Genomic DNA, 576716 nt, shown 5'->3' on the forward strand with positions numbered 1-576716 from the left:
GCTTGTAGCAAACTTATCTTTTGAGAGTGAAGATGACAAACATCTATTAATTTCAATTGAATTAGAAGAACCTTATACTGGTGTTTGATCCCTGTACACTGAGTATTTATTGCGGGGTCTTTTCTGCCTTGCATGTTCTGGAATCCACTGGTGTGTTTGTGTTTTCTTGTAAAACAAATCTTGATCCTTTCTTTAGTGTCCAACACATGGAAAATCTGCCCTGAGTGAAAAATATATTTTTAAGATGTTGACGTTCATTGTGATTTTCTGCATTACAGCTCATAAGAAGTTACTTTGAGGTGGATTTACACAAGTTTACTGTGCAAAGTGGAGTCTGCTTCACACCAATGCTAATTGTAATGCAGAATATCACATAACATTAATATTAACATCTTAAAAATATAATTTTCTCTCAGGACAGATTTTCCATGCACTGGACATTAAATGATGCATCAAGATTTGATTGACAAGAAGTTCCATGAATGCACCAAGAACATACAAAACACAAAAAACTTCACAATGAATGCTCAGTGTGCAGGGATCTGAGACCAGTATAAAGTTCTTCTGAATTAATTCCAATGATTAACTTCGCCCTCTAAACTTCTTAGCTCTGGTACCCCTATCCTATCTTGCACCATATCTTGCTCACCTGTCGTTCTCACCCTCACTTGTCTACATTGGGTTCTGTTTCACCAACGCTTCAATTTAATGTCCTCATCTCATGTTTTAAACCTTTCATACATTCTCCCTACCACACTCCTATCTCTATAACCTCCTACAGTTGTACAACTTCCTCCCCTGAACTCTCCATTCTGTTGACTTTGGTCTCTTGTCCATTGCTCTCCTTCCTTTTTCCCTATCATTATTGATGTTACCTTACTTTCAGTCACTTAAGTTTTGGCTCTAGAATTCCTTTCCTAAACATCTTTGTTCCTTGAAGACAATTTTTACAACTCAGTTCCATGACTAACTTTTGGTCATCCCTCCTAATATTCCTTTCTTTGGGTTGGTGTCATTTTTGATTAATTCTTTTAGCATGTTTTTAATGCTTATGGCACTAGAACAAACTGACATTGGTGTTGTTTTTAGACACTTTGATCTTTAACGTTCTTGAGCCGATGTGACATTCTCAGGTAGTGAGCTAGCTCCAAATGCACAAGATGTGTCATTTTCGTTTATTTGGCAAGCAGAGAAGTATGAAACTCAAGTCTTCATATTCTTGATACAAACACTATAAAATTGTACAATCTGGCTGTGTATTAACTTGACGCCAATGTAATCTATTATTATGAAAGGTTAACTATACATCTCAGTTTTGTGTGTACATGTAACTATGAACCACAGTGGGTGTGGGGAAACAAAGGCATTCAACCTTTTTTCTCATTCGTTTAATAGAAATATTTTTCTAGTCATAATATGTTAGTGTACAAAATTTTTTTATAAATTCTGCTTATAAGTCTTGGAACTATGTAAATATTAAATGTTGTGAAAACCAGGCTAAGAAGTACAAACCCTTCAAAAGTCTATTTACAAGTACTTTTATGCTAAGGGATGAATTACACCTCAGCACCATTTCATACAATGAGAATTTATATGACGAAGTTAAGGTCGGTGGACTGGGAGGAGAAGGTGACCACTTAAGAAGTACATGGCTTTTCCTGGTATTGGAGTGGATATGTGGTCAGAAGCTCACTTCGGTCAAATAGAATGCCAAGGTTGCAAATAGGCTGGTTCAGACTCAGTCAGTGAACCGGAGAGCAGGTCGGAGTTAGTGCTAGTGAATGGAGTTTGTGGCGGGGGTCAAAAACAATTGCTTTGGTCTTCCCAATGTTTAATTGGAAGAAGTTTCTGGAAATTCAGGACTGCTTATCAGACAAGCAGCATGACAAATCACAGACTGGAATTAAAACAATAGCCAGGATTTTCCAGCCCCACTGTGGCGGGACCAGCCAAAAAGTCCACTGACTTTCAGCGGGACTGGATGATCCCGACTGTGGGCGGGGCCAGAAAATCCCACCCACCCTGTTATACAATACTTTGAATCATTAATATACTATTGCATGATGCAGTATATTCTTTGCTGTGGTTAACAAGATGGTGATTTCCTAACCACAGACAGACTGAGTTGGGTAAGGAGTCTCCCCAAAGTCTGGAAATAATCAACCCTCATTGTTCATGAGTACAGTCCCCAACGACATGGTCGAAACAGGAACTAAGGTCTCGAAACAGGCTGTCCGTCCAACTCTTTTTAGAGAGTGATCCTGAAAAAAGCTGTATCAAATCCATCAAAGGAATGGAATTGAACACAAAATTCTGCATAATGCAAATGCTTAGAGGTGCATTGGAAAACAAATAATGTGGTGACAGTCATGTTACACATGTCACAATATGTAGCCACAATTCACTCAGCGTGTCCATCTTATCCATCAAATATTTAGGCAAAGCAATTCTCTTCTGGCAGGGGTAGGGGCAGGGGAGGAATAAAATAAATAAATTTGAAATGAAAATTCAAAGCACAATACAACCCAAGTTAAAAGAGGATAACTAATATATCATAAGTATTAATATATTGCCTGGATGTATAAACAGGCACCATGTGCAGAGATTGTTAGCTGATGAAAGCATAGAAGTACATATGTTAAAAGTGTTGGAGTGGGAAAAGAAAATGCTTTGCATTATACCATGGGCTGAATCTTCCATGGAGTGGAAATCATCATCGGATTGCCACTCTACTCCTATTTTCTTATCTTGGACTGGAGCTCCACATTTTTCGCCTGCACTTCCAAACTGGCCCTCCTGAGAAATGTGCAGTGCAGTGTAGCTGGAGCTGGAGTCCTTCAGTGCAGTGCAAGATCGTTGGCAGAAATGAAGCCACGTCCCCTTTTTATGGCACTAGCTGCTAGTAAGTTCACACATCCTAGCCACTTTGCCAAGCTAGGAGAGAAAGAAAGTGGGTGAGAAAGTAGGGTGGGTGATGTGGTCAGGGTGGAGTTGGGGATAGTTGGGGCATTGAGAGGTGATTGGGGGTTGAAACTTGTTGGGAAATTCCCATGCAGTCCTTGTGTGCAGACTTCTGAGGGGTCCCCCAGTACAGCTTCCAGGGTACCTCTGGGATATAACTATCCAGAGACTGGAAGATCTGTGTCTATGTGAATACAAGTAATCTGGCACAACACTGAAACGCCATGATTTATTTCAAAAGCAGCAAGCAGTTAGAAAAATGCAGGTTCAATATTAATGAGAACGATGAAGGTAATAGCTTTCATCCCATTTGCAAGGTGGAGAACACCGTAACACTAAAGGCAGCAGTTTACCACTTGAATGGAGCTTGTGTGTGTCCATAGCGCCACCAATGCATTTTCCATTTACAAATACTCTTGGAACCTGGCAAAAGAAAATATCGGAATAATATACGTCAAACCCTGTGCCCTAGATCTGACTCTCTTATTCCTTCTGAACAGATTCCCTTATCAAATGATATCGACTACAAGATAAGAATATTATAGACCAAAGACACCTGGATACATTTAGGAAACTGTTAGATTGTGCAATAGGACTGTAGGCTACTACTGAATGGATTAACTAATTACAGTTGAATGGTCTTCCTGATCCATAATTATTTTGTGAACATAAACACGGATTTCAGTGGATTTGGTTGTCCAGGAAATACCTTCTAAAATTGTTTTACCAGATTTGGATGTAAGTCTGTGTGGAATGATCATTCAATGACTATTGCTTCACTAACCACATATATTGCTACAAGTGTCTGCTACAGAGGAGAGTTTCTACTATATATCAACTGAGTTCTGTCTCCAGAATAGACACTTCTAGAAAGTAAGCCTGTCTCTCAAACTTTCCTAATATGGAAAAATTGTCCCTTTAAATGCCCATGTGGTTTGTAGCTTGGACACAATCTTATTCCTTATGCCTGTGTAATTTCATTAACTATCCAATACTATTAAAGTGGAGACAGTACCAGTCACATTCCAAGTCTGGTGCTTGCATTAGTTGGTATCTAGTTTATATTTATGGATTGCACTGAACGTAAGAACATAAGAAATAGGAGCAGGAGTAGGCCATTCGGCCCCTCAAGCCTGCCCCGCCATTCAATAAGATCATGGCTAATCCATTCCAGGCCTCAACTGTTCTTTCGTGCCAGCCAACTCATAGCCCTCAACTCCTTGATATTTCAAAAATCTATCTACCTCTTCTTTAAATACTTTCAGTGATCTAGCCTCCACATCTCTGCAGGGGTTGCATGCTCTGCAAAAAGGAAGATGGAATCACAGAAATCAGAATGTTACAGCACAGAACTGAGACATTTGACTCATTATGTCTGTGCCAATTCATTGAAACAGTTATCTAATGAGTCCTTTGTCCCTACACCCCTTTAAGTCTAAAGTAAAGGCAGCGTCTGGTAAGGTGACAATAAGTTTTATCTAAATATCTTCCATTTTAATTGTTTGAAGGTTGATGATGGAATAACGTTAGAATCAAAAATATAAATTTTGAAATTATTTGTTTTCAAAACTATTCTTATATAACAGTTGTGGCAGTAAATAAACAGAGAGCTTTTACAATTTCAGTTTAGTTGTCCCGATTACTGTTAATATTTTACCAATAGGAAATTAGCATATTTACAAAGTATTGTAATTGACAAAACAGCAATAAACACTGATAAAAAATAGATTCATTTTTTGCCATTGTGCAAACATAAGACTTTTCCAATATATTGTGTCATTTGTTATCTGAATGCCTTTCATTAAAATACTGTCCCTCAATGATTCATCAGTTCCAATTATTATTTCTCTAACCATCAATCTCTCCTCTCTTGCTTTCCAGGATCATTGAATCTCTTCTTTGGTACAGCTCTGGCTGCCCTCTGATACCTTGAGTGGCTTAATATGTGAGGCATAGTAGTAAATACAAGTAAGCTATTAGCTTGCATGGTACATCAATCCTGAGCCAGACTTATCCATATCCAACATCAACATGCATTCATGTCCAGATAGGTTTCTCAATAGCAAATAAGAGTGGCTGGATGGGCTGCCCTAGGCAAATTCCCTGCCTTTTAACTCAGCAGTCTTAATGCCAACTGTAGAGACCACCTCTAACCTGGCTGAGTTCAGCTAACCTTTTTCCTATTTAACTCTATTATAGGTATTTTGGCACAATATCCCAAAGTTTACATGAAAATAAATAATTGAAATGTATCTTCCAGTGGGAAGCTATTTATTTTGCTCCTAGTACCTTATTTTTGATACAAAAGCAGAAATACCTGGAAAAACTCAGCAGGTCTGGCAGCATCGGCGGAGAACAAAGCTGATGCTGCCAGATCTGCTGAGTATTTCCAGGTATTTCTGTTTTTTTTTGGATTTCCAGCATCCGCAGTTTTTTTGTTTTTAACCTTATTTTTGATTCCTGGGAGAACCATATATTATTTTGCTTCATTTAACTTGAGAAGATGCAGATAGGACAAATATTGGTGACTTACTGTCCTAATGCCAGTCAATTCCTCAAGAGTATTTTGAATGTGGTCACCATCCTTACGCTGATCCAGTTCAATTGCCTTGAAATTGGCTCCTATTTCTTCAAAGATGCTCTTTGCCTTCATACAATAAGGGCAGTAGGTCTTGGAAAATATAACTACACAATTTTGTACAACTTGGTTCTGAAAAAAAACATAATTCACAATTAAGAAACTAAGTAACTGCTTAATTTTGTTCACTACCTGCTTCATGATTTGTTTCTTTTAAATCCTGGCCATCTTTTACAAGACTATTGTTATGACTACTTTTAAGAATGTGAACTCATGTAGCACCTTCTGCATTATCAGGAAGACAAAAGTGCTTAACATATGTAACACCACTATTCAAGAATGGAGTGGGACAGAAGGCAGGAAACTATAGGCCATTAGTCTAACATCTATTATTGGGGAAATGCTAGAATCCGTTATTAAGGAGGTAGTAGCAGGACATTTAGAAAATCATTATAAAATCAGGCAGAATCGACATGGTTTTGTAAAAGGAAAATCATGTTTGACAAATTTATTAGAGTTCCTTGAGGATTCAACACGCAGTACAGATAAAAGATAACCAGTAGGTGTAGTGCATTTGGATTTCCAAAAGCTATTTGTTAAAGTGCCACATAAAAGGTTACTGCATGAGATAAGAGTTCATCATGTTGGGGATATTAGCATTAGCACAGTCTCCCATTTAAGACCGAGATTAGGAGAATTTCTTCTCTGAGGGTCATTAGCCGTGATCTTACTCAATAACGAGCAGGCTCGTTGGACCAAATGGCCTACTTCTTCTCCTATTTCTTGTGATCCTTTGATCTTATTTACTGTTATATGCTACATATACTGGTCTTAAAATTTTCCAAATCAGCATCTGTAAGTTTTGCTTTTCTCCTTTTTAGGTACCAACTCATGCTGAGATCCTGTCTTATGGGCAGCAATACCCCATTGGTACCTCAATCAAACAACTGTTCTTTATACCTTAACCTATAATATGATTGCTGTTTGGCCAGTTGACTGTGGATGCTGTCATAGCTAACACCATGCCTGTTCTTGCCTAATTTCCATGCTTGAGCACTATAAAGCAGAGATCACTGAACAATGACCAGAAGTTGAAAAGCTGAATGAATTCTGACCTTCCCTAACCCAGGGATATTGAGGCCAATTAATGCACTCATCAAAATTCAGTTGCTTCAAAGGAAATCATCCTTTGATAAGTACAAAGTAATAATCCAGCAATCATTAGTCCTAATGTGTCTGTATCTCAGTATTATGAAGTGCATAGATACTTCTATCCACAATAAATGTCAAATGAGTGTAAATTAGACCTCATATGAAATAAAGTCCTCACACAAAAATAAAACAGTATTATGGAATGGCATATACCACGGGGTCATTAACCAGTGATCTGGTTAAGAGTTTCGAGGTTCAGGTGATAGTGAAACAGGTAAAAGTTTATAATAATTACCAGGTGACGTTATTGTTCTCTATAGAATACTTCCGCTAATTTTTAGCTATGGATTATCAATGAAGTGTACTTTAGGATTTATTGTAAATTATTGCCCCTGTGATTATAATCATGGTGCTTTATCCCTCCTTAGCCTCTTTGCAGCATTTAAGGTTGTGAACAGCTTGCTAACAGAGTTAGTAGTATGGCATAAAAACAAAAAAACTGCGGATGCTGGAAATCCAAAACAAAAACAGAATTACCTGGAAAAACTCAGCAGGTCTGGCAGCATCGGCGGAGAAGAATTTTTTCACCCCTTTCTTGGACTCACTCAAGTTCTGTCGAAGGGTCATGAGGACTCGAAACGTCAACTCTTTTCTTCTCCGCCGATGCTGCCAGACCTGCTGAGTTTTTCCAGGTAATTCTGTTTTTGTAGTAGTATGGCATGGTTTGCTATTTTCTCTTATGAGTATTTCAGTATTCAGTGAAAACTGTATTCTGTTTGTTTATATATTATATGTAAAATAAAACAGCTTGGTGTTTTATCATTGGCTTTGTCTTGCTAGAGTATTTATCAGTCTGCCATCCAGAAATTGGAGAACCCATGTGGGGATATGTGCAAGATTGTGCATGCTGGAATACGGCAATGAGTGGTTTCAAGTGTTACAATCGCAGGTCACATCATTATGTGATTGGGACAGGGAAGATAAATAGGCCTGGATTTTGTGGTCAGTGGTAAAGCAACAGCGCTCACTACTAATCTCAAAGAAAGTTGTCCACAAAGATCCAGTGATTTCTGAGATGCAGACTATCCCTTTCCCATTGGGTTAAATGTGGCATCAAGCTAAAGTGATCTTAAGGGATCAGGCAGCAGTGATGGCAGCAAGCAGGCTAAGCAGTCAATTACATAAATGTATTCTCAAAGACATCAAACCAGTAGGTGAAAAGCACTGAATCCCTTCATTTATAATTTAAATTTTCAGACAGTGAAATAAATGATAATGATTATAGATTAAGATAGAAACTAAAATACAGTAAACAAACTTTAAAAAAAATATGTGGAATTGTTTTTAATATAATGGAGAATTTTGACATTCTACAAATAGAAAATTAGCTTTTCAGGGCCGGTGAGGATGTTTAGCAGTATTTATGATATTTTTGTGCCATTAAAAATTGAATTACATCTCATTGACCAGGGTATATATTTTTCAAGGGCTTTTATAGCACGAGTGCTTAACAATTTTCTGATTGCTAAGGGGATTGCTCTTTGGGGGACCTCAACAGCAGACCTTCTGTAGGAGTGTAGAATTACTGACAGCAACTTCTGGATTTGTGCATCATTATACATGTGACTGAGTCATACGGACTTGAAACGTTAACTGTACTCCTCTCCGCAGATGCTGTCAGACCTGCTGAGTTTTTCCAGCTATTTTTGTTTTTTTCCGAAAGGTGCTGTCACTTTCATTGCAGTAATGGCGGTAAACGCTGGCTATTTCATCATTATTGTCACCATAAAAGCTGGACCAGACTAATTGCAGAGGACACAGGGCCCAATTACAGGGGATCCTGGTAGTGATGAATCCAACAGAATAACTAGTGCAGAAGAAAAGATTATCACGGTCTTGTTCACATAACATCCCTGTCCTGCTTAGCCTACATCAGCTTCTTTCCTGGAACACAATTAAATTGATATCCTCATATCTCTGCAAATATCTCCATCCTATAGTCCACAGTGATTCCGCACCCCCCGCCCCCCCACCCCACACACACACACACTCCTGTATACCCACCCAGCCCAGCCCAGCCTCAAATTTCAGCCTTTTGGACATTTCCTCCTCCCTGTGATCTTCAAAACAGGAGCATTCCCTTCAGTCATCTAGAATCAGCTTTCTGATATTTCCTCCTTAATTGTCAGACTCTCCACTTCCTACTCCTTCAGAAAGATTCATGAAAATCTATTTATTCGATCAAGAGCTTGGTCATGCTTCCCCATTTGCTCCCTTGCAGGCTTGGCATCCATTTTCTTAGTTAAACTTCTCCATGAACAGTCATGAGAGATTCTTTATCTTAAAAGTACTACATCAATGCAATTTGATGATTTGCTCTGCCTCTTCATGGTAATGCATTAATTTGACTTTAAAATCCCAATCATGTCATAGTTTTACAGTTCAGATGGAAAATGGAATGGTAATCTTTGGAAGGGCTCTGACGCTTTCTCTGGCAATATTCAATTCTGTAAGGTGTTTGAAGATCCTTTTCTGAAATGTTTTAAAATTTCACCAAACTGATGGACCTCCAGCAGCAGGCGATGTTTGCCTCATTGGGAGTAGCCCGTAGAGCAGAGTACTGCTTTATGCAGCTGCTCGACATGAACGTCCACAAAAACCAAACCTTCTTTACAAAGGCATATTCCTGAAGGAGGTGGGTGACAGCCTCTTCCCCACTTCAGTCGCCTCGAGGCCAGTGTACCAAGGCAGTGAGACTCTGGGCATGCAGGAAGGATCTGACATAGAAACCCTTCTCACCACCAGTCAAGCTACATCTTGGTGCCTGTTTGAAAGTTGTGGCAGTGAGGCCTTCTGCAAAATGACTTTGGCAATCTGCTAAGGGCCTACTATTTTCTGTTCCCACAGGGCCTCATCTGCAGTCCACTACTTGATGGACTTGTGGACAAAAATATGCTTTTCCGCGAGGGACAGGTGCAATATAATCACTTCACCTGTGGTTCAATTGAAAACAACATAACTGTACCGCCTCTTCAAAGGGAAGAAACGATTTGCCAAATACATTTTAGTGAAGGGCCTCTGGAATGGTTAGTCCGAATGTGAGTAAATGATGCAGTCAAATAGGTAGAATAACAACAGTTAATGGAAGTGTACAAAACTAATGTACATTCGGATAACAGTGAAGGAAACTTACGCGAATAAAATGCAAAGCAGCATCTCGATGTGCTTCTGGTAATCTGGTAAAAAACTGCCCCATTCTCACAAAAGGAAGAAACTCTGTTGTGAGTGCTGAAACTAACGAAACAAGTTATTCAGGCATAAGAGGAATAGTTTAAGGTATAAAGCATTAAACACATTTGTGGTTTTTAAAAGATACCGTCGCCAGAAAAGGAAATGTGTGGTTTATTACGCTTTCGCGACCCTTATGGTTAAGGTCAACTTTTGGTAAATGAAATAAGATAGTTCTCCAAGCAGGATCTGGTACACACGCCCCCACCCCCCATGTCGCCGACCTTAAGTCTTTTTCCGATGCTGTCTGACGAGCTGAGTATTTCCAACATTTCCTGTTTTGTTGAATATATTTCCCATGATAAACAACGTTGAGAATGCTGGTTAGATTCAGAACGCAAAGGACATGAAGCCGAACGTGGTTGTTCGGAAGTGTTTCCCACTGACAGATGAACGTCGTGAGGAGGGGGAGGTGGTGTGTTGCAAAGTTCGCCCATTATGTGATCGGAAAGCAAACCGCTGGGCACCCAACACCAGGGGCCAGAGCGCAAGCCAAATAAGCGAGCAAATGTGGGGACGGAGTTTGAAACTTGTCCATACCGCGTGAACAACAACCCCCCCCCCCCACCACCCCACCTGCCAGGCAACCGGGAGAGATCGCAGGGTCACTGCCCATCGAGTGCACCGTGCGCCCCTGCCGCTGGATTCGGCTACCAGGCGTCACAATCAGCTGTTGGGTGTGTGTCAGGTCCACTGTGAAGCCGATACCTGAACCACGTGGGGCAGAGCCTGGCAGACAGCAAACCCTCCCCAGGGAGGCAACACCACACCAGCCGCAATGTGCAAAAATCAACGGCATCGTGATATTATAGAGGTCGAAATTTATAGCCATGTGCGCGGTGCACATCTCCAACCTGAATATTTATAATATTTATCATTTTCCAGGTTTACATCTGTAGAGTTGCCAGTGATTCAAACCGAGAACTGGCACTGATCACAATTATTAAGGGAAGTGTAATGGTAAAGTGTAAATATGTATAAATATACACATAATTGTATATTATCTATATTTAACTTTGAATAGAACGATCAAGTTGCAAGGATTTGATCAGATAAAACTATTTCTAAGTGTGTTGACTATAAACAAATAAAAACAGAACGTGCTGCAAACACCAGGTATCACAGCCTCTGCGGAGAACAAAACAGAGTTGATATTTCGACTCGAATATTAAGAGTCATATTGGACGCGAAAGTGGCGAATTTTACAGCGGGGCGTATTCATCTCTACTTCCCCCCCCCCTCCCACCCCAGTAGAAATGCCTACTTAAAAAAGTGCTGCCCTGCGATAATACGTCCGAGGCGCAGCCTTAACAAGGTAAGTGTGGAACTTCTGGCCCGAGGGGAAAGGAAGTCCCGGAAACGAGGGCTGCTGGCCAATGTGATTAATTGGCTAAAAACAAAAAAACTGCTGATGCTGGAAATCCAAAACAAAAACAGAATTACCTGGAAAAACTCAGCAGGTCTGGCAGCATCGGCGGAGAAGAAAAGAGTTGACGTTTCGAGTCCTCATGACCCTTCGACAGAACTTGAGTTCGAATCCAAGAAAGATTTGAAATATAAGCTGGTTTAAGGTGTGTGTGTGGGGGGCGGAGAGATAGAGAGACAGAGAGGTGGAGTGGGGGGGGGGGGGGGGGGTGGTGAGGTTGTAGGGACAAACAAGCAGTGATAGAAGCAGATCATCAAAAGATGTCAACGACAATAGTACAATAGAACACATAGGTGTTAGAGTTAAAGTTGGTGATATTATCTAAACGAATGTGCTAATTAAGAATGGATGGTAGGGCACTCAAGGTATAGCTCTAGTGGGGTTTTTTTATTATATAATGGAAATAGGTGGGAAAAGGAAAAGGAAAATCTTTATAATTTATTGGAAAAAAAAGGGAAGGGGGAAACAGAAAGGGGGTGGGGATGGGGGAGGGAGCTCACGACCTAAAGTTGTTGAATTCAATATTCAGTCCGGAAGGCTGTAAAGTCCCTAGTCGGAAGATGAGGTGTTGTTCCTCCAGTTTGCGTTGGGCTTCACTGGAACAATGCAGCAAGCCAAGGACAGACATGTGGGCAAAAGAGCAGGGTGGAGTGTTAAAATGGCAAGCGACAGGGAGGTTTGGGTCATTCTTGCAGACAGACCGCAGGTGTTCTGCAAAGCGGTCGCCCAGTTTACGTTTGGTCTCTCCAATGTAGAGGAGACCACATTGGGAGCAACGAATGCAGTAGACTAAGTTGGGGGAAATGCAAGTGAAATGCTGCTTCACTTGAAAGGAGTGTTTGGGTCCTTGGACGGTGAGGAGAGAGGAAGTGAAGGGGCAGGTGTTGCCTGGGCATGGGGTGGTGCCATAGGACGTGGGGTTGAGGAGTAGGGGGTGATGGAGGAGTGGACCAGGGTGTCCCGGAGGGAGCGATCCCTACGGAATGCCGATAAAGGGGGTGAAGGGAAGATGTGTTTGGTGGTGGCATCATGCTGGAGTTGGCGGAAATGGCGGAGGATGATCCTTTGAATGCGGAGGCTGGTGGGGTGATAAGTGAGGACAAGGAGGACCCTATCATGTTTCTGGGAGGGAGGAGAAGGCGTGAGGGCGGATGCGCGGGAGATGGGCCGGACATGGTTGAGGGCCCTGTCAACGACCGTGGGTGGAAAACCTCGGTTAAGGAAGAAGGAGGACATGTCAGAGGAACTGTTTTTGAATGTAGCATCCAGTGAAGCCCAACGCAAACTGGAGGAACAACACCTCATCTTCCGACTAGGGACTTTACAGCCTTCCGGACTGAATATTGAATTCAACAACTTTAGGTCGTGAGCTCCCTCCCCCATCCCCACCCCCTTTCTGTTTCCCCCTTCCCTTTTTTTTCCAATAAATTATAAAGATTTTCCTTTTCCCACCTATTTCCATTATATAATAATAAAAAAAACCCCACTAGAGCTATACCTTGAGTGCCCTACCATCCATTCTTAATTAGCACATTCGTTTAGATAATATCACCAACTTTAACTCTAACACCTATGTGTTCTATTGTACTATTGTCGTTGACATCTTTTGATGATCTGCTTCTATCACTGCTTGTTTGTCCCTACAACCACACCAACCCCCTCCACCTCTCTGTCTCTCTATCTCTCCGCCCCCCACACACACACCTTAAACCAGCTTATATTTCAAATCTTTCTTGGATTCGAACTCAAGTTCTGTCGAAGGGTCATGAGGACTCGAAACGTCAACTCTTTTCTTCTCCGCCGATGCTGCCAGACCTGCTGATTAATTGGCAGCTGAGTCGTCCAACAGCACCAGAACTTCTGGTTGGGAAGGGATGGGGATGGCTGGGGAACAGCTGATGAAACCGTGCTCCTCCATGTTGAGCACCACTTGGAGGTACGCTGAGGGTGGCAAGGGCGCAGAATGTACTCTGGGTGGGGGACTTCGATGTCCATCACCAAGAGTGGCTCGGTAGCAGCGCTAGAGACCTAACTGGCAGAGTCCTAAACAACATAGCTGCTAGACTGGGTCTGCGGCAGATGATGAGGAAACCAACATGAGGGAAAAACATACTTGACCTCATTCTCACCAACCTGCCTGCCGCAGATGCATCTGTCCATGACAGTATCGGTAGAAGTTACCACCACAAAGTCCTTTTGGAGACAAAGCCCCCTCGTCACATTGAGGATACCCTCCATTGTGTTGTGTGGCACTACCACCGTGCTAAATGATTTTGAACAGATCTAGCAACTCAAGACCGGAAGCCATGAGGTGCTGTGGGCCATCAGCAGCAGCAGAATTGTACTCAACCACAATCTGTAACCTCGTGGGCCGGCATATCCCCCACTCTAACATTGCCACCAAGCCAGGGGTTCAACTCTGGTTCAATGAAGAGTGCAGGAGGGCATGCCAAGAGCAGCACCAGTCATGCCTAAAAATGAGGTGAAGCTGCTACTCAGGACTACTTGCGTGCCAAACAACACAAGCAGCATGCAATAGATAGAGTTAAGCAATTCCACAACCAACGGGTCAGATCTAAGCTCTGCAGTCTTACCACATTCAGTCGTAAATGGTGGTGGGCAATTAAACAAACTCACTGGAGGTGGAGGCTCCACAAATGTCTCCATCCTCAATGATTGGGGAGCCCAGCACATCAGTGCAAAAGTTAAGGCTGACGCGTTTGTAACAATCTTCAGCCAGAAGTGCCGTGTGGATGATCTACCTCGGCCTCCTCCAGAGGTCCCCGGCATCACAGTTGCTAGTCTTCAGCCCTGACAATATTCCAGCGATAGTGCTGAAGGCTTGTGCTCCATAACTTGCTGTGCCCCTAGCCAAGCTATTCCAGTACAGCTACAATGCTGGCATCTACCTGGCTGTGTGGAACATTGCCCAGATATGCAGGACAAATCCAACCCAGCCAATTATCACCCCATCAGTCTACTCTCGATCATTAGTAAAGTGATGGAAGGGGTCATCAAAAGTACTATCAAGTGGCACTTGTTTAGCAATAACCTGCTCAGTGATGCTCAGTTTGGGTTCCACCAGGGCCACTTACCCGGATTAGCGCAATTCCAACAACATTCAAGAAGCTTGGCACCATCCAGGACAAAGCAGTCCGCTTGATTGGCACTTTATCCACAAACATTCACTCCCTCCACCACTGGCGAATAGTGGCAGCAGTGAGTACCATCTACAAGATGCACTGCAGAAACTCAAGGTTCCTTAGAAAGCATCTTCCAAACCCACGACCACTACTGTCTAGAAGGACAAGGGCAGCAGACATGTGGGAACACCACCATCTGTAAGTTCCCCTCCAAGCCATTCACCATTGGAACTGTATCACCATTCCTTCACTGGTGCTGGGTCAAAATCCTGGAACTTCCTCCCTAGTAGCTCTTTGGATGTACCAACACCACATGGACTGAAGTGGTTTGTGAAGGTAGCTCACCACTACCTTCTCAAGGGCAATTAGGGATGGACAATAAATGCTGACCTAGCCAGCAATGCCAACATCACATGAATGGGTAAAAAAAACACAAGGACCCTAGGGAGGTTGAGGAGGAGAGTGGCGTATTTAGGTTTTGGGGATGGGAGGGGAATGAAAGGGGGACACGACCTTGGGGTGGGGTGGGGGGGGGGGGGGTGAATGCCCCCGATGGACACAGTACTCTTCCTTCCTGTCTTTTAGCCTCAGCTGTAAAAGTAACAGGATGATTTCCTTTGTTCCACCTTCCCCAGTCACATATTTATTGCAGCGGAGCTGGAAACAGGCCTTTAACTGATCATTAGTTGGCCAGTAAAGGGCCTCAATAGGCCTAAAGGTGGGTGGACTGGCTCACGTTAACTGCCCATCATAATAGGAGAGACAGCTCGGGGATGGTCAAGAAGGCATTGGGCTAGCCACCCATTTATTCTACATACCACCTCCGCCTGCAATACATCAGCTGGGGGGGGGGGGGGGGGGGGGCTGGAAAATTCCCGTTAACTCTCTTTCTCTCTCCACAGACGCTGCCAGACCTGCTGTGCATTTCCAGCACTTTCAGTTTTTATTTCAGATTTCCAGCATCTGCAGTATTTTGCTCTTATTTTTGTGTCTGGGTAGAGGCAGGGGGATAGTATTCATTAGCTCAATAAGCTTGAAGTGTTGTCTGGCCTACTCCCACGGTTGTTCGGGCACTAAGCCAACTCTGACCTTTCCATTGTGCCATGGATCTTGAACCAATTGTGAAGGCAGCTGTTATTTCAGTTTGGTGTCTTATATGAAGAACAGCACTGCCATCAATGCAGCACCACTTCTGCTTTAGTTGTCTCGGCATCACAGACTAATAATTGGCTTCTGCAAAGATTTATATGGGTAGCACTAGCTAAATCAGGCATGACCTGCTGAAATGGTAGCCGTAATAATGAAAACTTTTAAATGGAAATAGTCTAAAGATGGATCTTGAAGATTTCAAGTGATGAGGCTGTGACTATTTCCTTTGTCAGATTATTCCATTGTGGGATTGTCCTTGGGAAGAAAGATTGCTGATACACTCTCTTGGAAACAAATGGTCTTTATAGCTTGTGTGGATGGCTACCTTGTGTTTTGTCATTGCCGGAGGACACCAGGTACTTGTTCGTCAATTCCCACCAGTCCAATCCATATGGTATACAACATGGTCAGTCTATTTTTCTCCCTCCTTTTCTGTAGCGATTCCATTCCAAATCTTTGATGGGACCTGGTGTATTTCCCATACTGATTTGTGCAGGATCGTGCAGCACATGTTTGGATTGCTTCAATCTCACCATATAAGGACTCCACACACAATGTGCATATTCCAAGACTGGATGAACAAATGTTTGGTGAGCTATAACTCTGATACTTTTGTTGCAATATCAAAGATTCCTCCTCAGAATCCAAGGACTATGCTCCCTTTGTATGTTATCTGTTGAGTGTAGGATCCCCAATGAAGATGAATTACACACTGCATGGATAATCTAGACTTGACACTATTTAGGGTATTTGCATTGGTCTTGGTATGGATGGAAGTAAATACCTTTGTCATTTAGATCCTAATTTCCATATAAATTCTACTACTTGTTGCTAAAATGTGTGTGCAAGGACAGCTTGTTGAAAGCCTGTTGCCGCTGGAAAATTGCTAGTCTCTGCTTTGTATTTCCTCAGCAGGCATGGTTGCAATAAATAACTTAGCAGGGCAGGAGTTTGAACCTTTGTCACTCCACTGTGGACTGTGGTGTATATGCAATGAGTTTCTCTTCCATAGTGCCTTTAGTCAATAGAAATAGTACAAACTGTAAGAATACAGGTTCGTTATATGTTAAGTCAGCACAAGGCATTGAGGCAAAGATTACATCCTACAGTAAGTAGGTAATCTGCAGTGTAAATCAAGGTCAATGTGACCTTTTGGACTAGTTTTGATTGCCTGAAGGAGTTGGAGAGGAGTTTCAGATTGTTTCCCGTAAATGGTCACAGCTTTTATCCTTGCTTTTTTTTTGCTACTTTGAGAACATTGCAAGGCTCTGGGTGTGTAGGAAGTGTTTGTATCACAACACCACCCAGGAGAGAGCACTTCCCCTAATTGGTGCTCCTGCTTTTTACTTTAATATTCGCCCCTTGGTGCGTCGTGGATACATTCTGTCGTACCTACATGCAGCAACTGACCAAGGGTAGTTTGACAGCAACTCCCCCTACTATGGCTTCAATCATTGAGAAGGGCAGGAGCTGCACTGTGGCAATATTTGACTTCAAAACTGCACACCACCCTGACTTCATCATATAGCACTATTCCTTCCTCACTGCTGATAACCTGGAATTCCCTTCCTAACACAATTTGTAGCACCATTACCAGAGAACAGCAGAAGTTCAATAAGAAGGCCAACCACCATCTTCTCTGGACAGCTAGGGATGGCCGATAAATATGGCCTTTCCAGTTGCACCCACATCCTGAGAACAAATTTAAAAAAAACTCACCAGACCTGCGTTTCATGACTACGTTAAAACACTGTCCAAGCAATAGCCATTATTCTGAAGTGCAAAAATTGCAGAGCCCCTAACTCTGCCTAAGCTTTTAGTACTGAGCAATGCATTCGCTAACAACAGCCGAGTGCTCACTGATGCGAGAAAAGTTCTCCGAGCTTCACACGGAAGAGGAAAATAAGCAGTGCACTTAGCAAAGGGAGAAGGGCAGTTGAAGTGAGTCGGGGGGACGAAACCAAAGATACGTTTAGATCAATGGAAGAATTTTAAGGAGGTTTAATTTGTAGGAAGTGGCAAAATACAGGGGAGGGGAGGGGGGGGGGGGGGGGGGTAGGCTAGACAGTAGAAGCAGCCCAGTGGCTAAATGAGCAGCCATAATGATGGAAAGGCAGAAAGGAGGTGGGGGGGGGGACAAACAAAAATAATGTAGTGTTAGAGAGAGACAAAGAAAGGGTTTATGGCAATAAGGCTGGAGGAGGTGACTCATGTAGAGTGAGGGGAGGGGAGGGGAGGGGAGGGGAGGGGAGGGGAGATCATGGGGGGATTCTAAGGCAATGATAAGAAATTTAAAGTCAACTCAAGAGTGACACAAGGAGCACGTGGGAGTCCAGAGAGAGAGAGAGAGAGAGAGAGTGTGGGACAGCGAGACTTGTGTGTGTGTGTGTAGATGAGAAGAGGGGCTGCGGCAAATAGGGTTGCTCGAAGTCTGTGGAAGGTTAAGACTGATGGAGATGGAGCTGGAGGAGGAGGAGGAGGAGGGGGGAGGAGGGGGGAGGAGGGGGGAGGAGGGAGGAGGGGGAGGGGGGGGGGGGGGCAAAGTTGCTGCTGCTGCTGTTGCTGCTGCTGCTCCTCCAGTCTCCGCCTCCCCGTGGAAACCCGTTGCCAGGGGAGATCCCGCGAGCCGTACAAATACACGGCAGCGACTCGATCACCCGACCTCACTCCGGAAGCAAAGTGTGAACGCCGCACCGTCGCCCGAGGCCCCGGGTGGTTTGTTGTTTTTTTTTTTTTTTAATTTTCCGGGGAATGTGCCAGTCTCCGGTCGTGATCCTTGGCCGGCAGCTGCGCTCGACCTTGGCCCGCGTGCTTCCGCCAGCTCAGGCCGTCTGCACGGGCAGCCCCAGCCCCAGCCCCAGCCCCAGACCCCGCCCCCGAGCGCTGGGGAGGGGAGGGGAGGGGAGGGGAGGGGTCCTGATTCTTGACAGGCAGCGGCGTGGGGCAGCCCCGGCTCTCAGGACCCGGTTGTTAGGAGCCGAGGCAAGATGGCGGACGTGCTGAGCGTACTGCGTCAATACAACATCCAGAAGAAGGAGATTGTGGTGAAAGGGGACGAGGTCATTTTCGGGGAGTTTTCTTGGCCGAAGAATGTGAAGACGAATTATGTGATCTGGGGGTGAGTGGTGTCCGCGGGGGAGGGGGAGGAGGAGGAGGGGGGCGTTTTTTTTTTGGAGGGGTGGAGGAAACCTTTATAATAGAGGAGAGGGGGGTGGGGGGGGGGTGGGGGGTGGAGCCCGGGCTGAGGAGTTGAGTTGAGTGGAGTTTGAGCAGCATGTGCGGGATGCCGCTGCCTCTGTCGGAACTGCTGGCGCACTGTGGACACCGTTGCCCCCCCCCCCCCCCCCCCCCCTCGCCAGTAAACATCACCCAACAAGCCACTTTAGTTGTTTAACATAAGGAGAGAAAGGGAGGAGGCTGTGTGTGTGTGTGTGTTTGTTTAATATGCTGGGGGGGAGGGGGGGGGGGCAATGTTTTGGGGAAACTGACACTTGTATGACTCCGTACACACACACAACACACAAAAAAAGTATTGGCTAAAGTGATCGCTTTCCTGCCTAAAGGCTGTTGCGCAAACTTTTCTTGACTTTTTGCAATTTTTTTTTCTCAAGCTGATTGCATGACCTTAATTGACTAAAGTCGGTTTTTTTTTAAAAAAACAAGAGGCGAATTTTTTTTGTCGGTTTTTGCATTGAGGTATTGGAGCCGAGTTTCTCATTGCCCAGTATTTTCAGTCCAATAGATTGAATGCTTTGCATATACATTTATTATAAGCCTCCCATGATCGGATGAGATGTTAAACTGAAGTCCTGCCTGCTGCTTCCGGTGGCTCTGTTTCATTTTAAGGGCTCTGTGATATTGGAAGAAGAACAGGGCGCTTGCCCTATCTTAGCCAAAATATTACTGACTGGCAAATGCAAGTGGCTGCTGTACTTACCTACATCATAGTAACTCCACTGAAAGCTAATTACATCAAGTGCTTTGAGATATTTTGAAATAGGATGATGGTCAAGCCAAATGATTCAATTTTAAAATACAAACAGCTCCCAAACCAACCTTCTGAGGAAATTTCAAGAGTAGGCTTTGTTTACTTGACATAGAATGGACTTTAACATATTAAGCAGTATTAACAAGTGTCCTGAGTGTTTGTAGGACTATGGCTGAAATGTTGGTTATCTACAAAATTAGCACATGATATTGTGAAGCTCCCTGCTGCTTTGAAAGCTAGAGCAACCTTCTTGGGGCACTTGCTTTGACATTGATTTGGAATCACATGTAAAGAATTGCAGAAACAGCAACAGTAGACAGCAGCTGATGGTGAATCCAAAAGGTTAAATGCAAGGAACCAGAGAGAAATTAGGCCTGTCATCAATCCCAGGACTGTGTGTCACTGCTGTTTCTGATCTTTGTGTTATCTTGGCTTCGCCAACCCGAGGAATATATATTCAGATAGGCCTTGGAAGAATGAAGTTTTGCTTATCTTGGGAGTGGAAATAGATGTTACTGAGTTGTAAAACTCTGATTTTACATGAAGCTGCTCAGTTCTATAGCCTGTGCAGCTCATAAAAAGAGAGCAGTCCTTCTTATTAATATTGTATTGTTAAAAACACATTAACAGTGTGTGTGCATATTTTTCATCTAAGAGATGTCCAATTTTCGTTTAGCGCATCTCTGCAGTAGAACATCTGAAATGGAGGATGTGAATCTAAGCTTTAGTACTAATTTGTTAGGGCTTCATTACGTGAGAGCTCCTGAATAGTGTCTGTGCGGTGGAACTGCAGTTCTTGATGGCAGATAGTGGATGAGGTCTATGAGGATCAGTTGGTGGAAAGCTTTTGCTTTGGTTAAGCCTGTCTGTACAATGGAGCCCTTTGTCAGAAAATCATTTATGACATATGAAACTTTGGAGGGACAATTGCACTATAGGCAAAAAAGAACTTGTGCATTTTAAATTTTAAACCTTTTCCATCCCATTGCTCAAGACTTTTTTTTCTTCCAATTTGCTTCTTTCTTTTGCCTAAAGTGCTGATTCTTGTAAGAATTTAAAAATCTTGTCCAATTGGCCATATACTGTGGGTTTTTTTTTTAAGTAGTCAGTTAATATTGGCAGGTGAATTGGACCACAGAGAACCTAAGACCAATATTAACTTTGCTACAATGCACATGTGTGGATGTTTAGCAGAGTATATCGTAATCTGGAGATGAAATCATTAAACCTCCTCTAGCCAAGTAGCAATGAGACCAGTTCTAGCTCCTCAGCTAAGAAAGTTCAGGGTCTGATATCAAATGTTTATTTATATTTATATTTATCGTATTGAAACATTTTTTTTTCAAATGTCATGACTTTTGTAGGCAATCTGAAGCATATGCAGAGGTTGTTTGTGCTTTTTGGGCATCCTTGTATATCTACAGCTAACATGCAGGCTTCATTCAAGGAACCAGAGATGTTTAGCTGAACCTTTTACAACTTTTTTCAAGACAAAACATTTGCTGGATTGTGGAAATCACTAAAAAAACACTGGAAAATTATGATTATGAATTGCTTGAAAGTTGCATGGAATGTTTCATATTTTCTGTAATGTAAAATTAAACCGGGTTGCAGTATTCTGCCTTTCTGATGTTGTAGTGTACACCAAGTAATAGACAAGATTTGGTTAGATATATGCCCTTGTAAAGGAAATTCTGTAGTGTACTAATGATACTGTACAGAGTACATCAAAGAATTAAACTAGTAAACTGTGTTATCTTGTTTTTAGGCCCTCGATGTTTGTCATCTCATCTAACTTTAATTAGAAAAGAAGTGGTGATGCAGTGGGTTAGTAAATTACCTCTGACATTTAGACTTAAAGCCAGCCAGATCTTTGTAGACCTATAAGTTTTTAAATGATGTACTTGGAGCTGTCTGTACCCAGATCTTAATGGATTCACATCTGTGGCAAAAAAATCTTCATAATTGGCATGAAATTAATGCAATGTCTGTTACGGGAAATGAGTTCTAAAATGTGCCAGTTACAATGTAAGGATAGAGTATAAAATGCTAGCTTTGAAAGAATATTATAAAAATATTAATTTTTAAAATTTATAAAAATATTCCTGCCTTTATACCAGTGATCAGTTTCAGGCGTGTTATTGTAGAAGTTGGAATTATTGGACAAGATGCTGCAAGTAAATTCTGCTGTAAATTGGAATTTAAAAAAAGCCGTTGTGGCATATTGTAGCTTTACATGCAAAAAGATATCCTATCAGACTTATTCTGAATTGTTGCAAATTACAGCAGGTGAACATAATGGCAACTTGCATTTATGTAGCACCTTTGGCATCATAAAAATGTTCAAGGCGCTTCATAGGAATGTTATCAGACCAAGTGTGATGAAAGTTTGTCCTCAAACCACCTCTTTTGGATAAAGCAAATTGTCAATATGAGTATGTATATATTAAAATAGGTACAATTGTATGCACACCTTTGTTCATATGAACATACGAATTAGGAGCAGGAGTAGGCCCCTCGAGCCTGCTCTGCTATTCAGTAAGATCACGGCTGATCTGAATGTAACCTCAAGCCCATATCCCTGCCCACCCGCCTGATGACATTTCACCCCCTTGTTAATCAATTATCTAGCTCTGCCTTAAAAATATTCAAAGACTCTGCTTCCACTGCCTTTTGAGGAAGAGAGTTCCAAAAGCTCTCAACCCCTCAGAGGGCAAATTTCTCCTTATCTCTGTCTTAAATGAGCAACCCCTCACTTTTAAACAGTGACCCCTGGTTCTAGATCCTCCCACAAGAGGAACCATCCTTTCCACATCCACCCTGTCAAGACCCCTCAGGATCTTAAAGGTTTCAACTAAGTTGCCTCTTACTCTTATAAATTCCAGTGGATACAAGCCTAACCTTGTCCAGCCTTTCCTCATAGGACAACCCGCCTATTCCTGATATTAGTCTAGTAAGCCTTCTCTGAACTGCTAATGCATTTACACCTTTCTTTAAACAAGGAGAACATTGCTGTACATAATGCTGTAGATGTGGTCTCACCAATGCCCTGTACAACTGAAGCATAACCTCCCTAATTTTGTGATCAATTCCCCTCACAATAAATGATAACATTCTATTCCTAATTACCTGCTGTACTTTCTTACTAACCTTTTGTGATTCATGCGCTAGGACACCCAGACCCCTCTGAATCTCAGAGCACTGCAATCTCTCACTATTTAGATAATAAGCTTTTTTATTCTTCCTGCCAAAATGAACAATTTCACATTTGCTCACACTATACTCCGTTTGTCAGATCGTTGCCCACTCACTTAACCTATCTGTGTCACTTTGTAGCCTCCTTATGTCCTCTTCACAATTTACTTTCCTACCTATCTGTGTCATCAGCAAATTTAGCAACCATTCCTTCGGTCCCTTCATCCAAGTCATTTATATAAATTGTATAAGGTTGATGTCCCAGCACTGATCCTTGTGGCACACTACTCGTTACATCCTGCCAACCAAAAAAAGACCCATTTATGCCAACTCCCTGCTTCCTGTTAGCTAGCCAATCTATTCATGCCAATGTGTTATCCCCTACACCATGAACTTTTATTTTCTGCAGTAACCTTTGATGTGGCACTTTGTCAAATGCCTTCTGGAAATCTAAGTACAGTACATCCACCTCCTTTATCCATAGCACATGTTACTCCTTCAAAGAGCTTCAATAAATTAGTTAAACATGATTTCCCTTTTACAAAACCATGTTGACTTTGCCTGATTTCCCTGAATTTTTCTAAGTGCTTCTAACATTTTCCCTATGACAGATGTTAAGCTAATTGGCCTAAAGTTTCCTGCTTTCTGTCTCCCCTCCTTTTTTAATATAGGAGTTATATTTGCTATTTTCCAATCTACTGGAACCTTCTCCGAATCTAGGGAGTTTTGGAAAATTAAAATCAGTGCATCAGCTATCTCACTAGCCACTTCTTTCAAGACTTTAAGGTGAAGTCCATCTAGATCTGGAGATTTGTCAGCCTCAAGCCCCAACAATTTACTCAGTACCACTTACTCAGTGATTGTAATTTTCCTCAGTTCTTCCCTCCGTTCCATTTCCTGATTTACAGCTATTTCCCGGATGTTACTTGTGTCCTCTGTAATGAAGACTGAAGCAAAAAACCTGTTTAATTCATCTGCCATCTCTCTACTTTCCATTATCAATTCCCCAGATGCACTTTCTATAGGATGATCACCCACTTTTTAAACTCTTATTTAATTATCTATTGAAGCTCTAACTATCTGTCTTTATATTACAAGCTAGCTTTCTCTCACACCCTAATTTTTTTTCTCTTTATTAATCTTTGTCATTCTTGCTGCTCCTTATATTCTTTCCAATCTTCTGACCTGCCATCCATCTTTGCGTAATTATATGCTTTTTCTTTAAGTTTGATACTGTCTTTAACTTTTTTAGTTAACCATGAACGGTGGGCCTTCCCCTTGGATATTTTTTCCTCATTGGAATGTATATATTCTGTGTATTCTGAAATATCCTTTTAAATGTCTGCCGCTGAGCTTCTTTTGTCATATCCCTTAACAGCATTTTCCAGTTCATTTAGCAAGCTCTGCTTTCATGCCCTCATAATTGCCCTTATTTAAGTTTAAAATACTAGTCTTGGATGCACCCGTTTTGCCCTCAAAATTAATGTAAAATTCAATCATATTATGATCACTGCTACCTAGGGGTGCCTTCACTAGGACGTCATCAATTAATCCTATCTCATTGCTCAATACCAGGTCTAGTATAGCCTGCTCTCTGGTTGGCTCTGGAATGTGCTGTTCTAAGAAACTATCCGAAAACATTGTATGAACCCCTCATCTACACTACCTTTGCCCACCTGATTTTTCCAGTCTGTATATAGATTAAAACCCCCCATGATTATTGCTGCCCTTTTCTGGCAAGCCTCCATTGTCTCATTTTTATACTCTGTCCTACTGTGTAGTTACAATTAGGGGGCTTCTTGCCTTTATCATGCCTCATCTCAATCCAAACCACTTCTACATCCTGTTTTCCTGAGCTTAGGTCATCCCTTTCTAATGTGCTAATACCATCATTAATTAAAAGTGCCACCCCTCTATCTTTTCCTAACTTTCTGTCCTTCCTAAGTGTCATATACCCTTCAATATTCAGGTCCCAACCTATGCCATCCTGTAGCCATGTCTCTGTAATGGCAATCAGATCGTGCTTATTTATTTCTATTTGCTCTATCAGTCCATCTGTTTTGTTTTGAATGCTATGTGCGTTTAGATATGGAGCCTTTAGTTTTGTCCTTTTATTATTTTTGTAGTATCTAGCCTTGCCTGCTGATTTACTCTTAGATTTGTACTCTCTGCCTCTCCCTGTCACAGTCTGTTTATCATTTCCTATAGTAATACCTGTCTCTCTTGCCTTGTCTCTACTCTTTGGTTTACCACATCTTCCCAAATTTGATCCGTTGCCTCCACTATTTAGTTTAAAACCCTCTCTATTTCCCTAGTTAGTTGGCGCGCGAAAACACCAGCCCCAGCACGGTTCAGATGTAGACCGCCCCGACGGAATAGATCTCACTTTCCCCAATACTGATGCCAGTTTCCCACAAACTGGAACCCACTTTTTCCACACCAGTCTTTTGAGCCACTAATTCACTTCTCTAATCTTTTTGTCCTATGCCAATTTGCACGTGGCTTAGGTAATAATCCAGAAATTATTACCTTTGAGGTTCTGCCTCTTAATTTTGTGCTTAGCTTATCATAATGACTATGCAGAGCCTCCTTCCTCATCCTATCTATGTCGATGGTACCTATGTGGAGCATGACCACAGCATCCTCTCCCCTCCCACTGTACGTTCCTCTCTAGCCCTAAGCAGAGGTCCCAAACCCTAGCACCAGACAGGCAACAAAGCTGTCTGGACTCTTGCTCTTTGCTACAGAGAACAGTGTCAGTCCCCCATACTATACTGTACCTTACTACCACTACATTCCTCTTTGCTTCCCCGACTTGGATGGCTTCCTGTGCCATGGTCAGTTTACTCATCCCCCTGCAGCCTCCACTGTCATCCAAACAAGCTGAGAGAGCCTCAGACCTGTTGGACAATTGCAGAGGCTCACACTTCTGCTCTCCTGCCCTCTGGGTCCCTTTGCCTGCCTCACTCACAGTCACATACTCCTGTCCCTGGCCACTGACCAGATCAGAAGACACTAACCTAAGTGGTATGACTGCCTCCTGGTATAAAGCATCCAGGTAACTTCCCCTCCCTGATGTGTTGCAGAGTCTGCAACTCAGCCTCCAGCTCAATGACTCTGAGTCTAAGTTCCTCAAGCTGTGCAAACTTACTATAGATGTGTTTGCCCTGGATCACAATGTTATCCAGGAGCATCTGCATGCTGCAACCTTGACACGTGACCTGTCCTGCAGGTGTTTTAAATAATTACTTAATTATATTAATCACTTATTTATGTTGCTTTCTTATATATTTTATTAACTTTACCAGAATAGAACTTATCCATTCATCAGATACTCACCAAACTGCTAGCTCCTTTTCCTGCAGCAGAGCAAGAACCAATTTCTGTGGGGTGAGAAAGGTAGAAAGGGGAAACAAACAACTTCTTCACCCCTTTCACAGAATCCCCACTCACCAAACTCTAAGTCTTCCTAAGTTTGTTGGTTGCACTCTCTTCACTTTGAAAGAGGATGGACAGACAGTATTTTTGGTTAAGACAAGCGTCTACATTACAGGACATTGTAAACAAAGTGAAAGCTAGGAAAGTGGAGCATGGATTAAGAACTAATGGGAAGACCACCAAGACAATGGTGATGAGCAGAGACCTGACCCCGGAAGTGAAAATTGAAGTAAATGAACAAGTCCTGGGACAAGTGAAAAGGTTCACATACCTTGGGCAGATTATCACAGATGATGGGGATGTGGTTATGAGAAGTGAAGGAGAATTGAGATAGCCAAGACAAGCTTTGTCAGAATGAAAGATGTGTTAACATGAAAGAAATTGAACCTGAATATATGGAAAGGAATGCTGAGGCGCTATAACTTGACATCTGTTATATGCCTCACATACATGGACAAAAAAACAAAGGGACTACTGATGGATATCTAGGAGGCTCTAACACACTTCAGGTGTTAGTGGCAGGCAGAAAGAGTAATGAGGAAGTGCTGGAAGTGGCTGGAGAAAAGATAAAATTAGCGTATAACATTGAAGAGACAAAATACAATATTTTGGTCATGAGAGCAGACGGTAGACAATTATTAGAAGGAAAGGTTGATGGAAAACGTAGGAGAGGGAAGCAGATGAGAAAATAGATGACTGATATCATGGACTCAAATGTTTTATGGGACGTTTTTGTTCGTTCGTTGGTGTAATCATCTTCCCAGAAGGTTCACTATTCATTTGTGCACAACATGTTGCAAGCTTTGGCCTGGATATATGACTTGGATGTTGATTTTGGTTTTGCTATAGCTATCATTTGAAAGAAGTGGGTTGGAGGTGTTGTATCAATTATTCTGTCTCTTGAGTATTGCTGAAAAAGGAGATGTTTTTTGTCAAAGCTTTTTGTCTTGCACTCATCTGGACAATTCGCAAGAAAACACCAATATCAGGAGAACAATATATTTATACTGTATGAGAAGAGTGCTGATTGGTTGGCAAGTGGACTCTGGCAGAGGTGTTGCCATGGAGAATGCTCCAGTTGATGGTGACTGACATTTAACTGCCAAACGTTTTGAAATTTAAACCAGGCAGCTTGATTTTGGTCAAGACGTTGTCCTGAGGAATGAACCAGCGAATAGCTGTTGCTTATTTTGTTTAGCTAAAACAGGCGTAATGTGTGTACATGTTCTTTCTGTCTGTAAAGAACCAAGGGCCCTGTGTATTAATATATGTAGCTTCCAGTACATGCAAATGTGCCACATTGCGAGCCTGACTGACAATCTTAAATTAGTTGTCAGCGTAATTCTTATCACACTGAGAATTATTTAACAAATGTTTTCCAATCACAGAATCGCATCTGCTTTGAGTTTTACAAGCACGGTCTGTACCTTGCCTGTTGCAAAAAGTGGAAGGGTCATGCTGTTTGATACGATCCACCAGTCTTTAGAACATACAGCCTAAATACCTAGCATCACACTGGCACTGAAATTCATATACCACATTATACTCATTTGTGTGATAGACAGAATGTCTTTTTGGCTTGACGGCAGCATCCTGTTAGTGGGGAATACACTCGTGTTGCTACTGCATAGAACAGCGTGAAACAGTTAGCTTCACCTGTTGCTCAAATTTTTGAGATACCTTGCCCTTCCAGCGTAATCTGAAGTAGACTGAGCACTTTTCAGGGCAGAAAGTGATGAACTTGGACCCGTTCGTGAGCTTGTGCAAAAAGATCTGATCAGGGTAGCCATTATCCCGCAGGATATCTTTGATATCCCCTATTTCAGTATCAAGCCTGCATGGTGAGCAAATAGCGTGGGCCCTATTTATGAGGTTTCCGACAAGGCCAATCTTACAGCATTGGGATTCTTATAGTTCCACGTGTATTTTGACAAGTGAAGGTGGGCTTGTGGTAGACCATGGTATAGAGCCCCTGGCAGATTTCTTAACTAGTACGTCAAGGAATGGGAGTTCATTTGACTGTTCCATTTCATAGGTGAATTTGAGCACAGGATGGAGCCCGTTAAGATAATGCAAGGAAATTCTTACATGCACCCTGGGATTTAACTATAGCAAATGTGTCATCCACATATTGAAAATATGCAAAGGCTAGGAGGCTATGTGTCATTCCACCGAAGGCACGTTTCTCATCCCGTCTCTTTCCTGGTGGATAAGAGGGACACTTTTTTGTTTATTACCCAAATGTGCCTGAATGATAATTGACACCATAGAGCTTTGTTCAAGGAAAAACAAGCCACCAGGTGATTTAATGGTTGTTCTGTTACTTGCATCACGATTCACATTGCCATGTGTCATGGCAATTTAATCAAAATAAACCTGTTCAAAAACATGATTGGCAAAGCACCTGAGCCCATAGAGAAAACTTGGTGATTTAAGCTGCCTTAAAGTGGTTTCAGATATTGCCCCATGGTAATTCATTCCCTAACAAGAGTACATAGGGAGAGGCGGGGCTTATATGTATGTGATTTTTCCTTTTGTTTGGCATGGTATGCTCCAACATCTGAAATAGATGAGTTGGAATTAGTTGATGCTTAAATGCGAGTTTTCAAAACTCACTGCCTGTGTTACTTAGTTACCCCACATAAGAGCAGCTCCCTACAACTGGATCAGTAATTTCCTTCTGGTTTATTGACCTTTTTGCATATCAGTATGTTGTTAACTTAGCTACAGTTGTCAGGTCCAATCCCTGATGCTGGCAAGTCATATGTAAATGAACAAGAGGCTCACTTAGCATGGCTTCCATTTCTTTAACCAATCTGGGCTAAATGTCACCAGAAGCAGTGAATCGAGCTGACTTGAAACCCTTTGCCTTTAAGATCAAATCTGCGTCCACTATAACATTAATTACACATTGTATTATTGGTAATTGAGCATGGTCCACACACTAATACAAACTAGCCGTTTAAAAGTTCTGTTATGACCTGTGAGTCCACCCCTGAGTCAACCTTTGAGAATGTTTATAAGCAGCACTTTATTACCCTCTGACATGTATATCATTAAAGCACTAGCATTTCTAGTTCAGGATCAACAGTGAGACTAACTATTCAGAAGGTCCTACCACTTCATGTTTGTAAATTGCTGAAATGCAAAATCTTTTCTTTTTTTGTTTTATTTTGCTAAGTTTGGACATGGCGGTTGATTGTAAATCTTGTCCCTTGTCATTCTGTTGTGGGTAACTGTGATTTACCTTACAGCTCTAGAGGAGCATAGTTAAAAACCATGATTGAATACTCACTCTCAAACTTGTCCATAAAACCAGCTGCAGTTAATGGATTAAAAGCTGTGGAGCAGAGCAATGGCTTAACACCCCAAAGAGGATCAATTCTACATAGGCAAATTGCTTAGATTTCCAGCATGCAGTGACAGCAGCACAGGACTTTTTAAAAAATTTGTTCATGGGATGTGGGTGCTGCTGGCTAGACCATTTATTGCCCATCCCTAATTGCTCTTGAACCGCTGCAGTCGATGTGTTGTAGGAAGGGAGTTCCAGGATTTTGACCCAGTGACCGTAATATAGTTCCAAGTCAGGATGGTGAGTGGCTTGGAGGGGAACTTTCAGGTGGTGGTGTTCCCATCTATCTGCTGCCCTTTCCTTCTGGATGGTAGTGGTTGCAGGTTTGGAAGACAATTTGGAAGAAGTCTTGGTGAGTTGCTGCAATGTATCTTGTAGATGGTGTACACTGCTACCACTGTGCAGCAGTAATGAATAGTGTCCAGTCTGGATGGGCTGCTTAGTCCTGGATAGTGCCCAGTTTCTTGAGTGTTGTTGGAATTGCACTCATCCAGGCAATTGGAGAGTACTCTGTCACACTCCTGACTTGTGCCATGTAAATGGTGGTCAGGCTTTGGGGAGTCAGGAGGTGAGTTAGTCGCCACAGGATACCCAGCCTCTAGCTTGCTCTTGTGGCCACAGTATGTATGTGACTAGTCCAGTTCAGCTTTTGGTCAGTGGTAACCCTGGGATGTTGAGTGTGGTTTGGCAATGGTAATGCCATTGAATGTCAAGGGGAGGGGGATAGATTCTCTCTTGTTGCTGTTGGTCATTGCCTGGCACTTGTGTGGCTTGAATGTTGCTTGCCACTTAGTAGCCTACAGCTGATAATTGTTGAGGTCTTGCTGCATATGCACTGCTTCAGTATCTGAGGAGTCAGGAATGATGCTGAACCATTCTATCATCCGTGAAAATCCCTGCTTCGGACCTTATGATGGAGGGAAGGTCATTGAAGAAGCTGAAGATGGTTTGGACCTAGGACAGGACTCTGAGGAACTCCTGCAATGATGTCCCTGGGATTGAGATGATTGACCAGCAACAAACACAATCATCTTCCTGTGTGCTAGGTATGACTCCCAACTAGTGGGGAGATTCCCCCTTGATTTTCATTGACTTCAGTTTTTCTCGGGCTGCTTGATCACAGAATCACAGTATCTTTACAGTGCTGAAGGAGGCCATTTGATCCATCACGTCTGCACTGGGTCTCTGAGGGAGTGTTCCACCTAGTCTCACTTCCCTGCCTTACCCCGTAACTTTGCATTTTATTTATTTTCAGGTAGCAATCCAATCCCCTTTTGAATACCTCGATCGAATCTGCTTCCGCCACGCTCTCAGGAAGTTCGTTCTAGACTCCAACCACCTTCTGGTTGGAAAACAATTTTCCTCACATCATATTTATTCCTTTTGCTAATTATTTTCAGTCTGTGCCCTCTAGTTCTTGATGCTGTCTTGAGTGGGAATAGTTTCTCACTATTTACCCTGTCCATACCCTTCAGGATCTTGAATACCTCATCAAGCCTCTTCTCAGCCTTCTTTTCTCCAAGGAAAAGAGTCCCAACCTCTCCAATCTATCTTCATAGCTACAGTTTTATATCCCTAGAATCATTCTTATGAGTCTCCTCTGTACTTCAATGCCTTCACATCCTTCCTCAAGTATGGCACTTAGAACTGGACACAGTATTCCATATGAGGCCTAACTGATGTCTTAGACAAGTTCAACATGACCCCCTTACTCTTGTACTCAGAGCCCCTATTAATAAAGCCTAAGATACTATATGCTTTATTAAGTGCTCTCTCAATATGCCCTGCCATCTTCAATCACCTATATGCATGCACACTGAAGTCTTTCTGTTCCTGCATCTACTTTAGAGTCTCTCCCTTTATTTTATACTGTCTCACCATATCCTTCCTGCCAAAATGGATCACCTCACACTTCTCTGCACTGAATTTCATCTGCCACTTGTCTGTCCAATCCACAAACATGTCTGTCCTTTTGAAGTTCAAGACTATCCTCATCAGAGTTGACAACGTTTCCAATCTTCATATCATCTGCAAATTTTGAAACCATGTCCTGCACACCACAGCCTGGGTTGGAGCCATGCTCAGCACAGAGGAAGATGATTGTCGTTGGTTGAGGTCAACCATTTCAGCCCCAAGACATCACTGCAGGAAATCTTCAGGGTAGTATCCTAAGCACTCACCAAGGCTCCTTAGGCAGCACCTTCCAAACCAATGACTGCTACCACCGAGAAGGACAAGGGCACCAGATGCATGGGGACACCAACACCTAGAAGTTCCCTTCCAAGCCGCTCACCATCCTGACTTGGAAATATATCGCCATTCCTTCACTGTCCCTTTATCAAAATCCTGGAACTCCCTTCCTAACAGCATTGTGGGTGTACATACACTACAGGGACTGCAGTCGTTTAAGGAGGCAGCTCGCCACCACCTTCCCAAGGGCAATTAGGCATGGGCATAAATGCTGGCCTAGCCAGTGATGCCCGCATCCAGTAAATGAATAAGAAATAAATTCCAGCTATAGCCTAACTAGCAATTTATACAGTTCCATCATTGCATCGCTGTTTATATTCTATACCTTGTCCAATAAAGGAAAGCATTCCATATATTTTACCGCCTTATCTACCTGTCTGGCCACCTTCAGGGACCTGTGGACATGCCAAGGTCTCTCACTTCCCCTACCCCTCCCAATATCCCCCACTTTATTGTGTATTCCCTACCTTTGTTTACCCTCCCAAATGCATTATCTCACACTTCTCCCAGTTTAGGTAAACGTAAAAGATTCCACTATAATGAAAGCAGAATGTTACGAATGCTAGAAATCTGAAATTAAAAACAGTGGGCCGTAACTTCGAGCGTCATAACTGCGGTTACCCCAAAGATATACTGGGGGCTCTCCTACCGCTCCCATCCTCCTTCCCCGGAAGTCCCCAGGTAAGTCCCCTGGCAATTGCTTGGGAAGTTCAAACTTACGTTGGGCAATTGTCCTGCATTCGGAACCATCCGAAAGTATGATTTAAATTGCAAGCTTCGGATGGTTCCGACTGTCTTACAGTAATAGTTTCCCAGGAAAAGCTAAAATAATTAAAATCACTTCCAGCTCCTGGGTAACTACAGTACTGACCACCCGACCCCATCCCCCCATCAACCTCCAACCAGCTGACCACCCCAATCCTACCCACTTACGTTACAGACAGAGCTGCCTTCTCTCTGGCTTCTGAAAGTGGCTCGACCTGTAAACTTACCTGATTTACGGTAGTTAGTGCCATAAAAAAGGTGACTGCCTTACCTCCAACTCTCCAGGCTTTGACATAAGGCCTTAGGAACATGCTGCATTACACTATTCTTGCCTGGCTTGAGTCGGCAGATTGGGCAGGGGGAGACACCATGATCATAGTTGCCTCTGCATGTGCGTAAGTGTTGTTTTTGTGGGTGTCATTTATTTTACTGGGGGGCTTCAGCAAAGGCTTTGGCCTTGCCCTTTCGTATTGGAAGCTCGTCTGTGGTTATTTGTTCTCCTTGAAGGGGCTTCAGTGCCTAATATCGGGAACTGAAAGAATGATGACTGCAACCAGTTGAGACCCAAACCAGGGGGTACTTAACCCTGTTAGGATGGCGGTGAAAGGCAGCAAAGGAGGTACATCCATTGACCATGCCTTCTTCATTAAGAGAATCCTTTTGGAATCCTGTAGATTCGAAGCTGTGAACATCTACTGTCTGCAGGACTTCCCCAGCGCTGGATACTTCAACGTCACCTTCAAGAACGTTGCTGCCTGCATCAAGTTCCTGAAAGTGTTCGAGGAGAAGAGAGACTAGCCACAGCTGAGGATCCTCATGGCAGAGCCACTCTGCTGTTACAACGGGACCGTGTGGTGACTGTGCACCTCTACAACCACCATGTTCCTGTTGCCGATGTGCTCCCCTTTCTCCCCAGGCACGCTGACTAGGTTGGGAACTGCACAGAGGTCAAGGACGCCTTCAAGATTTGGACCAGTAAATGGCAGGTTAAGGTGACACTCAATGTGGATGGTAAGGGAGCAATCCTCCACCCTCCTTCCAGCTTTGCTATCGGAAGAAGCCGCAGCTACCTTTCCTACGCCATTTGTTTGTCGCTCATGCTGAAAACCTGGTCATGTGGTGGCTAACTACAGCGCCGTTATCTGCAAGAATTGCAAGCAGGAACGGCACCAGGCAAAGGACTGCAAAACAGACTAAGTGCTGCAACTGGTGTGGCAGGGCAGGCCACCTCTGCAAGAACTGCCCCAAACACTGCCTCACTTTGCACAGGCGGTAAAAACCAAGGAGGGGCAAGCAGATGAAACAGTGAGTATCATTACCGCCAAGGAGACTTGCAAACATCCACCTACCAAAGCTTCCAGCAAGCTCAATGGGACAAAGGAGGGCACCGAGAGAGACCAGAGGAAGGAAAAGATTGAGCAGCTGATGGCCAAATAACTGCACTGTTTCCCAAACTTTCCACTCCTCAGCAGAGTGAATCAACTGAGGAGCGACCAACAGATGAGTAGCAGCTGGTGAAGAAGACCAAAAAGAAGAAGGGACCAAGCCACTTACCAGATGAGTGGCAAGAGGCGACTCTCATCTGACATGGATGACAAGGGCTGCTGCTCTTTAGACGAAGAAGGGCAAAGATGGCACCTACAGAAGAAGCGGCAAAGCTCTAGGGAGCTGGAAGAGGAGACACCCAAATTCCAGAACATCGGTGGCAACAAAGAGGCCAGCGCACCCCAGCCCCAGGAAGCTGGAAGCAGTGAAGTGCTCAGCGCACCCTAGCTCTGGGAAGCCGGGAACAGCAACAGGAGGGGGAATGGATTGGAGAGACTTGTCCGACAGAGAACAATCCAAACCTTTTTCCTTGCATGACCTCCTGATGTCATGTGAGCAGAACATTTCCAAAGAGGTGGTTCAGGACTGTTTCCTCAGCCCATGAAAAGTGCGACAATTTGTGAACACTATGGGTATGCAGGAGCAGATCAAAGGACTGGAACTGTCAAAGACAACAGGTCTGGTAAGTGACAAAATGCTTTCAAATGGGGATAAAGATTATGTTCATCAAAGTGTGTAACGTTAAATCTACTATACGATGGCGACCTGGGATTACCTTGCCAAGGTCAAAGCTGATCTGATTCTGCAGGAGTATGAGATACCATACCTTGGCTCCTACAGGCAGTGGTCACAATGGTGGCCCCATGGACCATCGATCTTGTCGGGAGGAAAGGATTCACATTCCTCCTTCCTTGGTATTCTGCTGTGGGGAGGTAACTTCACCATCTCCTCGTAGCAGACGTATTGTATAAGAATGCTCTGCTCTGGTTAATTAAAGCCTCCCGAGACCTCGCTGATGTCACTGTCTTCTGCTTAAATCCACCATCAGTGTGCAGACTGATAAACAGCTGCAACCAGTTCGAACTGGTCTCTGTTGTCAAGGTCAATTGTGGCAAGGGTGAGGTCATGTTCTTTGGAAACTGGGCTGACTGATCCTTTTACTCCTTCGTGGTCAGGTCAGATGGCCTGAAGGTGCTGGTTCAGAGGGACCGGGGCATGTGTTAGAAACCGGAAGGAACGAGTGGCCGTGGTGAAAAAAAACTGAGCATGTGGGAGTGACGCTCCATCTCCATTGTGGGTAAGAACTGGGTCACCAGGTGTGATGCACTCTCGGTGTTGCCGAATCTGGCCTGTTCCTCACTCCTGCGCTGTGGCGATCACGCGAGTCATCTTCCACTTTATCTGTAGGTCAAAAATGGACCATGTGTGCAGGGACATTATGTACAAACCTCTAGATAAAGGGGAGGAAAAACGTGCTTAACATTGCCCTCATCCTGAATGCCACCTTTGTGTGCGGCTGCATTAACTCTGTGTAGACCCTCGGTATGCAAACACCAAGTGTCACTACGTGCTGAGGTTCTACCTGTCCCCGGTGTTGCGAAGGATGGGTCTGGCCATGCTGCCGTGGAACGCTCCAACGAGTTGGACCGTGCCGTACTACCTGTCCCTCATGGAAAAATTTGTCCAGAGAAACACCCTTGAGCACAAGTCTGTAAGGCATTGGTCGGCACCTAATGTCCTAGAGGCCCTGCAGGAAAAGGAGATGGTGAATCCTGTCGGATGGTTCCCCAAGTAGACTGCCAGTCATTTGGCAGAATGCCTCATCGCCTAAACTTTCCAACAAACATCAAGACATAGCTTAGCTGGTGGTGAGAAAAGGCCTCCCCGCCAGACCCTTCCTACATACCAAGAGTCTCACCCCCTCTGCATGTTGCCCTGGAGGTGGCTGTGGTAAGGAAGAGACCGTTGTCCACCTCCTTGTGGAATGTGCCTTTTCAAAGAAGGTCTGGAGAGAGATGCAGTGGTTTTTGTCGAGGTTCATCCTGTGTAGTTCTGTGACACAGGGCAGTTCCCAGGGACGCGCACAGAGACAAACATCAACTGTAGCTGGAGGACCCTCAACTCGGTGAAAGATGCTCTTTGGTCTGCCTGAAACTTGTTGGTCTTCCAGTGCAGAGTTGACCCTGACCAAGTTTTGCAGATTGGCACATTCTAAGGTCCAGGGCTATGTGCTGAGGGATGCACTAAAGCTTGGAGCAGCCACCACACAGGCGCAATGGGGAACGGTCATGGTCTAAGACCTTTCAGCCATAATACACCGAGGGACTGGGAATTGTATAGACCCTTTGGGCTGTATGACTCACATTGAATGTATGCAGTGGATATTACATGTATCGCAATTGTATTGAAGCACCTCCGAGTGCAATATGATCTATGTATATAACTTGAATACCATTGCACTGTTTGATATGGCCATTTTGAAATGTCTGTGATGTTCGTTGATTGTATTGAAGCACCTAAGGGTGCGACATGATCTTTGTGGAAAACTTGAACATTATTGCACTTTTTGTAATGGCCATTTTGAAATGTTTTGTAATGTGCTTTCAGATATTTTATGAATAAAGTATATAATTGCAAAAAAACAAATAGAGCCTGAGTCACAGATTGGGTGACAAAGGAGTGGCTCGATTTCCAGCTAAGAAACTAGGAATGGAGTGGCAACCAACTCTGCCACTCCACTGAAGTTCAGGCCAAGAATGTGCTAGAAAAACTCAGCAAGTCTGGCAAGTTGTAACAAACAAAAGTCATATTGGACTCAACGTTAACTGTTTCTCTCACCACAGATGCTGTCAGACTTGCTGAGTTTTCTGAGCACATTCTGTTTTTAATTTTAAGTAAAAGATTCCATGATAAGATTCAAAAATTAAGAATGTTTCCCCAGCCAACCTTCTTGCTTTATTAAGTATCACTACTTTTTTTTTTGTGGTTCCTTCATTTTTGCCTATGAGACTTCACTGTATGCAAGTTAGCTGATGTTTACTCATTTAACAATAACTGCAGTAAACCATTGGCTATAAAGCACTTTGGGATATCTGGAGAATATGATGAGGTCTTATACAAATTGAAGTTCATTTGTTCTTTCCTTGTTCGTAATCATTGTCCTTACTAGGAATGTATGTTTGCTTTTGGGTGTCAAATGAATAGCTTGGTGACAGTCCCTAGCATCTCGCCCACAGAGGATGTCAGTCTGGATGACACGTTACGGAGTTGGTGGTCGTAGCTGTTCACTGAGTTGTACACCAATCACGTTACATTTTGATTTTCTTATGTTTAATACACGTATGGTGAATGCAAACCAACTAAACAAATGATCCTTAGTACAATTTAACCACTTTCTCCTTCATGTTGATGCAAAAGTGAAAATAATATTCTGGTTCATGTGTTCACTGTGGTACAGAATGGATGTGAAGCCAATCAATATCCAGAGAACAAACATATACTCCTTTTCCAGCTATGTACAGGTGGTGGAGCAAATGGCTGCTCCCATTGTAAATGCAAGGTCCAGCAGAAGACATTGTGTCCCTCACGGAACCCATTGCTTTTGCTGCAGTGTATTTTTTTACAACCATAATTTACAATTCCCCGAGTGTCAGTTAATGATCAGCAGACATCTAGAAAAGCAGTATTTTATGCACAAAAAAATCAGAACAAAAGGACAGTATAATTTTTGTCTGGTGCATAATCAGACATGCACCAGGTTTCAAACTGATGCAGTATAACCCTTAATGATCCAGTTAACAGTGTATGAATTTTTCACTTGGGTGGTGAATTTTGTTTGGACAGATGCGTGAGATCATTTCAAGTGGTATTGACTGTCAACAACAGCTTCAGTTCAGCTTGTATTTGAGCATGTCATCTGGTGATCTTGTTAAATTCTATTTATTTTTTCCAATTTTAGTTCCAATGTTAACAACAGCCTATTTGGCAAAAACAATTGACTCGCACCGTTCATAATATGATCAGTACAATATTCATGGTTACTGCAGTAGACTATCGATACACCATTCACAGTTATATCAGTAGACGATTGATGCACAATCAATAGCTGCATCCTGAACTGCAATTCATGAAATCTAAGGCATACAGATGATTTGGAGCCTAAATTGTTCTTTGTTAAAATCTTTTGTAACACATCAACAGTCAGAGTTTAACAGTGCAATTAGTGCCTTCTCACAAACCACCTGGGGTAAAGCTTTGAACTATATTTGTTTTATTTATATTTGGTGAATAGCTGCTTGTAGCTGCTCGTACCAAGAGATCTGCAGTCATGGTATGTTACACTAATCCTATGACAACATCCTTGAGATTATTGAGCTTCCAAATAGCATTTTCAGATCTGAAAAACTGCTTATAGTGCTGCATTTTTTATTAGCTTTTATTGAATTGCATTCTGATACAAAATTTAGTTTGTTAATCTGTTTTTGGACTCTTCATTAAAATGATTTTTGAATAACTACGTAATTGCAATTTAACTTGGTTGCATAGAGGGTTATATGAAAATGTGAACTTGTAACCAGTACATAGCAATAGGATTACTCTTAGTGAAAAATTAACTAATTTGGATTGAATATAACTAGTTGAAGGAAATTTCTTGTGAAAATATTAATTTAGTTTAAGAGTGCTTCTCAAGCAGGAATCAGTGGAGCCAAGACTCAGTAATATTACAAAATAGGCTGTATGTTTTATTGAAGAACAGAGATTAAATGCAGACCTTTGCACTGTGCACTTGATAGTCAAATAACTAATTTATTCTCTGTTCAGGTTTGCACTTGAACAATGCAGGGTCTGTCAGTTTCCATTGAATTTAACTCCAGCAAGAATTGGCACCATCAGGAGAGGGATAAAAATTGTGAAAGAGAACGTAAATCAAATTGTGCAATGGTTGAAGCAGAGTAGAATGAGGAAAAACACTAAATAATTAGTTATCTTGCAGTTCGACCTAATAATGGCTGTCAACTCAGGGAACTGCATTTTTATTATCGGAGCTATTTGATATTATCCAGAGCGTATTTATATGTATAAATTTAAAACAAAAATTCAGGCAAAACTTTCACAGCTGGTTGCTACTATAATAGTCTCGGCAGTGAAGGAATGGTGCTCATTGTGGCTTTTGAGTGCCAACTTGCTAAAATCAGGAGTCTGATCCAGCAGTGCAGCCTCTGTATAGGGATCTGTGGCATGTGTGAGCAGGACAAGCAATAGCACGGTTCTTCAACCAATCAGATTGTAAAATCCTCATTGAGATTTGCAGTGTCAAAAGCAGGATGTACAATTAGAAAAAAATAAGATACGGCAATGCAATATAAGGGGAACTTACCAAAGCAACAGAATCCAAACTAAAACGTGTATCAGCACACACAAGCTGAGAAATAAATAACATCCTTTAGGGAAGGAAATCTGTTGTCCTTACCTGACCTGGCATACACGTGACTCCAGACCCACAGCAATGTGGTTGACTCTTCAATGCCCCCATGAAATGGCCTAGCTCAGTTGTAACAAACTGCTACTAAGTCACAAAGAAGGAATTAAACTGGACGGACCACCCGGCATCAACCTAGGCACCGGAAACGACAAAGGCAATCTCAGTCCTGTGACCCTGCAAAGCCCCCTTACTAACATCTGGGGGCTAGTGCCAAAATCGGGAGAGCTGTCTCGCAGACTCATTAAGTAACAGCCTGATATAGTCATCCTCATGGAATCATACCTCACAGATAATGTCCCAGACAACTACCATCACCATCCTTGGGTATGTCTTGTCCCACTAGCAGGACAGGCCCAGCAGAGGTGGCAGCACAGTGGTATACAGTTGGGAGGGAGTTGCCCTAGGAGTCCTCAACATCGAATCCAGACCCCACGAAGTCTCATGGCATCAGGTCAAACGATGGCAAGGAAACCTCCTGCTGATGACCACATCCTGTTGATGACCCCTTCCATTACTTTACTGACGGTTGAGAGTAGACTGATGGGGTAATTGACTGGGTTAGAATTGTCCATGTTTGTGTGTACACCCTTCTTGTACACACAAACATGGACAATTCTAACCCATGTGGAGCACCACTTGGAGGAAGCACTGAGGGTGGCAAGGGCGCAGAATGTACTCTGGGTGGGGGACGTCAATGTCCATCACCAAGTGTGGCTCGGTAGCACCACTACTGACCAAGTTGGCGGAGCCCTGAAGGATAGAGCTACTATACTGGGTCTGCGGCAGGTGGTGAGGGGATCAACAAAAGGGAAAAACATACTTAACCTCATTCTCATCAACCTACCTGTCGCAGATGCATCTGCCCATACCCGTATCGGTAGGAGTGATAGACAGAGCTAAGCGATCCTGCAACCAACGAATCAGGTCTAAGCTTTGCAGTCCTGCCACACCCAGTCGTGTATGGTGGTGGACAATTAAACAACTCACTGGAGGAGGGGGCCTCCACAAATATTCCCATCCTCCATAATGGGGGAGCCCAGCACATCAGTGCAAAAGATAAGGCTGAAACATTTGCTACAATCTTCAGCCAGAAGTGCCGAGTGGATAATTCATCCTGGCCTCCTCTGGAAGTCCCCAGCATCACAGATGCCAGTCTTCAGTGAATTCGATTCAGTTCACGTGATATCAAGAAACGGCTGAAGGCACTGGATACTGCAAAGACTATGGGCCCTGACAATATTCCAGCAATAGTACTGAGAACTTGTGCTCCAGAACTTGCCGTGCCCTAGACAAGCTGTTCCAGTACAGCTACAACACTGGCATCGACCAGGCTACGCGGAAAATTGCCCAGGTATGTCTTGTACACACAAAGCAGGACAATTCCAGCCCAGTCAATTATGCCCCCCCCCCCCCCCCCCCCCCCCCCCCGCCATCAGCCTACTTGCAATCATCAGTAAAGTAATGGAAGGGGTCATCAACAGTGCTATCAAGTGGCATTTGCTTATCAATAACCTGCTCACTGCCCAGTTTGGGTTCTGCCAGGGCCACTGAGCACTTGACCTCATTACTGCTTTGGTTGACTCAAGGACAAAAGAGCTGAACTCCTGAGGTGAGGTGAGAGTGACTGCCCTTGACATCAAGGCAGCATTTGACTGAGTGTGGCATCAAGGAACCTTAGGAAAACTTGGTATTGCAGAGCACTGGAAAGTTATCCATTAACTAACAAAACAATCTGTCGTCAGATGTAGACTGTTCTGTATAAAACTTAAGTTAGTCCAGGGTTCACCGTGTACTAATTGGAAACTGCAGTGCAAAAGTAAGCCAAATAACAACACTTTACCAAAGAAGTTAAGTTTGCCACTCCACTTCCAGGTTCTTTACACGTCCAATTTGCAGGTTTGAACTTCTTTCCCCACTTGTAGTACTTTTGTATCATTTCAGTTTTTCATAAATCCATTTCTTTTGGAGGGTGGAGTTAAGTTTTATTCACAGAATAGAATTGTGTAGCATAGGAGGAGGCCATTTGGCCTTCTATTTAATTGGTCCAATTCTCCTCCCCTTTTCGTGTAGCCCTACAGATTTTTCCTTTTTAAACGTTCAATTCCTCTTTGAAAATTTTTATTGAATTTGCTTCCATAATTACCTTAAATCTGTGTCCTCTGGTCATTGACTCTCCTGTCAGTGGAAGTTGTTTCTATCTCAAAACCCAACATACTTTTGAACATCTCTATTAAATCATCTCTGAACCTTCTCTGCTTTAGGAAGAACAACCCCAGTTTCTCCAGATGACTGAAGTCATTCACTGCTGGTGCCATTCTAGTAAATCTTTGCACCCTCTCCAAAGCCTTAGTGTCCTTACTACTAAAGTGGTGCTCAGAATTGGACTCAGTGCTCCAACTTCAACACTTCAGTCTGATAAACCACAATAACCACTGCTGTGTGCTTTCTGTCTCTGAGTCAATTTTGTATGCACGCTTCCATCCAGTGTTTCTGTGAGCTGCACGCTTGTATGGCAGAGCTGTTACCTGGAAGGTACTGCACAGGCTGCTCACAATTTGTTTCCTTCAAAGACTGCAGGTGTGTGGCTGCGTTGTTTAAAAAAAATTAAAAGTACCCACTCATTGAAGTGAACAAGCCACAGGTTAAGCAAAGAATTTAGAGCGGGCATTGCTTCCATTGTTCATCCTGATTTTGCTCAAGTCTGTTATGTGGCACTATATTAAAATATTCAGATTTATTATATCAAGAAGTAATTATAAATGCAAATGTAGATTTTATAAATTCCGCTGAGCAGATAGTCATAGAAAGTTGGTGAAACATTTGGTCGTGAAGCTGTTCCATTATCTGTCCTCGGTGCAGGATTAATGGGTATCATTTGACAAATGTGTTACACTGTATCATTAGTAGACAGATGAGTGATGTACAGAGACTATCGTTCTCAAAATTCTTATGCTGATTGTAGAATATGTGACATACATAGTAAAATGCCACTGGTTATTACCTTGGGGATTAGTGTAGTTACAGACTGTGTAAAATGAATGCGCATACACTTTAAATATTCAGAAAACTGAATGAGATATTTATACATTGTTCAATGGCAAGGTGTCATCTTTACGAATATCATAGCCAGGGATTTAACTGTTTTAAGTAGTTAGCCACACAGTGAACTAACAAGCTGATTAAGCGATATAGTTGGACTTCATTTATTCTGAACTGCTCTTTGGGAACCCTCCCAAAACAAAAATCTTTCTGATCAGTTTCTTGAATATTGTTGTATGTACTATGACCTGCACCTTTGAGTTGTTTGATGTGTTCTAAAGGGGAATTTGGTAAATGTAGCCTTTCAGCCACAAATGAGAATTAACTTTGTACGAGAGAGCTTTTATTTTCATAGCTTTGCTTTCAGAGTTAGTCGGTAGCAAAGATGCTAGTCTTTCAAAATTGATAATAGTGTAATTCAAATTTTCACAATGCATATTCTGGTTAAAATATGTTTATATGGACATGGCAATATATTTTAAAACTAGTTATTGTAATTATTTTTAATGTCAGATCTTTTAATGCTCCCATTCAGGAAATTTAATTTTTTTTTAAACACCAGATTGACTAGACATTTTATTTTCTGGCACTCTTCTGATTTGTTAGCACAAGAATTTTTGGTTTCTGGTGATTCCTTTGCCATATTGGGCAGGTAACACATAAGCAAGCTTCCTGTTCCTGATTATTTACCCAGCACTAGATGTGAACTGATAACCTGGTTATTCTCAGCTCTTTTTCACTTTCCAAAATGCTTTTATTTGCCATTTTTCTGTTGCCCGAATTCTAACTCGCATCAAGGTTCCTTTACTCATCACCAGTTTGCTCACTGACTGACAATGACTCTGGTCCAGCAATGCTCTAAATTTAAAATTCTCATCCTCATGTTCACATCCCTCCATGACCACCTAGCCCCCCAATCTTTGTAACCTCCTCCAGAGTTACAACTGCCCAGAACTCTGTTCCTCCAGCTCTGGTCTCTTGTGCATCCTCCTTCGCTGGTGGTTGTGCCTTCAATTGTCTAGGCTCTTGAGCACTGGAATTCCCTCCCTAAATTTCCTTGCCTCTCCTCCTTTAAGATGTGCTTATAATGTATCTTTTTGAACAAGTGGTTGGTAATCTCTCCTAAAGTCTCCTTTCTTTCTGTGTCTGTGTGATCCTTTTGGCATGAAGGTGAAGTAGTGGAGGTTGATGCTTTAGTACTCAGTACAAGTTGCTGCCTTCAGAAGAGGCTGATGCTTAGTATGTTTTCTTTGATTATAAAGTGGCTGCTTTTCAGTAGTAATCTGGTTAGAGTCAACGTTGAATTGATTTGTCAATGATATGGTCCTTTAGCTATTTTTAAAAACTTCTAGCAACATACTTCAGTTGTTACTACCTGCATCAGCATCATTGATATTCTGAGTATTTGCCATTGTAAGTGACCAGGGGCTTTGCACGGTGGAGAATAGCAACAGGCATCTTAGTAGATGCTGATTACTTTTGCATTTACACTCTCATCCACAGTAGCTGCTGTTGTCTCTTCAAATTTCTTTAAATCACTTGTATCATATATATTTGAATATAATTCTTCTATACAAAGTTGTTAAATCAATAAGTGTAAATATATCTGGAATCTTCTTATCCTGTGATGGATGTTATAATTTTCACTTTGAAATGCACTTCTCCACTGATTTAAGTTTTATATTCTTTGTAGGACGGGGAAGGAAGGTCAGCCGAGGGAGTATTATACTTTGGATTCCATATTATTTCTGCTTAACAATGTGCACCTTTCCCATCCTGTGTATGTGCGGCGTGCTGCAGTAAGTATTCTGCATTTGTTGTAAATTTTAAATAAGGTTTTGGATCAAAATGCTAAATCCAAAGTGTTCATACAGATATGTGGAGTATACAGCAAGTTATAGTTAGGGGATCCATTGATGCCCAAGAATGAAAGAGCAAATGTCTACATGTATGGTCATTATTGATACTGCCCTGATTAGTAAACTCAATCATGTTTGGAAGGTGACATTTAAACTTGTGTAATGTAGGTCTGTGCAGTAAAGTAAACTTAAAACCATCCAAACTCTGTTACCTGTGTCCTAACTCACACCAATTCCCATTTAATCATCACCCCTGTATTCGCTGACTTACATTGGCACCCGTTAAGCAGCAGCTCAGTTTTATAATTCTCATTCTTGTTTTCAAATTACTCCATGGCCTTTCCCCTCCCCATCTTTGTAACGTCCTCCAGTTCTACCACATTCTGAAATTTCTGTGCTGTTGCACATCCCCCAATTGTAATCACACCACAGTTGCTAGCTGTGCCTTCAGCTGCCAAGGCCCTGAACTCTGGATATAAAAGCAAAATACTGCAGTGCTAGAATTCTGAAATAAAAACAGAAAATACTGGAAATATTCAGCAAGTCAGGCAGCATCTGTGGAGAGAAGCACAAAGTTATGAAATGCCGTTGGCCAGAAATATTAACTCTTTGCCTACCCAGCTGCTACCTGACCTCCTGAGTATTTCTAGCCTTGTTTTTATTCCTAAACTCTGGAATTCCCTCTCTAGGCCCCTCTGCCTCAATAGTTTTCCCTTCTCCTTTAGGATGCTCCTTAAACCTATCTCTTTGACCAAGCTTTTGGTCGTCTGTTCTAATACCTTCTCCATTGCCTTAGTATCAAACTTTATTTGATAACGTTCCCCTATGAAGTGCCTTTTGCATTTTACTACATTAATGGCACTATATAAATGCAAGTTGCTTGCAGTGACAGGTACATCCTTCATATTTCCTAGTGTTTGGAAATTCTAGACCAGCTTTTTCCAAAAAAAAGCAAGCATGTCAGCCTTGAGCTCTGAAAGTATCTGCCAGAAATCATTTCTGGTGTCTGGAATGAAAATACATGTAATTTACTGGATGCACGAAGTACTGAAAGAAAAGGAATAAAGCACTGACCTGTGATCAGAAAGGGAAGCAAAAAGGGAATGAGAGAAAGGCAAAACAAATGGAAAGGCTGTTAAACATTAAAACTGCTATCACATTGGGCTTGGTGGTAGGTTTACATTGGGATTGCTGCCTGTTTAAAATTAGTTTTACTCAATTGAAATAATTTGAATGCAATCCTCTCCTTCCTATCCTATTGCCAACAGGTTTAATGTTTACTGTGGAAATTTAGGTGGCTCATCGGAACCTTTTGATATTTTGTTCCTCTTTTGGTGGAGAAGGGTGCAGAGTGAAAAAGGACATAGGAAAAGGAACAAAAGGAATTATGATGGAGGGTAATAACTATAAATAAATATTTGAAGTTCCTTTTATTTATGGATTCTTTGGTCATTTCTATCTTTTTTATGTTTGAGGATAAATGTGTTTTAAAAGAGAGGATGTGTGTTGGAATGGGAATCTGGTAAAGTTCTTTGAAGCTGAAGAATTAAGTCTAAATTTTCTTGAACTGTGTCACTGTTTGGTTGAACTTAACTTGCCAGTTTTCTTCCTAGCATCTTGAATGTTTTGATTCCTTTCTGGGGTACGGTTTTGTGCACCCTGGTCACCTTCTGGTACTTTAACCCAATCATTATTCATGTGAGCCTTGATGATGATGAATGTTGACAGATTGTTTGATTGACGGAACATTATCAATGAGGAACGCTCTGTTCACTGATCCTCACCTCTGACAGGGATGGAAACCCTGGTCAGTTTCCCCATCCTAACCTAGTGATGGTTTGGCCATTTCTCGTGCTTATGGTGCTACTCTGCTTCTAACTCAGCACAGATCAGAGATTGACCGTTGATAGATAAAATGGAGGAATCATTTGATTCAGAACTGCTGGTATGAAAGGGAATGAATTAATGGCCCCCTTACCTTAGGATGTTATTGCCATAGAGGGAGTGCAACGAAGGTTCACCAGACTTGTCCTGCGGTTGGTGGGATGGTCTTATGAAAAGAGATTGGAGAAACTGGGCCTGTGTTCTCTAGAGTTACGAAGAATGAGAGGTGATCTCATGAAACCTACAAATTACCTAAAGGAATAGACAGAGTAAATGGGGTAAGATGTTTCCCCTGGTTGGGAAATCTAGAACAGGGGACATAATTTCAGAATAAGGGGAAAGCCACTTAGGACTGAGATGAGGAGAAATTTCTTCACTCAAAGAGGGCCAGAGAAGCTCAGCCATTGAGTATGTTTAAGTTAGAGATTGATGGATTTCTGCTTAACAATAACATAAAGGGTTATGGGGATAGTGTGAGTAAATGGCACTGAAGTGTTCGATCAGTTATGATTGTATTCAATGGTGGAGCAGGCTTGATGTGCTGAATGGCCTCCTCCTGTTCCTATGTTCCTAATACAACTCACATCAGTAATTGGTCAACAAGATAATCCTCAATGTCGAAAGAGCTCATTTGTTTTTCACTACTTTTGACAATGTAATGTAGAAATAAGAGACAAATTAATGTAATTTCCCTTCCCCCTTCTCTCCTCACCTGCAAGACATACCAAACTGAACCAAAGCAACATCCATATACATTTTTTTTCAATGCAGAGTACTGGTTGCAGGGTTCCTGGTTCTCATTTCTCTCCTTTACCCCATTCATCAAGTTTGTCAATGTTGAGGCCATTTGTAAAGCCCTAACACAACCTTGGTTGAGATCAGTTAATTGTACTAATCAAGATATTAGGGTATTCTAGGTTTGTATGCCAAGTACAAATGCCACCTTTTGCATTTACATGTAGGACTGGAATAGATGATTCAGCTTCTCAATCCTGTTTTACCATTCAGTTAAGATCATGGCTGATTTGTATCTTAAGCTCATCCGCATTCTTCTGTCCTTGTCCAGCAAGAATATATTGACCTCATATTTAAAATTATTGATTAAGAGATAATTTACGGCCTTTTGTGGAGAGAGTTCCACCCTTTTACCACCCTTTGGATAAGAAGTATTTCCTAACTTATGTCCTGAATGCCCTGGCTCTTAGGGACCATCCCCTTGTGCTAAATTCTCCCCCAGCCAAAAAAGTGTCTCTTTATCAACCCTATCAATTCCTTTCAAAATTCTGAAAACCTCATTCAAATTATGCCTTAATTATTCCTCCCTCCTGGGGAATGCAAACTTAGTTTATGTATTCTTTTCTCATAATCTAACTTTGAGTTCTTCCACATTCTGGAGGATCTTTGCTATACTCCAATGCCTATGGATCAGTTTTAAGGTATGGTGCCCAGAACTATATTCAGTACTCCATATGTGGTCTAACCAGGACTTTGTATAACTGGCAAAACTTCCCTTTTATTCTGGCCCTATAGTTATAAAGACTAACATTCCTTCAGCCTTCTTGATTATTTTTTGTACCTGCAGCTACATTTTTGAGATCTCTACATGAACCCCAAACCTCCACCATTCCTTGCTTTTCATTGTTCGAATAATACTTGGACCTATCCTTCTTTGATCCAAAAATAATTGTTGAAACTCATTTGCCACAGTTTTGCCCATTTACTTAATCTATAAATGTCTCTTTATGCTCCTGTTTGCACTATTTATTTTACTGAGAGTTTTTGTGTATTTGGCAATCAAGGATATATGGCTCTGTCTTATGTTATCTAAGTCATTAATAAATATAGCGAAAGGTTGAGGCCCAGCACCGATTTTTATGAGACCACATTTATCACTTCCTTCCAATTAGAGTACATCGTCATTATCCCACTCTGTCTTATAACACATAACCAGGTTAATAATTTGTCTTCAATTTCAATTATCTTTACTGTTATCTAACAGCCTTTTGTGTGGAACTCTATTGAGTACTTTTGGAAGCCCATATAAATTACATCCAAGGACCATTCCCTGTTTCCTACTTTAGCTACTTCCTCAAAAAATTCGGTTGGATTTGTTAGACATGACTTTCCTACTACAGTCCATGTTTGCTCTCTAACTAGCTCAAATTTCTCAAATGCTCAGTCTAACTTCCCAAGAACAGATGTTAGACAACAGGTCTATAATCTCCTAGCTTCTCTCATCTTATTAGCTAATGAAATTACATTTGCAATTTTCTAATATAAAGGGACTGTTCCTGAATTAGAGAAGTGTTGGAAGATTGTGGCCTAAGGCATCTGCAGTTACCTCATCTTTTAAAATCTTCTGGTGGAAGCTATCAGGCCCTGGGGATTTGTCAATTTTTAGTGCCATTATTTTTTTCTAATACTGCTTTCATGCTTACATTAACTTCAGTTAGTTCCAGCCCTTGGATTTATTATTAATTTCCTTAGGATGTCAAGTACATTATCCTTTGTTAGTATCATGTACCACCCTGGTAATGTAGTGTGATATGCATGCAGTATAATGAGGCAGTTAAAGGGAGTTTCAGATGCTTAGTTTTTCCTAACTGCACAGTTATTAAACTGAAGGTAAGGGATGAACCTCCAATACTGTTGTGTATCTGGCAGACCAGTGCTATCAGAGCCTTCGTTCTTGATCTGGATTTTTGTGTGGTACAGGAGAGGAAAAAAGGAACAAGTTTATTTTGAAAGGCATCTGCAAAACTGGGTCAATCAAAGCATTTGCTCTATTACTGCACACACTTGAGTCTTTATTAAAGTATGTGATTAACTCAGTGCACTTTACTGTGATATTTTTAATAAAAATTACATAATGCTGTATTTCAATATTTTTTAAATAGACAGAGAATATTCCTGTTGTTCGAAGACCAGACAGAAAAGACCTACTTAGCTACCTAAATGGTGAAACGTGTAAGTATGACATGTAGTACATGTTATAAGTATTGCTGCTTCATTGATCCTCAGATCCTCAAATATTTTGGAAAGCTAAAATGTTTTTTTTTTTCCCTGCAAAGTCTCTGTTACTGACTGAATGTTGACGAACTCCAGTGAGAGAAAGTACACCTGGTTTAAAAGCAAGTGAGACCTCACCTATTGTTAGTTTAGGTGAAGGAATCAATTTCTGAGAGCTACATTCTGAATGAATCTGCAGGATTCAGAAATACTACCTTCTTGGAACATTGAGTCTGTGGACCAGATTTATGTTAACACTAGAGTGCAGAGGTTGCTGCCCATTGGGGATGTAGGACGCCTACCATCAGACCAGGAAAATGTAGTTGCTTTCCATTTTCGGTTTACTTTTGCTTGGTTGCTTGTTCTGTTGCTCAGGCCTGCCCTCCATGCTCTATGTGAAACCTGTTGAGACAGTACAGTAGAGAAGAACCCCTGAAAACCGGTGCATCTTCTGGAGTGTGGTTCAGTGGGAACAATTGTTTCTCTGGTAGTTTGTTCAACTGACAATTATTCATGTATCATCTTCTATGGCACTATCAGCAGGTTATTCTGCTGCAGGGCAATCATAACTACTTGAGGCTCTGTCCCCATCTTGACGTTCACACATACTTGTCTGCCAACCCTTCCATGAGTAATCTGACTCAGTCAGGTAACTGCAAAAATTCAAGATTCATTCCTACTGCTTTACAATTTTTTTTTATTCATTCATAGGATGTGGGTGTCGCTGGCTAGGCCAACATTTATTGCCTATCCCTAATTGCCCTTGAGAAGGTGACGATGAGCTGCTGCTTTGAACTGCTGCAGTCCGTTTGGTATAGGTACACTTGTGCTGTCAGGGAGGGAGTTCCAATATTTTGTCCCAGCAACAGTGAAGGAACGGCGATATGGTTCCAAGTTAGGATGGTGAGTGGCTTGGAGGGGTCTTCTAGGTGCTGGTGTTCCCATGTGTCTGCTGCCCTTGTCCTCCTAGATGGTAGTGGTTGTGGGTTTGGAAGGTGCTGTCTAAGGAGCCTTGGTGAGTTCCTGCAGTACGCTTTGTAAATGGTACACATTGCTGCCACTGTTCATCAGTGGTGCAGGGAATGAATGCTTGTGAATGAGGTGCTTTGTGCTGGATAGTGTCAAGCTTCTTGTGGTGTTGGAGCTGCACTCAACCAAGGAAGTGGGGAGTATTCCATCACACTCTTGACTTGTGCCTTGTAGATGGTGGACAGGCTTTGGGGAGCCAGGAGGTGAGTTACTTGCCTCGGGATTCCTGGCCTCTGACCTGCTCTTGTAGCCACAGTATTTATATGGCTAGTCCAGTTCAGTTTCTGGTCAAATAACCCCTTGATGAACCTGGGAATCTTGAATGCATTCATCCTCAACGTTCAAAATAAGGATATCCCGAGATTATCCACAAGTCACTGGGGACTGGTTTGCAGCAATCAACCTTGGACATGATGTTCAGTTTGGGTTCCAGACCTCTTTACAGCTTTGGTCCAAACACGAACTGACAGAAGAAAGCAGCTCATTTTTCTTGGTCTGATGGTCCAAACATGGACAAAAGAGCTGAATTCCACAGATGAGGTGATTGCAGCTGCCTGTCACATCAAGCTAGCATTTAACCAAGTGTGGTAATAAGGAGCCCTAATAATATTGAAGCCAGTGGGAAATTTGATGGAAGTTGGTGGCGGGTTGAGGAGTAGGGTAGGTAGGGGTGGAAACCTCTCCATGTTTGGAGTCATACCTGACACACAGGAAAATGGCTGTGGTTTTGAAGGCCAATCATCTAACCCTAGGATATTGCTGCAGGAATTCATCAGGATAGTGTCCTAAGCCCAGCCATCTTCATTTACTTCACCATTGACTTTCCATCCGTCATAAGGTCAGAAGTGTATATGTTGATTGATGATTGCACATTGTTCACTTCCATTCACAACTCCACAGATGCAGAAGCAGTCCGTGCCTGCGTGCAGCATGACAACATTTTGGGCTTTGGCTGATAAGTGGCAAGTGATGTTTGCATCACGCATTCTGGAGGTTACCATTGACCAGGCACTTAACTGGATGAGCTGCATAAATGTCATGGCTACATGAGCATGTCAGAGGCTGGGAATTCTGGGGCATGGTTCACCTGACTCTCCAATACCTGTCCACATCTACAAGGCACAGGTGCAATGGAATATTCACTGTTCGTCTGTTTGAATGCTGTTCCAACAACACTGAAGAACCTCGACTCCATCCAGGACAAAGTAACCCGCTTGACTGGCAATCTATCCAACATCCTAAACATTCAATGCCTCTACCATAGGTGCACAGTGGCAGTAGTGTATACCGCCTATAAGGTGTATCGCAGCAACTTGCCAAGGCTCCTTTGATCGTACTTGCCAAACTCATGGCCTTTTACCCACTAGAAGAACAAGGGCGGCAAGCTAATGGGAACACCACCATCTACAAGTTTCTTTCCAAGTCACACTCATCCTAACTTGGAAATGTATTGTCATTCCTTCACTCTCGCTGGATCAAAATCCTGAAACTTTCTCCCTAACAGCACTGTAGGTGTGGCTCATTAGCTGGAGTTCTAGTTGAAGCTGAAACCTCCTAAGCTTTTCAGAATGAAGAGTTGGATTTGGTCCCATGATTTATACTTGCAGTTAATGACATGTTCCTTAAGAAACCTGGTTTAAAAGGAATGGGAATGACACAAGATAAACTCCCATTTTACTCTTTGTTCCCAGATTTGAAGGAATATGCACCCCTTTGAAATAAAAAAAAATATTGTTTTCTTCCTGAAGATATGACAATGTCATGTTACATTTCCTTCCAAACAGCTAAACTAATAATTTAATGTTGGTTTTGATATCTTTCTGCATTACCTGGAAACATGGCATTGTTCAGAATGCTTAAATGTTCTGTGAACAAACGGGCAGTATGACTAGCATACTAAACTGCTGCTGCTGATCTTCAAATCTAATGATGGTGATGTGGAAAATATGCTGAATTATTTCCTTTTTACTATTTTTGTGAAATCACTTCTTGAATGTGCCTTGCTTGTGCTTGTTTGAAGGCTAATGAAGGTATAATGAAGGGGAAGAATTGGATATAACTGCCATTCAGTGCAGTTAGACTCAAGTTATCAGAATAGTTATGATCCTGAGTGTAGAATTCAAGATTCACTGCATTGTATTAGTAGTTATTCCAATAAAAATCTAAATCTTGAGAAAAATGAACAGAACTAAAACATATTATTTCAGAGACACTGAATCAGCTTTATTTGTATTACTGAATTTTTAAAAGTGTTTTGCCACTAGGAAGGATAAATGAAGTCTTGGTTCTATATGTACTCTAGTCAAGTTGATACTAAATATAGAGTTGATCTAGTTTTGTATCTGCCATTTCATGTTGCTCACTTTGTAATGGGATTAGTTGCAATCAAGTCATTAATGAAGTAAGTCTTTCAGATTACATTAATGCAACATAAAAGTTAAATTAGGCCCCTAGTTTCTATGGGATAGCTGTGAGTATTGCTGGGAAAAGTATTTGCTAACTTTTCTGGATGAATATTTTTGATGCCTAATCTTTTATTTTCTCAGCAACATCTGCAAGTATAGACAGAAGTGCCCCTCTAGAAATTGGTTTGCAACGATCAACGCAAGGTACCTACGGTTTATTTTATTGAATTTTTGAAAAATGTTATTATAACAAGCCACAAAACAAAATTAATTATTTTGCATGTTTTTTTGTGTTTGTTGTAAACCAACAGTAAAAAGAGCAGCTGAAGAAATATCATCAGAACTCAAGAAACCCAGGATAGAGGTAATTGGTTTGGACAATCTGAGACTGATTAAAATGTATAATTTGGAACGTAAACTCTATAGATTAAGAAATTAATGATGGATAGCACATCCGTGATAGTAAGATCATGGCAAAAGAAATAGGAGAAGGAGCAGACCATTTGGCCCCTTGAGCCAGCTCCACCATTCAATAAGATAATGGGTGATCTTCTCCATCAACTCTACTTTCCTGCTCACTTCTCATATCCCTTGATTCCCTTAGCGGGTTACGGTAACTTAAAAGAAACCATATGCCCATCTTGTTAATGCTACTTCTCTTCTTTCAACTCTTTATCTATTGAATGGTGAGACTAATGGCAATGCCTTTACCCTCGAAATCCTACTCCATTCAGGTTGGCTGTCCCAATGCCTGGTCTGCCACTGTGGCATACCAAAAATTTATATCCATCAAGTCTGATCTTTGGAATGGGTTCTGTTGGTCACTTAGGTTTTTTTGCCTTTATAAATTGAGATTCATTCATAATACCAGATGGGTGACCATATGCCTCTTCGAAGGCAAGATATTTTTTAGGACTGGATAGATTTGTATTTACAAAGCTAGTAAGCATTTGAAGTATTGAAATAAGAGAAAATGATGTGGCAAGTAAAGGGGTGAACCAGCAACACGTACTGAAAATTGCTGTTCTGCCTATTGTTCTGTTAAAACACTTGGTATTTAATACAACTCTTCATCGTTTGTTTTCATTTATTCAGGATTTCTAATATAACAAACATCCTTGGGTGTTTTTATGGTGAAGAAGAAAGTAAGAAATAGGGGCAGAAGTAGGCCACTTGGCCCTGTGAGTCTGCTCCATGATTTAGTAAGGTCATGGTGACCTGATCATGGTCTCAACTCCACTTTTCTGGCCTGTTCCCCATTACCCTTGACTTCCCTAAAGGCCAAGAATCTGTCTATCTCAGCCTTGAATGTATTCAATGACGCAGCCTCCACAGCTTTCTAAAGTAGAGAATTCAATGATTCATAAAACTCTGAGAGATGAATTCCTCCTCATTTCCATCTGAAATGCAAAATTTCTAATTCTGAAACTGTACCCCCTAGTGCGAGATTCCTCCATGTGGCGAAACAGCATCTACCTTGTCAAAACCCTTCAGAGTCTTATGTTTCAATAAGATCACCTCTCATTCTTAACTCCAATAATTCTAGGCCTAGCTGCTCAACCTTTCCTCCTATGACAACCCCTTCATCCTAGAAATCAACCTAGTGAACTTGCTCTGAACTGCAAATATATCCCTCCTTAGATAAGGAGACCAAAACTGTACACAGTATACTAGATGTGGTATCTCTAATATCCTGTACAGTTGTAGCAAGACTTACCTACTTTTATACTCAATTTCCCTTGCAGTAAAGGCCAACATTCCAACATTCCATTTGCCTTCCTAACTACTTGCTACACCTGAATGATTTTGTGATTCTCGCTTCATTTAAATAATATTTTATTTTTCTATTCTTCCTACCACAGTAGATAATCTCATATTTTCCCCCCAAATTCCATCAGCCAGATTTCTGTCTGCTCACTTAACCTAGCTGTATCTCTTTGCAGACTCTTTGTGTCCTCTTCTCAACTTGCTTTCTACCTATCTTTGTATCATCAGCTAACTTTGCTACAATACACTCTGTCCCTCATTGCAAGTCATTAGTATAGATTGTAAAGAGTTGAGGTGTCAGCACTGATCCCTTTGGCATCCCACTAGTTACAGTTTGAACCCGAAAATAATCCAAATATCACAATTCTGTTTTCTGTTCGCCATTTCCCTGTCTGCACTGATATATCGACCCGCCCCCACCGCCAACAACATGAGCTCTTAATTTGCGTAGTGCACTTCTAAGTGGCACCTTAATGAGCTCCGCCAACTTGTTCCCTTTCTCCACCCTGCTTGTTATATCCTCAAAGCACTCAAATAAATTTGTCAAATATGATTTCCCTTTCATAAAATTATGTTGACTTTATTTGCCATGATTTTCTAAATGCCTTGTTCCCGCTCCTTAATAATGAATTCTTAAGAATGAATTTCCCAATGGCAAATGTTAGGCTAACTGGCCTATGATTTCTTGCTTTTTGTCTCTCTCCTGTTCTTGAATAGAGGAGTTACATTTACAGTTTTCTAACCCTCTGAGATCTTTCCAATATCTAGGGAAATTTGGGAGATTACAACCAATGCATCCACCATCTCTGCAGCCACTTTTTTTAAGATCCCAGGATGCAGGCCAAAGGCCCAGAGAACTTTCAGCCTTTAGTCCCATAAGTTTGTCTTGTATTTTTTTTCTCTTGTGATTGTTTTAAGCTCCTCCATTTTGCCCCGATTTTCTATTACAGTTGGGATGCTTTTAGCGTCTTCTACCATGAAGACTGGTGGCAAATATTTCTTCTTAGACTCTGCCATTTCTATTTGCTTTCATTATTAATTACCCAGTCTCCTCCTCTAACGGACCAGGTTTTACTTCAGCTACTGTCTTTTTTGTATGCTTGTAGAAACTCCCTTTGAAGCTTTATATTTTTCCTATTTATTCTCAATCTATTTTCTCCCTCTTTGTTGTTTTTTAGTCACCTTTTGCTGGTTTCTAAAATGTTCCCAATCTTCTGGCCTACCACTAATCTTCACAACATTGTATGCTGCTTTTTTTGATTTGAAACCATCTTTAACTTCATTGGTTATGAATGGTTCATCCTTTTCATAGGGCCTGCCGTTCTTAGTGGAATTTATCTTTGCTGAGAATTATTAAAGATCAACCTAAATATCTGCCCCTGCTTCTCCAAAGTCTTTGCTTCTAATTTGTTTTCCCAGCCCGCTTTAGCCAACTCTGTCATCTTCCGCTTATAATTGCCTTTGAAACACTGGTGTCAGACCCATGTTTCTCGCCCTCAGATTGAATGTGAAAATCATCATGTCATCACTCCTCCCTAGAGGATCCTATACTATGGGATCATTAATTAATACTGTCTCATCACACATTTATAGAACTGAAAAAAAAGGAATAAATGAGTACACAGTGAATTGTGGTGTGATAAATAGGAACGATGACCAAAAATTGTCTGGAATTAAATAGCCAGAAAGTCTCTTTGTGATAAAGAGAGAAGTGGACAGACGTAGAGGGTTGCAGACTATGGCTGAGGTAGCTGAAGGATTTGCTGATGTGTTGTGATGGGACGGAGTGAAAAATAATGAATAATAGTCTAGCGTCAGAGGACCAATGGATGGAGTGAAGCTATAGAGGGATTTGAAGACCATGATTGTAAAACTCTACGCTTTACATAGAGGGAGCCATGATTTAGATTGATGGGTAAGCAGGACTTAGCATGAGGCAGGATATGATCAACTTAATTCTGGACAAATTGAAATTTATGGAATGTGGAGGATGGAAGGCTGTTAAAGCTGACATAGAAATCAAGTTTAAAGGAGACAAAAGCGATGAGTCTTACCTGAGCCCATGGTTGCAATACAATGTGATGCAGCTATTTACACATATGAAGGTTACAATGATGTTAAGATTGGAAAGGTTGAAATGTACAAATCCATTTGAGCTAAATTTACTATTGCGCAACAAATGTAGAAAAATGTTATGTTGAGTACATTTTTGTGTTCTTATAAATAATTTGAAATGATCTGAAATGCTTCAGAACCTTTTGGTAATTTAGCAATTTATATTTTGTTGCAAACTGGTATTTTGTTTTACGAATTTCATAATTAATTGACAATGCTGATATGGAAAAAATTAACAAGGTGGCTTATTGAAATTAGGATGAAGAACGTGTGCGACTTGACAAAGAGCGTTTGGCAGCTCGATTGGAAGGCCATAAAGAGGGCATTGTACAGACAGAGCAGATTAGGTAAAGTATAAATTTTGCAAGCATTTCTGTACAATTAAGTTTCTGTAACAAAACTGTGAATGCATACTAAATTATGCCCAGTTGATTAAGGTAGTTTTCAGATTGGAGAAAACTTCTGTCTTAATTTTGAAAATTTTTGTCTTGATTTTGAAAATTTAGCCTTTCTGCTTTTCCATAATCCCATCATGATAAGAGAAAATATTTAGATTCCGTTCCCTCCTTGAGGGGGTTATTGTAACTGCTTCACTAATAAACTTCAAGAAAGAGAACATGCCACCAAATTATTCAAGCTAACCTACACATGACTCCAATACCACACCATGCGGTTGAATTTTAATGTCCTATAAAGCATCCAACAAACTACTCCATTGCACTGAAAATCAGTACAAATATTACCTTCTCTTAGCAACTAAAAATTGCAATATGCATGACCTTGCTAGAGAGCCCCCAAGTACCGAGGGACAAAGAAATAAAAATGTTCAGTTTCAGCTTGCAACCTGTACATAGTTTAGTTCCGTTCAGTTTAGGTTTCAGATTTGTGTTGAATTTAACCAAAACCATTGAGATTCTCGAATAACATCAATATTAATTTACCATCTAGGATCATTAATAGTGTGCTTTCTGTGCCACCTTGTGGCAGTTTTGTCTTAATGCTGCACAGACCCCGATCCTTCCATGTTTTGCTATTTTCAGCTTTGCCTTTTTATCTTTTGCTTTCTTCACCATAGCATTCTCCTGTCAATTTCTTCTGTACTGGACCTGCATATGTGTACATTTGTTTTTACATTTTTCTCCCATTCCTACTTAACCTCTGTTTCAAAAAAGTTATCAATCTACGCACCTTTGCAACCTTCCAGCTTATTCTATTTTGACTGATTTTCAGGACCTTGTTGGTTCACAATTTATGAGGTCTTTGGATTTGTAGAAACATGGAGAATGAGAGTGGGGATTTGCTGGATTTTGCTCCTTGATAACTAATGGAAATTTTAGTCAGATTGCACTAGATACAATGATAGAATGGATAGTAAATGCTATGGGGAAGTAAAAATATTAATAGGAGTTTGATTGTTGGACTAGGTGGAAGAAAATAAAGTTGAAGGATAGAGAAGTGTTAAAGATTTGCTGGGATAGATGGTTGGACAGGACTAGCACATTTTAGTGTATTTTTTCCCGTTAATACCATAGTTGCATCAAAAGCAAATCGCTTTGTTAATACAGTAGCGCTTTATTTCAGCAGAAGTGAGAGATTAAAATTTTAATAAGCCAGTACTGCATATGGCCATTCTTCTCTATCGACTGGTAGTCCAAGGGCTATTGCCTAAATGTATGGGAACCCTTTATTTCCATGATATTTTAGATGAGGGTCCATTCCTGGTCCTAGGGTAACCTACCTCCTGAAATTTCCTGAACTTACTTTCTCACCCCATCTGTGGCCATTACTGGCCACTGACCTGTTTTTGATCTGAGCACTAGCATAAGTGAAATTCTGATACCTGTCAAAGTTCAGAATGTCACATTCTCAAAGCTACAGGCCGTGGTAGCATGGTTCAGAGGAATTGTGATTAGATTCTGTTAGCCAAATGCTCCTGTTTTAAAATTGAGTAATTTCACTTCGCTGCAGAATGAAAAGGGAGGCCTATTAGACCAGGACAAAGTAAAAGGTTTCCTTACTATCATTTCTGATTCAGAGAACTTTGTGTCCTGAATATCATCCTCAGTTTTTTTTTTAATGTCTAGGACCAGTTCAAACTGTAGAACTGGACACATGGCATGTCCTTAAAATGTGAGTTTGGATTACTGGTGTCACATTCGCCTTTGAGTTAAAGGTTTTAGGTTTAACCTAAAAATCCCCAAAGATTCAGGTCGTATGTGCTCATTCCAAAAATTATTTGTTGCATCTGTCATATAGATGTGTTTCAAGTTGTTTATTATATTAAAGTGATTCCAGCAGTAAAAGTTTCATATCCTCTAATGCAATGTAACAACACAACTCTCAAATAGTCTGGATTATTGATTTGCAGGAAAAAATGTTTTGCGTGCAAAAAAAATTATTTTTTAGCTTTAATTTTTTGGGATTGCAGGTCATTGTCGGAGGCGATGTCTGTGGAAAAGATTGCTGCTATTAAAGCTAAGATTATGGCAAAAAAACGATCCACTATCAAGACAGACCTGGATGATGACATTGCAGCTTTGAAGCAAAGAAGTTTTGTAGACTCTGAAGTAGATGTAACCAGAGATATTGTCAGCAGAGAGAGAGTATGGCGAACGAGAACTACCATTCTCCAAAGTACTGGCAAAGTGAGTTCAGCTGAATGGAGCTCCCTGATTGCTTAGTATGTTCTCTTCCAATTCCTCTCCACTATTGTCCAGCTGTGTGAATCAGCTCTCACCCTGTTCCGTTCTTATCTATCTAACTGTAGCCAGATAATTACTTGCAACGGTTTCTCTTCCTGTAACATTATCTCTGGTGTGTCCAAGGACCTACCCTTGGCCCACTTCTATTTTTCAGCTATGTGCTGCCCCTCGGCGACATCATTTGAACGCAAGGCTTTAGTTTTCACATGTACACTGATGACACCCAGCTCTACCTCATCACCTCCTCTCCACTGTTGCTAAATTATTAGATGCCTACCTGGCATCCTCTGCTGGATGAGCAGACATTTCCCACAAATAAATGTTGGGAAGACTGAAACTGTTGTTTTGGGTCCCCATTCTAAACTCTGTTTCCTGGCTACTGAGTTTGTCTTGCTATCTGGCTTAACCTCAGACTGTTGCCAATCTGCTTCTTAGCTTAGTGTCACATTTTCCCTGAGGTGAGCTTCCTACCTCAAATTCATGGCATTCTTAAGGGGAGATGGTGGCTTAGTATAATGTCACTGGACTAGTAATCCAAAGACCCAGGCTAACGTGCTGGGGACATGGGTTCAAACCCCACCATGGTAGCTGGTGGAATTTAAATTCAATTAATAAGAATCTGAAATTGAAAACTAGTCTCGTAAATTAGTCTCACTTGTTGTAAAAACCCATGCCCTTTAGGGAAGAAAACCTGGGATTTTTTGACTCTAGATCCACAGCAATGTGGTTGGCTCTTAACTACACTCTGAAATGGCCTAGCAAGCCACTCAGTTAAGGGCAATTAATGATAGGCAACAAATGCCATCCCATTAAAGAATACATTTTTAAAAAAGACACCTATTTCCAACTCCATGACTTCACTCCTGTCTCAACTTGTATGTTGTTGTTGTTACCTCAACACTTGACTATTCTAATACATTCTTGGCTGGTGTCTCATATTCTGCCCTCCTTGAGATCATCCAAACTTTGTTGCCTAACTTGCAGCATGTCTCAATCTATCGCCCCTGTGGTCGCTGACCTACATTGGCTCCCTGTTAAGCAACATCGTTTTAAAATTCTCATCCTTGTTTTCAAATCCCTCCTTGGTCTTGCCCCTCCTTATCTCTGTAAGCTCCTACAGCTGCACAGTCCTCTGAGATAACTGCCAATTCTGGCCTCTAGTAGATCTCCAGTTTTAATTGCTGCTTCATTGGTGGCCGTGCATTCAGTTGCCCTAGGCCCATGCTCTGGAATACTCCCCCTACACCACTGTGCCCCTGTACCACAATTTCCTCCTCTAAGACACTCCTTAAAATCTACCTGTTTGACCAAACTTCTGGTTATCTGACCTAATATCTCCTTATGTGACTTGGTGTCATACTTTGTTTTATAATGCTCCTGCAAAACATCTTGGGACGTTCATTATGTTAAAGGCTCTAAATGAATGTAGGTTGTTGCTGTTTTATGAGGTTCCAAAGATCAACACCGAGGTTTGATTGCCAGTCTTTGCTGAGTTAGCTGATTTTAGCAATTGCAATGCTACAATTGACTTCATCATTCAGACTCATATATGAAAAATGCTAGTGAAGATATATTTGAAACTGTAGCCCAGACAGAGTTGGTGCTTTTAGACTTGGTTGGGATGAACGTGAACAAAAAGCAATTCAAAATGCATGGAAGGTACAATTATCTCCAGGATTAATACTGTCTTATGTGGTTAATTTAAGGTAAAATTCAGTTAAGTTTGATTTACTCTCATTTTGGATTTAAACTGATGCTCAGTTTGTGGTGTGTAGGTGCATTGTTAACTGTCATTAGGCATAGGTTTTCCTGTTCCACAATATTGATTGTAGGCACTTTTAGTCGTGAGAAGTAAAACAACAATTATGACATTATTATGACATCAAGAGGGTGGGGGTGGTGGTGTGGGAGAGTTGGTGGCATAGTGTCACTGGGTTAAAGCTGGTGGAATTTAAACTCGAGTAATAAATTGGAATTAAAAGCTAGTCTCAGTAGTGGTGACCATCAAACCATTGTCAATTGTCGTAAAAACCCACCTAGTTCACAAATGTTCTTTAGGGAAGGAGATCTGCTGTCCTTAAGATAAAAACAAAAAACTGTGGATGCTGGAAATCCAAAACAAAAACAGAATTACGTGGAAAAACTCAGCAGGTCTGGCAACATCAGCGAAGAAGAAAAGAGTTGACGTTTTGAGTCCTCATGACCCTTCAGCAGAACTGTGGAAGTTCTGTAGAAGGGTCATGAGGACTCGAAACGTCAACTCTTTTCTTCTCCGCCGATGTTGCCAGACCTGCTGAGTTTTTCCAAGTAATTCTGTTTTTGATCTGCTGTCCTTACCTGGTCTGGCCTACATGTGACCACAGCAATGTGGTTGACTCTTAAATTCCCTCTGAAATGGCCTAGCAAGCACTCAGTTATATCAAATGCCAAAAAATCAAAAAGGAACAAAACCGAATGGATCACCTGGCATTGATCAAGGAACTGGAAACAATGGCAGATCCTGCAAAGTCCACCTTACTAAAATCTGGGGGTTGTGCCAAAACTGGGAGGGCTGTCCTACAGACTAGACAAGCAACGGCTTGAAATAGTCATACTCATAGAATCATACCTTACAATGTCTCAGACGTCACCATTATTGGGTGTGCTCCGTACCACTGACAGGACAGATCCACCAGAGGTGGTGGCACAGTGGTATACAGTCAGGAGGGAGTTGCCCTGGGAGTCCTCTATGTTGACTCTGGACCCTGTGAAGTCTCATGGCAAGTAAATCCTGCTGATTACCACCTATTGCCCCACTAACCCCTTCAGCTAATGAATCCGTACCCCATGTTGAACATCAATTGGAAGAAGCACTGAGGATGTCAAGGGCACTAAATGCATGCTGGGTGTGAGGGACTTCAATGTCCATTACAGAGTGGCTTGCTAGCACTGCGACTGATTGAGCTGGCCAAGTCCTAAAGGACGTGGCTGCTAGATGGGGTCTGCGGCAGATAGTGAGAGAACCTACTTGACTTCATCCTTATCAATCTACCTATCGCAGATGCATCTGTACGTGACAGGCGGGAGTGACCACCGCACAGTCATTGTAGAGTCCTTGTCTTCACTTTAAGGAAACCCTCTATCATGTTGTGTGACAATACCACCTTGCCATATGGGTTAGATTTTGAATGGATCCAACAACTTGACACTGCATTCATGAGGTGCTGTTGGTCATCAGCAGCATCAGTATTGTATTCAATCACAACCTGTATCCTCATGACTTGACATATCCCCCACTCTACCATTACCATCAAGACGAGGGATCAACCCTGGTTTAATGAAGAATGCAGGAGGGCATGCCAGGAACGGCACCAGGCATACCTAAAGATGAGGTGTCAACCTGGTGAAGCTGCAACACAGGACTGTGAATGTGAAACAGCAAAGCCGAATGTGATAGAACTCAGTGACCCCACAACCACTGTAGTCCTACCACATCCAATCGTGAATGGTGGTGGGCAATTAAACAACTAACTGTAGCAGATGGCTCCACAAATATCCCATCCTTCGATGATGGGGGAGCCCAGCACATCAGTGCAAAAAACAAGTCTTGAAGCATTTGGCTGAAGTGCTAAGTAGATGATCCATCTTGGCCTCTTCCTGAGGCCCTGAGCATCACAGATGCTAGCCTCCAGCCAATTCGATTCGTTCCACATGATATCAAGAAATGGCTGAAGGCACTGGACACCACAAAGGCCTGATGACATTCTGGCAATAGTACTGAAGACCTGTGCTCCAGAACTTGTCTATTATCCAATTTGTGCACAGCAAGCTCCCATAGCACCAATGTTATAATGACCAGATAAATCTTTTTTGTGATTTTATTGAGGAATAACTATTGAAATATTGGCCAGGACACTGGGGTAACTCCTCTGGTCCATTTCAAAATAGTACCATGGGATCTTTAGCGTCCAGTTCTGAAAGTAGATGAGGTCTTGGTTTAACATCTCATCCATAGGATGGCATTTGCGATGGTATAGAGCTACCTCCCTACAGTGTCAAGAGTGTCAATCTAGATTTTTGTGCTCAAGTATCTGGATGCGGACTTGAACCCACAATATGCTGACTCAGATGGGAATGATAGTGACTAAACTATGTTTGACAATTACTTAAGTAGGAATATTTAAAGACAATTTATTCATTTTAAAATTTATTCTTTCACAGAACGTGGGCATCACTGGCTAGGCCAGCGTTTGTTGCCCACCCTTAATTGCCTTTGGAAAGGTGGTGGTGAGCTGCTGTCTTGAAATTTTAAAATGTTATTTATTATAAATATTGTAGAGAATTACGAGATGACTGATGTGGAAAATTGATTTTGCTACATCACAGGTAGGAATTCATAGCACAGACCTTGATTATATAGCTCGGAGTCAAAAATTAAATCCTCGTGACACTTGGCCAATGTGGTATACACCCAGAATGGGCAAGGAAATCACAGGAAGTCTATGAAAGTCTATTTTTAAGAAGGTTGTACGTGAGGCCTGAGAGGTAATAAATGCTATCTGGTTTATAAAAATGTAATTTGAATCCAGAATTATAGATCTCAACCCTCTGCAATGGTGAAAATGCTTAAGAATTTTACAGGATGATGTTCAATGTTCTTAGAGACTATAAAGAGGATTTGCCATAATTTAAGAAGCAGCAGGTCAACTATAAGAATGTTTTGAAGCAGTAACCATTTATTGAGTGATGGCTTTTCCTGTTGATGTAATTTGAGTTTTCAGAGGCGTTTGCTAAGCATTCATTTTGAAATTTGTAAATAAAATTATCATGTAATTGAAAATAACATTAATTATTCCAGGCAACGGAATTGAGAGCAGATATGGCAACAGGTGGCAAAAGTTTGAGGGAAAAGTTGAGCAAGCTGTGCTTGACCCATCGGAGTTTAGAAGAATGAGAAACGATCTTATTGAAGTATATAAGATCCTGAGGGGACTTGACAGGGTGGATGCTGAGAGGATGTTTCCCCTTGTGGGGCTGTCTAGAACTAGGGGACACAATTTTAAAAAGTAAGGGTCTCCCATAAAAGACTGAGTTGAAGAGAATATTTTTCTCAAGAGGATCATTAGCCTGACATTCTCTTCTCCGGAGAACAGTGGAGGCTGGGTCATTGAATATATTCAAGGCTGAATTAGATTTTTGATTGACAAGGGAGTCGAGGGTTATGGTGGGCAGTCAGGTAGAGTTAAGGCCACAATCAGACCTTATTGAATGGCGGTGCAGTCTCGAGGGGTTGAAGACCCGTCCTGCTCCTAACTCTTGTGTTCTTCTGTTTAGTTTAGAGGAGTGTCTTGACTAATTGAGTTTTTGACTTTAGATGCCTCAATTACATTCTCAGTGTAGTAATATGCACAATAATTTTGTATAATGTGAATGGTTCATACAGCTTCAAAAAATTCTTAATTGTTTTGGTTTCTTTATTATTGGTCGTGAAATCTCAACAGAGGCGTTCTTGTATGAGCTGGAAGTATCCTAGAGAAGTGCCCCTTTGCAACTACTTCCCACTGATTTTATCAAATCTATTTACAAAGAGTAATGGAACTTCATTGATTGTTATGGAAATGAATTGGAAAAGTAGGTAGGGTGACAGCTGTTTGCACATTTTAGTCTGAAGGTATTGATTTTCTCATCTTACTCAAGGCTTTATTTGCTGCTGATCGGTAAGAAAGAAATGGAGACAAAAGGTGCAGTCTTTACTAAATTAAATTTTTTTCCTATTTGATTGTACTTAGATCAAGACTATTAGAATTCGGTAAAGGCAATTAGTTATTTTAGTGAAAAGTGATGACATTTTTGTCCAGTTGTTGGTCTATTCTAAAGCATTCTGTTATACATTTTGAATGCAAAAGCTAATGCATCAGCCCTAAATTTCTTGGAAAGCTTTGTGTAATAAGACAATTTTACACTGAAACACAATTATCCCTGCATTTCCTTGATTGTTTATGCTGCCTCTGAAAAAATGTTCACAAAACCCTCTGCTACTTACTTACATAACTCCAGCCCATGAAATTTTCTTTGATCAACGTGAATGATGCACTAAGCTAGATCTACATCTAGAGAGTTAGGTGCAGTCGTGCCAACATACATCTAATATTGAAGTAACTGACATTTTTGGAATTTGATAGTGATTGTCTTGATTTTTAAAAAAAATTCTTTTTGAGACCTGCACAATTTGATCACATTTGCTGACAGTACCAGACTCAGAGAAGTAGTTGAGTCTGAGAAGATAGCTTGGGAAATGTAAAATGAGTTGAATGGAAAAGTAAGTGTGTGGAACAATAGTTCATAAAACATTACGCTAATCAGTGCAAGACTGAATGATCAAGTTAGGCAGGAATGGGGATTCAGGAAGCCAAGGAGTGAGAACCAAGTATACAATTAAAAAAAAACTTGGAACTTTCCACTCTTTTGCAGTATTCATGAGGTTCAGAATCTAACGTGTTTCTGACCACACGACCACAAAACAAAGGTTTGTGCAATTTGAGGAAAATGATCCCTCTTGCTCTTTCTCAGACTTAATTTCAAAAGGAACTCAAGCCATTTTGTGCAATCAAAGGATTATATCCCCATATTATAAAAGTGGAGCAATTGTGTGGCTTATTATAGTGCCATCTACAGGAATTGTAGTTATTAGCTTAAATGGAAGTGTGTGCTTCATTGAATTCATATTGAATTTACTGTATAATAGATAGCTCAGCTGTAATTTCTGCACTAACTTGTTTTAGTTCTCCTGCGTTGGGCTGCTTGGGTTCCATTCCCTCAATCCTCTCCTCACTTCAACAAATTTGGAAGTACTCTAAATAATATATGACAGATTTAGAAAGTTGAAAAACAAATTTTCCTGTCCCTGTGGTGGTACCATTGGAAAATATAAATAGCGGCTGCTGGCTGCTCAAATGTTTAAAGAGCTTGGAGAGGCAGCATAGAAGATACTGCAAGTGCATATTCTTGTCTTCATTCTGTTGGGAATTTATACTTTCTTTGTCCTGTTGCTTTCCTGATATTTTCCAGATGTTACTGCTAGCTTCACTGAGTAATTAAACAGTAAACCACCACTTGAATTATGGGCTGCTCAGTCCATAATTAAAAATAATTTTAAAAATGGGGGTAAATGCTTTCCCATTTTTGTTCCAACTATTTTTCCAAAACTTTCTTGCTCACTATGATTTTTTGGGAGCTGGAATTCAGGGCAAGGAAGAGGAGAATAAATAGCATGCTGTTGTCATCGCTGTTGTCATCTCAGTGCATTGAAAATGAACTATCTGTTTCGCATCATAATCAAAAAACCTGGAAATATCTCTGTAGTGCACTTCTGTGGTAAGCTTGAAATGAGCATAGCTGATTGCTTGCAAGTGTTGTTGAGTTTGCAGATAGTGTAATATCCTTGTCATTGCTTCCTGTGGGATGATGGTGGGGATTTAGTACTTTACTTTGCCTGGGTTAGGTTTTCCTGCTAATCTTTTCCAGCAACAAACATAACAAGTTTACACATCTCATTATTATTCAAGTTCCCTTGTTCATGCAATTTGGTTTTCATGATAACTCCTTTTTCATAGAATCATAGAGCACAGAAAGAGCCTATTCAGCCTGTGCTGTGCTGGTTCTTAGAGCTATCCAATTAGTCCCACTCCTCTGCACTTTCTCCATAACCTTCTAAATTAATTTCTTTTCAAGTATTTATCCAATTTTCTTTTGAAGCTTGCTGTTGAATGTGCTTTCACTACCCTTTCAGACAATGCATTCCAAAACATTGTAAATTGGTTTAATTGCATAATTTTGCATAATTCTTTTCTTGTTGCTCCTGGTTCTTTTGCCAATTAACTTAAATCTAAGCCCTCAGATTACTGGAACTAGATTAGACAGGATAAATAAAGAGAAACTGTTAAATAATTTAAAACTTCTATCAGACCTCTCCTTAACCTTCTCCGCTCCAATGTGAACAACTCTAGTTTCTCTATGTCTCCGTGTAACTGAGGTTTTTCCTCCCTGGTTCCATTCTAGTAAACCTGCAAGCCTTGGCATCCATCCTTCAGTGTGATGTTGGGAGCTTTACTGGCATTTTTGTTATCCACTGATTTAAGGAGGGTTGTTGTGGAATATTAAGATATTTCATTATTGTACAGATCTTCTCTTCATGTCTGCAGGACCATGGGAGATCTGTTGAAAGGGAGGAAGATTTCTTACTTCCCCAATTGAGTGCAGTTTGGTGGAGCTGGTTGGCGAGTAGCCTACTCTTTGGTTTCTTCAGGCAGATGCCAAGCAAGTTTGGGTTTGAAGTGCCCTTTGGTGTTGCATAGCACCACCCTGTGACTGAAACTGGGTACTACTACATAATTTGTTTTAATAGAGATTTATCGCAGTGGCTCTCCTTTCTCAAGATCAAAATGCTACTGCAAAATAACAACTTCCCTGTTGTGGTTCAGATGGAAAGTTAATGATGTTGTGGAACAAAAAGCAATAGGCTCAAAATCTCAGGTTAGGAAAATGATACTTAAGTTTGTTTTTGGTGAAGTATACTACAGTATAACTGAAGTAAACATTTCTTTAGAGTATTTTTGTGGGTGATTGGATGTTTTAACATGGCACATTAATATCCCTCATATGTTATTTCTCTCTGTCTAACCCACAGTATCAAGCCCTTTTTGTGAAATCCGTTCATATATATACTTGTGGGTTTTTTTGCATTTGCCCTGCCTGGCTACTCGAAGTCCCTGATGGGATCATTTTAAGCTTATATCTGAGGTTTCTACTTGGTTTGATGGTTCTCCAGTTTGGTTGACTTTTTTTAATATAATAGTCTAATACCAGCAAAAATTCATCTCACTTTAATTGTCATCACAGTTCCATGGTTTTGAAGCTGAAAGCTGTAATGTTAATTTTATACGTGTGTGTGTGTGAGAGATATATAGTTTCTTGCTTACAGAAGCAAATGCTGAATACAAAATGTTTGTATTTTAGCAGGTTAGAGGATTTGTTTATAAGAATAAATATTACACCATATATCACAATGTTGGTTACTGATTTTATATTGGCTAGCTTGGTAGTATTTGAGCGGGACCTACCTTTTGGCTTAGCAGCAATTAGGATGACTATCTGGTAGCTGTGAGGTGGGCATTGGGAGTTTTCAGCAGCATGGGAGGAAGGCTCTGAAGTTTGGTAGCATTGTGAGAGTCTTGGGTTTCAGAAGTACAGCAGAGAGGTGAATTTGGGTTTTGACAGAATTGGGATAGTAGTCCTAGGCTTTGGCAGCACTGCGGTGGGAAATGTAACATCTGTCTGTGTGTAGGGATGGACCCTGGTGGCTTTGGGAACATCAGCATTTGGAAATGCCAGAGAATTGGCGACATCAAGTTGGATTCAGGAAGTAGTTCATTATCATGAAATATTTTTCCTCAAAGCTGACCTTCTCTGACCTACTGCAGCTGGTTAAAATGTAGCTGGAAAGCAAACAAATTGCAAATGCTGGAAATTTAAATCAAAACAGATGCACAGCAAGGCTTCAGCAACGAAAACGAGAAAAGATGAGTGAACATTCCAGGTGCAACCTAAAATTAGCAATGGTAGTTAATAAGGCCTTGTCTCTAGAGGAGTAGAATTGAAAGCAGGAAAGTTTTATGTTAAACTTGTATTGAACCTTGGTCAAACTATGGTTGAAGTACAGTATGAACTTCTGATGGCTGTATTATTTTTAAAAATGTATATAGAGGCATTGGAGAGGATGAAAAACCGAACTAAAAGGATGACACTAGACTTCAGAAGTTCAATCTAACTGGAAAGGATGAACAGACCGGAGTGTTTTTCAGAAAAGACTGAGGGGAGACCTGACAGAGGTCTTTTAAGATAATGAAGGGGATTGAATGAGTACAAGGGGAGAGGTTACTGTGGTGTTATGTCGCTGTAGTTGCAATCCAGAGGCCTAGGCTAATACTCTGGGGATAAAAACAGAAAATGCTGGAAAAACTCAGCAGGCTTGGCAACATCTGTGGAGAGAGAAAAACAGAGTTAACGTTTTGAGTCCAATATGACTCTTCTTTGGAACTGGTTCTGTTTCTGTTTCCACAGATGCTGCTAGGCTGAGTTTTTCTAGCACTTTCTGTTTTTATTTCAGATCTCCAACATCTGCAGTATTTTGCTTTTGTTTTAATACCCTGGGGCTTCAAACCCCACAATGGCAGCTGCTGGAATTTAAATTCACTTAATTGCCAATTGAGGAATTGAATGCCAGTCTTGGTAATGGTGACCATAAGAACCCACCTGGGGGAAATCAAAAACTAGTGATAGAGATAAGATGGTCGATAATAAATCCAATAGAGAAGTTGGGACAAGACATAGCCAAGGCAAATAGCATAAAGGCTTTTAATGGGAAGCTGGATAAGCACACGAGGGAGAAAGGAGTGTAGGATATTTGCGGTTAGGCAAAGAGGGGTGAGTGGAGGCTCAAGTGGAGCATAAATGCCTGTCTAACTCAGTTGGACCGAATGACCTTCTTCTGTGCTGTAGAATCAATGTAACCTTTTTGCTAGGACAAAGCATGAAAAGTGATCTCTTTAATGGAGGTGAACAAAAGGGAAAGGAAAGATGAAAGGAAATAACGGATTGAAAAGCTGGTAAATGACACACAAAGATCACCTTGGCAAGAAAATTAAAAGACCAAAAATAATGAAAATGCCCAAGGCAGTGGAAAGACAAGGGAAGGAAAAGGGGAAAAGAAAAAAACCCAACTTTAATAAGGATGAAAAAGAAACGGTGCTCGAAATGTAGGGCAGGTTCACACAGCAACATAATTCAAAATTAATTTGGAAATATTACAAAGGAAAACTCATGTGTTCTTTGTCATTCCAGTGTAGCCTATCTCTGAAACTTTACCACGGAACTTTTGTTCCTTTTCAATTGAAATGGATAAACAAATCAAGAGTGAATAGCAAACCATAAAGCAGCACCTTTGCTCTGAGCAATTGTTCCTGCAAATAGTTTTGAAATCTAACTGTTTTCTGTGAATAATTAATAAACCAGATTTTACCTTTTCTCTGATTTCCTTTTACCTGGTGCGGTTTTTAGAATTCTTTGTGCAGTTAGCTTTGAAATCGTTTGGACAAACACACAAATGGATACAGAGCTTGGATGACATGCTTGCTATTGGGTGGTGAGACAATTGTACAGATGTGTGCTGGGGTAACTTGTACACCACTTGCTCAGACTGTGTAATCTGAAAATTACTGGCACAAATTAGCTGTTAACTTTTCGTGTGTAGAACCAGTCAGAGCAAGAATGTAGTGGCAGGAGGCGATAATGTCAGCGGAAGAAAAACAGTACTGTGGAGCATAGCACTGCACTGTTTTAGTTACATAGTTCAGCATTATACCACCTTTGTTGTTTGCTGCTCTGTGGTAATTAGACTGTAGTGTATCAAAGCTAGGAAACCTGAAGCTGGAAAGCTGAAATAAAAACAGAAAATCTTGGAAATACGCAGCATGCCAGGCAATATCTGTGGAGATAAGAAAACGTCAATGTTTCAGGTTGATGACCTTTTATCACTTCTCCACAGATGCTGCCTGACCTGACTGTTTCCAGCATTTTCTGTTTTTAATACTAGATCTCGATCATTTTCAGTTGCACTGTTAACTATTTTGAGGCCAATCATGGAGTGTGCTAGTCATATTCTGCCCTCTTATGTGAGACATTTGATTCTTTGCATTAAATTTAATCTGCTATTGTTTTGGCCATTTTATAAAAAAAATTAAACAATTTTTGTTTTTTCTGAGTTGACGCCTCAGCGTCTACTACTCCACTTTTCAGTTTTTGATGATGTCAGAATTTCACCCATTTGTATTCAATTTTCATTACAAATTGTTAATGCAAATTAGAAACAGGAGTGATCCCAACACCCATTCCTTAAGAATCCTTCCCATACTTGCACCTCAAACAAAAACAGAATTACCTGGAAAAACTCAGCAGGCCTGGCAGCATCGGTGGAGAAGAAAAGAGTTGACGTTTCGAGTCTTCATCAATCTGATGTTTTCTACACTTTATCCAATTTCATATTTATTGCCAAATTTTACCTTGAATCCCTTAAATTAGCTAAATTCCTTTTTGAAGTTTAGATTTGCTATTGTTTTGTTGCATTGGTTACAACTAATTGTTATGATCTGGTTTTCATTTCCTGAAAGGATGGTGGAAGCAGATTCAGTAATAAATACATAAGAAATAGGAGCTGAAATAGGACATTCAGCCCTTTGAGTCTGCTACGCCATTCAATAAAATATTGGCTATCATCTATCCACAGGTACGCCTTCCTTCCTGCACTATCTCCATATCCCTTGATTCCCTTAGTACCCAAAAATCTGTTGATTTCTGACTTGATACATTGCATGAATGGGTATCCACAACTCATGGTGGTAGAAAATTCCGCAGATTTGCAGCTCTTTAAACGACGTTTTCTTTATCTCAGTCCTAAATGTCTGCTTCCTTATTTTGAGACTGTGACCCCTTCCTAGTTCTAGATTCCCTAGCTCGGGGAAACATCTTCCTAGCATCTATCTTGTCATACCAGTTCAGAATTTTATAAGTTTCAATGAGCCTCTCGTTCTCCTGATCTCCCCCTCATTCTTCTGAATGTGAAGGTATATAATGTCCTACTACCCCCAAGTCTGACCATAACAAGTTTTTTTGTGAATTTAGAAGGATGAAGGAATTTTCTCAATGTCTGTGTTTAACCATTAATGCACTGATTGCAGAAAAGCAAGTCTGGCAGGCTTTCTTGAGGTTTAAAACAAACGAGTTAGCTTATTTTGAGTTAAACACCCACCCAGGTAAAGATAGCAGAATATATAAAAGGGAAACCTGCGTTTCTCGAACTTTAGTGACCCACATTCACAGGAACACAAGCAAGCATACAAAATTTACAAGTTATTTTGTAGGTAGTTACTTTCTGAGCTAAATTGAGGTTCAATGCTGAAAGATAAAAGAAATTGCGAGTTCACTGTTTGAGCCCTTGGCTGCGTCACTATGGCTGCAGCAGAGGTTAAGTTCTTTTAAATTCCACGATTTAAGTTGAGGCCTATGTAACTACAATTGCTGGAGGCAATTTCTTTTTAATCTTTCTAATCCATAATTTAATCCATCATTTCCAAAAATCAGTCAGTTTTGCATCGGAGGTTCCTTTTGATGGAAAATTTACTATCTCCGTGCTGAATTTTTAAAACTGTAAGATAGGGTCTTAAAGGGCCTTAACTTGGGGAGAGGAGAGAAGGAAGTTCCTTACAGCTTCATTTTCCAGCCTACTCACTTCTGTCTTCAGCTTGTGTTAGTGATTTCAAAATGGTCACTTCAGTCACATGCCCCTCCCCCCCACCCCAAAATAACTATTTCAGAAGGGGCTTTGTTTATCTGATGTCTGAACCGACAGTTGCTTTTGTTTCATAGTCGGGCGATTAGATTATTTAATGTCCCAGCTGTTAATCCCTTGAATGAGTCATTATCCAACTTGATGAGATGGAAAGACCTATCTCCATGGAAACATAGTTCTGGCAGACTTTCTGTCCCTGCTGGAGAGGTAATCTTCTAGAAATGCAAATGTTTTGTCCAGTACATTTCAGTAAATACCTTCAGAGTGGATCTTGATATCCTCATGTGTGAAATTCCAGAGAAGGATATTGTGGCATGTCTGAATTTTATTCCACATTGGAACTTTTCAGAAACTGGTCTCTGGCAGTATCCGACATCAGGTGACTTATGGCAGCCATCCTTAGTTGGTGTCCTTTCTTGCCTTTGAAAAAAATCAATTTTAAACAATTCAATATATGTTTGGTCAGCTGGTGAAATCATGGATTAATATTCTCATGCACAAGTCACATCGTGACATTAGGCCCAGTTCCCTCAATGTCTCCTCAAAGGACAATCCTCTCATCACAAAAATCAGTCTAGTGAACCTTCATTGCACTCTTTCTAAGGCAAGTATATCCTTCTTTAGGCAAGTATTACAGGTATGGCCCTAGCAAGGTCCTCTGTCATTGTAGCAAGATTTAAGAGAATAGGACAAATACTTGTCAGGATCCATTTAGAGGGCTATTGGGCAAGGACAGGCTAGTGGGCTTAATTGGATTGCTCTACTAAAGAGCCAGCACAGACCTGATTGCCTGGCTGGCCTCCTTCTGTGCTGTATGATTCAAAGGTGGAGTTCATTGAGATGTCACTTGCTCAAATTTAGAAAAGGATGAAGATGCCTGACCAACATCTTTGACTTGTCTATGTTGGCTGTGATTTATTCGGTCATCATTGTGCAGGTAACCCTGAAGTTTGCTCTTGATGATGGCCTCCATTATTTAATTCATGATTGAAGAGTTGTTGAAATTTGCTTTGTTATCTTGTTTGAAAACATACATCATGTAAGCCTCTGGCCATCTACTGGGACTTCCCTCATATTTGACTGCTTCCTAATGACCACCAGCACCTCATATATCTCCTTCCTTATTTCTCTCAATACTCTGGGATGGCTATCATTCTTCTCTGGGGATTTATTCGTTTTCAGAACTTTTAGCCTGTTTAGTATTTCCACCTCATACCAAAGTTGTTACCTCCTTGTCCAAGGAGTTCATGTCACTCATGTGAATACTTAGAAGAAATAATCATTTTATTATATTAGATCTGTTCGTTCCAAATCATACCAGATTACTTATTTTAATTTCTTTAGGGGGATTTTGTATGTTCTCTAACTGTTGGCTACTTCAACCTAATAATTAAACACAGAGATAAAAACAAAAAAACTGCGGATGCTGGAAATCCAAAACAAAAACAGAATTACCTGGAAAAACTAAGCAGGTTTGGCAGCATCGGCGGAGAAGAAAAGAGTTGATGTTTCGAGTTCTGTCGAAGGGTCATGAGGACTCGATACGTCAACTCTTCTTCTCCTCCAATGCTGCCAGACCTGCTGAGTTTTTCCAAGTAATTCTGTTCTTGTTTTCAACCTAATAATTGTTTGCTGAAAACAAACTGCATGCACATATAGCTGAGATACACATTAGTTCAACTTTAGCCAGTTTGCTTGAATACCGCCTTGGCCTGTTGCAGGCACTGGAAACATGATTTAAGCACCTTGTTGTCCTCTCCACCACCTGTCATATGTACACCTGTCCACGGCTGTACCTTTCCAATGCTAAGTTGGTGCAAAAGGGTGTCATCAACCTTGTCTTCAGTTGGTAAACCTTGTCTACTATAGTTCATTAAGAGTAAATGACTAAGAAAGTAAACCTGACACAAAATCTGGAGTGGAATCCTGTTAGGCTGTCGATATTTCCCTTAGGTTAGCACCTTCCAGCAACTCCTGCAACTGACTAGGCCCTGGTCGTATGGGCTTTTGTCTTTCATCTGGATACCAACCTATGAGGTTGAGAGGTGGGTACAAATGCTAGACAAGTTTGCCCCTAAAACCGTGCCTAGGCTACGCAGCAAACAAAGAAGAGTATGGGTTTGTTTGCTGTGTGTCCATTATCTTTATTACATGGAAGAATGCTGGCAGTGCCTTGTGCTGAAGTTTTTAAAAAGTGGATGAGCCACTTCTGTTGAGATGGGTAATTTAAGGTGAATTAATTGTCAAGTCCACATTGATAGCAATACAAACATTGATTACCTAGCTGTGAGAAAGAGCTAAGTGCTTGGGAACCCTAACCCACTAGGGAGGAAAATTGCTTGAATGCTGTGAGTTATTCTAATTTTTTAATGGAAAACCTGACCAACTGATGCCTTTGAATTGCAATGATTTATCATGACATTTAATTGTAAAACACTTTCTGAATTATCTATTGTCTTGAGTTGGTTTTGAAGTAAGGAAGGGGAGTCTTATATCAAGGTTTCATTAGTGATTTTCTGCTTTGCTGGAGCATTCAATATCTGCGTTGATGCATAAACCCTTTCTTGCAGGCCTTTATTCGAAGTAACGTCAGTTATCAAATTTTCACTGTTGCTTGTCCACCAGTCAAGAGACCAGGAGATGCAGGCACTTTGTATTATTTTCAGGAGATTAGTGATTTATTCATCAACTCCAGAATTATATGTAAGCACACATTTCAGTTCATGAATCATAGGCTCGTTCATGGAAGTAACCTTTCATACTGGGTAGGAGAAATAAATGTAAAGAATGCTAGAATTGTATCAGTGGTCATTAAGTATATTAAGTTGTATGAGGTTCCAGCTCTATTGGCAGCTTTTAGACTCTTTTTATCCTCTCACTGTTAAAATATTAAGAATTTCTGACTGATCAGTTTTACTTAATAAAACTGTGCTTTTTTTGCATTTTTGTCATTACACCTCCCACCATCCTTTTTAGTATATTTCTGTGTGTTTATCCTAGTATGTTTCACCTTTATTCCCAGCAGACTTGTAGTGATTGCTCTTCCGGTTTTGTGCTTCTGGGTTAATTTGTTGATATATTTAGGATCAGGTTTATTTTGTCTATGCTGTTGATCCTGAATGTACATCCCCATGCGCTACATTATGTCTTTTCCACTTGTCGCCAACTAAAGTGCTGTTCAGCACCCCAGTTAATTAGCTTACATTGTTCCCAGATTTTCTTTGTTAGCTGCTTAAAACTACTTGGTTCTTAGCCTTCAGTTTTCCTAAATCTTAGATCATGACGAGTTTGATTAATCCATTGCTGCTATCCCCCCAATGATACCATTTCCATTATCCTATCGAGATCACGTGCCAGATCATGGTGTGCACTACCTCTTGGCTTTGCAGATTTGCTAGGTTGAGATGCAGTTATATATTAAGTTTACCAATTGCAATTATGAACCACTTAAGTATTTTCCAATTTCTGTTAAAAGTAAATGATAAATTAACCTTAAATTTGAATTGGATAGTTAAGCAAGGATAATTGTGGGTTATGTGAGAAGGCATGGATTGTGCATTTTCCCATTCGAATTCTCTCATCACATTCAAATTGACTTGGATTCCACCACATCATTGGTATACTAAAGAAAATGGTGATTGGTTGTGAGCCGTTGAGATCCATAATCACAATATTGATATGTCATTTCACTGCTATGAAACCTTGTATTAAACATAATCCAGTGCTAAACATGCATAAAAATATGAATGAAATATCACAGTTTTAGCAGTGTGACTGCAAATGGCTAGTTATAATATATAAATTCATCAGTAAACATTTTTGTCTTGTAGTCCCTGAGATGTTCCTGTAAAAATGTCAGTCTGTGTTTTCACAATTGTCTAGTTGTTATAAGCAGCATGATTCTTGTGCTCATGGTGAGTAAAATTCAAGCTGACTGAAGCCTTGACTGCTAGACACAACTTGACTGTTGTGTTTAAATGGTGTAACCAGTTAAATTTTCTCTGTGACCTTGAAAATCCCTGAAGTACTTATGTATAGATTACTGTTCTTTTCTCTGACTTAAGCTAGATAAGCATTGATATAATGGGCTTGGACTGTTGTATCCAACCCATTCCATTGAGTCTAGTTTTATTCCGAGGCTACCACTATCCTCTCAGAAGCGGCTGGTAACAAGTTCCCTTGGTGCTATTAACCACCTTAACCTTGATCAGCATTATCTTTCCATACGGATACAACTATGATGATTAAAAAGATCCAGGATTCCTGAGTAATTTCCTGCTCCTTTACTGCATTTATTTACCCAGCAGCTGTAATGCTAGTTCTGTGCTTTTGATCAATTGTTTTAAGTTCAAAATCTGCCTTAAGGAAGCACTGTCTAAAATCTGGCATAAAAACAGTGCTGGAAAAACTCAGCAAGTCTAGCAGCATTTGTGAAGAGAGAAGCAGTTAACATTTTGAGTTGAATGCTTGTTCAGAACTGAAGGGAGGTAGAAATGTTTTATGCTTTTGGAAGTGGAGGCAGAACAAAAGAGAAGTCTGGGATAAGGTAGAGAGCGGGAGAGATTAAATAACAAAGATACCGTAGAACAAAAGGTAAAGGGAGTGGTAATGCTTGTAGTAAAAAAAAACAGCATTTGTCCAGAATAAGTGTGAATGGCAGAATAATGAATAGCTCTCTGAAAGCAAAAACAAAACTGGACACTCTTGGCAAAAAAGGAATCAAAATGGGGGACAGAGTTCATAGTCTGAAGTTGTTTAACTCAGTCTTGAGTCCAGAAGGCTGTAATGTGCCTAAATGGAAGATGAGCTGCTGTTCCTTAAGCTTGTGTTGGGCTTCACTGGAACAGTTGCAGCAGGCCGAGGACAGAAATGTGAGTGAGAGAGCAAGGTGGTGAATTTAAAAGGCAAGCAACTGGAAGGTTGGGATCGTACTCGTGGACTGAACTGTGGGGTTCCGCAAAGCGGTCACCCAATCTGCATTTGGCCTCCTGATGTAGAGTAGACTGCACTGTGAGCATGAATACATTATATTAAATTGAAAGATGTACAAAACAATCGCTACTTCATCTGGAGGGAGTGTTTTGTGGCCTTGGACAGTGAGGAGAGAGGAGGCAAAAGGGCAAGTGTTATGCCTCCTGAGATTGCGTGGGAAGGTGCTGTGGGAAGGGAATGAGGTGTTGGGGTGGATCAGGATGTTGTGGAGGGAACGGTCCCTTTGGAATGCTGACAGGGGAGGGGAAGTTGTCGGTTGTTGGCATCACATTGGCGACGGTGGAAGGCAAAGATAGTCCTTTTGAATACGGAGGCTTGTAGGGTGGAAAATGAGGACAAGGGGAACCCTATCATGGCTCTGGGAAGGAAAGGGGTGAAAGCAGAAGTGCATGAAACGGTTCGGACATGGTTGAGGGCCCCTTAGTGCAGAGCAGCAGGGCGGGAATCCTTGGTTGAGGAAAAAGGAAGATGTGTCAGAAGCACCATTATGGAAGGTAGCACCATCAGAATAGATGCAACGGAAATGGAGAACTGGGAGAATGGGATGGAGCCTTCATTGGAAGCAGGGTTTAAGGAAGTGTATTTAAGATAGCTGTGGGAATCAGTGGCTTTTAATGAATATTAGCGGACAGCCTATCCCCAGAAATGGAGGCAAAGAAGGTGGAAATTAGAAGCAAAATTGAATCTTTCTATTTCTGAGCAGGAAGTGATATCATCATTGATGTGCTGGCAAAAGAGTTGGGAGAGGGCGTTTGAATAGACTGGAGCAAGAAATGTTCTGCATACCCCAAAAAGACAAAAACTAGGCCCCACGCAGATACCCAGAACAACAGCTTTTATTTGGAGGAAGTGAGATAAATTAAAGAAGAGAACCAATGAGAGAGCCAGTTTAAGTGGAGGAGGTGGTGGTTGGGACTGTTGGGGCTCTGTTCACAGAAGAATTGAAGAGGCCTCAGACTGCCCTGTTGGGGAATGGAGATGTAGAGAGATTTGACATCCATATTAGTGGTTAGGGCTGGGAAACTGGAAATAGTTGAAATGATGTAGGAGAAGAGACATGGATATAGATGGGAAGAGACTGAGCAAGGCGAGAAAAAATAATCAAGATCATAACAAATAAGTTCAGTGGGGCAGGAACAGGCTGAAACGATGGATCTATCAAGACAGTCCTATTTGTGGATTTTGGGATGGAGTTGGAAACAGGCTGTTTAGGATTGGGGGACTGAGGTGGGAAGCTGTGGAGGGAGCATCTCTGGAGGAGATGAGGTCAGTGACAGTCCTGGAAACAATGATTTGATGCTCAGTGGCGGGGTCTTAGTACGGGAGGTAAGAAGAAGTGTCTGAGAGTTGGTGCTCAGCCAAATTCTGGCTGTAGAAAGATGGCAATATGCATCATTCTGAAAGATAGTTTAGATTAATTCTTCTGTGTTATCAGCTATCAGTTTTGAATGAAAAATGCAGGTTATGCCACTGTATTCCATGTATTCTTAAAAGTTCCAGTGCTGATTATATTTTCTCCCTCCCTCAGAACTTTTCCAAGAACATATTTGCAATTTTACAATCGGTAAAAGCTAGGGAAGAAGGACGAGCACCGGAACAGAGACCCCCACAAAACGTAATACAACCGGTAAGAAGAAAGAAATATTTATTGTCCCTCCCTCTTTTAATGGGTAATAAAATATATTGTGCTTGACTTACTGAACTGATGTTTCTCGGAACTTTTGGTAAGAGATTGCATACTCTCCACCCGTAATCCTTTCCCCTCATACCCAAACTGAGAAAATTAGTTACCTATTGAAATTGCAGTAATGTACAAACCACCTCTATTTTTAGAACATTAAAAATAAGCTTAAGTAGGAATTTTCAGCATGATTTACAGAATTAAATAAAATATTCTGACTAAATTCTAATTTGTATAAACCATTTTTCCTTAGGCAGTATATAATACATACAAATAGTGCAAATATACAAGAAATAGAATAGCAAAATAATAGAACATTTTTCATGTAATATTTTCAGCAGCATACTTTTCCCTAAACTCTAGAACAGGACTGTCATACTCAACATTAATTGTGGGCTCAATCTGACACCCTGGCACTTGATGTGTGCCATCTCAGGAGAGCAGTAGCACTCTGACCTCTTGAGTCAGAAGGGTGACAGTTCAAGTTCCCCTCCAGGACTTGAGCACAGCAATCAAGGGTGACACTCCAGCGCAGTACTGCACTGTCAGAGCTGCTGTTTATCAGATGAGACATTAAACTGGGGTCCTGTCTGCTCACTTGGGTGGATGTAAAAGATCCTATGGCACTATTTTGATTTAGAGCAGGGGAGTTATCCGTGGTATCATGGCCAATATTTATCCCTCAATCATCAAAACACACTAACTGCTTTTTATCACACTGCTGTTTGTGGGAGCTTTCTGTGTTCAAATTGGCTGCTGTGTTTCCTACATTACAATGGTGACTACATTGCAAAAAGTATTTCATTGGCTGTAAAGTGCTTTTGAGATGTCTGATGGTCATGGAAGGACAATATAAAATGCAAGTCTTGCTCATTTGGGCAAACTGTGGTAGAAATTGTCCTGTTCATGATGGTGACTAACTTACTGAGTGTTTCCAGTAATTGTAGATTAACCACTTGGCTATCTCAATCATATAATGAGAAAGGAATAATTGGCAATCTAGTTGTGCGAGGCCCCTTGGGAATGAGCGACATAATATGATAGAATTCTTCATCAAGATGGGGAGTGACATAGTTGATTCTGAGACTAGGGCCCTGAATCTTAATAAAGGAAACTACGGTGGTATGAGAAGCGAGTTGGCTATGATGGATTGGGAAACATTACTTAAAGGGATGACGGTGGATAGGCAATGGCACATTGGTGAACTGCAACAATTGTTTATTCCTGTCTGGTGCAAAAGTAAAATAAGAAAGATGGCCAAACCATGGCTTACAAGAGAAATTAGAGATAGTATTAGATCCAAGGAAGAGGCATACAAATTGACCAGAAAAAACAACAGACCTGAGGAATGGGAGCACTTTAGAATTCAGCAAAGGAGGACCAAGGGATTGATTAAGAAGGGGAAAATAGAGTACGAGAATAAGTTTGCGGGGATCATAAAAACTGACTGTAAAAGTTTCTATAGGTATGTGAAGAGAAAAAGGTTGGTGAAGGCAAGTGTAGATCCCTTACAGTCCGAAACAGTGGAATTTATAATGGGGAGCAAAGAAATGGCTGACCAACTAAATACATACTATGGTTCAGTCTTCACAAAGGAGGACACAAATAACATACCAGAAATGTTGGGAAACACAGGGTTTAGTGAGAGGGAGGAACTGAAAGAAATCACTATTAATAGGGAAATGGTGTTAGAGAAATTGATGGGATTGAAGGCTGATAAATCCCCAGGGTCTGATAATCTACATCCCAGAGTACTTAAGGAAGTGGCCCTAGAAATAGTGGATGCATTAGTGGTCATCTTCTGAGATTCTATAGATTCTGGAACAGTTTCTACAGATTTGAGGGTAGCTAATGTAACCCCATTATTTAAAAAGGGAGGTAGAGAGAAAACAGGGAATTATAGACCAGTCAGCCTGACGTCGGTAGAGGCAAAAATTTTAGAGTCCATTATAAAAGATTTAATAGCTGAGCACTTGAAAAACAGTGCCAGAATTGGACACAGTCAGCATGGTTTTACAAAAGGGAAGTTATGCCTGAGAAATCTACTGGAACTTTTCGAGAATGTAACTAGTAGAGTTGATGAGAGGGAGCCAGTGGATGTGGTTTATTTGGACTTTCAGAAAGCTTTTGACAAGGACCACATAAGAGATTAGCATGTAAAATTAAAGCGCATGGGATTGGGGGTAGTGTATTGGGATGGATAGAAAACTGGTTGGTAGACAGGAAACAAAGAGTAGGAATAAACAGGTCTTTTTCCGAATGGCAGGCAGTGACCAGTGGGGTACCGCAGGGATCGGTGCTGGGACCCCAGCTATTCACAATATATATTAATGATTTAGATGAGGGAGCTAAATGTAATATCTCCAGATTTTCAGATGACATAAAGCTGGGTGGGAGGGTGAGCTTTGAGGGGGATGCAGAGATGCTTCAGGGTGATCAGGACAAGCTGAGTGAGTGGGCAAATGCATGGCAGATGCAATATAATGTGGATAAATGAGAGGTTATCTACTTTGGTAGCAAAAACAGGAAGGCAAATTATTATCTGAATGGCTATAAATTGAGAGAGGGGAACGAGACCTGGGTGTCCTCGTACACCAGTCGTTGAAGGTTAGCATGCAGGTGCAGCAGGTGGTAAAGAAGGGGTAAATGGTATGTTGGTCTTCGTAGTGAGAGGATTTGAGTACAGGAGCAGGGATGTCTTGCTGCAGTTATACAGGGTCTTGGTGAGACCACACCTGGAATATTGTGTGCAGTTTTGGTCTCCTTATCTGAGGAAGGATGTACTTGCTATAGAGGGAATGCAGCAAAGGTTTACCTGACTGATTCCTGGGATGGCGGGACTGACATATGAGGGGAGATTGAGTCAGTTAAGATTATATTCGCTGGAGTTCTGGATAATGAGGGGGGGATCTCATAGAAACCTATAAAATTCTAACAGGACCAGGACTAGACAGGGTAGATGCAGGAAGGATGTTCCCGATGGTGGTCCAGAACCAAGGGTCACAGTCTGAGGATATGGGGTAGACCATTTAGGACTGAGATGAGAAATTTCTTCATCCAGAGGGTGGCCAGTGTGTGGAATTTGCTACCACAGAAAGTAGTTGAGGCCAAAACATTGTATGTGTTCAAGAAGGAGTTAGATATAGATCTTGGGGCGAAAGGGATCAAAGGATATGGGGAGAAAGTGGGAGCAGGCCATTGAATTGGATGGTCAGCCATGATCGTAATGAATGGCGGAGCAGGCTCAAAGGGCCAAATGGCCTACTCCTCCTCCTATTTTCTATGTTTCTATATTTTAAGGCATTGAACCCTAGGTCCGGGGTGTTTCTTCTCCATGCATTTGAGTTCTTCTTGAAGTGCGCCTGCTCAGTGTTTCAAATAGTTCAGTTCACCACACTTCAGGAAAGATGTCAAGATCTTTGAGAGGGTAGAGTGAACTATACCAGCTTGATAACTTGGATGAGTTACTTGTATTCTGGAGAGATTGGAGAAGCTGCGATTGTCCTTTTTAGAACAGAGAAAATGAAATGGAGACCTATTAGAGATATTCGAAATTATGTGGGGTTTTGATTGAGCAACTGGGGACAAACTGTTTCCTCTGGTAATTGGGTCAGCAACTAGTGGCCATAGATTTTAACGTGATTGTCAGCGGAACTAGACAGGAGATGAGAAATTTCTTCACACGGGTTAAGATCTGTAATGTACTATCCGAAAGAGTGGTGAAATCAAACTCCTATGGTAACTTTCAAAAGGCAGTTGGGCATATAGTTGAAGAGAACTGATTTACAGGGTTATGGAAAAAGTGCTAGGATGTGGGATTAACTTGGACAGCTCTTCCAAAGAGCCGCCGCAGGCACAAATAGTTGAAAGATCTCCTTTTGTGCTGTAATACTGTATGATTGCAGTTGCATTGGCACTGTATTTGTTGGTTGTGTATATGTAATCTGCATCTCAACTGTTATAGTATGAAGAGACTTTGTGGCTCATTGGCAATTTCCCATTTGAAGTATTGTAATCCAGTTTGATGGCAAGTAAAAAATAAATGTTGCGCTATAGTTTTATTGAATAAGCATGTAAAGTAAATTAATCAAATGACTCATTTGATATAGAAAAATGCTAACTTTTCTGGTAATTTTTGGATTTGTGCATCCAAAAAATTTGCTAATTCCTTTATACCCTTCAACACTGCTATAACTATCTCTTATAAACTATTGTTCACCATGTCAGAAAGCTGTTAAGTAAAAAATGCAGTTTGTATTTAATACCCAAATAATAGTCCCCATGGCTGTATATTTGCTGAGCGAGCCCTTGTTCAGCTCTTATAGCCAGTTATTAAATATCTTGCACATCTCTTTTTTCCTGTGAATTTTATATTTCATTTAAAAGAGTAATTTTATAATTCTTGCTTCACAAGTCCAATTTTGTGTGTTGCAGGACCCAGCACTGCGAAATAAACAGCCTATTCCAGCAGCATACAACAGATATGATCAGGAAAGATTTGCAAAGAAAGAAGGTAACTATGCATTGTACTTAAACGTATCTGATGCCCCCATTCCAGATCCTCCTAAAGAGAGAAAGCTTAGTGACCTTTTGGATTTTTCTTTAGCGCATAGAAATATTTGGCCCCTCAGTTGAGTAGATCAGCAGTGCACCAGGTGATAGCCACATAAATGGCATGTTTTTAAGATGTAGAATTTATTTATCAGAGAAGTCAAAACAAAAATAAAATAGCCACTTTTTAAATATAAATTTGCAAATCAATAATGCTGCAGTATTCAATAATTTATTTACAGTGCTGACAAATAATGTACATGACTCTCATCGCCTAAAAGCTGCAAGAACTTTTTAGTTGTGCTTGATATGCCAGGCAACTCTAATCCAAGATCATTTTTATTCTAGATTTTTTTAATGCACATATTGGCAAGGAAATTCAATATTAGTTTTTTCTGATTCATGTACTTAATGAAATATATAGAAAGGTTTAATGAATCTGTCAAAAGTAGGTTTGTGACTAGGTGTAGCCAAGCATGTTGGTTTTATGAAAAATTATTTTGTTTTAATGTCATGTAATAATGATAAAAATCACACATTTTGCGATGTTATATCTGCTTTTTTGTCAAAAAAGAATCCTGTGGCTTGTGAATGTTGCCATAAGATATTTTATATTCTATGCTGCAGTCCCCCACTATCAACATCCTGGGGGGTTACTATTGACCAGAAACTGAACTGGACTAGTCATATAAATACTGTGGCCGCAAGAACAGGTCAGAGGCTAGGAATTCTGCGGTGAGTAACTCACCTCCTGACTCCCCAAAGCCTGTTCACCATCTACAAGGCAAAAGTCAGGAGTGTGATGGAACACTAGATGAGTGCAGTTCCAACAACGCTTAAGAAGCTTGACACCGTCCAGGACAAAGCAACCTGCTTGATTGGCACCTCATCCACAAACATTCACTCCCACCACCACCTACGCACAGTGGCAGCAGTGTGTACCATCTACAAGATGCACTACAGGAACTCACCAAGGCCCCTTAGACAGCACCTTCCAAACCCACGATTACTACCATCTAGAAGGACAAGGGCAGCAGATGGATCGGAACACGGCCACCAGGAAGTTCCCCTCCAAATCACTCACCATCCTGACTTGGAAATATATCATCGTTCCTTCACCGTCGCTGGGTCAAAATCCTGGAACTCCCTCCTTAGCAGCACTGTGGATGTACCCACACTACATGGACTGCAGTGGTTCAGGAAGGCACCTCATCACCACCTTTTTGAGGGAAATTAGGGATGGGCAATAAATGCTGGCACAGCCAGGGACACCCACATCATGAATGATTTTTTAAAAAATGTGTATACCAAAATGTTCAACATTTGCTGCAGAAGAAATCTTGCAGTAATACTTTCACATCAGTTTTTCAGAATTTGGGCACATTAGTGATTTTCCCCTATGAAGAATAATTATGTTGAGACTCTATTCATTGTAGCAAACTAATTCTGCTTATTTAAGAAATTGAAAATAGTTTAGCCTCTCCTACTTTCAGGAATAACTATTTGATTGCAGTGGCATGCAGCATAGCCTGCCCTTTCTTTAACTGTTATTTTGATACCAATATGAGTTACAGGGGAAGAAAGGATTTGGCATTGACTCTGCAACACTGTGAAGAGACAAATGACGAGTAAATCCAAGTGCTATAGTAAAACAGTTATTGAATTATGTAGAAATTACCATCAAACACACACAAATTGTTTAGAAAGACTTTATATTCAAAATGATTTACAAAGTTTGCAAGCAGTAATAGCATTTGAACATATTTGACATGATAGGAAAAATGAGGAGGGGACACATTGTGAATAGCTCAATTTTAAAGAGTGGGTGCAAGAACAGAGGGACTTTGGGTGCTTTTGCAGCAATTTTTGAAAATGACGAGACAGATTAATAAAGCATATGGGATCTTAGGCGTTATAATTTAAGGCATGGTACAAAAGCCAGGAAGTTATGCTAAAGTTACATAAAACTTATATATTTCAAGAGCAATATAAGGCAGATGCCGGAATATATTTCAAGAGCAATATAAGGCAGATGCTGGAAATGTGAAATAAAAGCAGAAGAGGCTGGAAGCACTGAATAGGCTTGGTAGCATCTGCAGAAAGAGAAACAGGGTTAATGTTTCAGGTTGAGGATCTTTCATTAGAACAATATTTAGACCAGCCACAGCTTAATTTATTTATTATTACATCGCTCTTTAGGAAGGATAAGAAGGCTTTGGAGAGGTAGAAAAGAGGCTTACTAGAATGGTTTGGGGATGAGGGATACGTTAGGGAGAAGCTGGGATTGTTTTTCTTTGAAAAGCTGAAGGCTTTGAGAAGTTTTAATGGAGGTGTTTAAAATCATGAAGGGTTTAGATAGAGTTAAAAAAGAGGAACTGTTTTCAGTGGCTGAAGCGTGAATAACCAGAGGGCTCAGAGTTAAGCTCATTGGCAAAAGAACCAGAGACAACATGAGATTAGGCTTTGAATTTGTTTTTATACATTTCTGGTATGTGGCCATCGCTGGCAAGGCCAGCATTTATTGCCCACCCCTAATTGGCCTTGTGAAAGTGGTGGTGAGCTGCCTTCTTGAACCACTGCAGTCCATGTGGTCCACAGTGCTGTTAGGGAGGGAGTTCTAGGATTTTGACCCAGCGACAGTGAAGGAACGGCGATATATTTCCAAGTCGGGATGGTGTGTGGCTTGGAGGGGATCTTCCAGATGGTGGTGTTCCCATGCATCTGCTGCCCTTGTCCTTCTAAGTGGTGGCAGTCGTAGGTTTGGCAGGTGCTGTCTAAGGAGCCTTGTTGAGTTCCTGCAGTGCATCTTGTAGATGATGCACACTGCTGCCACTGTGCATTGCTGGTGTTGGGAGCGAATGTTTGTGGGTGGGGTGCCAATCAAGACAGCTGATTTGTTCTGGATGGCATCGAGCTCATGAGTGTTATTGGAGCTAACAATGAAGCACCCTTTGTTTGGTGGTTTCTTTAACTAGATTAATAATAAAACTTTTAGAGATCAATTAATAAAATTATCACTTTTGAAAACTTGCTTTACTGTGATGGCAACAAGGCAAATATGTAAAATGCAAATATGTAACGGTGCATAACCATTGCCACCTATTTCCTATATTATTCCAGCAAAGCTTAGATGGTTGCCATATTTTAACCTGTCGTACTGAAGTTCTTCTCCCTGCACGTGATATAGTATTTCTTGTTGATTAGTTTATTTCTCACTTTTCTGTTGTCTTCTGATAAGCAAGATTAAAGAATTCAGAATAATAAGCTTTGCAGGCATAATTCAGTTCAAATTTTAAAGTCTTGAACATAAAAGCAAAATATTGTGATTTATGAAAGCCTGAAATAAGAACAGAACCTATTGGAAAGTCTCAGCAAGTCGGCAGCTTCTATGGAGAGAAAAACAGTTCATGTTTCAGGTTTATTTCCTGCATTTTCTGTTTTTATTTATAATCATGGATACTGCTTGTATTTTTATATTTATAATTGTGTGCACATTTGTAATGAAAATAGCCTGAGTAAACTTGTTACGCTGTAATCAGATACCTTTCGCTCAATCTCTCTAATCAGATACTTTTCGCTCAATCTCTCGCTCTGCTCCTCTTTCATGAATCTCATTTTTTTTTCTGAGGTTTATAGAATATCAAAGGTGTGGTCATTTTTTCCTGACACAGACATATGGACACTCCCAATTTTAAAAAACCCTAAATTTTATTGATTAAAATTTTGAAATTTGTCCTCCTTTTTCAGGAAAACTGAAAAGCAGCTGATCAGACAGTTGAAGAAGCCGAGACAAATATTGTAGCAATATGCCTGACTGATACATATTAGGAAATTAAATGTATCATAACTGCTCAGACTGTACAATCTAAATTCAGCTCAGTCAGCGGTCTTGGTTAAAAATATCAGGCTCTTGAGAGAGGTGGAGTCCGTCATATGAAACCTTAATGAAAATATAATTCAGTGGATAAATCATGTTATGAAATATTTAGTCTTTGAATTTTTAATTTCGTTTAAATTATGCTAAACTCTTAGACACTATAACAATTAATTACGATAGAAAGTATTTACATGCAATTTTCAAAAGTGCAATCTAGCTCACAGGACCCATATCCGAAGATCCATGTTCATTAATGAAGTAAAGGCAAGGATTGGTGAGAGTTATGGAGATGAACTTTCAAAAGGTGTTTGACTAAGTACCATACAATTGTTAGCAAAATTGAAGCCCACGGGATAGTACTTCCCAAACTTTTTCCCACTGTGACCCTATTTTAATACCCCAGACTTTGCGTGACCCCAGAGTGAAAATTTGATAGTGGTGGGCGGGGTGGTACTTGGAGGCCCTCAGCTCCTGAGTTGGGGGCACTTCAGCTGCTGTGTGGAGCAGGGCTGAGGTTGAGCATGGTGAGAAGTGTTATAATAGTAGGCTTTTTTAAAAAGCAAACACACTGCCATTGGATTAAAGGGGTAATCGCTACTTGGATGCCAAATTGGCGAAGGAACTGTGGGAGTAGTGGTGAGGTGTTTTTTCAGACTGCAGCAAAGTGTGCAATACCACCTGCCAGTTTGGTGTTGGTCTTTTTGACACATATTAATGACCTGAACCTGGGTGTAAGGAGCATACCTTCAAAGTTTACAGACAACAGGAAACTGGTATGTAGTAAACAGTGAGGAGGATAATAAACTCTGGGAGGAAGTAGCAAAAAAGCAATAATGCGCTGTAGAGAGTTTGGAGCAGAATGGTGAGGATGCATCTGGGATCTGGGGTTCAAAGTAATGAAGAGAGACTTGCAGAGATGAGTTTTTATTGGAGAAATAGTTGAAGGGAGAAGGATTTCTACCTGAAATGGATGGACATCATAACTTTGTGGGGATGCTACTCCAATTAAAGAATACACTGAAAAAGCTAATGTTTGATTCTCTCCCTTCTAATAAGAGAATTGCCAGTAGGACTCTCAAAGTTGCCATTTTCAAAGGTTTGTTATAACCCTTCTAAACAGTCACAAATTTCTTCTCCTTCATTGTTAGTATTAAGGCTGAAATGATTAGACTGCTTAAAGTGATTAATAGAACCATGAGGGAAAACTATTGTAGGCTTTGCATATGTTTTTATTATTCACAGGTAGAAATGTAGGGCTGGATTTTGTGACCACTCTGCCGGTGCATTTGAAGGCAGTGGGGTTCATAAAATAAAGATGGTCGGGAAGGCATCAGGCAGCCTGCCTGTCTGTGCTTAGGCCTATTGAGGCCCTTTAGTGGCCAATTAATGGCTTCTTGAGGTCCTCGTTTCATCTCCTCCGCTACTTTACGTGTGACAGGGGAAGATGGAGTTCAGGTGGGGGTGGTCTGGCAGCACTCACTGCATGGACTACTGTCGAGTAAGCAGGGGGCTATGTCCTTCAGGTACTCCCTGGTGCCCTTCAGACGCATCAGATCTCCCCATTTCACCCCCTCCCCAAATCTGTCTAACCTGGCCCCCCATCCCCTCTAACTTCACTTGTTGGGGCACCTCGAGCCAGGCCCATCCAAAATACTGGACTTAACTCTGAGTCCGGGCTCCAGCACTACTATTTCTCGAGGACTGCCTGTAGCTTCGGCCTTGACCACCACTCTATATCCTGACCCTGCTGGGCAGTCTGGTTGGCTGGCAGCTCTTTAGGGTGGGATCCTCCCAGGTAAGGATGGAAGTTCCATTTTGAATCAATAGAACTGTTCCCAGCGTAATATCCCAGCGGGGCAGCCTTCTGAGTCAGCGGGCTCGCTATTGTCTTTTTGGTCGGGGAACAGAGAATACTTCTCCCTGTAAATTTGTGTAAGTCTGTGTTCTTTCAAGTTAATGTTTAAAAACTTCTGAAATTTTGTCCTTCTTGAAAATATAAAAGTATCTATTATTTTCAAATATTAATGTTTACTTAACCTTCATGATAGGCAGTTGTCAAATAGTTGGAGAAGTTTTTCTGTGCTCTTGAGCTCAGCAGTTTCAGGTTCAATTTCAAAAATACTTTGAGTCATATATCATTGCCAAAACAAAACCTGTTTCTATCCAATGGTGCATTCACACTCTAAGTTTGGTATTGATATGCAGCCATTTCAGCTTTGTATTGATACTAAAATTGCAAACAAAGTGTTCTGGCTTCAACTAACTTAAAGTAGAGAGACTGTCTCCTTCTTGTCTGATTTCAGGCTGCATTTTCTCAAGTGTCAAATCAACAAAAATTGTCTTGTATTACCACCATAACTAGTGTGAGTAGTTCACTATGGCATCATGATGTATTAAGTCATTGCTTGACATTGACTCATTTAATGTATCACTTTAACATCATTCATAAAGCGGTGTCAAAATATCCATTTAATGTTGCCAGTGTCATTCAACATTATTTGTCACTGTGGCGTGCTTGCTCACATGACCTTTCCCACAGTGTTTCTGCTCTTGCCCTCAGCCCCTCTTTCTCCTGCTGCCGGCCTTGCCCTCAGGCCTGGCCCCCTGGCTCTCCTTGTCTCTTGACCCCCCCGCCCCGGCTCTGCTCGCCCCTTGGCCCTCCTGGGTCTTTGCTGTTCAACACTGGGGCAGAGATTGGTCGTTGCCCGTAGTGAGGACTTCAGCTACCTGCACTGCCCAAATTCTGTATCAAGATTGAGCCCAGTTAATCTAAAAATACTGTTAAGCACTATAGGTGAGTGTACTGTAATTCTTTTAAACATTTTACATTGTGCAGTATTATATATTGTATTACTTTTATATTTAGTGATGTATTTTGTTTTGCAAGTTATTTTAGCTAGGAATGAGCTGTGCTACCTATGTATAGTACAATGTTTTTCAACTTGTGCGTTGCTTTCTCCGGGCGAGAAATGTTTGAAGTAACCTAAACATGGCTTGTATGTTGATTCCTATGGGAACCTATGATTCATTTAGGCATTTCACTTAAAGCTTGATTTTCAGGAATGCAATGGCAACTTGAAGTGGGGACTCCTAGTATATGCCAAAACAGTCTTGCTTTAATTTCTTGACACTTCCACTTTGATTTAATATTAGTCTGTTTAGTATGAGAGAATTTCTTTTCATTGCTTGCCTTCCATAATGGTTCTGAAATGCAGTAAAATGGGTGTAAAACCATAAAAAAATTACTGGCGTTTGCCATCAGGTCTCTTATGGGAGTTCTAATTTCTTACTTTAAAAACTCCCCCACAGATACTGCTTTCAAATCGTTTGAGTTGTATACTGTCTCAAGCTACTTTATGTCTCATTTTTAAACTGCAACCATGCACTTAACTGCATGTTTGACTAATTTTTCAACTTGAACCACCCTTTCCTGATCAGTGAGTTTCATGACTGTTCCATTCACTGTACACTATCTTCTTGCTGCCCTGTTAATTATTTGGCATTTGTCTATACTGATCTGCATTTCTGTCTGTTACCCAGATTTCCCGAAGGATCTAAAAATCCTGTACTGTTTGTTGTTATTTATTCTGCCTGCAATTTTAGCATCTTATGTAAATCAAAAACAAAAACAGAATTACCTGGAAAAACTCAGCAGGTCTGGCAGCATCGGTGGAGAAGAAAAGAGTTGACGTTTCGAGTCCTCATGACCCTTCGACAGAACTTGAGTTCGAGTCCAAGAAAGAGTTGAAATATAAGCTGGTTTAAGGTGTGTGTGTGGGGGGTCGGAGAGAGAGAGATGGAGTGGGGGTGTGGTTGTAGGGACAAACAAGCAGTGATAGAAGCAGATCATCAAAAGATGTCAACAACAATAATACAAAAGAACACATAGGTGTTAAAGTTAAAGTTGGTGATATTATCTAAACGAATGTGCTAATTAAGAATGGATGGTAGGGCACTCAAGGTATAGCTCTAGTGGGGGTGGGGAGAGCATAAAAGATGTAAAAAAATAAATAAATAATTTTTTTTCCCTTTTTCTCTTTTTATAATGGAAATAGGTGGGAAAAGGAAAATCTATATAATTTATTGGAAAAAAAAGAGAAAAGTAAGGGGGAAACAGAAAGGGGGTGGGGATGGGGGAGGGAGCTCACGACCTAAAGTTGTTGAATTCAATATTCAGTCCGGATGGCTGTAAAGTGCCTAGTCGGAAGATGAGGTGTTGTTCCTCCAGTTTGCGTTGGGCTTCACTGGAACAATGCAGCAAGCCGAGGACAGACATGTGGGCAAGAGAGCAGGGTGGAGTATTAAAATGACAAGTGACAGGGAGGTTTGGGTCATTCTTGCGGACAGACCACAGGTTTTCTGCAAAGCGGTCGCCCAGTTTACGTTTGGTCTTTCCAATGTAGAGGAGACCACATTGGGAACAACGAATGCAGTAGACTAAGTTGGGAGAAATGCAAGTGAAATGCTTATGTAAATGTTGTTTTTGATACCTTCTGCTAAATCAAGAGGTTGAGGCTTCCCAGTCATAGCTATTTTGTAGTTTTATGGCTGGCTTTGTTTCTTTATTAATTTGCTTTTCTATCTCACTCTTTCAAAAAGAAAATCATCATTCCGTAACAGAAATGAATGACTACATAGAAATATATGTTACATTTATCTTGCCTATCATATTTGCAAAGAACATGGCCTCCCCCTTCTTGTGCCCCTAATGATTATCAAGCTCTACTTTTCCAGGTGTATTTCCTGTGATAAGAATTTATAGCTTGACTTCTGAACAATAATGCCTAAATGTCTTGAACTGCATTGGTTTGTTTTAATTAGATAGTTTATTTGAATAAAAAGATCTAGTTTATTATAACAAAAACAAAAAATGCTGGAAAAACTCAGCAGGTCTAACAGCATCTGTGGAGAGAAAGACAGTTAGCTTTTCGAGCCTGTATGACTTCTTCAGAACTGTGAAGAAGAGAGTCATACAGACTCAAAACGTTAACTTTGTCTTTCTCTCCACAGCTGCTGTAAGACCTGTGGAGTTTTTCCAGCCTATTTTTTTGTTTCAGTTTGATTTCCAGCATCCGCAGTATTTTACCTTTATCTAGTTTATTATATTGTGGCAACTTGTGTCAATTTAGATGCTTAGGGTTCATATCACAATCTGCTGTTCTAAATTGAAGCTTTTATTTGTGAAGTCTTGTTTTTAATTAAATTTATGTCTGATTGTTTAATTTATGACAATTAATTGAACATTTGATTGAAATATTGCTTGATATGAACAGGGCAAAAATGATATTGGGATCCCCAGGAAATGAAGCTTTTGACATCACAGGAGTTAAAAATATAGATTTTGGAAGACCCTGAGAATTCATTTACATGCACCTGGTATAGCTCCATGACACAATTCATAGGTATTTTAGGGTCTGTGGAATGGAGTAACCTTTAACTTTTTTAAAGGCCAATTCTCAGTAGTCCTTGTGAGAATACAAACAGTTGGAGGTGCTTGCAAATGGGTATTTTGGACGTTCAAGTTTGAGGCTGCAGCATGAAGTATCCTAAATTGTTTGGCATTTGTAAAAAAAAATAAAATTGCTGCATCAGATACTAGCTATTTGATATAGCCCCACCTTGCCACAGATCAAACCATTCTGGTGCAAGATGTAGATTCAGGATGAAGAGGTGCTGTAATTTATTGTCCTTTTAGTATTTAAAGTTTCTTTTCTATGTGTGTGTGTGTGTGTGTGTGTGTGTAATATATACTTCAATATTTTCTTAAGGTGGTTTGTGGCTTTAGGATTTGAACATCTGACTTGTGTGTTCAATTCAGTAGGCAGAACATTGCAAATTGAGTTATTGGATTGGGTACAGAAAAGTTATGCATAATTTGGTTTATGTGAGTACATTTCCTGTATGAGGCGAAGGGGAGTTTGCTTAAACCACAAAGAAATGCAAAAAAACCTAAAAAAAAGACATATCTTCGCAACTAGATTTTTTTGGAAAAATTCCTTTACAAGTTAAAATGGCCTAGATTCTGGTATAATTTAGGACTCTTATATCTTTTCAATCTCCTAGAAGCTTTCCAAAATCTAATAAACTCCTAAAGAGCATATCTAATGTTTTCTTAATTTCTATCACAATTTCCTTTGAAAACTTTTAAATAATTAGTTTTGATCCAGTTCATTTTAAAAGTTATAAATATTCAACCACTTCTCCTTTGAAGACAAATTCAAAATAACTGGCTCCTGATTTAATTTATATTGCATTAGTGGTACTCTTCTGTATATGTTAAGTGTATTGTATCTATTTAGCCTTCTGTGTCTTGATTTCAGTTTTTGAGAAAAAGTCAATGAAGGAAATTTATCATATCTGCTGTACAGTTGTATCTACTTCCAATCAGGCTTGAGAAGAGGTCATAAATTGTGGTGTTAAAAGTAGAAATGTGTTCCTGAGTATTTAATTTTATGTGTTCCCATTACACAGTGTGCATAGTGTTAAGTAATTGGGAATCCTACCAGTGACCAGTATTCGCTATTGGAATGGAGCTGGGCATGTGTTGCTTACTGTGTTGTTACAGTAAGGAGAAGGTCATGCATTCAGCATTTGCTTTGTTCATTGGCACTTCAATTTAAAATCCCACATTTTAAACCATGAGTGGGCCGTGTACTGACTTGTGAGACCAGCTGGATACTGCGTCGGCTGCCAATTTTTACTTTAAAACAGCCTCATGATTTGAAATTAAAATTTGATTGAGCAGAGAAACTGGGGAATAAATTGGAAATGTATCGTGAGAAGGGAAAAGCTATTGGCTTGGAAGGCCTTTGTAACCTACTATAATGTGAATCTACCATGATTAATGTTCTGACAATTTTACAGGTTTTTATTTTCTCTTTCTTCCTCTTGCCCAGGAGGTTCAGAAGATTACCCTTGAATCATTGCATTTCCTTTAATTCTCATTTCTAATTGCAGATTGCCTATATCTGCCAAAGTCACCTTAATTTCTCTCAAAATTAGCTTTTTCTTCACCTGTATTGGTATTTCCTTTGCTTTGGTTCCAACCATTCCTTTTGTAAACTTACATTTTAATCATTTAATCAATGCCATTGCTGTTCCAATTGCATTGCACCTTTCTTTCAACGCTTGTGTTTCCAATTCCATTATTGCTCGTACCTGTATTTAAATGTGTTTACATTTCATTCTCTCATTTTATTTTGTTTATATTTGTTTATTTTACATTATCTTTAGCCAATCATTATCACTACTCCCTATAGCTTTTCTCTCCTGTTAGGCAGTCTGTTCGGATTGAGGCTGACTTATTTCCGCCCTGGCTCAAGATGACTGATAAGTCCAAAGTGCCACCTTCAGACTCTGCCATACGCAGAGCAGGTGGTGCTTGAAGGGTCAGGTAGATGAGGTGTTTGGAGCTTTGTGCGCTGTCGACGCCTCCACTTTGCTTTCGCGTGTTCCCGACAGAGTCTGTGTGTTCACTGCTTTCCCAAGTGATCTTGCCCATTTTGGTCAGTCACAGGCTAGAGACTCCCATGCGTTGGCAGGGATGTTGACCTCTTCAGGGATGCTTTGAGTTCTACCAGTTGTCCTGGCCAATATGTATCCCTTAACCAGCATTACTGAAACAGATTACTTGGCCAATATGATATTGCTGTTTTTGCGAGCTTGCCATCTGCATATTGTCTCTCATGTTTCCTAATTACAACAGTGGCTACACTTGAAAAGCACTTCAGTGGCTGTGAAGCGTTCCTGAAACTGAGATCTCACCTTTTGGATGAAAAGTTAAACTGATGCCAGGTCTCCCTGGGAGTGTGTTACTTTTGCAAGAGCTCCCTGTTTACTGAAGGGATCTGATTGCTTGTGGATGGTCTGGTTACTAAGGAATAATTCTGTGAGTCATGTGTTTCTGAGCCCTGAGTTCTTCAGTCCTTCCCCCTTCCCAGTTGCCCAGACTATGATCAGATAATCCTGTTTTTTTTAACGTGAACCTAGATCATGTATACGAAAAGCATAGCCAGTTGTACTATTCACATCCATGAATGCTCCCTTGTAATTTCATCCATCTGTTATTCTTCTGTGTATCAACCTTAGTAATGGATGTTAAAAATGTTGATGGCCAGGCCCTTTCTTCCTTTGCCTAATACTGTACATGCAAGCTTCCAGCAGGGGCTGCTGGGCTGAGATCAGGGCTGTAACCCTGAACAGTATATATTCCCAACCATGGGTGCTGATAACTATTTTGATACCTGAACTGTTGCCCTTGAGAGGTTAGTTAATTTGGTCAGGCATTTAATCTTTTTTTTCATTAATAAGTTAATATATTTACTGTGGTGCTCCCAAATATGTGGCAAAGTCTTGAATCAAAAATTGGCAAATTGCAAGCATTTAAAGTTTTAGTGATTCCAATTATGGCATATAGTTCCAATTTAATATTATTGGAATAAAGAGTGTTTTAAATTTTCATTTCTGTTTTTGAAGTTCTTTGCAAAACCAAGTGCAACAAAATTATACTGTATATAATTGTTAACTGTTTGAAATTGCTTTTATATGTCAGCAGTCTGGTAACTCCAAATATTTCTTAAATGCTTTCTTGAGATTATGATATATTAGCATTTAAAGTTTTGTTACACCAGGGCATTATTGAAACGAATAAGCTGCATTTCTGGGTTATTAATATGTTATGCACTCCTGGCCAGCTTTTCGCATTATAAGTTCCTCTATCCTCCACATTTGTACTGGAAACTACCTTAAATTTGTCAAACTAACATATACCCCCACTGCCAATGCTGCTGTCTGTACATGAACAAGAATGCTTAGAGACAGTTCCTTTAACTACAGTTAATTAATGATTTAGCTAGTAAAATGTAACCCATGTGTTCTGATAATGGAAGCATTTATGATGAATACATTTTTTCTTAGCTGTTCTATGGTTTGTGACCCCATGCAACCTCATCCGAAATGTGTGATTATATTTGCTTTATGACTTAAAATAGCTTTCACCTTTATTTGTAATTACTTAATTCCTTTGAATAATGTTTAGCCACCTTGTCACCTACCATCCATCTCCTGGGTCAATGTCTGAGGCTGAACCAGACTCTTTCTGCAGCCTTGGCAATGTGTTTGACTGAGCTCAGCTTCCCATCCCTTTTCCTTACGAGCTCTGCTGACTCCCCCCTCCATAACATTGACTGCTATCTAAATGCAGTTGTTGTAATGATAGAGAAAAGTGATGAAAAGTCATGAGACTTCACAAAGTTAAATATACTTTTCTTCACTACCATTTAGTATTTGGTCACTGTAGACTAAGGTTACAATAATTACTATAGACTTGTAATTAAGTTTGTCTCTTTTATTCCCTTAAGAAAGACATCTTTCTGTAAAATTATCAGTGCATTACATTAGATGTCAACTGTGGCTTAGAGATAGTTCACTCACTTATGAGCTAAACAGTTGTGGACGCAAGCACCACTCTTGAGCATGTAATCTAGAGGGGCACTTCAATGCGGCCAATACTGTATTGAGAGTGTACTTCACTGAAATACAGTCTTTTGATTGATACATAAAACAAGACGTTAAAAGATTCCATGGCATTATTTGAAGATGAGCGGGTGGGGAGCGGGTTCTCCAGATGTCTAACATTTTTCAGCTAATATTTCTATGATATTATCTGGATTTTTATCTTGCTGTTTGTGTGACCTCACTGTACGTAAGTTGGCTACTACAATTTCCTACAACCTTGACTATATTTTTTGTTTGGAAAATGGACTATTTTGGTTGTTACATGCTTTGGAAAGTCCTGAAATCACGATAAGTGCTTTTTAAATGCGAGGTCTTTCTCATTGAATAATGTTGCTAAAGGTCATACCTTATAATTAAGCATTTTTAGTAAGAAACTGTCCATATTCAAAACTTGTGATGGAGTATTTGAGATCTTATTGTGTCAACAGATTTTGAATCATTCTACTTGTTTATATCAGTTTCTGTGTAGATATTGATCTGGATTTGTGTTAATAATGAAGGTAAGATTGTAAGCAGTCACTGAATATAGAGTAAACCGGGCAACAACTTCTGAAGCATGCACAATTAAACTTGGAAGTCTGGGTGTTCTGGCCTGACTTACCCTGTTCCTTCACCGGCTGCGCTATAACAGAACCTCACCAATAGGCTTGATGCGAAGTTGTGGTACAGGGACTTCCCACTAATTACTCACTAAACAAGTCAGGAAATGCTAGGCCGAGTGTAGTCAGGTGTAAGTGAAATTAAATGGTGTGATAAGTGATCATTGCTGTCCAAGAAAATTGAATTTTATAAGGGCACAGTCTCATTCTTTCAGAACTTAATTCCTGTTGGAAATTTTAAATTTTTAACTTTTCCTTTCTGTCTCTCTGATCTTGATCCCATCTTTCCTAATCTTTTCTGTGCTAACTATACGTGGTTTAAATCTAATTTTTACTTTCAGTTTCTGGTTTAAGCTCTACCTGTCTGTGAAGATCCTCCAATCTGGTTGAAGAGCCTCACTGTTTCTTGCTCTACTCATGCATGTCTCAGATCTCCTGTACAGGGGCTGTGATTGGAGCAAATCTCTGGTCAAAAGACCACAAAAACTTCGAGCAGCTGTCAGTGTAGTGAATGATGAGTGCTGGTCCTTTGCCATTGGTTGCAAAATCTGGGCCGTTGTATTTTACATTGGAACTAGGGAAAGTTCGGTTATGGAATTAACTGTTTTGTTGACGAGTGTTGTACAATAGTTACCTTGTGTATATATTCAGTATAATGCCATAAAAAATGAACTGTAACAATCTGTGAAAGGACTTGGAAATGTTGTCAACTCCTAATAACGTAAATGGATGTTAGCCTTTCCATCCAGCAGAAAAGGAGCTCTGGACATCCGGTCTTGGGTTCTAAAGTTGTTTTTGGTAACCCCATAGTAAAAATAAGGCCAATTCTACTTTACAGATGTTTAATTTTTTAAAAATAAAATTAACAGAATATATCATCTTTTTACTGCATGTTTCTATTAAGCGGCATGTAAAATCATAAAATGCAGTATCTTTTTTCAATTTGCCAGGTTCTTTATTTTTTTCTCAGCCCTCCAGGTTTCCAGGTGGTCTGCAATGATTCTGCTGTGAGGGTAGGCACCTTTACCCCAGGTTACTGTCGGTGCTACTCTGAGCTGTTGTTGTAGATTTCATGGATCTGCAGTATATATTCTCATAGGCTTCATGTCATTTGTCTATGATCAGGCATTCACTTCTCTTGTCCAATATCTTGTTAAATGATAGTGCAACATGAAGATGATAACATAGACACCTTGGGCATAATCGGTACTGTAATTTTGTAAATGTTGCCATGTCTGTTTTTGAAAGGAGGAGTGATATGCACTTTAATGAGACGAGGCATGAATGGAAACTGATTTATGTTATATGCAGTAGGAATGAATACAATACAGTTCTCCAGTAAAGCTGTTCCTTCTAACATAAAAACATTAGGAATGAACAAATCTGTCATTCTCCTAGGTAAACTAATTTAAGTAAACAGTTCCCTAAGCTAACTGCCATTGTTTTTTAGACTATGAGCAGAATGGGTTCAGTCTACCACTTTTGAACTGCTGTGCCTGACTCGCTCACACTGTTGCCTACAAAAAGTCTTTTGTTTACTGTGCAGTGGGTATTTCATCCCTACTGGTTAGAAATAAAAAGATCAGCTACAGAGATGCTGGAAGACCTTTTGATTTAGGATTGAGATAAGGAGAAATTTGTTCACTGGAGAAGGTTGTGAAGCTTTGGAATTCTCTACCCCAGAGGGTTGTGGATGCTCAGTCATTGAGTATGTTCAGGGCTGAGATGGATAGATTTTGGCCCGTCAGGGTATTGAGCGATATAGAATGGGGATGGCAAAGTAGAGTTGAAGCAGAAGATTAGCCATGAGCGTATTAAATGGCAGAGCAGGCTGTAGGGGCTTAATGTTCTACTCTTAATCCTTATAGCAATAGCCAATTGTTAATTGCCAAATTTTTATGCACGTTATGTCAAACCATTTGTACTAGCCATTAGTGAGTAATGCTTTTGCTAGGGGAGTCCCTCTCTAATCTCTTTCTGCACCACCCTCCAATAGCTGATATGTTATATCACTACTGTTGAGCTGAACTCTGATTGCTGGCTACATTTGATGTATAAGAAATACAAATCGATAATTCTTTTCTCGAATGATGATGGTAAACCCAAGGAGTTTCAGTTAGCTGTTGTAAGAAAAAGGTAAAGAATGATGTTTTTCTGCAATCCCTATCCACTTTTACTATAACAGTAAACTTGAGATTGGAACGTTTTACTACCATTTAAGGTGCCATATAAATTCAAATTGTTGTTAATTCACCTTTGTGGAGGATTGAACCTGCGCCTCACCAGTTACTGTGGCACAGCATCTTGGTTCTGCAATATGTTGCATAGCCGCATTACCATAATATTATAGGATAGTCGTTATCCAGATTGATATTTTCATGCATGTAATGGTATTAAATATTTGAGAGTTTTAGATTGGAGTGGCACTTGTTTAAACTTGACCAGTTCCAGGTTTTCAGTATAAAACAGGAACAGGAAACTTTCTGAACCAGCTCCTTGTGGCTGAATTGCATAAACCTTGTATATATACATGTTTTAATTTCAGCAAAATAATAGAGATGCTAGACAGTATAACAGGATAGTTGCAGTGTTCTGCTTGTACAGTTAACGAGGCAGGTTTACAGCACAGGCTTTCCAAACAAATGAAGTGGTCGACATTTTTGTTTGAGATTCTTACTGTGTAATATATTTTCTTAGTGCTGCTGACCATTCAGAACTAAAATGGAATTGTCTTTATTGGATATTTTTATTTGTGCCTGGAGGATTCCTTTTGTTTGTCTTGGAATTTTCTCCTTACCTCATGCAACTTATCTGTGTTTGTATTTGTGACAATTTATTTTTTAGGAAATGCACCAACTTTAGGGAAATTTCAGGAGCCTGAGTAATTCAGCTTGGGCTAGTTTTTAATGTATTTTTATTTACTGATGTAGCATAGTGAAACACAAAACATACGAATATAAGAATTAGGAGCAGTAGTAGGCGATTTGGCCCCTCGAGCCTACTCCACCATTAAGTGAGATCATGGCTGATCTGAAATTCAAAAACATCATATATAAATATGAACGACCTGCCAAACTGGAAAATTTCCAGCTGTAACAGTGAAGTCTCATTTGGTAAAATCAGCATGGAGTTGAACTGTACAAACAAGAATGTTCTGGTTTGATTCCTGCTCTGCGAGAGTTTGCTGATCTCAAATGGGATGGTGGTATGGTGATATAATTGATCTCAGCGCCTATAGGTTAAGTAGGGCACCTCAGTAAGAATTCATACTTTTGGTTGCTGTCCAAGTTGTTCGGCCGTCTGCATTCGGGAAAATCCCACTTCTTGATAGACAGATCTGTAGCAATGTATTGCACACATTGTTTATCATTTGTGTTGTCACTGTTTTGTCTTTTCTCTTGCTAGCCTCCCCTTTTTACATTCTGCCCGGATTAGTGCTCTATATATATATGTGTGTGTGTGTGTGTGTGTATATATATATATATATAGCATATTTATCGGGATATATATATATATATATATCTATCCCGATAAATATGATATATATATATAGCGCTAATCTGGGATAAATGAACTGTAAGGAGTTTTGTGTTTATTTAACTGTTAAAGCTGTGTGTGGTGATGAGCTGTTAAATTTGCTAAATATTTTATACATTTGGAAAATGCACTGCTATATTGTGTATATATAATATAATCTAACATTTTAAATTTGTTTTTGCAGAAACGGAAGGTTTCAAGATTGATACAATGGGCACCTACCATGGTATGACACTGAAGTCTGTGACGGTAAGTGATGTTTCCCATTCTTATGAATCGAAATGAGTGGAGGTTTAGGATTTAAAATACAAATGTGCAATAAGTTTGTTTTGTTCAGATGGAACAGTGAGAGAAGAGAAATAGCAAATTGCCTTTTGTAAAATTCATTCAGCGAATGTGGTGTATTGCTGGCAAGACCAGCATTTGTTGCCCATCCTGAATTGCCCTCGGGAGGTTGAAGATGAACTGCCGTCACCTTAAGTACAACTAAGTGACTTGTGAAGCAATTTCAGAGGACAGTTAAGAGTTCACCATATTGTTTTGACCTGGAGCCATATATTCCAGTGCAGGTAAGGATATTAGCGAACCAGATAGGTTTTTTATGACAACCTGGTAGTTTAATGTTGACCATGATTAAACTAGCTTAGTATCCCAAACTTTATTTAACATTTTAAATTTAAATTCTCCAGCTGGCATAGTGGAATTTGAACTCATGGCTCTAAATCATTAGTCCAAGCCTTTGGATTACTAGCCCAGTAACATAATCACTACTGCCATACTCTGTAAATTGTTACATTTAAAAGACTGTGGTGCACATTTTTGCTCATAATTTAAGCAGTTGAAATAAGATCATTGATGACGTTGATTCTATTCTTTTCCTGAAAGGCTGAGCTACTTCTCATAAAAAACCTTTGTAAGTGGCATTTCTTTGAGGGAAATGCTACTGTAATTCCTTACAGTCCATTTTTAAAATTATTTTATTTTGCATGCTTAATTAGGTAATTGCTTCCCTCTGTGATGTCTTTTACTATTATTTCTCGCAATTTCGGGGAAACTGTGTTAAGCTGCATTTACTTGCACGACCCATGTGTAGACTTGGATTACTTATTTGAGAAATAGGGGCCCCTGGCAAGGAGCAGAGGGCTACTGTAAAGAAAATGTTGATAAATTGGACAAATAGCACAATATTATGTTTTATCACTTACAGTGACAGTTTTGGACACTCAGCTCCAGTGATGCACCATATTTTCAGTCTAAAGTGGTAACAGTGTGAAAACTAGCTTAAATGCAAGAAATGTGTGATACACCATTGATTTTAACAGGGCCAGAGCTATGATAATTACCTTCCAACTGTTGCAGGTGAGGTAAAAATTTACTAAGAAAATATTGAGTGACATAAAATGAATGGTGTAAGTCACTTGCTTCATACTGCTCCCTTCTTTTGCTGATCAAAATATTCACATTGAATAAGATTAACAGCGACTAGGTACATAGACTTTAAAGAAATGTAATATTTTGTAGCAGTCGGATGCAGTTGTGGGCGGCCAATAAAATAATTTTATTATTTTTATTGATTACTTAATATAAACACTTATGCAATAAAGACTGAACTACTATAATCCCTAATATTTTGTCCAGTAAATCTGGTAGCGTATTTCAAAGTGTTGCATCTCTCTGTACTTCAAATAATAGTAGTGCACAGTTTAATATTAGTCCCTGAAAAGCTAGGGATAAAGAAGTGCAGTTTTTAATTACCCTTCAAATGAACTTTTAAAGTAGATTTCCCTGAAAAATGAAGACTTCAGTACTTGCCAAGGTTTGTTTCTTCTGACTTATATAATTTGTGCATTGCTTGAAAAAAAGACAAACGTCAAAGCTTTTCGCCTGGCACTCATCAGTACACTTCGCAAGAATACCAATACTAGGGGAGAACAACAATTTATACTGCAAGAGACGAGAGTGCTGATTGGTTGGCAAGTGAACTCTGGTAGAGACATTGCCATGGAGAATGCACCAATTGATGACAAGTGACAGTTAACTGCAAATAATTTTTTGAAATTTAAGCCAGGCAGCTTGACCCTGTTTGGTCAAGGCATTGCCTTGAGGAATGAGCCAGTGAATGTCTGTCACTTATTTTGTTTAGCTGAAACAGATTCAATGTGTGTAGATGTTCTTTCTGCCTACAAAGATCAGGGCCCTGTGTATTAATATATGTAGCTTCCAGTACACACAAACGTGCCACACTGTGAGCCCAACTGGCAATCTTAAATTGGTTATCAGTGTAATTCTTAGCATACAAAGGATTATTTAGCAAATATTGTCCAATCGTGGACTTGCATCTAATGTTAGATACTGTGTCTTTATTCCCTATCATACCTATGACTGGTTCTGTACAACATAAATTGGCCAAATGGTTGAGTGAATTGTTATAACCAGTTTTGAGCAAGTTTTCCACATACACGGTGAAGGATTCCTTCACATTTGCAAAGGCCTTACAGGACTTGCATATCATTGGCAATGCTGTGTCCATGTGCTCATGTGACATTGCTAGCCTATTCACCAATATTCCACTTAAGGAAGCTATCAATATTTGTGCTGCAGCACTATATCATGGCGATCTAGACCTGCCACCATTGCTTGAATCAGTATTCATTGAACTTAAGAACTCGGCAACTCGCACAGTTGAGTTCAGTTTTAATGACACCATGTATGCCCAAATAGATGGTGCTGCGTGGGATCCCCTCTAGGCCCAGCTCTTGCAAGCATCTTTGTTGGGTTCCATGAGAAATGTCTTTGATAAAATGACATTTAACCGCCTACCCCTCGCATGGTTCTGAAATGTGGATGATATGTTCGCTGTATTTAAATCCGCAGCTGCATGTAACAATTTCATTTCATGGTTTAATGGGCTCCATCCTGCACTCAAATTCACCTAAGAAATGGAGCAGTCAAATGAACTCCCGCTCTTTGACGTACTAGTTGAGATATCGACCAGGAGGTTCTCTACCGCAGCCTATAGCAAGTCTATCTTTGCTGGTCAGTATATGTGTTGGGATTCTTACAGTTCCACATTCTATAAGATTGGGATAAAAACAAAAAACTGTGGATGCTGGAAATCCAAAACAAAAACAGAATTACCTGGAAAAACTCAGCAGGTCTGGCAGCATCGACGGAGAAGAAAAGAATTGAAGTTTCGAGTCCTCATGACCCTTCAGTTCTGGCAACCTTGCCAATAGACTTGATGGTGAAATAGGGCACATCAAGGGCATCTTGTGGGATAATGGCTACCCTGATCAGATCATTTGGCTCTGTATATCATGCAAACTCATGAACAGCCCTGAGGATGTCCCTTCTGGCCCTGAAAAGTACCCAGTCTACCTCAGATTACCCAGTCATTTTGGAAGAGCCAGTAAAATGATGGTATGGATAGCTTTCTTGAATTATGTAACTGACCATTTTGGTTGATGATCTCCAAATGCAGAACTGATGAGTCTCATAATTTATATAAATGGACCAAGTGACAAATCAGTCAGCAAGTGTAGTATCAGTTTTAGGGAAAATCTTCAGAACAATTTTGAGTGAGCAGTCTTAAGGGCATGAATTAAAGGAATTGTTTTACTTTCTGGAGATTGCACTTGATTTTATACACTTAGATTTTTAAAAAGCTTTTAACAAGTTTCACTTTGGGAATAAGTGACTGCAATAAAGACTTCTGAATAGTTTAAAGTTAAGCAGGGTAGTTGTTTATGGAAATTTTCCCATTTGATTAATTATGAACAGAGTCCTCACAAGTTGATCTTGGGTTATAGTTACTTTTAATACATACAAATGATTTTGAAGATACTATAAACAAACTCTTCAGATCTGCATTTAACTTTTAAAGGGAGGCAGAGTAACTAATGAGGACCCACAAATATTTTCAGAAGGACTTTTTGAGTAACTAAGCTAATGGCTGAGAATGTAGTTCTTTGAATGTAAAATTATTTGAATTGGAGCAGGGAAAGTGAAAAGGGATATGTGCTAACTGGCTTAATCCGAGAATGTGTTGATCAGGAATGAGTTTAATTTATTTCAGTTTTATCCAAGAATCAGACAGCCTAGTACTTGGCTGTGGTAAGAAAGGCAAATAGGAATGGAAGATACCTCAGAAGATCATATTGTTGCTGTACATGAGAATGGTCAGGTCCCAATCTGAAGTAGTGTGTGCAATCTGGTCACTGAATAGCTGGAAAGACGTTATTTCCCTTAAGTGAATACTAAAGTGAAAAATTAAGAAAACCAAGTACCAGAAATTTGAGCAGTGATTAAAGACAGGTTTAGTTTTCTTTGAAAATGTGAAACTTCTAGATGACCGAATTGAAAGTTTTAAGATTATGAAGGGAATTGAGAAAATTGACCCAAGCAAATTGTTTTAAACAATATCTATAAATTGTCCAATAGGATGAAATCTTCAAATATTGCTTGGTACAGGGTATAAACATTAGACATTAATAGTAAGTCGAGAAATTGGAACTTTTATAACTTTTATAACGAATGGGTAATAGAGTTGGAGAATAAATTACTAGGAAAGACCATTGAAATGAAAAGATTCAGTAATTAACAAGTTACGATACTGTTCAAATCCCACTGAAGAAAATTGTGAAACTGAATTCAATAAATGTGGTAATTAGTGAGCCAGTGCCAGATAAAATGACCATGAATGCTGCCAGGTTTTCTGGCTTACTTAAGTCCTTAGGACAGGCTTGTCCTTTCTTTTCAGTGGTTCCAGTCCCATGTTATATGGTTCATTCTTAATGTACTCAGGACAATGAATATACAGCCTTACCAGTGTTGTCCGTATCCTAAGAGTGCATAGAAAAAGTTTGAACCAATCAGATATTTTTGCAGATGGGATTATCATAAGATGATGAGCATCTGGGTGGATCTGCTTACAAAAGAGACTTGCCTTTACGTGGAAGAACCTGGTGAGCTGCAATGCAGGACTACATGCATGCTAAACAGTGGAAGCCACATGGGACAGAACAAAGCAACCTGACAATGAGCCAATCAAATCAAAGCTCTGCAGTTTTACCACATCCATTTGTGTGAATGGTGGTAGACAATTAAACAACCAAATGGAGGAAGACGCTGCACAAATACCCCCACCCTCATGATGGGGTAGCCCTGCATGTCAGTGCCAAAGGTAAGGCTGAAACATTTGCAACCATTTTCAGCCAGAATTGCTGACTGGATGTTATATCTCTGCCTCCTGAGGTCCCCAGCATCGCAGATAACAATCTTCAGCCAATTTGTTTTATTCCATGTGATATCAAGAAATGACTGAAGGCACTGGTTAAAGCAAAGACTGTGAACCTCAACAACATTCCAGCTGTTGCACCCCAAGCCGAGCTGTTTCAGTACAGCTACAATACCAGCATCTACCCAACAATGTGGAAAATTGCCCCAATATGTTCTGTCCACAAAAAGCAGGACAAATCGAATCTGGCCAGTTAACACTCCATCAGACTACTCTCTACCAGTGAACTGACAGGAGGTGTCATTGACAGTGCTATTAAGCGGCACTTTCTCAGCAACAGCATGCTTACCAGTGCTTATTTGGGTTCCACTGAGCCACTTGGCTCCAGATCTCATTACAGCCTTAGTGCAAATCTGGGCAAAAGAGCTGAATTTCAGAGGTAAGGGGACAGTGATGGCCCTTGGCTTCAAGCAGCTTTGGACTAAATGTGGCTTCAAAGGAACGTGGCAAAATTGAAGTCATTGCGGATTGGGGGAAAGATTTCCATTGGTTGGAGTCATACCTAGCATAGAGGAAGATAGTTTTTGGAGCCAATCATCTCAGACCCAGGAGGTTGCTGCAGGAATTCCTCAGGGTCCTCATAGCTGCTTCATCAATGACCTCTGTCCATCATAAGGCCAAAAGTGGATATGTTAGTTGATGATTTCAGTGTTCAGTACCATTCGCAAACCTTCAGATACTGAAGCATCTGTGTCGCCATGCAGCAAGACTTAGACAGCATTCAGGCTGGTGCTGATATGTTGCAAGTAACAACATTTGTGCCCCATGAAAGCCAGGCAATGGCCAATTCCAACAAGAACCTACCATCTCACTTGATGTTTCTCCTCCAACCACTTGTACATAAACAGAAAGGTGTTTATGATTTGCTTTCCCCTTGTGAGCGATGGTGTATTTCCCAACCCCTCGGTTTTGGTATGATCCCATTTCTATTAATAACCTCACAACAAATTTGAGATAGAATGAGCTCAAAGGGTCACTTTATTTGCACACACTCAAATCGTGGGAGGAAGGTCGCAACGTTGCCTCCTTTGCATTCATACAATAAAACAGGGATAGGGAAAAGAAAGATTTACAGTGCAGAGACCCCAGAGAAAATGTTTCACGTGGGTTCCAGAGTCTATAATCAACACCCAATGTGGTACTCCATCACAGAGGTCTGTGAGCTGAAAACCAGTGCTGGATAATTCACTTTTCTGGCGGTGTTGACTTCACACAATGAGATGGGTATGCAGATTCAGTCTTGTAGGCAATGGTACAGGCTTTTTAGGAGATTGTGTAGATGGGGCTAAGTGACCAAGTTGGGCCAGAGCTCATTTCTGTGAGGCTGCTTGTAGGATGGTAAACAACAAAATGACTTTGCAGTTCCACCAGACAATATTACTGGTTCCACAAACTAGAAGCCCATGTCACATGACTTTCACTCTTCCATGTCTTTGACAAGGGGTATATATCCGTTGTCTAGGTCCCCAAGATTGTTAACACTCTCGGCCATTCAGAATTTAAAGGGAGGTTGCCAGGGCCCTTTGTCCTAGCAGGTGAGTAGATTTCGCTTGATCAGCCTGGATTATGAAATGCAGATGGCCTTTGTATAGCTCTCTCCAAATTTGCTCTGTGCAGCCCACAATGTGGTTCTTAATGAGGTGCAAGTTTCCCTGATACTGCCAGGTAGCTTCTTTTCTTCAGAGGTCACCGACAGACATAGATTCAGCTATTTTAAGGTCTTTGTCTAGTTTTAAATTTTTAGAGATAGCCAAAAGCATATCTGCATAGATTTAAAAAAATATATACAGGGTGAGATGTTAATCCCCTCACAAACATCCATGTTTTTGTCACTACCAGATTTGACTTTCAAATCTTCTCCTGACCAGCTTTCCAAACCTGCATGTATGTAGACTCTAGTTCACCTAATACTTTGCTGCTTGAATGCTATCTCACAAATCCTTTCGTTCCTCACCTCTGTTCTCTCTGATGCATATTGCTTCCTGATCCCCCACTTCCTCAAATTTAAGCATGTTAAAAATCCCTCCATGACATCACTCATACAAAGTTATAATCTTCTTGAGCACTAGAATGTCCACTCCCTCCAAAAACATTCTATTCCTCTGACTTTGGCCTCTGCATAATTCCGTCACTTAGGTTGACTATTGGTGCCCTTGCCTTCAGTTGCTTAAGCCCTTTCTCAGGAACTCGGTGCCTAAGCCCCTCTGCTTATCTACCTTCCTCTCTTCCTTTAAAACCTATGTCTCGCCTAGCATTGGTCACTTTTTTGCTGAACGTTTTTCCCTTTTGCCTCTGAGATTTACCATAGAACCTCTCTTTCTGCATTAAAAGGGCATAAAAATGTAAATTATTTGTTAGAAAATATCATGGCTATAATTCTGCTAGCTTGTAGATCTGAAGAAAATGGCAGGATTCTGACCTATTCTGTATCCAAGGGTTAGAGGTACTTAAGGAAAAGTTGAAATTGGGTGATGCTAACTATAATTCAGCTACAGCTACTGGTCCTAGTGGTGGCTTAGTTGGTAAAGCAAGAGTGTAGCTGACCATGCAGATCAGAAGAACCAAACTTGGTTCCCAAGCTAATTGTTGTGTGCTCCAATTGATCTTAGTTCCCTTAACAAGGGAGTGGGGAAAGTAATTATGAATACTTTCAATATTCTACACTAGCACAATCAGCAGTTTTAGAATTTGTAGAGACCAGGCTTCCGAGTGAATTCAAAGAATTTCAATCTGTGATCTTAGCTTCCTGACAATAGGATAGTCTCACTAACATTACACTGCTTCAGAATCATGCAGCTTGATTGTTGGATTCTTAACATGAGATTGAACTGATACAAGCTGTGAATTCCACGTTTGATATAATGACTGTTATCATGGTCTTTGATAGGGCATTCATGAACTTCATTGCTAATGCAGACAATGTAGAATGTCAAAGTCAGGCAGGAAGGGGCTGACACTTGGAAGTGATAAACTTGCTATGAACTTTAAGCAAGCAGTTGCACTGTACCAATCCCAATAATGAAATGTAACTGTTCTTGTTTGGGGCATATGTCATGACATATAGCATTGGCCAATTTACAATACAGTTGAGTTGGCACTGTAAAGTGGACAGTGCTTCTGTTCTAAGTATAGTTAGGAACAGTTCGTAATATTCTGGACAACAATGGTATCAATATAATATGGCGCATAATGCACAAAGCAGGTATGCTGCTAACAGTAGAAATCTATGTCAGTGTTCTTGTATTGATAGTGAATGACCTGATCGGGATCTTAAGGAACAGGATGTAGCCTCATGATTGAGCTTTTATCATGAATTGCCACTGAATTTTTAAAATTGATGTTCATTAGAAAGAGATTTTGTGACTGATGTAAAACAGAGGGTAAATCAGTTTTATTTTAGGAATTGGGAATGTTGATCATTAACTAGTGGTGGCCTGTTCAGATCTTAGAACAAGTGTTTCCTTTGCACTTGTCATTTCCACAAGATGATCCACATGTTCTGCACTGAAAAAAAAAACCGCTACCACCATCTACTTAAACATTAGCAGGGTATTGGCACTTTGCCTCGTAGCTGCCATTGGAAAGCCTGGCTGTTGAGACTGCCAAATTAACTGAACATACTTTCTTCAATGGCAGAAACCTTTTGATCTTATTTTACCTTTTAAAGCCTATAATGCTAAACCTTATTTTATGGATACCAAACTCATGCCCATAATTCATTAGGTGTGACATTTTGATGCCTTGACTTTGTTAGGGAACAGTGCTAGTCTCCCCATAGTATGAAATAATTCAAATATGATTAGGAATGTCAGAATATGAATTGACTGAATAAGGTAAGATGAGTTTTTTTCCAGAGTTGAAAAATTTATTTTTTGTTCATGTACTCTCTTCCACTCCCACTCCGAAAGGAGCAGCTGTAAGCCATTGCCTTTGGTTCCTGTCACAACCTCCATTCCCTAGCCACTGACTCCATCATTCTTTTTGGTTACTGTCAAGGTTGAATCAGACTGTTCTCAACCTCAGTGCCTATTTGACCATGAAATGAGTTTTCAGCCACATATCTGTGCTAGCACTAAAACTGTTTATTTCTGCCTCCATAACATTGCCTGATTCCTCCCTATCTCGTCTCATTTGCTGTTGAAGTCGTCAACTATGCCTTTGTTACTTCTAGACTTAACACTTCTAGCATACTCCTGGCCAGCTTCCATGTTCTACCCTCTGTCAAGTTTAGGTCACCCAAAACTCTGCTGCCCATGCCTTAACTCGCACCAAATACCTTTCTTCCCATATGGGCTGTACACCCCTCCCTACTGTACTTTCTGACCTATGCTGGCTCCTGGTTAAAACATCATTTCAATTTTAAAGTTGTCATCCTTGTTTTCAAACCCCTCTATGGCCTCACTCCTCTCTATTTCTGTAATCACCTTGAGCCCCAAAACTCTCCTAGATAACCATGCTCCTCTAATTCTGACTTCTTGAGCATGCCCATTTTTAATTGCTCCATTGGTGGCTGTACCTTCAGCTGCTCTGGACTCTAAACTCTGAAACTCCCTCCAAACCCCTCTTCACATCGCCTGCCTCACTTCCCTCCTTTAAGACACTTGTTATTAAAACCTACCACTTTGACAAAACTTTTGGTCATCTTTCCTAATATCTCCTTATGTGATTTGGTTTTGTATTTTACTTTATAATAGAAACATAAGAATACGAGAACATAGGAGCAGGAGTAGGCCATTTGGTCATTCAAGCCTGCTGTGCCATTCAACAAGATCATGGCTCATCTGGTTATGGTCTCAGCTCCACTTTCCCGTCTGGCCCCTTGACTCCCTTGCCTACCAAAAATCTAACTCTGCCTTGAATAAATTCAAAGACCCAGCCTCCACTACTTGCTGGGGAAGAGAATGCCACACACCAACAACCCTTTGGAAGAATAAATTCCTCCTTATTCCTGTCTTAAAAGGGAAACCTCTTATTGTTAAACTGTGTCTCTTAGTTTTGGTCTCCCCCACAAGAGGAAACCTTTCAAGTCCCCTCAGGATCTTCCATGTTTCAATAAGATCACCTCTCATTTTTCTAAACTCTAGTGGCATAGGCCTAACCTGTTGAATATTTCTTCATAAGACAGCCCCTTCATCCCAGGAATGAGTCCAGTGAACCTTCTGTGAACTGATTCTAAAGCAATTAAATCTCTTTAAATAAGGAGACCAAAACTGCAAACAGTACCCCAGATATGGTCTCACTAAGGCCCTGTAAAGCAGTAGTAAAAGTTCCCTACTTTTATATTCCATTCCTCTTGCAATAAATGCCAGCATTCTACTGAGTTCTGCAATCTTTTTTCATTCAAATAGTATACTGCTTTCTATTCTTCCTGCAAAAGTAAATAAGTCCACATTTATCCACGTTATACTCCAAATTTTTGCCCACTCACTTAACCTGTCTATATCCCTTTGCAGACACTTTACCTCATGTGTTAACTTACTTTCTTGCCTACCTTGGTGTCATCAGCAAATTTAACTGACATACATTTGATTTCTTCATCCAAGTCATTGATATAGATTGTAAACAGTTGAGGGCAAGCACTGATGCCTATGGCACCCCACAAGTTAAAACTTGCTAATCCCAAAAAGACTCATTTATCCCTTCAATCTTTTATCCATGCTAATATGTTACCCGCTACACCATGTGCTCTTATCTTATTTAGTAATCTTTGATGTGGTACATTAGCAAAAGCCTTTTGGAAGTCCAAGTATGCTACATCTACCAGTTCCCCTTTATCCATAGAAACAGAGAAAACAGGAGCAGGAGTAGGCCATTCAGCCCTTTGAGTTTGCTCCGCCTAAAGTGCTCCCAATCCTCAGGTCTGTTGATTCTGTTTTTTCTGGCCAATTTGTATGCCTCTTCCTTGGAACTAATGCTATCTCTAATTTCCCTTGTAAGCCATGATTTGGCCACCTTTCCTGTTTTACTTTTGAGCCAGACAGAAATAAACAATTGTTGTAGTTCACCCATGCGCTCTTTGAATGTTTGCCATTGCCAATCCACCATCATCCTTTTAAGTAACGTTTCCTAATCCATCATAGCCAACTCACAGCTCATACCATTGTGGTAAAGTGCTGGGACCACAACTTTTCACTTTATACATTAATGATCTAGATGAAGGAACAGAGGGCATCCTGGCTAAGTTTGCAGAGGATACAAAGATAGGTGGAGGGACAGGTAGTATTGAGGAGGTGAGGAGGCTGCGGAAGGATTTGGACAGGTTGGGAGAATGGCCAAAGAAGTGGCAGATGGAATACAACATGGGGAAGTGTGAGGTCATGCACTTTGGTAGGAAGAACAGAGGCATAGACTATTTTCTAAATGGGAAGCGAATTCAGAAATCTGGAGTGCAAAGGGACTTGGGAGTCCTAGTCCAGGATTCTCTTAAGGTTAACTTGCAGGTTGACGCAGTAGTTAGGAAGGCAAATGCAATGTTGGCATTTATTTCGAGAGGACTAGAATATAAAAGCGGGGATGTGCTGCCGAGGCTTTATAAGGCTTTGGTCAGACCACATCTAGAATATTGTGAGCAATTTTGGGCCCCGTATCTCAGGAAGGATGTGCTGGCCCTGGAGAGGGTCCAGAGGAGGTTCATGAGAATGATCCCAGGAATGAAAGGCTTAACATATGAGGAACGTTTGAGGACTCTGGGTCTATACTCGATGGAGTTTAGAAGGATGAGGGGGGATCTGATTGAAACTTACAGAATACTGAAAGGCCTGGATAGAGTGGACGTGGGGAAGATGTTTCCATTAGTAGGAGAGACTAGGATCCGAGGGCACAGCCTCAGAGTAAAGAGAAGACCTTTTAGAACAGAGATGAGGAGAAACTTCTTTAGCCAGAGAGTGGTGAATCTATGGAATTCATTGCCACAGAAGGCTGTGGAGGCCAGGTGATTGAGTGTATTTAAGACAGAGATAGATAGGTTCTTGATTGGTAAGGTGATCAAAGGTTACGGGGAGAAGGCGTGAGAATGGGGTTGAGAAACTTATCAGCCATGATTGAATGGCAGAGCAGACTCGATGTGCCGAATGGCCTAATTTTAGCTCCTATGTCTTATGGTAGTTTCCTTTATTAAGACTTAGGACCCTAGTCTCAGAATCAACTACGTCACTCTCCATCTTGATGAAGAATTCTATCATATTATGGTTGCTCATCCTCAAGGGGCCTCACACAACTAGATTGCCAGTTATTCCTTTCTCATTACACGATACCCAGTCTAGACTGACCTGTACTCTACTTGGTTCCTCAATGTATTGGTCCAGAAAAACATCCTGTAATACACTCCAGGAATTCCTCCTCTACAGTATTGTTACTACTTTGATTTGCCCAGTCTATATGCAGATTAAAGTCACCCATAATTATAAATGTTTCTTTATTGCACGCATTTCTAATTTTCTGTTTAATGCCACTCCCAACATCACCACTACAGTTTGAGGGTCTATATATAGCCCCCACTAACTTTTTTGCCCCTTAATGTTGCTCAGCTCTACCCATACAGATTCCACATTGTCGGAGCTAATATCTTTCCTCACCATTGCGTTAATTTCCTCTTTAACCAGCAATGCAGCTCCACCACCTTTTCCTTTTTGTTTGTCCTTCCTAAATACTGAATACCCCTGGATGTTCAGTTCCATCTCTGGTCACCCTGCAGCCATGTCTCCGTAATCCTGATATTATCATACCTGTTTACATCTATTCGCACGGTTAATTCATCCACTTTTATTGCAGATGCTCCTCACATTAAGGCAGAAAGCCTTAAGGTTTGTCTTTTTAACGTTACTTGTCCCGTTCCCACTATTTTTCACTGAGGCCCTGTTTGATTCTTGCCCTTGATTTCTCTGCCTGTCACTTTTCTTATTCCCCTTTCTGTCTTTTGTTGTTGTCCTTGATTCCCCCTACTCTGACTCCTTACATGGGCTCCCATCCCCCTGCCGTTGTGGTTTAAACCCTCCCCAACCACTCTAGCAAATATTCCCCAAGACATCAGTCCCGGTCCTGCCCAGGTGTAACCTGTCCAGTTAGTACTGGTCCCACCTCCCCCAGAACCATGTCCCAATGTCCCAGGAACCTGAAACCCTCCCCCTCACACCATCTCTTCAGCCATGTAGTCATCCGATATATCCTGCTATTTCTACTCTGACTAGCACATGGCACTGGTAGTAATCCTGAGATCACTAGCTTTGGGGTCCTATTTTTCAGCTTACTTGCTAACTCCCTATATTCTGTTTTTCGGATCTCATCCCTTTTTTTAACCTATGTAATTTGTACCAGTGTGTACCACGACCACTGGCTGTTCATCCTCCTCCTTCAGAATGTGCTGTAGCCACTCGGATATCCTTGACCCTAACACCAGGGAGGCAACATACTATCCCGGAGTCTTGTTTGTGGCCACAGAAACGCCTATCTATTCCCCTTACAATTAAATTCTTTATAACTATTGCATTCCCACACTTCTTACTCCTCCCCTGTGGAGCAAAACCAACTGTGGTGCAATGAATTTGGCTGTTAATGCTTTCCCCTGAGAGGCCATTTCCCTCAACAGTATCCAAAGCAGTATATCTGTTTTGCAGAGGAATAGCCACAGGAGATTCCTGCACTGTCTGCCTAGTCCTCTTGCTTTGCCTGGTGGTCGCCCATTCCCTTCCTGCCTGTGAACTCTCAGCCTGCGGTGTGACCACTTCTCTATATGTGCTATCCATGATACTCTCCACCTCGCAGATGCTTCAGAGTGTCCCCAGCTGTCGCTTCAGCTCCGAAACTTGGGCTTCCAGGAATTGTAGCTGAAGACACTTCCCGCACTCATGCTGGCCCCAGGCACTGGAAATGTTTCTGGCTCCCTACGTAGAGCAGGAGGAGCATACCAAGGCTCTGAGCTCCCCTGCCATGACTTACATATTTAAACTAAATTAAACCTTTTGAATGATACTTAATATCAAATAATATCAAATACTCTAGGTCCTTTCGTCCCTGCTTCTTGCTATTACAGCCCTTACAATATAGCCCTTACAAATGATGAACCACAAAGTAAGAACTTAAAAACTATAAGCGATAAAAGTAGTAAGTTCTTACCTGACCGTACTTACGGTACTCAAAGGGTCACCTTGGTCCCTCCTCACCGAAGTCTCAGAGTAGTACTCCAGTGCAGACTGTGATGCTGACTGCAGGACGCTCTTCCCAGACGGCTTCACAGTGCTGCTGACTGCAGGACACTTTTCCCAGACGGCTTCACCGCGATGCTGACTGCAGGACACTCTTCCCAGACGGCTTCACAGCAATGCTGGCTGCAGGACACTCTTCCCACCTTGAATATCACTGTTGATGAGTTAAGCACGATTTCCCTTTTATAAAGCCATGTTCGCTCTGCTTGATCAAATCGTGATTATCTAAGTATCTGGCTATAATTTCCTTAATACTGGATTCTAGCACTTTCCTCATGACATGTTAGGCTAACTGGCCAGCAGTTTCCTGCTTTCTGCCTTCCTCCTTTCTTGAATAAACATGGTACATTAGCTATTTTCCAATCTGCTGGAATCGTTCCAGAATCTAATGAATTTTGGAAGATTATAACCAATGCATCTGCTATCTGTGCCACCACTTCTTTAAGACCCTCGATGCAGGCTACCTGGTCCTGGGGACTTGTCAGCCTCTAGGTCTAATAGTTTTACTAACACCCTTTCTCTGGTGATGGTGATTGTATTAAGTTCATCCCTCCCTACCACCTCTTGATTTTCAAGAATCTTGGGGAATTTTCTAAGTTCTCTACCTGTTCAATGCCTCTGCCATTTCTTTGTTTTCCATTATCAATTCCCTAGACTCAGGACCAACAATAGCTTTAGTTACTTTTCTTATCAAATACTTGTAGAAACTTTTACTATTTGTTTTTATATTACTAGGTAGCTTTCTCTAATACTCTGCTTTCTGCCTCTTTATTGTCTTTTTAGTCATTCTTTGCTGGTTCATAAAACCTGTCCAATCCTCTGATCTACCACTAATCTTTGCAGATTTGTACAGTGTTTCTTTCAATTTAGTACTATTCTTAACTTCCTTATTTAGCCACAGTGCATCATTCTCAAAGAACCTTTCTTTATCACTGGGATAAATCTTTTCTGAGCATTATTAAATATCGCTTTAAAAGTCTGGCACTGCACTCTATTGTGCTACCTTATAACCTAGTTTCCCAGCTCACCTTAGCCAGCTCTGCCTTCATACTCTCATAGTTACCTTTATTTAGGTCTAACACACCAGTCATGGACCCACACTCCATTTCGAACTGAACATGAAATTCTATCACGTTGTGATTGCTGTCACCGAGAGGCTCCTTTACCATGAGTTTATTGATTAATCCTGACTCTCTGCACATTACCAGGTCTAGGATAGTCTGCTCCCTAGTTGGCTCTAGAACCTACTACACTAAGAAAATGTCCCAAAAATACACTATGAACTTATTTTCCAGGCTGTCATTGCCAATCTGGTTTTTCCAATCTAGATGCAGATTAAAGTCACCCATGATTGTCGTGGTACCTTTCTTACACACTCCATTTCTTCCTGCATGCTCTCTCCTATAGAGCAACTACTGTTAGGGTGCCTATAAACTACTCCTATAAGTGACCTCTTACCTTTACTATTTCTTAACTGTACCCAAGCTGGTTTTACATCTTGCTTTTTGAAGCTAAGGTCTTCTCTCAGTACTGAACTAATGTCATCCTTGATTAACAGAGCTACCCCACCACCTTTTCCTAGTTTCCTGCTGTTCCAATATGTCAAAAGTCCTTCAATATTCAGGTCCCAGCCCTGGTCACCTTTCAACCATGTCTCTATAATTTACATCACGTCCTTCATATTTATCTCTGTCTATGCTAACAATTCACCCCTTTTGTTACAAATGATACATGCATTCTGATTCAGGGCCCCTTAAACTCCTTTTTTTTAGCATTTTCTGCTTCATCTGCTGGTGCACTCTTATTGTATGTTCTGTCCCTTCCTGTCTCACTACGGAACTCATTACCCAAATTGCTGCCCTACACCACTACTTTGTTGTTTCCCTTTACTATATCTCCTCTCACATGATCCCTTCCCCGCCACCCCCCCCTCCCTTTCGCTCTTTCCTAGTCCTATTTATGTCATTGGTACCTACATGAACCATGACCACTGGACCCTCCCCCTCCTACTGCAAGTTCCTCTCCAACCCAGAGCAGATTTACTTAACCTTGGCACCAGACAGGCAGCACAGCTGTGTGGACTCGCTGTTTTCTACAGTTGAGTGTATCTATCCCCCTGACTATTCTGTCTGCTATCACTACCACTACCATATTCCCCTTCGCTACTCCCACTTGAGTGTCATCCTTCATCATGGTATCATGGTGATTCCACTCATCCATCTTGCAGTTCTTCTCCTCATCTGCATAGGTAGCAAGCACCTCATACCTTTTGGACAAAGCCAGGGGCTGAGGCTCCTCCATCCCTTCATGCTGGTTCCCCTTACCTGCCTGACTTGTAGTCACCCCCTCTTGCCCTGACCACTGACTAACCCTAAGGCTCTCCCTAACTTCATGGGAATGATGGCCTCCTGGAATAAAGTGTTCAGTTAACTCCTTCCCCCTCTCTGATGCCCTGCAATGTCTGCAATGCCCTGCAATGTCTGCAATTCAGACTCCAGCTCAGAAACTCGGAGCCAAAGTTACCGACATTTTTGCAGATATGGTTGTCTGGGATTGCAGTACATTTCAGATTTCCACGTGTTGCAGTCATGGCACACCACCAGCCCTGCCACTTCCATCCAGCCTTATTTATTTGTCTATTAGTTAATAATTTACACAGATAAAGTAACAAAGTTGCACTTGCCTAGCTTGGAGATGAGGAATGAAACTCACCAACCGTGGAGGCTGAAAAAGTAGAAAGAGGAGCATCTCTCTGCTCCTTTGTCCCGAATTCCCACCTGAAACGAATTCCTAACTCTTCATTCAATCTACGCCTCACTCAGGTGTAGTCTCTTGTTTACTCCTTTCTGCATAATGCTGCTATGGAATACCTTGGGGCATTTTATCATGTTAAAGGTGCTCTATGAATAAAAGTTGTTACTGCATCAGGTGAAGACTTAACCTGAATTGATTATTGAGTTTTCAGGATGTTGTTCTTTGCGTGAGTAGTCTTGGCTACTAATATCCTTTTTGATTCCAGGCTTATTGCCCAGATCCTCTTTGGTGCTGCATTCAACCTGTGAAGATCCAAATGATTTGTAACTGGGCAGATGGCTTTATAATGGTGCTGTTTAATACAGTACCTCCTGTTCCTTCATTTATAATGGTGCTGTTTAATACAGTACCTCCTATTCCTTCATTTATAATGGTGCTGTTTAATACAGTACCTCCTATTCCTTCATTTATAATGGTGCTGTTTAATACAGTACCTCCTATTCCTTCATTTATAATGGTGCTGTTTAATACAGTACCTCCAATTCCTTCATTTATAATGGTGCTGTTTAATACAGTACCTCCTATTCCTTCATTTATAATGGTGCTGTTTAATACAGTACCTCCTATTCCTTCACTTACCAGCTTGCTTTCTCACTCCAGCTGCTTCTTTGTTATGAGGTTTGTATAATTGATACTCATTTGGCAGTTGATCTTCATCATGGATCATATTGTTTTCAGGCAAGAAAATATCAAAAATAAGAGCTAGCTTTCAAAGTTCCCCATCAAATGAGTATTATGTATAGATTGATGTAGGTTAGATGTATTATACAACACAACCTACAAAAGTTCATTGTAACATATTAGAGTACCTGATGGGTTTTGACACATGAAAGGTTTTGGATAATGTAACTTGAAGTCATTTTATTTAGCAGCTATTTGCCCTCACAAAGTAGAGGAAGTGAGGGAAAAACATTTGTATTGAAATCTGCTGTGGTCATTCTTTGTGAGTTAAAGTTGTCATCTGATGTATGCAAGGGAGGTTTCCATTCTGGATTAATGTTGCAGGTGGAATGAAATACATTTGGAACATATTACATTTTTATTTATGTGCAAATAAAGAAATTGCAGATTCTGTTTTCCAAACAGTGGAGAATTTGGTTAGTCATCCTGATGGCAAACAAATATTTATATGTACAGTATAAAGTCATAGGTGATTGATTACAAATGATTCATGTTGATAATTTTCGATGACCTGAATATTTTATATCCCTATGTCTGCATACTTCCACTTCAGATAAGCTTTAGCAGATTGATTATTTTCCTTTTGGACCTGAGCTTCCATTTTTTCTTGCTTAAAATCATAAATCACCAGAAAAGCTGTTGTTGTGTGGAGACTTACTGTTGTATTTTTTGAGAGTTTCATTGAGTAAGCCTTTTGCCATACATTGGAATCCAGATAAACTTGTCCCTGAGACAAAGAATAATAGAAGCATAGTATTAAAATAACCCGAGCTGCTCCTACAATTTCACATTTCACAAATGAAAGTACTTAATTGGCTGTAAAATATTTTGGAATTTCCTGAGATTGTGAAAAGCTATTTGGGTGTCTTTGTTTCTTTCTTCCTATTCTTTCCCATAATTGTAGAATTCTTTAGTTCAAGTGTAGCATACTTCCGAAAAATAAATACTTCTTTATGTATTGCAGTAGCAATAAAATGGACACTGCTCAGGTATTTCCCCATTTGGTCTACCCTGGGAGATTTAAACAATTCATCAGTGGCTGTCAGCAAAGACAAGAGGCCAGCTGCTCTTTCCACTACTGTGACTCATTCCAACAATGGTGGAATTTCCTGAGAGCGAAGAGCATTTAATGATTTTCAGGCATTTGGGTCAACATAATGCTAAACAAAAGGGTAGTATGTGAGGCTGGGCCCTCCTTTTCCTTTCCTATATCCAGGGTAATGTTCTGGGGACTTGGGTTTGAATCCTGCCACGGCAGGTGGTGGCATTTGAATTCAATAAAAATCTGGAATTGAAAGTCTAATGATGACCATGAAACCATTGCTGATTGTACAAACCCATCTGGTTCACTAATGCTCTTTAGGGAAGGAAATCTGCTGCCCTTAACCTGGTATGGCCCACATGTGACTGCAGACCCACAGCAATGCAGTTGACTCTTACATGTCCTTGAAATGGCCTTGCAAGCCACTCATTTGTATCAAACTGCTACAAAGTCTCAAAAAAGTAATGAAATCGGACAGACCACCCGGCGTCGAACTAGGCACCTGAAATGATGACGGCAAACTCAGCCTTGTCGACGCTGCAAAGTCCTCCTTAGTAACTTCTGGGGGCTAGTGCCAAAATTGGGAGAACTGTCTCATAGACTAGTCAAGCAACAGCCTGACATAGTCATCCTCATGGAATCATACCTTACAGATAATGTCTCAGACCACCGTCACCATCCCGGGTATGTCATGTCCCACCAGCAGGACAGATCCAGAAGGGGCGGCAGCACAGTGGTATACATTCAGGAGCGAGTTGCCTGGGAGTCCTCAACATCGACTCCGGACCCCATGAAGCCTTATGGCATCAGGTCAAACGTGGGCAAGGAAATATCCTGCTGGTTATCAAGTACTGCTCTCCCTCAGCTGATGACTCAGTGTTCATCCATATTGAGCACCACTTGGAGGAAGCACTGAGTTTGACAAGGGTGCAGAATATACTCTGGCTGGGGACTACAATGTCCATCGCCTAGAGTGGCTCAGTAGCAACACTACTGACCAAGCTGACCAAGTCCTAGACGACATAGCTGCGAGACTGGGTCTGCGGCAGATGGCGAGGGGACCAACAAGAGGGAAAAACATACTTGACCTCATCCTCACCAACCTGCCTGCCGCAGATGCATCTGTCCATGACGGTATCAGTAGGAGTGAGCACCGCACAGTCGTTGTGAAGACAAAGCCCTGCCTTCACATTGAGGATATCCTCTGTCGTGTTGCGTGGCACTACCACTGTGCTAAATCACAGAATCTCACAGTACAGAAGGGGCCCTTCGGCCCATCGAGTCTGCACCGACACGTGAGAAACACCAGACCTACCTACCTAATCCCATTTACCACCACTTGGCCCATAGCCTTGAACGTTATGACTTGCCAAGTGCTCATCCAGGTACTTTTTAAAGGATGTGAGGCAACCCGCTTCCACCACCCTCCCAGGCAGCGCATTCCAAACCATCACCACCCCTGGTTAAAAAAGTTTTTCCTCACATCCCCCCTAAACCTCCTGCCCCTCACCTTGAACTTATGTCCCCTTGTGACTGACCTTTCAACTAAAGGCAACAGCTGCCCCCTTTCCACCCTGTCCATGCCCCTCATAATCTTGTACACCTTGATCAGGTCGCCTCTCAGTCTTCTCTGCTCCAACGAAAACAACCCAACTCTATCCAACCTCTCTTCATAACTTAAATGTTTCACCCCAGGCAAATTCCTGGTGAATCTCCCCTGCACCCCCTCCAGTGCAATCACATCCTTCCTATAATGTGGTGACCAAAACTGCACACAGGACTCCAGCTGTGGCCTTACCAAGGTTCTATACAACTCCAACATGACCTCCCTACTTTTGTAATGGGATAGGTTCTGAACAGATCTAGCGACTCAAGACTGGGCATCCATGAGGCACTGTGGGAGAAGTGGCAAGTAACATTCAGCAGCTGCAGAATTGTACTCAAACACAACCTGTAATCTTATGGCTCAGCATATCCCCCATTCTACTATTACCATCAAGCCAGAGGATCAACCCTAGTTCAATGAAGAGTGCAGGAGGGCATGCTAGGAGCAGCACCAGTCATAGCTCAAAATGAGTTGTCAACCTGGTGAAGCTATAACACAGGACTACTTGCATGCCAAACAGCATAAGCAGCAAGTGGTAGATAGAGCTAAGCGATCCCACAACCAATGGATCAGATCTAAGCTCTGCAGTCCTGCCACATCCAGTCGTGAATAGTGGTGGGCAGTTAAGTAACAAACTGGAGGAGGAGGCTCCACAAATATCTCCATCCTCAATGATTGGGGAGCTCAGCACATCAGTGCAAAAGATAAGGCTGAAGTAGTTGCAACAATCTTCAGCCAGTTGTGCCAAGTGGGTGATCCATCTTGGCCTTCTCTGCAGGCCCCCAGCATCACCAAAGACAGTCTTCAGCCAGTTCAATTCACTCCACGTGACATCAAGAAATGGCTGAAGGCACTGGATACTGCAAATGCTATGGGTCCTGTCAATATTCCAGCAACAGTACTGAAGACTTGTGCTCCAGAACTTGCCGCGGTCCTAGCCAAGATGTTCCAGTACAGCTACAACACTGGCATCTACCCAGCTATGTGGAAAATTGTCCTGGTATGTCCTATACACAAAAAGCAGGACAGATCCAACCCGGCCAATTCCTGCCCCATCATTCTACTCTCGACCATAAGGAAAGTAATGGAAGGGGTCATCAACAGTGCTATTAAACAGCACTTGCTTAGTAATAACCTGCTCACTGATGCCCAGTTTGGGCTCTGCCAGGGCCATTCAGCTCCTGACCTCATTACAGCCTTGGTTCAAACATGGACAAAATAATTGAGCTCCAGAGGTGGGTGAAAGTGACTATCCTTGACATCAAGGCTGCATTTGACCAGGTGTGGCATCAAGGAACCCCAGAAAAACTGGAGTCAGTGGGAATCGGGGGAAGATTCTCCACTGGTTGGAGTCATACCAAGCACAAAGGAAATGGTTGTTGGAGGTCAGTCATCTCAGCTCCAGGACATCACTGCAGGAGTTCCTCAGAGTAGTGCCCTTGGCCCAACCATCTTCAGCTGCTCCATCAATGACCTTCCTTCAGTCATAAGATCAGAAGTGGGGATGTTCCCTAATGATTGCACAATGTTCAGCACCATTCACAACTCCTCAGATACTGAAGTCTATGTCAAATGCATCAGGACCTAGACAATATCCAGGCTTGGGCTGACAAGTGGCAAGTAACATTTGTGCCACACAAGTGTGAGGCAATGACCATCTCCATCAAGACAGAATCTAACCACCTTGACATCCAATGGCTTTACCATCACTGAATCCCCCAGTATTGACATCCTGGGGTTACCATTAACCAGAAACTGAACTGGACTAGCCTTATAAGTAGTGTGGCTACAAGAGTAAGTCAGAGACGAGGAATCCTGTGACGAGTAACTCTCCCCAAAGCCTGTCCATCATCTACAAGGCACATGTTAGGAGCGTCATGGAATATTCCCCACTTGCCTGGATGAATGCAACTCCCACAACAATCAAGAAGCTTGGACATTGTCCAGGACAGAGCAGCCTGCTTGATTGGCACCCCGTCCACAAACATTCACTCCCTCCATCGTCGACTAACAGTAGCAACAGTGTGTACCATTTACAAGATGCACTGCAGGAATTCAACAAGGCTCCTTCGACAGCACCTTCCAAACCCATGACCACTACCATCTAGAAGGTTAAGGGCAGCAGATAGATGGGAACGCCACCACTTGGAAGTTCCCTTCCAAGTCATTCACCATCCTGACTTGGAAATATAACACCGTTCCTTCACTGTCACTGTGTCAAATCCTGGAACTCCCTTCCTAACAGCACTTTGGGTGCACCTACACCATGTGGACTGCAGCAGTTCAAGAAGGCAGCTCTCCACCACCACCTCAAGGGCAATTAGGGATTGGCAATAAATGCTGGCCCAGCATTCATTCCTGTGAATGAATTTTTTAAAAATCCACCCATTAATTACATGGAGTCACTTTCTGAAGTTAATCAAATGCAGAAGCTTCTTTTTCAAGCTTGTAAAAGAGCTGTTTACTTTTTTTTGGAATAGGTAGCATTGTGTAAGTCTTCAATTTTCAAAATCTAGAGAATGGTTATATTCATTGCACATTTGGGTTGTGCAGATTGGATGTGTTTGCAACTAGATCTCATGCTGTTTGAACAGCCAAGGATAAAATTCAGGCATTGGTGTTTTAGGGATTGTAATTCTCCCTTTTCATGGCCAATCTGTCATTATTGAATTCTTGTTTCCTTGTTATTTTGGATTTGGGTGTAGCTTCATTGAGTAATCAGCCAGTTAATAATTGGATTGTTGCTTTCAGGAGTTCTCGATATGTAAATTGAGTGCCGCATTTACCTACATAATCACTTTCTGTGGTTCAAAGAACTCCATTTTAAAGTACTTTGAGCTGCTGGCCAAGATATTTCTGCTCAACTATTTCCTCATCTGCCAGACCTGAGTTTTTCCAGGTATTTTTATTTTTGTTTTGTATCCTCATTTTGCCATGTTCCCCACAAAACCTTTATGCTTTCTAGTGTTATCATCCTAGACCAAATTCACAAGTTTTTGATAAGATCCAGTTAGGGGCCAATAACGTTTTATTTAACGTAGACAAAATTTGAGAGCCAAGTCACTTGTTAAGGGAATAAAATCACAAGATTCCTCGGGTTGTGAAGAAACAAAAACAAATTTTACTATACAAAGTCAAAAAAGATAAAACTATTTACAATATCTCTAATACCACATTGTACAAAAAGTAGCAAATGCAACCAAGAAATCCCATGGATTTCTCAGCAATCCACCCAAATATCAGTGAGCACTGAGTCAGCCAATCTTGTTGAAACTTGCTCTCTCTCATGGGGGGGCTACAAACTTTTCCCTTTTGAAGATCAAGCCTCTGAATTCCTTCATAGCCACTCCCACTCGGACTGCCTCAATGACTGCACACCTCCCAAATGACTAAACCAGCTGTGTGCAGGTCTACAACCTAAGGACTTGAGAGAGCCATTCCAAGGGGAACAAGTCTTCCAAAGCGCTGTCCCCTGGATTTGCAAGTCTGCACTTCAGCCTTTACTTGTGCAATCTTATCTCCAATTCTCCAGTTAAGTAAACCCACCTCAACAAAAACAGAATTACCTGGAAAAACTCAGCAGGTCTGGCAGCATCGGCGGAGATGAAAAGAGTTGACGTTTCGAGTCCTCATGACCCTTCGACAGAACTAAGTAGAAATAGGAAAGGGGTGAAATATAAGCTGGTTTAAGGTGTGTGGGGTGGGGTGGGGGGGGTGGGGGTGGAGAGAGAGAGAGAGAAGTGGAGGGGGTTGGTGTGGTTGTAGGGACAAACAAGCAGTGATAGAAGCAGATCATCAAAAGATGTCACAGACAACAGAACAAAAGAACACATAGGTGTTGAAGTTGGTGATATATATCTAAACGAATGTGCTAATTAAGAATGGATGGTAGGGCACTCAAGGTATAGCTCTAGTGGGGGTGGGGGGAGCATAAAAGATTTTAAAATAATGGAAATAGGTGGGAAAAAGAAAAATCTATATAATTTATTGGGAAAAAAACAAAAGGAAGGGGGAAGAAACAGAAAGGGGGTGGGGATGGAGGAGGAAGTTCAGGACCTAAAGTTGTTGAATTCAATACTCAGTCCGGAAGGCTGTAAAGTACCTAGTCGGAAGATGAGGTGTTGTTCCTCCAGTTTGCATTGGGCTTCACTGGAACAATGCAGCAAGCCAAGGACAGACATGTGGGCAAGAGAGCAGGGTGGAGTGTTGAAATGGCAAGCAACAGGGAGGTTTGGGTCATTCTTGCGGACAGACCACAGGTGTTCTGCAAAGCGGTCGCCCAGTTTACGTTTGGTCTCTCCAATGTAGAGGAGACCGCATTGGGAGTAATGAATGCAGTAGACTAAGTTGGGGGAAATGCAAGTGAAATGTTGCTTCACTTGAAAGGAGTGTTTGGGTCCTTGGACGGTGAGGAGAGAGGAAGTGAAGGGGCAGGTGTTACATCTTTTGTGTGGGCATGGGGTGGTGCCATAGGTGGGGATTGAGGTGTAGGGGTGATGGAGGAGTGGACCAGGGTGTCCTGGAGGGAACGATCCCTACGGAATGCCGACGGGGGGGTGAAGGGAAGATGTGTTTGGTGGTGGCATCATGCTGGAGTTGGCGGAAATGGTGGAGGATGATCCTTTGAATGCGGAGGCTGGTGGGGTGATAAGTGAGGACAAGGGGGACCCTATCATGTTTCTGGGAGGGAGGAGAAGGCGTGAGGGCGGATGTGCGCGAGATGGGCCACCTGCTGTTTTATGATCTCTTCTTTCTAGCTGGTAACTCCTTGAGTCAACAAGTCCCAAGCCTTTTAAGTGTAATAGTCCTCAAGCTGCTTTAGTTGCTTTTATCTATTTTCTATAGTTAAACCTTGATCTTCCCGGAACTAAAAATTACCCCTAAAATTTTATAATGAACCATTGTTCTGATTGTTCCCCTTGGAATGGCTCGCTCAAGTCCTTAGGTTGTAGACCTGCACACAGCTGGTTTAGTCATTTATCACCAGCAGTTCCAGCTAGACAACTGCTGACATCCAACTTCCCTTCCATGCTAGCTGACACTGCAAATGGTTCCCTCTTCTCAGATTGTGGTGTCCTCCCTTTCAAACTTGTCATCACCATTCTATTAAAAAAAACCCCTCGATCTGTGTTTTTGTAAACTACCTCCCTTTTTTTAAAGTGCTTGAATATGTTCTCACTTCCCACGTCAAATCCATGCCAGTCTCTCCTGCAACTGCCTGTTTTAAAACTTTGCGTTCTGGTTCCCGCCTGTGCCACAACATTGAAGCAGCCTTACCAAAATCCTTATTCTCTTCAAAAACTTCTCATCAGTTTAGGATCACCCTGAAGAGAAAAGATAACACTGGCTATTTTTCTCCACATGACTTTAAACAAATTTTTCCTGTCTCCTCCACCCTCACTAACAGCACGTGTGAGGAGTCATGGACTTCTTTTCACTAAGATTGAGACCATCTGTTCAGCCTCAACTGCTTCCTATTCCATCAAGCCAAGATTTCCCCATGTGCCCTCCTAATCTTGCCCTGAATTACTGTGCCTCTGGTTTTTCTCCCATCCCTTTCCTTGTCCTATCCATGCTCACCTTGTGCATGTGACAGATTTTCTGCTGAACTAAGCTGCTAACCACCCAACTTCCCTCTCTGGCTCCCATGCTAGTTGACAGTGAAAATAATTTCCTTGTTTCAGATAGTGTCCTGCTTCCTTTCACCATTCTCCTTAAGAATACACCCTCTTTCCCTGTATTATTGCAAATCACCTGTTTTTCCCAAGTTTTTGAACATGTTAGTTTCTGTGCCAAATTCATGCTAATCTTTCCTGTGACTATCTCTTGATGTACTCTATGCAGGTTTCTGTCCCTTCCACAGTACTAAAACAGCCGTAACCAAAATCTCATCCTCTGTGACTGTGACACTGGTGCAATTTCTCTCAGAAGAACACAGGAGCAGGATTCCACTATCTAGCCACTATTCAATAAATTATATCTTATCTGTGACTTAGCTCCATGCGCTGCATCTTACCTATGCTGGGTGGCAGTAGGCGGGAGTTGGCGCGGAGTCCATCGCTGCCCGCAATTGGCTGTGTGCCGCCATTTTACGTGGGCGGGCCAATTGAGGCCTGTCCGGTATGATGCGTGGCCGGGCTCAGTGCAGGTGGGGGCAGGAGGCAGAGTCAGGGCCTGCACATGTGCGCGAAAGAGTGCAGCAATCTCCCCGAGGCATGGAGCTGCCTCAGGGAGATTAAGTTGATAATAAAGGAGGAAAAAATTATTTAAACATGTCCCATCATGTGACAGTGTCACATGAGCTGGGACATGTTTGTGAATTGTGCAAAATTTAATGATAAAACCTTCAGGAAACCTCGCCCCGCATGTGGATGAGGTTTCCTGAAAGACGCGAAGGCAGCTTGGGCTCGTCGCCCGCCTGCCAACCCGAAGGTTGGATGGGCAGCATTGCCAACGACTTTAATTGGTTTTTTTAATGGCCTTGATTGGCTGGCTGCGCACCCACCGAGCGAAATATCTAAATGACGATCGATGATGTTGGGACGCACGCCCGACGCCATTGTGCAGGTCGGCATGTCGGGCCTGTCCCCGCATGCCGACTGCAATATTCTGGCCCATATCCTTTAATATCTTTGCCTAACACAAACCATCAATCTCAGATTTAAATTGAACAATTAATCCTGCAACAGGTACCATATGCAGAAGAGAGCTTCAATTACTAAATATCCTTTGCGTGCAGAAGTGTTTGCTAACTTCAGTCTTGAAAGGCCTGCCTCTAATTTTTAGGCTGTGTCCCCTCGTCTTAGACGTGCAAACCACTTGAATTAGTTTCTCCCTATCTACCCATCTGTTTCTCTTCAATGACTTGAAAACTCCAATCAAATCACCTTTAATCTTCTGAATTTCAGGGAATCCGTGTATGTGTAATTTCTGCTTGCAATTTAACCTTTTGCCATCCAGGTATCATTCCAGAAATCAGTTCTGCACTCCCGCCAAGGCGTGATGCCTGAAACTCAAAGTACTCAAGGCGTGATTTAACTAGGGCTTTGTATGGCTGCAGCATAACTTATCCTTGCATTTTAGCCCTTTAAATATATAGGCCAGTGAATTACTAGCAGTTTTGATTTTATTTTGTATCTGTCCATGACATTTTAATCTATATACATGGATCCTCAAGTGCCTTTTGGACCTCCACTTCTTCTAGCTTTAAACTAAAGATCATTCTGATTTAACCTTTCTTTACACTGGCCTATGTTGAAATCCAAATCCCCATTCACTTAGTCTGTTGTACCCTCTTTGTAATTTTATATTTCCGTCCACAATGCTTACAATTTTGGCGTTCTTTGTGTCATTCTAAGAGTTGAATGTGAGGCTCTCTATCTCATCCTCTAAGTTATTAACAAATACAGTGAACAGTTGAGGCTGTAATACAAATCCCTGTGGGACGTCACTAGTGAGATCCTGTTGATTGGAGTACCTGCACATTATCCCTCCTCTCTGCCTCCTGCTGCTCAGCTAATTTCCTAACCTGGTCAATAATTTGCCCTCCATTCCATGAGTTTCAAATTTAGTTAACAGTCTCTTATGAAAGACTTTAATAAATGCCTTTTGAAAGTTCATATAAATAATATCCACAGGCATTACCTTTTTGACTATTTTAGTCACATCTTCAAATAATTCAATCAGATGCATCAGACGTGATCTACTCTTTGCAAGTCCATGCTGGTGCTCTGATCAACTGAAATTTTTCAAGGTGTTCAGTCACTCTATAAACTGCAGTAATGCCCTCATTGCCCTTGAGAAGGTAGTGGAGATCTGCCGTCTTGAACTGCTGCAGTCCATGTGGTGTGGGTACACCCACAGTGCTGTTAGGGAGGTTAGCCAGGATTTTGACCCAGTGACAGTGAAGGAATAGCGATATATTTCCAAGTCAGGATGGTGAGTGGCTTGGAGGAGAGCCTATAGGCGGCGGTGTTCCTAAGTATCTGCTGCCCTTTGTCCTTCTGGATGGTAGCAGTCGTGGGTCTGGAAGGGGTTGTCTGAGGAGTGTTGGTGCACCTTGTAGATTGTACACACTGCTGCCACCTTGTGTTGGTGGTGGCGAGAGTGAATGTTTGTGGGTGGGGTGCCAATCAAGCAGGCTGCTTTGTCATGGATGTTGTCAAGCTTCATGAGTGCTGCTGGAGCTGCACTTATCCAGGCAAGTGGAGAGTATTCCATCACACTCCTAACTTCTGCCTTGTGGATGGTGGACAGGCTTTGGTGAGTCAGAAGGCTACAGGATTCGAGCCTCTGACCTTCTCTTGTAGCTACAGTATTTATATGGCTAATCCAGTTCAATTTTTGGTCAATGGTAACCCCCAGATTTTTGATAGTGGGAGATGATAATGCCATTGAATGTCAAGGGATGATGGTTAGATTCTCTCTTGTTAGAGATGGTCATTGCCTGACACTTGGACGGTGTGAATATTACTTGCCACTTAGCAGCCCAAGCCTGGATATTGTCCAGGTCTTGCTGCATTTGGACGTGGGCTGCTTCAGTATCTGAGGAGACGCAAGTGGTGCTGAACATTGTGCAATCATCAGTGAACATCCCCACTTATGACCTTATGGAAGGAAGTTCATTGATAAAGCAGCTGTAAGTGGTTGGGCCTAGGACATTATCCTGTGGAACTGCTGCATTGATGTATTGGAACAACCATCTTCATTTGTGCTAGGTATGGCTCCAACCAGCAGAGAGGTTTCCACCTGATCCCTATTCACTTAAGTTTTGCTAGGGTTGCTTGATGCCACACTCAGTCAAATGCTGCCTTGATGCCAAGGGCAGCCACTCTTACCTAGCCTCTGGAGTTCTGCTCTTTTGTCCATCCATGAACCATGGCTCTAATGAGGTCAGGAGTTAAGTGACCCTGGCAGAATGCAAACTGAGCATCAGTGAGCAGGTTATTGCTGAGTCAGTGCCACCAGAGAGCACTGTTCATGACCCCTTTCGTTACTTTGCTGATGATCAAGAGTAGACTGATGGGGTGGTAATTGGCTGGGTTGGATTGTCCTGGTTTGTGTGTACAGGACATACCTGGGCAATTTTCCACATTGCTGGGTAGATGCCAATGTTGTAGCTGAACTGGAACAACTTGGCTATTTTCAGGGCCCATAGCCTTTGCAGTATCCACTGCCTTCAGCCATTTCTTAATAGAGTGAATCAAATTGACTGAAGACTGGCATCTGTGATGCTGGGGCCTCTGGAGGAGGCCAAGATGGATCATACACTCGGCACTTGTGGTTGAAGATTGTTGCAATCTATCTTTTGCACTGATGTGCTGGCCTCTTCTATCATTGAGGATGGGGATATTTGTGGAGCCACCTCCTCCTGGAAGTTGTTTAACTGTCCATCACCATTCATGACTGGATGTGGCAGGACTGCAGAGCTTAGATCTGATCCATTGATTGTGGGATTGCTTAGCCCTACCTATCACTTGTTGCTTATGCTGCTTGACATTCAAGTAGTCCTGTGTTGTAGCTCATTTTGAGCTATGCCTGGTGCTGCTCCTGGCATGCCCTCCTGCACTCTTTGTTGAACTAAGGTTGGATCCCCTGGCTTGATGGTAATGGTAGAGTGGGGGAATATGCCAGATAATGAGATTAAATGTTGTGGCTGTATACAATTATGCTGTTGCTGATGGCCCACAGTACCTCATGAATTGCCATCTATCCCATTTAGCATGTTGGTAGTGCCACACAACACAGAGGGTATACTCAATGGGAACAAGGACTGTATGATGGTCACTCCTACCAGTACTATCATGGACAGATGCATTTGCAACAGACAGATTGATGAGGATGAGGTCAATTATGTTTTTCCCTCTTGTTTTTTCCTTTAGCACTTGCCGTAGACTCATTCTGACACCCATGTCTTTAACATCTCACCCAGCTTGGTCGGTAATGGTGCTACTGTGCTACTATTGGTGAGGACGTTGACGTTCCCCACCCAGAGTGCACTCTGTATCCTTGCTAGTGCTTTCTTCCAGTGATGTTCGACATGCCCAGGAGCATTGGATCATGGGAGGCAGGGTTGGGTGTGGAGGCAGGGGCGGTATCTGGTAATCAGCAGGATATTACCTTTCCCGCGTTTGACCTGATGTTATGAGATTTCATGGGGCCTGGAGGCGACGCTGAGAACTCCCAGGACAACTCCCTCCCGACTAAATATCACTGTGTCACTACTTCTGCTGAGCCTGTCCTCCCTGTGGGACAGGATATTCCCAGGAATGGCGACAGTGGTGTCTGGGATATTGTATGTAAGATATGATTCTATGGAATATGACAATGGTTGTTGCTTGACTATTCTGTGGGACAGCCCTCCCAATTTTGGTACAAGCCTCCAGATGTTAGCAAGGACTGAGTTTGCCGTTGTTGTTTCCAGTGCCCAAGTCGATGCTGGGTGGCCTGTCATTCCATATAGACTTTCTAATGGTTTGACACAACTTCGTGGCTTGCTAGGCCATTTCAGAGGGCATTTAAGAGTCAACCACATTGTAATGGATCTGGAGTCACATGTAGGCTAGAATAGGTAAGCATGGCAGATTTCCTTCCCTAAAGGACATTTGTGAACCAGATAGGTTTTTACGATAATTGACAATGGTTTCATGGTCAGACTTTTAATTCTAGAATTTTTTGAATTTAAATTCCACCATCTACCGTGGTGGGATTCGAACCCGGTCCATAAAGCGTAAACCTGGGTTTCTGGATTACTATTCCAGTGATAGTACCACAACACCACTGCCTCCCCACTATTGTGTGCATTCTTGCATGTTTCTTCTGTTAGTTTTATGTTGTCCCTTACAAGTTCTGTGGTCCATTGCTATTTGTTTTTGGCATGTTGCATCTTATGCTGAACTGGTTCTGTGTCAATTTAAATTCCTTTCTGAACGCCTTGCACTGATTTGTTGTTTTACCATTCACAAATTTAGCCCATTTTACTCAATAACTCAAGAAATAGGAACAGAAGGAGACCATATGGCCCTTTGCGTCTGCTCCGCCATTCAATACCATCATGGCTGATCGTGGGCTTCAACTCCCCTCCACTGTACGTACCCCATATCTCTTGATTTCCTGAAAGACCAGTCTACCCCAGCCTGAAATGTATCCAAGCATGGAGCATCCACAGCCCTGTGGGACAGAGAATTCCAAAGATTCACAACCCTTTAAGTGAAATAATTTCTCCTCTCCTCAGTCCTAAATGATTGGCCCCTATCCTGAGACTGTGCCTCCATATATTAGATTCCCTGACCAGTGGAAACAATCTCAGCATCTACCCTTTCTAGCCCCTTCAGTATCTTGTATGTTTCAATGAGATGACTTCTCATTCTTCTAGACTCAATTTGCTCAACCTCTCATCCCAGGACAGACTCCCATCCCAGGGACCAATTTAGTGAACCTTCGCTGAACAGCCCCCAATGCAAGTATATATTTTCTTAAATGTGGAGATCAAAACTGTGCACAGTCTTCCAGATGTGCTTTCACAAACCCTGGAGAACTCTAGCGAGACTTCTTTATTCTTGTACTCCAATCCACTAGCAATAAAAGCCAACATGCCATTTGCCTTCCTCGTTGCTTGCTGTATCTATATGATAACTTTTTATACCTTGTTCGAGCATACCCAAGTTTCTTGGAACATCAGCACTTACAAGTTCCTCATCTTATAAAAAATATTCAGCTCTTCTATTCTTTCAACCAAAGTGGAAAAACTTTACACTGACATTATAAACCATCTGCTATCATGTAAACCACTCATTTAACCTGCTCTATCTTTTTGCAGCCCCTTTCTACCTAGTTTTGTGTAATCGGCAAATTTGCTCTTTGTCTCTTCACTTAAGTCATTCATTAAGATTGTAAAAAGCTGAGGCCCCAGCACTGACCCTTGTGGTACTCTGTCCATGTCCCTGACCAGTAACGAACTCTGAAAATCTGCCTCACCTCAAGCATGTGACCGCCTCCCGATACAGTGTTCAGGTAACTTTCCCCTGCCTGATGCATCGCTGTGTCTGCAGCTCTGCCTCCGGCTCAGTGACTCTGAGCTAAAGCTCCTCAAGCCGCTGAGACTGCAGACCTGTTTGCCCTGGATCACACTGGTGGCCATGAATTCTGGCGTTCTGTGGTTGTAACTGTCCTGCCACCTTTAAAATAGTGATAAATTAATTAACAATTAATTAACCCTACCACTCCCAAAAAGTTTTACTACTACTATGAAACATTACGACTGATAAGAACATAAGAACTAGGAGCAGGAGTAGACAATTCGAGCCTGCCCCGCCATTCAATACGATCATGGCTGACCTCATTTCAGCCTCAACTCCAATTTCCCACCCTCTCCCCATAACCTTTCAACCCGTTACTAATTAAAAATCTGTCTATCCCCTCAAATTTATTCAGCGCCAGGGCATTCACTGCACTCTGAGGTAGTGAATTCCACAGATTCAAGACCCTTTGAGAAAAGTAATTCCTCCTCATCTCTGATTTAAATCTACCACCCCTTAGCCTAAAACTATGGCCTCTTGTTCTAGAACGCCCCACAAAGGGAAACATCTGCTCACGTCTACTTTGTATATCCCCTTTAGAATCTTATTAGATCTTCTCTAATCCTTCTAAACTTTAGTGACTATAGGCCTTAACTGGTCAATCTCTTCTCATAGGACAAGCCCCGCATCTCTGGAATCAATCTAGTGAACCTCCTCTAAACTGCCTCCAATGCAACCTTACAGTAATAAAACCTTACAGTTACCAATAATTTGTATCAGTTCTTATAAGATAAACAAGCAAATCGGGCAAAATATTCACCAATAAATTACTCACCTGGTTCCCTGTGACATCACACTTGATTTTCTCTGAATGCGGACAGTCCATCATCTTATTTTCCATTATTAACTTCTCAGACTCACTTTCAATCGGACCTGCGCTCACTTTGTTCTTTTTTTTAAACATCCAAAGAAAATATTCCTATATTCTTCTTCTTAGGCAGTCCCTCCGAGTCGAGGATGACTTGCTTCCATACTAAAAATGAGTTCTCAGGTGACTGAAAATGTGCGACGTTATGTCTCTGTCATGGGTGAGGCAGATGGTGGTAGGGGGAATGGGTGGGTGAGGTGCCTGGGTTGCCATGCGCTCTTTTCGCTGTCGATGCTTAGCTTCAGCTAGTCCTTGGCGTTGAGACTCGAGGTGTTCAGCTCCTTCCCGGATGCTTTCCCTCTACTTCTGGTGGTTTTGGGCCAGGGATCCCCAGATATCGAAGGGGATGTTGTACTTTTTCAGGGAGGCTTTGAGGGTGTCCTTAAAGCTTTTCCTCTGCCCTCCTGCGGCTTGCTTGCTGTGTCGAAGCTCTGAGTAGAGCGCTTGTTTTGGGAGTCCTGTGTCAGGCAAGCGGACGATGTGGCCCGCCCAGCAGAGCTGATTGAGCATGGTCGGTGCTTCAATACTGGGGATGTTGACCTGAGTGAGGACACCGATGTTGGTGCATCTATCCTGCCAGTGGATTTGCAGGATCTTGCAAGTACCAGCTTTAATAGTTCCACGTCTCTGAGCCATATAGGAGGGCGAGTATTACTGCTGATCTGCAGACCATGCGCTTTGGGCTGAGTTTGAGATCCTGGCCCTCAAACCCTCTTCCTCAGGTGGCTGGAGGCTTCACTGGCACACTGAAGGCGCAGTTGAACCTTGTCATTTATGCCTGCCCTTGTTGACAATATGGAAAGTTGTCCAAGGCCTCGTCATGGATTTTGGTAATTGTATTACAGTAAAAAGTCTTAATGTGAATTCTTGTCCTTTGGTTATTTCTGCTGGTCTCTGAGAAATTCATTTTTTTAGGTTATCGATCTATATGGGATAATAACATAATTTATCTACAACTTATAGCCCATTGGTCATGATGAAACAACTTATGCTGCAATTCATCGTGCACTGTCACAGCAGATCTGATTGTGGTATATACCTGTAAATAAAATGCACAAAACTAGCAGGACCCTTGGCCAGGAAAAATGATGGTTCTGCTTCTGCTGCCATGGACTTCCAAGGCAGAAAGAACATTGCACTTGTTTCAGCTAAACAAAATAAGTGACAGCTATTTGCTGACTCATTCCTCAGGGCAATGCCTTGACCAGTCAGGGTCGGGTAGCCTGGTTTGAACTTCAAGTAATGTTTGGCAGTTAACTGTCAAGTCACCACTGGTGATGCATTCTCCATGGCAGCACCACATACTAACCACTCAGCACTGTCTTCACATACAGTATAAATTGTTGTTTTCCCTTATATTTGTATTCTCGTGAGTGTCCTGATGAGTGCAAGATGAAAAGCTTAGAAGTGTCTCTTTTTTCAGCAATGCACACATTTTTGGTATACTGGGCATCGAGAGCCAACATGGAAGGACTTTGTTACACATATAGAGCCCATTTAGGATTGTATTGATACACAGAAACTTTGAGTGCTGTTAATTTAACCTACGTTAGACCGGAGTGTAGCCCCTGGTGGCCTCCCTCACATGGTCATATAACGAAAAGCGCTTGAGGACCAAGTTTTCTGGATTTTACTCTGTTGGATGGTGGAGTATTGTCCATGAAAGCTGAACTGCATTTAAAGAATAGTAAAGGCTTTACTTTTGAGAGTGAATTTAATATTTGTTCACAACACATGAAAAGGGTGAGATTTTCTTTTGAATATTATGGTGTGTTTGTAGCTATAGCGTTCATCAATAAATACCTTTTAATTTGTAGGAAGTAAAGCTTTGTTAATAAATGACATAACAGTAACTTTGTTCTTGGTTTCAAATGATTTTGAAGCAAGTCAAGTGAAGCTCAGTTGTGTTCAAGCTTCCAAAGGGTCCTCAAATAAAATCACCATCTAATCAATAATGCATTGCACTAAAATTCCCTTATTGAAATTGATCAGATCAATCTTGCCACTTAATCTCTGGGAAGACTTTGTAAGTTGATAAAAAGGGAAAAATTCCTAGCTAGGGATATCAAAACAGCTTGTCGGAGCTTTTACAAGCATATAAAAAGGAGAGTAGCTAAAGTAAGTATTGGCCCCTTCGAGGCAGAGACAGGAGAAATTATCATGGGGAATGAGGAATTGATGGTGACATTGAACAAATATTTTGTCTGTTTTCACAGTAGAAAGCGCAAATTACATACCAAGAATAGAAGGTAGCTAAGGGGCTAATAAGAGTGAGCAGCTTAAAGTAATTAATATCAGCAGAGAAAAAGTATTGGGGAAACTTAAGGGACTAAAAGCTGACAATTCCCCAGGACCTGATAGCCTATATCCTGGGGATTCTAAAAACAAACTATAGAGATCGTGGATGTGGTTATCCAAAACTATTTTGATTTTCAAATAGCCCCAGCTGATTGGAAGTTAGCAAATGTAAAATCAATATTCAAGAAAGGAGGGAGCAAGGAAAAGGGGAACTACAAGCTATTTAGTCTGACATCAATCTTTGAGAAATCTATTATTAAGGAAGCATTAGCCATCCACTTGGAAAATTATAATGTGATCAGGCAAAGCCAAGATGGTTTTAGAAAAGGGAAATGTTGTGGAATATCTAAATATCCTTGACACAGAGTCAGCTGTAGGTAAAGCAAGCAGCAATTTATTCAATACAAGTATGCACACAGGAGAATGCACTCTCAGGGTGCTCTAAGAGGCAATTCAAAGATGCACAGTCTCCATCAGTCATTTATAACATTGTTGTGATACTTCACAATAACTCTCAATGTTCTTATCTTGTATATCTAGTTCAATATGTCAGCAATTACAGATGAGTTTATAAAATGGTCACAGAATGACCTTACCTTTAACATAAACGATGCCCACTGTTTAGTGAATAATGAACTTGGCCTCATCTATTGTGATGATTTACTACTTTGTCCAGTCATCCATTTATCTTGGCCTGACCCTGATCAATCATCCACTTCCTAGTCTGCCCAAAAGGTCACCTTCCTTACTACATCCACTCTAGTTTTTTTTTAAAACTGCAAACACTTCTAAAACTTGTACCAGCCTGGTCAAGCCTGGGTAATCCCAGGGTACATTACTTCAGAAACAAATTTGACAAATTTATTAACATTTTTTTGAAGATGTAACTAGTGGGTTAGAGAAAAGGGAAACAGATGCAATATACTTGGATTTCCAAAAGGCATTTGATAGGGTGCCACACAAAAGGTTAATACACAAGAAAGGGCTCATGGAATTAGGAATAATATATTAGCCTGGATGGAGGATGGAACAGAAAGAAAGGAGGAGGGTTAAACGGAGCATTTTCAAGTTGGCAGGCTGTAACTAGTGGAGTGTTGCAAGTATCCATGCTGGGGCGTCAGCTACTTACAATCTATATTAATGATTTAGGCAAAGAGACCAAAAGTAATATATACAAGTTTGCTCATAATACAAAGTAGGCGAGCAGGTGGAAAGTGGAATTAAGACAGAAGATAGCCATGAAAATATTGAATGATGGAACAGGCTCAAGGGGCCATATGGTCTGCTATTTCCTGCCACCTTAAAATCAGTGTTCCTTTGTGGTTTGATTGTAGTCATTTTCACTTAGTTTCTGAACATTGCTTTGGATCCAATCATAATTCTGTATATTTGGACTACCACAGAGTTTTGCTGTTTAATCCAATTTTGCTAGTAAAATAAGTATTGGGACACAAAACTTCCCTGAAACTCTATTTTTTAATGTGACATTCAATGGCAATCTATCTTTTGCCTGCTTTTTAAATGAAGTGTTCTGCTGTTTTATTTTGCAACTTTTGTAGAGATTACTGGCTATCTCTGCAGGTCATTACATTTCTTTAATGGTAGTAATTTAGAAGGCTTTTGAACTAGTAAATTGAGGAAAATAATTTAGATTCTACCTGACTCCACTTAGTTTTGAAATGTAGCAATACTGACCTTGCGCTGAATAGAAGATTGCATGTACTTTAAAAAAGAGGTGAATACAAATGTAAAGATCTTTTCCCCATCCTCCTTAATCATCTTATTCATTAATGAGGACTAATTACACAGCAGTTTAACTAGCTAATTTTGGAGAATAGTTTGCGTAGCTTTGGTCCTTCCTAGCAATACTTAGTAAATATAAAAATGTTTTAAAATAATATTTCATCTATAATTAGCAACTAAACATTAATGAAATGCCATATTTAATGAGATTGTATCTAGCTAGTATATTTTACATGAATGTTTTATTCAACTACCAGTTGGTGATGAAAAATACTTGAGTGTCTTGTATTCAGTGTTTTTAAATGTGTAGCTAAAGGTATATTATTATTATGCGTCTCCAGCCTTCAGTCACAGGGGAATATAACATTTTGAGAGCAAAGAAGTGGAGACCTGACAAAGCAAAGACATTAACAAAATTGGGCCATTACAGTTTGAAATGTGAAAGTGTCTTTCTGTTTGCCGCTGATGATCTTGACAGCTGCACTCCATGTTAATTTTCCTTGACTGATTCAGTTAAGTTTATTTTTCATACTTCAAAATGTTTACCTCGTGTGTGAAGAACAGACTTTCACTCAGAGAATACGAGCATTTTGTAGCCAAGGTGAAAACTGAAAAAGAAGGCACAAAGAAGTAAACATTTCAAGTTATAAGTGCAAGCTTTCTTAGTGTTCTTTATTATTCAGTGACACACTTTTTGGGGAGTGATGATAGATTAAGGTTATGTTTATGGATGGAACAGAGATTTGCAACTAAATATTCACTTTATTTAGTCTTTAAAATAAGAAAGCTCCCAAGGCAGGCAATCAATGTGCTGTAGTAAATTGAAGAGACTGCACAGAAGTTATGGTCTTGCATTGCAAAATTATGGATTATGTTTGGAACTCCAGACAGTCCTTTTTTTTGCCAATTAAAGGCAGTTGAGCTGCCTTGATGCCATTAGGTACTGTCATAATTTAAAAAAATATATAAAAATATGTATATATTTTGTGAATCAACTTGGAAGGAAGTCTGCTGTAATTCTGCTTCGTTAAACAAATGAGATAATGTTGTGTAGTCTATATGGACTTCACTAAGGCTCTTGATAAGGTCCCACATGTTAGAATAGTCAAGAAGGTAAGAACCCATGGATCCAGGGCAATTTGGCAAATTGGATCCAAAATTGGCTTAGTGGCAGGAGGCAGAGGGTGATGCTCGAAGGTTGTTTTTGTGATTGGAAGCCTGTGACGAGTGGTGTACCACAGGGATTGGTGCTGGGACCCTTGTTGTTTGTAGTGTACATTAATGATTTAGATGTGAATATAGGAGGTATGATCAGTAAGTTCGCAGATGACATGAAAATTGGTGGTGTCGCAAATAATGAGGAGGAAAGCCTTAGATTACAGGACAATATAGTTGGGCTGATAAGATGGGCAGAGCAGTGGCAAATGGAATTTAATCCTGAGAAGTGTGAGGTGATGCATTTTGGGAGGACTAACACGGCAAGGGAATACACAATGAATGGTAGGAGCCTAGGAAGTACAGAAGATCAGAGTGACCTTGGTGGTCATGTCCATAGATCCCACAGGTAGCAGCACAGGTAGATAAGGTAGTTAAGGCGGCATATGGGATACTTGCCTTTATTAGCTGAGGCACAGAATATAAAAGCAGGGAGGTAATGTTGGAATTGTATAAAACACTAGTTAGGCCACTGCTGGGGCACTGTGTGCAGTTCTGGTCACCACGCTATAGGAAGGATGTGATTGCACTGGAGAGGATGCCAAGGAGAGTTACCAGGATGTTGCCTGGGCTGGAGCGTTTCAGCTTTGAAGAGAGACTGGATAGGCTGGGGTTGTTTTCCTTAGAGCAGAGAAGACTGAGGGGGGACCTGATAGAGATATACAAAATTATGAGGGGCATAGATAGGATATATAGGAAGAAACTTTTCCCCTTAGTGGAGGTGTCAGTAACCAGAGGGCATAGAGTTAAGGTAAGGGGCAGGAAGATTAGAGGGGATTTGAGGAAAACGTTTTTCACTGAGTGGTTGGAATCTGGAACACATATTGCCTGAGGGGATGGCAGAGGCAAGAGCCCTCACAACATTTAAGTAGTATTTAGATGAGCACTTGCAACGCCATAGCATACAAGGTTATGGGCCAAATGCTGGAAAATGGAATTAGAATAGATATATGCTTGATGGCTGGCAAGGACATGATGGACCGAAGGGCCTGTTTTTGTGCTGTATAACTCTTTGACTCTTCGACATTTTACTTGAACAAAATTACTGCTTGCTGAATTCAATTCCTGTGCTTTGTCACTGCAAGATTATGGATGATGCTTAACAAAAAGGGTTCACAAATGTGCGGTGGAACTTTTTTAAAAATCAATGTTAGTGGCATTGATGGACAGGTAACTTAGACAACAACAACTTAGATTTATATAGGGCCTTTGTCCCAAGGCACGATAGGTTTATTGTATAACATTGAGCCACATAAGGACAGTTAGGACAAAAGCTTGGTCAAAGAGGAAGGTTTTAAGGAGTGTTTCAAAGGAGGAGAGTGAAGTAGAGAGATATGGAGATGGCATTCCAGAGTTTAGAGCCTAGAAAACTGAAGGCATTGTCACCAATGGTGAAGCAACTAAAATTGGAGGTGCACAAGAGGCTAGAATTAAAGGAATGCAGCAGTGACCGATTTAACCACCATAGCTCAGGCTGAGACAGTGCAGTGTACCCTCAATATCGACCCCATGACAGTGCAGGAAGTATTGGCTTGGCTCTTGGGTCTCGAGTCTTTTGAAGGAAACTTGAATCTGTAACTTTCAGACGCAGAAATGAGAGGGAGAAATGCTACCCACTGAGCAATGGTAAACAGCTAAAAGGAAGAAAGAGCCCCTGTTTCTGTACAGCCTTTACACCGCAGGACATTGAAAAGCCCTTGCCAGACTATGAATCTCCTTAAGCGTGCAGTCATTGTTGTAACGCAGCTATAAATGCATGTACAGCAAGATCCCACAATTAGCAGTGGGTTAAATGAGCATCTGGATAGCTTCAGAAAGCAGCAATGATCTGATTTAGTAAAGCCATTTCCTCTCACCTGCTGCACATTCTTCATCTCAGCTCTGAGCTCTCAACCAGCCTGGAAAGAAATCATCGGAACATTTGTGTATTAGCTGTGTCCGTTTTGCCGGGCACAGAAATTTATTGGACACAAGCAGATGTTGAGGATGCAGTGGTTTCAGAGTATTCCAGAACACAACAACCCTCTGTGAAAATAATTATCTTCATCTTGCTCTCTGGCTTATTTGCCAATCACCATTCCACGTCACCCATTCATCCTTCCCCTTCCACTCTCGCATTCCTTCCCCTTCTCCCATTCTCCCTTCCTGTTCCCCTCCCGCATTTCCCAATTTCCCTCTTTCCCCTCCCTCTTGGGGAAGCCTTGACCCTATCTTTGCACATCACCTTATAAACGGTCACTGCTTGGGAGAGGTGGCTGCATGCACAGAGCGAGTAATAAATGCGCACCCTTATTTACCGATATGGGGGAGGGGAGGAACCCCTTCTGTCTTGGGGATCTCCCTGCCTCCAGTCCCGTAGTGCCCGACCATCACATTTGGCCTGTGTCAAACCTGGGAAACATAACACCAAGCCTACCCACCCTCCACCCTAAAAAAAAAAATGATTTTAAAACAATCATTTCCCTTTCTGTCATTCTGAACAGTGAATGTTTTAATCCAGTCCTGATTGGAAGTTTATTTGTTTAGTTATTAAAAATATTTGCCCTTCACAAAGTTGATGGCTGCTGAATGCCCAGCCGTGGCCGGCCATTGTTGAGCAGGATCTGGATGAAGGCAAGGAGCAGCCAAATATATTAGTCTCCTCCAACAATGCCAGCAGGACTTCCAGCCATCCAACTGCATCAATCAGATTGCTTTGTTTATTTAAAATTGTTATCAAACAAAATATATTGCACTTCTTTTTCTTGCCATTTATTTGTTATTTTATGGGATGAGGAATTCATTGCAAAGCTGCTCTGTGCTTTGGAGTTGAATGGTCCTGGCATAGCCCAAACTGAGCACTGCTCAGCAGATCATTGCTCAGTATGCTTGATAGCACTGTTGACAACACATTTCATCACTTGGCTGATTATTGAGTGTAGGCGGATGGGGCAATAATTTGTTGGGTTGGGTTTCTCCTGCTTGCTGAAGACAAGAAATACCTGGACAACGTCTCACATTGTGGGATAGGTGTCAGCGTTTTAGCTGTTCTATATCAGTTTGGCTAAGGCCATGGCTTGTTCTGGAGCACAAATCCTCTGTACTGCAGCCCAGAAACTATCAGGGCCCAAAGCTGAGACCCAGAAATTGAGATAAATACATTGCAAGTTGCAGTTACCCAACTGGTTGTCCCATTGTGCTGAAATTGCTATAAGTGTAACTTATTAACTTCCAGCATATCCACACAATCAGTTACTTTGCAGGATCATTCATCAGAATTAATTCCACAACGCAAATAAGGGGTCTGTCTACCTTTAGAAGTACCAAATTTAGCTGCCTGCCACAAGCCAGTGGATGAAGCAATGCTTTAAGACATTTGCAGCTGAATTCATCTTCCTGTCTTGTACCACTTCTGATAGCCAATGCCTAAAAGCAAAGAGTATAATTGTACAGTTATCCTGTTCTTGGGTCTTGTTGAACAACTTGGTCTTAAGTGGTTTAGATTCATTACTCCACAATCAAACATTCCATAATGCAGACGTTCTTTTACAAGCTTTATTCAACGGATTGAAACATGTTGATCTGGGAGACACCAATCCTCTTGTAACCTAAATCTTATTGAACTTTTGTATATCTAAAAACGCACTTTCAAGAGTGCCCACAATCTCGTGGCTTAAATGCTAGAAGCATTGACCACTGATTTCCTGTTTCTGCTTTAACTCAGCATGCCTCATTGTACAAGACAAACCTAGTAAGGTTAAGTTAGGAACTGAGGTGTAGAGTAAAGGGTTAACATCAGAAGCATGCATGATTCTGATGGAATAATGATATCAGATCACATAGCTGAGAAGTAGGAGGAATCTGGAAGGAGAAGAAACTCCAGCCTCGTGTACATGCTCTAAATAAAGAGTAATGGTTTTAGGGAAACTAGAGACTTAAGCAGCATATTTTGGGCAAACAGAAAACCCCCAAAACCCCCCATCTAGGTCTTGGCTACGACAAAACATGGTTGTAGCAAAGGAAAGACCATAATCTTGCAATGACAAAGCACAGGAAGGTGCAGGGCTGGTAAGAAATGAGATCCTCGAAGGAAGATTGAAAGGAAAAATTTTAAGGCTTACCAAGACATCGACATATTGTGGGTGCAATAGGTGCAAGCTGAGACACTGATAACAGTGAGCACAGACCCGAAGCAGAAAGCAGCAGCAGGGAAAACACCAGGGGCTCAGCAGAAGCATGGTATCCACACTACCACTCCTGTAACAATTTCAGAGCGCAGAAGACTTGCAACAGGCCCAGAAATGGGACAATTGGAGAAAAAGGTTCACAAGGTACAGAACTGTTTCAGGATTACACAAGATCAAAAAGATCAGGTCAGTTCACTAATGTATGCAGTAGGATCTGTCGCTGACCAAATGACAACGAGGCAGAAGGTTGATGAGACATCAACTTCTTATGAAGAAGTCCTGTAAGCTTTTGACTCATTTCAGCGTCTGTCGGAATTTGATAATAGCAAGGGCAGAATTTTGTAAAAGAAAGCAAAGAGCAGGCGAAAGTGTGGATTCTTTCATTAACGATCTTCATAGGCTAATAGGGAAATGCGACTATGGAATCTTAAAAGGATGAGCTGATTCATGACAGGATCCTAGACGAAGCACTGTCAGAACTCTTAACGACGAGGAGATTTAACGCGAGCAAAAGCGGTGAAGATTGTGAGGAAAATGGAACTCAGGAAACAGAATTGGGCTTTTTTTCATGGGACGGAGGGGTCCACTGGAGAAGATTGAGTGAGACCATTAAGTTTGGAGGCCAAAAGAAAAGAGCGCACCAAAGTCTAAGCACTCCAATTACTTTGAAATATCTTCGGTGTGGTGGGAGTAAACTGAACAAGCGAGAAGAATATCAAGCAGGGTGGGGAGGGGGAGGGCAGATTACCACAACTGGGGAAAAATGAGCTATTTCAAAACTGTTTGTCACTCAAAAACGCTGACAACTTTTAAAAAGACGGAGTGAATTTTAAAACAGAGCCACATATAAACAATAGAAGAACCACAAGCAAAGGAACTAACCTTCCTGGGTAGGTAAATGATACTGAAAACAAGTATTGGAGTATTAAACTCAAAGTGGATGCGCACCCGACAGAGTTTAAACTACACACAGGAGCAGGCGTTTTCTGTTTTATTAAATGAAGTAAAATGGCTCAAATAGATTGCATTGCAACCCACATCTATCAAATTACAGGCCCCTGGGGGGACAACTTTCAGAGTGAAAGGCCAACTCATGGTAAAGCTGAAATACAAAGACTGAAAAACCCTCAAACCTCTGTCATTCAAAATCAAGAGTCCTGTCAGCTAAGCAGAAAGGCATACCTAAAACTGGAATTAGCCTATAAAATGGATAAAGTTGCCGATAAGAACCACTGTGGTAAATTTCGAAATGAATTGCCAAAATTGTTTATAGGCTGAGGGAAGCTCAAGACAGTACTATATCACCCTAGGAGCTGATGCTGAACTACTTTGCCTCTTTAAACTGAGGAAAGTCCCATACCTACTATTGGACAAAGTCAAGGGTGAAATTGAAAAGATGCAGCAGCAAGGTGTTACCTTACTGGTCACCATGCTAACAAAATGGTGTTCAGGAATGGTTACGGTCCCAAAACCAAATGGCTCTATAAGAAGCTGCATAGATTTAACTCAACTAAACAACTCAGTGGAACATGAGATCCACCCAATGTCCTCAGTGGATGAGAGCCTTGCCAAACTAGCCAAGAGTACTTTATTTACTAAATTGGATGTGAACAATGGATTTTGGCAGTTGCCTGTAGACACAGAATCCAGACTGCTGACCACATATTGCCTTTTGGCATAGCATCAGCTCCAGAAATTTTCCAGAGAACAATGTCACATGTAGAAGGAGTAATATGTTCTATGCACGACATAGCCATACATGGCTTCATGAGAGAAGAGCTTGATTGCAGAGTCAGAGCACTCTTGGGAGTCTTACAGAATGCAGGCCAAATATTGGATGAGAAAGGTGAGTTCACCAAACCTATGATCAAGTTTCTAAGTCACATAGTACAAGACACTGCAATCACAGTTGATCCACAAACAGTAATTGGAGAATTTCCACAACCCAGGAACACAACTGAGCTTCAAAGATTCCTTGGGATGGTCAACTATGTAGGCAAGTTCCTGCCAAGTTTAGCAGAGGTCAACAAGCCCTTGAGACAGCTGTTGAGACAGGGTTAACAGTGTTGCTGGAACATGGACCAGCAAAATGCTTTTGAAAGGATTAAGTAACTTTTTAATCTCTTCTGAAAACTTAACACATTATGACCCAGACTTACCAACCATAGAAGCAGATACATCATCTACAGGTCTGGGGGCATTTTATTTCAAGTGCAGAGAGAGACGGCACGCGTAGACCAGTATACTATGCCTCTAGGTCACTAACTGAAATAGAACAATAATACTCCACGATAGGAAAAGAAGCATTGGCAGCAACATGGGTGTGCAAAAAAATTCAGACTATGTTTCAAAATTGAGACAGACCATAGCCACTAGTCTCCTTTCCTAACATGAAAGAAATAATGAAGATGCTGGACAGAATCCAGCAGTTCGGATTAAGATTGATGAGATATGACTCCATCACAGAGTGTGTACAAGGGAAGGATCAAAAACAGCAGACACACTGTCACAAATACTATCAGAAGGAACCAAACAAGATGATTTACACTTCATTGAGAAGGTTGAAGTATATACAGCCTTAATCACTTAGCACTTACCAACTATTGCAAAAAATGCAATAGTTGCATGAAATAAAAGAAGCCTAACAAAAAGGTGAAGCACGGCTCCAAGTCACAGAATATTGTCTGGTAGGATGGCCAGACTATATCTCCACTAATCCGATACTATGGCACTAATTTGAACAGTGCAAGCACCTCAATCATTGACAAACTTACTAGTCTTCAACGAGAGAATAGTCATAGTGAGAATACTTTAGCTTGGTATCCTTCAAAATGCAAAATGTCGTGAAAGAGCACAGCAATCAGTCTGGTGGCTGGGCATTACTCGTTTTGTGGAAGAAATGATTTCTAACTGTCTTGTACCATAAACAGTCAAGGACAAAAAGAACCACTATTACCTTCTACTTTTCCATAAAGGCTATGGGAGTGCCTAAGAATGGACTTATTTGATTTTAGAGGGAAAATCTTCCTTATTGCCATTGATTACAACTCTCAATGGATTGAATTAAACAGATAGCATAGTATCACAGTAGAAGCAGTCATCCATTTCCTCAAGAATTTATACAAAAAAAACCTATCTGGTTCACTAAAGTCCTTTAGGGAAGGAAATCTGCCATCATTACATGGTCTGGCCTACATGCGACTCCAGAGCCGCAGCAGTGTGCTTGACTCTTAAATGTCTTCTGAATATGGGCATTAAGGATGGGTAATAAATGTTGACCTAGCCTGCGACGCCCACATCCCATAAACAAATAAAAAAATCCTGGACATCATAGTGTTCGACGTTGGGCCACAATTTGCTAATGCGCTATTCCACAATTTTGCAAGCTAATTTGGCTTTGTTTATGTAACCAGTTCACTCAAGCGAATGGAAAAGCTAGAGAGTGGTATGAACCGTCAAAGATTTATTGAAGAAAAATGAAGATCTTAGTCTAGCTCTTCTAAGTTATCGAACCTCACCACTACAAATGGTTTCTTGCCATCAGAGTTACTAATGGGTAAGAGATTGAGAACATAGCTTCCATCTCTCGAACAGAAACTCAAACCCAAAGTCACCACAAGTGACCATGAGAGAGTAAAACAGTGCGAGGAAGAATGGAGAAGCAACTAGGTACCTGTGCTGAAGCCTGGGAAGAGAGTATGGGTCCGAGACCAATGGAAGGAAGGGAGAATCACTGAAAAAGACTCCACGACCAAGATCGTATGGATTGAGGCAGACCACGAAATCAAGGTGAAAATGCAGTGCCTTAATATCCTTGGCGAGAAATCCAATAGAAGCTTGGGCTTACTACTCAGATCCTGATGAAGGAGATAAAAGACTTGGTACAAGCTCTACAGCCACTCGGGAGATGATTACTCACACCGACAGAAGGGAGAGTACGGAATATCCCCAACTTCAAAAGGAGATCAGACCAAGATCAGGGAGATTGGTCAAGGCACCTCAGGGACTAACCCTGTGAAGTCTGAGACTTTGTGGGAGAGATGTAGGAGAATGTAAATATGATGGGGATAAAGACTTGGGGCAGATGTAGAGTAAAGGGTTAATATCAGAAGCATACACGATGCTGATGTAATCATGATGTCAGATCACATTACTGAGAAGTAAAAGAGTAATGGTTTTGAGAAATTGCAGACTTGAGCAGCATGCTTTGGGAGAATAGACAATCCCCAAAACACCACCTGGACCCCAACCACACAACAAAACATGAGCTCTGTCTATATTTGTCCATAGAACAGCAATTAAGAGAAATAGATAGCAGACATTGCAACATCTCTTTTTCAGTTTGTCTGAGCTGGGAGACAGGACATCATAGAACCAAATGCAACAAAAAATTGTCAGGCAATGTTTGGAGACAAGGAAGCACACAAATTTCTGAAAGCATTTCAGTAATACTAAAATATACTTGTTTTAACAGCTTGCATTCATGTTCCACCATTATTGTAGAAACCTATTGAAAAATGCTTTATAGAGATAACAGAAAAACAAGTGAGCCATGGTGAGAGAATTAGAAACTTGGCCGAAAAGGTGGGTTTCGAGTAGGCTTTTGAAGATGGGACAAGTGAAATACCAGAAATGTTTAATAATTGAGCTCTAACGTTCATAAAACAGCTGCTTTTTTATGGACTTGAGAATTTGTTAACTTACCAAGTTCTGCTGTCCCTTCATCACCTCTTCTATTTACATGCTACTTCTTGGTGTCTAAGGGATGGATTTTATGGTTCCCTGTCAGGTGTGTTTTCGGTGGGGTAGGGGGGTTATGTAAAATATGACAGGTGGCTAGCCCACCACCTTCCTGTCCACCCGACCCAGTTCCTCTAATGCAGTAGGCAGGCGGGAGCCAAAATTGGAAGCCTGCCTGCCCTTTTGAAAGAAATCATAAACAGGCAATTGAGCTTGTTGAAAAGCCAATTGACTTGAATATTACGCTATCCATAATGCGATTGGCGTGGGCAGGTGGGCGAGATTGGGGAATCCGCTTTATCATGATCTGGGGTTAAAAAAGCAAAAGGAAGGAGGGTGCATCTTTTGGGGGTGCTGTCTGCATTGGGGGCAACCACTAAGATGGTAGCCCCCTTCATGCCTCTGCGACTACCCTTGAAAACCTGTCCCATCACTCCCCTGTTGTCCTCTTCTTAGAGTGCTCGAATCCTTCCAGCTTTTTAAAAGCCCGGGACTTTGCTTGTCTGGGATCCAATATTCTTCTTCTCAGGACCTTCTTGGCATCCCATTCGTGTCCGCTACTGAGTTCTGGTGATTTTGGGACTGCCAGAGCTGTCAGCCATTCAGATTGGCCAGCAGCTCTTGAGGGTGGGCCTTCCTCCCGTTGAGGGCCAGAAGTGCCACACTCTGTTTGTTTAGGCAGCATGTTATCGCTGCGGTTTGGCCTTTTTAAGTTGGTTTGGAACTGACTTTTGTAACGGGGTGGGAAACATGCGTGCAAAATGCTTCCTTGTATAATTCAGCCCTACATCTGCAAACATTGGGCCAGTTTCTATAAAATGCAACCAATTTCCTCGAACCTAATTCTAGAGTTCCCTAGCGAAACCCATCTGCTGTTCTATTTCTTGTTCCATCTTCAAAAGCCAACTTAAACCCCATATACTTGACTAACCTTCTACCATGCCTCGCTACATTTTTTTTGTTACCTGAAACGCATCTTTGTGTTTCTACATTAAAAGTGAAATATGAATGTGAACAGTTAAAACAAGTAGATTTTATCGAAATGCTTGCAGAAACTAGTGAATTTCTTGTCTAAAAATATCACTTACGTTGCAATGTTGTTAGAGGCCTCTTTTGTTTCTACCATCTGAGCTCAGATCCTGTTTTGTTTCCTGTACAGCATGTTTTGAATGCTAGTATCCTTCAGTTTTTAAAAAAATATTTTTGATAATTTTAAATGTGATTTTTAAAATGTATTCCTTCTGCCTTCTAAGTTTCCCACTGTTGTTTCCTTTCACCCAGCTCACTGCCTCTAACCGCATAGACTGCTTAAAACAAATTTTAAAAAATGTTCACCCCAACACTGTCCTGTTGCTCATTCAAAGCAAAACAAAATACTGCAGATGCTAGCAATTTGAACAGAAATGCAAAAGCTCAAGCAGCACCTGTAGAGCGAAGAACAGAGTTAATGTTTCAGGTCAATATCCTTTCGTAAAAACTGGAAAAGAAAATATAGATTTAACAGTTTTTAAGCAATCCAACGATGGGAAAAGGAAGGTGATAGAGAACAGAGGGGATGGGGGATGGGGGCGGTGGGAAGGCAGGGAAAGGACAAGTTGCCAGGCAAAAAGGGTGGTAATGGGGCAAGTTTAAAAAAAAAAAATGGGTCTAGACTGCTTTCAATGCCAACTGCATAACTAATAGGACTTGCCATTCAAAAAGGAAGAGTAGTCATTCTGATTTGAAGCTGTTGAAATTTTAAAGCCTTAAAGTGCCAAATCAAAGATGAGTTGTTGCTCAAGCTTCATTGGAACAATGTAAGAGGAACAATAGTGTTGTGATGTTACTAATTCTTTGCCTATGACTGCACTCACTTCAGCAAAATAATTTTCAAGAGCAATTAGGGTTGAGCAATAAACACTGGCCTTGCCAGCGACACTGACATCCCACAAACAAAGAATCACAGTTACAATGGTAACCTGCAATGGCTATGCATTTCTCTCCCTGGCACACATGGAATATTTGTTCCAGTCCAGCACAGGTGCCCTCCATCGCTTTCTTTTCAAATACAATGGGGCAGGTTTTATGGAGTAGTGGTGGGTTGATGGCAAATAGTCAGTGTTTGCCATTATTACGCCTCTGAAACTGACTATGACTTTAGGATGTCAAGCATGCACAGATTAGTGTGGAAACCCCAAAGCTATGGCCTGTTACTCAGGGCTTCAACGCAGATGACACTTGGCACCCACACCCCCACCCCGACCCTGAATTGACGATCATAAAATCAGTGAGAATTTCAACTCTTGTGTCCCACATCGCTGTTTGAAACCCTTTGAAAAGTTACACCTTAATCTATCATACCAGGAATGTTTGGATGTACATTTCAGGGAAGTATTGATACCAAAAATGCATGTGCATATGCATCAGGAAAGGATTAATAGGAGAAATGGTAAAAAATATGAAAGGTTTTGATGGAATGGATATAGAGAAAATGTTTCTTCTTGTCGGGAAACTAGACAAGCATATGAGGGAGAAGGGAATAGAGGGTTAAATTTAGTAGGGGAAAGATGGGAAGAGGCTCAAGTGGAGCATAACTGCCAGCATCGACTTGTTAGACTCAATGGCCTGTTTCTGTGCTGTATGTCCTATGCCAATCAGGTATTAATCATAATGTGATTACTAAACTCTGATGAAGAGCAGAACTTGTCCCGGAAAAACAATTTTCTAATCATGGAAGGCTGTTCAATGATTAGCTGATTTTTTTTTAAACTAAATGTTTTAAATTCTTGTTTTAAAAAACGTATTTTCAGAATATTTTGGCTCCTATGTCCACCTCGTGTGTGTCCCTACCTTTACTTAGCTCTCAAAAAAAAATTATAGAAGGGCTCTTTAGTGCTTTTTGTTTCTGTATCTGAAAACCCATTGATGCGATTGGCTGCCTGGACATCACTGCAGCTCCACGCTGAGAATACCCAGTAAAGAAAGCTGCAATCAGTTGCATTACTGGTACTTGGTAATAGAGATAAAACTACGTTCTAGAGAGATCACTAAATCTCACAGTGAGCCTGCCTTATGGTCAGTAATAAGCAGCCTTACTCCACTGCTGACTGCGAAATCAGAGCCCCTGATGATTGTCCGTGCCTTTTCCTTCTCTTGCTCCGAACTGGAAAATTTCACCTTTTCCACTGTTGCCTTGCTTTCACATGGTTCGTTTCTGACTCTACCCTTCCTTGACTTTTCTGGTACTATTTCTTGGGCTAGACTGTCCATCAATATCCAATGTAAGTTAAATGACTTGCACAACTATTTTGATTACACTTCCTGTAAGGACTCAGTTCCATTCTCAGTTAACCTGTCGTCATCGCTTCTGTCCTGACAGTGCACACACAGCAGATGCTTACACATCACTGCGTCGACATGTCTTCCTTTTTTTCCAACCAAGGATTCCCCTCCACAGTGATTGATAGGGCTATTTACTGTGCCCGTCCCATTCTCTGCACTTCTGTCCTCATCCCTTATGCTTTGTCCTCGGCCTCCACCCCACCAGCCACCATGTTCATCAGATTATTTCTGCCACCTCCAGTGCAGTGCCAAACAATTTCCCATTCCCTTTCGGCGTTCAGAAGGGCCTGTTGCAACATAACACCCTGGACCACTCTTCTATCATCTACAACATCTGCTACCTTCGCGTGGCACCTTCCTGTGCAATCAGAGGAGATGAAACATTTGCCCTTTCTTCTCCTCATTCCCTACCATCCAAGGCCCCAAATACAGGCGAAGTACTAGTACTTTCAATTTAGCATACTATGCACCACTACTCAAGATTCAGTCTCCTCTAACTTGGGGAGACCAAATGCAGATTAGATGGTTGCTTTGCTGAACACCTCTGTTCAGTTCGTAAGTGTGACCCCAAGCTTCTGGTCTCCTACCATTTTAATTCTCCTTCCTACTCTCACTTCAACACATCTTCTGTTGCCTCCTTTGTTGTTACAATTGTAAGTTCAACATGAGGAACCAGTGCTTCATCTTTCAGTTGGGATGTTTATAGTTTCTGGAGTCAGCATTTAGATCAACAACCCCCAGATTGCAGCACTACTCCTATTTTTCCATGATGGTAATGGCTCTGCTGCTGCCTTTAGCTCCTCTAGACTCATCTTTTGTTTTGTAAACTTGTCCTATTCCCCCCCCCCCCCCCCTTTTGCTTTATACCATCATTACTTTTGTCTTTTAATTACCCGTGTCCCCCTCCTTGTTTTTTCCTGTCCCCTCACTCGCCCCAACACACATTCTCCCACCTCTTTTTCCTGACTCTGTACTTGCAGTTAAATCTCTAACTTCTTCCCGTTCGGAGTAAGATCATTGACGTTAACTCTTTATTGTAAGAGCTTCAGAAACCAGAAAATAAATTTTAGATAGCTGTGTTTGCGCCAGTGCCACAGCCAGCTTTGGGCACGCACAGTTAATTCTGTTAGTCCCTTACATTATAGAGAGTGATGGAGCTGGCCCACAATGGCCAGGACCAAAAACGGGTGCCACTCAAATAATCACAGCTGTGTTGTGTTTTCTCCCCTTGATCTGGTAGCTTTGATTTAACGGGCACTTCCGTTACATTCACCCCTGCATCTTTGTATTTAAAGACAACATTCTCATTCATGTCAACTTAATTTTGGCCATGTAAACTTAATTTGTTATAGTCAAATAAGTAAACAGTAATATAGAAGCAAAATACTGTGGATGCTGGAAATCTGAAACAAAAACAGAAAATGCTGCAAAAACTCAGCAGGTCTAGCCGCATCTGCAGAGAGAGAAACAGAGTTATCGTTTTGAGTCCATATGACCCTTCTTCAGAGCTGAAGTGAAATGGAATTGTGATGAAATTTATACTGTTTAAGCAGGGGTGCGGCAGGTGGAGCTGGATAGATACCAGACACAGACTCGGTGACCACTTTGTGGAACACCTCTGGTCTGTCCGCAGCCATGACCCAGACCTACTGGCTGCTTGCCATTTCAACACACCATCCTGCTCTCATGCCCATATGTCTGTCCTTGGCCTGCTGCAATGTTCCAGTGAAGCCCAACTCAAACTGGAGGAACAGCACCTCATCTTCTGATTAGGCACCTTACAGCCTTATGGACTTAACATTGAGTTCAACAACTTCAGACCATGAACTCTCTCCTCCATCCTCACCCCTTTTTTTAATCCCCTTTTTTCAACATTCGTTTTTTATTTTTTTTATCCACTTATTTTTATTTTTATTCATTTACCTGTGGTTTTATCCCCTTTTTTTTATCCCATTCTCTATTCTTTTTTCCCCCACCACCACTTCCTCCCCACCCCATCCCTTACAGGGCCATCTGTTACTTGTTCCATGTTGTTCTTTCACACAACGCTTATTCTGCCATAATCACATTCTGCTTTCTTACCTTTACACCACCATGAGCACCTTTTTTAGCACTAACCACTACCATCAACACTCCTTTTGTCCTTCAGTTCATGACATCAATTTCATGTCAATTTCTCCTTAGCCCCCACCTATCGCTGGCCTTCTATCCAGCTCCACCTGCCCCACCCCCCTTAAGCAGTATAAATTTCATCACATTTCCACTTCTCTTCAGCTCTGAAGAAGGGTCATACTGACTTGAAATGTTAACTCTGTTTCTCTCTCTGCAGATGCAAGTATGCAGTAATATTTTGCTTAGGCATTGCAACCACACCAAACATGAATATATATTGCAAGTATAAGAATCTGTGATCACATGTACATTGCAACGTAAATACATTACTATGTGTTTGATGTTATAAACCACACGTACCAATGCGTTTTAAATGCGTTTAGCTGGATATCTCGGGATACTTTGGTTCAAGCTAAGTGGGGAGTTGCATTGTGGATCTGATTGTTTGATTACTGCTGAGCCCAGATGTAGGAGATTGTAACGTTCCTTCCCTTTTCTTTCCCTCATAATATGCAGCTCCCAAAGAGCTGCCTCAAACGGGTGTGTGCGTGCGTGTGTTCTCTCTGACTGATTCTGAGATACAAGGTGCAGACTCCACTTTCATATGCACTATTTCGGAGGTGGGTGGGTGATGAGAAGGGGGATGAGGGTGAGTACTGCTGTACTCCCCATGGATGTCCCGTAAATACTGATACACTCCACATGTACACGATGACACAGTCCCCAGGCAGCCTGTAAATGCTAACACGCTTTGCAGGAAACCCCTGTAGAAAACTGACATTTTCCTCACAGTTTCCTCACAGAACCACAGTGAATACTGACACCCTCTCTGGTGAGTGGACACATGCCCCTACATGCCCAGTAAATACTGAGACTCTCCCTCGGGACCTTATTTAAATGGTGACATATTCCTAAGTGATCCGCTACAAATGCTGAAATACTCTCAGGGTGAGGTCTTATTGCACAGTAGAATTTCCAACTTGTCACTCGATTGCAGCTTTTCAAACATATTTGAGAGATTTATCACTTGTTAATTGCAGACACATTTCAAATTCACAGCATGGAATGAGTCAATCCAGCCCCCAGTGTCCACTCCCACCATAAGTGTGCCATCTAGTTCCAGCTTAATCCCATTTTCCAGCTCTTGGCTCATTGCTTCATGGGTTATGGCATATCCAGTGAGCTCATGTACAATCATAGCTTTGACTGCACCCTCACAGGTTTGACCACATCCTTCTCGTAATGCTGGGCCCAGACTGCACACATTGCTTCAGCTGTGATCAATCGAGCGTTTTATACAGCTCTAATATAAGCTCTTTGCTCTTGTGTTTTGTGCATTGACTGGGAAAGGAAAGTATAACATATACTTTCGAAACCACTTTGCCTACTTGCCTCGCAGACACTCTGCTTCTCCTTTATTCTGTTAACCTCCTCAGTTTAGCACCATTTATTTGATCACTCCTTGACTTACTTGCCCTCCCTATATGCATAACCTTCCATTGGTTACGCCCTGCTTCCCCTCCCTGTCTCAGCCATCCCTCCAGCTCCCTGCGTGCTGCCCCCCCCAAAGCAAGCCGCATCTCCAGAAGACCAATAGATTGCCCTAGTATGGCCCTCCCTGTACCAAACTTCTCTTCTGCCTCAGCGTGGATCTCTAACAAGTTTCATCAGTCGGGCTTGCAGAAGGAGCGGCCTGTTACTGCTGACCCATTTGTAAATCTGGGACAAACAGCTGTGACACGTGGAGAGTGGCACAGCACCAGCGCATTGTGGCTGCTGACTGATATCACTGACTTACCTGCCACCTTTAGCTCCTGGTCAGCCACAGCAAAGTAGCAGCCCCCACGCATGTAGGGAGGCAATCTCATTGAAACGTACGAAGATCTGAAGAGGCTTGATGGAGTAGATGATGAGAGATTGTTTTCGCTGGTAGGGGAGTCTAAAACATGGAGGAAAGCCTCAGGATAAGGGGCTGATCATTGAGGACTGAGATAAGGAGACATTGCTTCACTCAAAGGGTTCTGGATCTTTGGAATTCTCTACCCTAGAGGGCTGTGGATGTTCCGCCATTGAACATATTTAAGGCTAAGATAGATAGATGGTGGTCTCTGGGAGTTGAGGGATATGGAGACCAGGCAGGGATGATGGAGCAGGCTCAGTGGACTGTGTCATGTGCTTGCCAGCTCTCTTGTGCTGTGCAGTCAACATCTTCAAAGTGCGGTGAGTGGCAAGTTGGGAGATCCCACAATTGAAGTGGACGGTTTTGTCCCATGAGAGGGTTGGTCTGTTCAGGCACAGGCTTGCTGCCATTTGCAGGTACCGCCTGGCCCTGTACACTTCTGGGAGTGCGGGGTGCCAGTGTCTTTGGCAGGGTGTATGGGAGGGTTGGGGTGGGGAGCATAGGCAAGTGGGGAGGGAGAGGGAGAAAAAGACAGAGTGGTGTCGGGGGGCCCTTCCGTACCTTGGGTATCATGATTATTGCCAACTTCAGACTGCTCACTCATCCTCTTGGAATAAATACAATGTAGTCTTACAATAGAGTGATGGAATTGAGCGCATCAAGGAGTTAAGCGGAGGAAGGGAAAGAGGCATTGGTTGCTTTTGCCTAAACTTTTTCAGCCTCCAGGAATTGATTCTTGCTCTGCTACAGGAGAAGAAGGTGGTCAGTTGGTGAGTATCTGGTAAGTGACTAAGGTTTATGCTATTTGGGAAGTGAGCGGGAGAGGATAAAGATGCCAATCGAGAGGCCTACCTGCAGTGAGAAAAACTGTGGAGTGACGTCATGAACCACAATGTAACATGAGTGCAGGGAAAGCAGTTGATTGGTGAGTAGAATTAGTAAGTATTTCTAATCTTTAAAGTAGAAGTAAGATCTTTAGTTCATGGTTAGGTCTCTAGTCTTTTTGCTTTTTTTCTCTCTTCTTAAAAATAGCTTGTTAATTATAAGATTGATATTGATGTAAAAAATTAATTACAATAAAGTGTAAAGAGCAGGGATACTAGAGTAATTAATTAATAAATAAAATATGATAGTGATGTCAGGACGGGTGATGTGTTGCTACTGCAGCATGTGGGAGTTGCTGGACACCAAGATGATCCAGAGCGAACACATCGGTAGTAAGTGTTTGCAGTTTGAGGAACTCTGATCCAAGTTGAGGAGCTGCAAACATTGCGCTGCATCAGGGAGGAGGAAAAGTTACCTGGACACTTCGCTGCAGGAGGTGGTCACATCCCTCAGATTAGGTAATTCAATTAATTCAAATGGCCAGTGATCAGGACTAGGTGTGTGTGACTGTAGGTGAGGCAGGTATGGGGACACAGGGAGTAGCGTTCGAGGAGCCTCGGCCCCTGCAGTTGTCCAATAGTTATGAGGTTCTTGCAAGCTGTGTGGACGAGAGCGGGGACTGCAGGGAGGATGAGTGAACTGACCATTGCACCGTGCTATAGGGAGCTATTCAAGTTGGGAGAGGAAATAGGAATGTAGTAGTGGTATGGGGCAGTATAATTAGGAGGATAGATACTGTTCTCTGCAGCGTGAGTCCTGAAGGCTGTATTGCCTGCCCAGTGCCAGTGTTAAGGACATCTCCTCGAGCCATGCTGGGGCCAGTGTCCTGGCGAATTGAATAACTAGGGCTGTCGAGAGGACTTTAAACTAAATAGAGAGGGGAGGGTTCTGGAAAGGGGATAGGTAGGCTTACAAAGCAAAAGGATATGGCAGCATTGCAGGGCAGCTATTTAGGCAATGTTACCTAGAGTGGGACAGGAAGGACTGTGTGTCCAAACGTTTAAAAAAGCAGCAAATAGAGTCAAAGGGGGAAAAATGGTAAAAAGGAAAATTATTGGCTCTTAAATACATATAGTATTCAGAAGAAAATAAACAAATTAATGGCACAAATAGAGGTTAATGGATATGATCTTATAGCCATTATGGAGACAGGGTTACAAGGAGATCAAAGCTGGGAAATAAATATTCAGGGGTATGTGACTTTCTGAAAGGACAGGCAGGAAGGAAAGGGTGATGTGGGGTAGTTTTATTAGTACAAGATAGAATAAGTACAATAGCAAGAAATAATCTTGGATCAGAAGATGTAGAATCCATAGGGGTGGAAGTAAGAAATAACAAGGAGAAGAAGACACTGGTGGGGTGTATAGGCCCCCTAACAGTAGCTGTGCTGTAGGACAGAGTATAAATCAGGAGATAACGATGGCATGTTAAAAAGGCATTAGATTATTCATGGTGACTTCAATCTTTATGTAGATTGGGAAAATCAAATTGGCAGAGGTAGCCACAAGGAAGAATTTGGAGAGTGTATTCAGGACAGTTTCTTAGAACAATATGTTATGTTCCAACCATGGATCAGGCTATTTTGGACCTGGTAATGTGTAATGAGGCAGGTTTAATAAATGATCTGAGTAAAAGAACCCCAAGGAAACAGTGACCATAACATGGTACAATTTAGCGTTCAGTTTGAGAGTAGGAAACTTGGGTCAGAAACAACTGTGCCAAACTTAAATAAGGGTAATTACAAAGGAATGAGGGCAGAGTTGGCTGGGGTGGACTACGAAAGGAGTTTAGCAGAAAAGTTGGTTGATGAGCAATGGCAGATGTTTAAGAAAATAGCTCATTACTCACAACAAAAATATATCTTCTGAGAAAGTGAGGAAGGAGGATTCTAGGAAAGGGGCAAACCAACCATGGTTAACCAAGGAAGTTAAGGATAGTATCAAATTGAAAGAAAAAACATACAATGATGGCAAAGATTAATTGTAAGCCAGAGGATTGGGAAAATTTTTAAAAACCAACAAAAGATGCCCCAAAAATGAGGGAGAAAATAAACTTTGAGGGTAAACTAGCAAGTAATATAAAAACCAGCAGTAAGAGCTTCTTTAAAGGAAGATAGAGGCCAAAGTGAACATAGGGCCCTTCGAGAACAAAGCTGGGGAAATAATAATGGGGAACCAGAAAATGACAGAGGTTGAAAAAATATTTTGCATCAGTCTTCACGGAAGAAGGCACTAATAGCATTCCAAAAATACTAAATAATCAAAGGGGCAAAAGTGGGGGGAGGAAGTAAAGAGAAAAAGTATCAAGGATATTAATGGGGCTAAAGGTTGATAAGTCCCCTGGACCTGATGGGTTGCATCCTAGGATATTAAATGAGGTAGCTACAGAGATAGTGGATGCACTGGTAGTAATCTTCCAAAAATCCTTAGATTCTGGAAAAGTCCCAGAGGATTGGAAAACTGCCAATGTAACACCCTTATTCAAAAAGGGAGGGATACAAAAAACAGGTAACTATAGGCCAGTTAGCTTAACACCTGCCATTGGGAAAATCTTAGAGTCTATTATAAAGGATGTAATAGCAGAGCATTTAGAAATACATAATATAATCAAGCAGAGTCAGCATGGCTTCATGAAGGGGAAATCATGCCTGACAAATTTATTAGAATTGTTTGAGGAGGTAACAAGCAGGATGGATAAAGGCAGATCAGCAGATGTAATATATTTGGATTTCCAAAAGGCATTCGATAAGGTACCGCACATAAGGCTACTTAACAAGAGAAGAGCACATGGTGTTGGGGGTAGGATATTAGCATGGATAGAGGATTGGATAGGATTGGCTAACTAATAGAAGACAAAGAGTTAGGATAAGTGGGGCATTTTCAGGATGGCAACCTGTAACTAGTGGAGTGCCACAGAGATCAGTGCTGGGGCCACAGTTATTTACAATATATATTAATGATTTGGATGAGGGAAGTGAATGTACTATCGCCAAGTTTGTGGATGACACAAAATAGGTGGGAAGGTAAGTGGTGAGGATGACACAAAAGAGTCTCCAGAGAGATATAGTCGGGTTAAGTGAATGGGCAAAACCTGGGTAGATGGAATATAATGTGGGAAAATGTGAGGTTATGCACTTTGCAGGAAGAATAGAGGAGCTGAATATTATTTAAATGGAGAAAGACTGCAGAAAGCTGCCGCACAGGGATTTGGGGGTCCCCGTGCATGAATCACAAAAAGTTAGCATACAAGTTCAGTGGTTAGTGGAGAAAGCAAATGGAATGTTGGCCTTTGTTTTAAAGGGAATGGAGTATAAAAATAGGGATTGCTAAAACCATACAAGGCACTAGTTAGACCACACCTAGAACACTGTGAACAGTTTTGGTCCCCTTATCTAAGGAAAAATATACTGGCATTGGAGGCAGTCCAGAGAAGGTTCACTTAGTTGATCTTGGGTATTGAGGAATTTTCTTATGAGGAGAGGTTAAGTAGGTTGGGCCTGTACTCATTGGAGTTTAGAAGAATGCGAGGCGACCTTATTGCAACATATAAGATACATAAAGGGCTTGGCAGGGTAGATGCTGAGAGGTTGTTTCCCCTTGTGGGAGAGTCTAGGACCAGAGGGCATAATCTCAGAATAAGGGGTCGCCCATTTAAGACAGAGATGAGGAGGAATTTCTTCTCTTGGAGGGTAGTGAATCTATTAAATTCTTTACCGCAGAGACTATAGAGTCTGGGTCGTTATGTATATTCAAGGCCGAGATAGACATATTTTCAATCAGTAAGGGAATAAAGGGTTATAGGGAAAAGGCAGGAAAGTGGAATTGAGGATTATCAGATTAGCCATGATCTCATTGAATGGTGGAGCAGACTTGATGGACCGAATGGCCCACTTCTGCTCCTAGGTCTTATGATAAATCGCATCACACAGAGTGATCAAGTTTTATTCATTTCAATGGGAGCTGAACTCTATATCTCTGAGCCAAGAGAAAACAGAGTACCAGCTGTCGTAGCCAATTGCTTTAACATGTTATGAGCTGCAGAGTACAGCATAGCCTGTACTAGAAGTTTTCTGCTCATTAGAGGATGCTCGCCAGGTGTTGCCTGATTGTTGCCTCCATCACGACGAGTGTGTTCGGGATTTTGTGGTGGTTGTGTGTGGCGTCTCAGTTGAACTGTTCTGTGGCCTCTTCTACTGTAAAATTGAGGAGAGCCTGACAGGGGCGACACAAAGAAGAGCGCAGGCATCAATGGCATTGATTGAGACAGGCAATCAACAGTCAGCGGAATGGAGTTGAATACGTGTGCCAAAGTGAACAATACGTTGAGGGATTAAGGTGCACTGGCTCTCTGAGCTTTCATCACCTGGGTCTGGAGGGGGTCTTTAGCATCATGGGGCATGAAGAGTTCCTCCACGTGATGGGGGTTTGGGCGGAACAAAGGGTCAGACAGCATCATCAACAAGCTTGTACTAACATGGCACCCTTAACTTCAGAGGGCGTGCCAGGAGGTATCTTGAGCTAACTGTTAAGCAAGATTTGATTATGAAATACAAAAAGAGTTATTGCGAGAGAGGTCAACAGCAATGTGGGAATATGCACAGTGATGTGCTTTATGGAATTAATGGAACACGAGGAAGGTATGAAGCCTTGGATGTTGCTGCAATAATGATCTTACTATCATTGACGGCTTCCATGTGCATGAACAAAGGTCTGTCCAGTGATGCCAGTGGAGCCCTCAAGAACTCCTGGGTCACTTCCAACACCAGCTTGGCCCTGCCACAGTGGGAGAAGAGACTGTTCAGATCAAGAAGTCAAACGGACTGTGTCTGTAAAGATGACAGATGTGACAACTTTTCCTCAGTCCTTCCCTCTAGGGCAAGTAAAGCACAATGCACATTGAAATGGATGCTATGCTTTCAGTCAATGCGAGGCAGAATGTATGTCAAATATAAAGGGGGCAGGAAAACAGAGCTAGCTGTGCAGGACAGCAAGGAGAATCCTCTGCATACAACACCCCACCAAAGACTGGATAGACAAGGATAGAGGTAGGGGCACGCAGTCACATGTCAATACAAAGGGGACATGACTAGGGTGGTGAGGCTGAGGATGTGGTTGAAATGGATGGGAAGGGCTACCTTACCATGGTTGCTGTCCAAGGGTCGTGAGGCCAATGTATTCATTCTACATATATCGCTTGGCACTGTATTATACACAGCACGAAAGCACCTCACCTGACAATGACAACGCCTGAGAACTGGAGACTGCGTGAGGAGACAGCTGATTGTGCAGAAGAGGGCTTCTCAGGTGAGGGCAAAGGCGGGCATACTAGTCAGTTTAGCATGCCTGTGAGTAGGATACAGTGCGACAGGACACAGGGAAGAGGGCTCCCCAGATGAAGGAAGTGGAGTGGGCACAGGTGGATGGTCCATCAGCTCAGTAGGCTCTGGGGTAGGATTTTCATGACCCAGGGGTACTGGTCAGAGGCTGATGTCGTCCTGACCCTTAGTGCCTGTACATGATAACTAGTACCTTGTGGAAGCTCAGGCCCACTCCCATTCAAAGTTGCCCCCTGCCAACTGTGTGTCTCATCACTCAGCCCAGCACCTTCATCAAGGCATTCCGTATCATCTGGCAGTCCCTGTTACTAGCAGCGATCCTGATCAAGCTAGTCTAGGCACACTGGAAATGTATTGTCCCCCTCTGCATAACGGTGTGTGAATCATTACTGTCGGTCTGCGAGTAAAAGGAGCGCACAGTCAGGGGATGAGCAACAGCAACCCTCTCAAGACAAATAATAACAAAAGTTACATTTCAACACTAACATGATTCAAATCATTGAAGACACAACAATAGAGACAATGATAGCATGGATTCCAGGGAAGCCTGACTTTCAGAATACATCAGATTAAATTAGATTGAGATCAAAGGAAAGGAGCAAAATAGCTTACAGCCATTGTTTCTCTCCCCCTCCCTCCCTCTCTCTCTCTCTCCACCTCCTTCCCCCTCAAAAGAAAGAAATAATTAAATCTTTTAGCAGCAAATAACTTTAATTTTGTTTACTCATCTGAAAATTGCACTGCAAAAAAAATGATAAATTTCACCTGGCACAGCAGACAAAAAGTCTCCATTTGCAGTCTCTTTCTCTACAGCTTCAGCTGACTGCAGGAGTTAATGATTTCAGACATGAAGACACTTGATGTAGTGGTATTAGGAGAATTTATTAAGCAACAAAAGTTATACTTAACTAACCAAAGCAATCAGTACGCTCGTTTGGATAGTTCTTGCTTGCCATTGACTGTCATGGCTACAGATAGCTCGTGAATCCTTTCTTTTCTGTCCCTATGTTGTCTTGAAATCTGTGCAACAAACTTTTTTCTAAGTCCGTTCTGTTTATCCTCTGTAGCCAGGGCTTCTTCCTCTGTTGTCATGTTCTGATCTTGTTATCTGTCTGTCAGTGCTTACATTAACTCATCAATCATGATCATGACCCATAGTGACAAGCCAAACAGCATATCTTTAACACACAAACAATCCAACCATACATATGGTTCTGATTAACTCAAGCCATGCAGACAGCCCTCCCATGGAGCACACATTTAAAATTAACTTGTCATTTACCATACCACTGTAATGAAGCTACTAATGTAGAAAATATTAGAAATTATTTTTTAAAAATAGTGTCTTAGTCTGTGGGCGTGTCTTAATTGGATTAAAGCCAGCTAGGTCTGGGTGCTTTGAAGCATACTAGTTTTGAGATGTAAGAGAGATAGAGTGCATTTGCATTTTGTTGAATAGAGCATTTAAGAAGGGGAGTGAACTCTGGCACCTAGCTAGCAGAGCCCAAGCAATGTTTATAATACTAATAAAATTGGTACTATAAAAGAGGTCTTATTGTTAGAAGAGGTGGAGTTTAAAGGGGCCGGTGAAACAATGAGAATTTACATTCAAAGAGACGTGCTGGGTATACCAGTCAGCAGTTTTGTGTGTGCAGAGCAGAGGCATGTAACATCAAAGCTTGTAAGCCTACAACTATCTGCACAGGAATCAAAGTGAAAGGAACCTCACTTTGAATTTGTAAGATGAAAATGCTTTGCCTGGTGCCTGCTTAAAGTCCAAGAGTTGCTGTTGCCTTAGTGGAGATTAGTTTGGGAATTTGTTAAAAATTATGATAGTAATTTGTAGCCATGTGTATATGTTTAACTTGTGTAAACTAATAAATGTCTCATGTAATTTGATATAAAAACCTCTCTAGAACTGGTGGCTTTCTGCCTGAATTCAGAGTGGTATCTCAAACATACCAAATGACAATATAGGTTATGACAGTTGTTTAAAGCTTCCCTCTGGGATTTTTAAATAACTCAGCTTTATCTACTGCTGTGTGATAACAACCACACAAAGTATTAAGAGTATAAAATGTTTCACATTTCCTACATTATATGTGCACAGATGGTTTATGACCTGTTTAGTTTATACAGCATTTTCTATTTTTTTATCCATCCCTCGCCCTTTTAAAAAAGTCCTGCCCTACTATTTCACTTGAGTTTTCTTTCTTCAGCTAATTAAACCTTCTTGAATCCAAGCTTGCCCAAATTACATCTCTCCTGTTCTTGAGAAAAGTTTTATATATCCAAGCGACATGGCTGATGCTTGTCTGTATCTGGCCTGTAGAGCTTGTAAGTCTTTTAAATTTCTGCGGCTTTCACCTTATTCTTGCTGAGTCTCACTGCTGTCCATTCAGAGAGGGTGAACTAATGCCACGAGATGTACTTTCTACCTGTTTTACAAAGGGATATTTACACATGCAGAGAGCCTCTACGATCTAAGCATTCTATTTTCTAATGAATAAAAAGTATCAAAGCACCTTCTTCAATTACCTTGATTCTCAAATAAAACTTCCTGAACTTTGTTTTCAACTAATTGAAGCAACACTTACTTACAATCTGTACCACTTTTGGTATCAATCATCTTCATGTTAAAGAATTGTAATGACTTCAAGTTCATATAATCAAGGAATAGTACGGCACAGGAAGAGGTAACTTGATGCATGAGCCTGTGCTGTCTGTTTCAAAGAGAAATTCCATTAGCTCCGCTATCACTTTTTGCCCATATCCCTGCAGTTTCTTTCTTCTTCAAGTAACCATTCAATTCCCTTTTTAAAAGTTTCTATTGCATCTCTATCCATTTTGCCATCAGGCAATGCACTCCCATTGTGTAAAAAAAGGTTTTTCTTCATGTTGCCTTAAAATGTGTCCTCTGATTAAATTTTCCAACCATTGAAAAATTTATCTTTATTTGCTGTATCTAAACCCTTCATGATTTTAAACACCTTGATTGAATCTTCTCTTCACCTTCTCTGCTCTAAAGAGAGCAATCCAGCTTCTCCAGTCTGTCCACTTAATTGCAATCCTTCATTCCTGGAACTGTTATAGTTAATCTCTTTGTACCCTCACCAAAATCTCCCTGCCCTTCTTAAAATGTAATGACCAGAATTGGCCATAATAGCAAATCCTGAGCTCAAACTGATGTTTTATACCTCTCTTCTTTTAGTCCTTTGAGATCAAAAATGACTTGCTTCCACTGCAGGCAAGTGGGTTCTGAGATGGCTGATAAATCGAATGCTTGATCTGCAGGCTCTGGCACATGTGGGTCAGGTGGCGCTGAAGGGTCAGGCAAATAAGGATTGTGTGCTCTCTCCAATGCTTTGACTTTGCCTCTGTATGTCTCCGCATTTAGCGCCTTTCCAAATGAACCTTCTCCATTTTGGTTGGTGTTTTGTATAGGTTTAGTATAGCACCTTGGCTTTTGTACACTTTGCTGCCATTTATAAAGCCCACAATCCTATATTCTTTGTTAACTGTTTTGTTAATCTGTCCTGCCACCTTCACATATTTGTGTACAAACATCTCCAAGTATCTCTCTTCTTGTACCTCCTTTAAAATTGTAACAGCAATAAATGCCCTCTGAAATGGCCTAGCAAGCCATTTCAGTTGCATCAAACTGCTCCAGAAAATTCAATAAGGTATGAAACCAGGCAGACCAATCGACATTGACCTAGGCACCAGAAACGCCAATGGCACATTCAACCCGGACAACCCTGCAAAGTCCTCCTTACTAACATATGGGAGCTTGTACTAAAATTGGGTGATCCCACAGGCTGGTCAAGCAACTGTCTGATATAGTCATACTCTCAGAATCATACCTTACAATGTTACAGACACCAACATTGTCATCCCTGGGTACGTCCAGTTGCACTGGCAGAAGTGACGGCATAGTGGTATACCGTCGAGGCGGACTTGCCTTGGGAGTCCTCAACATTGCCTCTGGACCCCATGAAGTCTCATGTAATCAGATCAAAGGTGGACAAGGAAACCTCCAGTTGATTACCACCTACTCCACCACCCCCCCCTCACCCCGCCCCCACAGCTGATGAATCAGTAATCTTCCATGTTGAACACCACTTAGAAGAAGCACTGAGGGTGACAAGGACACAAAATGTACTCTGTGTGGTCAGCTTCAATGTCCATCACCAGAGTGGTTTGGTAGCACCCTTACTACCTGGGCTGGCTAAGCCATAAAGGACGCAGCTGCTAGACTGGGCCTGCGACAGGCATTGAGGGAACAACCTACTTGACCCCGTCCTCACCAGTCTACCTATCAAAGATGCATCTGTCCATGTCAGTATTGGTAGGAATGACCACCGCACAGTCCTTGAAGACGAAGTCTCGTCTTCACATTGAGAATATCCTCCATCATGTTGTGTGGCACTACCACTGTACTCAACGGAATAGATTTTGAACAAATCTCATAACTCGATGGGTATCCATGAGGCGCTGTGTGTCATCAGAATTGTATTCAACCACAATCTGTAACCTAAGATAAAAGCAAAAAACTGTGGATGCTGGAACTCCAAAAAAAAAAGTAAAAATACCTGGAAAAATCAGCAGGTCTGACAGCATCTGCGGAGAGGAGCACAGTTAACGTTTCATACGGACTCGAAACGTTAACTGTGTTCCTCTCCGCAGATGCTGTCAGACAATCTGTAACCTCATGGCCCAGCATATCCCCCGCTCTACCATTACCATCAAGCCAGGGAACCCTGGTTCAATAAAGAGTGCAGGAGGGCATGCCAAGAGCAGCACCAGGCAAACCTACAAATGAGGTGTCAACCTGGCGAAGCTACAACACAGGACTACTTGCATGCCAAACAGCGTAAGCAGCATGAGATAGGACTAAGCGATTCCACAACTGGTGGGTCAGATCTAAGCTCTGCAGTCGTGCCACATCCAGTCGTGAATGATAGTAGACAATTAAATAATTTACGGGAGAAGGCAGCTGTACAATTACCTTCATCTTCAATGGTGGGGGAGCCCAGCACATGTGTAAAAGATAAAGCTGAAGCATTTGCAACCATCTTCAGTCAGAACTGTTGAGTGGATGATCCATCTTGGCCTCCCGCTGAGGTACCCAGCATCACAGATGAGTTTTTAGCCAATTCAATTCATTCCATATGCTATCAAGAAACGGCTGAAGGCACTGGGCACTGCAAAGGCTAAGGACCTTGACAGCATTCTGGCAATAATACTGAAGCCTTGTGCTCCTGAACTTGCTGCCCCCCTCTCCAAGCTGTTCCAGTACAGCTACAACATTGGCATCTACTGGCAATGTGGAAAATTGACCAGGTATGTCCTGACCAAGGGAAAGCAGGGCAGATTCAACCCGGCCAATTTGTCTACTCTCAATTAACAGCAAAGTGATGGAAGGTGTCATCAATAGTGTTATCAAGCGGCACTTATTCATTAATATCCTGCTCACTGAAGCTCAGTTTGGGTTCTACCAGAGCCACTCAGCTTCGTTACAGCCTTGGTCCAAACATGGACAAAAGAGCTGAACTCGAGGGTGAGGTGAGAGTGACTGCACGACATCAGGGCAGCACTTGACTGAATGTGGCATCAATATTCTTCACTTCTTCACTCCCAACACTCAAGAAGCTGAACGCCATCCAGGACAAAGCAGCCCGTTTGATTGGCACCCCATCCACCGCCTTAAACTCTCTCTCCCTCCACCACCAATGCACAGCGTCAGCAGTGCGTACCCATCTACAAGATATACTGCAGCAACTTGTCAAGGCTTCTTCAACAGCACTTTCCAAACCCATGACCTCTACCAGCTAGAAAGGCAAGGGCAACAGCTGCATGGGAACACCACCACCTTCAAGTTTCCCTCTAAGTAACACACCATTCTGGCTTGGAATTATATCACCGGCCCTTCACTGTCACTGGGTCCTGGAACTCCCTCCCTACAGCATTGTAGGTGTACCTTTATAACGTGGACTGCAATGGTTCAAGCAAGCTTTCCACAACCATCTTCTTAAGGGCATTTAGGGATGGGCAATAAATGCTGGCCTTGCCAGCGATGCCCACATCCTGTGAAAGAATAAAAAAAATGAATTCATATTGTCTCTCCTCATTTTTCCTACCAAAATGTTTCACCTCACATTTTGCTGCATCGATTTTCATGTACCATTCCACCAGCCTATTTGTCCTCATATGTGCTTTTAATGGACACATTACATTCAAGTTTTGTGTCACCTGTACATTTCGAAAAAGTAACCTATATGCTAACGTCCAAGTCATTGATGCATATCAAAAACAGCAGTGGATCTATAATTGAATTGCAAGCAGCACCCCTGTACCTCCAGTTGAAAGAGCAGCCCTTCACCCTAACTCTGCTTTCTATTCCTTAGCTAATTTTGTTTTCAAGATCCTGATGTTCCTTTCATCCCATGGACTCAATTTTGCTAGCAAGTCTGTTATTATGTTCCACTGACAACATTTTTACTGTTTATATGCCCATAGGGTTCCCTTTTATGTTAGCCACCAATTTTTTCTCATACCATCTCTCTGAACCTCTTATTTCCTTTTTTACTTATCCCCTATACTTTTTATATTCAATTTTATTTTCCCTTTTATTATCCTGCTGACATCAACCTTACCACTCTGTCTCATCCTACTTTCTTACTCTTTTGTCATTCAGAGAGCCCTAGATTTGGTTGCCTTCCCTTTCCCACTTGGGGGAATGTACCTGGGCTATACATGAACAGCCACCTCTTTAAAGGCCAGCCATTGCTCTGTAACTTTTCTGGTTGCCAGTTTTGGACTCCGATTTACCCTATGTCAGCCAATAAAAAAGAAACTTGACTGTCACATGATAGTTATAGTCGCTTAATTTCTCAGCCGCCTTTTAACAAAAGGAGAGATTGTGGTATTTCACTTAGTCTCCTGACATCTGTAAGTTGTGAGTCTGTCAATTCTAGTGAAAGATTTTAGCATGATTTCTCTTATGTTTACCGGATTTCAGCCCGGTGACAGAATATTCAACTTTTTGTGAACATTTTTATGCTATTTTCTTAATGTTGACATGCAAACCCTTCCTGGTGGGGAACTTTAGCTCAAGAAATGAAGTTGATTCCAGTTAGCCATTGAATCATGTGGTGGAGCAGAAGAAAACAAATTGTACATTTGACATATTAATAAAGGAATCTCTTCACTTTTGGCAAATGTGTGAAGTGGTAAATGCAGAGCCCTGCATAAAAACTTAGTCTCCATGTTTAAACTGGGATGAGCTACATGTTTTAACTGTAGTTTTTTTTCACAAAGCTGCTAATGGTATTGTAAATGCAATTTCTCTTGATTGCAGACAACATATATAGTTTAAAAGGTCAAAGGCAATGAGATTTGCAACTGACTATATGAAAATCTTAGGTTAAAATGACCAGTGATATTCAGTTGTTGGAGATGAATAAAATGTTGCAAGGAAGGATTAAAGTTAAGAGCATTTCTTTTAATTGAGAAGCTTAATGGATTCATAATGTCATCCCCAGCCCTAAAATTATTACAGTAAATTGCAATATATAATGAACTTTGTGTTATCCAGCACTTTACCAACTGGAATTCTCCATTAACCAGAATATCTGATGTTCCCTCATACGAATCTTCACTTTTCCAACCAGAAGCAATTACAAAGTTGAATATTTCCCAGGTCACCTCAGTATGGCTATGCAAGCTTCTGGTGGAGGTGCTAGTAGCCCTCCTTGTTCATAATTTAAAGCCCACCCTGCAATTATGGCATCTGATAAACCAGGAGAAAGCTGAGGTGAAGGAGCGGTGAGTGAGGTGTGTTTACACTAAAGCAGAAAATTGACATCTGTAGATGCATTGAAAAGGGCGAGAATTGAAAGGTTTTCTTGAAATCAAAAGTGTTGGTTCATCCATGATATACGCTATCAGGGGTCAATAAGAACAATTTTGAATTTTTTCGCTAGTTTTGAATCAAATAAAGCTGTTGATGGACGCTGTATTCTACCTGCGCCTAAGTTAGAGCAGCTAGATAGTGTTTTGTATAAATGGTTTTCATTTAAACGTTTGGAGGGTGCCCCTATCTCTAGCCCAATGCTTACTGAAAAGGCAAAAAAAAATTGATGAGAAAATGAAATTGGCTGAACTATGTGTATTTTCTGATGGATGGCTTTTGTGTTTTAAACTTTGTCACGCCATTAGAAGGCTAGGTTTATCTGGTGAACAAAAATCGGCTGATCAGGGAGCTGCGGAAAAATACCGTGAATTTTTTTGCAAATGAATTGCGGAACATAATATATGCCTTGATCAAATTTATAATGCAGGCGAAACTAACTTATGTTGCGGATGTTTGCCAAATTCTACCCTGACAGGTGCGAGTGAACCTGGTTCCATTGGTTTTAAGTAAAATAAAGGCACAATTGCAGTGTCTACAAGCAAAATTTTATGGCCCTGTCATGGTGGGGGCGGGGCCATAAAATGCAGCGAGCCATTCAAAAGCCTGACTTCGGGGGAATGGAAAATCCCATTGGTGCGAGGGGCCGTAAAATTCTGCCCAACGTGTGCAAATGCTGCAGGCTTGCATCAAGTAAAGCTTTTGGTGGCTGGAAAATTTAAGCATCCTAGGTCACTTAAAGGTGTTGCACAGTCACCTGTAATTTGCAACGCTCAGCGTAATGCATGGATGGACAAATACTTTTAAAATGGTTTCATGTATTTGCACCCACGGTGAAAGAACATTTTAGAACCATAGGGAAGCTATTCTATTGCTAGACAGTTGTTGAACTAGATCTCACCTGAGTTAGTGAATGGTAACATTTTAACCAATTTCCTTCCTCCCAGTGTAACCTCATTAATTCAACCTGTGGATCAGGGTGTCTTTCCAGAATTTGAAATGTTATTGCAGTAGAGATTTCATGAGAAAGTTAATAAATCAAGAAGGCCCTATACAGAATTTTAGTTCTGTTTATAGCACAAAAGCTGCAATTTTTAATGTGGCCTGTGCCTGAAAATCAGTGAAAAGTGAAACATTGAGGAGGGCTTAGTGAAAATTGTTGCCCAGTGCTATGTTTGTGGAAGGGTCATGTGATGAAGATGATTTTGAAGGGTTCAGTGTAAGGCCTAGAACAAATACATTAACCAAAATTATGGAAATAGTGAATAATACTCCTTCACACCCAATCAGTAAACTTTTGTGAAAGTGAGGTAGAAGAGTGGGTTGAAGCTGACAAGGAGACTGAAGTAACACGTACTGTTAGTGATGCAGAAATTATGGAGAATGTTGTGAATCTCAAAAGCCGAAGGGGACTGATAAGACTGAAGGTGATTTCATTTAAGAGGAGAGAAAATGTTCGGCTAATGCTGCTTCAGCTTTTGACATATTGATAAATTGATTGAAAGGCAGAATTGTTGCTCTGTGCAAGAGATTGTGCAATTGTACATTCTGCCCTCTACATTCATGCAGAAAAGGCAGCAGGCAAGCAGACATCAGGGATTTATTCAGTAAAGCATCCAGAGCTTTTCTAGGGCCCAATCTGCCACACCTCCATCTTCAGGGACAGTTGTAAGAGATGCTGAGAATTAGTTCTCTTGAGTACTTGCATACTATATTATTTTATAAGTTAAACTGTGTTTTAGTGTACTATTGAGGATTAGGTGTAAAAAGAATATTGTTTCATACTTCCTGAGTACTTGCATATTATTATACTTTATTCTTTGAAAGTTCATGCTACAGGTATTTCAATGTATTCCATTGGTAAATGGAACCCTGTTAACCGGCACCATCCATTCCCCACACATGCCTGATAATAGAGATTTAATTGTACTCTGAACTCTCAATCTCTCCATTCATTGGCACCAAAAATATCTCATGCTTATTTCACAGTCACAAAGCGCATTGCGTTATTGGAACAGATGTCATTTTATCTGTTGAATCCTTCTGAAAAGCTTGTGGGATTTGATGGTATTATTTGGAATATCCTCCTGCAGAATCTTTGTGCCTTGTGACATTTAGGAAAGTGGACCAGTTAGATCATGTTTTGGGAATATTTAAAATTGATAACTAAAGGAATTGAAAGTTAGTTATGAATTTGGTGGTATCTATTGAGTATGGCTTTTGTACATCTGAGCCTCTTATCTATTAGCATATTTAAATAATAAATAGTTTTAGCCTTAATAAACAGAAAAGCCAATAATAACAAAATTAGGAAGTGATAAACGTTATGAAATATTAATTATAAGACCTAATATTGATGTGCTTCGAAGACTTGTTCTGGAGAATTAATTTCTCTCCTCATTTCTTCTTGTCTCCAGCCTTTCATGACTTGAGATTTTAGTTGTTAGGTACTAAATATGAGGGAATAGGGAGATGAATTGCACATAAGCCTGCTTTTGTATTCCTTGTGTCCACATTTGCACTTGCTGTACTAGTTGGGAGTAGAAATCTTGACTGTGATTTGTTCCCTTTTCTTCCTCCTCCTCCTCCTATATGAACATTAAACTTGTGCCCCCGGTGTACCTAGCGTTCTGTGTACTAGTACAGTGTCTAGTGAACTCTCTATTCTATTTGTGAAGATATTTGCTAGTTACTAGCACTTTGTTTCTGTTGCTGTTTGTTAAGAGGAGATTTTCTGCAATGACACCAGACTTTTCCAAGTAGTAAGGGAGGAGGTTAACACTTGCAGGGGATCCTCCACATAAAAAATATGAAAGCTAGTGCTCTAGATCAAGAACGTATTTGGTACTGAAGGCAATTGTAGACCTATTGATACCTGCTACTCAGCACAGATGAGGAGTTCACGGTCTGTATCCCTTAGTGCTATGCCATTTATTTAGCCTTTGGAAAGTGAATTATATGTGAAGAAAAACTAACCTGTTTTGAAGGAATTATGAAGCAGGCTTTCTTTCTTTAGCTTAATTGTAGGTTAGTTTTCAAAACCAAATGATTTGTTGTTCTTGTCATCTAGCTATTCTAATTAGCATTTTGTCATTCTGACAATTGTGTAGTTAACCTGAGTAAGCAACTTGCATTTATGCAGCACTTTTAACACAAAACATTTCCAAGGCACTTCACGTATGGGAAAATCAAGATTGCTGAGTCAAATAAATATTAAGACATAACATAGGAGCAGAAGTAGCCATTTGGCCCTTCGAGCCTGCTCCACCATTCAGTTAGATCATGGCTGAACTGGTTGTGGTCTCAGCTCCACTTCCCTGCCTGTCCCCATAACCTTCAACTCCCTTATATAACAGAAATCTGCCTTAAGTAAATTCACTGGCCTCCACTACTTTCTGGGGAAGAGAGACAAGTGACCAGAAGCTTGGCCACACAGGTGGATTTTAAATACTGTATTAAAAGAGGAGAGGGAGGTGGAAAACATGAGAGGTTTCGGGAGAGAATTCTAGAACATGTAGCCTAGGTGACTGAAAGCATGGCCACCAAGAATAGACCAAAATAGAGCTACGTTGAATAAGAGACCATTGTTGGAAGAACAGACAACTGTAGGAGATTTGTGGCATTGGAGAAGTTTCCCGGGATGGGAAGGTTAATAATGCCAGTGAGGATTTTGAAGATGACGCAAATTTTCCCTTTGAGGCGGTGTGGAATAAGAGGCAAAATGGGTTACTGGTTACAGGGGTAGTGGGCAAGTCGAACTTTGGTGTGGGATAGAAAAAGGACAGTAGAGTTAAGGAGGAGCTAAAGTTCACGGTAGATACGAGACTCCGTTTCATACGAACTGGGATAATGTGGTCTTGTATTGGAGTGCTGCACCTTATTGATGAGTTGGGATGCTGAGAGTAAAGTTTTGATAACTATGTTACTTAAGCATTTTTTGAGAGTTTCTAAATCAACACTACAAACGTACCATTGCTTAGAATGATGTGTTGGATTTATTCAAAAATTCATTACATTTAGGATTTTGCTAATATCTCATTTTCAAAATATTAAACATTTAAATATTCCAAAACGCTCAAACAAATTGGTGATATTTATGTTATACCACAGAACTTCTTTAACCTAATTCTACTTAATGAATAATAGAGGCTTCTAGGAGTTGAATATATGAAATGAATAAGATAAACCACACACCATCAAATTATGTTTGAGTTATGCGAAGTGAGGTTTGAGGAATCTATAAAAATATATCCATAGATATGCATGATGCGTTTCAGTTTATGACACAAAACATTTCAGTTGCATTCCAGAATTACTTTAATACTATCATCAAACACAAGTTTTCAGTAGCGATTTAATAATGGGTTTCCAAGCTTTAAATTTATCTTTTCCTTTTCTGGAGCAGTACTCTGATATTGATAAATTTACAGCAGAAAGCAATATTGCACAATGAAACTTTCAATACAAAAAAGTAAGAGTACCATGGCTGACAGTAAGCTAGGAACATTGGAAGGAAAAATAGATTTTTTTGACTTGTACCCTCTTTCTGTTGTCTATTAAATTACAGCTGAATTATTTAACAATTGCAGCAATAAAGCTTTATTGGCATCTTCACAAAATCTCTGCCTAACTGAGGAGGGGGAGTGCACAAAAGAAACTGAGGGAAATTAAACTTTTCAATAAATAGACAAGTTTTTTTAAAAGTAATTTTCCATTTCAACCTGTAAGTAAAGTATACCACAAAAAAATGGTCAGAAATAAAATCTATGAACATAAATGTGAATGGTTGTGTGGAGGAACATTCAATTGAAATCAATAATCCAGAAAAGTAACAAAAGTTCCCCTCAAAAAAAGTTGGTGAACTAACTTTTTAGATTAGGAATAAGTCACATCATTATAGCTAAGCTATTGTTTCTCCATTCAGGCCTGAATGTGTCCCTTTATGTATGTTAGGAAAGAGTTGGTGTCCCATTCACAAGTCAGACTTTCATATGCACTACTCTGAGTGCTTTTTTTTTGATTGAGGTCTACCTTTGTATCTAAAATATTGTAATTTGTCAAATAATTTTGCATGCCTGTAATTAATGAAAGGTGCTGCATCTTTGAAGTTTTCACTGTTGGTTCTAAAGGATGTAGTTTTATAAATTCATTCTAATTTACTGTTCTCAAATGACCTTCCTTAAGTAACTCCTATCAACAAGATTGACCAAAATTGACACAGATTACCTTGTACAGCTATCAACAAAATTTGGAACCACATTCTATTTGAAGATTAACTATTGTTGCCACAGCTAAACAGTAAGGATAGTTTACTGAGGTTCATTGCTTTGCATTGCCTAAAATAAATTCAAGTTTGGTATACATAGACATTCAGTCAACTAAGAACTCCAAAAGCAGATAAACTTCACAACATTTACTGCCCACTGTATGCTCACAACTTTTTCTGAGAGGTTGACTTTTAAATGAAGAATTAAAAAAATGCAAACCCTGATAATGGTTTTGTTAGCGTTGGAATGTTGCATTGGCCTCATACATAGTCTTTATACATGCTTGGATAATTCATTTACAATACAGTTAAGATTGGGTATCTTGAATTCAGAATTGTCATCAGTGCATTTTCTTTATGCGATACTTGCCATGTCTGTAGCCTTTCTCTTTTGCCATGCTGGCACAGGCATTGTGCTTGTTTTGCTGTAAGTGGTTCCAGTATTTGATTAATTCACTGGGCTGAAACTGATGGGAGGTAATTAGATGGCTATATTTACAGCTGGAATAAGAAACTCGCCAGTGATTGAAGAGGAACTCATTGGGTGGTGGCACTGGGTCAATTCTCAGTTTGGCAAGACAGATTCCAACATAGACATCCTCTAAGTGCAAACGCCGGATGCTCAAAGAGACTTTAAAAATCTTTTCTGCTAAGTCCCCAGAGAAAACATAACCGGTGCCCGAACAGAAAACTGGATAGCGCTCACTTGGGTAGAGCTCCGGAGGCATGTACCATTTGCTATCCTTGTTACGGTTTGGGGAATAACCACGCATCAGATATCCAGTGAAATAGTTATGACGTGGAGGATGCACAGGCTTTAACAGTTTGTTTATTAAATACTCTGTGTTCACAAACATGTCACTGTCAGTCTTCATAACGTACCAGGCATGCGGGCAGTATGTTGCGACCCAGTTCATTCCCATCAGAGTTTTAATAGTCAGATTATAATATGTATCCAGAAAGTCTTGTTGAATAATATCATGATACTGTCTGCTTTCTTCCAGTAAAGTCTGTTGAAAGTTTCCACCAGCCTTTCTAAAACCTAGGAGAAAGAGATGTACCATACGTAATCCAGGGGCAATGCTTTCATTTCCCCAGGTTTGCCTAATGGCATGTCGAGCTTCAGTTTGGCTAGGTTCAGCTGCAATCAACATAATTAAGAATGGGATTTGTCCTTCACATTTGTTTGGTTCATTAATGATGTACTTATATTGGTGGTGGGGTATATATCCTGTTCTCTTTTCGCTGTACATGGTTCCATTAGCATTTAATACATCCCCTAATCCAGTTACATCAGGAGGAGAAAGTGCAGTGCTTGAATTTATTGTATGAATCTTGTATACTTGAGCAGCCTCTTTCCAAACATTCCTCATTGTGCTCTGATTGGTAGTACTTTTTGGTGACCTGAATCCTCTCATTGTATGAGAAACAGAATAACCAGTTTCTCTTGACCAAGTTTTACTAGTTACCCAGTCATGCTGATTAATGAACAGAAACATTGCAAATAAAAACAAAAGGCATATCAGTGCAATAATAGGAGTACGAAACAGAGAACGTTTAACATTCCAGGTCATCTTCATTAGGCAGCAGTACCGTCTTCTCCACTGAAGCATGTTGCAGCAGGGCTATTTGCAATGCCTAATGCCTTTTTTGTGCTCACATTGGCAATGTTTTACAACACAGCCAATCCTTTAAGGCCGTGTCCCTTGTTAAACTGCTCTAAGTGCTTGATTTTTATTATGTATATGTGTCTATTTCCTCAGAAGGTATGTGGGACAGGTTAGTATTTGGCCTGTTGCAGACTTCTTTCCTTTTATCAACTCATCCAAGTGCAATCAGCAAGTAAATAATCCATATTTACATATGAGTATTTGTTGATTTAGAAGTTCCATTGAAACAACTTTTTTAAGTAAATGTGGATGGTAGTGAATACCCAAACTTCTGGAGTCTTTGTTCTTGATATTCTGCAGAAGGAAACTGCAATATAATTCAGTCGTTATAATTTGTAGTCAGTGGTTCAAACTTATACACATTGTATTACATTCAGGTTATTGACTCAGTAGAAATTACTCATTACATTGGTGTATATTTTAACTATCAAAGGCCTTCTGTTCGATTATCCATTGTTCTGGGTTCTTGGACCTAAGACTTTTATTGCAAGTAACGACACTGTTAAGGGTTTGAGAGTTTCTATTTACTTATTGGAAGTGAAAAATGGCACTTTTTTGCCATACAGAGAAAACTTCATCTATTGTTGTGGCTTATTTTAGTGAAGTGATTTATTTTAGTGAAATACTGCGTTGTCACAGTTACACTGCCCTTTCCGTTTTGAAGTTTAATCAAAATTCAAATCTGTCTGCTTTCTATGTTGCAACCAATATTTATTGTAATATTTTTAAATGCATTTGTTTATATTTTTATAGTACTAAAATAAGCCTTTCCTCCCGCAACATTAGCTAATCAGTCATAGGCCCTTTTACATTCAAGTCTTGAATAGGACAAACTGGAGGGATAATTTGTAAAAGAATTGTCGGTCACAGTGCACTGTTTAGCTTGTTTCTGTCAAGCTGTACTTATTTTAAAAGTCAATAAGAAGCACCTGTTAATTTTCAGTCTTTAGTTACCTCAATTCAGAACCCGTGAACACTAGCACATGATAAGCAACTCTATTTGCCATTAACCTTGAAACACATAGTTAGAACTTTGAAGTTCATAAGAGTAGTTTTATTAAGTTTTAGATTAATGTTGATATGTAATGAGTTTTAAGATTTGCCACACCTTGCCTCATGCTACAAAACTGGCTTCAGTATTGCTATTGATGAAATAAAACATTGGCAGTCCTCATTTCATTCAAGAACAAAATTGAAGCATTTACTTGTACTTGCAGGAACTCACAAGAAATTGTTTAATATTTGTAAAATTTGCTTTTAATTTGATGCTTGATAGAGGTTGCCATCTTTAATGCAGAACAATGCTTTTGATAATATTGAACAGACCAAGCAATGAATTTCAATTCTTCCATTGATAGCAATATTGATGAATATTTTTATAAACATTTGACAATATTTTCCTGAATAAGCTTTTGCCTATTAAAGTACTTGCTCCAGTTGGTATAGTTTCAACAGTTCAATTTCCATACATGATTATGAATATGTTGTAATAATTTATTCTAAATGCAGACTAAATTCCTGGCCATATTAATGAACGTAGCCTTGCTTATCCTTTCAGTACACATGATTCGATGTAGCTAGAACAAGCAAGAATTATTTATGTTGCATATATTATATATAAACTTACAATTGATCTGGTAGATAAATTACTAAGAGTCAAGATACAAATATGGCTTATTCTTCATGCTGTTATGACATTTTAGTAAGAGATTTTAAACACAAAGATTTTACTTAAGGCCATCTATGTTCATTCTTAAGTTGCGTTTATACACTTGCATGTAATACAGATTGTATACAACATAAAACATTTCAAGTTAGATCAAGACTCAGTATTTGAGAGTGAATTTTTTATGTCCTGTATGAAATAGTAGGCAGTGTTGTTAAAAAATCAATGTTAGTTACATGAGCAGTAAATTTTTAGTTGTTAAAAATCATTTGGTTAATTCATTAATGTTTACCAGAAAGTTGTTGCAAGAAGAGTAGTTGAGTGCTTAAGAGTAAAAAAAACAAAATGTAGCCTATCTCCATGAATGTTTAAAAAAAAGGATCAAGGTGCTTAAAATTACATTTTTATGATAAAATGTGATTTAAAAAATATTTGGTTCCAATATTAAAGTATATGGATCTAAGCTATGAGAGAAAAATGATACATAATCGCCTTAAGAAAATATTATTTATTTAATCATTTAGCAACCCAAAACTATGAGTGAGTGAAAATTAGATATATTTGTGGGAATATAGTGAAAAGGAAACAGACTCCAAATTGCTTTTACTATGGTTACTATTATTTTTGAAATATTAAACACATAAGTTTGATGTTCCAATTCATTCTTTAAAATATTCTTAATATGAGTTTCAATGGAATATCTTCCACTGATTGAAGGCAGCCATTGCTGCTGTATACAATTGTTGATGATATTGTACCTTTAAATTGTGATTTCTGTCTCAGACTGGCAGAAATTACATGGAAATTCCTGGATCCCTGTGGTTTAAATTCAGTTTAGCTTACTTCAGCTTTTTAACAGTGCAGAATGACTGACCCCCACTCGCAAATTCCTCTTGCTTCATCAATAGTCAAAATCTATTTTTTCTTTTTAAAAAATGAGCTTGCTAGTATTTTGTGGTTTTACTGATGCATTTTAGGCAGCAGTGACAAACAATGATATTTGCCTTCTGGCGTCGAGCCTTGTAGCAATCTCTTACAAATGAATAAATGGTTGCTGTAAATATCAGCAATTAGATACTGAAACAAGCATTATGTATCTTAAAGTAGCTAGTTGAAGTCTGACTGGCTCCAGTACCATTCCAGTTCTAAACCAAAACTCAAGGGAAATTCAGAGATAATCTGAAATATCCAGCCACAATAGAAAATGTTGCATAGATTAATGACTTTAATCTCCCCCTTATTTAAAATACAGTGACACAATTAAAGAAATGCCAAGTTAAATGGATTATTCCTGTTAGGTTGCTTTCATGTAGGGCATGTTGTGACTGAGTATAGCAATAAGTAAAGGGGGTGACCTGGAATCATTTTCTTTAACTGGCGCTCTATTCAGAACTTATTTAGATAGAAAGTATGCCTTACTGCGAAATGATTGAAAGATAATCATTGATTTGACCTTTTTAAAGTAAATATCAATTCAGTTACATTCTAGACAATCATGGATGGTGCAGCATACCAGTACCATGAGTGGTTGGATGTGCATTTTTACTTAGACTTAGCTACTGTGTCTAGAGATGTATGAGGCAGACAAAGCACTCCATTTTCTCCTGTCCCACACCCAACGTTCTTGGGTCGCTGCAGCGCCTGTTGACCAGCTGGAGATCTGGTCTGATGCCACTTTTTTTTCATACAAACTGGCAAAGCTATTTAAAGTATTAGGAAATATGTGTTTTATCATTTGGGATAATACAAGGAGCCTAGGGTGTTAAACCAATCCTGTACTCCTTATTGCACCCAGTACTCTACCAATTGTTTCAATCATTTACTAAGCTTGAGAACAAATCAGCTGGCATTCCATACATGATGTCCTGTGTGGAGACACATGCATGGGAAAAATAACATGATTATGAGTTTTAGAAAGAATGATTAAAATGCTGAAGATACTTCAAAAACTTTGGTGAAAGCAAGATAAATTTAATGGCCTCTGTGTATGGTAGGTGGGGAGGAGATGGTGGCCATATTGGCATAACTTTAAAAGATCACATTTAACAGACAATGAACCTGCAGGAGCAGATGTTGATATGCTGCATCAATACTGCTTGACTTTGCAGTCAACTGAAATAACTACAAACAACTAGAAATGGTGTTAAGATTGTGTCATCAAGTGAAAGGTAAACATTGTATACCAGAGGAAATCACTTAAGGGATTAAGAACTCTTTAATTCTGTTGACATTTTCTGGCACCAGTAAGCAGCTTGATGTAGCAGCACTTTATTATTGAAAGAGTTAACTGCTGAGATAAACTATTTATTGGAAGTAGCATCAGCCTTCTTTGGCTTTAATGCAGCAGTTGTTAGTGAATTATTGAACAGTTTGCAACGTTTGTCATATGGCAGTTAATTGTTTACCTGGAAGTGTGCTATAACATATGAACATAATGAAAGAGTTGTTTTGATGTCATTGACCAAGAATATGCAAGTTTAGTGGTCTATTTCACGAAAGCTACTGATTGCATTATAGTTGTAAGTACAAATAATCTACATGTCTGTTAGTATGTTGTGACTTTAACATTGAAAATTCTAGCAGCTGAAAGAGGAAAAAAACAAATGCATAACATGAGGGACAGGTTAGGGAGAGAAAAATGCACTTACAGCATATATAATATTTTGAATGACAAGGTGGTGATGCAAGAACATTTTTTAGCATTGTTTTAATGTTATTTTTGCTATTGGACATGCACTAAAATAAATATGACTGAGGATGTGTCCCTTGGCAGCATTTGAAAAAAATTCTGTTGTCAAATTTTCCTGCAGAGATAATCTCTCAATTTTAATGCTCTCACTATTGACAGAACCAATGGTTTACAAAATGTCTGTTTTACTTCCATGATCTTGCAGCTGTTGAATTTGTAGTGAAATTATTTAATTTTAAATATTCTTAACACTATATTTCCACTTTACTGTATTATTGATGTTGTGTAATGCTAAATGGTGGATTTTTCAAACCTTTTAAGCGCAGGAATGCAACTAAATTATCGACAAAAATGACTTTTACTTGAAATGCATATAACCAAGTTGATGAAATGAGTTATAAAGCATTCTAAGACAACCTGTGGGTGAAAGGAACAAATAATCTTGGATTTCAGGAACTTTATTTTCTGATGCTGAAGTACCTCTGCCATCCTCATAAGATTAAGGTTCTGCGAACAGCAGGTACATGAGTTTGAGAACAAATCAAATACTTTTTTGAACCCTCCTTATATTTGTGAGAAAATCTCCATTCTGCAGCAGGATGTGGTGTTTTTATTTAAATTGCTTGCTTTTGGATTTTTAATTCTAATTTAAATTGGAGGTTGAACAGATGCAAATGGAATTTAGAATTTATTTTACTGTAGAAATGTGTATGTTTCAACAGTTCGCAATGAATGGTGTTTCAATAGTTTTAAAAAAATTTTTACTGTTGCATCCAGTGGTTTGATGGTCGAATTTGCGATTATTAGCACCTTCCTAACAGATTAATGTGTACGTATTAACTTTTAATTAAAAACTGTTGCAAATTCTTTTGCTAATAATTTGATATCTCTGGGCAATGTGTGTTGATTGTAATCTTTATTTAAGGGATATGCTGGCTTAACTGTAGTAGCTGAATAGCTTTTTGCTCACACCGAGTAGTTAGGGCTATAAGACATTGCAGTTGCTTTAATATATTGAAGACGATGAATGGTTAGTTTTTGATTTTGAGGGTAATTTCCTGATTCTTCCCCAATGAACTTCAAATCTTCAAATTCACTTGGGCATTGAAATAGCTTTTGTTTAAATAACTTGCACATTTTGGAATGTTAAAATCCATCGATATTTTTGAGGTAAAAATTTTGTTTATAGTGGTCCTAATAATTACAACAACATAATAAACTATTGCCTTTATTGTGTTTCACTGAAATATTCTGGTTTCAAATTCATAGTCTTGTTTTGTTGTACGTGAATTAGTTACCGCTTAATAGTACTTTTATGTACTGAAAACCTATTACATACTGAAAACCTATTGCACTGCTTGTCACTAGGTGGTAGTGCTCAGCATACATGAGTTCGATTTCACTGTTAACTATCCCAGTAATGTTTATTTAAGGTGTTTTATCTCAGTTTCAGAAAACACCTACAAAGCTGCAATTTAATTTTAAAACATCGCATCAATCCCAGCATGTTAATATAAAATGTTGCATGCACGCTTTTGTTGTAATTCAGGCTAAACGTGACCAGCCATGAATCTACATAAAGTCAGTAAAGCTCAGGAGTTAGTTATTAAATGTCATTACATTTTTACTTAGAGGCATGTTCAGTTGTATTGTGATGTTATTAAAAAGTAACGCTGCTGTCGGCACAGTCACTGCTTTTATATTTAAAATTGTTTAATGATTCATTGCAGTCTGCTGATTGATGTTTGAGACAAACAGTGACTGCAGTACAACATTTTTTGAATAAGATTTAGTGATTTGCAAGTCTGGCATATTTAAAATTGAACTGCTTGCGAAACGTTTGTTGTTTGTTCTTGATATCAAGAAAAATACCACTTGAGGAGTGAAGCCTATTTACCTAATCTGAAATAGATGCAAACTGTGCACTGTCACAGATGACGCAGGGATATATAAGGATTTAGACTAAGTTTTTCTACTCTTTAGGATGGGCTTATATAGTAAACATATAATTGTTAGATGTTTGCTAAATGTTTTTAGCTTTGATAGCTTAAAACAGTCTGCCCTTACAAGATGTGATGATTAAGTCTTGAATAAAACACCTGTATCTATACAATTTAAGCAACAAAATAGTAAACCAGCATTTTGTGCTCTACTTGTGCTTTTTAAACAAATTTAATTTGACTTATCTTTGTTTCGTCTTTTGTTTTGATGGCTCAGTGCTCCCAGCATGTGGCACAGAGTAAAACCATTTAACTGGGCTTTTGAGCTGCTTGTACATTGGAAATTGCTGTTAAACATACAACTAAGATTTTTCTTAGGCAACACTTTAAACCAAAAAATCTGTGTTGCTTTTTGAAGCTGTTGTCATCCATTTTCTTTATACTGTAGTCTATAATAAACAGTGAATTTAATCTGTTCCGTTTTGCTTCAGTGCTGAAACACAGATGATCCTGTATTAGAACAATTGGTCTCTTGTTCTCAAAGCAACTCTAAAGCATAAGAATAGTACAAGTAAGCTTTAACATACCTTCCTTTGTCAGGCCCCTTATGGGTAGAGATGCATACGCCGGCAGGAAACATGTTTTTGGCTAGCCATCATACCAACAAGAGGCTGCCGCTGAACATGCGCATATCTGGAGTAATTCAGCCTACGCTTAATTTTCACTTTTGTCTGCCCATCTGCCTGTCCATTACAGAGAATTACCTCAATAAAAGCATTGAAGATTTTCTTTCACTTTTGAAGATGGTTGCTTACCACCGTAGCCCCATTGGAGAACAGTTTGTCAGCTCTTTAGTTAAATGATGCAGCTCTGCAATCCTCAGCTGTATTTCTGGTCGATCGGTGTTTATAGACATCAGCAATAGAAGGCAACTGCTGTGTGCATGGACTGGTTCTTCAGTTGTGTACGGCATATTAGGGAAACTGCATCCAGTCCTTCAGGTTGCTAGGCAGCTAAGGCATGACTGTGAGCAGTGTTGATGCTGCGTAGGTTTGGTCTGTTAAGCTTACTCCTTTTGCATCAAATAAGAACAGGATCTGCTTTTCACTGACTCCATCCTCTGAGAGCAGAAGGAAACGTCAGTGTACAGGCAACTCCCACGTGATCATTACTGTATTAATGTCCTTCCTGTTTTGGCTAACAGTGCTGCTGCAGGACTCCTGGTGTTAGATGAAGGAATACGTGATTTTGTCAATGGGTTTTGCTTCACTGGGAATCTTAAACACAAAATGCTGGTAGCAAGCTTAAAAAGAAGAGCAAGTATTTGAGTACTGTCTCTCTTCAGCCTTTTTGTTATAAGTGAAAAATACTAGCTTATTTTTCCTTTTGCATACTTCAAGAGAGATATTTCATGCCTATCTTAGGGCTTACTGAGTAAAATGCACATTGGATTATTGGACAATACTGCCTACTTTAAAAAAAAAATACACATCTGTGTCCGCTAAGTATTTTGACAAATTTACCCCTTCTCAGTTCCTTTTCTTGGTAACTCCTGAGAACTGAATGATTTAAAAATATACTGTTTTTATTGGCAGCAGTTTATCATTTTTATTGTTTTCACATATTAGCATTGAATCAAACTAGATTGAAAGGAGGAGCGACAAGCAAGTCTTGTAAATATTTAAATTACAACCAACTTCACTAAAATTTTCATCAGAATTAAAAATAAAAATGTTCACTGCCGCCTTTGCTATTTCATGAATGAGTGAAATATAGATAACTTGGGTTAGTGCTTCTCTAGAATCAAATAGAGAACTGAAAATAAAAATGTTCACTGTTACCTTTGTTATTTCCCGAATGATTGGGTAGATAACTTGGGTCAGTCCTTCACTAGAGTCAGGCTGTACACAAGAAAACTGGCTGTTCTATTTTCTTTTGTTTGGATATGTATCACCACAACTTGCTGGCTTAATCAAATAGCCTAAATGAACTTTGAAAGTTTCTGTATTGTAAATAATTACACAAACCTTGTTTTTAAACTTTGGTTGCCATTTGTGTCCTGATAACAGAAATTGGATTTTAATAGTCATGATAGCCCAGGAGGACAATTAAAAGGGCATTTAAAACTCCTCCTTTGTTTATTATTTGTAAAAAGGGTTTGGCAATCAAGGCACTTCAATTGGAGCCTGTTTGCTTTCCCCATAATGTGGAAACGTTTGGGGAATGGACATTTTGGATGAGAAGTGGGGTGGGGCAGTTGGTGGGAGGAGGTCATGTGATGAAACTTTAAGGAATGTATTCAACCAGAGTTGGCAATATTAATTACTGTACATGATCTACAGTGTCTAAAATGCACCATTGCTCTTTTCCATCAACACTTCAAGTGAGTTCAATTACATAATTTTAGGTTTTGAGACTGTTGCAGGATTGAAAATCATAATCACCCCCCTGTGAGAATGAACAGGGGGGTGATTATGATTTTTAATCCTGCAACAGTCTCAAAACCTAAAATTCTGTAATTGAACTCACTTGAAGTGTTGATGGAAAAGAGCAATGGTGCATTTTAGACACTGTAGATCATGTAAAGTAATTAATATTGCCAACTCTGGTTGAATACATTCCTTAAAGTTTCATCACATGACCTCCTCCCACCAACTGCCCCACCCCACTTCTCATCCAAAATGTCCATTCCCCAAACATTTCCACATCATGGGGAAAGCAAACAGGTCTCTATGTGACCATTATTCATGATTGAACTTGTACAGTAACCTTGTTCTCATCAGATGCCCAGATTTTTGCAGTTTCAGTAGGAGACACTGGGGACAGGCTTCTCTTTAATAATTCAGGAGTGCTAAGAATGAATTATAGAGCTTCTACCATTGCTGCAGCTCAAATCAAATAACATGGTACAGATTGGGAGTGGAATATGCAATCTTTATGCCCTGTGTACCCCAGTTTTTGTTGAATGCACTTGCTGAACATCTCTTCAGTTGAAGTTTAACCTGACTGTTAGCAATATACTATCATATCTGACCCCAAGCTGAGCTTCCAACCACAAATCCATGCAATTTTGGCTGGCCTACCATCCTTTAGCCTCTAAATTTGAGGTCATCCAGAACTCTGCTACTTGCGCCTCATCAAAAATTCTGTTCACCCATTACCCCTGTGCTCACTGACCTACATTGGCTCACAGTTAAGCAGCACTTTGATTTTAAACAAAAGCAGAAAATGCTTAGCAGGTCGGGCAGCATATGTGGAGAGAGAGATAGAGTTACCGATTCAGGTCAGTGACCTTCAATAGATATTCCCAGCACCCCTCAACAGCGCCTTTGAAACCAGTGATCGCTATTATCTCAGAAGGACAAGGGCAGCAGCTGCATGGGAACTGCACCACCTGCAAGTTCCCCTCCAAGCCATACACCATCCTGACTTGAAACTGTATCGCTGTTCCTTCACTATCGCTGGGTCAAAATCCTGGAAGTCCTTTCCTAACAGCATTGTGGGTGTACCTGCACTACATGACCTGCAGCAGTTCAAGAAGATGATTCACCACCACCACCTTGAGGGCAATTAGGGATGGGCAATAAATACTGACCTTACCAGCAATGCCCACACCCCATGAAAGAAGAAAATACTATTTGTTTCCCAACATCTGCGGTATTTTGCTTTTGTACTTGGATTTTATAGCTCTCCTCCTTGTTTTCAAACCCTCCTTTTCCTCATCACTCCTGACCTCTGTAACCTCCCCCAGATCCTGGACTCTTAAGCATCACAACTGTAATTGCTACACCATTATTAGCACCTCTATTTTCCCTTTGAAGGTGCTCTTAGAATCTACCTCTTGGACCAATCTTTTGCTCATCTGCCTTCTTATCTCCTTAAGGACAGAAGAACGTAAAAATTAAGATCAAGAGTAGGCCACTCAACCCGTCAAGCCTGTTCTACCATTCTGAGAGTTCATAGCTGACCTTCTGCCTCACCTATACCTTTATGCACTTTGCCCGTTATCCCTTGATTCATATCTTAAAAAACCTATCAATCCCTAAAAGGGCCAAATGGCCTTCCCCCTGCTCCCAAGTGCTATGTTCCTCCCTTCCCCTCCCTCTTCAGCTTAAAACTAGCATAAGCACTGCATTTCCATACCCTCTTTCTTTGCCCACTTTTTTTTCATTAAATCAGGCTTGAAATTCGGCAATTAGAAATATTCCAAACTAAAGCAATGGTTTTATATACATTTGGTACAGTTTTGCTTTTCATTTATGCCCTTGTGTTTTTTTGCAATATGTATGGTGCTTGTGAAAAGTACTTTAATTTCTTCCATATTAAATTAACAATCTTTAATAAACATATCTGACACACAAGTGAATTGATAAATTTAATCAACCTTGATCCACCAAAGGTTTGTACAATTCAAAAATTTTGTTGTAGATGTCATTCCTAATAGCTTAAAACAAAGCTGAAAGATCAGCTACGTCATTTTACAATAGTTGATGAAAATGTAAGGCACTGTATCAAGACATGGAAATAATTGTGCTTCAAAGACAAGAATATCTTTGAAACTAAAACAGTGTGAAAATTCCATCATGCTATAGATAAGAGAAAAAACTAATTTTCAAGTTTCCCTGCTACTTTTCAATGGTTCCAATTAGCTTTACACTGTGTGTATTATTGACACTACGGGGAGCCTGAACAACTAAGTGACACACAGTGAAGGGGACCAAATCATTCTCTTCAGGTGGCTTATAGATTAAGGCCACTTGAAGCATACAGCCAACCAGTATAAACCCAATTCCTGTTGGCACGGCCACATTTTGGGACAGGGGGCGGCAGGTGGGGGAAGTATTCTGGCTTTAGGGATTGCATATGTACATCATGTTATTTAGAGTTGGATTCTGAATGTCATCAATAATTTGGTGGGGGAAAAAAGCAAACCCTTTGGGAAAGTTAATGCTAGAACAGATCAAGCCAATAAATTGCTGCCTGCCACCCTTGCCAAAAGTACTGACTGAATGAAATAGTTTAATAGCTTAATAGCTCATCCACAACTCAGCTCCCCATGGCCTAGCTTGCAGCAAGTTCCGTTTACCTGTCACCCCTGTGCTAGCTGGCCTTCATTGACTCCAGTTAAGCAGTTTCAAAATTCTCATCCTTGATTTCAAATTCTTCCATGGCTTTGTCCCTCTTTCTCTGTAACATCCTCAGCCACTACCAACATCCAGTATCTTTGCGTTCCAACGATTCTGGCCTCTCTTGAGCATCCCTGAGGCCCAATGCTCTAGAATTCCTTCCCGAAACCTCTGACCCAGTGCTAGATTTTGTTTGATAATATAGTGTAAGGGCCTGGCACATATAGGATTAATGTGCGACTGAGTACACTTCCACCCATACAGTGTAAGCGAGCACATGACTTGCACCCAAGGTCAGTCTTGAGTTGCAGAGAGCTGTGTGCAAGCATGAAGACAGAACTATTTATAAAGGGTACAAGCAAGGAACTAGGGTTAACCTACATATGATTGCGAAGACATCTTGAGACCTATTGAACTGTGACCAACACCCTACAACGCTCCTGTGAAGCTTCATGGGATGTTATTACATTAAAAAGGCTGCATAAATGAAAGTTGTTGTTGGCAGTAGTAACTTGCTGCTTCAAAACGTTAAAAAAATTTGAATATTAATTAAACTTGCTAAGTATGTTTTCTCATCAGTTAATGAATTGTTTTTGAATTATACAGATTAACAATGCTGAGTTTACTATTTAATCTTTGTCCTAAAAATAACGTACGAAAATCGCTTTGCAATTATAATATTTTTCAAAATGGGATCCATTTACAAATCTCTACATTTCTCATAGCCTCCTGAAAACTTTTTGAATAAATTTCACAATCTTCCATATTCTGTATCACATGAAATAAAAATAGAAAGTGCTGGCAATACTCAGCAGGTCTGGCAGCATCTGTAGAGAGGGAAACAGTTAAGAGTTCAATTTGACACTTTTTCAGAACTGAAGAAGGGTAAAAATGTAATGAGTTTTATGCTGTTGAGAGGAAGGAGGGGGAGGAAGAACAAAAGGGAAGGTCTGGGAGAAGGGTGGGAAAAATCCACAGTATTTTGTTTTTATTCCATATTCATGCATTTGTGGGAGAAAATACTTATATTAAATGTTAGCTTTTATTTAAGTGCTATATATAATACAAGTCCACATGATAAAAGGTGCAGAGAGATTTTTTTTTTCAAGGTGTTAATGGGTTTTGCCCCTGTTCTCACAGGTACTATCTCTTACTCTCTTGTCCTCCCTCCCCCAGAGAAAGTTCACGTGACTCATTCCTGGGATGAGGGGCTTATCAAATGAGGAAAGATTGAATAGGTTGGGCCTATACCCACTGGAGTTTAGGGGAATGAAAGGTGTCTTATTGAAACAGATGAGATCTCGAGGGGACTTGATAGGGTGGATTTGGGAAGGGTGTTTAATTTTGTGGGGGAGACCAGAACTAGGGGACACAGTTTAAGAATAAGGTGCCTCCTTTTTCAGATGGAGAAGAGGCGAATTGTTCTTTCTCAGAGGCTATTAATCTGTGAAATGCTCTTCCCATAAAGCAGTGCAGGCTGATTTAGATATTTGAAAGGCAAAGGGAGTCAGGGTTCCAGGGAACAGAAGCAAAGTGGAGTTGAGACCACAGGCAGATCAGCCATGATCTTATCAAATGGTAGAGCAGGCTAGAAGGGCCAAATGGCCTTCCCCCTGCTCCCAAGTGCTATGTTCCTCCCTTCCCCTCCCTCTTCAGCTTAAAACTATAGCCCTCACTCAAACCTACCTTAAATCCCTTTTTTTTTTATTCGTTCATGGGTGCCATTGACTAGGCCAGCGCATATATTGCCCGTACAAAAACAAAAATACCTGGAAAAACTCAGCAGGTCTGACAGCATCTGCAGAGAGGAACATGGTTAACGTTTCGAGTCCGTAAGATTCTTCAACACAACCAAGTAAAAATAAGCTGGTTTAAGGGGAGGGGTTGGGACAGGTAGAGCTGGATAGAGGGCCAGTGATAGGTGGAGATAACCAAAAGATGTCATAGACAAAAGGACAAAGAGGTGTTGAAGCTGGTGTTATTATCTAAGGAAAGTGATAATAAAGATACAGATAGCCCTGGTGGGGTGGGAGGAAGGGATCGAAATAGACTAAAAGGCAGAGATAAAGCAATGGATAGAAATACATTTAAAAATAATGGAAATAGGTGGGAAAAGAAAAATCTATATAAATTATTTGAAAAAAGGGGGATCGGAGAGGGGGTGGGGATGGAGGAGAGAGTTCATGATCTAAAATTGTTGAACTCAGTATTCAGTCTGGAAGGCTGTAAAGTGCCTGGTTGGAAGATTTTCTTTTATATTTCACCTCTTTTCTATTTTTCCTTAGATCTGTTGAAGAGTCATACGGACTTGAAACGTTAACTATGTTCCTCTCCGCAGATGCTGTCAGACCTGCTGAGTTTTTCCAGGCATTTTTGTTTTTGTTTTGGATTTCCAGCATCCACAGTTTTTTGCTTTTACCATATATTCCCCATCCTTAATTGCCCTTGAGAAGATGTTGATGAGATGCCGCCTTGAACCGCTGTAGTCCATGTGGTGTAGGTAGACCCATTGTGTTGTTAGGGAGGGAATTCCAGGATTTTGACCCAGTGACAGTGAAGGAACGCCCATATATTTCCAAGTCAGGATGGTGAGCGGCTTGGAGAGGAACTTCCATGTGGTGGTGTTCCCATGTGTCTGCTGCCCTTGTGCTTCTAGATGGTAGTGGTTGTGGGTTTGGAAGGTACTGTCTAAGGGGCCTTGGTGAGTTCCTGCAGTGCATTTCCTAGATGGTACACATTGCTGTCATAGTTGGTGTTGGAGGGAGTGAATGTTTGTGGATGAGGTGCCAATCAGTCTGGCTGCTTTGTCCTGGATGGTGTTGAGCTTCTTGAGTGTTGTTCGAGCTGAACTCATCCAGGCAAGTGGAGAATATTCCATCACACTCCTGACTTGTGCCTTGTGGATGGTGGACAGATTTTGGGGAGTCAGGAGGTGAGTTGATTGCCACAGGATTCTTAGCCTCTCTTGTAGCCATAGTATTTATATGGCTAGTCCAGCTCAGTTTCTGGTCAATTGTAACCCCCAGGATGTTGATAGTGAGGGATTCAGCGATGGTAATGCTATTATCCAACCACGTTTACAATCCCCCTTTCTTTTCCAACACCCTAGAATGTTTTATTCACACCTGGCTGTACATTATCCTACCCAATAGCCTGTTCATTCTTGTCCTACTCACAGCATGAAGAATGATCTGATTGAAGTGACCACTTGTGATTGGGCTATAGTTGTGGCACTTGACTTTTCCTTGCCCATTTTGCTTTCATGGCTCTACTTCTGCTGACTTGATATAGCCAGCGCAGTGCCTGCATGGTTTTCCATATCTACCTCCACAGCTTATTTCTGCTGTGTTTCAGGAGCCCATCTTTGGTCCTTTCCTATTCCTTGCTTGTAAGCTGCCCTGATAACGTTCTTATTAAGCAGCATGTTAGCTTTTATAAAAGTGGTGATGGATCTAAGCTTTGCTGCAGGTGCGACACTCTCAACTGCATACCTGTTGCTGTCTAACTAGTTTAATTACATCATGGCCAGAGTGTGTTTGGAGGCAGGATGGGTGGAGCATTGTAAAATGTGATGGGATAGTGCCTTCCCAATGCCTTTCTGCCTGCACTGGTATTTTAGTGGCGGCTTAGGGGGTGGGTGGGTGGTTTGCCCACTCTTTGGCCAATTGAGGCCATTTAAGAGCCATTTCCTGCTGCCACTAGTATTTTACCACATGTGGAAGCTATTCTGGCTGCCTCCCTGTGGGCTCGGTTTGGAGCCCCTTGATCAGACACCCTCTGGCCCATGCTGGCTTCCCTCACTAGAAGAAATCCTTCCATCCTCATGATTGCCTCCCTAAACCCCCTCCCCCCCTCCTTGTTGGGTACTGCCTGATTGGCCCTGGTGATCCTTGACTCTTCACTTAGCTTTACTCCAGACCTCATTGATGGTTACTAGTCTGGAGCTGCTGCAGTCCCAGCAGTGACCACTGCTCCTGCTGGGACTGAAGTGCTGGCAGCCCTCTGGCCGACAGCTCTTGGAGGTGGGACACCCTGCCTCAGAAGGATGGAAGCCATGACTGCACACAGCTAATTTTCTGCACAGTGTAAACTTGTTTCGTTGTTCCCAGGGCTGGCAGAGATGGGTTTGTACCCTGACTTTCTGGCTGGTGAGTTGTACTACCACCTCTTCTTGAAATACCCATGTCATTGATGATCCAGAACTTACTCCAGCTGAGTGTTGATCTCTTGAATCACCTGAAAAGAGCAGAAATCCCATCAGATGGAGTCCTGTGCAGGCCTCTGCACATATTCCTAGGATTGAATGAAAGCTATGATGAAATTCTGCATTTTTAAAAAAAATTGGCTTTTCCTAAGAGTATATTCTGTAGCTCCTGGTTAAAACTCCATGGATGTCAGCAGTGGATGACAGCAGTGAAATATGTCCCTAATAATTGTGCCTTGAGCTGAATAATTCTTGGATCTGTTTGCCTAAACAATTGGAGTCACCCTAAGTTTTGGTGTCTCATTGTTCAAGTGGGCAGTTATTAAGATTATTTTGAATAACATGGGTTGGTTCTCTGGAAATTTGGATTTCCAGCATCTGCAGTTTTTTGCTTTTAACAATGGGTTGGTTCTCTTTGGCTTTATCTATGACTGACATACAGCTATCAGAGAACACAGACAATTTCCAATGGTATAGCAATAAAAGAATAATTGCCAGTCCTATTGCATGCTGCCTATGTTCATGATCTATTAGAATCGTTCCTCTTATGGAAAATGCAATTTGCAATGAATGTGAAAAATTCCTAAATACAATAAATTATAACTTAAAGTTGTTTGTGATAAATTTCCTGCCATTTTCCCGCTTATATAAAGTTTAACTTTTTTCACTCTTTTATCTCTTCCCTCATCATCACAAATTCAGAAATAAGGCGCTGCTCTCTATTTTTGAAGCTAATTCTAATTACTTCAGAGGATTAAATGTGAATTAATATATTCTGTAACTCAGCCCTTTCTGATTGGTTGTTCTTAAAATGTCTAACATATTAAATTTTGATATTGAGAAAAGCTATTCACTCACTGTGCTAGTGTTATAAAATGCTTTATCATCTTAAAAATAATTAGATGCTATTCAGCCTGCCATTGGTAAGACAGTGTTAACAAGCAGCATGCCTAGAGTTCTGGGATCTGCCTTTTTTCTTGCACCTGGCTATGGAAGAAGTTGCAAGCTGCTATGCAACTACTTGGTCTTTGCAGTCAGTCTGTACTTTGCTCATCAGCATATTTGCTTAAAGCCAGTGTGAACTGGTGAGCAAAACATATGTTGACTCTAAAATCAGTTGTTAGCTTCCTTTCTCTCCACAATAAAGCCAGTGGGAAAAGGCATTTTAACCACCTTACTGTTTAAACGTTATTGCCGGTAAGCCCGAAAAATGCGCAGTGGCAAATTGGAAAAAGTTAATGTTTTGTTCGAGTGGACCTGAGAAGCTCAGAAGATGAAGCAAATCCATGATGACAGTGCAGAGTTTGTGGTGGAGCTAAACATGATGGTTTTGCTCTTTCCTGTGTTCAGCCAGAATAAATTGTGGCTCATTGAAGACTTCCTCATAATCTCTAAAAATGTTACTTTTTAAAGCTTATATCAAATCTTGAAATTGACTCCACTCTTTCAACAAATGAATTCTGGTGCAACTTGCTGTGTTTTTTAAAAAAAAATATGCTCCTCATCTCCCCTCTGGTTCTAATGCCTTAAATTTGTGTCCTCTGGTTATTGATCTTTTGCCAGTGGGAAAAATTTCCCCTTCCTTACTCTGTCAAACCCCCGTCATAATTTTGAAGACCCCTATTAAATTTCCCCTTGACCTCTGCTCTAAGAACAACAACCCCAACATGTCTAGTGTCTCCACACAACTGAATTCCCTTATCCCTGGTACCATTCAGATAAACCTCCTCTGTGCTTTCTCCTAGACCTAAAATATGACATATTTTACATAAACAATATCAAAATAAGTTTCATTACAAATAACTTGATTTTAAAACTCAGCCCAATGGCGTTAAAAATATTTGATCTTAGCTTAGCTGTCTAAATGCACCCGGGTCTCTAGGAATGCTTCAGTGAATGATATTTTCTTCAAAGCCTTTGCACTTCTATAATTAAAATAAATATATAACATCAGTGCCTAGTGTCTTTGCATATTTTTGTCTGGAATAGTGTTTTTTCAATCATTTTCTTCTCCTTGGAGTCTGCACAGAATGATCCCTGTGTAGAAAGCAAAGAAAATTATGATATACAAATATGATAGACCAGGTTGTTGCTTTTGACATAATAGACGTGCAAATTTTTTCTAGATGCACTAAAATCAGTGGAATGCAGAGGTAGATTTGTTTTACAAAGCTAATTTCTGAGCTGAATGTTTAGAAATACTTTTTAAAAAGCAAGTTATATATAAGTCACTAATTGAACTTGAACAGCTTTAATTTACGATTGTAGCAAAATCTGCCAACTCCCAGTGATTTGTTCTTACTTTTTCTCCTTGGATAACTGTCTTAGTATGGAGTGTACACCAAAGCCCAATTAAAATGAATGTGTTGAATTCCTATTTTCTATTCAGACACTTCCTCCACAAAAGCAGATAGTTAAAGGAAAGAGGATGATATTGTAATTTTGCTAATGTAGAGGATTGCATTAAACAGTGTGATATTCAGTATGTGTACCATCTTTGTGTAAGAGTCCTCCTTTGAAAAGTGTTTGACTATTTTCGAGGGCATTTAAGAGCCAATCAAGTTTCTGTGGGTTTGAAGTCATATCTAGGCCAGATCAGGTAAGGAGGAACTTTTTTTTTGTTCGTGGGATATTTATTGCCCATCCCTTGTTCAGAGAAGATTTAAGAGTCAACCACATTGCTGTAGGCCAGACGAGGTAAGGACAGCAGTTTTCCTTCATTAGTGAACCAGATGAGTTTTTACAACAATTGGCAATGGCTTTGTGGTCATCATCAGACTTTTGATTCCAGATTTTTATTAAATTGAAGTTTCACCATCTGCCTTGATAGGATTCGAACCTGGGTCCCCAGAGCATTACCCTGGGCCATTGGAATAATAGTTCAGTGACAATACCATCTCCCCTCTAGTTGTTATGGTCACCATTTCTGAGACTAGCTTTATCTTTCAGATTTATTCATTTAATTTAAATTTCATCACCTGCCATGGTGGGATTTGAACCCATGCCCCAGATCATTAGTCTGGGCCTACTAGTCCAGTTTCATTATCACCAACCACTGTCTCCACACTTAAGGTGAAAGGCTCAATAAACTGCCTTCACAATCAGATTTATTTAGCAACAATATATACCCAAGGAATGCAGACAAATGTGCTTCAAGTATAATTTACAAATTAACATAAGTATCATAATTTAAAACCTTCCTCAGAAAATGCCTCTGTTAAGAATTTTGGTTGTGTTGCAAATGTTTTTGTATTTGAAGATATATGATGACCAAAAACACCAAGTTTATTGTTTCCAACATTGTTTTCTTAATAATATGTTAGTGTTAACTTAGTCGTGTTTGAAGGTAATGATAGAGATGTTTTCTATTTCAGACTGCTTAGTTAAAGGAAGCTTTGGTTACATTTTGATGGTGAGCAAGAGGTATTCAATGTGTTTTTTTGATATTTTTTCTGGCTTACCTGCATGAAAGCACAGATCAAGTAGCACCAATAAACTACTTTGTTCACATTTATCTTACCTTCTTGGTATTGAATTCGGAACATAGGGATCTGTGTGACAGCAGTGTGATAACACATCCAAAGTACACAGAATGTGCATCAATATACAGCTATTTGCTGAAGGAAGAACATTGGACTTAAAACACTGATAAAAGCTGATTGCGGGGTGCACGGGAGAGAGAAGACTCATTTGTCGCTTTGCTTTTCTTACTCGTGCTGTAGGAACCTCACCATGTTTGCTGTCGTATCAACTGCACTGAAAAGATTTTAAAATATGCGGCTTTATTTTCTCTGAATCAAAATGACAGGATCATTTTTGTTCTAGAGTTACTAATAAAGCTGCCTTTATCTTTAATCCTTGTCACCTGTAATCAGTGGTTAAATTATTTCTGTTTTAAAAAGCAATTGAACCATAGCATCAACAAACTTTATTTTTCTTATTGTAGAGTAAATGGTTAACTAGCTACCAAGCATGTGCTTTTTTTTTTTTTGCAAAAATATACTTTATTCATAAAATATCTTCAACCACATTCCAAACCATTTCAAAATCACCATTACAAAGGTACAATCGGGTTCAGCTTTTACAACATGTATCACAAGGTGCATCAGTATAAACAATGAATATTACAATCATTTGCAGACATTCATTTTGGGCTGTACAGCCCGAGGGGCTCTACACAGTTCCCAGTCCCTCGGTGCACTGTAGCAGAAAGGTCTTAGGCAGCGGCCCTTCCCCATTGCGCCTTTGCAGCGGCTGCCCCAAGCTTTAGTCCATCCCTCAGTGCGTAGTCCTGGACTTTGGAATGTGCCAGTCTGCAACACTTGGTTGAGGACAACTCTTTGCCTGGAAGACCAAAGAGCGTCTTTCACCGAGTTGATGATCCTCCAGCTGCAGTTGATGTTTGCTTCGGTGTGTGTCCCTGGGAACAGCCCGTAGAGCACAGAGTCCTGTGTCACAGAACTGCTCGGGATGAACCTCGACAGAAACCACTGCATCTCTCTCCAGACCTTCTTTGCAAAGGCACAATTTACAAGGAGGTGAACAACGGTCTCTTCCCCACCACAGCCACCTCGAGGACAATGTGCCGAGGGGGTGAGACTCCTGGCGTGTAGGAAGGATCTGACAGGAAGGGCCTTTCTCACCACCAGCCAAGCTACGTCTTGGTGTTTGTTGGAAAGTTTTGGCGATGAGACATTCTGCCAAATGACTGACAGTCTGCTCGGGGAACCATCCCACAGGATCTACCCTTTCCTTTTCCCTCAGGGCCTCTAAGACGTTACGTGCTGACCACTGCCTGATGGACACTGCATAAATTTTCCACGAGGGACAGGTGGTACGGCACAGTCCAACTACTTGGAGAGTTCCGCAGCAGTGTGGTCAGACCCTTCCTTCGCAACACCGGAGACAGGTAGAACCTCAGCACGTAGTGACACTTGGTGTTTGCGTACTGAGGGTCTACACACCACACACAAAAGTGGCCATCAGTATGAGAGCGATGTTGGGCACATTTTTTCCCCCTTTATCTAGAGGCTTGTACATCGCGTCCCTGCGGACACGATCCATTTTCAACCTCCAGATAAAGCAGAACACGGCTCGGGTGATCACCATTGCACAGGAGCGTGGAATGGGCCAGACCTGCGCCACGTACAGCAACAGCGAGAGTGCCTCACACCTGATGACCAGGTTCTTAAGTGCAATGGAGAGGGATCGTTGCTCCCACATGCCCAGTTTTCTTTTCCCCATAGACACTCGCTCCTTCCAGTTTCTAACGCATGCCCTGGTCCCTCCGAAACATATCCCCTGCACTTTCATGCCGTCAGCCCTGACAGTGAAGGGGACAAAGGATCGGTCAGCCCAGTTCCCGAAGAACATGGCCTCGCTCTTCTCACGATTTACCTTGGCTCCCGAGGCCAGTTCGAACTGGTCGCAGATGTGGATCAGTAGCTACCAAACGTGTGCATATGGAGCTATGTCACAGTGATATCACTCACAGAGATGAGATGAGTGTAAAACATCTGAGTAGCTCCAGCCATGTCTTGGTCTTACTTACCCTTTGTAAATAGTTAGCATGCAAATAAAAGATTTTGATCAAAAGGGCATTGCCTCCAACAAGATCTCTTGAAGAGCAAGAAGCCAACGAATTCCAAGGTAAACCCACAATAACAGAGTTTTCACCTCTCTCATTCTGTGCAAGGCACTGGTCACTGAGTAGAGGGTGCAAAGGCAACCTATTCCTGGCTTCAAATCTCAAGTTATGGAAGAGATGAGTAGTTTGAATGTGGCCAATTATTTAACTCCAACCGTGACTACAAAGCTAAATATTAAGTACAAAATAAACAAACTTTGAAGCAAAGTTAGAATAAATTCTTTTTCTCGCAGGACTTCACTGCAGGAGTTCCTCAGGGTAGTGTCCTAGGCCCAACCATCTTCAACTGCTTCGTCAATGACCTTACCTCCATCATAAGGTCAGAAGTGGGGTTGCTCGTGGATGATTGCACCATGTTCACCATGTGTGACTCCATAAGACATGAGCCGAATGGCCTAATTTCTGCTCCTATTGAGTCTGCTGCACCATTCAATCATGGCTGATTCTCAATTTTCTCAACCCCATTGTCCCGCCTTCTCCCCGTAACCTTTGATCCCCCTACCCAATCAAGAACCTATCTATCTCGGTCTTAAATACACTCAATGATCTGGCCTCCACAGCCTTCTGTGGCAATGAATTCCAAAGATTCACCACTCTGGCTAAAGAAGTTTCTCCTCATTCCTGTTCTAAAAGGTCTTCCCGTGACTCTGAGGCTGTGCCCTCGGGTCCTACTCTCTCCTACTAATAGAAACATCTTCCCCACATCCACTCTATCCAGGCCTTTCAGTATTCTGTAAGTTTCAACCAGTTCCCCCCTCATCCTTCTAAACTCCATCGAGTATAGACCCAGAGTCCTCAAACGTTCCTCATATGTTAAGCCTTTCATTCCTGGGATCATTCTCGTGAACCTCCTCTGGACCCTCTCCAGGGCCAGCACATCCTTCCTGAGATACGGGGCCCAAAATTGCTCACAATATTCTAAATGTGGTCTGACCAGTGCCTTATAAAGCCTCAGCAGCACTTCCCTGCTTTTATATTCTAGTCCTCTCGAAATTAATGCCAACATTGCATTTGCCTTCCTAACTACCGTGTCAACCTGCAAGTTAACCTTAAGAGAATCCTGGACTAGGACTCCCAAGTCCCTTTGCACTCCAGATTTTTGAATTCGCTCCCCATTTAGAAAATAGTCTATGCCTCTATTCTTCTAAAGTGCATGACCTCAAACTTCCCTACATTGTATTCCATCTGCCACTTCATTTCCCATTCTCCTAACCTGTCCAAATCCTTCTGCAGCCTCCCTGCCTCCTCAATACTACCTGTCCCTCCTCCGATACTGAAGTAATCCATGTCCAAATGCAGCAAGACCTGCGCAATATCCAAGCTTAAGCTGACAGGTGGCAAGTAACATTCGTGCCACACAAGTGCCAGACAATGGCCATCTCCAACAAGAGAGAATCTAACTGCCAGCTCTTGACATTCATGGCTTTACCATCACTGAATCCACCATTATCAACACCCTAAGGGTTACCAATGACCAGAAACTGAGCTGGACTAGCCATATAAATACTGTGACCACAAGAGCAGGTCAGTGGCTCAGATCCTGTGATCGCAGAATCACAGAGTGCAGAAGAGGCCCTTCGGCCCATCGAGTTTGCACCGACATGTGAGAAACACCTGACCTACCTACCTAATCACATTTACCAGCTCTTGGCCCATAGCCTTGAATGTTATGATGCGCCAAGTGCTCATCCAGGTACTTTTTAAAGGATGTGAGGCAACCCGCCTCCACCACCCTCCCAGGCAGCGCATTCCAGACCATCACCACCCTCTGAGTAAATAAGTTTTTCCTCTCAACCCCCTAAACTTCCTGCCTCTCACCTTGAACTTGTGTCCCCTCGTGACTGATCCTTCAACTAAGGGGAACAGCTGCTCCCTATCCACCCTCTCCATGCCCCTCATAATCTTGTACACCTCGATCAGGTCGCCCCTCAATCTTTTCTGCTCCAACAAAAACAACCCAAGTCTTTCCAACCTCTCTTCATAACTTAAATGTTTCATCCCAGGCAAAATCCTGGTGAATCTCCTCTGCACCCCCTCCAGTGCAATCACATCCTTCCTATAATGTGGTGAGCAGAACTGCACACAGTACTCCAGCTGTGTCCTCACCAAGGTTCTATACAATTCCAACATGACTTCCCTACTTTTGTAACCTGTGCCTCGATTGATAAAGGCAAGTGTTCCATATGCCATTTTCACCACCTCATTAACATGCCCCTCCGCCTTCAGAGATCTATGGACACACACGCCAAGGTCCCTTTGATCCTCAGAACTTCCTAGTGTCATGCCGTTCATTGAATACTTCCTTGTCAAATTACTCCTTCCAAAGTATATCACCTCACACTTTTCAGGTTAAAATTTCATCTGTCACTTATCTGCCCATTTGACCGTCCCGTCTATATCTTCCTGTAGCCCAAGACACTCAACCTCACTGTTAACCACCCGGCCAATCTTTGTGTCATCCGCAAACTTACTAATGCTACCCCCCACATAGTCATCTATATAATTTATATAAATGATGAATAATAGGGGATCCAGCACAGATCCCTGTGGTACACCACTGGACACTGGCTTCCATTCACTAAAGCAGCCTTCTGTCATCCCCCTTGCCTCCTATAACTAAGCCAATTTTGAATCCACTTTATCAAATTACCCTGTATCCCATGTGCATTTGCCTTCTTTATAAGTCTCCCATGTCAAAGGCTTTGCTGAAATCCATGTAAACTACATCAACTGCACTACCCTCATCTACACACCTGGTCACCTCCTCAAAAAATACAGTCAAATTTGTTAGGCAAGACATCCCTCTGACAAAGCCATGCTAACTATCCCTAACCAACCCTTGCCTCTCCAAGTGGAGATAGATTCTCTCCTTCAGAACTTCCGCCAATAGTTTCCGTACCACTGATGTGAAACCCACGCGTCTGTAGTTTCCTGGCTTATCTCTACAGCCCTTCTTAAATAGCGGAACCACATAAGCTGTTCTTCAGTCCTCTGGCACCTCCCCCGTGGCCAGAGAGGAATTAAAGATTTGGGTCAGAGTCCCTGCGATCTCTTCCCTTGCCTCCCTCAGCAGTCTGGGACACAATTCATCTGGACCACTTGTCCACTTTTAAGCCTGCCAACACCTCCAATACCTTGTCACTCCTTATATCAGTTTGCTCAAGAACCTCACAGTCTCTCTCCCTGAGTTCCATACCTTCATCCTCATTCTCTTGGGTGAAGAAGGATGTGAAGTATTCGTTCAACACTCTGCCGATGTCCTCTGGCTCCACCCACAGATTATCCCTTTGGTCCCTAATGGGCCCTACTCTTTCCCTGATTATCCTCTTCCCATTGATATAGAATATCTTGGTATTTTCTTTACTTTTACTAGCCAGAGCTTTCTCATATGCCCTCTTTGCTCTCCTAATTGCTTTCTTAAGCTCCACCCTGCTCTTTCTGTATTCCAACAATATCTCTGCTGATTTGCTGCCCTTGTACCTGCTAAAAACCTCCCTTTTCCTTCTCATCGTATCCTGAATATCCCTGGTCATCCATGGGTCATCTGGGCTTGTTACTCCTGATGAGTAACTCACCTCCTGACTCCCCAAAGCCTATCCACGAGGCACAAGTCAAGAGTGTGATGGGATACTCCCCATACTTGCCTGGATGAGTGCTGTTCCAACAACACTCAAGAAACTCGTCACCATCCAGGGCAAAGCAGCCTGCTTGATTGACACTCCATCCACAAACATGCACCACCTACACAAAGTGACAGCTGTGTGTGCCACCTACACGATGCACTACAGGAATTTACCAAGGCTTCTTAGACAGCACCTTCCACGGCCCCTACCATTTGGAAGACAAGGGCAGCAGATACATGGGAACACCACCGTCTGGAAACTCCCCTCCAAGCCACACACGATTCTGACTTGGAACTATATCGCTGTTTCTTCACTGTCACTGGGTCAAAATCCTGGAATTCCCTCCCTAGCAGCACTGTGGGTCTACCTACACCACATGGACTGCAGCAGTTCAAGAAGGCAGCTCACCACCGCCTTCTCATGGGCAGTTAGGGATGGGCATTAAATGCTAGCCTCGCCAGCGACACCCACATTCTATGAATGAATAAAAAAAATCTGTTCTAGATGTGCCCACCTCACTATCTCATTAAGCAAGATGCAAGCTTTTAAAAGTCAAGGCATTAAAAAAAATTCCTGCATTGTTTTTTATCAAACATAAACCAAATAGATTAGTTTATAAACCTCATTAGTGGCTTTATTTATACTCTAACAGGTCAGAGCTCTTTACAAAACCTGTATTACTGTATCTGAAAATACTTTACAAAAATCTTTTTAAAAATCCCATCTGTTATTCTCAACTGTGTTCCCCACTATTTCCCAAACCAGCCAAGGGAGTTATGCTAATTTAATGCCAGTCTTGCAATGAGAGTCCAGCCTACAGGTACTTAGGCTTCAGTAACCTGAAGTAAAAACAAAAAAACTGCGGATGCTGGAAATCCAAAACAAAAACAGAATTACCTGGAAAAACTCAGCAGGTCCCACCTTGCCTGTCCCTCCGTCCCCACACCATCTTCCAATCCCAGCCCCAGCCGTGTATTCACTATGCCCCCTGACCTTCCCCTCTCCGATGCTGAACGTTCAGTGCTCAGCAAAGGACTTAGTTTCATACCCTTACGCCCTCACCTCAATGAATTTTGGGCTCGGCATGATGCTGAGCTCTTCTTCCGCCGTCTTCGTCTCCGGGCTCACTTCTTTGGGCAGGGGTCCTCTCCCCGTTCAGCGGATCCTTTCACCCACCTCCAATATTCTCCCTCCGCCTGGACCCCTCCTTCTGGATTCTTACCTTCTCTTGATCTTTTCATTGAGAACTGTCGGCGCAACATTAGTCATCTCAGTTTCTCTGCTCCTCTCACCCATTCTAATCTCTCTCTCTGAACTTACTGCACTCCATTCTCTCAGGTCCAACCCTGACATTGTCATCAAACCCGCTGACAAGGGTGGTGCTGTTGTCTGGCACACTGACCTCTACCTCGCGGAGGCTGAGCGTCAACTCGCAGACACTTCCTCCTACCTCTCCCTGGACCATGACCCCACCACTGAACATCAAGCCATTGTTTCCAGGACTGTCAGTGACCTCATCTCCTCTGGGGATCTTCCTCCCACAGCTTCCAACCTGATAGTCGCCCAACCTTGGACTGCCCGCTTCTACCTCCTACCCAAAATCCACAAACAGAACTGTCCTGGTAGACCGATCGTGTCAGCTTGCTCCTGCCCCACAGAACTCATTTCTCATTATCTTGACCCCCTTCTCTCTCCCCTTGTCCAGTCCCTTCCCACCTACATCCGTGATTCCTCTGACATCTTACGTCACATCAACAATTTCCAGTTCCCTGGCCTCAACCGATTCCTCTTCACCATGGACGTCCAATCCCTCTACACCTCCATCCCCCACCAGGATGGTCTGAGGGCCCTTAGCTTTTTCATCGAACAGAGGCCTGAACAATCCCCATCCACCACTACACTCCTCCGTCTGGCTGAACTTGTTCTCACACTGAACAATTTCTCCTTCAACTCCTCTCACTTCCTCCAAATAAAAGGTGTGGCTATGGGTACCCGCATGGGCCCCAGCTATGCCTGTCTCTTTATGGGGTATGTGGAACATTCCTTGTTCCAGTCCTACTCCGGCCCCCTTCCACAACTCTTTCTCCGGTACATCGATGATTACTTCGGTGCTGCTTCATGCTCTCGTCGGGACTTGGAAAAATTTATTAATTTTGCTTCCAATCTCCACCCCTCCATCATTTTCACGTGGTCCATCTCTGACACTTCCCTTCCCTTCCTTGACCTCTCTGTCTCAATCTCTGTTGATAGACTGTCCACCAATATCCATTACAAACCCACCGACTCCCACAGCTACCTCGACTACAGCTCCTCACACCCCGCTTCCTGTAAGGACTCCATCCCATTCTCTCAGTTCCTTCGCCTCCGTCGCATCTGTTCCGATGATGCTACCTTCAAAATCAGTTCCTCTGACATGTCCTCCTTCTTCCTTAACCGAGGTTTTCCACCCACGGTCGTTGACAGGGCCCTCAACCGTGTCCGGCCCATCTCCTGCACATCCGCCCTCAAGCCTTCTCCCTCCCAGAAACATGATAGGGTCCCCCTTGTCCTCACTTATCACCCCACCAGCCTCCGCATTCAAAGGATCATCCTCCGCCATTTCCGCCTACTCCAGCATGATGCCACCACCAAACGCATCTTCCCTTCACATTCCCTGTCGGCATTCCGTAGGGATCATTGCCTCCGGGACACCCTGGTCTACTCCTCCGTCACCCCCTACTCCTCAACCCCTTCCTATGGCACCACCCCATGCCCACGCAAAAGATGTAACACCTGCCCCTTCACTTCCTCTCTCCTCACCGTCCAAGGTCCTAAACACTCCTTTCAAGTGAAGCAGCATTTCACTTGCATTTCCCCCAACTTAGTCTACTGCATTCGTTGCTCCCAATGTGGTCTCCTCTACATTGGAGAGACCAAACGTAAACTGGGCGACCGCTTTGCAGAACACCTGCGGTCTGTCTGCAAGAATGACCCAAACCTCCCTGTTGCTTGCCATTTTAACACTACACCCTGCTCTCTTGCCCACATGTCTGTCCTTGGTTTGCTGCATTGTTCCAGTGAAGCCCAACGCGAACTGGAGGAACAACACCTCATCTTCCGACTAGGCACTTTACAGCCTTCCGGACTGAATATTGAATTCAACAACTTTAGGTCTTGAGCTCCCTCCTCCATCCCCACCCCCTTTCTGTTTCTTCCCCCTTCCTTTTTTTTTCCAATAAATTACATAGATTTTTCTTTTCCCACCTATTTCCATTATTTTTAAATATTTTTAAATCTTTTATGCTCCCCCCACCCCCACTAGAGCTATACCTTGAGTGCCCTACCATCCATTCTTAATTAGCACATTCGTTTAGATAATATCACCAACTTTAACACCTATGTGTTCATTTGTTCTGGTGTCTGTGACATCTTTTGATGATCTGATTCTATCACAGCTTGTTTGTCCCTACAACCACACCACCCCCCTCCACTTCTCTCCCCCCACCCACACCCCCCCCCCCCCGCACACACACACACACACACACAATTAAACCAGCTTATATTTCATCCCTTCCTTGGATTCACCTAGTTCTGTTGAAGGGCCATGAGGACTCAAAACGTCAACTCTTTTCTTCTCCGCTGATGCTGCCAGACCTGCTGAGTTTTTCCAGGTAATTCTGTTTTTGTTTCAGTAACCTGAAGACCATTGAATCTCGGCTGGATTAAAGCCCAAGTTTCAATAGTAAATGAACAATGCCTAACCTGTTGCATAGAGCAGCTTTCCACCTCCTGCATGTCTGGGCAGATCTAAGTCCCCAAAATTGCATCTAAAATATCAGTGCGTCTCTTTTATGGTAATGAGTTCCACTGGGCAGGCCGCATCATACTAGCTCATAAGGTGATTCAATAATAACTTTCAAAAGTGAATTGAATAAATACCTGAAGAAAAAAAAATGTGCGAGAAAGAGCAGGGGAGCTGGATTAATTGGTAGCTCAAAGTCAACAAGATGGAATGAATGGTGGTCTATGTCGTGTGATTCTATCTGCCAGTATTTTTTTGATGCAGTTGTCCTTTAAGATACAATATAAACCAGCAGTATGAATAGGTTACTCACTGATGTACTTCCTTTATTTGGCTGATGGTCTATGCATTAATTTGTTTTCAGCATTAGTAATTACATAGTATGCTATTTAAAAAAACAGCTACACCTTATTAACATAATATAACTTTGGGGTCTTTAAACAGTGACATTTGTGCATTAAAGGAGAAGTTTTTGTTAGTTCAGTAGTTTCTAATTAAATGCAATTTGCATGGACTTTATTCGATGGAGAAACGGAGAATCACTGACTGTGAATTAATGATGCAAGCAGCTGAAGTGAGACCCTCCCCTCAATGCCCCACTTTCCGATCATCTATAAACTGTTCCCTCAGTGATGACTTGGTCAATCTAGGCTGCTTCATGTTTCAGCCATTGCAGCCTCTGCAGAACCAAGGCACTCAGTTGAACCTGACACTGACGTCAAGAAGTGGTGGATGACATTTGCAAACAGTTTGTTCTCTTTCTAGGGTTTTTCTGGCTAATACAAGAGGCTCTCCTCTTTCATTTCCTTTTACTCTCAAAATAAAACTAACTCGTTGGGACTGGTAACTGCAGATAATTTCGAAAATTGGCATGTGTGGAGTTGTGTCAATGTAGCATGGCTGAAGATTAATTAAAGTTAAGACTTTGCTCTGTGGTTAACCTCTAGGAAGATAGTAACTATATTATATGTTATATAAAAGTGTGGAAAGCACAAAATGTATTGGAAGTAGACACTTTCCATTTCTATTAATTATTTTAGTTCATGCTTAATGTTCCTCAAGTAATAATCTGGCAGAAATAATTTTTGTGCAAAACATTTCAATATTGTGCCCCAGATTTTGCGGTCAGCGGTGAAAAGATGGCACTCGCCGCTGACCTTCGAGAAAGTTGCCTACAAAGATCTTGTGATCTCTGTGGTGTGGATTTCACCTTTCCCATGGTTAGCTTGAATTGAATCTGGCACAAAAACAAGAGGACCTTTAGGCATCAAGGAACAGTGATATCATCAAACTGGGTAAGCAGCCATCACAAGATAGCAAACCAGGAAGTAAAATTCACGGATTATCCTTCACTTTTTATTAAATTTTATAGAGGTTGAAATAAATAATTGGGTCATATACGTTAGAAGCTGAAATATATCAATGAATTTTTAAAAGTAATTTATTATGTAAAAAATTGTAATTTTTATAAGAATGGAAGAAAAATACAATTATAAAATTAGTTTTCCAGGGCCAGAGAGGTTTTTCAGCATTAGTAATGACTTAGTATGCTGTGAAAAAAAAAGGTGAACTCTGACAGGTTTGCCATCATTATTGTTGCAAAATCTAGCTCTTTAAGTTGCAGTGTTTTAAATTGAAGTCTGAGGGGGGATCTTAAGTTAGCTCTTAAAAGGGCCTGTTATAGAAGTTACTTAGGCCTGGATTGGCAGCTCAGGCTCATGTTTACTTTATGCCTTAATGAAGGGTTATGGCAATTTAAATTTTGTTATTCTATATGGCACTTCAGACATATCAACAGGGAAAATTGCAAGTAATAACAGACTATTATACTCTACCAATTATAAATTAATGACTCTTCTGTGCCTAACAAGAGGTTCCACGTGAGACAAGCCATTCATTTTCTTTTCTTGCCATCCCTTGAAATTGAGAAATGACAAGTCGCTGCCGTAATTTCTATATTTGAGCCTGTGGGCCTGAGAGTTTTATTAGAGCAAGTTTTGAATTTGACTTTGAATGAAAATATTTGACTTTTGTCAAATGTTGGTTTCAGATTCTGATTTTCAGCTTCTGACATTCTGTTTCAAGAACCAAGTGAGAATATAAATCTGGGCTAGTTGTTTCTTTGTAGAATGGTTATTGCAGGGGAGAAAGCCATTTGGCCCATCATATACTTGTGGGTTCTACGTGAGAGGAACTCATCTAGTACCGCTGTATAAACCTCTATAAGCTTAGTGCTGAATATCACCTAAAACTGCATTTCCTATGTTTGTGGCAGTGGATATATTATTTTACTTGTCTTCATAGGCTGGTACTTGCTTCAAAATTTAAGTGGGTGACTGCACAATGAACATGGACTGTAGCGGTTCAAGAAGGTGGCTCACCACCATCATCTTCTTGAGCAATTGGAGATGGACAATAAATGCTGGTTGAGCCAGCGAAGTCTGTACTCCATGAAAGAATAAATTTTTAAAAAGAAGTCTCCTTGGCAACATAATTCAGACTATAACCTAGAGTAGTAAAGGTAGCTCTTAAGTGAGACTGTATGTTGAGTTCTCAGAATATTTCTGTTTTGGGAGGTGATTTGTTTGCCACCTTGCATATTGTTCATGCTTTTTCGCCTCAGAAAAGTGTATTTTATAATATATCCAAGTGAATGGTTGATTTGCATGTGCAGCTAGTTTCAAGTAAAATTGTTTCATTGGAGGTGCCAAGTTTTGGAAGACATTTAAAACCATCTGTCTATTAAGTGAATGCAAAAGTTTCCATGGCACTGTTTGAAGAGCAGCAAAATGTTCTCCCACTTTCATCCCAATCAATGCTACCAACAATAGATTAACTGTCTATCAATCATATTTGCTGTTTGAAGGACATTGCTGTGCCTAAATGATCCGTTAGCTTTCCATATTGAAGTGTAACTAGACTGTCAAATTTATTGATGTGAAGTACTGAGAGATGTCCCAGAGGCACAACAAAGTGCTATATAAATGCAGGCCTGCTGCCAAAAATAAATATTTCCCTTTGTGATGTCCATTGTTATCAATTTCTTTAATTTTGTTGTGGTACTTAAGTGGTTAAACAGTTTTATTGAAAACATGTCCAGCTTAACTTGATACATTGTTGCTCCATTAGCCTTTTGTTTTCTCAAGGGAGGGGTAAATGAGTTTGCTCTAATACAAACATGTTATGTGGCATATTCAGATACAAGCCCAATTAAAAGCTTTTTTTGAATTTAGTAGGCAGTTAATTCCAATATATAAAGCTTCAGCTATTGTTTTTGCAGGGGGCTTATCTTTTTAAATCATCTTGAGTTTGATCTGGAGCAGCCTCCGGGAGTTGATGAGAAAAGATCCTTGCATAAAATTCTAATATTTAACACATACTTGCAGATACTTCTGTAATGCATGAAATGTTTTACGTTGCTACGATTTGCTTGTTTAATTACTGCCTAATAAATTTTATTTGGCAGTTGAAGCTGAAAACAAGTCCAATCTGAGGTTACTGTGTTGCAAAGAAAAAATAATTCTTTGGAGTTGCAGGATAAATCCAGTGGCTGGAGTAGTCTTAAAAAAATTCTGTTTGTTCACCCATACATTAACAATGGTTCACCTCGCAAGATTAATGAAAACACTTCTGAGGATGTAGGGTGCAAGGCTCAACTCTAGAAGTAGCTGGATCAATTTTAGGACAGTTTTCAACAATGCGTTGACTTGAGGTGGTGGATGGATGAATATTCTGAAATTTTGATTGCAATTGAGGATTGGAAGTAATTTTCTAAACATCAATTGTCTAAACAGGAACGGAGACTATGGGCCCAATTTTAGCTCTGAAAATAGATTGGTTTTGAGGGGATTTAAAATCCTGCCCTATAATGGCGAGGGTGGGGAGTGGGGGAGATCTAAGGTACACAGGGCAAATGATTATTCTTTGTTTCGTGCTTTCTGAAGAGAAATTAAAATCTTGGCAATGCTTACCGATGCAGCACAGAAGAGAGGAATGGTTGTCGGCCCTTATTGTTAAAGGGATGTTATTTGTGATTATGTATACATTTTGGATATTAAGTGTGATAATTGTCATACATATTTATTCCTTTTTCAATGTTCTATATTGTCACGTAAATTTAAAAAAATTTTTGGGGCAAACATATGTGCTGTACATTTCTGAAGTTGAACTATTTTCACAACCACTGCCTTTTTAAGGTGAGCTGAGCTGCCTTTTTGAATGGGACTCCAGAGATTTGGGTTATTGCATAACTTGTCTTTAATGCTGCTGTAATCTGTGCTTCCATTTTTTTCGAAGATTGCAACAGGAAAATACTTCAGTTTCCAATAATCTCCTTAATTTATAAAGCATAGCAAGCAAATTAAATTAGACTGGTCACACATAACAAGTAACAGTCACCACACAAGTATCAGACAATGACCATCTCTAACAAGAGAGCGTCTGACCATCTCCAACAAGAGAGTGTTTGACCATCTCCCTTGATATTTAACAGTATTGTCATTGCTGAATCCCCCCCAACTATCAACATGCTGGGAGTTACCATTTACCAGAAACTGAACTGAAGCAGCCATATATATACTATGGTTACAAGAGGCGGTCTAAGACTGGGAATCCTACAGCAACTAGCTCACTTCTTGGCTCCCAGACCCTGTCCACCATCTACAAAGCACATGTCAGGAGTGTGATGGAATACTCTCTACTTGCCTGAATGAGTGCAGCTCTGAAAACACTCAGGAAGCTTAACATCAGCCAGGACAAAGCAGCCCACTAGAGCAGCACCCCATCCACCAGCTGAAACATTCACTCCCTCCGCCAGCAGTGCACAGTCTACCATCTACATAATATACTGCAGCGATTTGCCATGGCTCCTGTGACAGCGCTTCCCAAACCTGCAAACTCTACCACCTAGAAGAACAAGGGCAGTAGATATGGGAACATGAGCACCTGCTAGTCCTCCTCTAAGTCACACATTATCCTGACTTGGAACCATACTCCATACCACTGTTCCTTCTTTGTTGCTGGGTCAGAATCCTGGAACTCCCTAACAATACTGTGGATGTATCTACACCACATGGACTAGAGCGATTCAAGAAGGCAGCTCACCACCACCTTCTCAACGGCAGTTAGCGATGGACAATAAATGTTGGCTTTGCCAGCGATGCTCATGTACCATTAACAAATTTAAAAATGCATATATACCTATTCCTCAATCATTTAACTTCAACAACAGCTTGCATTTATATAGTGCATTTAACTCATGAAATGTCCGAAAGCATTTCACAGGTGCACAATTAAACAAAAACTGACACCAAAGCAAAGGGGGAGGCATTAGGACAGGTGACCAAAAGCTTGGCCAAAGAGGTAAATTTTTAAGGAGTGTCTTAAAGGAGGAGTGGAAGGCAGAGAGGTTTAGGGAGAGAATTCCAGAGCCTGTGGTGTGGGGAGCTAAAGGCACAGCTACCGTTGGGGTCAAAGAAGTCCGGATGGAGGAGAGACCAGAATTTGAGTAACAGCGTTCTCTGAGGGTTGAGGAGTTGGAGGAGGTTACAGGGATGGAGGGATTTGAACTGGAGGATGAGTATTTAAAAACAATGCATGGTGCAAAGAGAGCCATGGTAGGCCGGTGAGCACAGGGGTGATTTGTGAATGTGATGGTGTGACTGAGGATGTTTCAGCCTGAAAATAGGAACTATTTTCATAGTCATTGAATGGTTACAGTACAGAAGGAGGCTATTCAGACCATTTTATCTGTGCCAGTCTCTGCAAGAGTAACAGAGTTAATCTCCCTCCCCTGCTCTTTCCCCATAGCCCTGCATGTTTTTTCTCTTCAGGATCATATCAATACCTTTTTGAAAGCGCCAATTATACCTGCCACCATCACATTCTCAGGCAAGGGTATTCCATATCCAACCACTCTGCATCAATAAAAAATTCTTCTGTTGCCATTAGTCCTTTTGCCAACTATCTTAAATCAGTGCCCTCTTGTTCTTGACCATCCTGTCAATGAGAACATTTCTCTCCCTCTCCTGCTCCCTTCCTCCACCCCATTCACTTTCCCCTCTCTCCTCCCCCCCCCCTCGAGCTGTCCCTCTTCCGCTCGAGCTGCCCCTCTTCCCTCTGGTGCTGCCCCTCTCCCCACTGGCGCCCTTCCTTCTTTCCTCCGCCCTCCCTTGCCTACACGTGCCCTCCCCCATTTCCGTTTGCGCCCTCAACCCCCCCCCCAAAAAACCACTTGCCTTGTGCTGACATCACTTTTGGTTTATTTAACCTCACTGCCTGACCCATGGTGGAGGGACCTGGGGCAATGCCTGTTTTTAAGAAAACACAATTTCAACAAGGGTGGCTTGAGCAACTTGCAATCAGCCACATACAAATCATCAATCTGGGATCCAGCCTTAATTTTCCACCATCATTACCAGCAAAACTTTTCAACCTCACGCCCTTCTCCCCCCTCTTGCCCTCCCCTGCATATGCCCTCCCTCTCGCCCCTGCTCACGCATAGGTGGTTTGGGCAACTTGCAATCAGCCATCTATAAATCATCAATCAGAGATCCAACCTTAATTTTCCTCCATCATTGCCAGCAAAACCTTTCTCCCTCTCCTAAACAAATATAAGTGATAAAGCAAAATACTGTGTATGCTGGAAACCTGAAATGAAAACAGATGTTCAGAAACTACTCAGCACATGCAGCAGCATCTGTGGAGAGAGAAAGAATTAATGGTTCAGGTTGTGGCCTTTTATTATATATATAGTATAAGTAAAAGTTGAGTTTGGCTCGATTGTTCTTTATTCCTTTGATCAGTGCAGCTTCTCATTTGTATGAATATGGAAGTTTATGTCAATTTTTTTTAGTTTTATTTTGGTTTTAATGTACAAAAGCTTTGTGCTGCTCTTGTTTTTCACATTTTGACTTTGATCTACTTTGATCAGGCAACTTGTATATTTATGTTGAATAGCATGGATTCTTTGTTGCTGAAAACTCAACATAGGAGCTTTACTTGATTGAATTGTCTTCTGCAATGTGATTCTGACTAATGGAGTGTGGAAGCTGGATTCATTTTGTCATTGATGCAATCTTTGATTCCCAGTGGGTGAATTCAGTTTGGAATTGAGCATGTGCAGTCTATGTTTACAAGACCCCTCTCTCTTACAGCTGCAGTTGTTAAGCCAAACCCTGCATCAAGGGCAGCTTCAGCCAGCCTCGGTTCCAAAACAGCTGAACCTTTTGAGTCCAGTCTCTGGCCTTCCCTTATTCCATGTCTGCTACAATCAAGTTGTTAGATTGTATTGGTTTCCAACAGGTACCACATCCCTTAAGATTACTTGAGTTAGTCACTCTAGTTCCAGAACAGATGTGAATTCAGATCAATTCTAGTGCAAATTTTTGGCTGTCGGTTGTTCCTGCCATAGAACAATTCTGCATAGACCAATTGGAGAGCCCTCGAGCAGAATTTTCTCAAGGCTTTATTTATCGTAATTTCCTCCAGATCTTGAATATCTATTACAATTATGTAATTTGTTGATTGAAACTGCTCCCGAGTCTGATTCAGAATGGTATAGTTGCAAGCACCTCTCAAGGGACTTGAGTGGCGCATCTAGGCAAACACTTCAGTGCAGTACTGACGGCAAACTACAATGTTGAGGGTGCTGTCTTTCTGATGGGATGTTAAATCGAGCTCCTGTCTACCCCCCCAGGCAGACAGATGAACTTCCCATGGCAGTATGCAAAGGCATCTTGGCCACTATTAATCCTTCAACTGATATCACTGAAGCAGAATGTCTGGTCATCATCCCATTGTAGTTTGTGGAACCTTGCCATGCCCATGGCTGTCTCATTTCCCTGCATTGCAACGATAGCTATACTTCAGATGTACTTTATTGGCTATAAAGCACTTCTGGACATCCTTGATGTGTGAAAAATACTTATAAATGCAAGCTATTTCCTTCTACCTGGACAAGGCAAAAAGGGGAAAAAATGAGCCAGGGCCCTTGTTTTTGATTGCTATTTATTGACACCCCTCTTTTTTTTTGCCTGACCTTGTTCTGGATCATTGGGCTGAATTTTTATTTGGCTGAGGAGGCATGACTGGAGATGGGTATCCCTGAGTGGCATGCCAGCATTCCAATGTGCTCCCACCTCCCAGTGATTTTGGAAGCGACATTAGGCCTGCATACTGGCAACCCATGTCCCCTTTCCCTCCTGCCTCCAAAAGGTGGCAGTTCATCAATTCATCATGAAAACAGGTCAGTTAAAACATCTTAAAGAGCAGAAAGTGATTTTAATTTGGAGTCACTGGCAGCATGAAAAGGTTGCAATCGTGCCCTTGAATAGGAGGCAGTATTGCAGTGGGGAGCTAGTCATGGAGGCGGGTCCGTTTAGTTTCAGTGCATAAGAGGGGGAACATTCAGAGAGCTACTCATGCTACTCATACACATAGGCCATTGAGTATGCAGAGGTCCCATTGAGTTAGTTTTAAAGGAACTGGATTAATTTGGGGGAAATAGCACTTCAAGGGTTAATAGGGTGTAGCAGGGGGACCTAGGCAGCTGTGTTAGTGGAGCGTGTCATGGATCGACTCTTCTATTCTCTGCCCATTACACCACACCATCTCAGGGAACTCCGACATTTGCGCACATGTCTCCCACTACTACTCCAAAAAGATACGCCTCGAATCCGTCCAGCTGAGCAGTCCTCCATCCACTTGGGGGACTGCCTACTGTTGTCTCTGCTTCCCTCACCTCTTCTGTGATGTGCTGCTGTTGCAGTGGCACCTGTTCTAAATGTGCCTGAGACTCCATTGAGTGGAGGGTGTGCTTGACTCACGTGATGGTGCTGCTCAGTTGTTTCTTTCTCTGCTGAAGACGACAGTGATATCGCTTATTCCTGTCTGCGCCTCCTCCACAACTGGTCCTAGAGGAGACGTAAACTGGTCAGGAAAACGTGCCTATTTCACCAGCTGCTTCTGCAGCATTCCATTGCATCTTATCTATAGGAATGGAGGAAACCAAGCGGGAGGGAGCTCCATCTCTGTCACCGAGGATGGTAATGTCATTTCACCCTCTCTTGGACAGATTCCCATTTCGCTATTGCCAAATTCCTGGCAACATCAATAGCCTCTTGCTTCATGGACATCAGAACTGCAAGCAAGGACACTCCACCAATAAATCGAGCTCTTTCTCTGGAGTTGTAAACTTCTTTCTGCTGCAAGGTCAAGAGTAAGAGAGCTGAGACCATGTTGTCTACCTTCACTTCCAGTGGGTCATGTGCATATGATTTCACTATCATCGGTGTTGTCTGCTCCTCAAATGTGAGATTTGCTACTGGTTCAGTGGTGCTCTGGGACACAGTCCTCCAGAATGTAAAAAAGGTTCTATGCGCCCTTGGGCTCTCAGCCCATGGATAAGCTGATCATTACAGATATGGAGTCATGTCATCTGGCTGCTGTGTTGCACTCAGCTCACCAGCCCTCATGAACCACCTCCAATCAAACCCGTTTCATCTGCCTGGCTGGCCTTCTCCTTCACTTTTTCAGGAGAACCACATGGGTGGCTTCTGAAAACCTTCCTTGGGCACCTGCTGTGCTGCTGGCCCACCACTCTCCTCCCCTTTTACTAGCTCTGTGCCCAGAACCATGGCTGCTGTTAGCCCTTCAAATTGGGCGTACCAACATCCAGCTCCCACCCCTCACCTCGCCTGCTGGCCTCATTGGACAACATGAGTGCCATTTGGCCATCTCATTGAATATTGCATTGTTGCTTGGTGCCAATATGGAGTGAGGTTAGAACCCTGACCCTAAAACAGAAATTTGGTCCACTGTGAGCTAGCTTCCACACCAAGAGTGTGTGTCGATGGAAAACCTTTTGAGGGAGTTTAGATGAATATGGTAATTTCTTCCTGCATTTTAATCTGTTACAGGAAATTGCATTTTATATTTCTCATGGAGTTTAGGTTTTCTCCTTGGGAAATGTATGAACGGAGCTCATTTATTTTATTTTAGTTTAAATTAAAGTACTGAAGGACAGCATAGCTTAAATACAGTAATTAAAAATAATTTAATCTTGTGGCTTTTTATTGGATATTTCTAAGGTATTCACTCCCAAGCAATTTATATGGAGATCTCACAGATTTTGGTAAATAATGCAGGTGTTTAAATAGCTTGTTTTGTGGCTACTTTCAATAAGAATTTTAAGTTTGTTTAAAAAAAAATACATTTTCCTGACGTTCCTTTTAATTCTCTGCTTAATATATTAGTTTTATTTGTTCTTTCCTTTTTTGTATTCTTTTTCCTTTACCTCCATTCTCTTTTGCTCTTTACCTTCCACAAAACACAGTTGTAAGTAGGGTTTAAAAACAAAGGTTGTACATGGTGTGAGACCTCTGTGCCAAGAAAACTGTTATACACTGTACGTAGAACTGAAATAGCAATCATTTCAGATCAGAAGTGCCGATAGGTTATTTCAGCAAGTGCTAACTTTTATGTTGGTTTCCAGTTTATAGGCATCAGTATGATGGTAGAACTAATCAAATTTTACGGCAGTTGGCCTTGCTGTATTATTAATTAACCAAATTAACCAGCCTAGTCAATGTGATAGAATAATTTAATATGAAAATGTTTTCATTCTAGAAGGTTGCCAATTAGCGGCCTTGGTGAGGTAATGAAGGCAAGATCCTTATTCAGTCAAGTTAAATTCGCTCCATCGCAGCATCTAAAAAAAAAATGTATTTTTTAATTTGAGATGGATGAGTTGAGATGGGCCAAACAGCCATCCTTGTTCACATTGTGACCCTGCAAAATCTTTGAAATAACCAATTGCAGAGTTTGTGTTTAAAAAAAGTGTAAATTTGTATTTTTTGTAATTAAATGTTAATTTTTTTTGACAATGGCTTGTGTAACTATGAAGCCATTTTTTTTGAAGACTTGCCCATTTTTTGGGAATTATTTGATAATGTACTTATGTACCAACAAAGTCAGATTACATCGAAAATAATTTGCATCCATAGTAAGAAATAGTTTCTAATACTGAAGATCACCGCAATAAAGAGTTATTCTCCTTTCTTCACATCTCAACATTATTAAGCTCTAACTTTAAAGTGGATGGAATTTTCCATAGTTAAGACACTGCCTATGTAAATGTTCAACCTATCTACTTTTCTTGTTCAGTTAACTAAGTGAACATACATGGCCTATAGTTGGTAAAAACATGGCACCATTAGATAGCATTGATGTCACATATATTTATCAGGTAGCAGTGAAACTGAGTGCAACTCATGAAATGATATGTCTTGCTTGTAATTCTGACATTTCAAGATTTTTTTTGTAGCTTTTCAAGGATATTTGGTGATAACCTATTCGCAAAATTCCTCATGTAGTAGTGGTGCCTGAAGGGATTTCAGTTATGTAAAATACCTCTTTTATGTTTCTGACTACTGAGGAATTACAAAGATTGCCTGCAGGCCAAAAAACATGATGCTTCAACCATGATAGATACAAAAGTTGCAGCATATTCAATGTGCAAAATAATTCTCAAGTATGTTTGAGTTATCTTCTAGTACTTGAGGATACTGCTGGGCCAGTTATCAATGACAAATCATTGCTTATTTCTAATGAGGAACAAAATATCATGCCTGCCTCAGAAATAAGGGAAAGGAAAATGATTTGTCTATTTCAACTAAATTCCTCTATCCCAGCACCAACTGAAAAGTAAACAGCAGATGACTGAGAATAAAGCAGTTGATGAATTACAAACCAGCTGATATCCCTAATGTGGTCTTCATTAGCCTGGTGGTGAAATGTTTTTTCAAGAAACAATATTTTGGAAAGTCCTTGAAGATTTATAGAGAATATTTCATGGAGCTTTAAACACCATGAAAGAAAAATATAACAAACTGCTGTATAGATAACAGATACTGATGGCACATTTTAGACATCAGTACAGTGAGGTCTTCATTAGTCTGTTTCACCCATAAAAATACTAAGAGTCCTATTTGTTTCCATGCACTAATTAAATTTTTTTTAAAAATTACCCCACACGCGCACTAATTTTCCACTGGTTCCTCCTGAAGTTGTCAACTTCTACTACAGTTTAGCATCATTGGCAGTAACAGCTTTTGAAACTTCAGCAATGTGGTTATTAGTCACTGTGATGCTGGGCAGTGAATATTTGGATATTTGACTGTAGAACAACATACTTTAGCTTAGCACTGTCTTGCCAGCTGTTTGCTGCTTTGTTTTCCATTTCAATGGTATTGGGGTTTGTAAGGAGACTAAAGAATAATCATCTGCCCTGAACATCAATGAAGTGGTAACCAAAGAGGTACCAACAGACTAAAAGTGCAAAGTAGGGGTGAGTACAAAGTTGGAAGCTAAATGCGAGAGAAGGAGCACCAGCTGAATGATGACATTTGTCTTGAATTATGACCGTGGTGGCAGTGGACAGATGGGAGTGAGAACAACAACCCAGATATCAGAGCAATATCCAATCCTTGAGCTTGGGCTTTATAGAGAGCTGAGTTATTGAGAAATATTAGACATGAAAAGAAAACTGTTGCTTTAAGTAACCTTTAAACAGTAGAAGAGATTTGGGAATCCTCTCCAATACCACAGAGGATAGTCTATCAAGATTGCTTGTCAGTAGTCTGGTTAAGGGTAGAATACTCCTTATGTTGGTTGGACTTGAGAGGTAAGAAAGCTATGGGGCTGTAATGTCCGAGTCTCTCTAACCCCCACCCCCCCCAAAACCAAAACAGCGTTCCCAGGTAAGGATTGCTCAGCAATTGCCTGGAAGTGCAAACTTCCAATGGGCAATTGCCCTGAATTGGGAACCATCTGGAAATGCAATTTAAGTATAAACTGCAAATGGTTCCAACTGTGTTACATTAGTAGTTACCCAGAAAAAGTTAGAATTAAAACCATTTGTAGCTGCTGGGTAACTCATGTCCAGAACCACACTGACTCCCCCACCAGCAACTAATAATGCCCCCCCACCCCCCAACCTTAGGGTTAGGGTTAGGGTTAGGGTTAGGGTTAGGTGACTGCCACACCTTTCCCAAGGCCCAACTTCCCTCTTCTCCCTTCCCTCACCCACCACTCCATACCCCTGCCAGGCCCAGTTAGACCATAAGACCTAGGAGCAGAAATTAGGCCATTCGGCCCATCGAGTCTGTTCCACCATTCAATCATGGCTGATAAGTTTCTCAACCCCATTCTCCCACCTTCTCCGTGTAACCTTTGATCCCCTTACCAATCAAGAACCTATCTATCTTGGTCTTAAATACACTCAATGATCTGGCCTCCACAGCCTTCTGTGGCAATGAATTCCATAGATTCCCCACTCTCTGGCTAAATAAGTTTCTCCTCATTCCTGTTCTAAAAGGTCTTCCCTTTACTCTGAGGCTGTGCCCTCGGGTCCTAGACTCTCCTACTAATGGAAGCATCTTCCCCACATCCACTCCATCCAGGCCTTTCAGTATTCTGTAAGCTTCAATCAGATCTCTTCCCCCCCACCCCACCCCCCACCCCGCCCCATCCTTCTAAACTCCATTGAGTATAGACGCAGAGTCCTCAAACTTTCCTCATATGTTAAGTCTTTCATTCCTGGGTTCATTCTCGTGAACCTCCTCTGGACCCTCTCCAGGGCCGACACATCCTTCCTGAGATACGGGGCCCAAAATTGCTCACAATATTCTAAATGTGGTCTGACCAGAGCCTTATAAAGCCTCAGCAGCACACCCCTGCTTTTATATTCTAGTCCTCTCCAAATAAATGCCAACATTGCATTTGCCTTCCTAACTACCGCGTCAACCTGCAAGTTAACCTTAAGAGAATCCTGGACTAGGACTCCCAAGTCCCTTTGCACTCCAGATTTCTGAATTCTCTCCCCATTTAGAAAACAGTCTATGCCTCTATTCTTCCTACCAAAGTGCATGACCTCACACTTCCCCACGTTGTATTCCATCTGCCACTTCTTTGGCCATTCTCCTAACCTGTCCAAATCCTTCTGCAGCCTCCCCGCCTCCTCAATACTACCTGTCCCTCCACCTGTCTTTGTATCATCTTGCAAACTTAGCCAGGATGCCCTCAGTTCCTTCATCTAGATCATTAATGTTTAAAGTGAAAAGTTGTGGTCCCAACACTGACCCCTGTGGAACTCCACTAGTCACCGGCTGCCATCCTGAGAAGGACCCCCTTATCCCCATTCTCTGCCTCCTGCCAGACAGCCAATCTTCTATCCATGCTAGTACCTTGCCTCTAACACCATGGGCTCTTATCTTACTGAGCAGCCTCCTGTGCGGCACCTTGTCAAAGGCCTTCTGGAAGTCCAAGTAGATAACATCCATTGGCTCTCCTTTGTCTAACATACTCGTTACCTCCTCAAAGAATTCTAACAGATTTGTCAGGCATGACCTCCCCTTGATGAAACCATGCTGACTTTGCCCGATTTTACCATGCAGTTCCAAGTATTCTGAAATCTCATCCTTAATAATAGATTCTAAAATCTCATCCTTAATAATAGATTCTAAAATCTTACCAACGACCGAGGTCAGGCTAATCGGCCTGTAATTTCCCGTCTTTTGCCTCACTCCCTTCTTAGACAGCAGGGTTATAATAGCGATTTTCCAGTCCTCTGGGACCCTCCCTGACTCCAGTGATTCCTGAAAGATCATCACTAATGTCTCCACTATCTCTTCAGCTATCTCCTTCAGAACTCTGGGGTGTAATCCATCTGGTCCAGGTGACTTATCCACCTTCAGACCTTTCAGTTTTCCTAGCACCTTCTCCTTGGTAATGGCCACCATACTCACCTCTGCCCCCCGACTCTCTTGAACTTTGTGTCTTCCACCGTGAAGACTGACGCAAAGTATCTATTCAGTTCCTCCGCCATTTCTTTGTTCCCCACTACTACTTCTCCAGCGTCATTTTCCAGCGGCCCAATGTCCACTTTTGCCTCTCTTACCCTTAAATTTCTAAAAAATAAACTCTTGCAATCTTCTTTTATATTACTGGCTAGTTTACTCTCATATTTAATCTTGTCCCTCCTTATTTCTTTTTTAGTTGTCCTCTGTTGGTCTTTGTAGGCTTCCCAATCTCCTGGTTTCCCACTGCTCTTCGCCACATTGTATGCTTTCTCTTTAGCTTTTATGCTGTCCCTGACTTCCCTTGTCAGCTATGGTTGCCTCGTCCTCCCTTTGGTATGCTTCTTCTTCCTAGGGATGAATTTTTGCTGTGTCTCCCAAATTACTCCCAGAAATTCCTGCCATTGCTGTTCCACTGTCTTCCCTGCTAGGCTCATCTCCCAGTCAATTCTGGTCAGCTCCCCCTTGATGCCTCTGTAGTTGCCTTTATTCAACTGTAGTACCGTTACATCTGATTCTAGATTTTTCCTCTCAAATTGCAGGGTAAATTCCATCATATTATGGTCACTTCCTCCTAAGGGTTCCTTCACCTTAAGCTCCCTTATCAAATCTGCCTCATTACACATCACTAAATCTAGCATTGCCTGTTCCCTAGTGGGCTCCACCACAAGCTGCTCCAAAAAGCCATCTCGTAGACATTCCACAAATTCCTTTTCTTGGGATCCACTACCAATCTGATTTTCCCAGTCTACCTGCATATTGAAATCAGTTGCCAACCTCCTCAGGCACACTGACTGCTGACCTCCCCACCCACACATACCTCGCTCCCCTGATATCTGGCTTGCCAAAGACCTTTAAACCTGGCTGGATCATTAAATGTGCCTGGTTTACAGCAGCTAGGGCTGTAAAAAGGGGGCGTGACTTATTTATCTGCAACTGAGCTGCCCACAACAGTTGGCCCCAGTAGCGAGCTGCAATACACAGACCTCGCCCAGCCTGAGTTGGAAGGTCAGGACAGATAGGAGTGCCTGGAGTTCCAATAAGAACTTTTGAGTATGCTGGCAATCTGGCTCAATTGCCCTTTGGGATTTACAGCCCATTGTTTTGGAAGAAACAAAGTTTATTTAATTTCATCATAGGGAAAGAAAAGCATCAAGGTGTGCTTCAGCCAAGGCTCACAGGAAAGTTGATTATTTGAATTGAATTATTTGAATATGATCAATAAGAAGCTGATAAGTTTAGCAAAATCATTAGGAAATATTGGATAAGGCTTTTCGAGATGCAGCTCATTAATATGTAGGACCAGAGTAGGACAAAGGATACCTGTAGGAAACTGAGTGATTTGAGAGAAAACTAGATATCTATAACATAACTCTCATGGAAAAATATGTAATGATAACCTGTTTAAACACAAACAATTGTAGCCCCAAAGGCTTTGGAAATATGCAAAACAATGACAGATGGTTCTCTAAATATGAGAGTTCCAGAGGTGAATAACATAGTCCAGAAGAGAATTATTGGAATAGCTGTTTTGAAAATTATATCAGTGATCAGGGACTTTGAAAGTGATGGATAGTTTGAGAAGAATAATATCTTCAGTAATTTTAGTGCCAATGTAAATACAGTGAAAGATATAATCTTTATGTGCAGAATGAAAGGTACTTTGAAAAACTGAAGAGACAGAATAGTACAAGATAAATTTGAAGGTGCATATCTGGTGAATCAGCGGTGTTATCGGGACCAGAGTATACTGGATCTAACAAACATGTGCCATAAGAAAATGAGCCAAAAAAATAAGCTTTCCATTTGTTGGAGCTAGCAATGAGCCATTGGGATAGAAGAAACATGGAAAGAAATCTCCAGCTTTTTGAGACAGCTTTGACAAGGGACCAGGTGGAATAATTATTGGAGGGGTAGGAAAATATTTCTCAAAGAAAAATATGTTTAGATGTTTTCATTGTGTAATCACAGAAATTAATTGCAGAGATAGTTGCCTTGAGATGCTTAAGTGACTGAGTGCAATGGACTGAACTAACAGAACAGCACTTTATTAAACCAAGATATTAAGTTTGGTTTTTTCTTTGTTACTGATATTGCATCCAATATCAAAAATTCACCTTCAAACAATATGGTGTTTTACTCTTACACGCTATTGATTTTGGGGCTGGCAGTGTCTGTGGAGAGAGAAACTGGGTTAACATTTCAGGTTGATGACAATGGTACTCTGCGCATCAACAATATTTGTAAATCTGGAAAAGATGACATGATCCTTGTTTCCTTGTTTTTGCTTGAAATCAACACTGCTTTTAACATTTTCTAATAAAGCCCGCTTTCATGATATGAATTTCAAAAAGTTAATTTGTAGGTACAGCAAGTGATTAGGAAGGCAAGTGGAATGTTGGTGTTTATTACAAGGGAGATGGAACATAAAAGTCTGGAAATTTTACTGCAGCAGTACAGGGCATTGGGGACCACTTTGCAGTTTTGAGCTCCTTATTTGAAAAAAGAAATAATTGCATTAGAAGCAATTCAAAGAAGGCTCACTTGACTCATTCCTGGGATGAGCGGCTTGTCTTATGAAGAAAGGTTGAACAGGTTGGGCCTATACCCATTGGTATTTAGAAGAATGCGAGGTGATCTTAAGACCCTGAGAGTATTTGATAGGGTAGATACAGACAAGATATTTCCACTTGTGGGAGAGATTAGAATAAGGGGATGCAGTTTCAGAATAAGAGGCCTACCATTTAAGATAGAGATGAAACAAATTTTTTTTTAATCAAAAGGTCATTAGTATGTCAAATGCTCTTCCCCAGAAAGCATTGGAGGCTAAATCATTGAATTTATTCAAGGCAGAATTAGATTTTTGATAGACAAGGGTTTTGGGGGGGAGCTGTGTGTGTGTGCAGATGGCAAAGCGGAGTTGAGTCCACAGCCAGATGAGCCATGATCTTACTGAATGGTGGAGCAGCTCAAAAGAGCTAAATGGCCTACTCCTGCGTCCAAGACCTATAATCATTGCAACTGTAAATGCCAATGTTTTAATGTTCTGTTGTGCATTGCTACCCCATCATACACTTTAAAATTTACCAGAAAAGATATAGTAGTGGATTTACCTTCAGTTAATTGATGTCCCTCATGACAAATGGTTTATTCTTATAAATGTTAGCTAGTGCAGGTACCGAAGGGCTCTCATTAGAGGTTGTATAATAAGGTAACAGCACTGGCTGGCACTTATACTCATGGGATGCCGATAATGGAACTCGTATGGCTGCAAATGGCCTCAAAGAATATACTCAGAGATCAAAAAAAAATTGCGGATGCTGGAAATCCAAAACAAAAACAGAATTACCTGGAAAAACTCAGCAGGTCTGGCAGCATCGGCGGAGAAGAAAAGAGTTGACGTTTCGAGTCCGCATGACCCTTTGACAGAACTTGAGTTCGAGTCCAAGAAAGAGTTGAAATATAAGCTGGTTTAAGGTGTGTGGGGGCGGGGGGACGGAGAGAGAGAGAGAGAGAGAAGTGGAGGGGTTTGGTGTGGTTGTAGGGACAAACAAGCAGTGATAGAAGCAGATCATCAAAAGATGTCACCAACAATAGAACAAAAGAACACATAGGTGTTAAAGTTGGTGATATTATCTAAACGAATGTGCTAATTAAGAATGGATGGTAGGGCACTCAAGGTATAGCTCTAGTGGGGGTGGGGGGAGCATAAAAGATTTAAAAATATTTAAAAATAATGGAACTAGGTGGGAAAAGAAAAATCTATATAATTTATTGGAAAAAAAACAAAAGGAAGGGGGAAACAGAAAGGGGTCTCCTCTACACTGGAGAGACAAAACGTAAACTGGGCGACCGCTTTGCAGAACACCTGTGGTCTGTCCGCAAGAATGACCCAAACCTCCCTGTCGCTTGCCATTTTAACACTCCACCCTGCTCTCTTGCCCACATGTTTGTCCTTGGCTTGCTGCATTGTTCCAGTGAAGCCCAACGCGAACTGGAGGAACAACACCTCATCTTCCGACTAGGCACTTTACAGCCTTCCGGACTGAATATTGAATTCAACAACTTTAGGTCTTGAGCTCCCTCCCCCATCCCCACCCCCTTTCTGCTTCCCCCTTCCTTTTGTTTTTTTCCAATAAATTATATAGATTTTTCTTTTCTCACCTATTTCCATTATTTTTAAATATTTTTAAAACTTTTATGCTCTCCCCACCCCCACTAGAGCTATACCTTGAGTGCCCTAATATCCATTCTTAATTAGCAAATTCGTTTAGATAATATCACCAACTTTAACACCTATGTGTTCTTTTGTTCTATTGTTGGTGACATCTTTTGATGATCTGCTTCTATCACAGCTTGTTTGTCCCTACAACCACACCAACCCCCTCCACTTCTCTCTCTCTCTCTCTCTCTCTCTCTCTCTCTCTCTCTCTCTCTCTCTCTCTCTCTCCCCACCCCCCCCACACACCTTAAACCAGCTTATATTTCAACTCTTTCTTGGACTCGAACTCAAGTTCTGTTGAAGGGTCATGAGGACTCGAAACGTCAACTCTTTTCTTCTCCGCCGATGCTGCCAGACCTGCTGAGTTTTTCCAGGTAATTCTGTTTTTATTTTGGATTTCCAGCATCCGCAGTTTTTTTGTTTTTATCTCTGTGTTTAATTGACTGCCACTGCTCTTCAAGAAATGCCTACCTCCTTGAAGAAGTTCTGTTCTTCTCTGCGACAAGTTTTCCATACCTCTCTTTTGCCTTGCTCACCTTCATTGCTTTCCATTTCCCTCCTGGTGTTTGACAAGGTGTTTACTAAAACCCGCTTTCACAGCCATATCTCCTTTCTCAGTGACTGTCTCCGTCTCCGACTTACCCCACGTGGATTTCAACTGAAATTCCACCCCTCATGTTTTGAACCCACCCAGGATTACAGGTATCTCCGGGACATAAAACGTTTCTCGGACTGCTGTTCCCGTCACATCCTGAAATCCACACTCAGTGCCATGCGCCGCCATATGAACACACTCGACCTCTCCCTCCAGCAGCACCACTGTACCCTTTTTCAAAGCTGCGCGTGCCCCCAGTTTCATTTTATTCTTCGGCTCATCCGACGCCTCAACAAGAAACTTTTTCTCTTTCTCTCAAGTGCTAAGGAACGCAAGCTCCAACAACTCATCGACACCAATACCCATCTAGGACCCTCCACCCCTGCCTGTCCCTCCGTCCCCACCCCATCTTCCAATCCCAGCCCCAGCCGTGTATTCACTATACCCCCTGACCTTCCCCTCTCCGATGCTGAACGTTCAGTGTTCAGCAAAGGACTTAGTTTCATGCCCTTACGCCCTCACCTAAATGAATTTCGGGCTCTGCATGAATCTGAACTCTTCTTCCACCGTCTTCGTCTCCGGGCTCACTTCTTTGGGCAGGAGTCCTCTCCCCATTTAACGGATCCTTTTACCCACCTCCAATACTCTCTCTCCACCTGGACCCCTCCCTCTGGATTCTTACCTTCTCTTGATCTTTTCATTGAGAACTGTCGGCGCGACATTAGTTGTCTCAATTTCTCTGCTCCTCTCACCCATTCTAACCTGTCTCTCTCTGAACTTACTGCACTCCATTCTCTCAGGTCCAACCCTGACATTGTCATCAAACCCGCTGACAAGGGTGGTGCTGTTGTTGTCTGGTGCACTGACCTCTACCTCGCGGAGGCTGAGCGTCAACTCGCAGACACTTCCTCCTACCTCTCCCTGGACCATGACCCCACCACTGAACATCAAGCCATTGTTTCCAGGACTGTCACTGACCTCATCTCCTTTGGGGATCTTCCTCCCACAGCTTCCAACCTGATAGTCGCCCAACCTTGGACTGCCCGCTTCTATCTCCTACCCAAAATCCACAAACAGAACTGTCCCGGTAGACCGATCGTCTCAGCTTGCTCCTGCCCCACAGAACTCATTTCTCGTTATCTTGACTCCCTTCCCTCTCCCCTTGTCCAGTCCCTTCCCACCTACAACCGTGATTCCTCTGACACCTTACATCACATCAACAATTTCCAGTTCCCTGGCCCTAACCACTTCCTCTTCACCATGGACGTCCAATCCCTCTACACCTCCATCCCCCACCAGGATGGTCTGAGGGCCCTTAGCTTCTTCCTCGAACAGAGGCCCGAACAATCCCATCCACCACCACTCTCCTCCATCCAGCTGAACTTGTTCTCACGCTGAACAATTTCTCCTTCAACTCCTCTCACTTCCTCCAAATAAAAGGTGTGGCTATGGGTACCTGCATGGGCCCCAGCTATGTCTGTCTCTTTATGGGGTATGTGGAACATTCCTTGTACCAGTCCTACTCCGGCCCCCTTCCACAACTCTTTCTCCAGTACATCGATGATTAACTCGGTGCTGCTTCATGCTCTCGTCGGGACTTGGAAAAATTTATTAATTTTGCTTCCAATCTCCACCCCTCCATCATTTTCACGTGGTCCATCTCTGACACTTCCCTTCCCTTCCTTGACCTCTCTGTCTCAATCTCTGGTGATAGACTGTCCACCAATATCCATTACAAACCCACCGACTCCCACAGCTACCTCGACTACAGCTCCTCACACCCCGCTTCCTGTAAGGACTCCATCCCATTCTCTCAGTTCTTTCGCCTCCGTCGCATCTGTTCCGATGATGCTACCTTCAAAAACAGTTCCTCTGACATGTCCTCCTTCTTCCTTAACCGAGGTTTTCCACCCACGGTCGTTGACAGGGCCCTCAACCGTGTCCGGCCCATCTCCCGCACATCCGCCCTCACGCCTTCTCCTCCCTCCCAGAAACATGATAGGGTCCCCCTTGTCCTCACTTATTACCCCACCAGCCTCCGCATTCAAAGGATCATCCTCCGCCAACTCCAGCATGATGCCACCACCAAACACATCTTCCCTTCACCCCCCCCATCGGCATTCCATAGGGATCGCTCCCTCCGGGACACCCTGGTCCACACCTCCGTCACCCCCTACTCCTCAACCCCCTCCTATGGCACCACCCCTGCCCATGCATAAGATGCAACACCTGCCTCTTCACTTCCTCTCTCCTCACTGTCCAAGGGCCCAAACACTCCTTTCAAGTGAAGCAGCATTTCACTTGCATTTCCCCCAACTTAGTCTACTGTATTCGTTGCTCCCAATGTGGTCTCCTCTACATTGAAGAGACCAAACGTAAACTGGGCGACCGCTTTGCAGAACACCTGCGGTCTGTCCGCAAGAATGACCCAGACCTCCCTGTCGCTTGCCATTTTAACACTCCACCCTGCTCTCTTGCCCACATGTCTGTCCTTGGCTTACTGCATTGTTCCAGTGAAGCCCAATGCGAACTGGAGGAACAACACCTCATCTTCCGACTAGGCACTTTACAGCCTTCCGGACTGAATATTGAATTCAACAACTTTAGGTCTTGAGCTCCCTCCCCCATCCCCAACCCCTTTCTGTTTCCCCCTTCCTTTTGTTTTTTTCCAATAAATTATATAGATTTTTCTTTTCCCACCTATTTTCATTATTTTTAAATATTTTTGAATCTTTTATGCTCTCCCCACCCCCACTAGAGCTATACCTTGAGTGGCCTACCATCCATTCTTAATTAGCATATTCGTTTAGATAATATCACCAACTTTAACACCTATGTGTTCTTTTGTTCTATTGTTGGTGACATCTTTTGATGATCTGCTTCTATCACAGCTTGTTTGTCCCTACAACCACACCAACCCCCTCCACTTCTCTCTCTCCGCAAACCCCCCCCCCCCCCCACCTTAAACCAGCTTATATTTCAACTCTTCCTTGGACTCGAACTCAAGTTCTGTTGAAGGGTCATGAGGACTTGAAACGTCAACTCTTTTCTTCTCCGCCGATGTTGCCAGACCTGCTGAGTTTTTCCAGGTAATTCTGTTTTTATAAAGAATATACTCTTTGCTCGTCACCCACTGGCTCCAAGAGTTACTTTATGCCATCCTTATGTCTGTTTTGCTTAAGTTAGACACAGAGGGGCATGAAATAATTACAGTATTTTTGCCCAGCATTTGTATTTTTCTCCTGAATCTGCTGAAAGCATGCATGTTTATGGTTGTAGCTCCAGGACTAAGTGGCAATTGTGTGAATAACTGAGTGCATGGAGATCATAGCTGTGTCAAACCTCAAACAAATGCTAGCAGTTTGAGCAGTGGTCAGTGGAGACCCTGGCAATTTCCTTGCCCTTATTGGACACATGGCCAACTGTGACCCATCTGCCATTCTGGCTGAGAGGTCAACAAAACCCAATCCAGGATTAAAGTAAGGCCTTCCTGGATTGCGGAGCTATTCCCTGTAGAATTATTTTTATAAATAAGGCTTTCAATTTATAGAGCATAAGCATGGGCTGTTTGATTGGTTTAATTGTTACCAATAGTGAGTTTGGAATAAAGGCAGTTTTAGTTATGGCCCATGCTATTAAATAGCAAAATTAACAAGAATGTGTCATGCATGGTTCATGAAATAAAGTTGGAGGAATTCTTCCATCTGATTGCTTCCTACGAGTAACACTGTGGAGCAGTTGCCTGAATGTAAATGGTTTTATTCGGGAAGGAGGAAAATAGCTAATCCAGAATTGAGTACTATCCTTGGAGGAAAAGTAAGAAGATTCACACATGGTTATGTTTTCAGAAAATTCTTTGCTTATATGCTTCCTTCGCTTCCATACCCCTTTTTGACTTTATTGTGTGCGACTGCTCATGAGCAGGGACTCCCATTTTTTCGGTCTGTAAGCCTTCAGTTGGCATCGTTGTCTTTGGTTGTTCATGGGTCAAATGATTGTCATCCCTGCACCTGAGTTTCAAAGTGTCTCAAGGCTGTTGATAACCAAGTGCACCCAAATTACTACAACAGCAAAGTACTATGAATGCTGGATATATGAAATACAGTAAAACAAAATGCTTGAAATACTCAGCCAGTCTGGCAGCATCTGTGAAAAGAGAAATGGAGTTAATGTTTCACTTTAGTGACCCTTTGTCAGAGTGTACCTAATTACTATGTGGATTTGTGGGGTCCTAGGATATTTGGTAAGCTTGTTTCAAGTTACAGCATGGTGGACATTGCTTATAGACTTCCATTAAAAGTACCTACTTTTGCCACTACTGTTTGGACTTCGTCCTGTGGCAATACTAATGACAGCTCAAGATTCCATTTTCCCCCATAATGGCCTTTCTCCTTCTTGTTCTTGGGTACTCTTTATCAGTTTCGCACAGTGTGGCGAGTGTTAAATGAAGGTAAAATGATTTTTGACCTTTAGAGTCTTGATTGCTGCTTGGAGGTGACTGAATGCAGTGCTGCCACCTCTTACCTTGCAAGGAGTGTAACAGCTTGATGTCTTTTGGTTTGTGCTAGTATTTTCTATATTGGATAGAACTGGGCTTTATCATTGGGGGTACCTTGTTTGTCTTGGGTAATAACTTTGCATTAACATCAGAGTCTAGGACATATAGGATTGATTCAGTATGCAGCAGGTATGATCAATTATCGCAAAATCTGTTAGTATGGCATTGCTGTACTGTTTTTATATTGTAACTGAGAGATGTTAACCTTTTGATTATGGTAAAAACTGCATTTTAATATTTTGAGAAAGCTAATAATGGAATTTGGAATGAAACTGGTGTTGATACAAAACAGATACCGTACAAATGCACATGTGCAAAATGCTAAAGTTGGGTACTTGAAAGCAGCCCCTAAGTTGAATTGCTCCTGAAGTCAAATGGCTATCAGAAAGGAAAATATTATGCTGGGTGGAAAGTAGTTGATTTTATCAATGCTGACTGCAAGGACACCAGCGCAAAGAGGCTGCTGAGACAGTGTAATAAAATTTCATGTGAAAGTGGAGAAACAAAAAGGAGTTAGAGTAGAGCTGCTATTAGTAGCGATAAGAAATTTGAGTATAAAGGGAGAGGCTACATCTTGGTGAGGAGCTATTGTCCACCCTCCACACAAGTAAGAATCTTAATTGGTATAATGCATAAGACAGTAATGACCACTGTAATACTGAGGTTGCTCCGCAACAGGAATGCAGTGCAGTATCACCTTACTACCATGTTGGTCTGTTAGTATACTCGATGCGTCATAAATGAAGATTAAATTGCTTTTAACAGGTATCCCCTATGAATGGTTGTGTCTAGTTCAACAGGTCTAAACCCGAATAATACATAGAAAAAAGGTACATATCATTTGGCTAACAATGTCTTAAAGTTAGATGGTTCATTATGTGACTTGAGTCCCAAACAAACATGGTTTTGCACTATTCCATTCTAGTAGTTTGTAGCGAATGCTTCTAAAAATGAAGACTTTCTATGTAAAACTGTGCTCATTTCCATCATAAATGGTAGGCGTTTTCATCTTTCCTGCCTGAGCTTGACTGCCTGTAGCAATGATGTGATGGGTATCGTCCAGTTTTTGGAAGATGATGTTGCATTAGCTCCAGGCCCTTGGTGTGTTTCTGTTCCCAGAAACTTTCAATAGGTCTTCTAAATGGCTCCAACAATTTGCTAAGTTTTTAAAAAGATTTTGACACTTTTTTTGAAAATATGCTTGAGATTGGATTGAATAAATCATTATGATAAAATGGTTTACATTTTTTAAATCTGAAGCATAGTAGTGAACTTTTAAAACCATTAATATGTAAAACTCTGCAAATATTTATAGAGGTTTACATGGAAATAGAAAAGCAGAGGGGTTAGGCATGCAGTTGTCCCACAGGGGTGGTACTTAATCTATGCAACACTTGTGTGGGGGTGGGGAAAACATTCCTTAAAATTGAGGACAAGAAGAGGATTCCAAATCATGTGAGAAAAGGTTAGGTGAGCATTTTTCAACCTTACAAACTGGCAAGGAATGTTCCTAGATTTACATTTCAGCCTGTAGTTGTTCCTTGGGGTATTTGTTGAAATGTGCACATTGTGTGGCAAATCTGAAAACTCTGACAAGTTGTCTTGTATTTGATTTTGTATCAGTATTTTCTATTTAATAGAGCATATTTTGTTAAGTTTTTGAGCATGATGTAGAATTTGCATGCATTTGCATACACGTTTCAAAATCAGCAACACCCTTGAAAAAGCATTTCTTTGAAGAATATTTTCACTATTGGAATGTGATCCATTTTTGGAACATTGAATTTATTCTCTATTTGAAACTTTACGTGGTAAGATAGTGGAACTCTGTTCTTCGCTTGGAGGACATGGGTTAAAGCCCCACTCCAGGAACTGAGCACATAATCATGGCTGACACTCCAGTGAACTGCTGACGGAGTTATTGTTTTTTGAATGAGATGTTAAACCAAAGACCTGTCAGACCCCTCAGGTGGATGATGTAAAAGATCTATTTGAAGAGCAGTGAAGTTCTTCAGGTGTATCCCTCCTGGCACCCTAAACCAGTTTAATTTTTCATTTCTTGCATGGCACTTTCTGGGACCTTGCTGTGTGCAGATTGGCTGCTGCGTTTCCCCACATTACAGTATTGACTACACTTCAGAAGAGATTTATTGACTTTGAAGTGGGTGAGGTCATGCAAGTTCTTTCTTTCCAAAACTGTCCAACACAGTTTTTGACAGGTTTTTTTTTACTATGTCAGCTAATTTACTCTAAAAATGTTTAGTCTTACAAGGAAAGCGTTAAAATAAAATGGACTACATTTGGCTTCATCCATTGTTTGACAGATCATTTTTTATTCAAGCTGTTGCCTTTCCATTAACCCATTTTTTAAATATAAAGTAGAAATTGTTTGAGTGCCTTCTTTTGCTCAGTGCAAAACATACAGAACCTAAAATTGATTTTTGTTGAAGTCAGAGGCTGTGTGCATTATTATTAGAAATTCAGAAATAATTGATAGTGGACATGTAATTATTTTATTGTGTCCACTTAAACTGTGAAAGGAGCAATAGAATTACAAGTTCTGTTCTCCCAAACTTGAATGCTGTCAGGAGAGAGAATTTTAATCTATATAACAGTAAAATGAAATGTTGGTTACAGTTCTCTCACCAGTGATAGGAACAATATGATTTGATGAGTAAAGTTATTGTGCATTAAAACATATTTATTTAGTGCACTTAAGTTCTTGTTGGTACCAGTAAGTGAAATAAGCCTAGTGATACCATGAGCTTCCTCAGCATTTTCTGTTCACCCTTCTTCTAGTTGCATACAACCAATTTAGCACTTGCTGAAAATTCTTAGAGTAGAATTCACAGATCCATATCCAAGCACGGGACTATTGTTAGAATATTTCATTTTTTTTTAAAGCTAGACTAGGCCACCTTTGTTCAGAGGGCAGTTAAGAGTCAACCGCATTGCTGTGAGTCTGGAGTTACATGGAGGTCAGAGCAGGTAAAGGCGGCAAATTTTCTTCCCTAAAAGACATTAGTGACCTTTAAGGTCGTCATCATACTTTTAATTCCAGATTTTTATTTAATTTAAATTTCGCCATCTGCTGTGGTGGGATTCGAATCCAGATCCCCAGAGCATTACGCTGGGCTTTCTGGAACACTAAAACAAAAACAGAATTACCTGGAAAAACTCAGCAGGCCTGGCAGCATCGGCGGAGAAGAAAAGAGTTGACGTTTCGAGTCTTCATGACCCTTCAACAGAACTGAGTGAATATTAGGAGAGGGGTGAAATATAAGCTGGTTTAAGGTGGGGGGGGTGGGGGTGGTGTGTGTGTGTGGAGGGGGCGGGGGGGGCGGGGAGAGAAGGCGGGGTGGTTGTAGGGACAAGCAAGCAGTGATAGGAGCAGATAGTCAAAAGATGTCACAGACAAAGGAACAAAGAGGTGTTGAAGGTGGTGATATTATCTAAAATAATGTGCTAATTAAGAATGGATGGCAGGGCACTCGAGGTACAGCTCTAGTGGGGTTGGGGTGGAAAGACTAGCAGGGCATACAAGATTTAAAAATAATAGAAATAGGTGGGAAAAGAAAAATCTATATAAATTATTGAAAAAAACAAAAGGAAGGGGGAAGAAACGGAAAGGGGGTGGGGATGGAGGAGGGAGTTCAAGATCTAAGGTTGTTGAATTTAATATTCAGTCCGGAAGGCTGTAAAGTGCTTAGTCGGAAGATGAGGTGCTGTTCCTCCAGTTTGTGTTGGGCTTCACTGGAAATGTACTTCTAATTTTCAGTAATGTGACCTAATGTTATAGACTCTTGTGATGCATTTATTTGTTTGTTGCATGTGGAGGTGGACTCCATTCCATCTTTGATCAGTCTGAATGAGGTTCCAAAAATAAACCTTGGTTAATGCTTTCATGAGCTCACCTTAGTGAAATTATATTGCCCAACAGTTATGAAGTTTACCTATACTTTCTAGCTAGGGTAAACAGCAATAATTTATGGACTCTGTCTTTTAGCCTGCAGAGGTAGATGAGAGAAATAAAGCAAGCAAGATTTTTTTTTTGGAAGGTGGGAAAGTAAAAAGTAATATGAATGTATTGCCTGACGCATAGTCTTGTAGTGTTTCATAGTCAGGTCTCTATGACTAGCTATTACTTCAGGTCCATACTACCTTTATTCTTAGTTAATTGGTGAGGCCTTTTAGTTTTTGAATCTTTTTACGTGCTGAGGGGTTTGGTGGTATGTGTCAAGCTTTCTGTGACCAATTATTGTTACAGGTTCATACCACATTTCCTATTAGCTGGCTAGGCCTTTTATGCTTTAAATCTTGTAATATGCTAAGAGATTTGGTGATTGTACCCGGGATGGTCTGCAGACTTCTCAAAATTTATAGCACGGTATCCTGAAAATCGAGCTGTGTGCAATATATAAGTGGAAACATTAGATCTGAAAACTTCCATTCAAGCTTACAAGGGAATAACACTGTCTTTGTTATCAATTATGGTTTGCAGGTATTCAGTGCTCTGAGCATTGAAAGGTGTATTATTGTAGGTGAATGAATGTTTAAAATTGAGAAGGAGTGGTGGCTATTTTGGGTACAGGGTTAAAACAGGTGCTGAATGGATACTCTGCCAATGAAGCACTCCTGTTTGAAAGTCTGGTTTGAGCATACCATTTTGGTCCAAAGTGACCATAATTTGAACTTGCCTGAGGTGCAAAACTGGACACCTGCAGGTTTAGCGCTCAGTTACTGATGTGACGCAATTTTTGTGGAGCGCATATGTGGGTTCCTCGCATCCACTGAAGGTGTGGAATGCATTGGCTGACACATCACAGCACATTACAGGGTGGCTCAGGGACCAAGGGAGATGGCGCACAGACTCTTGGACATGGTAGTGGAGGCCCTGGCGAGGAGGTCCAGGAGAAAGGGTGTTCTATACCCGCAGAAGGGGAAGCACACCACATCCCCCTTCAGCCTCTTTCTCCTGCAGCAGTTGTTCTGCCTGACCTCATGTCCTCCTCCATTCCTTGTCCTGACCAAAGGGGCTTGCTAGCAAAATACCCATGACCAAGCTCCCTCTCTCTCCTGGTTACTCCTTGGGAGTTTTCCAATAAGGAAGAGTAGCACAGAAAATTTGCAGAATAAGTGTTGCGAGAGTGGTGGTGAAATATTGACACTATCCCAGAAAATCTCCTTATATGTTTAAGGTCAAGGGACCATGAAATTGTGAGAATCTCTTTAAGTAACAATTGAAATCCACGTTAACACCTTGTTCATTCCCAGTCAACTGGTTGCTGTTAAAAAGCGGGCTTTAGGACAAATGCTAGCTGCTAAACTGCTGTGCTGCTTCATTAATGAGCATGAGCAGCATTTGGAGTAGCAGTCAACCCCTTAATGGGCATCCGTGTGGCAGCTCTTAATGTACGTTTCAGCTGCTTTGCCAGCATGACATATTGCGCAAAACATGGACTAAATTGGTGATTCTGCTCAAGACCCAATTTTGGCCAACTTGGAGGATCTGTAATGCCTGAATATTGATTGGATTGAGCTGTGGCCTGTAGGTGCAATAAGGGCCAGGGCAGTTTGAATCCATTCCCCATGTCTCCTCTTCCATGAGGTAACTGTTCCTCCGAACTCTGTCGGATGTTATCAGCTACCAGGCTTTGGGTCCAAGAATGCTCTAAGCCTCCGCACACTTGGGAAAGAGGTGTGTTCTTTTTGTAATTTAAAAAAATAAAGAAAAATTAAAAATTAGAGGCGAGTGTGTTCTGTATTTAAAATGATGACTGGAAGAGGGAAAGAAAATGGAGTAAAAAGAATAGCTGGATGGGTGCATTGGAAAATCAGGGCAAAAAGTTTTTTAAATGAGTTATAGTGGTGGTGAGAGACTATGAAATAAATGTCAGGAATTGATTTAACTATAAAAGGATCAAGGTGAATGGTACTAGGTGGAGGAAAAAGGGCAAAGTGGTGTACAGAAATAGATTTGACTATAGATAATGGTTTGAATGGGAACAGAGTAAAAAGAGTGGGGAAACAGATGCGTGATTACACAAAAACAGCAAGCAAATTGAATGAGGAAAGGCAAAAGAGAAGTTGAAGTACATCTGAAATGGCAACATTTTTTAAAAAAAAACATCTATTATAAATGCATCAGGATTGACCGGAACAGGATGGTCAGTGGCATGGCAAAAGAGTGTAGAAAAAAGTTACAGCATTAGGTCAGTAGAAAGTAAATGACAGAAAAACAATTACCATCGTTAATTATAAAAGTTGGTGGCTGGGTAGCAAAAGGGCCAAATGGAGTAGGCAAGCAGGATTGAAACAGCGAAAGAAATAGATGAAGCCATTTTTTGGCAATCCCTTGGGATAGAGGATGACTTTCTTGTATTCCGTTTCCATAGATTTTGAGATGGCTAATAAGCCCAGTGTGCCATCTGCAGACCCTGCCACATTCGGCGCAAGCAGTGCTTGGAGAGTCGGGTAGATGAGTGGTTTGGAGGATTCTCCAATGTCTTGACTTCACCTCTGCATTTCGCAACAAAGTCTGTCAACTTGTTTGATACCTTCCCAAATGAACTTGATCCATTTTGGTCGGTGACAGGTCAGGGCCTCCCATTCAGCGAGGATATTTGACCTCTTAAAGATCGCTTCCTAAAATGGAGAGGAGATTCTGGGGTCATGAGCTCTGCAGCAGCAATGGCTACTGTGGAGCTCCAACTGAAGGTTAACAGCTGCAGAGTGCTTTAAGTTCTTGCTTTTTTAATGGTTGGTTGTGACTTAAATGGCCAATGCTTGAGGCTTGAGTCCTGCTCCAAAATAGCAACTGAAAAGGTATGTTTTCAAAAATATGTGAAAAATTCCGTGGAAAACCGTCCCCCGCCCTGATCTCTCAGCTCCCTCGCCTGCCCCTGTGCTTCAGGTGGGCCGGCTGGCCCTGGTTCCGGACCCGCTCTGTGGAGTCAACAGTAACTTTAAAGCCTCAAAATGGGATTTCAGTGGGAGAGAGTTTTGGAAGCACAGCCCTAAAATGTTGAGAGTTTGTGCAATAACATTGCCTTGTTTGACAATACTGTAGGAGAGATTAAAAGCTGTCAAAAATGAGAAAATACAACAAAAATGTTTTTAAAACTTGACGTGAAGGAAAGAAGCAGCAGGCCATGTACGTCAGGGCTAGATGTTTGATGTGTAAAGGTACTATCTTATTCACGCTAGTCAACGGTAACCAGAACGACAAAAATTCCACCAAGTGAGCAGGGCCTGCAACTGTCAGCTACTGTTTACATTGGGTTTTTTTGTTTTACCTAATTGCCCAAAAGCTATTTCAATGTTAAGTGTTGACATAAAGCATGAGAAAAAATTGTGCTAACAGGTTTGGACAGCTAGTTGAGGAAGTGTTCAAGCCGTTTTAGTCCAGTAGTAATTTCAGCTTCAACTAACGTTACTCGAACACATGGACCCTTCATCTTATTTCAGTTTGATATTGTTGTTTGTGAATTGGCTGCTGTGCTTCACAATATATTAATTAATATTCATTGCACGTGTGACACATCAGGCTGTTTCTGAGATATGAAAGTGCCAAAAAAAAGTTTTGTTTTTAGTTTTTGGGTTGTGCACAGTCAGTGCATTATTCACATATGTTCTTGTCTACAATGAAATGCTGGGAAGTTGCAAGCAGAGCACATTTTTTGTAATGTGCTTGAATATTTTTAGGTTATAATAAATTGAGTGAGATCACACCTGACATTTTGTAGCGAAGCAGCACAAAACTTTTCTGTAATTACAGTTTGCAGCACAATACTCATTAGTCTTTTACTCAGACTATTCCCTGGTGATCTAGAATTTGACACTGAATGTAAACTATGTGTTAACTATATAGGAAGCTGCATTACCAATTGACAACTTTATTATTAGTCATCGTTCTTGAGATTTGAGAGCTGTGTGTCTGCCTGACTAAAATGCATGCAAATTAACTGAAACCACAAAAGAACTTTTTGAAACAATTTTTTTGTACATTCATATTTTAATTACAATACTTACTACTTACCACTCTTGACAACAATTCCCTCTACAGATCTTTCCTTTTGCCCTAGAGTGTTAACACATTATTATCTTTCAAATTCTTCATACATAACCTTGATGCTCACTTAATCATCTGTGGCTTTCTTCTCTTCCCATTTCTGGCATTCGTTTATGAATTTTAAATTAAAGCAAGTCTCTTAACTTGATCAATATAAAACAGTAATTGCAGTCCTATATTCAAAGATATGGGAAGCATAGCTGTAAAAAGCTATCTACCAGAAAGGGGGTGTGCTGTCTTATTGAAATGAGAATGGCGACTAGCTATTAGTGCGTCAAATGATAGCTGGCATTTAGAAATCCAATTTGTTGCAGTTCCTCTATTGTGTGTTTTTTTTTCAAATTGGGTTAACAAAATTGTTATCTCATAATGCTGTACTTTGAAAAAAGCCACTACAATTTTGATTAATAACCCCTTTTAATGAACCAACCATTTTTACAGAATCAGTATCAGATTTCACTATCATATGAGATGTTTTCACATGACAGTGGCCACATTGATACTTTTCAGGGAAATGATTATTGTGTGACAGGGTTAAGAATTGTGATCTACATCAGTAAAATTACTTATATTCAGGAAACATGGGGAAGGGAAGTTTTTTTTCCTCATAATGAACTTTTGATTGACATTAATCCTTTTGCCCATGTGAATCAAATTGCAGTTCAAAACTATTTCTTAGAGAATTTTGGAGTTCTACACTTCTGCCTGCTATATATGTGCCACAAGAGTGGCTGTACTTTCTCCCCATCAACCTTCCCTAGACCACTACCAGTGATCCTACTGCCTAGTGCCCCCCGCCCAAGCTCAGCACCAGGGCTATTGGTGATGACTTTACATTTTAATTCCACCAACCAGCCTTTCACCACCAGTCTCTGCTTGATGCCTTCCCACACAATGCAGTTTAGTTTGGGAACTGAGTATACTGGGAATCAAAGCCTATTCTATTGCTCTAAGCATTTTTGATTGTGACGCTTAGTGTCACAGAACCATCTGAAGAATTTTGGTTGAATGGCATTTTTGGCTCATTCTTTTGAATGTGTTTTCCCTAACTGAAACTTCTTGTGTAGGTATAGAATAAATAGGATGCTGAATATTAAGAAATATTAAGAATATTATGAAAGTTATTAAAGAAATCCCCAGAAGCTAATATTTTTTGTATACTATTGTCTGTGTGGTAATAGAGTTGCCTGCAAAAAAGCAAGCTGACCTGCTTTCCCAGAGGCTGCTCTTGACCATTCAGAGAAATGTGGTTGTTTCTACTTCTATTTGCAGTTGAAATCTAGGTGTGTGAGTGAGAGGGAGAGAGCAGTTTGGCTGAATGGCCTGCTGGTGTGCCACAACTCCTATACAATGGAATACTAAGGTTCTAATCTACCAAATCTGAAATATTAAATTTTGATTTCCTGTAGTCAGTTCACATCTACAATTTTTTATGTCAAAATTAATTTTCTTGTCTTATGGTTGAGGAATAATTTGAAGGAATTATGCAGTCTCTACTTTTTGAGCTGGTGTGTCTTTGTGACTTTATTCTTTCAGGTAAAGTGATTCTATTCTCCCCATACGTAGTCTGAGTGTATGCAGTGTGTTCATACTGGCCAATATCCAATTGTGTAATAGCATAAACTGGGAATATGGTTGCATAGCCTAGGGCTATAACATAAGACTGCTTCAAGATATTGTCTTTTCTTTTTCCAGCTCCTTCAGTTTTTCTGAAGGCAAACTGAAACACCTGGTGAGACAAAACTAGAGGCGCACCGTTAAACTTTTTGTTTTAGAGACCGGTGAATGTCGACTCAGCCAATCAAACCAAATCCCACAATGATTTAACCAATTATAAAACCCCTCTTGAGATCAAAGTTTTTATAAAAATGTACCACATTATCCCTATTCATGGATTTGTTTAAAATTTTACTGGTGAGGCTTTGGTGCTGGGCTCGAGATGAGTAAGTTCCCATTGTTAAGCCAGGCTTGCTTGGTAGTATTTTTTGGCTGCCTGATTTCGACATGTGCCCTTTGGTTCTATGTACCAAATGAGTGGGAAGTTGTCTACCTGATTATTTTCTCAATTAGAAGGTTTAGCAATAAAATCAGCTACTTTTTAAACACACCACCTCTCTTCTTGGACTGTGGACTTTTTAAAAGAAATGCTGCTATTCTCAAAATTAATAAGGGATATCCTATATTAATGGACCTCAGATGCGACAATTCTCCATCAGTAATCAGTTGAAAGCAGACTGTGAGCTGTAACGCTGTAAAAGCTAGTCTTCTGGCTTTAATACATGTCTTCCATGCCTGCAGCCTGTGATGTTATTTTAAAATCCCGATCAATTTCACTTTGTTTTAAAACTCAATTTAAAGACAGCTCTTTCCCAAATCTTACTATAATGATCGCATGGAACATGACTGTAGCGTTATTGCAATTCAACATTTTGATATCTAAATTTACCAGTACTTTTTTTTTAGTCACAGGTAGCATACCATTCCCGCACATCACTAATAGAAAGCTATCTGTCATCACTGACAAACAACAAATCTAAAAATTAGTAAATGAATCACTAACTAAATTGAGCTATACTAAAAGCAGGAAATTGGTTCAGAGCTAGAATATAATCATCAGATTCAGATTATTGTAAATTCTTTTAGTTTTTGCTTACAGTTCAATGTCACCCAGATTCCATCATTTGATATTCTGACTATATTGCAGATCTACAGGAAGTGCTAGTGTCTGTATCATTTCACAACTTATTGCTCTTAAACAATAGAAACTGGAAATCTATACAATTGTTATTAAATGCACACATTCAGCTCTTCTCGTTAGCCTCAACTGGTGAAATTTATAATGTAAGGAAAGATCTGCTTGAATTGCCAGTCCTAATAAAATTAAGGGTAAGGACCATACTATGCTGCAGGAGAATGTACTGTCTGATGTGGTGTATAGTTTTCTAGATTCTGAAGTTCTTAAAATTTTATCCATCACCTGGATTAGCGTGTACTGGATGAACTAATTTCAATTGAGAAACTGGTAGGTGCAATATAGCTTGTTTTAACTACCCTTTGGCCAGGAAGGGAGAAATCAGCCTTGGGTCACAGGTCAGCAGTCTGAAACAATGTTGCAAGTGTGTGGATGTCGTAGACTATCAGAACGTAGGGACATAGGACTTAGGAGCAAGAGTAGGCTATTTGGTCCTTCGAGCCTGCTCTGCCATTCAGTGATATCATGGCTGACCTACTTGAAACCGCAACTCCATATCCCTCTGTGCCCCCCATAAACCTTGATTCCCTTGTCGATCTCAAATCTGACTAACTCAGTTTTGAATAAATTCAATGAGCTAGCCTCCATTGCTTTCTGGGAAAGAAAATTCCACAGACTAATGGACCACTGAGAGATAACAATTCTCCTCACCTCTGTCTTAAAAAAGGAGACCTCTTATTCTTAAACTGTCCCCTAGTTCTAAGCTCCCCCACAAGAGGAAACATTCTCCTGGTCTCCAACCTATCAAGCCCCCTCAGGATCTTATATATTTCAATAAGGTCACCGCTCTTTCTTCTGAACTCTAACAGATATAGGCCCAAACTGTTCAACCGTTCCTCATAAGATAAACCTTTCATCCCAAGAATGAGTCAAGTGAATCTTCTCTGAACTGCTTCTAATGCAGTTATATCCTTTTTAAAATAAGGAAACTAAAACTGTACACAGTATTCCAGATGTGGTCTCACCATGGCCTGCACAGCAGCAGTAAAACTTCCCTACTTTTTATATTCCATCTCCTTTGCAATAAATGCCAACATTTCAAACATTTTGTTAACTGGAGATTTTAGATTTAAAGTTGTCTTTGTACCTTCATTGCAATTGAAAAATCGACTCATATCAGATTGCTTTGGCAAGTTTACATTTTTTGGTTTGGTCAGCAGTTTGTTGCATATTTGCAACCAGTGGGATGAATAAGATTTTACTTCATAGGTGTCGATTACTCTTTTGTGTTATATGTTTGTGGTGAGAGGGGAAAAAGTTAATTTTTCGATTACAGGTACGCAAGTATAGAATACTAGCTGATTTCATTTGTTTGTTGACCATACGTTTTATAATCTGGGTCTCCTGCAGCCAAATTAAGTTAAAATTGATATAACATGTTAGACCAGTGGCCAGGGAAGCCTATTTTTCTTCGGTCTTGGTACCTGCTGCTGATATAATGGTGTTAGTAAAAGCATTATACTGGAGGTAGTGCAACCTAGACCCACCTGTTTGACAATGTCACCGTGTATAAGTCCTTATTTATCACTATTTCATAATGCTATTATTCAGTTATGTCACATGCACAGTGAACTGATTTTTGCCACTTAAGCTTTGCACCCCTGCTTTCCATTTGGTGCTGGTTCATGGAGAAATTGTTATCCAATTTAAAAGTCAATCTGGTGGTGTGCTGTTATACACAGATCTGATTTTTGATGTAAAGGGTATTTTTTCATCGGCATTGAGAATTTTTAGCCCCTTGTCTATAGAATCCAAAGTGACCTGAGAGAATTTGTGTATAGAAGGTGAATTTTGGATCTGCATCCATTTACCAGTTTTACAACAACAATCACTGACTGAAATTCTTAATTCTGAACTGTTTTCCAATTTACATTTGAACGCTGGAACTGGTATACGAGTGTTAATTATATTGTTCTTTCCTCTGACTTTTTTTTCACAACTGAAAGGAAAGACTTTTGCGTTTTAAAATTCTTTTCTGGTTGCCACCATTGGGCAATATCAGAACGATTTGAAATAGTTTAAAACATTATATCTTTCAGGAAGGTGCTTCTGCCAGAAAGGCTCAAACCCCTGCTGTTCAACCTGTTCCAAGACCAGGTAAAGGATATTCAATATTTTGTTTCAATGAATGTGTGCTAAGATGTTGCTATGATCTCTGGTTGATATTACTGTTTCCAGTCTTGTTTCTGTTCATATTGCTGTAAAAAAGGATTTAAAAAATAAGGTTTCAAAGGATGTTTTGTGATTACTAGAAAGAGGACAATAGCATAATATCTGTACAAAATACAAATAAGCTGCATTAAGATAAAACCACTTTGAACGTAATGATGTAATGACGGGGCATTGCAGCATTGAAATTGAAATTTAACTCACCAGCAACAACAATGGACTGCTGTTATATTCCCCCTTAGACTGCTGTCAATGCTTCCTAAATTAACAAAGCAAAGGCAAAATATATAAATAAATAATGTAATCATCTGAGGTATTCAGGATATGTTTATGCACCTTGATAATGTAATCTTCTAAAAAATGTTATCCTGTAGTACAGTTAATATCTCATTTTGCTTTCATCTATCCCTAAGAATTAGGAGCAGGAGTAGGCCTCTCAGCATCTCGAGCCTGCTCCGCCATTCAATAAGGTCATGGCTGATCTGAATGTAACCGCAACCCCACATTCCTGCCTCCCTCGATAACCTTTCACCCCTTATTAATCAAGAATCTATCTAGCTCTGCCTTAAAAATATTCAAAGTCTCTGCTCCCATTGCCTTTTGAGGAAGAGAATTCCAAAGTCATTCAACCCTCAGAGAAAAAAATTCTCATCTCCGACCTAAATGAGCGACCCCTTTTTCTCAAACAATGATCCCTCATTCTAGATTCTCCTACAAGAGGAAACATCCTCTCCACATCCACCATGTCAAGACCCTTCAGGATCTTAAAGGTTTCAATTAAGTTGCATCTTACTCTTCTAAATTCCACCGGATTCAAGCCTAACCTGTCCAGCCTTTCCTCATAAGACAACCTGCCCATTCTTGTTATTAGGCTAGTAAACCTTCTCTTAACTGCTTGTCACACGTTTACATCTTTCTTTAAATAAGGAGACCAGTATTCTACACAATACTGCTGATGTGGTCTCACTAATGCTCCATACAACTGAAGCATAACCTCCCTTTGTAATCAATTCCCCTCACAATAAATGATAACATTCTATTAGCTTTCCTAATTACCTGCCGTACCTGCATACTAACCTTTTGTGATTCATATACTAGGACACCCGGATCCCTCTGAATCTCAGAGCTCTGCAATCTCTCACCATTTAGATAATAAGCTTCTATTTATTCTTCCTGCCAAAATGTACAATTTCACATTGTCCACATTATACTCTATTTGCCAGATCTTTGCCCACTCACTTAACCTATTTGTGTCACTTTGTAGCCTCCTTATGTCCGCTTCACAATTTACTTTCCTACCTACCTGTGTCGTCAGCAAATTTAGCAAATTCAGTCCTTTCATTCAAGCCATTTATGTAAAATGTAAAACAAATGAGGCCCCAGCATTGATCCCTGTGGCACACCACTCATCACGTACTGCCAACCAGAAAAAGACCGATTGCCTTTGCTTCCTGTTAGCTAGCCAATCTTCTATCCATGCCAAAATGTTACCTCCTACACCATCAGCTTTTATTTTCTGCAATAACCTTTAATGTGGCACTTTACTAAATGCCTTCAGGAAATCTAAGTACAGTACATCCACCAGTTCCCCTTTATCCACAACATAGGTGACTTCTTCAAAGAACTCCAGTAAATTGGTTAAACGTGATTTCCCTTTTTTTAAACCATGTTAACTTTGCCTGATGGCCTTGAATTTTTCTAAGTGCCCTGCTATAACATCTTGAATAATAGCTTCTAACCTTTTCCCTGTAACAGATGTTAAGCTAATTGGCTTATCATTTTCTGCTTTCTGTCTCCCTCTCTTTTTTAATATAGGAGTTATATTTGCTATTTTCCAATCTAATGGAACCTTCCTCGAATCTAGGGTATTTTGGAAAATTAAAACCAGTGCATCAGCTATCTCACTAGCCACTTCTTTAAAGACCTTAAGGTGAAGTCCATCCGGACCTGGGGAGTTGTCAGCCCCAAGCCCTAACAATTTGCTCAACAGCATTTCCCTAGTGATCGTAACTTTCCCGAGTTCCTCCCTCCCTTCCTTTTCTTAATTTACAGCTATTTCCTGGATGTTACTTGTGTCCTGTACAGTGAAGATTGAAGCAAAATACCTGTTTAATTCATCTGCCATCTCTCTACTTTCCATTATAAATTTCCCAGACGCACTTTCTATAGGACCAACACTCACTTTGTTAACTTTTCTTATTTAAATATCTATAGAAACTCTTACTATCTGTCTTTGTGCTACTAACTAGCTTTCTCTTGTACTCTAATTTTCCCCTCCTTATTAATCTTTTTGTCATTCTTTGCAGTTCTTTATATTATTTCTAATTTTCTGACCTGCCACTCCCCTTTGTGTAATTATATGCTTCTTCTTTAAGTTTGATACTGCCTTTAACTTTTACAGTTAACCACGGACGGTGGGCCCTTGGAATTTTTCTTTCTCATTGGAATGTATATATCCTGTGTATTCTGAAATATCCCTTTAAATGTCTGTCACTGAACGTCTATTGCCATATCCCTTAACCTCATTTGCCAGTTCACTTTAGCCAACCCTGCCTTGATGCCTTCATAATTGCCCTTATTTAAGTTTAAAATACTAGTCTTGAATACACTTGTTTTCCCTCAAAGTTAATGTTTCTAAAATTGAATGTTTCTAGAAGCTTTTAGGAAGAAGTAGGGAGCAGGTACACTTCTTAAGTTATAGCAGAGTTTGTGTTCTCTACATGACATTTCTTTTGAATATACTGCTAGTTCATGTGTTTCTCATCTTGAATTCATGTGGTTTCTTATCCTCAGCCATATCTCAGTATGAATATTTGGGATATAATTTTAAGGGGGGAGGAGATGGCACGGTGGCATTGTTGCTGGCCTAGTAATCCAGTGACCCAGAGTAATGCTCTGGGGACCCAGAGTAATGCTCTGGGGACCCGGGTTCGAATCCCGCTATGGCAGATGGTGGATTTTGAATTCGATAAAAATCTGGAAGTAAAATGATCATGAAACCATTGTTGATTGTTGTAAAAACCCATCTGGTTCACTAATGGGTTAGTTAGGAAGGAAATCGGGCACCCTATATGTGACTGACTCTTGTTGAGACTCAAAATGTGAAATGGCCTAGCAAGCCACAAAGTCTTAAGAAAGGAATGAAATTGGATGGACTACTTGGCCTCGACCGGAAATGCCAAACTCAGCCCAGTTGACCCTGCAACGTTCTCTAACAACGTCACTAACATCTGGGGGCTAGTGCCAAAATTGGGAGAGCTGTCTCACAGACAGCATAGTCATGCAACATAGTAACCCTCATAGAATTATACCTCACAGATAATGTCTCAGACACCACCATCCCTGGATATGTCCTGTCCCATCAGCAGAGGTGGTGGCACAGTGGCATGCAGTCATGAGGGAGTTGTGCTGGGAGACCTCAATATCAACGCTGGACCTCATGGCCTTAGGTCAAACATGGGGGCAAAGAAACTTGCTGCTGATTACCATGTACTGCCCTCCCTCAGCTGATGAAGGCGGCAAGGGTGCAGAATGTACTCTGGGTGGAGGACTTCAAGGTCCATCACCAAGAGTGGCTTGGTTGCACTGTGCTGGCTGAGTCCTAAGGGATAAAGCTGCCAGACTGGGCCTGCGGCAGGTGGTGAGGGAACCAACAAAAGGGAAGAACACACTTGACCACCTCACCAATCTGCCTGCCGCAGATGCATCTATCCATGACAGTATCAGTAGGAGTGACCGCTGCACAGTTGTTGTGGAGACGAAGTCCCGCCGTCACATTGAGCATACCCTCCATCGTGTCGTGTGGCACTACCACCGTGCTTAATGGAATAGATTTCGATACTGGGAGCAGCTATACACTTTAGGACTCAGCCAGCTTGGCCAGTAGTGGTGCAACCGAACCACTTTTGGTGATGGACAAGTCCCCCACCCAGAGTACATTCTACACCCTTGCCACTCAAGACTGGGCATTCACCGTGGGCACGAGCAGCAACAGAATTGTACTTGAACGCAATATGTAACCTCATGGCCCAGCATATCCCCCACTCTACCATTACCACCAAGTCAGGGGATCAACCCTGGTGCAATGAAGAGTGCAGGCGGCATGCCAGGAACAGCATTTGCTACAATCTTCAGCCAGAAGTGTCGAGTGGATGATCCATTTTGGCCTCCTCCGGAGGTCCCCAGATGCCAGTCTTCAGCCAATTCACTTCTCTCCACGTGATATCAAGAAACGGTTGAAAGCACTGGATAGCGCAAAAGCTATGGGGCCTGACAATATTCCTGCAATAGTAATGAAGACTTGTTCTCCAGAAGTTAATGTGCCCCTAGCCAAGCTGTTCCAGCACAGCTACAACACTAGCATCTACCCAGCTATGTGTAAAATTGCCCAGATGTGTCCTGTACACAAAAAGGAAAACAAACCACCCCATCAATCTACTCTCAATCGTCAGTAGTGTAATGGAAGAGGTCATCAACAGTGCTATCAAGCCACACTTGCTTAGCAATAACCTGCTCGCTGAAGCCCAATTTGGGTTCTGCCAGGGCCATTCAGACCAACTCTTTTCTTCTCCGCCGATGCTGCCAGACCTGCTGAGTTTGTCCAGGTAATTCTGTTTTTGTTTTCCATTCAGACCGTGGCCTCATTACATTCTTGGTTCAAATATGGACAAAAGTGCTGAACTCCCAAGGTGAGGTGAGAGTGATTGCTCTTGACATCCAGGCCTCATTTGACTGAGTGTGGCATCAAGGAACCCTAGCGAAACTGGGGGGGCACGACTCTCCACTGGTTGGAATCATGCCTAGCACAAATGAAGATGGTTGTGGTTGTTGGAGGCCAGATATCTTGGCTCCAGGACATCACTGCAGGAGTTCCTCAGGGTGGTGTCCTTGGCCCAACCATCTTCAGCTGCCTCATCAATGACCTTCCTTACATCATAAGGTTAGAAATGGGGATGTTCACTGATGATTGCACAATGTTCAGCATCATTTGCAACTGCTCAGATACTAAAGCAGTTCATGCCCAAATACAGCAAAGCCTGGACAATATCCAGACTTGAGCTGACAAGTGGTAAGTAACATTCGTGCCACACAAGTGCCAGGCAATGACCATCTCCAACAAGCGAGAATCCAACCATCACCCCTTGACGCTCAGTGGCATTACCATCACTGAATCCCCCACTATCAAAACCCTGGGGGGTTACCATTGACCAGAAGCTGAACTGGGCCCACCATATAAATACTGTGGCTACCAGAGCAGGTCAGCTGCTAGGAATCATGTGACGAGTAACTCACCTCCTGACTCCCCAAATCCTGTCCACCATCGACAAGGCACAAGTCTGGAGTATGGTGGAATACTCCCCACTTGCCTGGATGAGTGCAGCTCCAACAACATCCAAGAGGCTTGACACCATCCAGGACAAAACAGCCTGCTTGCTTGGCACCACATCCACAAACACTCACTCCCTCCACTACCGATGCACAGTGTGTATCATGTACAAGATGCACTGCAGGAATTCTTAGCACCTTCCAAACCTACGACTGCTGTCATCCAGAAGGACAAGGGCAGCAGATAGATGGGAACACCACCACCTGGAAGTTCCCCTCCAAGTCATTCACCATCCTGACTTGGGAATATATCGCCATTCCTTCACTATCGCTGGATCAAAATCCTGGAACTCCCTTCCTGACGGCACTATGGTTGTCCCTACACCAAATGGACTGCAGGGATTCAAGAAGGCAGCTCACCACCACCTTCCCAAGGGCAGCTAGAGATGGACAATAAGTGCTGGCCTAGCCAACGAAGCCCACAGCCTGTGAATGGATTTTAAGAAATACGTTAAAATCAACAGAGCATGTCGTACCCATATAATGTGTTTTAATTGCTGTGAGAACTTGAGGCTTGTTGTTTACTATAGAACTAATCAAGAAGGCAGAGTCAGGCCAAAGTTTGTCTTCAATACTAACTCCCTGCATTAAAGAGGTTGAATCACTTTGTGTCCAATAACTTTCTTTCCAATAATAGAAGTATTGGGTATGAGACGAATAGCCACAATAAGCAATGAGATGGAACAATATCAGAATTTTTAACAAACTAGAAAGCTTTTAGTAAAAGGAGGTCATGCTTTGTTTAATTTTCTTTTTCATTCTTTGTCTAATAATGATATTAGTAAAGCTAATATGACATGCTCATATTAATTATTATGAAGTGCTAAGCACTGATCTTAAGATAGATCCGTAACATTTTAGCAGCAGATCCACACTCTGTTTTGATCGTGTTTCGTTCATGTTCCTGTCGGTGAATGTTTTCTTGGTGAAATCATAACTTTAAACGCATAAAATCACATATATGAGTAAGGTTTTGCCTGTTATATAAGAATGCAATGGGCTGGATTTTCACTCCAGAGGTGAGAGAATTCCTGAGAATTGGGAAATTTCCCTGCTTAGCGCATCCACCTTGGGAAAAATTGCACCGATAGGTGTGATTTTCACTCTTTGAGGACAGGTGGGGGATGGAGTTGGGCCTACCACTCCTGTCCACAGATCGGAAGTGGCCACAGGCTGCTGACTGCCAAGGAGAGCTGGTTAAATGGCCCACCTCGGTTCTCTGGGACTTTGTCCCAGTTGTTAAATATTAGGCCCATGTTTCCTCACCTTCACACCCACTTTCCATGCCCCATCCATGCTAGCTGATGGCTTAGTCCCTGCCCCCTCTCCGCACAATCCCATGTGGTCCCTCATACCCTCTACGCCAACCCATGTTCCCATCCACCTCCAATGACCTCTCATTCCCTCCATGCCCCCCACCTATTCCCATTACCGCTTGTAGTGCTTATGCCAATTTAGCACCAAGATCTCTCCCTACTCATGGCCATGGCCCCATGCCAATTTATTGCCAGCTCATGCCACCACTCTTTTCCTTTAATATTCCGTACCTCACTCAATATCCACCATAGGCAGACCTCAGGAACTATGCTGAGATTAAATAAAATAAAGTTTTAACTATCTTCTGCAGACTTCCCAAATCAAAAAAAATCCCATTCATGGAAGCTCATTCAATGCATTTAAATTTCCTCAAGTTCTTAATCCCTTATAAAAGCAAATACTTGTATTCATAACCCCATAACAAAGACAGCTAATTCTTGAATAACCTCTTTGTGCTGTCACTCAATCTGTGAACTTGCAGTCCCCAACAGTCGTGATGATAAATTGTGGGAAGAAGTTGAACAGTAATCATGCTATAATTATAGTGCCTAGAGTTATGTCAAGAAAAAGCTACTAAAACTGTTAGAACAGATTTTCTTTACTTTCACAGATGTAGATAGGCAATTTTTTCTTCAATTTTTAAATGGCAGGGGATTTAAATAACTTAACAATTTCACAGTTCTACAGACCTTATCTACCCTTCAAGAACATTTACATCTCCACCATAAAGTCATGGAACACACTGTGGGTTGAAGTTATTCCTGGAGTGAAAATTGGGTTGGCTTGTCCTGTGCACTGAGATTAAATGTCCCAGCTGATATGTGATTTGTGCCTGTGCAATTCATGCCTTTCCCCCTTTCTCCCGTCAGTGGAAGTGGAGGCGGGACTTCCAGGTCCTTGTCCTGTTTCCCATTTTTAGAGGTCTGCAGAAATCAGGCCCAATATTTAGAAGACTGTTCCTAAAAGTCAGTAGTTAAACTGAAAGGTGAAATAAACACGTGAAAAATTGTAGAATAAAATTAGCTTGCATCACCATTGGCCTGATGGAAGATACTATGAGCAGGTTTAATTGGAAAACTGTTTGACTGGAAGACTAGTTTACAAAGTTTTTTTTAAAAAAAGGTAGCTTTTTTAAGTTCCACCTACATCCTTGATGTCTTTATTCCCTGGTACGACCTTGATCTCTGCTCTTTTAATTCTTAGAGAGACGCAGACTTGAATGGTTAAGGCGAACAACTGGTTTAGTTAATAATCACCAGATCTGGCTGGACCGCATAGTTAAGTCCTGCTTTTCTGGGACACAATGGCTCACTACTCGAGGATCATCCTGGAATGAAAAGATAGCCCCTGACTTCTCTTTGCTAAAAATATCTTTTGAAACGCCTCTCTACTGCCGGCTCCAACCTCACCTCCAACAATAAATGCGAGGAGATCATGTTTGCCATTCAGATTGAGGCCATTCATTCAGCTCCCACTGCTGCTTTATTTCTAAGCCTGCAAAACCAATGTTATGCTCAGGCTCCTTTCTGTGATAGGCCAGAATTGTATCTTTCAGCAGTTCTCCTTTTCCCAACATGCCCTTTTAAATTATTCTTGCCCATGAAACCCACCACCTGTATTTGCGGCCTTATTCGTACTAAACTGTTTACCAGTTAACTTCCTTCTGGTTAGCTGGTATTGTTAATGGTTCCCTCTCCTTCGGTACTGCCCCTTCCCTTTAAGTCTATAATGATCACTACCTACCCAAAATAACATGTCCTTGCAAACTACCACACTATCTCCAACCCCCTCTTTTCCCTCAAAAGTCCTTGAATGTGTTATTGCTTCCCAGATCCATGCCCATCTTGCCCACAACTCCATTGTTGAATGTCTCCAATTAGGTTTTCACTCCTGCCATAGCACTGAAACAACCCTTTATCAAAGCCACAAATGACTGTGACTGTGATAATCTATTCCTCCTTGTCCTTCTTGGCTTATCTGCAGCCTCTGACTTGGTTGACCACACCGCCCTCTACCAACTCCTCTCCTATGTTGCCTAGTTGGATGCGTCAGCCTTTACCTGGTCCCATTCTTCTCTACCCAGTCATACCTGAAAAATCACCTGCATTGACTTCCCACATTTTCATCATTATCTCTGGAGCCTCCTAAGGATAGACCCATGTGCTACCCCTCTGCTTATTTTTCTTATTCCCATGCTGTCCCTGGTGAGAACATCTGATTCCACATGTATATTGATGGTCCTCAATTCTACTTCTTCATCACCTCTCTCGACCTCCAGTGGCTGATTTGTCAGAATGCTTGCCCACATTCTGTCCTGGATGAGCAGGAATTTTGTCCACATAACTATTTGGAAGGCCAAAGCCAGTGTCTCTGTTCCCACCACAAGTTCTGTTCAAGAGCCATTGTCACCATCACTCTGACTGATCACTGTATGGACTGAACCACACCATTTGCAACTTGAACATCATCTTTGATCCCGAGAGGAGCTTCTGACCATATACGCACACCATCATCAAGACCATCTACTCTCACTTCCGTAACATTGCCTATCTCTGCCCTAACCTCAGCTTGTTTGCTGCTGAAACCTTTGCCCATGCCTTTGTTATCTCTAAACATTACTATTTCATTGCTCTCCTGAACAACCCCCCAACTTTTGTCCGTCCTAAAGTTGAAGTTATCTATTATTCCACGTGTATCTCGCCTAAGTCAGTTTGTCCATCATACTTGTGTTTGCTGACCTACGTCGGCTCCTGGTTTGGCAATATCTCAATTTTAAAAATGCCATACTTGTTTTCACATCCATTGCATTGCCCTTTCCTTTCTATGTAACCTCCTTCAGCCTAAAAACCCTCAAATCCTTTACCCTTTTAATTCTGGCCTCTTGTACATCCCAAATATTAATTGCTGCACCATTGACAGCTATAGCCCTAGTTGCCAGGGCCTAACTTCTGGAATCCTTGCCTAACTGAAAGAGTTGATGATGACGGTATTGTGATTGATGCTATATACATACATTTTCAAAAGGGAAAAAATAAAAACTACCTGGAAAAACTCAGCAGGTCCGGCAGCATCAGTGGAGAAGAGTACAGTTGACATTTCGAGTCCTCATGACCCTTCAACAGAAATAAGTAAAGATAGGAGAGGGGTGAAATATAAGTTGCTTTAAGGTTGGGGGGGGGTGTGGTTGTTGGGACAAGCAAGCAGTGATAGGAGGAGATAACCAAAAGATGTCACAGACAAAAGAACAAAGAGGTGTTGAAGGCGGTGATATTATCAAAAAGAATGTGCTAATTAAGAGGACAACAAGGTACAGATAGCTCTAGCGGGGGTGGGGTGAAATAAGACTAAAAGGGCATAAAAGGTATAGATTTAAAAATAATGCATATAGGTGGGGAAAAAATCTATATAAATTATTGGAAAAAACAAAAAAGAGGGGGAAGAAACGGAAAGGAGGTGGGAATGGAGGAGGGAGTTCAGGATCGAAAATTGTTGAACTCAATATTCAGTCCGGAAGGCTGTAAAGTGCCTAGTCAGAAGATGAGGTGCTGTTCCTCCAGTTTGCGTTGAGCTTCACTGGAACAATGCAGCAAGCCAAGGACAGACATGTGGGCAAGAGAGCAGGGTGGAGTGTTAAAATGGCAAGCGACAGGGAGGTCTGGGTGATGCTTGCAGACAGACCAGAGGTGTTCTGCAAAGCGGTCACCCAGTCTGCGTTTGGTCTCTCCAATGTAGAGGAAACCGCATTGGGAGCAACGAATGCAGTAGACTAAGTTGAAGGAAGTGCAAGTAAAATGTTGCTTCACTTGAAAGGAGTGTTTGGGCCCTTGGACGGTGAGAAGAGAGGAAGTGAAGGGGCAAGTGTTGCATATCTTGCGTTCACATGGGGAGGTGCCATAGGAGGGGGTTGAGGAGTAAGGGGTGATGGAGGAGTGGACCAGGGTGTCGCGGTGGGAACGATCCCTACGGATTGCCACCTTGGGGGGGATTGGATGTCCATGGTGAAGAGGAGGCGGTTGGGGCCAGGGAACTGGAAATTGTTGATGTGATGTAAGGTGTCAGAGGAATCACGGATGTAGGTGGGAAGGGACTGGATAAGGGGAGAGAGAAGGGAGTTAGGATAGTGAGAAATGAGTTCCGTGGGGCAGGAACAGGCTGACACGATCGGTCTGCCAGGACAGTCCTGTTTGTGGATTTTGGGTAGGAGGTAGATGCGGGTCGTCCGAGGTTGGGCGACTGTCAGGTTGGAAGCTGTGGAAGGAAGATCTCCAGAGGAGATGAGGTCAGTGACAGTCCTGGAAACAATGTCTTGATGTTCAATGGTGGGGTCATGGTCCAGGGAGAGGTAGGAGGAAGTGTCTGCGAGTTGACGCTCAGCCTCCGCGAGGTAGAGGTCAGTGCGCCAGACAACAACAGCAGCACCCTTGTCAGCGGGTTTGATGACAATATTCGTATTGGACCTGAGAGAACGGAGTGCAATAAGTTCAGAGAGAGACAGGTTAGAATGGGTGAGAGGAGCAGAGAAATTGAGATGACTAATGTCACACCGACAGTTCTCGATGAAAAGATCAAGAGAAGGTAAGAATCCAGAGGGAGGGGTCCAGGTGGAAGGAGAATATTGGAGGTAGGTAAAAGGATCCGTTGAATGGGGAGAGGACTCTTGCCCAAAGAAGTGAGCCCGGTGACGAAGGCGGCAGAAGAAGAGTTCAGCATCATGCCGAGCCCGAAATTCATTGAGGTGAGGGCGTAAGAGTATGAAACTAAGTCCTTTGCTGAGCACTGAACGTTCAGCGTCGGAGAGAAAAAAAATACCTGGAAAAACTCAGCAGGTCCGGCAGCATCAGCGGCAGTTTTTTGTTTTTATCTCTGTGTTCCAGCATCCGCAGTTTTTTGTTTTTATCATTTTCGAAAGGGGTTTGACAAAGTTCCACATGTAAACAAATTTGTAAATAAAATTGAAGCCCGTAGGATTAAAGGGGCAGTGATGGCATGGTTGCACAGGGAAGGACAGAGTAGAGAGTAGTCCCTCGTGGAAAAATCACTTGCCAACGGGTCCAGTTTTAAATGGGAATTGGAACTGGTCCCAGCTGAGCTGCTTCCCAGTCAGGCAGTTGAGCTGGTGAATGGTTTTTTTAGACTGGAGTGAAGTGTTCAGTAGAATTCTCCAGGGCTTGCTGTTAGAGCCACTGATTTTTTTTGGCAATATTAATGACCTGGACTTGGCCATACAGGACATAATTTGAGTTTTCAAAAAACGCAAAAGATAGTGACCTGGTCAGGAAGGTTGCAATAGACTTCAGAAAGACATGAGACTGATTAAAGCATGTAGACATGTGACACCTTATTTTGATAGGAGGAATGAGGAGAGGTAATATAAACTAAGTGGTACAAGTTTAAAGGAGGTGCAAGGACAGAGGGGCCTACGTATACAATTCTTTGAAGGTGGCAGACCAAGTTGAGAAGGTTTTAAAAATGCAAATGAAATCATTGGCATTGAACACTATACTAATTCTTTGTAAATTTTGGAAGGATGTCACAGTCTTAGAGCGTTGTAGAACAGATTTACTAGAGTAGTGCTGAGGATAAAGGGAGCTCAGTTATCTGGTGATTCTGGAGGAGCTGGGGTGGTCCTCTTTAGAGTAAAAAATGTTAAAGGTAGGTTAGACAGAGATGCTTAAAACCGTGAACGCTTTCAATAGAATAAATAAAGTCAAACCTCCCAGAAGGACGGAAGGTCAGGAACCAGGGGACGCTGTGTTAAGGTATAATGAAAGAGCTTAGGGGTGACATGAGCTTTTCTTTTTTGGCGTGAGTTGTTGTGATCTAGAATATATTTTCTGAAAGGGTGATGGAAGCAGATGGCTTAATAACTTATAAAGGAGAATTGGGTAAAGACTTGAATGGAAAAGATTTATAGGGCCACGTGGACAGAGCTGGTGAGTGGGTCTATATGGATGGACCTTTCAAAGAGCTGGGACAGATTTCATGTGCTGAATGGCCTCCTATGTACTATCATTCTGTGATGAACGTTTCTGGCTCTCTACCTTTTTCTTGAAGACACTGCTTAAGACCTACCTTTTTTGACCAAGTAAAACCCTGTTCTAATGTGTTTCAGTGTCAAATTGTGTTTGATAACTATCCAGCTAAATGCCTTGGGACGTTTTACTACATTAAAGGTGCTACATAAATCAAGTTATTTTTTTAAAAATTGGCCAATATGTGCACGATTTTTCTATAACATTAAAAATTGGATTTTAAATTTGGCGCAATCCTTTTAAATTCTTGAGTTGTCATATGTGCATATTGACAAATTAATGAAACCCCTTTAGATTATGTAATTCAATGTATTAGATGCAGCATAAGTGTTTTAGTAAAAGCTAATTCAATGTTTCAGAAAGATGAATTTTACTTTGTTTATTCTTTATGGAGTCTTGTCATATATTCTGAAGCTTTAGCTAGAATCACTTTAAAGAGTGCTGGACTGTCATGTTTTGCTCATAAAATCTGCAGGGAATCAGTTGACAGCCAAGAATCTTAGCTAGGTAAAAAAAGCTAAGGCTAAAATTTAACTGGATAAAACCCTCTCACGATTGGAACAACGCTATTGAGGGCTTTGTTCAGCTGGTTGAGACTCCATGCTAAAAAGCAACTGACAGGCTTGAAGCATTTTTTGTAAAGAAAGATAAGAGGGTTTGTTGTTTGAACAGACCCTGCCAATTCTTATGTACTTAATAAAAGCTTAACTGCTGCAGACATCGAGGGAAATGCTTTCTGTATGGGGTAAAAAAAAATCAGTTTTATTTTTGTTTAGTTAGTGTCAAATGATGCTGCTGATACTGAAAGAGAAACTGAAGTTATTTTTTGCAGCGTCCCATGATAGTTCCTTTACTTGGTTTCTGTTTATATCAATAAGTTAATTTAAACTGTTAGTTTTGCCATGTTAATATTTACAAGTTGAAATCCATAATGCATCTATTGCAACTATAGAATTATTGACCATCAGGTCAGACATTCATCATATGATTAGAAAGATGCAGCAAAGGCTTGTCTAAAGTGCAAACTCTCATTAAAGTAAATTGTTGTCCTGTGAAGCACGGCAACCTTTTGTCTATCGCCAACATCACTAGAGTAGCCCTGGATGATTGGAGAACCAAAACATTCAAGAAAGCTTTAACAGTGCTTTTAAGAAAGGTTGGATAAGAATGCAATGAAGAAAATGCAAAGAATGAACCAATACAGAAAAGAACTGAGGCTGCAGAGTTGTGGTGTTTGAGGCAAATAATGAAGAGATCTTGGACAAGTCACACTACCAATGAAGAGGTGCTAGTAAAATCTGAGACCAAAAGAACAGGTTCTTTTGAGACCAAAAAATGAGTTAGCAAAATTAAAGCACATAGGATAGAAATAATATATTCATATGGATTAAGGATTTGTTAACAGCCAGAAAACAGAGTAGGAATAAACGGGTCATTTGCACGTTGGCAGGCTGTGACTAGTGGGGTGCTGCAAGGATCAGTACTTGGGGGCCCCAGTTGTTCACATTCTGTATCAATGATTTGAATGTGGGGACCTAAATTCACACTTAGATCTGTGAACATCTAAATTCACAGATGACGCAAGCTAGTTGGGAATGTGTTGTGAGGAAGATGCAAAGTGGCTTCAAGGGGATTTGGACAGACTTGGTGAGTGGGCAAGAACATGTCAGATGGAATATAATGTGGAAAGATGTGAGGTTATCCACTTGGCTAGGATGAACAGATGTGCCGATATTTCTTAAACGGTAAGAGATTGAAAAATGTAGATGTACAAAGGGACCTGAGTGTCCTCGTCGTAAGTGACTGAGAGCTAATATGCAGGTGCAGCAAGCAATTGGGAAGGCTAATGATATGTTAGCCTTTATCACAAGAGGATTTAAAAGCATTAAATTCTGAGGACAGGTTGCATACACTTTATTCCCTTCAGTATAGAAGATTAAAGAGTGATTTAATTGAGGTGCTTAAGTTGAATAAATGATTTAATTGCATTGGTAAAGAGAAAAAACTATTTACTCTGGAGGGAGTCCAGAACATGGAGGTATAACTTGAAAATTTGAGCCAGGCTATTTAGGGTGATGTCAGGAAGCACTTTTTCACACAAAGGGTAGAGGAAATTCAGAGCTTCATCTCCCAAATAAAGCTGTTAAGGTCAGGTCAATTAAAAATTTCAAAACTGGGATTAGTGAATGTTTGTTTGTCAGGGTAGGAAGGGATATGGAACCAAGGCAGGTAAATGGAGTTAAGATACAGATCAACCGTGATCTAATTGCATGCCAGAACAGGTTTGAGGAACTGAACAGCCTACTGTTCTTATAAGCAATATCAGAGGAGATCAGTTGGTATTTTTTTCTAAATAGCTTGTCTATGCTATATTATTTATTCAGAAGATGTTTCTGAAGCACCATCGTGGAGAAACATGAATTACTGATACACAGTTTGAGTGCCCAATCTTCCAGGGCATAAAAACATCAGTTACAGGCTAGATATGTCATTGCAATGGCTATTGGGAATTTAATGACCTGTCACCGCCAGCCTATTTCTTGTCTTCATCACTATAGCCAGCTACAAGCAGTATTGATGCTACTCTGAGGGAAAAAAACCCATGCCATTCTATTGGCCATGAGTGGTGCATGCACTGGGAGAGAAATAGCAAGAGGAAGAAAAGGGGAAAGAGTTATGTTATTGAAAGGAAGTTATATCTATTTTTTCAAAAAAAATTGTACCTGTTTAACTTCTAATTTATGGTGTTCAAAAGATCTCATCCTAGTGCTATGCTATGGGTATCTCAACAGCATACTAACATTTGGGCTTGAAATTCAGCTTATTAGGGAAAAAATAATAATTGGTTGCATGTTGGGTCATCATTACCATGAAGCGTTTGGAACTGGTGGTGTCTGTGAACCTCAGTTGTGTTGCTTTGGGGATATTCTGAGCATAAATCAGGTAAATTTTAATAAAATAAATGTAAACTTTGAAGATGAGTTATCAGTAGCTGCTTGCATTCAACTTCTGACACTTTGCCCCAGGTAGGCGTTGATAAACATCTAGATGTAGGCTTTTTTATATTCATTTCATGGAATCAGGATGGAATTCATGGAATTCATCCAACAGAGGACAGTAGTGAGAAGTGACTGAGAAGCATTCTGGGAGAAGTCAGCGCAGTCACCGCAACTCAGAAGGGGATCGTGGAGAAGGACTCATGCACTCAACAGGAGGAAGAGCATCCAACACAGGGTGGTAGTGAGAAGTGACTGAGAAGCATTCTAGGAGAAGTCAGCGCAGTCACCACAACTCAGAAGTAGATCGAGGAGGACCCACTGTCAAAGAACAGAATAGCCCCAAACATTACATTGCTATAGTGTTTCCATCCCTCCTTCCCTCCTCAAATCAAAAACAAAAGAGAGAGGGAGAGGCAGTACCTTCAGGAGTTCACCAGACCTGCAAGGGACACTCTTCTGAAAGTGGATTTTAAAAAAAGCAGCTGATTGGCGAGGAAATCCTGATGAGTTTTTTTTTCTCAATCTATTAAAGTAATTAATTGCTTAATACTGAGGTAAGAACTAAAAAAAGTATAGAGTAGTACTGCACAAGTATAATTAGTCAAGAAACAAGGTTCCTAGCTAACATAAATAAGGCCCCAAGCTAGCGTATTTTTTAAGGGAGTAACTAGCTTAATCGAGAAGGAGGTCATGGCAGGAGCACTCAGACCCGTGATATGCTCCTCCTGCAGGATGTGGGAAATGAGGGATGCTTCCAGCGCCCCTGGTGACCATGTGTGCGGAAGGTGTGTCCAAATGCAGTTTCTAGCTAACCGGATTTCGGAGCTGGAGCTGCGGGTGGACTCATTGTGGAGCATCCGCGATGCTGAGCAAGTCGTGGATAGCATGTTTAGCAAGGTGGTCACACCACAGGTGAAGATTACACAGGCAGAAAGGGAATGGGTGACCATCAGGAACAGTAAAAGACTCAGGAAGGTAGTGCAGGAGTCCCCTGTGGTCATCCCCCTCTCTTAACAGATATACCGCTTTGGATACTGTTGGGGGGATGGCCTCTCAGGGGAAAGCAGCAACAGCCAAGTTCACGGCAGCGTGGGTGGCTCTTCTGCTCTGAGGGGCGGGAGGAAAACAAGTGGCAGGTCTATAGTTTTAGGGGATTCAGTAGTTAAGGGCACAGACAGACGCTTCAGTGGCCGCAAACATGAATCAAGGATGGTATGTTGCCTCCCTGGTGCCAGGGTCCAGGATGTTACGGAGCGGCTGTAGGACATTCTGGGGAGGGAAGGTAAGCAGTCAGTGGTCGTGGTACACATTGGTACCAATGACATAAGTAAACTAAGAGATGAAGGCCTGCAAGCTCAGTACAGGAAGTTAGGAGATAAATTAAAATGCAGGACCGCACATATAGTAATCTCAGTTCCACGTGCTAGCAAGAGCAGGAATAAGAGGATAGACCAAATGAACACATGGCTGGAGAGATGGTGTAGCCAGGAGGGATTCAGATTCTTGAGGCACTGGGACCAGTTCTGGGAAAGGTGGGACCTGTATAAACCGGACAGGCTGCACCCAGACAGAGCTGGTATCAGTGTCCTTGCAGGGGCTTTTGTTAGTTCTGTTGGGGAGTATTTAAACTAGTGTGGCAGGGGGATGGGATCCCAGGAGTTGGATCAGATAGGTCAGATTCAGATCAGAAAAATGGAGGTAGAACATTAGCTAGGGACGTTGTGAAAGACATGGAGTTACAGGAGAAGCAAAGTTTACAAAGTGTCCAGCAATGGAAATTGATGGGGTTAAACTGTTTATACTTCAATGCAAAGGAGTATTACAAACAAGGTAGATGAGTTAAGGGCACAGGTAGACACATGGCAACAGGATGTCATTGCTGTAACGGAGACCTGGCTAAAGGAGGGAGAAAACTGGCAGCTTAACAAGCCTAGTTATAGAGTCTTCAGACACAATAGAGTAGGAGATAAAAAAGGAGGTGGGAGGTAGCACTAATGGTTAAAGAATCAATTCCAGTTGTGAAAAGGGATGATATATGAAATCGGTCAACGAACAAGGCTTTATGGAATGAGCATAGAAATAAAAAATGGGCAGTCAAACTACTGGGAGTATACTGCAGATCCCCAAGTAATGAAAGGGAGATCGAAGAACAAATATTTAGGCAAATTTCTGCTTGTAAGAACAAGAGGGCAATAATAGTAGGAGACTGCAGCTATCCTAATATCAACTGGGATTCAAACAATATAAGGGGCACTGAGGGAGAAAAATTCATGCAGTGTGTCCAGGAAAATTTTTTCAACCAATTAGTGACAAACCCAATGAGAGGAAATGCAATTCTAGACTTAGTCTTGGGGAACGAAGAAGGGCAAGTGGGTGAAGTGATAGTTGATGACTATAACGGGGACAGTGTTCACAATTCAGTTAGATTTAGCATTACCAGGAGTAAAAGTCTTGAACTGGGGGAAGGCAAATTTTGCAGAAATGAGAAGAGACTTGGCTGAGGTGGACTGGACGGCACTGCTGGAGGATAATTCAGTGGGAAACACTAAAAAGTGAGATTCTAATTGTACAAAGTAGACATGTCCCCTACAAAAATAAGAGTGGTACTGCCAAATCTAAACCCCCTGGTTCTCTAGAGGAACACAGGAGAAGATCAAACAAAAAAAGAAAGCGTAAGATAGGCACAAAGAACTAAGCACTGCAGATAGCTTAGATGAATATAGGAAGTGCAGGGACGAAGTAAAAAAGAAATAAGGAAATCAAAGAGAGGGCATGAAATAAGATTAGCAAGTAAAGTTAAAGATAACTCAAAGATGTTTTACCAATACATTAATGCTAAAAGGTTAGTTAAGGAAAAAGTGGGACCTATCAGAGATGAAGATGGAAGCTTGTGTGTAGATGCAGAGGAGGTGTTTTGAATGAATATTTTGTCTCCGTGTTTACAAAGGAAAGGGAGGATATAGATATAGTAGTCCAGGAGGAACACTGCGAGATATTGGACGGGATAGACATAAAAAGAGAGGAAGTACTCGAAGGGTTGAAATCCTTGAAAGTTGATAAGTCACCAGGGCCAGACGGATTGTTTCCGAGGCTGCTGAAGGAAGTCAGGGAGGAGATAGCAGATGCTCTGAGGATGGATTTTCCAATCTTCATTAGATACAGGGGAGGTACCGGAGGACTGGAGGAATGCAAACGTAGTTCCATTGTTTAAAAAGGGATCAAAGGAAATGCCAAACAATTATAGGCCAGTTGGTCTTACATCAGTGGTGAGCAAATTAGTAGAATCAGTCCTGAGAGATAGGATTAACTGTCATGTGGAAAGGCATCGACTAGTCAGGGATGGTCAGCATGGATTTGTTAAAGGAAGGTCTTGCCTCACAAACTTGATTGAATTATTTGAGGAAGTGGCAAGGGTTGATGAAGGTAGTGCAGTGCATGTTATGTACATGGATTTTGGCAAGACATTTGACAAGGTCCCACATGGCAGATTGGTCAGGAAAGTAAAAACCCACGGGATTCAGGGTAATGTGGCAAATTGGATAAAAGGTTGGCTTTGTAACAGGAAACAAAGGGTAATGGTCGATGGATGCCCTTGCGAATGGAAAGTTGTCGCAAGTGGTGTTCCACAGGGCTGGGTGTTGGGACCCTTGCTGTTTGTGTTATATATTAACAATTTGGATGTGAACGTGGGGGGCACGATTGGGAAATTTGCAAAGACACAAAGATTGGCTAGTGGATAGTGTAGAGGATAGCCATAATCTCCAAAATGATATAGATGGGTTGGTGGAGTGGGCAATAAAGTGGCAGATGGATTTTAACATAGAGAAGTGTGAAGTCATACATTTAGGGAGGTCAAACAGTTACAGGGATTACACAATAAATGGGAATATACTAAGAGGGGTGGATGAAGTGAGAGATCTTGGCGTACAAGTACACAGGTCTCTGAAGGCAGCAGTTCAAGTAGACAAGGTTGTAAAGAAGGTATATGGAATATGGCATATGGAATGCTCTCCTTCATTGGCAGAGGTATAGAATTTAAAAGTAAGGATATAATGTTGCAGTTGTATAAAACACTGGTGAGGCCACAACTGGAGTATTGTGTGCAGTTCTGCTCACCACATTACAGGAAGGACGTAATAGTTCTGGAGAGAGTGTAGAGGAGGTTTACAAGAGTGTTGCCAGGGTTAGAAAAGTGTAGCTATGAGGAGAGATTGGATAGGTTGGGGTTATTTTCCTTGGAACAAAGAAGGCTGAGAGGTGACTTGATTGAGGGGTACAAAATTATGAGGGGAATAGATAGAGTGGACAGAATAAAATTGTTTCCCTTGGTGGAGAATTCTAGAACCAGGGGACATATATTCAAGATAAGTGGCAGAAGGTGTAGGGGGGACATGAGGAAGAACTTTTTTACGCAGAAGGTAGTGGGTGTCTGGAATTCACTGCCCAAGTTGGTGGGGCAGAAGCTAAACTCTTTTAAAAAGGACCTGGATCCGCATCGAAAGTGCTGTAAGCTGCAGGGCTATGGGCCGGGTGCAGGAAGGTGGGATTAGAAAGGGCACCTGGGTGTCCTCGGGCTGGCATGGACAAGATAGGCCGAATGCCTTCCTTCTGTGCTATAACTTTTCTATCGTTCTGTGGAATGTGGACTTCGCTGGCTAGGCCAGCATTTATTGCCCATCCCTAATTGCCCTTGAGAAGGTGGTAGTGAGCTGCCTTCTTGAACCCTTGCAGTCCATGCGGCATAGGTACACCCACAGTGCTGTTAGGAAGGGAGTCCCAGGATTTTGACACAGCAACAGTGAAGGAATGGTGATATATTTCCAAGTCAGGATGGTGAGTGACTTGGAGGGAAACTTCCAGGTGGTGGTGTTCCCATCTATCTGTTGTCCTTGTTCTTCTAGATGCTTGGCTTGTGGGTTTGGAAGGTGCTGTCGAAGGAGCTTTGGTGAATTCCTGCAGTGTATCTTGTAGATGGTACAAACTGTTGTTACTGTGTATGTGTGGGTGGTGGAGGGAGTGAACGTTTGTGGGTGTGGTGCCACTCAAGCAGGCTGCTTTGTCCTGGATAGTTTCAAGCTTCATGAGTGTTGTGGGAGCTACACTCATCCAGGTAAGTGGGGAGTACTCCATCACACTCCTCACTTGTGCCTTGTAGATGGTGGACAGGCTTTAGGGAGTCAGAAGGTGGATTACCCGTCGCATGATTCCTAGCCTCTGACCTGCTCTTGTAGCCACAGAATTTATATGGCTAGTCCAGTTCAGTTTCTGGTCAAGGGTAACCCCCCAGTATGTTGATAGTGGGGGATTCAGTGATGGTAAAGTCATTGAACATCAAGGGGTGATGGTTTGATTTCCTCTTGTTGAAGACTTGTTGCTTCGCATTTGTGCGAAGCTTGGAAATGTATTTATAATTACACTTGCGTTTGTGAAAACATTCTTTCTTCTTGGTTTCATTCTCTTTTTGCATTCAATTTCATAATTAAGAGGAGTAAATTCAGCATTTTCTGTTTTAGGAAACTGGAAGAAGGATTATTGTGTTCTCTGTTTGTTGTATGTATGTGTGTGTGACAGAGCTGTGAAGGTAGATAGAACCATAGAAAAGTTACAGCACAGAAGGAAGCCATTCGGCCCATCTTGTCCATGCCTGCCTGAGGACACCCAGGTGCCCTTTCTAATCCCACCTTCCTGCACCTGGCCCATAGCCCTGCAGCTTACAGCACTTTAGGTGCAGATCCAGGTGCTTTTTAAAAGAGTTTAAAGTTTCTGCCTCTACCACCAACTTGGGCAGCAAATTCCAGACACCCACTACCCTCTGCGTAAAAAAGTTCTTCCTCATGTCCCCCATACACCTTCTGCCACTTATCTTGAACTAAAGAGAAAGTCATCAGGAGGACTTTTGAAGGCAGCACCATTTGGATCTTTGTGAACAATACTGTAATAATTTTTGGTTCTGATGGTTTGCAAACTGGTCTTCATCCCTTCAACCCAGTCCCTCCTGCACTTGTTCTGCTCTGTTGCTTGTACATCTTTTTGTAATGTTACAGAAGTTACTATAATATTTCAGATTATGTGAGTAGTTCTGGTTAAATCCATCATCACCAGTATGATTTTTGACATGACTGTTCCACTTTTATTCTTGTTGCCTTGTTGGACACCTTGAACCTTGTTCATGGCCATTTTAGTGAGTCATTTGTCCTTGCTTTAGACATCTTAAGTGTTTGACAGGATTAGATACCATTGTGCTTCAAAAAGAGTTGCCACAATGTGGTTTCCTTTTAAAGCTCTATTCATAGAGTCATAGAGGTCTACAGCACTGAAAAAGGCCCTTCGGCCCATCGAGTCTGCGCCGGTCAAACAAGTACCTAACTATTCTAATCCCATTTTGTAGCACTGAGCCCATAGCCTTGTATGCCATGGCATTGCAAGTGCACTTCCAAATACTTCTTAAATGTTACGAGGGTTTCTCCCTTTACCACCTTTCAGGCAGTGAGTTCCAGATTCCTACCAACCTCTGGGTGAAAAAATTCTCCCTCACACCCTTTAAACCTCCTGCCCCTGACCTTAAATCTATGTCGCCTGGTTATTGATCCCTCCACCAAGGGGAAAAGTTCCTTCCTGTCTACACTATCTATGCCCCTCATAATTTTATACACCTCAATCATGTACCCCCCTCAATCTCCTCTACTCCAGGGACAATAACCCCAGTCTATCCAATCTCTCCTCATAACTAAAACTCTGCAACCCAGGCAAGATCCTGGTAAATCTCCTCTGCACTCTCTCTAATGCAATCACATCCTTTCTATAACGTGGATTCCAGAACTGCATGCAGTACTGTAGCTGTGGCCTAACCAGCGTTTTATACAGTTCCAACATAACCTCCCTGCTCTTATATTCTGTGCCTTGGCTAATAAAGTCAAGTATCCCATATGCCTTCTTAACCACCTTATCTACATGTCCTGCTACCTTAAGGGACCAGTGGACATGCATACCAAGGTCCCTGTGATCATTGGTACTTCCCAGGGTCCTACCATTCATCGTGTATTCCCGTGCCTTGTTTGTCCTGCCCAGGTGCATCACCTCACACTTATCCGGATTAAATTCCATTTGCCACTGATCAGCCATCTGACCAGCCCGTCTATATCCTCCTGTAATCTAAGGCTATCCCACCTCGCTATTTACCACCCCACCAATTTTCGTATCATCCTCGAAATTACTGATCAACCTTCCTACATTAAAGTCTAAATCGTTTATATATACCACAAACAGCAAGGGACCCAACACTGATCCCTGTAACTTTGTCTCCAGTCACTGTGTTGTACTTATTGTATCATCGCTCTATCTTTTTTGTTATTTTGGGGCTTGTGTTTTTTGAGCAGATCTCTAATTCTAGATGTTTAATGGATTAAATCAAGTAGATAGGGTACATATCTTATGTTAAAATTCTTATTTATTTACAGAATTGTATTGCAAGAGAACAGACAAATTTTGTAATGGTATATTTTTCTAAAAGTTTTAAGAGGAAGTGTCCATGAAACTTTTCTCCAAGGCAATTATTACAGATTGCTAAGGAAGTAGTGGAGGAGATAGCAGAAGGGCTTGCCATAATCTTCCAATTTTTCCTAGATAAGAGGATTGGGAAGTGGCAAATGTGGAACTCTTATTCAAGATAAGTGTAAGGATGTTCCTAGCAGCTGCAGGCCGGTCACTTAAACATCAATGGCGGGTAAGGTTTTAGAACAATAATCATAAAAAAAAGATTAACAGGCACTTGGAAAGGTTTGAGTTAATTAAGGAGAGCCAGCACGGATTTGTAAAAGGCAGAATTTTTGATGAAGTAACAGAGAATGTTGATGAAGAAAATATATTGAATGTTGTTAATATGGATTTTAAAAGAGCATTTGACAAAGTATCGCATAAGTATCGGTTAAAAAAATTGAGGCCCATGGAATAGGAAGATCAGTGTCAGCTTGGGTACAAAAATTGGCTTAAGGACCGAGATCAGTGAGTTGTGATAATGGTTGTTTTTCTGACTGGAGGATAAGACAGTGATGTTCCTCAAGGGTCAGTGCTAGGGCCACTGTTTTTCTTGATGTATATAAATGACTTGGACATTGGAATACAATGAAAAATTTCAGGATTTGCCAAGAATACCAAGCTTAGAGGTGTGACAAACAATGATAACATTCAATTGCAACAGGACATAGGCTAGCAGAATCGGCTGCCGTGGCAAATAGAATTTCTTACATAGTGTGAGGTGATGCACTTTAGCAGATGGGATAGGGTGAGGCAATATATACTTAATGGCACAGTTCAAGAGGGTGTGCAGGGACAGAAGGACCCTGGGGTTCATGTGCATAGATTTTTGAAGGTGGGAGGCCATGTTAAAAGCGTAGTTAGCAAAACATATCGTATCTTGGGCTTTGTAAATAAGAGATATTGAATGCAAAAGCAAGAAGCTATACTGAACCTTTATAAGGCTCTGGTTAGGCACAAATGGAAAATTGCATCCAGTTCAGGTCTACACACTTTCAGATGGAAGTGAAGATCCTTGAGAGCGTGCAGAGGAGATTTACCAGAATGATTCCAGGAATGAGGGAATTTAACTACAAGGTTAGATTGGAGAAGCTGGCATTGTTGTCCTTGGATCAAAGGAGATTGAGGGGAGATTTGTTAGAGGTGTACAAGATTATGGCAGGTGTAGATAAGAAAAGGTATCTCCATTAGCTGATGGTACATGGACTAGGAAACACAGATTTACTGTTTTGGCAAGAGATGCAGGGGGATATGAAGAAGTACTTTATTTTACGCAGTGCATGTTAAATAGCCTGGAACTTGTTGCTTAAAAAGTGGTGGAAGCCGAGATGATCAATGATTTCAAAAGGAAATTGGATGGACACTTGAGGGGAATAAACTTGTCGGGCAACAGGGATAAAGTGGGGCAGTAGTCCTGACTGGATTGCTCAACAGAGTTAACATGGGGTCGATGGACTGAATGACCTCCTGTGCCATTATGTCTCTATGACTGTTGTCAGTGCCTGTGCTAGAATGGAGAAACAAAGTATTTTGAAAGGGCTTTTGTTAAATTTCCCCTTTTAAGTAGAAGTACCAGTCACTGACACAAGTGAAAATTCTTGTGAATGGATCACTAAGTTCTGCAGATAACCTCCAAGTGATGGATTTAACACTTAAATTATTATTTTGATGCACATATCTTTCATGTTCTGCATTAGTGATAATTAGACATGAATATTCCAGGGTTCTACTGCTGAGGTAATGACTAATGAGTTACAGATGTGATATCATTCACAATTGAAGTACCATAGCAATGTCAATTGAATGGCTGCCTCTGTTCAGGACTGCTTGAAAGTAGCAGTGGCACACTGATAAGTCGCATATTATAATCTGCAATCTCCCGCATTCATTAATTTCTACACACTGTTAGGACCTACAGTTATTCATTTGCATAGAGGTAGGGTTGAGAGAATGATCACTTAAACATACCATCTAAAAATGTGTGCCCCTCTGTTGTTGCTTTAATCAGGGAGCTTTTCCCTCACACCTCCAATGTGTCGAAAGCCTCTCTCTGAACTCTGTTTTTTCCCCGTTAATGGTGTCAGTTTTAGCTATGTTCCCACTCCAGGGGCTTGGGCACAAAATTAAGGTAGACACTCCTATGTAGCACTGAGGAATTGTTGTACCTTTGGATGAGGGCTTGCCTAACCCCTTAGGTGGGCATAAAATATCGCTATTTCAAAGAAGAGCAGGAGAGTTCTATTTGGTGACCTAGACAATATTTATCCCTCAGTCAATCTATTGAAACCAGATTATCTAATGATTATCATATTGCTGCGTGGGTCCGTGCTGTGCACAAATTTGCTACTGCTTTCCTACTTTACAACAGTTGCTACACTTCAATAAAGTACTTCATTGGCTAGAAAGCATTTTGGGAAGCTGTGAAGTTGTGAAAGGTATAATAATGCAAGTCTTTTTTCTATTCACTTCTGAAGGGAGAGCTATCAGATGCTTGTGGGGGGGGCGGAGGGAGGTTTGGCTGATGGAATCTTTGAGATTATCAATACAGCGGGTTGTTTATATCAGTTGCTGTGATGACAATGAGGGACCATACACTTAAGATGATCACAAGAAGAATTAGAGAACTTAAGAGAAAAATATCTTTGCATACCAGAAGTGTAGTGGAATTATTTGCAGAAAATATTATTGAAGCAGAGTCCAGAAAATCACCTAAGATGAAATCAATTGCTTAAAAGATTAGCAAAGTGGCTCATTTGTAGAATAACACAACTGTGAGCTTGATCTATTGAGTGGCCTGTTTCTGTGCTGAATATTTTATGAAGAGCATGACAAATATTGGGAAAAGTCCCCCCTCTCAGCATCAAACAATGTTCGATTGTGTGAATACCTTGATAGTGGATCATCATGAAACTCAATCCTGCCCCCGACCTTTTTACCACCTGAATATTTTCAGTAAAGATTGCCAGATCGTGATCAAGAACAGAAATACGGGCTTCAAGTCAGCCGGGCATTAGCTATCAAATATAAACCACTTGAAAGCTTCAAAAGTATCAACAAAGCATGAAAGCAATAATTTTAAAAATGCTGTGAACTCAACAGTTTTGATATCCTTGTCTCATGCCAGAGGTGGCTTCATGCATAGATTGGATCCTCATCCCTGTGGGAAACACAATGCGGAGCCTGCAATCTGCCATTGTGCTTCAGTATGCCGACATGCTGCATCATTGACTGCTTCCAATAATCTGCAATTTTTTTCCCTCAAACTGCTTTTGAGAGGGGATTTTTTTTTATCAGCATTATTGGAATTTGCTAGTTTTAACACATTTCAAGTGCTTCAGTTTACTTGTAATACTTTACAGCTAGCATAACCATTAGTTAAATTTACCTGTTAAAACCAAAGCATGATAAATGTGCCAAATGCAGGCAAAATTAATTATCGAAATAAATCATGCAAGTGATACCCAATATGAGAACCCCACGTACTATTTATATTCAACTGAATCAGTGACTGTCTCCGCTTTAAGAGAAGAATTCTGCTAGAATTTCATTTGGCAATTTGAGCAGTGAAGACAAATATCACTCGGTGACCTGCATTTGAACATGTTATAAATTTTCAATTTCCTCTATTATTGTAATTAGCTGTAACCTTAAAGCCTTATTACAGTTAACTTCTTAGAATTAGTTGCAGTTATAGTGGACATAATTGTCTTGGGGCATGGACAACAGTAGGAAAGCAGCATAATGGCCTCAATTGCCGTTGACAGGTCGGTGGGCGTACAGCTGATTTATCTGCGCCCTACCTACCAGAAAATTTAAATGGGGCGCGGTGACATTGGGAGTTCCGCCCGACGTCACCACGCGTCATTTTATGCATCGGCGAGCAGGCTCCCCACCTCTGCTCACTGATGGGAAAATCCTGCCCATGGATTCTTCCCAGTGGCCAACAGACAATGAAGCCTTTCTTTGCTATCTTGCTTTGTAGCACAACATTTTGAAGTGTGAAACTTGACTAACGTTAAGTGCAAAGCTTGCATGACTAATTTTGTGCACATCAATGGAAGTTTATTACGTAAAAAGGTAATCATGCTCAGGTTCTTCATAGCTTCAATATTTGCTAACTTTATTAAAATGACAGAGGATTTGGAATAGATAATTTGGTCAGTGTTACTGGCTGTAAATGATATCAATGCAGAATATAAATGGCAAGTGTTTAGGAGTGAACAAAACAAATGGTAGCCATGTATGTATGTAGCTAAATTCAAAGGAAGGCTACATGGTAAGGAAGAACCAAAATGACTGGTCATACGTGATACCAAATAAGATGAGCAATTTTTAAAATATAAATTTAATGTAATAAATTTAATAGAGCAAAATAAATGAGTATCAAAACAATTAAAAACTCTACGGATGCGAATAGATAAGCTAAGCACATCTATGCTACCAATGGAGAAACCATTTTCAACTACACAATGAGTCAGAGGACCATTAAAGTCTGTATTGGATTGCTGAAATGTGCTCAAGGACAGGTCGCACAGGACTCAGAGTGTGGCAAAGATACTAAGTATATGAGAGTCTTTGCTCTTGAGATGATGTGTGCTGCATGAAATGGCGCTGTTAATAAAATTGTAGCAAAATAGACACCAGTATTGTTTGAGAAAGAATCAGGAGCTTTAAAATACATTGAGCTCCCAAGCCAGGTGACTTCCTCTGAGGACCTTTGAAGGAGATGGGACATAGGCTGTGCAAGCCCCTCTTGCCCGCATCTTTCACATCTGGCTGGAATTGGGGGCTTTGACCAAGCACTGCGGGGATGCTAGCTTAGTTCCAAATGGGGCGGGGGAAAAGGCAACTCTAGGTTCATTAGCTTGATATCAGTATAAGACAAAATGCTTGAGGAAATTACTATAGGACCACTGGTTAGGGAAGACATATCAGGAACATTGAACATGGCTTCTGGAAAAGAAAAATATGTCTTGCCAAACTGATTAATTTTTTTGAAGGATTTAGTGAATGAGAATGCCTGATTGACACTCTACCTAGTCAAATACTAAATATGTATAGCATTACAAAGAGATCAGTGAAATAAAAAGAGCTGAACATTTTAGTGCATTCATCTCTAAAGTTCATGACCAGTGTTATGAAACTATAACCAAAGTGAACAGGAGTTTTGGTTATATTTGCAGAGCAATTTGATATAAAACAAAGCATGCCATTTCATTCTTGGCTAGAATACTGTATCCAGTTTTGGTCTCCTCATTAAACAGGGGGTGTTAAGAGTGGAGAAGAGGGCCACGTAGTTAATTACCACTGTAAAACACCTTAGTTATCTCATTAAAGCAAGTTTAGTCTCTCTGCTTAGAGAAGCATAAACTTGAGGATAATTTGATAAAGGTTTATAAGATAATGGTGGGATTAAATTGTACTTATGTCGATCAATTATTTCAACTGTATGGCTTGGGGGCTAATTAGAGGTCATGCTTACAAGCATTGTAAGGTCAGAACCAGTTGGATGTTGGGCAGTTCCTCCTTTCCTGGAGAATTGCTAATCTATGGAATAGGTTGCCACTATGATGAATGTTTATTTCCTATACCTTTAAGTTAGAGTTGGATCTGTTTTTGCCAAGGGTGGAGATCAAGAGGCAGAATTCCTGTAACATAAATCATGGCCAATGTGATATCCTTGGCTACTTTCAATCACTTAAGGGGATCAGAGAGGGATTTTCCATTTCCACACCCTGTTTCTGTCTAATTGGTCTGATTTTTTCAATGTTATTTTTCCTTTTCTTAGTAGATTACATGGCTCCCAGTGGATAGGTGTTTATTTAAATGCATAAAGCATTACAATTATGAGGGACAAGCTAGATGGACCCACTAGGTCTGTATGTTCATATATTGTTAGTTCAATATTCAAATTCTGCAGCGAAATACCCTTAAGTAGATCAGATCTGTAAACTTGGGAACACTCTGAAGTTCCTGAATTGAGGCACTGCATAGATAAAATTCAGTTCTGACTCTCATAACTCAGTCTACATAACTGTTCCCACCTCTGGTCACATTTGTTCAACTTCAGGCTACAGCATCATGCAGCTTTCAGCACAATCAAAATTGAATGCAAGCTTCAGTCCAATGCAAATTCAAGTCAGTAACTAGCACCAAGGTTCAACAGGAGGAAGCAGAACCAAGTGCTTACTAGTGGAATCCCTTCATTCGCATGTGTGGGCCTGAAGGCCGAGCTAGCTGAAGTTAATTGGGATACTAAGCTAGGGGATAGATCAATAGAGAAGCAGTGGCAGACATTTAAGGCGATAATTCAGAATGCTCAGAAAAAGTATATTCCTATTATAAAGAAAAATTCTAAAGGGAGGGCCCACCATCCGTGAGGAATTGCAAATGATGCTGAACATATGCAATTATCAATGAATATCCCCACTTCTGACCTTATGGTGGAAGGAAGGTCATTGATGAAGCAGCTGAAGATGGTTGGGCCTAGGCCAACATGGGTTAGGCCTAAGGAACTCCTGCAGTGATGTCCTGGGACTGAGGTGATTGACCTACAACGGCCACAATCATCTCCCTTTGCACTAGGGATGACTTCAACTCAGTGGAGAGTTTTCCCCTTAATTTCCAATGACTCCAGTTTTGCTCAGGCTCTTTAATGCCATACTAGGTCAAATACTGCCTTGATGTCAAGGGCAGTCACTCTTGCCTCACCCCTAGAGTTCAGCTGTTTTGTCTATGTTTGAACCAACACATGGTTTCTTGCTAGCAAGGAAATCAAAGGTATAGGACTTGAAATGCAAACAGATCAGCCATGATCGTATTGAATGGCAGTGCAGGCTCGAGGGGTCGAATGGCCTACTTCTGCTCCTATTTCGTATGTTCGTATTTTCTCAAAGATTCTTTGTGTCATGGTCTCAGTTATTATGAATTTTTTCCAACCTATCTCTGTCTTTGTTAAGTTGTATATCAGAGTGTTGACTCCTTCCTGATATGCAACTAGACAGATTTATTCGTTCATGGAATGTGGGTGTTGCCAGCTAGGCTAATTGCCCTCGTTTAGAGTCATATGACAGATTTCCTTCCCTAAAGGATGTTAGTGAACCCGATGGGTTTTTACAACAATCGGCATCCAGACATCATGGTCATCGTCAGACTTTTCATTCCAGATATTTATTGGATTCAAATTTCGAACCCGGGTTCCCAGAGCACTACCGTGGGTCTCTGGAATGCTAGTCCGGTGACAATAGCTCTATGCCCCTGCAATGATTTAGGTTCTGTGCGGTTGGCTATGATTGTGTAGCCTAGCTTACAGGTGGAGTTGAGCATTTTTGAGCACTTATTTCAAATGCTTTTGAGTTGCAATATTCCTTTGCCCCTTATTTAGTACCTGTCTTAATTCATAAACATCATGAACAGATTAAAATTTCTTGATTAAAAGTCTAATTACCTGACAGATGTACTTTGCCAGCCAACCTTGTAAATCTATCAAGATTTCCTAGGTTTTCATTTTCCTTCAACAATTTAGACTTAAATATGAAACTTGATTGGGAGAATGATAAACTACCATTGTGGTTATGAAACAAGGTTTTACAGAGTCCTTGTAACGTACATCTGAGTTTAGAGTTGACTTGACATTAGCTACTACAACAGTAAGCATGCAGTGGGATAATTTGCCATTGACCATGCAGTATGCAAAATTTGAAATGAAGGTGAATTAAAAGTTCTACTCTCTGGAAACAGCAAGTTCGAAAACCAAAATCTATCTTTCCAAAGATACAGCACTGGAATCTATCAATGACATGTTTTATGTAGCAGATCCTGATTGTGTGTATTTCTGGACTTCCTCTTGCCCCACTGCTGCTGTTCAACAACACAACTTTACACACTGACTTGACAAAGTCAGCATATCTACGTTTGGGAATCATTGGTTGTCAAAGATACTGTCCCAATTGACTAAGACTTACGCACTGAAAACTCAGGAATGCTAGTATTTATGTTGTATTTAACAGTCTTTTACAATACAACTATTCCCATGTGGTACAGCTAGAGATAGAGAATGTGTTAAGTTCTATATAATACAATCTATTACCTCTGCTCTCCTACTTTATTAAACAATTTTGAAAGCCTGATTTTAATGTTGGTTGGTCTGTAGTGGCAAAAGCGCATTCCCAAACAATTCAGTGATGATAATTCTCCAGTGACTCCTTAGAGTGCATCAAAGCGACAAAATCATTGCATAAATTCTTTTGGGCCTTTGGGTTACCAATTTTAATTGATTCTCTTTATACATTAGATTCGAGTCTTGTTTTGGGAACGATGTTATTGAATAGCCGGGTACTTGTAATACAGCACATTCAGCAAAAGAAGCAATAAACAATTTCATCTCGGAGAGAAAGATGCAGTTAATAGCAGTGGAATACAACAACTAAAGATCTAAAGATTGTTTGACCTGCAAAATAAACTAGAAAATGGAGTATGATAAACAGTAGTGTCTTGTTAATTAATAAAAAGTGGAGATTGGGAGTTGTCAAGGGCTAAGTTACTGAAGGCAATGGCTTGGGAGGGAGGAATATAATTGAGCACGGCTCAAGACATATCACTGCCTTTTTAATGAAAAAAACCTTGAATATCAAAATGAACCATACTGTTTGATATTTTGAACATGTTTCTTTTATAATTAAGAGCAGCAATGCTCCAAAACACTGTAACCATGCAGCCAGACTTCAAGCTGTTGGGGTCTCTCAGTTTTGATAAAAAGCCCATTTGACAGTTAAAAGACCATATGTCAATAATCTATAACTATGACTATAACTGTGGAACCCAGTTTAATTTGTTGACAGCTGCTCAAGTTGGAAGAAAGAAACTTCCTCCAGAACTTCCTTACATCCTCAAGGCATATGACTGGGGACCCTATCTCTTTCCATTTCCAGCTTAAGCCCTTATTTTGAGACTCATTCATTCAATTGGGTATTCCTTTTGAGAAAGAACCCTTTACTAATTTCTCAATTTTACCACCTGAGACAAGAATAACAAAATTCTAACACCATGATTGAGCTCTAATGGACCATGGTTCAAAGTGGCTGATAACACTTGAGTGTACAGTCAAGCTACCCAAAGCATGGTTTATTCCAATAATTGTTTAATAAAGTAGTAGATTGTACTATATGTTAGAGCTTCATATATTCTCTAGCTGCAGCTGTACTGTATGAGAATAGCTGTATTGTAGGATCTTGGTTCAGGGACTCAAACATAGGATTAATTTCCACATGTTAGACTTGTGAACAATTGTTCCATTTATTGTTAAGAACTTCTTTCATGAACCTTTTTGCTAAATATTTAAAGTCCTAGCTCTTTGTCATGCATAATCACACAACTTTTGATTCAATGGACTTCTACATATGACATAAATGGACTTATAATAAAAATCACTAAGTGGGATTTGAAAGAGAACCACTCAGTTAATTATACGGTAGTGCAATTTTAATATTTTTACTGCTAACTTCACTACCATTCTGATGTAAGCATTTATTAGACATGCTTACCAAACGTGGAAATGGTGAGTAGAAAAATATTGCAATAATGTGTTTCACTTGCAGCTTTGTTTTGTTTTAACTTTCTACAACATGACACTTGTTAAAACATTTTTAGTTATATTGTTAACAAAATAATCTTTAACCAGAATTATTTAAAACAGCGATGTCCAATAATTGAGAAAATGTGATGAACAAAGTATTCCTACTAATAGTTTCTGACTCTCCACTTGTTGTAAAAACATTAAATTAAGTAAAGAAATGAATATTTTCCACTGAGATCTGTCTCATTATTTGCGATCAGGGATATACAAGTCAAAGGCTAGAACCCTCAAAAGTTTTGGATGAAGTCTTTCAGGGGAGAGAATTAGGTAGAGCGAAGGAGCAGGGGTACAAAATTTGCTGTAGGTGAAACCATAATTGGATTAGTTGTAATGCATGTTGAAATGTTTTCTCTATTACTGCATTTATTTGCATATTATAACGGTGTCCTTTTTTAATGCATGTTTTCTTTACCAACAGTTTCACAGGCAAGGCCACCACCAAATCAAAAGAAGGGTAAGAGCCAATATTCAGCACTTAATTCGTCTTTTAAGTATTAGATTCGAGGCAAATTCACACTTCTGTAGCCATAAAATATTATAGTAAGGTTTTGCTAAACAATATTATTACCAAAATGATCTTGGTGTTCTTGCATTAAAATATAAATAATTGGCAGAGGTGTTTGCATTTATAAGCTGCATAAATCAGGACTGAATTAATGATGGAATTTCTTGTCATTTAAAGAAGAAACTATTATTTTTAGTCCCAGACTTTTTTGACTAATAGAAAACTTCAAAGAACTGTCTCCTACTTCCAGGTTCTCGGACTCCTATCATTATTATTCCAGCAGCTACCACTTCTTTAATTACCATGCTGAATGCAAAAGATCTCTTGCAGGACTTAAAGTAAGTTTTTTTAAATTCATTCATTCATGGGATGTGGGCTTCGCTGGCTAGGCCAACATTTATTGCCCATCCCTAATTGCCCTTCAGAAGGTGGTAGTGAACTGCCTTGTTGAACTGCTGCAGTCCATGTGGTGTAGGTACACCCACAGTGCTGTTAGGGAGGAAGTTCTAGGAGTTTGACCCAGCAACAGTGAAGGAACAGCGATATATTTCCCTGTCAGAATGGGAGGGGAACTTCCAGGTGTTGGTGTTCCCATCTATATGCTGCCCTTGTCCTTCTGGATGGTACTGATCATGGGTTTGGAAAGCATGTCAAAGGAGCCTTGGTGAGTTTCTGCAATGCATTTTGTAGATGGTACACACTGCTGCTACTATGCATGGATGGTGGAGGGAGTGAATGCTTGCGGATGGAGTGCCAATCAAGGGGGCAGCTTTGTCCTGGATGGGTGTGAAGCTTCTTGAGTATTGTTGGAGCTGAAAGAGCTATTATTTTTTTGGAAACTACAATTTCCATACTAATTTGCACAGCTTGCCTGGTTTAACTTTGTAATAAGCAAAAGCATTTTCTATATATTCATGTTTTTCTCTTGGCTCAAATAAGTAAGACCATTGCCCCTCTGGCACTACGATATAAATTTTGGGTTGCAGACTTCCCGGCCATTGGTAGCTTTGTTTTGTAATTGGAAAGTAACAGGTGATGTGAGGTCTGGCCAGCTGGATTTGCTCTTCCATTTGGAGCTGAGGTACATCTCTTTGGAGCCCTGAGGCTTCAGTCTGGTTGTGATGCTGTGGCCTGTATTGTTAGGCTACAGCATGCCAGTACACAGATTGTTGTTGCTGGAGATTGTACAGAATTTCACACTGGAAATAACTAGATGCCATTCCTATAAAGGAATGGAATTAAGCAGAGACGAAGTTAAATCCAATGCTTATGGATTACCCAGTGTATTACTTTTAGACAATGCATGGTCCACTGCTCCCTTAACAGAATTCAATAAATGTGCCAGGCATAATCATCTGCTGTATGATATTTTTGTAGCATACCCTTGTGGCTATGTACCTTCAGTTCCTCATTTCAGTGTCAGCACTAGCATTCATTCAAGCCCATTCTGTCCATTTGTGAGCTAGCTTTTTTCTCATTTAAAAATAAGTTAATTATGTAGAAAAATATGTTACAATTATGTTCATGTACGCATCGCAGTAGGCTTCCTGTGGAGAATAATTTAAATGTGGTCATGTGTTTTAAAAGAAATAGCATGACATTTGGCCGCTGTTTATTATGAGTGAAGGTTACCTTAACTTAAGTGAATATACCTGGTGTGAAATATGTCAATCAAGTAAAAGATCTGCTTATTGCATTGAGTTGTAGACACATTTACAGAATCCACATGTTCTCTGCTGAAAGGTAGAGGCTGTATATGCATGTATGCCAACTAAAATAGTCATTTAAAAAAAAAGCCACAAATTATCTGAATAAATAATTTTAAAATAATTTAAGGTGAAAGCTTCTATTAACAGATTTGTGTTTACAGAGGCAGGGGTTTGGCTTAGTGGAGAAGAATAGGGAAACAGCTAAACAGATGTTCTGTCCCTTGGCGACGAAGAAATGTGTGAGCTCCCCATGTTCTTGAAATTGAGGGTTCAAAGAGGTAGCTGGTATTAAAGCAAAGGGAGCCTATGGTTATCTCTGCCATGCAGAATGTTCCTGAAGGAGTGGGTTATTTTTGTATTTTTGTAAATTTTCCCAAGGCTATCTAAATTTATTTAATGTGGATACCTAACTGTCCTAAATACAGTTCCATTGATAACCTAGTTGGCAGTTCAGTAAAAAACAGTCCCAGATTTGTTTGTAGTTTGTGCTGTATTAGCTAATTTCAACTGGGGTGACAATTGACTGTAGTATATCTGAGATAAGGAGAATGCAATCAGTATTCCTGACCCTAATTGCTATTCAGTAACTCCTGTGAGCAGAAGTTGAGTTCAGGTTCAGTCGTAATACCCTTCATAGTTGGATAGTCCTCCGATTTCTATGTGAACGATTGCCAGTTGACCAAGATGCCAGAAAGTTGTTAATGTCCCTGCTTCCAGCAAGAATTAATAACTTCAGGTGAGGAGGAAACAAGCTAGAAATAGAGATATAACTTCACCAAAAAAAAATGTATATGCCCTAAAATAACTTTGTACCAGCATGCATGTTTGTTATAATAGCTGCAACTCTTTGGGTACACAATACCCACTCAATTTTGCAGAATGTATACACATTTAGTGTCCTGTGAATGCACGTTTTCTGTAAGTATCTACGTTGAATGTTTTTTAAATTAAATTATGTGGGATGGGAAATTTTAGAACATTTTTATTTTTATAACACCCTTAGAAATATGAATAACATATAAAATGACAGATATAGTTGCCAAATGTAAAGTACAGCATTCACCAAGTTTTAAATTAAATCCAATGAATTCTGAAAAGTGGCTTGTTTGCCTTTCTCCTATGGATGTAATTGAAACATGCAGTAAGATTGTTGAATGGACTGAGACTGAGATGGCAAGTGAGACTTAGCAAAAATAGTATATCTAGTGTGTAATGTATACAATTTGGAGATGATAGGTTTTTACAGTCAACTTGTGAGTCACATGGTACTAAATATGATGAAAGAGGATCAGTGCAATATTAAAGATGATGTAGAACATTGAAGGGATGCTATGCACAATGTAATTTTTGTAAACAATACAAGAATGTATTTGTTCATCAGTTAGAAGCAATGATATTGCCCTAACTTCATCGTTTAATAGATAATCTGAATTATACAGAATTGTAAGTTCTTCATGATACTGTTAACACATAAATTATCAAATTTTAAATCTAGTATTTATGGAAACTTAAGTAAAAGCACAAAAGTAAGCTTCTATGAGAGATTCTCGTACATAGCCAGTTAGTCAATGTATTGAAAACCTGACTGAATCTTACCCAGATTCTAAAATTATATCTATTTGAGTTTTATTGAATAGTAGCATATGTGCAGTATTTGATTATGGAGATGATACCATGTAGTAGTAGAAGGTTTCAAAGTGAGCAACCTGTTCGTAATTGGAAAGGGTTGGAGATTTAAGTTTAAAATTGTTATATGCAGCATTTGGGATAAACCTTGTTAATTTTTTTGCATGTTGGCAATGAGTCCCTTTTCTTGCTAACTTTTTTGATTTGATGGTGTGACTGAACATTTTGTGTTGTTGGTATCAACCAATCTTCCAAGTAAAATCCTCAATTAACCACCAGGAATTGTAACATGAAATTTTGTACATTTAACATTTGCAGGCATACGCACATTTATGTAATGCTGGCCTATCTTTAGTTTTGTAGTCCGGAACCTGGTGCTGTGATGTTAGTCGGTACACTTAGATTTTCCTGGACTCAACTTTTGAATTAAAACTCGGGTTCCTATAAATCGATTGACATTATTAAACTTGGAAGAAAGAATCTCACCACCTGTCCACATCCTCGCCATCCAACCACATCCCCCTTTCTCCCTTTCTCCCCACCCATGTGAAGTATAAAATTTCAAATCTGCAAGCTTTCTTAATTTAAGATTGTTTAGATTGGAAAATATCACTATTCATAGCCCACTCCTTTAAAATTCAAGTTCTTTATTTTTTTGTATAGTGCCTTTCATGACCTCAGACTGTCCCAAAATGCCTTGCAGGCAATGAAGCACTTTTTAAGCATAGGTACTGTTGGAAACATGGCAGTCAGTGTCTACACAGCAAGGTTCCAAAAACAGGAATGAGTTCTTGACCAGATAATCTGCTTATTTACTGATGTTGGTTGAGGAATAAATATTGGCCAGAACACAGGGGAGAGCTCCCATGCTCCTCTTCACTTACTGCTGTGGGGTCTTTTAAGTCCACATAAGATGGCACCTGGCACCATGCTTTAAAGTCTCATCATTTAAAGTGGATGGCACCTCTGATAATGTAACACTCCCGCGGTTCTGCATTGAAGTGTCATCTTATTATGTGCTTAATTCCTGGAGCGGATGTTATAAACATTGTAAGTCTTAAATTTCAATATTTTGAAGTATCACTTAACTTAAAATAAAGAGTCCTGAAAAGCGGGATGGAAATTCTCAGTTCGGAGAAATGCCATATGATCTCAAGTTGCCATAGAAAGACACTCAAACCAGTCGAGGTGTTGAGTGGCAGTTTTAACAGCTTACAACAGTGTCTCACAGAACAATGAAAATCTGCTGCTGAAATGCAGAGAGAAAAGGCCACTGCTGTGGAAAAGCAGGAAAAACCTTGTTAAAGACCAAGCAGATTGCTTTTAAGGATTCCGTTTCCATTCAGCAGAAAGGGAACAGAACAGGTGGGGATCTTGAAGATTGAAGGAACAGGAAATCATTGATTTGTTGGTGGCTATTAGTCTGGAAAACTCAGATGGAGAAGAATGATTGTTGAAGGACCCTGGAAGTTTTAACCTTGCCTGGCGGGGAGGGGTGAACTTCTGCTGGAGAACTGGGAATTACTTTGAGATTTCTCCTTTAATGCTACATTTCTGCCAAAAGAATGGCATAAAGTAAATGTATTCGTAAGGCATATGTCAGCTGCGTTAGTTAATGCCAGATGTGTTTTTTCCTTTAGTTTGATGTATTAGTTGCCTGTTAATTAACATTTGATTTATATTGATTTTAGTTTTTTTGTTAATGTAAAAGTCCTAAAAAGTGAAATCTTGTCCTTCAGTTACATCCTTTGGTGCTTTGGGAAATTAATCTCTTTTAAAATAGTTATCGATCTCCACATTAGTTGTAGCACAGTGCTTGAACCTACAACTATCTGACTCGGGTAAGAGTGTAACCACTTTGCTAAGGCTAGCATTTTTAAGAGGAAACACCCCCAAAAATGATAAAGCCTAAATGTCAGCAATTCTGACATGATTGTTGGTATTACCCTGTTGGCAACTAATTAATGATCTGTATGCTTTGTAGTTCCAAACATATCTTAGTTGAAATATTAATAGAACACATCATATTAGTTGCACGTTTTCCATTGACTATTGCTGGGCACAGAACCTTTGCTTTTCTCATAAAGAATATTTGGCAAGCTCAAAACTAGTCTGTTTCTGAGGAGAATAAAATTATGGCTTTGTCTCTCTGCACTTGGATAAATACGTAAACCAGTCCAATAGAATGTTGGATTTTATAAATAGGGATGTAGAGAGCAGGAACTTTGGAGTTTAAGCATCAAGAGTAATAAACTTGTGCAAGAAAAAGTTGAAGCTATCATTGGGCTACTGTGTGAAGTTTGTACACTTCATTTCAGAATGATTTTTAAAACTATAGGGAATCTAAATTCACCAGGATAACAGTAGGGAATGAGATACTGGTTACTAAAACAAATGCTAGTTACCTGGATTGTTTGTGCTGGAGCAAAGAAGGCAGAGTGAAAAAATTAATGAAACTTTTTTAAGGTTACAATGAATGGGGAAATCAATTTAAAATTGCCACTAGTGCCTGTCAGATGTTCTGTCATTGTATATTTGACAGACCCCATTTTACCTACTTGAGCAATATTTCCGCCAACATTATGTTGACAGCAGGAGAAACCCTGAGGGAATACCTGGTAAGAGAATGGGTTGAGAAGTTTTTCAGACAGATAGCTGTTCAAGTATGAAATGTTTTTTCAGAGTACTTGAAGCAGACACAAATGCATCTTTTAAGAGAAATGCAGAGTGCATTTGAAGCAAAGGAAGATACAAGGCAGTGAGGAAGGAACAGACCTTGGGACCAATTTTGGATTGCTCCAGCATTGACCCATGCTGCCTATAGTTGTCGCACCAAATTAAGACTGAAAACAATGTACAGTACAGTATTATATTTTGGCTTAATCTATGGCAGGAAAGTCTGTGCTTATCCTACTCATGCTGCCACAACCTCTTAGGCCTAAATGATCAGAGTTCCTTTCAAAGTAGCAACTTTAATTGTGCTTTTGCCAAGCGTTGTTGTCTTGGTCGCCTCGCTAATGGAAATAGATAGTTTAAACTGCAGTGGCCCAAGGTCACTTGAACACTCAGGTCCTTGGAATCTAAATACTCTTTTCGTTGTTAATTTGGAATATTCCTAAATTTATGAGGAAAATAATTATGTTAAGTATCATAGCTTTCTCACCATTTTGAGATCTCCATCTGTAAAGGTCTTTCTCCTTCATCCTTGCTGACCTGTTGGTGCTTGGAGTTATTAATAGATCTTTGTGTTTCGTTGGTTGTACCTTTTACTGTCTCCTCTGCTAAAAAAGAATGAGATTGTATTCCTAATGAGGTCCTGTATGAAGCATTGTGGACAAAGATAATCTGACCATAATGGTCGCACATAGGCTCAAATTTCTTAAGTGAGAGCACCAAGAGATAATCTTCACTTGCTCCTGGTTAAGGATGGCATATCCTGCTTATATGTTGAATGTAGAAATACCATGCCTGCAGTAAGTAATCTGGTATTTAGTATGGGAAGAATGACCATACGGTAAAGTATTTAGTAAATATTTATTTTACATCCATATCAGGTAGGATATGGAAACTTTTTTTTCAATAGTTTTTGAGTAAAAATAGTATATAGTAAAGTAAAAATTTCCACCTGGGAGCTGCTGCAATGTAGATGAGTGAGAGAATAGACAAGGGCCTAAGCTAAGAATAATTTTTTAGAACATGGAAATGGATTGGGAGATAGAGGAAGAGCTGGCCAGCATGTCCATCATAATCAGATTTCCATATGAGAAATATTGTTGCTAGATTGGGGTGTCAGCTTACATTGTCAACAAGTGGGAATTAGAATACTAGTGGGAAGGAAATACTTGGAGCTTTAACAAATATCTATTTGAGTATTGCTGAAAAAAAGAGAGACGCTGTTCAAGCTTTTTATCTTGCGTTCTTCAGGACATACGCAAGAATACCAAATCTCAAAGGGAACAACAATTTATACTGTATGAGAAGAGAGTGCTGATTGGTAGGCAAGTTGACTGTGATTGGCAGAGGCGTTGCCATGGAAAATACATCAGGGAACAGTTAACTGCTGAGCATTTGTTTTAATTTAAACCAGGCAAGACGACTACAATTGGTCAATGCATTGCCAAAGGGAATAAGCCAGGGAATGGCTGTCCCCCAAGCTTTTGTTTTGTTGAAAAAGGCGCAATCTGTGATATGCTCATTCGGTTTGCAAAGGACAGAGCCCGTGTGTGAATATTTATATCTTCTAGCACGTGTAAGTGAGCCACTCTGCGAGCCTGAGTGGTAATGTGAAATTGGTTGCAAGTGTAATTCTTAACACAATTAGGATTGTTTAGCAAGTGCTGTCCAATTGCAACTAGATATTTATTTCTTTTTCCTTTTGTTTGCTTGTGTCCTGGCCCCCCTATAAATTTCTTTTTAGCCACACTCTATTGAAAATATAATTCTTTAGGTAGTACATTGGGCTTTTTGTCGTCTTTAAGCATTGTCATCAGGTGATGAAAGAATTAACTGTTTATTGCAAAAATACACTTGCCTAACCAGGACAAAATCTGGCTATCTGTAGGCAACACCACCACAGGAAATGAAACTTTGTTGGGAAAATGTGACAGGTGGTGGCTGCAGAAGTGTTAGAAGCTCAGTTATTTCTGTGAGGAGTGGGTAGCTATCTTGCCATGTAGAATAACAGCAGAAGAGATATACAAAAAAAAAGTGAGACCATTGTAACACAGTGCACTACTGTAGCAACCCAATGCTGAGCTGAGGTGCTAAACCCTAATGTTTGTGAGTGGTTTACTTTTCTGTGAATGAGTTGGAGACTGGGGATGGAGGAAAGCAGCCAGGAATAGAAAGAACTGGAGTATCCCAGCCATTGCTAGAAAGGAGCCAGCTGTAATTAAACTGGCAGAGATGTTGTGATCTGTGGTGACGTAGCAACACTTGTCACTGACCTTGAAGAATGCTGCCCAAAAACTTCTAATGGGATTCCATAGCATGGATTTCACCTTGCATGGTAATCCTGGTGCTATCTATAGGAAATCTCTCAGCAAGCAACAGTGATGTCATCAAACAGGCTAAGCAGCCAATCATATTGAAGAATTCTTCCAGACAACAAGACAGTAAGTAACAAGCCCATTTTATGAACTTTTTAAAAATAATTTTAAAGAAAACAGAATAAAGATTGGGACAAACATATGGTATTAAGGTAGAAGCTGAAACATCATAAACAAACTTTAATAAAAAATAAAATCTATGTAATTTTAATCATGGAATGGAGAGAAATTTGACATTTCCCAAGCATAAAATTAGTTTTTCAGCACAGATTGTTCAGACTTAATACACAGTTCAAGAGCCCAGTTATATCTCATTCAACAAGACAGCTTTTTCCAGCATTTTTACAACAAGGATAAATCGTGAAAAGTGGAAGTTCACACAATTTGAATTTTTCTAACTAATTTCCATTTCTGAAGACTTCAACAGTGTGCACCATGTGGAGGAGTGGGAACAGAAACCTCTGGTTTAACCTTTTAACCACATATATTAGGGCAACAGAAGTTGCTGTCAGTCTCTGAGTAATGGCAGCAAATGCCTATTGTTTTGCTGTCATTACAACTGCAAAATCCAGGTGAGTTTAAACTAAACTTACCAAAACTTCTTTGTGACATAGCTTTATAAACATTCGCCCAGAGCCCTGCCAATCAGAAAATGACAACTCCAAGAGGTCACAATGGCTGTTGAGCAATGAGATTTATATAAAGGAACGGTCATGTAATTACTATTACTATTACAAAAAACTAATTTTTTATTGATTGCCTAAATAAGATGTAACACTTGTTATTAGGTAATAACCACGTGGAACAAACATTTATATAGTTACATTTGGGAGTATGTTGATTTATACGTGATGTTAACAGCATTTACTGAAGAGCGGTGAATTATTGACACTACTTGGAAAAGCAACCGTCATAACCAGCCAATCAGTACTAATTGTTTTTGGATGTGAAGACTACATATTTATTTAAGCGTGAACAGCAATCAGTAAATCCATGCTTGGTGGGCAGGAAAGTGGCTGTAGAATCAGTAACAAAGCAACATTTTATAAATTATAGCAGTACTAATGAGTCAGTTATTAGAGCAACAAACAATCTGTGTGACAGTTTGAGGTCAGCAACTAAGTATGTATCAATAAATGTAATTGTGTAACTGGCTGATGCGGACGTTCGGAATGCAAATAGCTGCAAAATTAATTTATATGGTATTGATGAATGGAATCACTGTCCTAGCATCAGTTTTGAAAGGTAGTTAAGATTGATGTCATGTTGTATCAGATGTTTCGTTGAGATAAAAATGCAAAATATGCTGCACCTGCTCAATTTCTATTTTTTAATCAATGCATTGAGGTGAGATATATGATTTGAAATTCATTTCAACGGTTTTTTTCAAAACCAATGTAAATTCTGTCCGTGCAATCGCTAAAGTATGTGGCCTTGAACCATGCTCAAACACTTAACAAGTTGAATGTTTTTTAAAAAAATTAGAAGTGCATTAGTGCTAATTGGGTTGATTCCTCTTCCCCTCTACCAGAGGACACTAAAATATGCAGCAATGTCTTCTGAGACTTTTTGAAGTAGAGAATAGTAGTTTTATGATGTATGGTGCATGCAGTGGAAAACAAACGTAAGTATGGCAAAATTCATTTTTCTTGGAACAAAATATTATCAGATTTTCTAAATTTGAATTCAAAACATGATTCTGGAGGCAAAAAAGCCATTTGAATCAAATGTTTTAAAGTTAAGATTTAATAGATGAAGAATGGGGTTGTTGAAATGCAAAACCTAATTTTGTATGCACTCCTGTTGGTAGTCTCCTTTTTAGATGGTGCTGTGCCACATATACTAAAGTTATAAGTATTAAAAAGACAATATGAGCGAACAGCAGAATATTATTGTAATTTTCTTTTTATAATCTAGATTTTTTTTTTAATCGAAGGAAATGTGTTCAAAAAGCTCATACTACTTATTAGTATGCCCAGACTTCACCCAGTGAGACCAGAGTGCATTGTTGCTCCTTGAACGTGTCATGTCATATGCTAGTGTCTCAGATTTGTAGCTAAACTTATGGTCTGGCTGTTAAAGAAATTTTGACTTGTTGATCTAAATAAAATACATTCTATTTGTAAAATATTTTATGCATCCTAACTGCATTGAAGTGATTATTACAGCAACTGAGGCTGAAATTTGCAGTCAAATTAGAGAGATGTATATTGACAATAGAGTTATAATTGTTCAGTATTTTCATAATCCAAAAATATTTGGGAATAGTGCAAATGATTGAGGTGAAATGGGGGAATGTCGTGTCTTCAATCAATTCATTTGTACATAGAAAGAGCATTATATGACCTGGTTCTGGAGCAAGCAGGGGAACATGTTTAATTGGTGATCACAATATAACCAGGCACAGGGTAAGAGCAGAAATTAATTTCAGCCTAAGATATATGATTGAAAAAAAGAAATTAGTGAGCTAAAAAGGAATCATGCTCAGGTTAAATGGGGAGGAAATTAGAAAATAGAACAGCAATGGGTAACTTTTATACAGGATGTGGAAAAGGCTCAAATTAAGTACATTGGAATAAGGGACCAAGGAAGTACATCAAAGACTGGAGTTACATGTATGAATAGGAAAATTAAATCAAATTTGAAACTTAAAAAAAGCATTGGTGCTTATAGGGCAGACAACAAAAATAAGAGATGGAAAATATGCAGAGTATAAGGAAAGCTTACAGGGGGCAGGAGCAATTTATTTTCAAAAAATGCAATAAAATACTTTCTCTGGGCACATTAGCAGTACGTGGATCTTCAATCTAAGATTAGGGAATCTAAAAGGCAGACTTGTAGTCGAGAGCAGGGGAATGATATATACTAAGTAAATGCTTTACATTGGTTTTCATTGAGGTAGCAGCTTTTGAGAATGTAGAACCTCAAGAGGTGGTTGTAGAAAAATTAGTGGAGGCAATAATTAAAGGAAAATGATATTAATTGATTTACTGAAACTCTTAAATTCCTTTCAAAATACTTATGAGCTCTGTTTCAACAATTTGCAGTATATGAATATAGATTATAACTATGCTTTTAAAAATACATTTTTTCTAGCCTTCCCTTGAATTTTTTGTATTTATGTTAAATTTTCATATCACCTCATTGACCAAGGGCAAAAATTTACAGTATAACCCCAAATATTATCAAAAGGCAGTTAGCTATTATATTAGTTAGTAAAAGAAAAGGTTAATTTAGAAAAATAGAATTAGATAATATGAATAAATGGTAGTGCTCTGATGCAAGAATCATGAGGTAGGTGAAGGAAATGAGACAAATCTGTTTGATATGGATTTTCTAAAAGCACTTGATAGGAGCCCAGAGAATGGTTCCACATTAGCATTCCACATGAGATTTAAATAAAGTTTATCATTTACAATATACATAAATGATCTAGGTCTGGGAATTGAGTGAACAATATCAACATTTGTTGATGACACTTAATTTGGGTGCTGTGGTAAATGATGGCTGTGAAAGACTGTAGGAGGACATTAGTTCGCAGGAGATGTAGAAAAATATAAAGAAATACATTTTAAAAGTAAGAATAGGCCAAACAAATATATCTTAAATGGTAAGATTTTAAATGGGTAAGTTTGAAGTATATTCCACACCTCAGGAATGTAATGTATGAAAGTCATGTTTAATGTGTTGTGAGAGCAAGGAAAAAATATTGATCAGTGTGTAGTAACTTTACAAAAAAGATCAAGTCTTGTGTGCAGATCCTTTGCAGACAACTTCATGAAAGACAGAATTGTAATTGATCTAGCTGGATATGGAAGTGTTATGCAACACCATGCGTACCAGTCATTTACAAGAAGCTAAATACAAAGCCTAGTGCAAAATTGATGTGCTCTGGCAACAGTATCAATCTAATAGGAAATTGAAACATGGGATGCAAACACAAAATCAATTACCAATGGCTGGAATTTCAGATTCTGGAATGACTACTGTTTTTTATGTTGGGTATTCTAGCTACTGAGGTCAATCAAAAGAATTGGTGTAGTCACTAACCAAAATGACAAAAATGACGCTGATGTAGTTGAAGCCTTTGGATGCCTAGTAGGAAAGCAGGGTATATAACTGTAGCTAGATGTTGAATTCTTCTTGCATGCACCAAGTAAAGTTCCAGTTTAACTTCGTGATCAACCTTAGAATCAGCCAGGTGGAATCAAGAAATATGGTAAGATTATGTCAAAGAAGCAAACCAGTGAGTCAGTGGGATGGTGACTTTCAAACGTTGAGTGAAAATACTCCTTGAGATTTATATGAAGTTTATAATAAGAGAGGATTATCTAATGAAGATCATAAATTAAATAGTTTGCAGGTTATCAAATGCTAAAATCCTTATTACCTTTGATGCAAGTTGTGGTTACTGGCAAGTACAATACTGGAAAACTCGTTGGAATCATTTTAGCTCCAGAAACTTACCAGCACACAATTTCACAAACGCTAGATGATATTAAACGAGTAGGATTATTGTTAATACCCTGATTTGGAGGGAACACAAACAACTCCATAAACAAAATCTTACAATGAATGAAGCAAACATAATGTGAAACTGAATATGAATATGCAGGTTCGTTGTAGAAGTGCACACAGTCATAGCTGAAGAACTCGAGGCAGATAGGGGATAAAAAAGGTGGAAACAATGAAATACACAAAATATGATAAAGACACTAGGCAAATTCTTGTCTAGTCTGACAGATGTCACGAAACTGCAAAGAAGGGAACTTGAAAAAGACATTGGACAGATGAGTATAGTGGAACATTTAAAAAGCTACAGTACCTGGTGATGGAACCCCAATGTTGAAATTCTGCAATGTGATCAATACTGTGATAATTAATTTTGATGCTTCCAATTTATTCCTATTTATTCTTGTTGAATGGAATAATTAACACTGAATTCAAATGTTGCATGCTATTAAAAGTTTACTAGATATAATATCTCAAATTAAGTAGTTTCTGATGATGCTTTCCAATCTGCAAGCTGATGTTTAAAAAAATTTAGCAGTTTTAGATTTCAAGCACGCAATCTCCTTACCAGAATACCTGCAATCGAACAAGAAAGTGGTTCAAGTTGCAAAAGAAATTCTTGAAGGAAGCAAAATATCTAGGTCAAAAACCGAAAATACTGGAGATACTCGGCAGGCCTGTCAGCATACATGGGGAGTGAAGCAGCATTGTGGTCTTCCATCAGAGCACTGGATGCACACCTAGCCCTTCTTGATTAATGATACAAACAGCACCAGAACAATTGTTGTACAGCAGTGATGGAATACTCTCTACTTGATTGGTTGAATGCAGCTCCAACAACACTGAAAGCTCGACACCATCCAGGACCAAGCAGCCGGCTCGACTGAAACCCCATCCACCACCTGAAAACATCCCGTCCCTCCACCACCGACGCACAGTGGTAGCTGTGCGTACCCTCTACAAGATGCACAGCAGCAACTCACCAAGGCTCCTTTGACAGCACCTTCCAAATCCGCATCCTGTACCACCAAGAAGGAGAAGGGCAGCACATGCATGGGAACACCACCATGTTCCCCTCCAAACCACACTCCATCCTGACTTGGAACTATTTTGCTGTTCCTTCACAGTCGCTTGGTCAAAATCCTGAAACTCCATCCCAAACAGCACCATAGGTGCATCTACGCCACATGGACTGCAATTATTCAAGAAGGCAGCTCACCACCACCTTTTAAAGGGCAGTGAGAGGTGGGCAATAACTATTGGCCTAGCCAGTGATGCTCTCACCCCGTTGAAGAATTCTTTTTAAAAGGTGAATGAAATCAGCACTTACCAGTTAATTTTTTTGTGTTTTTTTTATCAAATGAGTTTCATAGCAGCTTAGCTACAACAAATTTTGTAAAAGGTTATTATTAGGTAAAACCACTGTTTCAAGGCAATTCTGAGAGTGTACCTGAGCAGAAGGAATGGAAATCACCCAACAATTGTTCTGCATGAAGCTAACAATTGAGAGTTTATGATACAAGAATAAATGATCAATGGTTGACAAGGAACATGAGCCCTCATCAAGGTGTTTAAAAGGTTCCAACCAGTGCAAGAGGTGACATTGAATGAATCCAAACACTGGAACAAATTAAGCCCGAGATTAGGAAAAATGAACTATAATAAAAATATCCAACCAAAATCTGCTTATGACCTGACAGGTTAGGGTTACTTTATATTATATAAACACATACACCGTTTAAAGTTTATTTGAATTCAGTTATAAACACATACCTGCACGGAAGTTCTCCTATTCATCCATAGTAACATCAGCAGAAGAGCAGCAGAAATGTTTTTTTAAAAGGCATGGGGCTAGACAAAATGGTTTGTGGAAACAGAGACCAGTGGGGACTTCAAAATAAAAACAGAATTACCTGGAAAAACTCAGCAGGTCTGGCAGCATCGGCGGAGAAGAAAAGAGTTGACGTTTCGAGTCCTCATGACCCTTCGACAGAACTTGATGGTCTGAATGGTTTTTGTGTGATCTTAACGTTATTCGACCTTTGGACTGCAAGCATTCAATGGAAAATTTCATAGTGGCTAGTCGTTTTTGTAAAGTTTGCGGTTCACTTGTTATGAAGCTGAAGGAAACCTTTAATATTCAGTAATCCTATTCCAGGTAATAGTGCTGCTTTAATACAATGCCCCTGTACTATTAAAAAGCATACTGACTTTTAAGCAAAAAAATACACCTCTGCTTCGCTGCTATTTTCTTTTTTTCCAGCTTAAACTTTGCTTTCATTTTATTTTAGCCAGTCTAGTCTATGCTATTTACCTGCTAACCTTTCTTAATTTTTCTCCCCCTTTTTCTTGAGGCTATTAACACTTGGTATGCAATTCCATGGGCACCAGCAGTCATTAGCACCCCACACCATTGGCTGTTCTTATTGTGCAAGACTAGTCAGCAAGGTTCTCTAGGCTATTCTATCATGAAGAGTATCAGAACCAAGCCTATTCATATTTCAACTCAACATCCACAAGTGTACACTTTACACTAGGGGCATGAGATACTGCTCAGGAGCAAATTACATCTTGGTGAGATAGTAATGAGAGGGCACAAATTTAAGATAATCATGAAGAATTAATTGGGACCATGGCTGATCTGACTATGGGCCTCAACTCCGCTTTCGTGCCTGACTCCATAACCCTTGACTCCCTTGTAGATCAAAAATCTGTCTAACATAGCTTTGAATATATTCAATGACCTAGTTTCCACTGCTCTCTTGGGAACAGAATTTCAAAGACTAAGATGCTCTGAGAGAAAAACTTTCCCTTGATCTCCATCTTAAATGGGAGAACCTTTATTTTTAAACTGGGCTCCCTAGTGTTAGATTCCTCTACGAGGGGAAACATCCTCTCAGCATCTACTTTGTCAAGTCCCCTCAGAATCTTATGTTTCAATAAGATCATCTCTCATTCTTCTAAGCTCCAATGAATGTAGACCCAACCTGCACAACCTTTCCTCATAGGACAACCCCTTCATCCCAGGAATTAGCCTAGTGGACTTTCTCTGAACCACTTTCATTGCAAGTATGTCCTTCCTTAAGTAAGCAGACCAAAACTGTATACAGTACTTCAGATGCGGTCTCAGCTGTAGCAACACTTTCCTACTATTATGCTCCATTCCCATTGCTATAAAGGCCAACATTCCATTTTCCTTCCTAATCACTTGCTGTACCTGCATGCTAGCTTTTGTGATTCACATATCAGGACACCCAGATCCTTCTGTACCCAAGTGTTCTCAAATATAAGCCTATATTCCATATTCTCAGCAGAGACATTCTGGTGCAACTTTAAAAGATGGCTCAGATGCAAAGGTTCGTGCTAGTGAGCTTTCGAAGCGTTAATTTTCCACCCGCTATTAGTGGTAAACCAGAGATAAATTTCAACTCCGGTTGATGATGGCATGAGCACAACATCAAGCTTGTATTATTATTTTGCATTTGTACTAATCATCAATGAGTTGGCCTCATTTCTATCACTGCCCAAAAAGTCTGCTGTGTGGGTTAGCACATTCATTGATGTTGACAGCTGTTCTCTACAGGATAGGAATTCATAATATATTTTGTGCTCGACTAGCGCAGAAGACACAGCATATATTGCGGTCCCTGTGAACAGAGAGATGTCCAAATGCTTTATGATTCAAGTTTTTTATTTTTGCTTCCTTTAGGGGGAATGATTTTCATCAGAAATGGCTATATCATCAGTAAGAATCTACCATTGACCTTTAGGAAAGTTCTGACCTAGATTCTATATAACCTGTATTTATTTAAAAGGGAGCTTTTGCCTTATTTTTCTTTTCTGATATCTGGTGTTTTCATGTTTTATTCATTTTTGCCTTTTCCTCCTCTTGTGTATTTTTTTCCCTCACTTTTGAATCTCCCATTTATCGTTAATTTGGCATTTTTCTTTTGTTTGATATTCCTTTATTTTATGCTCACGTTTGTTCCATAGTGATCTTAGTTCCTTTAGTGAGATGTTTGAATAATGCAGAAAGTGGAAGAAGGGGAAGTACAAAAAGGTAGATGAGCTTTGAAGAAAAGACAGATCTGGCTGTTACAAGAGGAATCTTTTGAGGCTATCTAACAAATCTCAAAACTGAGGTATGAGAGAAAAAACTCCATACATTATTACTATCCTATTAGGAACTATTAACGTTTAAAGAAGAATCAATTAAACAACAATGGATGTATGCCATAAGATTTCACATTTTTCAACAGAAACAAACTTTGTGGTACATCAAGAAGAAATTAACACTGTTTTACCACTACATATATTATGAACTCAGTTTTACTTTTTACTCCCCAACTGACCCCCACCACCCCCCTTGACTTCCAAAGAACTCCCTCATCTTACAAAATCCTGAAGGTTCATTCACTTTTTCTGGGACCAACCCAAAGGTATGCCACTGCCTCTGGAAATTACTTCAGTTCTCCTTGGTATTCCAGCTATTCATAGAGGCACAAATTTCCTGGGAATCCTTCCATTAGTTTTTGGCTAAGCGATCTTCCAATTTTCTTTAAAGGCCGTACGACTATGAACTCTTGAGTTCCATATTCTGGCTTTGGATGTTCCCAGTCTCCTCCTACAGCTTCTGTAAAAGGTCTTTCCAAGCTAACTATTCGACTTGACTGCTTTCTACCACTAGGCTTTTTTAGGACCACTGTTAGATTTCTTCCACTGGCTGCAAGCTAGAGCAAATCTTCCAGCTGCTTTTTCCTCACGAGACCCAAACTGAACTGTCTGCTTCTGTTAGCCAAGACACCATGATAAATTAAACAAAAGAACCTTCAGCTCCACTGAACTCACTAAAATAAAAGCAAAATGCTGCGGATGCTGGAGACCTGAAATAAAAACAGAAAGTGCTGGAAAAACTCAGCAGGTCCGGCAACATCTATGGAGAAAGAAACAGTTAACATTTCAAGTCCAATATCAAAATGTTAACTCCACCTAAATCCTATCTCTACGGTAATGTGGCATGCTTTGGAATGATTCAAACAGAAATGCAAACAAAATGTTTTACCTTCAAACAGCTCTTTGATTCTGCAGCCCATATGAATAATTTATGTTGCAAATGGAGTTTTATGACTTTCTGCAGACTTCTTTCATGATCAACCCTGACCTTCCAAGACAAGCGTAAGTTACCTTTAAAGTGTAATGAACCAAGCTTATTTGAGTTACATTTATATCAGAGTTGTCTTTACTAGTTTCTCAACCAGATTTTCCACCATATTCTACAATTAAAACTCCTAAAACTAAAAGCTATATTCTAAAACATGTGAATTATGAACTATATATTCACAACAAATATACAGAGGCTCCAGATACCAGGAAGGAGAAAATGACTGGTTGAGTTCAAAATAAAAGTGGCAAATTCAGGCTGATTTTGATGTGATAAAAGCTTTCTTACCCTGCTGACTTGGAAGACTTTTATGTAAATAGAGTCTAGTTAGTTTCAACCTGACTCCTTTCAAATGTGGCCCTATGGCAAATAACTGCTTTTAATTTAGCATGAATAGTTGCTAAAGTGTTGGCTTGTCTCAAGTCCATAGCATTTTTGCTTCTGAGCCAGAAAGTTGTGGGTTCAAGCTCCCACTCCAGGATATGGCCACATAATCTAGGTTGACAATTCAGTACAATATTGAGGACGTGCTGCATTTTTGGTTGACATGTTCAACAAAGACCTACTGACAATAAAACAGATTATGTAGTCATTCATTTCATTTACTGTTTGTGTGACCTTGCTGTATGCATATAGGCTGTTGTGACTGTCTACGTAATAGTGAATTCACTTTGAAATTAATCCTTTGGTTCTATGGGAAGCGTTCAGAATATGATAAGGTATCATATGAAAGCACACTGTTTGTAAATTAACAGTCTATTCAGAAAGGCCATCAAGATAGCTGACTTGGGAATTGGAAGTGTCACATCCATACAATTGATGGTGTCCTTCTGAGATTGTGATTAAGGAATTTTATTGATGAGGCGTTGTGGAGCGGTAGTCTGCGTTTAAACCTATTTTACAATTGATCTGGGCTTGTTCAATGCTGAAAATTGGTGCAAAAAAAAGGATAGTATTTCAGACACCAATTTAACATCCTGTAAAAAAAAGTCATCAGACAAAAGGAGCTAAAGTAGGGAAGAGTGACTTAACAGTTTTGGTAGCTTTACCCTTTAAAATACTTATGCCAAGCACAATTCTCAACAAAGTAAATGCATATGATAGCACCCAAATTTATTTTATTGATTTATTTTGGCTTTTTATGGTGATTTTCTTCTCTCTATCAAATGAGCACCTATGTATCCCTCAGTCTGCCTTATTGTAGACCTACTGGATAGATTTCTGAATCATTTATCCTTTCTGTCTTTAACTGGAAACCATAATTAAAAGATAACAAAGTTGGGAGCCAAAGCAAATTACACACTTAAATAAATCATTCACTAATTTGTTTGTGGTAATTATTAAAGAGAAAATACTTGTGAAAATGGATATTAATTTTAATTTTATGCAAGCTTTATGCTTGGACCTGAGAGCTGATCTGTAATCCACTTTTCTTCATTTTACATATCTAATGAATCCAATTATTGTAGTTGAACAACTATGTGACACTAATGTGATAGTGAGAATTAGAGTTGCATTAAGAAATGTTGATTTAGAATTGTTGAAGCAATTTTATACAGGTTTGAATAATGCTGTAAACCATTTCTAAGCGCTTTCAATCTATGAAACTGCATATGTTAAGCTTACATTCTGGTCTCTTGTCATTTTTTTTTACCACCCTTATAAACTTATTACTACGTTGGAAAGTTGATAACACTTGCCAAGTTGAAATAAAATACTCTTAATATTTGGTTGTGGTAATTAATCTGGACCAATTTGGCCCAGAGCTTTAAATTCTGTCCTTCATTAAGGCCACTTGCTTCAACCGTGCAGTGTAGAAACTGTAAGAGAGTACCGCCCAAAAATAGGCCATTCAGCCCATTAGAACCATCATTTTGGCAGAGTAATCAAAATTTATCTCATTATGCCTTTTCTCCGAAGCTTAACTATTTTTCCCTTAAAAGATGCGGTGATCTCTAAATGTAGCAAATCTCAGAGGTTCCTTCCCCAAAATCCCAACCTAATGACAACCCAATCAGAAGGCTGGAGATGGTCCTTAAATTTTATTACATAAGGAGCAAAGTTCCTGCAAGATCAACATTTCAGTTAGCATAATAAATAGGAATACCCTAAGGGACTGGATATTAAAGCATTGTACACCTGTACAACAGAGTTAATGGCCCTTATCTTCTGGTCTCGGGTTGTGCGTCCGGTCTCATGACAATCCAAAGATGTGAGTTAGGACCCTATGAAAGTCCTGACGCATTGACCTCAGTGGGAATTGATTGGTAAGGTTGAACTTCCAATGGGCAATTCCTCTACTCCCCAGGACTCTCTGCGAATGTCTCAGACTCTGAGTTAGAGTCGGAAACTTTGGACAGTTCTGTAGGACTTAACTGAATAGCTACCAAGGAAATGTTAGACAGATGAAACCTAGGTTAACACATGGGTAACTACAGAATGGACCCCTACCAATCACACTCACTAACCCCGCCCCGCAGCCCTCAACTGTTGACCGGGCCAAAGTCCCTAACCTACCACTTCCCCACCCATGACCAGACATGACAACCGTTCGCCATCCAGCTAAGCCCACCACCCCCGACCTGACCAGACTAGCCCCCAACCAAACTAACCCTCCCGACTTGACCCGACTACGCACTCACCCACCTATCTGCTGCTTCACCGCCCTCGCACCGTACCTGCCCCTGCTTCCCCACCCACTCCAAACACCCTATAGCCCTACTAATTCATGCACTCACACATTCATCAACGTTCACACTGGACCTTATACGGCAGCTAGTGCTGTAGGAAAGATGGATTGTCTTGCCTTCTCCCAACGCTACAGCGCTGCATTGGAGTTCTCCGAGAGATGCTGAGCTCGGAAAACCCCACGTGAGATGCAGAGCAGTTTCGAGACATGGACAAGCTCAAGCAGAACAGCAATCCAATGATGATTGCCACTCCGCAGAAGATCTGGGCCAATATTATTAGATGATGTTTGTGTGCTTCACTGGAAATGCTTTTCAACTGGAATGTAAGTGTAACACAACACCTTTTTAAAATGGTCAAGCCAGTGGTCCAATGAAGGGTTGCATGATACAAAAACAGAAAATATTGGAAAAACTCAGCAGGCCTAACAGCATCTTTGAAGAGAAAAAAAAGAGTTAACGTTTCAACTCCTTATGACTCTTCAGAGCAGGCCCAGGGGGGTTGCATGAACATGCCTAATATGTTTTATCTGAAATCATGTTTTGTTTCCGAATATATAATTTTTCTTTGGAGAAAGAGATTTTTATTTATAAATTCTTACCATATTTTTCAGAGATACTATGAAGCACTTCATGCACATTGGCTTGCAGTGGCTGTTGCTGCCAGCTATGGTAGTTCATGGAGGCCTGACTCCTTGCCTTGCCAACCCGCTCAATGCAGAGTAGTGCCCCTCAAGCTATATAACCAATTGTGTCTCTCTGTTGGAGAGAGATGCCTATCATGAAATATGGCTAATTACCTATTACCTGGACGATTTAAAAAGAAAACAAAGACTTGCATTTATATAGCGCCTTTCATGACTGCAGGATGCCCCAAAGTGTTTTATAGCCAATGAAGTACTTTTGATGTTTAGTCACTGTTGTAGGCAGATGTAACCATTTTTGCATGGAGATGTCCCCTAATAAGCAATGAACTGGGTGCCCAATAAATCTCTTTTAGTGATGTTGGTAGAAGAAGCATTAGCTGAGAGAACTCCCTGTTCTTTGAATTATGCCACAGAATCTTTTACTGCTCCCCTCACCCCCCAAACCAATGAGATGGGCAGATAGGACCTCGGCCTAATATCTTGCCTTGCATGCCGATCTGCAACAGTGCGGTTTTCCTTCAGTACGCCAGTAGAATCTCAGCCATATTATTGTTTCATGTTTCAGAGTGGAAATTGAACCCATGATCTTCCTACTTGAAGTATTTTAGTTCTAGTACATAGAACTGTTAAGTTTGTTGAACTGCTGTATTTAGCATTGGATCCTGTCTGACACCCAGCAATGTGTTCTGCAATAGGCTGTGCTATCTTAGAAGTTACAAACTGCTGTTCTGGCTGTATGTGATTGAAATGTATGCCTTGGGCACTAGAAAACTTGCCTCTTCTAACATAGCAGAACAATGGTGTTTAAACAAATCAATAATCTAGACCAGAGGTGGTGACCTAATTCTCTCAAGACTCAGAAATCACTATGACAAAAATTCTCATTCCGATTTTAAATCCAGTAGTGCAAAAACAGTCCTTTTTAAAAAATAAACCACAACTTCAGTTTAAATTTAATCATGCAACTAAATGCCATATAATATATAGACAATCCTTTGTGACCGCAGGTTCAAGGTCGTGAAATTTCCTACCTAATACCATCATAGGAGGAGCACTATCACTAGAAGGACTGCAGCAGTTCAAGTAGAAGGCACAGCACCAATTTCAGAGGCCAGGGAGGAATGGGCAATAAATGTAGCTTTGTCAGATTTGCCCTGCTTCCTGAGAACAATTGTTTTTTAAATCCTGAAATTAAGATGTCTGATTAAATCTGGAAAGTGAAGAGGTATGCCACGTGAAGAGATGTGCAATGATTAATCAAACAGAGTATCTCACTTTAGTTTATTCCATGGCACGATGGGATGTAGCAGTTGACTGTGTTGTTTGTGCACTCTTGAACCATGCTGTCTACCAGGATCCTCTTCAGCAAAAATGGTTATTACTTCTTCAAGCTTTTTCAAGACATCATCAAGTGATTTTGAGCTAAATATTCTTGCTCATCATCATCCCCCTTCTCTAAAGCCCTCAGTTATTCAATTTCCTTCAGGTCTATGGTAGACAGTACGTCTGCATGGAAGGCAAGCAATTCTGCAACATCTTCAGCGTTTAGCTCATCCAATCCAATTTGCTTGTCCATTTCCACAATCATTCTCTTGGATCTTCTTGATAGGTTCCACATAACCTTTGGTTCTAATGCAAACTGACCACATCTTCCTCCATACACCATTCATATTGGATAAAGTAACCTCATTCCATGGCATAGAGATTTTATCAATGGCCTTGATGTTGTAGTTCATCCAAAATTCCTTCAGAACTGAAACAACACCTTCCGTTTCCCTGGTGGCTTTAATCCAAAAGTCCTTGAAGGTTGCAATAACCCCTTGATCCATAGGTTGAAAATGGAGGTGGTGTTAGGTGGTAAGAAGATCACATTAATGTCATTTAGATCGCCAAGAGGTGTAGGGGTGACCAGGAGTAATATGCAGGAGGAGCAATACTTTGCTGGCAAGATTATTTGCTGAGCAATAATCCTTAAGTATTGCTGAAAAAGAGACATTTTTGTCAAAGCCTTTTGTCTTGCACTCATCAGGATTATTTGCAAGAAATTACCAATGTGCCCTCAGCACTGTCTTCTCATATAGTATAAATATGTTGTTTCCCCTGATATTCGTTTTTCTTGCAAATAGTCCTGATGAGTGCAAGATGAAAAGCTTCGGCAAAAAATGTCCCTTTTATCAGCAGCACTTAAGTTCTGAACTACCAAACAACTATTAATATTCCCAACAGCTGGGCAAAAGTAGGATGTAAGCCAAACCCTAAAAGTTGCTTCATGCCTTCTTGTTTGCCCTCCATACAACCGGTAGCCTGTTGTTTGGTTAACCTTTCATTGCTCTCCGGTTTCAGGAATGGTAAACAAGCATCGGCTTCACTTTAAAATCACCTACTGTATTTTCACCAAGCAGCAATGTCAGACGATCCCGTGCTGCTTTAAGGTTCTGGCATACATTTCTCTTGAAATATACTTTTCCAGAATAAGCCAGTCTAATTTTAATTTTTAATTTATTCGTTCATGGATGTGGGTGCCACTGGCTAGGCTGGCATTTATTGCCTAACCCTAATTGCCTACCTCCTTGTTCAGAGGGTATTTAAGAGTCAACCACATTGTGCGTCTGGAGCCACATGTCGGCCAGACCAGGTAAGGACAGCTGATTTCCTTCCCAAAAGGACATTAATGAACCAGATGGGTTTTTCTTCCCTAAAGGACATTAGTGAACCAGATGGGATTTTATGACAATCAGCAATGGCTTCATGGTCATCATCCGACTTTAATTCCAGATTTTTATTAATTCAAATTTCACTATCTGCCATGGCGGAATTTGAACCCAGGTCCCCAGAGCATTACCCTGGGCCTCTGGAATACTAGTCCAGTGACAATACCACTATGCCACCAAGAAATTACCCATAATGTCTCATCAACATTAAACATTCGTTGAGATTTAATGGTTTAATGAAGGATTCAGCTGCTTTATCATTAGCACTGACAGCTTCCCCACTTACAACGATATTATCAGCACTAGCAGCTTCCCCACTTACAACAATGTTATGCAAGTGAGCCGGTTTTGTTTTTGTACTTTGCAAAACACCTAGCTTTAAATAGTTTTATGTTTAAACTTTCACCATAGTCTTTCTTCAGATCATCTTATAAACTTTTTGCCTTTTCTTGAATAAACATCAAACTAAGAGGCATGCTTGCTGAGTTTGATGACCAATCCAAATTGTTAGCAGTCTTTCCATGTCTATCATAACTCCACTCTGATTTTTGTCTGCTTTTCCTAACAGCAGCCAAGAGAGTTATTAGCCTACAAATCTCTTTAACACTTCTATTTTACCCGTGTTTTTATCAAATATTCTTGTGGTTGTTGCTGGCAAGCCAAGATCTCTAGCAAAGCCACTGCACATTCTAGGGTCAAGAGGACTTGAAACGTCAACTCTTTTCTTCTCCGCCGATGCTGCCAGACCTGCTGAGTTTTTCCAAGTAATTCTGTTGTTTTGGATTTCCAGCATCCACAGTTTTTTGTTTTTACTACTGCATATTCACCTGTTTTGGAGCACTTTCGCTTAAAGTGTAACCTGGTTTTGTTTCTTTTCCCAACAAAAAGCATTTCACAATCACTGGCTCTTTTTGTTTCATTATGAACAAATTGATGAATAATACCACAACAATTCAAGAGAGTTAAGATGACAACGGGAAGGAACAATTTTGTGTGCTTTACAAAGTGGCACAAGCACTCCACTGTCTACAAGGTGGTAACTGCTTAACCAATAGTCTTCAAAAGGACTACTGTTGACCACTACAGCACTGTACAGTACACTGCAATCGGGGCACAGCACAAAGTAGCTAAAGATTCCCTCGAGCCTCCCAATACTGTTACAGTTTTCCTGCATGCCTCCTCGCCTGAAACCCAGCTCATGGAAGGTAGGCAGGAACATCCTAGTGTATGGCAACATTAACTCGATCAGCTGCAACAACGCAACACGAGTCCGGGTATTATTTTAAGAAGGCGTTAACGTTAAACAGAGCTGCGCAGGATGACATTAAGTAAGGACACCTGCATTGCTGACTTTATTTTTCGTACTAATTTGGTAAGAACTTTAAAGACCGTGCAGCCAGTTGTTGGATTACAACTAGCTGCAAACACAGCAAGAGCATCTTCTTTAGAAGTGGAGGTCAGTATTCTCAAATGGCTTTCCCAGCAGTGAACTGAGCTTTTCTAATATAAAGCATTTAGCACAATTATTCTGTAGGTCATTATAAGTCACCAAAATATAGCTCAAACTCAGTGGCGGGAACACATCCGAGATGGAACTGGGATTGATTCACTACACTGCATGGCTCTCCGCTCCCCCTAGAATTCCTACAGAATCCACCTCTAAAACGCTACTGCAGCCCAGCACCTCCTTCACATCAGATCCCATAATATTTTCGGATCTCACACTTCCCAAATACCCACCATCCCTGCCATTCCCCAGGATGTTTTAAGTTCCCCCTTTCCAATCTTGCAACATAGTCACACCTCCTCCCCAGTATTTCTACACCACACTTCACCTTCACCCAGATCATAGAACCCCCTTACCAATTATCACAGACACCATTCTCATCATCCCACAGCCAAACATTCCTTTTCCCAGTGTTCCCAGATCCCACCACCTGTTGGCGGTACCTAAGCTGCCCCAGGCACTTTGCGTTGCTCTTTGAATTACCAATCCCAGTGCTTCCAGCTGACACTGAACTCTTCCCTCTCTCCTCCACCTCCCGCGCTCCTCCACCAGAATGCTTCCCCATCACCTAAGCACCATTATTACAACTTTCAAACCCTAGAATCTTATCCCAATCTTTTTAGACTTGAGGGCACTCATTTCAATACCCCGTACCCCATTCTCCTTCACTGTCCAACTCTATTGAACCATATCTTCTCCTTTGCCAGTACTATTGCACTGCTACCTGTTAAGTGGACATTCTTGCACTGTGTATTGGACTTGTTGTTTCTTTCTGGTCTCACTAAAATTAAATATTGGAAAATCATTGCAGAATTTTTGTTAGATAATTAAATATTAAACTTTAAAAAATCTTTTTGTCGCACACTTAAAACAATTCCTCAAGATATGAGGCTATGATGCAGGTTGGCTAGATATGTAATTGAAGGATGCAATTTGTAAAATTGTTTTTATTGATCACAAGTTATTGAGGTTAAGCTATTGAGAGAGTGCTCTTAAAAGGTGCAGTTGTAATTCTTGCAATTCTCATGAGCCAAAATACAAAACCTTGGCCAGTTATGCAAAGCACAGTTAAAATTGAGGTGAGTTTTCTTCTCTTGGAATGTAAGTGGAAAGGGGATTGTTTGCTCAGCTGTCTTAAATGTTCAAATGTGTTTTTTTTTAGATAGGGAAGTTGGGATTGCTATTTTCAGACATGTGGTTTGGGACTTTGGGAGAGGTGGTTCATCAGGATTAATTGGGCAAATAAGTAATTACAATGACACAGAATCTTTAAGCTAATTTTATGTAGGGTGGCAGAGCGAGCAAGAAGAAAATGAAAAATAGATACAATTTGAAAATGGAAAGTATTGAAAATATTAAGTTTAGAGCTATGTTAGTTATTTTAGATATTATTAAAAATTGGCGAAGCAGAATCTTAACTTTGAAATAATCAATGTGAACTTAAAAGGTTTAGCTAACTAATGGTTTGGAGCAAGGGTCAATTTTCAGATTTGGAGGTGTAGAAAGAATAAATTAAGAAGAGATGGTTCTTTGTATCAGAGGATCTATTATTAAAGGAATTAGATAAATTCCAGTTGGGTACAGATGAGGTTATGGGTTGAAATAAATTATATGAAGAAATAGCAGATTCATAATCAGAATTTGTTATAAAAAGGAATGACAATTTATGTTGGACATTTTCTAGAGTGTATCTTTAGGGAATTGTTGGAGAAGGAGACCAAACCTGAAGTCTCGTAAAAGGAAATCTGGTGTCCATCAATAAAGAAGGGACAGAGATAAGACAGGACAGTACAGGGCAGGCTGCAGCTATCATCCATTGTAGCAAAAGAGGGTATCCTTAAGGAATAAATGGTGCAGCAGTGAGAGAATTTGGGGAGCTATCAAGCTGGATTGACAGGGGAACTCAGCGAGTGTTGTTTACTTAGATTTCAGCAAAGCTTTTGAAACAGTGCCACAAAGGAGATTGGTGTGCAAGCTGCAAAATATAGCACAGATAAAATGCTTCTGTAATAATTTGAAAATGGACTCAAACAGAGAAAGTAAAGGGTGCTGCTACTGTACATTGAGCTGGATTAGGATGGAAGGACATGACGGTTGAAGGGAGTGGTGGCATTAAATCAGGTGTTAGAGCTGAGGTTGTTGCTGTTTACAATGTACATAAACGACTTGGAAAGGGGAGCAGGGACAAATGTTCCATGTTTGAAGATGATGTCAACTGGTAGGGACTGCACACAACAGGGACAGACTGATCAAATAGAGAAGGAGCTGAATAGATTGACCAGCTGGGCTATCGATTTGTAGATGTTATTAACTGTGAACAAATGAAAAGTCATGAGACTATCAAAGGAAAATAAACAATGTTGATATAAACTGAATGATACTGTAAATTAAATTGCAAAAGTAGGACAAGGAGCCACATATTCAAACTAGTTAAAGGTTAAATTAGAATCGATATTGAGAAGCTCTGCATGTAAAGAGTGATCAACACCTGGAATAGACAAAATATTGGATGAAAAAAGCCCCAGAATCAGTTTATCCGACAGTCATTTGTTGGGGGTCATCCTGCATGTTTAAACTAGGATAAGACAAATGGCTTCCTTCATCTTTAATGTCTTATGTGGGTAAAAAGCACTTGAGAGGGTTCTGGGGTTAAAGCAATTTTTTACTTACTCGAATGTGGAGCAGGAGCACGAAGGAGTGTTGCTGCTGGTTGTATGTGAAAATTACTCCTTCAGCTTCATAGTTTGGAAGTAGTGCCAGAGTCTACATTTTAAAAAAATTTATTCATGGGATGTGGACGTCACTGGCAAGACCATTTTTTGCCCATCCCTAATTGCCCTTGAAGGTGGTGGTGAGTTGCTTGCTTAAACTGCTGCAGTCCATGTGCTGTAAGTATACCCACAGTGCTGTTAGGGAGGGAATTTCAAGATTTTGACCCAGTGACATTGATGGAACGATGATACATTTCCAAGTCAGGATGGTGTGTGACTTGGAGGGAAACTTGAAGGTGATAGTGTTCCTATCTGTCTGCTGCTCTAGCCCTTCTAGGTGGCAGAGGTCGTGGGTTTGGAAGGTGCTGTCTGAGGAGTCTTGGTGAGTTCCTACAGTGCATCTTGTAGATGGTACATGCTGCTGCCATTGTGTGTTAGTAGTGGAGGGAGTGAATGTTTTGGAAGGGGGTACCAGTCAAGTGGGCTGCTTTATCCTGAATGGTGTCGAGCTTCTTGAATGTTGTCGGAGCTGTTCTCATCCAGACAAGTGGAGAGTATGCCGTCATACTTGTGACTTGTTCCTTGTAGATGGTGGACAGGCTTTGGGAAGTCAGGAGATGAGTTGGAGGAATCCTGCTTGTCACCAAGATTCCTAGCCTCTGACCTGCTGTAGCCACGTGTATTTAATTAGCTAGTCCAGTTCCGTTTCTAGTCCATGGTTATCCCCAGGATGTTGATAGTGGGGAATTCAGTTGGCGTTTTTCATTTTCTTTGGAACTTGGCACTTCAGTAAAGCCGGCATTCTATTTCAAGATTAATCTGTCAGAGGCAACCATGTATAGAAGCCCCTATTAAATAATTCCACTGGTCCATCTTTCAAAAGACTAATTTTTTTAGTTCTGCCATTGTGAATGGAGGAAGATGAGTGAGAAAATTAGATTCTATATCTTTGATATATCACCTCTGATTCTCTGAATGCTGCTTTACCTTGACTTACCTTGCTCTTTTCTTCCTTCTCATCATAAACCCACTCTCTGATTCTGATTGCAGTGGTACAATGCTGTTGAGTTTAGAAAATGGTTTCCTCATAATTTAAAACTAACCAGTACTGCAACCTACTTCTGGAAAATAAATCTGGAACTCTGCTTTCATGCAGCTTGGAATATGATTACATGCATTCATTTGTAGTATGAAGAAGACTAGCCTGAAGTTAAGTAGTTTCTGTACCTTATACAACTGTTAATTGCATTCTTTGCCCTTGTCTAAATAAGTTGCCATTTAACGGACTTCATTGTTTTCTGTGCTCCAAGTTTTTAATATGCACCCAAACATTAATGTTAATGCATTATTGTTTCTGCATTTATGCCAGTAGAACTTGGGATGAATGGTGAATTAAATCACAAAATTTGTGGTAGTATACATATATACCAGTATATTGTGCGTATTTCTGGAATCTGATGAGAACATATTTCTGCTTTCTTTTTTATAAATACGGATATTGATTTAAGATATGTGAACCATTTAAGAGGTTGAATCTATAAAGCCTTTGAGTGCAACAATATTCTTTTTTTCATAGTATATATCGTGGGGAAAATCCTTTTGATTTTTAAATTTTTGAATGCTATAGTTTACCTGATTCAAAGCTTTATGCCACAGATTCAGTGATCAAACCTTTTACTAGGAGTAGGGGAAAATGTAGAATCTGAAAATAGATATAAAATAATTTATCTTGCAAAACCATAAAGCCAGTGCTTTATGCTGTGAATAAGCTATATTTGTGCTAATTATGTTACAATAAGCAAGATGTTTCTGCTTGGGTGATTCAACGGGGGGGGCGGGGTTCAGCCTTTATTTCCTCAATTAATCACCAGCACATTCATCCTGCAATACATTTTTCTCTGGCATACGATGGTAATTGCTCTTATTATGATAACATTCAAAATCATACACCACAGAAGGAGGTCATTCCAATTAGCTCCACCTTCCTACTCTTTCCCCATAGCCCTGCAAAATTTTCCTTTTCAAGAATGTATCCAATTCTCTTTGAAATCTACTGTTAATCTGCTTCCACGACCCTATCAAGCAGTGAAATCTAGATCATCTTGACTTGCTGTGCAAAACGAAAACAATAATTTCTCAATCTTAACCTTTGGCTTTTTTGCCAATTATCTTAAATCTGTGTTCTCTCGTTACTGCCCTCCTGCCAATGGACCGAGTTCCTCCTTATTTATAAGCATTTCATAATTTTGAAGAACTCCATTAAATCTCCATTTAATTTCCTTTGCTCGTCTGAAAACTATGCCAGTTTCTTTTGACCCTCCAGATGACTGAAGTCCTTCACGCTTCATATCATTCTAGACTGATGCAGCTTTAATGATTGACTCCTGATTTTAATCTGGACTTTCGTCAGATTCCTGCACTAAAGAAAATGTGAGGCCTGTATTCCCTTTAATTGGTTGGGGGGTGGGGGGCGGGAGGTGGGTGCGGGGTTGCTGAGGAGAAGTAATTTTACTGGCTCATTAAATTGTATTTTGAGCAAAATGGTTATTTAGCCAACTGCTTTCAAATTGTCTGGTAATTTTTGATGAGGCAAAAAGAAATTATGTAAAAATACAAATTCCTAAACTTTTTAACTATGCTAAAAATTTCAAACAGTAGCTTGAGAGCTCATGGTAGCTATCACACTTTATATGACCATTGGAGCAAGATAAAGTGTATGAGTAAATTATATAATCATCTGTTCCTCTGTTATAAAGAGTATTTTGTGATTCAGCTGAAAACTAGTTTCTTAATCGGCAAAAGTGACTATTTGGTTTTGTTAATAATGGAACCTATTTAATCAAATAATTTGTACACCCTTTGTTTTCTTCTGAAAATCTGCATATTAAAATATGACTGACAAACTATACAATACATACCTATTGATAAGTGATATTAATCATACAAAAAGGTTGTTACTTATGGAAAATAGTTAGCACTATCTGGCAGATAATTTAGACTGACCTGTACTGCTGCTCTCCATGTACTGTCAGTACATCAGTGCTGTTCGAGAAAGAGTTCCAGGATTTTGACCCAACAATAATGAAGGAACGGCATTATATTTCTAAGTCAGAATGGTGTGTAACTTGGAGGGGAGCTTGTAGGTGGTGGTGTTCCCATGTCCTTGGCCCGTCTAGGTGATAGAGGTTGAGGGTTTGGAAGATGCTGTCAAAGGAACCTTGGTGAGTAATTACAGTGTATCTTGTAGATGGTCTGCACTGCTGCCACAGTGTGTCAGTGGTGGAGAGTGTTTAAGCTGGTAGATAGGGTCCCAATCAAGCGATCTGCTTTGTCCTTGATTGTTTTGATATTCTTGATTGGTTTTGCAGTTGCACTTATCCAGACAAATGGGGAGTATTTCATCACACTCCTGACTTGTGCCAAGTGGACAGTGAACGGGCTTTATGGAGTCAGGAGGTGCTCCTGGTTATGCAACACCTGGATTTTTAAATTCACATCCCTGTTTTCAAATCGCTCCATGGCCTTACCCCCTAACAATCTCTGTAATCTCCTGCAGCCCCACAGCCCTCCAAGATATCTGTGCTCCTATAATTCTGGCCTCTTGAGTAATCCTAAAGTTAATTGTTCCACAGTGAGGGATGGTGGGTTTTCCAGCCTATGCCCTAAGCTCTGGAATTTCCTCCCTAAACCTCCCTACCCCTCTATCTCACTTTCCTCTTGTAAGACACTCCTTAAAACCTACACCTTTGACCAAGCTTTTGATCATCTGATCTAATATCTTCATATGTACCTCCATGTCATTTTGTTTTATAATGCCTCTTTGAAGCATCTTGGGGCTTTTATTATGTTAAGGGCATTATATAAATATAAGTTGTTCTTGTTGTTCTGCTTTTTTGTGGACTGGACATACCTGGAAAATTTTCCACATTGTTGGGTAGATGACAGTGTTGAAGTCAGCTTGGCTAAGGGCACAGCTAGTTCTGGAGCATAACTGCCCTGCAATACAGCCAGGATATTGGGGTCCATACTCTATTCTGTGTCCTGTGCACTGAGCTGTTTCTTGTCATAACATGGGGTAAATAGAAGTGGCTGAAAACTGGAACCTGTAATGCTCAGGAGGAGGCCAAGATGGAACATCCACTTGGCACTTCTGGCTAAAATCAGTTGCACATGCTTCAGTCTTGTTTTATGCACTGGCATGCTGAGCATGCCAGCATTGAGGATAGGGATGTTCATGGAGCCTCCTCCTCTCATTTGTTGTTTGATTGCCCACCACCATTCATAATTGGAATTAAAAGTGCAGAATGTTGACCTTATTCCTTGATTCTGTCTATAGCATGCTGCTTGAACTGTTTAGCATGCTTGTAGCCCGTGAATTGTAGCATCACAAAGTGGGTGCCTCATTTTTAAGTTTGCCTTGCTTCTAGCATGCCGCCCTACACACCTCATTGAACCATTGTTGTTCCTCTGGTTTGATGACAATGGCAATGTGTGAAATATGCCAGGCCAGATTAAAGATTATGGTAAAATACAACACAATTGTATTGAACACAGGGGCACAGTCTCAGGGTAAGGGGTCGAGCATTTAGAACTGAGTTGAGGAGGAACTTCTTCACTCAGAATTGTGAATCTTTGGAATTCTGTATTCCAGAGGGTTGTGGATGCTCCATTGTTGATTATATTCAGGGCTGAGATTGACAGATTTTTGGTTTGTCAAAGAATCGAATGATATCCAGAATGAGTGGGAAAGTGGAGTTGAGGCAGATGATCAGCCATGATCATATTGAATGACAGAGCAGGTTTGAGGGCCATATGGCCTACCATTTATTCTTTATGTTTTAATGTATTACAAGGTTTGTCATTTTTGTCAACAACTAATTCTGTTTATCCTTTGTTTTCTTTTATGAAAACAAGCAATTTAGGTGTAAAAATAATTTACAGATAACATTCTGGCTTCATTCCAGTCACAAAAAATGAAATAGTTTGATGGAGTTTGCATGCTGGAGTAGAGCAGGGGAATTTCATCATCACTTAAAAAAAAAGAAACAAAAACTAACAATCAGAAATAGCTAACTCTTTAGGAATGATTGAGTCCACTCATGATCATATAGTAAGAGCGATGGAAAAAAGTACTTTCAAAGGATATCAAAAGCAGCACTGTTTTAACAATTTTATTAAAAAGACGGTCACCAAGAGCAATGTGGGCCCCTAAAAGCTGATATTTGAAATAAAAAATAAGGAAATGACTGGCGTTAAATTCTGCACTATGCCAGAGCCTGTTACAATCAGGTGAGGAGAGGCAAGGCTCTCGTCTTTTCCCATTCCTCGTTTGACTGAAACAGGGCTTTTGTGAAAAGGATATCAACTGTACACACGTCGTGATCATAAAAGAACCATTCGGACAGGCTTTCTTGAGTTTAACAAAGGAAAGAGGTAAGCTTTATTGTACCTAACCCTCCGACTTCACACGCACATACTCAAAGTTCACATATGGACTACAGAGTTGGGAAAGATAGATTATTCGAATTAGAACCCAGGGAAATGTAAGGGGTACACGGTTTGGTGACTTAGCTTCAGGATGAATTTGGTAGTCCTGCTGTTTCCCTCATGGATGCAATTTAAAGATGTTTCTAGCTGATCTGGCTCTCCTTCTGAAGACAGTAGTGCGGTGTTAATTTCCTTCAAGAAGTCTCTGCCTGCAACAAGGTGTCCCTGCGTGATCACAGTCAGCAAACAGGGTTCAAAAGCTTGCAAGGTGGTTTGGAGAGGGAGGGAGGAAGGAGGAACCCCAGTTGCATCTTTTTGTCAGCGTCTCAGCTGCTTGCCCTTTTGTTGCAGAGAAAGCAGGAGTTTAAACACACAACAGGTGGGCCTGTCACATGACTATCACCCAGTGACTCAAACATGATCATTACTAGTATAGTATCCCTTGTAACTTAATCAGCCCATGTCTAGAAATCCCCCCTCCCAGCTAGGGTTCCATTGTCCAAGTGATTAGGTTTAATGGTTTGTCTCCACTAGTTGAATATCTCAGGTGGGTTGCCTTGCTAATAGGGACAGGATATGTGGTTCACTCATATTCTCTGGTCATTGTCCTTGATGGGTCTTTGCAGACATGGTGTCTCCATCTCAATGAATTGGATGTGGAAGGTACAGTGATGCAAATTTGGGAAGCCATTTTTGGCTGCAAGCTCGAGTTGCCTTTGATCTCTGTTTTTAAAAAAAAATCAATTTGGGTTCCCATGTGATGGATTAAAATTACTTGACACAAAGCCCATTTTCATGACAAACCTGTGGCAACTTAATTTTGAATGAGGGTGAGGTCTCACCATAATTAATGTAAGTAAGTTAACATTAATGAAATAAATAATAGCACAGAATAATGAGTAACAGAACCCCAGGAACAAATGATTCCCACCTAAAGTTTTTAAAGGAAATAGATAAAACATGTTTATAATCTTCCCTAGCTATAATCTTCCAAAGTGATCTTAATTCAGGAACTGTTCCTTTAGCTTGGAAAATCACATATGTCACACTGCTATTTTAAAAAATAAGTGTGGTGGAAGCAGGGAGAAACCAAGGAGTTATAGACTTGTTAGACAGCTAGCTTAATACCTTTGGTAGTGGAATTATTGGAGACTATAATTAGGGATAGATTGAATGAACCTTGAAAAGTTTTTAGCTGATTAGAGAGAGCCAGTATGGATTTATAAAGGATAAGTCATGTCTGACCAGCTTAATTGGATTTTTTGAAGAGATAACTAAAGTAGGCAAATGCCTGTGGATGGAATTTATATGCACTTCTAGAAGACATTTGCTAATGCTCCATAAGAGAATTTGCTAAAGTTTAAGCTCGTGGAATTGGGGGCAAATTATTGACCTAGTTAGGAAAGTTACACAGCAATGTGAGGCAGAGAGTAGGGAAAGTGGACAGGTACTCTAGTTTGACAGGATTTGACTAGTGGTGTCCCAGTGAGATCTGTGTTACGGCCTCAACTAATCAGTGTATTTATTAATAACTTAGATGACAGAATAGCGAATCACATAACCAAAGTTTGCCAATGGCAAAAAGATAAGCAAATTTGTAAGTGTAGATAGATGTAGATAACATTGCAACAAGATATTGTAAGAGTCATAAGGAACAGGAGTGAGAGTAGGCTATTCAGTCGATCGAGACTACTTTGCCATTCCATACGCTCATGATTGAACTGATTGTGGCCTTAACTCCACTTTCCTGCCTATCCACATAACGTTGTGCTCCCTTGTAGATTAAAAATCTGTCTAACTCGGCCTTGAATATAATCAATGACTCAGCCTCCTCAGGTCTCTGTGGAAGAGAATTCCAAAGACTAAGAACCCTCTGAGAGCAGAAGTTCCTCCTAATCTCCATCTTGAATGGCAGAACCCTTATTTTTAACTGTGCCCACTAGTTCTAGATTCCCCCATGAGGGAATACGTCCTCTCAACATCTACCCTGTCAAACTCCCTCAGAATCTTGCATGTTTCAATAAGATCACATCTCATTCTTTTAAACTCTAATGAATATAGGCCCAACCTCCTAAGACAGCCCTTCATCCTAGAAATTAGCTAGTGACCCTTCTCTGAAATGTTTCAATGCCAGTATATTCCACTCTCCTTCTGTCCATGTTTTGGAGACAGTTATTGATTGTGATATGTGTGTACTCTATTGTACTACTGATACCATGTCAGACTCTATCTGATGATACATAGGAAATAGGAGCAGAATTAGGCCATTCAGCCACCATTCAACTAGACCATGGCTGATCATTTAACTCTACGCCATTTCCCTGCACTATCCCCTTTATCTTTAATATCTAGAAATCTATTAATCCCTGCCTTGAATATACTTGATGACTGAACCTCTGCAGCTCTCTAGGGTAGAGAATTCCAAAGTCTTACTACCCCCTGAGTGAAGAAATTCTTCCTCACCACAGTCCTAAATGACTACCTCTACTTCTGATAGTGTCCCCTGGTTCTCGACCCCCCCAGCCAGGAGAAACGTCCCTCTTGCATTTACCCTGTTTAGCCCTCTAAGAGGTTTTTATGCTTCAGTTGGATCACCTCTTGTTCTTCTATCTAAACTATAGCGAATAGAGGCACAGTCTCCTCAATCTCTCCTCATAGTACAATGCCGCCATCCTATGGATCAATCTAGTGAACCTTTGTTGCACTCCGTCTGTGGGAAGTATATCCTTCCTTAGGCAAGGAGACTAAAACTGTATATAGTACTCCAGGTACGGTCCCACCAAGGCTGTATACAATTGCAGCAAGACTTCTTTACTCCTGCACTCAAATCCCCTTGCGATAAAGGCCAACATACCATTTGTCTTCCTAACTGCTTGCTGCAACTGCATCTTAGCTTTCAGTGACTCATGAATAAGGACACCCAGAACCCTTTGGACATCAATACTTTCCAATCTCACCATTTAAGAAATACTCTGCATTTCTGTTTTTCCTACTAAAGTGGATAACCACATTTTTTCACATTATGTTCCATCTGTCATGTTCTTGAACACTCACTTAGCCTGTCTAAGTTCCCTTGAAGCCCCTTTGCATCCTCTCCATAACTCAAAATCAGCAAAGTTAGAAATATTGTATTTGGTGCCCAGATCCAAATCATTAATATAGGTTATAGCTGGAGCCCAAGCACTGATTCTTGCAGTACCCCACTGCCCCACAGCCTGCCACGCTGAGAATGACCCATTTATTCCTACTCTGTTTTCTGTTTATCCCATTCTCAATCCATGCCTATATATTGCCGCAACCCCATGTGCTCTAATTTTTGCTTACTAACCTGTGTGGGTCCTAATTGAGAGCCTCCTGAAAATCCAAATACACCACATCCATTGGTTTCCTCTTATCTGTTCTTCTAGCTACATCAGGTTTATCAAGCATGATTTCCTTTTCATAAGTTGACTCTGCCCAATCCTACCAGTATCTTCTGTGTCCAGTTATCACATCCTTTATAATCGATTCTAGCATTTTACCTTCTACTGATATGAGGCTAACAGATCTGTAGTTCATGTATATTCCCTCCCTCTCTTTTTGAATAGTGGGGTTACATTTGCTACCTTCTAATCGGCAGGAACCGTTCCAGAATCTATAAAATTTTGAAAGATGGCCACCAACACATCCACTACAGCCACCTCTTTCAACAGGGCATTTATCAACTTTCAGTCCTACTAATTTCTCCATACTGTTTTTTTTTTACTAATAGCAATTTCTTTTAGCTTCCCATTTTCACTAGTCCCTTGGTTCTCTAGTATTCCTGGGAGGTTTTTTGTATCTTCCTCACTGAAGACACACACACAAGTATTTGTTCAGTTTCTCTGCCATTCCCTTATTCCACTTATGTTACAACTAGCTTCTGAAACTAAATGCTTTATATCTACTTTTACAGCCATAGCTTAATGGTTGGTTGATTATGTTGCTAGAGGTACACGGGTGATATGAGAACACATATACAGAGGGTCAGGTGGAACACCAGACTAGTAGAAGGCAGAGATCTGTAACACTCCTCTGACAAGTGAGCAAGAAGCCATTTTAAAAGGACAAATCAGAAGCATTACACAGAGAGACATCCTACGAATGAACTTATTGTGTCTCGTTTTGCCTTTCACCATCTGGCCTGGACCCATTTAACATGGAAGCAGAGGATGGTTCCCTAAAGGTGAAGATTGGAAACCAAGAAGAATTTTTTTTTCAGACAAAAGATTGTAATCGGAGCTACTTTTGAGAAGAATGTAAAGTGTAAAGTATCAGGATATGATTTCCCCATCCATGTTCTCTGAATCTGAACCTTATTATCAATAGAAAAATGAAGTAGATGGACACAGGTTTAGTCCTTACCAGAAGAGAAAACAAAGTATGGACTTGGCACTGTCACTTTCTAACAAAAACAGGATCAGGTGAAAAGTATTTTTGGTGCTAGAGGCTCATCAGTTGGACATTGAGGAAGATTTGGATAATCTGTTAAGCTTTATGGATAAAATTTATAGAAGAAATGATCTATTAAGTGCATACAAGACATGGTCAGCCTTTGATCAATTTAGGAAGATGGATTCCGTAGAAAAATATATCATGGAATTTAACAATTTCAAAGATTGCAGAAATTCTATTTGGAAATTCCTGGTTTAGTGCTTGCTTTCAAATCCTTGTTGGATTGTGTTAAAGTGTCACGTGTGGATAGGCTCCTGGTCTTAACTGGAGTTAAATTCTCAGCAAGAGCCATGCTTCTGGATTGGATGTCTGAGGCTTTAAAAAAATTTCCTGGAAAAGCAGTCATTTCCAGCGGCATTCATGGCATAAAAGGGACATTTAGCAGTGTCACAAAAGATGGAGGATTCAATGCTTGCAGCATTTCAAGAGTGTTCAGATATGAGGCGCAGGCACTAGTACAACAGAGAAATCACAGATAAAAGAAATGAGGCTGGAGACCTTTATGGTAGACGTGGCAGACTACAGGAACGGGGTAATAATAACAGAAGAATGAACCCCAGGAATGCCCAGTGAATTATTAACGTGTTTCAGATATGATTTGAAATATCACCGTGATAAATTGTCCAAAATGAAACAGCAGAGTTTTTGAGATGACGCATGACACAGCAAGTTAGGAAATGGAAGATGATATTGATCAGTCTGAGGGAATTGTACTGGTCGCTGAAGCTTCAGTCCGGTAATGAGCATACTAGTCATGGACTCATTTAGTTGCCCCCTGTTGGACAGTGGTTGCATGTCCACAATATGTGGAATGGATTGATTAAAATGTCATTTGGATTCACTCAGCAGTAAGGATCGAAGTAAGGTCAAGTAATATGAAAGTTCTACTTGGTTCGGGGATGACAACACATTAAAGTCACTGAACAAAATGGTGATTTTGTGTAGAATAGCTGGGGTAAGCCACTTTATTAGTACCTATGTTTCTGGTGAGATATCCTTGCTGCTGAGCAAGCCATCCATCCATGAAAAGGGCACAAATGAAATTAGACATGGAACATGATAAAGCAATTGTCTTTGGAAAGTCAGTAGCTTTGCAATTGAGTCAATCAGGACATTATTATATCCCTTTAACAGAACCTAGTGCATCTCCTGTTAAAGGAGTGTTCATGGCATCAGGTGATAAGAATTGGCGAGGACAAAAAGCAAAATTGTCTTAAAAGTTATATCAACAATTCGCTCATCCCTCTTGTCATAGATTAGAAATCCTCCTAAAGGATGCAGGTGTATTTGTGACGAGTACACAGTGCTTTTTAAAGAGATTAGTGAAAGATTTGATTATATATGCAAAAAAAAATCGGAGGACACCATCACAGTCTATTATAAGTCTCCCAATAGCAGGAGAAGGTATGGGACAAGGATAGAAACATTTTCATTTATATTTCATAGACATGGCAACAAGACTCAGTCTGTCTACAGTAATACATAATAAAGACAAAAGACCGTGGATAAAATCATGGAAAAACCGTAGGGATCGTACTGGGGGCACTAGCTAAATTTCTGACTGACAATGGGGGTGAACTTGTCAACAAGCATTTAGAAATGTGCGAAAATGTGAACATTATAGTGATGAACACTGCAGCTGAAAGTCTGAAGTAATTGGATTTGTGAAAAAAAATCAGTCAGTAATTGATGAGATGCTCCATAAGATCTTAGCTTACAATTTGGTTGGTCAGCTAACATCTGCCCTGGCATGGGCAGTCCTGCAAAGAATTTGCTTCAAATGGTTGGAGGCTATCGTCCGTATCATTTTGTCTATGGGAGAGGCAGTGGCATAATGGTATTGTCACTGGACTGGTAATCCAAAGAACCAGGATAATGCTCTGGGGACCCAAGTTTGAATCCCACCACAGCAGATGGTAGAATTTAAATTCAGTAAAATTCTGGAGTTAAAACGATGACCATGAAACTATTGCCGATTGTCATTAAAAACCCATCTGGTTCACTAATGTCCTTTAGGGAAGAAAATCTGCTGTCCTTACTTGGTCTGGCCTACATGTGACTCCAGATCCACAATAATGTGGTTGACTCTTAAAACGCCCTCTGAACAAGAGCAATTAGGGATGGGCAATAAATGCTGGCCTAGCCAATGACGTCCACATCCCTTGAATGAATTTTAAAAATGCAAAAATACCTTCTGTGATGTTTGATCATCTCCCAGCCTTGGAAGTGATTACAATTAGTTGCACCTTTTCTGTGCCCTTCTGTGCACAGTGAGGAGGGTATTCATCAAGGCAGAAAGAGTGGAAAGTTCTGGGAAATGTAATAGGATATGATGGAAGACAGTAATTCTCAAACATGGTAATCAAACTGTTAGGGTACATTCATTTAGGTTAATCGGGATTGATTATAAATTTTCTGAATCTCAACAACTAGTAGAAGGTGATGAGGTACCCTGTATATCACGTACTCGTATGTTTGACAGTTAAAAGGAGCAGAATATGGTAGATAAAGGGATAGATGACGATAAACAAAATGATACCCATGCATAGAATAGGGCTATTTTTCCCAAAGGACAGCTGCTGAAATTCGCTGCAATTGTAACATAAATACCAGAAAGGTCCAGTGAATGGAGGGCTGTGACCATTATAGGAAGAACAGGGAAAGCCACCAGCAAATCGAAACATTGGCAAAATGTCTAAGATAATGAACAAGTGGTAAGATCTCAGGAATGGCAAAATAAGGTAAAACTGTGGAAAGATTGAAAACACTGTGCGATTTTCCATAGCAGATTTAGAAGTGACTGGCCCTCGAAAGCAATCACATAGTAGCAACAGATCCTTTGATTGTGGGAGGAAAAGGTCATGTACAGCAGTCCAGAAAGAAATAGGAGAGCAAGAAGAGGCTGTGGTTTGACTGGAGCAAAGACTGTAGACCAGTCGAGGAACACTACTCGAAGTAGAAGCCCTTATGTTCGGGAAGTTTTGGTGGCTACAAACAATTTAGAAAATAAACCAATAAGAGAAGCAAACAAAAAGAGTTGGATAGTTGAAAAGACTTTGGTGTCTACTCAGAAATGCTAGAAAGGGGACAGCCAGCCTTATTACACAGGTGAATATGTACAGAAAAAGTAATTCCTGATAGGACATATTAGGCTAAAGCAAGACTATTGGGCTCAGTTTTCTAAGAGAGAATTGGTGCTCGAGATGATAGACTCCTCTTTCCCGTGGCAGGAAAAGTTAATTTGAAGATTTTCTTTGCCCTCTTAGCCACATTTTGGTGGGAATGTAGTTTGACCAATATAAAAGCCGCTTTTCTGCAGGGTAAAAATTTCAAACAGAAGTGTTTTTGAAACTGCCTTAAGTGTGTGATATAGAAGGGAAGCTGCAGAACTTAAACAAATGTGTGTGTGTGTGGCGTAAAAGATGCATCGAGGATATGGAATCTTGATTAGGTCTGTCTCACTGAAAGTAGGTTGTATTCAGTTGAAAGCAGATCCAGTAATGTTCTACTAGTATCATAAAGAGCAGCTCATGGGCATCTTGATACACCTTGATGATTTTCCATTCGGAGGTTCTGTGGAATTTGCGCATTTTATTACAGGTAAGTTAGAAGGGGCATTTAAGATCGGAAGTCAGGCTTCTTCGTGGTCTTTTAAGTATATAGGGATAGACATTGAGCAGTATAGGTCGGGAGTAACCTTGAATCAACAATCGTACTTCGAAAGTGTTAATCATATCCCGATAAATTGGGTCAGCTCCTCTTAGAAAGATGACCTTGCATCCAGAGAAGAAACAGAGCAGTTAAAAAGCTTGATTGGACAGTTAAACAGGCTATGCACTCAGGAAAGACTCAATGGTTATGACATATTGGAACTTAATGCTGTCATGAAACTGTAGAGTTAATGAGGTTCTGAGAGCAAATAAAACATTAAAGAAATTAAATTCACAGAAATGCACACTCAAGTTTCCAGCCTTGGATGACCTGGAAGATGTGAATTTTGTCCTTTTCAGTGATGTTTCCCATGCCATTCTTTCGGATGGGTATTTGAGTACAGCGGAGTTTATCATGATCTTGGTAGGTGAAAACAGAAAATAGTGTCCCTTGGCCTGGGAATCAAGAAAATAAAAAGGGTATTTAAAAGTACCCTGGCTGCAGAAACACTGGCACAAGTGGAAGTGATTGTTATGGAATTGAACTTATCTAACATTCTGAAGGAAATCCTAGATGAGAAATTCTGAGAAAAGTCTTGCCATTGAGTGTTCTGTGGATAACCGTTCTCTTTGGGATAATGTTCATTTGACAATGAGTGCCACTGAGAAAAGGTTGAGGATTGACTTTGTTAATATAAAGGAAATGTTGGAGGGAAAGGAGATCTTTCAAGTAAAATGTATAAATAGAATTATCAGACTGTTTTACAAAGAGGAATGCTTCCTCCAAGAAATTGGAGGCCCTTGAAGAGGGATGTCTTTTGTTATGATGAGTTATAAGCTATGTGGAAAACCACTTTTTCTTAGATTGCTTTGTAATTATTTAAGTATGTTGTAAAGTTTTTGTTTAAAGAAAGCAAAGGGTATCTTAATGGTTGGTTGATTGTGTTAAAGATAAAATGTTGGTGGGCATTGTTTGATTAAGGACTTAGTGCATATATGGTGGTTGACTCTTTTTAAAAAATTGCCCTCTGAACAAGGGCAATTAGGAATGGGCAATAAATGCTGGCCTAGCCAGCGACGCCCACATCCCACAAACAAATTTTAAAAAAATAAAGAGAGACAAGTACCCCTTTAAGGGGTTGTCAGTTTGTTAATTTGTTTATTTGATTTTTACTCAAAACAGTATAAAGAGAGTTAGCTGGAACACTCGGATAGTAGCTAGGAGGCAGAGACTTGTAATGCTGCATCCTATGGATAAAAAAACGAACTGAAAAGGAAAAGATCTGTGTCCTGTTTTGTACTTCATCTGGTTTGGATCCACTTAACACAGTATTTTAAAAATTCCACCTAGAATTTATTTTCAAGGAAAATGATTACTTGTACGGAACATGTTTGCAACTGTGAACATTCAGTCTCATGTTGAATTTATAATACTTTATTTGTTACTAATTTCCCTAATTTAACACATTTGCAGTGTTTGCATGAGGAAATGCAGAAGCGAGTTTTATTGGAAAGGTATCTTAATGGAGAGCTGATGGTATATTGAGAACCATTCAGGACAGGCTAGTTTGTTTGTCGAGCAGGTGACTATTTATAAAAGCGTTCTCAAATAGTTTTATTATGTAATAGCTTCTAACTATATGACAACATAAATGTTACATTTACTTTGAAAGCATTTATTGTCTATAATGTGGTATTTCTAATCTGATTTTTAAAAATTAATAATGTTCACATAGTTGACACCATGGACCAAATTGATCTAGTTAGTTAGCCCCAAAACCTGCCTTCCTGGTTTAATTTGCCGTAGCAAAAGTAGTATTTTCTTTAGAGAAGTCTCCTTAGATGAATAACCCATCAGATTCAGTCACCCTGTTGGATGTGATAGCATGTGTTTTCTTGCTAGAGACTTTTCCATGTGCCATATGACCAAATGTGCTAATAAATGAGCTGAGAGTATACAGAGACAGTTTGTACCATGTTATCATAAAGCATCTAACTGGAATTTTTACATCCCAGCACCAGTCCGAGGAGAGGTGAGAAGGTATGCTGTTGGGTTTGGATAGATGTTTGGAAACTTGAATGATAGATGATGGACAAGACACACTGTGTAATGTATGTCTTTCCAGTTTTAATTCCTTTACTCAAATCTTTTCATTATGAGCCTGATATAACCCCACTCTCCTGCTTACTCTGAATATTTCTGTTTCTCAAGGAATTGTCTAAATCCCAAAATAAATTGATGGTCTTTGTTTCAGCAAAGGTTGCAACAGATGTGTGTAACATTCTAGCCATCCGCTTTGTAAAAAAAAAACCTTTGACCATCTTAAATTCGTTTATTCTCACTACCATTTTGCCAGTCAGTGGAAACAGTATACCGCTATTTTACTCTACCGTAATCCAAGGATCTCTATTGTATCACCCCGCAGCCATTTCATACTAGCATATAGATACCTAACTGTTAAGTTCTTCACAAAAACAATCCCTCATTCTTGGTCATTAGCCTAGTGAATGTGTGCTGCACATTTTCTATTAATTTTATGCCCTTTCTGTAAAACTATAGAATATTCTAACTGCAGACTAACTAAGGTCTGGAGCAAAGTCAGTGCTATTCCAATGCTTTCATTTGGTACTTAAAAAATTTTCTTTGAATATTTGAGACAGGTTGATTTTGAATTTGTGCACCATTTAATTGAAATGTAGACAAAATATTTGGAATGCAATTTCAGCTAAAGTAATCTAGTAGATTCAAATGAATGATTGAGGATTGACAATAATAGCTAGCTTACTTGTCAGCTTAATAACTTGAAAGCATTGGTGTTATATCTGATCATTTTGGGAGAGATTCACTGCTAGACTCACTTACCTAAAATTGAATCTCAAGGAAATATATGTTTTATTATTAATAAATTGAAGTCCTGGTGTGCTGTAGAGATGTTAAGTGCCCACTTGCCAACATTATTTCACATGATGGCAAACCATAGCAATTTATTGAGGAGCACAGTGGCATTTATGATTAACATCAGGTACAGACTTAAAATTTGAGATTTCTTTTTTTCAGGAATGGTAAAATTTATATTTTCGTTCCATGTATTTATTTTGACTTTGAAACATTTAGCAATGAAAATTCCCAGCAACTCAATTTTTCAGATTTTAAGTTAGATGCGTCTTTTTCTGCCCCTCATCTTTACCAAATAGTCCCAGTTGGCACTGAGTTGGTTTAAAAGAGGAGGGGAAACTCCTTTAGTTATTTAGCTTATATTTTGCTTATTGGGTTTTCCTGAATATACAATCTAATTTTAGGAATGAATTTTTCACACAGGTGCACATCTATAAATTTCATGAAACAATCCTGCATATAGGTTTGTATGTATATATTATGAGGCCATTGTTCAATAATGGATAAATTCATATAGTAATTTTGAGATTATACACTTAAATATGCTATCACATATATTGAGTGATTGGCTTATGAAATCACTGCATCCTGCCTATACTGTGGAAGGGATGTATCATGACATTAGTCTGCTTGCACTGGAAACAAAGCAATTTGGGGAACAGTTTGTTTGGCCCTGGATTCTTAGGTTAGTTAGCATCGGGTATAGTGGGCAGAGTTTCTTTATACTGTAGGTTATGATGGTTGTGATTGGTGTGTTTAATGGGTTGTTGGGTGGGTTGATGTGCTGGGTTTAGATTATTTAAGTGAAATGCACATTGTGAATTGTCACCTGATAGTACAGAACTTGAGTACTGGTGATAAAAGGGAAATGAGTCAAAGCTTTTTATCTTGCACTCATTAGGACATATGCAAGAATGCCAAATTTCAGTTGGAGCCACAACTCATACTGCAGGAGAAAAAGGTGCAAATTGGTTGGCAAGTTGACTCTGGGCGAGGAGTTATCTGGGAGAATGCACCAGGGAACTTTTGTCCCCCATGCTATTGTTAATTCAAAAAAGGCATTATATTCCTTTTTTCTGTTTTGGAAATGCTCCTATGTATGAATATATTTAGCTTCTTAGCAAGCGTAATTGAGCCACATTGTGAGTGCAACTGATAATTTTAAACTAATTGTTAATGTAATTCTTATCACACTCGGGATTGTTCAACAAGCACTGTCCAATCACAGAATCGCATCTAATGTTAGACATTATGTTCTGAGTTTTGCAAATATGGGCTGATCGAGTATAGTCAGTACTTTACCTGTTGTGAACAGCCGAAGGGACATGCTGTTTGATATTCATACACAGGGACCTGCCTCTGCAGGTAAAATTAACACGTCCGGACATTGTGCCTTTTTGTGAATTAAAAGCATGGGATGCAATAGTTCCCGGGTGCGTTCTCCACGGCAGTGCCTCAGCCAATCAGAGTTGACTTGCCAAGCAATCAACACTGAAAAAGGTACACCCTCCGATCCTGCAACGACTGCATAGGCCAGTTGAAGAGGAGATGTTACATTCTCCAACGCCACAACGACCACAGAGACTCGGGCTTCCTTTTAACCGGTTTCATTCAAGCATATGCAAGGGGGCCGCAATCATTCCTAAGAATGAAGACCCAACTCCCAGTTTAATTACATTTCATTACTTTTATACTTTTTCTTATCATAATACATTTGAGTACATTTGAATCATCCAATTGGTAACCAACACACCGGTCCCATGCTAACTCTATCCTATTGAGTACATAAACAGGTGATTTTGCCAGCCAATTAATCTAAAGGATGTATACATAATTATATTATCCAATCAAAATTAAAACACGTAGACAAAGACCTTGGTTCCCACAACTCAAGACTGTTTATGTTTCATCAAAGCCCCCTCTTTGTCCATTGTTCATCTTCCCATGTCTAAGCTAAACCCATCTGCCCTTTCCCTATGTGAGAGGGGAGTACACTTAATCTAATTTATGTCATACTTTTGTCTCCAGCCTGGCTCTCAAGGCTGTGCAATGTTGAACTGGCAATCTTGAATTCTTAACATGTTTAGCAGCCATGTCCGTCTAGAGATTTTAGGGTTTTTTCAGTAAATTCTTACTGTATTTTTTAACATTTTTAATTTCCACCCTAACAATCCCCCCCCTTTTGGCCCTTGGCAAAGCTCAAGCTGGCCACACCTTAAGTTGAGAATTCCTCTTCTAGTCCTTCGGATGGCCAGTCGTCCAGACCGCCAGAGGAATCCTAAACCACCTGGTTGTATAACATAACCTTCCCTTCTCTTGTCTTTTCCCTTGAAGTATGCATAGGTCGGGGAACTGATGCGTACCTTTTGTTTGTTACTGTCTGTGCCTGGAGAATTCCTTTCCAGGTTTTATGCTGGTAGCAGCTGAGTCCAATAGCCCATAAGAGCATAATTCCTGTAACTATCGTCATACCCATTCTAACAATCTCCCACCAATTCATCAATCTTCCGGCCATAGCATAGGAAGTAGCTGATTGGACTAACCTCCTGGCTGATTAGGTGGCTAAATCCACTTGTACACGCCCCCTCGCGATTTGCCCTCTAGAAGCTTCTACATACGATTGAGCTATTCTTGTGGCTTCCTGCATGGCTAGGCGTGCTATTCTGACAGGAGTTTGATCAGTGAACAATGTGTCATCCCGCCAAGGGCTAAACAAGTATCCTGTGGTTCTGCCTGGCAAATAGAAGCCTCCTATAGTAAAAGGATCGGTCATCTGTAGGCAAAAACTCAAGTTGGTAGCACAAAGTAAGTCCCCATAAAGGAACTCAGCCTCGCTGGTCATAAAGCACTGTTGAATTGAAGACATCTGAATTGTCTTAAATGCTTCCTGAATTAATGTGGTGAATGTGACTTTACTAGTATTTGTAAATATCTCCAACGTTTAATATGAGCACACAAAGTAATTTCTTGATTCTGTACAACAATCTCTAATACTCATCAGTACCGTGTCTTTTACATAGAATATATATCCACATAGCCCTAGGCAGAATACCATCCCCCCTTTATCTACTCCTAGGGACTCAAACCTATAACTGTTCAGGAACACCCCGTTTGGATGATGTTCTTGGGGAATGGCCATGATGAATTTTATGACTCCATCTTCTCTTCCACCTTGAGGTTGTGTAACCACCAATTCCCTCCTATCCTTGCGTAGATTTATAAGGTTTAACTGGTATCGCATGCCCAACCTGTGGCTTGTGATTCGGCTGTGTCTATTATCTCGTCTGCGGTCTGCCTAAGGATCCGTAGTAGACCTTCTCCTTGTAGCGCCATAGCTGTCAGGGCACATCCTGTCCCAGGCGCACTGAAGTGCAGTCTCAGCAGTCACCCAGGAGGCATAATCGTTTAAGTCATAGACCTGAATTAAGCATGGAATTGGCACTCCCAAATAGCCCTCCGATGTCTCCTAGTATACTTCTTTTTAACCTAGCCTGTGCTTTTGCTCTAATTCCCAGGACAATTCGAAATTATCCAGTTGGCTTCTAGCCCATTTTATGGAATTCTGGTGGCTGTGACAAGTGGTATGTAATACTGACAGGAGTCCTGAGATATTGTATATCACTTCCAAGGAGACCATAGTTACATCATGTAGTAGTGGTTTTGACTTTCCTATCCTGACTATCCCATCTATAGGGAGACTTACTACATCTGAACAGTGAGTGGGTCTTTGATATCCACACGTCGTCAAAGTAAAACATCGTATATCATAACAACCATGCCTATTACATATTTACATGTTTCTTGACAATAGCATTCCTCAAGACCCGATTCCCAAACAAAGAGAGGTAGGTCTGTCCATCTGGCCATCACATTAATCTCTTCCATACATCCAAATGCTTGTCGATGAAAAACTGATAGGGGACATGTACATTCTACATCCCCCATACCACCAACCCAGTCCAGTGTAAAGTACTCTTACAGGATCACGTGTGGGGGTCCTGTTCCCAATTGTTTGTTTGGTGTGTCTGTGTAGTGACTTGATCTGTAATCCTGGTGTTGGGTTTTCTTATCCATTCCCCACTTCTTCCTTGGGGAAGTAGTACATACTGCCCAGGATGAAGGCAGGTGTCATTACTAACTTTGACCATTGGTGCTTCCCATGCCAGTGCTGACACACCCATAGCCAGGATCATGGACCTGTGGAATCATTAACATTGGCTCCCATTGTCCAGCTTACCGCTTGGTGATTCATCATATATCTTTAACTGTGTGTAGTGCCTCCATTTATTTCCCATTTTCATATCTACAAGTGCGCACGTATCACCTCTCATAATTATCTCATATGGTCCATGCCACCTGGCGTATACCCTGTTTGTTCAGGGCTCAACTTGACCATCACCTTATTCCCCACTTGGGCGGTCCATTGTTGCTCTTTGGATTTGCCTGTTTCCCTATCCTTAATCATCTCTTGGTCTCTAACTTCCTCTCTCAACTCGTATAATTACTTAATTCCCTTACATTGTCCTGTATTCTTCCTTTCAGTAGCCCTACACCACCTCCTCCTACTACAATGCCTTCAGGTAATTGCATGGCCCTTCCTGTTATCAATTCAATGCGGTGAACCTGATAGTCCTATTTGGTGTAGCCCTAAGGTGCATCAGAATACTGGGCAATACGGTGGCCCAGCTGTTCCCTGTCTCCTGAATTGCTTTGGCTATAGATGTTTTTAAAGTTCAGTTCATCCTTTCCACCATCCCTGAACTCTGGGGGTGGTAAGGAATATGGAATTTCTGTTTAATCTCCATGTGTTTACACATTTCTTCAATGATTCTCCCTGTGAAATGAGTTCCCTGATCTGAATCCACTCCTTCCAGTTTACTATCTCCTGCTGCTGTCTCATGTCCGGCTTCAATTTCTTAATCTGTCTACACAACTCAACAATGCACCTTCTTATCCTATCTTTCAATGGCTCACTATCTTCACGTCCAGTGGCAGCTCTCTCTGGGAGCTGCTTAATTCTGCCTGTCATCAGAGTGTTAATCCTGTGGTCTTACTCTTTGTAGCTCGCAGGCACATTAATATAGTCAATAATACATTTATTTATCCTTTTTCCAGCTTCCCCTTTACCTGTATCCATCTTGTGGTAAATTGTTGTTAAGTATTATATCTCCTTACACTTCAATTGCCTCAACTACAGATTCCGAATAGTTTTACCTCTTAAGGTTTTTTTTTCCTGACCACGATCATCCTAAGATTCTCTTGAGGTCAGTTTCGCTATTGTCTTGATCTTTTAAAATGTTTCCTTACTCTTTAGGTCATATTAACTATTCCATGTCAACGGGGATCTCTGTCTCTAGATCTTTGTTTATCTCCCCCTGTGCGTTCCAATGTCTCAGTTGATAGCCAGATTATCAAATTCAGTTCCTTTGAAGCCGTTTGTACATTATGTCCTCTTTCCCTAACTCTTTCTCCTACTTTCCTCATACCATTTTACACATGCAATAGCTACCATCTTATCTCATTCAGGTTGTCTGGAGAGACATTACAGTCCAATAAAGTATTCTCATGACAGTTTTAAAACAGAACTGAGGCATTGACAAGTTTTGCTTCCTTATTTTCTTTTCAAACAACATTTTATTGTCGCAAAAGCAACCCACTAAATTATTCCAGATTCATTAACTCGGCCAAAAATTGAATTTCTGGCAAACTTTGGCTTGAGCTTAACTTCAAATTTTGGGAACAGGCTTACAAATACAAAGCTTGCAGCATTTGAATTAGTGCCAATTGTTGTCAAAAACCCTTTAAAATGAAAATTCTCTTTTGAGAACTTTATCAAAAACCAAACCTCAAATTTTTAAACTTTGTAAGAACTGTAATTTACACTATCAAAATTAAAACAACCTTTTTCATGTGTAGTGATTTATATCCAGATTAGAAGTCCCACATGTTTATCGACACATTCTTTATCTTTGGATATCATCCTCATTATTCAGAGTACCCTGTTAAATTACACTGTACTTTACATCTCAAGATTGTCCCAAACTCAAATTACAGTGCTGTTGGAATGCAGATTCCTTTAATATTTAATTCATCACTTCAAAAGAAACCCCGTGTGTTTATGTCTTTTGGTTTTCCTAGAATCCTTTTGAATTTCAGGTAAGCTTTTTTTTCCCTCCGAATTTTTGAATACCAACTCGTATGTATCAATCCCAATCAGTTTGGAAGCTGGTGAGAAGGGTTATTCCCTACTAGTCTGCAAGGGGGTGGTACAAGGGTTGGTTCATCTCAAACAAAGGCAAACCCTGTTTTATCTTTACAATACCTTCAAATTGTGATTTTTGCCAGAAATTTCAATTCAAACCTTATACTCAAAACCTTGGAATGTTTGAGTATACTTTTCCTTTAAATTGCTGAACTACACACACAAATGACAATTCAGGAAGAAAACATGTTAAAGTTCACATACAAATGCTTCCTTGCACACAAACAAACACAGATATAAAGGTATGTATTTATATTCCTATAGTATTGAACTTAACTCTAAACAAAGCTTCAGGTAGCAGTGGGGGGAATAAAGGGACCTTGGAGGCTCCACCTATAGGGACAATCAAACTGACTGAAGCTCACATTTCCTTTGCTCCTGCCTGTCATGCTCACTAACCCCCCTAGCGGTACCCCCTTTTTCTCTCTCTCTCTCTCTCTCTGTCTCTCAGCACAAACAGCTCTTGAAACTTAGATCAGTTCATTTCTTTTAAGTTACAAAAATTCAGTAAGGAACCTTTCCGGTCCCCACTATCCTTCCACATGTTCCCAGTATCTGTGGTGGCCTCTGGGAGAAATCAATCTGCTGCTGCGGCTGGCGCAACTCGACCGAGATATTTCTGTATTAGTTTAGTTTGTTGCAGATACAGACTCAGAATGAGTACTGTAGCTTTGTCAGTTTTATCGTTAATCTGAGCTTTCCACCACTCCTTAGAGCATGACGGCGGATCACTCATCTTCTTGTTTCATTCTGCTGATCAGCTTTTATGCTTCCTGGCGAGGTGAAGGCACTTGGTTCCTTCACCTCCCCATTCTGCAACAAACTCGAGTTCAATTTTCTCAGTCTTTCTCACATTCACACACTAAACAGGGACCCACAGTTCCCCTGAGACTCTCCATCTCCCGAAGCTCAATTGCCTCAACTGTCCACCTGAGTCTCCCTGGCCGAAACGTTCGGATCTGCCCTATTAGACCTCCATTCTAGTCTGACGCGAACAACTGGAGAGTATCTTTCAAATTGAAAATACTCACCAGATCATTGTTCCGCCTTCACAGAGGTCCGGGCGAATCTAGCCAACTACACCAATTGAAGAAGGTACACCCTCCAATCCTGCAATGACCACATAGGCCAGTTGAAGAGGAGAAGTTACACTGTCCGATCCCACAGCAACTACAGAGACTTGGGCTTCCTTTTATTCAAGCATATGCAAGGGGGCCGCAATCATTCCTAAGAATGAAGACCCAACTCCCAGATTGATTACATTTCATTACTTTTGTACTTTTTCTTATCATAATACATTTGAGTATATTTGAATACATCCAATCGGTAACCGACACACACCAGTCCCATGCTAACTCTCTCCTATGGAGTACATAAACAGACGATTTTGCTAACCACATTCTAAAGGATGTATACATAATTATATTATCCAATCAAAATTAAAACACGTAGCCAAAGTGTTTGGTTCCCACAACTCAAGACTGTTTATGTTTCATCAAAGCCTCCTCTTTGACCATTGTTCGTCTTCCCATGTCTAAGCTAAGTCCATCTGCCCTTTCCCTATGTGAGAGGGGAGTACACTTAATCTAATTTTTGTCATAATTTTGTCTCCAGCCTGACTCTCAAGGCTGTGCAATGTTGATCTGGTAATCTTGAGTTCTTAATATGTTTAGCAGCCATGTCTGCCTGGAGATTTTAGGGGTTTTTCAATAAATTCTTACTGTATTCTCTTTTAGCATTTTTAATTTCCACCCTAACAAACACCCTTCTCTCATGCGGGGTAAATTGTTGCTATCTTTGAAACTTGGCATTCCTGCATCTGTCCTGATGTATGCAAGACAAAATCTTCAACAGTATGTCTCTTTTTCAGCAATAATTGGGAATTGTGTACTCTCTATTGCTACAGCATGTTCCATTCTACAAGCAGACCAAACCTACTTCCTCATTTATCAGTCATGAACATTTGGTTCACAATTAGAATAGAGGGCTTGGCATTCCGCTTTTGCCAGACATTGTCTGTAATTTGTAAATAAAGATACGAGTCCATTGAAGTAAATTAGTAACTTAGTGACATTGTATATTCTGTAGTTCTAATTTCATTTAAGAGTTTTATTTTTAGACCCCCTTAACAACTTACTGTATCCTCCTCCATTTAGCTTTGAAATAGGTGAGAGTATAAATTAGTCCAATAAATCTGTTGATTCAATTTTAAAATGAATCGTGACACACAAAAGAGAATGCCTTTTCACCTCCATGTAAAGCTCATAGGAAACATCAGCTTGGTCATCTGTCATCTCAGTAGGTAACATAGGAAATTAATATATTCACTGCATGATTATCATGACTCATTTCATATGTGTTGCTGCTTAACCATTTATCACCTTGTAAGAGTCAACAATGCCCTTTTCCTGCTCTAGAAGTTGATTCAATATGGACTGTTACTATAGCTGAAGCTAATATAAGCAGTTCCCAAACTATTTTGCAATGTGACTCCATTTTAACACTTGAAAATTAACGTGACTCTGGCAAAATCAAAACTCTAATTAAGCAGTTAGTAACATTCAGTATATAATTACTAAAGTATCCTAGGTCAATATGTAATGCATGATATAAATATGAAAATCTGTGCCTTAAAGTACTTTGTACGAGAGTTACTATTTTATGTACTCCCAGACATTACAGACAAGTCAAATAAGCTTTTAATTTTCAACTGAGGTTTTCAAACTGCACAAAATAATATTTCATAGTCCCAGAGGCTGCAGTTTCAGTGTGGATTGGGCTGCACACAATGTAAGTAACACACCTGAATGTGGAGCCATGTTTCTCTCAACCCAGGGAAAGTGGAGTGCTTCTGAGAAGGCAAAGAATATAAGGTGCAACTGTTACTGGCCACTGAAGCTTCCGCCAAGCTCTCCAGGTTCCCCAGTGACAGAAGACTCAGTGAAGCCCCTCTTTCCTCCACCCAAGCCTCTATCCCTTTCATTTCATCTAGTTGCCAGTGCCTGCAAAGCAGAGTTGCCAGGGTAAGGAACCTGTACATCAAGCAGACAGGAGTAGAAACGCAGCAAATTTTGAAGCCACCACTCACTTTCCTGGCTCAATCTCATGACCTTCTACTTTTTCCTGCACTCCAGACAAGTCAGTCAATCACTGAGTTACACTTGCCTGCCTCCACCTGCATCAAGTCAGTGCATAAACATCCCGGGCCCACACAGCACTCCCTGCCAAATGTGTTTTATAAAGTTAAAGAGCACTTTGGGCTCACTGCCTTCCCTTTGCTAATTGGCATCATCGATTTAGTGGGGCCAGGGTGTACCACCAGTATCTCTAGACAGGGTAGTCTCTTCACAATAGTTGCCATTATTGTCTCGGAGGTGGTGGAGCTTATTATCCCAGAATCCACCTCTGCGACCCCATTGGGTGTCATGACACACAGTTAGGGAACTACTGTAATGTAAAAAAACTAATTTGCCATCTTAAATTAATGTCCTATTTTATGGCAATTTCAGATAACTAGCTAATTCAGTATTAAACCTAACAAAAAGCTGAACTCAACATTTAGTAACAACCAGAATATATCCTAGGCTGACCTTAAGAAAAGTAAGCCAAAGAAAAAGCTTCTCTATTCAGATTATATGATTACCACAAAAATTCTATGATCATTTAGAGCATAAATTAAATAAGCAGAAGTAAACAACAACAGCATACAAAGGTTTAGTGCACAATTGAAATTTTGTATTTACCACAAAGGGTACAATGCTTTTGGATTGTGGTGATATGTTACAACCTCTAGCACTGTTCCAACCATAGTCTGCATGAAAAACAAAGTAAGCACCTCCATATGTAATTGAATTTTCTGCCTAAACGATTGCTTCCAAAGCTTTGAGGGTTGCTTGGCCCTCTACCATCAATCTCAAAGTCACAAAATAGCAATGTACTATTTTTTCTGGCACAGTTAACAATGGTAACAGACATATTCTGTGGCATAAAAGGGTGCCTACATGCAAGGAAATTGAACTTAAGGACAAACGACAATGTAGCAATCCATTTAACCATCAAACAGTAGAGAACAAGGCTATCTCCGAAAGAGTTCTAAGTCAGTTTTCGCCCAAATCTGGCCAAAATACTGGCCTAAAGCCCATCACTGTTAGCCTTTGTTACAGCTCTGAAACTGATAGCAAAGTCTTGAGTCCACAGTGCATACTCAAATGTGGAAATCCAGAAGTTGCTGTAAGTGATTCTGTGCTTTCCATAAGGTATGCTGTTCAAATCTCCACAACCTGCAGGTATTTGGAAATCATTTAACTGACAAGAACTTGCCTTTTTATGGTATTATTCTTGCTGTAAAAACAATTGTATAGGTTACATCTTGTTGAATGAGATGTAACTGGGTTTTAGCAGTTTAATAAATTTATAATTTCTATTGACAAATCTATCTCGCTCTGAAAAACCGTTTTTGTGGAATGTCGAATTTCTCCATTAGGATAAAAATTCCACACTTTAATTTTTTTAAGCTTATGATATTTCACCTTCTACTATATTCCCATGCATATGTTCCAATCACTTTTTTTTTGCTCTGTAACGTGATAATAAAACATGAAGGATAATCAATGGGATTTATTTCCTGGTTGGCTGGCTTGTGAGAATATTTCAATGTGATTGGCTGCTTACCTGGCCTGATGGCATAATTGTTATTATACATCTGGAGATCTCCGTGACTCGGCACCAGATTCAAACAGGCATCAGGGGAAGGTGAAATCAATGCCGTAGAGCTTGTTAGATCTTTGTTGAGAGCTTTCTTTGAGGTCAGTGACAACTGGTTGCTCTACCATTGACCACAACATCTGGGTCAGGAAACACTTTGGCCGACTAAATCAACAGACAAGTGTGGATTATTTCAAAACATGATCTTACTGGTATGTTTGGATCAATAGATTACACTCTCAGCTGAAATTAGCCAGAGTAGACGAAACACACGCACACACCCTCAATTCACCCTTGTATATAGAACATGTGCCCAGAAGTAATTTGAGACATTTTCAGAGTTGGGGTCATCTGGAGATGGGCCTATTTTCCTCTCTGGGCTACCATTATTTTCCATTTTTATATTTAAGGACAAAAACTGCACAGACTTCTAAGTTGGATGTTCCTGGACAAAAATATCACCCATTTCCTCTGTTTCTTCTGAAAATGCAGTGTTTAAAAGGTACAAGCAAAGTTGCACTGCTCACCCCTATTGATTTTGTCCTCTGTTATGGCAATAAGTAGAGGCAGGATCTCACTATTTTTGAACATGGATTTCCCTTCTCTCAGCTGAGGAGAGGCCAGATGAATCAAATTATGCATTTAAGCCTGAGTTCGTACCAATTAATGGTTTGGTTATTGAAAATCAGCAACCATTTGATCAGTGGGAAATTCTTTGGTTAGTTCCTCCAGGGATTTCCTGAATGGAATTTGCAACGTCAAACAAAAGCAAAATAAATTTTATGCAGTGATATTCCAATTTGTTCCACGTATTCTGCCATTTATCCTGCTTATGCTCAGAACTTGTCTAAAGCTTAGTTCTGGTTAATGTTGCACTAATTTCAATCCTTCATGATCCATTTGTGTTTGGATCGTTAGGGTCACCTGTTGATGTCAAGCTTAATGTAAGTTGTTTGTGCTCAATTAGACTTGTAATGGTTTCACAGTTAGGTCCCTAATTTAGTTCTTTACAAGTTAATGTGTCTACTGTTGAGACATCTGAGTGCGATGGAGTATTTTTCTTCCATAAGAAACTATTAATGTTGAATTTGACTCTAACTGAGCTAAAAAAAACATTAGCCTGGATTTTGTATTAATAATAACTGGGAGGCTGTTAGCGCTCACCAGTATTAGATAATAAATTGGACAGCAACTTCTGGGAGCATGCACGTACATAGTTAAACGCAGAAATCCAGAAATTGCAATCTGAGTTATCCTACACCTCCAAAGGCCTTGTCATAACAGAGCTTGGCCAGTAGTCTTGACATTGAAATACATGAATCATGAAGCTTTAGGGTATTTTCCCACTAAATGCACCAGAAAAAAAAAAATAGGCTTGGTGCATTCAGGAAGTCTCAATAGCTCAGTTACTAAAATCACTGCCAAACTTTTCTGAACCTGAAAATTTAATTTTAAAAATGTGGAGTCTCATTCTTTCAGAAGTTAATTATTGTTGGGAATTTTACTTTCTTTGTACGTTCTCTGTCTCTTTAATCTCTCTTGCGTTCTCTATCTTTATCCTATTTGTCTTTCCTAATCTTTGCTCTCGGTGCACGATTTATATCAGATTTATACTTCTTGCTTCATAGTTTCTGCTTAAGATTTTGCATGTCTCAGTGAGGATTATTCAACCTGATTGGTTGAGGAACCTGTTTCTTGCATGCCTTACAGACTCTATTGATGCCCTGCAGAGGGTACTGCACTAGCCAATCTCCAGGTTGGAGCAGGATTCCACTCAAAAACAAATGACCAAAAAATCTGGCTCATTACTAGAGAGGAACTTTATTTGATCACAAGCTGTTGAAACCATGTGTCAGCCAATGAGTTGGAGACAGGTCAGGGCCTACAGCAAAGTAAATAAAGCTCATTTACTCACCAAATTGCAAATCAGTCAAAGACTATTTATGAGCTTTTTTTTTAAAATAATGGTCTCTACAAACTGAAGCCGCTTGGCCTAAATAGCCAAGTGGTTATGGTACTGGGTTTGTAACCCCAAGATCAAGAGTTCAAATCTCACAATGGCAAACTATGAAACAATGTAACTTCATCTGAAACAGATGGAAATGGGTTTGTACTCGAAAGAGTCACATCTTCTTGCTTGGCCTAAATAGCCAAGTGGTTATGGTACTGGGTTTGTAACCCTAAGATCAAGAGTTCAAATCTCACAATGGCAAACTATGAAACAATGTAACTTCATCTGAATAAAAACAGATGGAAACAGGTTTGTACTCGAAAGAGTTACATTTGGCTTGGCCTAAATAGCCAAGTGGTTATGGTACTGGGTTTGTAACCCCAAGATCAAGAGTTCAAATCTCACAATGGCAAACTATTGAACAATGTAACTTCATCTGAATAGGTAACAGACGGAAACATGTTTGTACTTGAAAGAGTTACAGAGCTGAGGCTTGGCCTAAATAGCCAAGTGGTTATAGTACTGGGTTTGTAACCCCAAGATCAAGAGTTCAAATCTCACAATAGCAAACTACGAAATAATGTACCTTTCCCCGGGACTAGACGGGCTGACCGTGGAGTTCTTCAGGGCGTTCTGGGACGTCTTGGGGAGCGACTTCGCGGGGGTCCTGGGGGAGAGCATTGCTACCGGGGAGATGCCCCTTTCGTGGCGCAGGGCCGTGATTGCCCTGCTACCGAAGAAGGGGGATCTCCGCCTTCTTCAAAACTGGCGCCCGGTCTCCCTCCTCAGCACGGACTACAAAATCTTCGCCCGAGCCATGTCTTCTCGGCTCGGCACCGTGCTGGACCACATGATCCACCCTGACCAGTCCTACACCGTCCCGGACCGAGCCATTTATGATAACATCCATCTGGTCCGGGACATCATCCACCATTCCCAGAGGGCTGGTCTGTCGAGCGCCTTCCTGTCTCTCGATCAGGAGAAGGCGTTCGACAGGGTGGATCACGAATACTTACTCGGAACTCTGCGAGCTTTCGGGTTCGGGACGCATTTTGTCGCCCGGATCCGACTTCTGTACACTGCCGCGGAGTGTCTAGTGAAGGTTAACGGGTCCCTGACGGCGCCCCTTCGCTTTGGGAGAGGGGTACGTCAGGGCTGCCCCCTGTCTGGCCAGTTGTATTCTATTTGCGTGGAGCCTTTCCTGCGCCTCTTGCGGAGGAGGTTGTCGGGATTGGTTCTGCGCGGGCCGGGCATCGGGGTGGTCCTTTCGGCTTACGCCGATGATGTGCTCCTTATGTTTAGTGACCCGGCTGACCTGCGGAGGATGCGCGAGTGCCAGGAGGTCTACTCTGCCGCTTCTTCTGCCAGGATCAACTGGGGTAAGTGTTCTGGACTCCTGGTCGGTCAGTGGCAGATGGATCCCCTACCCGAGGAGCTCAGGCCTTTCACCTGGAGCAGGACCAGCCTCCTCTACCTGGGGGTCCATCTCTGCCCCGCTGAGGAATCCTGGCCGGCAAACTGGCAGGAACTGGAGACGAAAGTCACCGCTCGCCTGCGGCGCTGGACAGGACTGCTCCGAGTGCTATCTTACCGGGGTCGAGTTCTGGTCATAAACCAGCTGATCGCCGCCATGTTGTGGTATCGGCTGGTCACTTTGACCCCTCCCCCGGACTTTGTCACAAGAATCCAGAGATTGTTAGTCGACTTCTTCTGGGACAAAAGATTGCACTGGGTCGCTGCCGAGGTTCTGAGTCTCCCGCTTAGGGAGGGTGGTCAGGCGCTAGTGTGCCTACGCACACAGGTGGCGACTTTCCGCCTTCAGACCCTGCAGCGATACCTCTACGTTGAGCCTCCTCCTAGATGGTGTGCCCTGATGACGTATTTCTTCCGTCAGGTGCACGGCCTGAATTATGACGTGCAGCTCCTGTTTATAGAACAGCTGGGCCTCGGTGGCTCCTTGCAGGCGTTGCCCGTCTTTTACCAGGACCTGATCAAAGTCTGGAAAGTGGTCGCCTCGCGACGCAGCTCTCCCCCGTCAGGAGTAGCGGCTATCGTCAGAGAGCCGCTGCTCAGGAATCCGCCCCTCCGTCCTTTTCAGTGGTTGGCGGAGAGGAGGGCTGTGGCCGCAGGGGTGACCAGGATCGGGGACGTGCTGGGTGGCGGAGGACTGGGCTGGATGCTCCCGCAGGAGTTGGCGCGACGCGCGTCTGTGAGTGTCCAGGTCGCAGCCGATGCCATCCAAGACCTGAGAACGGTCGTGCTCGGACCCGACGTTATTTTGGGTCTTGAGGTGGCCCAGGTGCGCGGTGGTCTTCCGTCTGAGCGTTCCCCTGTTCGGACGGAATTCCACATTGGCCCCAAGCCCCGAACCCTCCCTCGGGTGCTGGTGCCCCGCAATATGAGCCGCCTCGGGGACATGCCCTCTGTGCCTTTTGGCACAGCAAAGAGGGGCTTTTTGTATAGACTGCTGCTGCACACCTTCCATTTTCTCGCCCTTGTCCGTCGACCGGACACGCCCTGGCGTGCCTTGTTGCCGTCCGGCGGCGGAGGCCCTCGATGGGAGGCCCTCTACGGAGGTGTCCTCCCCCTTTCTATTGGGGACCTGGGTTGGAGGGTGTTGCATGCGGCAGTCCCTTATAATAAGAGGATGCATAGGTTCACGGACTCTCAGGACACATGCCCTTTTTGCGGTCTTGTGGAGTCCGTGGACCATGTATACATAGGGTGTTGTAGGCTGCACTCCCTTTTTAGTTATTTGAAAAACCTTTTATTGATGTTTTGTTTGCACTTCAGCCCCACGCTCCTGATCTATGGGCACCCGGTGCGGAAGGGGGTCGGGAAGGAGGAGGACCTCCTCGTGAACCTGCTCCTGGGCCTGGCCAAGTTGGCCATTAACAGGTCCAGGCAGCGGGCGATCGACGGGGGAGTCCCGCCCGATTGTTTGTCCCTCTTCCGCGGCTACGTTCGCTGCCGGATGTCCCTGGAGAAGGAGCACGCGGTGTCTGCTGGCACTCTCGAGGCCTTCCGTGCTCGGTGGGCACCGCGGGGACTGGGGTGTTTTGTTGACCCCTTTAATCACATTTTGATTTAAAGTTTGTAAGTTTCCTTTAAACTTTGTTCTTGGTTTTACAGCTGACCTGAATTAGGGGCTGTGCCTGATTTATCCCAATTTTGTTGATTTGGTTTTCATTTAAAAGATTATCAAGAGTTCAAATCTCACAATGGCAAACTATGGAACAATGTGACTTCATCTGAAACAGATGGAAACAGGTTTGTACTCGAAAGAGTATCGAGAGTTCAAATCTCACAATGGCAAAACTATCAAGAGTTCAAATCTCACAATGGCAAATTATGAAACAATGTAACCTCATCTGAAACAGATGGAAACTGGTTTGTACTCGAAAGAGTTACAAACTGAAGCCAACAGAATTGAGGTGTATGAAATCAATCCCACTCACAGCAATAATTGATTGGGGAATTGCCCAATTAACTCTATTATGACCAGGAACAGTGATGGTGCTATATGCATTCTTTAAATTACTTTGTACAAGAAAAGAATTGTTCTCTGAAATCAGTGACATAGTGGAAATGCTCCAAGCTGTGGTATTTGTGGGAACAGCCAAAACAAGGGACAATTCGTACTGGAAGCAAAGTAAAAACTTTGAAATCAATTCGAAGGACTGTAGGTACATATAATGACACCATGATTTGCCCGGTGTTGCTTCCCAGTTTGCTTTGCGTTAATAACTAGTGTTCCATTGTTCTGTCTGTCCCCACACAAGTAGAAACTTAAAGCAGTGATTGTAGAGAAAAGGTCCTGTACAGAGCAATTTAGACAGTTTTGCTAATTATGTCATTTCTGTGACAGATGACCGAAGGCAAACTAATGACAGAATAGTGGCCAGCTAATTGTTGATTACCATTTTGAAGATTAGAAGCGCAGAGCACAAAAACTTAGTTTAATTCTTTCTGATAGAATAATTATTATTAACTTAACACTAGTTTACAACTACATATATTATGAACTCAATTTTACTTCTTATTCCCCCTTCCCCCAGTAATTCCCTTATATATTACAACAATCTTGAAGGTGCATTACTTCACTCAGGACCAACCCAAATGTATAGTTCTCTGGAATTTACTTTGATTCTCCTCAGTGTTCCAGCTATTCTCCCAGGTAACATTCTGTGGGGGTCCTCACATTAACTTTTTGGCTATGCCACCCTCCACCTTCTCTTTACAGACCTTAGAACTGTGGATGTCTTGGCTCCTTATTCGGGTTGCCAGCAGATACCCAAGTACCTTCCCACAGCTTTCCAAGCTAATTGTGACTGCTTTCTGCTGCAAGGCTCTGTGAGGACCACTGTAGATTTCTTCCACTAGCTGCAAGCTAGAGCAAATTTTCCAACCGCATTCCCCTCTCAAAATCCAAACCAAGATTGAGCCCCATCCACATTTCACATGGTGAATGATGAAGATAGTATTTTCTCTGCTTGAAGGGCAGGCTGAACAGATGATCATCTCTTGAGGGCTCTCTTAAACTGGTGAGATGTAGTCTACACCACAGCAAAGCTGTAGCTGCCTGTCTGTTCCCAAACTGAACCTCTTGCACATGTCAGCAAACGCATGCGCATAAATTAAACAAAGGAGCCTTCCACCCTCAACAGCTCTCTGACAACGTGGCATGATGTTCTCAAACAATAATATAAACAGATTATCTTAGCTGCACTGCTACTCTTTGATTTTGTAACCCATGTGAATACTTTGTACTTCTAATGGAGTTTTACAACCCCTTCTCCTAGAATTTCGACCCTGTTCAGGACTGTCTTGTTTACAACCTAATTGCTGGAAACTCCATTTATAAATCTTTTATTGAAGTAAGGGCAGACCTTCTGGCTTAATTAAACTAAGATAGAAGACACCCTATTGTTTATTGCTTTCACACTGTTAACTTTGACCTTTAAACTAAGTTACCTTTTAAGTGTAATCAATTCCAAGCTTTTTTGAATTGCCTTTACATCAGTGTTATTACAGTTTCCTGTTCATGATTTTCCATTTATCTTATAATTAGCAGTTGAATTTCTAAAACTGTAAGTTATATTCTAAAATATATAAATCATGTACCAGATTTTCACAACACCATCCATTGCTTGGCTGCTTTGACAACTAGTGCAGTTCTAGATAATGTTCTCTCTGCTGAATCTGTACTACTTTGTCATTGCTTCTGTGGTGTGCAGGCAATGCAAAATGTTAATGTTAATGATTGTTTTCATTGTTCAGTTAATATGTGTTTGTTACATGCTACAACTCCAAACACTTGGTTGCATGTTGAAGGGTCATGAGGACTCAAAACGTCAACTCTTTTCTTCTCCGCCGATGCTGCCGGACCTGCTGAGTTTTTCCAGGTAATTCTGTTTTTGTTTTGGCTTTCTAGCATCCGCAGTTTTTTGCTTTTATTTTTATAAACATATTAATTATGCTATTCAGGAGCAGCCTAGTAACTTCTCTTTTGAACTGGCCCTAGACAAAGTAATTGCCCCAAATAGTAGTTTTTAGCAGTAGATGCCATATTTTAGCATCCTAAAACAAGCGATGTTTCAATTTATAAGATTTGACTTTTACATACTCTACTGGTTTTCTAATATTCATTAATTTTAAAGAGATTTGAAGTGATGAGATAGCTAAGCAAATATGTCCCTGAGCCTTTGTTGCTATGGTAACTGTGCTTGAGTTGGAATGAGTCAGAGGCATTCTTTACTCTTGATAATATGTTGAGAAACTGAATGACATTAGCAGCAAATCTACAAAGTATTAGATAAAGTTGTATAACTGATTTTTGTTCCTTCAAAGTAATAAATATTGCTTTGAAAGTAAATATTGATTTGGTTGTGCCCACATTTTTTAGAATATTTACTTCAAATTCAGCATTGACAGTTCAAACTGGTGCTTCATTTGTAGGCCATTGAGTCCATAGTACTGTACATATGTTACATTAATGGCAGTAGTCACTCTATTTCAAAAGTTCATGAACAAACATAATAAGTTGCACCTGCATTATAAAATTTTATAAATTGATATATTGTGTGTTCAGCTTATATGGTAAGCTACTTTTTCTGGTCTAATTTAGAAATTAAGTGGTTATAAAGTAAATTCAATTTCAATAATTTTTGTTGAGCTAAAAGGAAGCATTGAATGGGATGCAGAGTCTCACTGCTTTTCTGCAATGTTTATCAATGTAACAAAGCTTAAAGCTACCCATGTTCTAACACTTCAGCTCAGGAAAATTGACACCCACTTTCCATCTGTTAACCTTGCCAGCCACCAGAAACAAAAAACTGCTAATTCTCTCACTCTTCACAGGCTTCAGATAAATAGTGGAGTGTTTGAGTGTTTGGTAGTCTGGTAAAAACTATATTCCTCCTTTGTTGGAATTCCTTAGAAATGCACAAAAGCAATGGTTCCTGAGCAAAAATGAACATTAGCTCAAAATCATGTCGGTTAATAATTCTGATCAGATGCACCTACTGAATCGGTTAGAAACATTGAACAATTAGAAAGCAGATTCTGTATTGTAAATTTTGCTTTACATCAAGGAAAGAGGGTAAAATGTAAGTTTAACTGCAAAATGGTGGGATGAGACATGTTTTAGATTTTTATATTATACCCTCCAAAAACATGTAAGCACGGATCTGTTCCAGTTCTAATTTTGAATATTTTTGTATTTCAACTGTCTTGTTCATCAACTGTAAGCTCAACAGGAAGATTTGATTGCTGCCTTAATTTTTGCGTTCTCTTCTTATGTGCCACTTCGATCATAGATTTGACCACGATTACATAAATAAAACTACCACCTATATACAGACTCATATTTTCCTTCATCCACCTTGACCATTCTGTTATCTGAAATGACATTTGCTACATTTTAATGGTGGTATACAATGTTCTCCTCTGCCTCACATACAGAAAAAAGCTGAGCTGGACTTTTTCTGTTCAACTGATCTTATGGTTACTATACTTAAGTGGTGGCTTCCATTGGAACCTGTATTTGTCCCTAGAGAGATGTTGATTGTGTAGACTGGGAATTGCTGATTTTATTCAAGAATAACCTCAGCCTCGGCTTTCAAATTCATAGCAAACCAGTACCCTGCTACTGTATGTTAGTGAGGTAGTTTGATACAAACACTCAACATCTGCAATCCTTTCTGATTGCTGCTAAAATGAGAGCAACACACTTTTGTGCTATCACCTGCTGCAATTAGGTCACAGAAAAGTTGAATTTTGTTTTCATACTCATGCATAAACACTTGTCGGTATAGCATGAATTGGCCTAGTTCTGACCTTATCGCAACACCCAAATTGGATGAAACCAACCAATGTAAGGTTAGATGGGTACTATAAATAAGATTTGTTTAAAATTGTTAAAGAATATGGAATATTTCTTTAACTGAAGTTCCAAACAGCTTGAAATATATGTACTGTTTGCAGCTGAAGCTCATTTAGCAGCTTGTTCTGAGCCTTCTAAGTACAGCTGCAAAAGCAATTCATCTTTGAGGAAGCAGGATTGTTTAGCAACAAACGTAGCTCTGTGTTCTCATTGGTCACTGAGCAAGAAGATGGTTAAAAAAAAATTCAGGTTTTTGCATTAATTTTAATCGAATTGCTTTCTCTGCTAAATGAGCCACGTTTCAAACCTGATGCTTGAAACCAGTATATAATTTAGCAAATATTTGTAACTGTTTGTAACTCAACAGTTACATTTGTGCCCTCTGGATGGCAAGGGTGTTTTAGTTCATATCTAGATGAAGAGAAGTGCCTGTTATACTTTGATCTCAACCTTGCCTGTAAAAGAATACTTTTCCTTCTTATCATGAACTGTAGCTCCGTGGGGTTGTAATCTATAAATGACAAAGTGAGAATATTAATTTAGGAAACACAGTATCAGATACAGCAGAAAGGTGCTGTGTCATTTAGATTGATCCTTTAGGAGGGTAGAAGTTCTGTTCTTTATCCAATGCTTGATGTTAGTAGGTACCCGCTCATCCAATTGCTATTTGTGAGTACATGGAGAACTTGACTTAACAATACAGGGCATTTATTTCCCAAACAAATTGTATATCTCAGCTCAATAGTGGTATTGACCCATTCATTTGTTCTCCCTGAAGTTAGTTGTTAGACAAAGATGATTTTCCCCTTTTCCCACCTGTCACTGACTGCAACAAGATGTATTTTAAAGAATGAACGTTTTAACCCTTGAGTGAGGAACTTCTAAGAACAGACATAAAACAGGTTTCCTTGTAAGTTTAAATCAAAAGAAATGTTTATTTACACAGCACTTGAAATATAATTGCAACAAACATCCATACTCTCACAAAAGATGTGTGCGCACACACAAGAAAATATTTCTGAAAATGAAACATGCACTTAATATTACTTACAGTCAAAAGAAAGGTCACTTGGATTATCACGCCTCAAGATGGTAGTTGAAACATTGCAGGCCTGAAGGATTCTCTCTTGGTTCACTGAAGGCAATGGATGTTGGAAGTTTCAAGCTTTTCTAATCGAAGTTGTGGTCAAGCCCCTGTAGAGCAGATGAATTATCCCAACTTCTCTGCCTGTTGGTGAATTTTCAAGGCAAGGTTCTTTGTTTTCCTGGATGAGATGGTCTTCCTTTGTGGTCTTTGTCCAGACTGCCTGTACTGGGCTGTTCTTGGAATAATAAGATATCTGCTGCCTCAAGCTAGTTTCAGTCATGTGACCACAGATCAATACTTCTGTTATTCAGATAAATGATATGCTGGGATAAGCCATTGTCACACAATGGAGAATGAATGATGGCCAGTCACAACCTCTTGTGATAAGATGGCAGATACTGACTCTATGGCCACCATTGTATTTCAGCTTCCATAAATATCTAGACAATACTTACTGTAAGATCCACACATCTTCAATAGGAGGTCCCCTAAAAGCTTACTTACATTTTAATGACTTTCTATAGACATGTCCAGACTTGCGTTAATCTTTGTCTTTGTAGAAACCACAAACAGGTCATCTGACGCCCCCCCCCCCCCCCCCCCCCCCCCCGCCACCCTGAGTCCATTTTGTCAAGGCTAATGGTCCATATTCCATGTTGCCTTTTAAAATTGAAAATGTCCATCATCTTCATATGTTCACAGGCGTAGGACCCAAGCATGGCATAGTGCTATCCCATTATCTGCAGGGAAAGTGGAACAGTTGTGCTTCCATTCTGTTTTATTTTGGGTCAATTAATTCTCTCAGTGTGGTGCATGTAAAATTTGCATTAATGTGTAGACATCTGCTTGTTGGTATTAAGATATTCATTTTTGCCCACACTCCAAAAAATGCTCCTGAGTTGAGACCAGATTAGTGAATAGACCTGAAGTTAACACTTTTGGGCTTGTTAAACAACAATCAAATATAAAAGTGCATATTTACTCATGTTTGTCTTCCATCCAGCATTGAATTAATGTTGTCTGCTATAATAGTAGTGTTAATGCAGCAAGGAAAATAAGCAAAGGTTCAGGAAAAAAAGACATTGTAAAGGACAATTTAGCTGTTTCAATCATTAATTAGCATTGGTGTATTAGCAAATTTGACTTGGCTGGCTGCATTAGAGGATGAGCAGCAGGAGGAGAATGGGGAACTCTCAGGTAATGGGTGGGTCCACTTCTATTACCAGCGACAGGCCTGATTTGACCTTAGCAGGGAGGGCATGCTTCATCAAAGAAGCTGTGAATTGTCCTGGCATCTCCTGGAGCATCATCAGCATGTGTTGACAATGGTAGTAAAAGATTTCTTCTGGCAATGACAGAAAACATAAAGATTTGGTTATTTTGCATTTCATCACTTGTTTGTTCAGGATATACAAGCCCTGATTTTGTAAAATCAGCACCAGCATCATTCAGGAAAGATTGTCTTGCTGTTTTGAAAGATGTAGCATTACCAGGGTAGAAAATGCCATTGATTGCATTCATGTGACCATTCAAACATCTGTGTAGCTACTCATGGTGTTCCTTAACAGAAAAGGATATCTCTCAATGAAAGCTCAAATGATCTGCAAATACACAGTTTTGAATAAGTAAATACTTTCTGCAGAACATCATCATTTTGTGGCCTTATGCATAGCTAAACTGAATGCAAAGTACCTTGTTTACAGAAAGTTTGAATATTCCAGGTTTATCTGGATATGCTAGAATTGTCAACTGTATGCAAATCATTAGTTAGTCTTCAACCCTTCTTACCTACATTATCCTAGGTTGTTTTTGACTATTGGCCATTTCTCAACTCCATGTTCATTATTTCCTTTTTATGTTATTTTTGTAGGGGATTATTAAATCATTTGGTTTACTGATTCTTAAGCGCTTATTTGACATCTATAATTTCACTTTGATTGTCATTGTTTATAGCTACTTTTATTTCTGATGGGCTGCATTTATTCAAGCTCATTTTAATTTTTCAATTGAATTGAAGATATTGGAAAACACCAAAGTTTCAAATATTTAAAAGTATCTCCGAATAAAGAGTTGGCAGTTAATCAAAGATGCTGCGATGGATGTTATTTGTATTCTATGCTAAGGAACAAGTGCTTATATCTTTCTTGACTGTTGATGCTGACTAAAATTTGATTAACACCTGGAACGAAACCTCCTTCTCACTAACTATTGGTTCAGACAACGTGGCCTTTGTCTTATAGACAGCGTGTTTGAAGTTTGGTAATGAAAGCCACCTTGTCTTTTAACTAGTTAAAAGTTATTTTAAAGTATGTGATACAAAATACAGAAATTTTCCTTTCTCGTGCAGAACAAAACTCTGCATTAGTCACAGATGATAAATTGAGAGAAAGTTTGAGTTTACCAGCAAGAAAATCAAAACACAAACACAAGGCTGATTTTCAACAGCCATTTTTCATTTTCTCATGGAAAAGTAAAACTGAGTGGGTATCTTTGACACCCAAGGCCTGCTTGATTCAACTTTCAGGCAGTCCTTTAAATGGCCATCCAATACTCCTGTCCATAGAAGGTTGGAGACTCATTAGCTGATTGTAGGACCTTGTTTACCATTTACAGGTATAAGTGGGTGTAACAGATTTGCCTAATTAGTGGCCAATAAAGGTACTACTGGAGTCTGCTCCAAAATTTCAAAAAGGTTCTTTACGAAGTACTTTGTGGCCTGGAGGAACAGGAGAGTTGCTGCCCTCTCTAAATCCACCCCAACAGGCCATACATACATACAGCTGACTGCATGCACGATTTTTGACTTTCACACTTTTGGCACCTGTAGGCCACCAATTAAATTCAAACAAGGTGTGAATGTGTAAGCAGCTTGGGCTTCCCAACTAGTTTTGAATGGGTGCCACTGACGTGCACCCAAATTCATGTCCATTTTTTAACAAAGTTAAAAAACAATTTTTAAAAATAATAATTATCCTCCAGAATTCCTCACAAATCTTGTTGCATGGTCTCCAGATAACTGATGACAACCAGCACAAATTAAAGTTGTGTGCCTCATGACCAACATAAAAATGCAGCACCCAAGGATCAAAATATTGATTACTGGAGTTTAATATGATCAAAGGGTGCCCATAATTGTATTATAAACCCATCTTGCGTGAGTTAATGCTATCCGAAGTCACTGTTGAAATTAATGCTTATAATTGTCCCTTGCCAGTTATTTTCTATGAAATGGGATATATTTTAACTCTAATTTGACCTGTAATTGAATTCAGAAGATTTCTTTTTTAACTTTAGGTACAATGTAGATTAACATTTTAATTATCAAAAAATTACATATTGATTTTATGTAATTAAACAGTATAAGAATAGTGCAGGACTGCAGAATGATTTGATTTAGTGACTTGGGTTTTTGTCTGCAGAAGATTCCTAGGGACAATAACTATGCTGACCACAATTGTGTTTCTCAGTTTATTACATAGCAGTAGATGTATATTGGTGAGAGTTCATTCAATACAGCTGCAGAAATTTGATACATAAATAACTCAGCGCATATGTAGTATGCATTATCAGATGATGTGGAACATTATGTTGGTTATTATGATTCTTGACAAGATTTCTTGTGCCAGTGGAAAATGATCAGAGCTGTATGTAAATTCAGTAAAATGTGGACTCTTGCTGCTTTCAGGGCCGAAGTTCTGCAGAATACTTCATGCTCAAGAATACTTCATTGTTTGATAACTGTTTGCATTCTTTTTCATATACTGCCATAAACATGATGAATGCACTATATAAAGTAAAATTACAGAAATAAGTATAAATGTTAAATGGAATATGTGAAATATATCAAAACCATACTCTTGTACTCTCTTTAATTTGGACATAAGCTCTGCTACAATCCTCAAAGGGTTAACACACAAACTAAACAATGGTGATATTTTGTAATATTAAATAGCCATTTAACTCATATATCAAATGAATATTACTGTTTCACCTGTCCATTACATTTGCTGTTTGGTGCTATCTCTGTCTTGGTGCTAGAGTGAAGAATAGGATAGTAGTAATAAGAAAAACAAATGAAATATGTATACTGCAATTAACGAACCTGCATTTTTATTATTAAAGATCAAAACCTGTTTTAAGATTAAGAGCTATACTGTAATTGGAATGAATTACTCCAGCATTTAAATCCCAGAGCAAAGATGTTGGCTGCCCAAAAAAATCATTTTCCCAATGTGTTTATTACCTTTAAATCATAAAATTCAGAATATGAAATGATAAAATTTCAAATGCTTTCATTGCAAATGCATTTGAAGCCCCCATTGCTGGACCAAGACATTACTGTGAATCAAGATAATTTCTGGATGGTTATAGTAAAACAAACGTAATATTTAATTATGCATTTTCTCATCAAGCATAACTAAGATAATACAGTTCTTGTATGTGAGGATAACGGTAAATGCTGGTTTACTTTCAAATATCAAATTGAATGGATATTTGGTCAGATGTAATTATCTGTTCTTTTTGATAATCAGTACAAGTTTGTATGATATTGCAAACAATTTGAGATTAGCATTTTCAAAAGCAGTTATCTTTTGCGAAACATAAAAATAAGCAGAGGGTGATCTAATACAGAGTTATCTGAATTGTAGCCTCAGTTAAAAGAATATGTTTCCTTAATTGAAGATTCATCCATTTAGGTTAGCTGAGCAGACAACCATGGCTGGGCTGTTGCACTGATTTGCTGAGTCTCTTCGGAAGGCCGATTAAATGTTACCTCGTGCATTGCAGCTCTTTCAAAAAGTGGGATGATCTTTTTCCAGTTTCTTAGTGCTAAGATTTGAAGTTGAATAAATTTGTGCATCATTAATATATATTCAGTATGGCAGAATAATCAAGTTCTTGAAACTTGCATCTTGAAACTCCAGCTGAGGTGGCCAGAATTTATATTTTATGCCATCCAATAATTTGCCTCTTGTAACTTTAAAAGACGTCCAAATTTTGAACAAATTTTATAAAAGCCCTGTCTTCAGATACTGGTTGATGCTTTCTAACTACAAAGCTGAAAATAAATCTTTAAGAGCTTCCATCTCACTGAGAAGGCTTCAGGTCAATCTACATGCATCATTTTTGTTGTTGACATCTTTCCATCTATGAGAGATGATGGACACAGCAAACAATCGAACAAACTGCTCTGAAAACTCTGCCCATTTTTTGACAGCTGTGACAAATTCCACCACAGTAGCTGAAATCCACAGCATTCTAAAACAATTATGATCATGGTGGAAACCAGTAATATGTTTTTGTCTTTTAAGAATCTGAAAAACCAGGTATTTACTTAAAAAAGGCGGGAGATTCATGGTTTAAATCAAAAGAATTTTACTGAACAAAAATCAAACATCATCAATATTCATAACTACATTCTATCTTTAATGGCCAGTTACATTAAAGGTATTAAAAGTACAATGACCACAGTTATTTATTTTTAAGCTGAACTCCCTAACTCAGGTTTCTTCCCACACCCATTCGACTTAACATCCCTAAAACTTAAGTCAGATACTTATCAAAATTTGGAGGATTAATCATGTGATTTGAGTATGCTTCAAAGATAAGGGCTGCGATTTCTTTCACTTACTTCTGGCAAGGTTTTCTCTTCAGATCTCCTCCAACTGTTCCAGAATTGCCAACTGCCAGTTCAACACAGACATAGGTAGCTTTTTTCCCAAAGGCACATGGGCCTTCACAATCAACAATATTCTAAACAAAACAACCCACAGCATTCTTAAAGTCAATTTACCTGATCTCTTATTGTTAACAGATCCTTTAAAAAATTCCAGAATCTGGAGCCACATCTTCACGAAAACTAATCAGTTCTTTCTTGGGCCATATGCCACCTGCGTACCAAGCTTCGTTGGAATCTGTTCATTAGTTTTTGAGATATATTGTTTAAGGACAAGCAGACTAGAAAACGGGCAAAAAATACTTACCTCTGCTCACCTTCAGTGGCAGAGGCAGCAAGCTGTTGGGTGATTTTATTTTGTAGTTGTTGATCTGCTCAATCATCCTCCCCTCCCCCTCCATCTTTGTCTTTGATTCCCTTGCCTGCGGTAAAACCCTTGCTCTCTCCCACCCTGGTTGCCCATCATCTTTCCAGTATGGCCTATATCTTTTCTTCAACTGCAAGTGGTACAGACTTAAGTGTATCTAATGCACAACTGGTTTAGCAATCCATCGCTAGAACCAGTTGGACAAAATCAACAGCAACAACAACTTATATGATGCATATAATGTAATAAAACATACAAAGCATTTCGCAGATGCTTTGTCAAACAGAATTTGACACTGAGCCACACAGGGAGATATTAGGATAGATAACCAAATGCTTGGCCGAAGAGGTAGGTTTTAAGGTGTGCTTTAAAGGAGGAGAGAGAGGTGGAGTGGTTTGGAGAATGAACTCCAGAACTTAGGACCTAGACAACAGCAGAGCGCTTAAAATTGGGGATGCACAAGAGGCCAGGATTAGAGGAACAGAGAGATCTTGGAGGGTTGTAAGGTTAGAAGAGGTAACAGAAATAGGGAGAGGCAAAGTCATTGAGGGCTTTGAGAATTTTAAAATTCGGTTGTTGCCTGACTTGGAGCCAATGTAGGTCAGGGAGCACTAAGTGAATGGCTGGATCAGGACTTGGTGTGGTCAGACATTATCAGGGCTTGCTCTCTTCTGCCAAAATTGTTCGCTCCAAAAACAGGCTGAAATGCAAATATATCCTCCAGTTTCTTATCTTCACCATCAACTGTCTCCTTATACCCCCTTCTCTCGCCCATCTTTTCTCATCAATGAGCGTGAGAATCTCTGGAGCTTCCTTATCTCTTCAGATGGAAGTCATCTATTTAGCTGCCTCTGCCATATCCCTTCCTTCCCCATGTACATCAAGCTAAGCATTTCCCCAAGTTCCTGCTCCACCGTGAATCCACACCTCTTCCAAATCCCTTCGCGTCTATCCTGACTTTATTTTGTCCATAATACCCATCACCTCACCTCTAAAATCTCTTCCCAGTAAATTCCTGACCATCACCTTTCCTTCTTGCTTCAGTACTATATGACACTGTAAGTGGCTCAAAAACAGAAAACGCCCTTCTTCAGAGGGTTGAGTCACATGGACTCAAAATGTTAATCCTGTTTCTCTCTCCACAGATGCTGCTAGATCTGCTGAATTTTCCAGTATTTTCTGTTTTTGTTTCAGATTTCCAGCACCCATAGCATTTTGCTTTTATCTTATTGTAATTGGCTCCCTGTCTTGAGTTGCTGTCGCTTTCCTTGGTTGCTGTCGTTATCCCTCCTCCAAAATCTCTTGAACCTTCTGGCTTTACAAACTGCTTCCCCAATTTCCAACTTCTCTTTCATCACTAAAACCCCTGAACACGTTTTCATCTCACTCATGCTCATCGCTCCTGCTACTTTAACCACGTTCTCCTGTGGTTTCCACCCATATTACATTAATGAAACTGCTCTAATCAAAGATGCAAGCAGCATTCTTGCAGCTGAGACCAATAGTCACTCGCCCTCCTCATCCTACTTAACTTCTACGCAGCTTTTGAAGGAGCCAACTATGCCGATCCAACTTTTTCATTTATTAATGGAATGTGGACATCGCTGACAAGGCCAGCATTTATTGCCCATCCCTAATTGCTCTTAAGAAAATAGTGGTGAGCCATCTTTTTGAACTTCTGCAGCTCATGTAATATAGGTAAATCCTCATAGAATCTTCAGCAGTGGTCTCCCTTCTGCACAATTACCATTGGAGCTCCCCAAGAATCTATGATTAGCCCTCTCCTCTTCCTCACCTATATGCTGTCCCTTGGCTCCATCATCTAAAGATATGATATCGTGTTCTACACGTACACTACGTCTGTTGTCAATTTGCTTTTCTAATCTCTCATCCTGGGCGAGCCATAATTTCCTGCAGTGAAGCAATGGGAGGACTATTGTCATTATTTGCAGTTGCCATTCTTCATAGTCTTGATGTTGACCTTGGCATCCAATTTTTACCCTGAAATGAGCCTCTAACCTTGACCTCACCATTACAAAGATGGCTTCCTTTTACCTCTATCACCCATCTTAAGTCCATCTGCAATTGAAACCCTTGTACGCGGCCTTGACTCCTCCACACTCAACCATTACATTGCTCTTGTCACAGACAGAGTTTGCGTGTTTATTTACTGCCTGTGATCAGGGTGTTTTGTATGTGAGGGGTGTGTGTCATCTTATCCTCGGAGTGTTGTCCCAATTTAAATAATTTTTGTAGGAAGCTTGTTGTGAACTTAAGGGAAGTTACTTGTTATGATACACTTGCCCTGGAGGTTTAAAAATGCAATGTCTGTCACTTGACTCAACCACACTATCACTCGCTCAAAGATTAAGTACAGATGAGGGAAAAAAATACAGTTGCACTTTATGATTGTCTCAGGCTCTTTTGTTGCAGGCCTGTTGTTAGTTAGATGATTTGGTGTTTCTTTGAAATGACGATCTTGTAAGGCAGATGATGTTCAGTAAGCTGCAAAGTCTCTTGTAGTTGAATTTTCCAGGAGGTTGATTCTCAGAGGTGAACTTGAAGTTGGAACAGGTTGGGGAGAGGAGTCCTCCTACTTTCAAGACATTGCTGTTTATTGCCTTGGCTGCTTGGATGGCCTGCAGCTGGTTTATGGGTTTTTTTGAAACCGTTCTGCAGAACAACTTCTAGCTGTTTTAAAAGCAGGTAACAAACGTGTTTGACCTGTTACAAGTCCATTTGTCCTTTTCCAAATAAGGTGGGTGGCTAGTTTGAATACACATCCTGTGTGATGACTTTCACACCCCGAGAGTTTGAGACAGCTAGTGTCTTTGTATCTGAATGATCCATTCAATTTTAAATTACCCTTTTGAATTAGTTCCAGGAAAAGGCAAGATCAACATCAGTCTGGAAAGTTCCCTTGTTCCCTGTTGAGACAGCGGGAGTGTTTCAATCCACAAGAGAAGCCAGATGATCCTCGGGCAAACATCTTTTTGTAGCCCCTTGTCATTTTTAAAAATATAAAGTATTGACTGAAAATTCAGAATATGCTAAAATATGAAACTCCTCTGCCCAGCCTCCCATCGTACGCTCTCAAGAAACTTCAACTCATCCAAAACTCTGTCCGTACTTCAACCTGCATAAAGTCAGGCTCACAATCATCCTTGTGCTCCCCGACTTATATTGACTCCCGGTCTCTCATTGTTTCCTGTTTGGAATTCTCATAATTATTTTCAAATCCCTTTATGGCCTTGCCCCTCCCTATCTCTGTAACACGATTGAACCCTTCCACCCTCCAAAAGGTTCCCCCAACTTTGGCCATTTCTGTATTCCCCACTTTCTTTGTCTTACCATTGACAACCACACCTTCAACTATCCGGATTATAAGGTCTTTAAATCTCCCCCCTTGCCCCCCACCAAAGCATTTCTGTCCCTCCAACTCTGTTCCCCTTAAAGCCCTCTTTAAAATCTGTTTTTGACCATGGTTTTAGGCATCCCTCCAAATTTCTCCTCCTTGGGCTCATTGCTGGGTTTTGTCCAAATGCATTTCTCTGACAAGCCATGAGACATATTTTTATGTTGCAGACCTTATATAAATGTAAGTTGTTGCAATTGGACCTGCTTCAACAGTGTACATCCTGTCGCCTCAACAAGCAAAAAAACATTGATTTTATTTTTAACGAAGTTAACAAGTGATGTTTTCCTGTCAGTCTGAGATCTTTTCCAGAATTTTTCTAGGAACTGTCTGTTTCAAACTGTACTTGAACATGTCATCCTCATAGCTTAAAATAAATGCGACTCTTTTCATCAGTGCAATTAACTGCCACAGCATTAAGCAGTTGTTTCTTTGAATTTTAAGTAATCTACAAATCATACCAACTATTTCATTGCTGGTTTTTTGTTTGGTTCCATCATAAATATAACATGACCAGAAGTGAATTGTTATAAATAACTCTACTATTGAGGCTGACTAGATAACTCAGAAGTGACTGCCATGAATGAGTTATTATCTGCCTTATGAATGAAGATGTTTATCATCTTACTGTTAGAAATGACCTGTTTTATTTCTTGCACTTGCATTATGATTTCAGCTGTGTATTTTTAAGTCCATGAAAATCTGAGGAAGCCATCTGAAGTGATTTTTATACCGTTGGTGCAGATTAATATTTTGTTTCTAAAATCTCTTCAGCTGTCTTTGTTCATGAGCGATATTCATGATTAAAGGTTTGTAGACCTGTGGCAGCCATGTACTTATGGTCATACGTGTGATTCATCAAAGCAATGATCTATCTTGTTTAATTCTAATATTAGTCGTTGATCAGCTATTTTTTAAAAAATCAGGGAATTAAAATTGGAAAGAGTCAATGTTCCTCTCTCTCTTTTCTCCAGTTTTAATTCCCCACAATAAGTAATGCAGACTGTCATTTTAAATTTGTCGTGCACAATTCACAGTAAATATAACCTCCTCAAAGTGCCACATCCCACGTATTGCAGAGTTGATGTTTTTTAGATCTTTATAAGCGCTATGGTCATTCATTTTCATCTATATGACTTAAATAAATTAAATGCGTAATTTGATTTGATTTTCTTTACTGAGACATTGGATTTTGTTTTAATGACCATGCTAGGAATTTGCGCATGCTTGAATACTAACTCGATCTTCAAAACTTTCAGTTCAATCCTTGTTGCCCCAAACACACCATCGTACTGTATGATACATATTTAAAATGGCACGCAAGAACTAAAGTAGTCAAAATTGATTTGTACCAATTTTTTTCAAAATGTAATCTTTTTAACATATTCACCTTTTTCTTTCCCCACTCCTTGGAATCTTTTGGACAGCAGTTTTGAACTTTACAGCAGTAAAGTAATGAGCAGTGACTATACTTTTACTCTCACATGTGACGATAGTATTAATTGATAATGTTGGTATACCACATTGGAATTACACAGCAACTTTTAATGTATATACTATTATTTTGATTCCAGTCTCTTCCATCATAAAACAATTCTAGATCATTCTGTTTTAGCCATATAACGTAGTAGCTCTCCAGGTGGTTTCTCTCTTTGTATTGTGTATTTCTCTGGTGCTCAAGGTTACCCTGCCTTTTCCCTTTTGTCTACTCAGAGTAGAGTCATGGTTTGAAGTGGAATACTATCTTTGCTATTTGGGGCACGTTTCCAAAGTTTTTTGGCCTTTCCTTCAGGATATATTTGTAAGATTGAATGTTCTCCTAACTTCCAAATTAGCAACCATATGTTGCTTCTGCACCTTCATTATCCTTTAATGACACTTATTGACAAAAGTGTTGATTCTTTCGTCACCATCTTGGTTATAAACCAAGTTTTAAGTCTCTGCAGTTGTATGTACATGAGCTTGAAGCAGCACATTAAAACTGCATTAAAAGACGACGTTTATTAGGGAATTATAGCTCCCTTCCCTAAAAAAAAAGTTTGCCTTTGGTACAAATGCAGAATACTGTGGATGTCAGAAATCTAAAATAAAAACAGAAAATGCTGGAAGTACTCAGTAAGTGGAAAGAGAAACAGAGTTAACATTTCAGGTTAGTGACCTTTCATTACAATTGCCTTAGCTAATTAGTGCTGGGCACTTTTGGGTCCATATCACCTTTTGTGTATTACTTGGGTGAAAATCCCTGACTGGTCCAAGACATTTCTCAAGAACTCACTCTCCAAAGATCAGGTCATCAGCCTGCTGGAGAATGGAGCATACTTTCCTTGAATTACGACCATGCTGTCATCTCTCTGGATAATTCTGATGAATTATCAGAATAAACTTTAGATTCTCTGCTGGCCTGTACAGAACCCTCTCAGTTCCTCGGTGATGGGATTTATGCCTAGAATAGTTTTTCCATCAGTTGGTGACATGATCTGGCCCCACTAGTAGGGTACCTAGTTAAATCAGTTAAAGAGCTTCCCTTGATATTAAGGCAAAAGTTCATTCTTTTTTCTTAAAAATTGTAGTAAAATGGTACTTTCTATGGTTCTGAATGATTTACCTTACATAGCCCTGCTCAGGGTAATGAACTGCCATCCACTTGAGATTATCTTGACTCTGAAGGAGGAAAGGCATGGCCTGTTGGGGTTAATTTTAACTGAGCATATTTGGAGTGTAAGGCGGAAGGATTCCAGGCCATTTTAACTTCTGGCCTCACTTAAATATTCCAGGGCCATCTCCTGATTTAAGTTGGCAGGAGTCTGGGTCAGTGGGTCAGAGCAGAAGTGGGTTGGGAGCCCAGGGGGACATACTATTGTGGGGGAACATTTCAGAAAAGACCTCGTCGCTGAACAAGAGAGGCAAAGCCAGGGCTTGGGGCAACGCCCAAAATGGTAACACTTTTTAACTTGGCCACTTCTGAGTACTCCCCCCAGTATTTAGTTGTTAGGTCTGGCCATGTGTGAGCCTTCTGAATCAGAAAGTAAATGTGCTATCACATGGGTAGCAACTTCCCCATGTAAAGCTGATGCTTGCCTGCCTGGGTTAGGCAGGTGAGCAAGCATTCTTTCTTCTCTGATCTGGAATGTGAATGATTTCCCCCTCCCACTCAACAGCCCCTTCCCATTCCCATCCCATCTGTCTGCTCCATGCCTACATGGCAGGTTAGGTGGGAGAGGAGGTGAGTTCAAATCAATTCCATTATCTTTACTGGAAGCAAAGGACAGTGTGTCAGGGGAGTTAATTATGAGAGGCAGTATTCAAAATTCTCCACATCTGTTCAGGAAAAGTATGAAATCTTACTCTTGTCATGAATGCTGACCTCCACAAGACAGTTATGTTTTGAAATGTACCATTTAATTAAAACTAAAACAAAATTCCAGATAAACCCCTCAGCTTATGATCTGATTGCCATCGGGAGATAACCCAAACAGGAACCAGTGAAGTGTGATAGCCATGATCCAGAAGCAGTAAATTTGTAACTACTTTTGAGTGTTTGAGGAATCTGTAATTGTTTTATAACAATGTTTGAAACGGACAGTTAAAAGTTTGTATAATGTGTAAAGGGATCAGCTCATTTTTGGATATTGGGAGTTACTAGTGGGCCATTTGACCTGGCGACCCTGGAAGCAGTACCAACAAGGAGGGAGTTAGGAAGTTAAAGCACAGAGACCATGTGGCACACAAACACACAGAAAAAAGGGAAGAGGCAGTCAACAAGGTTCATCAGAGAGCTGGATCCCTGAGTGGTTGGAATGCACATTTAATACAGCTTCCACTGTTTCTTTCACTTCTGACTGATTGAATGCCCAGAATCGGTCGTACCATGTGGAGTTAAAGGTGGTTCTGGTAGATCCACGCTACCACCACCGACAGGAACTGAGAGTTGAGATTCTGGAAGGAAGTGCACCATATTGGGAAGATGCACAGATGGGACCCTGTTTATGCGAGAGCTGCTGCCTGTGGAGAATCATTGAAGTTGTTGAAGGAAAGGGACTTGAATTCTGCTTGGAAGAACTGTGAGGCTGATACTGGGACCATACAGACTCAGTGCACAGCCTAATACTTCTGTAAAAGTTTTTCTTCATTCTGCTATTCCATCTTTAATTTTCTTGTTTATATTGACCGTGATTTGTCTGTTAATTCATGTTGAATTTGCGTTAATTCTGATTCGTGGTAAAGTTTCAATAAGTGAAATCTTGTTCGGTAAGTTCTTGAAAATTTTGCTTTACAATCCTTTTGGGGATTGGAATATTCTCTAATTGGTATCTTACATATATTTTTGGCTTTTAGTAACATCAAAATGTAGTATAGATAACAATTAACATGTTCCCCTTCAGTTTTACTTTTACTTAGACTTGCATTTGACTTTTTCTTGTACCCCAAGGGATCCTATTTAACTAGTCTGTTTGTAGGCAATTGATCACAATGTAGTGCAATATTGTAACTAATTGAAAATAATAGGAACATAGTACTTAAAAGGCATTTTTATTACAGTTGGAACAGTTTCAGTGCTCATTTAATGGTGGTATTTGTATCTAATGTTAAATTGTAGAAATTATTCTCAGTTACTGTAGTCAATATTTCAATGAAACATTTGCAGGAACCTGTTTTAGATGCTATATCATTTATATAGATAGTTAGATAAACTGTCAATACAGATGGTGCACTGTTCTTTCAAGATTTAAATTTAAATTGAGTCATGGCTGATTCAATGGAAATGTCTGCCAGCTCTAATTGTCCTACATAAATTGATAGGACCACCGCACAAATCTCTGCCCAATTAGGCAGAATTTGTTTATTCCATTCGGGAAAACATGAAGATGTGAAAATTTAAAAAATCGTTGAGGCATTAGAGGTACTCTTATGCTTACAGTTAAAACCCATTATATCAAAAAATATCAAAGGGGACTTTACTTTGCTTCTTGCTAGTGCTAAATAGTGCTGTCTATAATGTTCATACTGCCATTAAGGGACAAATGTAAGTGTTATGTTCCCAGAAATTGACATCCTTCACTGTGATTTGAAAAGTGGTGTGTGTGTGTATGTGTGTCCACCACCACCATCCCCTCAAAAAAAATTTTATGCTTCAGAATTGCTCACAGTTTTACAACTAGGAATATTTAAAAAACAATCTCTGCTGTTTTTGTAGCAATATTAGCTACTTTTTATTATATAAGATCTGATTTCTTTGCTAACCCCTGCTCTAAACCTGTTAAGGTTTGGCAATGATCCATTGTCAGGAATTCAAAAGGGTGAAGATTGGAGATGAAGGACATAAATACATAAAAAGAGTCTTCCTTGAATTAACCTCTGCTATAAAAAAATCGATTATGTTTAAAATTGATTGCGCTACAAAGGAAAGACTTAACAGGTAGATTTCCTCAGCTCCTACATCCACTAGAGAAAATGTTTTTGGATAGCTCTGGGCAGTGCACCTTCAAAATACTGATAAATGTCTCCAAATTTCACCTCGTTGATCTATTAATCATTTACCTAACTGGGTCGATGTAATATCTCATTTACCATGAATCTACTCTGTATAACTGTCACACCTTACATCTTAAGGTATGATGAACTGTCCTATTTTAAATATAAAGCTTTTTATATCACTTGTAATTCATGCTGTACTTTGAGTGTGGAGAATCACCTGTAATGGCATCTCTTTCCACTCCTGCACCATGATCTTGGTGCCTACAAAGGATCTGTCCTTAGTCCCACCCTATTATTGACATGCTGCTCTTCAGCATCTTCCGGAAACAGTGTCAGGTTCCACGTAGATGAAAGCAAAATACTGCGGATGCTGAAACTCTGAAATAAAAACAAATAATGCTGGAAAAACTTAGCAGTCTGACAGGATTATTTTTAAGACAGAGCTAGATAGATTCTTGATAAGCAAAGGGGCAAAAAGTTATCGGGGGTAGGTGGGAATGTGGAGTTGAGATTACAGTCAGATCAGCCATGATCCTATTGAATGGCAGAGCACACTTAAGGGGCCAAGTGGCTATTTCTAATTTGTATGTTCCAACATTGACACAGTGCTGATCATAATTTATGCGTATGTAGGAACATTGTGATAAGTTGAAATTTTCTGGGAAGAAAGTATTTGACTTTGAATTAGTTGCCAATACAGCATCTTTCCACAGCTGGGGACTATGCTAGCTATGGTCTCACTAACACTAGAAAGGTTTGAAGAAATATATGCCCTCCAACTGTATTCTGGACCTGAGTGCAACATTTTCTGTGGATCCTAAGACTGCATGGATGTTTTTTTATAAAACTAGAGTAACAGCAGTCATATTTATAAACCTTCATGCATTCTTCATGAAACCTTTAGCGTTGCTGAACCTTGCACAGTGTTTACTAGTACACATTATCCTAACAAAGTATGTTCAATGACACCATGCGGTACCTGATATCATTCTAGGTAGGTTGTGGTGGAAGTCTCCTATGAACATCTCTAACTGTGGTTACTGATGTTTTTTTCACGCAGTAGTAATGTAGAGCACTATCTAGCTAGCTGTTTCTGAGAAAAACTGGCTGGAGCTTTAATTACATAAAATGCTGAAAGTACTCAGGTCTGGCAGCAACTGTGGAGAAAGAAACAAGGCTGGATTTTCACAGAGTCGTGGCAGCTCCAAGAAGCTTTAAAAATAGCAAATTGTACTCTGATCTGGAAGTCCGGCCCCCGTTTCCGGCAGATCCCATTTTAGTTGTTAGGTGAAAGGTGGCAGGGCGTGAAGCACAGTTGCAAATTGCAAATCGGCTGAGCCATTAAACTCAGTGCACAGGCCAAGCAGACCCAATTTTCCCTCCAGGAAAGGCCTCAACCTGCAATGTGTGTTCTACAACTATATGGTAAGGAATTTTCCTGAAGGATGAGTAAGGTATGTCGAACTGTCAAGTTATTTAAATCACCTGCCCTTTAAAAATTGAAAAAAAACCCTGCCTGCTTTTGTCTGAGAGAGTAGAAAATTACTGCTCTAGTAATTTCAATGGCTGTTTGTTGACATAACCCTAAATGCTATTTATAGCATTATTAGTGCTTGACTGCTTTCCACAGCCTATCATTACCACAGTTGGGGGCTGTCAGTTCACAGTTTGACAACTCTTAGGTTATTAGAGGGTTAACAGTCTTTGATGTGGAGATATGAATACAATTTTTTTTATAAGGGATTAAGTACTGGAGGCAATTTAAATGAATGTGACTATAGTGACCTTTAATAGATATTTAGAAACTTATTCCATCTCAGCATAGCTCCTGAGATCTGTTCATGGTGGATTCTGGGTGATTTGGTGAGAGTAAGAGTAAAGAGTGGTGTGGGGGGGACATAGGTTGGCATGAATTGTCACTAAGTTGGCATTAGGGCTATAAGGGGCCAAGGAGATGAGTGAGGGTTTTCATGAGTTGGCACTACATTGGCAGGGGCCATTGGGGGCATGGGTTGGCATGTGAGGTATAAGCCTTTGGGTGCTATTGGAGGCCTGGAGACATGGATTGCTATGAGTTGACATGGATAGAAGGCGTGAATGGTGAGGGCTGGGGGGACCTAATACTTAAAACAACTAGGACGAAGTCCTAGAGAATCAAGGTGGCCCTTTTATACAGCCTGTCTCAGCTCTCAGCAGCCCCTGTGGCCGCCTGCAGCGGACCCAATTCCATCCAATCCCCACCACCAGAGTGAAAATATTGCCACTTGGGACACTTTTTCCCAGAGGGAATGTGCGTGGCCAGGAAGTTTCCCAACTCAAGCTACCCACCTCGGGAGTGAAAATCTGACCCAGACATTGGATCTTGACTTTTTATTGGGTGGCTTTTTTTTTATTGCTGTCAAGCTTTAATTAGTTTGGCTGGCTGTGGCACAACCAACTCTAAGACATGGACAGGTAATATGTTTTAGCATGTACATAAAACACAAAGCAGACACATCCCTGTGTACTCTGCTTTAAAGTCATACAAAGTGGACAGTGGTTCTATGAATACCTCACTGAGCTCTCCAAATTTCTTTCCTGGGTAGAGAACTGTCATTGAAGTGACGAGATCTGGACTCATGAGTAGACTTTTTACAATGACTTTAGAACCCTGTGGCTTCCTAGCAGTGGACCCCAGAGATTTTGCAGAAACAACTTACTGAAATGTTACTGCTGGAGCACGGACAGAAGTGCAGTATCACTTGGCAGTCCTCTACTATTTGTGCAGGTTTTTGCTTGTCTTTTTCCTGTTCTCTTTAATTGTAAAGATCTTTCTTGTGATCTGGGCAGTGTAGGATTTTGATAAATAAGGAGAAACTGTTTCCATTGGCAGGAGAGTCAGTAATCAGAGGACACAGATAAAAGCTATTGGCAAAACAATCATAGGGGAAAGGAGAATTTTTTTACAAATCAAATTGTTGCAATTTGGAATGCACTACTTAGAAGGATGGTGAAAGCAGATTTGGGGCAACTTTCAAAAGGGTAATTGGATACTTGAAAAGGAAAAACAAGGCATTTCTGTTGGGAACAGGCAAGGGAATGGGCTAATTAGATATGTCCTTCAAAGCACAGACATGATTGGTTGAATTGCCACTTGTGCTGGAAGTTTCTACAAACACCTGCCATTCTTACTTCCCAATATCTGACTGAAGACGACCAGATTCTTTGGCCCTCTTTTTCTCTACTCTTTAGCAGATCACCCACTGCTGCAGAGATTCTTGTTTCAACCCGGAATGTGATATCCCAGTGACTTTGTCTTAAAATATCTTTCTTACCTTGTTGAATTACTGTACATTTTATCCTTAGCATATACCTTTGGAAGTTGGAAAATATCTCATAGTGCCCATATTTAGGAAAGGCACCCTGGGATCTCAATATGGTTCTAAGGGGAGTTATTTAAACTTGTGTGATGTTAAGTTTCATGAGCTTACATTTTTTTTTCTGTAGGTAGTTAAGTGCACAGTGCAACATTGAGCATTGTAGGCCAGGAACATTCAATCCCTGGTATGTGCTGGGTTTGTTAATCCAGGATGGGAGTGGGTAGTTCTGAAGTTGGCTTCAGTGATCCAAGGGTAGGGAAGGGAGAACGTAGGAAAAACGCTAAAATTAGTTTGGAAATCCACATCTCTGTAGTGCACGTCAGAGCTAGTTATTGATCAGCATTGACTGACATTAAGACTGTCATTTTCCCTTTTAACAGAACTATCCAAAATAAAACATGATAGTGAAATCAAATGATTTTACACTAACATTTTAATTTGTAACTTATTTAACATGTTATTAATGCTAATCTGGTTATGCAGCATACAAAAAAATGTATACATTGTGGAAAAGTAATCTTTATTTAAATGATAGATTGTTGTAGCCATGAATACCATGAACTGAGTGACCAGGTGGTTACAAGTTACAAAAGTTGAGTACATTATTTTTAATGTTAAAAGCTCAGGCATTTAGTCAAATTATTTATGTTCAAATGAAATATCACCTGTAGGTGTTTACGTAGGAATGCACTTGAAAAATATTTTATTTCTTCTTAATATCTAATTTTGATTCTGTCCCTTCAAATTTTATTAAAATTAGATGCTTCCCCTGTTGCTCACAATCAATTGTACCACAAGATAATGTCATAAATTGACTTATGCAGTCAGGCATTATAAGCCCAACACTTAAGAGGGGGGCCTGACCTAAATTTGGCAAGATAACTGAAGGATTTCAATAGCAATTTACTTTAAATTTTGAAAAATGTATTAGAAACCAAGAGTGGGATTTTTAAGCAATGAGAAGTCTCTTTTTTATGCACAGATGAACAGTAAAGTCATTAGCTAAATACATAGGGTTTTATTTTTAAATGAAGTTTGCAAATACAGATCGTTCCTCTGCTTCGTTCAACCGACGAGGTGCAAGGGTGACTTTCAGGTCGCAATATTTCCTGACTTACTTGGCAGTCACGTCATGAATTACATTAACTATGATTTATTTTCTGGCACAACATATGTTTTGCATTGAGATGTTGCTAATTGAAGGCCATGTTGCAGTTCCACACCTCAGCAAGGGTCATTCCCATTGCAGTTGAAATATCTAGCGTTTAGCAAAGATAGAATGTTGAGCTGATTTACTCAGCAGCATCAATAATAGCATGCGACTCATTCCTTTGAAGATTCAGTAAGAAATGTACATTAAAATCAAAGTGACATGGGTAGAAATGACTGTGGGTTCATAATACCAGGTATTATAGTATTTAGGACATGAAGGAACTTTTTACATTATTAGATGTATAGAAAGTTTCTTTCAGACCTGCGTTATGTAAGAGCCACACCATGATTCTTTCTGAACCCTTGAAAGAAAAATGGTATCTTATTTGTTCAAATTCTACAGGAATAAATAAGGTATGTTAATGCCACCCACAGGAAATCCCATTTTGTGACACTTGTTCACAGAAATTCACGGCCAGAGTGGACATATGTTTTTCGACCCAATCACTTTGCTGTATACATAACCCTGTCCTGGAGCATGCCTTCAGATTGTGGTTCCCATTTTCAGAAGTAGACTCCTTTGTTGTCTCTTGCCAGTGATAGTTGGAGTCACGTTTATTGATCCTTGCTTTGGTTTGATAAGAAGCATTACTGGGGCCCAATTCAACATTAATCAGTTCAGCAAGATTCTGAGGTGGCATGTAGTATTCATGTAACTTTCGTCATGCAACTTCAAGACATGAGTAATTGGAAATGACCCCAAAAGCATTTATGGAGGGTGTTAAACCATGAATTATGAGACTTCATTAGCAAAGACATTCAGTCCTGCAATAAATTGGCCGTACACTGTTGATGAGTACTGTATAGCTAATCCCACTTCAAGAAATAGCAAGCTGTCAAATGCCATCTGTAATCATTGTGAAGTAACTAGACATTCTAATCTGAAGAAGCGCACTTTACTTGGGTAACCACCTTTTGGCTCCTACTAATGATTCTCTGCAGAGATTTTTTTCATTTTTAATCAAAATATAGTTGGTTGCTTTCATCCAATGTTGTAAATCTGCCCAATTTTAGTTCCGTTTTTTCAAATGTTCTGAGAAGTACGGTAGACAAGGGAAATCTATTCTTTGGGAAGGCAGTTTTACAAGTGTTTTAAATATTCAGTTTGGAGTGAAGAGTGACATTTTCTAAGGCAGATGGCCTAAGACTAAATTTCTTGCTCTGTGTGATGTTTTGACACTTATTGCACTACATGCAAATTTAAATAGACTGAGTATGCTAAACTTGCTAAAGCTAAGCAAATGAAATCCATGTGCAAATAGCTACTTTACAACAATAAGGAAAGGATGCAAAAAATTTTAAATCTGCCATTTTAAGTTTTTTTTGTGTATATATATAAAATATATATGTCTGTGTGTGTGCATGTGTGTGTGTTAAAGTTTACTCAAAAATACATTTTTTCTCTCTCATGAGTTTTTTTTTGCCAAAACAGTTATTAGACTATTGCAACTGTTGCTGATCTTTTTTGGTAAAATGGGTGACTTGCATGCCAAGTTTAGTTACCTGTGCAATATTTCAAAGAGCTTAACTGCTTTGTTTCTTTTAGCGCTTTTAAACTGAAGTAATTCAGCATCTGTCGGAATATTAATGCACAATGAGTCATAGTAAATTATTCTCCATTTTACTGCCTTAGTTATAGAGACTGGGAAATAATGTTCAGCATGTGCAAATGTAGATAGCTTAGATTTAAATGGTTACTGTCATCTCTGCAACTGCTTTGTTGCTGGAACTGTAAGAATTTGATGTACAAGGGATGGCCATTCTTTTCAAACACCTCATTTCCTGAAATTTGAAAAATCTTTAACTAGTGTACTGACAGCACCATTCTTTGATGTACCAGAACATTTCCTCTCAGAACAGAGATGTTCAGAATCTGCTTTGAAATCATTTAGCATCGTAAGTTTCAAGTATCAGTTAAACCATCTGGCGGAGAAAGAAAGCTGACACCAACAAAAGAAGAAAAGTTGGTCATTATGTTAATCTTTTCTCTCCCCAAATATAGTTTTTTGTCTCTTATCTTAAAATGGGATATATATTATGATGAGGATTGTTAAGGGGATGGAACTTAACACTTTGGGAACTCAGTATCAACACCAGACACAACTGAACATACTGAAAATGCAAGTTAGATACAGGTAAAACTCTCACTGTCAAATAGCATCCTGAGCTTTATACCTTATACTGTACCAGTGTGAAAGTTTATTTTTTTCCTTTCTTGCAACCTTTCTGATTATGGTTGAGATTTGTGCCATGACTAGTTAAAAAGTTAGAGTCTGCCCAGGTTGATTTCACATATAGTACTCACACCTGGCACAGAAAGAGATGGAATGCCTGTTTACTAAACCCATAACTCTGTCCAATACCCTGTAGGATTTTTAATATTGACAGCTACTGAACAGGGAGTAGTTTAATTTTGATACTGATTTGATGCCTGTGAACTTAATAGTTGGTGTATTAAAGTATCATGTTTGCTACATGCAGCATACGTGTGCTGTAAATTTAGTGCATCTTATGTACCTAATGTAACCGAACAGTTGGTCTTTGAATGTAGAAGAAGCAATGTTTAAAGGTAGATTCATTATTTGTTGCCTACAGGAAAAATGGCATCTAAAATCCTGCAAAAAAGATGTTTTTTTTGTTAAGGGGATTTTAGACTTCTTGCTTTCCCTGGTATGCAGTATGTGCAATACCTTTAAGACACATATGAAAAGCAATCTGTGAGAACAAGTATGAGGTAACAATTTATTTCAAAAGTAGTTTTTCTTTTGACATTTTGCTATGTTTTATATTAAGAAGTCTTTATTATCGATAAGCTATAATGTTATACATTTTAAAATGAGATTAAAAATTATGTCAATCACAAGTTATGAAAGTGCTTGTAACTCACTGCATTTTTTGAGTTGTAAAGTATGAATAACGCAGTGGTGTCTCTCACTTCATATTGGCTCCATCTGTTACTTTCTTTGGTATGTTACTTCTAAGTGGAACTGAAAATAAAGGAAATAAAAATGGATTGGAACGATGATGACTTGCCATAATGGTGGGGGGTGGGGGGGTGCGGGGGTAACTCATGAGGAAAGAAGAGGAAGGTAATATTTATGTTTGTCCATTTAAAAGTTTTTTAACCTGAATTTGGATCCACTTACTCCTACTGGTCCATTTGAAAGGATCTTCTCTTCACAGACTCGGAATAAATTAAAAATAACTCAGTGCCATATGGTGTGCCTTTAGAAGAACAAGCCAAAGATCCTTAGACTAAGGATGACTAAATTGTTATGGTCAGAGACACCCACAAGCAAGCCATGAATGGGCTTGAATGGCAAGGGATGAATTTTGCAGGGTGACTTGAGTTCAAGATTAACTCTTTTAACTCAATAGCAACAGAGACTCTGTTCTTGCAGGAGTTGCAGGCAGCCCTGAGTCCTGCTCACTGCCTGACTATCTCAACTTTTTGTGGATAATTGAGAATCTGGATAATAAGTATTGATAATCAAGACTGCCTCTTATTTACAAAATGAAAAGTTTAAAACACCAAAATTATGGCATGTTCTGAAATGAGGAATATTGGAAAAATAATTTCACACATTTGGTATTGTACTAACAGCAGCATTTTAAAAAAAGTGCTCTTGAGGTTTTTATTCCAAAAAAAAATTAAATCTTGTCACCTGCAATGGTCTTAAATCCTTTGCAATCTATTTAATGAATTAAGTCACAGAACAGCAGTTATGCTGATTTGATAAATCTCATGATATTTGCACTGACTAACCATTTAATGTTTATAATGGTCATATATATGATAAGCATTTTATCATTCAAAATTCCAGAAACTGATAAGAAATGCAAGCATGCAAAATATTTTGATCATTTCATTAATCAGCTCTTCATGCCTTTCAAAATGTACCACAGTTCCTTGGAAGATGCTTCTTTTCTCACTGCCTTTCTCCACTCTTCTGTCCTGAGGATTTTATTGTGGTTCCGCAGGCACTGTGCACCCAAAGATGCCTCTTTGCAAGGCTATTAAATTGCAGGAGTGATGAGCAAAAGAGCATATCACATCTGAACCTGATTCTCACTCCTTAAGCAAGGATCATTGGGCAGAATTTTGAGGTCGATGGGTCTGGGAGTGGCTGGAAAGCGACCTGCTGCTCGTGATCAAGCTGCTGACTGTGATTTCACACTGGCAGGCCAATTAAGGCCCGCCCAGCGTGAAACATGGTTCCTCGTTGGTTGGGAAGGGGCAGGTGGGTGCCTGTCAGCCGCCAAGTCCAAGGGTGAACTGGCAACTAGTTTAAAAATGGCCCAGGCAGCCCCTGGAAGACTGTCACCGAAGAACGTCTCCTCTGCGTCTTCAAGTAATGGAGTCGAGTGCGGCTCGACACAGCTGGCAGGAGGGCAGGTCAGGTGGGCACTTGACCCCCTGCTTTTCGGATGAGTGCCTTGCGGTCCTCCTGGAGGAGGCGGCTGCCAGGATGGACGCCCTTGTCCCCTGAGATGGGAGAAGGAAGCCAGCACACCTCTCAAAGAGGGCAATGGAGCAGGTGGCAGCACTGGTTAGCAGCCATGATGTGCTGCGGCACACATGGGTGCAGTGCCTGAAGAGGTTCAATGACTTGCTGCATTCAGGGATGCTGAGTACCGTGTTGGCATTGGTCAGTGTGCAGAAGTGTTACGGTGTGGCTGTCCACCCGTGGATCTCGGGCACTAGAGTCTGAGTGCCAACTGTCAGTGACGCCAGAACTGGCCAAGGGGGTGAGCCCTGACTGCTTGGACTGAGTGCCTTGCACCTCAAGGCCCACGACTCGGATGTGTCCTGCAAGGTGTTCCTCAGCTGAGGTGGGCCAGGCTGCAATGACGCTGCAGGTAGACAGTGGACTAATCAATGCTCCTCTGTTCTTTCAGGAGAAGGTGGCCATAACCAATTGGAGAGACTACAGGCAGGCGGAGGGCTGTCCAACCTGCTGCTGCTAACCAGGTTCAAGCAGGACGCCCTTGATCTGGAGAGCCGGCACACTCCGCATGCAACCGGGCACGGAGAGGCGGGGGTGCCAGACAAAGGAAAGAGTGCAACGCGCAGAGCTGAGAGTTTCAGATTGTGAACCCATTCTAGTGTAGTCTTTTCATTGATGGGAGTCTCAAACCTGGAGTCCCCATTGATCATTGAAAGACGATGGCACTGAGGTACAGATCTCCATTGTCTGACTAGGGTACTTGGCATACACAGTGACAGAGTAATGACTTTAACTAATGGCATGTCCTTGTTCTCTCTTAGATTCGCCAGCACGTAGTCACTCTGGACCCCAAAGAGCCACCGCTGACATCGGAGGATCACCGGGCCTAATTTGCACCTGCGATTCAGCCCCTCTCTGAACCAGCACCAGCACCTTGGTGGGCATTGGATCGGCAGCTAGAATATTGGTGCACCTTGGAGAGGGCACTTCACATTCGCTTGAGGTGCAGGCGGAGGCAGAGAGTGCCCAGGACACCGGCAGTCGGAGGACTGCTGGGGACCAGGATGATGCTCAGTCGAAGGCAGATGATGAGCCTCTAGAGTTGTCGATTAGGCAGCAGATGCTGCATGTCCACCAGGACAAGCAAGAGGATCTGGTGGAGATCCATGAGGGTCTGCATGCCATGGTCGCTGTTATGGAGGAGTCCATGCGGAGCATGAACATTGCGTTGACCCTCATGGCCAAGGGCACTGCCTCCTCCATTGAGAGAGTGGCGAATCTCATGGAGAGGCAGCTCCAGGGGCAAAGTCAGGGGTTTCTGGGGTTACGCTTGGACTTGCAAGCCCTCACACAGGCAGTGACCTCAGGCGGTCAGTGCCAGTGTGGGAGGTTGATGAGGCACCCAGTATCCCAGCTAGGTGCCTGTCCATCAGTGGTGAGCAGGGAGATCCAGAGCGACCTCATGTTGGCGCATGAGCTGTTTGTCACCTCTGTGGGCTCCTCTCAGGGCGCTCCAGATGACGGCAGCAGCCCCTCCACCAGTGCCCGTGGCATCTGATGAGGCTGCGATGACTGGGGAGATGCCAGCTGTGGGACTGGCCGCTCCCTCCCAGGTGGGGCCAACACAGGCTCCACTGACCAGAGGATGACCACCAAGTCATCAAGGCCAATAAGTCAGCAGGCTGACTCCAATGCCAGTGCCAGGTGGGGACACCAAGACGTAGCACCAGGAAACGTAAATGAAAGGCATCACGAGCACAAGAGGGAGAGTTCACGGGTGATTTTCTGTTAATTTATGTTTAGTCTATATATCTGCTGGTGCAGTCATCAGCACCAATAATGGTAATGGGATTATGCTTTCAATGTGACAATAACACTAAATTTACTTTGGTTCTGATGGCCTGAGTATGTTTCACCTTTTTTCTTTCTGGTGCAGGGTACGCCAGCATTTAATGCTGGATGTGGGTGGCTCGAAACTTTATTGCACAGGCATTGAGTGTACTTTGGATGCAAATAGAAGGGTAATTTCAGACATCCAGGATGGAGGCAGCTGCCCTGGCATGAGATGGTAGCACTTATTTGGCAGCCTAGCTGAAGGAGCATTTGATCAAGGACATCAAGGTGTCCCTGCCTCTCTGGAGGTCTGCCTCTGCACCCTCAGCATTCTCCTCACCATGCTCCTCTTCTGACTCTGTACTGGATTGAACATCTGCGCCAACATCCTCTTCTTCCAGTGGGTGCCCCCTTGCCAGTGCCAGATTGTGTAGAGCACAGCATGCAACCACTATCAGTGAAACCTACTCTGGGGGGTATTGTAGTGCCCCCCCCCCCCCCCCCCCCCCCCCCCCCCGCCCCCGAATGGTCTAGGCATCGGAAGCGAGTCTTCAGAAGGCCTGTGGTCCCCTCTGTCACTGCCCTTGTGGAGGCATGGCTCCTGTTATACTACTGCTCTGCCTCTGTTCTTGGGTGGCGGAGGGGCGTCAGAAGCCACCTTTTCAATGGATAGCCCTTGTCACCCTGCACCATCCACCTAGCCGGGCTGGAGCACTGAAGAGCCTCGGCACCTGAGAATGTCTCAGGATGTACACGTCATGATAGCTGTCAGGGTACCTTGCACAGATTTGTAGAATCAGCATCCTGTGATCACACACTATCTGCACGTTCATGGAGTGAATCCCTTCCTGTTGACGATGGCACCGGGCTCACCTGCTGGCGCCTTGATGGCCACATATGTGCAGTCTATGGCACCCTGGATGCAGGGGAAGCCAGCAATCGCTGCAAAGCCTCTGGTTCACTCAGCCTGGCTGGCCTCATCTATACAGTAATGAATAAAGGTCATTACCTGCCTGAACAGACCTTCTGTCATCAGCTTGATGCAACTATGGTCAGCTGATTGGAAGGCTCCACGTAGATCCCCCACTGACCCCTGGAAAGAGCCGGTAGCATAGAAGTTGAGGGCCACTGTGACTTTCAGAGCTACTAGCATGGGGTGATCACCCACATAGGGCCTGAGATCACCAGCGACTATCATCTGACAGATGCCTTCGGCATTGCAGCTCGGACATATTGATTTAGCTGTATCGCCGCCTGTGAACCCTGGCAGTGGGATAGTGGCGTCTTCTGTGGCCCCTTCCACCTTGGACTTCCTGCTGGCCGTTGTCCCTTGTACCTGCGCCTCTCCTCCCACAGGTCACTCCGCAGGAAGCTGCATAGGGACACCTGACTCCTCCTGCATCTCTCTTCCTCCTCAGAGGAGATACCACCAACGGAGACCACAATCCCCATTATCAAGGGAACAAAAAGCTGCCTGATACTTGGAAGGGCCCACATGGTCTGAATTCTCTGCAGTCCTTGGAGTCTTCAAGGAGTCCTGAAGTGAAACCTGGAAATGCTAACATTGAAGCTCCGAACAGAGATGAAGCTGCCGTATACAAATAAGTCACCAGCAGCAAACCATTCGCCAAACTCCTCACTACTCACACTGGCAATGCAGCTGACCCTTTTTATCCTGCCCATCGGCTGGCCGTCTGCCTGTTTTGCCCATGCAACAAGCGCAAAATCGCACGGGCAATAAAAAATTGGCGTCAGTTGACTTTTTAATGGTCTTAAGTGGCCTCTTATTTAATGGTGGGTGTGGCTCCAGCACCCGCGCGCACCAGCCGAGCGAAATATCGTGAGTGCGCGATGACGTCGGAATGCTCACCCTACATTTTGCGCTATTTTAAGTTCGAGCGTGTCAGGCACGCGCCTGCATGCCGAGTGAAAAATTCTAGCCTTTGGGTAGAAGCAAAGTGTGTGGAATAATCATTTTCCTCTCCCCCTAGATTGCACAGGAATTTACACCGGGATCACTTTAAAAATCTGATAACATTAATTTACACTGCAAAATTTCCCCGTTTTAAAATTTAGCCTTTTCCTTGCACAGCAACCTTTTCGCATGTTTTAAGTCTGCCCAGCAGTGTTTCAAGTTGTATGGTCCCAAAGAATGAGCAGAAAAAATGTTTAATTATGAACATTTAAAATGAAACATCTATATGAAAAAGGAATAAAATGTAAGAATATGATTTTCAAGTGTAAATGATCTAAGAAGGGTGTATCAAATCATTTTTCTCCAATATTTCCATTTACCATAAATGCGATTTTGAAATGGCTGATTTATATTTGAGCCTCCATTTCACCCTGCTTAACTTTTTTTTAGTCCCCTATTATCAGTGACTTTGATTCCAAACTCAGGCCTGCTTTACAATAATCTCGCTATCCTCTGGCTACGAGCTTTTGATAAGCTTTGAAGTTTGGCTGGACTGTGGGAGTAAAGCCATGAAATTAAAAATCAAATTTCTGGGCTATCTTATTGCTTACAGCAGAGTAGACAAGTAGCATTCCATGCTGGCAGGGCCAAACAGGCCGTATTGTGTGTAATGGCTGTGATTTTACTCATAAATTTTGCTTTAGTCAATGTTTATATTTGTATTCTAATTCGTGATAGTCCAAACACCTGTGGATGGGTGTTATTATTAACTTAGATAACTGACTTAATGATTTTTGATGACATGATATACATGCATCCATGTTGCTATTTTCGTTAAAAATTAAGTGGCGTGTAAAGCTTTGACCATCATCTACAGTGTACAACTTTTGATTTAGTTTTATCTTCTATGCCCTGAGTACTTAAATAGAATAATCCTAGACACCTCAGTGAGTTGAGGTGTCTTTTCCTGCACATAACACTATCTTAAAAACCCTAAACAGATTTAGTTTTTCCCCAGAGGATGAGTGAGCAATAGATTTTATAAATATCAAAACAGTTGACAGTGCAATATGTATTTTATGATTCTTAGGCTTGTGCGTGCATTAGAAAAGAAATGTTGAAATGTTTATAGTCCCACTGTACTCAGTGGGCCATAAAAACAGTTTATCTAAATGCTGTGATTCTTAGAAATTGCTATGAGATGGATTCACTCTTACTGAATTATGTATGTTTACTTTTAAACATTTATCAGTGAATCTTAAATTATGGTATAGATGATACATTTAATAAAATAGATAAGTTAATAAAGTTTAGCTGAACAGGCATTTGTAAATTGAGTTTGGTATTTTGCAAGTTGTGATACATTTGCCGCAAACCAGCCTCTTATAACAATACTTCAGGTGGTGAGTTGTTAACAGGTCATAAGACATAGTGCCACGTTGCAACAGCGCTTGGTGCAGGGGAAACTACTTGCCACTATAGCACCGCCTGTCAGTTCAGTCAAAGGCAGCGTAGAATATGGCTGCACAGAGGTGCTACAGAGAATTTAATCTTTCCAGTTAAGCAAAGTAGCTGAGTTAGGAGGCTGATTAAAGGAAGATGTAACAGTTTTTTTTAAAGATATACTGTAGCACAACGTCCAAAATGGGCACAGGTGTAACAGTGGGCTATTCATTTTGTTCCTTTTCTAGTGAAAATTTCCTTGCAACCCTTTTATTTATTTTAATGTATTGGGTGGTATAACATTGCTGTACTCTTTGACTATCTCTCAATCAGGACAGATGTCTCATAGATTTGGTACTGGTGAATGCTTAGAGCACATAAGCCCCATTGCATGCCAGTCATGTAATCTGTCATTGCCTTTGCATTGTGCTGTAGAGATTACAACATATTCAATGACGCATCACATAATCCTATTGTTTAAAGAACTCAATTGAGTAAATTCCATATATGCAATGCTTTGGAATGCAGGTTCTGTTTCAATTACTATGTAATTTAAAATGCATCCAAATTCATTCTTGAAACTAAAAGTGATCTTGTCGATACCTGGTGTAATTTCACTCCTTAATTAATGAGAATAATTTGTAATTAACAACAATTACACATACAGATATTTAAAGTGTAGATAGGGAAGCAATGGTGAAAGTCGTAGAATTATGTGGTGTTATACCTAACGGCTGCTGGTCAGTGTACAACCGGAGATTAGAAACTAATATTTTACTTAGTAAATGGTGGGCACTTGTTTTGTATGCTAGAATGCTCGGCTTGTTAGAAGGCAGTGGGCATCTTCTGGAAGCAATATTGTCTTGATTACTGTGGCCTGATGGGCTGTTTCCCTTACATTCTACATTTCCTCCCGAGAAGTCTTCCCTTGTTAGCATGCTGCAAAACTGTAATACCTCCTTGGATGTAACAAAGAAAAGAAGACAAATTGCCACGTTCTCCTGAATAACAAATGTGAATTAATTTTGATGCTAACCACCTGCTTACTTGCAACAATTGCAGCACAGATTCAACTGGTCAAAATTGTCTCAATTACCCAAATTCTGTACAACAATTTATAGGCAGCTATATTGTTGTTAGGTTGCATCTCTGAGATTTTAAAGTACATATATATGCTGTGAAAGCCAAATACTGTATTTGCAACATTGAGAATTTTCAGTGGAGATCAAAGTGCATTATGTTACTGTATTTATAATCAATATTATACTGTATGCTGTGTTACAAAGGGGTCTGACTTTAAAAAGCTGCAGCTGAGACGAGCTCATATTTAACGTGGAAAATACCTGAACAGCTCATCAGAGTTGCTATTAGACAGATGTGCAGCTCAAATCAATCTCCTGTACATCATAAAGTCAAATAATTTTAAAAATACTGTCTGCTTGTACCATTGGAACCTGGGTTTAGCTTTAGCTTGCAATAATAGAATAAAACTTCAGAGGGACTCAGGACCTGGATTGTTTTGGCCTTCAGATGGTTCTGATTGTCTTACAGTAATAGTTACTCAGAAAAGGTTAGAAGAATTAACCACTTCTAACTTCTGGGTAACTATACTACTGACCTGACCCCCACGGGACTAACCCTCCAACATCCCTAGCATGGGACCTCCCAAGACTACTGGCCTCCCCCCCCCCGATTACTTGGCTTACTCCCCCACCCCTCATGACAACACACCCTCCTCCATCTATCAACCCCCATACTACGTATTATCCCCTCCCCCAACTACTCTGCCCCTCTGACCACCCACCCCACTCACTTACCACCTACCCTGCTCACCTCTGACCGTGCCCACTGCACACCTGACTTCCACCCCTCCTCCCCACCTGACCAACTGCTCCACCACCCCATCTCCCTCCCCCCATCCCGCCCACTTACTTTATCCTTATACCTTCTCCCTGGCTTCTCAAAGTGACTGGAACTTTAAATGTACCTGCTTTACAGCAGCTAGTCTCATCAAAAAAAGGTGTGTGCCTTCCTTACCTCTGACTCAACTACCCTCAACAGAAGGCCTCGAGAACCCACTGCTCTACGCTGTTCTCGCCTGGCCTGAATAGGAAGTTTGGGTGAGAAAGGAGCGTCTTCATTTCCAGGTATGTAACTAGGAGCGGAGTGGCAACCCTACTCTGCCACTACATGGAAGATTCAGGCCATAGTTTCCATGGTCAGCCCAATTATAATCTGAGCTGCTAGCACTAACAACACCTCGGTAATGTTGCTCACCATTTTCCTAACATTTTTCTGCATGACTTTAAAGGCCTGGAGCAGTTTCGAGGGAACACTAAGCAAAGCTGATTTTTGGCAACTGATGTCTGCAAAAGGGCAGAGAACTCCAAGGTTCACTGAAGCTGCACACAAGTGCTTCTGAGTAAAATTAGACAGGAGGAAGGAACTGCTTTATTTAGAGCCATTCCATCAACAGCACCTTCCAAACCTGCGACCTCTACCACCTCGAAGGTCAAGGACAGCAGATGCATGGGAACATCGCCACCTGCAATTTCCCTTCCAAATCACACACCATCCTGACTTGGAACTATATCATCATTTCTTCACTGTCGCTAGTTCAAAATCCTCAAACTCCCTTCCAATAGCACTAAGAGTGTACCTGCACCACATGACCTGCAGCGGTTCAAGCAAGTGACTCGCCACCACCTTCCCAAGGGCAATTAGGGATGGAAAATAAATGCTGGTCTGGCCAGTGATGCCCACAGCTCGTGAAAGAATAAAAAAAAGCCCCGAGAGAAGCACAGCAGCAATGAAGTGGCCTTGACTATTGCTGCCACCGCAACCCTCTGTACAAACTTAAGGATTCACATCCCACTTCACACAACCATTCACTAAATTATCCCTATAAAATGAGACAATGGTATGTGAACTTCTAGGCCTACATAACTTTTTGAGCCTGTGCACCTATGAACTGAAAAATGTATGAATGCTCTAATGCCTTTAGTGCTGCCTAAATATGGTGAGATTAGGTAATGCTTATCTAGTTGCAAGTGAGCGTAAATTTCATAACCTCCATTTTTTCAATGTTAAATGCCAGCTGTCTGTCTCACTTGTGAAGGCTGTTAGAAATGGAAATATCACAGTGATGCAGGGAGTGTGTTCTTTGGATTCTTGTTTTCAGAATGGGGGACGAACTAATTAATGTTTCTGCACACTATCTCCGCTGTACTCAAGCTTGGTATGTGGATATCTATCTTCCTATTAAAATCAATGGAACTGCTTATCCCGTCAATCTATAAATTGCTGTTACTCCATATCTTCAGTGTTCTGCCTAGAAATGCAACTGATTTGAGCTCTTACATTTAACATTAGTGATATACAACAGATCATGTGATCCATTCAGTAAATGCTACTTTGGATAGTTGAATTTTGCCAAAGGGCACCAAGGAGGAAACTACATTTGAACAAATTATGTGCCCATATGACGAGTAGCAACAAGTCTTGTCTTATCTTCCGTCCTCGTTCCCAAGGGTTCACGGCAGCACCATGAACAATCTTTTCCCACTGCTTTCTATTTCCTGCTGGCTTCACAGCCTGACAGTTCTGATATTATTTTTCCATGCCATCCTGGGTCTTCCTTGGGTACATTTTCCAGGTGTTCTTCCCTGCATTACCTCTTTCCAAACTGTTGTGTACACCCCTCCTGTTTGCATCACTTGTCCAAAATATGTGAGCTTCCTTGATGTCACTGCCTCTTAACACCAGCTTTCTCAAGCACCCACCCGTTTGGCTGACCATCACACAAGTATTATCCATCTGAGTCCTTTCATTTCAAATGCTCTTATTCAAGCCTCATCACTCTTCTTGGTGATCCAGCTCTCATAGCCATACATTGTCACTGGCCACACAAGGGCTTTCAGAAGATGAATTTTCTTTGTAATCAAGATGTTGTGGCTACTCCACACTCTAAGTGGCCAGCAAAACCCACTTGTGCCCAGGTCTTCACTGCCCACTTTAGCCAGCTATTTTCTGAGCTCCTGTTGAACCTGTCCACCTCGCATAACACCCTAGGTGATACTTCAGTCAGGACTTTCAACATTGATGGCATAATGTCAACAAGCAGTCCCCTACTTCTAGTTGATCGCCCTTTCACCAAATTGAGGCTGGGATTTTACAGCCCCGTCATGGGTCAGATTTTGAAGCAACTATTATTGTAAAAGAATTTATCTTTGTGAATTTTTTGATTGCTCCAATTAGTGAGAGCATTTTGATATCAGTGGGCAATACTTTAGATTTGAAACAAAAACAAAAACAGAATTACCTGGAAAAACACCGCAGGTCTGGCAGCATCGGCGGAGAAGAAAAGAGTTGACGTTTCGAGTCCTCATGACCCTTCGACAGAACAGTTCTGAGGACTCGAAACGTCAACTCTTTTCTTCTCCACCGATGCTGCCAGACCTGCGGTGTTTTTCCAGGTAATTCTGTTTTTGTTTTTGTTTTGGATTTCCAGCATCCGCAGTTTTTTTGTTTTTATCTCTGACTTTAGATTTGAAGTTCAACTTTTTCTTCATATCTCCTGAACTTCCCAAACAGTGTTTGCATTATTTTTTGATGTGTGCATTGCTTCTGCTGTGGAAGGTTCAATACTCATGCTTTTTCTGCTAATTGATTAACTGTTGAAGGTATCTTAATAATAGATTACAAGTTACAAAGACTGATGGAATTATGGAGATTGTTAATAGGTTCGTAAGAGATTCTAGGCAACATGTACCCTATTAAATATTGGCTATATTACATGTTGCAGACAAGACCAAGAATGCTTCTGTTTTAAATTAAGGAGCAATGGAAACCCACAGAAAGCTGCATCTAATCTATCTTAATTGGAAAAACAAGATTAAAAAGGGAGAGACTTGATCCAAGTGATTTTCAGTAAAATAAACCTTGATGGAATCTGGTTCCATGACCATAAGTTAAGTAAATCTTGCGATGCGACCTGTTCACACTTTATGGAATACACTTTCACATGGTGCAGTGCATGCTAACTTAGCTGAAGCATTCAGGAGAGAACTGCCCAGATGATAATTTAGTAGAGTTAGAGGCATGCAAAATAGTTGATGTAGGTGCAGAAATACAACTGATTGCATTGTCAATTCTTTCCTCTAGTGTTTCTTTTCTGTCCTTTATATAAAAATTTTGTTTTCTTCTAGACAGCTTGAATTTTTAAATTTCAAAATCTACTTTTTACGTGTACCTCTTTTTTTTATTCATTCACGGGATGTGGGCTTCGCTGGCTGGGCCAGCATTTATTGTCCGTCCCAAGTTGCCCTTGAGAAGGTGGTGGTAATGAGCTGCCTTCTTGAACTGCTGCAGTCCATGTGGTGTAGGTACACCCACAGTGCAGTTAGGAAGGGAGTTCCAGGATTTTGACCCAGCGACAGTGAAGGAACAGCAATATACTGCCAAGGCAGGATGGTGAGTGATTTGGAGAAGAATATCTAAGTGGTGGTGTTCTCATCTATCTGCTGCCCATGTCCTTCTAGATGGTAGTGGTCATGTGCTTGGAAGGTGCTGTCTAAGGATCCTTGGTGAATTCCTGCAGTGCATCTTGTAGATGGTACACACTGCTGCTACTCTGCGTCGGTGGTGGAGGGAGTGAATGTTGGTGGATGTGGTGTCAATCAAGTGGACTGCTTTGTCCTGAACAGTATCCAGCTTCTTCAGTGTTGTGAGAGCTGCATTCATCCAGGCAAGTGGGGAGTATTCCATCACACTCCGGACTTGTGCCTTGTAGATGGTGGACAGGCTTTGGGGAGTCAGGACGTGAGTTACTCGTCGCACAATTCCCAGTCTCTGACCTGCTCTTGTAGTCACAGTATTTTTATGGCTTAGTCCAGTTCTGTTTCTGGTCAATGGTAACCCCCAGGATGTTGATAATGGGGGATTCAGTGATGGTAATGCCATTGAACATAAAAGGACGATGGTTGGATTCGCTCTTGTTGGAGATGGTCATTGCTTGACACTTGTGTGACGCGCATGTTACTTGCCACTTGTCAGCCCAAGCCTGGATATTGTCCAGGTCCTGCTGCATTTGGGTATGGATAATCATGAATAAAGGTTTATAAAATTGGCTGCATAAACTGCCCTTAAAGAAAAGCAAAACTTAGATTTATATGGCATTTTTCACATTCTCACAGCATCAGCTGCCAACAAATTACTTTTGAAGTGTAAATCAATGTTACTTTGTAGGTAAATACCGTTGTTGTTTTGCATATTGCAATGCTTTGCAATGGACAAATGAGATAACCAATCGGTTAATCTATTTTAGTAGTGTCAGTTGGAGGTGAAATCTTGGCCAGGACATAGAAAATACCCCTGCTCCTCTTCAAATATTGCCATGAGATTTTTTTTTTACATTCACTTAAATGGACAGATAGACCACAATCTAATATCCTACCTAACAGCATCACCTACAATTCAGCATTCCATCTATACTGCAATGAAGTGTTAGCTTCATCTTGGAGGGGGGGCCATGATCTTCTGACTGAGGCAAGAGTGCTACTACTGTTCCAATCTGACAGTTGTAATGAAGAGCTAACTTTAAAAGAGATTAGTTAACTTTTTTGCCTTCCAGTTGTTGAGAAATGCAGTGAGATTTTATGAAAACTTCTGTTGTGTTTTTTCATCAGGTTTTTCCCATCTGATGAGAAGAAAAAGCAAGGATGTCAACGGGAAAATGAAATCCTGATCCAACGGCGAAAGGACCAGTTACAACCAGGAGGAACTGCCATCAGCGTAACAGTGCCTTATCGAGTGATAGACCAACCTCTTAAACTTTTGCCGCAAGACTGGTATGTGCATTTTTAGATACTGGGCTGAATAATACTGTCGCATTTGGCTTAAAACTTATCTTTTGATTAACTGCTTCAATACCACTAGCGATGATAGCATTCCTGTTTCTGTTGAATTCATACAGATCATTGTTACTGTTCTAACAGTTAAATAATAGATTGGAAGAAGAACTTAATTTTAAGAAGTTAAAGCTTCAAAATTTGCAAACTATTTTGTGCAGATTTAAAAGATTGAAAGTCGATTAGCTGCCATACTGATGTTTTTGTAGTAGAAGGTTCTTTTTTAATAAACATAGAAACCTTTGTACAATACCCAGCACAAAAGTTCATGTTTTTGTTGTTGGAATTCCTAAAAATCATGAAGGATTAATAGGGGGAGAAAACGCAGGTGCTTCAGTGGTACCATTTCCTGTGGGGAGAAGGTCTCTTAAGGATGTGATTCTCTTTTCCCCTAAGGTTTGGTCTCTGCACAGTATGTGTCACCTATTGGATGGGAGACCCTCCTCCCTAGATTTTAGTGCTCCTCGGAGGTGTGCAAGGACTTGACTCTGCATCTTCCCACAGCAGAGATCAGAAACCTATTTGTGTGTATAGTCAAATGTAAACCCTGCATTTCCCATTCTGTGTTCAATAACTGGTAACATTAACTGTCAGCAACAAACACTGGGCTTATTTCTAGCTGACTAGGAGATGTAGTGTTGTAATTTTAAACTCTAATTGGGAACTGGGTCTGAACAGTACTGCAAATGCTTTGGCTCTGCTGTCCATGCCAGGAAATACATTATTGGAAATACCAACACTTAAATTAGAAAGCCACCTGTTTATCTAGCTGCCCTTAACATCCAACTGTCTTACCTGGCCAGTTACTGAATTTCAAGTAAGACTCTATTGACTGTTAATGCAAATGTTGACTGGCAGTGCATGGTGACTCAAGTTGGGCACAGTAAACTGGCTTTGAACAACTAATATGCCCTATTTTCCTACAAAATTGTGTTTACACAGTATTTTTAAATGTGGCTATTCTAGCTTCCCATGTCACCTGAAAGCAGTTTATTCTCACAATAACTTGCACAAAATAAATGAAAAGTATTCAAAGCAAATAATGAAAGTAGAAGAGGTTGGTGGCAACATCTTTATGGAAGAGAGAAATCAGTTATATAGATAGAAGAGGACAGTGATAAATCAGCATCAGATTTTGTTTATGCCTTTCAGAGACAACAGTAAAACAACTTAAAATTAACAACACCACTGGGTATTATTTGATGAAATTTATAAAGACATTTTTAAAGAAACGTGTTTGCAATTTTGCTGTAGTAGCAAATGGTGAAAATTACCTGCTCCCCTCACAAACCATTCATATTGGGTGGGGCTGGAGAGGCGGGGTGGGGTTGAATATCATTTTGGAAATTGCCACCAAAAATGCATGTCCACTCAACAATCGGCTGCAACTTCTTTTCTACAGTAGCTGTAAGGAATTTTTCCATCGCAGTTCTGATCACTAGGAAACAGTCCATGTACATTAGTAGGCATGAATTGTTGTTAAAGCATCATACTTTACTCCAGCTTTACAAGTTGGGCTGCAGCAATTCACACCCTACTCTGCAGCCTGTTCAGCAAACTGTTTAGGAATTCTTTTAATATAGCCAATCTGCTGCTTAAACCCACTTTCCTTAGGAAGCTTTTTCCTGTAGTAAGAGCATTTTTTACAATGTTTTATACATTTTTAAAATTCCAGTTCTTAAATAAAATTAAGTGTGATTTAGAGCAATTTTTAAATTTAGGTTCAATGTTTTGTGAATAAAAACCTTGTAGATTAAATCTAACAAATGCTTCCAAGATGGTCTCAAGAGAAAGTTCATGACTATGCTGTGAAACTTGATTTTAACAAAATTCATTTCACAGCTCTTGAATTGGACTGCTCACGTTCATCACTTAGCTTCCTTGCTGATGGAAATACGCAGTGACACACATTGGCTACTGTGGCAGATGGTGCGGCTGTGACAAGTTGGGGTAGCGGGGAAAGAAAGTTTCAGAGAATGCAAACAACATTTGGAAGGCAAATAAAAGAGGTCAAGGAATATTGGAAAATAATTGGGACAGTATAGTTAGTCGCTGCCTGAGGAACTGGGCAGGTTGGGAGAGGGTACCGAAATGTAGTATTTTGTTCTTATTGTTGCCGCAATTACCATATTTAACCATATTTATATGAGTGAGAGAGAACATAACGTGAAAAGCACATAGAAATACACACAAGTTACAACATGGAAACAGTTACAACACAGCAACAGGTAGTTCAGCCCAGCCAGTTCCTGTTAGCGTTTAACCTCCACGCAAGTAAATATTTCTAATTACCTGCTTTGAATTCAACTCTAAAGCCCATTTTATTGCTCTGGGGTTTGGGGAAAACATCTAGAGTTTTAACAATCTTCCTTCAGAATTCTACCCAATGACCCTTTGTATAAGATAGTACAATACACTTCAGGGTGCATGGCCCATTTGATTTGGATTTTTCTGAACAATTTATTGTTTAAAACTCAATTATCATGGTGCCTACTAAATAAACGGAAGGTCAGAAACACAATTAATTCCTCATTATCTGATGTATCCTGAAAGTAGTCTGTGTTCTCTGCCCAGAGCACTCATTTTCCAAGCTACGTTTACAAGAAGTTTAAAGCTCAGAAAACTAATTACTATAGACTGCCAGCAAAAGGCCAGCTGGAATCTCCGTGACTGATTATGAGCCTAAAGTGAATGTTACTTTCCAGAGGCTTTCTTTGGAATTTTTAATTTGCTAGGAAGAGAAAGGAGTTCCAGCAATCACAGTATAGAACCTGGTTAACCATATCTCAAGAAGAAATAATTTACATTGATACAGTGCCATTCACATCTATCTTAAGAAATCAGTAACCATGGGAAATAGGAGAATTTCCATGGATTTCAGATATCACCTCTCTGATAAACTGCCTGAACTTTAAAGATCTGTCTGGTGTTGCATCGTGCCATCAGAAAGTTCTAAAGGTTAATCCATGCTGAATTTGCTGATCTTGCCAAGAGTAGCAACGCACCTGTGACCCCAGGCTGGGGTAAGGGAAAATGAGCCGGCGTTCCTGTTTCTGCCGGACTGGAATGTGCATGGTGGATTTTGGTCCAGGCTCAAGCTGTGGGTTCCACAACAGTTAATTAACTTGATGTCACTCATTGCCTTGCATAGAGGTGAAAAATGGCTATTTGAGCAGAGTACCAAAGAGCTATGCTGTAAAAATTAAACAACATTCTCAGGAAGGGAAGAAAGAAAAGACAGCACATTTCTCCATAAAATACTAAACACACCCACTTTAATGAGATTTTAACATTCTTCTCATAGGCTGTTAACTGCAAATTCAAACTCTTTATAGTTTGCCAATTCTCTTTCATCATGACACAAAGCAGGAGCCAGATCTGTGCAAATGCTGCACATGTTTATTAGGACATTTAAAAGTCTTGCATATATTACATACTTCATAACTAATCTCCTTTAATCATGTTATTTGCCATGCCCAATTGTGGTGTTATGGTTTTGCCACCTTCTGGAGCACCAAGCTCTCTTCATATTGCACTCCAAGATATCCAGCCCCAAACATTCAATTTCTGGTCCCTGTGCTAACAGACATTTAGAACACACTTCACTGGAAATTGGTTTTAAGTTGTTGCAGCACTTCTTAAAAACTTTATGGGTAAGTGATGGGGTGTGGTAAATGGTTAGGACATGGAGGGGAAGGAAATTTAGGGATTTGGCTTTTTTTGTGAATGGGTGATTTTTCCTATAGGACTTTGCCAATCACTGAGAAACCTTGTTTTATTGTTTGCTGCTTTGATTAAACAGTATAGCATGGGATACCCCTGTAAGTTGTTAAATCTTTTCAAGGACGGTGAAGAAAGAATCTTCATCCTTCTTCCCAACATTATCTTCTGAATGACCACTGCGCTTCCCCTGCTCCTACTGGCTCTTGTATTTATTTAGCCCAAGTGCCTAACTAACTCTTCAAGTGGACATAAACAGGCTGTTAGAATGGGCAGACATGTGCCAGATGAAATTTAATGCAGTGAAATGATATATTTTGCGAAAAACAATGAGGAAAGGCAATCTGAAATAAAGGATACAACCCTAAAGGGGCTGCAGGAGCAGATGGACCTGTGGATGGATATGCACAAATTGTTGAAGGTGACAGAATAAGTTGAGAAAGCAGTTAATGAGGCGTATGGGATCCTGGGCTTTTTAAATAAAGGCATTGAGTAAAAAAGCAATTACCTTATGGTGAACCTTGGTAAAATTGAAACAAAATTGGCAGAACTGGGCTGTTCTCCTTTGGGAAGAGGAGATTTGATAGAGATGCTCAAAATGATCAGGAGTCTGGACAGAGTAGATATGGAGAAACTTCCCCATTGAAGGAAGGGTCAGTACCAGAGGATACCCATTTTAAGATGGTTGGCAAAAGAACCAGAGGCAAAATGAGGAAAAGCTTTTTTAAGCAGTGAGTGGTTAGCATCTGGAATGCATTGCCTACAGTGTGGTGGAGGCAGATTCAACTATGACTTCCAAAAGGGAATTGAGTAATTTATCTGAAGAAAAAAAGATTTGCAGGGCTAGAATGGAAAGACTGAGGAGCAGGACTAGTTGAGTTGATCTCACAGGAAGCTGGCATAGGCAAGATGGGTTGAATGATTGCCTCCGGTGCTGCAACTAATCTATGATTCTTACTCCATCCATGCTCCCTTCTCACACCTTTATCATCCCTGCCCCATCAAGCCGCCATTCATCCCTTCTGATTATCCAAATGCACACGTTTTTCCATTGTGGATTTTTCAGCATCCTGACTCCTTTTCCAGCTCACACCTCATCCAGTCAATCGCTTTTGAGAGCACCATTCTTTCACCAAACTCTGTGTCAGCCACAGCTTAACCATTTCCTCTATTCCATAACCTTTACTGCCAGAGACTCAAACCAAGCCCTGACTTGCCATTATCAACCTGAGTACTGCTAACCTCTCCACAGCTCCTTTTTCCCTCCTTTTTCCACTAACAACTTTATATCTCCCTAACATTCAATCCAATCTCATTAACCTTCTGCTACACACAGAAAATTTTACAATTATAATCCAACGTGCTCCCGTCTGCTGTAAGAACAAACCTTTCACTTAAAACACTATGGGCAGAATTTTGCCCTTGGTGGGTGTGCAGGCCCCACGGGCTCAGCGGCGGGCGGACAGCCGACCCCCACTGCCGAAGCGGGGCCCACCGCCATTTTGAGTGGGCGGGGCCCACCCAGCAGCCTACCCAACAGGAAGCACTATGTGCTTCCTGTGCAGGGGGTGGGAGGGGGGAATCCCCAGCTGTCAAAGTGCACTCTTTCGCGCATTTGTGTGAAAGAGCGCACTGCTCCCTGAGACTAAGTGCTGTCTCAGAGAGATTAGTGACAGTCTAAAAAAAATTTTAAAAATAGAAAAATAAGAATATTATTAACACGTCCTCTTCATTTGACAATATCACACAAGATGGGACATGTTAACAAATATAACAGTACATTTATTAAAGTTTTCTTAAGGTTGGACGGGCCAGGCCTTTAATTACTTTAAGTACCCTGTCAATGGCCTCAATTGGGCATTGACAGGTCGGCGGGCGGACAGCTGATTTTGCTGTCCGCCCGGCTTCCTGAAAATTTCAAGGGACCGGGATGACGTCGGGGGTTCCTCCCGACGTCATCCCGCATCATTTTCCTGTCGGCAAATGGGCCCCACCCCCAAATCACTGACGGAAAAATTCTGGCCGTCTGCTTTAACTTTCTGCCTCATGACACTCTATCATTGAGTCTGCCCCAACATAAACACAAACTGACTCAAGAACATTAAATTCTATGACTTTTATTATATATCTATATATCAAATAGATCATATAAATTTTATTGAATAAGCAGGTTATATAAAACTTTACTCCAAGTAAATTAAACATAAATGTGTGTATAAATGTATTTATAAATGTGTCTGTATATATATTGACACCCTTCAATTTATTACTTTGTATATTTCACATTCATTTATTCTCATTCCATTCCCTTTATTCATAAAGCTGCAAATATAAAACCTTTTAAAATAAAATCTCCCTTTTTCTGTTTGTCGAATTAATTTGAATTTCTGTATAGTTTCTTTTCACCATTTCCTCTCTTTAATGTTCAATTCCTTAAACTAATGAGCTCTCCCTTTTATTTTCAAAAACATCTAGGATAGGTTAACACAATAGTAGTCTCTAATACAGAATATAATCTTTCTCCCCTTATCAAATAGCACATTGAGAAAATATGTACACATGGAACATAAGCCTAAAGGTAGGACTAATGTATCCACAGTAACCTTAAAAATCCAATTATTCAATCATCATAAGTAAGTTACCCTGATGTTTTTGTACAGAATAAAACATCATATGCTCTGACCCGCTTTGAAAAACGCTATGAGATCTATTATTAAAATAAATTTGGTACCAAATGACTAACTGCATGAGCAGTGGTTGATTTTTTTTTTAATTAAAGTTGGATTTTGAAGGTGCGCAGACGTGGGACACAGCAGCCTTAATGGGAGATTGGGAAAATCAAGGCACTGTGATAGAAAAAACTGAGAAGAAACCCCAAAAAGATATTTAAAAATTGTCTCTATTAAAATTGTAGTTTTTAAAATATTAGTCTTCTCTGTCCCTTTGAGAGTTATAAATTAGTCTTTGTAGCAAAAGAAATCTCATCAAGTCTCATTTTTCATTTCTCTTTCAGGGATCGTGTTGTGGCAGTTTTTGTGCAAGGAGCTGCATGGCAGTTCAAAGGATGGCCATGGTTATTGCCTGATGGATCACCTGTGGATATTTTCGCAAAAAGTAATTTTTCTGCTTTTATATAAGGATATAAGAAACAGGAGCAGACCATTTGGCCCCTCGAGCATTTAGTTGTTCAACAAGATCATGGCTGATCTTCTATTTCAACTCCATTGCCCTACCTCCACATTCCTTGATTAGTATCCAAAAATCTATACATCTCTGCCTTGAATAAACTCAATGACAGCATCCAAAGATTCACAACCCTGTGATTAAAGAAATTTCTCCTGATCTCAGCCCAAAATGGCCACCCTCTAATCCTGAGACTGTTATCCTTGGGTCCAGACTCTCCAGCCAAGGGAGACAGCGTCTCAGCTCTACTCCACTCTCTACTCTATCACCCCCTCTTGGAATGATATACTTCAATTAAATCACCTCTTGTTCTTGCAAAGTCCTGAGAGCATAGGCCTGTTTCTCCTCATATTGCATCCCGTCAAAATGAATTTGTGTTGCACCCTTGCTGACAAGTATACCCTTCTTTGGGTAAACTGTGCACAGGTCACCAGGTGTGGTCTCACCAAGGTGCTACATAATTGCAGCGTTGTCCTTTCACTCTTATAATCAAACCTGCTTGCAACAAAGATCAATATAGCATTTGGCTTCCTAAGCAGAGAGTCTCCAAATCTTCAACAGTTCTAGCACTATCAAACTTCATTATTTATTTGTAACTTATATTTACGGCCGTCTATTGAGCCAATGTTTATACGAACATAACAAGGAGCAGGAGTAGACCATTTGGCCCCTCGAGCCTGCTCCGCCATTTAATGAGATCATAGCTGATCTGATGGTAACCTCAAATCTGCATCCTGCCTACCCCCGATAACCTAACATCCCCCTTGCCTTAAAAATATTCAAAGACTCTGCTTCCACCACCTTTTCAGGAAGAGAGTTCCAAAGACTCACGACCCTCAGAGAAAAAATTTAGCTTCATCTCAATTTTAAATGGGCAACCACTTATTTATAAACAGTGACCCTTATTCTAGATCCTCCCACAAGAGGAAACATCCTCTCCACATCCACCCTGTCAAAACCCCTCGGGATTTTTTATGTTTCAATCAAATCACCTCTTACCCTTCTAAACTCCAGCAGATATAAGCCTAGCCTGTCCAACCTTTCCTGATAAAACAACCTGCCCACACCAGGTATTAGCTTGGTAAACCTTCTCTGAACTGCTTCCAGCACATTTACATCCTTCCTTATGTAAGGCGACCAATACTGTACACAGTACTCCAAATGTTGTCTCACTAGTGTTCTGAAGCATAACTTCCCTACTTTTGTATTCAATTCCCCTCGCAATAAATTACAACATTCTATTAGCTTTCCTTATTACTTGCTGTACCTGCATATTAGCCTTTTGCAATTTGTATAATAAGACATCCAGATCCCTCTGCATCTCAGAGCTCTGCAATCTCTCACCATTTAGATAATTTGCTTCTCTTTTATTCTTCCTGCAAAATGGACAATTTCATATTTACCCACATTATACTCCATTTGCCAGATCTTTGCCCACTCACTTGACCTATCTACATCCTTTTGTAGCCTCCTTCTGTCCTTTTCACAAATTACTTTCCTACCTGTCTTTGTGTCATCAGTAAATTTGGCAACTATCCCATCCATTCCTTAATCCAAGTCATTTGTGTAAATTTTAAATAGTTGAGGTTCCAGCACTGCCTGTGGCACACCACTCGTTACACCGTGCCAACCTGAAAAAGATCCATTTATGCTTACTCTCTGCTTCCTGTTAGCGACCAATCTTCAATCCATGCCAATATGCAGCCTCCTATACCATGAGCTTTTATTTCTGCAAAAACCTTTGATGTGGCACTTTATCAAATGCCTTCTGGAAATCTAAGTACAGTGTGTCCACCAGTTCCCCTTTATCCACAGCCCATATTACTTCCTCAAAGAACTGTAATAAGATAGTTAAACATGGATTTCCCTTTCACAAAACCATGTTGACTCTGCCTGATTACCTTGAGCTAATGTTTCAAAATAATTATTAAAATTGATTGCCGATCATTGGTAACTATTAAATATATAGTTGATGAATCCAGATCAAACCCACTTGATAGCTCGCTAAGTATCCCCAGGACCTGACTGCGTACATCCTAGGATTTTAAAAGAGGTATCTGCAGAGACAGTAGATGTAGTGGGTATGATTTTCCAAAGTTCCCTAGATTCTTGAAGAATTCCAGTGGATTGGAAGTCAGCAAATGTAACCCTGCTATTCAAGAAAGGAGGGAGAGTGAAAATACGAACTATTTCAGAAATCTTAACAATGCACCTAGAAAATCATAGTAGATCAGACAAAGTCAACATTGTTTTACAAAAGGGAAATAGCATTTAACAAATTTATTCGCATTTTAGACAAAGGGGTGCTAGCAAACTTGGATTTCTAAAAGGCATTCAGTCCAGTACCACACACAAAATAAATACCCAGGATAAGGGCTCACGGATTTGGGGGTAAAATATATTAGAATGTATTGAGGATTGGTTAATGGAAAGGAAATCATGTGTTGGGATAAATAGAGGGAAGTTTCAAGTTAGCAGCCTGTACCTAGTGGAGTGTCACAAGGATTATTGCTGGGGCCTCAGCTATTTACAATCTATATTAATGACTTAGACAACGAGACAGAGTATTGCATCTAAATTGGCTGATGATACAAAGCCAGGTGGGAATGGAAGATGTAATAGATAGATAGGTTAAATGAGTGGGCAGCAAGATAGCAGATGAAGTATGTGCAGATTATGTAAGATTATTCACTTTAATCGTAGAAAAACTGATTTTGTTTTTAAGAAGGTGCGAAACTTGTAAAGATCGATGTTGGGAGAGAATTGGGTGTACTTGCAAAAAGAACAAAGAAAGATAGCTTGAAGATACAGCAAACAATTAAGGAGTTAAATTGCATGTTGTCCTTTATTGCAAGGAGATTGGAATACAAGAATAAGGAAGTTTTGCCACAAATTTGCAGGCCTTTGGTGAGACTACGCCTGGGGTATTATGTGCAATTTTGGTCTCCATAATTAAGGAAGGATATACCTGCATTAGTGAAGGTTAACTAGATTGGTTCCAGGGATGAGAGGATTGTCCTGCGATGAAAGGCTGAATATATTGGGCCTGTATTTGGCAGTTTAGAAGAATGAGAGGTGATCTCATTAAAATATACAAGATTCTAAAGGAATTTGACAGGGCAGCAACTGAGAAGATATTTTCCCTGGCTGGGAAATTTAGAACAAGGGCTCACAGTCTCATGATAAGGGGTTGATTATTTAAGACTAAGATGATGATAAATCTCTTCACTCAGAGGGTTGTGAACCTTTACCCCAGAGGGCTGTGGATGCATTTAGTATATTTAAAGCTGAGATGAACAGATTTTTGGTGTCATGGTGAGTGGTGGGAAAGTTGAGGCAGAAGATCAGTCATGATCGTATTAAGAGACAGAGTCAGCTTGAGAGGATGTATGGCCTACTCCTCCTATTTCTTACTTTCTTATGAAATTTGATGTTAATGCTGTTAATGTAAATATAATACTATTAGAGACCCACTGCTTAAATTAGAATGTGATTAGGCAGAGTCCCATACTGTTTTATGAAAGAGAATTCATAATTTCTAATAGATTCATCAATCTCAATTGATCCAGCCTCAACAGCTCTTTGGGGGAAGAGAGTTCCAGACTTCCAGTACCCTTTGTGTAAAGAAATACATCTTCACATCACCCCAGAATGGCTTTGCTCCAATTTAGAGGTTACACCTCTTTGTCTGGATTCTTCCACCAGAAAAAAAGTGTTTTCTCTCTATCTACCCTAATAAATTCCTCAATCATTTTAAATACCCCAAGGTGCTTTTTTAAAATTTTGTCTTACAGCACTGTTAGTGTTCTGCTTTCTGCCTAGTTAAGGGTGCATCCACATTGGAAGTCTAGCATCAATGCAAGTTGATTTTGGCTTCACACCAACACTAAATTTGAAGCACAAATCTAGAATCAGAAAGAATAAGAACTGCCAATGTTGTATTTATGGCATAGGATATAAATCAGTATCCAACTTCTTATACTCATCAGTCAGTTAAACTTAAACTAGCTATATCAATAATGCAGTTAAGGGAACAGTTAAGAGGCTGAGTACTTTGTGACAAGTAACTTATAACCCCTTGATGCTTTCCTGCTGTCCTCCAGGTTCAAATTAAGAGTGTAGTGGAATGTTCACTGTTCACCTGGATGTGTAACAACACTCAAACATGACACCATCTAGGACAGAGCAGTTTGTTTGAGTGGTGCCTATGCTTTGGTGTTAGGCAACCCTTTCCACCAACACTTGCTCCAGCGCAAGTTATCTATACCTCAGTGACTCGCCTAAGCTTGCTCTGTCAGAACCTCACTGCCCACGATTTCTAGCACCAAGAAGGACAAGAGCAGCAAAATAATTAAGAACATGATCACTTCCATGACCACCCCTTCACCCCACCCACCCGCCAATCCCAACTCTTACAAGTACCAAATCATCCTGCATTGGATACATATTGTGCTTTTCGTTCATTGTCACTGGTCAAAATCCTTGAATTTCCTATCAAAGGAGCACATTCATTCAGATCACGAAGGCTTCCCAACACCACCACCTCAAAGTATCTTGGAGTAGGCAATAAATGTGGATTTTTTTTTCTGTTAAGGAAAATTAGATCTATTGTTGAGAAATGGGACTTGAATTGAAGTGTGATATACATTCAAAATCACAACATAGTAGAGAAACAACAGGAGTCTTAGGTTTCACAAGCAACTTACTCTGAACTGTCCAACAGTTTCTCTTTCTAGCATTTAAGTCCATGATTGCAACTGTTCAAGGAAAAGGGGAAGTACTCAGGGTAACTGGAGGAAGCCAATAAAATTTCCCCTTACCAGCATCCCCTATCATTTTAAATACTGCTACTCTATTACTACAATTCACATTTACATCTCCTCTAAACTCACCTTCTTCTCTCTACTCGCCCCATTACCTTCTCCTTTTGCCTTGAATCATTGCCCATTTTGCCATTTAACCTCCTGCCTTTCAGAGTTTTGCATTTGTTTGCATCACCCCCACCCACCCAACATTTTCCTGCCTCTGTACTTGCTTAAAACCTGTTAAATCTCTTTTTTTCAGTTCTGACAAATGGTTATCGACCTGGATTGTTAACTCTGCTTTTCTCTCTTCATAGATGCTGCCTGACCCATTGAGTATTTTCATTTTCTCTTTTTGTTAACGCATTGTTTCCAATTGTTCTGAAGCAGTGTGTTAATGAAATAATGTCTAATGTGTGACATATGGCTCTGAAGTCTTGGCCATCTGGCCCTAAGATCCCAAGCCACTAAAGCCTATATGTACCTGTATTTCTTATTCACTGCTGTGTCCCATATGAATTTTTTAATCATGAAAGTGTAGAAAGGACTCTTTTTAGTTAAGTTTCCTGTAGTTGATGAACCTTAATCACAGCATCAAGGTCTATTATTATTGATAATATCAGATTTTTGCAAATTTTTGCAAATTATTGGGGAGCATGAATTCTAAAAATGAGTAACAAACACAAGGCATCCCACAAAGACAAGGAATAGGACACATTGTTTAGTGAGCAAATTTACCAGTAAGCTAGCAAAGATTATATAGCTTGTTTTTTAAAGTTTTAACATTTAATAAAGGATCTTAAAAATATTTTAAAAACCTGAAACATACAAAATGAATTATTTGAGATGTAATAGTAATTATTGCATTTTTTGAGTATTCTATTGTTAAACCCTCCTTGAAGGGAAAATACTATAAATCCCACATGATGTGTAAAAACTTTAATGATGAAATGCAGCTCTAATGTGCAAGAATACAGTTATTCTTCAGAACATGTAAGTGTGGTTCTTGATGTGACATTTCCAGGTCTGGTATGCGATCAGATATTGGCTAAGTGAACCACATAATTTTATTGAAATGTGTCCCAAAGCACTTAGTCCAATCTATTTAGATTACATTGCTAAAATGCACTTGGATAATAATCATGAAAAGATGACTATCATGCAGTATATTTTGTTTTACAATCCCCAGCCCAAATAAACTTGACCTATTCCTTTAAATTAATGGAAAACTGGGGTTGCTGCAAAATTAGATTTAATCTATATTTGACCGTTGCCTAATATTATGATTTCTTCCTGTAATGCCTTTAAATTTTCTATATTTTGTGCACTCAGATCACTAGGTAAAACATAACATTCAGGCTGTGACAGTTTAAGAGGTAGTTCAGAACATATTGCTGTTGTTAAATATATATCTTAAAAACACTCACCTGAGCTAATACACAGTTCCTTGTACCATTGAGGTAACAATGATTTGGTAATGTCTTTGGATTGTGTAATTCTAACTTAAATGCATCTTACTGACATATTTAATTACATGGAATGTATGCCAACCGGCAGCAAAATATCACAAATATCTTTAGGAGTGAACCTGACTGAATATTTCATAAGTGATTAAAGTTCTAATTGATCAATGTAATGAGTAGGGATACTCTTATCAAATCACATTTCTGGTCATTTATTTGTAAGCAATGTATTAATTTAAACAATGCCACAGATTCAAAGTTTTATACGAACTTAAACCTTTAGTGCTGATACAAAGGACATCTCCACAGCTTCCAGGCTACATTGTATTACATATTTAACATGAGCAGGAGTAGGCTATTCAACCCTCGTGCATGTTCCGTCATTCAGTTAGCCACCCCGCCACCAACCTCGACACCTTAATCCAGCACTAATTGTGAAACCAGGAATCTGCACGAGTTTCGTTTTTTCTAGTTTCCTGGATTCATCCTGCTGAGGCAGCTGGAATATAGATTAGATTTGACTACCAGCAGCTGTCAGAAAAATGAAGCCTCAATTTTGTTGCCTTAATTAACCTAGGGGAATAATTTAAAAAAACATTTTTAAAAAATAGGATCTTGATTTCTGTGTGGAGTAACTTGTCTAAAGGCTGAAGGGATTAAGTATTTGACTTCTCATCAAAAACAAGGAACTCATATTCACTCGCACTCTTGCTCTCACTCACACTCTCGCTCTCTCAGACATTCTCTCTCGATGTCACACACACCCGCACGTTGAGTGTTGCCAGTTCTAAATCAGACCTCAATGGTAGCTAGATGGTGCAGAAAGAGCATGTTCATTTTGGGTACTTGCATAGGTTTGGTTTTTTTTATTGATTTTTTGGCTTTGGTACATTTGTGTAGAATCTAAAGATTCACATAGAATCCTTGGATAGCTGGGAGCAGATGTCTTGAAATGAACCTTAAATTGAATTGAATTAAAGACAGTTGACTGACTTAGTTATGTTGTTAAAGATATCGTATTACTCATCATTGTGAAACACTTTGGGTCAGCCCGATATCATGAAGGGTGTTAAATAAATGTTAGTTCTTTCTTTAAGCTTTTCCATATGGTATTATTATTACACCTTAATTAAAGGCTGCATGTTTCATTCTCTCCCAGTCAAGGCATTCCATCTCAAGTATGATGAAATGCGTCTGGATCCAAATGTTCAGAAGTGGGATGTGACGGTGCTGGAATTGAGCCACCACAAGCGCCATCTTGACAGAGCTGTTTTGCTGCGCTTCTGGGAGACTTTGGACAGGTGAGTAGCAGATAAATTGTAACTGCAGTGTTGTCCATAGATTTGTAGAAATAAGCAGTATCCACAGTACCCCTTGCATTGAGGCCCCAAGTAAATATATACCATACTTATTGAATTTACATAATGCCCTTAACATGCCTTTCAGTTATGAATCAGTTTCACATATAATTGATTTTATCGTGACGTAACATGTATTATGTAGGCAAACCTGATGACCATTATAGGTCAAGCAAAATCCCAGGGTGTCAATGGCTGATTTGGTAGCATTGGTTGCTGATGGAACATTGGCTATGAATTTCCTGCGTTCCTTCAAATTGTACTGTGAAATCTTATGGCCTGGATTTTCCTTTGAATTACTGCACATTTTAGGGTGACGAAGAGATGAAAATGCCTTTAAATTGACTGCAAAAATAACTGCACCTGAATTCTCTTCCCGATAAATCACTGGTTTCCTTTAATGTTCACTGCAGGCCTGTTCTGCCAGATTTAAATGTAGTCAGTGTGGGGTGGGCAAAGTTAACCCCTCCACCTCAATCACCTCTGTTTCTTCTGCAGAAATTGCGGGGCTGTGGGATACCAGAAGGATTAGAGCTTGGGCCTCGGCTACATACAATCTAGATCAATTACTTAGTTGAGAGCATTGAGTGTAATCTATCCAAGTTTGCTGACTGGCAGTGGAGGCAGTCCAGAGAAGGTTCACTAGGTTGGTCCCAGGTATGGGAGGGATTTTCTTATGAGGAGAGGTTGAGTAGGTTGGGCCTGTGCCCATTGGAGTTTAGAGGAATGAGAGGTGATCTTATTGAAACATATAGGATTCTTAGGGGGCTTGACAGGGTAGATGCTGAGAGGTTGTTTCCCCTTGTGGGAGAGTCTAGGACCAGAGGGCGTAATCTCAGAGAAAGGGGTCACCTATTTAAGACAGAGATGAGGAGGAATTTCTTCTCTGATTATAGTGAATTTGTGGAATTCTTTACCGCAGACGGCTGTAGAGGTTGGGTCATTAAGTATATTCAAGGCTGAGATAGACAGATTTTTAATCAGTAAGGGAATCAAGGGTTATGGGGAAAAGGCAGGAAAGTGGAGTTGAGGATTATCAGATCAGCCATGATCTCATTGAATGGCGGAGCAAACTTGATGGGCCGATGGCTTACTTCTGCTTCTACATCTTATGGCCTTATACAAACCTAGGTAGGCAAGTAAGCTCTGAGGAGGATACAAAGAGTCTGTAAAGGAAAATACACAAGTTACACGAGTATACAAGAACATGGCAGATGGAATATAATGTTGGGAAAGGTGAAGTTACCCACTTTGGAAGGAAAAATGGCAAAGCAGAATTATTTTTAAATGGTGAGACTGGGCAATGTCAGAGTTCAGAGGGACCTGGGTGACCTTGTACACAAATCACAAAGTTAACATGCAGACACAGCAAGCCATTGGAAGACACATGATATGTTGTTCTTTATTATAAAGGGATTGAAGTATAATAGCGAGGAAGTCTTGCTTAATTACATAGGGCCTTGGTGAGACTACACCTGCAGTATTGAGTACAGTTTTGGTTTCCTTAAGGAAGGATATTCTTAGAGGGACTGCAGCGAAGATGTACTGGACTAATGTCTTGTTTGAAAGGATTGCCCCATGAGGAGATATTGATTAGACTAGGACTATATGGCCTAAAATTTATAAGGCTGAGAGGTGATCTCATTGAAACATATTAAACTGTTAAGGGGATTGATAGGATAGATGCTAGGAGCATGTTTCCCCTGGCTATGGAATCGAGAGCTAGGGGGTCTTAGTTTCAGAATAAGGGGTTGTCTATTTAGAATTGAGATGAGGAGAAATTTCTTCACTCTAAGGATTGTGAATCTTCGAAATTCTCTACCCCAGAGTGCTGTGGATGCTTAGATTCAAGGCACAGATTTGTTGATTTTTGGGTACTAAGGGAATCAAGGGACAGTGCAGAAAGGTGAAGTTGAGGTACAAGATCAGCCAAAAGCATATTAAAAGGTGAAGCAGGCTCCCACGGCAGAATGGTCTACGCCTGCTCCTATTTCTTCTGTTATTATGTATTTACTTGAAATAGCAACAACATTCCCTAGGAAGTGACAATACAATTTATTCTCCCAGTGACTGCCTTCTGCAGTTTACTTGTTCCAGGTCTTAATGTACTAATTCAGTGAAGCTCCCTTAGTATATGGTTGAGTGATAGGTGACTGTTGTCACTCCCCTGGGGTTTTAGATTACTGAGATGACTCTTATAGCAGAATAATTTCTATGCCAGTGGAACTATCTGGCGCTTGCAAGAACCAGTAGCGCCAGCACATCTGAAGCTCTCCTAATTTGATAGCATTGAGGGGACCTTAAGAAATGAACTCTCTGCCACTGTTTGTAAGGACAGTGAGATCCACACTAACTCCTCAAAGTCCACAGGAAGTGGGCAAAGGCTGAACACAACTAATTGATGTTATTACAGACCAAATGGTCTCTCAAATTCTTGAATCCCAGTGAACAGCTATTGAAGGATTGGTAGCTTTCACTCCAGAAGCCACCATTGTCCTTAGAAGTTCTCCTTTGCATCTTGATGCTGCAACAGTTCCTCAGGCTATCATAGTTTCTAGGGTATTCTGCACATCATCAGAAATGCATTGATGATGTTGTCACAAACTATCCCATTTATCCTTTATTTTAACCAAATGCAGAGAGACCATCTTCATTATATGCATTCAAAATCATTATTCGCTGGAAGATTTGGATCCAAGGCTACTCAGCCAAGGGTGGTTGTTCCCAACTCTTCCCCTGCCCCCCACCACCTTCCTTTGAAGAGATATCTGTCTGCCTGTCTCTTTCTTTCTCTCTCTCTCTCTCGCTCACAGATGCACCCCCACCTACTCCCATGTCCTAATTTTCACTTGTGCTCAGTAGATTACCAGACAACCCACCTCCATGAACCCATTAGAAAATGTAAGAGCCAAGTTGCTGAAATCCCTGACGGCTGTTATTTCTTCTGCCATCTTACTGCCTTTTAACTGGTGTTGCAGCAGAACAGTATTTCCACCCCTCTCCACTGCATTGAGTCAATAATGGCCCCAAGCTTTTGACCACAGATCCACTTCAGCATTAAAACCACCTACTTCCACCTCTGTAACATTGCCCACCTCTGCCCTGCCTCAGCTCGTTTGCTGCTGAAACCTTCAGTCATGCCTTTGTGACCTTTAGACTTGACTATACCAATGCTTATCTGGCCAGCCTCCCACCTCCCTCCCTATATAAACTTCAAAACTCTGATGTTATATTCTAATTTTCACCAAGTTCCATCACCCAATGTTTGCTGATCTACATTGGCTTCCAGTCCAGCAAGGCTTCAAATTAAAATTACCATCCTGGCTTTCAAATCCTCTGTGGCCGCTCCCCATCCTATCTCCGTAACCTCCTACAGAGCTCTGAGATCTCTGTACCCTTCCAATTCTGGCCTCTCACACAGCCCCTACTTTAATTGTTTCACCGTTGGCAGTCATGCCTTCAGCTGCTAGGGCTCTAAGCAATGGAATTCCCTCACTAATCTAATCCATCTCTTTTGTCCTTTAAGATACTCCTTAAAACCAACTTCTTCAACCAAGCTTTTGGTCATCTGTCATAATATTTCCTTTTGTGTCTCGATTTCAAACTCTGATAATGCTCCTATGAGCACTTTGGAATGTTTTACTATGTTAAAGGTAGTATATAAATTAAAGTTATCATTGAGAAGAAATTGGGACAGGTCAGCAGCAGTTTTGCTTTGGCAAGTGTTCAGATTGGCCCCCTGGCAGATCTGCTAATGATGGCCAAAAATCCACTCAAATCATCAGATGAGGTGGATGTATCTTCCATTTAATTCTTCATCAGTGCAGCGTTTCCTTAATACTGATGAATCAGCCTAGTGGTTGAACCTTGGAGTGTTTTGAAACTGCATTTTTAAAAATCTTTTTTGTTAATGGGCCTTGAAAACAGAGATCAGTCTTAAGAACATTTTATTTGGAGTGTAATCACCTTGTGTGTAATATTTAAAACAGGATGTGCTGTGACAACTCATTCGTTGCTGATCCATCCACTGACAAAATAACAATGAAAAACCGAGATTTGCTGGCTGGCTGAATTCTCAGTTGCCACTCCATGTGATTCCTCAGTACCAAATACGTTAATGACACACTGCTATTATCAATTCCGTTATTGTGTAGTACTTTGCCTACAAACTTGCTGAGATCTTGCAAGCACTTTGCCAAATGATAATGCCTCCTTAACCATTTTTAATCTTAGTTGACCTAGATTCTTCAAGTGAAGAAAATTTGATGAAAAATTGTGCAGGATCATCTTTTTGGCAATCTGTCAAGCTAATTCATTTCCTAAGTACAGTAACCCCAGTCCATAATTTATGGGTCCCTCATAAATGGCAAAGCCATGAAAAATTCTCTTTACAGAACGTCTTTGACTACGGCATGCTTTCTACATGGCTCCCAAAGAATGCATTTTCTTAGTGTAGGGTAGTGAATGGGATGGGAGGCAGGTGGTGCAGTGGGAGTGGACAAGCTGAGCATAAAAAGTTGAAGTGTTTAATTTTGAAGCATATGTTTGTTCACAAAATCAGTGCAAATGAAATGTTGAAATGATCGAAAAGAAGCAAACAATGAAGATTCCCAGAGAGTTCAATTTTCTCTTAGTAGAATTGAAACTGTCTGGATGAAATAGAAATTAGTCTTTCTTTATGTTGGAATGAACTGTAAAATAAATTGAAGCACAATTGAAGACACGCTGGTTGGGGTTCCTGGTTATCGAGAGTAGAGGGTATAATTTTTGGAAGTTGTGTGCCGCCTTGTTTTAAATTCTGTTTTGAATTTCTTTTTTTTGATGTCTGATCTATTGAAAAATTAAAGAAAATCAGCCCAACTTTTAAATGCACATGTCTGAAATTTTTAAGAATGAATACAAGTATCCATTGAAAAGTATTTTTCACATCTAGAGATCAATTTTAATTCTTTGTGCACAAAAGACTCTTCAAAATATATAAAGATCTTAAAAGTATAGTTTATTAATGTATCTGGTATACAGCCATCAGCTGTGTCTTTATTATACTGGTTTTAGATATTAAATGCAGTTTTTATAGACTGGACAAAAAATTAATTCAGTTTAAAATGTCTAGGAAAGCTTGGCTGGACGCCGCAGTCAAGAACAACTGCCAACATATAGACTCTCGTTATACAGTTAGGTTCTGATGCAAATCTTTTCATTTGTTATCTTGGATGGAACGTTTAACAACCAAATATTTTACTTTTATTCACTTTTGCAGTTGATTGTTAGAAGGGGTGCAAGAATACTGAAAGATTTCATGGCCAACATTTGTGCATCTGTTGTAATTACAAGTCATGAGCTGAGTCTTTTGTGATAAGGCTGATGTATTCACACACAATGCCTTCCTGCTGGTGTGCTTATCTCTCCAGCTCCATATCTGGAGGTACAATTCATTGTGTTACACAGAAGGTTGTATAACATATTTTGCATGCATGTCATTGTCCAAATTCAGCCCTTGGTGCTGTACCATAAAACATTCAGCTCGGACTTCAAGGACATGTCAATATGTAGAAAACTGCAATGCGCCATCATTTATATCTAAAGGCTGTGTCTATTTCTCGAGGGAAAAAGCATGATGTGCAAATTGTCAGTATTGGATTCTTTCACTTGTTTCACCAGAGCCCATTTTTTTGCTGCAACTACAAAGACCTTTGCAGCATATTAATACTAATTTAATGAGTGTTTGTAAATTCAATAATTTTGGTTGTGACTGAGTATTTTTTTTTGTTAATACAACAGGTACCTGGTGAAGCACAAATCCCATTTGAGATTCTAAGTTGTCTGAAGCTCTGTGGTTGCTGCCATTCATTTCTGAGAGATTGGAGGAAATCTACAAGAGACACATATATCTTGGGACTAAACTATTTCATTGGCGTGTCTGCGTTTGTCAAAAGCAGTGACAGTATATTATGGGTCAACCTGACATGTCTTGTACGGGATACTTATTGGAAAATTTTTATTACATTGGGGAATTGATGTCTGCAACAATTAGACATAAACAATTGTGCTTATACTACCAGTTTTCCAATGGTAGATTGACTTCTAGTCTGCAAACTCAAATTTGTATTTTATTCTATAGTGAGTGTTTATATTTCATTTTTATTTTTCAGGCAGCATTATTTTTTAATTTTACTCCATCCATTTTCTTTTCCAACTTTCATTTTATGGACAATTGTTTAGTGTAAGCTGCAAATTGTATATCATCACTGCTGTGGGGTGGGGATTTCTTCAAACAGTTCTCAGGTAGAATAAGTGGTAAAACAGCCATAGATGACATAGGTGACTGATTCCTTTTTTGTTTTTGTAAAATATTATTCCAAAATTTTACATGTAAGTACAGTTGCCTTGAGCTGTAATGGGGCTTGAACAATCACTTGGTTATTGTCAAGAATTTAGGCAATGCAAGGAAAAAAAATAAAAAGTCCATTATTCCTATTATGAAAAAATTAATTGGAAGCCCTGAGCTTTAGAGCATTGACTGAAAGGTAGGTAATAATGGCTTGTAACTTTGAAACCTATCATATGTACTTGGCTTTCTAAGCACGAATGTGAAAAGCTGATAGCGTACTTTCAAGTTCTGTAACACAAACTTCTTAAAAGTCCATCTAGTACCGAAATAGAAATGATTAAGAATCCAGTTGTGCTGCTTGCTGACATGAGATAAATATATTACGTAAAGTACCCTTTTGTTGCTGTTTTCATTACACTTCCATTAGTTTGCTGAAAGAGTTCACATTTATTTCATTCTTCTTTAGGGAAAAAAGGAAGGGTTTTTTTTTGAGGGCTCAATCATCATTCATTCAGCCTCAAATGCAAGCAGTACCAGTAAAACATATATAGAGCTGACGGCAGTGAGCATTTTTAAAATTAATGTCTAGGATAGCGCTTTCAAAATTTAATATAGCAAAGTTTGGCTCATTGTGATACATAGCAGGAGTCACACTGATGCAATGTATTTATTTAAATAGTGATCATAAATAATAAATAAAAACTGATATAGCAAGCTGATAGTTGAGCTGGACAATTACATAAGGGGAAATGTAAGTGCTTTAAAGTGATGCCCACCACAGCATGGGATAGTGCCAAAATGAACAACTCAGTCTATTTTCCTAATGTGAAATTCAGTATCTTAAGATAAAAAAAAACTTGAGCACAGCATCTGATTTAGCAAAAAATATCTATTCGAAGCTGTTTGTAATGGCCCGGGGGTAAAATAATTTACCTCCCTCATGCCACACCTAGGCTTACTTTATGCTGTTATCTGGTTTGAACTGGAAAGTAGTGTTGTACATTCTACGATGTGTTCTGCAGCAAGCAGAGATCCTGCCGTTTAGGTGGTTGAAACCCAGTCAGATAGATGGATTTTTAGTTTTAACTGCTGGGTTGGATAACCAGAAATAGAGTGGCAATGACACTGATGCTCGAAAAAAAAAAATCACAGTTGAAATAGGATAAATGATATTTATTTATTGAGTGCTATGCTCTAAAACTTAAGACTATCTTTGTGTTGAGTAAGTGTAACAGTATCCAAGGTCAAATGTCAGTCGTGACAGAGTTGGAGAACAATGAATAATTGTTGTATCAATGATGCTTTCTTTTCAGTGAAGCTTGTATAAACTGAATATTACACTTCTCTTATTGACCGAAAAATAGACAAGAACAAATCCTGCCTACGTAGGTGGAAGGAAAAATCCAATTCATATCCGAACTATTCTATTTTCAAAAATAGTGTAAAATCAAACATTAAAATTGTCCATTTAAATTGGAATTTGATAGCGGCTATAATGTTGCAAGGTAAAAGCAAAACGAATTAATAACAGAGTTGAATGACTATGTTCATTTCATCATTAAATTACCTATTGTGTTGCCTTCGATGTAGCCACAGTGAATAACCCGTTGTCATTTGGGTGAGCAATTGTACAAGCTTCATGAGAAAACAGATGCCAGAACAGCTTGTGTAAAATTGCTGACCGAGAGTGGTGGGCTTGGAAAGAAAATTCACAGCAATATTGGGAAGATGTAACTGTTCTGCACCACCCTGAAGAATAAATAGGTTGCATGCTTCCTGGCATCACTATTTGTGAATAATTTTCAGTGTCTCACCAGCCTCAATTTGCTAATTCACTTTATATTTCATGATAAAATTTACTGGTACATAATGCAATGTTCAGTCTACAATTTCACAATTAAAAACAACAATTTCATCACACACTTGCTCAAAGCGATTTGACATCAACATTACTTCCACATTGTAAGAGAACCGACTGAAAGTAACATACTACACCTCAAAGCACACATCATATGAATTGAAGTTAATCTAAATCTTCATTCCTATCATCATTATTCATTGTACCATCTAAACCTATGTTGTTGCTGTTTATCCAGCAAAAAAAAAAGGTTGATGTCTGCCTTTCTGCAAAGTGTCTGCCAAAAAAAATGAGATCGTTGTGTGTGTGTTCATTATTTAATGTAGCTGCTGTAATGGTTTAGTGAAATTAAGCTCTTTGGATCTTATTGCTATTAATGTCAACAATATTAATCTGTTTGCTTTCAACTGTCTCGCACAATAATTCAAGTAATGTGAAGTCATGGGCTGTAACATCAGGCAGTGAGGTGAGCTGCTTCTGCTTGGTGGCACATTGTCTCCTTTTCCCAGTTTTTAAATTCAAAAAATTTGTATATTTTTTTGCTTTATTTTGTAGTGAGAGATATACAGCAAAAGGCTCTATTTTCACAAGTAGGGTTTTTTGTACCAAATGTTACACGTAGGAAACAAACTGTAGCTTTCACAGAAATGCATAAAATTGCAATATGTTAATGCTTTTGTGCAGATTTCTAAAATGCCACCCATTGTAAAAGACTTATCAGTTAGTTTATAGTTAGATCTGTAATAAGGTCACATTTGTGCTATTATGGTTTAACACAAATGGAGCTAGAAGCACAAATTAAAAATGACCAAAAATGGAATAAACTAAAATACACATGCACCCTTTGGGAAGGGGAGGTTTTAAAAGAAATTGGTTTTTATTATATGACAAATAAAATGATGTAAAATTTAAAGTAGTCTTCATTTTGCAGTTCATTTGTGTCATTTCAATGGTAAAGGAAATATTTTACTGCTATTTAGTAATTTTCACCAATACTCCCCTTTTAAAATGTGAAAGGTGTTACGCAATCACAGTTCTACTTTCTATGTGACTGTACTGCTTAAAATGGTACAAAATGTGGTGACTAATTGTAAATGCTGCACATGCAGAAGTTCAGAGATGCTGTAGAATGACTGCATTGATGGCGGGGCATAACTTGTAGACGTATGGGGAAGAAAAAAAATGACGTAACTTCAATTTCATTGACCAGTGAAGAACTAACAGTGTTGGGCCAAGAAATTTGGCTCTGTTATGCTGCTGGAGCCAGTGCCACAGAAACTGGAGGCCATCTGTGTGGGTTCCGCAGCTAACAGGGTGAAGTGCAGGCCACATGCCGGGAAGGGCTTGGGCATGCCGTGCATGCTCCGAGAGCTTCCCAGCTGGCCAGATCGTGAAGTTAAATGGCTGTTCTGGCTGATCTGACACACAATTTACAAGCTTGAACCCCACAGGTCCAAATAAAGTATCTGCTTATGGCTAACCAAAGAACACCAGTACTGCTGCAAGAGGGATCCACCACTTGCTTTATTTAAAGGGCCAGACATCCAACTTGAAGGCTAGGTGTTTTAGACTAACTTGCACCTTCACAAAATTTCTGTAAATGCTGTGGAGCGTTTTTTTTTGGTGTGTTGTGGTCTGTTGCTGGATTTGGTGACCTGTCCACACAAAGGAGGGGCTAGAGTTGGAGTGTCTCTGGTTCTGCAGCATGATAGGAGTTGCAGCAGAGACTGCAGAGAGGGGAAGCTCAATACGATACCCTCTACCAGTTGGAGCGAGACTCCTACATGCTCCTTGACAGTGATAGGAGGCTGTCTGGCACAGTCAATACACCCAAAATCTGGTGTGCATGCCCAAAAACACACTCCTCAATGATGCCCCATTGAAGTCTTCATTTGTGTCTCTCTAGCAGATCTCACTCTCCAGTGTGCTGGCACATAGACTATTCTTTTTCACTCGCCTGGCTACAGCCCACTCTTGCCCATAGTCTCACCACGTGCAGATCCCAACTCATTGCTGGCCTCTTAGGTGGTGCAGTGTGAATATCTAAGCTGGTGGCTGTGACCAAGTGACAGAACCTCTTTATCTGTGTGGCGCTGTTACTTTCTCTATCCCTTCTGGAGCTGCTGTGGCTGGCCGGTGACAGTTTGGGGGAGCCTGCAAGGAAAAATCAGGGAAGATTGGGGTAAGGGAAGGAGGATATGTGTTGGAAAGCAAAATGTGGATGTCACACCATCAGCAACTTGCACATCATGCCAGATAGTAGGATAAGGGTGAGCTGTGAATTGAGAACAGGCATGATGTAGGAGTGTACAATAAATTTTAATGTCCTCAGCGATAACCAGATGCTATGGCTTTATTGCAGTCGTTCCCTTGATGCAACCATTCATCTCCTCCATGGGGTTCAAGAGATGTAGGTGTCCTTGTTCCCCCACCAGCTCTGCTCTGCTCCCAGCGATTATGGACATCCTTTTCCAGCTACAGCTGAATAGTTGGAGGATGTAGAAGTAGCATGTGCTGAGTGTGAGGCTGCTGTCATTGAAAGATGTGTGAGGGTAAGGTGGAGTATTAATAACCACTAAACCTGAGAGGAAAAAAATAATAAAAATGCAACATAACACACATATCAGAAATAAGGGAATGTAAGAACATAAATAGGAGCAGGAGTAGACCATTTGGCTACTCAAGCCTGCCCCACCATTCAATAGGATCATGGCTGATCTGCCCCAGGCCTCAACTCTTTCGTGCCAGCTCCTCCTGGCCCTCAACTCCCCGATATTTCAAAAATCTATCTACCTCCTCTTTAAATGCTCCCAGTGATCTAGCCTCCACAGCTCTCTGAGGTAGAGAATTCCAGACACTTACTACCCTCAGATTCCTTTGCATCTCAGTTTTAAATGAGTGTCACCTTCTTCTGTAACTGTGTCCCCTCGTTTGAGATTCCCCCTCTAGTGGAAACATCTTCTCAACATCTACCCTGTCAAGCCCCCTCAGAATCTTGTACGTTTCAATAAGATCACCCCTCATTCTTCTAAACTCCAATGAATAAGGCCTAACCTGTTTAGCCGTTCTTGATAAGTCAACCCCTTCATCCCAGGAATCAGCCTAGTGAATCTCTTTTGAACTGCCTCCAATGCCAGTATATTCTTCCTTAAAAATGGGGACCAAAATTTTACACAGTACTCCAGGTGCGGCCTCACCAACACCCTGTACAGTTGTAACAAGAGTTCCCTATTTTTAAACTCCAACTCTTAGTAATAGAGGCCAAAATTCCATTTGTTGCCTTAATTACTTGCTGCGCCCTCATGCTAACCTTTTGTGTTTCATGCATAAGAACACACAGATCCTTCTGTGCTGCACTTTTTTGGGGATTCTCTCCATTTAAATAATAGTCTGCCTTTTGATTCTTCCTACCAAAGTGCATGACCTCACACTTTCCTACTTTAAACTCCGTGTTTTTGCCCACTCACTCAACCAATCTATATTCCTTTGCAGATTCCTTATGTCCTCATCACAACATGCTCTCCCACCTTTTTATATCATCAGTAAGTTTGGATACATTACACTCCGCCCCCTCCTCCAAGTCATTAATATAGATAGTAAATAATTGAGGCCCTAGGACTGTTCCTTGTGGCATTCCATTAGTTACATCTTTCCAACCTGAAAAAGACCCATTAATCCTGACTCTGTGTTTACCAATCCTCAATCCATGCTAATACATTACCCCCAATACCGTGAGCTCCTATTTTGTGCAATAACCTTTTATGTGGCACCTTATCAAATGCCTTCTCGAAATCCAAATATACTACATCTACTGGTTCCCCTTTATCAACTCTGCTTCTTGTTATCCTCAACTCTAGCAAGATTTCCCTTTCACAAAACCACGTTGACTCTGTTTGATTGTGTTAAGCTTTTCTAAATGTCCTGCTATTTCTTCCTTAATAATGGACTCTAGCATTTTTCCAACAACAGATGTTAGGCTGACTAGCATATAGTTTCCTTTTTGTCTCCCTCCCTCTTGAACAGGGGCATCACATTAGCGGTTTTCCAATCCATTGGGACCTTCCTGAAATCCAGTGAGTTCTGGAATATTTTGACCAATACCTCCACTATCTCTGCAGCCACTTCCTTTGAAACCCTTGGATAAAGGCTATCAGGTCCTGGCGACTTGTCTGCCTTTAGTCCCATTAGTTTGTCAAATATTTGTGTCCCTCGTGATAGATCCCATATGTTTTATTTATTGCCATCTTAACCTGCTCTGCCACCTTATTTGTACACATAGAGCCTGGCTCCCTCTGCTCCTGCAAACCATTTTGAATAGTACATTTTATTTTACATAGTCTCTCCTTGCTCTTCCTATCAAAATGCAATGCTTCACACTACTCTGGATTAAATTTCATCTGCCACCTGTATCCTCTTGAAGTTAATTACAATCCTCCTCACGGGTTACAATGCTTTCAAGTGTCACCTGCAAGTTTTGAAATTGTGCCCTGCACAACCAAATCCAGATGATTAACATAGATCAAGAAAAGCAGTTCCAATACTGACCCCGGAAACCTTCTTCCTGTCTGAAAAACAACCACTACTCTGTTTCCTACCACTCAGCCAACTTTGTATCCATTCTGCCACTGTTCCTTTTATCCCATGGGCGCCATCTTCAATGAAGTGCCTGTTATGTGGCACTTTATCAAACACATTTTGATAATGGGGAGAACCAAAAGGCCTTTAGTGCGCAACAACATCATTCAATGCACGACTGATTGATGTTAATTCTTAGGTAAGTGTAGATGGCGTGAAAGACAACAATAGAGTAGAAATAAAAGCAAAAAACTGCGGATGCTGGAAATCCAAAACAGAAACAGAAATACCTGGAAAAACTCAGCAGGTCTGGCAGCATCGGCAGAGAAGAGCACAGTTGACGTTTCGAGTCCTCATGACCCTTCGACAGAACTAAGTAAAATTAGGAAAGGGGTGAAATATAAGCTGGTTTAAGGGGGTGGGGGGGTTGTTAGGACAAGCAGACAGTAATAGGTGGAGATAACCAAAAGATGTCACAGACAAAAGGACAAAAAGGTGTTTTTCAACAACCCACCCCACCTTAAACCAACTTATATTTCACCCCTTTCCTATTTTTACTTAGTTCTGTTGAAGGGTCATGAGGACTCGAAACGTCAACTGTGCTCTTCTCCGCTGATGCTTCCAGACCCGCTGAGTTTTTCCAGGTATTTCTGTTTCTGTTTTTGTAATAAAGAGAGCGGCTCACATTTGGGACCCGCACTGATCAGGACTGCACTATCTGCACTATCAGCATGTAACAGTTTAAAGTTAAAATCCTTTTTTTTTGTGGCAATAATTCCTTTCCCAATATCTAAGGGGCGAGTGCACAAACATACAAAGCAAGGGATCCCAGGGTCCCATTTGGATTCAATTAACTGATCTCAACTGGGGCAATATAAATAGACCCAGTATTCCTTGACTAGGGTAGGGAGAGGGAGGAAGAGGAGAAAAAATTGGGAGAACTCCCAATTGTCAAATGATGTTTTTTTGACATGTGTGGACTTCAGGCATGGATAGTCTCAGGCTTGACTAGGATTCCGCTCTTGGTCCAAAAGGATAGTTGACGCCATTCTATTGCTCATCAAATATGGCCAATTGGAATTTTATCCCAGAAGAGCGTGTACTCGCATGGCTGTGCAAGTGTGAGGGAGGACAGGATGATGAGTGAGAAGTATGTTCAAGGCTACCCATCCAAAAAATGGTGTTTGTCGTAGTTTTTGGAGAAAATGTTCTAATTGAATTACCAACTTCTGCAAATGAAAGAATTAGAAAATATCTGCCGTGCTCAGATGACCCTTTGAGTGAGGGGATATTTGCATTATCAGGAGTATGTATTATAGCATATATTTTTCTAAAAGGACTTTGTAGTACTCTTGCAATTTTCTGCCATATTTGTTCACAAGTCTGGAAGGGAGATGACTAATGACTGACTCTTTCTCCAAACACAATAAAGGAAATTTTTACCCAGTCTGCTTCTGCTGAATTAGAGGGGAAACAAGAAACCATCGATGAGGATAACAAATGTTATTTTTCACTGATACTAATTTGAACTGTTAAATATGTAAAGCATTTCAATTACACAGTCACTTTGAAACCTTACTCCACATCAGAAAAAATGTAAACCACATTAGTAAGTTAAAGTCCAATGACAAAAAAAAGTTGAAAGAATATATGATTAAATGTCCTTGTCCTTGAGGTGTACACTTTCAAACATTACAGCTGATTTGGATTAGCTGGTTTTGTGGAAATGGTCAGATGTTGCAATTATTATGAGATGTCAGTTTGCTGGTAGATTTCTAGTAATGTTGGCTTCTGAACCGGGTAATACACTTATTCCAAAAGAGAGAGAGCCCAGCTTACACTGTTTCTTCGGCTGAAAACTTTCATGCAATCTTTCTGCAAAATGACCTTTTATATTTCATCCATTGTGTATTTCCAAGAGGTTTTGGATGTGTCTGTCTGTGGCAGCCATTGTTTCAATATCCAGTACTTTGCATTTTAATGTCTCTTCCTTAGAAAGTGATGAGTTTTGATGGGTCTCTGAATGATGGGAGGAATGCCTCTTCACACTATCCTGAGGATGACTTGTTTTTCATCGTCACCTTGGAAGGCAGCCTTGCGTTTTTGAATAGTTTGTTCCGTCTCATTTCAAATCGCAAAACTTCCAGTCAGTTGAAAGTTTGAAAATCATATTTTCAAAATTAAAGGGGCATAGCCTCGTGACAATATTAGGTGTGAGTCCTCAGTGGTGATGGATGAATGATGGGGTGTGATACATTGGGCAGCATGACAGGTTGGTGGTGCTTTGGGTATGAGCTTCACTGGCCTTGGTTGCGCATGTGAGGTTACTAAACTTCTTGTGGCACTGCTGTCAGATTCTCGGGGGCTAGATTTGGGCATTGACCTCCTCAGCTTCCTGCTCCCATTCTCTTCAGAGGCTGATCATTGACAGTCTCCTGGCACCCCCCCCCCCCCCCCCAACCACCCCCCCCCCCCCCCCCCCCCCCCCAACCACCCCCCCCCCCCCAACCACCCCCCCCCCCCCAACCACCCCCCCCCCCCCCCCCCCCCCCCCAAACCACCCCCCCCCCCCCCCCCCAACCACCCCCCCCCCCCCCCCCCCCCCCCCCCCCCCCCCCCCCCCCCCCCCCCCCCCCCCCCCCCCCCCCCCCCCCCCCCCCCCCCCCCCCCCCCCCCCCCCCCCCCCAACCACCCCCCCCCCCCCCCCCCCCCCCACAACCACCCCCCCCACCCCCACGGAAAGGTGACCTCTGTCCTCCTGACTGCCTCTATGACGAAGGCCTTAGAGCACAGAATCAGTGAACATAGAGGTCCTGTTTCTTTCCTGGTGCTCTATTTGTGTAACTTCTACTTGCAGCTAGTGCCTGTGCTGGCAGTTGAATGCATCTGTCTTTTAGACTGCCTTAAAGATGAGCAGACAGGCTGCACCTTGTGAAATCAGTGAATGCTGCTTGACCTCCTGCTGAGTGCTAAGCAGCCAGCAGGGAAGGGCATGCTTGGACCAACATTACAATCAGGTAAATGAGGCCACACTAAGTTTGCATCCTGCTTGCCTCAACAGCAGCAAGCACAAGCAGGTCATGAACTGAGACCCACCGTGCCAAAATGAAATTTTAGCTCTCCTTGCTGTGTGTAATTAGCACTAAATTTCAAGCAAAAGTCAACATATTTCTCCAGTAATAGAACACGTGATGTCTGCATTCTAAACCATTAGAGCTCTATCGAAATGTTCAAAGCAAACCTGTAGTTTAATGACTGTAACTCATCATTTGATGCCAGTGCAAGCATCCCTAATATTTAGATATTTACCATCATGATTGCTGTGAAGAATCATGGTGTTTTCAATTTGTGTGCAGAGCATGCAGTGCGTAATGGTAATAAGGGGAATTATAACACTGAAGAAACATCAGCGGGAAAAGAAGGAAATGGGCTTCTTGATATTCCTTTGCCCAATCTTATTTCTTTTCATGATTGTAATTCCTTGAGGGTTACAGCTCAGTCTACTTACCCTAAAAACAAGATACCTCCACAAACTCTTCTCCAATATTCAAAGAAGCTGCTTTTTCACAGACTGTGACAAGCTAATGAATTAGGCAAATTATTATTTTCACGGACAAGAGCAACAAATTCTACTCTATAGCTGCAAAACACAAAATTTTCAACTTTCCCTGATCTAAGGCTTCTTCATTTTGGTTTTTTAAAAAACTTCATTATAGACCAATTACCACAAATAATTTAGGCAGTGTACCCAGGAAACATTGGCTGGTAGCCATGTTCTCAGGGTTATGGATTTTTGTGAATTCAAGATATTATTACAGGTTCATTGTGAAAAGGATCAACTGGCAGTGCAAGATAATACCTTTTGGCTGAGAGAACCTGCAAGCTATTTAGCAGTTGTCTGCCATGTGACTCATGTCTTGCTGATTAAGGTATCTTGGGGGCTAAATTGGATAGCCTATGAAATTGAGTGCAGGAATCCTGCATCAGTTCACAGTAATGCAGTCAGCATGCAAACTTTGTGCTACTTGTTAATTATAATGATGGTGGTCTACAGCCCACTGCTGAATGCACTGTTCAGTAGTTGCATGCCTCAATAGAGGGCTCAAGTAGAGATAGCCCGGCATGACCTACAACCACTTCTTAAAAGTTATGCTCATTCTGGCTGAAGCAGGAGATGGAACTAGTGAAGGAAGGGTTAAAGAGCAGGAAGTACCTTGAGAAATGATCAGAAAGCATACCTCAAGGTTCTTTGATGCAGCACTGGAGGTTTTTATAGGAGGGACACAGAAGGAGAGAGGTCCTCATTCCTCAGAGGGCCAGGAGATCCTCCAGGCAGATACCAAGAAGGCATTGGAAACCATTGCAGTCAATGCCAGCAATCTAACTCTGAGGATGCATTGCCACAAGAATTTTAATGATCTCATCTGAGTGGCCAAGGTCAGTGTTATGACACAGCACTCGGTAAAGGCTGAGTTATTTAAAATCCCAGGGGGAAACTTTAAACAACTGTCATAACCTATATTTTTAATTGGTATGTTTGAGATGCAGCCCTGAATTCAGGAATAAAAACCACCAAGCCTCCAGAGGTTTTTTGTATAAATTAAATTAAACATTTATTAATTTAACAAATTCAAACACAACACACATCTACAAATTGCTACCATAATAACTTTTAAATAAATCCCCAAATCAGTCACAACCAGGTAATTATCTTCAAGGCAACAACAACCCATAGACTTTAAACAGACACTCAGCAAAGTACATTTTATCTTATGAATTTAAAATGAGGTCCCTTACAATTTCCTTTGCAGACAGTTGTAAGCTTACAGGTAGCTTAGACCTCACATGCCTCTGACTCATACACAAAACTCTGTTTTCTATATACCGAGCCTTGCCTTTGATTGCAAATTCTCACTGCATCACCAGGCCCTTTGAACTCCACCTCTCATAACAATAAAGCCCTTTTCATAGTACCAATTTTATTAGTAATGTAAACATATTGCATGTTGTCTCCCAGCTCGGTGCAAGAATTCACTACCAGTCTTTGAATGGCTTATTCAAAAAATGCAAATGTACCCTCTACCTTACTTTTTAACCTCTCAAAACTACTATACATCAAAACACCCAGACTAGCTGGCTTTAATCCAGTTAAGACACACACATGCACATAGACCCTACTACAAGCCCAATTTAAAATAATTTCCTATAACATTATATACATTAATATCTTTATGACAGTCAGTGATCACAAATTCACATGCCATAATCATGCCAACAGCCCCACTATCTTCACATGCTATGTCACTCACCTACCAATAATCTCTTAACCATGATTCATATGCCACATTCATAGCCTCACCTAACCCTCACACACTTAACACAGTTGGAAGCCACACACTCATATCTCACAACTTACACACGCTACCAGCTGTTCAACTGTGGGAGGAAATTCCCCCAAACGCATTGCACCACACTCACTGACACACTTTCTCTCTTGCACAACAAGATAGCCTGTAATCACTGGGAGATGGGAGAGGCATAGGTGCATGTCTCCATCCAGAGGTGGTGCTGTAATCATTGGTGCAGCCATAATAAAGGCTATGGCTAGTGGTGAAGCTGAAACCATTGAGAATGAGGGCATGTTCTTGCTTAATCCACCTTCTCAGATCAACTTCTCCCTTATCTGGCAACCTGTCCTGATATACATTCTGTAAATAATGTAAACAGTCACCTCTTGTACCAACCCCAACCCCCTCCCACCTCCCGCCTCCCACCTTCCATCATAACCCTCTCCTTCCTCACCCAACCCTGTCCTTATGCCTTCAGATACTCAAAGACTGCTCCCTGGCCAGGCAGTGGTGTAGGAGGTTGAAGGTCTAGAGGAAGAAACACTGACTTTCAATCTGGTACTCAAAGCCACCAGCTCAAATACTGGCATTGTTCAAACTTTAGAGGTTAACATAGAGGTGGGATCTGCACTGGCTGGGTCTTCAGGCAAGAATGGCCTGCAGTCAGCTGGTGAAGGGGGAAGGACTGTGCAGGGGCCAGGTCACAGACACATTCCACTGCAGATGGCTCGGGTGAGGACTTTGATGGGGCGGCACGTAGAAAAATTGGCTGACAGGCACAGACGTGCTTGATGCGTTGGCTGATCTGCTATTACTATCAATCAGCATGGAGGAGTCCAGCCCTAACTCAACTTTGCACAGGTGTTGGAATGGAGCTTGGAGCAGTGGAAACTCTGGGTGAGATCAGGAAATCTCCGGACGTTGCCATGCAGGCTCAGACCGCTGGCATTATGGCTGTGGCTACCAGTGCTCAAAGGAGCTGGCGGGCTATCACACCAGTCCAGCAATGTATACTCCAATAGACTGGAGTCCAGCAGTCCATCACCAAGTGCAGCAAGACCTGGACAATATCCAGGCTTGGGATGACAAGTGGCAAGTAACACTGCCTGGAACTTGTGTGGCCTGAATGACCATCTTCAAACAGAGAGAATCTAACAATCGCCCCTTGACATTCAATGGCATTACCATTGCTGAACCCCCCACTATCATCATCCTGGGGGCTACCATTAACCAGAAACTGAACTGAACTAGCCATATAAATACTGTGGCTACAAGAACATAAGAACTAGGAGCAGGAGTGGGCAATTCAGCCCCTCGAGCCTGCCCCGCCATTCAATACGATCATGGCTGATCTCATTTCGGCCTCAACTCCAATTTCCCGCCCTCTGTCCATCACCTTTCAACCCATTATTAATTAAAAATCTGTCTATCCCCTCCTTAAATTTATTCAGCGTCCTGGCATCCACTGCACTCTGAGGTAGTGAATTCCACATTCACAACCCTTTGAGAAAAGTAATTCCTCTTCATCTCTGATTTAAATCTACCACCCCTCAGCCTAAAACTATGGCTTCTTGTTCTAGAATGCCCCACATGGGGAAACATCCGCTCTGTGTCTACTTTGTCTATCCTCTGTAGCATCTTATATACCTCAATTGGATCTCCTCTCATCCTTCTAAACTCTAGTGAGTATAGGCCTAAGCTGCTCAATCTCTCCTCATAAAACAAGCCCCACATCTCTGGAATCAATCTAGTGAACCTCCTCTGAACCGCCTCCAATGCAACTACATCCTTCCTCAAGTAAGGGGACTATAACTGTGCACAGTACTCCAGGGTGCGGTCTTACCAATGCCTTGTACAGTTGCAACAACACTTCCCTATTTTTATACTCTATTCCTTTAGCAATAAATGCCAAAATTCCATTTGCCTTCCTTATTACCTGCATACTAGCTTTCAGTGATTCATGCACGAGGACACCCAGATCCCTCTGCACTGAAGCATTCTGAAGTTTCTCTCCATTTAAATAATAAGTTGCCTTTTTATTCTTCCGACCAAAATGGATAACCTCACACTTATCCACATTAAACTCCATCTGCTAAATTTTGGCCCATTCACCTAACCTGTCCATATCCATTTGTAAATTTCTTATTTCTTCATTGCAACTTACTTTCCCACCTATTTTGGTGTCATCTGCAAATATAGCTATAGTACCTTCTATCCCTGAATCCAAGTCCTTAATATAGATTGTAAACAGTTGGGGCCCAAGGACCGAATCCTGTGGCACTCCACTCGTTACAGCTTGCCATCCAGAAAAAGACCCATTTATCCCAACTCTCTGCTTTCTGTTAGTTAGCCAATCCTCTTTCCAAGCTAATATATTACCCCTAACTCCGTGTGATCTTATCTTGTGTATTAATCCTTTGTGCGGCACCTTATCAAAGGCCTTCTGGAAGTCCAGATATACAACATCTACAGGATCACCATTATCCACTTTGCTTGTCACATCTTCAAAGAACTCTAGCAAATTAGTCAAACACGATTTACTCTTCATAAAACCATGCTGAATCTGATGATTTTGACTTTCCAAATGCCCCATTGCTACTTCCTTAATAATGGAATCCAACAATTTCCCAATGACAGACGTTAAACTAACTGGTCTATAGTTTCCTACTTTCTGCCTCCCCACTTTTTGAATAAGGACGTTATATTAGCATTTTTCCAATCCACTGGAACCTTTCCAGAACCCAGGGAATTTTGGAATATTATAGCCAATGAATCCACTATCTCTGCTGCCACTTCCTTTAAGACCCTGGGATGTAGGCCATCAGGTCCTGGGGACTTGTCACCCTTTAATCCTAATAGTTTGCTCAGTACTTTTTCTCTAGTGATGGTGATTGTTCTATGTTCCTCCTTCTCTATACCCTGTGCACTACCTGTTACTCTTGGTGTGGTATTAATGTCCTCCACTGTGAAAACTGAGGCAACTGAGATTAAGCGTCTCTGCCATTTCTGAATTCCCCACTATTAACTCCTCAGTCTCATCCTCCAAGGAACCAACATTCACTTTAGCTGCTCTCTTTCCTTTTATATACTTGTAGAAGCTTTTGCTATCAGTTTTTACATTTTGTGCTAGTTTTATTTCATAATTTATCTTTGCTCTTTTTTTTTAGTAACCCTTTGTTGATCTTTAAAAGTTTCCCAATCTTACAGCCTGCCACTGACCTTTGCAATTTGGTATGCCTTAGTTTTTGCCTTTATGTTATCTTTAACTTCCTTGTTTAGCCATGGATGCTTTTCCCCCCTCTTACCATCTTTCTTCCTCTTTGGAATATATTTTATTTGAGAGGAATTGAATATCTCCTTAAATACCTGCCACTGTTCATCAACTTTCCTACCTTGTAGTCTTCCTGCCCAGTCCACTAGAGCCAAACTTGCCCTCATGCCTATGTAGTTCCCTTTGTTTAACTCCAGAACACTAGTGTGGGACTCAAGTTTCTCGCTCTCAAACTGAACCTGAAATTCTAGCATGCTATGATCACTCTTCCCTAGAGAATCTTTTATTATGAGATCGTTAATTAATCCCATCTCATTACACAAAACCAAATCCAGAATAGCCTGCTCCCTGGTTGGTTCCACAAAATATTGCTCCAAGAAACAATCTCTAATACACTCTATGAACTCTCCCTCGAGGCTACCCTTGCCAATTTGATTAGTCCAGTCTATATGCATATTAAAATCACCCATGATTATTGCCGTGCCTTTCTTACATGCTCCCAGTATTTCCTGGTTTATACTGTGCCCTAATTCTGAACTACTGTTTGGGGACCTATAGATTACTCCCACCAGGGACTTCTTTCCCTTGCTATTTCTTATTTCTACCCAGACTGACTCTACGTCTTGCTCTCCAGTGCCTATATCATTCTTCACTATAGCATTGATCTCTTCCTTTACTAACAAAGCTACACCACCTCCTTTTCTTTCCTGCCTATCCTTCCGAAACACTGAGTATCCTTGGAGATTCAACTCCCAAACTTGTTCTCCCTGTAACCATGTCTCAGTAATCGCCGCCAAATCATACCCATTTATCTCTATTTGCGCTATTAACTCACTAGTTTTATTCTGAATGCTACACACAATCAGATACAAAGCCTTTAAGTTTGCCCTATTGTCAATTTTCCCTGCCCTTATATGATTCTTTGGTGCAATATGGCATACACACACTCTATCCCTTCCTTTCACTTATTGGTAACAATCAGCCTTGTCACTAACCTGCACTCTTACTCTCTCCTTAAACATTGATTTTTTCAGTAGGTCAAAGGTTAGGAATCCTCGGTGAGTAACTCACCACCTGACTCCCCAAATCTTGTCCACCATCTACAAGGCACAAATCAGGAGTGTGATGGAATACTCTCCACTTGCCTGGATGAGTGCAGCTCCCGCACTCAAGAATCAGGTGGATCATGATAAGACTGGCCTGACCAAACAGCTTTTAGGCATCTTTGATTGATTGAATACAATGCATAACAAATACAGTTTACTGGTGTCAAGACTGCTATCAGTAGAAAATCTATTTTTGGGGAAAACACCTTGTATTCAAATACATAAAAGTAAGAAGGCAAGCCATTTATCTATCAGTTAATGACCATCTTAGCAAGGTGCAATGAGATTAATTTGAACCTTGGGTTTGTGTAATGAGTTTCTTGAAACTTAGAAAATTGTTGATGATAGGAGAAACATTCTTTAGTAGACTGTACCGTGTTTACAGGCTGAATAGGGCAGACATATCCTGATTATTTTTGGAAATTTAACTTCTGAGTGACAAGGTCCATAAATCTGATGGATCAACTTACATTCAAAGCTTATTAATTTCAATTTTTTTAAGATGGGATTAGTAATTGAGTCATAGCTACATTTTTTTGTTGTAGAGTCAGCTATTTTCAACCAATTGAAAAATGTGGTGAAATTGGCAGAAAACAAATATATTTGGTAGCAATTTTATATCCTTGAAACACGACTTAGGCTTTTCAGTGTTTTGGTTGAAATTATTCATCCACTTTTTTAATGGAAAAAGTGAAAATCACTCAACCTTTAATATGCTAATGTGTGTCTAATTTGAAAGCCATAAATACCAAATAACATGCAGCATAAATTTAATTTAACTCTGGATTATGGGACATTGATTTTCCAAAGCTGAAACCTTCCACTGCAGAATTGAGGGTGTTAGAAATTTAACAAACTCCTCTGCGGTAATGTTAAAAAGGATCAAACTCCATGGTGGAAAAATCAGGGAGTGAAGTTGCTTCCAAAATTTGAGGGAAAAAAGCTTGGCTTTGAGATTATACTGCAGGATAATTGAGGGTACTTGTCAGAAATGTGTCTCTACATTTTAGTGGAGGTATTAATCCATAAAATAAATAGATCACTACCTCTGCTAGAATAATGGAGGAGCGAATTTTAAATGAATGAATTGTGTTTGCATGCTAGGAACCCATACTGTAATTTCATGGGTGCAGTTTTTAATCTTCCTCTTATCTTGAAAGAAGTAAGATTGGCCCAGGATTTATTGGGAAAATGACAGCAATATCACAACACTCACCATTATTGTACATAATGAAAATAACAGCAATATGTGAGAGGAACAGATAAGGTGTGAGTTGTGAATCACCACAGTTGCTGGATGAGTTGCGCTGCTCGGTCATTAACCTTTCAAAAATGAGAACTCAGCCTCAAAGTCCCTGAGAGGTTTAAGAAATTACTGGATAGGAACAGGAGTAAGCCATTCAACACAATCATGGCTGATCATCCATCTCAATGCCTTCTTCCCCACACTATCCCCATATCCCTTTACGTCATTGGTATTTAGAAACCTATCAACATGCTCAATGACTGAGCTTCTATGGCCCTCTGGGGTAGAGAATTCCAAAGATTCACAACCCTCCAAGAAAAAACATTTCTCCTCATCTCAGTCCTAAGTGGTTTCCCCCTTATTTTGAAATTGTGTCCCCTGGTTCTCGACTCCCTAACCAGGAGAAACATCTTACTTGCATCTACACTGTCTACCCCTTTAAGTATTTTGTAGGTTTTAATGAGATCACCTCTCATTCTTCAAAACTCTAGAGAATACAGGCCCAGTTTCCCCAATCTCTCTTCACAGGACAGTCCCACCATCCCGGGAACAAGTCTGGTGAACTTTCGTTGCAGTCCTATGGCAATAATATTCTTTCTAGTAAGAGGACCAAAACTGCACAAAGTACTCCAAGTACGGTCTAACCAAGGTTCTATACAAGTGAGGCAAGACTTGGCCCTCCTGTACACAAATCCTCCTGTGATAAAGGCGAACATTCCATTACCCTTCCTAATTGCCTGCTGTACCTGCATGTTAGCTTTCAGTGACTTATTGATGAGGACACCCCGGTCCCTTTGTACATCTACACTTTCTAAACTCTTACCATTTAAGAAGTACTCTGTATACCCACTCCTCCAACCAAAGTAATAACCTCACGTTTTCCCACATTATATTTCATCTGCCATGTTCTTGTTCACTCATTAAGTCGGTCCAAATCCTCTTTGCATTTTCCTCACAACACACATTCCCACCTAGCTTTGTCATCCGTGAACTTAGAAATATTACATTTGGTCCCCACATCTAAATCATTGATATATATTGTGAACAGCTGGGGCCCAAATACTGATCCTTGCGGTACCCCACTAGTCACAGCTTGTCAACCCAAGAATGACCTGTTTATTCCTACTCTCTGTTTTCTGTCTGTTAGTCAATCCTTAATCTGTGCTATTATATTACCTCCTAATCTCTGTGCTTTAATTATGTTAACCAACCTCCTGTGGGGGACTTCATCAAAAGCCTTCTGAAAATCCATGTACACTACGTCTATTCTGTTAGTAACATCCCCAAAAAACTCCAACAGGTCCATCAAACGTGATTTCCCATTCATAAATCCATGTTGACTATGCCTAGTCAGATCATTATAATCCACGTGTCCATTTATCACATTCTTTATAATGGATTCTAGCATTTTCCCTACTACTGACATAAGGCCAAAAGATCTGTAATTCCCCGTTTTTTCTCTCCTTTCCTTCTTAAATGGTGGGGTGACATTTGCTACCTTCCAATCTGCAGGAATTGTTCCAGAATCTATAGAATTTTGGAAGATGAATCACCAATGCATCCACTATCTCCACAGCTACCCCTTTCAACACTGTGGAATGTAAAATAGCAAGTCCCGGGGAATTATCAACCTTCAGTCCTATTAATTTCTCCAATACAACCTTCTTACTAAAACTAATTTCCTTCGATTCCTTATTCTTCCTAGTCCCTTCGATTTCTAATTCTGGAAGATTTCCTGGGTCTTCCTCAGTGAAGACAGACACACAGTCATCATTTAGCTTCTCTGCCATTTCTCTATTCCCCATTATAAATTCTCCAGACTCTGCCTGTGATGGACCCTCACTTGTCTTAGCCAAACGCATCCTTTTTACATACCTATAGAAGCTTTTACAGTCTGTTTTTATGATTTTTTGCTAGATTTGTGCTGTAAATGTGAATTACTCTCAGCACAGAAATTTGGAGTTGATATTTCGCAATGTATGGACCATTTTAATGTTGAGGTATATGCTCATCAACAGCAACATATTTTGTTTGTTCTTTGATGTAATATATGCCCCCGTGTCATTTCCGAGGAGCATTTTAAAACAAAGTATGGTGGCATCAAGCCACATAAGGGAATATTAAATCACATCAACAAAAGCTTGGTCAAAAAGGTTGGGTTTTAAGGAGTGTCTTAAAGGAGGAAACATAGAGAGGTGTAGGGAGGGAATTCCTGAGTTGAAGCTAGGCAGCTGAAGCCATGGCCACCACTGGTGGAGCAATTAAAATTGCAGCTGCACAAGCGGCCAGCTTTAAAGGAGTGCAAATATCTTGAAGGTTATGGGGCTGGAGGGGATTGCAGAGATAAGGAAGAGCAAAGCCACAGAAGGATTTGAAAGCAAGGATTGGGATTTTAAAATCAAAATGTTGCTTGATTGGGAGCTGACACAGGTCAGGGGTAAGAGGGGACCGGGACTTGCAGCAATGGCACTCAATCTCAGAGGCCTAAACAAAGAACAGTTGAAACTGTGGTTTCTCTCTCCTGCAGGATGTAAACTGTTCCAAGAGAATTAAAAAAAATCTTTCTTTTCCTTTCTCTTTCTCTCTCTAGTAATCCACTCTCCCTTTCTTTTATTCCTCCGTGGTGTATCTAATTTAACTCAGATTCGCCCCAGTTCCTTCTCTGAATTTCACGCTGTTGTTCTCCTCATTCATCAAGTCCCAGATGCTTCATTGACCTTGCCATCAATCTGCCCTTGCAGCCAGAACACTTGGAGCTAAAAGGTGAGAAAAAAACTCAACTCATGGTGTCATCTCTGAATTCCCCACTCCAGTAGGTTATGGACCATTAAAGTTGCAATTGACATAAAATAAGACCATAGCCATGAATTGGCATTTTAATATATATTAAAAAAATAGGAGTCAGTTGGTTTTCTTTTGCTGACATGCATTAGAGCATGGGGTACATTGCTATTAGGGTGCATGTATAAATAGCTGAAAATGTAAAAGGAAATTAAATGAACCTTAACTAACTGATAATTAAGAGACACAAGCAGAAAGGAACTAAATAGCTTATTGTATTACTAATGTTTAAATTAGTATGTTAGATAATGGAGAGGAGAGGCATTAATTCAAAATTAAGTAAGAAAATAATTAAGTAGTTAAATAAAACACAGGATGACAGAGCAGGAGGTGTGTTGCAGCTGCAGTATGTGGGATTTCATGGACACCAGTGTGATCCCATGGACACCAATGTGATCCATGGCAATCAGATCTGCAGTAAGTGTCTACCACTCAATTAATGAGTTGGAAACCAAGTTGCAGATGCTGCAAAGCATCAGGGATGGGGAAACTTATCTGGACACTTTGTTCCAGGAGACAGTTTGTTCCTGGAGACCTTTAGTTTTGGGTCTTCTGATCTGGTCAGGGCTGGGGGACTGGGGTGGGTGTGGGTGGCGTTTGACTGACAGTAAGACAGGTATGGGGATCGAGAAGGCAGAAGTGGAGGAGCCTCAGCTCAGGTTTGAGATTCTTTCAGCATTTGTGGATGAAAGCGGGGGCTGCAGGGTGGATGAGCAAACTGACCATGGCACCTGGGTACAGGAAACCATTCAAGTGGGGGGAATAAATAGCAATATAGTGGTAGAAAGGGACAGTGCAGTCAGCAGGGTAGACACAGTTCTCTGTAGTTGAGAGTGAGAGTTCAGAAGGCTGTGTTGCCAGCCTGGTGCCAGGGTTCAGGATGTCTGCTTGGGGCTGGAGTGGAATTTGCAGTGGGAGGGGAAGGACCCAGTTGTCACATAGGCACCAATGACTAGATAGGACTAGCAAAGAGGTTCTGCTTAGGTAGTATGAGCAGCTAGGCGCTAAATTAAAAAGCAGAATCTAAGGTGATAACCTCTGAATGCTAAATGGCTTCCTTCTTCACTGCAAAGTTTCTGTGATTACCTGAGCTATGAGTAAATTGGCTTAGGGTCTTTAAGATTAAAGAGATGAATCATGGCTGAAAGATTGGTGTAGGAGAAATGGGTTTTGATTCATGAGGCACTGGCACCAGGACTGGGGGCAGTTGGAATGGTCTTCACCTGGTACCGGTATTCTGGCGAGTTGTATAACTAGGGCAGTAGAGAGGGCTTTAAACTAAATTGTTGGGTGGGGGGAGGGGAAGAGATCATGTGAAGGGGGATGTGGTAAATTACAGGAAAACGACAGGTAATAGAGCAGGGTAGCAATTTGAGTAATGATTACCAGAGTGTGGCAGGAAGGGACAGAGCATACAAACTTTAAAAGTGCACCAGCAGATAAGATCAGAGACTGGAAAAATGCTTAAAAGCAAAGAGTTAAAGGCTCTGTATCTGAATGCACATGGCATTTGTAACAAATGTGATGAATTGTTAGAACAAGTAAATATGTATGACCTGTAGCCATTAAAGAGACATGGTTGCAAGGTGACCAAGACTGGGGCCTGAATATTGAAGGGTATTTGACATTTGAGAGACAAGAAGCTAGGAAAAGATGGCTGGGTAGCCCTGTTAATTAAGGATGACAGTAGAGTAGTGAGAGATGAACTTATCTTGAAAGAGCAAGGTGTAGAATCATTTTGGGTAGAGATAAGAAATAGAAAAGGTAAGAGGTCACTTGCAAGAGTAGTTTATAGACCCCCTAACAATTGTGTTTTTTTTATTCATTCGTGGGATGTGGGCGTTGCTGGCTAGGCCATCATTTATTACCCAACCATAACTGCCCTTGAGAAGGTGGTGGTGAGCAGCCTTTTTAAACCGTTGCAGTCCACGTGTTGTAGGTACACCCACAGTGCTGTTAGGGAGGGAAATCCAAGATTTTGACCCAGCAACATTGAAGGAACGGTGATATATTTCCAAGTCAGGATGGTGAGTGACTTGGAGGGAAACTTATAGGTGGTGGCATTCCCATGTGTCTGCTGCCCTTGTCCTTCCAGATGTAGCAGTCATGGGTTTGAAAGGTGCTGTTTAAGGAGCCTTGGTGAGTTCCTGCAGTGCATCTTGTACATGGTACACACTGCTGCTACTGTGCATCGGTGGTGGAGGGAGTCAATGTTTGTAGAAGTGGTGCCAATCAAGCAGGCTGCTTTGTCCTGGATGGTGTCAAGCTTAACTCTGTCTATTGCTTGCTGCTTATGTTGTTTGCCACGCAAGTAGTCCTGTGTTGTGACTTCACCAGGTTGACAACTCATTTTTAGGAATGCCTTGTTCTGCTCCTGGCATGCCCTCCTGCACCCTTTATTGAACCAGTGTTGATCCCGTGACTTGATGGTAATGGTAGAGTGGGGGATATGCAGAGCCATGAGGTTGCAGATTGTGGTTGCATGCTGGTCTGCTGCTGCTGATGGCCCATTGCGCCTCATGGATGCCCATTCTTGGGTTACCAAATCTGTTTGAAACCTATTCCATTGAGCACATTGGTAAAGCTACACAACATGTTGGAGTGTATCCTCAATGTGAAGATAGATATTGTAGGATGTTACATTATAGGGCAGAGTATAAAGGAAGAAATAAATGGGGTGTGTAAGAAAGGCACTGCAATAATAAGGTTACTTTAATCTACATGTAGATTGGATGAATCAGATTGTCAAAGATAGTCTGCAAAATTAGTTCATAGAGTATATTCAGGGCAATTTCTTAGGGCAGTATGTTCTAGCACCAACCAGGGACCAAGCATTTCTAGACTTGGTAATGTACAATGGGTTAGGATTAATCAATAACCTCAAAGGAGGCTCTAGATGACAGCAATCATAACATGTTAGAATTTTGTGTTCAGTTTGAAGGTGAGAAGTGTGGCCTAAGACTAGTCTTTTACCTAAATAAAGGTAATTATAAGGATATGAAGGTAGAGTTAGCTCAACTGGGAACTGGGAAACTAGGTTAAAGGGAAGGACAGTAGAGACGCAGGGGCAAACTTCCAAGGAGATGTTTAATAACTTTCAGCAAAGATTTATCCCAGTGAATAAGAAAATCTTTTTGAGAAGGTTGCATCATCTGTGGCTAAATAAGGAAGTTAAGGATAGTATCAAATTGAAACAAACACTGTACAATTCTGCAAAGATTAATGATGGGCTAGAAGATTGGACAGATTTTCATAATCATCAAAGAATGACTAAAAATGTCATAATGGGGGGAAAAGTAGAGTATAAGCTAGAAATATAAAAACAGATAGAGTCTCTATAAATATTTAAATAGGAAAAGAATAGCTAAAGTGATTGTTCATCCTCTAGAGAGTGAGACTAGGAATTAATAGTGGGGAACTAGGAATGACAGAAGCGTTTAATAGATATTTTGTGTCTGTCTCCATGGTAGAAGATTTAGAAAACTTCCCAAAAGATTCTTGAATATGTGAAGGAAATGTAATTTTTTTTATTACTGTGGGATACTGATGCAGGCTTATGGGGACTGTGTGTAAGTATGTGTGTTTGTGTGCCTTGTTTAATTAAACTGCAGGCAGACAAATTTGCAAGGCTTGAATCACCAAAAATGGTTAGGTGCAAAACAGGCATTTGAAATGGAGATGGGTAAGCTAGGATGAAGTCTCAGCAGATACAGTGTGAATGAAATTTGCATTTTTAGATAAGTTGAGAGGTTGTTTGATTTCAAAAGGACATGATAAAGTATTTATAGCTGGCAAGATAAATAAGGCAAAGTTATTAAGTTTATTTTTTCACAAAAGTGCTGGCCATAATGACAACATGAAAGAATTTTATATTCTGGGAAAAGTAACTTCCAAAATCAGGGTGAAACAATGGGACTTATAGATCAAAAGGGAGAAATATATTTAAAGAAAGATGGAAACCTGTATGAGGAGTTATTAGATCTTGAAAGGTGCACTGTATGAAACAGACTTGTAGGAAAAACCCCTACCCATCCTGGGGAAGTTTGCTGTTTTTGCTGTTCCAGTAACCAAGGTTTTGTTAAAAGCCTTTGGAGTTCCATTGTCAAGTGAATGGGAGAAAGAAGCTGTGAAATACCTCCCTTGGAGCAGCAGTAAAGGCTTGTGGTAATATTGTTGGATGTTTTATAGATTAAGAGTCTATTTGGACTGTTGCCTGAAAGGGGTATGTAGTTGGGAATCTAGTCAAGCAGAAATCTTGTGAGAACTGTTATAAAACTAAATGTAATGGTGTAAGTGCAGTCTTGTGTGTTTAAGTATTCTTTTCTTTTGTTACTAAATTAATTTTAATTTATTCTTTAAAATCTCAAAAGGTGGTAGTGGATTCATTACTTCTGACTTCAGTGCACAAACCATCTCATGATAAATACAAATTGCAAAGACTGTTGTGATAGCATGGCCAAGTTTCCCTTTGGGATTTGGTCAGCCTGGCAAATACCACCTGACATATCATAACAAATACCAAGAGGTGAAATTACCAGTGAAAAGAGAGAACCATTAGACCTAAAAGTTGACAAGTCCTCAGGATCTGATGGCCTGCATTGTAGGGTCTTAAAAGAAGTGGCTATAGAGATAAAGGTATTGGTTATAATCTTACAAAATTCCCTAGATTCTGAAAGAGTTCCAGGTGATTGGAAAATAGCAAATGTAACACTTTGATTCAAGAAAGGAGGGAGGCAAAAAAGCAGGAAACTGTAGGCCAGGTAGCCCAATACCTGTTATAGGGAAATTGCTAGAATCCATTATTGAGGAGGATATTTAGAAAATTATAACGGGATCAGGCAGAGTCAACATGGTTTTGTAAAAGGGAAATCATGTTTAACTAATTTATTGGCATTCTTTGAGGAAGTAACAAGCAAGGTGAATAAAGGGGAACCTATAGATGTAATGTGCTTGGATTTCCAAAAGGCATTTGATAAGGAGCCACATCAAAGGCTACCACACAAAATAGGAATGTAAGGGGTAACATATTAGCCTGGATAAAGGATTGGTTAGTGAATAGGAAGCAGAGAGTAAGGATAAATGGGTCACTTTCAGATTGGCAAGCTGTAACTAGTGGAGCACCACAGGGATCAGTGCTTGGACTGCAACTATTTACAATATATGTCAATGACTTGGATGAAGGGAGTGAATGTATGGTAGCTAAATTTGCCCATGACATGAAGATAGGTAGGAAAGTAAGTTGTCAAGAGGAGGTAAAGAGTCTACAAAGGGATAATAGGTTAACTGTCAATCTGCTTGGTTAGAAGTGTGAATTATTTCTGAAAGGAGAAACATACTATCAAAGCTTTTTGTTTTGCACTCATCAGGATAGCTCACAAGAAATTACCAACTGTAATAGGGAACAACAATTTATACTGCATGAGAAGGGAGTGCTGATTGGTTGGCAAGTGGACTCTGGTTGGTGGAGGCATTGCCATGGGGAATGCAGCATGGAACAGTTAACTGCCCAGCTTTGTTTGAATTCAAACCAGGCAGGCTGATTTTGATTGGTTAAGGCATTGCCCTGGCAAATGTACAAGGGCATGACTGTTCCCTTAGTTCTTGTTACGCTTCACCTGTTGCTTCAAATTTTTGCGACACCTTACCCTTCCAGGGAACAGGTAAAGCTAGCCATTGCACGCTGTTAGTATGCCGTCGTAACATAAGTAGTATTCTCCACTAGCGGAATGCTACCATCAAGCCAAATAGGTGTTCTGCCATTGCACATAAATGAGCAATATGGTATATGAATTTCAGTGCCAATGTGGTACCAGGTATATAGGCTGTACTCCCCAACAATTGGTGAATTGTATCAAACAGCACATCCCTTCGACTGTTTGCAACAGGCAAAGTACTGACCATACCCAACCAGCCCGTGCTTGCAAAACTCAAAACAAAGGGTGGAATTGTCCTTGCCCGCTGGTAGCGGGCAGGATAGGTGGTGCGTGCAGACAATATGGCTCGACCTGTTTCACGACAGCGGGAAGGCAGGTCACGATCATCAGCTCAGCCCGCTAATGGTGGGCCACATTTCCCGCCAATGGTCATCAAGGAGCTCACTGTAATACATTAGCATATCATTAAAAGGCCACCCTGCCAGGCTCTTGGACCCCCATCGGATTGTCTGTCTACATCAGCAGGAAAGCACGTTGATGTGTTTCACAGCAGCACACAGGCGACATGTACTTGCTGACCTTCACTTTGGGGGAACTGGAGGTTCTGCTACCACACTTAGTGCAAAGCTGGGAAAATTCTGCCCATAGTGTCCAACATTAGATGTGATTACACGATTGGACAACTCCTGCTAAACAATCCTAATTGTGCTAAGAATTGGACTGAAAACCAATATAAGATTGTCAGTCAGGCTTGCAGTGTAGCTTACTTATGCATGCTGGAAGCTACATATGTTCAGTCACAGGGCTCTGCCCTTTGCTGAAAAAAGGACATGCCTGCACATTGCACTTTTTTCAACAGAATAATAGCTCAGGGAGCATTCATTCCCTGGTTCATTCCCCAGGGCAAGGCCTTGGCTGCTTGAATTTGAACAAAGCTGGGCAGTTAACTGTTCCATGCTGCATTCTCCATAGCAATGCCTCCAGCAATCAGAGTCCACTTGCCAACCAATCAACACTCTCTTCTCACGCAGTTGTTACTGTTGGAAAATTATTGTGAGCTATCCTGATGAATGCACGACCAAAAGCTTTGATAGTATGTTTCTCCTTTCAGAAATAATTCACACTTCTAACCGAGCAGGTAGCGATACTGGTAGAGATTTGGGAAGTTGAGCTTCCTGTCCAGGAAGGGCAATTCCTAGGAGGAAAAGAGGGAATTTATGAAATGGGAGATAAGTCAGTGGTGAGACCAGGACTACTTGTATTTTCAATATGTTGAAATTGAGACTCAGTGCACCATCTCCTACTCTATATTTCATTTCCCCAGAACATCAAAAGTGAAATCCTCCTGCTGCCTCAAAATTCTCAATCTTCTCTTTCTTAGGAGTAGGTGTAGGCCATTTGGCCCTTCAATGTAGAAACTATAAATGTTATATTATTTCTTATTTCTATAAACAACTCCCAGAAGTTCCCTCTTAACCTGCCTATTTCTTATCTCTACCTAAACTGCTCATTTTTTTTCACAATTTACAGGACTTTAGAACCCAAATTTGGTGTCCCCCTAACAATTGATTCTTAATTTACCTCATCATCAATGCTATTCTTTTTTTTAACCTTGGGGGTGGCAGCTTACAAAATAGATCTTGACCTTTTAATGTAGGATTCTTAGAACAAAATAATTAAATACCCTATCAGCTTCAATGTATTTGTAAAGTAGAAAAGTGATCCAATTCTTGGTGCTCAGTGATTTACATTTGATCAAGATTCAGGGGTAAGGATTAGTTCAGGGGTTTTAAAATTTTATTAAAGGCATTCTGGAAATGTAAAGTTGAAACTTTCTTGTAAGTACACACTCGCCTTAAAATAGGCACTCTGCTATTTGATTACAGACTAAAGAAAATAAAACATCGCTGCTCAATAATTGCATTCTGAAGAAGATTATTTGAGTTCAACACAAATCAAACCAGTTAGTACAAATGCGCTGAAGTGCAGATGCAGAACTAGATTTCAATTGAGAGCAAGGTAGAGTAAAAGCCCGAGGCATACTGGGTTAGATTGTATGCATGTTTACTATGGGTAGGTAATTTAGCCTGTGGAGATAGAGGAATCAGCTTATATATTTAAATCTCCAGGCTCCATATGGAAACTGTGGCATTTACAATGCGGCCTTACTTAAATCACTTTTAAGGAAGAAAGGAACATTACAATGTGGAAAAAAGGCATTAGACTTATTCTTTCCAATACCCAATCTTGGATTCTCCGCACTTCAAATCTTTACAAAAAAATTGATGTATATCCCCAGAATTCTCAATGTACTTTCACAATAAATGCTCCAGACCCTTTTAAAGGTATCAGTTGGTGCAGAATTAACTACTGAGAGTACATTTTCCCTTGATTTTTTTGCTCTGCCTTGTTTGTAACTTGAAGACACAAATCCTAAGCTTTTGTAAATAGTTAAAGAGCAATTTTAAAAAGCAATTAGTAAAGTCACTTCCAGCTTGTACAAAAAAAGCCTTGGGGTTTGAATTTATGCAGAACCACACACACCTGAATCTCTATAGAAATGATTTTTTGCGTATGGATATCAATGTGTGTGAAACCCAGGCCAATATGGAAAACAAATGCCTATCTCATTAGAGAGAATGTGAAACAGGGTAAATTCAAGTGTTTTGTTTTAAAGAAGGAGTGTTTTAATAAATAAATTATAATAACTGCTCCTTTAGGAGAGATATTCCAAAACCAGCTTGTTCTCCTGGTCACAAGAGACCTGCTGAGATGATTTATCCTGCTTATCCAAATCTGATGTAGCACAATTGCAGTAAGTGGAAATCAACTTCTTAGCCTCTACTGGGTCAAACCTGCTGAGAGAAGCCATATGTATTTTTTTAAATCAGTACCAGCAAGGGCATTTTTTTATTTATTCAGCCATGGGCTGCAAGCATCACTGTCAAGGCCAGCATTTGTTCCTGATGCCTAATTGTGAAGGGATAAGGATCAAATAAGATGGAATTAATACAGGGATATTAGGTTAAAAGTTACTTTGTGTAAACTCGCAGTAAAACAAGAGTCAAACCTAGCTTGCAAACACAATATGGTTAACTCCCTTCACAACAACGTGATTTCACTGATAGAATCGTTTTTTTTATGGTTCTTGCCATTATGCTAGCATTACCCCTTATAATTCAAACCACAATCAGATGAAGAAATGCTCAGCCTCAAGCTTTATTATCTTGCTGGACACTGTCACTTGATGAAGCAACATTAGTCAAAATGACTGTTAGGTAAAGTTTTCAGAAACATATAAATACTGCGACTATGATAGCAGGTCAAAGGTTTCTGCGGCAAGTGACTCACCTCCTGTGGAAGAACATGTAATTGGACTTCAGTCATCTGAAGTCTAAACAAGCCTGATGGACTTCATCCTTGATTCCGAGGGACCACCAACGATGATTTCTCTGTTCAATCCGGTTAAGTTTCTGGTCAATGGTGACCGTGCCCCCATGCCAGGATATTGATGATGGATGATTCAATGAGGGTAATGCTGCTGAATGTCAAGGGAAGATGGTTAGATTCTCTATGATTGGAGATGGCATTTGTTTAGTGCATATGTTACTTGCCAGAATATTGCCCAGATCTTGCTGCTTGTGGGCACAGACTGCTTTATTTTCTGAAGAACTACAAAAGGAACTGGTCACTGTGCAATCATTGGTGAACATCTCTACTTCTGACCTTATGATGGAGGCAAGGTCATTGATGATGGTTGGACCTAGGACAGTACCTTGAGGAACTCCTGCATCCGTGTTTTGGGGCTGAAATGATGGCTTCCAATAACCATAACCATCTTCCTTTGTGTTAGATATGACTCTAACCAGTGGAGAGTATGCTCCTTGATTCCTATTGACTTCAATTTGGTTAGAACTCTTTGTTGTCACACTTAGTCAAATGTTGCCTTGCTGTTAAGAGCAATTACTCTCGCTGCTGGAGCCAAGTGGTTTTGGCAGGATCTCAGACTGAGCATCAGTGAGCATGATATTGCTGTGCAAGTGTCACACTTTCACCGATGACTTTCAGATAACCGAGATTAGGGTGATGGGGTAATAATTTGCTGGATTAGATTTCTCCTTTTTGTGCATACTTGGGGCAATTTTCTACTTTGTTAGTGCCTGTGTTGTAAACTGCACTGGAACAGCTTTGCTAGAGGTACAGCTAGCTCTGGAGCACAAGTCATTAGTACAAAAGCCAAAATGTTGTCAGGACACATAGCCTTTGCTTTAAGCCATTTCTTGATATATGGAGGAAATTGAATCAGCTGAAGATTGGCACCTGTGATTGTGGGAACCTCAGGAGGAGACTGAAATGGTCTAGTAGGTATTTCCCTCATGCTGGTTCTCTCATCTCCCCATCTGGCAGTCATGTCCTTCAGGACTTAGCCAGCTCAGTCAATACTAGTGTTATTAAGCCACTCATGGTGATGGACATTGAAATCCATACCTGGGGTAAATTCTGTGCCCTTGCTACCCTCAGTGCTTCTCCCAAGTAGCGCTCAACCTAGAGGAGCAATGATTCATCAGTAAGGGTGGTAAACAGCAAGAGGTTTTCTTGCCCATGTTTGACCTGATGCTATGAAATTTCAGGAGCCTAAGTTCAATGTTGAGGACTCCGGTCCACTCCATCCTGATTATATAACACAGTGCCACTGCCTCTTGTGCTGATGGAACAGGCATTGGAGGAGCATGGGACACTGCCTGAAAAGTATATCAGGCTGTTGCTTGACTAACCTGTGGTTTGGTTCTTCCAATTATGGCACAAGTTTCCAGATGTTATTGAGAAGGGCCTTGTGTTGCTGGCTGTGCTACGTGTGACTTTGTCGTGATCAAATCTTGTGCCTAGATTAATATGAAGTGGTCCACCTGGTTTTATTTATAATCTGTTTGTGGCAGTGTGTGAATGGCTTGCTAGGCCATTTCTGAGGCAGTTAAGAGTCAATCACGTTACTGTGAGCCTGGAGTCACATATGGTCCAGACTGGGCAAGATGATAATTTTTCTTCCCTAAAGGACATTAATGAAGCAGTTGGATTTTTATGACAACCCTGTAGGGCAACATTAATGATACCAGCATTTTTTTCTACATTTATTTAATTAATTGAACTCAAAGTCTCGACTATGATGGTGGGATTTGAATTCTGAATTCTCTGGGCTAGTCGTCCAGGTCTCTAGTTTACTAGTACAATAACATAATCACCGTACTACCACACCCACTTGCACCAGATAGTTGATCACTGTATGTAAAAAAAAAAGTTTGAATTTTAACTTTAATATAACTTTAGTTACTTTCAAGTGAGTAAAACAGCATTTAAAGGAAGTGCAATATAGTTTATATTAACAGTTGCTTGTTGGTCCAAAACTTGAATATTGCTCAAAGGAGAGACGTGTCGCTGAATCTTTTCATCTTGCACTGCTCAAGACAAATGCAAGAATAGCAAATTTCAACCAATCTCAGTTTATACTACAGGAGGAAAAAAATACTGATGATTGGCAAGTCGACTCCAGTTGGCCTTGGCATTGCCATGGAGAAAACGATAGGCTCCCCAAGCTCCCAGGCAATTCAAGAAAACTGCCAGGCTTGAACATATTCCTTTTGTTTGCGGAGAATGGGTCCCTGTGTATGAATTCATGTCACTTCTAACAAGTATAGATGAGCTACATTGAGCTCAACCCATTTCAGTGCCATTGTGATGGTTGTTATGTAGATTGTATGTCCCAGCATTGACCGACTGAATCAAACGGCATGTTCCTTTGGTTATTCGTAATAGGCAGAGTACAGATCATACTCAACCAGCCTGTGCTTGCAAAACATAAAACAAAATGTCTATTGTTAGATGTGGTTCCATGATTGGGCAGCACCTGATGAACAATCCTGAGTGTGCTAATAGCTGCACTAACAACCAAGTTAAGCTAATCAATCGATCTCTTAAAGTGTTTGCTAGAAGCAACGTATATTCATACACCGGGACATGTGCACTGCAAAAAAGGAATACGTTCAAATCTTGAACTTGTTTTGAATTACCCCGGAGCTTGGGGAGCCTATAGACCCCTATAATTTTCCCCATGGCAACACCTCAGCCAATCAGAGTCAGCTTGCCAACCAATCAGCACCCTTTTTTCCTGTAGTATAAATTGTTGTGATCTTTTGAAATTTAGCATACTTGTATTTGTCCTGATAGTTTATATTATGGATTTGTCCACCTAGATTTCACAAGATGAAATGTATTAGTTTGTTCTTTGAACTATATGGAATACTATCTTTTGTTTGCTTATTGTCAGATGAAAGAAATTCTCAGTTGGAACAACTTTCTGTTGAGATGCACATATTACTTGCAGCAGTATAATTTCATTTCTGTTCAAGCTTACTAAAATTTTCAATTTGTTAATTCATGTAGATTACTAAAATAATTGGTCAGTCATATTTAGTTACAATTTGAAGCATGTATAGTTTTGAACAATGACATATTGTGCATGCCCAGAATGTGACCTACATGCATCAACATTCAGTTACATTCAGACATTCAAAGAGTACATTTTAGTCGTTTAGTGCATTTTACTCCACCTCCACACCCCCCTCAAAACAAAACAACCAAGCTGGCTGTACTTTCAGGGATGAGTATAAGTAAGACAATATTTTTTTCATGTTTTCAAACAGTGTTTATTGAAATTTATGATGCCAATTCATATTGAAGGTCAGCTTATTATGCAAGGCCTTCCTGGTTGTGTTCCTTTGTGCAGCCTGATAACTCTGAATTCTATACCCTGTGGCTCTGAAGCTGCAGTACGTAAGTGTATCAGCATACAAGCCCTTGAACCAAAGGCCTGTAAGGAGATGGCATCATATTTTGAGTTTACTTCATGTATTCACTGAGGACTCGTATCAGATTAGCTATTAACAAAGACAGGAAGGGCAGCCTGAAATGCTGATGCTTCCAGTGGTACTAACTGATCACCAGTACACAAGGATATCTTCCCCTCAACTGATGGTCATCGGACAAGCATTAAAGTCAAAAGCAGGTGGACGTTCCCATGTGTAGAGCCAATATATGTTTGGCCATATTCCCTGGTTATTATTATGCAGTTTGCTGCTGTTGAAAATTATTTGGGTAGCCCAAGGAAATCATTTCAAGCTATTGGTTTTTGTTTCAATGGATTCTTCCCCTTTATGATGTTACACTGTCAGTTTTATTACTTATCATACTGGTAGAAATGTAATTTTCATTCCCACTGTTGTTTCTCCACAATGTTGTAAAATGCAAAATCTACTTGTCAAAAGCTTTTTGCAAGTTTGTATGCATTAGCCTTAATGAGGTCTGCCAAAAAACAGCTCTTGCTAATGCCAGCTCTAAAAATAGTTAAAGCTTTTTATTCTAGATCTTATTTGAAAGAAGCTACAACCCAACACGTTCTTGACGTCACTCCTACAAATTGCAACTTTTCCTGCTGCATTAGTTCTTAGAGGTTAGCAATTGTACGGCTGGTTCCATTGATTGGCAGATCAGTAAGGAGGGGACATTTATTCTCAGTCATCAGTGGAATAGCAAAGCCTGAAATTGGGAGAACTTTCTCACACAAAGGGGTTATTAGAATATGGAACACTTTACCACAGGTTAGTCACTGAACCAGAGAAAAGAGGAATATTTGGTTAAATATTTGAAAATGAAGAAAAGAGGGAAAGGACAGGTAATGGAATTAGATAGCTCCAGGTGAACATATGAGCACACAAACAAGGAGCAGGAGTAGGCCACTTGGCCCCTCGAGCCTGCTTCACTATTCAATATGATCAAGCCTGCATCCCGCCTGCCTCAATAACCTATCACCTCCTTGCTTACCAGAATCTATCCACCTCTGCCTTTAAAATATTCAGACTCTGCTTCCACTGCCTTTTCAGGAAGGGAGTCCCAAAGACTCAAGACCCTCTGAGAGAGAACATCTCGCCTCATCTCCATTTTAAATGGGTGACCATTTATTTTTAAACAGTGGCCCCTAGTTCTAGATTCTCCCACAAGAAGAAACATCCACTCCACATCCACCCTGTCAAGGCCCCTCAGGATGTTATATGTTTCAGTCAAGTCACCTCTTACTCGTTTAAACTCCAGCAGATACAAGCCTAGTCTGTCCAACCTTTCCTCATAAGACAACCCATCCATTCCAGGTATTAGTCTGGTAAACCTTCTCTGAACAGCTTCCAATGCATTTACATGACGAGTTGCATAGACACAACGGGCTAGATTGACGTCCTCCTGCTGTACATTCTGTGAAAATACTTCCATGCTGGTCATCATACCCCAGTCATTCTTTTACTTAGGAATGTCCAGGCACCTTTTTGTCCTCTGTGGATTTCTGCCTTTTGCCTTTTATGGCTTCCTCTATTTCTCTGTTCTGACAATCTTGTTTCTGTGCTTTTATAAAATAATCCTCAGTGGGTATTTCCTTGCCTACCTAGCGGTGGAGGGAGGTGGTGGCATAGTGGTATTGTCACTGGACTAGTATTCCAGAGACCCAGGGTAATGCTCTAGGGACCTGGGTTTGAATCCCACCATGGCAGATAGTGAAATTTGAATCCAATAAAGATCTGGAATTAAAGATCTGATGATGACCATGAAACCATTGCAAATTGTTGTAAAAACCCATCTGGTTCACTAATGCTCTTTAGGGAAGGAAATCTTCTGTCCTTACTTGGTCTGGCCTATATGTTACTCCATACCACAGCAATATGGTTGACTCTTAAATGAACAAGGGCAATGAATGCTGGCCTAGCCAGCAATGTCACATCCCATGAACAAATAAAAACAAAGGCCCGTACCAGTCATTTGGATGACCAGTAACTCCCCCTTTGCTGCGCACTAGAACCTTGCAGCACAGAAGGAGGCTGTTCATCCACTGTGCCGGTGCTTTGAAAGCTGTCCAATTATTGTCACTCCCCTGCCCTTTCCTCGCCACAGTTTTTATGGTGGTTTCAGCTGTGGAAAAGAGACTTGGAAGGGCCAGCATCCACTCACTCCTGAATCCTAACAAGCCCTGTAGCAATAATCAGTACATGTCAAGAGGTTGACAAGAGGTATTGATTGTGGAAATAATGGTGAAAGCATTTAAGTGCGTACCTGTTGCAGTGAGGGGGAGAAGCCTGCCAGTGACACTACAAAAAAAAACTTGTGATCAGCTTTAAACTATGTTATTCTATTTAGTATCACCAATGCTGAGCTTCATTTTGGGTTTTTGACTCTTGAGTGCTGTTCAAAAAGGGAGAGGATTTTTATGAGAAATGAATTAAGTATGTAATGGGATTGGGCAGTGTACCAGTGCTCAGCTGTTAATTTGAACTATGTAGGAATCCGTTTAATGATTCTGGCAAATGTACAAAAGTGATTCATTATCTAAACTTAATATTCTACAGACCTGCCTGTGTCTTAGACTTCTGAGAGAAAGAAGAGCAACATGTATATTCATAGGTTTATTATTATTAGCTTCAGGGTTAGTTTAAAGTGAAAGTATAACCTTTCCCTCTGAGGGCATTACCCCGACAGTGACCATGTTTTTAAAATATTCTTGTAGATAGAAATATGGAACAATTTGAAGGCATGGCCTTCCTTAGTATTATACTGTTGGTATAATTATGAATATGGAAACCCTGTAACTCTTAATAAAATAACATTTAGGATAATCATTACATGTTGAGCAATCTCCACTTTTTATAATTCATGTGCATTTAGTCCTGCTAGGTTTGGCCTGGTACATGTCTCCAGCTCCCAGAGCTCACTCCATTTTCATGGTAACATGCCAGTTGAGGAATTCAGGGACTGATGAAGTGTGGGAACAGCTTCCCAATAAATTAACATTGATTATGAGATTATACCTGGGGGAATAAAAGGAAGTGTTAATATCTCAATAATTAAAAGACAAGTTCAGCGCATTTGTGTCACATTTCACTCATGTCAAGTGAATGTCACGTCACCTCAAACATTATTTGCTTCGTTTCCCATCTCCATTTTTCTATGATGGCTTGCTGAGAATGGGATCCTTTCTAAATATCACAAATAACCTCAAGAGTCCAGACTACCTGTGAGCAATATCACAGGAGATTAGCTAGTTATTTTAAAGCTAAGAATGGCTTTGGAACAGAAGTAGGCCATTCAGCCCCTTGAATCTTTTCTGCCATTCATATAGATCATGGCTGATCTGCATCTTAACTCTTTCTACCCACCCTGGTTCCTGAACCCTTAATACCCTTCTCTAACAAAAAATTATCAATTGCTCTTTTCTGACATCACCCTTGAAGAGCCAACTGTAATTTTAAGATTAGCCCCCTTATTTTGGAATCCTTCACCAGAGGAAGCAGTTTATCTCTATCTAACCTATCAGCCTAAACCTAAATTAGATCATCCCCTAATCTTCTATATTCACAGAAATACAAACCTAGACTGTACAATTGGTCCTCACAATTTAACTCTCCTATCTCTAGTATTGTTTTGTTGAGCCTGCATTGAAGCCTCTCCAAGGCCAAGGTAGCCTTTCTGAGGTGTGGTATCCAGAACTGATTGCAATTTTCGAGATGGGGTCTAACCAGAGCATTCTATGGATGTAACTGAACTTTTACCACTTGTATTCCAGCCTTTTGAGGTAATGAACAACATTCCATTAAATTTACTTTTAGTACCTGTCCACTATCTTCTAGTGATGTAGCTTTTAGTGATTTCTGTGACCGTTAAATCTCTTTCCTCTTTCATGGTTCCTCCCTTTTCACCATGTGGGAAATACTCTGATCTATCTATCTATCTTCGTTTCAAAGTGGATGACCTTACACTTCCCCACATTGGACTCCATTTGCCACAGTTTTGTTCACTCACTTAATCTACCAAGGTCTCTTTGTAACTTTCTGCTCCCAGCTACTCTACTAATTCTGTTACCTAATTTAGTTTCAACAGCAAACTGAGATCTCCAGCTCTCTATATCTTCATCCAAGTCAATTACAAATATAGTGAAAAACTGTGGCCCCTGTACTATTCCCTGGTAGGAACCAGCATTCTGCCAATTTGAGTCCATACTCATTATCCCTACTGTGCCTCCTGCCCCCTAAGCAATTCACTATCAAGCCAATAGATTCCCTCCAATTCCAAGCTCTTGGATTTTTTTTAACAGTCTGCCATATAGAACCTTGTCAAATTCCTTCTGTAAGTCCATATAAACAACATTCATATATACTCCCTATCTATAGTTACACCCTTAAGAATTCAGCTAGGTTAGTTAGACATGACTTATTCTTCACAAGTCCATGGTGATTCTCTTAGATCAGCCCATATCTGTCCAAGTGCTCAGTCACTCTGTCCCTATTAATAAATTGTAGTAACTTCCCACAAATGATGTTTGGCTGGTAGGCCTATAATTCCTAGTTTGTTTCTCTCTACTCTACCATATACTTTTCTGAACACCTCTGACTTTTCATCTGTAGTCTTATCAATTCATTGTTCTGCCAAGTCCTCTTGGCTCAACCCTCCAAAATCAACCTTACTTAAAACCTTGATTTCTGGACTCACCCTTGATCCTCTCAAATCTAACATGGAATTTTGTCATATTATAGTCACTGTTAGCTGGGTGTTCTCTTGCTGTTAGAGTAATGACTAAGTCAGGCTCTTTACACGTTATTAAATCTAATGGTTCAATGTTCTTGTTGGTTCAAGAACATATCATTCCAGTAACTGCCCCAAATACACTCAAGAAATTTTCAGCCCTTGGGACTCGAGCTGTCTGTTTCTCCCAACCTATATGAAAATTTGAAAGTCTCCCTTATTAACCACCATGCTTTTGCAATTTAACCCAATGTTGTAGCCAAATCACTTGGATGGTTAGTCAGAATTACTCTGCAGTTGATATCAAGAATCAATTGATGTATAAATATACCATTCCCAAGTCACTAAATTTTGTCTATTAACAGGTTATTGCACATTTTGTGCTCACAGAGGTACCAGATGGGTATCTATAATCTATAATGACATCTCTGTAACTAACCCTCTGTGTTTTCTTTCAGTTTCACAATAATTGAACTACTTAAGGTTTATTTAAAAAAGTTACAGAAAATCCATTGTAGTAAATTCACTATTCCTGAGAATGCTTTCTGTTCAGTTTCCCCCCAAGGTATATTTATCGCTTGCTATAACTATGGTTTTAAAAATGGCAAGTAACTTACAGATTCCTGTTTTAATTCTCTCTATGTTAAAAGGTTATTCTGCACTGTTGATATAATTTGCTGTGTAATGTCAAATTTCATTTTAATCTGCTCCAAAACATTGGAGTAGTTAATCAGACTCATAACGTCAAGGAAGCGATTCCAATTAACATTTAACTTCCAGAATATTCAGTAATACTGAGTTGAGCAGCTATGAATATTCATTAGTAACGCTGCTAGTTTGTGTTATTTTTCTCGAGACTTATTATTCATTGCTCATTTCTTCACAATTTGTTCAAATTTATTTAGACTTTATACCAAAGAGATTGAGTTTGTTCTGTAAAGTTCATGGTTGCTTCAAAATAAGGTTTAGTTTGATGATTAAACAAACCAGATGAATAAACCGCAGGTCAGAGTGGTCAACATTTGGAATTGATTTTCCCTGTAGGGTACTGGAGGCAAAAACCTTTCATGGTTCATTCAAAATCCAGCTGGATGATGTGAGTTTGTTCCCTGGATGGATGAGCCAAGATTGTCCAAATGGCTTTCCCTCATCTGTTTTTATCTTGTGGTTTGATGAGTGCACTGGAACAATGGTATTTTCCTTGCAGTATGCATCTAGCTGTACTGATTTGGTCACTAAATCTAAATAGGTAGTGCGCACAGTTACTGCACTGCTGGATTCATTGCTATCTGTTGTTTTATCTCCTGTTTATAGGTAGCAGTCAAACTTTACTACTGAGGTTAAAGTAAGTATTGATTCTGGGTCTAGATCAGCTTTAACTTTGCCATGGGTTGCATAAAAATCTTTTTTAATGAATCATTCTTTACCATGAGGTAGCAGTTAATATGGTGCTACCTTTCTAATAAGAGAGCTTTCAGTCATAGGATTGTCCTTTCCTGAAATGAACAAGTGTCCCTTGTGTTATTCTTTAATACCTTCCTCCTAGTCATTAGTTTTGACTTGTTTTTGTGCTGCGCATACTGATACAAAAGAGCGATCTCTATGACACCATATCTATTCCTGACCTATGGGCCGTTCCCCTTTGTACACTGTTTAGTGGATGTGCAGCTATCGAGGGCACTGCATGTTAATGCTGACACATCTTACTAATTTTTGCACACATTGTTCATACTAAGTACCCAATTCCCCCCAGCTCAGGTGTAAAACTGACATGCAAGGTCTCATGAATTTGCCAAGATTGAGAGGGGGAGTTTGTCAAGGTGAGAGGGGGAGTTTTAAGTGTTAAGTTTGTTCTTAAATTTTGCTATTAAAATCTAATCTAGTCTGTAATAAACAGTAACAGGAAAGTACTGTACAAGCAGGCTAAGTTCTTTCTTTCTTGCAGTTTAGACAGGGTAAACTCACTCTCAGCTGTAGGAGCTGAGTAGTCAAGTAGATCCCTGAGTAGCAAGAGATATAGATCTTGGGGCGAAAGGGATCAAAAGATATGGGGAGAAAGCGGGAGCAGGCTATTGAGTTGGATGATCAGCCATGATCATAATGAATGGCGGAGCAGGCTCGAAGGGCTGAATGGCCTACTCCTGGCTCCTATTTTCTATGTTTCTATGTTTAGTTATTTAGCTAAGTGGTTGAATCTGGTTACTCCAGCCCCAGTTCAGTTTACTATAAATGCAGGGTTCTTCATGTAACCAAGGCCAACATAGTGCAGCTGAGGGAACTGAATGGAAACTAAGTTTGGTGAGAGGGAGGGAAGGAGTTGCTTGTTTCCTTTTTCTATCTTTCTCAGCCTGTAGGAATTGGTTCTTGTTCTACTACAGGAAAAGGAGCTAGCTGTTTGGTGAGTATCTGGTGATTAGGTAAGTTCTATTCTATCACTAAGGTTTAAAATAATACAAAAATTGGTGGTAAAGTTAATAAAATATATAAAAAATCAACATAAATAAATGATTAATATAATTAAGTAATCATTTAAAACACCTTAAGGATGCCATGACAGGTGATGTGTCCAGGCTGCAGCATGTGGGGGCTCCTGAATAACATTGTGATCCTGGGCAAACACGTTTGCAGTGTTTGCGGCTTGAGGAACTTTGGCTCAGTCATCGAGCAGGAGGCTGAGCTTCAGACTCTGCGACACATCAGGGTGGGGAAGTTACCTGGATGCTTTATACCAGGAGGAAGTCACACCACTTAGGATAGGGTCTTCTGAACTGGTCAGTGGCCAGGGACAGGAGGGTGTGACTGCGAGTGAGGCAGGTAAGGGGACCCAGAGGGCAGGAGTTTGAGCCTCTGCAATTGTCCAGTAGGTTTGAGGTTCTCACAGCTTGTTTGGGTGAGAGTGGGAACTGCAGGGTGGATGAGAAAACTGACTAAAGCACCATGATACAGGAAGCCATTAAGTGGGGGGAGCAAAAAAGAATGTAGTGGTCGTAAGGGACGATATAGTGAGGGGGACCGACACTGCTCTCTGTAGCAAGGAATAAGAGTGCAGATGGCTGTGTTGCCTACCCAGTGCCAGGATTTGCGACCTCTACTCAGGGCTGGAGAGAAACTTGCAGTGGGAGGGCTGGGCTCCAGTTGTTGTGGTCCATGTATGTACCAATGACATAGTTACAACTAGGAAAGAGGTTCTGCATAGTGAGTATGAGGAGCTAGACACTAAGAGAATCTCAAAGGTTATAATCTCTGGATTATTACCTGAGCCACGTAAAAATTAGCATAGGGTACATAAAACTAGAGAGATGAATACGTGGCTCAAAGACTGGTGTGGGAGAAGTGGGTTCCGGCTTGTGGGGCACTGGCACCAGCCCCGGGAAAAGTGGAGGCTGTATCATTGGGACGGGTTACACCTGAACCATGCCGGGACCGGTGTTCTTGGGAAAACGACGGAAGTAGAGAGTGTTTTAAAATAAATAGAGGGGGCAAATGTGAAAAGATGTGGCATATCAAAGAGTAGAGACAAGGTAAGAGAGGAATATAGTAATTTGGGAAATGAGGGTTGGAAAATGGCAGGAAGGGGTAGAGAGAAAATCCTAAGAATGCACAAAGAATCAAGATTAGAAGTCACAAAGATAACAAAAAGGCTAAAGGCTCTATATCTGAATGTGCGTAGCATTCAGAACAAAGTAAACAAATTGAAGTAAATAAATATGACCTGATAGCTATTACAGACACCTGGCTGCAAGACGACAAGGATTAGGCCCTAAATATTGAGGGGTATATGGCCTACAAGAAGAATAGGAAGCCAGGTAAAGCTGGAGGGGTGGCACTGTTAATCAAGGATGGCATTTGTGTAATAGTTTGAGTTTGGTTCAGGAGATCAGGATGTAGAATCGGTTTGGGTGGAGATGAGGAATAGCAGGGGAAAGAAGTCAGTAGTGGGAGTGGTCTACAGGCTCCCTAACAGTCACCACAATGTAGGACAAAGTACACAAAATGAAACATTGGGCGCTTGTGATAAAAGGACTGCAATAATCATGGGTGACTTTAATGTACACATAAACTGGAAAAATCAGATTGGCAGTAATAGTCTGAATGAAGTGTTCATAGAATGCTTTTGAGATAGTTTCTTAGAGCAGCACATTCTGGAACCAACCAGAGAGCAGGTTATATTAGACTTGGGATTTTGTAATGTAACAGGATTAATTAAAGACCTCCGATTGAAGGCACCCCTAGGTAGCAGTGACCGCAATACGATTGAATTTTACATCTAGTTTGAAAGGGAGAAGAGTGGGTCTAAGACTAGTATTTTAAACTTAAATAGGGATGACTATGTGGGCATGAAAGCTGAGCTAGCTGAAGGTAACTAGGATACTAGGCTAGGGGATAGATCAATAGAGAAGCAGGGGATATTTCAGAATACTCAGAATAAGTATATTCCTACTATAAGGAAATATTCTAAGGGCAGGACCCACCATCTGTGGTTAACTAAAGAAGTTAGGGAAGGCATCAAACTAAAGAGAAAAGTATATAACTGCGCAAAGATGAGTGGTGGGTCAGATGATTGGTCAGAATATAAAGAACTTCAGAGATTGACTAAAAGGTTAACCAGGAGAAAGAAATTAGAGTATAATAGGAAGCTAGCTAGAAATGTAATAATGGATAGCAAGAGTTTCTACATTTATTTGAACAGGAAAAGAGTAGGTAAAATGAGTGTTGGTCCTCTAGAGAGTGAGAATGGAGAGTTAATAGTAGATAATAAAGAAATGATGGATGAAATGAACAAATATTTTGCTTCTGTCTTCACTAGAAACATTCCAGTGATAGTTGTAAATCAGCAGGTGGAGGAGAGAGAGGAGCTTGGTGAAACTGTAATCACCTGGGAAGCGATATTGAGCAAATTGATGGAGCTGTGGGCTGACAAGTCTCCAGGTCCAGGCGGACTTCATCCAAGGGTACTAAAAGAGGTGTCTAATGAGGTAATAGATGCGTTGGTGTTAGTTTTCCAAAATTCACTAGATTGTGAAAAGGTTCCATCAGACTGGTAAGTAACAAATATAACCTCTCTGTTCAAGAAGGGAGGGAGGCAAAAAACAGGGAACTGTAGGCCATTTAGCTTGATGTCTGTTGTGGGGAAGTAGAGTTGATCGTTAAAGAGGTTATGGCTGGGCACTTAGAAAAACTCACGTAATCAGGAAGAGTCAGCATGGTTTTATGAAAAGGAAATCATGTTTAACCAATTTATTAGAGTTCTTTGAAGGAATAACATATGTGATGGATAGAGGGGAGCCTGTAGATGTACTGTGCCTGGATAGCCAGAAAGCATTTAATAAAGTGCCATATCAAAAATTATTGTGGAAAATAAAAGCTCATGGTGTAGGGGGTAACATATTAGCGTTAATAGAAGATTGGCTGGCTGGCAGAAAACAAAGAGTACGCATAAATGGGCCTTTTTTTGATTGGCAGGATGTGACGAGTGGAGTCCCATAGGGGTCTGTGCTGGGGCCTCAACTTTTTACAATTTACATCAATGACATAAATGAGGGAGTGAAGGCATGGTAGCTAAATTTGCAGATGACACAAAGATCGGTAAGGAATTATGTTGTGAGGAAGACATAAGGAGTTTGCAGACAGATATAAATAAGTTGAGTGAGTGGGCAAAAATCTGGCAGATGGAGTATAATGTGAGAAAATATGAAGTAGCTCACTTTGGCAGGAAGAATAAAAAGTAGAGTATTACTTAAATGGAGAACGGCTGCAGAATTCTGAGTTGCAGAGGGATCTAGGTGTTCTAGTCATGAGTCACAAAATGTTAGTATACAGAAACAGCAAGTAATTAGGAAGGTTAATAGAATGCTACCCTTTATTATGAGAGGAATTGAACATAAAAGTAAGGATGTTATGTTTCAGTTATACAGGGCATTGGTGAAACCGCATCTCAAATACCGGTTGCAGTTTTGGTTTCCTTATTTAAGGAAGGATGTAAACGCATTGGAGGCGGTTCAGAGGAGGTTTGCTAGATTGTTACCTGGAATGAGTGGGTTGTCTTGTGAGGAAAGGCTGGACAGACTGGGTTTGTTTCCACTAGAGGTTAGAAGAGTGAGGGGTGACTTGATTGAAGTATATAAGATCCTGAATGGTCTTGACAAGGTGGATGTAGAAAGGATGTTTCCTTTTGTGGGTGAGTCCAGAACTAGGAGGCACTGTTTTAAAATTAGGGGTTGTCCTTTTCGGACAGAGATGAGAATTTTTCTCTCGGGGGTTGTGTGACTTTGGAACTCTCTGCCTCAGGAGGTGGGTGAGGCGGGGTCACTGAATATCTTTAAGGCAGAGGTAGATAGATTCTTGTTAGGCAAGGGAATCAAAGGTTATCGGGGTTAGATGGGAATCTGGAATTCAACACAAACAGATTAGCCATGATTTTACTGAATGGCAGAGCAGGCTCGAGGGGCCGAATGGCCTACTTCTCCTATTTCGTATGTTTGTAAGAGGTACACGATTTCGAAGTAAAATTGAGTCTCATTCACCATCTTGCCAGGGATTCCAAAATCGCGGCATCTTTTGTTCGCAACTTCAACCTACTCCCTGTCAGGGGAGGGGGTGAGGTCTGGAGTGGGGACCAGTGGCATGCATGGATAGTGACCCTGTCACAGTGGGTGATGGGCCTGGATTGGGGCTGTCTCTGACTGCACAGTGGAGGTTCCTCCTCTTTGGTGGGTCTCTGAACCATGGTGAAGCTATTGGCAGCGTCGGCATGGGGCCTTTTCCCAGGCCTTTGTTCTCAGGGCCTGGGAAGGCCTCCCTTTAACACTCTCTCCCTTTAAAATATCCCCTTCCCATTTTTCCCCCCTTATGCCCAGCCTAGACCTGCCAGCATATTAACATTGGACACCAGGGTAGACCCACAGCCACACGGTTTGAAGTCACCACTGAGAAACAGGACAACCCATTTAAATGATAAAAGTGAAAAAAGAGGAAGGAACCTGAACTGGTGGCTCTTTACCCAACAGTATCTAACCTGAGGGAGCTCCTGCAAGGTAAAAAGTAGATAAAAATATTGTCATGTAATGTATACCTCACCTGTCCTCTGCTTTGCAATTATCTTTCACTTAGGGTGTTCTTTTGTTGATATAAAAACACCACTGGAAGGGGTTTACTGGCTGTAAAATATCCAATTTTTGTCAGTGAAGTGACGTGGGAGATGGTGGTGTTGTGGTAATGTCACTGGCCTAGAAATCCTGAGGCCCAGGGATCATCAAGGCGGCATTTAAATTTAATTAATAAATCTGAAATATGAAGCTAGTTTCAGTAAAGGTGACCATGAAACGATCATCACTTGTATCACTAATGTCCTTTAGGGAAGGAAATCTGCCATCTTTTCCTGGTCTGGCCTTCATGTGACTCCAGACCCACAGCAATGGGGTTGACTCTTAACTGCCATCTGAAATGCCCCAGCAAGCCACTCAGCTCAAGGGCAATTGGCGATGGGCAACAAATGCTGGCCTAGCCACCAAGAAAGAAAAAATGGGTTTCCTCCCCTGGCCCTTCTTGTTGCACTTTGATCAGAACAACAACATGAGAAAAGAAGTCTTAAAGAAGGATAAGGATGGGGCAAGAACGTCTCTGTTGAGAAACAGTGCATCATTTCAGCCTCTGAGGTGTAAGGGCATGCGTTTCAAAAGCATCCTGACCCCCAAAGGCTAAATGGAGCACAGTTCACAAAAACTATTCACCTTTTTATGAAAATTGACAAATCCTTTTGATTTGGTTCCAAGTCCAATAAAGCTGGTTGTGTTTTTTTTCTATTGTCTGTTTAGTCATCCATTCCACCTGTCTTTTCTCTGAAAAGTGAACATTTTTAAAGTACCTGTTTGTATTACTTGGGCTTGTGCCTAAACTGTGGTGAGGCATCTGCATGTTTTGTTACGGTAAATTAAAGATTCTTGATTCAACAGATAGGAGGGGATGAAAGACATCTAAACTTGGGTTCCTCCGCTGGTTGAGAAAGTTTTCTCAATGAGTAGCTAAGCCTCAAAGGTAGGGAATGTCCCTCTGTGACCTTGCCTCACCCCCAACTCCGTAACTGCCTCCTTCACCCCTCTGAGATCTCAGCATGCCTCCAATTCTGGCCAATTGCACATCCCCGATTTAAATGCTCCACAATTAGTAGCCATGCCTTCAGCTGCCTAGGCCTTGACCTCTGAAATTCCCTCTCTAAACCATTACATCTCCCTCCTTTCTCTTTCTTGTGTTAAGATGCTCCTTCAAATCTACCACTTTGATCAAACCTTTGGTCACTGCCCTAATATTTCCTGAGGGTATTTTTTATTCCTTTGTGGGACGTGACATTGCTGCCAAGGCCAATATTTATTGCCCATCCTAATTTCCCTGGGAGGGTGTTGGTGAGCTGATCCTTGAACCACTGCAGTCTGTGTTCACTAGGTGCATCCACAGTGCTGTTAGACAGTAGAGGAACGACACTGTGAGCGGAATCGTCCCAGATTTGCACTAAGTGATGTAGCGGGCGGGAAAAACAACACTTTACCTGCCGGCCGCAATGGCGGTTTTTCACACCGTATTGTCCCAAACCTGCCGCATTAATTATCCATTCCCGGGAAACACAGGGTTTCTATGGTGGGTGGGTGGCGATTCACCTGCCGATCCATCACCTCGCCGCTTCATCACGCCAGGCACCACATTTAAAGTACAGTCGTGCTTAGTGCTTCCAGCTCAAAGAACAAAGAACAAAGAAAAGTACAGCACAGGAACAGGCCCTTCGGCCCTCCAAGCCTGCGCCGATCATATTGCCCGTCAACTAAAACATTTTGCACTTCCGGGGTCCGTATCCCTCTATTCCCATCCTATTCATGTATTTGTCAAGTTGCCTCTTAAACACCACTATCGTACCTGCTTCCACCACCTCCTCTGGCAGCAAATTCCAGACACTTACTACCCTCTGCGTAAAAAACTTGCCCCACACATCTCCTCTATAGTTTTCTCCTCTCACCTTAAATCTATGTGTTAAAGAAGACATGGCTCTGAAAGGTAAGAAGACTGCAGCCCTCGAGCACTATCTGGACGCGGTGGAGGCCCCACTGTGATACCCTCTACCCCCGCTCTGGCTGCAACATTACCACTCTGGCTTGGGAGGCAGTGGCCAAGGTGGTCAGTGCCAATGCTGCACAGAAGAGGTTGGCCATCCAATGCAGATAGAGGATGAATGGTCTCATCCATGCTGCTAGGGTAAGGCAACCATCTCATCACCCTAAACTCACACACTCACAAGCCCATCACACATTCACTGGCATCTCACCCACTGCCAGCTCAAGGGGCATCACCACCCATTCTCACACTCACACCCTCACATCTCCATCTGGCCTCATCTCCTCTGGAGACTGCCTCCTCATCCCTCACTATCTTAAGGCCACTTGCACAGATCAGCATGCGGCCCCCACACACACACCCTGGGATACCCCCCCTTCCCCAGTACTCCCATCCTGCAGCCTCTTCCCTTGCCTGAGGCCACTTCTTCCCCTTCGCCAAGCAAGCCCTGACCCTGCAGCCACGTATGGCGTGGAGACCTACCCGTGAGCCTCCTAAAAGTGATGTGGTGCTGTCTGTGAAGCCTGGCGCTGATGACTGTGAGTGCTGACTGAAGCAAGGCAGGCAAACAAACCTTGAAGTCCTGAGCGAAATGCAGCCCTCTGAGTGCGCGCCTTATATATGCTGTTGTGAAACACTTTGGCGTGTTTTCCCAGCAACATGGCTGAGTGAGCAGTGGGTGGGTGGGTGGGTGGGTGGGGGGGGGGGGGGGGGGGGGGGGGGATAGGCCTGGTGGGCTGGCCTTATAATGATATGCTGATGTGTTACAGTGAAGTTCCCGATGTCCAATAGCAGAGAACATGGCCCGTGGGCTGAGCGGACGATTGCAAACTGGTTTCATGACGTCGTGAAACAGATTTTTGGCCGCCTTGTCATTTGTCCGCTCATGCCCAACACCAGCTGGCACAGAAAATTCGGGCCTATGGCCAGAATCTTCTGTTCTGGAGTCTAGGTTCGGTGGTGGGTGTGAAAGTGAGAGCAAATTTCACTGAGGGGCTGGGATGGCTGGCCATGTGTGATCAGCTCATTACACATGCATCCACAAGGAGCTCAGCGAGTATTGGGACGGCGCAGGTCAGAAGTTGCCATTCCTGCTCTTACCTCATGGGCTTGAGCGACCAGGCACCATATTTAAAGGGCACCTGGACAGCCAATCACTCACCGCAAGCCAGCATCTCCAAATTCAAGAACACAAGAAATAGGAGTAGACCATCTGGTCCATCGAGTCTGCTCTGCTATTCAATATGATCAATTAAGGGTGACCTTGGACTTCAACTCCATTTTCTCCCTCACTCCCCATTTCCCTTAATTCCCTGTGAGACCAAAAAGCTGTCTATACCAGCCTTAAATTTATTCAGTGATGGAGCATCCACTGTCCTCTGAGGTAGAGAATTCCAAAGATTCACAGCCCTTTGAGAGAAGTGATTTCTCCCCATCTCAACCCTAAATGATTGGTTTCTTATCCTGAGACTGTGCCCCCATGTTTTAGACTCCCTGACTGGCAGAAACAATCCCTCAGTGTGTCTCCTCTATCAAGCCCTCTCAGAATTGTGTAGGTTTCAATGAGGTCGCCTTTCATTCTTCTAAACTCCAGGGAATGTAGGCCCAATTTACTCAGCCTACATCATAGGACAACTCCCCCCTTAATTCTCAGGACCAATTTAGTGAACCTTCAATGTAATGCCTCCAATGCAAGTATGTCTTTTAAATGTGGAGACCAAAACTGCACACAGTATTCCAGATGTGGTCTCACTAAAACTCTGTATTGCATCAACCGCTGTTTATTCTTGTACTCCAGTCTCCTTTCAATAAAGGCCAACATGCCATTTGCCTTCCAAAGTGCTTGCTGCAACTGCATGCAAACTTTTTGCATTCCTTATACAAACACACCAAAGTCTCTTTGAACATCAGCACTTACCAGTTTCACACCTTTAAAAAAATATTTGCTTTTCTATTCTTACAATCAATGTGAGTAATTTCAGACTTCCCGACAATGTACTCCATCTGCCATCTTGTGGCCCACTCCCTTGGCCTGTCTATATCTCTTTGCAGCCTCTCTGTGTCCTCCCCATAGCTTACCTTTCCACCTAGCTTGGTATCATCAGCAAAAATTGATACAATACTCTCTGTCCCTTCATCTAAGTGAATAATATCGATTGTAAATAACTGAGGCCCCAGCATCGATCCTTGCAGCATTCCATTATTCACTGCTTGCCGACTCGAAAAAGCCCCATTTATACCCACTTGCTGTTTTCTATCCGTTAGCCAATCCTCTTTCTATGCTATTTTTGACCCCCAATTCCATGAGCCCTTATCCTGCCTATTAACCTTTGTTTTGGCACATTATTGAATGCCTTTTGGAAATCCAGGTATACCAGGTATATCCCCTTTATCTACCCTACTAGTTACATCCTCAAAAAAACTCTAATAAATTTGAAAAACAGGGTTTCCACTTAGTAAAACCATGTTGACTCGTTCTAATCATACTATGCTTTTCTAAGTGCATTGTTAAGACTTCCTTAATAATAGATTTCAGCATTATCGCAACAACTGATGTCAGACTAACGGGCCTGTAGTTCACTGTTTTCTCTGTCCCTCCTTTCTTGAAATGTGGTGTAACATTTGCCAGCTTCCAACCTAATGGGACCATTCTTGAATCTAAGGAATTTTGGAAAGTCATAGCCAGCACATCCAATATCTCTGCAGCTATCCCTTTTAGAACCCTGGGGTGTAGGCCATCAGGTCCCAGAGATTTGTTAGGTTTTAGTCGCTCAAGTTTAGCCAATACTTTATCTCCGCTGATATTAATTTCCTCAATTCCCTGGTCCAGATTTCTCCATATCACAGGCAGAATGTCACAGACCAGGCAACGTGTGGCCCCACATTTCAGTGAAGCATCACAGCCGACTCTTGAGAGACAAGAAGTGCTGTTTCCCCAGGATGGCAGCAGGAGGCGCCCCTGCCTGACCATGGCTGCCTGGACAGAGGTCGCACTGGGGGTCAGCACCCATGGGATCCACAGGAGAACTACCTAGCAGTGTGGAAAAAGGATGTATGATCTGCGCTCCAACAGTGTAAGTGGCATAGTCTACTCACTACAAAGTGACACTCATAAAGGCATCAGGCAGTGTAAGTGTGTGAGCACAGAGCGATATCAGTTTGGATTGTAGGACTCAGCAGCAAATGGGACTTGTGCACTGAATATGTGCTAGCCAGTTTGCGCTCTCATTGTTCTATCAGTTGCAGGAGATCCTGCTTGTTAATCACTTATGGTGGCGTGGGGCTTGCTGGGGTGGTGGTGGGGGGTGGGGGGTAGTTGCTCAGGGGCTGGCATAGGTGGCCTACTTACATTTCTGTAACATTGCCCTATTCCAACGCTGCCTCAGTTCATCTTTTGCTGAAACTCGCATCCAAGCCTCTAGACTTGACTCTACCAATGCTCTCCTGGCTGGTTGCTCATATTCCACCCCACATAAATTTGTGCTCATCCAAAACTCTGCTGCCCATATCTTAAGCTGCCTCAAGTCCAGCTCACCCATTATCCCTGTGCTTGCCAATCTACACTGATACCTGGTCCAACAACACACTAATTTTAACATCCTCCTTTTATATATTGACTCCTATGTAACTGCGCCCCTCCCTAACTCTGTAACCTTCTCTAGCCCTACAAGCCTTTGAGATCTCTGCTCTCCTCCAATTCTGGCCTCTTGCACATCCCTGATTTGAGTTGCTCCACCATTGGCGGCCGTGCTTTCAACTGCCTTGCAACTGAGCTCTGTAAATGTTTCCACCTTTCTACCTCTCTCTGCTCCTCTAAGATGCTCCTTAAAGCCTACCAAGCTTTTGGTCGCCTGTACTGCTATCCCCTTCTGTGGTGCAATGTCAATTTTTAAAAACTTGATCATTCTTTTGTTAAGTGCCTTAGGACACATTGCTGTATTCAAGATGCTACATAAATGTAAGTTGTTTGCTGTGGAGGGCAGCTATGTTGGGAGAATTACAACTGCTTCAGCTAACAGCAAGTAATCAGAACATTTTAATGCATGTTATGTCTGACTACATTACAAAACATAAAAAAGAATACAGACTCTTCTTATGTACAGGCAATGTGGTACATTAAATTGGTCACAGCACAAAGCTTGTACTTTCCAATATGAAGTAAATTGTTTAACAATTATAGAAAACAGCCTTAATTGTCCCTGGAAAAAGGCAATATGCAGCTAAGAGAAATTGTTGGCAGGCAGTCTGAATCACTAGGAAACCCTTCAAAGCTTCTCCTGATTGCTGCCATAACTTTGGCAGGAAATTGGCATTATCTCTGAAAATACATGTAAATGGGTTGTTGAAGTTATGCCATTTGATCGGGAGAAGCCCCGATGAAATTTCTGTGTTGTGTGACTTCTTTTGACCTTATTCCTACAAAGGATTTAAATTAAATGAGTTACTTGTAATGTTGGCCTTTTGAAAATTATTGTGTATTTGCACAACTTAAAATAAAGGCTGAGACAATTGGTAGGTAAGATGCTCATGACCTAGGTTTGACGTTGCTTTTGCATGATTATAAATAATCAATTTATCAGGTTGTCCCAACAATCCTCAAATCCTCACACTTATTGTAATAAAAAATCATTGATCCATTTTTTTGGTGAGAGGTAAGGTATTAAACTGAGAGACCGGGACATGGGTTAACAAATACAATTTTTGGAACAGGATGCTGTGCAGGTGATCAAGTTTTTAAAGAGACATGTTATAATATGGCAGGTGCCATTTACCAGGCTGACCAAATCCACAAGGGAAACTTGGCCAGGCTATCACAACAATTTTGCAATTTCTATTTATTACGAGAAGGTTTGTGTACTGAAGTCAGAAGTAATGAGTCCACTACCACCTTTAGAGATTTTAAAAATTGAAGTAAACAATGTATTAACAAAAGAAGAGCAAACTTAAACATGCACAAGATTACAGTTACACAGTTATAACAGTTCCCGAAATTCCCACTTAACCAGGCACCTATCTATACATCCCCTTTAAGGCAAACAGTCCAAATAGATTCCAAATCTGTAAAGTCATCCAGCAATTTTGCCACAAGCGCCCACTGCCAAAGGCTTTTAACACAACTTTGGTTACTGGAACAGCAAACCTCTGCAGGGTGGCTAGAGACTTTTCCCTATCAGTCTGTTTTACAGAGTCACCTTTCAAGATCTCATACAGCCGCACCTCACACAGCCTTCCATCCTTCCTTAAATATATCCTGTTTGATTTGTAAATCCTATTGTTTTTACTTGGCCTTAGAAGTTACTTTTCCCAGAATATAAAAATCTTTCATGTTATCATTATGGCCAGCACGTGGTGGAAAAATCAACATAATAACTTTGCCTTATTTATTTTGTCAGTTATAAATATTTTCCATGTCCCTTTGAAAATCAAACACTTCTCCAGTTATCTAAAAATACAAATTTCATTCACCCTGTATATGCTGACCTCACCCTAGCTCTACTCTCCATTACAAACGCCTGATTTACACCTCACTTCTTTGATAACGTAAACATTGCAGTCTAACCACACACACACACACACACACACACACACACACACACACACACACACACACACACACACACACACACACACACACAAGCCTGCTTTAAAATATCCCACAATAATGTTAGGAAAAATATGATAGTTTCTTGACAAATGGCTTAGTGGTTGTTCATCAAGACTAAGAGGCCAGGAATGCTGGAGGAACACTTACAGTGAAATAAAGCAGCTTAATGATTTGTATTAAGCCTTGTGAGATACAACAGTTGTTTGCTTGGTCCACCTTCAGAGAGGCTGAAGAAACGCAAGAACATCTGATCCAAATCACAGGGGGCTATTGTTGTATCTCTGGGATGCCCTGCCTTAAGAATGGATAAAGTGCAGAATGAGTCAACAGTCATGACAAGTAAGATGCTCAGATTGCTTAAGGAATCCACTGACATCATTGAGGCTGAGGATTTATTTATGGCAGACTCGAATTTGTAACAGTGCATAAAAATGCCAATGGGAATATCTATTTGCGATACCATGAGCAATGCTTATATAACAAGTGTCTAGAATAGACAGGCAGCAAGAATTTCTATTTTACTGCTTAGCTAGCAGACTCTTGCTAGCAGTGGCCCCTGCTTGTCAGGTTTTGATCTCCAGTGCACAGTATTGATGATAGGCGTTTATTGCAGCCTCGCTGTTACGATGGAGTAGCTTTGTCACTGTCCAGTAGAAATCATTGAATAATGGAGAGCTCAGGCATTTAGGTTATCTTCAAATCTAGGAAATCATCAGCTGGAGCAAAGTGAACTGCTGAGCACAGCAGTGTGTGCTGAAGCTATATTGTAAATGGCCACTTACCTTGAAATAAGATCCGCTAACAATAGTGAAGGGTCTCAAGAAATAAAAACAAAGGTTTATGTTATTTGATCAGCTTCCCCATTGTGCAAAAAACCCCAGAAATAATGTTTGGCCTGTTAAATGGACAAGTTTCATATTTTCATAAAACAATATTAAATAAGGCCTTGATTTTGCTATGTTTTAAGGGCTCCATTTGTCAATATCTGTTACTTTAATGTATCTAGCATGTTGGATAAAATGATGTGTAGGTCTTTGGTGTGAAATTTCTGGTACAAAAATTAGACAAGATGCTTCTGCGGAGTGTGTTTTTATTTATTGTTTTCTCTATTAAGTTTGGTTTAAAATGCATATTCGATATTTGAGAGTTGCTGGAAGAAAATCATATTGTTCCACTAGCAAAATTTGATTTGAGCACATTGATTTATTTTATCGCTAGTTTGCCCTACCAATTGTTTTTACAACTGAATGGCTTGCTAGGTCATTTCAAAGGACATTAGCGTAAGCCACATCATATCGACTGGAGTGGGCGGTGGACAGACCTGGTAAGGGTCATCTTTCAAGTGAAATGTTAAAGCAAGTCCCCATCTGTCCTCTCAGTTAGATGTAAAAGATCTCATGGCACTACTCAAAAGGCAATATTTAACCCTCACCTAACGTCAGTAAAACCTAGTCATTTATCACAACGCTATTTAAGGAAGCTTGCTGTACGCAAATTGGCTGCCTTGTTTCTCTACATTACTATGATAATTACTCTTCAAAAGCACTTCATTGGCTTTGAGATCCTGCCTTAGCTGTTATGTTGCTGAAACTCTCATCCATATTTACCTTTGCTACCCCTAGACTTGACTATTCCAATGCTCCCCTGTCTGGCCACCCACACTCTACGCTCCATAAACTTGAGGTCATTCAAATTCTGCTGCCATGTCTTAGCTTTTATAAAGTTCCATTTCACCATCACTGCTTGTTGACCTGCACTGAATCTCAGTTAACCAACGCCTTGATCTTAAAGTTCTCATCTCTGTTTTCAAATCCCTTGCCCCATCCTGCCTGAGGAGCTGTTGTAGTTTCTTCATTTGCTCCGATCCTGGCCCCTTGCACATCCCATTATTTGGTCGCTGTACCTCCAGATTCCAAGGCCCTAAGCTCTGGAATTCCCTCCCCAAACCTCTCGGCTTCTTTTTCTCCCTTTCCTCCTCTAAGACGCTCATTAAAACCAAGCTTTTGGTCATCTGCCCTCAGTATTTCATTGGCTGTAAGGCATTTTGAGACATCTGGTGGTCGTGAAAGACGTGATGGAAATGCAAGTCCTTCATTTTGTGCAACTTGGTGTCAAATTCCATTTGGTAATGTTCCTCTGAAGTGTCTTAGGACATTGTACTGCGTTAAATGTGCTATATCTTGATTTGAGATTTTGAAAGGTGCTATATAAATGCAAGCCCTTTCTTTAAACACAGCAGTATCCTTCTCCAAGGACATCAGTGAATATTCCAGCAGCTTTCATAATTATTATTCCAGTGACAACCTGAAAATGACCAGTTTCACTGATTTCATTATTATCTCCATCTTGTTCCTCAGAATTCTATGGATCGTGTTATTTGGAAGACCATGCCTCTTCATTTTGGGCAGTTCATTGCATAATGATACTTCAAATCACACCTTATCCACATATTAACCATTCCTTGGGCGTCTGGGATTCATTTACCCATTATTATTTGTTCCAATTTTGTCTTGCACTGTAATAGCCCCAGATTTGCTAAAGGTGCTTTCATCCTCATTCAACCTGCCTTTAATCCTTCTGTTTTGATGGATCCTGCAACTGGTATCTGGGCTATTTTGAAATCTGACAATCTTCTATTCCTTGTGTCACCACGGAATGCCTTATATGTTCCATGAAGGCTGAAAGAAATGAAATTCTGAGGAAGAGGATGAAGATAATGAACCTGAACAAATTATACTAGTCACAAGGAGTTTTACTCTTGTGATGACTGCATTAGTCTCCTTTAACTTTACAATATTAGACAGTGCTTGTGCCTCAAGGCTGGAAGCCTCTGAGAAAATTTGGAGAACGCTGAGGTATCATAAAAAACTATCTGAGACAGAATTTAATTCAGGAGATTTTGTGTGTTATATAAGAGAGGGTCATAGGGATTGGAAAGGTCCTGGTAAGTTATTAATTTGTGATTATAAGGCAGCACTTATAAAACATCTCAATCAAATTGTAAAAATTCATTCCTCGCAATTTATCAGAATTGGTTACAAGATCGAGAATCCTCAGCAGCTGATAGAAATAAAGAAGGCATCTTATATCTCAAACGTTTGTGTGTTTTGTGATGAAGGTCCTGAGGAACACAATACTGTTGGTCAAGAGCTGGATGGTGGTAACAGATCCAGGCACACAGGACAGGATTATCACATCCACAGGGCAAGTGCCCGGAGTGGGTACTTGGATATCTTATGTCTATGCAATCAACTATTTAGGATTATTGTTATAAAAACAAAAACAAAAAGAAATCTGCGGATGCTGGAAATCCAAGACAAAAACAGAATTACCTGGAAAAACTCAGCAGGTCTGGCAGCATCGGCGGAGAAGAAAAGAGTTGATGTTTCGAATCCTCATGACCCTTCAACAGAACTGAGTGAATATTAGGAGAGGGGTGAAATATAAGCTGGTTTAAGGTGGTGGGTGGGGGGGGGGGGTGGGGGGGGGGGGGGGGGGGGGGGGTGTGTGGGAGGAGAGAAGTGGGGGGGGGTGCGTGGTGTGGTTGTAGGGACAAGCAAGCAGTGATAGGAGCAGATAATCAAAAGATGTCACAGACAGAAGAACAAAGAGGTGTTGAAGGTGGTGATATTATCTAAACGAATGTGCTAATTAAGAATGGATGGCAGGGCACTCAAGGTACATCTCTAGTGGGGGTGGGGTGGAAAGACTAGCAGGGTATAAAAGATTTAAAAATAATGGAAATAGGTGGGAAAAGAAAAATCTACATAAATTATTGGAAAAAAACAAAAGGAAGGGGGAAGAAACAGAAAGGGGGTGGGGGTGGAGGAGGGAGTTCAAGATCTAAAGTTGTTGAATTCAATATTCAGTCCGGAAGGCTGTAAAGTGCCTAGTTGGAAGATGAGGTGCTGTTCCTCCAGTTTGCGTTGGGCTTCAGTGGAACAAAGCAGCAAGCCAAGGACAGATGGATTATTGTTCATTTATGTCTTACAGAACCCCTATGCCCAATAATAATAGTGTGCACCTTCCTTCCATCATTGCTATGGAAAGGAAACAACGGATAATGCATTTCCATCAGTTAAATGTACTGTATTCTATAGCCTGATCATTCCCAACAGGGAATCCTGGAAGCAAAGTAGAAAGAATTTGCATTTAAATGGTGCCTTTCACAATTCAGCACACTCCAAAGTGCTTTACAACCAGTGAAATACTTTTTGAATTCTAGGCACTGTTTTAATGTAGGAAAAGGCAATTTGCACATAAAAAAATCTCACAGACAGAAATGAGATAATGACCAGATATTCTATTTTAGTTATGCTGGTTGAGGGATAATTATTGGCTTGGGAATTGGGGAGAATTGCCCTGTCCCTCTTCAAAATAGTGCCTTGGAATCTTTAATGTTCAGCTGAGAGGACAGTCAGGATCATGGTTTACTGTCTCATCCAAAAGTCAGCAACTCCAACAATGCAGCGCTCTCTCAGTGCTGCGCTAAAATGTTAGCCTGTAGTGTAAAGTTAGTGTAGTGTTAATGGTTATGTTAATTAGACAATAATATTAATGATGATGTAGTTCAAGAAAAACGAAATACTGATTATCTCCAAGTCACTCCAAGAGTAAATGAAACCTCATTGAGCCAGAAGGCAACACAAGTAAAGGGTAACAAATCAAACAATGATGGCAGTACTGGAGGCTGCAGTTTAAGAAAACTGGGACCACAGATTAGTTACCCACAGGTGAAGACTTATGAACAGCTTGACTTCACACAGAAGACCAACAAAAATAAGATGTATTTTGGTAGGGGACAATGAGCGAATCAATCATGATGTCTACAGCCATTGAACAGTCACTAGCCCTTGCACAGCTCTTCCAACATATCGAGCATTCACAGCAAGGACAACAATGGGAGCTCTGGTGCAGTTGGTTTGCAGGCTTACAAGAGAAGGCACAAAAACACTTGGTCAGTACCCTTCCATATGCATTTGGGGACATAGCTGATCATGTCCTTGCAAGTCAAGGAGACTTCGGTGACCACAAGGAGGTTTCGAGGGTGTTTGGTAACTATTTCAGCCCCAAGAAAAATCTAGTCATCGAATGGGCAAGATTCAACAAAAGGAAACAGAGGCCAGGTGAATTTATTTATTTATTTATTAATGGCTTGTACAGACTAGCCAGTAGTTGCAGCCATGGAGCATTAAAATGTGAGTCAATCCATGACCACTTTGTAGTTGGCATGGTCAATGAAGCGCTATTGGACTTCTTGCAAACCAAGGATGATTTTAAGTTAGAGAAGGCCAAACAGTTTGCAAGGCAGGTGGACATGCGGAAGCAGAATCAAGGAGTACTTCAGGGAAATGTCAAGGCTTGAGAGGGGTCAATCCAGTATGTAAGCCCAAAGTTCTGAGTCCTGCCCACCAAAAAGACCACAAAAGTTTCCTCTAATACAACGGAAGGGTTGGGAAGAACTCTTCCAATTATTTGAAAATGTTCCAGATGCAGTGCCAAAAAGCAGCATTGCTGTGAGGAATGCCCAGCCGGGGTCTCGTGTTCTTTCTCTGTGGCAAGACTGGACATTTTAAACAATTCTGCAGATCTAAAGCACAATTTAAAGGAAGAAGGCTGGAACAAGCTTCCAACCATTTTGAAGTCCAGAAACTTGAAAATACAGCTTTTTAACCTGATGATTTCCAAGGAGAAATCAAAGATCCCAATAAGCAGATCTGGTCTATAGAGCTGAAAGTCTGAGGATGCAGAACGGATTTTAAATGGGGCTGGGTCACAGTGTTATCGCACAAATTGGACTGGCTTTACGAAGTAGAAATGCAGCAAACTAAAATAAAGCTCAGGGGCCAGGAGGGATAGACCTCAAAGTGAAGGGTCAGTTCACTACAACCCTTAGACATAAAGATAAACAAAAGGTAAAGAAATGAATGATTCTCTTTATACCTTACAGAACGACAAACTTCCCTACCCAGCACGGCAGCATGTGCAAGGCTTGATCTTTTACAAAAGATCGACAAGGTAACACTTGCTGACAGAGGTGCACTATTCAGGAAAGAATTTCCAAAGCTGTTTCAAACACTTGATCAACTCAAAACTGCAGCAGAAATTGAAGACTACGCATTATGCTGTGAGCTAGACTTTATTGAAGAAACACAATTCATTGGAGCACAGGAGGAGATGATTATAGATTTCTCACTTCTCTTTGGAGACAAGGCCAGAAGAGGCAGAAACAGAATGCATTAACAAAGATAGTGACCATCCCTTAGATGAGCTTCTAGAACTTGGCTTGTTCTTTTGGGACAGAGTTCAAGAGAATGAAGCCACCGCAAGGGCAGATCTCTTGGAAGAAGGGGTCCTAGACCTTACTACACTCTTTGACTCTACTGGCATTGATCATGAAATCTTTGTTGTTTTTTTTTAAGGAGAGTCATCCTTTTGGTGAAGAAGGTAATAAAAAGGTAAATTTATCTACTTATTCCACTGAGCCCACCAATGATGTGCATCAACAATTGCAAGCAGCCAGCAAAAAGCTATTCAGGGAGAATAAGACACTTAACTCCAATAATGAAAGTTCAGAGCTTGGTCCTGAAATTTATTCCACTGTTGATAATGGTGCAATCCTACGTTCGCCTTCTGACCCTGAGATCCCATTGTCTGCAGTGGAGCAGCATCCTGCTGAAGTAAAGAGTGGAAGTAATACAAATACCTTCAGAAAGAGAAATTTCTACCCTAAGATTAGTAAGAAAGTCTTCCATTCCTCGTATCCAGCAGTGTGTCTTCATAATGTTCTTCTTTTTGTCTACCAGGTTCATTCATGACTCAGTGTGCAATGCATAGAGAATTTCAGTTCTTTGTCTTCTTTATCAAGGGGTTGTGATCATTCGAGTTCTGGAGGATTCTCTCTTCAATCAGTTTTTCCTTGATTGGTTTTCACTGCCTTTACATTCAGGTCATTGTAAGAGTCAAAGCCCAGGAGTCAGCTGCACTGAGAAGCTCCTACCCCGCTCCATCAATGTTTTTCCCTACAAAGGAGGGGATAAGGGAACACATACATCCTCCATGAGAGCTGAGAACACACCAAAGAACATTCCCTCACTGTCGCCAGGTCAAAATTCTGGAACTCCCTCCCAAACAGCACTGTGTGTTCCTATAACATATGGACTGCAATAGTTGAAGAAGGCAGCTCACCACCGCCCTCTCGAGGGCAGTTAGGGATGGGCAATAAATACTGGCCTGGCCAGCCACACCGACATCCCATGAATGAATATAAAATAAAACCCTCCAACCTTCACCCTCCCAATCACCCACACACCCCCTATGCCCCATCCCTGCCAACCTATGCCTCCTCATGCCCCCCACCCTCATGGTCCCTTATACCCCATGCCAACTTATTACCAACTCAAGTCAACCCATACCTCCTACCCACCACCCTTTGCCCTTATCCCTCCATGCCAACTCACCAAGTATCCTTTGACAGCTCCTTGACAGCTTGTCAGTTCCTTGACAGTTTGACAGTTCCAATAAGATGGTGTGTAAAAAGTGCTTCAAGTTCACTTTTAAGAATCCCAAAGCGTGCCTTACCTCTCCCAAAGTGTCCCAGGACCAGATCCAAAGGGTCCAGATCCTGGCTATCCAAATTAATCCACTGCAATCTAGACTGGAGGCGGATGTTTGAGGGCAAATCAACAACTGACATGTGGGAGGCTTTCAAACATCAGTTGATAAGAATTCAGGACCAGCATGTTCCTGCTAGGATGAAGGATAAGCATGACAAGTTTCAGGAACCTTGGATAACGAAGGATATTGTGAGATTAGTCAAAAAGAAAAGGGAAGCATTTGTAAGGGCTAGAAAGCTGGGAACAGATGAAGCCCGTGGAAAATATAAAGAAAGTAGGAAGAAACTTAAGCAAGGAGTCAGGAGGGCTAAAAGGGGTCATAAAAAGTCACTGGCAACCAGGATTAAGGAAAATCCCAAGGCCTTTTATACATATGTAAAAAGCAAGAGGGTAGCCAGGGAAAGGGTAGGCCCACTCAGGGACAGAGGTGGGAATGTGTGTGTGGAGCCAGAAGGAATGGGAGAGATACTAAATGAATACTTCTCATCAGTATTCACCAAAGAGAAAGACTTAGCGGTCGATTTGTCTAGGGAAGAGCGTGTAGATAGCCTGGATCATGTTGAGATCAAAAAAGAGGAGGTGTTAGATGTCTTGAAGAATATTAAGGTGGATAAGCCCCCAGGGCCAGAGGGGATCTACCCCAGAGTACTGAGGGAGGCAAGGGAGGAGATTGCTGGGGCCTTGACAGAAATCTTTGTATCCTCACTGGCTACGGGTGAGGTCCCAGAGGACTGGAGAATGGCCAATGTTGTTCCATTGTTTAAGAAGGGTAGCAGGGATAATCCAGGAAATTACAGGCCAGTGAGTCTTATGTCAGTAGTGGGGAAATTATTGGAGAAGATTCTTCGTGACAGGATTTACTACCATTTGGAAGCAAATGGGCTTATTAGTGAGAGGCAGCATGGTTTTGTGAAAGGGAGGTCGTGTCTCACTAACTTGATCGAGCTTTTTGAGGAAGTGACAAAGATGATCGACGAAGGAAGGGCAGTGGATGTTATATACATGGATTTCAGTAAGGCCTTTGACAAAGTCCCTCATGGCAGACTGGTACAGAAGGTAAAGTCGCACGGGATCAGAGGTGAGCTGGCAAGATGGATACAGAATTGGCTTGGTCATAGAAGACAAAGGGTAGCAGTGGAAGGGTGCTCTTCTGAATGGAGAGCTGTGACTAGTGTTGTTCCGCAGGGATCAGTGCTGGGACCTTTGCCGTTTGTAGTATACATAAATGATTTGGAGGAAAATGTAACTGGGCTAATTAGTAAGTTTGCAGACGACACTAAGGTTGGAGGAGTTGCAGATAGTGAAGAGGATTGTCAAGGACACAACGGGATATAGATCTATTGGAGACTTATGTGGAGAAATAGCAGATGGAGTTTAATCTGGACAAATGCGAGGTAATGCATTTTGGAAGGTCTAATACAGGCAGGAATTATACAGTAAATGGCAGAACCCTTAAGTGCATTGATGGGCAGAGGGATCTGGGTGTACAGATCCACAGGTCACTGAAAGTGTCAACACAGGTGGATAAGGTAGTCAGGAAGGCATATGGTATGCTTGCCTTCATTGGCAGGGGTATTGAGTATAAAATCTGGGAAGTCATGCTGCAGCTGTATAGAATCTTGGTTAGGCCACTCTTGGAATATTGCGTGCAATTCTGTTCGCCACATTACCAGAAGGATATGGGGGCATTGGAGAGGGTGCAGAGGAGGTTTACCAGGATGCTGCCTGGTCTAGAGGTTATTAGCTATGAGGAGAGGATGGAGCAATTTGGATTGTCCTCACTACAGCGATGGAGATTGAGGGGCGACTTGATAGAAGTTTACAAAATTATGAGTGGCATGGACAGAGTAGATAGTCAGAAGCTTTTGCCCAGGGTGGAAGAGTCAATTACTAGGGGACATAGATTTAAGGTGAGAGGAGAAAACTATAGAAGAGATGTGCGGGGCAAGTTTTTTACGCAGAGGGTAGTGAGTGTCTGGAACTTGCTGCCAGAGGAGGTGGTGGAAGCAAGGACGATAGTGGTGTTTAAGAGGCAGCTTGACAAATACATGAATAGGATGGGAATAGAGGGATACGGACCCCAGAAGTGCAAAATGTTTTAGTTGATGGTCAATATGATCGGCGCAGGCTTGGAGGGCCGAAGGGCCTGTTCCTGTGCTGTACTTTTCTTGGTTCTTTGTTCTCTTTGTTCACTGAATTCAGACCTCCACTTCCTGGCCTAATCTAAACACTTCAGGTTTCGCATGCCTAGCCTACAAAAATCCCACTTCAGTGGGAGGCAGCTGGTGATTTAAATGGCCAGCTGTCTCTGTAAACCATATATATGCAAACTCTGGCCAGACTCCACTCCCACCCCCGTGAAGATGGAACATGCCATGTTTTGGGGGGATGGGGGTGGTATTAGAATTTTTGGCCATTTTCAGGATTTTCGCCTCGATGGAGTGGCAAAAGCCGGAACCAATATTGAGAAAGGTTTGTTTAATGCTAAGAGCTCTGAATCTTGTACCTCAATTCCCATTTTCACAAAATTTATTCATAGAAGGAAAGTGCTTCTCTTCAATTTTGCTTGAAACAGCTTAACCTTAAACTTTCAGACAAACACACTTTGCACAAAGTTGGGAACAACTTTATAATTCCTTACAATTCCAGATTTAACATGTCCAGATATAACAACGTGTCTGCTAGAAAGAGCAAATACAAAACACACTCTTTCAAATCAGGATGAGCCTTGCACTTTCCTTCTCTGAATGCTCTCACTGGACTGTACAATTCACAGAAAAATTGAACAATCATTCCTCCTCTAGGAAGACAACGCTAAGCACAGTGAAGGCTGAGGTCTGAGGGGAGGTTGTCTTCATTGGGCTCCTCAGTCAGGTTATTGAACTCCAGGCTTTCAATGTCATTCACAATTTCCAAAACTATCTTCACAATGTATTTCAGATTCAGATGCTTTGACCCCAAATACTCTCAACGAATGAATTGATGAAATATCCAGAACTCAGGAAAGCTGTCAAGTCTCACTAACCTGCTTTGTGATACCAACATTGCTGACATCCCAACCATAGTAATGGCAGTAAGTTTCTCTACATAGCAGCTGTTGGCATGCAAAGATCAAGCAGCCCTTGGTTACCCACAGCTATGGGGAATTAAGGTTAAGTCACAACTGTCCTCGTGAAGCCTGCTCCCACAAAGGAAAGATTTCTGTCTCCAGACTACTTTCTATCTAACAGGATAGTTGGGGCAGCCTCCCCAATCAAACCCTGGTTAAAACAGCATTGGGGTCCTGCTAATATATAATAACATCCAGTTTGAATTAACGTATGAGGCTTCCTCCAGTTTCAGACTGGTACCTCACCCACCCTGCAGATGCCAGTAGGTTAATAATGGAAATGGTTGGAATTAGAGTAGGTAAATCACCCACCTGATTGCTTTCCACTGATTGGATAGAGTTAAAATCTCTTTTAAAATCGACTCCTATAACTCTAGCTTTTGAAGTCATGCTGAATATCAACTTTACCTGAAGGGTGATCTTGTGAAAACATGTCATGTCTATGTTAACTTGAAGATTTAATCATTTGAGCTGAGGCTGCTTTTGGACTCCCTCCACGTGACCACTGTATGAATGTCATTTGCGCACCTTGCTGGGACACCTGATTGAGTGAGAATTCCCACCTCATTATGCACGTTTGGATTCAGAACGTTTGCAGGAAGGTAAGAGTCCAAAGTGGTGTTATGGGGCCAAACGAGACTAGTGTTCATTCTTGTCACAGTTCCTGTTAAATGATGACTGTACAAAATGTCATTGGTTGACATGAATGATGTTTGCCTCCCAGTCAAGGAACATCACAGAAAGATATGAAAGTGTTTTGTGAATGAGATCTCAGGGACCACATAACAGAGAAAGAATGTTGTGTGAGAGGGAGGGAACCAAACAATCGTAATTAATACCAGCAGCAGGATGCATGGCTGTCAGCTCAACTTAATGGATTGAGTGTGGATGCTTCACAGATTCCATCCCTCTCCATGGGACGGATGTAAGAGGCTGTGTCAGGCTGGCATGGTACTACACACATTCAGGCTTTGCCCCTGCATTCAATCATTACAGGGAATGTCAGAGGGAGTCAAGTGTTGCCTGAATTTATCAATGTAGAGCCTTTCCCAGTGGTTCATTTGACTTGGACCAACTTGCAAAGTCAGGATAGGAACACACACTAATGACCTTCAGCATTAACCCCACTCACCCCCACAATTACCCCTCCCCCCCACTCCCTCTGCTTCAGAAAAGACTTTGCAGTTAGGCAGGACCTACATATCTCCTTACTCAACAAAAGACCTGTGGAATATATGTATGTATTCTCTTTCCTTAAATTAAAAAAAATTTTAAGTACTTTGCTTCTGATAATGTCATCTTGAAAAATGTTGCATGCAAAAGCTGGAGCTGTATGAATTTAGTTATTATTTCTAACATACCAGATTGCGCTAATAGCAAAATATAAGCCATGAATTCTGCTGCAGTCGATGCATTTAAATTTAAGTATTAAGACTTAAATAGCTTTGAGCTTCTCTCTCTCTCTCAAAATTGTATTAACAGGTAAGTAAAACCTATTAGTTTGTGTGATTAAATGAATTATACCTTGTGTGTGGAATTTGTGTGTAATTATTCCTAGAGTTGAGGAAATATATTTAAGCAACTCTGACTGGCATAGTAATGGGGCACTCTGAAGTGCTGGTGAAAATGATGTCGAAAGCATGAGATAAGAAGTGAGAAATGAGCAGGGTTTCCTGTTGCAGACCCACATCCAATCCCTTTGCACCTCAAACACTTCATTCATTAACCACTTCCTTCAGCAGCAGCTTGATTCATGTAGTGCTCAAGTGTAGATCAAATTAAAAGAGCATTCTTAATGGTGTCTAATAAATGGCACTTTCATTCATCAACAATCCTTAATGACAAAGCTCTTTATTGAGGATCCTGAATTATGTGACTCATTCGTCTGGTCTCATGGGATGACAGCAAATTCCTAAACTCCGGCTGTAAGTTAGATTGTGTTGTTGCTGACATGCCCATTGTTCACCCTTGCTTGCCCCTGCAACCCTAAATAACTACACATTGATAAAGAGTATGTTGTAGAAAAACATCAGACCTATTGAAAGTAGACATAACTTTTTACTTTGTGTTAAACATATTCTTAGAAATCCTTTAAAAATATATACTAAAATATGAATCTGGATAAATGTCTGTTATTTGACAATCTAGATAAAATATATAAAAAGAAAATATAATTTGAGTACTGCTGGTAAAAGAAACATATTGTCAAATATTTTTGCCTTACACTCATCAGGACAGATTTGCAAGTATACAAATTCTAAAGGGAGCAACATTTTATTCCCTTTACAATTGGTATGCTTGCGAATCTGACCTGGTGAGTGCAAGTCGAAAATATTTGACAGCATGTCTCTTTTTCAGCAATACTCATGTTCTGCACTAGCAAGCAACTAAAATATAATTTAATTTCAAGACCATGACTGGTGTTTTCTGCTTCTGTGTTTGCCAGCACACGACTTTCTGCCCATTCATTCCAACGCCTGATTTTCTGCCCATGGCTCAGGTTTTTGGATTCTGGAATGAGGGCTAGCTGAAGCCAAGCATCAACAGCGAAAGAAGCAGGTGGCAAACCAGGCACCCCACCCACCCATTCCCCCTACCACAGTCTAGCCCACCTGTCACAGAGACTGTAGGGCGGAATTCTCCCATCCCTTCACGCTGGCGGGATTTTCCGGTCCCGCCAATGTGAACGGGGATTTCAATAGCTTGCCGGCCCAGCCGTGGGGAAAGGTGGGCTGGAAAATTTCACCCTAGATCGAGCACTGGACTCTTTAGTCACCTGAGAACTCATTTTTAGTGTGGAAGCAAGACATCCTCAACTCCGAGGCACTGCCTAGGAAGGAAGGATTCCGGAGTCCACCACTGAGTGTTGAGGTGGTCCTAGACTTCCATTACCAGATGTGACATATTAGTCACATCAATCTCAAAAATACTTTGCTCATTCGTCACCACCGCTAAACCCCCCCACCCCCGACTCACACACACCTCCTCAGAAAGAGGATAATCACTAACTGTAACTAGAGAACTCACAAATGTACAAATGTTGATTTGAGACCTTGGTGGTAGATGGCAAGAACCAGGAGCTGCTTACAAGTGGTCTGGCAAGCAACACAACATACCATTAAATATGAGTGTATTACTGCTACCCTCTGCACCACAACATGAACAATGCCAGACAGCCAATTAAAGATGTGCAGCCTCAGTCTGCCCCTTTGCAATTCAATTCCTGGGTTTCTGAACTTATGTTCTCATATCTGAAAGCAGGCAACAGTTCCCAGCACCTATTGTTGTCCTAAAACATTATCAGTTTCTTCAAAAGCTATATGAATGGGCACACCCTTCACTGTAATGGAAAGACCAATGTACAGCAGCTTCTGATATGCTGACCACCACCACATCCTGGAAATACAAAACTTCACTTACTTGTCGCCAGGTACTTAATCAAGATTTCATGTGAGGGGTTTTAGCAAAGAAACAAGTTTGCCAAGAGACTGATACAGTTTTTAAGGTATTCACTGATGGGTGTAGGCCACAGCTCACATTCCTGGAACTGTTACCCTTTAGATGTGGCATAGGAAATGCAGAAAGCCCTTCCGTTGAATACCTGGGATTCTTAACATTAAAGAGACCTGCTTAGAGACATATTATGCATTGCATCTTAACTTGCATTGGTACATTGCTTGAAGATTTATGAGAGAAAGGTGTCTCTTGTTCTCTTCTTCAGTGTGGTAATAAAGATTGTATCAAAGCAAAAATCATGGACCAAAACTCTCAGGTACAGATATGAATAAGAAATTGGGATTGATACCCTATTTGTCTTACAAGAACCATTGAACCATGCAAGATGAACAAAAAGTTGTTGTGCAGCCAGGCAACTGGTAGGACTACATGGTCAAACACACTAGGTTTACTGATACGTCTAAACAATTTAGGATATGTTAATTGCTTCATCAGCTAGACTTGTACGAAAATTCAACCTTCATGAGTTAAGTGCCATAAAATTGTAATGTTTTCTTCCTCCTAAATAGTTCACACAGCTCTTCAGATTTTCATTAAATCTGACGACTCACCCCCTCAGGCTTTGTTTACCATGTCCATTTCCTTTTTTTAAACAAACTTTTCTTCTTTTTCAAAAGAATGCACTATTAAAAACTTTACTAAGCTATTGTACAGATTGAATGTATAACTGAGAAAAACTTGTTGAGATCTAGACTGTGCCTGTGTTCCAAAGCCAAAAATGGTAAATAGGACTGTTCTTGAAGGATTAAAGAAACTAGTTGTACTATTGAAAAGACGTATAAGGTGCGAAATTCATTCAATCCATTTATGGGCACCGGGTCCGCGATTTGCGCTGAGAGTTGGTGGTGTGGTAGGTAGGAGATATGATGTGAATATGCAGTCACAGACCTTGACTATCTGCATGAGGTCGTGGAAACATTGTTACAGGCCATGCAATACAGGTAGCCAGCTCTTTCTTAAACACAGGTTGCCTTTGAAAAAGAATTTGCACAAAAAGGATGATTGCAATAGACAGTTTTGCACTGAATGCAAGGTAGGCAGAGGAATCCTGAGTGTCAGACGTGGTGCTGAGGTCATTGGTGGAGCTGGTGGGCTGGATGAAAAACATCATTGTCCCATGGAGTTTGTGGAGTAGTGGGGGGAGCAGCTGGGCCAGGAGACCCTCAAGGACCCTTAGAAGGGAACGAGAGCACGTGACTAGGAAGATCACCTCCTGGAGCCTGGTCTTGAGGAACTGGCAACAGTACCACAGGAACTTTAATGACCTCATGCAGATAATGAAGACCAGTCACATCACATTGTATCTCCGACCTACCACACCACCGACCCTCATGCTGCTCAATGTAGCTTACTCCCATCACTCGTCCATTAGCAGTTCCTAGCATTTGGGACCTGTCCAACATTCAGATACTCCACCTCATGCTCACACACATACCAATTATGCCAGTTTCATATCCACCACTAGCTGCTTCCACATTCCTCCAGCTATGGCAGGCATGTTCCCAGAAACAATGCTACATAACCACTGACACTCTGCCTTCTCTAATGCAGAACAAGATGACCCATAACGGAAGAGAGTAGAGTAGAGCTGGCATTGGATAAGGACACCTACATCTTCTGAGCTCCACAGAAGAAATAGCTTCTAGAATCATGGAGCTGGTTGTGAGAAGTCCTGCAGCATCCAATGTCACTGAGAATATTCGGTGTGATGGCAAGTTAAACTCTTCCTCAAAACCCAGCTCCCCCTTATCCTGCTATTTGGCATGATTAGCAAGCCGCTAATTTTGTGACCATGGACCTTTCTTATTGCTTTTAGCTCCCTATTTTTGTCCCTATACTAGAATATGGCTGAATCAAAGAGAATCACAAAATTGTTGTAGCACAGTGGAGTGGCCATTTAGCCCATCCTGTCTGCACTGGCTCTCCATTGGAGCAATAAACCTAGTGTCATTCCTCGCCACCTCCCTGTGGCTCCGTACATTCTACCAATGCAGATAATAATCCAATTCCCTCTTAAATGTCCTTGTCAAGGACAATTAGGGATGGACAATAGATGCTGGCCTAGCCAGCGAAAACCACATCCTGTAAACGAATATAAAAAGCAAGTTGAACCTGCCTCCAGCACACTCTCTAGCAGTCTGTTCCACAAATTAAGTGCTTGTTGTTATGAAAATGCTTTTCCTCACACCACTGTTGTTTCTTTTGCCAATCACATTAAATCTGTGCCCTCTTGATCTTGATTCTTCCACCAATGGGAACAGTTACTTTTTCCATCCCAGCCTACTTCCCTGACACCAACAGTCCCCTTCCGAGCTCCTGCTTTTGGAGCTGCTGCCTGGCCGAGAAGGTGGTAAGAAAATAACAGCAGCGCACTAAGTAAGAGGCCTGATATTTGATTTGACACTTGTAGCCACCAGCTCAGACTTTGGCATTGCATGTACCTTGGAGATGAGTTGAGATCAGCATGTGGTGAGTCACCAGGGAATGAGTGGGCTGCAACCATACCAGGGTGAAAGGATGAGTTGTTTGCCAGTTCTACAGTTGGTGAGAGGCATAAGAAAGAGGATCTCAATGGGACAGCCTACAGGAAACCTCTGAATGAGTGTGCACATCGAGATGCTGGGAGCATCAGCTAGCTGTCACTAAGTAGGAGCATGAAGGAGTCTGGCTCTAACTTGGTGGAGGAGTAGATGCAGAGCTTGCTGTACCTTCAGACTACTCCATCTCCCTATTGTGCTGCAGACCCAGATGAATTGGCACTGCTGCTGCAAAACTGCACCCCTTACCTATTTCAGCCATAGAGTAGACAGGTCTCCTGTTCCTCTGCCATCCCCATGAGGATGTGGAAACACTCCCTGGTAAATGCAGGAACTCACCAAAATACCAGCAAAAACACTCCAGATTACTTGCAGACACCTTGCAGTGGGAAAATTTCCAAAAATTTTAAAACATGTAATTCTTTTATATGCAGCTGTACAGGACCTTGGTGAGGCCACACCTGGAGTATTGTGTGCAGTTTTTGGTCTCCTTACCTAAGAAAGGATATATTTTCCATAGAGTGAGTGAGCCAAAGTTTACCAGATTGATTCCTGGAATGGCAGGATTGTCGTATAAGGAGAGATTGGATCGACTCGGCCTGTATTCACTGGAGTTTAGAAGAATGAAAGGGGATCTCATTGAAACTTATAAAATACTGACAAGAGATGGGCAAACTGGATGCAGGAATGATGTTTCCTCTGGCTGGGGGTGGGGTCTAGAACAAGGTGTCACAGTCTCAGGACATGGGATAGGCCATTTAGTACTGAGATGAGGAGAAACTTCTTCACTCAGAGGGTGGTGAACCTATGGAATTCTCTACCACAGAGGCTGTGGAGTCCAAGTCACTGAATATATTTAAGAAGCAAATAGATTTATGGACTCTAAAGATGTCAAGGGATATGGGGAGAGAGTGGGAGTATGGCATTGAGATAGAGGATGAACCATGATTATATTGAATGGTAGAGCAGGCTCAAAGGGCCGAATGCCCTACTCCTATTTTCTAAGTTTCTATCTTTCAGGGCGCCTGGCCCTTTAAATTACATCACTGTAGGTCCCATGTTGCTGATTTGTGCTTTTTTTTTCAAGAGTGGACAGTGAAGGTGTTGCCTGGACCTATGTTCTCTAGTTTTGGTATCCTGGCGTTACATTAGTTGGTTGGGCTATGCCACGCTAAATTCAATGTGTTCAGATGCACTCAGCATTGAAGAATGCTGCATGGGCCTCTTAGATAGCAGCCGGCATTGCTGCCTGCCCCTGGGGAAAGCAAGGTTGGCCATCATAGTAGCGGCACTATGCAAATTAATTTTGGGCCTATGGTGTTTCTAAATGAGATACCAAACTTTTCTAATATGGTATTCTTTGTATTGAATTCGCCAATGATCCAATTAAATTTTGCTCTTTCATTTGAAGTCTCTAGTTTGCTGTCATAAGCCACACATCTCCTACTTGACCATCTTCTTGGGTCAAGAGGCTTTGGTGGGATATTTTTCTTCATTGTTCTCTGTAATTTTTGGTGGAGGGAGAGAGCGTTCCACTGTGGAAGGGTCAATTTTGTAATATTTCCTGATTTTATGTTGCTATAACAGGACCTCTCATTCATCTTATACAATTTTTTTCAGCAGCTCTACTTCCAGGAACTGGAATTGAATTGGAATTGTGGGTTCTATATCAGTCTTCAGTGTTTAGAATTAAAATATTAAATTGTGTATTTTGTTCAAGGAGGTCTTGTGGAGCAGTGTGGGTAGTGTCCGTGCCTCTAAGCCAGAAGCTCTGGGTTCAAGTCCCACTCCAGGACTCCATGACCAAAGAAGATGAGTTCATAACATGGCCAAACAGGCAATATATCAACTTGAAAATCCTTCCAACAGAAGCCAATGGCAGGTGGTAAGAGTGGGGGAGATTCCTGGGCAACCATGTGATGGAAGGAATGTTGGAGCCTCTACCATTACTATGCATAGTTCCAGATGACAACATGCATGTCAAGGTGCATGTTGCCATGGTAACTCAGACTCCTGATGGGGTCAGTTGGTTGGTGTGGATCAGATTGATGCCAAAAGGCATGGGGTTTGATTCCCGTTCTGGCTGGGGTGGATTTGGGACCTGCCTCACTCCCTAACCCGTGGCAAGGGTTGTGATGTTGTGGGTTAGACTTGCCTTCAGGCCGAGAACTCAAGAAGAAGAGATATTTTGTTCAGACGCCAATGGCAATATGCACCTTTCTGCCTTTTAAACGTACTCACAAACAAAGGAGAGAGCACTGATCTCGATAACATAATAACCTTATGGTGTTCCAAATTGTAATTGCACTTGTAATTTAAAAAAAAATGGCCATTGCAAAAGTTTTCATTGTGGGAAATACATGTTGTGTGAAGCTATCGTGACTACCATTGCAGCAGAACAAGGTCTATTGGGAATCACTGAAGACTTCAAAATAACGTGCATGCCTTTAGAAACCCTATATTCTCCCTTCAAAAGATGCCCTTGATACAAATTCCAAAAATAAAACAGATTAGGGCTGAGTAATCCTGGGAACAGAATGGCAATCTAGGCACAGTTCCAGCAGATTTTAACGTGTATAATGAATGTGGTGGGTGAGTATCACAAATGATACATTTGAATGATTGTAAACAGAAATTCTTTATAATTCACAATGAGGGTCGCATTTCCATTCCCTTTTATCCTATTTGGATGACTTACTGAATGATTTCCAAAACCTTATCTGTCATCATTAAGATCGAATTTGTGTGAACAGTACTCTCATTTCTATTGTGCAAAAATACAGCCTTCACAATAATTGGATCAGATATCAAAGCATTATGTACAGTCCACATTCTGTGTCTCCTATTTCAGTAAAAGTAAAGCTCCTGGGTATGTTTTGCTTCTCTGCACTCTTGGGTAAGTGTATTATGAAATTCTACAAAAGATGTATGAGATGTGCAATCCATAAGAACCATACTTTTTTTTCTGATTTTCTGTACCCTAGGGCTTTTCATTTCTTAATACTGTCTTTCAAATCATATGGGCAAGGTTCAAATTCATTTGCGAACAAAGATAACAATGTCACTGAGAGCACTGGTTTATTAACGGATTATATTGATGACAGATGATGTGGATAATTAGCTGCCCAGTAGCAAAGCAGTATGACTCTGACCTTTTACCTGCCTGGTTAAAGACTTAGATTCTGCCAGAAAGTGGGACTTCATTTGGTCTGTCATAAGTGTGAAGTATTAACATGTTCACCAATGTGGGCACTTACACCATAAAAATCCAACTCCCTTCCTTTTAGATTGTCATATCTACCATAGCACGTGATGTTCAAATGCCTGTAGCTATGTCGATATATCCCTTGCTTCTGATTAGAATTTAAAGGTAACAGATCAAACACAAAAGAACTGCATCTTAAAAAGTGAATGTAAAGGTTACTAATTAGTATTCATAATTAATAACTACTAGTTTAGTTCAAATTTATTGAACTTCCTATAGTTTAATAATCTCGTTGCAGCAAATCTAATTAAACATAATTGCTATCAGCCATGGCAACTATTTCCTACTTGTGCTCGCATTTCTACATTCTTTCCCACAAGCAAATCTCATTCAGTTTTACTGTTGGTTTCTCGCGCTTGTTTTATTCCCTGGAGCTTGCACAGTTCACATTGTTGCTGTTATTTTTGGAACTGGCCCTCCCGTTGCAATATTCCTTCATGGGCAATAAAGTCTTGGTGATTGGCCTTTTTAGCTGTGGGTAAACAGAGTGCTCAGCACTGACCTCATGTTTTCATGATCTGTAACAGTAGAAGGACTATAAGACCTTTGCAATTCTATGTACTATTTCCATAATATAGCAACATGCCTGATGACCAGCATACAATACGCTGTGAGGCACTGAAACCAAAGAATAAGCTATAGAATTATGGAAAAGTACATCACAGAAGGAGGCCATTCAACCCATCATGCCTGCACTGGCTCTTTGAAAGAGCTTTCCAATTGGTCCTACCCTCCCCCTCCACCCCTCCCCCCCCCCCCACCCCCCACCCACACCCCAGCCTCCTCCTCTTTTCACGTGGGCCTGTAAATTTTTCCTTTTCAAGTATCTATCTAACTTCATGCTGTGCCAGCACTTTTTAAAGGCTGATGATCACCCTTAGTACTGCCCTATTTCTGAAGGCGAGAAATGGATGGAGCAGGGCAATAAGACAGAATAGCATCATTTAAGAAGCTAGCTTTGGAGAGCTGGTAGAGAACGATGCTCGTTTTTAGAGCTGAGGGTAATCCACCAGTGAAGAACCAGAGCAGAGAGTATGGAAGTTGCTAGAAAAGTGAATAAGATCATGCCTGTGGCTACACCCCACGATTAGGACATGAAGAAATTAGTTGCCGTCCACAAGACGCTCACACTTTGATTGATTTTACAGTCTTGTCTGACAACATATATTAACTTGCCTTGTGGCTCATTAAACATGTTAAGCTGCATACACCAACCATGCTGCAAAAAATAGGTTGTCTGCATGCTACATGTTTCAGAACTCACTTAAGGCTGCTGCTGAACTGGGCATTTGAGTGACATGTCTCGCTCCAGGGCAAGTTTGATGTGCCTTCAACTGCTGTGCCAGGGATTTGAACCCCACCTGACCTTCCTACTATTGCCATTTGATAGATCGCCATCAGCATTTTGTGTAGTGTACCAAGCAACCTGCCAACCTTAGGGCTTCTGTGCCCATAATTTTAATCATGACTGCCTAATTCAACTGCACACCAACTGTGGATAAGTTAGAATGTGCTGTAAATAGGAACCTAGTAACCAGTGCCACTGAGCACTGTCCAGGTGCTGAAAACAAATTAGCCATTTAAAAAATGGGAGTTCTTTGAACGGAGTGCACACCAGGTGTGTTGGCCCTCACATGCTTCCCAGCCTCATGATATCATGCTGCACACATACCTCTGACCTTGGTGCTTGATAATAGGCCCACTGCTTCCTAATGAATGAGGCCAATGACCTGGGTGTTACCATTGACCCGAAACATAACTGGACCCGCTACACAAGTTCTGTGGTTACAAGAGCAGGCGGAAGGCTGGGAGTTCTATGGTGGAGAGCTCATCACCTGACTCCCCAGGTCCACCATTTACAAGGCACAGGTCAGGAGTGGGATGGAAAATGCTCTGCTTGCCTGGATGAGTGCAGCTCCACAACACTCAAGAAGCACGACACCATCCAAAACAAAGAAACCCATTTGATTGGTACGCCATCCACAAACATTCACTCTCTCCAACACCGACGCACAGTAGCAGCAGTGTGTGTACCATCTACAAGATGCACTACAGCAACTCACCGAGGCTCTTTTGACAGCACCTCCCAAACTCGACCTCTACCACCTAGAAGAACAAGAGCAGCGGATGCATGGGTACACCGTTATCTACAAGTTCCGCTCCAAGCCACACACCATCCTGACGTGAAACTATATCTCCGTTCCTTCAGTGTCGCTGAGCCAAATTTTGGAACTCCCTTCCTATCAGTGCTGAAGGTGTACCTATGCTAGATGGACTGCAGCGGTTTAAAGCGGCTCACCATCATCTTAAGGGCAGTTAGGAATGAGACCCAAACATTGGCCTTGCCAGCGGCACTCATATTCCAATAAAGAATTATTAAAAAAAACCCTCTCTTGCCTAGTTTTCAAGCCCTCTTTGTCCGTGGTGTGAAATGTTAATTAAATTACAGTAGTATCATGGAATCTTAGAATCATACAGTGCAGAAAGACTATTTGGCCCCATTGTGCTGTTTGGTAGAACTAGTCACTTAGCCCCACTGGCCTGCCCATTCCCAATAGCTCTGCAATTTAATCCCATTTTAATATTTATCCAATTCCCCTTCGAAAGTTAGTAATGGGAGCTGCTTCCACCATCCTTTCAGGCAGAGCATTCCAGGTCATAACAACTTGAGAACAAATCAATTAGTTAAAGAGTTAGAGCTGTGGCTGGCAAAACATTTCTGTTGCCTCTGATGTCTTTCTGAGATTGCGAAATCCTGAACTTTGGAGGTGACGCGCCTCCCAAGGAATCTTACTCCACTTGAAAAGGATTTTCACGGAATGCAGGAAAACCAGCGTATGAAGCTGTAGAGATAATAAATGTCTGGTGTAAAGTGATTATTACTTGGTGCAGTAGCAAAGGGTTATGAACAGAAGCTGCAGAAATGACATTAAATATGCATGAATAATAATATTTCTCTTAAGCTACAGCACCAACTGCGGAACCCTTAGAAGCTGTGTGCGTTCTGCAGGGTTTGAAGCACAGAATCTACAATGTGCTGCTTTGAAGCCTGAAGGGTCTTGGCACATAAATATCATTAACCTGCTGCTATGATTGAAGCATCCAGAAATGTAGGTCACCACTTTACTGTGTGTGCAGTTTTCTTACGTTACAATGAAGTTCATCCAGGGGATTGGGTGCTAACATTTGCAAAACCTTTAAGGAAATTGCTGTATTGTATTTGGTTCTGTGACAAGAGAACAAAAAATTTGAGTTTGTTTGGAATTATTTATAAATGCACGATGGTTGTTGGGGGTCTTGCAGAGCTGTGCACTTTTGACTCAAGTCCACTGGCCAGCATTCAAAAAACTGTCAACCCGTGTGTCTAGAATTTCAACAGCTCTCAGACAAGAATCCTGCATGGAACATTTTACATTAAAGGCTTCACAGTTTGTACAATTTGTGCTGCTAAATTTCTGTTCTCTGTAGCATTTCACCTTCTGCCAACTTTTCCACGCATAGGAGCCCATCCATGGCTGTTTTCCTTCCCCTCTCTGGACCACAGGAAGCGTGCATGGCATCAGTGGTAGCCGTGACTCAGTTGGTGACACACTCATCTGACTCGGAAAGTTGTGTGCTCAAATGTCACACCAGATAGTTGAGCACATAATCAAGGCTGACATGCCAGTGCGGCATTGAGAGAGTGCTGCACTGTTGGAGCTGCTATCCTTTTGATGAAGCATTAAACCTATGTCTGCCCTCTCAGGTGGATATAAAAGGTCCCTTGGTGCTATTTCAAAGAAAAGCACTGGGGCCCTCCATGGTGTCCTGTCCAATATTTATCCCTCAACCAACATCACTAAAAAATTCATTATCTGGTCATTATCACATTGCCATTTTGTTGTGTGCAAAATTGGCTGCCAAGTTTCCTATACTTCAGAAGAAGTATTTCATTAGCTGTAAAGTGTTTTGAGACGCCTTGTTTTCATGACAGGTACTATAGAAATGCAAGCCTTTCTTTTGGCAAGCACATTGTTTGATTCTCAAGCCATGTCTCTGACATGTTGTAAATTTTGTCAAATTGTCAGAACATTCAGTTTACAGGCAATGAATTAAACCATCCACTTAGTCTGTCATCTATTAGATTTTACCAGCTAGTCAACGAGAAAATGGACCTGAATTTGAAATAACATCTAGTCACGGTTGCTACAGACGGTTAAATATTTAAACAGCCCTGATTTCTCCTCTCATCACCCGTCCATAAACAGAAAACTGTTTTGACTTGCTTCCCCCTTTATAAGTGGTGGCGTATTTCCCAGCCCCTCAGATTTGGTGTGACCCAATTTCTCTTAATAACTCCACAGCAAACTTGTGATGGGGTGAACTCAAAGGGTTCGTTAATTTATACAAACTCAAAAAGTGGGAGGGATGGTCACCATGTAGTCCCCTGTGCACTCATACAGTAAAAGATGGATAGAGAAAATAAAGATTTACAGGGCAGAGACCACAGAGAGAAGAATTATTGTTTCACGTGCATCCAGAGTCCAGAATCAAAGTCCAATGAGGTATGCCTTCACGGAGGTTAGCGGGCTGAAAACTGATCCTGTTTAATTCATTGTTCCAGTGGAGTTGATGTCACGTGAGGTGATGGACATGCAGAGATGGATTAGTCTTATAGGTGATGGTACAGAAATTTCAGTCAAAACAGTGGGCAAGATTTTCCCTTTGGGCTAGCATGGGTGGGCAGGCCCAGGAATGGCCACAAGACTGACCGCCGCCCGCGATTAGGCTCTGACCACGATTTCACTCTGGCTGTCCAGTTAAGGGCATGAAGAGCCTCGGCACTGCCTAGGTAGGGGTGGATGGAGCGTGAGTGCTGAAGTGTGCACATGCGCGGGGGAAGGCGCACTGAAAGGTCCGTGAAGGCACAGAGCTGACTCAGGGAACTGAAGATTTTTAAATACAAAAATAAACTTTTTACAGGTGATATAAACATGTCCCTTCATGTGACTCAGTCACATGAAGAGGGACATGTGAAAAGTGAACGTTAAAAAATGTTTTTTTTTAGTAACCATTGGAAACCTCATCCCGCCCGTGGATGAGGTTTTGTTAAAAATGCAAAGGCCGCCTGGCCTATTCGCCCACCTGCCAACCAAACGATTGAGCAGGCAGTGAAAGATACGGCTTAATTGTTTGTTTAAGGGCCTTAATAGGCATCTTAATTGTCAACGGGTGCGCTGCCACCTCTTGCGCACCCCCGCCGACTGAAAGGTCGAGAGAGTGTGCGATGATGTCGGGACGCTCGCCCAACATCATTGCACTACTTCCCTCCTGTTCAGGTTGGGCGCGTGCCTGCCCGCAGGACAAAAAATCCTGCCCAGTGTAAATGGGGCCAGGTAATCAGGGCGCAGCCTCTTTAATATGCTGCTGCTTGTCGCTGGTAAAATGGCAGAATGAGTTTTCAGTTCAGCAAGGCAATATAACTGGTTCCAGCAGCTAGAGGTTCATGTCACATGACTCCCACCTCTCCACTCCGGCTTTGACAAAGGTTGTATATCCCTTTGGCCTCAAGACGGTTAAATGTCCTAACCATTAAGACTTGAAAGGAAAGCTGCAGAGTCCTTTGCCCTCGTAGAAGATAGGCTTCCTTTGGCCAGCTTGGCTTATGAAATGCAGATGTCCTTTGTATAGATTCTTTTCGATTTGGTCTCTGCAGCCCACAGGAGCCAGTAGAGTTTCTTCATAGATAATGAAGTGGATGTTTCTGCAATACTACCATAGTAGCTCTTTTGTTCAAGGGTCACAGACAGACATAGCTTAAGGCATTTTAAAAGGTCTTGGTTGAGTATTTTTAAAATTTAGAAGTTAGCCATGAGGATATATATATATTACATATGTTTCACCCAATTTGTGAAATTGCCCATTTCCTGAAATGGCCAGTCAAATCGCCCATTTCTTGAAATGGCCAGTCAAATCGCCCATTTCTTGAAATGACCAGTCAAATTGCCCATTTCTTGAAATGGGCAGCCTACCTGCACAGTTCATGAAACTGGCAGTTTGACCACCCAGTTCATGAAATGGCCAACTTTTATGAAGAAAAATAAAATTTCATTCACAGATGTATAATCTGCTTAATTCTGTTTACTGTCGTCTTATGTTTCAATCATTATTATACCCCAACCATTCAGATATAGCTTATATTTATCAATGATTACAATACAGCAAAAACAATAAAATAAACAATTCATACATGCATAATGTGCCTTTATTCAATGTCAGTATTCAGATTCACTGTGACAGCCAAACATTCCAAATTCATTGGTTTATGTTCTGTTATATTTCATTCAGGATCACACCCAAACCATTCAGATAGCTTATACATCAATGTTTACAAAAACAATGTAAATACAATTCATGCATATTTAATATGCCAGCACTGGTCAGTGTTGTCACAGGATTTGTGGCTCTGACAGGTACTGTTGCAGCAGAGACCTGCTTTCACGCAGGATCATCATCTTGATGAGCAGTTACTTCTGCAGTGAATTCTCTGGAAGCCTTGCCCATCACAAATAGTTTGAGCATGTACAATCTCACGAAGGTTGAGTTTTTGGTGGAATGTTTTTTGCATTCAATCCACTGTACTGCACAAATTCATTCTTGGCAAATTTGCCTTTCATAATCCCCTTAGCTGTTCCAGTGGTGTAGCCAGTCCCATCGGCTGCCAGCACCACACCTATAACATTTGGTGTGCCACCTTCCTTGCATGTCTGGCAGGATGAAGTTCTTCTTCAGATTTAAGGTCACCTGTAGTGGATGATCCAGAGACCTGCTCAGGGTCATTCATGGATGAATTCCCGGAGATGTCTCAGGATCATCCATGTTGGATGATCCAGGGCCTGGCTCAGGGTTGTCCATGTTGAGTGGCCCAGGGGCCAACTTGGGGTCATCTATGGTGGATGGTTCTGGGACTCACTCACGATTTTCCATATTGGATGGTCTAGGGGCTGACTTGGAGTTGTCAGTGGTGGATGGTTCTGGGGCCAGTTCAGGATTGTCCATGGAGGATGGTCCAGGGGCCAATTCAGGATCAGGATTTTCCATGTTCTCCTCAAGAAGTCATTCCAGTCCTTTTTCTTCAATGGCTTTGTAGATTCTGTTGAGGAACTCATCTGGCAACTTTGATCTGAGGCTGCACAGTTGTTTGTTTCCAGTGAGTGCTTGGTAAAGAGCCATTTTTATTGCTTCATGGTAACTGCTGTTTATTGCCCCCTGAACAAAACAGACACCAAAGCCCCACTGAGCACAGTTGTTGTCACACATCCAGGCCATTAGCTTCAGCTTCATGTCACCATTATTGTGTTCCACAGAGCCTTGACTCTGGAGATGCCTGGGCTGCCCGTTGACCAACAACAGTCCTTCTCAAAGTGTCGCCAGTTTATGGATGACCTGTGCTGTGAATTTCCTTCCATTACCTGACTGAAGAATATATGGAGCTCAAAGGACAAATGACATGGAACTTGGCCAGGTATTACTTCAGGTACTCCATGTACTGCATTATGAAACAATAACTTATGTCCTTCATAGCCTGCATGTCAACCAGGTCTACTTGTTCATTCAAGTTGTTGACAGACAGAGGTCTCACAACCACTCCTTTTGCTGTCTCCTGCCAGCAACACTTTTCTATGTGTCTCTCACAATGGCTGATGTACTGTCCTATAAGAGGCAGTGGGATGTTTGCAAACTTTTCAGAAAGCTTATTCTGACTCTTTTCACCACCATGGCCAGTTTCAATATAGGCTTGTCGCATGATGTCTAGGATTGTTCCCTTGGTAGCCATGTACTTACCATTGCTCTTGGTAACTTTGTCCACACCACCTAGAAACATAAGCGTGAAAGTTTTCAGGATGTGATATTCATCTATTGGAGTTTCTGTCCAGTTTTCCCACGCTTGAGGACAGCAATAACCTTCTGCTCTTTTTCAGCAGACCACAAAACAGCACAGTTCTCAATACAGTCATCCATTTTCAGTGTTTGCAGGGGCTATACTAGTTAGTATAGATTTCTATGCTTATATACTGGCTCTACAAGAGGTGTGAATGCCATCACATTTCCACCTGGGTACAACAAAGGAGAGATGAACTTGTCACCAATGAACTGTTAAGTGTCACTTGCCATATGAGCCTTTGAAGTCAACACCATGTTATTTTCACTTCCAGCATGGAATTCCACACCTTCCATCACCTGCTGTGTGAGCCATTGAAGTCGAAGAGGAAGGGGTAAATAATTACTTTTCACACCTAGTCCTTTTGAAACTTAGATTAAATTTTACACCTTCCACCAACACCATTTGTGCCTTTGTCGACAAGCTTGCTTTCCTAAATTTACAATGTTCGTGCTGTTATTGAGTAACTTAAAACAGGATGTTAAGGCTGTACATCGCAACAGGCTTGAGCAACAAATAAGATTTTAAAACTCATACATGGTACTGGCCATTTCATGAAATTAGCAGTCAAGCAGCCTATTTCATGATCCATGCAATGGGCCTGCCCAGTTCATGAAATGGGTTCTACCAGTTTCACAAATTGAGTGTAACATACATACATATATATAAATGTATGGAATATTATAGGAGCATGACATCACTAGACAGGAAGTGTGTCATATGATCCAGTTAAGTTCCATGTTAAGCAGACCACACCACAGACAGCTCTGCTGATGATGGCTTCAAGTCTTCTGTTCATGTTTATTTGTTCTCATGTGCTTTGTTCTAAGAAATGAACCCACAATGAGTTTACCAATCCCTTATGAGTGATTGGTGCCTTTATGCCATTATAAAAACACATTGAATGCCAATTATGAGATGTGATTGCACAACCTCATATTGACAAACAATGAAAGTCCATCTGTGAGAAGGCAAATTGTCTCTTTTCCCAAGGAGGGTAACTCCTAGCTCTTGCAAGTATAAGTGGATATACAACACTGCTACTTTAACCTCATTGCAAGGCACATTAAAGCAAAAGATGGAAGCCCTTGGTACTTGGATTTTCCAATTCATTTTTCAGTTTGTGGAAAAGTTAGAATCAGTGCATACAGCAGATTGCCAGCAACAAACTGTACATTATCTTTTGTAAAAGTCATACAGCCTGGATGTTTGGGTGTATTCAGAAGATATTTGAATTGCAACTTCCTCTACTCAATAAGCTGTGGGTGCTAGGTCAATCGAAATTTGTCAAGACAGTGGTCGATAGAATTTTGTTGGGTCAGAGTACCATGGAAAATGGAACCAAGGCAGGTAGATGGAGGTCAGATACAGATCAGCCATGACCTAACTGAATGGCAGAAAAGGCTCAATGGGCTGAATAACCTATTCCTGTTCCCATGTCTAGCCCATCTTCCTCACACTTTCCTTTTCACTGCTTGCTGGCATGATATATGATTGCGTGTGTAAATCGCCCATGTTCTGGGACACAGAGTCAGTTTTGGAACAGCTAAAAAATTCAAGTAAATGAGTAGTAGCACAGGCCAGAATATCTGTCTGTGCGCATGTAAAGACAAATTGATCTCATCAAAATGCACAGTATGACTGCTTGTTAATGATGTTCCCTTCAGGGCTATCACTCATTGCAGAAAAGTGTAATGGTGGTTGGAACCACTTGTGGTGTGAATTGCATTTTTCCCCTGAGTTATTGTTTACCTTTCACACTTATCTGTGTTTTCAAGCATCCCTGCTGCTCGAAGCTCAACCTTGTACTAAAGGCAGAAGAGTTTACCCATGCTGTTTAGCAATTGTTTTATAATCTACAGTGCATGTAAAACGATTCTACTCTAGCTAAGGAGCAAGTTCCATTAATTAACTAAATTAAGGTGTCAGCTTAGAACCTGCTTGAGTCAAAAGGTTTTGGGTTCAAGTCCCACTCCATAGACTTGAGCATGAAATCTAGGCTAGCACTCCAAACAATACTGAGCACGTAAAAAAAAAACAAAAACAGAATTACCTGGAAAAACTCAGCAGGTCTGGCAGCATCGGCGGAGAAGAAAAGAGTTGACGTTTCGAGTCCTCATGACTCTTCGACAGAACTAGATGCTGCCAGACCTGCTGAGTTTTTCCAGGTAACTCTGTTTTCATTTTGGATTTCCAGCATCCGCAGTTTTTTTGTTTTTAGTACTGAGCTAGTGCTGCACCATTTGAGATCTCAGGTGAGATGTTAAACCAAGGCCCTGTCTGGTGGATATAAAAGATCCTGTAGAACTATTTCTAAGAGCAGATGAGTTCTCCTGTGTCCTGGCCAATATTTATTCTTCAACCAACATGACTAACAGATCGGGCCATGATTCCGAGCTCCAGGGCAGTGTAACTGGGGGGCACCCCAAAGATGCACTCACAAACACCACCCCTGCACCTGCCAGAGTTCATACTTCCGATGGGCAATCGGCCTGAACTGGGAGCGTTCCGAATATGCAATTTAAATTGCAAACTTCAGATGGTTCCGACTGTATTACACCAATAGTCACCCAGAAAAAGTTAGAAGGATTAAAACCACTTCTAGTTTTTGGGTGTTTATTGTAAGGACCCACAGGGTCTCTAACCCCACCCCTCCTCCCAACCCCACAAACAGCCAGATGGCTCCTCCACTACCACCTCACCCACAACTACCACCCCCCCCACCTCCAGGACTCCCCCACACAGCAATCCCTCCAATCTGTCAATTCCTGGGGGAGTCTCCCCACCCCACCCCCCGGCGACCCCCCCAACAGGACTCGCCTGTCCATCACAGGATTCACCCCAACCCTCGAACCATCAAAGGACTCTCCCCATGCCCCACAACTACTTCCCTCACAGTACTCCCCCCCCCCCAAAAGCCCCGACTACCCCCTGATGCTTGAACCAAACCAACCTCCCCCCAGACTGCCGATGACTGCCCAACCCAAGTCCCCACACCCCTCCAATTCTCTGACCCACACTGAATATCCGGCTCCCTTCCTCCAACCGGCTCCCCAAACCCCTCATCCGGCTACGCAACTTCACCCCCAAACCTGCACCCCCACCGTGTCTGTCTGACCATCACCATCTGATGGCTGTCTGCACGCCCCCCCCCCACCATCCCTGAGTGTCCAACTGTCCCCCACCCCTCACTGGTTGTCCAACCACCCCCACAATTACCCGTCCCCACCCCCCCCGAGTGCCTACCTCATACTCCCCTAGCTGTCTGATTTCCTCCTGACCAAATGCCTGAGTGTCCAACCCCCACCCTGGCTGTCCAACCCTACCTCCCCCCAACTCCCCCACAACTCCCCACACCCCCCCCCCCTCCCCCAACCCCAGCTGTCCAACCCCAACCCAACTCTCTGAGCTTCCCTCCTGGCTGTCCTACCCTGCCCCCAACCCCAGCTGTCTGACCTCCCCTCTGCCCCCCCCACCGCCCAACCCACCTCTCCCACCCCCCTCCCTGGTAGCTTGACCCTGCCCTGGCTGCCCGAACACCACCCCCCACCCCCCCACCACTGACTGTCCCATGCTCCTCTCATCCTCCCTGACTGTACGAACCCTTCTCCAGACTATCTGCCCCCTCTGTGTGCCCACCCCTCCTCCCACAAACTGTCCGGCCTTCTCCACCGGTTGCATTGTGTTACTTATGTCATCATTATCTACTCACAGCTTGGAAATTCAACTGGTCTCCTCTGTCAATTTGTTCTTCAGTCTGTTCAGAGTGATATTAAATTAATTTTGCTTTTCATAATTATCCAGAGGAACAAACTTTGACCTGAGGGATCCTCGTGTCATACATAGGTCTTTCAATAGGTTTCCTTTTCTTTGCGCAGCTCGCTTTCTTCACCTTGAGTTTTCCTGTAATTCAGCATATTCTCCCCGAGGTTTTTCTGCTGTTCTTCCACGCTGCTGTTGAAGACACTTCATTTCTTCATGTTGCTGAATGGTTAGGAATTCCTTTTGCATTTAACCTTGAAAGACAATCAGCTGTTCTTTCAACTGTTTATTTTCTTGTTGACCTCTTGCCAACTCACTCACCCTGGGCTTCAGTGCATCATTTTGTTGCTACTGATAGTTCCAATTCAGCTTTTTCTGAAGTAATATTCAACGACCTTTTTAGATCCTCATGTTTTTCTGTGGCTATGCATTGATGCTTCAAGGAAGCTTGCAGTGTTGCAACTTCTTTGCGTGCCTTTTCTGCCTGATGTTGCTCCTGGCTGTATATCTGGTTGGGTTTTCCAATTTGACTTGCCAACTGTGGAATTGAGGGTTGTTATTTCCTCCTGATACCTTTGTGTTGTGTCTGAAATTTGTTCATTCAGATTTTGAACAGCTTGATTCATTGAATACTTCAGCTTATTGTGTATTTTCAAAGGTATATACTCAGCTTAAATCTTGCATTTCAAATGTTCCAGTTAATTCTGATATGAACTTTTTCCTGTAGAACAGCTTCATCTACTTGCATGTTTTGCTTCTTTTGAGTTACCTCAGATAGCTTTCCTTCATTCACAGCCATCTTCTCACTCCGCACTGACATCCACTGTTGCAGTTTGGGTACTGTGTCAGCATTTTCAAAAAGCTTTATTTTTAAGACATTCTGCTGCTTCTCAGCCATTTCTTTCTTCTGCATGAAACCCTTTGGCCCATGCATTTCATTGCACTGATATGGTCAGCAACCATCTTGTGGTTTACTTGGATATTGCCTCCCTTGCTCTGGGGTCTTTTGTTGCCCAAGGTGTTCAATTGAGGGTGTGCTAGACCTTGTTCTAGGATCTGCACTCTCTGCAATTTGGAGTTTAAAAATTCTATCAAAGCCTTTTCATATCTCACCGAATGTTATTGAGTATTGATCTATATGTTGGCTGTGGAGTATTTCATCCACAAATGAACCAAACATAAGTAAAAACTTATCAACTTGTACTTCTTCTGATTCCTTATTTAATCCTGTAATTGTCCTGTAAACTAAAAATTCTGTTCTCCAAGACTCCCACTCTTGGATCTGGTTTAACCATTTCCTTATCCAAAATGGGCCCAGCTCTTCTAATTTTCTGTCCATGGCCTTTTTTTGGAGTAGCAGTTGCAGCTTTAAATGTTGTTGCCCCTTTAAGGCGGTAACTGTTTTTTTCTCACTCAGGCTGTCTGCAGCTCGTCTGTTTTCTCTCTGTGAGTTTCCCACACTTTTCTGATTTTGGTGGGCTCCACAGCGATCGGCTGCTTCTGTTTTTATAAGCTTTCTAAACCTTTAAGACCCTTCTTCTTTTAAAAAGAAATACTGCAGCAATTTCTTCCTCTAAACTCTGCAGGTTGTCTTTTTTTTCCTGAATGCCTGGTATTCTGGGAGATTTGCAGTCTCATGTTCCGCCTGGGGTCTGTTTTTATTAAACTACTCAGCTGTTCGGCAGTAGCCTCCTTTTTTTAAAACTTAAAGATATGGCACTTCTTTCTGTTTGCTCTGCTGGCTGTGAAGGGGTTTTTTTTTGTTGTTGTTCTACTCAGCATGTTCTTTCTAACTCTGCAGTCGTTCCTCTGCCCAGCCTGCCTTTTTAAAACTTTTTTCTTTACTTGCAGCTGTCTTCCAGCTTCTGCAATATGCAGAGCTACTAGGACTGCCACCTATTCTATAAGTTAAGTGCAGCTTCTTTTTTGTAGTTTTTCTCACCTGTCTTATGATCTGACCAGGTTCCTTCACACAGCATCACTCAGGATCTTGCAATGGACCTCCACTCACTCTGTTTGATTCCTCAACTTCCGAGTCTGAGGTGAAGATTCTTCAACTGTTTCTTCAATTTTTCTTCTTAGGCACAAATCTCTCTGGACAGGCTTTGGAGTTATTTTAATTCTTGGGATTATGCTCTGGGTTCATCGTTTAAATGCCACCTTCCATATTACTGTTGATCACCATGTGTGTTGTGCTTTCATTTGCTGTTTCATTAATGAGCTCTTGAGACTTGTATGTTTAAATATGAACCATTTATTGGTAAGCCTTAACTATGTACAGATCCCAGTTACTACCATGCATAGTGCTGCTGCCATGCAGGGTTTTTCTAATCTGGGCTATTACCATTTGACTCTATACATTATACTATGGGTGTTGCTATCCCCCAGTCCCACGTTAACCCTCGATCTGACGAGCACCTTTGCATTACAATAGCATGCAGGCACACACAACACCTCCAACTGAAGGGCTCAGGAGCATGCTGCACTGCATGGTTCTTGCCCGCCCTGAGTCAGAAGTCTTGGCAAGATAGAATCGAAAAGATTACAACTGGAAAAGTAGGATCTGTTGCCGGAGATCACCGGTAACGGTTATTGGCTTAGTACACAGAGGAGAAAAGTCAATTCTCTCTTAACTCTAAATCCGCTTTATTCATGTTGTTAGATCATCTACATATGGCTTATATGTCTGGTTAAATATAGACATGCAGTTTACAGCAGGTTATACAGTTTTATACCCAAAACTAGGATCTAAATGCACACCCACTAGGTTTCTGTGATACTTACTGAGTGGTTACAGAATATAAAAGCTAATACCCAAAAAGGAGAGCTGACACTCAGGCGTTCCATTCTCTCTCTCTTGCATCTCTACATTGCTGATGTAGGTTCTTCTGCTTCTGCAATGGTGAGTCTCACTGTCCCACGCCTGAAATCCCCTGAATCGTATCTCTTCAAGCTGTGCTGTCTCTCTTGCCATTGGTTTAGGTCTGCTTGCCTGATCTGTGGCATCTTCTCCATTGGCTCTGTTCCAAGGCTTGCAGGATCACCCCATTCCCCCTTTTCTGAATAAGGACTCATCACATTTCCTTTGTCTTCAAGACAGTCAGCTACTTCAGAACTGGTTCCAGCCCGTTCGGACCCAGTGACTGGAGTCCGGTTTCAAAAGTTACTCGGGCCAGCAACTGGACTCAGGTTACTTCAGGTCAAAAGTTGCTTTTGCCTGTGTCTGGCCGTTCAGCTGCAGCCCCTGGCCAACAGAGCGGAGTGGCAATCTGACTGTGGTTGCCACTCCGTGGAAGTTCAGGCCCAGTATCTGGTCATCGCATTTCTGTGCGTAAATTGACTGTCACTTTCCCCACATTACAACAGTGACTACATGTCAAAAGTATTTCATTGGCTGTAAAGAACTTTGAGACATCCTGAGTTCATGAAAATAAATGCAAGTCTTTCTTTCAATCATTTAACCCAGACTTTTCTAAAATAAAAACGAACTAAGGTGTTTTCACCACCTCACTCAGTTTGACACTCACCTTAATTGATCAAAGAAGGATCTTTCAGTTGAAAGCTTGCTTTGCTCCCACATGAGTGTTTAAGGAAGCTTAAGGCTGGAAAAACTTTCTTGCAAAAGGTAATTAAAATCATTGTATATTTTCATAAATCTGCCACAGCTCTTATATTACAAAGAAGTATGTGAAATCTTCATCCAGTCTCTTTTCTACAATCAGCAAATATCAATGTTGCAACTTCTACGCTATGGAGCCGCTAAGTACCGGTTACTTCTGTTTCCAATGGTTACTTAATTGGTCATTTCATTGCAATATGAATAGATATGCTTCAAATTAGTGTTAAAATAGTTTTTTATGCTAATTGGATTTAAATATTTAGCAGAAGCTGTTTGGCATTAGTAAAACACTCAGTTCCTGATAGCATCCAGCATGTAATTCACTCCTGCTGCAGTTATTACGATCAACATTACTTGCAAAAGCATATTTTATATACTAAGGCTCCCTGTTGGGCTGCAAGTTTTACATATGTGTCAGTATTTGGCAATAAAGATCAATTTTTGTACATGTTGAATCCTGGTCACAAGTGTGTTGGGACTTATGAACCCAGGTTGCTTGCTTGTTTTGGGATGGCTGAGTTGGTACAATTGACAGAGCTGATCAGCAGAGACTTCTTAGGTGGAACATATTCCGTTTATTTACAAAGTTACTCAGCAGCTACACTTGTGTGCTTCAACTCAAACCCTGTCTCTACACTACTGACTCTAACTATAGATCACCGACTACTGAGGCAGCCCGCGCAACTCCTCTATTGGTTACATAAGATCATGCGATCTTCCATTACAACATTTTTATTACACATCAGAGGAAATTAATGCAATAGTGAGGAAAGATATTAGCTCCAACGATGTGGAATCTGTATGGGCAGAGCTGAGAAACACTAAGGGGCAAAAAACGTTAGTGGCGGTTGTATATAGACCCCCAAACTGTAGTGGTGATGTTGGGAATGGCATTAAACAGGAAATTAGAGATGTATGCAACAAAGGAATCTGTAATTATGGGTGACTTTAATATACATATAGATTGGGCAAATCAAATTAGTAACAATACCGTAGAGGAGGAATTTCTGGAGTGTATACGGGATGTTTTTCTGGACCAATACGTTAAGGAACAAACTAGAGACTGGGTGTTGTGTAATGAGAAAGGAATAATTGGCAATCTAGCTGTGCGAGGCCCCTTGGGGATGAGAGACCATAATATGATAGAATTCTTCATCAAGATGGAGAGTGATGTAGTTGATTCTGAGACTAGGGACCTGAATCTTAATAAAGGAAACTACGATGGTATGAGGCATGAGTTGGCTATGATGGATTGGGAAAGGTTACTTAAAGGGATGACGGTGGATAGGCAATGGCAAACATTCAAAGAGCGCATGAGTGAACTGCAACAATTGTTTATTCCTGTCTGGCCCAAAAGTAAAACTGGAAAGGTGGCCAAACCATGGTTTACAAGGGAAATTCAAGATAGTAAGAAGGGGAAAATAGAGTACGAGGGTAAGTTTGCAGGGAACATAAAAACTAACTGTAAACGTTTCTATAGGTATGTGAAGAGAAAAAGATTGGTAAAGACAAATGCAGGTCCTTTACAGTCCGAAACAGGGGAACTTGTAATGGGGAACAAAGAAATGGCTGACCAACTAAATACATACTTTGGTTCTGTCTTCACAAAAAAAGACAGAAATAACATACTAGAAATGTTGGGGAACACAGGGTTTAGTGAGAGGGAGGAACTGAAAGAAATCAGTATTAATGGGGAAATGGTAATGGGAAAATTGATGGGATTGAAGGCCAATAAATCCCCAGGGCCTGATAAAACATCCCAGAGTACTTATGGAAGTGGCCCTAGAAATAATGGATGCATTGGTGGTCATCTTCCAGATTTGAGGGTAGCTAATGTAACCCCACTATTTAAAAAGGGACGTAGAGAGGAAACAGGGAATTATAGACCAGTCAGCCTGGAGTTGGTAAGGGGGAGAATTCTAGAGCCCATTATAAAAGATTTAATAGCTGAGAACGTGGAAAACAGTGGCAGAATCGGACAGAGTCAGCATGGATTAATGAAAGGGAAATCATGCTTGACAAATCTACTGGAATTTTTTGAGGATGTAACTAGTAGAGTTGATGAGGGGGAGCCAGTGGATGTGGTTTATTTGGACTTTCAGAAGGCTTTCAACAAAGTCCCACATAAGAGATTAGCATGTAAAATTAAAGTGCATGGGATTAGGGGTAGTGTATTGAGATGGATAGAAAACTGGCTGGCAGACAGGAAACAAAGAGTAGGAATAAACAGGTCTTTTTCCGAATGGGGTACCGCAGGGATCAGTGCTGGGACCCCGGTTATTCAAAATATATATGAATGATTTAGATGAGGGAGCTAAATGTAATATCTCCAGATTTGCAGATGACACAAAGCTGGGTGGGAGGGTGAGCTGTGAGGAGCATGCAGAGTGTGATTTGGACAAGCTGGGTGAGTGGGCAAATGCATGGCAGATGCAATATAATGTGGATAAATGTGAGGTTATCCACTTTGGTAGCAAAAACAGGAAGGCAGATTGTTATCTGAATGGCTATAAATTGAGAGAGGGGAATGTGCAAGAGACCTGTGTGTCCTCGTACACCAGTTGCTGGAGGTAAGCATGCAGGTGCAGCAGATGGTAAAGAAGGCAAATGGTATGAGGATTTGAGTACAGGAACAGAGATGTCTTGCTGCAGTTGTACAGGGAATATTGTGTGCAGTTTTGGTCCCCTTATCTGAGGAAGGATGTGCTTGCTATCGAGGGATTGCAGCAAAGGTTTGCCCGACTGATTCCAGGGCTGGCAGGACTGACATATGAGGAGAGATTCAGTCAGTTGGGATTATATTCACTGGAGTTCAGAAGAATGAGGGGGATCTCATAGAAATGTATAAAATTCTAACAGGACTAGACAGGGTAGATGCAGGAAGGATGTTCCCAATGGTGGGGGAGTCCAGAACCAGGGGTCACAGTCTTAGGATACGGGGTAGACCATTTAGGACTGAGATGAGGAGAAATTTCTTTACCCAGAGAGTAGTGAGCCTGTGGAATTCGTTACCACAGGAAGTAGTTGAGGCCAAAACATTGTATGTTTTCAAGAAGGAGTTAGATATAGCTCTTGGGGCAAAAGAGATCAAAGGATATGGGGAGAAAGCAGTCGCAGGCTATTGAGTTGGATGATCAGCCATGATCATAATGAATGGCGGAGCAGGCTCGAAGGGCTGAATGGCCTACTCCTGCTCCAGTTTCTATGTTTGTATTTGTATCTATCAGATTACCACATCCCTCCCCTTTACTCAGAAATACATTTTACAGTTACAATTACAATTTTCTCAAAATATCTAATTACTTACACAGATAAGTAATTTACAAATTCAGTTTCTCTTGGGGTTTCCTTATGCATGTAGAACGTCTCAGCTTTACAGCTTCAGGTGTTTTGTCAGGAACCTCCTTTTCTGGAGTTGTCTGAACATCAGTTCTTTGGTGGGCATCTGCAAATCTGTTTCCTCAACCCTTGCAGGTACAGCCAACCCTTCAGACACATCTGTTCTCGGTTGAATTCTTTCAACAGGAAACATTGACTTGGTCATGGACACTGGTGGAATCATTTCTCGGTGATTTGTTTCTCTCCTTATATGATCCACATGTCTCTGTGTGACTCGGTCTTCCACCTTCATGTGGTAAAAAAGAGGTTCAGTCACTGCACTTATTTCAACCGATAACCACTTTGTTCCATCTCCAACATTTTTCACATATACTGTCTCTCCTACAGTAAACTTCCTGTCACAACTATGCCAGTCATATCTTGTTTTCTGACTTCCCTGACTCCTTTCCACCTTCCCCCATAAATTCGGCATTATTAAGCTCAATCTCATCATGAGATGGTGTTTCATCAATAATTCCGCAGGTGTGGCACCTGTTGTGTGAGGGGTGGCCCTATAATGAAAAAGAAAGCGTGCTAGCTTGGTTGCTATGGAATCTCCAGTTAATTTCTTCATGCCAGCCTTGAATGTTTGAACCGGCCTTGCAGCCAGTCCATTTGAGCAAGTGTGGTATGGTGCAATTTTTACATGAGTGATACTGTTGAAGCTGACAAACTGTTGAAACTCAGCACTCATAAATACCATGCCGTTATCAGATACAACCACTTCTGGTAGTCCGTGAATGGCAAAGCTTTGACATAGCTTCTCAATTGTAGCAGAAGACATTGGTGACTTTGGCTCATATATGTCCATCCGTTTTGAGTGAGTGTCAACAATAAGCAAAAACATTGTTCCCATGAAAGGTCCCACGTAGCCAATAACTAATCCCACCATGGCCTTCCTGGCCACTCCTAAGGGTGTAATAGAGCTGTTGAAGGTAACTTTTGCACTTGCTGACACTGCATGCAATTCTTCACTAAGCTTTCTGTTTCGCCATCCATCCCAGGCCACCACAGGTAGCTGTGTGCTATGGTCTTCATTCGAGAAAATCTTGGATGTGCACTATGTAGTTCAATTAACAATGGCTTTCTTCCTTTTGGAGGGCCAATCACTCGTGCTCCCCACAATAAGATTCCATCCTGGCTGGTTATTTCATGTCTTCTGTTAAAATATGGTTTCATTTCTTCAGATTCCTGTTCTTTTGACCAACCGTGAAAGACTTGTTCTCGGACTTTGGATAAGACTGAGTCTTGACTTGTCCAGTCTCTGATCTGTTTAGCACATACCGGTGATGGATCTAAGAAGTTCAACAATAAAACTAGTTCTTGTGGAACTGGGACATCCTCATCTTTTTTCTTGTAAGGGCAAACAACTAAGTGCATCAGTGTTTACAATTTGATTTCCAGGCCTGTGGATGAAAGTATGCTGCTAGGATCAATACCCATCTCTGTATTCTTGCTGAGGCGATGGGTGGTATAGCCTTGTCCTCACTGAACAATTCTAGCAGTGACTTGTGGTCTGAGACGATAGTAAAATGGTGGCCGTGTACATACTGGTGATATTTCTTGACACCAAAGATAATGGAGAGGCCTTCTTTTTCTATCTGTGAGTATCCCTTTTCTGCTGGTGAGTGTTATTGACACATATCCTATAGGTTGTTCCGTGCCATCGTCCATCCAATGGGAGAGCACTGCTCCCATTCCATAGGGAGGTGCATCACATGTCAACACCAATTCTTTCCTCTGGTCATAACACACCAATAGATTGGAAGAGTGCAACAATTTTTTTACCTTTATGAAAGCTTCTTTCTGTGGTGTCTGCCAAGACCGGCGTTGGGTTTTCTTGAGGAGGTAATGTAAGGGTGCCAGTCCTGTAGACCAATGAGGTAAGAAACGCCCATAATAATTGATCATTCTGAAGAATGATTTGAGCTCTGGGGTATTCTTTGGCACAGGTGCCTCTCTAATGGCTTTCACTTTCTCCGCAACCGGGAGGAGGCCCTGTGAATCTACCTGGCGACCCAAATGGATTACCTCCCTCGCTTGGAATGTGCACTTTTCTTTCTTTTAAATACACTCCAACCTGCAAGAAATATTTTAAGACTTCTTTTAAGTTCGCCAAATGCCCCTTTTCAGTGAGTCCTGTCACCAGAAGATCACCCAAATAAGCTTCAACGTGGGGCAGTTCCTGATGTAAACTTTCCATTGTTCTCTGGAATACGGCGCAAGCTGAAGGGATGCTGAACGGTAATCGTGTATATTGGTACAACCCCTTGTGGGTATTAATTGTGACAAATTCCTGGGAGGCCTTCTCTAACTCTAATTGTCAATAAACATGACTCATATCAAGCTTTGCGTAGGCAGTTCCACCTGCCGGCTTGGCGTACAGCTCTTCAGTTTTGGTATAGGGTGTCTGTCCAGCTTAGCCACTTTATTTACTGTCAATTTGTAGTCTCCACAAATTCGAATGCTTTGGTTGGGTTTAAGGACAGGGACGATTGGAGCTGCGCATTCTGAGAACTGAACAGGTTGTATAACTCCCAGTTTCTCCAATCTGTCCAGATCGGTATCGGCCTTTTCCTGCAGTGCATAAGGCACTGGTCTTGCCTTCATGAATTGGGGGGGGTTGCCTCTGGATTCACATGAATTTTTGCTTGCAGCCCCTGGATCTTCCCAAGTTCATCCTTGAAGACTGAGGCGTATGGTTGTAGTAGCTCTTGTAACCCATTTACTCTCAGCTGGGAAATTTCAGCCCATTCTAACTTAATCTCCTGTAGCCAGGTTCGTCCAAGGAGACTTGGCCCTACGCCTGCTACCACCATCAAGAGTAGTTTTACTGATTGGCTTCCGTACTTGGATATCTTCTCCCGTGTAAATTTTTAATTTGGCATCTGTTTCTTCCAGATTTAATTTATGTTCACCATAATTCAGGTATTTGAATGTGTGTTCACCAATCACTGTAGTGGAAGCTCCTGTGTCCACTTCCTTTCTAATAGGTCTGTCATTTACCTTCACTGTTACGTATATTGGTTCTGTTTCTCCAACCTTCAAATTAAATAACAAATAACTATCTGAACCTGTTACTTTAGGCTCTTCTACATTGTAGAGCTCACTGGGTTTTTCTTTTGTTTGAAAATTGCCTGGTTCTTTCCTTGTACTGCCTCATTAGGTGTCTATTTCGCTGACAATAAAAACATTCAATTTTTTAAAACTGCAATAAGGTTGTTTGCTTCCACCGCTTCCACATTTTTGCTGCGAAGTCACTTTTTGTTTTTCTGGAAGCGGTGGTTGTTTCCCACTTCTTGGCAGAGCCTTGCATTTTTGCGCCCTTTTTGGCTGGGGCTTCCCACCCAACGTGGAGGACGGTAGCATCTTGTTCTCCCTATATGGTTTTCAAATCCCTTACTGTGCTTTCTATGGCCAGTGCCATCTCTAGCGCCTCCTTAAAATACATATTTGTTTCAGACCGTTATCTCTTCTGAAATGTGTCCTCATTTACACCGCACACTAAATGATCTCTGAGCATGTCATTTAAAGATGTACCAAACTCTCAATGTTCTGTTAACTGTTTCAAACTTGCCACATAACAAGCAGCTATCTCCCCTGGGGCTCTATTTCTTGAGTTAAATTTGAACCATTGCATCATTACTGAGGGCTTTTGCTGGTAATGACCTTTTATGAGGTCCACCAGTTCCTCAAAATATTTTGAATCAGGGGCACCGGTTGCTGTCAGACTTTGAATCAATCCATTGTTTTTACTCCCACAAATGAATAAGAGGATTGCTCGCCTCTTCTCCTCCACTGCAATGTCATTCACTTGGAAAAAGTACATGAGGCATTCAATATAATGATACCAGTTGGCCATGGCTGGATTGAAAGAATCAATTCCTCCAAATTACGGCATTCTGTGAGTAGATTGCTTTGACGATTAGGACGTAAGTTCTACTTACAATGACTGTGCAAGGTACAGCCCGATTTTGCTTCCCTTGATTTCTTTTGTTAACTTGTTTTATTCTCGAAGCCAGTTTATTGTAGCTTTGCTTTTTCCTCATCGCCAGTTTGTTAAATCCTGGTCGCCAGTTTGTTGGGACTTATGGATCCTCATTGCATGCTTGTTTTGGGATTGCCAAGTTGGTACAATTGATAGAGTTGATCAGCAGACACTTCTTAGGTGGAACACATTCTGTTTATTTACAAAGGTACACAGCAGCTACACTTGTGTGCTTTCAACTCAAACCCTGTGTCTACACAACTGATTCTAACTATAGACTACTGACTACTGAGTTAGCCTACGAATTCCTCTATTGATTACGTAAGATCATGTGACCCTGCATTATAACATCCTTCTTAAAGGTATATTACACATCAAATTACCACATTACATCAGCAAATTCTTTCTCAATCGATACAAGTTCCATTGTCTATGATTCTCTACCTGAACATCCGTGTGTGCATGTGTGTGTGCATGTATTACACTGCTGTTCTCACACAAACTGAAGGGATGCTGATCTGTGCACATTCAACAATTCAATTTGGTGAGAAACAGGAAGAATTAACAAAATATAATTGGTGAGAATCCTGACCTTGGAGTGGAGCTTGTCTTTTTTTTGGGGGGATGGGGAGGGGGTGGGGAATGAAAATTTGATGGTTGTCTGAAAATAAGCTATTGTAATAGTGTGGACAGCAATTAGAGTTAAGTGCATTGCAAAAATTGGTGTCGTGTAATATTTTCCTCACTTAGCTAGGAGATTAATTTTACACGCTTCAAGTAATCAAATTTTGGAATGAAAATAAAGGTTGCTTTAACTAATTTATTTAAAAATCACAACCTAGCAATCCTATTTACAGAAAATTAACATTGCATAGACTCTGAAATGAAAATCTCCTTCAGTGGATAAACAATAAAACGTGGGACACATTCTTTCAGAGGTCTTTATAAAATCTATGTTGCTACCTTAAATAAATCCCTTTTCTCCTTGCTGCTTCCGTAAAGGTCAGTGTTCACTATGCTTCAAATGTTGTGTGCCTAATCTTGTGCAGTAACCTCTAGGTTAGAAGAAGGATTTAAAAAAAAAATTATGTAGAGGTTTACTGCAGGCGAGTGCTAATACTGTCCACAAAGCTGAAGTTTGGTTCTGCCTTTGAGGCAGGCAAGGGTATTTTCAATAACGGTTTCTTAATGTGTTCAATTGGTAAACTATATTAAAAGTGACAGTTCGTGTATGCATATAATTAAAATAAATGATTACTAGAAACCCAAGCTGATATGACCACAATTCAAAACCTGACACCTATGTGGAACAGTATTGTGTTTCTGTCCAAGATACTAAATTGCCCATTGCAAAATAGGCACTCCAAAATCAGAAGCCTTGGTGTTCAATAAACTTAGCAGTCAGTCTACTTCCAAGTAATAATTCCTTGTGAGATAAGTTGTCATAAAAAGGCAAGTCTTTTATACAAATACAATTGGTGATATTTTTAATGCAGAAATGCCAGTTCCTTTGGAGATTGCTAGCTAAGGGACCAACTCATCTATAGTCTGTCCCTTTATTCTTAAACAACAAATGCATTTGCATAAAGATGGATTTAGATCAGAGGTGTTAAATGGTAGACAAGATCCAGCCCTTGATGTTGTAATGAAATCTTCACATTGCTGCTTCTTCCACTTCTGATAAATATGAATTGTTAAGGACAAAAATTGTGAATTGCTAAACATGTTAATGCATTTTGTAGCAGGCATGAAGAAAAACCAATAGAGATGAAAATGATCTAGCTATTCTGGTTTCACAAATTGGTTTCTCTTCACAAAAACTCCCCACTGGAGTTTATTTTGAGTCAGATGAAAATGTTGTGTAAATGTTATAAATGGAACGTGCCACATTCACCAGAGCTATCTTCTTTTCTGCAGGTACACACCCTTTTAACGTTTTTGTCACTTTTCCCACATCGGCTTGATCTGATCAGTGGACATATTTATTTCTAACCACACTGTTAGTGTTGAGGTCCTTTATTTCTTCAGAGAACCTCTGTGCACATATGTATGTTTGTTTATTTAACAAGACAGCACCAGAAGTAATCTGCAAATTGTTTGTAAAAGGTTTCAGGCAGCTCAGCGCATTGATGCTTTGGTGAGCTATTTAAAGAGTGGAGAAGTGGATGAGCAAGTTACAAATTTGGAAATTTTATAGGGGGCGTTTTCTCTCCAAACAATTCACAGAACTTCCGCCAAGCGGACCTTATCTGCTCCAGTCCAGAAGGTGTATTTTTTTATTAATGTATAGCCATAACCCATGAGGGACCATAGGAGAGAGACAATTGGTTATATAGCTTGAGGGGCGGCACTCAGCATGAAGCATGGAGCAAGACAAGGAGGCAGGTCTCCATTTGCTATCTTCCTAGCATTGTGTGATCCAGGAGTTAATAATTGTCCTTAACTTGCAGTAACCTTACTGTTCATAGCAGAATCTTGTATGACGCAAACACTGTATTCAGATTGAATTCTGGAATTAATGAAGAGTAGAACAGCTAAAAAATGTTTATTTGTAATTAAATAGCAATGTGAAGCTGAAAAGAATATGGCAAATATAGTTACATATTACTACTGATATGTTCAATGAGCGTAAAAATTAATTATTCTTTTAAAGAATGCCTTTTGACAATCCCTTCACCTCAGGAATCAACCTGGTGGATCTTCTCAGCACTGCTTCCATTCCTACCAATACTGCTATTTACAGATGCACCTGTGACAGGTAGTTGGTGAGGACAAGGTCAAGTAGGTTTTTCCCTTCTTGTTGGTTCCCTCATCACCTCTTGCAGGCAGATATGTCCTTCAGGACTCAGCTAGCTCAGTCAGTAGCGGAGTTACTGACCCACTCTTTGTGATACGTATCGAAGGCCCCCAACCAGATTACATTCTGTATCTTTGTTACCCTTCAAAGTGGTGTTCAACATGGGGGAGTGCTGATTCATCAGCTGAGGGAGGATGATACATGGTATTCAGCGGGATGCTTCCTTGCCCATGTTCGACCTGATGCAAGGGGACTCCATGAGGCTGGGAGTCATCGTTGAGGACTGCCAGGGCAACTCCCTCCTGAACATATACAACTGTGTCGCCCACCTCTGGTGGGTCTGTCCTACTGGTAGGACAGGACATATCCAGGGATGATGGATGCTGGGATATTAGCTAAACGGTAAAATTTGGTAAGTCAGGCTGCTGTTTGACTCATCTGTGGGACAACTCTCCAAATTTTGGCACAAAATTGAGAACTTTGCAGGAACAGGCTGGGTGTGTTGTTGTCCTTTCCAGGGCCTAGGCCGTCTGTCCAGTTTTATTCTCTTTAGACGACTTTCCTGTAATGATTTCGGTATAACTGAATGGCTTGCTTGGCTATTTCAGAGGGCAATTAAAAGTCAACCACATTGCCTGGAGTCACATATGCAGTCCAGAGTGGGTAAGGAAGGCAGATTCCCTTCCCTAAACAATGTTAGTGATCTCGATCGGCTTTTATAACAATCCGGTAGTTTCATGGTCATATTACTGAGTCTAGCTGTTTTTCAAAATCCAGATTTATTAATTACAGTCGCTTGGTAGTACAGAAATTGAATATTTCTGTAAAAAAAGACATGTTGAAGTTTTTAGTCTTGCACTTATCAGGACACTGGAAAGAATACCATTAGAAGGGGAAAACAACAATTTACACTGTGGGCAGAATTGTCCCAGATTTGCACCGTGTGGTAGCGGACACGTAATTACCCATCAGCCACGATGACGGGTTTTCACCCTGTATCATCCCAAACCTGCTGCATTACTTCTGCGTTCCCAGGGAGCACGTCATTTCAATGGCGGGCAGACTCCCATTTGCCCGCCATGCCATCAGCTTGCCACTTCATCACGCCAGTCACCATATTTAAAGTCCAGCTGCGCGCACACATCTCAATGCTTCCAGCTCATGATTACTGCAGGGAAGATATCCATGAAAGCCAAAAAGGCTGCAACACCCAAAGATATGCCATTGGGATGCTGTTTGGATGCTATGGAGGCCCGCCGTGATGTTCTCTACCCCACTCTGGCCATAGGACGGGCAGTGGCATCACCAATCCAGCATGGCAGGCGGTGGCAGAGGTGGTCAACGCTGCACAGAAGAGGTTGACCATCCAATGCAGATAGGGATGAATGATCATATCTGTGCAGCCACGGTATGGCAACTATCTCATCACTCTAAATTTACACACTCAAGCCAATCACACATACACTGGCATCTCACTCACTGCCAGCGCAAGGGACATCACCACCCATTCTCACACACACACCCTCACATGTCCATCTGGCCTCATTTCCTCTGGAGACTGTCTTCTCAGCCCTCACCACCCTTGAGGCCAGTTGCACAGATCAGTATGTGCCTCCACACACACCCTGTGATACTCTCCATCCCCTGTACAGCTCTCATCCTGCAGCCTCTTCCCTTGCCTGAGACCACTTCTCCCCCTTCCCCAAGCAAGACCTTGCCCTGCAGCCATTGAAAAGCTACCTACGTATGGCTAATCTGGTAGGTAGAGACCTGCCTGTGAGCCCCCCAAAAGTGATGTGGTGCTGTCTGTGAAGCATGGCGCTGATGTCTGTGAGTGCTGCGTGAAGAAAAGTAGGCAAATGAACCTTGAAGTCCCGAGCGAAATGTAGCCTGCCGATGTGGATGGATGATCCAGCGTAGGGGATGATTCCGGCAGGCTGGCCTTATAATGAAATGCTGATGCATTACAATGAGGTTCCCGATGCCCGATGGTGGGAAACGCGGCCTGCCAATGGTGGGCTGAGCTGGCGATCGCAAACTGGTTTCATGCTGATGTGAAACTAATCGCACTATATTGTCCATTCATGCCACTGAACACACCGGACGCCGGCGGGCATGGAAAGTTCCAGCCTGTATGTGAAGAGAGTGCTGATTGATTGGCAAGTGATATTGCCATGGCAAATGCACCAGCGATGGTGACTGACTGTTAACTGCCAAGCATTGTTGAAATTTAAACCAGGCAGCTTGACTCTGATTGGTCAAAGCATTGCTCTGAGGAATGAGTCAGCGAATGGCTGTCACTTATTTTGTTTAGCTGAAACAAGCGTAATGTGTGTACATGTTCTTTCTGTCTGCAAAGAACAGGGCCCTGTGTATTAATCATGTAGCTTCCAGTACATGAATATGCGCCACACTGCGAGCATAATTCTTAGCACACTGAGGATTATTTAGCAAACGTTGTTGAATCACATCTAATGTTGGACACTGTTTTGAGTGTTGGAAGTATGGGCTGATTGGATATGGTCTGTCCCATGCCCGTTGCGAACAGCAGCTGGGACATACTGTTTGATATGATCCACCAGTCTTGGAGACACACATCCTACCTACTTAGCATCACACTGGCACTGAAATTCATACACCACATTACTCACTTATGTGACAGCAGCATCCTGTTAGTGGTAAATACCACTCGTGTTGCTACTGCATAGTAGCAGCGTGAAACAGCAACTTCACCTGTTGCTCAAATCTTTTTTGAGATACCTTGCCCCTCCAGAATAATCTGAGGTAAACTGGGCACTTTTCAGGGCTGAAGGTGACGGTTTTAGGCCCGTTTATGTGTCTGCCTGATATACAGCATGAAATGATCTGATCAGGGTAGCCATTACATGGAGGATGCCTTTGATGCACCCTATTTCAGCATAAAGCTTGCATGGTGAGCAAATGGCTCCAGCCCTATTTACAATAGGTTGCCGATAAGACCAATCTTATAGCGTGTGGAACTGTAAGAATCCCAAAGCATATATTGACCAGCGAAGGTAGGCTTGCGGAAGACTGTGATAGAGAATCCCCTGGCAGATTTCTCAACTGTATGTCAAGGAACGGGAGTTCATTTGACTGCCCCATTTCAAAGGTGAACTTGAGCGCAGAATGGAGCCCATTAATACATGTAAGGCAATTGTTATATGCAGCTGCGGATTTAAATATAGTGAACGTATCGTCCACATATCAGAAATATGTGGGGGTGTAGGAGGTTAGGTGTCATTCCACTGAAGACACGTTTCTCATGGAACCCAACAAAGATGTTTGCGAGAGCTGGGCCTAGAGGGGATCCTATGGCAACACCACCTACTTGGACATACATGGTGTCATCAAAACTGAACTTAACTGCGCGAGCTGCCAAGTTCATAAGTTCAATGAATACTGATTCATGCAATGGTGGTGGGTCTAGTTTGCCATGTGCACATATCTATGGCTTCCTTAAGGAACATTAGTGAATAGGCTAGCAATGTCAAATAAGCACATAGACACAGCATTGCTATTGATATGCAAGTTCTGTATAGCCTTTGCAATTATGAAGGAGTCCCTGTATGTGGAAAACTTGTTCAAAACTGATTGTAACAATTTGCCCAACTAGTTGTCCAATTCAGTCAGTTGGGCTTGCAGTGTGGTGCATTTGTGTGTTCTGGAAGCTACATATAATAATACACAGGGCCCTGTTGTTTGCAGACAGAAAGAACATGTAAACATATTATGCCTATTTCAGCGAAACAAAATAAGTGACAGCCATTCGCTGACTCATTCCTCAGAACAATATCTTGATCAAGCTGCCTGGTTTAAATTTAAACAATGCTTGGCAGTTATTTGTCAGTTACCATTACTGGTACATTCTCCATGGCAACACCACTTGCCAACCAATCAGCATTTTCTTCAGGTAAAGTATAAATTGTTGTTTGCCCCTTATTTTGGTATTCTTGCAAGGTGTCCTGATGGATGCAAGACGAAAAGCTTAGACTTGTCTCTTTTTTCAGCAAATAATTAATTATTTACATGGAAATTCTACCAGTTGATTTGAACTTGTGTCCCCATGCATTATTCAGGGCATATGTATCACTAGTCCAATAAAATTGCCACTACACCATCATCTACCAGCTCAATGCAAGCTCAGGAACAGCACCTCATCTTTCGATTCGGCACTTTACAACCTTCCTGACTAATGTTGAGTTCAACAATTTCAGATCATAAGCTGTGCTCCATTTTTTTTTTCTTTTTGATTTTTTTTCTTGTGTTTCTTTCATTTTGTTTTTGGATGGCAGCTATTGGCAATGACTCTGCTCATTCAATTTACACCATCTCTAAGCCTATCTTTTATTTATTTATTTATCCCATTACCATCCCCTTTTGCCTTGCACTAACATCCTCTTGTCACTTAATCTCCCCTTCCATCCACCTTATCACAAAACTTCCCTTTTGTTCATTTTCCCCCTTCCCTCATTCCCCACCTCTCTATTGCTTAAATTCTGTTCTGTCTCTAACATTCCTCAGTTCTGAAGAAAGGTCATTAACGTGAAGCGATAACTTTGTTTCTCTCTCCACAGTTGCTAACTGACCTGTTCTGTATTTTCAGCATTTTCTGTTTTGAATTCAGATCTCCAGTAAGTATACTGATTTTATTTTGTTGCATTCAGATCATTACTTCGCTGCCAAGAGCAGGGTCTGATATCACTGGCCACCAGACAATAGAAACAAGATGGAGTTGGAGCTACTAAAAGCGCTGTGCACCACCTTAAGCAATAGTTCCAAATGACGCTCACCATTACAGTGTTCCCTGTGAAGCCAGTAGAATACATGAGGAGGAAGTGATTTGTGTTACTTTGCTTAAGAGGTGTGAGGAAGTGTTTCTTTTGCAGTTGTGTTGTATGGAGGGGGCTGGTTAGCTCAACTGGCTAGCATGTGGATCAGAATAATGCCAACCATGTGGGTGTGATCCCCATTCCAGCTGAGGTAGACTTGGGACCTGCCTCCTCACCCAGCCCCCTGAGGGTGGTAGACAATGCAAGACAAAGTAGTCACTGCTGACAAAACCTGCCAAGAAGGCAACTTTGGATGAAGCAACAACAGACATTGAGCCAAGTTCCTTCAGGCAGAGTACAAATGAATAAATGAGTGTTGTACGGACATTCTCCGGCCAATCATTTGTGGCTAGCTCTCGGTTCAATCACTAGCTTTAACTGAAGAAAGCATTTAGATGCGATGGGAAACATTGTGCAATATGAAGGGGCAGTTTCTACAGTGTTGGAATCAGGAGCTGCTATCATAAGAAACACTTTTGCTATATAATTCAACTAGAAAGAGTGACATTCGCAGAAGCCAGGGGGCTGGTTCCTTCCCTGTCACCTTGTTTAAGAAAGAATGCAAGGCTTGGGAGGAGATAATACCGAAAATACATTGTTTACTAAATCCACGAGCAATCTCTCCTTTTCCTTTTGTGGCGTAGATCACGTTGATCTGGAGTAAAGTAAACAAACTCTACATCTTTGTATGTCAAAAACATTGAAGTGAATGTCGATGCCTGTCAGAGGTCTTTTCATGTGCAATTTGTCAGTATCTGCACCTCTTGTGCTTGTTGAATTAGTTGTAAGTAGCACTATAATCATTCTGACAGATTAATGCCCTTCTTTACTTCAGCTAAGTGTTAAACCTCTTCATTTTTTCCCTCTTCTTGTGAATAGACAGGCAATCAGAGATATCGGATGTTAGTGCTAGGAAATTAAACATTTTCCTAACCTTTGACGCTTGCCATTAACCAGCATACCCATGTCAGGAACAAAATGGGGTTGCTTGATCCCTTAAATCTGCCTCAATAATGCACCTAAACCACAATTTTGTGATTTTGTGCTGCATAGTTATGCCAATTGGGAACTCTTTTTCCAAATTCATTTAATGTAGGACTTTTACATCTAATAATAAGAGATGGCTTTCATCTCATCATTCAGGGTTAGATTGCAATTCAGGCCACAAAGGCAGAAGGACAACCATGTGTTAGGTATTACAATACCAGGTCTCAAACTGCAGGATTTTTAAAATTTGTATTTCAATTGTCTGAATGCACCCAGGTTGTGTTGGAGAGAATACTGTCTGTCCCAACTAATGTATCTCTGAATCATTTTATTTTCCTTATTTTGTGATAGAACAGGCTGTAACCAGTTATATGGATTAGCCCTGGTGGGTTTGTGAGAATGCAGAGTAAACCAGAAAATTTATTTTAGGTGCTATATCTCAAACCTTGCAACTTTGATCCTGCAAGCCTGGTTCAGCACTTTAATGCACAAGGACATCTTTATAGATGGAAGGCAGCCTCAGTTATGCTGAGTGGGCCCTGACATTAGCTGGCTTAAGCACAGGTAATGCTATTGGTGTTGCTCCATTCATAATATTGTGGATGAAGGTATCTCTGATGTTGTAGCATAGATTGCTCCTGAGAATCTATGTCTTTGTTTTGGTCACCTGCTTTGGAGACCCAGAGTTTGGGGTCAGAGGTAAGAATTTGACCTCTATCACCATGCAGGGTGATGTCATCAGACTGTCCAAGCATCCAATCACATTCAAGGATTTTCACCGACCACCATCCCCCAGTCCCCCAAATGGGAAACAAAAATCAGTAAAATAAAATCACTTTTAAAAATGTTTACATAGAGCAATTTAAAGATTGGGACATATATATGGGGTGAAGGTAGAAGCTAAAATATTCTGAGAGAACTTAAAAAAAAAGAATTATTAGTACAGGTCAAGTATCCTTTATCCAAAACCATTGGGGCCGACTGTGTTTCGGAACTTTTGATATCTTCGGTTTTAGGATCTAACCCATATATTGTAGGCCCAGGCCTACTCACATTACTATAGCCTAAGACTAAGCTAGCTATAGTCTATAATATTAGGTTGTTTCTCCATTTGCCAACTCTCACACACCCTACTGTTAACACTTAGTATTCCTGTAATATATTACATGGCTTTATGAACGTACATAACTCCCTCCCTAACTGCACTGTGGGTGTATCTACACCACATGGACTGCAGTGGTTCAAGAAGGCAGCTCACCACCACCTTCTCCAGGGCAATTAGGGATGGGCAATAAATGCTGGCCTAGCCCACATCGCATGAATGAATTAAAAAATACAAATTAACTGCATAGCCATTTAAAATAAAAAAAAACGGTTTTTGGGTGTTTTTTGGTTTTCAGATGTATGGATGAAGGATATTTGACCTGTAGTAAAAATAGCGTAAGAATCTACAAATTATTCATTTGCCAGCACTCCACAATTATTAACATTAATTTTTCAGGATAGGTTCTGTTCTTCATCAAATTTTGTTAATATTTTTAAAGTTTTAACTGACACTGACTTCAGTGATAGTCGGCTCAGCGTAGCCTGCGTCAAAGGCCTGAGTGACAGTTCGCGAGTTCAATATTATTGTGTTAATCTGCACGTGCATGACATCCTGAAGTTGTAGTCAGTTTCAGAGGGATAATGACGGTGATGGTTGACAGTTCACCATCACCAACCCCTCTCCCCTCAACATCCCCCAAACCCTGTGTCCCTTGTTACGGGCAGGAGGGGGTTAATTTAAACAGCTCTAATTTCTCCTCTCACCACCCGTCCGTAACAGAAATGTGTTTTGATTTGTTTCCACCTTTATAAACAGTGGCATATTTCCCAACCCCTGGGTTTTGGTGTGATCCAATTTTCTTTAATAACCCCACAGCAAACTTGAGATAGGATGAACTCAAAGGGTTAGTTTGCTTGCATGCACTCAAAATGCAGGAGGAGGGTCGCAAAGTTGCCTCCTTTGCATTCATACAGTAAAAGAGAGATGGAAAAAAGAGAGATTTACAGTGCAGAGACCATAGAGAAAAGAAATATCATTTTGCATGGGTTCCAGGGTCCAAAATCAAAGTCCAATGAAGTACTCTTTCATAGAAGTTGGGTTGAAAACAGATGCTGGATAATTCACTTTTCCATTGGCATTGACTTCACATGATGAGACAGGCATGCTTGCCTTGCAGGTGATGGTACACAATTTCCAGCAGTAGCAGTGTGTACAACCTGGGCCAGAGCTTCTTGTTTGTGATGTTGCGGGTTAGATGGTGAAATGGCTGACTGAGACTTTGCAGTACAGCAAGGCAATATTACTGATTCCACAAATCAAGGTCCATGTAACATAAATCCCACCTCTTCACACTGCTTTTGACAAAGGATATATATCCCTTGTCTGGTCCCTGAGATTGTTGAATGTCTCAACCATTAAAGAATTGAAAGGAAGGTTGCAGGGCCCTTTGTCTTAACAGACAAGTAGACTCCTGTTGGCCAGCCTGGGTTAAGAAATGCAGGTGGCCTTGTATAGCTCTCTTTAAATTTGGCCTCTGCAGCCAGATAATGACATGCGAGTTTCTCTGATAGTGCCAAGTAGCAACTTTTGTTCAGGGTCAGAGTCAGACATAGATTTAGATATTTTAGGTCTTTGTTTGAAAGTTTTTGAGATAACAGTGAGAATATCTCTGTATATATTTTATAAAAATATTATGCAGGGTGAGATGTTAGTCCCTCACCCTGCAAAATCCAGGCCAATGATGCTTCATGTGACTCGGTGTCAAATTTTATGATAATTGTTCCTTTGAAGTACCTTGGGATGTTTTACATTGTTAAAGAACATAAATGCAAGCATTTGTGTTATGGCAAAGGTTATTTTTTTCTGCGCAATTCCATTAGTCTGCATAGCTTTGGATTGTACTAATTCCATGAGAAAGATTAAAAACACCAGGACTGAACCATTTCATTTGGGTAGGTATAGGTTTTGATAAATATTTTATTTGTCACTGGTGTCAAGTAGGACAGACATTTATTACTAATTCTACTCTCCTGGTGGATTTTACACTTTTGCTTTTTTGTTTTCTTCTGTACAGATCAGATCCAATTGCCAGCCCAAGCAGCTATATTTTTGTAACTAAAGAGAGTCCATAGTTCTTATATAGTAAAGATGAGTGAGCAACTGTGTGGTCAATCTTCCTCAACAAAAGTTATTGATTTGGCTTTCTTGGAGAGGATAATACACCACTTGTTAGCCCAGTTCTGTCTGACTTAATTTGTGCGTGCCTCAGTATTTCCTTGTCTGTCAAGTGGTCAGTTAAGCACTCCGATGCCAACAGCAAGCAAAAGCTGGGGCTGTCCTTGGAGCTGCTCCTGCACCGCCATTGGAGTTTTGCCGGATTTGAGGTGGAAACTATATTAAATTTGTATCACATGCTGCATTTCAGGGTTTTGGTAACAGAGCAAGAGGAGCTCTAAAGAAATTTGTGGACTGTCATGGCGTTCAAGCAATGACTCCTATTCCATATGCAAACCTGCCTCTCTTTTTAGGTGCTGACTAATGTCAATAGAATTGCAGAAAGTTTACAGCCCTGAAACAGGCCCAAGTGGTATATGATGATGTTTGTGCTCCACCTGAGCCCCTTGACCCACTCTTCTTCATCTTGCCCTCTTAGCATATTTTTCAATTCCTTTCTCCCTCAAGTGTTTATCCAGCTTCCCTTTACATGCCGCTTAAAAGCATCCATTTGACTCAATTGTTAGTTATGGTGGCTGTTACATTCCTGCTATTGGGTTGCTTGGCTCAGCGAACATGGTTGCATGCCTATCTACTGGTGAGTGATTTGGTAAGCAAGATACTGCAGACACAGTGACCAATGTAAGATGAAGCACATGCTGTTTTTTTACCCAAGTAACAGAGCACTAACACAGTATGCACTTCTCTAACCAGACCTTATTCTAAACTACGGATTAATATTGTAGCCTACACTACACAGCAATTGGGTAATACAGTCACGTGGTCAATCTGTTCACATTCTCTTAAAGATGTATTGCACCTCAGGTTACCACATCGCTCGCCCTTTACACAAAAGTAAAATTTACAATATATCAACTATTTACCTAAATAGACTATTTACAAATTCAGTCTCTCGGGAGGCTTCTTCAAACACATCGGACCTCGTTCTACGACTTGGGATGGTTTATCCAGGGCCTCCCTCGTAAGAGTCATCTGCCCACTAGGCTCTCCAGTGGGAACCTGCAAGTTTGTGTCTTTGACTCTCTCAGGCACAACGGATCCTACAGGCACTTCTAAACCAAGTGGAGTTCCCCCCACATGTGGTATGGACTCCAATGGGAATGCTTCCTTGTAGATCTGTTTCCCTTTTCCTGAGGTGATCTACATGTCTCCTAATTATCTGACTTTCAACCGATATGTAATTGGACAGGGGTCCTGTCACTGCACTGACTTCAACTGATAGCCATTTGGGCCCATCTCCAAAGTTCTTTGCAAAAACTGTGTCTCCAACAGTGAAGTTTCTTTCATGACTGTGGGTAATAGTGTCCATTTTTCTGGGCCTCCTGACTTCTCTCTACCCTCCCTCCTAAATTTGGCCTTAAGAGGCTTGACCGTGTCCTGAGACGCCTCTTCATCAATAACTCTACGTGGGCAATGCTGGTGGTCATGTGTGGCGTAGTCCTATAGCTGAGTAGGAAACGTGATAATCCAGTTGCAATAGAGTCTCCATCTAGATTTTTCATTCTAGACTTGAAGGTCTGGACTGCCCTCTAGGCCATACCATTGGATGCAGGGTGGTATACTGAGGTCTTGACATGTTATGCCATTGAGACTTACAAATCTTAGGAATTCCTTGATGATGAACGCTGTTCCGTTATTAGGCACTATTAACTCTGGTAAACTATGTATTGCAAAACTCTGATGCAAACTTTCTATGGTGGCAGCGGATGTGGGTGATCTCACCTTGTACACATCCATCCACTTTGAGTGAGCATCTGTAATCAAAAGGAGCACTGTGCCCAAAAAAGGCCCCACAGAGTCAACGTGGAGGCAAACCCATGGCCTTCCTGGCCATTCCCTGGGATGCAATGGAGCAGAATGGGGAAATTTCTGTACCTGTTGGCACTGTATACAGCTCTTGACTAAGTTTTCAATTTCTCTGTCCACCCCTGGTCACCATAAGTAGCTGTGTACCAACATTTTCATTCTGGAGATGCTGGGGTGAGCACTGTGCAATTCGGTCAATAATGACTTTCTTCCTCTCGGAGGCACAATGATTCTCGCTTCCCACAGCAAGGTGCGATGCTGGCAGGTGGAGCTCATATCTCCTATTAAAATATGAGCTTTAATTCATCAGAATTTGGCTCATTAGACCATCCCTGTAAGACTTGTTCTCTTACGAGAGACAAAACTGGATCACGGTCTGTCCATTCTCTTATTTGTTTGGCATGTACTGGTGATGAATCCAGACAGTTTAATACAAAGACAAGTTCTTGATGGATGGGGACGTTCACACTGCTGTCCTTTAGAGGTAATCGGCTCAGTGTGTTGGTGTTAGCAACCTGGCTCCCCAACTGATGGATAAAAATATAATCATAAGCAGCTAGAATCAATGCCCACCTTTGGATGCGTGCAGAGGCAATTGGGGGTATTGCCTTATCTTCCCTGAGCAAGCCTAATAGTGGCTTGTGATCGCATACAATGGTGAAGTGGCAACCATGGATGTATTGGTGGAACTCCTTAATGCCAAATACAATGGGTAAGCCTTCTTCCGCTATTTGTGAGTATCTTTGTTCTGCCACACTGAGTGTTCTTGAGACGTAACCAATGGACTGTTCGGAGCCATCCGCTATCCAGTGGGAGAGTACAGCCCCTACTCTGTAAGGGGATGCAGCGCAAGTTTAAAATTAATTATTTCTTTGGGTCAAAGTGTGCCAACAGGGCCGATGAATGTAGCAACTGCTTTACTGTTGCAAAAGCTTGCTGTTGTGGATTTTGCAAAGTCCATCTGTGGTTTTTCTTGAGTAAACCATACAATAGAGCCAGTACTGTTGATAAATTTGGAAGAAAATGACCATAGTAGTTAATCATTCTCAAGAAAGACTTGAGTTCTGTGGTGATTTTCGATACTGGCGCCTCACAAATATCTCTCACCTTGTCTTTACTGGGCGAGTCGACCCTATGACCCAGGTAAACCACTTCTTTTGCTTGGAAAATGGCACAAGCCGATGAGACCCCGAAGGGTAACCTGGTGTACTGGTATAACCCCCTATGTGTATTGATAGTCATGAAATCCCGAGAGGCCTTTTCTAGCTCGACTTCCTGGTAAGTGTGGCTCATGTCAAGTTTCGTATATGTGCTTCCCCCTGCCAGCTTGAAGTACAAAAAATTCATCAGCTATTGTTATAGGGTGCCTGTCTAGTCTGGCCATTTTGGTAATGGTCAACTTGTAGTCCCCGCATATTCACATACTCTGGTCAGGCTTTAGGACTGGAACTATGGGGGCTGCCCATTCAGAAAATTGTAGTTTGTAAGACTCCCAGCCCTTCCAGCCTGCCCAATTCAATATCCACTTTTTCTTGTAATGCATAGGGGACTGGCCTCACCTTCAAATATCTGGGGGATGCCTCAGGATCCATGTAGATTTTAGCTTGCAGCCCCTCAATCTTCCCAAGCTCTTCCCTGAAAATGGAAGCATATTTCTGCAATAATTCTTGTAGATGTTTCATTCTGAGTTGAAAAATCACGGACCACTACAACTTTATTTTCTTAAGCCAGTTCTGACCAAGTAAACCTGTACCCTTCTCTGCCAATTTGCACGAAGAAATCACTCATTTAGTAGGAAAATTTAGCCCGGATCCACGAGTTTTTAATAGTTCCAAGATTTTTGTTTTTCAAAAATAAGTAGACGTTTGGGTAACTTAATTTGGTGTGTGAATATATATATCAGGGGTAAGTTAACAGACTGATTTGCATACTGTACTGGAACCTTGCATATACCTCTTACTTGTATGTCTTCACTAGTATATGTCTTTAAATTAGCATCTGAATTTCACAGACTTAATGAGTGGTCTCCTCCATTCAGATATTTAAACATATGTTCCCCTACAGCTGTCCTGGATGCCCCACATCCATTCGCTTGGGTTTCCTGTTGACTTTCACTTTCATATAGATTGGTTCCATTTTACCCATTTTTAAGTTGTGTAGTGAGTAAATATCTGAGTCTGTTCCTTCTGGTTCTTTTGTCTTTACAATATCGCATAATGTGTCCATTACGATGGCAGTAGAAACACTTAATTCTTTTAAGTTATTGTTTGCTTGCTGGCTGTCTGTTTCTATTTCTGCTGTTATTATTGTGGTTTTTTATCCTATCTGCTAAACCATTGCTTTTTGCTGGTCTGTGGCTTTATGTGAATTTATCGCCTTTAGTTTTGCTCTGTCTCACAAGTTGAAATATAACAGTGGTCATGTCGTTGCCATTCATTACGCTGAAAACTGCCCACAGTTTTTATTGGTGTTTTGAGTGTAAGCTTACTGACACCCAGTGTCTGATCCAGCATGGTGCCCTGTAGCATCTGTGAGCAGGGCAAGAAACAGCAAAGCTCTTCAACCAATCAGATTGAAGAACCCTCACTGAACCACATAGAATCTATACCAGGAAGTATAAATTGGGTTTAAATTGTGTCTGAAAAGCTAAATAAAGACTAGAAAAGAAAGATAAGGCTGAAAGAATGAGTCGGGGGGAGGGGGAGAACAAAAGAGATAGAAAAAGTAAAATGCAAATTTTGATATCTCTAACACCAATTAAATTCTGAAGGGACCAGGCTTCACAATTATAAAATTAAGTTTTCAGTGCCAGAGAGCTTGCTTTGGTAATAATTATCTCTTTCATTAAAACTTCACTTCCTCTTGAATACACTAATCCAAATATTTTCTCATATGTTTGGTGGTAACTAGTGGGTAGGTCATCCAACTTCATGTCTTTACATGGACTTCCCTGCAGAATATGATCAGCAAAGACTGTTAAAGCATAGCCTGTGTGGTAACTCTAACAGCAACTTCCAAATTTCTGTGGTTAACTGAGTATGGGTTGACTTCACAAGTAGTTGCCTGATTTTTTCCATAATAATGGCAGGCGCTGTTAGTGTCACAATTATAATCGACACAAAATCGAGCCCCTTCTCTATGTTTACACTATTAAACCCTTCGATCTGGTCACCTCTCAGCCGTCACTTATCTAGGGGAAAGAGCCCCTGTCTGTTTGTTCTTTCCCGAGACTTGCTTCGTGTTTTTAGAATCTTCTACATCAAATTCAGATTTTCAACATTCATGGTTATTCCCTTGATCTCTACTGCAGTCATTAGAATGACTCATTTGTAACCTACTGTGCTGTAAATACAGCTTGGGCTCACTCTGTTCTTGGTTGTTCTTTCTTCAGGATACATCCAATTATTCAAAACACAACTATAGGAGGATGGCAGGCTTTCTAAGAGATTTTTTAAAAAATCAGTTTCTATGCTTGAAGAGTTAATGGAATATAAAATCATAAAAAAATCCTCAAAGAATCGCACTTTCAGCAAATACATAAATTAAAATGCAGATTTGTCTAAAGATTTGAGTTTCCGTGTCTTGACAGATGCCTGCTGACTGAGGAATCCACACATGAAGCAAAAAATGTCAGTTTGAGCTGCTGGTGCTAATCTCAGGCAGAAAGGAACTTCCAACTAGTGACTCTAGAGTGGAACTCATGCTGTTCCTTCAAAGATTCTTAAAGCAGCTGAGGTGAAATGATAAGAGATTTGCAAAAGGAAACACAATTGGATCCCTGATTCTGCTCATTTTCCAATCTGAACCATACTGTGCAGAGAGTCATTGGCACAGAGGTAGGTGGAAAATCTCCTTATCGCCTGACTATTCCATGCCCCTGGCTCTTAGTCCAAGAGTGATATCAGAGGGCGGCTGTGAACAAACCTCCTGCATCCCTGCAAAAAAAAAATATTTTGACAACGTTCTGCATAACGGGCTGCTATTGAACTTAAAATGTTTGGAACTCAAAGTAAAGCCTGGGATTGAATAGGAAATTGGCTGACTATAAGATCAGGAGTAGGCCATTTAGCCCCTCAAGCCTACATCATTCAGTCGAGTTTTAGCTGGTCAGTAGCCCAACCCAATTTACCTGCCTAAGAGAAATCTATCCATCCTAGCCTTGAAAGTTTCTATTGACCCAGCATCCACAGCATTTTAGGGGCTGGATTTTCCTTTGCGTGGGGAAGCGCTTACTGATTTCACTCCTAGTTTGAAGGCAGGATTTTCACCGCAGGCTTCTGTACCCCATTGTCAAGTTCACATGGAGTACAGAAGCCTGCACTTGATGGTCAGCCATTGTGATATTCGCCGAGTTGGCCAATTACTGGCCAGAGGGTGGGCTCAGCATCCAATTGAGGGTGGCAGGCGGGCTCTTGAAGCTGGAGACCAATAGGGGGCCTTGTTGAAAGCAGGAGCGTAATGCCATGCCAGGTAAGTAAGCGAGAAGGTGCCCCAAAATGGAGGTGCCCTCTTTCCAATTTTTTCAGCTGGAGGGAAGGCGGAGGGAAAATCGTGCATGGTGTGGCCTGCAGCTGTTGTTGCGCAAGATCTGTGGCTCCCAAACTGTGGGTCACAATCTGAACAGGGATCACAGAAACAGCGAATGGGGCCACCATCTCCCCCTTCTCTGTGACTGCACCCCTCACTGAGGCCCAGCTAGGATCTGGCCCTGCCCTTGCCCTCCTTGTCTCTCTGTCTCTCTGTCTCTCTCTCTCTCTCTCTCCCCCCGAGTCATGTCATTGTGATCTGCACTTTATTGCTGCATTATTGAAGTGAAATAAGCTAGTTCTGTGGAAGAACAGCTCCTCATTCTCCTATTGAATCTTTCTACTGGATCTGATCTCCACACTGGTAGCCATCTTACCGGCCATTTGAAAGTGGCTTGGGCTCGGGATTGGGCCATCAGAACTGCTGGGACTCTCTGCTGGCCGCCAGTGCCTGATGTGTGTGTCTGAAGGAGAGGGGATGATTGCACTGTATGTGTGGGGGAGGGGCTAGCTACAGTGTGTGTGGGGGAGGGGCTGATTACAGTGTGTGTGGGGGAGGGGCTGATTACAGTGTGTGTGGGGGAGGGGCTGATTACAGTAGGTGAGGGGGAGGGGCTGATTACAGTATGTGTGGGGGAGGGGCTGATTACAGTATGTGTGGGGGAGGGGCAGATTACAGTATGTGTGGGGGAGGGGCTGATTACAGTATGTGTGGGGGAGGGGCTGATTACAGTATGTGTGGGGGAGGGGCTGATTACAGTATGTGTGGGGGAGGGGCTGATTACAGTATGTGTGGGGTAGGGGCTGATTACAGTATGTGTGGGGTAGGGGCTGATTACAGTGTGTGTGGGGTAGGGGCTGATTACAGTATGTGTGGGGGAGGGGCTGATTACAGTATGTGTGGGGTAGGGGCTGATTACAGTATGTGAGGGGGAGGGGCTGATTACAGTATGTGTGGGGTAGGGGCTGATTACAGTATGTGTGGGGTAGGGGCTGATTACAGTATGTGAGGGGGAGGGGCTGATTACAGTATGTGTGGGGTAGGGGCTGATTACAGTATGTGTGGGGTAGGGGCTGATTACAGTATGTGTGGGGTAGGGGCTGATTACAGTATGTGAGGGGGAGGGGCTGATTACAGTATGTGTGGGGTAGGGGCTGATTACAGTATGTGTGGGGTAGGGGCTGATTACAGTATGTGTGGGGTAGGGGCTGATTACAGTATGTGAGGGGGAGGGGCTGATTACAGTATGTGTGGGGTAGGGGCTGATTACAGTATGTGTGGGGGAGGGGCTGATTACAGTATGTGTGGGGTAGGGGCTGATTACAGTATGTGTGGGGTAGGGGCTGATTACAGTATGTGAGGGGGAGGGGCTGATTACAGTATGTGTGGGGTAGGGGCTGATTACAGTATGTGAGGGGGAGGGGCTGATTACAGTATGTGTGGGGTAGGGGCTGATTACAGTATGTGAGGGGGAGGGGCTGATTACAGTGTGTGTGGGGGGGGGGGAGAGGGGCTGATTACAGTATGTGTGGGGGAGGGGCTGATTACAGTAGGTGAGGGGGAGGGGCTGATTACAGTATGTGTGGGGTAGGGGCTGATTACAGTATGTGAGGGGGAGGGGCTGATTACAGTATGTGTGGGGTAGGGGCTGATTACAGTATGTGAGGGGGAGGGGCTGATTACAGTGTGTGTGTGGGGGGGGGAGAGGGGCTGATTACAGTATGTGTGGGGGAGGGGCTGATTACAGTAGGTGAGGGGGAGGGGCTGATTACAGTGTGTGTGGGGGAGGGGCTGATTAGAGTGTGTGTGGGGGAGGGGCTGATTACAGTATGTGTGGGGGAGGGGCTGATTACAGTGTGTGTGGGGGAGGGGCTGATTACAGTATGTGTGGGGGAGGGGCTGATTACAGTATGTGTGGGGGAGGGGCTGATTACAGTGTGTGTGGGGGAGGGGCTGATTACAGTGTGTGTGGGGGAGGGGCTGATTACAGTAGGTGAGGGGGAGGGGCTGATTACAGTATGTGTGGGGGAGGGGCTGATTACAGTATGTGTGGGGTAGGGGCTGATTACAGTATGTGTGGGGGAGGGGCTGATTACAGTATGTGTGGGGGAGGGGCTGATTACAGTATGTGTGGGGTAGGGGCTGATTACAGTATGTGTGGGGGAGGGGCTGATTACAGTAGGTGAGGGGTAGGGGCTGATTACAGTATGTGTGGGGGAGGGGCTGATTACAGTATGTGTGGGGGAGGGGCTGATTACAGTATGTGTGGGGGAGGGGCTGATTACAGTATGTGTGGGGTAGGGGCTGATTACAGTAGGTGAGGGGGAGGGGCTGATTACAGTAGGTGAGGGGGAGGGGCTAATTACAGTAGGTGAGGGGGAGGGGCTGATTACAGTAGGTGAGGGGGAGGGGCTGATTACAGTAGGTGAGGGGGAGGGGCTGATTACAATGCATGAGGGGGAGAGAGGGGATGATTAGCGTATGTGAGTGCGTGGGGCTAGTTACAGTGTGTGAGTGGGGGAGGGGCTGATTACTGTGTGTGTATAAGAATATAAGAAATAAGAGCTGGAATAGCATTCAGTCCTTCGAACCCATTCTATCGTTCAATGAGATCATGCCTGATCTTTGTACTTCAGCACCATTTTCCTGCATCCCCATATCCCTTAATGTTTTTAATATGTAGAAGCCTATCGATCTCAGCCTTGAACATACTCAACAGCTAAATCCCCCCACCACCCTGGGGCAGAGAATTCCAAACATTCACCACCCTCTGAGTGAAGAAGTTCCTCCACATCCCAGTCTTAAATGGCCTGCCCCTTATCTTAGGACTGTGTTTCCTGGCTCTAGACCCCCGAACCAAGGGAAACATGTTTCCTGCATCTACCTTGTCGAGCCCGGTAAGAATTTTGTATGTTTGAATGTGATCACCTCTTCTAAACTCCAGAGAATAAAGGTCCAGTCTATTTCATCTTTCATCACAGGGCAATCCTTCCGTCCCAGGAATTAAATCAGTGAACCTTCGTTGCACTCACTCTATGACAAGAATACCTTTCCTTAGGTAATGTTATGACCGGGATGGGGGGAGTGCACAGTTTCTCTAGCCCCACTACTCCACCGGTCGCACCACAAGTGTAAATGTTTAATTCAATCACCAAAATGGTCAATTGTTTACTTTCGTTAATTTTATACCAAGAATAAAAGAAACTTTAACCAGACTTCTTTCAATATACTCAGAACAATTGATTTATTATGAAATGAAATTTATTTGTAAAAACAAGTTGCGAGAACTGGTTAATATACAATTTGTAATCTGCAAGTTTAACCATACCCCTTTTAAATCCCATCACACACACACACACACACACACACACACACACAAACAAAGGACAAAAAAAATAGGGTCTCTGCAGAGATTGGCATAGGGGAAAAAAAACAGCTGTTCCCAGTGGGAGCACGTCATGAGAAAAGGATTAAGTTCAAAGGATTTTGATGCTGTCAATCTGGTGGTCCAGCATGTGAAGACAGCTCACTGGTCACAGTAGTTGTCTAGAAGTTCTTTCCAAAGGAGCTTTAGTAAACCACTGTCCTTGGGAACTCTCCCTGGCCACAATTTCACAGGCTTCCAAATAACAACGAGCCACACTGAGATCAGAATTTTCTGGCTGAAGATAGACACACACTGAACTCCAGGAAAGACTGGGAGAAAGAAAGAAAGAGAGAGAGAGAGAAATCAACCTTCCTTCTTGGTTTGCTCTCAAAACACTGAGATCCAAAAAACATGTTCGAACAGAACTCATCTCCGGTCAGTTGCTTTCCAGAAAGTCAGCTGGGGCCCAAAGCCTGGAAGCAGCAGTTTTTTTTTTCACCATCAATTAAAGCTCAAATACAATTAGCTCTTATCTGCCCAGGTGCTTGCTGGTCATTTACCTGAAGTCAAGTAGCCTGCTCATTGTCCACAATGAACTTATAATCCTTTGCAACAATCCAGGTCAGTCCCCAGGTAAGTCAAAATAATTAAATGTCCTTCTAATTTAAAAAAAGACTTATAGTTCTTGGAGATATGGAATTCTAACAGTAAGGAGACCAAAACTGCACACGCTACTCAAGGTGGCATCTCCCCAAGGCTCTGTATAATTGCAGTAAGACATCTTTACTCCTATTGTCAAATCCTCTTGTAATAAAGGCCAACATACCATTTGCCTTCTTAATTGCTTGCTGCACCTGCATTTTAGCTTTCAGTTACTCATGAACGAGGTCATCCAAGTCCATTTGAAGTTCAACACTTCGCAACCTCTCATAATTTAAGAAATACTCTGGGGAGAATTTTGCTGTTGGTGAACAGGGGCCGGGGCCCACTCGCTGACACATAAAATGACACGGGATGATGTCAGGCGGAACCCCTGATGTCATCCCGCCCCCATTTAAATTTTCAGGAAGGCGGGGGCGCAACAAAATCAGCTGTGGGCCCCCCGACCTGTCAATGGCCAATTGGGTCTGCCAGGAGCCCCGGCGGGAAGTAGAAAAAATATGAAACCTCATCCAGGTTTCATGCAGGGTTTTAAAAAGTTTAATATGGTTATAGTGTAAATTATGAACATGTCCCATCTCATTGTCACATGAGGGTGCTATGTTAGGGAATTTTCTTTTTCTATTTTTAATCTTTTTCAATGTGGAAGCGACCTCCCTGATGCAGCACTTAGCCTCAGGGAGATGTATGCTCTTTCGTGCGCATGTGTGAAAGAGTGCACTCTCGCTTTTAGGGAATCCCCCCCCCCCCCCACCCACACAGGGAGCGCATAGCGCTTTCTGCTGAAGTCACGCTGGGCGGGGCCTTACTTGGCCCGCCCACGTAAAATGGAGGCGGGGCCGCTTCTCCGGTGGGGATCAGCTTCCTGCCCACCCAACAGGCAGAAAATTCTGCCCTGTGTATTTTTGCTTTTCCTACCAACGTGGAGAACCTCACATTTCTCCACATTGTATTCCATCTGAAAAAAATTTGCCCACTCGCTTAGCCTCTCCAAATACTCTTGAAGTGTCTTTACATCCTCCTCACAACTCACACTTACACCTAGTTTTCTGTCATCTGCAAACTTGGAAATATTACATTTAATCCCCACATCCAAATCATTGATATAGATTGTGAATAGCTGGGGCCCAAGCACTCATTCTTGCAGTACTCCACTAATCACACCCTGCCAACCTAAAAATGACTCACTTATTCCTACTCTCTGTTTTCTGCCCATTAACCAATTTTCAATCCACGCCAGTATAATATCGCCAACCCTAATTGAGTTTACCAACCTCTTGTGTGGGACCTTATCAAAAGCTTTCTGAAAATTTAAATATACCACATCCCTTATCTATTATCAGTTCCCCCTTATCTATTCTGAGTTGCATCCTCATAAAACTCCAACAGGCTTGTTAAACATGATTTCCCTTTCATAAATCCATGTTGACTCTGTCCAATCCTACCATCATTTTCTAAGTATTCTGTTATCACACCCTTTATTCTAGATTCTAGCATTTTCCCTACTACTGATGTCAGGCTAACAGGTCTGTAGTTTCCTGTTTTTTCTCTCCCCCTTTCCAAAAAAAGTGTGATTACATTTGCCACCTTCCAATGTGCAGGAACCATTCTAGAGTCCACAGAATTTCAAAAGATGACCACCAATGCATCTACTGTCTTTGCAACGACCTTGTTCAATACTTTGGGATGTAGGTCATGAGGTCCTAAGGATTTATTTACTTTAAGTCCCATTAATTCCATTTTTAACTAATATTAATATCTTGCCATTTTACACGTTTACACTATCCCATGATTCTCTATTATTTTTGGGAGGTTTTTAGTATTTTCCTTCGTGAAGGCAGACACAAAGGGCAGAATTTTCCCAGAATTGCACTAAGTGCAGTAGCAGGTGGGTAAAATGGAGCCTTAACCACCGGCAAAAGTGATGGGTTTTCATGTCACATTGTCCCGAGCCTGCCTCATTATTTATTCACTCCCGCAAAACACGCCATTTGCAGAGTGAGTGGGCTCTCATTTGCCCACCTGCTGTCGCATCATATTGGCCGCCGTCTAAAAAGGCAGCCGCCAGCAAAGTGCGCATCACCACCAGCTCCCCATTGCTGCCCAGGAGACATGGCCAGCAAAGGAAAAAGGACTGCAGCCCTCACTTCAACGACGGGTCCCTTGAGCGACTGCTGGATGCCACAGAGCCCCGCCAGATTGTGCTCTACCCTGCTCTGGCCACAGGATGGGCAACAAAGTTACCAACCCGGCTTTGGAGGCGGTGACAGTGGTGGTCAGCGCAAACACCCTGCAGAGGAGGACAGCCACCCAGTGCTGCAAAAGGATGAATGATCTCTTTTGTTGCGCCAGGGTAAGTCAATCTTTTCATCACTCCCAACTCACACACTCACAAACCCATCACACACCCACAGGGCCCTCACTCACTACCAGTTCAAGGGACATCACCATTCACTCTCTCACACTCTCTCACACTCACTGTCATTGTCCTCATCCTGTCCATGGGACCACTCACCACCCACATAGGCCAGGCATATCTGGCCCAGCAGGCGTCCTGATACACTCTCCCCATCTCTATCCATGCAGGACAAGCTGGCTCACAACAGGAGGGAAAGGTCACAGACAGGTGGAGGGATGCTGGAAATCAAAATTCTTACAGAATTTGAAACAGCCATCCAGCTGGCCGGCGATGACCAGGGTCGGTCCTGTGCTGACAGTGAGGTCAGTGCTGCTCTACCAAGTGAGGATCCAGCAGTACAACATCCATCAGACACAATGCTGTGAGTGATGTGTCCTCTTTCACAGGCCACTGCCATCCACTAATTATCTCCCCTTGCCGACAGAGTCCATGACCCAGGGTCACCAATCAAGCCCCGAAGAAACCTCTGAAGAGGAATCTGAAGGCACCTTCCCTGAAGTCCCATCACAGTGCACACCCACACCCTCCACCATCACAGAGACACACAACTTGGTGGGACCTAGCTTTAGAGTAGCCTCGGGATCACAATCTGGTGAGCACATCACGGATCCTGATCCAGAGCAGGCAGAGGCAGAGGCTTCCCAGGTCCCTGGCACTCGGAGGACTGCTGGAGGCCAGAACATTGCTGAGTCCAAGTCAGATGACGAGCCTCTGGACTCGGTCACGTCACAGTTGCTGGAGTTGCAAAGGCAAGCTCGGGAACATCAGGAAGGGATGTCCGCTGCACTCCTCTGATTGCAAGGCACAATGGAGGATTCCATCCATCTTCAGGCTGAGGTGATAGTGCCGGTATTTCAATGCACCGAGGTCAACACTGGCAGGATGGTGGCTGCCATGGAGACCTTGGTCCAGGACATTACTCCTGCACTGCTGCATGGACTTAACTCCATCGCTGATACCATTGTCCAATAGCGTGTATGTGAGAGGGGTGCTGGGCAGCTCTATCTCATTCCAGCTAGCCTTCCACTCATGGAGTCAGCCAGGGGCCCTCGGGCACCCGTAGGGAGGAGGATCAGCAGGTGCATGCTCCGGGACCATCCAACCAGGTGACTCTGGGAGTGACTGGCCTGTCCAAATGCCCTCTTCTTGTGACCTTGGCAGATCCAGCTTCACAGACCCGGGAGGGTGCCACTGTCACACAGCAGGACCCTGAAAGCAGGCCTTGGCCCTCCAAGTCTCAGCCCTCCAGAGGACGCCCACCAAATCCATCACAGACAGGGCGCCATAGTCAGCAGGCTGCCTCCACCTCTGCTGTGAATGTCCAGGGAGCACCAAGACGTAGTGGCAGGGTTAGAAAAGTTAGGTAAAAGTAGTTGCACAGCCTGGGCATGGGTGTTGATCATTTGTACATGTTCACGAGAATGATCCCAGGAATGAAAGGCTTAACATATGAGGAACGTTTGAGGACTCTGGGTCTATACTCGATGGAGTTTAGAAGGTGAGGGGGGATCTGATTGAAACTTACAGAATACTGAAAGGCCTGGATAGAGTGGACGTGGGGAAGATGTTTCCATTAGTAGGAGAGACTAGGACCCGAGGGCACAGCCTCAGAGTAAAGGGAAGACCTTTTAGAACAGAGATGAGGAGAAACTTCTTTAGCCAGAGAGTGGTGAATCTATGGAATCCATTGCCACAGAAGGCTGTGGAGGCCAGGTCATTGAGTGCATTTAAGACAGAGATAAATAGGTTCTTGATTGGTAAGGGGATCAAAGGTTACGGGGAAAAGGCGGGAGAATGGGGTTGAGAAATTTATCAGCCATGATTGAATGGCGGAGCAGACTCGATGGGCTGAATGGCCTACCTTCTGCTCCTATGTCTTATGGTCTTATGGTCTTATACTGTTTGCTATTGTCAATAAACTTCTAAGAATGTCTCCCTGTCTGTGGCTTCTTGTTCTGATGAGCAGTGTTCATGTCACTCAGATGTGAAACCTTTGTTTGTGCACAAGATAAAGGCAGGTGTCTCAGTCCAGGGCCTCTTCCCTGTGCTTTGTGCAGCCTTCAGACCACAGTGATGGTCCAGCATCACACTCCCTGGAAACATTACCGGTGCCTGCACCTCGGCGGTGCTGGTCATTGCTGTCAGAACGTAGTGGGCAGGCATCACAGAGTTCCTCTTTCTCTCTGTGTGCTCTCAGCACCTTTAAGGTGGGGCTGGCCCCCATCACACCAGCATCTGGGACCAGTGATGCTGTGTACCAGCTCCTGAAGGGCTGAGGGGCTGAAGACGGACACAGCATCAGTTGTGTCTAAAGTTTCATGGCTGTATCTCTGAGATAGCCCTAATCATGAAGTGCAGGCGAGTTGCCCTCAGCCAGTCATGAGTCAGACATTTTCAGAGGTTATGTGAATATCTATGTAGTGTCCTCACTGGAAACTGTGTTTCTGGTGATCGCATACCAGCTGCACGTTCAGTGAGTGGAAGCCCTTGTGGTTGATGTAGTCAACGAGTGCAGCGATGGAGACCTGAGTGCCAGATGAGTGCAGTCGATTGCACCCTGCAACTGTGGGAATCCCGAGATCTGGGCGAATCCAATGGCCCTTGCACTCTGATTTTCCTGGTCCCGGGCGAAATGCACAAAGTTGTTGCCATGGAGAAGATGGCATCTATGATCTCATGGATACATTTGTGGGTGACGGATTGTGAAATTCCACAGAGGTCACCTGTGGAGCCTGAAAGGAGCCACTGGTGTAGAAATTGAGCACCGCAGTCACTTTCACAGCCACTGGCAGTGGATGCCCTCCATGTCCCCTTGGTGCCAAGTCCCGCAGTAAGTGGCAGATGTGAGCCACCAGGTACCTAGACAGGCGCAGTCATTGGCGACACTGGTCATCTGCAGGAATGGCAGGTGGCGTCTATAGACCCTGGGTGTTGCTAGGCGCCGACCAGCCACAGCTCACTGTCACTCCTGGGTAGCGTGTGCAGGAGCCCCTGCTGTCCCTTCTTCCTGAGGTTGCTGCTCCTGCCTGTGTGCAGCCAGGAGCCTCAGTCACTCTCTCCTCAGTCTTCTATGGTCTCTGTAGGCTCTCAGGGATACAGCTGGGTCACCAGGATCCATGATCCTGATGTGGTCCTCCTGCAGCATGAAAGGGAGAGAGAGACTCGTGGTTATCATGGTTGTACTTAACACCTTTCCTGGCCCTGTGTGACTGCCCCCTACTGCTTCCCAGGGAGTGCTGGTCACCCCTCGGATGGCCAGAGATGAGTGCGCTGCATGGCTGCCCTGTCAACCTGCGACATGGGGGACACTGGTCCAGACCAGGACACTGAGATTGCAAGGGGCTGTGAGTGCCTTCAGCAGTAACTGCTATATGACCAGCGTTGGCGAGGAGATTGTACAGCGTGTGCAGCCCAACGGCTCCATGGTCCAATAAAGTGGTGGCGGACTGGAAGTCTGTGCCGGGGAGTGGGTGGGGCCCACTGGTTCCACCATGTTGCTTGCGTGGGTGGGCAGGCTAGAAGCCCGGTCCGAATCATATCCCTGTGGCTGCGCCTGATCTGTCTCAGTTGCAGAGGCATGGTCAGTTTATACAGGTGCCCCTAATGCATGGCCACTTCCCATGATTACCCTGCACCCCACCCCACCCCCCCACCCCCAGCTCGATTGCCTGTGCACGGGAGGCAGAGCCAGGGCAGCACTTGACCCCCACCCTCCCCACCGACTACAGTCGCCTCCGAGGCAGGCCAGCACTTGCCTTGGATACCCCTCTGCTTCCCCTCAGCAGTCACCTCCGAGGCAGGTTATCAGTTGCCCTCGCCCCCACTGAGGCCTGTAAACAGCGGGCGAGCTGTGGAGAACGCTGCTGCTCACTCACCTCCGTTCCCCCAAAGTGAAGGCCGCCAAGTGCATGTCACCTGCGTGCTGTGGTGAAACACGTTGGCGTGCTTTCCCGCCAATGTGGATGGATGATATACAGCGGGGTTCCAAGAGCCTGGCAGGATGGCCTTTTAATTATGTGCTGATGTATTGCAATTAGCTCCCCTCTGACCGATAGCGGGAAACACGGCCCACTTGGTGGGCTGACCGGATGATCACGACCGGCCTTCATGCTGTCGTGTAGCAGGTCGAATCATATTTCCCACACACACCACCTATCACACCCGGCACCAGCGGGCTTGGAAAATTCCACCCAAAGTATTTGTTTAGTTTCTCTGCCATTTCCTTATTCTCTATTATAAATTCTCCTGACTCTGCTTGTAATGGACCCACATTTGTTTTTGCTAATCTTTTCCCTTTTATATACCTAAAGAAACTTTTACAGTCCATTTTTATGTTTCTTGCTGGTTTACTCTCATATTCTATTTTCCCTTTCGTAATGTTTTCTTGGTCCTCCTTTGAGGAATTCTAAGATGCTCCCAATTCTCAGGCTTACCATTTTTTTTGGGCAAATTTATATGCCTCTTCCTTTGATTTAATACAATCCTTGATTTCTTTTGTTAGCCACTGTTGGAACACTTTCCTTGCTGGGCTTTTGTGTATTAAAGCAATTGTTGTGTATTTGTTGCAAACTATGTATTAATTCTTTAAATGTTGTCTTTGACAAGTCTTTGATTGAACTACATCATTTTGCAAACTTAATGTAAAATTCCATCGTGTTATGGTCACTCTTTCCTAAAGGCTCCTTTATAACAAGATTATCAGTTAGCCCTTTTTTCATTGCACAATACTAGATCTAAAAAAGCCTGTTCCCTGTCTCCTTACCATATTGCTGTAGAAAACCATCTAGCATACATTCCAAGAATTCATCCTCTACAAGATTAGTACTAATTAGGTTTACCCAGTCTATATGTAGATTGAAATTGCCCATGTTTTCTGTACTATAGTTATTACATGCACCCCTAATTTCCTGATCTTTATTGTGATATACATTACCACTGGATATGGAGGAGAGGGGGGACAGACTGATTACAGTGTGTGAGGTGAGAGAGGGGCTAATTACAGTATGTGTGGGGTGAGGGGCTAATTATATCGTGTATATGGCAGGGTGGGGGGGGGGGGGGCGGGGTTGGTGGTAAGAGGGACTGATCATAGGTCAGGATTTTTAGGATGGCAGTTTTTCCCCATCTGCCACTTGAAGAGTTGATGGTGAATACATCCCCACAGTCATTTAACGCTCCCATGAGATGGTAGGAGTGGAGAAGGTGTGTTGGGGGGAGAGGTGCCGATTACAATATGTGTGTGGTGGGGTGGTGGCCGAGAGGGGCTGATTGCATTGTGTGCATGTGTATGTGTATGTGTCTGTGTGTATGGGGGGAGGAGAGAGATCAAAATCCTCAGTAGAAAATTAAACATTTATTTGACTGATCTTACAAAATCAATAATGCCAAGATGGCCTTCGGGGAACCTTGGTGTGATGTTGCTATAGATGAGTAATGCTGAATGCAAATGTGAATGTCAATAGTATTCATTGCTTTCTGGCCAAGGTCCATGAGCTGGAGCAGCTCAGATGAAGTAGTGGATTGGTGAGTACATAAAATAATAACATTTTAACCAAGTACTTTAAAAACACGGATTTTTATATTCATATGATGTTTTTTATGTTCATTCATAACACACAAACCTTAATAATAATTATATGCTTAATGTTCCTATGCTGCTTTATTGCTGTTTTCATTTTGTTTGCATCTGGGGTCACGGTAATTTCCAAGTGTTAAAATGGATTCACATTGGAAAATAGTTTGGGAATCACTACTTTAGATTAAATAACATGCCTTATGTAAGTGGCTAGAAAAAATTAAGTATAGACAAGAGCTCGGTTTTGTATATAGTGAGACGAACAGATGTCATAAATCTCCATGAATTGTGTTGAAATAATTGAGGATGAAGTTGAAGTGATTTTGAGTTATTTGTAGACTTGGCGCTTAAAATTCTAATCCCTATGTAGCAGCAATCAATAGAGCGAGCCACAGGCTGAACAGTGCATCCAAAATTGTGGAGTAGAGGTCAAAGGGCATGGTGCTCTGGTTAGCACACACTTTTCAGCATTATATCCGGTTCTCCTTGCTGAGACAAAAGGTGGGACATGCAACCCCAGAGACTGCACAGACAAGAGCCACTGGGCTGGTCTCTGTTGTCAAAGGAATGAGATGTGAGGAAAAAGTAGACAAACTGGGGCTAGTCACCCTTGAAAGAAGATGAGAGAGACCACACAGAACTTTAGAACAGGTAAATCTGGAACTTGACTTTAAAGGAAATGAAGAGCAGGGCAAAGGGCGCACATTTAAACTGTTGGACGATAAATTTAGGATTCATGTCAGGAAATTCATTATAGAGACATGGACCAACATGCGGAATGGACTTTCAGGGTGGATAGTGGAGGCAAACATCCTGGAATTGTTTAAGTTGGTGAAGGGATTGATTCTTTTTCTGGCTGATGTGCCAAGGTGGGTTGAACAACACTCTTCTCTATCCAGCTTCTGCAGCATGACATAACTCAGGAAGGACCAGTGAGAAGGATATACGTGGAAAACCTGAGAAACTTGCCCTAGACCATAAGGGTAAATAATCTCTTAAGGGTTTTGATTTTCACTCTCATTCCTTACCCCACCCCACTCACCCACCACCGCTCATCCGCAACCCCCCACCACCCACCCCCGCAACATCTCTGCACAATCGAGGTGGGGAATCCAACCTATCGGCACTTTCCATTCGTGTGGTCAATGACATTTCTTGAGTAAGCTGTCATGCCTGAGTGGGACCCTTCACCCCATCACGCTCAACCAAAATTTCAAATGCAGTTCATAAGGGAAACCTAAGATTGGCTCTATAGCAACTGGGCAAATATTATAAACGCTCCGATATCTTTTATCATCCTTTGAGGTAGCAATGCTCTGTTATTCACAAAGAGAAGTCTTGCTTTTAGCACAATGTGTCACAGACAATGCAAATTTTCCTCTTTTGTTTCCACTCCCACATTACATCTGTGGGAGTTGATGGCTATAAGTGACGGCAAGTGATCTTGTGGCCAGATAATATAAAGTGAGCTGAATGTAATATCTGTGTGAGCAGCTTTGTCTACCAAATAGAGTATGCTCAGTTCTGGCAAAAAAAAATACATTTTGGATCAGTGAACAAATATTTGACTTCCAAATTTGTGCTTTTATCCATGATCATTACTGTACCAGTGTTCCTTTCGTCGAAATAATTGGGTGGATTTGTAATGTTTTTAGACAAACTTTACCTTTGTCTCAAGAGTATATTCTTGAGACTCCCTCATGTGTGGTACGACTGCAATGTGTCAGAAGTAATGATGATTTATATCGTTTTTTAGATGATGCATGTTCCTGAGGTCACATTATACTCTGTCATATTCTGCATCGTGCTCTGCAGTGCTGTTGTGGCGCAACATTCAATCAAAGGCACTGGTTTAAAATGAAGACTGTACAGGATAACATACATTTTATAAATCTTTCATTATATTTAAATTAGGCTGTGAAGAACAGGCATTTATCATGGGGGTTTTAGTCTGGCAAACAATTAAATCAAGTCAATAGTGCACAGACCTCTGGCATTATAAAGTCATGGAGGAGTTTTAACCTCCCCATGATAGGTGGGAGAGAGTTTTGGAGGGGGTGGTGTGGATAAATCAGCTCAGTTCTTAAATCTGACCTCAACCCACTGTGAAAGAAATGTTGCTATTTTAATTGGATTGGGTTGTGTGGGAAGGGGTTGTAAATGAGTGTCTTGCTCTGGACAGGTGGGTCTTTAGTTATCATATGTAAACGAGGCTCCATGCCTCAGATTTTGACAGTAATTTAGAACTGGCCAATCATGTTTCCCAGGTTTGGGGAAACCCAGGAGTTATAGTGAGGCAAGAACAGGTGATGTTGTAACATGTCTTTAAGGGATAGCAGCATGCATTGCTTTAAGGGAAGGTTGTCACGTGATCCAGCCTCAGCTTCACCTCAGCTTGGAGCAGAACACACACATACACACAGCCGTGCTACCGATGTCCTCAACCTTTCTGTCCATGTATATATGTTCACATGTGCCTTGAATTAATAAATGAAACCACAACGTATTTGCACAATCCCTTGTGGAGTGATTGGTGCCTTTATATCATTATAACACACATGATAGGTGGATCCTTCAATCAAATGCTTTTTAATGCACTGCTGTGTGGGGGAGGAAGAGCAGGATTGCTCCCCTATCCCCACAACTAGACCTTCTGTCGTGATCACTTGACATCTCCCACCCACCCTCAATGTTTCTCAGTCCTCTGTCCCTACTGATTGCCAATCCAATGCCCCCACTAATCTGTGATTCTGCTGTGGGCCATCCCCCAAGGGTTTCAGGCTGCAACCTTTTTCCAATGGCTTTCCTGCGCAACAGCCGGCCAGACTGTCAAAATAATTATAATGAGGACCTGCACTGAATTCGGCAAGAACTCCATGCTAACAGAATTGCTCCCAGAACACGTTTCCCTCTGCTCTGCTCCATCCCTGTAAATTTTGAGGCCATAGAATTTTACAGCATGGAAAGAGGCCATTCAACCCATCGTGCCTGTTCTGGCACTTTGATAGAGCTATCCAATTAGTTGGACTAGGACGCTGATGAGACCACACCTGGAGTACCGTGTACAGTATTGGTCTCCTTATTTAAGGAAGTATGCAAATGCATTTGAAGCAGTTTGGAGAAGGTTTACTAGAGACTAATACCTTATGAGGGAAGGTCGAACAGTCTAGGCTTTTATCCACTGGAATTTAAAAGATTAAGATGCGACTTGATTGAAACATATAAGATGCTGAGGGGCCTTGACAGGGTGGATGTGGAAAGGATGTTTCCTTTTGTGGGAGAATCTGGAACTAGGGGTTACTGTTTAAAAGTAAGTTTAAAACAGAGATGAGGGGAAATTTTTTCTCTCAGAAGATAGCGAGTCTTTGGAATTTCCTTCCTCAAAAGGCAGTGGAAGCAGAGCCTTTAAATATTTTTAAGGCAGAGCTAGATAGATTCTTGATTAACAAGGGGGTGAAAGGTTATTGGGGGGTAGGTGGGAGGTTACAATCAGATCGACCATGATCTTATTGAATGGTGGAGCAGTTACAGTCTCCTACTCTTGCTCCTAATTCGTACTTTTGTATGCACTCTTCTGCTCTTTTTCTATAGCCCTGAAAATTTATCTTTTTCAAGAATTTATCCAATTCCCTTTTGAAAGTTATTATTGAACCTGCTTCCACCACCCTTTCAGGCAGTGCATTCCAGAACATCATAAATTGTAAAAAAACAATGTCCTCTTCTCCCCTTTGTTTCCTTAGCCAATTATATTAAATTGTTGTTCTTTGGTTATTAACCCTCCATATTTAGTCTATCAAAACCCCTGATAATTTTGAACATCTCCATTAAATCAATCCTTAATGTTCTCTACTCTAAGGAGAACAATTGCTAGTTGACTTTGCCTGTTTTTACATTGCATTATGTCCAATGCTGCCCTGGAGAGATGCAGTTTGGTGCATTCTGTAGATAAGATGGATCAGTTGGGCTTTCCATGGCTGGGATTTTCCATGCCTGCTGGTTTCGGACATGGTCAGTGGCGAGAGCAGACAATATGGCGCGATTGGTTTCATGATGTCTGCAAATGTCTGCTCAGCCCACCGATGTTCTCCGCCATCGGGCATTGGGAACCTTGTTGTAATTCATCAGCATATCATTATTAGACCTGCCTGCAGGAATCGTTCCCCACCCCCTGCTGGATCGTCTGCCCACGCCGGTGGGAAATCACACCGGTGTAGAACACATCTTGACAACTGTGATGTGCAGAAGTCAGGACTTACTGACCAGGGCTTTGCCCACATCGTGGACATTGGAGGACCAGAAGATGCTGGAGCCTGGCAGCAAAGACACACTGGAGGGGCGTCCATGGCAGGCTGGGTGGATTCTGATGGAAATGGCTCCGCTGCTAAGCAGTGCACGGAAGTTGGAAAGTCACCATTGATTCTCACAACGGATGATGGTCAAGAGGGTGGGAGAAGAAGGTCTAGGATTGGGTGGGAGAGGAAGAGGTGTCGTGGGGGTGATGTTGTGGGGGGGATGAAGGTGTCAGGATGGGGTGAAGTTGGGGGGGAATGAAGGTGTCAGGGGTGAGGTTGGGAGGGGGGAGGGAGAACACGGGAAGAGGAGGTTAATGGGTGAGAAGATGGCAGCTGGGGGGTTAATTTAAGGGTTGGAAAGTGCAAGGGAAGGAGTGTGGAGAGGGGGAGGTGCCCAGGGGTATGAAGGGGTGCAGAGAGGGGAGAGTGCCTGGGGGGAGGAAGCGGTGCACAGAGTGGAGGGTGTCCAGGGAAAGGAAGGAGAATGGAGAGGGGAGGGAGTAAGGGTGGAGGAAGAAGTAAGAATGGAGGAAGGAGTCAGGGAGGGGGTAGGAGTAGGCCGGAGGAAGAAGTGAGGCTGGAAGAAGAAGTGAGGTTGGAGGAAGAGGTAAGGCTGGAAGAAGGAGTGGCAGAAGAGGTAAGGGTGGAGGAAGGAGACAGGAAGGGGGAAGGGACTAATGGGGGCGGAGGGGTGTTGGGAGGACCGGGGGTGGTGGGGGGGGTGCGGTGGGTGGGGAAGGGTGATGTGCAGGTGAACATACATGGGTTGGGTGGGATAAGCTCATGTCTGCCTCCTGGGGAGCGATCTAAGGGTGGGCACGGTATGGAGGAAGGGTGAGAATGATTGAGCCAGAGTGAGGCAGTAGGGTTGGGGAGTGAATGTTCGACAGTAGTGATAGAAGGGACAGCAAGGGTGGTTGGTGGGGACCTGGAGTCAGACACAAACCCCGGGGGTGGGAAGGAGGAGGTTGGGGAGGTGAACGTGGATGGGGGTGGGATTTTCAGGAAGGAAGGGAACGTGCACATTCACCTGGACACCCCCAAAGGAAAAGGGTTGTGGCTGGTGGGTAGCGGAGGGGAGGTGGAAGGTGATGCCAGGGTAGTCAACTGTGATGGGGGAAAGGAAATGGGTGACTGGGGGAGGTTAAATGATGGGGGAGCACAATGCAGTGAAACCAGAATATGCTTGCTAAATCGAAAGTGAAATGAGAGTTGCGGTGGGTAAGATGAGGTGCTGCATGGGAGTGTGATCAGTGGGTGGCCGGAGATGCGGGTCAGCTCAGATGGACAACTGAAAATGAACCCCAGCAGGCGGCATTGAAAATGCTCAGGACGTTGAGGTGAGTGTGAAACGTGAAGGATCTGCGTGCACGGGAGAGTGCTTGCGTGAGGTTCCAAAAGGCCCTGCCACACACACACACCCCTCCAGAATCAGCTGCTCCCTCTGCAGTGACGGGTCTTCCGGGCTGCTTATTTCCACTTCTTCACTGGAGGGAGAGTCCTCTTGGCCGCACTTGAGGGCCTTCATGGAGCTGAAGGATTAGCTGGCTGAGGGTGTTGGTCCCTTGGCAGACCTCTGTGTGAACCAAAGTACAGATAACGAGTGCATGGCAGCAGAGTCAAAAGCAGGAGAGAGAGCACTCACAGTTGTGTTAAGAGAGGGATGATGTGGTGCAGGATCCTCAGGCGGATGTTCACCACTGAGCTCACCGTCACCACAGGCAGGTCCACGTCTTCACCAGTCAGTGCGATGGCACACTCCTCAAAGTGAGTGAGGGGCCTAATGTGGGCCACTCCACCTCCAGTATGGGTGCTCTCCCTGCTGATGTGAGCTGGCTTCTGCATGAAAACAGATGGAGAGAGTGTGAGCAGGATGTATGGCACTGCGTGGAATGTTTGTGTGGTGAGCGGAGCCATGGACAGGATGAGGACGTGAGCTCGAGAGGATATGAGTCTGATGGAGATGTGAGGGGGTGTGTGAGAGTTAGTGCTGTTGTCCCTTGAGGTGTGAGATGGGTTTGTGAATGTATGAGTTGAGAGTGAAGAGAGGAGTGAGTTACCTTGGCAGAATAGATGAGACTATTCACCCTGTAGTGGCAGTGGGTGGATGTCCTCTTTTGCAGGGCATTGGCGCTGACCATCGCTGCCACCACCTTCCAAGCCCGGTTGATAACTCCGCTGCCCACCTTGCGGCCAGAGCGGGGTAGAGGACATCTCTGCGGGACTCTATGGCATCCAAAAGGCATTCCAGAAGATGTACCACTAAACCTGGGGGCTGCAGCCTTCTTGCCTTGTGTGAACATCTTCCATGCAGTAGCTGTGACCTGGAAGCACTGAGATGTGTGCGTGCGGTTGGACTTTAAATACGGTGCCCAGCGCGATGAAGCGGCAAGGTGTGTTGGGGGAGGGGGGGTGGTGGTGGTGGTGGATGAGAGCCCACCCACCATCAGAACAGCGTGTTTCCTGAGAATGCATAAATAATATGACGGGATTGGGACAATACGGCGTGAAATGTCTTTTTACTCTCCTGCTATCACAGGTAGTATAAATCTGGAACGATTCTGCCCCACATCTCAAATTATGGAACAGTCAAATGTTTGATCTTATTTCACAGTCCTTCCAAAGCCTGCACAATGGAATAAGTTGAGGCCCATTAGACGTGAAGGACTAAATTTCAGGCACTGTTTTTGCTTGCTCAATTATTTCATTTAGATCCTGCAGTTGCCATTGGACAATAGTTTATCATACAAGAGCAGTGTGTTAATTCAGCCCATGTGCATGATGCATGTTCCATTCTACGAATACGGTAAATCCTGACAAAAGCAGAAAATACACAAAAGACCCATTAGCATCAGAAGAGAGAAATTAAGGGTTCACTTCTGGGACAGTGTTCTGACCAGTATTTATCTCTCAACCATCTTCACTTTTTAAAATACTCAGCTTATGTGCTCATTATCTCATTGCTGTTTGTGGGACCTTGATGTGCCGTCTTTTAATGTTCCATATCCTCAATTGTCAGCCAACTGGTAGAGGTTGTTGATGAATGAATTGATCCCTTCACTCTGTTTTTGACTCTGTCAATTAAATTTTGCCCCCTCTATTACAATGTTTCGATGAAGACTAAATTATAAATCAAAGGCTTCGATGACATCTTTGTAGGAGGCTATCTCTTTGTTCACACCGTCTGGCTAGCACATTGTCCGCAATGCTACCAACAGCATCTGTGATTCTGTGACAGTGTATAACAAAGTGCTAACCTGCTCTTTGTTACTTTTACTCACAATACCTTTGCGGTACTGTGTGAAACATATTCTCCAATTTACCATTGCTCAGTCTGTCTGGACCCTCTACATTTGGGAACGATTCTGGGAAAGATGGGTCGAAGTCATTTCTCATCTTGAATCGAGGCCCGCATTTCCCGCGCTCCTTGTCTTGCTAGTCGCTGCGCTGTCCTCGTGTTTTCCCTTTCTGGTGCGATGGCTGGATTGGCCTCAAAGTCCTTTGCCTGCTACTCTCTGCTGCTGTTCTTCTCTCTGGGCAGTTCCCCTCCATTTCTTACTGTTCCTCTGTGGGTGTAGTCATTGCTGCCACCAGCTGTTATTGTTGGGTTGTCTCTGGAGACATTCGTTTACTTACTCTGGGAGACATCTTACTCGAGGCAATGGTCTGTCTTCCAAAATACTTTTATTTACATAATTAACTATATACAAGTTTACAGAACATCACGACATAGCTAACAGCTCCTCTCTTAGGTGTTTCTCATTCATCTTCTCTCAGTGAGTGACATCACGATGTCATAGTTCTTATGCATATGTTTAGTAGCTATTATTAGAATTAATCCTTTACTCTTGACTGCACAAATCGGCTGCTGCATGATTATGCATCAGAAGTACTTCATTGGCTGTTAAGCAGTTTTTATTTTTCCTTTTAAGAAAGAAACTCTTTGACTTAGTTGTTGCAGTCACTTTCAGCTTAGCAGGCACACATGTGATCGAACAGGATTTCTCTCTAATATAATGTGGTTTCCTCACAATAAAAGTCTATAATATCATTGTGGTAATAACTGGTCACTTTTTACAATGCCCAATTTTTGCAATATTGTAAATAATTGAATATGCTGCTACTTGAAATGGTGTCCCAAATACTTTAATCTGTCTTGTGTAAAAAAAAATACCCATATCAAGTAAATATTTAATATCTAATATTTATTAGATTTTCATTTTCAGAAAAATATTCAAAAGGCAAACCAGAATTAAGGAACTGGAAGAGATGACAGATGCTTCCAGATATTGGCAATGTCCTGGACCCAACCGTCTTCAGCTGCTTCATCGGTGACCTTCCCACCAGTGTAAATTCTGAAGTGGGAATGTTTGTTGATGATTTCACAGTGTTCTGTTCCATTCATAACTCCTCAGATGATGAGCCGTACATACCCACCTGTAGCAAGGCCTGAACAGTATTCAGGCTTGGGCTGATAAGTGTCGAATAACATCAGTGCCAAACAGGGGATAACCATCTCCAACTATCTAACCATCTCCCCTAGACATTCAATGGCATTACCATTGTTGAATCCCCCATTATCAACATCTTGCAGGTTACCATTGATCAGAAACTGAACTGGACTAGCCATATAAATACTGTGGCTACAAGAGCAGGTCAGAGGCTGGGAATTCTACAGCGAGTAACTCACCACCTGACTCCCCAAAGCCTGTTGTCAAGGCACAAGTCAGGAGTGTGATGGAATAACCTTCAATTGACTAGATGAGTGCAGCTCCAACAATAAGCAAGAAGCTTGACACCATCCAGGACACAGCAGCTTGCTTGATTGCCACACCATTCACCATCTTAAACACTCTGAAAACAGTCAGCCTGTATGTGTTTAGACTCCCCAATGTAGAGGAGGCTGCACTGGGAGCAGTGAATGCTGTTGACCAAACTAAAGGAGGTGCGAGTGAAGTGCTGCTTCACCTGAAAAGAGTGTTTGCCAATTAGTCCATCATTGGGAAAATGTTAGAGTCTATTATAGAGCATTATTAACAAGAGCATCTAGAAATGCATAATATAATCAAACAGAGTCAGCATGGCTTCATGAAGGGGAAATCATGCCTGACAAATTTATTAGAATTCTTTGAGAAGGTAACAAGAAGCAAGAAGGATAGATAAAGGGGAACCAGTAGATGTAATATATTTGGATTTCCAAAAGGCGCTTGATAAGGTAATACACATAAGACTACTTAATAAGGTAAGAGCCCATAATGTTGGCGTTAATATATTAGCGTGAATAGAGGATTGGCCAACTAATAGAAGACAGAGAGTTGGGAAAAGCAGGGCATTTTCAGGATGGCAACCTGTAACTCATGGAGTGCAACAGGGATCAGTGCTGGGGCCACAATTATCTACCCTCAGTTAAGGAAAAAGGATAACATGTCAGAGGGACTGACATCATTTGAACAGATGCGATGGAGGTGAAGGAACTGAGAGAATAGGATGAAGTCCTTACAGGAATCAGGGTGTGAGGAGCTGTAGTCAAGGTAGCTGTTGGAGTCGGTGGGTTTGTAATGAACATTGGTGGACAGTCTATCACCAGAAATGGAGACAGAGAGGTCAAGGGAAGGCAAGTGTCAGAGATGGACCATGTGAAGGTGAGAGAGGGGTGGAAATTGGAAGCAAAATCGATAAGTTTTTCCAGTCCATACGAGAGCATGAAGTGGCACCAAAACAGTCATCGATGTACCGAAAGAAGAGTTGTAGGAGGGGGCCTGAGTAGGACTGGGATAAGGAATGTTCCACATACCCCATAAAGAGACAGGCATAACTGGGGCCCAAATGGGTACCCATAGCAACACCTTTTATTTGGAGGAAGTATAAAATCCATCACGTCACATTTCTACTTCTCTTTAGCCCTGTAGAAGAGTCATATGGACTCAAAACATTAACTCTGTTTCTCCCTCCACAGATTCTGCCAGACCTGCTGGGTTTTACTGGCATTTTCTGCTTTTATAACCATTTAAGAAGCCTCTGGGGAAATGTACTTCTGATGAGTAGGGCAAATGCCAGGTCTGACCTGTTCTTAGTTCTTCAGCTGCTGCTACTACCTCCTTTAAAAGGTAGATGAAAAATAAAAATATTTTTAAAGATTTTGTCGCAGTCACTTTCCCACCAACCCCCTTGCCCCCACTCCCTGTTTCCATTTCAAAATGCCTATCCCACCTTTCAGAGACTTACCACCTTGCTGCTGGTGAGGCAAATGCCCTATGCTCATTACCTTCACTGTGCAAGTTACTTTTGGAGGTGCAGCTGGTCATTCATAAAGTGTTACTGAGCCTTGAGGCCCACTTTCAGGTCAGCCTCAGGTCTCCCATTTTTGAACATGCCTATGTGTCTTCAAACCTGAAATCAAGTCTGTTTGCAAGCTGCTTTGATGTATTAACCTCCTTCCGTGACAGGACTTGGCATTCCTGATGCTCATCTATTCGTTTAGGGTAAAGTATTAACCGCTGCACTATTCCTGACTCAACACCATCCACAAACAATTCTTAAAACGTCACAATAGTGTAAGTACTGATTTGGTAAGGAAAACATATTTACTGCTGTTTAAACAATCTAGCACAGTGTCATTTCCACCAGGGATTGCTATTAGGATGCTTACATGTGACGGTTGTGTCTACTTTCAAAATCATCATGTAGAACAAAGATATTTGACAGAACCTGCCCTTTAAAACTGGATGGATATCTATGGTGATAGCAAACATGTGGCTTCTGCAGTGCGCACACTATGTAGATGTGCTTCAGGCATTGTAATAAAATTGTACTCTGTCAGCAAAGCACAATGCAATTGAGTGGGGTAAAGCCAACGTGGAGTATCTCTGCTCTATTTAATTGCAGAGAGGTATAATAGCAAGATAGTGGAAGACACGTCAATACATCAACTTAACAAAAATAAATAATTTGACCTTGATGAAGCAGCATCATTGATGAGCTCCCCATAGAACCACAGGAAAATAATGGAACAACAATAGGGAAAGGAAACGATATGAAAGAGGCCTATTTATTAATCAGAAGTGACCACCTCAGCAGGACACAAGTCTGTTCTTTGCAGAGGGGATTGGGTTGCTACTGATGATAAAGCCAAGAGGGAATTTCTTGTGCTATATGGAGATTAAAGAAGCCATTAAAAAACTTAAGTGTACAAAATGGACAGGCCCCGAAAATGGGTGCAGGGATCACAAGGTGCAAATAATTCATGCCTATTCGATACAATGCAGATAGCACACAAAATTCGCACTGCCTCTCATTTGGCTGATCTCTGTATCCAGCCTGTGCTAACCATGCTGTTCATTGGTTTGGACCCATCAGCAGGAGGTGAAAATAGTGAGTGCCTGGCACCATGTAAAAGTAGCTTGCACCACTTGAAGCTAGCATACACTATTTAAAGCAGAGGTGCATTGTTGCTGGAATAACCGCTAAGAGTCATGGTTGAAGAGAATCTGATCTGGGAAAGAGTGAAGGAGGACCCAACAGGGGAGAAAGCAGGTTCCAACGTTTTCTGACACTGCACTGGAGATCTTGGTGGAGGTGGAAAGGAAGAGAGATGTCCTAAACCTGCAAGAGGCAGGGGATAGGGAGACCTTCAGATACATGGTCAACAGGTAGCGGGAGCAGATAGCCTTCGAAGACAATACTAGGAATCAAGTCTATAAGGACCTGGGTGCAGTGGTGCAAAAAGTTCAATGACCCTGTATGAGTGTTCATTGCTCCTTCAAATACTGTAATTCACCACTGAACTTCTAGCCTCACACACTGCTCAATTCATCACCCCAGTCCAATACACATTCCAACAGAATTCATACATCACATTCATAGCTTCACCTCACCCTCACACACTTAGCAGTGTTGCAAGCCTCAAGCCCATATCTCACAGCTTGCACACACCCATGGCTATTCAACCTTGACAGACACATCAGTCAAAGAGATCACACAACACTCACTGACACTCTTCCCTCTCTCTTGCAGGACAAGGTACCGCATAACCATAGGCAGCAGAAGCTAATAGGAGGGGGCCAAACATGTCTGCATGGCCTAACCTTGTGGAATAAACAGTGCTGGCCAATACTGGGATGCCCATTACTGAGGCTATGGCCAGAGCTGAAATGATCAAAGATGACAGTAGCCCTTTACCTAATTCTCCTTCTCGCACACACTTTTCCCTTACCTCACACTCATTTTGGTGATCATGGTTAGACACCACTTCCAAGGTGTAAGTGTGTACCCCTCACTTTCCCTCGTCCCAGCAGCGCAACCCTAACCTTGTATTTTTTTCTTTTCAGATATTCAAACACTGCAACCCGGCCTGGCAGCGGAAGAGCATCAGGAAGAAATGGTGCTGAAGATGCAGCAGCACCACTTGATTTCACATGCTGCAGGGGATTCAGTTGAGCACTTTGATGGGGCAGCCTACAGAAGAACGATGATGGTCACATCCAATGAATTGCATTGGGAAGAAATCCTGCAGTCAATGTCAAGGAGCGTGGAGCAGCCTGGCATCAACTTTGCGCTGTTTGGAGCCCATCCTTTCCAACATGGAAGCGGTGTCCAACCATGATGCAGTGGCTGATGGCCAATGTCAGACCTTCCTTTGCAACAAAGCATCAGCCATTGAAAACTGTTTGCTGCAAAGGCTATTGTGAATGGGGAAATTGGATTCCTGTTACTGAGTTGCAGTTGGATGAGTTTGTCGTGGACATCCCAGGCAGAATGGGGCTGTCTAGGTTGCCTCCTCCCTTCATCACCTTCCTCCTCCCCCTCCTCCTCCTCCTCCTCTTCAGTTGTTTGCTGTACAGCTGGTGGCAGGGGCTGCCTCCTTAAGAAAGTGTGGTGTGGCAAACCACCACAAATCCTGACACCCTCATTGCTGAATACTGCAGGGCCTCTCCAGAGTAGTTCAGGCCACAGAAATGTTGTCTCAGCACATCAGTGGTCTGCTCTGTCGCATTTCACGTGGCAGCACAGCTCTCATCATATTAATGTTGCACGTGTGTGAGATTTTGTGCACCGGAGTCATCAGTCAGGTTGTCAGCAGATCACCCTTATCACTCAGTAGCCAACCTTCAGTTTGTCTTGGTGGCTCAAATGCTGTTGCCAAATCCATCAGTAACTAACCCGTAAATAGTTGGTGGATCCTATTAAAGAGCCTTGGTCTGCTGCTTAGGGTTTGGGGGTTCCTTCCATCGCTTAATGTGTGTTGAGCTGTGCGAGGTTAAAAGAGGATGTTAGCAGGAAAGTTCAGCTCCAAAATGACCTCACTGACATCAGATCAGCTTAGAGTGCTGAGTAATATTGTGATCTTCCTGCATACTTCCAGTAGACATTCAATATGTATGTCAAGGCCCTCACCAACATGTCAGCCTAGCTTGGCCATCGAATTTGCGCGTCTGCTGCAGAGATATTTTGGATCTCTAAAGGCAATAAATTCTCCGGCTGGTTTTAAAAAAAAAACGCAAGCTAAGAAATTGATGAAACACAGGAATAACATGTTAGAAAAAGTGCGAAATCTGATGCTGGAAATCTGAAATGAAAACGGGAAATGCTGATAATAGCTGATAGCACGTTGGGCCGGTTTCCTTATATGCTGCTACAGATGGGAGCAGCAAGTTGCAAATTGATAGATTAAGTGAGTGGGCTAAAATGTGGCAGATGGAGTTCAATATGAGGATGAAGTGTGAGATCTCAGAAGCACTGATCAAAGCATTTTCTAAACAGTGAGAAGTTAGGAACTGGTCCAAATACAGAAATTATTAAAAGGCACAAAAGACAAATTTAAAAAGACTATTGGAATGCCAGCCTTTACCTCAAGGGTAGAATAGAAAGGGGTGGAATTTTGTTAGTTATAGAAATGTCTGGTTAGCTTGCATCTGGATTACCACATCTCAGGGAGGATAGTTTGGCTTTGGAGGGGTTACAGTGCAGTTTCTCCAGAATTAAACTCGGGCTAAAAGGATTAGTTATGAGGACAGGCTACAAAAATAGGTTTGCATTCTTTCGAGGCTAGGAGATTAAGAGATGATCCAACTGAGGTGTTTAAAATGATTAAAGACTTTGATAGGGCAGAGAGAGAAAACTTATTTCCTTTGGTGGGGGCAAGTCCAGTCAAGGGGGCATAATCTTAATATTAGAACTAGGCCAGAGGTCAGGAACCACTTCATTACACACAAATCTGAACTCTCCCACAAAAAGTTAGTGAAAAATGTTAAAACTGAGATTGATATGTTTTTGCTAGGCAAGAGTATTAAGGGATATGGAAGCAAGGTGGAGCTAATATATAGACCAACCATGATCTAACTGAATGGTAGTACAGTCTGAAGAGGTTGAGGAACCTATTCCTGTTCTTCTGTTGCTTTTCACACTGGGTGAGTTTCTGATCTTGGCTGAACTCTTGTGGAAAAGCCTGAAGAAAGACAGGTGATTCCTTTATAAGGGGAAAAAGGGAAATCACTCCTCCGCACCCCCCCCCACCCCACCGCCCCCCCCCACCCCACCACCAAAACGCACAAAAGCGTAAGCTGCGGCTCAGTGATAGCATTCTTGCTTCAGAAGATCATCCATTCAAACCCTTTCCCAATTTGAGCAGGTAATCCAAGCTGACATGCCAGCACAGTAGCAAGAGAAAGTTGTGGTGTCAGAGATGCAATCTTTCAGTTAAACGAAGGACCCATCAGCTCTTCCTGGTGAGCTTAAGAGATCCTGGGCATTATTTCAAAAAAGAGCAGGGGAGATTTCTCCATTGCCATGGACAATAATTAACACCCAGCACAATGCCACTGAAGTCAGATTGCTGTTTCTGGGCCATTACTGTGTGCAAATTGGCTGTTGCTTTTCCAACTTAAAAACAATGACACTTCAGAAGTAATTAATCAACTGTGAATGAAGTCCTTTGGGACATGCTGACGTTGGGAAAGGCACTGTGTAAATACTTGCTTCTCTTTTATACCACCTATTGGATACGTGTTTGCAAAGACCAGATGTACATGAACACCTGGCTGTTTTATTGGCTGGGAAGGTAACGTGTTTCAATTTCACATCTTCACGGATTCGGCGTTTTAAAAAAAAGTCCATGCTTTTTCTATAGAGGTTTTGTCTTGCTATCATTCCCAGTTTTCAAATGTGATCTGCACTTATCATCCATATGGCCAACGTTGACCAAAAGCAAAAGCAGACAGAGAAACGAGAAACAAGATACTGGGGTTGGTGGGGGTGGAGGAGGAACGGCAGAAGAGGTAGCAGAAAGCAAGACCCCTGTCATTTGAAACATTCCCTGTTTTCCAGGAATAATCTACTATTTCACACCCTTACTTAATGTGTATTTGGGGGTACATAAAACCTTAAAGTTCTGCAAGAATCCTCTCAGCAGTTGACAAAGTAAGTATCTGACCAGTAGAAATATTGTCATCCACATTCCATAATTCCAAGTGTAAATTGCTCTTTTGCTTAAAACCTTAAACTTTTCCCTTATTTCCTAAGGCCTTGCATATGGGATAAATATAAGATAAGAGAGATCAACTTTTCCCCATTAAAATGCACATCCCGGATATAAATACCCCTTTCTACTGACAAGCAACTTTTTAAAAAACCAAGATACTCAGAGTAAACTAAAAGGCCTACAGAGAAAAGAAAATCATGTTGATAAACTGACAGATGCTAATATGGAATGGTTGTGGGAAGCTCAAATAATAACTCAGAAACCCATAATCATGACTAAATATATGGCATTGAACAATGGAATGAGAGAAACCAAAGGAAACTATGACAGGATGATGGAATTAAGCAATTGAAGAATGGTTTAATTAAGTTGGTCAAAACTGAGAAAACAGTATGTTGAAAACTAAACACGTATGCAACAACCATTAGATAGACCATAAAACCACATTCAGTGCCACTTACTTTTTTCCAGACGTATTTGTATATTCACAAACAAAGGGAATAGTAATTAAAGCCAATGCATTGAAGATTAATAACACTGACTTTTAAAAAATCATGGTATTATTACATTCCTGTGGCACTGCCCATGCAATGTCAGGATGAAAGGAATTTTCCTCGAAGCACATTACGGATGCTGTGGTCTAGGTATACTGGTAGAGATATGCAGCTGCAGGTGTCAGGTAGCTTTTTAAAGGGGAGAAGTCCTATTAAAACTAGCATGACAGAATGGTGATCCCAAATAAGGACTGTACGATATACAGAGCAAATTTAATAAAGGCAGGGGGCACAAATTAATAACGTTACAAGGAAAGGGAGATCAGTATTAAATCATAAGCCATTAAATGGATAAGAGAAAAGTTGGGGATAAACAGAAAACAGACCCAAACTACAGAAGTAAGTAGACTGGATGCGCAATAGGTTAACAAAATACTTATCACCACAGGGCCTGGGTTGAAATCTAGCATGAATTAATAGCATGAATATCTTCTCCATCTGTTGGCTGCAAGAGTTCCCTGTGAAACAAACTTGGGCAGTCTTAACTCAGTTTCCAGTTAGCATGGACCCAAAAGGCAAAACAATCGATCGTACAAATGATCAAAAGGCGACGAATCCCAATCTTTAGAATGGCTGATTTGGAAAATCATGCTCTACAGGTGGAATTTTCTGGTCCTGCCAGTGGTAGGCATCCTGGTGGGTGGGGCCAGGCAATTCGGAATGTGGCCAAAAGTCAGCTTCTCGCTGGCGTGAAAGCAGATTGCAATTATCTGCTCCTGAGTTTCATGGTGGGTCAGGTTGCCCACATTACCGAGTTGGGAACTGCATTTGCATTTCATGAACGCTCGTTTAAAAACCCAGCTCACCAGAATCGTGCTCCCACTGCAAATCAAATGTCCATGCCGACGGCTAGCTCGACCATCGTGAGTCACAACCGCATGTGACTGATGTGCACCTGGTGAACTGCGCTTCACTCGTGACTTTGAGGTTTGTGCATGCAGCAGTCGCCCACCTTTCACTGCACTGTGTCCATGGCTGCTCCGACTCCATGCCAAAGCTGTTCAGACCAAGGCTGCTCAGGCAAGCCCAGCAGGAAGGGGTAGAAAGATACAGGCTTGACTGGGTGGGGCGGAGAGAGTGAGGCTAGGCGTAAGGGAAGGGGCTGGAAGGCATGTGCTTGACACTGGGTGAGGGGTTAGGGGGAAGTGGTTGCCTTGAGTCTGGAAGGGAGGGGGTTGTCAGAGCTACATGATGGGGGAGGGGGTGGTGGTTCCCCAGAGCCTGGGAGAGAAAGGGTGGACAGAGACACATGACTGGGGTTAGGGTACGGGTGGCTAAAGGAGGACAGTGGGGAGGGGGGAGTGGGGAACCAGCCTAAGGCAGTCCTGGGGCAGTGCACACCACGCTACAAGATTGCCCAGGTTCCAGTCTAGGGGAGGGGGGACATCTGCCTGTGCTGTGTCGGCCATGCACAGCATGGTGAGCAGGGTGTGGTCAGCCTCTCACATTTCACTGGGGTTTGGTGGCTTGGTACTGGGCTGCAGATGGCACAGTCACAGTCAGGGGGAGGGGGGTCTGCTGCCTGTAAATGGGGAGCTGGTAACTATGAGGAGGGCACTCAATGGTCTCATCAGGCAGTTCTCAGCAGGTCACTGTGCATAGGGTCTCAAGATGGGGAGGGGTCTGGTCGACATGGGGCATTGGGACATCTACAGAGAATGGTTCAGGGAGGAGAACAGGGAGATCTACCGGAATTACAATGGACTATTAGATTAGAGGGAAAGAAGGAGATTGATCAGAGAGGGGAGTGGGAGGGGGAACCTGCACCATCATGCTCTTCCAGGAGGAAAAGAGGGACTTGGATGGTCGTGGGGGTGAGGGCAGCTGGAAGCTGGTCTCATAGAAGCAGAGCAGCACCATTTTGACAACCGATAGAATGACGCAGTTGGAAAATAACCTAGGAAATAAATCACTAAGGGAGGAGTCGACTGCTGTATTTTTGGCCTGATTGAATTGGCACCCTAATAAGTTCCGCTTCAGGACGTGGAGAGCAAAGCTCAGCTGAGACATGTTAGGAAGACTCAAATGCCAGTTTGAGCTCTCCACAGCATTCTCCCCAGATGGTGTCCTGCATCATCATGGTTTGCTGCGGTCTACACAACCTGGCGCTCCAAAGGGGGCATGAGCTGCCACATGGAGAGACGGAGGAGCTGCATTTCTCCTCTGCTGAGGAGGATGTTGTGAGGGATGAGCTTGAAGAGGACAAGGATGCTGAGACCCCAGAGGGAGAGGCCTTAGGATAGGCCAGACTCAGCAGATGTGCTGGTGAAATCCTTATAGCCATAAGGTTCCAGGGTGCCAAAGGCAAATCGCTCACATGTGTCTCTTTCACCAGTGCCCGCCACACAGGCTCAACATTAACACCTTCTTTGCTATCCTCGGCATCTCAGTGGAGGACATTAATCTCAGAAAGGGCGCTCACAATCTTGTGTGACAATGGCCTCATCCTTGGAAGGCAGGGCAGCCTCTGGAGCACGTGGCCATTCTGTAATGGGAAAAGAACTCCACCAGTGTGCACTGTGCAGAAATTAGACATGGTGCAGCCTTTTCAACCATTGTGCCAACATTTCACTGCCTGTGGCAGAAGCAGCACTGCAAAGCTTAGTGCATTTTTGGCAATGTGCCTGGAGCATTGTAAAGTGCCTTATTCACAGGTTCGTGTGTGAACAGCTGAGGACTTATCTGAATGCAGACTGTGGCATCTCTCCACAGGCCATCCCTCATACAAGAATAATGTTCTGGCCTCATCTTCATACTGAGTCCCCAGCATGCGATCATTATTTAGGATGCAGCGATCTGACACACTCTGTCGTGGTTGCAGACAGGTCGCCTTTATGTGCACATAAGACAGAACATGGGTGGACTCCTCCAGTCCTCCGTTCTAATCCGGTGACGGCCTATGACAACCCTATTCTGCTGTCCTCCTGCCTGTCTTTGAAGTTCCAACTTCTCTGAGGGTTTGATTCCCGATGCTTATCATCAGACTGGGACTCAGCAGAAGTCTGGCCTCCGGCAATGCTCTGAGTGTTGGTGACCTTGGCTGCCCCTGCCTCTGCCTGCTGTGGACCAGAATCTGTGCTGTGCTCACCAGATGGTGACCTTGCGACTGCTCTAAAACTAGGTGCCACCGAGGTGTGTGTCTCTGCGCCAGTGATGGGTGCAGGTGAACGCAGTGACAGCTCTACATCTAGCGCATGCTGAACATTCTCATCCAAGGCAGTCTGGGGCTGGGGCTGATGGGCTGGCTGGTGGTTTATCATCTCCTTTTCTTGCTGGTGGTTGTATTAGAGAGAAGAGATAGTGATTGGCTGGATAGTCACCTACATTAAAGAGCACTCACAGTTTCAGGGGGGTAGGTGAAGACCAGTGGGTAGGGCCTCACTGGCCTGTTGGGAGATGCCAATCTTGCCTTCAGCACAGGCACATTCCCGGTCCTCACCAGCCAGCTCTGCCACCTGCACTTCAAAGGGGGTGAGTGGGTAGAGCTCTGGTATCCCCCACTCTAGTCTGTTATCTCTTCCTGTTGTTGCAAGTGATCTTTTCCTGTATAAAGACAGATGGGCAGACTGTGAGCAGGAAGGATGCCAAAGCTGAGTGGACCTATGTAAGGGCTGAAGACACAACTTGTGCAGGATGCGACAAGAGGTGAAGATGTAAAAGTGTGTGTGAGAGAATCAGTGATGTTGTTCCTTGTGCTGGTGGTGTGAGAGATTCCTGTGGACTGCAATCCTGAGAATGCCTGATGGTCTTGTGAGACTGAGAGTTGAGATTGAAGACAAGTTTGACTTATCCTGGCGGATGAGATCATTCATCCTCTTCCTGCACTGGATAGCAGTCCTCTTCTGAGGACTGCAGATGCTGACTGCACTGGCGACCTCCTCCCAAGCCTTGGTAGTGAGGTTGGTGGACCTCCAGCTCCCATCACAGGAGATCTTCAAGCCCATGGAGAAGTGTCGCCAGTGCCCAGTCACTGAACTTCAGTGCACAGTGCTTGTCTCTTCTGGGGGGGCAATCGCTTGCCGCAACAAGTCCTAGGCTGCAGAGAGTGCACGTGTGCGCGGGTGCCGTTTAAATGTGGTGCCCGGAAATATGTGCCGATGAAGTAATGGTGGGGAGGGTGAATCCCAGCCTGCCCTGCCACAAGGTGTGATGGGCTGCTCGTATATGAATACATAATGAAATGAAAGGCATCTGATTTGGTGCAGACACCTGTCACGCCAGCCAGCGGGAATCATGCCGACGTTCCCGCCTGACACCGCAATTAGTCTCTGGAAAATTTGGGAATGTTTGATAATATGAATTCAATAATACGAGGTGCAAAAATTAAGTGGGAAAAATCAATCACAGTGGATATTCAGGGAAAATAGAGATTTTCAGACATGTTTGTGACAGTTGAAGTACTAAAGAATGAAGAAGGCTTCTTACATTACAATAGTGGCTACACTTAAAAAAACCCTTCATTGGCACATTACAAAGTGCTTTGGGACATCCTGAGTGTTGCGAAAGCTGTTACATACATGCAAGTCTTTTCTTTCATTAAGGATGGCAGAAGTTGGCAGTTTAAATCCTGGACTGCACTTTGAAATGACTATTTTTAAAATGTTCACTCTGGGAGACATCAGCTACATTTTACATCAGGTACCTAGAGTGATGAGGAATGGTACACATTATGCGGGAGGCATAATAAAGAAGGCTTCTTATATTACAATAGTGGCTACAATTAAAAAAGCACTTCTTTGGCACATTACAAAGTGCTTTGGGACATCCTGAGTGTTGTGAAAGCTGTTACATATATGCAAGTCTTTTCTTTCATTAAGGATGGCAGAAGTTGGCAGTTTAAACCCTGGACTGCACTTTGAAATGACTATTCTTAAAATGTTCACTCTGGGAGACATCAGTTACATTTTACATCAGGTGTCTAGAGTGATGGGGAATGGTACACATTATGTGGGAGGCAACAGAAACAATGAGCTGGACAGCAGAAAATCTAAGATTCAAACGTTCATAGATCACCAAAGCCTGACGAAATGCATCAACGTGATGGTGAAATGGTTCCTGAAATGTTGTGAATCTAGTAGTACCAGGGCACTGGAGGATAGCTAATATATGATATAGATGTAACATGATTTGGATCTTTAAAGGAAAAGTTAGAAATGAACTCCTAGAGTGGTGAAATTATGAGGATCCATGATAAAAGGTAACAGTTCAAAATTATCTGTTGTTACCAAAGGTGATTAGTACAATGGAAAAGTGTAGGGTCTGTCAAATAGGCATTGCACTTTTTGTAGATGTAGCTGAAGTGGTGGATTTAGGGGAAAATGGCCTGTTTGGAACAACTGTTGAAGAAAGCTCTAAGGGATTGGTTTGCATTGGCAGGGAGATAGACTACAAACGAGACACATTACAACGGACCCAGCTCTTCATTCCATGTCTCCCAAACTCTGTGGCTGGATTCTGGGGGACAAGGGATATCCCTTGAAGAGATGGTTACTCACATCCCTACAAGAGCCCCAGACAGAGGCGTTGAGACACGACAACCAAAGCCATCCTCTCAACAGGACAACCATCGTGCAATGGGTTCTGAAGATTTGGTTGGGTGGAGTTCTGTAAATGGTCTTGCTCGTTGTTAAGGTCTGCTCACTCTCCATAACATGACCAGTTCGGGAATTCCAAAGTGCTTTTCAACAGGCACTTGACGTTACCTTGATGTTACCATGGGGAGACGTGAATCTATTGGAAGCTGGGAGTGACTTTGGACTGTGTTCTTTAAAGGCTTTAATCCTGTGGAGGACATGTAATAACTTTTCTGTAGTTTAGAGTACCAATTGCCTACCAAGTCAAAGGTCTTAAGAGTTGAATGCTTCTTGTATAATTCCTTAATTAAGTTGGTCATAGGGAATTTCAGTTTTTTTTTTACCTTCCACCCTATCACAGATCTTCCTTTTTGTTCTTACAAGCCCCATCTCTTTCATCTACATACTTGCTCAAGAAGCTATTAACCTGAAACGTTGGGCAGCATATTATGCTCACCTCTCCTGGAAGCAAAATTGACTTGGAGCTGACCCATTCCAAGCCAGCCTGCCCTCATCCAAAACATGCTGCGGGCAGACTAAATTGGTGCAGTATGGGACTTCTGCCCCTTACTGGCGAGGAAGCCCTGCTCTCCGGGGTTGCTGGCTAATTGGATTAGCCGGGGGCTCCAGCAGTTCCCGGCAGCGCCAGAAGCACATTAATGGGCGCTGCCGGGACTGGAAGTAGGCCCAAGAAGAAGGCCCATGGATCTCAGAGCAAGGTAAGTCCAGGGTCTTGTGCGGAGGGGGTTCAGGCAGTTTAGGGAGGGTGTTGGTGTGGTGGGCTTTACAGAGCTGGCAGGTAGGAAAAAAGGTGGGGGGGGCATTCTTAGGGGGTCTGCCGCTTGACGTGCAAAGAGCACCACCCCCTTAAATTAGTACCCCCTTCCTTCCTGCCCCTTTTAAAAAGCTTTTTTAAAAAATGGCCTGCCCACTCCAGCCCATGTCCAACTATTTATGCCAACCGCATTTTGGCACAGGCAGTATATTAACCTGGTCAGTTGGCTTATTAACAAGCTCAGTTGATTCTTGATTATTTATTTAAATATGATGGGAGGTCTGCCGAATTCGGCACCTGCCTGCCACCCCATGTATTGAGGTTGAGCTCGGGGATGGGCAGGAAGGTGGTGTGGTTGGAACCTACCCTATTTTGCAAGCTTCCCCCCCCACCCCCCCCAACTGAAAACACGCCTGGTGGGGACATGCAACATGCAACCATTAACTCCATTTCTCTCTCCACAGATGCTGCCAGACCTGCTGAATATTTCCAGCACTTTCTTTTCTCATTTTGGATTTCTAGCATCCCTCGTACAGTATTTTTCTTCAGCAGGAAGTAGAGAGACATGGGTTTGACGTGAATGGAAGAGAATGGAAGCTGCGCTCAGAAGTCAAAAGAAAGATAGAACAAACTAATTGGACAGTTACTTTTTTTTCTCTGCCCTCTTGTATTCTTACAATCGTAATGAGATTAGAAAAAGTAGCCACATTCAACCTAATATCACACCATTCGGCAAGAAAATCAAGGTGCTTATTACAGGAGTTAAATGACCTTTAGATAGTAAGAAATCAAATAATACAAATTGTTGGCCGTAATAGTCTACACAGTGCTAACTCTTGCTCTAAGAAAATCGAACAGGCGCAATAAAAGGCACCCAACCTACTGCCATCAAATATAACAAAGAAAGCTCATTCGCAACCACAATTGCCTCTCAAAACTATAGGAACATTATCTAAATCAAATATAATGAGTCAAACAATTTCTCTTGTTACTTTTGAAATAGCTCCTACAAAAATCAGCAACCCTTCATCTAGTGAATGAATGCCCATTTTCAAGATGTGCCCACCTTTTCATTTGTTTGATTTAAGCAAGAAAGAGAACTCACAACCTTGAATCTGAGGACAGGAATCAATAAGAGCTATAGCTTCCCATGTTGTGGAAAATTGGACTTTCATCCCTTTTATTGATTCAATAATTAAGGAATTTATTGTTCTGTTGACAAGTTTGCAGGATCACAAAGTAATTGTGGATGAGGAAGGCAATTCAGCCCATCTTACCCAGAGTGCCCCCTCCATTGAAGCAGGTAATTGGCTTTTAAAAGTTTTCAGGTTTTTTGATTGTTACATTCTACCTGAGGGTTTATTCTATGTATTGCTCACTTTGTGTGAAGAAAATCGTCCTGCTCCGTGACATAAATTTACTTTTCACTGGTTTAAATCTAACTGAAAGTAGTACTCTGTAGTTACCTGCTCTACCTCCTTAACTATTCCTGCATATCTCTATCAAAAGACCTCTTTGGTGCCTCCTGTCCAGGGCAAATAGAACAAGGGCTGAATCTTAACTCATAAAAATGGGTGGGTCTGTGGTTAAACTTTGAAATATCAGAAGCAGGAACCCAACCCATCTTGAAGCCACCCACTTCTAAATGAAGGGTGGGCGACCAAATATTTTGCTGGAGGTGGATTGGCCATATAAAAATTTTAATCGAGGCTTCGTGTCTTCATTCTATTGTCATCCTCATAGCTGAAAGGAGCTGAGAAGGGATGAATACATGATATCGTGTCTTTGCAGCACTACTTCTGGGCCAGGAGGAGCAGGAAGGAGTCTTCTAACCACAAGCCACTTAGTCATGACTGCGCTCCAGGATCCTTTGATAGAAGAGAGCTGGAAACCATGCTGGTGCAAACTAGTGATCATTTATTTACTATTCACACTATTTAAAGAGACTGACTTGAGCAGAACTCCATTAGAACCTTCTTCCCTCAGGCTCCAGTTACATGTGATCTGATATCACTAATGATGCACTCAACCTATTAGCTTAATAGCTATTAACTCTTTATATTATATCACACCCCCGACCAATATTTTGTTCTACTCATTAACATTAACTATTTACACATTCATCCTACTCCTATTGCACCACCACCACCCCCGCACCCCCCCCCCCACACACACACACACACACACACACACACACACAGTCTCTTGTGCCGCTTGCCTCAATCTCCAGTGGTGTTTTTGGCTCTGTGGGGATGTGTAGGGCTCTTCAAAATCTTCTCCTTGGAAAGCACCGACCTCTGCAGACAGAGATTTCTGCTTCTGGTCTGCAGTAGGAAGGCGATGAACAGAGATGTTCTTTTTCTTCTCTTTTTTTTCTTCCCCTTCTTCACACACCGGGGTAGGGTTGGATTGCTGGGCTGCTCTTACTTGCAGGACTGTAGCTCGTATAGCTCCTGTGAAGATTTGTGCAGCTGCTGAGGGTCTATAAACTTCTACTGCAGCAACGAACAAAGCATCATGTAATGTCTCGTCCACGAATGAATCAGATGGATGAATAGAAGGACAAAGAATATTCTGAACAAAACATCATGATTATCCTGCTAGTACTGTAGGAATTTCTTTTTCTGTAGGCAATGGTTCAACTTGCACACTCTCTTCGGTGTGATTCTGCTCCTCAGTGGGCCTGAATATCTCTGGAACTTCATCAGTTGTATGCTGTCACCAATATCAGTGGTGAAAGAAACATGCAGGGGCAGAGAAATTATTTTCTTGTACGCCCATGGTGTTAGGAATATCTGTAGTTAGCACCTCTGTAGTTTTTTGATCTCCAAATTTAACTTCAGATTCAATGATCACAGTGATTTGTTCTACAATGGTTACAATGGCAATAGTAAGAATTTCTGGTCTCGGTTCTTCATTGTGCAGAAGATTTGCTGCATCATTATTGCTGGATGTCATTGGTATCTTCAGGAGAATGAACAGGTGGGTTTCATATATTTCACTCCTTTCCTATTTCTACTTAGTTCTGTCGAAGGGTCATGAGGACTCGAAACGTCAACTCTTTTCTTCTCCGCCGATGCTGCCAGACCTGCTGAGTTTTTCCAGGTAATTCTGTTTTTGTTGAGGTGGGTTTACATCTTTATCACCTTCTTCAATAGTATGTTGACCCCTCAGCAGAGGTATGCGGACTGTCATTGTCATCATCTACTCTGTCTTCAAAAAGTGAAGCAAGGTTCAGGATCTCTGCCTGCAACAATACATTGATCTCAGTGGCATCGTGGTTATCATCCTCTTAGACTCTTTCCTGAAAGAGCAAATTAAGCTCCAGAATGTCACCTTGCAGCTGATCACCTGCCTCCTGTGATCCACAATGTCCCCCTATGGTTTTAGGGATGGGGTTTTGTGTGTGAAGACTGGCTCACAGTGTTCTGAGTCAACTTGAGTTTCTTCTGCAACTGATGAATAAAGAAGTTGCAAAGCTGTACAAGCTTCTCTGCTCAACAGGGAACAATATTGGTGAAGAATGACACAGAGTATCGGTGAGCTCTATATCATTACAATAAATGTAGCAGTCATCTCTCCTTGCACCTTGAATGGAATACCTCCTGAGCAATGAAGTTGAATGGTAGAGGCTGGAGAAACTCAGACTCCAAACACAGTGTGGTATCAGAAAGAATGGACACTCCTGCTCCGGTGTCCAGTTTAGAATTTGTCTTTTGGCCATTGACCATGATATCTGCATATCAGAAATCTTCTTGCAGCTCTGCCACTTTACCTAAGAAGAATACATCTTGTCCTTTAGTATCACCTGTTTCTTGGACATTTGCAGGTTTGGAATGGTCTGTCTTTAAGTTTTTAACCTGAGAATGGAAGTTTCCTACTGCTGCAGCAAACCGGTTGAAAATGTCCCCCTCCTGCAGCGGGTGTGGCACTCAGCATTAATGACTGGGCAAGGTTCATACCAGTGAAGTTTGTTTTCCCACCACAACACAGACCTGAAACAAGGACGGCAACTGTCTCTTCATAGTTGCTCTGTTTTCTAGCAGAAACGCTGATAGTCATATGGTACGATAATTCTACGAGTTGCCCCCATGAAAACTCCTTACCACCCCAGACGAATAGCCTATTTTGCTTGCAAAGTTCAGCCTGCTTGGCTAACTGTACTGCTTTGGACAAAGTGAGAACTTCTCTGGACTGTAAGAAGCCTGACAATGCTTCATCGATAACCCCTCACTATAATGCAGTTTCTGATGGACTCCTCTCTCAATGTCCCATATTCACAGTTATCTGTCAAGTGATACAGGTTGTTTATAAAAGAATCAATAGTCTCGCCCAGTTCCTGGTTACGTCAGTTGAATTTTGTCCAGTCCATTATAGTGTTGTGCTAAAGGAAGCAAAGGCTTAGATGACTTCTTCATATTTATCAGTTTATTCATCAAACCCCTGTCTAAAATATCAGCAGCACAGCTGCAGATTGCATAAAGGAGCATGCTGACCTGATACTTTCTGGTTTCTGTGTGAGTCTGGAAACAGTCCAATATCAACTGAATCAGCAGGACAGTTTCTCCAGTGTGCAGCTTGGCTGAGGCCCTCCATGAGGTCCAGGGACTCCGGTAGTGGTAGGACTTTCTCCATAGCTCTGTGCACTTGTAGTCAGCTATTGTGGGACTCTGGCAGCAATTGTTCGCTCCTATTGCTGATGCAAACGTTTCTCAAGTATGATCAGCCGGGTTAATGGCTGTCACTTTTCTTCCCTTTATTAGTGTCAACTGAGATCCTTAGTAAATGGTTCTCAGACCACTGCCACTATGTATTAATATCATGACCATGGTCTAAGAGCCTTTGACAGAAGAGAGCTGGAAACCACGCTGTTGCAAGCTAGTGAACATTATATTGATGATTTACACTATTTACAAAGATGGACTTCAGAAGGAATCCATTAGAACTTTCTTCCCTCAGGTTCCAGTTACATGTGATCAGACATCATCTGGCATCACTGATGATGCAGTATAGCTATTAGGATAATAGCTATTAACCCTTTATACTACAATAAGTACTCCTCTGCAATCTGCATTCCCCCATCAAACTCCTGACAATCTGTCTGCTACCCCCAATCACCCTCAGAGCCGTCTCTGACAATCATCTTCTCAAGACTGCCTCACCCCTCCACCTGCATGATTGGAAGCCCCACTCCCAGCGATCGGTCCCACCTCTCCATTAGACCTGCTCTCAGTCCAGCTTGGCCTGCTGCCTTGTCCTGTGGATTTTCCACTGAACAGGCCTTTAGCCTGTCTTCCAGGCTAGCCCAGGTTAGGAAACCTACAGAGAAAGTTTGTAAAGCTATCCAGCAGTTTAAAAACCCACACTCCCAGAGTACCAGCCTGCAAAACAGCCACACCGAAGGTGCCTCTGGGCTAAAATTCAGGTCTAAGTTTCTCCAGTCTTTCCTCATATCTCATTCCTTTGACACTGGCATTCTGCATTCTTGCTCATCTCCAACCTGTTTTCAACACTTGAATAGTTCCCTCATGTCTAACAATGAGAACTGGGTGGGGAGGTCTGATCAGAGCATCATACAGTTTGATTACCATTTCCTCTGACTTCTGTCCTAAGGTTGTGGGAGTATAGTTCAACACTTTATTTGTTTGCTGATTGCTGTTCTAGAGCGTTGAGTCTACTAAGACACTGAGATCGTCTTGGCCTGCATGTTATTTCAACACCACTCCTGGCATATGATGGTGGATTGATTTTCTTCCTATTTGCATTAATTTACATTTGTCTGAATTAATTTCCATTACTGCAAATTTACTTTGCTTTGCATGATAATTTTCACTCATGGATTGCTTAATAATGACATAGTAAAACTCTGCTTTATCTAATGATTTTTCAACTGTTAAGTGGAAAATGTTGTAAATATTGACACACTTACAGGAACCTGTGTGAATATTAACACATTTCATACACTTTTAAAATATTTAATATGCCAACGCCACATACCAATGAACTCATGAAGAAGATGAATACTTTTACTTATAAAAAGAATTTGGACAATTTACCTTGACAAGATGGATTCTGGGGGAACAGCTGACTTTTCATATTTTCTGTACAGACAGGGACTAACTCATATCTGGGCATGTTTCTGGGAAGTCATTAACATGTGAATGACTTTTTATGGACATGCCATTGAAGGGACATCAGAATGCAACCAATCACTTGTGAAGTTAAAAGTTACTATTGTCCACATGTTTACAGACACTGAGGTACAATTGTTTTGGTGTCTATAAATCAAAATCTCACAAAGATGGGTGTGAAGAAAACTCTTTATCAGAAGAAGGTACAAAAGGCTAACATTCATACCCCATTGTGTGGACAATGGCTCCATTGATGCTATGGTCATGTGATAGAAACTGGCTCGTGACAAGAAATAGTTGGTTCATTCACAAGGCCCAGGCCAGGCTGTCTGGGACAAAGCTCACAGATGGGAGGGATATTGCCCAGAAAAGGAAGAACTCTGCCAAGAGAGTTCACCACAGGTGGTGATGTGGGGCTATTTCTTACCTGCAGATTATACATTCACTACAGGGACTTGACCACAACTTTGAATGGAAAGGCCAGAAACCCACTGTTGCTTGGAGTAAACCACTGTGAGTTCATTGCCAGAAACTTCCAAACCCCAGTCTTCAGTGAACCAAGAGAGAAAACTCAGGCCTGCAACATTTTCAACTAGCATCTTGAAGAGTTAGAGCAATAGTCCTTTTGGACTCTTCCAAATATATTGGTGTATGCTACATTTTTTTTTTCTGTTATCACCTTTGAGGAGTGAGTTTTGCTAATTTGAAAACTTACGAGAAAGCCTGTCTTGCCTCTGTTCTTGAGAATCACAGCATTCAAAGGGTTAAAATACTTCTTCCCTTGAATACATCTTGTTGTGGTCAGTCGAGAGGTGGGCAAAGAGGGAAATTATCCGACATCTCCCTTTGTCCATCACAATATAAATACTCTTCTGGAATCCCCTGCAAATATAGATATGCTTCTAAGGTTCTGCCACAAGTACCCATACACTCATGATCCCCTGCCCTAACTTTCAGCAGACAGAGTCAGTTAATTACTCAAGGGAAAGCAACACAAATTAAAATAATATTTTTTCATTGCACAAAGCAACAGGAACAATATGCTGGTAAATCAACAAACACAGTGAAACAGAAAAATCTGATAAGCTTGTGGACTCTCTGGGATTCCCTTGCAGAATGCCTAATGGCTGGATGTTGCAATTTGTGAACCTCAGTTGTAAATACATGAGAAAATTCTGATATCCAGCTGCGAGCATTTTGTATGGTGGGAGATATTTCAACTGTTTCCTCACAATTTTCTGTTTCCCACAAAAAACAGTTTGCGTATTTAAAAATTTCTGTGCATGCTTTGGCTTGAGTTTCAGGCAGCATTGTTGCAGATTTGAGCAGCAGCTTCCACTGTTCACACACTGGGCTGGCACAGCTATAGCACAGATTAATGATCATCTCCAGATAGGAGTGTATCATCAATAAAGCTCATTATCATTTTACAGGGGAATTTTACATCAATCGGCAGTAGTCAGTGTTACGGTAACTGATGGCCTACCTCAGAGTTGTCAGCAGTTAGAGATTTAAGTTAGTCCCTTGTGTGTTTCAATTCAAAACAACCAAAGGTTTTTGAGGAAACGCAGTGTGAATTCTGAGATAAGAACACGTTAGCTTAGCCACAATGCAAAGCAGAACAACTGAGCCGATCTCTTCACAGCTGCTGCAGTTACCCCAAGGTAAAGGTACATCTCAAATATTGAACCAATCAATTTACCCAACTGGGGCTTCCGAGCTAGATTGTGATATCAGCAGGATTTTCAATAGTGTGATATGAGACTAATGACCAGCCTCAAATATCTCATTCTTTTGATTATTTGCTTCTGTTGAGATTAACAACCTAAGGCACTAGAAAAGGAAATACCAATCTAGTTTCAATAAATTGAATTATTATACTTTTTCATGTATTTAATGGAACACCAATAAAGAAAATACTTGTATTAAATTATTGCATGTTTATGTTTTTTCCAATCCAGCAGTAATACTTTGTCTCCTGTTTACACAATGGTTTTTCAAGATCAAGTAGTATATTTGACACCATTGGGAAATTATTGTACATTTACTGAAAGCATGTTTGCGAACCAATGAAAGGAAGACTATTGGTGTGCAGATCTGGCACATAGGAGTGAAATTAAGCCTTCATTCTTTTCATAAGGTAGGATGGGTAAGGTAGTTAGGGTAATGGGTGTGCCAAAGTGACAGGCTGCATCTTTTTATACTGTGAATGAGGTAATCTCCTATCACTTTAGCTACTTTAGCTGATTTCTTTTCTAAAAAAATAAGTGACAGATACATTTGATACTGGGGTTAAATGGGTTAAATTATGAGGACAGGTTGCACAGTCTAAACTTGTGTTCCCTTGAATATAGAATAAGTGGTAATCCAATTGAGACATTTAAGATGATTAAAGGAGCTAACAGGGTAGATAGAGACAATATTCCCTTTGATGGGGAGTCCAGAACAGGGAGGCATAACCTTAAAATTAGAGCTAGGCTGTTAAGGAGTGATGCCAGGAAATACTTCTTCACACAAAGGGTAGTAGAATTCTAGAAATCTCTCCCCCACAAGGCTTTTGAGGCTAGTTTAACAGAAAATTTCAAAACTAAGACTGATAGATTTTTATTAAGCAAGGGTATTAAGGGGTATGGAAGCAAAGTGGATAGATGGATTTAAGATACAGATCAGCCACAATCTAACTGAATGGCAGAACAGGGTCAAGGGACCGAATGGCCTACTCCTGTTCCTATGTTGCACAATTGACAAGTCTCATTCATTCATTTTCACGGTAGCAGGGTCATCTGAGACCTCCCCTTTTGTGAATCTCCCCTGGCCCAACTAAGGATCCCATGCTCAGGGTTACAAGCCTTTGCCAACGATGGAATCAGTGCATTTTTAGTGATGATGGCTGAAAAACTAGACCTTCAAAGACTGCTTACAGGATCCTTTGGGAAGAGGATTTGTGTTTCCTTTATGCCTGCGTGAGGAAGGCATTGGGAAACCACTTCACTCACATATTCTTTTCCTTCATCATATTGCCCATTGACATTTAAAATGGGAGGTTCCTAAGAGCAACTGAAGAGGAAAATGCAAGATTGCATGGCATAGAGAAATGAGCAGAGAACCTAATCTTGGGTAGATCGACGCTACAGTTAATGCATTTGTTACCAGTATCACTCAGCGTGGTTTGTATCTCTTTTATTTGCATTATAACATCAGTGGAAAACTTGACTATACACTGTTACTAATTGCCATCATTTTCTGTCATGTTAGTTCAAAATTGTAATGCTCAGTGCTGCTTTGAAGAGATGTAATTAGTAAGGATCTTTGTTGACATGGTTCACTCAGGAAATAATTATAAATGCCCATTTAAGAATATCAAACAGATTGTACAAGCATTTTTCATGAGATTTACCTGCTTAAATTTCTCTCTCTTGGTGTCTTATCTGTATTGTGTGATTAATGTCAGATGAATGATGGGCTGAGTTGTTATTCGAGATAGACAGCATTAATTGATTTATGATTTCAGCTAAAATTCCACCTCTCAGATTAATTGTTCAAGTGCATTCACTGGTATCAATTTCCATAGCATTCAGTGTAGACAGGCATCACACCTGCAAGTTGTGTTTAAGTCTGCTATGCTTAATCTATTAATTAATTTATTAGGCAGCACAGTTTTAAAAATATGAGGAAAAGTCACATGTCAGGAGTAAATAAGATGCCAGTTTGAAGCCTTGGATACAGGCACCCTCAGAAGCACAAGTATCAGCTAATCTGTTCCAGAACTGCTGTTCAGTTATGACTGTTAATGATTTTGGCAGTGATGTTCCACTCTTCTGAGTGGAAATAAAAGGGTTTTTTTTAAAAAAAAGCAGCATTGAGCGTAACCCACTTTTATTTTAGAAATTAAAAATACTTCTCAAAATGGATCCTTGTTTTGATGAGCATGTTGGAATGTTCACTAGCTTCATTTGTCTTATGCCACCAATTGTAAATTTTCTGAAAATGCTTGAAATGGTGATGAGATAAAAATACTCTGCAAAGGCTTCAGAACTTTGGCTCAGTATTTGATTATAAAGTAACCCTCAGTAACTTGAGGTAATGCATTGGCTGCTGTTTTCTTCTGTAACCATTTTGCTGATTTTTACTTTGAGTAGGAAATAACTCTGGAATACTAAAAGTCCCAAGTAAAGGATAGAATGAACTTGCACTTTCTACCTTTTAAAGCTTATGAGTGAACCTGGTTTGCCCATTCATTTGTGATCTGCTCAGTGACACTACAGATAGCACTTAGCATGGGAAGTTCTCTCAATTGTCACCATAATCCTGGCAGGAGAAAACCCCTCAAAGCAACAATATCTTGCATTTATATGGTGCCTTCAAAACTGCAAATCATGCTAGCAACATCAACAAACAAAATTTGTCATAAATGACACAGAGGGAGAGATATTAAAGTGAGCAAAATCTTGACCAAAGAGATGGGATTTAAGGGGTGTTTTAAAAGACGAGGAGAGAGCTGAGGAGATTTAGGAGGTGAGATCCAGAGCTTCTGGCCAAGGCAGCATGGTTGTGAAGGGGGTGTGATGAAAATCAGGGACGCACAAGAAGCCAGAATTGAACGAGTGGCGATTTCTTGGGGGCTGCACAAGGTTACAGAGATAGAGATGAGCGAAACCATGGAGGCAGCTAAAAAAACATCTAGAAGAAAATGCACCTTTTTCAGGGGTATCCCCCAAAGTAATGGGGGGAGCTCAGGCAACCCCTGTGGAAGTTTATTCCTATAAATGTGAGGTTGGTGTCAAACAAATTGTTTTCCATTAATGGAATGTTGTCAGCTGGATAAGCAGCACCAAGCTTATCCACATTCAGCTGGTAAGCCACATTGGTTTGGTTGCTGAGACTCCCAATGGTAGCCTGCTTGCTCTTGGACGTTCCTCAGCCTTGAATTGTTCCAAATTGTGCCTTTGATTTATATAGACCTGATTATTTCTGAGTGAAAATGAGGTGCCATGACAGCACTTTAGATAAATGGGGGTGAAAGTTCCTATGTACTGGTGACCAGGGACGTGTGTAAATGGCCGAATAGGAAATACCCAACATAAAATATTAAAAAACTCAGGCCTGGATGTGTTACACACACAATTATACTACGACTGACTTTCCTTGCTCTGCGATACCTGTCTATTGCTCCCTGCCTTTGAAGGCAGCGTGGCACATTATAATGTCTGCACCCTAAGCCTAAATAGTGTTATGATCCCCAGCTGAGGTTACCACTGGACAAGCCTGATCCCAGCGTGGAACCCAGCTTGATAGATCCTAACTTTTATTTGTTTGTTTAGTTATGTGGAGAGTGGCTACTGAACAGAGTCGGCTAATGAACTATTAAAAATAGAATAAAAAATTAATTAAAGAAGAGAAGACGAACTATATTAAAATACTCCTTCACCCACAACTATATATTTACGGATATATACAGATTTGTAGGGATAACACAAGTTACAAAAGCTATCTTATACTTTAATGTTCACAGTAAGTACACAGCCCATGTAAACCTGTAGACACCTAGTGATCAGACACACCACACTCTGTAACCAAAGGCAGAATTTTGCCCTCATGCGGGGGGCTGAGTGGGAGCAGTCGGGAAACCAACCACCACCTGCAATCGGGCCTCAACCAAGATTTCATTCCGGTGGACCAATTGAGGCCCGCCCAGCGTGAACCACGTGCTGCAGTACTGCCTGGATCGGGGCGTGAGAAGGACGGGCGCAAGTTTGCGCAATGACAGCTCCCTCAGGTACAGAGCTGCCTTAGGGAGCTGGAGGTTTAAAAAATAGAAACCATAGAAAAGTTACAGCACAGAAGGAGGCCATTCAGCCCATCTTGTCCATGCCAGCCCGAGGACATCCAGGTGCCCTTTCTAATCCCACCTTCCTGCACCCGGCCCATAGCCCTGCAGCTTACAGCACTTTAGGTGCAGATCCGGGTACTTTTTAAAAGAGTTTAAAGTTTCTGCCTCTACCACCTACTTGGGCAGTGAATTCCAGACACTCACTACCCTCTGCGTAAAAAAGTTCTTCCTCGTGTTCCCCCCTACACCTTCTGCCACTTCTCTTGAATCTATGTCCCCTGGTTCTAGAATTCTCCATCAAGGGAAACAATTTTATCCTGTCCACTCTATTTATTCCCCTCATAATTTTGTACACCTCCATCAAGTCACCTCTCAGCCTTCTTTGTTCTAAGGAAAATAACCCCAACCTATCCAATCTCTCCTCGTGCCTACTCTTTTCTAATGATAAATAAAGAATTGTAAATGTTAAAAACACATGTCCCCACTCATGTGACTGTCACATGATCAGGGACATGTTATGAGTGAAATGTTGAAATTTTTATTTAATCATTAATTGTTGTTGGAAACCTCATCCCGCCCATGGATGAGTTTTCCTAAAAAAATCCAGAGGATGCTTGACTTTTCGCCTGCCCGCCAATCGTAAAGTCGGACAGGCAGTGAAAAATTTAATTCAATTGGTAATTTAATGGTCTTAATAAGCCTGTTAATTGTTGGCGGGCATGCTGCCGATGCAAGGGCAGGCCCGCCGACTGAAATATCACGTGAGTGCACGATGATGTCGTGACGCTTGTCCAATGTCATCACGCGTCATTTTACGCTCATTCGGGTTGGGTTCATGCCCACCCAACAAGCAGAAAATTCTGCCTCAAGTGACAGATGCTGCCTCAACCAGGTGCTATGGGTCTCTCCTCAACTCCCACTTGCCGCTTGTCACACTGTGAGCCAACTGGTCTCACCGAACTCCATCTTTCAAACGAGGGCTTCCAATCTCCACTCTCCAAGAACTCACTTTGGAATCTTCTTCCAAATCGACGCTTTCTCTCCGATGTCTTCCAGGGTTTTGAACTTTCCTTCCACTGTTCCTCTCCCTTGGGTCACCACGTGCATTCAAGATGTCTTCCATGCCCTCTCTCTCACTGACTGAGCCATCAACAGTGTATCACTACTTCACATGATCATAGCAAAGAGTTATAGCCGTCTCTTTGGACCTTCTGCTGTCTTGCAAGTATTCTTGCTTTAAACCTGCTTTCTGTAGCTTTTTTCTCTTTAAATTTGAAGCTTGGAGCCTTTCTCTCTGCCCCTCATTCTTAACTTTACTTAACAGGACCTTTTCCAGGTTCTCCTTCCTTTGGCTAAAAGGTCTGCTTGGGACATTCTCCTGTTCCACGTCCCTGGATTTTGGGATATTTTCTTTAGCTCGGGACTTGCTATCTGTCCCCTTTGTTCTAGTCTCTCTTGGCAGTTACTTTCAAAACCAACTGAACTCAAACAGCTTCCAAATCAAACTCAGAAAATGCTGGAAAAACTCAGCAGGTTTAACAGCATCTGTGGAGAGAAAAACAGAGTTAACGTTTTGAGTCCATTTGACTCTTCAGAGCTAAGGAGAAGTAAAAATGTGATGAAAGGGATTTAAAGGGGTTAATCAGATGAAGCTGGATAGAAGGCCAACGATAGGTGGAGGATGGTGTTTTATCCTCAATTTCCATCCCATTTTCTATCATTTTTCCCCACCATCCCATCCCCCAACACTACCCTCACCCCCACAAGGGCCATCTGTCACTTGTTCATGTTGCTCTTACCCTTACCCTGCTATTATGACAATCTGCTTTCTTAATGCTACTATCAGCACCTCCTTTAGTCCTTACCACGGCCATTAATACCCCTTTGTCCTTTCATTCATGACATCTTTGCCAATCTCTCCTTTTCCCCCACCTATTGCTGGCCTTCTATCCAGCTTTACCTGCTTCACCCCCTTGAACAGTATTGAAAAGTTTCATCGCATATTTACTTCTCTTTAGCTCTGAAGAAGAGTCATACGGACTCGAAATGTTAACTCTGTTTCTCTCCCCACAGATGCTGTTAGACCTGCTGAGTTTTTCCAGCATTTTTTGTTTTTGTTTCAGATTTCCAGCATCCACAGTATTTTACTTTTACTTTTCCAAATCAACATGCCGTTTCTAGTTTCTTGTTTGTGTGCCTTGGGAGCGACCTGCCCTTCTGGACCCCTGTTGCTAGGCAACAGCCGACTTTCTCCACTCTTGTTTGTTTAACTTAGCTACCACAGTCATTAAACTCTCAGTAGAAATGCAGGCACCTTTTAAAGTGAAACTAAAACTCAGTTTGACCTTTCCAACAGACAAATGCAGAAATACAAATCAAACTTAAACTTTAAAGCTAAAACTCACTCCTAACACCACAAATACAAAAATAACTTACTTAAACACTCTCTATTTCCTGATAGTAGCCATAGGCATCAATTCCCTGTTGGTTCAAAATGGGTGCAAAAGAAGCCCAGGATTTAGACAGAGCAGGAAACAGTCATTTTTCTGTTGTAATATGCCTTTAAGGGACAGCCGCCTACCAACACTAGAAGGTAAATATTTCATGTGATCCAGTCTCAGTTTCACTTTGGCCTGTGAACAGAACATAAGTATGCAGTCCTGCTGCTGCTTTCTTCAAGCTTTCTGCTTTGTATAGCTGTTCTTGTGTGCCTAGTCTTAACAAATGAACCCACAACATGTTTACCCAATCCCTTATGAGTGATTGGTGTCTTTATATCATTTTAAAAACACGGCATTTGCTGGCATATTATTGCTATTATTATCAGTGTTTTTTTAAATTTATCCTCACTGAGATCTGCACTATGTTTTCCATTTCCTTGAATCTATATTTTATGGCATCATTCTGAGTCATATTAAAAATTGAAAAGCTTCTTCAGTTGCATGTTCTTAAACATGTAGTGTCTAATGTGCATGAATGACAGATGGTTTGAAACCTCCATTTTCATACTTAAAAAAGCTGTGAGTTCAGGTCTTTCCTCGGGTTCCAATTGGTTTGCTGATTGACATTCCAGTGATTGTTAATAGGATCAGCAGAAAATTTGGCTGTAAATCTGGCAAAAATGATAGTCATTTTGGAGTAACCCCCTGATTATGGCCTCACAGAAAATTCCACCCCAAGATCTGACCCCAAGAAACACTTTTAAAGCTACAATTATTTTCTCCAAGCATATTTTTCACTGACATAATTGACGTCCTCTTCTGCATTCCTCGCTGCTTCCGATGCAAAGATTGGACGATATCACTTATCTCTCGGGTCTAACTTCACAGTGTTGGGATACCAAGTTATTGTTGGGCTGATGCATTTTTCTTCTCTGAAAGAAGCTGGTTGTCTCTTTTCACCTGAAACTATTAAAGGTAAATGGTAATATTACAAACTAGTCCCTCAGCATGAATCTATAATAAGTCTGTCCACGGTTTTCTAATTTCAGGCAGTTTTTATGGGCAGCATCTAATCTACAGCCCAGACTGGAAATAAGAGCGCAAACTTAGAAAATGAGTTGCAATGCAAGAATAAAGGTGATGATGCTCTGTCGACATTGGATTAAATCATGCTGGTAAATCAGTGTTGAGCCCAATACTTCCCCTAAGGTCTACCGCCATTAGGGTTCAGGACACACCTTTTGGGGATTAAATAGCTTAGGCCCCAAAAACAGCTGCTGGGGTAGTGATGTGTGATTAATGGGCACGGGTATAGTGTAATGCAGGCAGCCTGACAACTTTGTGCTGTCTACACATTACCATGATCGCTGCATGCGGCCAGCCTTCCTCGTGCTGCTCACTGCCGCTCCACCAGTGCTGTTGCCTGTTAGCCAGCCAGCACAGATTGCTGCGGCCTACGCCATAGTGATGCAATTTGAAAGCCAGGCCATCTAGGCCCAGAGCTACTCGAGGTTGTCCTGCAGGACCGTTTTCAGTCTCTGTTGCAAGTTGCTGGGCGTAGTTCAGTAGGACCTATTAAGGTATTCATAGTCCTAGGTAGTTCATCAGTAGGTATTTATTAACTACTAGAACCTATATACATAGGTACAGTAAAGGTCCGAGCTGTCTCCATGCTTGCTTCTACACATGACCCTGTCCAACACTACACTGACCCCTAGATGTGGGTCATGTGTTCTCTCACATCATTTTGTAGGTGGTAAAAACAAAAACAAAAAACTGTGGATGCTGTTTTTGTTTTTGTTTTTATTTCTGTGTTTAATTGACTGCCACGGCTCTTCAAGAAATGCCTACCTCCTTGAAGAAGTTCTGTTCGTCTCTGCGACAAGATTTCTGCATCTCTCTTTTGCCTTGTTCACCTTCATTGCTTTCCATTTCTTTCCTGGTGCTTGACAAGGTGTTTACTAAAACCCGCTTTCACAGCCATATCTCCTTTCTCAGTGACTGTCTCCGTCTCCGACTTACCCCACGTGGATTTCAACTGAAATTCCACCCCTCATGTTTCAAACCCACCCAGGATTACAGGTATTTCCAGGACATAAAACGTTTCTCGGACTGCTGTTCCCATCGCATCCTGAAATCCACACTCAGTGCCATGCGCCGCCATATGAACACACTCAACCTCTCCCTCCAGCAGCACCGTCGTACCCTTTTTCAAAGCTGCGCGTGCCCCCAGTTTCATTTTATTCTTCGGCTCATCTGACCCCTCAACAAGAAACTTTTTCTCTTTCTCTCAAGTGCTAAGGAACGCAAGCTCCAACAACTCATCGACACCAACACCCATCTAGGACCCTCCACCCCTGCCTGTCCCTCCGTCCCCACCCCATCTTCCAATCCCAGCCCCAGCCGTGTATTCACTATACCCCCTGACCTTCCCCTTTCCGATGCTGAACGTTCAGTGTTCAGCAAAGGACTTAGTTTCATACCCCTACGCCCTTAATGAATTTTGGGTTCTGCATGATGCTGAACTCTTCTTCCGCCGTCTTTGTCTCCGGGCTCACTTCTTTGGGCAGGAGTCCTCTCCCCGTTCAACGGATCCTTTCACCCACCTCCAATATTCTCCCTCCACCTGGACCCCTCCCTCTGGATTCTTACCTTCTCTTGATCTTTTCATTGAGAACTGTCGGCGCGACATTAATCGTCTCAATTTCTCTGCTCCTCTCACCCATTCTAATCTCTCTCTCTCTGAACTTACTGCACTCCATTCTCTCAGGTCCAACCCTGACATTGTCATCAAACCCGCTGACAAGGGTGGTGCTGTTGTTGTCTGGCGCACTGACCTCTACCTCACGGAGGCTGAGCGTCAACTCGCAGACACTTCCTCCTACCTCTCCCTGGACCATGACCCCACCACTGAACATCAAGCCATTGTTTCCAGAACTGTCACTGACCTCATCTCCTCTGGGGATCTTCCTCCCACAGCTTCCAACCTGATAGTCTCCCAACCTCGGATGGCCTTCTTCTACCTCCTACCCAAAATCCACAAACAGAACTGCCCCGGTAGACCGATCGTGTCAGCTTGCTCCTGCCCCACAGAACTCATCTCTCGTTATCTTGACTCCCTTCTCTCTCCCCCTGTCCAGTCCCTTCCCACCTACATCCATGATTCCTCTGACATCTTATGTCACATCAACAATTTCCAGTTCCCTGGCCCCAACCGCTTCCTCTTTACCATGGACGTCCAATCCCTCTACACCTCCATCCCCCACCAGGATGGTCTGAGGGCCCTTAGCTTCTTCCTCGAACAGAGGCCCGAACAATCCCCATCCACCACTACTCTCCTCCGTCTGGCTGAACTTGTTCTCACGCTGACCAATTTCTCCTTCAACTCCTCTCACTTCCTCCAAATAAAAGGTGTGGCTATGGGTACCCAAATGGGCCCCAGCTATGCCTGTCTCTTTATGGGGTATGTGGAACATTCCTTGTTCCAGTCCTACTCAGGCACCCTTCCACAACTCTTTCTCTGGTACATCGATGATTACTTCGGTGCTGCTTCATGCTCTCGTCGGGACTTGGAAAAATTTATTAATTTTGCTTCCAATCTCCACCCCTCCATCATTTTCACGTGGTCCATCTCTGACACTTCCCTTCCCTTCCTTGACCTCTCTGTCTCAATCTCTGGTGATAGACTGTCCACCAATATCCATTACAAGCCTACCGACTCCCACAGCTACCTTGACTACAGCTCCTCACACCCCGCTTCCTGTAAGGACTCCATCCCATTCTCTCAGTTCCTTCGCCTCCTTCGCATCTGTTCCGATGATGCTACCTTCAAAAACAGTTCCTCTGACATGTCCTCCTTCTTTCTTAACCGAGGTTTTCCACCCACGGTCGTTGACAGGGCCCTCAACCGTGTCCGGCCCATCTCCCGCGCATCCGCCCTCACGCCTTCTCCTCCTTCCCAGAAACATGATAGGGTCCCCCTTGTCCTCACTTATCACCCCACCAACCTCCGCATTCAAAGGATCATCCTCCGCTATTTCCGCCAACTCCAGCATGATGCCACCACCAAACACATCTTCCCTTCACCCCCACTGTCGGCATTCCATAGGGATCGTTCCCTCCGGGACACCCTGGTCCACTCCCCCATCACCCCCTACTCCCCAACCCCCTCCTATGGCACCACCCCATGCCCACGCAAAAGATGTAACACCTGCCCCTTCACTTCCTCTCTCCTCACCGTCCAAGGGCCCAAACACTCCTTTCAAGTGAAGCAACATTTCACTTGCATTTCCCCCAACTTAGTCTACTGCATTCGTTGCTCCCAATGTGGTCTCCTCTACATTGGAGAGACCAAACATAAACTGGGCGACCGCTTTGCAGCACACCTGCGTTCTGTCCTCAAGAATGACCCAAACCTCCCTGTCGCTTGCCATTTCAACACTCCACCCTGCTCTCTTGCCCACATGTCTGTCCTTGGCTTGCTGCATTGTTCCAGTGAAGCCCAACGCAAACTGGAGGAACAACACCTCATCTTCCGACTAGGCATTTTACAGCCTTCCGGACTGAATATTGAATTCAACAACTTTAGGTCTTGACCTCCCTCCTCCATCCCCACCCCCTGTTGTTTCTTCTCCCTTCCTTTTGTTTTTTTCCAGTAAATTATATAGATTTTTCTTTTTCCCTCCTATTTCCATTATTTTTAAATATTTTTAAATCTTTTATGCTCCCCCCACCCCCACTAGAGCTATACCTTGAGTGCCCTACCATCCATTCTTAATTAGCACATTCGTTTAGATAATATCACCAACTTTAACACCTATGTGTTCTTTTGTTCTATTGTTGGTGACATCTTTTGATGATCTGCTTCTATCACTGCTTTTGCCTACAACCACACCACCCCCCTCCACTCCGCCCACCCCACCACCCCCCCCCTCCCCCCCCGCCCCAAACACCTTATATTTCACCCCTTCCTGGGATTCACCTAGTTCTGTCGAAGGGTCATGAGGACTCGAAACGTCAACTCTTTTCTTCTCCGCCGATGCTGCCAGACCTGCTGAGTTTTTCCAGGTAATTCTGTTTTTGTTTTGTATTGTGTAGGTGGTACTGTATTCATTCCCACGTTAACCCTTTAGGTACCAGACCCTTATACTACAGTCTCCTCCAGTGAAAGTCAGCAGGCTTCATTCAGCCATGCTGTAGTCAATGAGGAAACACCTTGTAGCTGTACTAGGATAGGCAAAGGCACATGGAAGAGGCACTAAGGGAATGGACAAGGATTTTTTTTGTATGCAATACAGCATAATTTAATTTATAAATTTGTATTGGAATATGTATTTTGCCTTGCCTTTTTTCATTAAGGGAAAGAGGCTCTGCTGTGATGGTTGGCAACAAAGGGAAAGTAAGGTTCCCTGTGGGTCAATAGGGAATTGGGATTCAGGCTACTGATATTGTTTGCATTTACGTAGAATCTGGGCAGAAAGGGGCTGTCTAGCTTGCAGTTCCCTTTCTCTACCTCTTCTTCCATATCTTCAACATGTTGCTACACCTCAGCTTCTAATCTGATAACTGATAGCAAGGGCTGTTTTTCATGACAGCAACGCTGTGAAGCATTCAGCAGATCATCAAAAACCCTGAGACCTGCTCAACCGAGTACTGCAGGACTTCTCCAAAGCACTCCAGGTAGCAGAGTCACTGCTTCTGGACACCAATGATCTGCTCTTCCAGATTTCCTGTGGGAGTTTGGCTCTTGCTTGTCTGCTTTACACGTTGGCATGCATTGCAAACTGGAGTCATGAGCCATGTCATCAGCAGATAACCTATCACCAAGTAACCATTCCATTGTTTGCTGTGATGATTGAAATACAACTGGCAGAACGGAGTGCTAGACTGAAAAGAGTGTGATTGCTGCCAGAATACTAAGCAATGACCTGCACGCTGTGCTACTTCTACTTATGGTCATACACCAGCTGAATGTTAGAGGGAGTGGAACTCCTTTCAGTTCAGGGACATGGCAGAGCTGATATAAGGCACTGGCAAAGCAAAGCAAGTCAATGGCACCCTGAATCATGGGGAACCTGCAATCCTTGCAAATCCTCATGCTCACTCCACTTGCTTCTCTCTCTTATTGCAGCAGTGAACTGCAAACTGCAAGATGTTGCTTATCTCCAGAAAGGGAAGGTGATGACATAGTGGTATTGTCAGTGCCCTAGTATTGCAGAGACCCAGGGTAGTGCCCTGGGGACCCGGGTTTGAATCCTACCACGGCAGATGGTGAAATTTGAATTCAATAAAAATCTGGAATTAAAAGTCTGGTGATGACCACCAAACCATTGCTGATTGTCATAAAAATCCACCCTTTAGGGGAGGAAATCTGCATTCCTGCAATGTGATTCCAGACTCACAGCATTGTGGTTGGCTCTTAAATGCCCCCTGAACAAGGGCCATTCTGTATAGGCAATAAATGCTGGCCTAGCCAGTGATGCCCACATCCTATGAACGAATAAAAAAAACAGCCTGGAAGGAGTCAGAAGTTCTGAGACAAAGCAACTGCCAATGCAGTCCTTCCCCTGCTCTGAGGTTAGAGTTGTTGCAACAATGACATCTGTTGTGAAGTAAAGGTGTCTCAATTATTAGTCAGCACTAATGCTAAATGCTGATACTAATCGCTCCCTGAACATCCTCTGTGGATATGGCTTCCTGCTGAGAGCTCTTATGCTGCTATTCTTCCTTCCTCTTCTAGTGGCTTATCCTGCTCTGTGCGGCTTCTCTTGATTCTTGCAGTCATGCTCAATGCCAAGAGGAAGATCTCCAAGTCTCTCTACATCTGACAACAACTGATCTATGCAAGAAACCTCTAGGTCCAGCAAAAAAAGTACTTCAGCACAAGCCAGGCTACTCCCTGTAAACTATTGAAACCTTACCCAACAATAGAAAGCACCCAAAACTTGTACAATTGCAGCAGGAGCAATGATCCAGCAGCTAACCTGCAAGCATTTGATTGTCCTTTTAAATAACACTGGCGGTGGGGAAGGGGAGAAGGGGAGGAGTGGTCCTTCCAGTTGCTGAGCATCTTCAGCTGTATGAGGTTAAGTGAGGGCATAGGCTGGAGCATTGAGTTCCAAACGACACTGCAGTTTCAAATCAGTGTTACATGTTGATTGACATCATGATCTGCATGCTTTTCTTGCTGCTAGTGAACATTAGGTTTACATATGCTAACCCCTTCACCAATATGGTGTCTGATGCATTTCCTGTCATAAGTATACGCACATGCTATACTCGCCATTTACGATGTTTGAGGTGCCTCATTGTATCCATAATCCAGCGCTACCCAGTCCACTTTATGCCTCCTTAGATTATTAATTGCCTTAAATAATGCTCCCTATTGTAACATAATTAGTAAGAAAATAATGAAGAGGAGGCTGGGTATTTAGATCGATTCCACAAGTAACAGTGAAGTTAGCATGGCTAAAACAGCCATACTATGGATTCGACACCATAATGCCAAACTCATATCATTTTGGTGGTATCGGACACATTCTTCCTCCACTGACTAACAAAGATCGGATATGCTCCTCCTCTTTCTCCCTCACCCCCCTCGCTCAAATTGGCAGGAAATGAGCTCAAGCAGGTGAGAGCATTTTAACAATTTAGCTTGCCCCTTACCACAGAGAAACTGCATATACTAAAGAACAAAACACAAACTAAAAAGAAATGAGGAGCTAGCTGGTGAGGGAGAAAGTTGGTGAGCTGGCAAAGAACTCCAGCAGGCCATGCAAGATATGTTAGCGCAATGGTGCGACAATGAAAGTGGAAAGATGTTTCTTTCAAACCCAGTGAGCTTTCTGATTCTCCCACTCATTGGCAATAGAACGTAACAATCCTCTGCCTGGTTGGAATTTTCCAGCTCTAGATTAGAAGCATATTCTAAACACTTGACTGCGAGATATGGAATGATTTTCCATTACCTCCTGAAATGATAAGAAGGAAATCTGTACAAGTTTAACCAGCCAGCAACAACTCTGTTCTTCAACTGTATTTTTAGCACCACCTCACAGGAAGAATGAGAGGCACATCACTCACTCCTCAGCTGTTTAACGTTACGATTCAGAATCAGGCACAGGAATGTGTTCATGCTTCAGATTGCTAAATGAAGCATAGTAACTGTGGTGAGAAAAGCAAACCGTGAATTCCAGCAAATCGCTTCATTTTCGAAGCGCAATGTAGCTGTTTAAAGATATCAATCAGCAGATTTCCTCTTATCTGGGAAAACTATGTGATTAGGGTTAACTTGTGTGGGTGCAATATCACAGTTGAAGTCCAGCGTTACCGTTAACTGATCCAATAGCTTCGTCTGAATTAGGATTGTTCACTATTCATTCTGCCAGTAGGAAGGATCTGGAACATTCTTTTCACTATCTCAGTTTCCTTGAAGTATTGGGGCACTGACAGCGTACCCTGAAACTCATCAGAGTAACAACAGTTGCACAATGGATAATGTTACACATGGCCTTGGTATGATACTAATATCAGTGTTGCATGTCTTCTCTATAAGTAGTTTAACTGCATTTAATGCATAAAATGAGTTATTGAAGTTGATTTTTTAAAAATCTTGTGACATATGGGGCAGAATCTTCGGCTTGGCGAGTGGGGGCAGGGCCCGCTCGCTGAGGCATAAAGTGAGGGCATGTGTCCCGACATCACTGGGTGTCAATCGGATTTCCAGTTTGGAGGGTGTGCACCGGCCGACCTGTCAAAGGCCTATTAAGGCCAGTTAACCACCAATTAAAACAATAAACTGAGCTGCCCGTCCAGCCTTAATGTTGGCGGGCGGGCAGGCGAAGGGCCCAGGTGGACTTTGCGTTTTTCATGGAACCTCATCCACAGGAGGGATGAGGTTTCATGAAGGTTTTTAAAGGTTTGAAAACATTTTTAATAAAGTTAATAGACATGTCCCAGCTCATGTGACAGTTTCACATGAAGGGACGTGTCCTAAAAATATTTTTTTCATTATTAAAATGTTTTGAACGAATCTCCTTGAGGCAGCTCTGTGCCTCAGGGATACTTCTGTGCTCTTCCACGCACATGCCTGACTCAGGCAACACACCCCCACACCCCCCACCTGCACAGGTAGTGGTCAGTGCTTCCGGGCACGCGTCACGCTGGGCAGGCCTTAATTGGCCTGCCCACGTAAATTGGCGGCGCCCAGATAATTGCAGGGAAAGATCGGCTGCGTGTACACCCACACCTGCTCCCGCACAACCCCCCCCACCAATGGGGAGGAAATTATCTCCATGATGACATTATGCAAGAATTTTTCTGGTAACAAATATATTCAGAAAGGGCTCTTAATTCTGTTTTCTGATAAGTAGACTGAGGATAAATGAACTGTTAGCTACATTTCTAAATGCTGTACCTGCCTCCTTTCAACTTTGGTACCTTGATAATTCCTATTGTACAACGGCAACTACACTTCTAAAGCGCTAGATTGGCTGTAAAGTTCTTTGGGGTGTACTGAGGCAGTGAAAGGTGCTATATAAATGCAAATCCTTCTTTCTGTTTGCTCTTGCTTAATTTAGTATTTTAGTTATTCCCTTTGAGAAACCTTTAAAGAATCCTTGGAAGGGTTAGCATTGGTGGTAGAAACATAAATGATCTTAGTTATGCAGATAACACTGTGTTAACAGATGAGACTAAGGAGCAATTACAAAGTATTGAAGAATAAGTTAACAATGCTGTCAACAGCACTAACAAATTAACAAATTTAATATGAAAATGAATGTTAAGGAAACCAAGCAATGATTATTAGTAACAAGCCCAGAAAGCCAAAGGTGACAATCTCAATTGATGGAACCAAAGTAGAACAAGTGGACAAATTTGTGGACCTCAATCAGGTAATCGTGGAAGCTGTTAAATGTGACACTGAAACTGGCAAGAATTGAAATAGCAAGAGGTGCTTTCAACAAATGAATTTGATTCTAGCAACGAAGAAAATAAGCCTGTGAACATGAAAACATTTTCTCAAATGTTATACAACAGCAATAATGTTCTCGATTGTTATGTCTGGTCAATACTTCTCAATGGCTGTGAAACCTGTACTGTAGGCAACCAAATAATCAAAATGTTAAACTTCTCACGGCCAATTGGAACAGACCAGAAGTCAATGTTTACTCCGTTTTAATTTATTCACAAGGTGAAATATTACAAATGTTAGAGCACTTGATTCTACAACCCATCATCAGTGTTCCTAAGCGCCTCTTTCTATGAGCATGAGTAATGATCCAATGAGTGCTCCCCACCTGTATACATTTTACCATAATCATATGAGTTTACAGATTCCTTTTTCTTTTTTTAAATAATACAATATTCACAAACAATAATGCAAAACAAATCAAAGATAAAATGATTTTCCAAATCCTTTATAAAGTATTACATCACAAGACACTCCCTATAATCTTTTAGTACAAATATTTCACTTCATCAAACAATCAGATAATTGATGACTTGCACCAACCCATTTGATCTTGGAGATTTCCTTTTTTCCCTAACATTTGTTTCAGATTAACAGGGTCAATCCATTAATCTTTTCTCGCTTACACTTTTTTGTTGAGGGTACCTTACCCCACAAGGAACAATTATTTATGTAACATTCAACTCACCTCTTGTATAGAATTTCCCCTAAAATATTTGGCAAATAGAATCTTATACCCATTGCCTCCACAAGAGACAGTGCTTCTGCAGCTAAAGTACTTTTAACAAACCTTTTTACTTTCTTAGCCACCTAGGTTAAAGAGTAACATTTTCCATTTCACTCACCAAAAATATTATGAAACCAGCTGCACTTGAAAACCCATCAGGAAGATTGGCACGAAAAACATCATTAAAATTAACTAATTTCATATTCTTTGGGTCAATCGAGGAAAGTTAAGTATGCACTTCTTCATAGTTAATTTATTTTAATATTTTATGTGCCCTTAAAACATCCTCTACTTTAGGGCACTTCATCATGGTACTTAGTTCCAATACATCAAAACTAGCATCTGGTCTTGTCTGAGTGCATTCACCAATCCAGTTTCACGACTGCTGTTTCTTCTTTAGATCTGACATTATACTTCTCTAATGACCTAGCACGAATAGCTGAGATAGGGGTGGCACTCTAAATAGGATTGCCGATTCAAAGTTATTCCAGGTTTATTCTGCTTAATTTCTAAACCAATACATTTAAAAGCCCCTGAAGTCTGACTTTTATTCTTAAGCTCCACTTTAAACTTATTCATAACACTTTTTTCAAATTCTACTGTACCACCCCATAATAAATCATCAACATGCATCATGAAGATGCCTGAAAGGTTTCCTTTGCTGCTGCCAATAAAACATTACAGGATCTGCTTTTAGTTGAATGCAGCCTACTTTCAGAAAAAACAGATTTCACTGAAAAATACCACACCCTTGAGACATCAATCAGACATTAAAAGCATTTGTTTAGTTTCAATAGTTTACCTTCTACAACACTTGCCTCTTTAGGTGGTTTCAGAAACTTCTCTCTGACATTTTTCACCCTGCAGAAATGTGGCTTTTATGACAATTGATCTACACTCCCACAAATATGTGGCCAAAAGAGCTAAAATGACTGACTAGCAGGATTACTTTTCGCACTGTGGGGGTATTCAGATACCTTCGACATACAGATAACACTGTTGATGGATGAGACTAAGGAGCAATTACAAAGTTTTGAAGAATAAGTTAACAATGCTATTTAAAGGCATTAACAAATTTAATATGAAGATTAATGTTAAGGAAACCAAACAATGGTTTATCAGTAATAAGCCCAGAAAGCTAAAGGTGACAATCTCAATTGATGGAACCAAGGTAGAACAAGTGGACAAATTTGTGGACCTCAATCAGTTCATTGTGGAAGCTGTTAAATGTAACATCTCTTCAAAACCCTGAGCAACTAGCCTTGCTTTAGCTTTATAAGTCATAGCTGCAAGGACCTTTTCCACATAAATCCATCTCTGCGACAAGGTTGGCTGTTCCCCTATCTAGGACTTCAGAATAAAATCCAAATTCGTTCTAGCTATCTAATTCCTTATGTTTTGCCTCTCTGATTAGTTTATCCTCTGTCTATTGGCATTGACCAAAACCTCACGGTCATGAAAACTTGTGTTTCTAGTCCTATCTCGAGACTCTTCTGTAGCCTGCCTTTCATTGTGTAATCTATTCAAGCTGCGGCCTCTATTTGCACTCCAATGTCTTTTGGGACTACTACTGTAGGATCGCTCTCTCTCTCTCTCTCTCTCTCTCGTGTGGTCCAAGACTCTCTGGTTATGAGATGGATGACGCAAGAGTCATTCTCAGACCCATGATTAGAACTTGCGCGGCACTTTCTTATTTTCCATTCTGCCAGTCCATGGATCTTGTTTTTTGGCCATCATCTATCTTGAACATTTAACCAATATTTAACCTTGCTAGTAGCTTATACTGTGCATCCCACAATTGTCGCATCCCTCCATTCACTGAAGCCTTCTAGGACATATGTCACCAGAGTACCCATTTTAGACAACTGGCCTTTGGATGTGATAGTCCTGCCCAGTGCATCAGGATCACTCAGCCTGCCACCACCTAGCCCCTGATCTATTGTATTTTTCTCCTCAGGACTGTCATCGCAATACATGAGTATGTGAGGTACATGGTGCCTCATTGCTTTCTATCAGCTGATCAGTTTCTGACAGTTTGTAATCAATCCCGATTAGCCATGAGGAATAAACCTTAATACTTTTATTACCATGCTGGATAACCACTGTCTTACCATCACACCCTATTACCTTACCAGGATCTTTCAATTCCTTATGGCCCTCTCTTTTGTAATACGCCATATCCTCAGAATTAAAGTCTGTCTCCTATGGTCTTATATGATGTCTTGGAGCTTTTCGAATTTTATCTGAGACCTCAGCCTTGATGAAAACCTTCTCCCTGCGTGTAAAGCATTCAAATGCACAGAAAAATGGAACTAATTGTAGTTCCTTCTGAGGTAGCGGGATATTGCCTAGGACAGAAGGTAATTTGGGTTTCCTCCCACAGACCATTTGATAGGGATTACCTCTATCCATCTAAAGCAAGTTCTTTGCATGAACCAGCCATGCCAGTGCAGTTGTCATCTTGCAGTATGGTTGATCTACCCAAGATTTTATTCAGCATTTTGTCTATCACCGTGTGATCCCTTTCACAGAGTCCATGCTGAAAAGACTTTAACTGCAGCCTTCATGACCACAATGGTCATGTTTTCACACCCGTCTCTAAAATTGTCATTAGTAAATTCCCTTCCATTATCAGTTAGAAACTTACCCCAGTGCCCAAAGTCTGGTCCCTATCCAATTATCCATGAGTTTATCTGCAAGCACCCTTTTTGTCCTTGCCATATCTTACTGTAGAAAGACTAAACCTGGTTGCCAATTTCTATAAAATATAAAATGAAAGTATTTCTGTCTTTCTACCATACCTTTAGAGCCATGGCATCCTCCTCATTAAAGTCACGTGCCGATGGAAGGCTTACAACAGCATGTGGCTGCATCATGCGATACTTTTTACATATTTCACGTATTGCACTAATTACTTTGATGAGCTTTGTATACTCGACACAATTGTCTGTGCAACTTTAAGACAATTTGCTTTTTTACCTCCCTGATTCTTGTCACCTGATGCTATCTATACTTCTCCATCACTCTGATAAGAAACATAAGCTGCAGAAATTTTGTTATTGCCTTAAATAATGAATATTCACATTTAATTTCCGCAGCTGACATACGAATCTTTACTTAAATAGCACCATAACACTAATTAGTAATTTCTGGCTTTGAGCAGTTCTTGTGGATGGAGGGAAAGATATTCAGAGAGTTATTCTGGGGACAAGGGAAAGCAGGCTGTTGTGCCAATAAGATGTGCCTGTTTTAAAAGGCTATTTAAAAGCCCACAATTTTGGGGCTAAATGCTGATTCGCATGATTTAAGTGCCCTGGGGTTGCTAAAATGGAAATCTGTACATTCTGCATAAGTAATGATTCTTGTTTCAGCTGCAAGAATTAAATACGAATATTCATTATTTAAAGCAACAACAAAATCCCTGCAGCTGTAGCCTTAACTTTTCTTTATTAATATACATGTCCTGTTCAAAATGTCAACTTGGAGTTCAAATGTCACTGAATATAGCTGTTCACAGCACACTCAAGGAGGAGGAGGAGCAGGGGGAGGCGATGGCTTAGTGGTATTACCGCTGGACTAGAATTCCAGAGACCCAGGATAATGCTCTGGGGACCCGGGTTCGATGGTGGAATTTGAATTCAATAAAAATTTGGAATTAGAAGGGTAATGATGACCATGAAACCATTGTCGATTGTTGTAAAAACCCATCTGGTTCATTACTGCCCTATTAGGGAAGGAAATCTGTCA

General features: G+C 41.4%; 3 protein-coding genes across 5 annotated transcripts; 1 reads left to right on the forward strand and 2 right to left on the reverse strand.

Moving 5' to 3' along the window:
- Positions 1–2741: 2741 nt before the first annotated feature.
- On the reverse strand, positions 2742–18504 carry glrx2 (glutaredoxin 2). Of its 3 annotated transcripts, none has more exons than XM_041207682.1 (4): positions 18360–18504; positions 9885–9985; positions 5495–5671; positions 2742–3384 (listed from the first exon to the last, which is right to left on the reverse strand). In XM_041207682.1, the coding sequence occupies exons 2-4, from the start codon at positions 9945–9947 to the stop codon at positions 3235–3237; spliced, it is 390 nt and encodes a 129-aa protein (XP_041063616.1). In that variant the 5' UTR covers positions 9948–9985; positions 18360–18504; the 3' UTR covers positions 2742–3234. The 3 variants fall into 3 exon arrangements, with proteins under 3 accessions (XP_041063616.1, XP_041063614.1, XP_041063615.1); XM_041207680.1 differs by lacking the exon at positions 18360–18504 and adding an exon at positions 17417–17662; XM_041207681.1 differs by lacking the exon at positions 18360–18504 and adding an exon at positions 16023–16400.
- A 129-nt stretch (positions 18505–18633) lies between these two features.
- cdc73 (cell division cycle 73, Paf1/RNA polymerase II complex component, homolog (S. cerevisiae)) lies at positions 18634–402779 on the forward strand. The gene is made up of 17 exons (XM_041207677.1): positions 18634–18815; positions 44226–44331; positions 49173–49242; positions 52860–52922; positions 53030–53082; positions 56859–56947; positions 59029–59245; positions 79204–79302; positions 83791–83869; positions 101621–101685; positions 243352–243409; positions 276800–276835; positions 277137–277224; positions 378930–379091; positions 385885–385985; positions 393479–393620; positions 399459–402779. The coding sequence occupies exons 1-17, from the start codon at positions 18685–18687 to the stop codon at positions 399493–399495; spliced, it is 1596 nt and encodes a 531-aa protein (XP_041063611.1). The 5' UTR covers positions 18634–18684; the 3' UTR covers positions 399496–402779.
- On the reverse strand, positions 174624–185028 carry LOC121288875 (beta-1,3-galactosyltransferase 2-like). The gene is made up of 2 exons (XM_041207679.1): positions 184466–185028; positions 174624–177890 (listed from the first exon to the last, which is right to left on the reverse strand). Exon 2 carries the CDS (start codon positions 177524–177526, stop codon positions 176255–176257), a length of 1272 nt encoding a protein of 423 aa, XP_041063613.1. The 5' UTR covers positions 177527–177890; positions 184466–185028; the 3' UTR covers positions 174624–176254.
- Positions 402780–576716: the final 173937 nt, after the last annotated feature.

The sequence above is a fragment of the Carcharodon carcharias genome, chromosome 16 (genome assembly GCF_017639515.1).
Source record: "Carcharodon carcharias isolate sCarCar2 chromosome 16, sCarCar2.pri, whole genome shotgun sequence".
Taxonomy (NCBI): domain Eukaryota; kingdom Metazoa; phylum Chordata; class Chondrichthyes; order Lamniformes; family Lamnidae; genus Carcharodon; species Carcharodon carcharias.

What these genes read in the sequence shown, in the direction of transcription:
- glrx2 (XM_041207680.1), bottom strand. An exon ending in CTGCTTTGCATTTTATTCGC is followed by an intron (nt 5,672 to 9,884) that starts GTAAGTTTCCTT and finishes GTTTTTTTTCAG; the next exon opens with AACCAAGTTGTACAAAATTG. An exon ending in AATTGACTGGCATTAGGACA is followed by an intron (nt 3,385 to 5,494) that starts GTAAGTCACCAA and finishes TTCTTTTGCCAG; the next exon opens with GTTCCAAGAGTATTTGTAAA.
- LOC121288875 (XM_041207679.1), bottom strand. Translation starts at nt 177,526, where the DNA reads ATGCTTCAGTGGAGAAGACGGTACTGCTGCCTAATGAAGATGACCTGG.
- cdc73 (XM_041207677.1), top strand. Translation starts at nt 18,685, where the DNA reads ATGGCGGACGTGCTGAGCGTACTGCGTCAATACAACATCCAGAAGAAG. An exon ending in GTACAGACAGAGCAGATTAG is followed by an intron (nt 56,948 to 59,028) that starts GTAAAGTATAAA and finishes TTGGGATTGCAG; the next exon opens with GTCATTGTCGGAGGCGATGT. An exon ending in CACAAAACGTAATACAACCG is followed by an intron (nt 79,303 to 83,790) that starts GTAAGAAGAAAG and finishes TGTGTGTTGCAG; the next exon opens with GACCCAGCACTGCGAAATAA.